This window comes from Pleurodeles waltl, chromosome 12, assembly GCF_031143425.1.
Source record: "Pleurodeles waltl isolate 20211129_DDA chromosome 12, aPleWal1.hap1.20221129, whole genome shotgun sequence".
Classification (NCBI taxonomy): Eukaryota; Metazoa; Chordata; class Amphibia; order Caudata; family Salamandridae; genus Pleurodeles; species Pleurodeles waltl.
Genome location: NC_090451.1, coordinates 329,155,591 through 329,732,306, shown reverse-complemented (window position 1 = coordinate 329,732,306; position 576,716 = coordinate 329,155,591). Strand labels below are relative to the sequence as shown.

Genomic DNA, 576,716 nt, shown 5'->3' with positions numbered 1-576,716 from the left:
GTTTTACTCTCTAACTTTTTCCTGCAATGTCAGATTTTCGAAAGCAATATACCGTTACGTCTGTTGGACTCTTCTGGTTGCGGGGATATATAGGGATTGTAGGTTCATTAAGAACTCTAGGTACCCAGAGCCAATAAATGACCTGCACCCTGCAGTGGGTTTTCATTCTATGCCGGATATACAGCAATTCATTTGCTGAAATATAAAGAGTAAAAAATAGCTATCAAGAAACCCTTTGTATTTCCAAAATGGGCACAGGATAAGGTGTTGAGAAGCAGTGGTTATTTGCACATCTCTGAATTCCGGGGTGCCCATACTAGCATGTGAATTACAGGGCATTTCTCAAATAGACGTCTTTTTTACACACTGTCTTACATTTGGAAGGGAAAAATGTAGAGAAAGACAAGGGGCAATAACACTTGTTTTGCTATTCTATGTTCCCCCCTAGTCTCCCGATAAAAATGATACCTCACTTGTGTGGGTAGGCCTAGCGCCCGCGACAGGAAACGCCCCAAAGCGCAACGTGGACACATCCATATTTTTGAAAGAAAACAGAGGTGTTTTTTGCAAAGTGCCTACCTGTAGATTTTGGCCTCTAGCTCAGCCGGCACCTAGGGAAACCTACCAAACCTGTGCATTTCTGAAAACTAGAGACCTAGGGGAATCCAAGATGGGGTGACTTGTGAGGCTCGGACCAGGTTCTGTTACCCAGAATCCTTTGCAAACCTCAAAATTTGGCTAAAAAAACACATGTTCCTCACATTTCTGTGGCAGAAAGTTCTGGAATCTGAGAGGAGCCACAAATTTCCTTCCACCCAGCGTTCCCCCAAGACTCCCAATAAAAATGATACCTCACTTGTGTGGGTAGGACTAGCGCCCGCGACAGGAAATGCCCCAAAGCGCAACGTGGACACATCCAAATTTTTTAATGAAAACAGAGGTGTTTTTTGCAAAGTGCCCACCTGTAGATTTTGGCCTCTAGCTCAGCCGGCACCTAGGGAAACCTACCAAACCTGTGCATTTCTGAAAACTAGAGACCTAGGGGAATCCAAGATGGGGTGACTTGTGTGGCTCGGACCAGGTTCTGTTACCCAGAATCCTTTGCAAACCTCAAAATTTGGCTAAAAAAACACATGTTCCTCACATTTCTGTGGCAGAAAGTTCTGGAATCTGAGAGGAGCCACAAATTTCCTTCCACCCAGCGTTCCCCCAAGTCTCCCGATAAAAATGATACCTCACTTGTGTGGGTAGGCCTAGCGCCCGCAACAGGAAACGCCCCAAAACACAACGTGGACACATCACATTTTTTCATAGAAAACAGTGCCTACCTGTGGATTTTGGCCTCTAGCTCAGCCGGCACCTGGGGAAACCTAGCAAACCAGCGCATTTTTAAAAACTAGAGACCTAAGGGAATCCAAGATGTGGTGACTTGCGGGGCTCTGACCAGGTCCTGTTACCCAGAATCATTTGCAAACATCAAAATTTGGCCAAAAAACACTTTTTCCTCTCATTTCGGTGACAGAAAGTTCTGGAATCTGAGAGGAGCCACAAATTTCCTTCCACCCAGCGTTCCCCTAAGTCTCTCGATAAAAATGGTACCTCACTTGTGTGGGTAGGCCTAGCGCCCACGAAAGGAAATGGCCCAAAACAGAACGTGGACACAACATATTTTTTCACATAAAACAGAGGTGTTTTTTGCAAAGTGCCAACCTGTGGATTTTGGCCTCTAGCTCAGCCGGCCCCAGGCCCCCCCCCCCCCAGGAGCGACCCTTGCCTACGGGGTCGCTCCCCCTGCGTGACATTGGCGCCAAAAATCAAATCCCCGGTGCCTAGTGGTTTCTGCCCCCTTGACCTAAAATCGACCAGAAATGGTCTAAATACAATTTGCCCCCCAGGGAAGCGACCCTTGCCTGATGGGTCGCTCCCCATCTCTAAAAAAACAAAAAAAAAAAAAAAAAACACAAAAAAAAAAATTGCCCTGCTGCCTAGAGGTTTCTGTCCCCCCGGTGGCAGATCGGCCTAATAATAGGCCGATCTGCCCCCATGGGGGGCAGAAATGGCCTAAAATAATTTTGCATCCCCAACTCCCCCCCTCCCCCCCCAGGAGCGACCCTTGCCTACGGGGTCGCTCCCCCTGCGTGACATTGGCGCCAAAAAACAAATCCCCGGTGCCTAGTGGTTTCTGCCCCCTTGGGGCAGATTGACCTAAAATTGACCAATCTGCCCCCAAGGGGGGCAGAAATGGTCTAAATACAGTTTGCCCCCCAGGAGAGCGACCCTTGCCTGATGGGTCGCTCCCCATCTCTAAAAAAACAAACAAACAAAAAAAAACACAAACAAAAAATTTGCCCTGGCGCCTAGAGGTTTCTGCCCCCAGGGGGGGCAGAAATGGCCTAAAATAAATTTGCCCCCCAAACCCACCCCCCACCCCCCCCGGGAGCGACCCTTGCCTACGGGGTTGCTCACCCTGCGTGACATTGGCACCAAAAAACAAATCCCCGGTGCCTAGTGGTTTCTGCCCCCTTGGGGGCAGATTGACCTAAAATCGACCAATCTGCCCCCAAGGGGGGCAGAAATGGTCTAAATACAATTTGCCCCCCAGGGGAGCGACCCTTGCCTGATGGGTCGCTCCCCATCTCTAAAAAAAAAAAAAAAAAAAAAAAAAACACAAAAAAAACATTTGCCCTTGTGCCTAGAGGTTTCTGCCCCCCCCCCCCCGGTGGCAGAAATGGCCTAAAATAAATTTGCATCCCCAACCCCCACCGCCCCCAGGAGCGACCCTTGTCTACGGGGTCAATCCCCCTGCGTGACATTGGGGCCAAAAAACAAATCCCCGGTGCCTAGTGGTTTCTGCCCCCTTGGGGCAGATTGACCTAAAATCGACCAATCTGCCCCCAAGGGGGGCAGAAATGGTCTAAATACAGTTTTCCCCCCAGGGGAGCCACCCTTGCCTGATGGGTCGCTCCCCATCTCTAAAAAAACAAACAAACAACAAAAAAAATCACAAAAAAAATTTTTTCCCTGGCACCTAGAGGTTTCTGCCCCCCCTGGGGGCAGAAATGGCCTAAAATAAATTTGCCCCCCCAACCCCCACCCCCCCCCCCAGGAGCGACCCTTGCCTATGGGGTCGCTCCCCCTGCGTGACATTGGCGCCAAAAAACAAATCCCCAGTGCCTAGTGGTTTCTGCCCCCTTGGGGGCAGATTGAACTAAAATTGACCAATCTGCCCCCAAGGGAGGCAGAAATGGTCTAAATACAGTTTGCCCCCCAGGGCAGCGACCCTTGCCTGATGGGTCGCTCCCCATCTCTAAAAAATGAAACAAAAAAAAATTGCCCTTGGCGCCTAGAGGTTTCTGCCCCCCCCCCCTGGGGGCAGATCGGCCTAATAATAGTCTCAGGGGAGGCAGAAATGGCCTAAAATAAATTTGTCCCCCCAACTCGCACCCCCCCCCCTCCGGGAGCGACCCTTGCCTACGGGGTCGCTCCCCCTGCGTGACATTGGTGCCAAAAAACAAATCCCAGGTGCCTAGTGGTTTCTGCACCCTTGGGGGCAGATTGACCTAAAATCGACCAATCTGCCCCCAAGGGGGGCAGAAATGGTCTAAATACACTTTGCCCCCCAGGGGAGCAACCCTTGCCTGATGGGTCGCTCCCCATCTCTAAAAAAACAAACAAACAAAAAAAAACCTGCAAAAAAAAAATGTGCCCTGGCGCCTAGAGGTTTCTGCCCCCCCTGGGGGCAGATCGGCCTAATACCAATAGATGGCCTAAAATAAATTTGCCCCCCCACCCCCCCCCCCCACGGGGAGCGACCCTTGCCTGCAAGGTCGCTCCCCTTGCGTGACGGCGCAAAAAAAAGATCCCTGGTGCCTAGTGGTTTCTGCCCCCCTTGGGGGCAGATTGACCTAAAATCAGCCGATCTGCCCCCAAAGCGGGCAGAAATGGCCTAAATACAATTTGCCACTCCAGGGGAGCGACCCTTGTCCAAGGGGTCGCTCCCCATCTGTAAAACAAAACATACAAAAAATCCCTGGTGCCTAGTGGTGTCTGCCCCCCTTGGGGGCAGATCAGCCTAATCAAAATAGGCTGATCTACCCCCAAGGGGGGCAGAAATGGCCTAAAATAATTCCCCCCCCCCCCCCAGGGAGCGACCCTTGCCTAAGGGGTCGCTCCCCTTGCGTGAAATTCATGCAAAAAAAAAAACTCCCTGGTCTCTAATGGTTTCTGCCCCTCTTGGGGGCAGATTGACCTCATCAAAATAGGCCAATCTGCCCCCAAGGGGGGCAGAAATGGCCTAAATATAATTTGCCCCCTAGGGGAGCGACCCTTGCCTAAGGGGTCGCTCCCCACCAAAAAAAAAAAGAAAAAATAACAAAAAGAAAAAAAAAAAAGAAATGATCCCTGGTGCCTAGAGGTTTCTGCCCCCCCTGGGGGCAGATCGGCCTAATAATAGGCCGATCTTCCCCCAGGGGGGGCAGAAAAGGCCTTCCCAAACAAATGCTCCCCCCCCCCGGAGCGACCCTTGCCCAAGGGGTCGCTCCCGTTGCGTGAAATTCGTGCGCAAAAAAAAAACTCCCTGGTGTCTAATGGTTTCTGCCCCCCTTGGGGGCAGATTGGCCTCATCAAAATAGGCCAATCTGCCCCCAAAGGGGGCAGAAATGGCCTAAATATATATTGCCCCCTAGGGGAGCGACCCTTGCCTAAGGGGTCGCTCCCCACCTAAAAAAAAAAAGAAAACATCACAAAAAAAAAAAAAAAAAAAAAGATCCCTGGTGCCTAGAGGTTTCTGCCCCCCCTGGGGGCAGAAAAGGCCTAATAATAGGCCGATCTGCCCCCAGGGGGGGCAGAAAAGTCCTTCCCAAAATAATGCCCCCCCTGGGAGCGACCCTTGCCCAAGGGGTCGCTCCCTTTTGACAGTTTCATGAAAAAAAAAAAATCCCTGGTGTCTAGTGGGGTTTCAAAAGCCGGATTGCAAGCAAAAGACTCATCTGCATTCATTTGCACACTGGTGGGCCTTCCTTGGCTGGAAGGGTGAGGGGAGCTCACACTTACACTTCAATAGGGAAGTGCCTGTCCCCACACAAAGGGCGGATTACCCCCTACTGATAGACTGGAGCCAGGGCTGGGATGAAATGGGACCTGTGCACTTCAAGGAGCTGCTTTGAAGTGCCCCACTTCAAAGGCACTTTTTGGTGTAATTACTGGAGCTCTGACCCTAGCAAATCAGATCACTACTGGACTTGGGAAGAACTCTGCTGGAGTAAAGACTGGTGTGCTGTAAGGATTGCCACTCAGCCTGGATTGGCTGTTCCAAGGAACTGCTTCTCTGCATTGTTGAGCTGCCTGCTGCCTGCTGATCTCTGCTCTGCTGAGGACAAGGACTGGACCCATCTTTCTGACCCAGAGTGAGTGTCTCCAAGGGCTTGCTTGCTTGCCCTGTTCTTCTGAAGTCTCAGGAACATCAAAGACTGCTTGCAACCCTCCTGGTGCTGCTTGACTCCGCCATCTATGGGCCCTACCCTTGCCTGAGTTGCGCCCTCCAGTCCTGGGCCTCAGAAGTGGGTTCTGTAGCTGATTTATTCAAAAACTGGCGCATTGCCTCGAGTGTGGGAGAAAGTCCGATGCATCGCTTCTTCGATGACGAAGTAGAGGCTGCTCAGTGACAGCAGATTCACAGTCTGTGCAGACTGATAATGAAGTTCTGTGGGTATGGACAACAACAATGAATCAATGAATCCCATTTACTTCAACGGAGTTCTACGCCGACGGGGACCCGGCTGCGAGGATGGGAACTGATACATCATGCCATCGACATGGACACTTAGCTCCATCAAAAATACTGTTTTGGCAGACCCTGCATGGGTTCTGTAGCCGGCCTACTCTCCACTGTGGTCGGACTGAACATTAGATCTGCACTGGATTTGTTCTAAACTAGTGTGAAGTCCTTTTTTGGGTCTTTTCACTGTGTTACTCTGTGTGTGTGTGTGTGTTGCATAAATACTTTAAACACTGCCTCTTAAGCCTGACGGCTCTGTGCAAAGCTACCAGAGGGCGAGTACAGGTTAATTTAGGGAGTGTCACTTACTTACCCTGACTAGGATTGTCGTCCCTACTTAAACGGGGTGCTTACCTCTGCCAACTGGAGACCCAATTTCCAACAATGGCCAATTACATTTCAGCTTCTTCTTGAGGAGAAATGTATATATTAGGGGAAATGTAGCATATATATTTTCTGCCCAATCAAAAAGTGGTGAAAGAAGGATAAGAAGTGTTCTGTGAAACATATTGCAAGTACCTACACACAATCCTTAAATGTTCGAACAGTTTATTGATTCTAGCCATTGCACACTGCTGATTACTAATCCTGTTCTTCCATGATTTCATTTAGCTCAAGGTTTCATCAGCACAGGGGTATAAGACCAAGCCACATTGTCAAAGAAGGGCCTTTATTTGAAGTATACACATATCAAACAGTACAAGAAAGGTAAGGGACCCCACAGAGAAACACAGCTAAATATCAGAAAAATGGCTATAGCTCAACACTCCTATCATCAAAGGACCTGAATATGTCCAACAGACAATCCTTGTGGTAGAGTGGATTCTATAATTGAAGGAGGGGTCGATGATGGCATTAACTGTGGCTGACACATCTAAGAGGCTGACCATGGTGTGGTCATTTTCAGATGCTTGGGTGTTAATGTAAACCAAGATATCAAGTAAGACTTTTCTATGTGTGCTTGAAGCAGGTTCCAATTATACAAGTTACATTATTGTTGTCACATATAGGTTAGATTTGTCAGGGCGTGCATGCATTCATTTGGGAGAAGGCATGATGCTATGTAGAATGAATTTTAAATCGTGGTGAACGACCTAAGTTTAGTTAGGTTTAGTTGGAGTAAGTGCTGTTTTGTAGTCAGATGACAAGGAATGCTCCCTTGAATGTAGGTTAGGGGAACAGGATTATTAAATCTACATATGCTGTACGAGATAAAAGAAGGAAGTTTATTAAGGCACCCAACAGGAGCAGTGACTGCCTGCCTTGCTGCTTGAGTCCTGCCCTGCTTTCTGAGAAGGAAGACTGGACCTGCTGCCTTCATCCCAGGGTAACCTGAGTAACTCCATGAGTTAGTTGGCTGACCTCTTGTCCTGGCCTACAGGGGCAAAACAGGCTTCAGAGGCCTCTCTGCAACTGCCCAGCTGACCTGCTGCAACTGGACCTGCCTGTACCTGCAACTGGACCTGCCTGAGTCCTGCTGCTGCATGCTAGAGTGAGCTCCTGAACCCCAATCGGTGCCTCCCAGGTCCTGGACCTTTGGCAGGCATCAGAGTGCTCCACTGTACAAAAAAAAGGAAAAATCTTGAAGTTCCGGACTCTTCATGCTAGACATTGAGAAGGTAACGTTTTCAGCAGGACTAATCTGGTCCCTTGTCCGGCCTGTGCGCCATGGCCATCGGTCTGAACTTGTGATATTTCCCCAGTTTAGCATGACAAGATGACTGCAAGTGGCACTGTGTGCTTTTAGGTGTTATACACAGCAAAAAAAAAAAAATGGCAAATCTCTATTTGTACTGATTCGATTTGTGTTGTTTTGGTCTCAGTTTATTTATTAAAGTTTACTCTGTTTTTCAAAATTGGTTTGGAATTTTTCTTGTTTTCTGTTTATAACCACTTATGTGCTGTATAAATACTTTACACAATGCTTCAAAGTTAAACCTGACTGCTTTTGTGCCAAGCTACCAGAGGGTTAGGCACATGTTAATTTGGTGATTTTTGTGGTTCGCCCTAACAAGGGTGTGGTTGTTGCCTAAATGGGGTTTCTATCCTCCCTCCAACTGATGACCCAACCATGTTGGACTTTTTGTTTTGTTCCTCACAGATAAGCATTACAAATACATTCTAAGGCATCCTTCCCACCTTAGTCACTCATTCTAAATACCACTACAGCCCACTGGACAGCTTCACCACATTACTTGTCAGTTCCACCACATTAATGGACTCTCCATAGCTCAACTCTCTTTCCTCAGAATGGACAGCAGTTGCACCCTAACAAAATCTTCTACTTTGAGTGTCGCCCTCTACAAACACTTGAGGCAGTGATACCTCAACTTACTTTTTTGTGCACTGGATCCCCCTTCTTCTTCACTTCAGTTACAGATTTCAAATTACCATAAAGCTCATGCTTCTTCAACCATGCTGGCCTTAAAGTATTCTCTGCATTTCTTCCCTTCAACTACATAAATGGTGATACCTCCGTTGTTAAATATTAACCCCTTTGCTGCCAGGCCTTTTCCCTCTCAGGTGCCAGGCCTTTTTTTGGCTATTTGGAGCAGGGCGGGCTTAGGCCCTCATAACTTTTAAGCTACCCACGCCAAATTTGCTTCCTTTTTTTACAACACTCTCGGGATTCGAGAGGTACCCAGACTTTGTGGGTTCCCCTGAAGGAGACCAAGAAATTAGCCAAAATACAGTGAAAAGTTTGTTTTTTTTAAATGGGAAAAAGAGGCTGCAGAAGAAGGCTTGTGTTTTTTCCCCCGAAAATGGCATCAACAAAGGGTTTGTGGTGCTAAATTCACCAGGTTCCCAGCCTTCAGTAACAGACAGACTTGAATCAGAAAACCCAACTTTTCAATACAATTTTGGCATTTTACTGGGACATACCCCATGTTTATGATTTTTTGTGCTTTCAGCCTCCTTCCAGTCAGTGACAGTAATGGGTGTGAAACCAATGCTGGATCCCAGAAACCTAAACATTTCTGAAAAAGTAGACAACATTCTGAATTCAGCAATGGGTAATTTGTGTAGATCCTACAAGGGTTTCCTACAGAAAATAACACCTGAAATAAAAGAATATTGAAATTGAGGTGAAAAAAACAGCCATTTTTCTCTACATTTTACTCTGGAAGTTTTTCCTGCCTGGTCAGATTTTTGAAAGCAATATACCGTTACGTCTGCTGGACTCTTCTAGTTGCGGGGATATATAGGGCTTGTAGGTTCATCAAGAACCCTAGATACCCAGAGCCAATAAATGAGCTGCACCTTGCAGTGGGTTTTCATTCTCTACCGGGTACACAGCAATTCATTTGCTGAAATATAAGGAGTGAAAAATAGGTATCAAGAAAACCTTTGTATTTCCAAAATGGGCACAAGATAAGGTTTTGAGGAGCAGTGTTTATTTGCACATCTCTGAATTCCGGGGTGCCCATATTAGCATGTGAATTACAGGGCATTTCTCAAATAGGCATCGTTTTTACACACTGTCTTATATTTGGAAGGAAAAACTGTAGAGAAAGACAAGGGGCAATAACACTTGTTTTGCTATTCTATGTTCCCCCAAATCTCCCAATAAAAATGGTACATCACTTGTGTGGGTAGGCCTAGCGCCCGCAACAGGAAATGCCCCAAAACACAACATGGACACATCACATTTTCCCAAAGAAAACAGAGGTGTTTTTTGCAAAGTGCCTACCTGTGGATTTTGGCCTCTAGTTCAGTCAGCATCTAGGGAAACCTACCAAACCTGTGCATTTCTGAAAACTAGAGACCTAGGGGGATATAAGATGGGGTGACTTGTGGGGCTCTCACCAAGTTCTGTTACCCAGTATCCTTTGCAAACCTCAAAATTTGGCCAAAAAACACTTTTTCCTCACATTTCGGTGACAGAAAGTTCTGGAATCTGAGAGGAGCCACAAATTTCCTTCCACACAGCGTTCCCCCAAGTCTCCCGATAAAATTGGTACCTCACTTGTGTGGGTAGGCCTAGTGCCCCCCGACAGGAAATGCCCCAAAACACTATCTGGACACATCAAAATTATCAACTACAAAACTACCTGTTTTTGCGGGAGGGGCACCTGCGTTTTTGGTCCTCGGCTCCACAGCCATCTAGGGAAACCTACCAAACCCAGACATTTTCTGAAAATGTATTTTTTCTTCATCCCTTCTGACTGATTGGATCCTAGCTAGTGCTCTCCCCAGGGGCCCATAGCAGGACAAGCTGGTCTTGTCTTCAGCACTGGGCAACCGTTGCCCAGGGCAAGACCAGCTCGTCCTGGGCACCCTAGGGGTTAAGGGGGTCATTATGACCCCGGCGGACGGCGTTAATATGGAGGAAAGTACTGTCAACAGGCTGGCGGTACTGTTTTCCATATGAAGACATTGGCGGTTAGGCTCAAGCCAAACCGCCAATGTACCACACCGCCTGCCACAGCAGTAATGACCGCAGGGCTGGAGACTTCAGTCTCCAGCCCAGCGGCCGTCACTAGCCCGCCTGCGGGATTATGACCCGCCTACCACCATGGTTTATGTGGCTTCCTTACCACCATGAAAACCATGAAAACCATGGTGGTAGGCACTATCAGTGACAGGGAATTTCCTCCCTGTCACTGAGAGGGGTCTTCCCCACCCCCTCCACATCCACAGGTTTCACCCTCACCCCCCTCCCTCTCCAGAACCCCCCTCATTCAACCACCTTCATTCACACACGCACACATGCATTCACACACTCATTCCCACATTCATCCACGCATGCAGACATCCATTCAAACACTTACATATCCATAGATGCACACACCTGCATCACACAACACACACCCGCATTCACGCATGCACAGACATACACACACACACACAACACCCCCCACCCCCCTCCCCTGTCGGAGCACCCGACTTACCTGTTGTGAGGGGATCCACCGGCAGGAGACAGGATGGGGCGCTGCTGCCAGCAGCAGTGTCCGCCAGCAGAACACCGCCAGGCCGTATCATGGGTCATGATATGATCTGGGGCAGTCTACTGGCATGGCGCTGATGCTGGCAGCAGCACCACCTTACCGCCATCCGCCGGCATGTCCACAGCCAGATTTCCACCATCCATCTGGCGGAAATCCGTCTGTGGTCATAATAGGGCAGACAGCTGGTAGCTGTGGCGTCGGTCTTTTGGCGGCCGGTGCCACAGCAGTAGGTGTTTTTTACTGCCAGGATCAAAATGACCCCCTAAGTGTGCTTATATGCCCACAACATTGATATCAAGGCATACTCTACAGCCACTGCACATGGAACACAATCTCTCATAAACCTGCTTGCCCTCTTCACTATACTAGCCCATTATGAGTGATACAAACCACATTTAATTTCATATGTTTAATGCCCAAACCATCTAGAAACTTTTTGCATTTCCCTTGTTGTAAACTGTACTCCATTATTCAAACCTAATTCTGTGGGACATCCTTCCCAATAAAACAAATCCATCAAAAATTACACTACACTCTTAGTGTTGGGATTCTTCACACAGTTCATTTGAAACTGTCCAGCAAAATCAATTCTCAGCTTCATCCAAGCATGTGCAAGCAACCCTACCTTTACCATGGGTTGATTACTAAACCTCAAATTCTTGTGTGCCTGTTTGCATACAGTGCACATGCCCACTTTCAGGAAAACCTGCATACCCTTACCAGGCCACCATTATTTCTCTTGTAAACTCTTCTTATTGGGTGTTGGTGCCAGATTCCTGCTACTTAAAACATTGTCCACCTCAAACTGAAATTCTAACAGCTTTGCACTCAGTCTCAGTACTCTTGCTGCAGCTCTTTTTGTGTTGGCAATGTCTCTACTCAAAATTTGTACTAACAATCTGTGATCTGATCATAGATTGAACCTGGTTTACCACAAAAGCATTCTAAACATCTGTATTGTCCATACACACCAGCATTTCCTTCTCACTCACTGAGCATAGCCGTTCAGTGGCCTTAAAAACCCTTGTGGAAAAAGCTATAGGAAATCTTCACCTCTCCCCTTTTGAGAGGACACAACCCCAGGACATAATCAACGGCATCCATCATAATAATGGTATTTTGATCTGGGGAAAATTAGCTCAATAACAGTGCTTTGACAAGCCTGTTTTTATCTCCTTGAAGGCCATAAGTTGCTGCAACCCTCACTAGACGTTCACACTGTCCTTTAGCTACCTTATCGAAGGATGAAATACAGCAGTAAAACCCTACATACACTTGACAAAATACTCATGAATGACATCAGCTGCTTTTTACTGAATATGGCAGGCCCTCTTAAATTGCCTTGAGTAACCCTGGGCTTGGTTCCTTAACTTGGCCTAAAGATACTCTACTTCACTACTTACCAAAACGCTCACTCATCCTTCCTGACATGCAATCCTCTGTTGTTCATTCCCACCAGAACCTCTTTCAGTCTCCTCATATGTTCTAAGTCATTGTTACTAGACACGAAAACATCATCCAGTAAGATAACACACACCTTCCATCCTCTTTAACATTTCAGTCATCAATTGCTGAAACACAGCCACTGTGGATGCCAAACCAAATGGTATTCTACAAAACTTGAGAAGCACCATTCAGGGTGAAAAATGCTGTTACGTGCCTCAATTCCATCACCACCACCACCACCACCACCACCACCTATTGGCAAGCTGTTCTTAGATCGAGTTTAGAGAAAAACAGGCAACATTCAACATACCCACCAACTCATCGATGCATGGTAATGGATGCAATCCACATAGACAGCCTTATTCACATACCTCAAGACAATGCACATTATTTATTCATTGTTGGACTTACATGCAATTACAATAGGCAATACCCTAAACAAATCTGTTGGTTCAATTACTCCATCTTTACACAAGTCAAATAGCATTTTACTCAGTATCGGCCTAACACTCAAAGAAACACTATAAATTTGTGCTTCACAGCAAACACCTCTTCTTTCACCTTTATGATTAACTCAGTACTGGGTAGTTTTACAACTCTTCTTGACAAATATCCTGATTTCTGTTCATAACTTCCTAAGGAGTTATTTACAGCTTGTCATTCAGCTGCCAAGCACATCTCATTCTGTTCAATTATTAATATCTGTTCCTCATACTCCAGTCCTAAGGTGATACCCAAACACCTCTGATGATTCCAACCAAATATAACAGGCCCAGTTTTTGAGACAGTTTAGGTTTCTTAAGTTAAAATCAACCTGCACTTCAAAATACTCCTTTAGATCAATTTTAATACCCCCCTAAGCTTTCTGGTTCCACATCTCCATGATAGAGTTCCTTGAGTAATTCTTTTTATCTACAAGTAAGGGCAATGATGAATGATTTTCCATCTTGAGTCAGATAGCAAAGGAATAACACCCCATCAATCAAAAATACTTCTACCAAGTTCTCACACAACTGCATGTCCTGCTCATTTACACTTACCATCAGCACAACATTGTTCATGCTCTCTGTTTATGTACTGTCCTCGGTAACCACAAGCACTGTAGGTTTACGTTCACAGCTTTTTACATCCTGGCAAAGTGGCCATAACACTGCACTTATTACAGTATTTTGTAACAGCAAGCCAGTACTTAAAAGTTGCAACCTGTGATCTAGGACTACAACAATAACACATTTCACTTTTTGACTTGCTGCACAATTTACTTACCCTAACCACACACACACTTTGATCCTGCGATTTATTCAGCTCTTTGATAGATTCTTTCAAACTCTCTATGCTACAGTACTAATGTGAAGAGAAGCAATACGTCTTAATTATTCTTCACTTTCAATCTCTTAGGGTGAGGCATGTGACCATATTAGTGTCATCAGCTAATCAAGAGTAGAAAGAAAGGGCTTGAATTAGAGTTAGGCAGTAGGGGTTATTCAGTGACAAACGTGTCAAACATCCCATTTGCCGTATTACAATTTCATTATAGCCTATGGAACTTGTAACATGACGGACATGATATCCATCACATTTGTGACAGAGTAACCCCTCCGCCAAACTCCAAATATGGCCCAAAGTCCTTCATCTTTAAGGTAGTTATGCCACAAGCACACAGTGTTGCAGTCATCCTTAAGCCCAGACAAACACACTTCATTGTGACTGCTCAGCTGGTCTCTTTATGACATGGCAATCAACACCAGCCACGGACTCATTATGGGTAAAGCAGTATGGAACTTCGTTTGTGATGTTGTCATGGAGCCATGCAGAAGGTAGACAAAAGCATGCATGGAGCTTCCCTGCTCAAAGTGAGAGATCGCTGATAGCGAGTATGCCACACTTATGGCTCATAATGTTGCTGATGCACTGCAATGCCTGATACATGCATCTCACAACATCCACCAGAGGGTTCAAAACAAATACTTGCTGACAGGTGACTTTACTGATCAGCGTTTCTGCCAGGAGGGTCTCTTACAACAAGATGATCCAGAGTAATTTCAAAACTGATTGATTTGGCCCAGCCCTCTCACTAATGATATTGCTGCAGTGCTTCATAATTATTTTAAAGGCTGTAGTACGCCTGGGTTGTAGTGATGGTATATCAATTCATTGCTAGCAGTAAATTGACTTTCACTGGGTGAGGTGAAAGAAGAAAATGTATAATGCCACTATACAGGAGCAGCAATTCCGATGGCATCCATAAGATTTTTCAAACAACTTCTTCACAGACTGTCCATAGCCGTCTATCCTATTGTGCGCCCTCGTTATCTTGGGGGGCTCTGCGCTATGCCCTCGTGATATCTCAACAAATCTGTTGGAGGGTTATCTTGAGCACCTTAGCACTTGGCTAAAGCCGGAACTCACCTCTCGGATCTTGCACTTGGATGCCTTGAAAACTAAATTAGCATCTCTTCTGTTGTGTCCTCTTGTCTCCCCAGTTCCCTGTGAAGGGAACCCTGGTGAGGATATTGCCCCAACTCATGTGACTGCGCGTTTGTCCCCCAATGAGGCTCATTCTCCAGCTTCAAACTCAGAGATGTCAGCAGGTTCATCAGGTTCATTTTCCCATATGGAATCCTCACAGGGGAGAAGCATTAGTATGTCCCAAGAATCCATTCGGCTTAAGAGGGCATTGCTTCTTGAATCCCAAGCAGGTGTCAAAGAGGTTACAGGAACTGGGCCTTCCTGCTTCACATTGCCCGAGAAAAGATTGATAGATGATTCTCTATCATCTCAAAGAGTGGTAGTCAACTCCCGCTTGCAGCCGGTCCCTACGTGGTTGTATTTACTGGGGTTCCACCTTGCGAAGAGATCAGAATGAAACCTACGAGGTGCTTTTTCTGCTAGAGACATCATTAAGGTGTGCAGATGTGCCTGGATAGGCCCTGATCTTGGAGACCCTACAAGTGACTGTATAATTATTAATGCAAGATTTCCTTTTTTAGCCTGCAATCTACTGATCAGGCCTTGTGCCACGAGAAGCGCCATTTCTTTGGTTACCTGGGGGTTCTTCTAAAAGGTGACAAGACACCTTTCCCGGAGTGTGGCCAGTCAATCAAGAGTACCAGTCAAGCCTGTTTTTGTAAACCGTGACTGTTGCCATCTGCCTTCTTCTTTCCAGTAAAATGGAATCTTATTCCGCTAGATTTGTGCCTGCAGACCCTCTTCAAGGACCTAGGGATGACCTACCAAGGTCCCCTTTTGCTATTCCTACAGCCAATAGATTTGAGGTTCTCGAAAACGTTGATTGACTTTCTAATATAGCCAGTGCAGACACTGAACACACCTCTGCTGGTCCGGAGATGAACTTGTTGGACTTGATGTTGCTCGTACATATACTTTAATTAGTTGGAATGTCACAGGACTCAATGGGAAATTAGACAAATCTAATTGGCAGGCTGTTATTTATAAGTACGACATAGTTGTTTTGCAAGAGACCTGGGAAACCACCCCGATTCTGTTTGATGGTTAAGCATGTTATTCCATTCAAGCAACTCCTTCTGTGCTAGGAAGCACTGTGGGCAGTCTTGTAAACTGCATACATGTAAATCTAGGTGTGAAAGTTATAACCATTGATTCTGGGTCTGCTGCCTTCCAAGTATTATTGATTCAGGACAGTCTTTCCTGATTTGTCTTTTACTTAATTAACTTATACAACAATGACTTTGTCAATTCATTATGTGTACATTTCGAGCAACTGTTTAACTTTCTTTCTGACATACAGGCTCCAAAGGGGTGCACCGAGGAACAGCCACCATTTCTTTTATGTGGGAATTTTAATGCAAAAACATGTAAGGGGGGCACTGGATAAGGGGCTGCAGGTGGAGGTAAGTGTTGCGAGAGGTATTCAGTTGGCAACATATTTGGTTATGTTTGATTTGATAGATTTAGTTGCCATTCTGAGTGTGGATGGGCACTCCTTACCTACCATTAAAGAACACAGCCGCTGTCCAACTATTGATTACATCTTTACAACTAGGAATTTGGTGCACCGATATATTAGGGGTGAGGTAGTGAGGGCAGAGTGGGGTGATCATAACGCCCTATCTGTTCTGGGGTAATTACCCAGAAGTAGGTCTAAGCCAACGACCAGTGTTATCCCTAAACAGCATACTTCTGATGGTCTAAGAGTTGTATGGTGCCTTAAAGAACCTTTATCCACGCTGGGCACACTTTTGAACAGCATCAAGGGCTATTTCTTAATTGTCAATCATCAACCCGTGGTAGTGCCATGTCCATCCATTATAGTGCTCTCAGTCAAGCTATTAAATGTTCATTTTTTAAACCCGTACTTGCTGGGCAAGCGGGCTGCATTGGTTTGACAAACACTGCTCAGCAACTAATCAGCAGTTAAGATGGGCATTGGTCATCTCTCCGAAGTATGGGGCAGTGGTTCGTTTTGCCCATCAGGCCTATAAGTCCACCCTTAAAACCAAGAAGGAGGCTCTACACAAGTTGGAGCGAGAAAAGTTGCTAGCTGCGGTGGGCACAATAGTAAATTTTTTTGGGACACTGCAAATAGAATTAGGTCAAGACATGCCCCCGTTAGTTCTCTCTTGCAATGTACCATTTTAGGTTCTGATTGGGTGGCACATTTTTTGCCCATTTACCATCTCGAAGGGAGTGTTGAGGCAGTCGCAATTTTGGGTGGAAAGTTATGTAATGCCTCTCCTGTAATAGTGTCTCTGATGAAAGTAACTTTGGCAATCTCACATTCTACAGGCGGCAAAGCTCCAAGTCCCGATGGGGTTCCTATTGATTTAATAAAATCTAATGTAGTGCTTTGTGGCCCTTTGATCACAAATGTCTTCAATAATTCTTTAAATCTGGAGATCACCCACTCTTGGAAGCTTCTGATTATCATCCCTATTTTTAAAAAGGATGACTGTATGTCTCACAAGTGCTATAGGCCAATATTGTTAATAGACAGCACTACTAAGATTATTGGCAGGGTGATTTATAACTGATTTGTGGACTGGGCATAGAACCACGCCATTCTCTCACCATATGAATTTGGGTTCCGCGAAGGACTAGGCAAGGTTGAGCAGTGCCTCAACTTGAGCCTGATCGTCAGTAAGTATACTCATGCAAGGTACTGGTCTCTGTATATGGCCCTTGTGGACCTGTCAACATCCTTTGACTCGGTCAACAGGGTCAAGTTGTTGCTGAGGTTCTCAGACAAGGACATAGATGTATCTCAGGTGAAGTTCTTGTATGACCTGCATACCGATTAGGAGGCAAAGGTACGCTTGAGCCCAAATGGGGAAATGTCCCTGGTATTTGTGTTCAAACGTAGGGTATGCCACGGTTGTATTTTGGCACCTCTGCTTTTGATTTTATACATTAATGAGCTCTGTCCTTACCTGATTGCTTCTCCAATTGATACCCCAAGAATAGCCTGCACTCAGTTGCCCGTATTGCTATATGCGGGCAACACATTCTTACTGGCCCGGGTGCCCAATGCTTTACGGGCGTTCGTGTACCACTTTGCACAATTTATGGGTAACCTTGACCTACATACAAATTATGAGAAATCTCAGGTCATGGCTTGAAGTCCAGGAAGCTTGGACATCAGTAGACTTACCATACAGGGTCAGTCATTGCGCAGCACAAACGATTTCAGCTGTTAGGTTGAGCTAGAATGCTTGTGAAAAGAGCTGGACTTCAGTAGTCCACTCAAAGGTAAGAAGGTGGGCTTCATGTGCATTAGTCATAGGCATTTCAACTTTGTTTTGTGCTGGGTAAGTTTCTCTTTAAGTGCTGTAAAAGATTGCATTGAGCATGATGAGCTCTTCTTTTTGGGGTGAGGGTATAGTTCAGGTGAGGTAAGAGGGCATTTGATGAAAGGAATTTGTGGTTGATACAGAAGTATTTTAAATGAATCCAGGAATGGTTGAGCAGGGGTGAGAAGTGGTCCCAAGATCGAAGGCTGACCACCAGTAGATGATGGACTAATTCTAGGATATGCAAGGTGTGGTTCCTGAAGCCCTGGAACAGTGAATTTCAGTGATTCACTCTGGAACGAGTGAAGGAGTGATTGCAGGTTTCAAAAGTGTTGAGTGGAAGGAACAGCTTCAATATGTTCAGCAGCTTTAACAGTTTTCATAATCTGTACAGGAAAATACAATATGTGGTCAAATAGTAGTATTAGGAATTTTGCCTACTATGGAAATTTTGGGCTGTGAGAGGAATGTGGACATTCAAAGAAAATGGCTTTCATTGTACGAAAACTGATCTGTGTGCCAATTAGTAGGATATAGTTTGGTTGTTGATTTTGTTAATACACAGCTACTTGGTGCACATCAAATGGAGTCAAGACTATTGTCTAGAGATTATATTACTTGCAAGCTCAGAATAAGGAGCAAAATATGTGGAATCTACATATAAAACAACATGTCTCTGGAAGAAAGATGTGAAAATTAAAAACACCCAGCTTTCAGGCCAGTTGTTGTTGTACCTCTGTAATGCTATCTGTATTTAACCACCAACTCCATCTTGACCACTGACTCCATTTTGTGTTTAGCTTAGCTTCAAACGCTGTCACATTGGTGGCACAGGTATTTTTAGACGCACAGCCTATTAAAATGTTTTCACTTTTTTCACCAGGGAAGGGAACATAATATGGGGGAAGAAACCTGATACGGATGTACCAGGTTGAGAATGTTTATGGTAGAGAGGGTACAGTTTGGTCTTGGAAATAAACTGTGAGATCTGGGCAGTTTTTCAACACTGACCTGATACGGCCAGCGCTTGAACTTCAAAACTTACTCAAAGGGAGGGGGGATTCTATAACCTTCCTCTTAAGTTTGCTTAAAGTATATAAGGTAGGGAAGCTTGACACTGAGAGAAAAGGAACTCATCTCTGAGGGTGGATGCATTGCTCACAGAGTAATCCTATTGGGGTTGTTCTCTTTTGTCTCAGTTGACATGGGTTCCACAGCTTGACGTTGGCAGACAAAGGATGATGTTGGATTTGAGCCCCATCGTGATGCATTTGTAATTGTTGATATCTAGCTTTACTGTGTGCATGCATAAATATACGTAGTCACTATATATATATATATATATATATATATATATATATATATATATATATATATATATATATATATATATATATATAAATTGTTGATGTATTGCATTTTCTGTGATTACTATTATTCCACTGCTGTGATTATTTTAAGAGTTGCACGTGTGTTGCTGCATTCACATTAAGTGCTCACTTTATTATCTTTGTGTAACCTGGGAAGTGCCTTAATACATTTATTACTCAGACTGAGTGCTGCATTCTTTGCATTCCTTTCACATAATTCCCTCTCAGTCTGAAAAAAAGGAGAACATACCTCACAAGTAAAGGCTGATTACCTTGAACCGGTGTGAGCCAGTGCTCACAGATTTGGTTCTGATTTAATATGAAGATATCATCCAGGTGAACAGTTTTGCTTTTCATCCTATTCAATTCTGTAGTGTTTGGAACAAGATAGGATGTCATCTACATCTGATGATTGTTGGCAGTTTGTTCAAGGTAAAAAAAGTGTTCAATTACTGCGGAGCCGGCAAATCTGGATTGGCAGCTATAGGGATCATGGAAGTAAACATATGGTGCTTGGATGATGACCATAAAGTTTTCTTCTTGTGACACTTTTTCTATTTAGAATGTGAGAGGAACAAAAGAATAAAAGGGTTGATGCAGATTCTGGGCGTGGTGGTTAATATCACCTGCCCCTAATGTTGAAGTGTGAAAGTTCAGTATTGTGGAGGAAAAGAACGTAACTTGATGGATCTTAATTCTGAGGTAGGTCAGGGTCCCTAGAGTGCAAGTTGAAGAGATATTGGATGGTATAAAATAGTCATGTGATAGGCTGGAGGAGACATCAGGTCTAAAGATGAAGAAGGCATCTCTTCCTTTGATCATCATGTGGCTGTATTCATTTGCAGGTTTCTGATGTGGGTGTTCAGCCTAATTGTTGGGGAGTGATACAGGTTCAGCTAATGCTGCTTGGTGAATGATTTGATTAAAGACCTTTGGTTGGATGAAAACTCAACCTGATCATCTGCAAGGTTTCACTCTGGAGTGATAAGGTTGAAGAGGACACTGCTGTAGGTCTTGACATAGTCTTCAACTGTACCCAGATGGAGGAAGTAGAGGGCATCAAGGATAGACATTAAAATGATGCCTCTGTGTTTATTTTGTGTTTGGTGGTAGCTTGATTTGTAAGGATATGGAAAACAAGCATTGCCAAAGCCAATAGGTCTCATCATTGGGGTCTATTGGCTTTGCCAATGGTTTTTAGCTATGCTGCACAGCACCTTAGGTGCTGTGCAGCATGGCTTATAAAAAGGTTTTTAAAAAAAGTATATGCGGCTGGCTGCATCATTTTGCAGGCACGCATACCAAGCACACATGCACCTACAAAATAATATGTTTTTTTCCTTTGTGTTTACCGCCCCGAGTTGAATAGGTAAACAAAAAAAAGGAACATGAATGGGAGGGAAAAAGAATGCTTGTGGGAGAAAGAACGCAGGCAAGGTGAAGCAACGTAGAGGGCATAAGAACGGCGGTAGAGCAACAAAGAAAGGTGGAATTGAACAAGCAAGAGAGAGCGCCACGTGAATTTATAAAGCAGAGGACAGCGTCTCAAAGGGTGAAGCTGTACAAACGTTAACGTGTAGATAAGAGCAGCTCTATTCACAAAGTTGTGGCACATGACATTTTTAGAATGTTATGAAAACAAATGTGCTGAGAGAAGTAGGCAAATACTCAGGGGCAGATTTAAGAACGCTTAGCACCTCCTCGCACCACATTAGCGTAATTGTGTTTCACGCTAATGTGGCCCAACAAGGACAAAATTGCTGCCCCAAATTTACAAACTGGTACAATGCTTGCATTGTGCCACTTTGTAATCCTTAGCACTACATTATGCCTGCACCAAGCATAATGTATGCAAAGGGGGGCATTCCCCCATTGGGGTGGGGGGGGCTGAAAAAATGGTGAAGAAATCTAAGAGTGGTGCAAAGAAATCTAAGAAATTTCTATGCATCATTTTTTTCGGCACTTTTAACGCCTGCTTAGCGCAAGAACAGTGTCTCTGCACTGTGTGCAGTGCCACGTTTGTTAAATCAGGGCCTCAGTATAGTAAAAACAGGTGCACTCTAATGCTTATGAAAAGAAATGTGCTGGGAGATGTGGGAAAACATAGAGAATGGGGGAAATGCACGCACTCTCAAGAACGGCTTTTGAAAAAAATCTTTACAGTGTTTTGCACCCTTTTTTACTAGTTATAAATTAAAAAGAGACAAAAGCAGTGTTTTCAAAGCTAATAAAAAGTTAAAAATATCATTAGCGGCTTTGTTATCTTTAATGTCTCTAAAACTGCACATAGGAACACTTCAGTATAAAATAGAAGAGGGAAGAGGTGATGTGTTATTCATCTTATTTATTCTTTGAGGTGCAGTGTTTATTATTAATTCTCTATTGTTACTGAATGCCTTAACCTGATAGGCTGGGTGTATTGCACTATTCAAGAGCTACCTAGACTGATGTTGGTGCAGGGTATCCCTTCACCCAATGTTGATCAAGACTAAGCATGCTTTTAGTTACAAGAGACGTATATTTCATGGAATGGCCTGTTAGCTGTGGATCTTCAGCCTTTAAACACCAGTCCATAGCTTTTTGGCAAGTGTGGATTTTCAGTTATAGTACAGTTGTTCTGAGCATGAATTACCAGAGAGGGAATAACTATTCGCAGACAAAGAGGATGTGGAGGAGAGACTCTGTGATGGCCATATATAGTCTACATATCCTATCTGAGTAGCCAAGGGGCCTGCCATACTAAAAGTCCCTCAACGGAACCAGTCCAAACCCTGCATGCTCTAGTTCTCTTTTCTGTTTTAGGGACAGATGGTATGGTCTGATTTTTTGAGAGAAACAAACTGTTTCAGAAAAAAACGGCTCTTGTAGAAGTATAAAAGAAGACTTTCAGACAGACTGTAAACAGACTATGCACCACAGGATGGACAAAGACTAGATGGACACACTAAAATAAATACAATTGCCAATGAAAAGCAATAGGCGGAGTAGCTTACCAGGTCAGCTTTCAACATGTAAACAAGTCTTTTGCACCCAAACATCTATGCTGTCTGGCATGCTCTGACCTACAAAGGAGCATATTGGGTATTATAAACTAAAGTAATCAGCAAACAATCCAGCTACCCTCATTGTCCTTTGTTTACTGCATAATTCACTAATAGCTATCTCAGAGAGCTTCTGAGCCTGCAAGGGCAAATCAGTCTGGAAATTAACTGTCTGCAGATGAGCAACTGCTCCCACCTTACATGAGTTATTGGCTTCAATGCATGGATGGAAAAACTATAGCATGAGACAGCAGTTTTAGATAAAGGAGATTCTGAATATTCACTCCAGAATATAGCTTGACCTTGATGTTGAGCTTAAAGTATCAGAACTACCACAACTAAAACAAGCATTTCCAATGCATTAGGTCTCGCATGTGCTTGAGTTAAAGCTATTGGCATTGTAAATTCATAACTGGACTTTTCTTGCCACATAAATTGGTCACCCTGCATCATAATTCTGTCTTTTCCTGCCATTTAATTGCATTGGCCCTGCATATAACTAAAGCACTTACATTTACCTTCTTCCTGTAACCGCAGCAAAAAATGAAAATGTTGCCCTTTAGCATCCTAACTTAAATATGCCATGCTAATTCCAATAGAATACCACTTTCAACACCCCACCATCACAGTTGCTGGCTTGCTAACATAATTCCCCTTAAAAAGACACAAGACAGCCACAGAAGAGAAATAAACTAGAAGGGTCACGCAAACATTTCAAGAGTGTTCAATCAGTCATAGTGTAATAAGGATGTTAAGATGGCCTGAGTTGTGGTCATAATTGTAATAATGAGATATTATTAAAACATATAGAATCATCATATACACCTTTATCAGAAATAAACTTTGGCATTAGACTGTAATGCTCAAAACCATAACAAAAATATCATTTTTAAGAAGTATGGTCATGTAGCCATATTGTTAGCCCCTAGAGGGCATAACCCCATGACAAAAACAGGAGAAAGTAATGCAGTGTAACTATATTCTTAGAGGAGGTGTTTAGGACTAGCAGGCCTACTGCAATGATACTAAAAACAATGCCTTTAAAACACAACGTCTCCCAGCTGTAAAACAAAAGATGTAGCCATGAGAAAGCTTAAAAGACAATGAACAGTGGGAGTGGTTATTATTTTGTGGTCCCCACTAACCTAGTTTGGGGACCCAGAGATGATGTAGACAGAAAGAGTGTTTTGATGGTGGTCCCATTGTCCTAGGACCACCACAGGCTGAGTTATGAGTAAAAAATGTTTTGTAAAGTAATTCCCTGCAAAGCATTATGGAGCAAGTTTTTGTGTCACGAATATTATATTATGTTGACTGCAATGCTCATAACAGCCCCTAGAGAACACCGCAATAAAAATAGCATTTAGAAGAAATATGATCATGTAATCATACAGTCAGCCCTTAGAGGGCATAACCACATGAAAAAAGAATGGGAGAAAGTAGTGCATTGTAACCATATATTTATCCCCTAGAGGACATAGTGCATTACATATTTCCAAAGCTAGCTGGACTATTGCAATGATATTACAAACAAGGTCTATAAAACATAACTTTGCCCAGCTGTAAAACAAAAGTTCCAGCTATGAGAGAGCTTCAATAGACACACTGGTGGGAGGGGTTATTATTTTAGGGTCCCACTAACCTAGAGTGGGGACACAAAGATGATGTAGACAGAAAGAGCACATTGTCATGAACATTTTGGTGGTGGTCCCATTGCCATACGACCACCACAGGCTGAGTTATTAGCAAAATTGTTTTGTAAAAGTAAAGCCCTGCAAAGCGTTATGAGTCGGGTTTTCCTGAATGCAGTGAATATTGTAGTATCGGCTCTCCCGCTGTGCCAGGAGAACTGCTTTCGCTTTGAGGATTTCTGTTTTACGTAAAGCATTCTCCAATTTCAAGTGTTTTAAGGGGAGAGCCACAAGACATGACTCTGATTAGGTACTGTAAACAATGTGACCAGCACTCCTATACTGCTGATTGAGTTCATGCTGTTGTGCCTGTTCGCACTGTGAGCACCATGGCTGCCATGCAGCACAAAGGAGAGACAAAAGAAATAGTTTGCCCACGCTGAAGTATATAGGCAGTCGTGCAATAATCCATGTAACGGGCAGTCTGCAAGGTGTGACAAAAACAGTCTCGAGGCTGGACAAACGGAAAGCATTTACCAATGAAATCATGTGATTTTTTAAAGGCAAGCCCACAAACAAGTGAAAATGATGGGCGTGACATGGGTGTGGTTAAAAGCCCATAATACTTACAGCAGTGCTCGACCTAAAAATAAAGGAATAATCTGGGTAGGAATATTGCTTTTTTAACAGTAATATCAAAGTTTAAAATATCGACTACTGGAATATTGTGATAGTTAATATTGTTTTTGTATCATATTTAGTTATTCTTTTTGAGAAATGTATTTTGTGAATAAAAATATAAAAAAATTATGAACATATTTTTTAAAGCTATTTGGTGGGGTTCTGGGGTTTATTAGAGCATTGATGGATACTGCTTCATGGAAAACATGTATTATGTTTGCATCTCTGATATTTCAGTTATGTTCATTGGTTATTCATTTGTTTAGGCAGTGTTTATAAATATATTATATCTTTTTTTCTGGGTGTTTGGTATTATTGGGGGAAAAAGTTGGTTAGGATTTTAAAATAAATAATGGAAATATTATGAAATTATTAAATAATTTTAATAAAACTAGGTGTTGGTATAGATTTAAAATACATTAAATCATTTTCAATATTTTTAATGTTTATTAATTTTTTTTAAAGTTGACTTAGTGGGTAAATGATTATTTTAAAATGTTTACATCCTTCAGATGATGAATATGTATTTAACTTAAAATGGAATGATACTAATGCATTTTTTTTAAAATCTTTTAAAAAATCTGTTAAAATATTAAAGTTAATAACATGTATTTATCTATGTAGTTTTAGATGTTGAATGTTCAAATTAAATTTTCAAAAATAGTTTTAAAATGTTTGTGGAAAAGTAGTTTTAATATTAAATGTGACACCACAAAATATGAATACAAATTTAATAAGAAGTGTTGCTTTTGTGAACAAAAACAATTACATATACACTTGTTTTCTATCATGTTTATATGATTTAGATTATAATAACTAATTTAACTCCAGTTATATGTATTTTCCTCAGTGCTGTAGTGCTTGAGTTACAATACTAAATATGCTCACATTTCTAATTATAAGGACTCCCTCAAATTGTGTGGAACTAAAGTTTAAACATCTCTGCTCAGGTATATAATGCTTACCCTTTCCACAATGTTAATGGGGCTAGAGTAAGTACAGTAAATTTGACACCCCCAAGTATATTAGGTCACCCCAATATTTGTAGGTCTGGAGTTAGAACAGTAAATGTACCCTTTAATTATATGCACTATTAGACTTTTCATCCTTGGCGTGGTCTCCCTTAACTTTTTGCCTCTGTTTCCCAGGTTGTTGATGTGTGCTGGACTCTGATTTTACTGTTTTTGTTACTCTGGGCACTTTACCGCTGCTAACCAGTGCTAAAGTGCAAGTGCTACTGTTTAAAATGTGTACGTAATTGGTTCTCCATGATTGGCATATTTGTTTTACTGTTGAGTCCCTAGTAAAGTGCACTAGAGGTGCCCAGGGCCTGTAATCAAATGTTACTAGTGGGCCTGCACCACTGGTTGTGCCACCCACACAAGTAACCCTGTAATCATGTCTCAGACCTGCCACTGCAGTCCCTTTTCTTACATGTAAGGCACCCCTAAGGTAGGCCCTAGGTAGCCCCAAGGGCAGGGTGCAGTGTATGGATAAGGTAGGACAAATAGTAATGTGGTTTATATGTCCTGACAGTGAAATACTGCCAACTTCGTTTTTCACTGTTGCAAGGCCTGTCTCTCTCATAGGATAACATGGGGGCTACCTTTAAATATGCTTAAAGTGTAGATTCCCCTAGAGAGTAGATGGACATGTGGAGTTTGGGGTCCCAGAACTCACAATTTAAAAATACATCTTTTAGTAAAGTTGATTTTAAGATTGTGCGTTTGAAAATGCCACTTTTAGAAAGTGAGCATTTTCTTGCTTAAACCATTCTGTGACTCTGCCTTGTTTGTGGATTCCCTGTCTGGGTAAGTTTGACAGTTGGGTTGTTTTTCACCTCGCACTAGACAGTGACACAAAGGGAGCTGGGGTGTAACCTGCATTTCCTGATTAGCCATCTCTGCTAGGAGGGAGGGGTGGAGTGGTCACTCTCATCTGAAAGGACTGTGCCTGCCTCTGACAATGCAGGCTCCAACCCCCTGGTGTGTGTCTGAGGCCTTGCCTGGGCACGGCAGGATTTCACAAGTAGGTGTGAGTCCCCTTTGAAAAAGGTGACTTCAAAGACTAAAATGGGAATAAGAAGGGCACCCAAATCTACAGACTTTAGAAACACTTCTGGAACCAAGAGGAACCTCTGCCTGGAGAAGAGCTGATAGCTGAGGAAGAAGTGCTGCCCTGCCTGTGACTGTGCTTTGTGGAGCTTTCCTGCTGTGCTGCTTCTGCCAGAGTAAGAGGGCAAAGACTGGACTTTGTGTGCCTTCCATCTTTTGAAGAAATCTCCAAGGGCTTGATTTAGAGCTTGCCTCCTGTTGTTTGAAGTCTCAGGGACAGCAAAGACTTCTCTCTGCCAGCACCTGGAGTCTCTGCAGAGACTCCTGCTCTGACAAGTGGTGCCCTATCCAGTCCCTGGGCCCTTGAAAGGAAAGCTGGTGGAAATCCAAGGAAATCGACTTCGGACGACTCCGGACCGACGCCGCCTGCACCCGACGCCGTGACCCTCGCTGGAACGCGATGCTCTTCGCAGGCCCGACGCCGCTGCAGCCCCGCTGAAGTCCGCGACTCCGTGGAAGTCGCCACACCACGTTGTGACCGACGCCGCTCGAAGTGCACGGATTCAACGTTTCGCACAGACGCCGCGATCCCCGACTTCGTGCATCGGCTTGTTTTCACTCTTCACCAAAGGTACTGTACTTGGGGGTCTACACGACTCCGTGTCCGGCGCCGCTGGTGTCGGCTTGTTGGGAACGACTCCGTCACGACGCCGTGTTAACATCTCATCGAAGCATTTTTGTTTCTAAGCGCTATTTTTGAGCTTAATCTCTAAAAATTCATAACTTGACTTGTGTATGTCGGATTTTTGTCGTTTTGGTCTTGTTTTGTTTAGATAAATATGTCCTATTTTTCTAAACCGGTGTTGTGTCATTTTGTAGTGTTTTCATTAAGTTACTGTGTGTGTTGGTACAAATACTTTACACCTGGCGCTCTGAAGTTAAGCCTACTGCTCTGCCAAGCTACCAAGGGGGTAAGCAGGGGTTAGCTGAGGGTGATTCTCTTTTACCCTGACTAGAGTGAGGGTCATTGATTGAACAGGGGGTAACCTGACTGTCAACCAAAGAACCCATTTCTAACATTGGTGATCAGCGGTTGGGATTTGGACTTGTATTTGTACTTGACATACAGTAATTAAGTGTACACTACTGTTTGAGTTCAGACCACTACGTGACCACATACTAATAGCCTTGTGATTTTTGTTTTTTTTCTATTTGGACTGCTTTTGCTCTGCATTCATTTTTTTCTCACTGATTCCTTGATTGACTTTCTTTGGAACTTCATTTGGGAACTTGTTTTTCTGCCTTTGGAACTTTACACTTGTTTTTGAATCTTCATCATGTCCCATGCTGGAGATGCATCAGTTGGAGCTGACTTTGACCTTGAGAAATTAGAGAGTTATACCAAAGCTCAGTTGAAGCAGTTCTGTAAAAGTTTTGACTGTCCCATTAAGAGCTCATCCAGGAAGGAGGAGCTGCAAAAGGCGCTGAGGGCCTGGGTGACAACCAAGAGCACTGAAGGGCACACAGAGGATGAGGGAGATGAGGAGGATGAGGAAGAGTGTTCAGTACACAATGGTATTGTGGGTGGGCCTGTTATGTCCAGGGAGAAGGTCTCCAGGGCAGGTAGCAGTGTCTCATCCAAGGGTCTGACACCTGAGGAGTTACAGGACAGACAGGCAGAAAGGGAGTACTAATTGATTGGAGCAGAGGAGGCTAGCCCTTGAGGAGAGGAAGTTAGCAATGGCTCATGAGCTTAGCTTGAGAGAGATGGATCATAGAAGCCAGTTCAGTAGAGATGGTGACAGCAATCCTACAGTGCAGCCTGAGAGAAGGGTACACATCCCAAAAGACCTTGTGAGGGATTATAAGAGGGAGGATGATATCTACTTGTGGTTCAAGAGTTATGAGTCAGCTCTCCACATGAACCTGGTCCCTGAAGCTCATTGGGGGGCAGCCCTGTGGAAGCATTTTGAAACAGAGGGGAGGGACACACTGACAGCCTTAGGGGATGCTCAGGATCTCACCTACCCTGTCATGAAGGAGGCCTTACTCACCAGGTATGGTCTCACCTCTGAGCAGTACAAGGAGAAGTTTAGATCCTACAAAAGAAAGGAATCCCAAACATGGTTGGAATGTGTTGATTCTTTTTGCAGGTCACTGGATGGTTGGGTGAAGGGCAGTAAGGTAAACATGTATGAGGGGCTTTACAATTTAACTGCTTGGGAGCACTTGTACAGTTTATGTTTTCCAGAGCTGCGCCAGCACCTCATTGACAGCAAGCTGACTGACCCCAGGAAGCTTGCGCAGGAAGCGGACCACTGGGACAGCACCAGGGTCCAAAAGAGGTATGGGGGAGACCACGCCAAGGGTGGGCAGGGTCCCTCTCAGAAGAAAGGGTAGGGGGTAAGGGCAAACAGGGGGAGTTCTCTAAAGGGCCCCAAACTGATTCCCAGGGTAAGGATTCCCAACCCCCCAGTGAAAAGAAGCCATGGTTGCCCAAAGGGAAGCCAGTGGCAGGTGGTCCCCCACGTAAGTGCTATGCATGTGACCAGGTGGGCCATGTGAGGGGGGACCCCAAATGCCCCAAAAGTCCACCGGCACCCACTGGTGCACCGTCCCAGGGTTTGGCCAGTGTAGCGCTTGGGGAGGAGTTGGTTTCAGGTGGGTGGGAACCAGCAGAAATGACCCTTGTCTCACTAGGGGACAGTGAGATGGTCCAGAGAAACCTAATGCCTGATAACACTAAGAAGTACAGGCAATGGGTGGGTGACCATCAATGGACAGAGGGTGGAGGCTCTGAGAGACACAGGAGCCAGTGTGACTACAGTGAGGAGTCACCTGGTGTCTGAAGAGCAGATTGATCCCCGGGTACTTCACCAAGTAGTTGCGGTAGACAACTCTGAGCTCCTCTGCAGAGTGGCGCAGGTTCCCTTTGAATGGGGGTGGGGGGGGTCTCAGGTTCCTGGAAAGTAGCTGTGAGTCAAACCATGCCTGTTGATTGTTTGCTAGGTAACGACCTGGAGGATTCCCCTTGGAAGGAGGTGGAACACAGGTCTCACTTGGAGATGTTGGGTCTGCCTGGGTGGGTATGCGTATCCACCCGGTCTATGGCAGCCAATCAGGGTAGTCAAGAGCCCCTGGAGCCTGAAACAATGGACCAGGGGACCGCCAAGAAGAGGAAGGGCAGGGGGCGCGGGAAACCGGCCCCCGAGGTTCCCACGGTCCTGGAGGAGGCGGAGCCTGAGGGTGACGCCCCGGAACCTTTTAGGGGAGCAGGTGGCTGAACTGGGGGAGGTCCCTGAGCTGTCACAGTGGGAGCAGGAAGGGGGACCCACCAGGGAAGCATTCTGCACAGCGCAGAAGGAGTGCCCTACTCTTGAGGGGCTGCGGTAGCAGGCTGCAGCCCAGGCGGCTGGCGAGGCGCCAGGTACTCACCTGATATATTTGGAGGATGGCCTCCTGTATAGTGAGTCTAAGGTTCCTGAGCCTGAGTCAGCTTGTATGCTGGTGGTACCCCAGTGCTTCAGGGCCTTCCTACTGGGTTTGGCTCATGATGTGCCTTTGGCAGGACATCTAGGGCAGGACAAGACCTATAAGAGGCTTGTCTCCCACTTTTACTGGCCCTTGATGCACAAGCAGTCAGCTGCTTATTGTAGGTCTTGTCAGACTTGTCAGGCAAGTGGCAAGAGTGGGGGGAAATGCAAAGCTCCCCTCCAACCTTTACCTGTAGTCAGTACTCCCTTTGAAAGGGTAGGAATTGACATTGTGGGGCCTCTGGATCCCAAGACAGCCATGGGCAACAGGTTCATCCTGGTCTTGGTGGACCATGCCACTCGGTACCCAGAAGCCATTCCTCTAAGGATGGTCACTGCCCCCGTGGTGGGATGTGCCTTGATGGGAGTTTTTTCCCGCTTGGGGTTCCCCAAGGAAGTGGTATCCGATAGAAGTACAAACTTCATATCCACTTATATGAAGTCTCTGTGGAAGGTGTGTGGGGTAACGTACAAGTTCACCACACCTTACCACCCCCAAAGTAATGGTCTGGTTGAGAGATTCAACTGCACCTTGAAAGGCATGATTCAGGGCCTGTCAGAGCCCTTGAGGCGTAAGTGGGACGTCCTCTTGCCATGCCTTCTGTTCGCTTACAGGGAGGTGCCTCAAAAGGGTCTTGGCTTTAGCCCCTTTGAGCTCATCTATGGCCACCCTGTGAGGGGACCACTCAGTCTGGTGAAGGAGGCTTTGGAGAAAGCTCCTAGTAAACCACCCCTGGATGTATTTAGCTACATGCTGGCACTAAGAAACCAGACTGCCCGCTTCAGGAGTCTCGCTCAGGAGAACCTGGAAGCAAGCCAGGAGGATATGAAACGGTGGTACGACCAGAATGCCACTCTGGTTGAGTTTCAGCCTGGACAAAAAGTGTGGGTCATGGCACCAGTGGAGCCTAGGGCTCTCCAAGATAAGTGGACTGGGCCTTTTGAGGTGGTGGAAAGAAAGAGCGAGGTCACCTATCTGGTAGTCTTGCAATCCCCCAGGAACCCTTTGAGGGTCCTACATGTCAACCGCCTCAAACCACACTTTGAGCGAACTGAGCTATCCATGCTCCTAGCAACAGATGACGGGGTGGAGGAAGAGAGTGAGCCTCTTCCTGACCTCCTGCCTTCAGGAGAGAAAGATGGGTCTGTGGAGGGAGTGATCCTCTCCCCCTCCCTGACTGAGGAACAGCAGAGGGACTGTCGCCACGTGGTGGGACAGTTCGCCTCGCTGTTTTCCCTGATCCCAGGAGTCACACACCTGTGCACACATGATGTGGACACTGGGGACAGTACACCTGTTAAACATAAGGTTTACAGGGTGACTGACAGGGTCAGGGCTTGCATTAAGGAGGAAGTCTCCAAAATGTTAACCCTAGTGGTTATTGAGCACTCCAGCAGTCCTTGGCCCAGCCCAGTGGTATTGGTCCCAAAGGCTGCTGCTCCTGGTGCCACTCCGGAACTTAGGTTCTGTGTGGACTACCGGTATCTCAATGCGGTCAGCAAGACTGACACACACCCCATCCCCCGAGCTGATGAGCTCATTGATCGGTTAGGAACTGCCAAGTACCTCAGTACGTTTGATTTAACATCTGGGTACTGGCAGATTGCCTTAACTGAGGGGGCCAAGGAGAGGTCAGCATTCTCTACCCCAGATGGGCACTTCCACTTCAACGTGTTGCCCTTTGGGATGAAGAATGCCCCTGCCACTTTTCAGAGGTTGGTCAACCAGGTGTTGGCAGGACTGCATGAGTTCAGTGCCGCCTACCTGGATGACATTGCTGTGTTTAGTTCCACATGGGAGGAACACCTGCAACACCTCTGGAGAGTGTTAGAGGCCCTGCAGAAGGCAGGTCTCACTATTAAGGTGAGCAAGTGCCAAATAGGGCAGGGTTCTGTGGTGTACCTAGGACACCAGGTGGGGAGTGGCCAGGTGGCACCCCTACAGTGTAAGATTGACACGATTCTGGCTTGGGAGCCTCCCAAGACCCAGACTGAAGTGAGAGCCTTTTTAGGTCTCACAGGATATTACAGGAGGTTTGTTAAGGGATATGGTACCATTGTTACCCCCTTAACTGAGTTGACTTCTAAGAAGCAACCCAAGAAGGTGATCTGGACAGAGGCTTGACAGAACGCTTTTGATGCCCTGAAGGCTGCCATGTGCACAGCACCTGTGCTGAAGGCACCTGACTACTCCAAGGAGTTTGTTGTGCAAACAGACGCCTCAGAGCATTGTATTGGAGCAGTACTCTCACAGCTGAATGAAGAGAGCCTAGTTCAACCCGTAGCCTTCATTAGCAGGAGGTTACTACCCAGGGAACGTAGGTGTAGTGCCATAGAACGTGAAGCGTTTGCTGTGGTCTGGGCACTGAAGAAGCTAAGACCCTACTTGTTTGGGACTCACTTCTGAGTTCAGACCGACCACAGGCCCCTCAGATGGTTAATGCAGATGAGGGGTGAGAATCCAAAACTGTTGATGTGGTCCATTTCCCTACAGGGGATGGACTTCACGGTGGAACACCGTCCTGGTACAGAGCACGCCAATGCTGATGGTCTGTCCAGGTTCTTCCGCCTTAGTGATGAGAACTCCCATGAGGTTGGGTAGTTGCTCCCCACTTTTAGCTGGGGGGGACACGTGTTAGACTTTTCATCCTTGGCGTGGTCTCCCTTAACTTTTTGCCTCTGTTCCCCAGGTTGTTGATGTGTGCTGGACTCTGATTTTACTGTTTTTGTTACTCTGGGCACTTTACCGCTGCTAACCAGTGCTAAAGTGCAAGTGCTCCTGTTTAAAATGTGTACGTAATTGGTTCTCCATGATTGGCATATTTGTTTTACTGTTAAGTCCCTAGTAAAGTGCACTAGAGGTGCCCAGGGCCTGTAAATCAAATGTTACTAGTGGGCCTGCAGCACTGGTTGTGCCACCCACACCAGTAACCCTGTAATCATGTCTCAGACCTGCCACTGCAGTGCCTGTGTGTGTATTTTTACACTGTAAATTCGACTTGGCAAGTGTACCCACTTGCCAGGCCTAAACCTTCCATTTTCTTACATTTAAGGCACCCCTAAGGTAGGCCCTAGGTAGCCCCAAGGGCAGGGTGCAGTGTATGGATAAAGTAGGACATAAAGTAATGTGGTTTATATGTCCTGACAGTGAAATACTGCCAACTTCATTTTTCACTGTTGCAAGGCCTGTCCCTCTCATAGGATAACATGGGGGCTACCTTTAAATATGCTTAAAGTGTAGATTCCCCTAGAGAGTAGATGGACATGTGGAGTTTGGGGTCCCTGAACTCACAATTTAAAAAAACATCTTTTAGTAAAGTTGATTTTAAGATTGTGCGTTTGAAAATGCCACTTTTAGAAAGTGAGCATTTTCTTGCTTAAACCATTCTGTGACTCTGCCTTGTTTGTGGATTCCCTGTCTGGGTCAGTTTGACAGTTGGGTTGTTTTTCACCTCGCACTAGACAGTGACACAAAGGGAGCTGGGGTGTAACCTGCATTTCCTGATTAGCCATCTCTGCTAGGAGGGAGGGGTGGAGTGGTCACTCTCATCTGAAAGGACTCTGCCTGCCTCTGACAATGCAGGCTCCAACCCCCTGGTGTGTGTCTGAGGCCTTGCCTGGGCAAGGCAGGATTTCAAAAGTAGGTGTGAGTCCCCTTTGAAGAAAGGTGACTTCAAAGACTAAAATGGGTATAAGAAGGGCACCCAAATCTACAGACTTTAGAAACACTTCTGGAACCAAGAGGAACCTCTGCCTGGAGAAGAGCTGATAGCTGAGGAAGAAGTGCTGCCCTGCCTGTGACTGTGCTTTGTGGAGCTTTCCTGCAGTGCTGCTTCTGCCAGAGTAAGAGGGCAAAGACTGGACTTTGTGTGCCTTCCATCTTGTGAAGAAATCTCCGAGGGCTTGATTTAGAGCTTGCCTCCTGTTGTTTGAAGTCTCAGGGACAGCAAAGACTTCTCTCTGCCAGCACCTGGAGTCTCTGGAGAGACTCCTGCTCTGATAAGTGGTGCCCTATCCAGTCCCTGGGCCCTTGAAAGGAAAGCTGGTGGAAATCCAAAGAAATCGACTTCGGACGACTCCGGACCGACGGCGCTGGCGAATCCGGTAACGCCGCCTGCACCCGACGCCGTGACCCTCGCTGGAACGCGACGCTCTTCGCAGGCCCAACGCCGCTGCAGCCCCGCTGAAGTCCGCGACTCCGTGGAAGTCGCCACACCACGTCGTGACCGATGTCGCTCGAAGTGCACGGATTCAACGTTTCGCACAGACGCCGTGATCCCCGACTTCGCGCATCGGCTTGTTTTCACTCTTCACCAAAGGTACTGTACTTGGGGGTCTACACGACTCCGTGTCCGGCGCCGCTGGTGTCGGCTTGTTGGGAACGACTCCGTCACGACGCCGTGTTAACATCTCATTGAAGCATTTTTGTTTCTAAGCGCTATTTTTGAGCTTAATCTCTAAAAATTCATAACTTGACTTGTGTATGTCGGATTTTTGTCGTTTTGGTCTTGGTTTGTTTAGATAAATATTTCCTATTTTTCTAAACCGGTTTTGTGTCATTTTGTAGTGATTTCATTAAGTTACTGTGTGTGTTGGTACAAATACTTTACACCTAGCGTCTGAAGTTAAGCCTACTACTCTGCCAAGCTAGCAAGGGGGTAAGCAGGGGTTAGCTGAGGGTGATTCTCTTTTACCCTGACTAGAGTGAGGGTCCTTGATTGAACAGGGGGTAACCTGACTGTCAACCAAAGACCCCATTTCTAACATGCACTTTCCACAATAATCTTAGGATTGGACTCAGACACCAAATGTCTATACCCCCTCCCAAATGTATGCACTTTCCCTATTCTTAGTGGGGCTGGAGCTAGAATATTATATTTGACATCCAAAATATACGCACCTTCCCCAGTGCTAGAATAGTGACCAATAACCAAGACAATGGTATGCATTTTCCCTAGTGTTTTTAGGACTGGAATTAGAATACTAAATATGTCCTGTCCCTAATGTATGCTATTTTCCCAGTGTTAGTGGGATTGGTGTTAGTAAAGTACATTTGAAAGCCCAAATATATGCATATTTCCCATTGTTTGTATGATTGGAGTAGAAATAGTAAATATGCGCCCCTCCAATATTTGTAGGACTGGAACTGGAACAGTAAATGTGATCTCCCAAATGTGTACAATTTCCACAGAGTTCGTGGGACTGGAGTTAAAAAAGTAAGGCTGACACATTCAAATGTATGCAATGTCCACAATGTTAATGGGATAGGAGTTTGAAAATTAAATCCATCCCTCCCCCAATAATATATGTACTTTGATGAATGTTTAGTAAGCTTTGAGGTAGAATAGTAAATCTTACCCCACATTCCATTTATTTGCACGTCCTCTAATGTTTGTAGGACTGGAAAGGATAGCAACTCTGACCCATCCATCCTCCCCAAACATACACACTTTCCCCGGTGTTAGTGAGATTGGAGTTACAATAGTAAATCTGAAATCCAAACATATATGTGCTTTACACAGTGGTTAATTATTTTTAGAAGGCAATTATTCATTTTTGCTTTAAAATTCTCTTCCACTTGTTTAGGTGTTTTTGTGGGTTCTTGACTTTCATTTTTTTAACTGGTTTTGTTATTTAATAATATTTTTTATAAAATCATATTTATTACATTATTTCTATAAAATTGATATTGGTTCAATAAATATTGAGCAAGTTTGGAAATATATGTACTTGTATTTTAAAAAACACATTTATGACTAATTAAATTCCCACAATTTTTTGCTGATTTTTTTTAAAAAATACAATCATGATTGCTTACCAAAAAATATAATTTACGTTTTTTTTAATTTATTAACAATTTATATTAGCTGGATTAACATTTTAAAAATGGAATTTGCTTTTTTTATGAATGTTCTAAATTTTTTAAGTTTACTTTTATATTTGAGTAGAAAATATTTATTAAAATATGTGTATATTTGCTAAATTAATATAAATTAGTAACATATTTAATGTGCATTTACTATAAACATATTTTAAATATTTTGAAGATATTTTTGTATACTATATTTTTGTAGTCGATATTTGGGTAATTCTACTGTTAATTTTAAGTATTTTTTTATTTTATTTGGCCTTTAGGACGTAGATATTTTTAAATGCTCTATATTTTTGTACAATCATATTTTGGTAGTAGATTTTTGTGTTAGTTCAATAATAAGAGTAGAAAAACGTTATGGTAGTCAATATTTTGAGCCCAATGTTTGTATAGATCGATATCTTTGTAGTCAATATTTAAGAATACAACCATTTCAGATGAAAGAGGTTAATTTAAAATGCTACACTTTTATTGAGAAACAACACACCTAGAAATGTAATCAGTTTCTGTTATAATGTACATTCTATCGAACGGGTCCATTGCACAAAGGCACAAGGTCTCAATAAAGAATCAAATGTGTTAGGAAAAGGCAGGTGGTTCAACAGTTAATACTATTAAATAAATAAATAAAATAAGGCACAGGGAATGCTTCAAAAAACTGAATAAATGTCATTGTGGGTAAGCACTCAGGCGGTTAAGGTCCTTCTGTTAACAGGTTATTTTAAGCACTAACATTAGAAAAAAATAAACTCAAGTTCTTTTGCCTTTTTAAAAACGCATAGCCCTGATGTGAAGAATTGATGTCATTCTCTGTAAAAAAGAGAAATGAGAATGTAGAAAACTGTATCTACAGGCCAACATGCACCGTTGCCTACTGACTACAACACATACATGAGAGAGCGTTTTTTTCTTCAGATCTTCACTACACATTTGAAATGTAGAACTGCGTACAACATGCTAGAACACATGTTCAATCAGGGCCTCTAAGAGAATGGAGTTTTTCGGCATCGCTCATTTTGCCAAGGTAATCGTTTGAGAGAACGTAGGAGACGTAGAGACTGGATTCACTGTGAACATCTGTACATGCCGGAGTGGGCGCCTAACGACCGCTGTTGGGAGGGGATGTGTTGTGGTTATTGGCCTAGGGAGACCTAGGGTAAAGACCAGCCGTAATGAGAAGTATCTTCACCTGACTTTGAAGGAAATCTGAACAGCATTACTATAACTGCACATATTCCAGGAATGGGGTTAATTTTCAGGATACTAATAACGTGTCCTCATACATCCATTCTGTCAGTTCTAATAAGTAATCATGTTTGTCAGTGATGCAAAGGGCGGTTATGATATGGGGTAGTACTTATACTGAAGGGCTCAGCTGGAAATATAGTGGAGTGCTTAGTATTGCAAGTATGCAACAAGCGGCATGAAGTCTAAATGTCCCCAAGTATGTACTGTATGAAACGCCTCCGCAGTGCTACGAATAAATAAATATTACAGTGCAGTTATTATTGGACGACAATTACAAACATTTTACGTTTTGTTGCAAACATTTTACCTTTCATACACCAGATGGCAGTATAGACATTTGACTGTAATTATAGTTCAAATATACATGTCAGCAGAAAACTCAGGTATACAAATCCAACCCAGTTTGATTAAAAAAATACACTGAACAACTCTTAAAAGTGCATTTTCTTTCTCCGATCAACATATTTCAAAATAAATATTTAAGATGAAAGGCATCTGCAGTTTAGGGATTCGATTCATGCAGAAGTCATGAAATTTTAACTTTCCACACAGTGTTTATCAAGCTTTTTGGACATTTTGGCCAAAACGTTGGGCAGGTTGGTCGCTAAAGTTTGTTTTTGAGAGGTTGGGGCCGGAGAGGTCATGGTCGACATTTTTTACTTTTACTTTAATAGCACAATATGGTTATTGACACACCTCGACAACCCTCGACAACCCTCTTCGTAGTTAGCTTGCATTAAAATCTGTCTCAGTTATTTCCACTCTTCTTTCTCCTCATTTCCAATGAATCTGCACCTTTTGTTTAAGGCTATCACGCTTTAGTGTTTTGTATTCCTCATGTTCTACACCTGACTTCTTTTCATTGTAGTGGGTGCAATTAATCAAACAATACATTTAGGGCCACATGTACAAAGATATGGTTTAGCGACTCGCAATTTGTGAGTTGCAAAATCAGATGTATAACAGTGTACTTTACACTGTTTGTGGTTCCCAATGGGGTCGCAAATGACCTACCTTATGAATATTCACGAGGAAGGTCGCAATTTGCGACCCCATTGGGAAAGGCTGCCCTCACAGGGATCAGACCACCATGTCTGTGACTGCTTTTAAATAAAGCAGTTTTTGTTTTAGAAATGCAGCCCGTTTTCCTTAAAGGAAAACGAGATGCATTTCAAAATCAAAAATGAAAAGTTTTCTTTTAATTTTTTCAGAGCAGGCAGTGGTCCATGAGACCACTGCCTGCTCTGAAAAAATATTTTTGCTACCATTCACAAAGGGGAAGGGGTCTCATGGGGACCCCTTTCCATTTGCGAATGGGTTAGCACCAGTTTGAAACTGGTGCTAACTGCGATTGTTTTGCGACCGCATTTGTGGTCACGAAACAATCATACATACCATTTGGATTTGGTATTAGGAAGGGATGCCCTTGATACGCCCCTTCCGAATCGCAAAACCAAAACTGCGATTTGGTAACAAGTTACCGAATCGCAGTTTGGGCTTTGCACATCGGCCCGTTTGCGACCTGAAAAATGCTTTGTACATCTGGCCCTTAATCATTTGTTCTACGCTTTTAACAGTGGAGAGCAAAGTCATCTTCTTAGCCCCTTCCCTTTGTTTGTACAATGTTAAAGTTACATTGTTTTTTTTTTTCTTTAAAGATGTACAGGTCACATACACTGTACATCTACAGAGCAGGCAATGGAATATTGTTGCCAATAGAAGGTGTTAAACACAGAGATGTATGCTGCAGTAGAATTCGTTTGGGTGTCGGCTTAGCCGTCAGAGCTTTCTTCTTGAAGGGCAAACCAATCTTCAAATTAAACTGTGCTCTTTAATTGCCTCTTTTACACCTACGTTGCAATTTGCAAAAATACATTACCCATTGTTATGATGCTTCAAAAGAATAGCCCCCTTTTAAGAATATTGAAAATAAAAAAGCTTCACTGAAAGAGAGGAGTCATTTTCCCACGCCCAAAACCACTGTTATTACCAGCTTCTGATTATTCTAGCTTACCACTTTCATATCCAGGTTTAATTATTTTTTTCTTGTGAAATCTTAAACGGTTAGTCTAACAGCTGTAGCATCCCCAGACCTCTCAATAGGATTTTCTCTTTCTCCCAATGGCCATTTCTTACTTAATGCATCACACTTGATACTGGTGTTCGGCCTGCATTGTAGGACTCTCAGGCCCAGATTTACCAAGCCATGCAAGCCCACCTTGTGTGACCCTGTGTGTGTAAATCTAGAGTAAAGCCAGGCAGCGCAAGTCACTGCCTTGAGTTTCTCTGCGCCAGGAAAGTGTTACATGGGTGGAGAGTGGGTGCTCCCACCCATTCTCCCATGTATTTTGGTGCATTCTCAGATTTACCAAGATAGCTAAACCTCAGAATGAATCAAAATGCGACACCGTACCGACAGCGGTACAAGGAAAAATATCTTTACTTCTCCTTACGTATTTCTCTTTCTAAGTATGCTGCATATGTTTTTGTGCAAGAAGGTGTTGGTAAATGTGGCACATTTCTGCTCTCTCCATTTGTTGCAGTGCAGCAAGGCAGCACTGTGCCATATAATGGTAAATCTAGCTCCCAGTTTTGATGGAAGAAGTAACTGAGTTATACACAGATCTGCACAGGATCACACAATTTGATCTAGTGCAGAAGCCATGATTGTACATTAGGGGTCACATGTACAATTCTTAAATTTTGCAAGTTCCTAATTGCGACATTTTGGTACTCTCAATTATGAACTCACAAAATGCGATGTGCAACAGTGTCTCAGGGACTGTTTGTGATTCCCAAACGGGTAAAGGGACCTGCTTCATCAATATTCATGAGGCAGGTCACAATTTGCGATCCTTTGGGAATGGCCTACACTCACAGGGATGGTGGCCTGATAGGGTCAGGAGACCACCATGTCACCAAAGAAAAATGAATGCAATAAAAAATTAAAAATTAAAAGTGTTCTTTTAATTTTTTAAGAGTGGGCAATGGTCAGTGGGATAACTGCTGGCTCTAAAAAAAAATTGCTGCCCACATTTATAAAGGGGGATGGGTCCCTTTGGGAACCCTTCCCGAATGTGAATGGGTTACCGTCTCCTTCAGCTAGTGGGTAAAAGATTAATGTTTTGCAACTGCATTTCAGCTGCAAAACATTCATACATAGCCCTGCGACTCGCTGTTAGGAAGTGACGGTCTTAACGTGCCCCTTCCTAATACTGAATCGCAAACCTTATTTTGTGATTTGGTAATTGGTACCAAATCGCAAAATAGGGTAGGTACATGGCAAAAGACCATTTATCGTTCACAAACAGCCCGATTCACCATTTTCAAATGCTAAATACTTTTGTACATGTGGCCCATGGTCTCTTTGTGTCACAGTCTGAAGAAAAGCAATTAGGGCACAAATCCCATTCCAGTTATAGTGCAGAGTACCTTATAAAGAACTGATCTGATTGTGGGCAACTTTAAGATAGAGCACAGTCGATGTTCACCTATTCACTACTTCTTTGTCTTTTGATTTCTTGAAAGAATTCTTCGTGCTTTTCTTTGTCCCTTACTTTTAAATCATAATTAATACCACTGGAGACTTCCAATGGGACTAGTAAATTTCAAGTATCCCCAGATTTGATAGCTGGGAGATGTGAGCATTATACCACTATTTTTAAAGTTCCACAATGTCTTTAGCTGAAACCCCTTTTTTCCAAAACTGTAAATTAACAAAGAAACAATACATTTTCTTGGATGACCTTATGCATGTCAGATAACAGAAAACTCCTCCATAAACATCAAGGGAGCAAGAAGCATCTTTCTCAGACGAAGATCCTAGGGCAATTACTTCCACTCTAAGGAACCTGGCAGATACCTTGGACACAAACCCTCATGAAAAACATAAAATAATGCGATCGTGAAAATGCTTAGATAAGGAGACAAAATCATTAAGAAAAGTTAATAACACTAGAATTATAGCCAAAGCCATAGAAAGCGGCTAGATGCTGAGTAAGAAACTGGACAGGAGCCACAACAGGAGTCTCAAAAGACAATACCTGCAAAGAAACACCAAACGTTGTATTACTGGGAGCTCCAGGTAAAAACATTTGGGACCTAAACTTCCCCAAGGAACCCTAATGGCAGCCACTGAACACACAGAGAGGAAGTGGAGAGTTCTATCAATTTTGAAGGACCTACAATACCTATTATCTCTACGTTCATCACATTGTCCTAGTACCAGTATTACTTTGGAGGTGAATCGAATCTCCAAAGACAGGAATATCTAGAGACCAGAAAATGCAAGCCATGCCCTTTCCTATACTCGGCATCATAAGAGAGCTAGCATTCTGAGCATCCTCCTGTTTATTTCCGGTCTATAGTGAGACAAGTATGCTGTGAGTATGAAGCCTCTGTCTAGCTAAGAGCAAAGTCTTTACCTTTGATATCCTTCCCCTGTCAAGTTTGAGGGGAACATAATTCCACAATGAAAGCAATAAGCTGCAAGAGTATGGATGAATCCCTGGCCATGAGATATGCACTCAATGTTTTCAGGTGAGTCATATTTAGAAACTTATCAGGCACACAATTCTGCAGTATTCCTTATACTTTCTGGTAGTGATGAAAGGAAGCATCCATGTTGAATAGAGGAGGGGACGCGCTAACTCCAGGAGGGGGACTACATATCCCAGACTGCTCTTTGGCCCCAGAAGGCGGCCATTTCTGCCACAGCTGCTCCCACTCACCACACCAACGATCGATATAAAGCCCTAGGGAGCTCACCGCAGCATGGGAGGCGCTAACTCCGGGAGGAGGACTACATATTCCAGACTAACAATTGTCTTATGGATAGAATTGATCATCTCCTGGGTGAAAGTGATGGTGTCTTCAATGATACAAAGTGCAAGCGCTCCGCAGTCAGGAAGGGGGCGTGTCATAGGAAAATTCCAGATATGTTTAAAAATGTGGGCCACCATGTCTCAGCTACTACAGGGCAGGGGGAGGGCAGAAATGTTATCACCCACGTTCCCCTAATATCAGTGAACGAGCCTTCACTCAATGTTAGTGATGCTCTTCAATGTACCAACCGCTTCAGCCTCTTAATCAATATTTCAGACCCATACAATGATCCCACTTAAGTACCAGGGTGGGTGGGACAGTAGACACAAACTCAGCTCAGTCCAATGCTCAGTACATCTCATGTATACAAGATCTAAAGAGTGAGGTGTCAGAGCTTAAATGTATAGTAAATTCTTTAATCTCAATAGTCAAGCAGTTATTTCCATTAGATGCCTCGAACATCATGAATCATATTTGTAGTCCCACGTCTAACTCCCTGGGGCCCCCGGTAAAGTTACCCAAATTGCATGTGACTAGTTGCAATAATAGTCATATTTGTGTCTCCTGTCCTGTGGATGCTGGCTTAGCACCTTGTGCTGGCCAACCTCCAGTAGGTGTCAGGAAGGGGGACTCTTATCAGCCTTCTACACATAATAGCTTAGGCGTAGGCAAAGAAACAAGGTTCTGTCATCAAATTTCTAAACCTATGAATTACACTGTTTTAAATCGCGCTGTATAGCCTGTTACTGACTGACCTCAATTAAATAACACTGTTCTAATGGTTAACGTCCCTAAATTACATCCACTGGCCCCAAGGGAATGGGGAGATTCTGTCAGAAACAAGGCGATCCATTGGATTCACCATGTGAGAGGTTGCTATTCTGTAATACGTGAGGATATAATTGAAGCAGTAAGAGGGCCCGATCCAGATACACGCTATGATATGATAAAGTGACATTTAGGGACAGGAGCATGGTGGATAATTTGGGGGCCCTAGACGCAAGGACAAGTGCCCCTGGGCAATCTTGTATCCAGTTCAAATACCCCTGGATTTCCTCCTACCATGGGGCCCGGCTTACCAACCATTCTTCAGGTAACCTATCTGTTCTCAATGAGAACGATAGACTTGGAGCACATCCAAAACCCTTGCTGAATTACCCTCTGATTCACATGAAACAATTGTCTCTGGTCTGGTTGCTCTTTCTAACGTTGACACCACAAGCACTCATGCTCCTCTTCTTGACAGACTCCATCAGTCTATTCAGGACCAATTGTTCAACTGTGATAACACCGCACTCTCATCCCTCCATCAACCTTATCTGTCAATTAAGGATCAGCCAGCTAAGTGTGAGAACATTACATCTATAGTCAGGTTAGCTCTCCCAGATAGATTCCACCAGTTAACCCAAGACCTACTAGTCACTTGTGATAGTACTCCACCGCCCCACCACCAATTCCACCTGCCATATCAAAATACGGTAGCCAATCCTGCGAACACCACATCTGTGGTCAGGGCAGCTCCCCAAAGCGCTGGGGTGCAATATGCTTCTTGGAACGTGGCAGGTCTGAGATCTGCCCTCCCCCTTCCAACTTTCACTTTTTTTTACCGAGGAGCATGGCCTACATCTCCTCCAGGAGACATGGTCGATTGATCCTCTTTCCGGCCTTGTTACCTAAATTTTTATATTCCTGCTCTTCTCAGTACCAGGGCTAGGCCTTCTGGTGGTTTAACTATTTGGGCCACAACATCACTAAATTGTCGTATATCTCAGCTATCCATTGATTCCCCTGATGTATTAGGTCGTCGGCTATCATTTGGTGCAAACGCAGTTGTGATAATTTTTAACTTCTACACTAGTGGGTTCAGGGGGGGTCGGGCTTCCGAAACTCTTTGTGTCCTGGAGACATTTCTGCAGAAATGTCCTCGGCACTATAAAATCATTGGGGCAGGTGATCTCAATGTCACGTTAGAACCTCTCGATTGGGAAGATCTTGGGTTTACTCATGAGGAGGATCGGGCAGCGTATGTTCCCGTCTTGGACATTCCGCCCATTAAAATGTGGTCGCAAGTTGCTGTTCAGGCAAAGTCTTTGACTATCGAATTTGGGCTAAGGGCACTCAATGGTAGGACTAAATCTGACACAAAGGGTCGCCATACTTACAACAAGGTCAACCACACTAGCAGAATTGATTATTGCCTAGTTGATATAAGATTGGGGCCCCAATTCATCGATATGACGGTTATTGAGAGATCTGAGAGCGACCATAACCCACTCTCAGTCCATATGTCGGCCCTGTGCAATCAAATGTCTATGATTAATAACCCAGTTACAGCATCCGTGGGAATTGGTGTGGCTAATGACAAACGTCACCTGCAGTGGAATAAGGTTCTGGCCCGACCAGGCATCATTAGTGCTGCTAATGATGTTCTAAATACCTCATTGATGTGCTTGGAGGCCGGTTCCGCAATCCCCAACGAGCAAAGAAGTTCAACTCATACCGCATGCTTTGAGGGCATTGCTGCCCATTTGACAGTAGATATAGGCCCTCATTTTTACATTGGTGGTAAAAGCCGCCTACCGCCACAGCAACGGCCGTTAAAAAACCTTCGCCGCGGCTACCATCCGTTCCCCAAATTATTACCACATCCAGATATCTGCCAGAAGAAGGTCAGAAATCCGACTGTGGCCACACTGCTGGATGTTGGTATGGTGGCGCTGCTACCACCAGCAGCACCACCCCAGTAGACTGCTTCCAGCTGTATCATGACACATGATACAGCCTGGCGGTGTTCTGCTGGCGGGCGCTGATTGCGGTAGCAGCACCCTGTCCCATTCCCTGCCGGAAGACCCCCTGGATGCAGGTAAGTTGGGCTTCCAACAGGGGAGGGACGGGGGTGTTGTGTGTGTGTGTGGGGGGGGGTTGTGTGCATGTATATGTGAGTGTGTGCGTGAATGTGAGTTTGTGTGTAGTGTTGTGTGCGTGGGTGTATGCATGTGTGAGAATGCGTGTACAAATGGAAATGTGAATGCGTGTCTGCATGTCAGTGTGAATGTGTGTACGGATGTGTGAGAGAATGAATGGATGCATGTATGAATGAATGTGTGTATGCCAGTGTGAGGGAGTGTGTGTATGTGTGGTGCTTGTCTGCGAGTGTGTGTCTATTGGGGGTGGGGGATCAGAAGGGGGGAGCGTGGATGGAGAGGGGCTTCTGGGGAGTGTTTGGAGGGGTGGATGAGCTTCCTTCCAGTGACAGGGAAAGAATTCCCTGTCACTGGTTGGCCCTTCTGCCATGGTTTTCGTGGTGTTGCGAATGCCACGAAAACCATGGCGGTGGGCAGGCTCAAAATGCCACCGGTGGTACAATAGCGGCCGCTGGGCTGGAGATTGTTATCTCCGGCCTGGCGGCTGCTACCGCTATGGCGGTAGGAACGGTAAATTGGCAGGCTGGCTGCAGCCAACCTGCCAATGTCATAATATTGCGGTATGTACCGCCAGCTGTTGGCGGTACTACTGCCACATTATCACCTACCGCCTGAGTCAGAATGTCCCCCATAGTCTCTGGTGGTGCGAGGATTAAGGGTAGACACCAATGGTTTAATAAAGAACGTCAGTCATCGAAAAAGCGTTTAATCCAAGCTATTAAATCTAAGGATGTAGATGCCATTCGTTCAGCTAGAAAGTTTCATAAATTAGGGCCAGATGTAGCAAAACGCCAATTTGCGACTTGCAAATTGCGAGTCCCTGCAACTCGCAATTTGAAACTCGCAAATTGGTATGCAGTACGGTGTCTCAGACACCGACTGCGACTCGCTATGGGGTCGCAATGACCCACCTCATTAATATTCATGAGGTGGGTCGCTAATTGCGGCCCCATAGCGAGTCTAGGCACTCGCAAACATGGAGGCCTGCTGTCGTCAGCAGACCTCCATGTTCGTGACTGCTTTAAATAAAGCAGTTTTTTTTTTCCTTAAAGGAAAACGAGCTGCACTTAACAAAAAAACCGAAACCTTTAGTTTCAGTATTTTTTCAGGGCAGGGAGTGGTCCCTTGGACCACTCCCTGCACTGAAAAAATATTTGTGGGTCCATTCACAAAGTGGAAGGGGTCCCATGGGGACCCCTTCCAATTTGCGAGTGGGTTACCATCCACTTCAAGTGGATGGTAACTGCAACTCCATTTGCGACCGCATATGCGGTCGCAAATGGAATTGCATTCCACTCCGAATCGCAAATAGGAAGGGAACACCCCTTCCTATTTGCAATTCGGAAATGCATATTGCGAGTCGGTCCCGACTCGCAATATGCCTTTCTGAATAGCAAAGAGGCTTTTGCGCCTCGCAAATGGCGATTTTCGCTGTTTGCGAGGCGCAAACCCTTTGCTACATCTGGCCCTAAGTTGTTTGCAAAGTGTGAGCAAGATGACAAATGGTGGGCTGCAGTGAATTTTGGTCCCTGACGGCGCATGGCCCTGATAATAGCGCACTGAATATTACAACAAATATTGCTCCAATGGACTAGATAGACCATTTTAGCAGATTGTACTCTCCTGATCATTGTAGTATGGCTCCTGACCTCAAGGTCTCTTGTTCAATTATTAACCCAATCCTTACCCCTCCATTGACGCAATAGTTTTCCCATGCGGATATAGTACATTCTTTGGGTACTCTAAAGCGCGGTATGGCTCCTGGTCCTGATGGTGTCCAGGCGGACCTATTCCTAACTGATCTTGAAGTTTGGTCAAGATACATTACTATCATATCAAATGCAATAGCGACTCGGGCACCTATACCTGAGTCTTGGAAGGGTACTATTGTAGTCCTGATTTTTAAAGAGGGTGACAGAGGTCTCCCTTGTAATTACAGGCCAATTAGTCTATTAGACTGTGAGCAGAAAGTGTTTTGTCACTGCCGTCTGGGCAAAATCCAAGATTGGATGACTGAACGTGATATACTTAATCCACTACAGGCTGGTTCTTGTAAGAAAATATCCACTATTGAACAAACCCTCAGGTTCTTGCTTTTATACTGGAAGACTGTTTTCATTGGAAAAGGGAATCCGTATGTCACCTTTGTGGACTTGAAATCCGCGTTTAATCTAGTGCCTCGTAATAAGCTGTGGGAAGGTCTTTCTGTGATGGCAAAACCCGAGCATATTCTTGCAATATTAATACGGCTTCACGAGGATAATTATGCACGTGTTAGGTGGGGTGACAAGGGGCAGCTCACTGACAGAATGCAGGTGTCAAGGGGAGTACGTCAAAGGTGTGTCCTTACCCCCACTTTGTTTTCCATAAATATTAATGATATTGTTTCCTCTATACTCAGAGTGGAGGCTGACACACCATCATTAGACACACTCAAAATTTCGGTCCTGCTATTTGCAGATGATACTCTATTGATATCTAAATCCCCAAGTGGACTACGAAAACTTCTCATGTGCTTTGAGGAATTTTGTTCCGCGTGGGGTCTGGAAATCAATACTTCCAAAACAAAATTTATGAAGCTCAATCCTCACATATCCTTCAAAGGGAAGTTTATGCTCGAAGGTACTCCACTTGAAAACGTGAACTCATTTAGTTACCTGGGCTTAATGTTAACAGAGAAAATGTCAGGAAAGTCACATATTGCAAAGCAGGTGTTAAAACTAAAACAAACTATAGGGGTTTTAATAAACAATTTTAATCTTTCATACACTAAGCAAATACGCCCTGCACTCCAGATTTACGAAGCTAAGGCTGTAAGCTCGGCTCTCTAGGGACCGAACTATGGGGCTATGCCAAAGCTCAAGAACTATCAACTTCTAAAAAACTATTTTGGGAGAAATCTTGTTTCTCTCCTGTCAAGCACACCACTGTTTCCCCTCCTCAAGGACCTAGGCATGAAGCTCATAGGCTCAAGGTTCGCCTACGTCCTCTCTTGTATTGGCGGCGTCTTTGGACTACCTCAGAGCTTGCCTCCTTTACTGTAGCCCTGCAGGTCATTTTAGAAACTGACAACTCTCTTAGCATCCCTTGGCTTAGACATATCAAAGATTTACTTTATTTGCTTGGGCTTAACGAACTCTGGGATTCTCCAACTACTGCCTCCTTTCCGTTGAAAATCAACCTAAAAAAACAGTATTGGAAGATGATAGACTCTGAGGAACTCAGTGTAGCACTTCACTCCAACCTGTCAAGTGATTTCGCTGACCTAAAAGAGTTCTGCAACTACAAGGTTTTTTGGGATATAATCCTGGTGTCTTGAGAAAGGAAATTGCACTTCCAGTTTTGCATATGCACTTTGCCACCAAGATCATTCACCAGCTGCTGGTCACCTGAGGGGACAATCACTTGTCCAGCTTGTAAAACACATGTTGAAAATCTCCCTCATGTTCTATTTGTTTGCCCTGCCTATGCTGCCTCTCATGGAAATGGTTGGCCCTGGCTGTAGATTGCTGGGAGTCCGTAGTTCCAACGCAGCCATTTGAATTCTTAGATCAGACACCTGCTCGACCCTGGTAATTGCTGTTGTCAAGTACCTTGGGGCAAGTTGGATTCTCAGAGCAAATTTTTTATCTGCATGATGGGTTTAGTAACAATGTATCAAAATTACCCTGGAAGAACACTTAGGTTATATTCTTTTAATATGTACTGTATATGTTTAATATATTCATTGTGTAATTATTTTGTCGATGCTATGTGCTTTTATGGCCCTTGTGGCCGAGATAAAGTTCTATGATGAAGATAGAGGAGACCACACATGTACAGACTTTTGTTGGGAGCTGACCAAACATGGAAGCGTTCCATAAGGTTAGATCTTCTTGGTAACATAAGTTATGATATTCAATTCAAATTCAATTCAATTCAATTAGTATTTTTAAAGTGCGCTACTCACCCGTAGGGTCTAAAGGCACTGTGAGGTATGTCCTCAAGAATCAGTCAAAGAGCCAGGTCTTAAGGTCCTTCCTGAATTGTGGTAGCAATGGTGACTGCTTGAGGTGGAGAGGCAGGGGGTTCCAGCATTTAGCCGCAAGGTAGGTGAAGGATCTCCCTCCAGCTGAGGACTTCCTTATGCAGGGTTTGGTGGGGAGCGCCTTCTGGGAGGAGCGGAGAGGTCTTGCAGGGAAGTAAAAGGGGAAGGGGTGGGCAAGATAGCTGGGTTCAAGATTGTGGGGAGCCTTGTAAGGGTGTACAAGGAGCTTGAAGTTGATCCTCTTCTCGACGGGGAGTCAACGGAGATCTCTCAGGTGTCCTGTGATGTTTTCTTGGTGAGGGATGTTCAGGATGAGTTTGGCGGAGGCGTTCTTCATTTGTAGTAGCTTGCTCAGGTTCTTCTTGGTGGGTAGGGCTTAGAGGGCGTTGACATAGTCAAGTCTGCTTGTCATCAGGGTGTGCATTACAGTGTTGCAGCAGTTGCTTGGGATCCATCTGAAGATCTACCATAGGAGTTGGAGGGTGTGAAAACAGGTGGAGGTGAGGGCGTTGACCTGTCTTGTCATGGTGAGCACTGCATCGGGGGCGACGCCGAAGCAAGGAGCATTTTGGTGAAGATTAGCTCCAAGAAACTATTTTGGAGATGCTTTGTGATTTGGATAAGAACTTCCTTGGGCCTGTTGCTTCTACTGGAGAAGTGAACCTCGAGAGGAAGGCATGCTGCAATTTCATCTTTTTTCAATTAGGCAGCAAGGGAAAACATGAGAAGAAAAGATTACATGTTTGACTAATTTCTTCCACAAGTACCTTTAGATCATCATCCTCACCTTAAAGGTAGAGATAATAATGAGGAAGAGAGGATATAGAAGATTATCCTATTTACCACGGCATTCCTGAAAAAGCAGAAAGTTTTTGCAGTGAGAAAAAAGTCACATGAGCTCTATTCAGATGTATCCAGCTCAGAGGTCAGCAAAGAGGTTGTGACCCTGTTTGATGGAAGACTAAAGTATACTTCTAACGAAATTCTCCCAGAGGTGCTGGCAGATGTAATGGAGGATATAGGCTTTTCTCCTGCTGAGAAGCCTAGAACGTCTGAAGAGACATTATTATGGGAATTTCAGAAGATTCCAATACAGGGGTTGCAATTCATCTCCACATGTTGATTGTAGTTAAGCAGGAGCCGAAAGATCTTTATAAGATCAATATACCATGTTTCATCTCCCATCTCTATTCTAATTCTAGATCTAAGTTGCCACAGACAGTGCATTTGGATTCAGTGGTCGTCTGCCTGGTGGGAAGATGCTCATTGGCCACTGATAGCAGACAGCTTTCTGAAGGAATCCAGAAGAAAAGAAGATTGATTCTGTTTTAAAGAATGTTTTTTGTGGACCCCACTTTGCATGTTGTGCAGTATGTTTGGGGCACATACCTCGCAATCTTTGACTTCAGATTTTAAGCCTTTATTCAAAGCAGTTCATGATGGAACTCATTGTCTGATCTGCTAAAGGGAATGGAGCAACGAGTGCAGTTTTTTATGTTATGAGAGGTTTCGTCTTGGCAGGTTGAGCCTAAATTGCAGCACAATTAAATTGATTCTTGAAAGAATGGAATATTGATGCTGCTCACAGGTTTACAGCTTTTAGAATGCCATTCAAGGATCGCAACATTTTAGGTATTGGAAGAAAAACTGCACCACATGTACAAGGAATGGAAGCACTCTCATTTAAGAAGCAGTCATCCAAGACCTCTGGGTCTTTTAAAAAGTCACTGTTAAGACAGCCTTTGAGAAGGCAGCAGATAACACAATAGTTCCTAAAAGGCAGAAACACAAATCCTCTATTGAAGAGCCTTGTTCCTAACTATATCAGGGCTCAAGCAGACATTGGCCAGCCATTGCAGATTAGGGTTGAACTCTCCACTTTCTGGAAAAATGGCAGATTAACTTTAGACATGTGGGTCTGGGATATTGTCCAGAACGAGAACATGATAGAGTTCCTTCTGGCAGCCTCTTGACTTTTGGATCATTCCTACGCCAGGGCCAAGATGCCCCATGAAGAGGAAAGCGAATTGGAAGGCCTTCAAACCCCTGTAGAAAATTATGCTATCATCCTAGTTCTGTAATGAGAATAAAGAATGGGCTGGAGTTTGATCAATATCTTAGTTCCAAAGGTTATGAAGGGCTGTTGGATGATGAAAGATCTGAAGAAGGTGAGCAGATGAGTACAAAATATCCCACTGAAAATGGTAACTCTTTAGATCATAATTTCTTTAATTCCCTTGATTCACTTCTTATTCACTATAAACCTAATAGGTGCTTATCTGCATATAAGTACTGTAAAAATACCACCAGAGGGTCCTGTGATTCTGCATTCTGGGGCACCTATTGCAGTTCACAGTGCTCCCATTTGGTCTTCAGTCAGCCTCCAGGGTTTGTACAAAAGTAGTGGCTCCAGCTGTGGCTCATTCCAGTTTACCTATACCCCAGGGACTGACTGATACTTGCTCATTCATAAGCAGAATCAAGTTGTTTTCTGGAAGTGACAAAGCCCACTCTGAGTCATCTTGGATTCACCCTGAATGTTTTAAAATGTCAAATCAATTTATCAAGACATTTAAAAGGACCAGATTCAGGATGGATCTTGGGAATGTTTTCCTTCCCAAAGTGAGAGTTGTTTGCCTTTGCACCATGTTGTCTACCCTGCTGTTTCTTCAGGGGGCTCTAGCAGGGAAATGAATGGAATTGCAGGACCATACGTTGGCATGTGTTCTCACAGTATAATGGGTACACTTTATTTACTTATGCTTCTTTGGCATCTACTGATGTTTTGGCCTTCCTTTTTCCAGTCTTGTATTCTAGTCACTCAAGAAATAAGAGCCAATCTCCAGATGTGGTTAGGAACATTAACCCTCTCCAAAGGGTTGTGATGCATCCAAAATGTTCAATAATTCCCAATACGGATGCAAGTTCACTACTATGAGCTTTACATTGGACTATAATTCCTGTAAAGTCTGGTAGTCAACAATGGAAAGTTAAATGGCTTCAAACTGTTGAGAACTCATTGCAGTGTTTACAGCAGTGCAGCATGTTGAGCAATAACTGCAGCATCACAGAGTCCTGGTCATATCAGACAATATGGCCACAGTAGCTTACTTCAACCACTATAGGAGCACTCACTCCAAGATACGGATCTCAGTAATTGCTTACTTGGGAATTGGGCAGAGATTCACCTTCTGCCATTAACCATTAGAGGCCTGAACAATGTGCATGCAACCAACTGAGCATGTTAGTCCAATCTTCTCCGAGCCCGTCTTTAACTCAGACAACTTTTCAAAGGGTGTGCAAGATTTGGAACCCCAATATAGGCATTTTTCTCTCAAGAAGCAATGCTCTCCCTCCCAGGTTCTACTCCTTGTTCAGAGAAGAAAGAACATGCATGATGGATGCTCTGGTGGTGAAATGGCCTAGGACGTTACTGAATGTATTTCCTCATTTCATCCTTATCCCAAGACTTATGTTCAAGTTGCATGAGGAAGGACTAGAGGTGATATTGATAGTACCCTTTTAGCCACACATATCTTGATTCCCTCTTCTAAAATTTGTGACGGTCTTTCCTTCTTGGGTGCACCTTGTATATATATCTCTGCCTAGATCCTTACTCAGCCTCTAACTCTCAAACTAGCCCTGCCACCTTGGCGGTTAAAAAGTTAACCCTACTTGGTAAAGGCCTATATCTATCATCAGGCAGAAGCCGTACAAAACTCCAGAACACCTTCTACCTGGAAATTTGTCTATTCTGGATGGAATTCAAGGATGTTCAACAAGAGGTGTCTCTGCTTCTGGGACCAAATTTCATGGAGTCTTTTTTCAGGACATATACTGACCTGGGATATGGGCCTTAGAGCATCCTTTGGTGAGTCATTATCATATGCATACAATTGTGCAAATTCAGGATAAATTTTGTTTACTTAATACTGCAGCAATTGTAACATGATCTTTTATGATTAATTGAGACTTGATTAGTTTCTTTATTTTGCAGTAAAAAAATGTGTTCTTGCATTCATGCGATTCTTATGGTTTTTTATTGTCAAAGGCCATTGGAGTTGCATTGGAGTTGGTATACCTCACAAATAATGACCGTGTTGAGGAAGAAGGGCATGTAGGTAATAGCCTGATTACTTACTGTTAACCTTCATTACTTAGGGCCTCATTACGACCTTGGCGGTCTCCAGACCGCCAGGGTTGTGGTGGCGGTCTGACTGCCACATTATGACCATGGCACAGACTGCCAGCACTGCCAGTTTCCCTTCACAGGAGGGACTGGCGGTGCTGGTGGTCTGAATCCTCCAGGGCCGCTCTGCAAGCAGCGCCGCCCTGGGGATTACGACCCTACCGTCTCCACCAGCTTTTACATGGCAGTAACACTGCCATGTAAAGGCTGGCGGAGAAGGGGTACTGGGGGCCCCAAGTGCATGGGCAGTGCAGGGGCCCCTATGGCCAACCCCATTGCGCTGTTCACTGTCTGCTTTGCAGAGAGTGAACGGCGCAACCAGTGCTGGTGCACCATACGCACCGCAGCATTGTCACTGGCTTGATTATGAGCCGGCGTCAATGTTGTGGGCTGTTTCTTGCCTGGCCAGTGGGTGGAAACAATGTTTCCGCCTGCTTACACAGCGGAAAACTCCTAATGGGGCCCACGGAAGGCAGCTGCACTGGCGGTAAACTGACCGCGGGAGTTTGGACAGCTTTTTCCGTCATCCAAACTCGTAATGACCCCCTTAGTCCTATTCCTAATCAACCCATTCATTATGATTAGTTCAGTGGCTCTCCCTCAGTTACAGGGCTTTGATTAGCATTGGTAGATAGAGGAGGATGCCGGCAATGCCAGTCCAGTAATGTCACCAGTACAACGCAAGTGCAAGTGTGGGCAGCACTTGCTTTTTCAGCACTCCTGATATTTCCTGTTTCTTAGGTGGAATTCACCTCCCAAATAATGACTGAGATGAGAGTAACAGCAATAAAGTAAGTAATGGGAAATGACTCTCCATTCTTGTAGATGTAGTTCCTAAACAGGTTTGAGCACTGGAAGCATAAATAGGGTGCTTCTTCAAATTTGTGGTATGCATGTGATAGTGTCGCCCCGATGTCCCTTTTATCAGAGCATTTACCTTTTCAGGCTAAGTCCAATACTCCTTTTATCTGGCAATTTACTAGGCAAACTGTTGTAGTGTGTTTACAAAAAAGAAGAGACGTATTAAAGATAATCCTGGCAACTAATGCAACTAGGAAGGGACCATGTGCACATATGAAAATGGGTGGATGCCAAAAACCACATTAGCAGTGTTTTTAAACAGGTTTTAAAAGGAATTAGTGCTCACTTGATCTTTATTTGACTTTCCCTATCAAGATGCTACAGCTACTTTGAACACACTGGACAAAGATATTAAAGACACTATTTAATTCTCATTTAACCAATTTTTTTACACTTCTAACAAGTTTTTACCATATGGTTTAGAATTGGCTTTCATTCTCTTTCAGAAGAGTCGTAAGGGCATCATGGTCAGAAGGGATTCACCAACATAACATATGAAGCAGGAGACCCAGAAAACCTGTTGTCCACTCTTAGATGCTCTCTCTTGCGGATTACTAGCAAGAGAGTGTCATGAAGACATTGATTTGTGGCTCAGAAGGCAGGTTCAACAGAATTAGGAATGAAGCACATACCTAATAGAAGAACATGTAGAGCACAGACATGTGAGGCATGGACATGCTATATAGTGGTGAGGCTTGCAAACGTTGGATAAAAAATGAAGCATACAGGCATTGAGCATTGAGATGCAGCACACTAAACTGGGAGACACACAAGGAGAATGGGTACGCAGCTCAGGCATCTGGGTCACAAACATATGAAGCACAAACATGTTGGCCACAGCCATATCTAACACTAAAAAGGAACCCAAGTAAAGGGCAACTAGATATAGGACACAGACAAGGGTCATAGAATTATGGAGTGGAAACAAATGAAGCAGAGAAAAGTGGGCAACACACATGTGCAGAACAGATAGACACACTTGCAGTACAGACCATAGAGAATAGGTAGTCAAAGAACAATGGTGCATTTTAGGTAATTACATTTTAGAGCACTGCTATGTGGAGCACAGATACTAGGGTACTAAGCATGTGGCACACAGATGTAGACCAGAAACACAAAGGCCACAGCCACGTGGCACACAGATACAAGGATCAGGAACACATGAAATCTAGACTTATTTCTTAGACACAAATAACTTCCTACTCCTTTGAAAATGCGTATACAAATGACAAAAAAGCAGATAAATTAATATATGTCTTTGTCAGCATTCTTATCAGCTGTCACAAAATCAAGATATTACTTTAATATGATTTTGAATCTGATTAAATATCCTCTTCAACCCTGGCCAGTATGACACTTCTCCAAGTACACTAAACTGAAATGTGTGCATAATCCCTTTTTATTTCTTTCAGGTACTTCTTTAAACAAAACATTTCTGAAAAGAAATTACTCTCTTAAGAATTAGGATTATTTTTTGATCCTTCTTAAACAAAATATATCAGACTTGATTTGCCTTTTTTAGGGACCTCATGATAAAAAATGGATTTTAACACTAGCAACAACTAGCCTTATCTGATCATCTGTAGCCCATAACCAAGAACCCCATAATCTGAAAAGAAAATAACAAGAAAATCTTAATCCCTATTTAATCACAACAAAGGTATGTGGGAATTGGGGTGAGAAAGAGCTACCCACTAAATAAAATGAGCAAGTAAGACAAACATACTAAAAATGTGCCTTTCTTGTGGTATTTAGACAGAATACCAAAAACAGAAATATGGTGGACCAAAATTTTGTGTCAAGAATATTAAGGACACAAATACCGTGAAGGTAAGTTTCTATAAGTAAGCAAAGTTTCACCATTTTCACCATGTATAGCTCCATGTATGTATTGACAATATATATATATATATATATATATATATATAAAAATATATACATTTATATATATTCACACAAAAAACAACCTATAGTTAGGTTCTGAATTTACTCGTACAAAATCATAGAAATTCAGCAGTTATAGTTAGAGTTGTTACAAGTAACTATAACTCACGCCCTGAGGTAATCCTAAACCCTAAGGATCGCGCCCCCGCCATCCACGTTTTTTTCTTCAATAATTTGACTGCAAATGTTTCATTTATATTTTTAATGATGCTATAGAAGTCTGTGAGTGGGTGTACAAGTCTCTGAGTGGGTCTGTGAGTGGTTGCATGAGTGACTGAGTGCTTCTATGAGTGAATGATTTAGTGCATGATTGTAAGGAAATGCCTCCTTGGCATGGTTGCCCCCTGACTTTTTGCTTTTGCTGATGCTATGTTTACAATTGAAAGTGTGCTGAGGCCTGCTAACCAGGCCCCAGCACCAGTGTTCTTTCCCTAACCTGTACTTTTGTATCCACAATTGGCAGACCCTGGCATCCAGATAAGTCCCTTGTAACTGGTACTTCTAGTACCAAGGGCCCTGATGCCAAGGAAGGTCTCTAAGGGCTGCAGCATGTCTTATGCCACCCTGGAGACCTCTCACTCAGCACAGACACACTGCTTGCCAGCTTGTGTGTGCTAGTGAGGACAAAACGAGTAAGTCGACATGGCACTCCCCTCAGGGTGCCATGCCAGCCTCTCACTGCCTATGCAGTATAGGTAAGACACCCCTCTAGCAGGCCTTACAGCCCTAAGGCAGGGTGCACTATACCATAGGTGAGGGTACCAGTGCATGAGCATGGTACCCCTACAGTGTCTAAACAAAACCTTAGACATTGTAAGTGCAGGGTAGCCATAAGAGTATATGGTCTGGGAGTCTGTCAAACACGAACTCCACAGCACCATAGTGGCTACACTGAAAACTGGGAAGTTTGGTATCAAACTTCTCAGCACAATAAATGCCCACTGATGCCAGTGTACATTTTATTGTAAAATACACCACAGAGGGCACCTTAGAGGTGCCCCCTGAAACTTAACCGACTGTCTGTGTAGGCTGACTAGTTTTAGCAGCCTGCCACAAACCGAGACATGTTGCTGGCCCCATGGGGAGAGTGTCTTTGTCACTCTGAGGCCAGTAACAAAGCCTGCACTGGGTGGAGATGCTAACACCTCCCCCAGGCAGGAATTGTCACACCTGGCGGTGAGCCTCAAAGGCTCACCTCCTTTGTGCCAACCCAGCAGGACACTCCAGCTAGTGGAGTTGCCCGCCCCCTCCGGCCAGGCCCCACTTTTGGCGGCAAGGCCGGAGAAGATAATGAGAAAAACAAGGAGGAGTCACTGGCCAGTCAGGACAGCCCCTAAGGTGTCCTGAGCTGAAGTGACTCTAACTTTTAGAAATCCTCCATCTTGCAGATGGAGGATTCCCCCAATAGGGTTAGGATTGTGACCCCCTCCCCTTGGGAGGAGGCACAAAGAGGGTGTACCCACCCTCAGGGCTAGTAGCCATTGGCTACTAACCCCCCAGACCTAAACACGCCCTTAAATTTAGTATTTAAGGGCTACCCTGAACCCTAGAAAATTAGATTCCTGCAACTACAAGAAGAAGGACTGCCTAGCTGAAAACCCCTGCAGAGGAAGACCAGAAGACGACAACTGCCTTGGCTCCAGAAACTCACCGGCCTGTCTCCTGCCTTCCAAAGATCCTGCTCCAGCGACGCCTTCCAAAGGGACCAGCGACCTCGACATCCTCTGAGGACTGCCCCTGCTTCGAAAAGACAAGAAACTCCCGAGGACAGCGGACCTGCTCCAAGAAAGGCTGCAACTTTGTTTCCAGCAGCCTTGAAAGAACCCTGCAAACTCCCCGCAAGAAGCGTGAGACTTGCAACCCTGCACCCGGCGACCCCGACTCGGCTGGTGGAGATCCGACACCTCAGGAGGGACCCCAGGACTACTCTGATACTGTGAGTACCAAAACCTGTCCCCCCTGAGCCCCCACAGCGCCGCCTGCAGAGGGAATCCCGAGGCTTCCCCTGACCGCGACTCTTTGAATCCAAAGTCCCGACGCGTGGGAGAGACCCTGCACCCGCAGCCCCCAGGACCTGAAGGACCGGACTTTCACTGGAGAAGTGACCCCCAGGAGTCCCTCTCCCTTGTCCAAGTGGAGGTTTCCCCGAGGAACCCCCCCCTTGCCTGCCTGCAGCGCTGAAGAGATCCCGAGATCTCTCCTAGACTAACATTGCGAACCCGACGCCTGTTTCTACACTGCACCCGGCCGCCCCCGCGCCGCTGAGGGTGAAATTTCTGTGTGGGCTTGTGTCCCCCCCGGTGCCCTACAAAACCCCTCTGGTCTGCCCTCCGAAGACGCGGGTACTTACCTGCAAGCAGACCGGAACCGGGGCACCCCCTTCTCTCCATTCTAGCCTATGTGTTTTGGGCACCACTTTGAACTCTGCACCTGACCGGCCCTGAGCTGCTGGTGTGGTGACTTTGGGGTTGCTCTGAACCCCCAACGGTGGGCTACCTTGGACCCAGAACTGAACCCTGTAAGTGTGCTACTTACCTGGTAAAACTAACAAAAACTTACCTCCCCCAGGAACTGTGAAAATTGCACTGTGTCCACTTTTAAAACAGCTATTTGTCAATAACTTGAAAAGTATACATGCAATTTTTATGATTTGAAGTTCCTAAAGTACTTACCTGCAATACCTTTCGAATGAGATATTACATGTAGAATTTGAACCTGTGGTTCTTAAAATAAACTAAGAAAAGATATTTTTCTATACAAAACCTATTGGCTGGATTTGTCTCTGAGTGTGTGTACCTCATTTATTGCCTATGTGTATGTACAACAAATGCTTAACACTACTCCTTGGATAAGCCTACTGCTCGACCACACTACCACAAAATAGAGCATTAGTATTATCTATTTTTACCACTATTTTACCTCTAAGGGGAACCCTTGGACTCTGTGCATGCTATTCCTTACTTTGAAATAGCACATACAGAGCCAACTTCCTACATTGGTGGATCAGCGGTGGGGTACAAGACTTTGCATTTGCTGGACTACTCAGCCAATACCTGATCACACGACAAATTCCAAAATTGTCATTAGAAATTGATTTTTGCAATTTGAAAAGTTTTCTAAATTCTTAAAAGACCTGCTAGGGCCTTGTGTTAGATCCTGTTTAGCATTTCTTTTAGAGTTTAAAAATTTGTAAAAGTTTGAATTAGATTCTAGAACCAGTTGTAGATTCTTAAAAAGTATTCCAACTTTTAGAAGCAAAATGTCTAGCACAGATGTGACTGTGGTGGAACTCGACACCACACCTTACCTCCATCTTAAGATGAGGGAGCTAAGGTCACTCTGTAAAATAAAGAAAATAACAATGGGCCCCAAACCTACCAAAATACAGCTCCAGGAGCTTTTGGCAGAGTTTGAAAAGGCCAACCCCTCTGAGGGTGGCAACTCAGAGGAAGAGGATAGTGACTTGGAGGAAAATTCCCCCCTCCCAGTCCTATCTAGGGAGAACAGGGTCCCTCAAACCCTGACTCCTAAAATAATAGTCAGAGATGCTGGTTCCCTCACAGGAGAGACCAACACCTCTGAAATCACTGAGGATAGCCCCAGTGAAGAGGACATCCAGTTAGCCAGGATGGCCAAAAGATTGGCTTTGGAAAGACAGATCCTAGCCATAGAGAGGGAAAGACAAGAGATGGGCCTAGGACCCATCAATGGTGGCAGCAACATAAATAGGGTCAGAGATTCTCCTGACATGTTGAAAATCCCTAAAGGGATTGTAACTAAATATGAAGATGGTGATGACATCACCAAATGGTTCACAGCTTTTGAGAGGGCTTGTGTAACCAGAAAAGTGAACAGATCTCACTGGGGTGCTCTCCTTTGGGAAATGTTCACAGGAAAGTGTAGGGATAGACTCCTCACACTCTCTGGACAAGATGCAGAATCTTATGACCTCATGAAGGGTACCCTGATTGAGGGCTTTGGATTCTCCACTGAGGAGTATAGGATTAGATTCAGGGGGGCTCAAAAATCCTCGAGCCAGACCTGGGTTGACTTTGTAGACTACTCAGTGAAAACACTAGATGGTTGGATTCAAGGCAGTGGTGTAAGTAATTATGATGGGCTGTACAATTTATTTGTGAAAGAACACCTGTTAAGTAATTGTTTCAATGATAAACTGCATCAGCATCTGGTAGACCTAGGACCAATTTCTCCCCAAGAATTGGGAAAGAAGGCGGACCATTGGGTCAAGACAAAGGTGTCCAAGACTTCAACAGGGGGTGACCAAAAGAAAGGGGTCACAAAGACTCCCCAGGGGAAGGGTGATGAGACAACCAAAACTAAAAATAGTAAAGAGTCTTCTACAGGCCCCCAAAAACCTGCACAGGAGGGTGGGCCCAGAGCCTCTTCACAAAACAATGGGTACAAGGGTAAGAACTTTGATCCCAAAAAGGCCTGGTGTCATAGCTGTAAACAGCATGGACACCAAACTGGAGACCACGCCTGTCCCAAGAAAGGTTCCACTCCAAACTCCCATCCAGGTAACACTGGTATGGCTAGTCTCCAAGTGGGATCAACAGTGTGCCCAGAGCAAATCAGGGTCCACACTGAAGCTACTCTAGTTTCTGAGGGTGGGGTGGATTTAGCCACACTAGCTGTCTGGCCGCCTAACATGCAAAAATACAGACAGCAACTCTTAATTAATGGGACTAGAATAGAGGGCCTGAGGGATACAGGTGCCAGTGTCACCATGGTGACAGAGAAACTGGTTTCCCCTGGCCAATACCTGACTGGAAAAACGTACACAGTCACCAACGCTGACAATCAGAGAAAAGTACATCCCATGGCAATGGTTACTTTAGAATGGGGAGGGGTCAATGGCCTGAAACAGGTGGTGGTCTCCTCAAATATCCCAGTGGACTGTCTGCTTGGAAATGACCTGGAGTCCTCAGCATGGGCTGAGGTAGAACTAAAAACCCATGCAGCAATGCTGGGTATCCCTGAACTGGTGTGTGTGAAAACAAGAGCACAGTGCAAGGCACAGGGTGAACAAGTAGAGCTGGAGTCTGGAAGAATGGCCCAGCCTACCAAGAGAACAGGAAAGTCAGTTGGGAAACCAACTGCAACACAGCAAAAGAAAGGGAACCTCTCTTCTCAGGAAGAAGTTCTGCCCTCTGAGGGAACTGAGCCTTTGGAGCTTGAACCTTATCAGGTTGAGCTCTTGGGCCCAGGGGGACCCTCAAGGGAGGAGCTGTGTAAGGGACAAGAAACCTGTCCCTCTCTTGAAGGCCTTAGGCAGCAAGCTGCTGAAGAGTCCAAAGGCAAGAAAAATGGAACACATAGGGTCTATTGGGAAGATGGACTCCTGTACACTGAGGCCAGAGACCCCAAACCTGGTGCCACTAGGAGAGTGGTAGTGCCTCAGCTGTTCAGGAAGTTCATCCTAACATTGGCCCATGACATTCCCCTTGCTGGACATTTGGGACAAACCAAGACGTGGGAGAGGTTAGTCAACCACTTCTACTGGCCCAATATGTCCAACATGGTTAAGGAGTTTTGCCTCTCCTGCCCCACCTGTCAAGCCAGTGGTAAGACAGGTGGGCATCCAAAGGCCCCCCTCATTCCACTTCCAGTGGTGGGGTTCCCTTTGAAAGAGTGGGTGTGGACATAGTTGGTCCACTAGAACCTCCCACAGCCTCAGGAAATATGTATATCCTGGTAGTAGTGGATCATGCTACCAGGTATCCTGAAGCTATTCCCCTTAGGTCGACTACTGCCCCTGCAGTAGCCAAGGCCCTCATTGGTATCTTTACCAGAGTGGGTTTCCCTAAGGAGGTGGTGTCTGACAGAGGTACCAACTTCATGTCAGCATACCTAAAGCACATGTGGAATGAGTGTGGGGTGACTTATAAATTCACTACACCATACCATCCACAAACTAATGGCTTAGTTGAGAGATTCAACAAGACATTAAAGGGCATGATCATGGGGCTCCCAGAAAAACTCAAAAGGAGATGGGATGTCCTCTTGCTATGTCTGCTTTTCGCTTACAGAGAGGTGCCACAGAAGGGAGTAGGATTCTCACCCTTTGAACTTCTGTTTGGTCATCCCGTAAGAGGACCACTTGCTCTTGTTAAAGAAGGCTGGGAGAGACCTCTCCATGAGCCTAAACAAGACATAGTGGACTATGTACTTGGCCTTCGCTCTAGAATGGCAGAGTACATGGAAAAGGCAACCAAAAACCTTGAGGCCAGCCAACAGCTCCAGAAGTTTTGGTATGACCAAAAGGCTGCACTGGTTGAGTTCCAACCAGGGCAGAAAGTCTGGGTTCTGGAGCCTGTGGCTCCCCGGGCACTCCAGGACAAATGGAGTGGCCCTTACCCAGTACTAGAAAGGAAGAGTCAGGTCACCTACCTGGTGGACCTGGGCACAAGCAGGAGCCCCAAGAGGGTGATCCATGTGAACCGCCTTAAGCTCTTCCATGACAGGGCTGATGTCAATCTGTTGATGGTAACAGATGAGGATCAGGAGGCAGAGAGTGAACCTCTCCCTGATCTTCTGTCATCAGACCCAAAAGATGGCACAGTAGATGGAGTGATCTACTCAGACACCCTCTCTGGCCAACAGCAAGCTGATTGTAGGAGAGTCCTACAACAGTTTCCTGAACTCTTCTCCTTAACCCCTGGTCAGACACACCTGTGTACCCATGATGTGGACACAGGAGACAGCATGCCTGTCAAGAACAAAATCTTTAGACAATCTGACCATGTTAAGGAAAGCATCAAGGTGGAAGTCCACAAGATGCTGGAATTGGGAGTAATTGAGCGCTCTGACAGCCCCTGGGCTAGCCCAGTGGTCTTAGTCCCCAAACCTCACACCAAAGATGGAAAGAAAGAGATGAGGTTTTGTGTGGACTACAGAGGGCTCAATTCTGTCACCAAGACAGATGCTCATCCAATTCCAAGAGCTGATGAGCTCATAGATAAATTAGGTGCTGCCAAATTCTTAAGTACCTTTGACTTGACAGCAGGGTACTGGCAAATAAAAATGGCACCTGGAGCAAAAGAGAAAACAGCATTCTCCACACCTGATGGGCATTATCAGTTTACTGTTATGCCCTTTGGTTTAAAGAATGCCCCTGCCACCTTCCAAAGGTTGGTGAATCAAGTCCTTGCTGGCTTGGAGTCCTTTAGCACAGCTTATCTTGATGATATTGCTGTCTTTAGCTCCACCTGGCAGGATCACCTGGTCCACCTGAAGAAGGTTTTGAAGGCTCTGCAATCTGCAGGCCTCTCTATCAAGGCATCCAAATGCCAGATAGGGCAGGGAACTGTGGTTTACTTGGGCCACCTTGTAGGTGGAGGCCAAGTTCAGCCACTCCAACCCAAGATCCAGACTATTCTGGACTGGGTAGCTCCAAAAACCCAGACTCAAGTCAGGGCATTCCTTGGCTTGACTGGGTATTACAGGAGGTTTGTGAAGGGATATGGATCCATTGTGACAGCCCTCACTGAACTCACCTCCAAGAAAATGCCCAAGAAAGTAAACTGGACTGTGGAATGCCAACAGGCCTTTGACACCCTGAAACAGGCAATGTGCTCAGCACCAGTTCTAAAAGCTCCAGATTATTCTAAGCAGTTCATTGTGCAGACTGATGCCTCTGAACATGGGATAGGGGCAGTTTTGTCCCAAACAAATGATGATGGCCTTGACCAGCCTGTTGCTTTCATTAGCAGGAGGTTACTCCCCAGGGAGCAGCGTTGGAGTGCCATTGAGAGGGAGGCCTTTGCTGTGGTTTGGTCCCTGAAGAAGCTGAGATCATACCTCTTTGGGACTCACTTCCTAGTTCAAACTGACCACAGACCTCTCAAATGGCTGATGCAAATGAAAGGTGAAAATCCTAAACTGTTGAGGTGGTCCATCTCCCTACAGGGAATGGACTTTATAGTGGAACACAGACCTGGGACTGCCCATGCCAATGCAGATGGCCTTTCCAGGTTCTTCCACTTAGAAAATGAAGACTCTCTTGGGAAAGGTTAGTCTCATCCTCTTTCGTTTGGGGGGGGGTTGTGTAAGGAAATGCCTCCTTGGCATGGTTGCCCCCTGACTTTTTGCTTTTGCTGATGCTATGTTTACAATTGAAAGTGTGCTGAGGCCTGCTAACCAGGCCCCAGCACCAGTGTTCTTTCCCTAACCTGTACTTTTGTATCCACAATTGGCAGACCCTGGCATCCAGATAAGTCCCTTGTAACTGGTACTTCTAGTACCAAGGGCCCTGATGCCAAGGAAGGTCTCTAAGGGCTGCAGCATGTCTTATGCCACCCTGGAGACCTCTCACTCAGCACAGACACACTGCTTGCCAGCTTGTGTGTGCTAGTGAGGACAAAACGAGTAAGTCGACATGGCACTCCCCTCAGGGTGCCATGCCAGCCTCTCACTGCCTATGCAGTATAGGTAAGACACCCCTCTAGCAGGCCTTACAGCCCTAAGGCAGGGTGCACTATACCATAGGTGAGGGTACCAGTGCATGAGCATGGTACCTCTACAGTGTCTAAACAAAACCTTAGACATTGTAAGTGCAGGGTAGCCATAAGAGTATATGGTCTGGGAGTCTGTCAAACACGAACCCCACAGCACCATAGTGGCTACACTGAAAACTGGGAAGTTTGGTATCAAACTTCTCAGCACAATAAATGCCCACTGATGCCAGTGTACATTTTATTGTAAAATACACCACAGAGGGCACCTTAGAGGTGCCCCCTGAAACTTAACCGACTGTCTGTGTAGGCTGACTAGTTTTAGCAGCCTGCCACAAACCGAGACATGTTGCTGGCCCCATGGGGAGAGTGCCTTTGTCACTCTGAGGCCAGTAACAAAGCCTGCACTGGGTGGAGATGCTAACACCTCCCCCAGGCAGGAATTGTCACACCTGGCGGTGAGCCTCAAAGGTTCACCTCCTTTGTGCCAACCCAGCAGGACACTCCAGCTAGTGGAGTTGCCCGCCCCCTCCGGCCAGGCCCCACTTTTGGCGGCAAGGCCGGAGAAGATAATGAGAAAAACAAGGAGGAGTCACTGGCCAGTCAGGACAGCCCCTAAGGTGTCCTGAGCTGAAGTGACTCTAACTTTTAGAAATCCTCCATCTTGCAGATGGAGGATTCCCCCAATAGGGTTAGGATTGTGACCCCCTCCCCTTGGGAGGAGGCACAAAGAGGGTGTACCCACCCTCAGGGCTAGTAGCCATTGGCTACTAACCCCCCAGACCTAAACACGCCCTTAAATTTAGTATTTAAGGGCTACCCTGAACCCTAGAAAATTAGATTCCTGCAACTACAAGAAGAAGGACTGCCTAGCTGAAAACCCCTGCAGAGGAAGACCAGAAGACGACAACTGCCTTGGCTCCAGAAACTCACCGGCCTGTCTCCTGCCTTCCAAAGATCCTGCTCCAGCGACGCCTTCCAAAGGGACCAGCGACCTCGACATCCTCTGAGGACTGCCCCTGCTTCGAAAAGACAAGAAACTCCCGAGGACAGCGGACCTGCTCCAAGAAAGGCTGCAACTTTGTTTCCAGCAGCCTTGAAAGAACCCTGCAAACTCCCCGCAAGAAGCGTGAGACTTGCAACCCTGCACCCGGCGACCCCGACTCGGCTGGTGGAGATCCGACACCTCAGGAGGGACCCCAGGACTACTCTGATACTGTGAGTACCAAAACCTGTCCCCCCTGAGCCCCCACAGCGCCGCCTGCAGAGGGAATCCCGAGGCTTCCCCTGACCGCGACTCTTTGAATCCAAAGTCCCGACGCCTGGGAGAGACCCTGCACCCGCAGCCCCCAGGACCTGAAGGACCGGACTTTCACTGGAGAAGTGACCCCCAGGAGTCCCTCTCCCTTGTCCAAGTGGAGGTTTCCCCGAGGAACCCCCCCCTTGCCTGCCTGCAGCGCTGAAGAGATCCCGAGATCTCTCCTAGACTAACATTGCGAACCCGACGCCTGTTTCTACACTGCACCCGGCCGCCCCCGCGCCGCTGAGGGTGAAATTTCTGTGTGGGCTTGTGTCCCCCCCGGTGCCCTACAAAACCCCTCTGGTCTGCCCTCCGAAGACGCGGGTACTTACCTGCAAGCAGACCGGAACCGGGGCACCCCCTTCTCTCCATTCTAGCCTATGTGTTTTGGGCACCACTTTGAACTCTGCACCTGACCGGCCCTGAGCTGCTGGTGTGGTGACTTTGGGGTTGCTCTGAACCCCCAACGGTGGGCTACCTTGGACCCAGAACTGAACCCTGTAAGTGTGCTACTTACCTGGTAAAACTAACAAAAACTTACCTCCCCCAGGAACTGTGAAAATTGCACTGTGTCCACTTTTAAAACAGCTATTTGTCAATAACTTGAAAAGTATACATGCAATTTTTATGATTTGAAGTTCCTAAAGTACTTACCTGCAATACCTTTCGAATGAGATATTACATGTAGAATTTGAACCTGTGGTTCTTAAAATAAACTAAGAAAAGATATTTTTCTATACAAAACCTATTGGCTGGATTTGTCTCTGAGTGTGTGTACCTCATTTATTGCCTATGTGTATGTACAACAAATGCTTAACACTACTCCTTGGATAAGCCTACTGCTCGACCACACTACCACAAAATAGAGCATTAGTATTATCTATTTTTACCACTATTTTACCTCTAAGGGGAACCCTTGGACTCTGTGCATGCTATTCCTTACTTTGAAATAGCACATACAGAGCCAACTTCCTACAATGATTGAACCTGTTTTCTAAATTTTTATTCGCAAATTTGTTATACGGGGGCCACAGTGAGCGTCACAACGTACTCACGGATATCGCGCGCCATGAATAAAACATTGTAAGGTCATATTTTGACCTACAAAGAATCCTATATCTCTGCCCTGTGGTCAGAGCAACCCCACCCTGACCCCTTATGCTCCTATATGTCCCACTCCCTAAAAAGGTTGGCGCAACTTTCTAGTCAGGTTGCGGCCAACCAATCACAACATTCCTGTTTGAACCCAGATTTGCAAAAATTTTGCGATCGCTACGAAAACGTTGCATGGGAACCAAGGCCCTAGATATACAAATTTGTTTTTCCCTCAATATCTCCTAAAACACTAAACAAACCAAATAAGTCAAAGTCTAAATTGCATACCAAAAGCTAGCTTTCGGCCAAATTTAGTGTAATTCCATCCAGTGGTTCGGACTGTAGTCATGCTCAAAACTCCTATGGGAATTAACTTGGGAAACTCATGTTTTTTTGTACCTCCCTCTTTTTATCAACCCCCACTTGACAGATCATCCCGAAACTTTATGTGTGCAATAAGAATCACCACGGCACTTTTTTGGGGGAAAACTTAGTGAAGATTCATCAAACGGTATCAAAGATATAGGTGACTCAACAAACACTTTTTCTATGGAACCATGGTCCTAACTATAACAATAGTTGAAACTATTTTCCATATAAGAAGTGTACTTTGTTTTGCTAATAACTTTGGGGCCGTTTTATGAATTTTCACAAAACGTTCCAAGAAAATACGACGCTCACTTCAGCATCTGTCTGAGAAGTTTCGGGGTGATCCGTCAAGTGGGAGCCCAGAAAAAGGGGGTCCCAAAACACTTTTTCCCATGCATTTTTCCATAGTGATTTTGAACAGCAGTAGTGCCCAAACCACTGGAAGGAATCACACCAAATTTGGCAGGAAGGTAGCTCTTGGTCCTGAAAGCGCCCATTTTTTTTATTTGTGTAAATCCGTTAAGTAGTTTTTGAAAAATTAAAGAAAATCCAAATTTGTATCTATAGACTCTCATGTTGAGATCTGATTGGCTACCAACAAGGAAGTGTTGTCAGCTGAGTCCCTGAAAAAAGATTAAAAATAAGAAAAGGGGCCAGGTTAGGGACACCCTGACCCTTTAGCACTGGTTTTGGGGTCCCAGAGGGGGTCAGCGAGCAAAAAAACATTTTTTTTTGTCAGCAAGAAACATGGCAGATTTGTGGATCTGCCAAAAATGAAAAAAAAACAAGCACAAGCTCCGGTGCTTGTTTAAATGCAGCCCTCGAATGAGCCAGGTCCCGGGGCATTTACATCTTGGATGGGGGGCTGCCCGTCTCCCCACCCCCGCAGCCCTGGTACTGCCACCTCTCTTTAAACAAATCAATGTGGGGGGGACAGGCAGCTCCCCTGAAGCCCTGGGGACCATACCCACCCCGGAGCACTAAACTAAATCATTGTGGGGGCTGCCCCACAGCCCTGGGGATGGCCACCTCCTCGCAGCTTTAAACTAAGTTTAGTGCAGGGAGGCACCCAGCCCTCGCAGCCTCCAGGACCACCACCTCCCCAGGGCATTAAACTAAATGTAATGCAGAGGGGCTGCCCGTCCCCCGCAGCCCAGGGGACCACCACCTCCGCGGGGCATAAAACTAAATCTTTGTGGGCACCTGGCCCTTCCACAGCCCTGGGGACAGCCACCTCTGTAGTGCATCAAACTAAATCAATGCACCAATGCAAGGGGGCTGCAAGCCCCCCCGCAGCCCCAGGGAATGCAACATCCTTCAGGCTAGTTGAAATGTTGGGAGGGAAATGCCACCCCCCTCATGGAGTTATAGATCACCCTGGGGACCACCGCCCCCCAGGGCAAGCTCCTGCTATGTCCTGGGGTGCCCACAGCCAGGACATAGCTTTTTGCACTGACTTCATGGGAGCTTTGACAGCTCCCACTAAGTCAGAGGAAGCACTCCGGCTCTAGCAAGTAAGAGCTGTCAAACTCTCGGAGGTTTCTTCTGTTTCCCTGTCTGCATGTTGCAGGCAGGGAAACAGAGGGAACAATTGCTCTCACAGACAGGAAGCTGCATATTCAGCAGCTCCCTTTCTGAAACAGTAAAGCTGGCTCCTGCAGGAGGCGGGGAGCCAGCTGGGACTGCGGGAGCCATCAGGCTCCCCCCACATTCCCCAACCATTTTGATTGGGTGCCCTCCAGGCTCCCCCACATTCCTCAACCATTTTGATTGGGTGCCAGATGACATGGCTGCGCCCCAGGGGATGGGTCCCCAGGGTTGATACTGGCCTGGGGAGGGACGCCCCTTCTCTCAAAAAATAAAATTGTTTAAGTCGGGGTCCTTGGAGCTAAGATCGGCCCGGGGGGGGGGGACATGCAGACCCCCTCCCCAGAAAAACAAAAAATCTAATAATGGGGATGGGGTCTCCGGGGCAGAAATTACCCAAGGGAGGGGGGTTGAATCCCCTCCCCCCAAAACAGTTTAGAAAGCAGGGCCCGGGGGATAGGGTCCTCAGGGCCAATATCAGCCTGCAGAGGGGGTATGCGTGCCCTCCCCCAATGAAAACTAATTTTAGAAGGCTGGGTTCTGGGGGTTGGGATCCCTGGGGCCAAAATTAGCCCAGGGAGGTGGGCCACGTGTACCTGTGGCTAACTCCCGCTGCAGCCTTCAGCCTTTGGGGTTGGGTGGTTAGGCGGGGTTAACTGCAGGGACTGGCTGCAAACCGCCATCATGAATGGCTTTTTGGTTGGATGATTAGGGGGATGGCCAAAGGGCCTGGCCGGCCAACCCGTGCCCAGGCCCCATGGCCAACCTCACTGCTCTGTGCAGCCCAAGATTAGGTGGTTATAGGGGGTTGGCTGCAGGCCCTAGCCACAGGCCAGGCACTGCGGCCAAGTGCCGCTGCCCATGGCCAAAGGCCGTGCTCGGCAGTGTTTATATTAACGTATAAAAATGAAAATTACTTTAAGTTAAAAAAAACACATTGAAATTAACTGAAAAAAACAATGGTTACAGAGACGTTATAGTTAGGAAATGAAATTTGAAAAAAACATTGAAATTCACTTAAAAAAACAAAGGTTACAGAGACGTAATAGTTAGGCACACATTTTTAACATACCAAACCATAGAAATTCACCTGTTATAGCTAGCTATTTCAAGTAACTATAACTCGTGCCTTAAGGTAACCATAACTCGCTCCCTCGCCATGCACTGCTAATTACCCCACAAATTATGGCACCCATGACATCTTTGATAACATTACTGATAATATCAATGTAATATCTGCAGTAAAAAATGTTATGAAAAAAACTGTGCATGGCGGGGGCACACATTATAGTTACCTTAGGGTATGAGTTATGGTTGCTTGGGATAATTATAACTATAACAGGTACATTTCTACGGTTTGGTACGTTTAAAATAAAAGCCTAACTATAATGACCCTGTAGCCTTTGTTCTTTTAAGTGGCATTCTATGTTTTTTTATTCTATTTCCTAACTATAACATATATATCCCCAAGGTACATAGCTGTGAAGATAAGAATAGTAAATCTACTTACCTTACATTCTCGCTATTTTGGTCCTCAACATTTTTTACATGCTATTCTGGTAGTGATCCTTTCTTGCTAAAAGGGGTAAACTAATGTGGATCTTAGTAAAGGTTCTTAGTAATAGGTTTCTCTTTTTTTAACGAAGACCAGTAACAATTACCTTTAGCTAGATGTTTTGGTTATCTTGTGAAACGTGCATACACATACATTAAATGTTCTTGTGTTTGAAATATATTTTTGTAAAGCTTCTTTTATTACTTGTTAGGAAACACACCATCAAAGGCAGACAAGGGTTTGCAAAAATTTGGTTCAAAAACTACACTGTGCTAATAGTGAACTAAGCACTGGAGATCTTACCACATATCTTGAACAAGAGTCTTCTGCAATTCTTGTTGTAGGAATTTCAAAGAGAGGTTTAATGGTTTTATTTTCTGATTTGACATTTCGCCAGTATTCCTGAAGTTCTTTTGTAGTCATCAATGAATTGGGACTTGTGTTGGTGTCAGTATCTGAAATATTGTATTTTGTATTTAGATTATTAGTCAAATTGTTAATAACCATTTAACATTTTGTAAATAGTTTTAATATTCTTTCAAAAATACAGAATGCTAGATAGTGAACTTCAAACTTTATTCTGTTTATGCAAAATAAACCATAAAAGCATCACATCAATACGGGATAAGATTTCATTCAAAACAGCAATTTTCACGATATAAAACCAAGTAATAGGACTACATGTTAAAACAAACCAGATCAAAGTGTTAAAATATGAGAATTAAAATCTGACTATTCAATCGGCTATTTCAAAGAATACGTCACTATTCATTATATCAAAACAACCACTGTGACATATCGTATTATCGCATGAGACACATCAGCTAGAACATTTCACTTTCTATGCTATTCAGTAAATCCCTAGTGCAAAGTGCCTTAGAGAGAAGCATGGCTACCCGGTAGCATACAGTTGCGTCCTTTAAATCATACAAATAATGGAAAAGCCTCATGCTGATGAATAATTCTTTCTTTTAAAAAGTGCGGTTTAAAATAAAACTTTTTAAGCGTCAGATAAAATCTACAAAAAGTGCAATGTGCTGGGCTGACTGTCCTGATATATGGTCACAGCGGCATTTTTGGGTTATAGTACCCAACCCTTCCTTTCTTGGGAATGAAGCTATAAGATGGAAAATAAGGACATGAGAGTGAGTCAAAAGGTATCCTTGATAGGTGTAGTGGGTCAGCTTAAGATACAGTTTATATCCAAACTGCTCGTTCAATACCATGAATCTACCCGCTGACACCTTATGGTGATCTAACTGAACCCTTTTCTCTGGGCAGACTTTGAGTGTGTGCTCCCTTAGGTCCCGTTCAGAATAACCAGTGATGCCCCAAACACCTTATTGTATGATTATTGTGATGTAACCTAGGGATTTTGTTGGCCTGGTCAAGTCCCATACAATCCTTGATAATTAATCCGGTAAAATGTATCTCTACTTTGAACCAGATGGAGCGCCATTATAAGAGCACTTTATTTTTTTAAATATCTGTTACAAAGCCAACATCGAGTTCCTAATGAATAATAAAATCCGGTGTTGATTGGTAAAAGTCTTCTAAGGAACATATTTTCTTGCTCTTGTATTGTTCTGTTGTCCCCCACACCCCAGATTCCAGCTCCACATATTGCAGCGGAGATCTTTTTAGCATGATATAAGATTAACAACTCTCTGATTGATTTGGAGCTTGGCAGAAAACCTAAATAGACGTTCATTGTTTCTAATCATGTTGGATATGCGTCTTTCCGTTTGATAGTTCCAGGGGATTAGCTTCAGGGGTATCTGGGGTGTTACACCCCCCTAATAAATATATTTTGTGATAAATTGTTTGGTGCAGGTGTGTTAGCGCATCAGACCATAATAAGTAAACTTACAAGGGGACGCAAATAGGTCGATGAACTTTTGACTTGCAATTAAGATGTTCTTACCATAGCTCCAGTACATAAATCAATAATCGATACACAATAATCAACAATCATTATTAATCAATAAAATCAATAATCAATTGAGTCAGTAATTATCAAGCACCATGACCTTTCAGTCATGAATAACCACACTTTTAGTAAATGTTTAGAATGTTTATTTCCCTATATTAACAACACCAAGGTCATGTAGATTAATCTCAAAATCAAATGAAACACATACAGAAACAACACTGGTTGTCATAAGCGGCGGAAGAAGAGCAATCTAATCAAAGCTTGAACTAAAATAAATTCTAAAGTTACGATGCAAATCAATAGCAGAGTTAGATGCGTTGACGAGATAAGATACATGAAGTTAAGCAGAGAAATCCATCAAGCATTAGTCTCTATTGTCATAAGTCAGGATCCTCAACTAACATCAGATTAGCATCAGCATGTTGAGCTTCATGCAAAACAATTTAGTATCACCAATTTGGAAAACATCTAACTATGATAGAGTCATAGACAAAACAGCGCAGTTGGTACCTAGAAAGGAAAAACAAATATGCATAATAATCACATTTCAGGGTATACCTATCCTCGGTATGGATCAGCAAAGCAGAATCAGACTTCGTCCTTAGGACATCAGTTGATTAGCAAGGCAGCAAGCTCTCAGTTAGGGGATATGAGCCCAATGTCGGAATGGCAGAAATATGTCTCTTCTCTCAAAATGTTGGAATTAATTGTTTCTCAGAATTTTCTTCCTCTCCGCCGTTGTTATAGGAAAGTCACCTAAACTATCCCGTAATTCCCTATTGGTCAGTTAAACATATGTTCACACTCTGTCCAATAAAACTACTATACCAAATCTATGAATTCTAATATTTCTCCATTCTCATATTGTTGAATGGTTGTCTTGCGATGTCTTCATCATCCGGCTTGTCAGGTAACAATATTGTTGCAGCTTCCACTCTAATCAGTATCTTCATTGTTCTTGTCCAGGGAAAGTCAGTCTCACACACATTATACATAAAATGTTGCATTAGAAAGAACATAATCTCCTAGCAGTTGGTTCTCACGAAAAGCTTCCGTTATTAGCACATTTAAACAATACAATAGACATTTCACAGTTTAATTCACTTGGTCAGCATTTTTAGTAAACGCTAAGAAATACAGCTTCTACATGAGGCCAAGTAAAATAGGCCAAGACACTTGCTAAGTTAAGGCCTATAATTTATAAAGCTAAAGCTAAATTCATAACCCTTAATATGACATACTACTGCAATAGTCTACTACATATTCAATATTTCATAAGTATTAATCATTGATTATTACACTTTGTTAAAATTGGTGGCCATTCCTTGAGGTCACATTTTCAAATGTGTGCATGATTTTTCTACGTTATTTAATTTTTCTACATAAACTCATTATTCAAAATACATAAAAACTCATTAATAATTTCTTATTAAAACACCTGCACTAGCAATCCCTCCTCTGATGACGAAATATGTCATCACACTATTACCCACAAAATTTCTCATCAGTAAAATTTCTCTTAATTCAGTCCCTTCATAATTTTGCTTTCCCCTTTAATTTTCTCTGTAAAATATTTCCCTTTTCTTTTCTTCCCTCCTCTGATTATTCTTTGACCCTTTCAATTTAATCCTTTTACATAATTTGCATAATCCCCATATTCACAATAAACAAACAACAACAATTAATATCCCTTGCAAGATTTTCAATAGTACCCCATTCCAAATGTTGCCGAGCCAATGTCCCACTGAAGCAAACGTTTTGCCAAACTTTTCCCAAACACCTGGTTCTTTCAATTCTTTCAAATCAGCACTTGCATTAGTTAGATTAGTAAATCTCTTATCTCTTTACTATTATCTGGAATATACGAACAACAATGCCTAGAATTAATCATTCTACAGACTCCACTATCCTTCACCAAAAGAATGTCTGAAGCAAGATGATTTTGAAGAGTCATAGCTCTATCAGCAGCTAATTCATTATCTATCAGGAGTATGGCCCCTGATAAAGATTTCAGCATGTTATCCACAATTGTAGACAACTTTTGAATCTTAATCGAATTCAGAATGACTCCCACTGAGGGAATCACTGCTCCAAATATATCTCCCACTATAGCAAAGAGGACTCCCTCTTCTGTCTCTTATGATGTAATTCAGTCACTTTTGGCAACTTTTTCAAATCCTCCATTTGATAAATCTTTGGGAAAACTATCTCCAAATAACATGTCCCATACCATCCTCTTAGAAGACGGTAATAAGCATTAAGTCCACAAATATAGTAAATCCCTGGAATTGCAAAGTCCTGTCCATTGAACATAAAAGTCAATTTACTCTGAAACAAAAACACGTGCCTACATTCACTCGTACTCACAAAATAAAGTGTCAGTGCCTGATTGAGGCCTATATATACAAAGCTTCCCTAAGCGTTGCACATCTAAAGCTAATTTCCTTTACGTTTTAATTGCACTATAAGCATAATCATTTTTGTAAGTCCTTTTCTCTAAGCCTTTTTCTAATATACCCTTTAATGCTTTTTTCTGCCATCTGTGTGACCTAAGAACCTCTTCTCTAAAGGTGTAAGCAAGCATTTCAAGTTATTTCTATGTGCATAAGCTGTGCCAAACTTTAATGTAGGTTCAAAGAAAGCTCTGACTAATACTATGTCATTATCTTTAGCTACTCTACTCAAATACCTAATTATAGCGACAAACGAAAACACAACGTCATGGTTTCAGTAGAAGCACTGAATGTACTCCTGGTTATAAAACCTTGTTAGTAATAGACTACAACTTATCCCATAGGTTAAAGACAAGCAATGATATGTGACTCCTTCCTCGACTGATGAAGGAATCTGCGTACACACAAAACAATTCTTCGCATCCATTATCTCAACATACTCACTCAAAACATTAGAAGAAAGTTCTCCCTGTGCATTAGTATACTCAATCAAATATTTCTCATCTAACTTAAACTTCTCTAATGGCTTTTCTCGTATCAACAACAGACATACCCACAATCAATACCACAAACAATAACCCACACATAATCGCCAAACCAATGCTCATATATTTACAGCACCTAGCATCTTTACCTTATTGACTAATGTTATTCATGATCTGTAAAGAATCAGAAAGCCAAAGAAATTTAAGAAAACTTGCAGCAAAAATCAAAATTAGACAACTCTTCTTTCAGCAGTTCAGTTTCACTTCCAGGAACCCCATATCAAAATCGGTTAACAGCTTTGTCAAAATCAGGTTTCTAAAGCCAAATCAGTTTATCAATGTCTCTTCCGGTTACTTCAACAGTCTCTTTCTGAAACTTTTTTCTCTCAGATTGTTTCAACAGTTCAGTTCATTAGCTTCCTTCATTTGCCAAAATACTGACCCGGAACTGCTCTATCAAAACAAAAAGACAAAAACTCTTGCTGCCATTCATTAGTAGTTGCATAAGCCCATTCAGGACCTGCGTATCTTCGACTTGCTATTCTCTTTCTCTTCAATTTTCGATCACCATTCAGTTCTCCTTCACTTAGATCTTCTTTCCTTGTGGTATCTACTTCTTCCTCGATTGTTGGTTCAACAACCACATCTTTCATTTTCTCCACTTGCGATTCCGGCCACTTATCTCCTCTCAGCGGACTCTTCGCAGTATTCTCTTCAAGATTGAACTTGAACCTTTTCCTTGTTCTGTGGTGTTTTCTCTTGATGGACCTGCAACCGTTTCAGGAGGAGTCGGACCACTTTGACTTTGATCCACCTCTTCTGAGTCTTGCAATTGCTCTGTTTGTCTCTCAAAATCATCTGCTTCTGGGAAAGCCCTCCTCTGACTAGACTCTCCTTCTGCTTCAGTTGAGATAGGCTCTCCGACACCCTCCTGGAGGTCTCCTCCCTCGTCTCTCACAGGAGTGACTGAACCGGCCTCAACGAGCTCAGATCCGGTCTCAGTTCCCCTTTGTTCTCCTTCTGGCCCTGAAACTTGTCTCACTGTTGTTGGTACTCTCAACAATGCTTCTTCATGATCCCATGGACATGCCACTTTCTTTGTGTGGCTTGCATGAATCCAGTTCAGAATTCCAACACACTTCACAGCTGTAGTAGTTGTCAAGACCACTTGTTATGGTCCCTTCCAATGAGGCTCCAAACACGTCTTTCTCACGTGCTTTTGGATGACAACCCAGTCCCCAGCTCTCAGGTTGTGCCCTGGGTCATGGATTGGTGGCAGTGTTGTGGCCTCCACCTGCTGAGAAAAAGAGCGGACTACATCAGCCAGACCCTTGCAGTAATCCAACACCATATCATCTGAAATGTTGACAAGTGCAGTTGCTGGCACCGCTGGTAACCTCATAGCTGCACACATCTTTGCAACTCTTGACTTCAATGTAACACCCATCTGTTCCACTAGTCCTGATGCTTCAGGGCAGTAACTACAATGCAACTTCTGCTCAATGTTCGATGCTGCACACAGTAATTTAATCACTTCACTGTTGAAGTGACTTCCCCTATCTGATTCTAAAGAGATCGGAAATCCGAAATGCAGTATCAGTTCCCTAAGCAGTAGTTTCGCTACTGTGAGACTATAATTTCTTTGTGTAGGGTACACTTCAATCCAGTGACTAAAGATGCATACGATCAGCAACACATATATCAAACCTCCACACACAGGCATCTCAATAAAATCCATTTGCATTCTGCTGATTGAACCTCCTGCTCTTCCAATGTGGCTCAAATTAACCACTGTCCCTTTCCCTGCGTTTGACTGTTGGCAAATAACATAACAATGGCAAACAGCTTCAGCAACTTGTCTAAACTTTGGGTTGAACAGATCATGCTTGAACACACTAACGATGGCATCCTTCCCAATATGTGCTTGTCCATGATAGTACCTTGCCATTTTATATAACAAGCTGTTCGGTAAGACCAATTGACCCTCCTCAGAAAACCATAATCTTGTCTTTGTACACATTTCAATTTTCTCATTGAACATTTTTCCTCCAGGTCTACATTATTCTGCAAAGATTTTATTTCTTCCAAAGTGTCAATTATTTTCAATGCATAGCTTGTACAAGTTTCATCTTCTGCAGGTAACAGTTCCCACTTGTCTTTGAATGATATACATGTAACAATTCTTTAATTCTCTCACCATTTCTCACTGGTGAACCAGAAGAGGTCAGGAAACCTCTCTGTGACCTCAATTGACCAAAATCATGGACTACTCCAAATCCATACTCGCTATCTGTATAGATAGTAACTTTTAGCTGAGCAGAAACATGGCATGGTCTAGTAAGGGCTACCACTCCCGCTACCTGAGCAGAATACACTCCTCAGAGCCAAGAAGCTTCCAAGGTACCTGTAATTGTGCACACAGCATATCATGCTCTCAGTGTCCCTGTATTGTCTCTTAGACAAGAACCATAAACAAAGATAATTTGGTCATTTTCTTCCAATCGGGTATCGCTAATGTCAGGTCTCGGTTTTGTGCACAAATCAGTTACTTCGAGACAGTCATGTTCAACATCTTCCTCTTTTTCAATTTCAGCATTTTCACTCGGAAGTAAGGTTGCCGGGTTCAGCACTGCACACCTTTTCAATGTTATATTTAGCGACCCCAAAATACTTGTTTCATATCCAGTCATCCTCGCACCAGTCAAGTATTGGGTTTTCGTCCTTATCAGTAGAATTTCAATAGAGTGAGGGACCATTACAGCCAGGGGATATCCCATCACCACGCCTTCACACTGTGTAAGGCTTTGACCAACTGCGGCAACTGCATGCAAACAACATGGTAAGGCTGCTGCAACTGGGTCCAAAGTAACTGAAAAATATGCTACTGGGCGGTTTACACCTCCATAGACCTGTATCAAGACAGCCAAAGAACATGCATCACGCTCACGACAAAACAATGTGAAAGGTTTCTTGTAATCAGGCATACCCAACACTGCAGCCTTGCACAAACTCTCTCTCAACTCAGTGAATGCTTTCATTTCATCCTGGTCTAACACTATGGGATCAGTAACTTGCTTATGAGTCAGCTTCTGCAATGGTGTTGAAATGACTGAAACATTTGGAATCCATTGGTGACAATAGCTCACCAGTCCCAAAAAACATCCTGACATCTCACTGTGTGGTTGGGGGACTTATCTGCAATATGGTTGTAATCCTTTCTCTGGATATTTTTCTTGAACCCTTCTGAATCTGGTGACCCAAATACTTCACTACTTTTTTAAAGTATTGTAATTTCAGAGGAGACACTTTATGGCCATTCTTTCCCAAATGGTTCAATAGGGCAATCGTATAATACTTGCACTCGTCCCTTGTTTTGGATGCAATCAGTAAGTCACCAATATACTGCACCAAGGTCACTTGGAAAGGCAATTCCAACTACTCCAAATTCTTTTTCAAAATCTGATTGGATATGGAAGGTGACTCTGAATACCCTTGAGGAATTCTGCACCAGCAATAGACTTGATCCAGGAATTTAAAACAAAAGAGAAATTGGCTATCCTCATGAAGAGGCACAGAAAGAATGCTTGTGAAAAATCGATGACACTGAACCACTCGGCATCATATGGAATCTGGAACATTATTACAGCTGGATTTGGCACCACCGGACAACATTTGACCACAATTTCCTTTATTTTTCTCAGATCCTTAACAATCCGAACCTTCCCACAGGGCTGCTTCAAACCCATTATCTGTGAATTACATGGACCGCTCAACACTTCCTTCGGAATCCCTTGCTTTACAAAGTCTGCAATTATCTTGGCTACTTTCATCAGGACGTCTTGTGGCATGTGGTACTGCGGAAGTAGGGGGAAAACTGCATTCGGTTTTATGGTAACTTTGACTGGCTCCACTCCTTTGATAAAACCTACTTACTTTCCTGTCAAATCCCACACCTTCTCTTGTACCATTTCCTGCAAATCAGGATGGAGCTCTTTCACTGTGAACATTGGGAAAAACTCAAACAAAGGGTACTCCTCATTTGTAGATTCACACTCTATTTCTGGGGCTTGGTCTTCTTCATCATCACTATTCATCTGAATCTCAATTCCGTCATTTGAGCAAGTAATCAAACATTTTGTTTTACACAACACGTCTCTTCCCAGTAGGGATAACGGACTTGAATCACAGACTACAAATATATGCAATCCCTGAAAATTGCCAATCTCGACTTGAACTGGATCTGTTATCGGGTTTGTCAAGTACTGGTTTGCTACTCCCACAATCTGCACTGTTCTACCTGAAAGGGGCAAATTCGGAATCTCTGCACTTCTCACTGTAGAGCGTGTAGCTCCTGTGTCAACCAAGAATGAAACTCTGTGACCCATAACCATTCCCTTCACTTAGAGTCCCCTCTGATCTTCTTCTAAGGAGGTTACAAGCACACATGGCTCTACAAATGAGCTGTCACTTGTCCATTCACCATTTATTCCATCCTCACTGTGTAACAGGAATTGAATGACTGTGTTACTACTTTTGTTTTGCCTCCGTCCTGTGACCTGTTGAGAAAGCATCATCTGTTGCTGCTCCATCGGGGCTTGAGGTATTTGAATTTGCTGACTAGGTACCATGGGAACCTGCTACTGCATTGGCTGCAACTGTGACACTTGTGCACGGGCATTTGATCCTGCTGCATGGGCTGGAAATTTTGCACTTGATTCACATTATTCTGAAAATTTGGATTAGGATCCCTTAGTCTCAGTCCTCTCACATCATGGAATGAATTGATGTCATTACTCTGCTGAACAACACCTTCCTGCACCATCATCGGACACTCGTGTTTCCAGTGTCCCACGGCTCCACAAAAGGTGACATGGGGCAATAGCTTCTTCATTCCCTCCACATCATTCAGAACCACCACAGTGTTCAAATCTGGACCACAATTCATATTGCCTCCACGACCTCTACCTCTCATCTGAGGCTGAAACATCATATTTCCCTGCTGCTGCTGCTGTGGTAACGGCTGTGAAACATTCCCTTGCACTCCTGTTTCAGCTGCTTTAATCTGCACCACTATTGCTTTCTCTTTCAACTTTTTCTGCTTCAACTCAGTCTCATCACTACAGTATTTTGCATAATGCAACACCTTATCAATCGGCTTTGCTTGCCAGCAAATCAAATGATTCTTAATCATCTGGCTAATTTCAGGTCTCAATCCTTCCACAAATCTGAACACGAAATGAAACATGTCTTTTGCCTCAATTGTTTCTGTACCACTGTAATGTTTGAATGCCTGCAACAATCTCTCATAATATGCATGTATCAATTCTTTTGCTTCCTGAGCTGTCCTGTCAATTCTCTGACAATCAATATTCTTAGGCGAAATCCTTGATTTCAGAAACTCGATCACCTTATACTAATATTTTATTCCTTCAGGGGACGGTGCACCTGTATTTTTGTCTCTCTCCGGTTCACTTGTTGGCCAGTCTACACTCCTCTTGCACTCGATCCACAAGTCAGCTGGATCCACTATCTTTAGTAATGTGTTCAAGTCTTCCCACAAACACTTCACCAGTTTCACAAACCTGTCTGTCTGCTGATACCACGCTAATGGCTTTTCTCTCAATTTTGAATAATCATTTCTAAATTGTAGAATGTCACTTCTGCTCCATGGGACGTGAACAAAATTCCCCCCTGGAATCTCTCTCTCATTGGTAAAATCTGGATCTTTATCCTGTTGTCTGTTTTCAGTCATCTCCAATGAATCCCTTTTTCTCTTGTCTCTTTTCTTTACCCATCTGCCTTACCATTTGTCTAATGCTTCCCTGGTCTGAGCACTCTGCAGTAATCTTTAAGGTGTGCCTTCATTCCAGCCGATCTCATGTGTTAAAAATCTTTCGCCTCAAAATCTAACCTGTAATTCCTTTTCAAATGCTTAGTTTTCTCAATCTCTAGGCTGTACTTCTCTGCTAAATCTGCTAATCTCTGTACACCTTGCTCACTTCTCTTGTAATATTGGGGCACAAATATCTAAATTCTGCCTCTGTGGAGGATTCAAACCTATTCACCCCCATCGTTCCCTCAATAAGTTCACCCACTTCCATGCTTAGCCTAGCACAATTCAAATACTCCTCTCCTCTAGGGGCATTCTGCGGAGTATTCAGCTTGTCTCACCATTCAGTTAAATGCTGAACTGTCAGTCCCTGTAACGAAATGTTACTCGCTTGGACCGGGGGCACCTGCTGAGCAATTGCATTCCGAGTCTGCGGTGTCAATAACTTCAAGTTCTGGCTAACATTTGGCCCTGTCACTGTATCTGGAAGTGCTACAAGTGGACTAAAGTCTAACAATGATCTTGATCCTTCAAAAGTCTGACCCGCAGGAAAGACTACCTGGATATGTTCATTAGGTCCTCCTCTCATTAGGCTCTGGGTCATTGCTCTCTGTTCACTTACAGTCGGTTCCTTTTATGCAAATAATGGTACAGCTGGACCAACTGTAATTGGTAGCAATATAGCATCTGGGGCTGCTCTGGCACCTACACTCTGTGGGAAAGTAACTCCCATTTTCTGATTCATCATCTGAGTCATGTCTGACTGTGTCCCTGTTACTGGAGTAAATCTTGGCATTACCTACAGCTGCACTTGAGGAAACAAAATCGGAGCCGGCTCAGTCTGAACCAGTATTGGTCTCAGAATCACCTGCTCCGTGGGCACCACTAAGTTCGAAGTTGTTTCCATAATGGGCACATAAGGTTATATTCTCTGTACCTGTAGCGGTTGCATCTGTGTCTGCACTACAGGAGTAGCTGGCACATTAAGACCACTTTGCACCGTATTTTGTGTCAGGTTAGAATCAACCTGCACCGGACTCGCTGTCCCGTTAACCTGTGTAGAGGCTGTCGGATCAACACTAGTACTCAGACCACTCTCATGTACTGTATATGGTAGTGGTTGATCACTCAATAACTGTGTAATAAACTCCTCATAGTCCGAGTCTTCCTCCATTGTGGAAGACTTTCTAGCCTCCTTACTCTCGGACAGACTTTTACTAGCTTTCCTAGTAACTTTCTTTCTTTCCTTCTCACTCTCCTGCATACTTGCCGGAAAAAACGTAATCCCTTGCACAGTCTCTGTCCTCCATACCTTCTGAACACAGTCCCATCTAGTCTCCCCTAGAGTCTTTTCTGCCCTTCTCATCCTCCTCTCAAATTTCAATTGCTGTTGCTTTATGGCTACTAGCTCCCAAATCGCAAATGCCTCAAACTGTGCTGGTCTTGGAAGAGGCTTCGATTCATATAGCACCATCAGTAAATGCTCCAAAACTCTCAAATTGAACGTCCTATTTGTAGGAAACGCTAAGCTCCCATCTTTCTCTGTCAATTTGCACCATTGCTTCAACCAAAGACATGGCGCAACACATCTGTCTTCCATTACAATGTAAGCTGGCGTATTCTCTGTTTGTGTAGCCTCACCTACACTCGCTGTATTATACGTATCTCCCCTTTGGGCACTTTTAAATGCTTTGAAAAACTTCTACTTTTCTACTTTTGTTTATTCAAAATAAAATCAGGAAATAACTCTTAATCCCAAGATTCCTTTCACCCACACTCTGAACCAATTGTCTCTCACGGACGGCTGCCAATCCGTGCGCGACCCTTCTCACAAACCGACCTATCCCTGTGCGGCTCCAATGATGTCACACTCACACGTACTGCGGCTGACAAAGTCTTGTGGCTTGTCCTCCTAAACTCCAATTCACACAAAACTAATGCAAAATATTGCAAGCACTAATCGAAAAACAAAACCCAAAACAAATCTGCTGGTTTACTATAGGAAAGGTAACACAATTGTTTCAGAAACCTTACGGATTTTTCACTGATGGCTCTTTCCACACTTACAGCTACTCCTTCTTTCTCAGTCTCCCAGATTCGCAAGCAAAATTCAACCCACAAATTTTACTCTTAACTGATCAATGGATCTGTCCTGGTAAAGATAGGACTCCCCAGATCTCAGTTGAAATGTTCTCTCACCCACTTTAACTCACAAACTGAATTGTTGACCACACCCGATCAACCTACTAAACCAGACAGATTACAACATAAACCAAGTGTTTCATACACTCTTCAATATACTCCGGAGTCTTAGACCACACAGGGTCCGTACATCAACAACCATGTGGACAATTTTTGAGCACAAAGTGCCACACACATATGAAGTTTGACGACTTCCCTACTTTCATCCTGCGGAGTATGCCCACTCCTACTACAACTTCATTTGGAGTATGCAAACTACCTAAAACCCTCACAAACCTCACAGTTCACACACAATTTGCATAAGCTGTGCAAGCGCAACCTATTTCACTCACATTATCACTAGAACGTCGGGAACATCCTCAAACACCCATTAGCAGGATCCAGGGACTGGGAAAGTCATTTCTGGACTTAAGGGAACATCATTTTCTCTCCAATTATCATCAATGAAAAACAAAATCCAAATCTCAATAATAATGAATTCTCAAAGGACCAACTCATCAAACTGCTACCATCTCTGTGCACACCTGTCACTCTGACCCGAATGTCTATGGCAAGCTCTTAAGGAGACTAACCATTAGTCTGCTACCATAACTGTTAGCGCGTCAGACCTTAATAAGTAAACTTACAAGGGGACACGAATAGGTCAATGAACCTTTTGACTTGCAACTAAGAAGTTCTTACCATAGCTCCAGTACATAAATCAATAATCGATACACAATAATCAACAATCAGTAGTCAATAAAATCAATAATCAATGGAGTCAGTAATTATCATGCACCATGACCTTTCAGTCATGAATAACCACACTTTTAGTAAAAGTTTAGAATGTTTATTTCCCTATATTAACAACACTAAGGTCATGTAGATTAATCTAAAAATCAAATGAAACACATACAGAAACAACACTGGTTGTCCAAAGTGGCGGAAGAAACGCAGTCTAATCAAAGCTTGAACTACAACACATCCTAAAGTTATGATGCAAATCATTAGCAGAGTCAGCTGCGTTGACGATATGAGATACATGAAGTTAAGCAGAGAAATCCATCAAGCATTAGTCTCTATTTTCATAAATCAGGATCCTCAACTAACATCAGATTAGCATCAACATCTTGGGCTTCATGCAAAACAATTTAGTAACACCAATTTGGAAAGAATCTAACTATGATAGAGTCATAGTCAAACAGCGCAGTTGGTACCTAGAAAGGAAAAACAAATATGCATAATAATCAAGTTTTAGAGTATACCTATCCTTGATATGGATCAGCAAAGCAGAATCAGTCTTCATCCTCAGGACAGCAGTCGATTAGCAAGGCATCAGGCTCTCAGTCAGGGGGATATGAGCCCAATGTCGGAATAGCAGAATGATCTCTCTTCTCTCAAAATATCGGAATGAATTGTCTTTCAGAATCTTCTCCCTCTGCGGCGTTGTTTTATCATAGTCACCTAAACTATCTCCTGATTCCCTATTGGTCAGTTAATCGTATGTTCACACTCTGTCCAATTAAACTACTATACTAAATCTATGAATTCTAATATTTCTCCATTCTCATATTGTTGATTGGTTCGTCTTGTGATGTCTTCATCATCCGGCTTGCCAGGTGACAATATTGTTTCAGCTTCCACTCTAGTTAGAATCTTCATTGTTCTTGTCCTGGGAAAGTCAGTCCCACACACATTACACATAAAACGTTGCATTAGAAAGAACATCATCTCCTAGCAGCCGGTTCTCACGAAAAGCTTCCATTATGAGAACATTTAAACAATACAATAGACAGTTCACAGTTTAATTCACTTGGTCAGCATTTGTATTAAACGCTAAGAAATACAGCTTCTACATGAGGCCTGGCAAAATAGGCCAAGACACTCGCTAAGTTAAGGCCTACAATTTATAAAGCTAAAGCTAAATTCATCACCCTTAATATGACAGATTACGGCATTATTGAAAAAATAAAGTACACTGTTCCAAAAGAAAGACCCAAGTCTACTAGGCACTTCTAAATATAGAAGCAAAAGCCCTCACACATCCGTTTGGTGTCATGCTTCATTATAGGGCTTGCTCCTTGCCAGACCGGTGCTGCAATGTCTGACGGAGATCTTTTGTAGTGATCTGTGCCGTAGTATGGAGTGAATAGGAATAAATTTAAACCTATAGGCAAAAAAGAAAAAAGCTGGAGAGAAAAAGGTTTAAAATTGGCTCGGCAACCCACTCGAAAAACAAAATTTATCACGCGAGAACGGGTGCCGGTCAAGATTAAAAAACAGTACTGAGTGAAAGGTAAGTGATGATCCCACACTCTACCAAAATAGTGGAGGAAGAGATATTCTTTGACCACTAAAGGAAGTCAATATGTTTCACGTCTCAAAAAGTCCTACCAGATCAACTGGCGCTTCATCAGGACTATGTGCAATAACCTTCTCCTAAGCTTAGCGTGAAAACTACACAAAGTTGAGTCCCTTTTCACATATATGCTACATTTATTTGTAATATTGTGATGGTTTTGCTGGTTTTCTTACTTATCGAGACCCGTGGAGTGGGAGCGGGGCTGAGCGGCGCTTGATCATCGGGGGACGCGACATTCGTTCCTCTCGATTTATCTTCACCCTTACGCTCATCGGGAATAATAGCCTTCCTTTCCCTATCGCGTGCCGCTTAATGCGGTTTTATTCCCGCCGCAGCGTAGTTCTTGGATTTCTGCGCCCGCGGAGCGGATTAAGGAGTGATTTACTCAGTCTCCAAGAGAGACCGAGTGAGTGCTGCTTTAGAGAGCAGTCTGCTCTCTATTTTTAGCTTTTTCGAGCCCGCACATGCGCAGACTCGGAGATTCCGTTTTTCTTCGGAGTCTCTGTCCAGTGCAGCGCGCGGATCGCACAAAAGCTTATTCTGCCCCTCAGAACGCCAGAGGCGAATAAACGAACAGGCCTCGCCTAGGAGTCTGCTGCAGGTGCTCCCTCCACGTGATTTGGGTCATCAATATAATTGTACATCTGTACATTTTACAAGTTATACTCTTTAACTAAAGAGCTTATTTACCTGCTGGGGCTGCCTCCCCCTTGAACTCCATCTGTATCCTGCCATGGCTTATTTTGCTGGGGAGGATGAATACTACCAGGAGGAAGTGGAAGGTCCCTTCCCTGAACAGATGGAGGAGAGATTGGTGCGAGCCCTTGGCCACCATGTTCAAGACTCTGTCAATCAGTCTTTGATAAAAGCACTTAAACCATTTAGTAGACTCTTGGTCAGATATGGACAGAGAGAATTGATGGGACCCCCCTCCCACTGGATCACGAAGCAATGAATCTCAACCCAGAGAACCTGGTTTTACCAACATGGGACCGGTGGGTCCTTTATCTTCAGGAGAGATCCTTTCCCAAATGGCTTTGGCTGTGCTCAATGATAATGAATATCGTTCAGATCTCCAACCCCCTTCTGAAAATGTTCCTACTCCTTCAGGGGCGCATAAAGATCGTTCTCAGTCTTCCGACTCACATTCTGATTCAGATATTTCGGAACCCAAACTTTCGGGAAAGCGCAAACGAAAATCTAAACGCTATGACTTTGAAGAGGTATCTCTTCAAGGGAATCTACTTTTTGTTCCAGAAAACATTATACACCCCAGATCAACTGAATGGGTTCCTTGCACTGAAGTAGCCCATTATGTGCAGGATAGACTTCGCGGGGGTTTTGATAAAGATGTACGTAGTACCCTTCGATCTGAATGCACCCGCCCCTCTCTTGTGGGCAAGGTGGCTGACACTCCGGAGCTTGACCCCAGTGTGGCGACATTTCTCAAGAAATTTACCAAAGATCCCAAAAAAGGACTGGATCACACAACTAAAGTTGACAAATCAGATCTAATAAAAGGGATTTCATGTAACCGACATTCACATTTACAAAATTAAAAGGTCATAAATTTAACAATGTAAAATGAAGTTAAACCACTTGTAGCTTTAATGTCAAGTCCAGAAGCCCTCAGGCATAAGGCAGTGAAAGTGACAAGATGATAGAGCCTGAAAGACCCAGTGAAAGTAACACTGTGCTCTTCATGATTCACAATCGAGAGGTTGTGCTTTCTCTTCTGCATGGATGTGCACTGTTCACTGTGTGGTGGAAGGTTGTGCTACTGCCAGCTGTACTGTATATATTTTGTGCACGATGGAAGCTTCTAATCATTCTGCTTGTGATGTTCCCATTCTGTCCTGGATACATGGGAAAAGCTTGCTCTGCTGCAATCCTTGATAGGTACCTGCTCTGTGGGCGAGGAAACCTCACCTGGTGCTGTCTGTTTGTGTGCGTGTGCGTGTGAATGAAACCTGGACCACTGATGTCCACGTTGTTGCCTACTTATTGTATGTGGGTGCATGTGTGTAAGAGAGAGGGGAGCAGAAGCTTGCACAGCTGTGCTTGTACCTAATCCGCTTGAGTAAGGGAAGCTTGCACTGCGGCTGCCCGGGCTGTACCTTTTCTGTTGTGTTGATATTTGCTCTTTGCATGAACAGACTATGCTAGCACAACTTGTGTAGGTCTTTGTGCTGTGCCTGTTCTGTGTGTGAGGAAAATTTGCCCTGCTCATGGTCATACTGTAATTATGCTGTGGGTGTTAGTGAAGCTCGCAAAACACTCTCATATATATTTAGAAATCGAAAAGTATTTTGACGCTGGTCTCCTGTCTGCCCGATAATGATCCCCCCCAGCAGCAGCTTCTTTACAGCACATGGTCACTATATGCCCCATTTCTTCTCCTGCATCCCGCTTTTGTTTCTGTGGCAGCTAGTGCGTGTATTCCTGAACTACCAGCTCTTTCAGAGTAACAGCTCTGAGCTGGACCTGTCTCGATTCGCCTTCTCGCAGCTTCTCTTGAAACGCAGCAAACTCTTTCCCGAGCTGGTACGCCAGGATAATCATGGCCTCGAGCAAAGGCACGTAGTACTTATGGCCGTGGTGACTGTGCAGAAGAAATACCGCCTTTTCCCCCGCCTCAAAGGCGTCGGCAGGGTTCTGCAGGTCCCTGTGACACACCAGTATGGCGCAGAGGGTAGGGACGGTCAGAGCAGGGCAGTGAGGGCTCAGCTTTTCCTGCAGATTCAGCATGTGCAGAAAAATGTCTAAGGCATCCGTGTACTGCCCCCCTCGCAGACAGCTGTAGGCCTCCTCCAGCTGCGGCTTTGTGAAGAAGTCGATGAAATCCGCCGACCTCCGGATGCATCTCACTGAATACAGCGCTCCCAGATAATCCTGTAAAGCTAATTTTCTTTCGTTGATCATTTCCTCTGAGAAGTTTCCCGTCACCCTCTTCCTGGGAAACAAAATCTCTTCCATTTCTTCCTTGAAATCCCGCAAAAGAGTTCTGTGCAGCTTCTCGAAGTCTGAGTATCGGCGCTCAATGATCGATTTGCTTTCATCAAAGCTTCCTGTCTTGACTATGATGACCTGATACATCTAAAAGGACAAACATTAAACATTACATTTCTGAAAAAAAATGAAACGGTATACTATAATACATAGCAATGCAGTAAACAATGTCTTACGTTAAGACATTGTGTTTCAGCTTGTTACCACCGAATAGCAATTAGAACTGATTGTTCGTCAAGCACCTTTTGTCCAGTATTTCTCTATTATTTATAATAATGCATTATTTTCTTTTTGCACATTACACCTCTTACCTTCGTAGCACTTATATATTTGCCTCAGTTTCATAGTGTGTTTATAAAACCTGATTTTATATCGTTTTTCCTCTCTTTCCTATTTTTCAGTTGTGTAATTTGCAGACACTCAGCAATCATTTTTACATTCCACTTAATATTCAACCTTATGGGCACTCATCCTATTTGAGCTTTCTAAAGCAGGGTGTCCTACAGAGATTCGGGTGAGACAGATCCATGCCAGATTTTCAGGATATCCTATGACTATTAAAAATATTTCCACTTAGTCCCACTATAAGCAAATCTATCTCATGTGGCCACCGTGAAAATCTGGTACGGATCGGGCTGTCATGAAACTAAGTTGGACGCATTTGCTTTACAGTAATTGATTGCGACAAGAAAACACAAAATACGTTTGATCAATCCCCTCACCACACTCTTTGGATATGGTGGATGTGTCCAATCTTGGTTTTCTTCCTCCAAGAGCAGCCACACATCAAAACAAACTTGAATCCTTTGTATCCAAAATTCCCAACATCGCTGTCAGGGCCCATGACTATCCTGCCTCTCTGTTGACTTTCTTCTATAGCTACATGTTCGTGGTGTCTCACATACTACAATATCATTGCAGAAGATACCACTTGTATGTCAATGACATCCAGCTCACCCTCCAATTTCAGTGTCTGCAACATCTTCACTGCCAGGGTACCCAAGAACAGCAGTACTATGTGTGGTTCTGCAGTTCCTGGGGCTCAGAAAATACCACAAGAAGCCTGTTACTGCAGGCTGAGAGATTAACAGACCTGGGGCTGCCTTTTCTCGAGCACCTGGGTTTTGGATGTTGCCCCTCCAACCCCAAACTGGCAGTCACCTGCCTGAGTGTTTTAGCTGCATTTTAAAAATGCTCCACATGTTGTCCTGTTCAGGGTTTCACTCTTTTCTTTTCCTTTGCCATAATATCTATTTCTACGTTGGATCCTACCTGAGTTTTTCAATTAATTATGTTTCCTGTCATGGATTAATGTAATTTCCTTTTATGTTCAGTTACTATATAAAGTCTTCAGTCTGGTTGAAGGGTAGTTTGCAAGAAAGCTGTGTTCCTTTGCTTGTTTTCTCCCTCCTTCCACTTGCTGATTCTGACTCTTAGCTCCAGTAAACTTGCACTGTTGGATTCCTGATTTTTGGCATCTTCAACCCTTTAAAGTTTTCATCCAGCAAGAATATGTGTTTTTAAACCTTTGGCTTTTTCCTCCTGAGAAGGTGGCAGCTTCTCATTGGAGTTTGCCTGCCACATAGTCCATTGTTTGGTTACATTGTGGCTTCCAAAATCAGTCAGCCTTACCCTCGACAGTTGAAGATATATATCTGTATTACAAGTAGGTGTCCAGCCCTGAGCACCAATCAGAAGAGGCAACTGAGGTCGGCCATCAAGTGGCACACTGACTGAAAGAAAATCACCATTGGGCATAGATCAACAGGATGTGCCTATTTGATCAGAAGACAGATATACTTCTCTTAGTCCAGTAAATGCTTCACTTCTCCTATCCATTATGTGTTCTCTTTCACATTGCACTCTCACTCTCTTAACCCCTTCGCTGCCAGGCCTTTTCCCCCTCCTGTGCCGAGCCTTTTTTTGGCTATTTGGAGCAGTTCGCGCTTAGGCCCTCATAACTTTTTGTTCACATAAGCTACCCACGCCAAATTTGCGTCCTTTTTTTCCAACATCCTAGGGATTCTAGGGGTACCAAGACTTTGTGGGTTACCCAGAAGAAGGCCAAGAAATTAGCCAAAATACAGTGAAAATTTCGTTTTTTTCAAAAAAATTGGAAAAAGAGGCTGCAGAAGAAGGCTTGTGGTTTTTGTCCCTGAAAAGGGCATCAACAAAGGGTTTGCGGTGCTAAAATCACCAGCTTCCCAGCTTTCAGGAACAGGCAGACTTGAATCAGAAAACCCAATTTTTCAACACAATTGTGGCATTTTACTGGGACATACCCCATTTTTACGATTTTTTGTGCTTTCAGCCTCCTTCCAGTCAGTGACAGAAATGGGCATGAAACCAACGCTGGATCCCAGAAACCACAACATTTCTGAAAAGTAGACAAAATTCTGAATTCAGAAAGGGGTAATTTGTGTAGATCCTACAAGGGTTTCCTACAGAAAATAACAACTGAAAAAGAAAAATATTGAAATTGAGGTGAAAAAAAAACAATTTTTCTCTACGTTTTACTCTCTAACTTTTTCCTGCAATGTCAGATTTTCGAAAGCAATATACCGTTACGTCTGTTGGACTCTTCTGGTTGCGGGGATATATAGGGATTGTAGGTTCATTAAGAACTCTAGGTACCCAGAGCCAATAAATGACCTGCACCCTGCAGTGGGTTTTCATTCTATGCCGGATATACAGCAATTCATTTGCTGAAATATAAAGAGTAAAAAATAGCTATCAAGAAACCCTTTGTATTTCCAAAATGGGCACAGGATAAGGTGTTGAGAAGCAGTGGTTATTTGCACATCTCTGAATTCCGGGGTGCCCATACTAGCATGTGAATTACAGGGCATTTCTCAAATAGACGTCTTTTTTACACACTGTCTTACATTTGGAAGGGAAAAATGTAGAGAAAGACAAGGGGCAATAACACTTGTTTTGCTATTCTATGTTCCCCCTAGTCTCCCGATAAAAATGATACCTCACTTGTGTGGGTAGGCCTAGCGCCCGCGACAGGAAACGCCCCAAAGCGCAACGTGGACACATCCATATTTTTGAAAGAAAACAGAGGTGTTTTTTGCAAAGTGCCTACCTGTAGATTTTGGCCTCTAGCTCAGCCGGCACCTAGGGAAACCTACCAAACCTGTGCATTTCTGAAAACTAGAGACCTAGGGGAATCCAAGATGGGGTGACTTGTGAGGCTCGGACCAGGTTCTGTTACCCAGAATCCTTTGCAAACCTCAAAATTTGGCTAAAAAAACACATGTTCCTCACATTTCTGTGGCAGAAAGTTCTGGAATCTGAGAGGAGCCACAAATTTCCTTCCACCCAGCGTTCCCCCAAGTCTCCCGATAAAAATGATACCTCACTTGTGTGGGTAGGCCTAGCGCCCGCAACAGGAAACGCCCCAAAACACAACGTGGACACATCACATTTTTTCATAGAAAACAGTGCCTACCTGTGGATTTTGGCCTCTAGCTCAGCCGGCACCTGGGGAAACCTAGCAAACCAGCGCATTTTTAAAAACTAGAGACCTAAGGGAATCCAAGATGTGGTGACTTGCGGGGCTCTGACCAGGTCCTGTTACCCAGAATCATTTGCAAACATCAAAATTTGGCCAAAAAACACTTTTTCCTCTCATTTCGGTGACAGAAAGTTCTGGAATCTGAGAGGAGCCACAAATTTCCTTCCACCCAGCGTTCCCCTAAGTCTCTCGATAAAAATGGTACCTCACTTGTGTGGGTAGGCCTAGCGCCCACGAAAGGAAATGGCCCAAAACAGAACGTGGACACAACATATTTTTTCACATAAAACAGAGGTGTTTTTTGCAAAGTGCCAACCTGTGGATTTTGGCCTCTAGCTCAGCCGGCCCCAGGCCCCCCCCCCCCCAGGAGCGACCCTTGCCTACGGGGTCGCTCCCCCTGCGTGACATTGGCGCCAAAAATCAAATCCCCGGTGCCTAGTGGTTTCTGCCCCCTTGACCTAAAATCGACCAGAAATGGTCTAAATACAATTTGCCCCCCAGGGAAGCGACCCTTGCCTGATGGGTCGCTCCCCATCTCTAAAAAAAAAAAAAAAAAAAAAAAAAAACACAAAAAAAAAAATTGCCCTGCTGCCTAGAGGTTTCTGTCCCCCCGGTGGCAGATCGGCCTAATAATAGGCCGATCTGCCCCCATGGGGGGCAGAAATGGCCTAAAATAATTTTGCATCCCCAACTCCCCCCCTCCCCCCCCAGGAGCGACCCTTGCCTACGGGGTCGCTCCCCCTGCGTGACATTGGCGCCAAAAAACAAATCCCCGGTGCCTAGTGGTTTCTGCCCCCTTGGGGCAGATTGACCTAAAATTGACCAATCTGCCCCCAAGGGGGGCAGAAATGGTCTAAATACAGTTTGCCCCCCAGGAGAGCGACCCTTGCCTGATGGGTCGCTCCCCATCTCTAAAAAAACAAACAAACAAAAAAAAACACAAACAAAAAATTTGCCCTGGCGCCTAGAGGTTTCTGCCCCCAGGGGGGGCAGAAATGGCCTAAAATAAATTTGCCCCCCAAACCCACCCCCCACCCCCCCCGGGAGCGACCCTTGCCTACGGGGTTGCTCACCCTGCGTGACATTGGCACCAAAAAACAAATCCCCGGTGCCTAGTGGTTTCTGCCCCCTTGGGGGCAGATTGACCTAAAATCGACCAATCTGCCCCCAAGGGGGGCAGAAATGGTCTAAATACAATTTGCCCCCCAGGGGAGCGACCCTTGCCTGATGGGTCGCTCCCCATCTCTAAAAAAAAAAAAAAAAAAAAAAAAAACACAAAAAAAACATTTGCCCTTGTGCCTAGAGGTTTCTGCCCCCCCCCCCCGGTGGCAGAAATGGCCTAAAATAAATTTGCATCCCCAACCCCCACCGCCCCCAGGAGCGACCCTTGTCTACGGGGTCAATCCCCCTGCGTGACATTGGGGCCAAAAAACAAATCCCCGGTGCCTAGTGGTTTCTGCCCCCTTGGGGCAGATTGACCTAAAATCGACCAATCTGCCCCCAAGGGGGGCAGAAATGGTCTAAATACAGTTTTCCCCCCAGGGGAGCCACCCTTGCCTGATGGGTCGCTCCCCATCTCTAAAAAAACAAACAAACAACAAAAAAAATCACAAAAAAAAAATTTGCCCTGGCACCTAGAGGTTTCTGCCCCCCCTGGGGGCAGAAATGGCCTAAAATAAATTTGCCCCCCCAACCCCCCCCCCCCCCCCCCAGGAGCGACCCTTGCCTATGGGGTCGCTCCCCCTGCGTGACATTGGCGCCAAAAAACAAATCCCCAGTGCCTAGTGGTTTCTGCCCCCTTGGGGGCAGATTGAACTAAAATTGACCAATCTGCCCCCAAGGGAGGCAGAAATGGTCTAAATACAGTTTGCCCCCCAGGGCAGCGACCCTTGCCTGATGGGTCGCTCCCCATCTCTAAAAAATCAAACAAAAAAAAATTGCCCTTGGCGCCTAGAGGTTTCTGCCCCCCCCCCCTGGGGGCAGATCGGCCTAATAATAGTCTCAGGGGAGGCAGAAATGGCCTAAAATAAATTTGTCCCCCCAACTCGCACCCCCCCCCCTCCGGGAGCGACCCTTGCCTACGGGGTCGCTCCCCCTGCGTGACATTGGTGCCAAAAAACAAATCCCAGGTGCCTAGTGGTTTCTGCACCCTTGGGGGCAGATTGACCTAAAATCGACCAATCTGCCCCCAAGGGGGGCAGAAATGGTCTAAATACACTTTGCCCCCCAGGGGAGCAACCCTTGCCTGATGGGTCGCTCCCCATCTCTAAAAAAACAAACAAACAAAAAAAAACCTGCAAAAAAAAAATGTGCCCTGGCGCCTAGAGGTTTCTGCCCCCCCTGGGGGCAGATCGGCCTAATACCAATAGATGGCCTAAAATAAATTTGCCCCCCCACCCCCCCCCCCCACGGGGAGCGACCCTTGCCTGCAAGGTCGCTCCCCTTGCGTGACGGCGCAAAAAAAAGATCCCTGGTGCCTAGTGGTTTCTGCCCCCCTTGGGGGCAGATTGACCTAAAATCAGCCGATCTGCCCCCAAAGCGGGCAGAAATGGCCTAAATACAATTTGCCACTCCAGGGGAGCGACCCTTGTCCAAGGGGTCGCTCCCCATCTGTAAAACAAAACATACAAAAAATCCCTGGTGCCTAGTGGTGTCTGCCCCCCTTGGGGGCAGATCAGCCTAATCAAAATAGGCTGATCTACCCCCAAGGGGGGCAGAAATGGCCTAAAATAATTCCCCCCCCCCCCCAGGGAGCGACCCTTGCCTAAGGGGTCGCTCCCCTTGCGTGAAATTCATGCAAAAAAAAAAACTCCCTGGTCTCTAATGGTTTCTGCCCCTCTTGGGGGCAGATTGACCTCATCAAAATAGGCCAATCTGCCCCCAAGGGGGGCAGAAATGGCCTAAATATAATTTGCCCCCTAGGGGAGCGACCCTTGCCTAAGGGGTCGCTCCCCACCAAAAAAAAAAAGAAAAAATAACAAAAAGAAAAAAAAAAAAGAAATGATCCCTGGTGCCTAGAGGTTTCTGCCCCCCCTGGGGGCAGATCGGCCTAATAATAGGCCGATCTTCCCCCAGGGGGGGCAGAAAAGGCCTTCCCAAACAAATGCTCCCCCCCCCCGGAGCGACCCTTGCCCAAGGGGTCGCTCCCGTTGCGTGAAATTCGTGCGCAAAAAAAAAACTCCCTGGTGTCTAATGGTTTCTGCCCCCCTTGGGGGCAGATTGGCCTCATCAAAATAGGCCAATCTGCCCCCAAAGGGGGCAGAAATGGCCTAAATATATATTGCCCCCTAGGGGAGCGACCCTTGCCTAAGGGGTCGCTCCCCACCTAAAAAAAAAAAGAAAACATCACAAAAAAAAAAAAAAAAAAAAAGATCCCTGGTGCCTAGAGGTTTCTGCCCCCCCTGGGGGCAGAAAAGGCCTAATAATAGGCCGATCTGCCCCCAGGGGGGGCAGAAAAGTCCTTCCCAAAATAATGCCCCCCCTGGGAGCGACCCTTGCCCAAGGGGTCGCTCCCTTTTGACAGTTTCATGAAAAAAAAAAAATCCCTGGTGTCTAGTGGGGTTTCAAAAGCCGGATTGCAAGCAAAAGACTCATCTGCATTCATTTGCACACTGGTGGGCCTTCCTTGGCTGGAAGGGTGAGGGGAGCTCACACTTACACTTCAATAGGGAAGTGCCTGTCCCCACACAAAGGGCGGATTACCCCCTACTGATAGACTGGAGCCAGGGCTGGGATGAAATGGGACCTGTGCACTTCAAGGAGCTGCTTTGAAGTGCCCCACTTCAAAGGCACTTTTTGGTGTAATTACTGGAGCTCTGACCCTAGCAAATCAGATCACTACTGGACTTGGGAAGAACTCTGCTGGAGTAAAGACTGGTGTGCTGTAAGGATTGCCACTCAGCCTGGATTGGCTGTTCCAAGGAACTGCTTCTCTGCATTGTTGAGCTGCCTGCTGCCTGCTGATCTCTGCTCTGCTGAGGACAAGGACTGGACCCATCTTTCTGACCCAGAGTGAGTGTCTCCAAGGGCTTGCTTGCTTGCCCTGTTCTTCTGAAGTCTCAGGAACATCAAAGACTGCTTGCAACCCTCCTGGTGCTGCTTGACTCCGCCATCTATGGGCCCTACCCTTGCCTGAGTTGCGCCCTCCAGTCCTGGGCCTCAGAAGTGGGTTCTGTAGCTGATTTATTCAAAAACTGGCGCATTGCCTCGAGTGTGGGAGAAAGTCCGATGCATCGCTTCTTCGATGACGAAGTAGAGGCTGCTCAGTGACAGCAGATTCACAGTCTGTGCAGACTGATAATGAAGTTCTGTGGGTATGGACAACAACAATGAATCAATGAATCCCATTTACTTCAACGGAGTTCTACGCCGACGGGGACCCGGCTGCGAGGATGGGAACTGATACATCATGCCATCGACATGGACACTTAGCTCCATCAAAAATACTGTTTTGGCAGACCCTGCATGGGTTCTGTAGCCGGCCTACTCTCCACTGTGGTCGGACTGAACATTAGATCTGCACTGGATTTGTTCTAAACTAGTGTGAAGTCCTTTTTTGGGTCTTTTCACTGTGTTACTCTGTGTGTGTGTGTGTGTTGCATAAATACTTTAAACACTGCCTCTTAAGCCTGACGGCTCTGTGCAAAGCTACCAGAGGGCGAGTACAGGTTAATTTAGGGAGTGTCACTTACTTACCCTGACTAGGATTGTCGTCCCTACTTAAACGGGGTGCTTACCTCTGCCAACTGGAGACCCAATTTCCAACAATGGCCAATTACATTTCAGCTTCTTCTTGAGGAGAAATGTATATATTAGGGGAAATGTAGCATATATATTTTCTGCCCAATCAAAAAGTGGTGAAAGAAGGATAAGAAGTGTTCTGTGAAACATATTGCAAGTACCTACACACAATCCTTAAATGTTTGAACAGTTTATTGATTCTAGCCATTGCACACTGCTGATTACTAATCCTGTTCTTCCATGATTTCATTTAGCTCAAGGTTTCATCAGCACAGGGGTATAAGACCAAGCCACATTGTCAAAGAAGGGCCTTTATTTGAAGTATACACATATCAAACAGTACAAGAAAGGTAAGGGACCCCACAGAGAAACACAGCTAAATATCAGAAAAATGGCTATAGCTCAACACTCCTATCATCAAAGGACCTGAATATGTCCAACAGACAATCCTTGTGGTAGAGTGGATTCTATAATTGAAGGAGGGGTCGATGATGGCATTAACTGTGGCTGACACATCTAAGAGGCTGACCATGGTGTGGTCATTTTCAGATGCTTGGGTGTTAATGTAAACCAAGATATCAAGTAAGACTTTTCTATGTGTGCTTGAAGCAGGTTCCAATTATACAAGTTACATTATTGTTGTCACATATAGGTTAGATTTGTCAGGGCGTGCATGCATTCATTTGGGAGAAGGCATGATGCTATGTAGAATGAATTTTAAATCGTGGTGAACGACCTAAGTTTAGTTAGGTTTAGTTGGAGTAAGTGCTGTTTTGTAGTCAGATGACAAGGAATGCTCCCTTGAATGTAGGTTAGGGGAACAGGATTATTAAATCTACATATGCTGTACGAGATAAAAGAAGGAAGTTTATTAAGGCACCCAACAGGAGCAGTGACTGCCTGCCTTGCTGCTTGAGTCCTGCCCTGCTTTCTGAGAAGGAAGACTGGACCTGCTGCCTTCATCCCAGGGTAACCTGAGTAACTCCATGAGTTAGTTGGCTGACCTCTTGTCCTGGCCTACAGGGGCAAAACAGGCTTCAGAGGCCTCTCTGCAACTGCCCAGCTGACCTGCTGCAACTGGACCTGCCTGTACCTGCAACTGGACCTGCCTGAGTCCTGCTGCTGCATGCTAGAGTGAGCTCCTGAACCCCAATCGGTGCCTCCCAGGTCCTGGACCTTTGGCAGGCATCAGAGTGCTCCACTGTACAAAAAAAAAGGAAAAATCTTGAAGTTCCGGACTCTTCATGCTAGACATTGAGAAGGTAACGTTTTCAGCAGGACTAATCTGGTCCCTTGTCCGGCCTGTGCGCCATGGCCATCGGTCTGAACTTGTGATATTTCCCCAGTTTAGCATGACAAGATGACTGCAAGTGGCACTGTGTGCTTTTAGGTGTTATACACAGCAAAAAAAAAAAAATGGCAAATCTCTATTTGTACTGATTCGATTTGTGTTGTTTTGGTCTCAGTTTATTTATTAAAGTTTACTCTGTTTTTCAAAATTGGTTTGGAATTTTTCTTGTTTTCTGTTTATAACCACTTATGTGCTGTATAAATACTTTACACAATGCTTCAAAGTTAAACCTGACTGCTTTTGTGCCAAGCTACCAGAGGGTTAGGCACATGTTAATTTGGTGATTTTTGTGGTTCGCCCTAACAAGGGTGTGGTTGTTGCCTAAATGGGGTTTCTATCCTCCCTCCAACTGATGACCCAACCATGTTGGACTTTTTGTTTTGTTCCTCACAGATAAGCATTACAAATACATTCTAAGGCATCCTTCCCACCTTAGTCACTCATTCTAAATACCACTACAGCCCACTGGACAGCTTCACCACATTACTTGTCAGTTCCACCACATTAATGGACTCTCCATAGCTCAACTCTCTTTCCTCAGAATGGACAGCAGTTGCACCCTAACAAAATCTTCTACTTTGAGTGTCGCCCTCTACAAACACTTGAGGCAGTGATACCTCAACTTACTTTTTTGTGCACTGGATCCCCCTTCTTCTTCACTTCAGTTACAGATTTCAAATTACCATAAAGCTCATGCTTCTTCAACCATGCTGGCCTTAAAGTATTCTCTGCATTTCTTCCCTTCAACTACATAAATGGTGATACCTCCGTTGTTAAATATTAACCCCTTTGCTGCCAGGCCTTTTCCCTCTCAGGTGCCAGGCCTTTTTTTGGCTATTTGGAGCAGGGCGGGCTTAGGCCCTCATAACTTTTAAGCTACCCACGCCAAATTTGCTTCCTTTTTTTACAACACTCTCGGGATTCGAGAGGTACCCAGACTTTGTGGGTTCCCCTGAAGGAGACCAAGAAATTAGCCAAAATACAGTGAAAAGTTTGTTTTTTTTAAATGGGAAAAAGAGGCTGCAGAAGAAGGCTTGTGTTTTTTCCCCCGAAAATGGCATCAACAAAGGGTTTGTGGTGCTAAATTCACCAGGTTCCCAGCCTTCAGTAACAGACAGACTTGAATCAGAAAACCCAACTTTTCAATACAATTTTGGCATTTTACTGGGACATACCCCATGTTTATGATTTTTTGTGCTTTCAGCCTCCTTCCAGTCAGTGACAGTAATGGGTGTGAAACCAATGCTGGATCCCAGAAACCTAAACATTTCTGAAAAAGTAGACAACATTCTGAATTCAGCAATGGGTAATTTGTGTAGATCCTACAAGGGTTTCCTACAGAAAATAACACCTGAAATAAAAGAATATTGAAATTGAGGTGAAAAAAACAGCCATTTTTCTCTACATTTTACTCTGGAAGTTTTTCCTGCCTGGTCAGATTTTTGAAAGCAATATACCGTTACGTCTGCTGGACTCTTCTAGTTGCGGGGATATATAGGGCTTGTAGGTTCATCAAGAACCCTAGATACCCAGAGCCAATAAATGAGCTGCACCTTGCAGTGGGTTTTCATTCTCTACCGGGTACACAGCAATTCATTTGCTGAAATATAAGGAGTGAAAAATAGGTATCAAGAAAACCTTTGTATTTCCAAAATGGGCACAAGATAAGGTTTTGAGGAGCAGTGTTTATTTGCACATCTCTGAATTCCGGGGTGCCCATATTAGCATGTGAATTACAGGGCATTTCTCAAATAGGCATCGTTTTTACACACTGTCTTATATTTGGAAGGAAAAACTGTAGAGAAAGACAAGGGGCAATAACACTTGTTTTGCTATTCTATGTTCCCCCAAATCTCCCAATAAAAATGGTACCTCACTTGTGTGGGTAGGCCTAGCGCCCGCAACAGGAAATGCCCCAAAACACAACATGGACACATCACATTTTCCCAAAGAAAACAGAGGTGTTTTTTGCAAAGTGCCTACCTGTGGATTTTGGCCTCTAGTTCAGTCAGCATCTAGGGAAACCTACCAAACCTGTGCATTTCTGAAAACTAGAGACCTAGGGGGATATAAGATGGGGTGACTTGTGGGGCTCTCACCAAGTTCTGTTACCCAGTATCCTTTGCAAACCTCAAAATTTGGCCAAAAAACACTTTTTCCTCACATTTCGGTGACAGAAAGTTCTGGAATCTGAGAGGAGCCACAAATTTCCTTCCACACAGCGTTCCCCCAAGTCTCCCGATAAAATTGGTACCTCACTTGTGTGGGTAGGCCTAGTGCCCCCCGACAGGAAATGCCCCAAAACACTATCTGGACACATCAAAATTATCAACTACAAAACTACCTGTTTTTGCGGGAGGGGCACCTGCGTTTTTGGTCCTCGGCTCCACAGCCATCTAGGGAAACCTACCAAACCCAGACATTTTCTGAAAATGTATTTTTTCTTCATCCCTTCTGACTGATTGGATCCTAGCTAGTGCTCTCCCCAGGGGCCCATAGCAGGACAAGCTGGTCTTGTCTTCAGCACTGGGCAACCGTTGCCCAGGGCAAGACCAGCTCGTCCTGGGCACCCTAGGGGTTAAGGGGGTCATTATGACCCCGGCGGACGGCGTTAATATGGAGGAAAGTACTGTCAACAGGCTGGCGGTACTGTTTTCCATATGAAGACATTGGCGGTTAGGCTCAAGCCAAACCGCCAATGTACCACACCGCCTGCCACAGCAGTAATGACCGCAGGGCTGGAGACTTCAGTCTCCAGCCCAGCGGCCGTCACTAGCCCGCCTGCGGGATTATGACCCGCCTACCACCATGGTTTATGTGGCTTCCTTACCACCATGAAAACCATGAAAACCATGGTGGTAGGCACTATCAGTGACAGGGAATTTCCTCCCTGTCACTGAGAGGGGTCTTCCCCACCCCCTCCACATCCACAGGTTTCACCCTCACCCCCCTCCCTCTCCAGAACCCCCCTCATTCAACCACCTTCATTCACACACGCACACATGCATTCACACACTCATTCCCACATTCATCCACGCATGCAGACATCCATTCAAACACTTACATATCCATAGATGCACACACCTGCATCACACAACACACACCCGCATTCACGCATGCACAGACATACACACACACACACAACACCCCCCACCCCCCTCCCCTGTCGGAGCACCCGACTTACCTGTTGTGAGGGGATCCACCGGCAGGAGACAGGATGGGGCGCTGCTGCCAGCAGCAGTGTCCGCCAGCAGAACACCGCCAGGCCGTATCATGGGTCATGATATGATCTGGGGCAGTCTACTGGCATGGCGCTGATGCTGGCAGCAGCACCACCTTACCGCCATCCGCCGGCATGTCCACAGCCAGATTTCCACCATCCATCTGGCGGAAATCCGTCTGTGGTCATAATAGGGCAGACAGCTGGTAGCTGTGGCGTCGGTCTTTTGGCGGCCGGTGCCACAGCAGTAGGTGTTTTTTACTGCCAGGATCAAAATGACCCCCTAAGTGTGCTTATATGCCCACAACATTGATATCAAGGCATACTCTACAGCCACTGCACATGGAACACAATCTCTCATAAACCTGCTTGCCCTCTTCACTATACTAGCCCATTATGAGTGATACAAACCACATTTAATTTCATATGTTTAATGCCCAAACCATCTAGAAACTTTTTGCATTTCCCTTGTTGTAAACTGTACTCCATTATTCAAACCTAATTCTGTGGGACATCCTTCCCAATAAAACAAATCCATCAAAAATTACACTACACTCTTAGTGTTGGGATTCTTCACACAGTTCATTTGAAACTGTCCAGCAAAATCAATTCTCAGCTTCATCCAAGCATGTGCAAGCAACCCTACCTTTACCATGGGTTGATTACTAAACCTCAAATTCTTGTGTGCCTGTTTGCATACAGTGCACATGCCCACTTTCAGGAAAACCTGCATACCCTTACCAGGCCACCATTATTTCTCTTGTAAACTCTTCTTATTGGGTGTTGGTGCCAGATTCCTGCTACTTAAAACATTGTCCACCTCAAACTGAAATTCTAACAGCTTTGCACTCAGTCTCAGTACTCTTGCTGCAGCTCTTTTTGTGTTGGCAATGTCTCTACTCAAAATTTGTACTAACAATCTGTGATCTGATCATAGATTGAACCTGGTTTACCACAAAAGCATTCTAAACATCTGTATTGTCCATACACACCAGCATTTCCTTCTCACTCACTGAGCATAGCCGTTCAGTGGCCTTAAAAACCCTTGTGGAAAAAGCTATAGGAAATCTTCACCTCTCCCCTTTTGAGAGGACACAACCCCAGGACATAATCAACGGCATCCATCATAATAATGGTATTTTGATCTGGGGAAAATTAGCTCAATAACAGTGCTTTGACAAGCCTGTTTTTATCTCCTTGAAGGCCATAAGTTGCTGCAACCCTCACTAGACGTTCACACTGTCCTTTAGCTACCTTATCGAAGGATGAAATACAGCAGTAAAACCCTACATACACTTGACACAATACTCATGAATGACATCAGCTGCTTTTTACTGAATATGGCAGGCCCTCTTAAATTGCCTTGAGTAACCCTGGGCTTGGTTCCTTAACTTGGCCTAAAGATACTCTACTTCACTACTTACCAAAACGCTCACTCATCCTTCCTGACATGCAATCCTCTGTTGTTCATTCCCACCAGAACCTCTTTCAGTCTCCTCATATGTTCTAAGTCATTGTTACTAGACACGAAAACATCATCCAGTAAGATAACACACACCTTCCATCCTCTTTAACATTTCAGTCATCAATTGCTGAAACACAGCCACTGTGGATGCCAAACCAAATGGTATTCTACAAAACTTGAGAAGCACCATTCAGGGTGAAAAATGCTGTTACGTGCCTCAATTCCATCACCACCACCACCACCACCACCACCATCTATTGGCAAGCTGTTCTTAGATCGAGTTTAGAGAAAAACAGGCAACATTCAACATACCCACCAACTCATCGATGCATGGTAATGGATGCAATCCACATAGACAGCCTTATTCACATACCTCAAGACAATGCACATTATTTATTCATTGTTGGACTTACATGCAATTACAATAGGCAATACCCTAAACAAATCTGTTGGTTCAATTACTCCATCTTTACACAAGTCAAATAGCATTTTACTCAGTATCGGCCTAACACTCAAAGAAACACTATAAATTTGTGCTTCACAGCAAACACCTCTTCTTTCACCTTTATGATTAACTCAGTACTGGGTAGTTTTACAACTCTTCTTGACAAATATCCTGATTTCTGTTCATAACTTCCTAAGGAGTTATTTACAGCTTGTCATTCAGCTGCCAAGCACATCTCATTCTGTTCAATTATTAATATCTGTTCCTCATACTCCAGTCCTAAGGTGATACCCAAACACCTCTGATGATTCCAACCAAATATAACAGGCCCAGTTTTTGAGACAGTTTAGGTTTCTTAAGTTAAAATCAACCTGCACTTCAAAATACTCCTTTAGATCAATTTTAATACCCCCCTAAGCTTTCTGGTTCCACATCTCCATGATAGAGTTCCTTGAGTAATTCTTTTTATCTACAAGTAAGGGCAATGATGAATGATTTTCCATCTTGAGTCAGATAGCAAAGGAATAACACCCCATCAATCAAAAATACTTCTACCAAGTTCTCACACAACTGCATGTCCTGCTCATTTACACTTACCATCAGCACAACATTGTTCATGCTCTCTGTTTATGTACTGTCCTCGGTAACCACAAGCACTGTAGGTTTACGTTCACAGCTTTACACATCCTGGCAAAGTGGCCATAACACTGCACTTATTACAGTATTTTGTAACAGCAAGCCAGTACTTAAAAGTTGCAACCTGTGATCTAGGACTACAACAATAACACATTTCACTTTTTGACTTGCTGCACAATTTACTTACCCTAACCACACACACACTTTGATCCTGCGATTTATTCAGCTCTTTGATAGATTCTTTCAAACTCTCTATGCTACAGTACTAATGTGAAGAGAAGCAATACGTCTTAATTATTCTTCACTTTCAATCTCTTAGGGTGAGGCATGTGACCATATTAGTGTCATCAGCTAATCAAGAGTAGAAAGAAAGGGCTTGAATTAGAGTTAGGCAGTAGGGGTTATTCAGTGACAAACGTGTCAAACATCCCATTTGCCGTATTACAATTTCATTATAGCCTATGGAACTTGTAACATGACGGACATGATATCCATCACATTTGTGACAGAGTAACCCCTCCGCCAAACTCCAAATATGGCCCAAAGTCCTTCATCTTTAAGGTAGTTATGCCACAAGCACACAGTGTTGCAGTCATCCTTAAGCCCAGACAAACACACTTCATTGTGACTGCTCAGCTGGTCTCTTTATGACATGGCAATCAACACCAGCCACGGACTCATTATGGGTAAAGCAGTATGGAACTTCGTTTGTGATGTTGTCATGGAGCCATGCAGAAGGTAGACAAAAGCATGCATGGAGCTTCCCTGCTCAAAGTGAGAGATCGCTGATAGCGAGTATGCCACACTTATGGCTCATAATGTTGCTGATGCACTGCAATGCCTGATACATGCATCTCACAACATCCACCAGAGGGTTCAAAACAAATACTTGCTGACAGGTGACTTTACTGATCAGCGTTTCTGCCAGGAGGGTCTCTTACAACAAGATGATCCAGAGTAATTTCAAAACTGATTGATTTGGCCCAGCCCTCTCACTAATGATATTGCTGCAGTGCTTCATAATTATTTTAAAGGCTGTAGTACGCCTGGGTTGTAGTGATGGTATATCAATTCATTGCTAGCAGTAAATTGACTTTCACTGGGTGAGGTGAAAGAAGAAAATGTATAATGCCACTATACAGGAGCAGCAATTCCGATGGCATCCATAAGATTTTTCAAACAACTTCTTCACAGACTGTCCATAGCCGTCTATCCTATTGTGCGCCCTCGTTATCTTGGGGGGCTCTGCGCTATGCCCTCGTGATATCTCAACAAATCTGTTGGAGGGTTATCTTGAGCACCTTAGCACTTGGCTAAAGCCGGAACTCACCTCTCGGATCTTGCACTTGGATGCCTTGAAAACTAAATTAGCATCTCTTCTGTTGTGTCCTCTTGTCTCCCCAGTTCCCTGTGAAGGGAACCCTGGTGAGGATATTGCCCCAACTCATGTGACTGCGCGTTTGTCCCCCAATGAGGCTCATTCTCCAGCTTCAAACTCAGAGATGTCAGCAGGTTCATCAGGTTCATTTTCCCATATGGAATCCTCACAGGGGAGAAGCATTAGTATGTCCCAAGAATCCATTCGGCTTAAGAGGGCATTGCTTCTTGAATCCCAAGCAGGTGTCAAAGAGGTTACAGGAACTGGGCCTTCCTGCTTCACATTGCCCGAGAAAAGATTGATAGATGATTCTCTATCATCTCAAAGAGTGGTAGTCAACTCCCGCTTGCAGCCGGTCCCTACGTGGTTGTATTTACTGGGGTTCCACCTTGCGAAGAGATCAGAATGAAACCTACGAGGTGCTTTTTCTGCTAGAGACATCATTAAGGTGTGCAGATGTGCCTGGATAGGCCCTGATCTTGGAGACCCTACAAGTGACTGTATAATTATTAATGCAAGATTTCCTTTTTTAGCCTGCAATCTACTGATCAGGCCTTGTGCCACGAGAAGCGCCATTTCTTTGGTTACCTGGGGGTTCTTCTAAAAGGTGACAAGACACCTTTCCCGGAGTGTGGCCAGTCAATCAAGAGTACCAGTCAAGCCTGTTTTTGTAAACCGTGACTGTTGCCATCTGCCTTCTTCTTTCCAGTAAAATGGAATCTTATTCCGCTAGATTTGTGCCTGCAGACCCTCTTCAAGGACCTAGGGATGACCTACCAAGGTCCCCTTTTGCTATTCCTACAGCCAATAGATTTGAGGTTCTCGAAAACGTTGATTGACTTTCTAATATAGCCAGTGCAGACACTGAACACACCTCTGCTGGTCCGGAGATGAACTTGTTGGACTTGATGTTGCTCGTACATATACTTTAATTAGTTGGAATGTCACAGGACTCAATGGGAAATTAGACAAATCTAATTGGCAGGCTGTTATTTATAAGTACGACATAGTTGTTTTGCAAGAGACCTGGGAAACCACCCCGATTCTGTTTGATGGTTAAGCATGTTATTCCATTCAAGCAACTCCTTCTGTGCTAGGAAGCACTGTGGGCAGTCTTGTAAACTGCATACATGTAAATCTAGGTGTGAAAGTTATAACCATTGATTCTGGGTCTGCTGCCTTCCAAGTATTATTGATTCAGGACAGTCTTTCCTGATTTGTCTTTTACTTAATTAACTTATACAACAATGACTTTGTCAATTCATTATGTGTACATTTCGAGCAACTGTTTAACTTTCTTTCTGACATACAGGCTCCAAAGGGGTGCACCGAGGAACAGCCACCATTTCTTTTATGTGGGAATTTTAATGCAAAAACATGTAAGGGGGGCACTGGATAAGGGGCTGCAGGTGGAGGTAAGTGTTGCGAGAGGTATTCAGTTGGCAACATATTTGGTTATGTTTGATTTGATAGATTTAGTTGCCATTCTGAGTGTGGATGGGCACTCCTTACCTACCATTAAAGAACACAGCCGCTGTCCAACTATTGATTACATCTTTACAACTAGGAATTTGGTGCACCGATATATTAGGGGTGAGGTAGTGAGGGCAGAGTGGGGTGATCATAACGCCCTATCTGTTCTGGGGTAATTACCCAGAAGTAGGTCTAAGCCAACGACCAGTGTTATCCCTAAACAGCATACTTCTGATGGTCTAAGAGTTGTATGGTGCCTTAAAGAACCTTTATCCACGCTGGGCACACTTTTGAACAGCATCAAGGGCTATTTCTTAATTGTCAATCATCAACCCGTGGTAGTGCCATGTCCATCCATTATAGTGCTCTCAGTCAAGCTATTAAATGTTCATTTTTTAAACCCGTACTTGCTGGGCAAGCGGGCTGCATTGGTTTGACAAACACTGCTCAGCAACTAATCAGCAGTTAAGATGGGCATTGGTCATCTCTCCGAAGTATGGGGCAGTGGTTCGTTTTGCCCATCAGGCCTATAAGTCCACCCTTAAAACCAAGAAGGAGGCTCTACACAAGTTGGAGCGAGAAAAGTTGCTAGCTGCGGTGGGCACAATAGTAAATTTTTTTGGGACACTGCAAATAGAATTAGGTCAAGACATGCCCCCGTTAGTTCTCTCTTGCAATGTACCATTTTAGGTTCTGATTGGGTGGCACATTTTTTGCCCATTTACCATCTCGAAGGGAGTGTTGAGGCAGTCGCAATTTTGGGTGGAAAGTTATGTAATGCCTCTCCTGTAATAGTGTCTCTGATGAAAGTAACTTTGGCAATCTCACATTCTACAGGCGGCAAAGCTCCAAGTCCCGATGGGGTTCCTATTGATTTAATAAAATCTAATGTAGTGCTTTGTGGCCCTTTGATCACAAATGTCTTCAATAATTCTTTAAATCTGGAGATCACCCACTCTTGGAAGCTTCTGATTATCATCCCTATTTTTAAAAAGGATGACTGTATGTCTCACAAGTGCTATAGGCCAATATTGTTAATAGACAGCACTACTAAGATTATTGGCAGGGTGATTTATAACTGATTTGTGGACTGGGCATAGAACCACGCCATTCTCTCACCATATGAATTTGGGTTCCGCGAAGGACTAGGCAAGGTTGAGCAGTGCCTCAACTTGAGCCTGATCGTCAGTAAGTATACTCATGCAAGGTACTGGTCTCTGTATATGGCCCTTGTGGACCTGTCAACATCCTTTGACTCGGTCAACAGGGTCAAGTTGTTGCTGAGGTTCTCAGACAAGGACATAGATGTATCTCAGGTGAAGTTCTTGTATGACCTGCATACCGATTAGGAGGCAAAGGTACGCTTGAGCCCAAATGGGGAAATGTCCCTGGTATTTGTGTTCAAACGTAGGGTATGCCACGGTTGTATTTTGGCACCTCTGCTTTTGATTTTATACATTAATGAGCTCTGTCCTTACCTGATTGCTTCTCCAATTGATACCCCAAGAATAGCCTGCACTCAGTTGCCCGTATTGCTATATGCGGGCAACACATTCTTACTGGCCCAGGTGCCCAATGCTTTACGGGCGTTCGTGTACCACTTTGCACAATTTATGGGTAACCTTGACCTACATACAAATTATGAGAAATCTCAGGTCATGGCTTGAAGTCCAGGAAGCTTGGACATCAGTAGACTTACCATACAGGGTCAGTCATTGCGCAGCACAAACGATTTCAGCTGTTAGGTTGAGCTAGAATGCTTGTGAAAAGAGCTGGACTTCAGTAGTCCACTCAAAGGTAAGAAGGTGGGCTTCATGTGCATTAGTCATAGGCATTTCAACTTTGTTTTGTGCTGGGTAAGTTTCTCTTTAAGTGCTGTAAAAGATTGCATTGAGCATGATGAGCTCTTCTTTTTGGGGTGAGGGTATAGTTCAGGTGAGGTAAGAGGGCATTTGATGAAAGGAATTTGTGGTTGATACAGAAGTATTTTAAATGAATCCAGGAATGGTTGAGCAGGGGTGAGAAGTGGTCCCAAGATCGAAGGCTGACCACCAGTAGATGATGGACTAATTCTAGGATATGCAAGGTGTGGTTCCTGAAGCCCTGGAACAGTGAATTTCAGTGATTCACTCTGGAACGAGTGAAGGAGTGATTGCAGGTTTCAAAAGTGTTGAGTGGAAGGAACAGCTTCAATATGTTCAGCAGCTTTAACAGTTTTCATAATCTGTACAGGAAAATACAATATGTGGTCAAATAGTAGTATTAGGAATTTTGCCTACTATGGAAATTTTGGGCTGTGAGAGGAATGTGGACATTCAAAGAAAATGGCTTTCATTGTACGAAAACTGATCTGTGTGCCAATTAGTAGGATATAGTTTGGTTGTTGATTTTGTTAATACACAGCTACTTGGTGCACATCAAATGGAGTCAAGACTATTGTCTAGAGATTATATTACTTGCAAGCTCAGAATAAGGAGCAAAATATGTGGAATCTACATATAAAACAACATGTCTCTGGAAGAAAGATGTGAAAATTAAAAACACCCAGCTTTCAGGCCAGTTGTTGTTGTACCTCTGTAATGCTATCTGTATTTAACCACCAACTCCATCTTGACCACTGACTCCATTTTGTGTTTAGCTTAGCTTCAAACGCTGTCACATTGGTGGCACAGGTATTTTTAGACGCACAGCCTATTAAAATGTTTTCACTTTTTTCACCAGGGAAGGGAACATAATATGGGGGAAGAAACCTGATACGGATGTACCAGGTTGAGAATGTTTATGGTAGAGAGGGTACAGTTTGGTCTTGGAAATAAACTGTGAGATCTGGGCAGTTTTTCAACACTGACCTGATACGGCCAGCGCTTGAACTTCAAAACTTACTCAAAGGGAGGGGGGATTCTATAACCTTCCTCTTAAGTTTGCTTAAAGTATATAAGGTAGGGAAGCTTGACACTGAGAGAAAAGGAACTCATCTCTGAGGGTGGATGCATTGCTCACAGAGTAATCCTATTGGGGTTGTTCTCTTTTGTCTCAGTTGACATGGGTTCCACAGCTTGACGTTGGCAGACAAAGGATGATGTTGGATTTGAGCCCCATCGTGATGCATTTGTAATTGTTGATATCTAGCTTTACTGTGTGCATGCATAAATATACGTAGTCACTATATATATATATATATATATATATATATATATATATATATATATATATATATATATATATATATATATATATATAAATTGTTGATGTATTGCATTTTCTGTGATTACTATTATTCCACTGCTGTGATTATTTTAAGAGTTGCACGTGTGTTGCTGCATTCACATTAAGTGCTCACTTTATTATCTTTGTGTAACCTGGGAAGTGCCTTAATACATTTATTACTCAGACTGAGTGCTGCATTCTTTGCATTCCTTTCACATAATTCCCTCTCAGTCTGAAAAAAAGGAGAACATACCTCACAAGTAAAGGCTGATTACCTTGAACCGGTGTGAGCCAGTGCTCACAGATTTGGTTCTGATTTAATATGAAGATATCATCCAGGTGAACAGTTTTGCTTTTCATCCTATTCAATTCTGTAGTGTTTGGAACAAGATAGGATGTCATCTACATCTGATGATTGTTGGCAGTTTGTTCAAGGTAAAAAAAGTGTTCAATTACTGCGGAGCCGGCAAATCTGGATTGGCAGCTATAGGGATCATGGAAGTAAACATATGGTGCTTGGATGATGACCATAAAGTTTTCTTCTTGTGACACTTTTTCTATTTAGAATGTGAGAGGAACAAAAGAATAAAAGGGTTGATGCAGATTCTGGGCGTGGTGGTTAATATCACCTGCCCCTAATGTTGAAGTGTGAAAGTTCAGTATTGTGGAGGAAAAGAACGTAACTTGATGGATCTTAATTCTGAGGTAGGTCAGGGTCCCTAGAGTGCAAGTTGAAGAGATATTGGATGGTATAAAATAGTCATGTGATAGGCTGGAGGAGACATCAGGTCTAAAGATGAAGAAGGCATCTCTTCCTTTGATCATCATGTGGCTGTATTCATTTGCAGGTTTCTGATGTGGGTGTTCAGCCTAATTGTTGGGGAGTGATACAGGTTCAGCTAATGCTGCTTGGTGAATGATTTGATTAAAGACCTTTGGTTGGATGAAAACTCAACCTGATCATCTGCAAGGTTTCACTCTGGAGTGATAAGGTTGAAGAGGACACTGCTGTAGGTCTTGACATAGTCTTCAACTGTACCCAGATGGAGGAAGTAGAGGGCATCAAGGATAGACATTAAAATGATGCCTCTGTGTTTATTTTGTGTTTGGTGGTAGCTTGATTTGTAAGGATATGGAAAACAAGCATTGCCAAAGCCAATAGGTCTCATCATTGGGGTCTATTGGCTTTGCCAATGGTTTTTAGCTATGCTGCACAGCACCTTAGGTGCTGTGCAGCATGGCTTATAAAAAGGTTTTTAAAAAAAGTATATGCGGCTGGCTGCATCATTTTGCAGGCACGCATACCAAGCACACATGCACCTACAAAATAATATGTTTTTTTCCTTTGTGTTTACCGCCCCGAGTTGAATAGGTAAACAAAAAAAAGGAACATGAATGGGAGGGAAAAAGAATGCTTGTGGGAGAAAGAACGCAGGCAAGGTGAAGCAACGTAGAGGGCATAAGAACGGCGGTAGAGCAACAAAGAAAGGTGGAATTGAACAAGCAAGAGAGAGCGCCACGTGAATTTATAAAGCAGAGGACAGCGTCTCAAAGGGTGAAGCTGTACAAACGTTAACGTGTAGATAAGAGCAGCTCTATTCACAAAGTTGTGGCACATGACATTTTTAGAATGTTATGAAAACAAATGTGCTGAGAGAAGTAGGCAAATACTCAGGGGCAGATTTAAGAACGCTTAGCACCTCCTCGCACCACATTAGCGTAATTGTGTTTCACGCTAATGTGGCCCAACAAGGACAAAATTGCTGCCCCAAATTTACAAACTGGTACAATGCTTGCATTGTGCCACTTTGTAATCCTTAGCACTACATTATGCCTGCACCAAGCATAATGTATGCAAAGGGGGCATTCCCCCATTGGGGTGGGGGGGCTGAAAAAATGGTGAAGAAATCTAAGAGTGGTGCAAAGAAATCTAAGAAATTTCTATGCATCATTTTTTTCGGCACTTTTAACGCCTGCTTAGCGCAAGAACAGTGTCTCTGCACTGTGTGCAGTGCCACGTTTGTTAAATCAGGGCCTCAGTATAGTAAAAACAGGTGCACTCTAATGCTTATGAAAAGAAATGTGCTGGGAGATGTGGGAAAACATAGAGAATGGGGGAAATGCACGCACTCTCAAGAACGGCTTTTGAAAAAAATCTTTACAGTGTTTTGCACCCTTTTTTACTAGTTATAAATTAAAAAGAGACAAAAGCAGTGTTTTCAAAGCTAATAAAAAGTTAAAAATATCATTAGCGGCTTTGTTATCTTTAATGTCTCTAAAACTGCACATAGGAACACTTCAGTATAAAATAGAAGAGGGAAGAGGTGATGTGTTATTCATCTTATTTATTCTTTGAGGTGCAGTGTTTATTATTAATTCTCTATTGTTACTGAATGCCTTAACCTGATAGGCTGGGTGTATTGCACTATTCAAGAGCTACCTAGACTGATGTTGGTGCAGGGTATCCCTTCACCCAATGTTGATCAAGACTAAGCATGCTTTTAGTTACAAGAGACGTATATTTCATGGAATGGCCTGTTAGCTGTGGATCTTCAGCCTTTAAACACCAGTCCATAGCTTTTTGGCAAGTGTGGATTTTCAGTTATAGTACAGTTGTTCTGAGCATGAATTACCAGAGAGGGAATAACTATTCGCAGACAAAGAGGATGTGGAGGAGAGACTCTGTGATGGCCATATATAGTCTACATATCCTATCTGAGTAGCCAAGGGGCCTGCCATACTAAAAGTCCCTCAACGGAACCAGTCCAAACCCTGCATGCTCTAGTTCTCTTTTCTGTTTTAGGGACAGATGGTATGGTCTGATTTTTTGAGAGAAACAAACTGTTTCAGAAAAAAACGGCTCTTGTAGAAGTATAAAAGAAGACTTTCAGACAGACTGTAAACAGACTATGCACCACAGGATGGACAAAGACTAGATGGACACACTAAAATAAATACAATTGCCAATGAAAAGCAATAGGCGGAGTAGCTTACCAGGTCAGCTTTCAACATGTAAACAAGTCTTTTGCACCCAAACATCTATGCTGTCTGGCATGCTCTGACCTACAAAGGAGCATATTGGGTATTATAAACTAAAGTAATCAGCAAACAATCCAGCTACCCTCATTGTCCTTTGTTTACTGCATAATTCACTAATAGCTATCTCAGAGAGCTTCTGAGCCTGCAAGGGCAAATCAGTCTGGAAATTAACTGTCTGCAGATGAGCAACTGCTCCCACCTTACATGAGTTATTGGCTTCAATGCATGGATGGAAAAACTATAGCATGAGACAGCAGTTTTAGATAAAGGAGATTCTGAATATTCACTCCAGAATATAGCTTGACCTTGATGTTGAGCTTAAAGTATCAGAACTACCACAACTAAAACAAGCATTTCCAATGCATTAGGTCTCGCATGTGCTTGAGTTAAAGCTATTGGCATTGTAAATTCATAACTGGACTTTTCTTGCCACATAAATTGGTCACCCTGCATCATAATTCTGTCTTTTCCTGCCATTTAATTGCATTGGCCCTGCATATAACTAAAGCACTTACATTTACCTTCTTCCTGTAACCGCAGCAAAAAATGAAAATGTTGCCCTTTAGCATCCTAACTTAAATATGCCATGCTAATTCCAATAGAATACCACTTTCAACACCCCACCATCACAGTTGCTGGCTTGCTAACATAATTCCCCTTAAAAAGACACAAGACAGCCACAGAAGAGAAATAAACTAGAAGGGTCACGCAAACATTTCAAGAGTGTTCAATCAGTCATAGTGTAATAAGGATGTTAAGATGGCCTGAGTTGTGGTCATAATTGTAATAATGAGATATTATTAAAACATATAGAATCATCATATACACCTTTATCAGAAATAAACTTTGGCATTAGACTGTAATGCTCAAAACCATAACAAAAATATCATTTTTAAGAAGTATGGTCATGTAGCCATATTGTTAGCCCCTAGAGGGCATAACCCCATGACAAAAACAGGAGAAAGTAATGCAGTGTAACTATATTCTTAGAGGAGGTGTTTAGGACTAGCAGGCCTACTGCAATGATACTAAAAACAATGCCTTTAAAACACAACGTCTCCCAGCTGTAAAACAAAAGATGTAGCCATGAGAAAGCTTAAAAGACAATGAACAGTGGGAGTGGTTATTATTTTGTGGTCCCCACTAACCTAGTTTGGGGACCCAGAGATGATGTAGACAGAAAGAGTGTTTTGAAGGTGGTCCCATTGTCCTAGGACCACCACAGGCTGAGTTATGAGTAAAAAATGTTTTGTAAAGTAATTCCCTGCAAAGCATTATGGAGCAAGTTTTTGTGTCACGAATATTATATTATGTTGACTGCAATGCTCATAACAGCCCCTAGAGAACACCGCAATAAAAATAGCATTTAGAAGAAATATGATCATGTAATCATACAGTCAGCCCTTAGAGGGCATAACCACATGAAAAAAGAATGGGAGAAAGTAGTGCATTGTAACCATATATTTATCCCCTAGAGGACATAGTGCATTACATATTTCCAAAGCTAGCTGGACTATTGCAATGATATTACAAACAAGGTCTATAAAACATAACTTTGCCCAGCTGTAAAACAAAAGTTCCAGCTATGAGAGAGCTTCAATAGACACACTGGTGGGAGGGGTTATTATTTTAGGGTCCCACTAACCTAGAGTGGGGACACAAAGATGATGTAGACAGAAAGAGCACATTGTCATGAACATTTTGGTGGTGGTCCCATTGCCATACGACCACCACAGGCTGAGTTATTAGCAAAATTGTTTTGTAAAAGTAAAGCCCTGCAAAGCGTTATGAGTCGGGTTTTCCTGAATGCAGTGAATATTGTAGTATCGGCTCTCCCGCTGTGCCAGGAGAACTGCTTTCGCTTTGAGGATTTCTGTTTTACGTAAAGCATTCACCAATTTCAAGTGTTTTAAGGGGAGAGCCACAAGACATGACTCTGATTAGGTACTGTAAACAATGTGACCAGCACTCCTATACTGCTGATTGAGTTCATGCTGTTGTGCCTGTTCGCACTGTGAGCACCATGGCTGCCATGCAGCACAAAGGAGAGACAAAAGAAATAGTTTGCCCACGCTGAAGTATATAGGCAGTCGTGCAATAATCCATGTAACGGGCAGTCTGCAAGGTGTGACAAAAACAGTCTCGAGGCTGGACAAACGGAAAGCATTTACCAATGAAATCATGTGATTTTTTAAAGGCAAGCCCACAAACAAGTGAAAATGATGGGCGTGACATGGGTGTGGTTAAAAGCCCATAATACTTACAGCAGTGCTCGACCTAAAAATAAAGGAATAATCTGGGTAGGAATATTGCTTTTTTAACAGTAATATCAAAGTTTAAAATATCGACTACTGGAATATTGTGATAGTTAATATTGTTTTTGTATCATATTTAGTTATTCTTTTTGAGAAATGTATTTTGTGAATAAAAATATAAAAAAATTATGAACATATTTTTTAAAGCTATTTGGTGGGGTTCTGGGGTTTATTAGAGCATTGATGGATACTGCTTCATGGAAAACATGTATTATGTTTGCATCTCTGATATTTCAGTTATGTTCATTGGTTATTCATTTGTTTAGGCAGTGTTTATAAATATATTATATCTTTTTTTCTGGGTGTTTGGTATTATTGGGGGAAAAAGTTGGTTAGGATTTTAAAATAAATAATGGAAATATTATGAAATTATTAAATAATTTTAATAAAACTAGGTGTTGGTATAGATTTAAAATACATTAAATCATTTTCAATATTTTTAATGTTTATTAATTTTTTTTAAAGTTGACTTAGTGGGTAAATGATTATTTTAAAATGTTTACATCCTTCAGATGATGAATATGTATTTAACTTAAAATGGAATGATACTAATGCATTTTTTTTAAAATCTTTTAAAAAATCTGTTAAAATATTAAAGTTAATAACATGTATTTATCTATGTAGTTTTAGATGTTGAATGTTCAAATTAAATTTTCAAAAATAGTTTTAAAATGTTTGTGGAAAAGTAGTTTTAATATTAAATGTGACACCACAAAATATGAATACAAATTTAATAAGAAGTGTTGCTTTTGTGAACAAAAACAATTACATATACACTTGTTTTCTATCATGTTTATATGATTTAGATTATAATAACTAATTTAACTCCAGTTATATGTATTTTCCTCAGTGCTGTAGTGCTTGAGTTACAATACTAAATATGCTCACATTTCTAATTATAAGGACTCCCTCAAATTGTGTGGAACTAAAGTTTAAACATCTCTGCTCAGGTATATAATGCTTACCCTTTCCACAATGTTAATGGGGCTAGAGTAAGTACAGTAAATTTGACACCCCCAAGTATATTAGGTCACCCCAATATTTGTAGGTCTGGAGTTAGAACAGTAAATGTACCCTTTAATTATATGCACTATTAGACTTTTCATCCTTGGCGTGGTCTCCCTTAACTTTTTGCCTCTGTTTCCCAGGTTGTTGATGTGTGCTGGACTCTGATTTTACTGTTTTTGTTACTCTGGGCACTTTACCGCTGCTAACCAGTGCTAAAGTGCAAGTGCTACTGTTTAAAATGTGTACGTAATTGGTTCTCCATGATTGGCATATTTGTTTTACTGTTGAGTCCCTAGTAAAGTGCACTAGAGGTGCCCAGGGCCTGTAATCAAATGTTACTAGTGGGCCTGCACCACTGGTTGTGCCACCCACACAAGTAACCCTGTAATCATGTCTCAGACCTGCCACTGCAGTCCCTTTTCTTACATGTAAGGCACCCCTAAGGTAGGCCCTAGGTAGCCCCAAGGGCAGGGTGCAGTGTATGGATAAGGTAGGACAAATAGTAATGTGGTTTATATGTCCTGACAGTGAAATACTGCCAACTTCGTTTTTCACTGTTGCAAGGCCTGTCTCTCTCATAGGATAACATGGGGGCTACCTTTAAATATGCTTAAAGTGTAGATTCCCCTAGAGAGTAGATGGACATGTGGAGTTTGGGGTCCCAGAACTCACAATTTAAAAATACATCTTTTAGTAAAGTTGATTTTAAGATTGTGCGTTTGAAAATGCCACTTTTAGAAAGTGAGCATTTTCTTGCTTAAACCATTCTGTGACTCTGCCTTGTTTGTGGATTCCCTGTCTGGGTAAGTTTGACAGTTGGGTTGTTTTTCACCTCGCACTAGACAGTGACACAAAGGGAGCTGGGGTGTAACCTGCATTTCCTGATTAGCCATCTCTGCTAGGAGGGAGGGGTGGAGTGGTCACTCTCATCTGAAAGGACTGTGCCTGCCTCTGACAATGCAGGCTCCAACCCCCTGGTGTGTGTCTGAGGCCTTGCCTGGGCACGGCAGGATTTCACAAGTAGGTGTGAGTCCCCTTTGAAAAAGGTGACTTCAAAGACTAAAATGGGAATAAGAAGGGCACCCAAATCTACAGACTTTAGAAACACTTCTGGAACCAAGAGGAACCTCTGCCTGGAGAAGAGCTGATAGCTGAGGAAGAAGTGCTGCCCTGCCTGTGACTGTGCTTTGTGGAGCTTTCCTGCTGTGCTGCTTCTGCCAGAGTAAGAGGGCAAAGACTGGACTTTGTGTGCCTTCCATCTTTTGAAGAAATCTCCAAGGGCTTGATTTAGAGCTTGCCTCCTGTTGTTTGAAGTCTCAGGGACAGCAAAGACTTCTCTCTGCCAGCACCTGGAGTCTCTGCAGAGACTCCTGCTCTGACAAGTGGTGCCCTATCCAGTCCCTGGGCCCTTGAAAGGAAAGCTGGTGGAAATCCAAGGAAATCGACTTCGGACGACTCCGGACCGACGCCGCCTGCACCCGACGCCGTGACCCTCGCTGGAACGCGATGCTCTTCGCAGGCCCGACGCCGCTGCAGCCCCGCTGAAGTCCGCGACTCCGTGGAAGTCGCCACACCACGTTGTGACCGACGCCGCTCGAAGTGCACGGATTCAACGTTTCGCACAGACGCCGCGATCCCCGACTTCGTGCATCGGCTTGTTTTCACTCTTCACCAAAGGTACTGTACTTGGGGGTCTACACGACTCCGTGTCCGGCGCCGCTGGTGTCGGCTTGTTGGGAACGACTCCGTCACGACGCCGTGTTAACATCTCATCGAAGCATTTTTGTTTCTAAGCGCTATTTTTGAGCTTAATCTCTAAAAATTCATAACTTGACTTGTGTATGTCGGATTTTTGTCGTTTTGGTCTTGTTTTGTTTAGATAAATATGTCCTATTTTTCTAAACCGGTGTTGTGTCATTTTGTAGTGTTTTCATTAAGTTACTGTGTGTGTTGGTACAAATACTTTACACCTGGCGCTCTGAAGTTAAGCCTACTGCTCTGCCAAGCTACCAAGGGGGTAAGCAGGGGTTAGCTGAGGGTGATTCTCTTTTACCCTGACTAGAGTGAGGGTCCTTGATTGAACAGGGGGTAACCTGACTGTCAACCAAAGAACCCATTTCTAACATTGGTGATCAGCGGTTGGGATTTGGACTTGTATTTGTACTTGACATACAGTAATTAAGTGTACACTACTGTTTGAGTTCAGACCACTACGTGACCACATACTAATAGCCTTGTGATTTTTGTTTTTTTTCTATTTGGACTGCTTTTGCTCTGCATTCATTTTTTTCTCACTGATTCCTTGATTGACTTTCTTTGGAACTTCATTTGGGAACTTGTTTTTCTGCCTTTGGAACTTTACACTTGTTTTTGAATCTTCATCATGTCCCATGCTGGAGATGCATCAGTTGGAGCTGACTTTGACCTTGAGAAATTAGAGAGTTATACCAAAGCTCAGTTGAAGCAGTTCTGTAAAAGTTTTGACTGTCCCATTAAGAGCTCATCCAGGAAGGAGGAGCTGCAAAAGGCGCTGAGGGCCTGGGTGACAACCAAGAGCACTGAAGGGCACACAGAGGATGAGGGAGATGAGGAGGATGAGGAAGAGTGTTCAGTACACAATGGTATTGTGGGTGGGCCTGTTATGTCCAGGGAGAAGGTCTCCAGGGCAGGTAGCAGTGTCTCATCCAAGGGTCTGACACCTGAGGAGTTACAGGACAGACAGGCAGAAAGGGAGTACTAATTGATTGGAGCAGAGGAGGCTAGCCCTTGAGGAGAGGAAGTTAGCAATGGCTCATGAGCTTAGCTTGAGAGAGATGGATCATAGAAGCCAGTTCAGTAGAGATGGTGACAGCAATCCTACAGTGCAGCCTGAGAGAAGGGTACACATCCCAAAAGACCTTGTGAGGGATTATAAGAGGGAGGATGATATCTACTTGTGGTTCAAGAGTTATGAGTCAGCTCTCCACATGAACCTGGTCCCTGAAGCTCATTGGGGGGCAGCCCTGTGGAAGCATTTTGAGGCAGAGGGGAGGGACACACTGACAGCCTTAGGGGATGCTCAGGATCTCACCTACCCTGTCATGAAGGAGGCCTTACTCACCAGGTATGGTCTCACCTCTGAGCAGTACAAGGAGAAGTTTAGATCCTACAAAAGAAAGGAATCCCAAACATGGTTGGAATGTGTTGATTCTTTTTGCAGGTCACTGGATGGTTGGGTGAAGGGCAGTAAGGTAAACATGTATGAGGGGCTTTACAATTTAACTGCTTGGGAGCACTTGTACAGTTTATGTTTTCCAGAGCTGCGCCAGCACCTCATTGACAGCAAGCTGACTGACCCCAGGAAGCTTGCGCAGGAAGCGGACCACTGGGACAGCACCAGGGTCCAAAAGAGGTATGGGGGAGACCACGCCAAGGGTGGGCAGGGTCCCTCTCAGAAGAAAGGGTAGGGGGTAAGGGCAAACAGGGGGAGTTCTCTAAAGGGCCCCAAACTGATTCCCAGGGTAAGGATTCCCAACCCCCCAGTGAAAAGAAGCCATGGTTGCCCAAAGGGAAGCCAGTGGCAGGTGGTCCCCCACGTAAGTGCTATGCATGTGACCAGGTGGGCCATGTGAGGGGGGACCCCAAATGCCCCAAAAGTCCACCGGCACCCACTGGTGCACCGTCCCAGGGTTTGGCCAGTGTAGCGCTTGGGGAGGAGTTGGTTTCAGGTGGGTGGGAACCAGCAGAAATGACCCTTGTCTCACTAGGGGACAGTGAGATGGTCCAGAGAAACCTAATGCCTGATAACACTAAGAAGTACAGGCAATGGGTGGGTGACCATCAATGGACAGAGGGTGGAGGCTCTGAGAGACACAGGAGCCAGTGTGACTACAGTGAGGAGTCACCTGGTGTCTGAAGAGCAGATTGATCCCCGGGTACTTCACCAAGTAGTTGCGGTAGACAACTCTGAGCTCCTCTGCAGAGTGGCGCAGGTTCCCTTTGAATGGGGGTGGGGGGGGTCTCAGGTTCCTGGAAAGTAGCTGTGAGTCAAACCATGCCTGTTGATTGTTTGCTAGGTAACGACCTGGAGGATTCCCCTTGGAAGGAGGTGGAACACAGGTCTCACTTGGAGATGTTGGGTCTGCCTGGGTGGGTATGCGTATCCACCCGGTCTATGGCAGCCAATCAGGGTAGTCAAGAGCCCCTGGAGCCTGAAACAATGGACCAGGGGACCGCCAAGAAGAGGAAGGGCAGGGGGCGCGGGAAACCGGCCCCCGAGGTTCCCACGGTCCTGGAGGAGGCGGAGCCTGAGGGTGACGCCCCGGAACCTTTTAGGGGAGCAGGTGGCTGAACTGGGGGAGGTCCCTGAGCTGTCACAGTGGGAGCAGGAAGGGGGACCCACCAGGGAAGCATTCTGCACAGCGCAGAAGGAGTGCCCTACTCTTGAGGGGCTGCGGTAGCAGGCTGCAGCCCAGGCGGCTGGCGAGGCGCCAGGTACTCACCTGATATATTTGGAGGATGGCCTCCTGTATAGTGAGTCTAAGGTTCCTGAGCCTGAGTCAGCTTGTATGCTGGTGGTACCCCAGTGCTTCAGGGCCTTCCTACTGGGTTTGGCTCATGATGTGCCTTTGGCAGGACATCTAGGGCAGGACAAGACCTATAAGAGGCTTGTCTCCCACTTTTACTGGCCCTTGATGCACAAGCAGTCAGCTGCTTATTGTAGGTCTTGTCAGACTTGTCAGGCAAGTGGCAAGAGTGGGGGGAAATGCAAAGCTCCCCTCCAACCTTTACCTGTAGTCAGTACTCCCTTTGAAAGGGTAGGAATTGACATTGTGGGGCCTCTGGATCCCAAGACAGCCATGGGCAACAGGTTCATCCTGGTCTTGGTGGACCATGCCACTCGGTACCCAGAAGCCATTCCTCTAAGGATGGTCACTGCCCCCGTGGTGGGATGTGCCTTGATGGGAGTTTTTTCCCGCTTGGGGTTCCCCAAGGAAGTGGTATCCGATAGAAGTACAAACTTCATATCCACTTATATGAAGTCTCTGTGGAAGGTGTGTGGGGTAACGTACAAGTTCACCACACCTTACCACCCCCAAAGTAATGGTCTGGTTGAGAGATTCAACTGCACCTTGAAAGGCATGATTCAGGGCCTGTCAGAGCCCTTGAGGCGTAAGTGGGACGTCCTCTTGCCATGCCTTCTGTTCGCTTACAGGGAGGTGCCTCAAAAGGGTCTTGGCTTTAGCCCCTTTGAGCTCATCTATGGCCACCCTGTGAGGGGACCACTCAGTCTGGTGAAGGAGGCTTTGGAGAAAGCTCCTAGTAAACCACCCCTGGATGTATTTAGCTACATGCTGGCACTAAGAAACCAGACTGCCCGCTTCAGGAGTCTCGCTCAGGAGAACCTGGAAGCAAGCCAGGAGGATATGAAACGGTGGTACGACCAGAATGCCACTCTGGTTGAGTTTCAGCCTGGACAAAAAGTGTGGGTCATGGCACCAGTGGAGCCTAGGGCTCTCCAAGATAAGTGGACTGGGCCTTTTGAGGTGGTGGAAAGAAAGAGCGAGGTCACCTATCTGGTAGTCTTGCAATCCCCCAGGAACCCTTTGAGGGTCCTACATGTCAACCGCCTCAAACCACACTTTGAGCGAACTGAGCTATCCATGCTCCTAGCAACAGATGACGGGGTGGAGGAAGAGAGTGAGCCTCTTCCTGACCTCCTGCCTTCAGGAGAGAAAGATGGGTCTGTGGAGGGAGTGATCCTCTCCCCCTCCCTGACTGAGGAACAGCAGAGGGACTGTCGCCACGTGGTGGGACAGTTCGCCTCGCTGTTTTCCCTGATCCCAGGAGTCACACACCTGTGCACACATGATGTGGACACTGGGGACAGTACACCTGTTAAACATAAGGTTTACAGGGTGACTGACAGGGTCAGGGCTTGCATTAAGGAGGAAGTCTCCAAAATGTTAACCCTAGTGGTTATTGAGCACTCCAGCAGTCCTTGGCCCAGCCCAGTGGTATTGGTCCCAAAGGCTGCTGCTCCTGGTGCCACTCCGGAACTTAGGTTCTGTGTGGACTACCGGTATCTCAATGCGGTCAGCAAGACTGACACACACCCCATCCCCCGAGCTGATGAGCTCATTGATCGGTTAGGAACTGCCAAGTACCTCAGTACGTTTGATTTAACATCTGGGTACTGGCAGATTGCCTTAACTGAGGGGGCCAAGGAGAGGTCAGCATTCTCTACCCCAGATGGGCACTTCCACTTCAACGTGTTGCCCTTTGGGATGAAGAATGCCCCTGCCACTTTTCAGAGGTTGGTCAACCAGGTGTTGGCAGGACTGCATGAGTTCAGTGCCGCCTACCTGGATGACATTGCTGTGTTTAGTTCCACATGGGAGGAACACCTGCAACACCTCTGGAGAGTGTTAGAGGCCCTGCAGAAGGCAGGTCTCACTATTAAGGTGAGCAAGTGCCAAATAGGGCAGGGTTCTGTGGTGTACCTAGGACACCAGGTGGGGAGTGGCCAGGTGGCACCCCTACAGTGTAAGATTGACACGATTCTGGCTTGGGAGCCTCCCAAGACCCAGACTGAAGTGAGAGCCTTTTTAGGTCTCACAGGATATTACAGGAGGTTTGTTAAGGGATATGGTACCATTGTTACCCCCTTAACTGAGTTGACTTCTAAGAAGCAACCCAAGAAGGTGATCTGGACAGAGGCTTGACAGAACGCTTTTGATGCCCTGAAGGCTGCCATGTGCACAGCACCTGTGCTGAAGGCACCTGACTACTCCAAGGAGTTTGTTGTGCAAACAGACGCCTCAGAGCATTGTATTGGAGCAGTACTCTCACAGCTGAATGAAGAGAGCCTAGTTCAACCCGTAGCCTTCATTAGCAGGAGGTTACTACCCAGGGAACGTAGGTGTAGTGCCATAGAACGTGAAGCGTTTGCTGTGGTCTGGGCACTGAAGAAGCTAAGACCCTACTTGTTTGGGACTCACTTCTGAGTTCAGACCGACCACAGGCCCCTCAGATGGTTAATGCAGATGAGGGGTGAGAATCCAAAACTGTTGATGTGGTCCATTTCCCTACAGGGGATGGACTTTACGGTGGAACACCGTCCTGGTACAGAGCACGCCAATGCTGATGGTCTGTCCAGGTTCTTCCGCCTTAGTGATGAGAACTCCCATGAGGTTGGGTAGTTGCTCCCCACTTTTAGCTGGGGGGGACACGTGTTAGACTTTTCATCCTTGGCGTGGTCTCCCTTAACTTTTTGCCTCTGTTCCCCAGGTTGTTGATGTGTGCTGGACTCTGATTTTACTGTTTTTGTTACTCTGGGCACTTTACCGCTGCTAACCAGTGCTAAAGTGCAAGTGCTCCTGTTTAAAATGTGTACGTAATTGGTTCTCCATGATTGGCATATTTGTTTTACTGTTAAGTCCCTAGTAAAGTGCACTAGAGGTGCCCAGGGCCTGTAAATCAAATGTTACTAGTGGGCCTGCAGCACTGGTTGTGCCACCCACACCAGTAACCCTGTAATCATGTCTCAGACCTGCCACTGCAGTGCCTGTGTGTGTATTTTTACACTGTAAATTCGACTTGGCAAGTGTACCCACTTGCCAGGCCTAATCCTTCCATTTTCTTACATTTAAGGCACCCCTAAGGTAGGCCCTAGGTAGCCCCAAGGGCAGGGTGCAGTGTATGGATAAAGTAGGACATAAAGTAATGTGGTTTATATGTCCTGACAGTGAAATACTGCCAACTTCATTTTTCACTGTTGCAAGGCCTGTCCCTCTCATAGGATAACATGGGGGCTACCTTTAAATATGCTTAAAGTGTAGATTCCCCTAGAGAGTAGATGGACATGTGGAGTTTGGGGTCCCTGAACTCACAATTTAAAAAAACATCTTTTAGTAAAGTTGATTTTAAGATTGTGCGTTTGAAAATGCCACTTTTAGAAAGTGAGCATTTTCTTGCTTAAACCATTCTGTGACTCTGCCTTGTTTGTGGATTCCCTGTCTGGGTCAGTTTGACAGTTGGGTTGTTTTTCACCTCGCACTAGACAGTGACACAAAGGGAGCTGGGGTGTAACCTGCATTTCCTGATTAGCCATCTCTGCTAGGAGGGAGGGGTGGAGTGGTCACTCTCATCTGAAAGGACTCTGCCTGCCTCTGACAATGCAGGCTCCAACCCCCTGGTGTGTGTCTGAGGCCTTGCCTGGGCAAGGCAGGATTTCAAAAGTAGGTGTGAGTCCCCTTTGAAGAAAGGTGACTTCAAAGACTAAAATGGGTATAAGAAGGGCACCCAAATCTACAGACTTTAGAAACACTTCTGGAACCAAGAGGAACCTCTGCCTGGAGAAGAGCTGATAGCTGAGGAAGAAGTGCTGCCCTGCCTGTGACTGTGCTTTGTGGAGCTTTCCTGCAGTGCTGCTTCTGCCAGAGTAAGAGGGCAAAGACTGGACTTTGTGTGCCTTCCATCTTGTGAAGAAATCTCCGAGGGCTTGATTTAGAGCTTGCCTCCTGTTGTTTGAAGTCTCAGGGACAGCAAAGACTTCTCTCTGCCAGCACCTGGAGTCTCTGGAGAGACTCCTGCTCTGATAAGTGGTGCCCTATCCAGTCCCTGGGCCCTTGAAAGGAAAGCTGGTGGAAATCCAAAGAAATCGACTTCGGACGACTCCGGACCGACGGCGCTGGCGAATCCGGTAACGCCGCCTGCACCCGACGCCGTGACCCTCGCTGGAACGCGACGCTCTTCGCAGGCCCAACGCCGCTGCAGCCCCGCTGAAGTCCGCGACTCCGTGGAAGTCGCCACACCACGTCGTGACCGATGTCGCTCGAAGTGCACGGATTCAACGTTTCGCACAGACGCCGTGATCCCCGACTTCGCGCATCGGCTTGTTTTCACTCTTCACCAAAGGTACTGTACTTGGGGGTCTACACGACTCCGTGTCCGGCGCCGCTGGTGTCGGCTTGTTGGGAACGACTCCGTCACGACGCCGTGTTAACATCTCATTGAAGCATTTTTGTTTCTAAGCGCTATTTTTGAGCTTAATCTCTAAAAATTCATAACTTGACTTGTGTATGTCGGATTTTTGTCGTTTTGGTCTTGGTTTGTTTAGATAAATATTTCCTATTTTTCTAAACCGGTTTTGTGTCATTTTGTAGTGATTTCATTAAGTTACTGTGTGTGTTGGTACAAATACTTTACACCTAGCGTCTGAAGTTAAGCCTACTACTCTGCCAAGCTAGCAAGGGGGTAAGCAGGGGTTAGCTGAGGGTGATTCTCTTTTACCCTGACTAGAGTGAGGGTCCTTGATTGAACAGGGGGTAACCTGACTGTCAACCAAAGACCCCATTTCTAACATGCACTTTCCACAATAATCTTAGGATTGGACTCAGACACCAAATGTCTATACCCCCTCCCAAATGTATGCACTTTCCCTATTCTTAGTGGGGCTGGAGCTAGAATATTATATTTGACATCCAAAATATACGCACCTTCCCCAGTGCTAGAATAGTGACCAATAACCAAGACAATGGTATGCATTTTCCCTAGTGTTTTTAGGACTGGAATTAGAATACTAAATATGTCCTGTCCCTAATGTATGCTATTTTCCCAGTGTTAGTGGGATTGGTGTTAGTAAAGTACATTTGAAAGCCCAAATATATGCATATTTCCCATTGTTTGTATGATTGGAGTAGAAATAGTAAATATGCGCCCCTCCAATATTTGTAGGACTGGAACTGGAACAGTAAATGTGATCTCCCAAATGTGTACAATTTCCACAGAGTTCGTGGGACTGGAGTTAAAAAAGTAAGGCTGACACATTCAAATGTATGCAATGTCCACAATGTTAATGGGATAGGAGTTTGAAAATTAAATCCATCCCTCCCCCAATAATATATGTACTTTGATGAATGTTTAGTAAGCTTTGAGGTAGAATAGTAAATCTTACCCCACATTCCATTTATTTGCACGTCCTCTAATGTTTGTAGGACTGGAAAGGATAGCAACTCTGACCCATCCATCCTCCCCAAACATACACACTTTCCCCGGTGTTAGTGAGATTGGAGTTACAATAGTAAATCTGAAATCCAAACATATATGTGCTTTACACAGTGGTTAATTATTTTTAGAAGGCAATTATTCATTTTTGCTTTAAAATTCTCTTCCACTTGTTTAGGTGTTTTTGTGGGTTCTTGACTTTCATTTTTTTAACTGGTTTTGTTATTTAATAATATTTTTTATAAAATCATATTTATTACATTATTTCTATAAAATTGATATTGGTTCAATAAATATTGAGCAAGTTTGGAAATATATGTACTTGTATTTTAAAAAACACATTTATGACTAATTAAATTCCCACAATTTTTTGCTGATTTTTTTTTAAAAATACAATCATGATTGCTTACCAAAAAATATAATTTACGTTTTTTTTAATTTATTAACAATTTATATTAGCTGGATTAACATTTTAAAAATGGAATTTGCTTTTTTTATGAATGTTCTAAATTTTTTAAGTTTACTTTTATATTTGAGTAGAAAATATTTATTAAAATATGTGTATATTTGCTAAATTAATATAAATTAGTAACATATTTAATGTGCATTTACTATAAACATATTTTAAATATTTTGAAGATATTTTTGTATACTATATTTTTGTAGTCGATATTTGGGTAATTCTACTGTTAATTTTAAGTATTTTTTTATTTTATTTGGCCTTTAGGACGTAGATATTTTTAAATGCTCTATATTTTTGTACAATCATATTTTGGTAGTAGATTTTTGTGTTAGTTCAATAATAAGAGTAGAAAAACGTTATGGTAGTCAATATTTTGAGCCCAATGTTTGTATAGATCGATATCTTTGTAGTCAATATTTAAGAATACAACCATTTCAGATGAAAGAGGTTAATTTAAAATGCTACACTTTTATTGAGAAACAACACACCTAGAAATGTAATCAGTTTCTGTTATAATGTACATTCTATCGAACGGGTCCATTGCACAAAGGCACAAGGTCTCAATAAAGAATCAAATGTGTTAGGAAAAGGCAGGTGGTTCAACAGTTAATACTATTAAATAAATAAATAAAATAAGGCACAGGGAATGCTTCAAAAAACTGAATAAATGTCATTGTGGGTAAGCACTCAGGCGGTTAAGGTCCTTCTGTTAACAGGTTATTTTAAGCACTAACATTAGAAAAAAATAAACTCAAGTTCTTTTGCCTTTTTAAAAACGCATAGCCCTGATGTGAAGAATTGATGTCATTCTCTGTAAAAAAGAGAAATGAGAATGTAGAAAACTGTATCTACAGGCCAACATGCACCGTTGCCTACTGACTACAACACATACATGAGAGAGCGTTTTTTTCTTCAGATCTTCACTACACATTTGAAATGTAGAACTGCGTACAACATGCTAGAACACATGTTCAATCAGGGCCTCTAAGAGAATGGAGTTTTTCGGCATCGCTCATTTTGCCAAGGTAATCGTTTGAGAGAACGTAGGAGACGTAGAGACTGGATTCACTGTGAACATCTGTACATGCCGGAGTGGGCGCCTAACGACCGCTGTTGGGAGGGGATGTGTTGTGGTTATTGGCCTAGGGAGACCTAGGGTAAAGACCAGCCGTAATGAGAAGTATCTTCACCTGACTTTGAAGGAAATCTGAACAGCATTACTATAACTGCACATATTCCAGGAATGGGGTTAATTTTCAGGATACTAATAACGTGTCCTCATACATCCATTCTGTCAGTTCTAATAAGTAATCATGTTTGTCAGTGATGCAAAGGGCGGTTATGATATGGGGTAGTACTTATACTGAAGGGCTCAGCTGGAAATATAGTGGAGTGCTTAGTATTGCAAGTATGCAACAAGCGGCATGAAGTCTAAATGTCCCCAAGTATGTACTGTATGAAACGCCTCCGCAGTGCTACGAATAAATAAATATTACAGTGCAGTTATTATTGGACGACAATTACAAACATTTTACGTTTTGTTGCAAACATTTTACCTTTCATACACCAGATGGCAGTATAGACATTTGACTGTAATTATAGTTCAAATATACATGTCAGCAGAAAACTCAGGTATACAAATCCAACCCAGTTTGATTAAAAAAATACACTGAACAACTCTTAAAAGTGCATTTTCTTTCTCCGATCAACATATTTCAAAATAAATATTTAAGATGAAAGGCATCTGCAGTTTAGGGATTCGATTCATGCAGAAGTCATGAAATTTTAACTTTCCACACAGTGTTTATCAAGCTTTTTGGACATTTTGGCCAAAACGTTGGGCAGGTTGGTCGCTAAAGTTTGTTTTTGAGAGGTTGGGGCCGGAGAGGTCATGGTCGACATTTTTTACTTTTACTTTAATAGCACAATATGGTTATTGACACACCTCGACAACCCTCGACAACCCTCTTCGTAGTTAGCTTGCATTAAAATCTGTCTCAGTTATTTCCACTCTTCTTTCTCCTCATTTCCAATGAATCTGCACCTTTTGTTTAAGGCTATCACGCTTTAGTGTTTTGTATTCCTCATGTTCTACACCTGACTTCTTTTCATTGTAGTGGGTGCAATTAATCAAACAATACATTTAGGGCCACATGTACAAAGATATGGTTTAGCGACTCGCAATTTGTGAGTTGCAAAATCAGATGTATAACAGTGTACTTTACACTGTTTGTGGTTCCCAATGGGGTCGCAAATGACCTACCTTATGAATATTCACGAGGAAGGTCGCAATTTGCGACCCCATTGGGAAAGGCTGCCCTCACAGGGATCAGACCACCATGTCTGTGACTGCTTTTAAATAAAGCAGTTTTTGTTTTAGAAATGCAGCCCGTTTTCCTTAAAGGAAAACGAGATGCATTTCAAAATCAAAAATGAAAAGTTTTCTTTTAATTTTTTCAGAGCAGGCAGTGGTCCATGAGACCACTGCCTGCTCTGAAAAAATATTTTTGCTACCATTCACAAAGGGGAAGGGGTCTCATGGGGACCCCTTTCCATTTGCGAATGGGTTAGCACCAGTTTGAAACTGGTGCTAACTGCGATTGTTTTGCGACCGCATTCGTGGTCACGAAACAATCATACATACCATTTGGATTTGGTATTAGGAAGGGATGCCCTTGATACGCCCCTTCCGAATCGCAAAACCAAAACTGCGATTTGGTAACAAGTTACCGAATCGCAGTTTGGGCTTTGCACATCGGCCCGTTTGCGACCTGAAAAATGCTTTGTACATCTGGCCCTTAATCATTTGTTCTACGCTTTTAACAGTGGAGAGCAAAGTCATCTTCTTAGCCCCTTCCCTTTGTTTGTACAATGTTAAAGTTACATTGTTTTTTTTTTTCTTTAAAGATGTACAGGTCACATACACTGTACATCTACAGAGCAGGCAATGGAATATTGTTGCCAATAGAAGGTGTTAAACACAGAGATGTATGCTGCAGTAGAATTCGTTTGGGTGTCGGCTTAGCCGTCAGAGCTTTCTTCTTGAAGGGCAAACCAATCTTCAAATTAAACTGTGCTCTTTAATTGCCTCTTTTACACCTACGTTGCAATTTGCAAAAATACATTACCCATTGTTATGATGCTTCAAAAGAATAGCCCCCTTTTAAGAATATTGAAAATAAAAAAGCTTCACTGAAAGAGAGGAGTCATTTTCCCACGCCCAAAACCACTGTTATTACCAGCTTCTGATTATTCTAGCTTACCACTTTCATATCCAGGTTTAATTATTTTTTTCTTGTGAAATCTTAAACGGTTAGTCTAACAGCTGTAGCATCCCCAGACCTCTCAATAGGATTTTCTCTTTCTCCCAATGGCCATTTCTTACTTAATGCATCACACTTGATACTGGTGTTCGGCCTGCATTGTAGGACTCTCAGGCCCAGATTTACCAAGCCATGCAAGCCCACCTTGTGTGACCCTGTGTGTGTAAATCTAGAGTAAAGCCAGGCAGCGCAAGTCACTGCCTTGAGTTTCTCTGCGCCAGGAAAGTGTTACATGGGTGGAGAGTGGGTGCTCCCACCCATTCTCCCATGTATTTTGGTGCATTCTCAGATTTACCAAGATAGCTAAACCTCAGAATGAATCAAAATGCGACACCGTACCGACAGCGGTACAAGGAAAAATATCTTTACTTCTCCTTACGTATTTCTCTTTCTAAGTATGCTGCATATGTTTTTGTGCAAGAAGGTGTTGGTAAATGTGGCACATTTCTGCTCTCTCCATTTGTTGCAGTGCAGCAAGGCAGCACTGTGCCATATAATGGTAAATCTAGCTCCCAGTTTTGATGGAAGAAGTAACTGAGTTATACACAGATCTGCACAGGATCACACAATTTGATCTAGTGCAGAAGCCATGATTGTACATTAGGGGTCACATGTACAATTCTTAAATTTTGCAAGTTCCTAATTGCGACATTTTGGTACTCTCAATTATGAACTCACAAAATGCGATGTGCAACAGTGTCTCAGGGACTGTTTGTGATTCCCAAACGGGTAAAGGGACCTGCTTCATCAATATTCATGAGGCAGGTCACAATTTGCGATCCTTTGGGAATGGCCTACACTCACAGGGATGGTGGCCTGATAGGGTCAGGAGACCACCATGTCACCAAAGAAAAATGAATGCAATAAAAAATTAAAAATTAAAAGTGTTCTTTTAATTTTTTAAGAGTGGGCAATGGTCAGTGGGATAACTGCTGGCTCTAAAAAAAAATTGCTGCCCACATTTATAAAGGGGGATGGGTCCCTTTGGGAACCCTTCCCGAATGTGAATGGGTTACCGTCTCCTTCAGCTAGTGGGTAAAAGATTAATGTTTTGCAACTGCATTTCAGCTGCAAAACATTCATACATAGCCCTGCGACTCGCTGTTAGGAAGTGACGGTCTTAACGTGCCCCTTCCTAATACTGAATCGCAAACCTTATTTTGTGATTTGGTAATTGGTACCAAATCGCAAAATAGGGTAGGTACATGGCAAAAGACCATTTATCGTTCACAAACAGCCCGATTCACCATTTTCAAATGCTAAATACTTTTGTACATGTGGCCCATGGTCTCTTTGTGTCACAGTCTGAAGAAAAGCAATTAGGGCACAAATCCCATTCCAGTTATAGTGCAGAGTACCTTATAAAGAACTGATCTGATTGTGGGCAACTTTAAGATAGAGCACAGTCGATGTTCACCTATTCACTACTTCTTTGTCTTTTGATTTCTTGAAAGAATTCTTCGTGCTTTTCTTTGTCCCTTACTTTTAAATCATAATTAATACCACTGGAGACTTCCAATGGGACTAGTAAATTTCAAGTATCCCCAGATTTGATAGCTGGGAGATGTGAGCATTATACCACTATTTTTAAAGTCCCACAATGTCTTTAGCTGAAACCCCTTTTTTCCAAAACTGTAAATTAACAAAGAAACAATACATTTTCTTGGATGACCTTATGCATGTCAGATAACAGAAAACTCCTCCATAAACATCAAGGGAGCAAGAAGCATCTTTCTCAGACGAAGATCCTAGGGCAATTACTTCCACTCTAAGGAACCTGGCAGATACCTTGGACACAAACCCTCATGAAAAACATAAAATAATGCGATCGTGAAAATGCTTAGATAAGGAGACAAAATCATTAAGAAAAGTTAATAACACTAGAATTATAGCCAAAGCCATAGAAAGCGGCTAGATGCTGAGTAAGAAACTGGACAGGAGCCACAACAGGAGTCTCAAAAGACAATACCTGCAAAGAAACACCAAACGTTGTATTACTGGGAGCTCCAGGTAAAAACATTTGGGACCTAAACTTCCCCAAGGAACCCTAATGGCAGCCACTGAACACACAGAGAGGAAGTGGAGAGTTCTATCAATTTTGAAGGACCTACAATACCTATTATCTCTACGTTCATCACATTGTCCTAGTACCAGTATTACTTTGGAGGTGAATCGAATCTCCAAAGACAGGAATATCTAGAGACCAGAAAATGCAAGCCATGCCCTTTCCTATACTCGGCATCATAAGAGAGCTAGCATTCTGAGCATCCTCCTGTTTATTTCCGGTCTATAGTGAGACAAGTATGCTGTGAGTATGAAGCCTCTGTCTAGCTAAGAGCAAAGTCTTTACCTTTGATATCCTTCCCCTGTCAAGTTTGAGGGGAACATAATTCCACAATGAAAGCAATAAGCTGCAAGAGTATGGATGAATCCCTGGCCATGAGATATGCACTCAATGTTTTCAGGTGAGTCATATTTAGAAACTTATCAGGCACACAATTCTGCAGTATTCCTTATACTTTCTGGTAGTGATGAAAGGAAGCATCCATGTTGAATAGAGGAGGGGACGCGCTAACTCCAGGAGGGGGACTACATATCCCAGACTGCTCTTTGGCCCCAGAAGGCGGCCATTTCTGCCACAGCTGCTCCCACTCACCACACCAACGATCGATATAAAGCCCTAGGGAGCTCACCGCAGCATGGGAGGCGCTAACTCCGGGAGGAGGACTACATATTCCAGACTAACAATTGTCTTATGGATAGAATTGATCATCTCCTGGGTGAAAGTGATGGTGTCTTCAATGATACAAAGTGCAAGCGCTCCGCAGTCAGGAAGGGGGCGTGTCATAGGAAAATTCCAGATATGTTTAAAAATGTGGGCCACCATGTCTCAGCTACTACAGGGCAGGGGGAGGGCAGAAATGTTATCACCCACGTTCCCCTAATATCAGTGAACGAGCCTTCACTCAATGTTAGTGATGCTCTTCAATGTACCAACCGCTTCAGCCTCTTAATCAATATTTCAGACCCATACAATGATCCCACTTAAGTACCAGGGTGGGTGGGACAGTAGACACAAACTCAGCTCAGTCCAATGCTCAGTACATCTCATGTATACAAGATCTAAAGAGTGAGGTGTCAGAGCTTAAATGTATAGTAAATTCTTTAATCTCAATAGTCAAGCAGTTATTTCCATTAGATGCCTCGAACATCATGAATCATATTTGTAGTCCCACGTCTAACTCCCTGGGGCCCCCGGTAAAGTTACCCAAATTGCATGTGACTAGTTGCAATAATAGTCATATTTGTGTCTCCTGTCCTGTGGATGCTGGCTTAGCACCTTGTGCTGGCCAACCTCCAGTAGGTGTCAGGAAGGGGGACTCTTATCAGCCTTCTACACATAATAGCTTAGGCGTAGGCAAAGAAACAAGGTTCTGTCATCAAATTTCTAAACCTATGAATTACACTGTTTTAAATCGCGCTGTATAGCCTGTTACTGACTGACCTCAATTAAATAACACTGTTCTAATGGTTAACGTCCCTAAATTACATCCACTGGCCCCAAGGGAATGGGGAGATTCTGTCAGAAACAAGGCGATCCATTGGATTCACCATGTGAGAGGTTGCTATTCTGTAATACGTGAGGATATAATTGAAGCAGTAAGAGGGCCCGATCCAGATACACGCTATGATATGATAAAGTGACATTTAGGGACAGGAGCATGGTGGATAATTTGGGGGCCCTAGACGCAAGGACAAGTGCCCCTGGGCAATCTTGTATCCAGTTCAAATACCCCTGGATTTCCTCCTACCATGGGGCCCGGCTTACCAACCATTCTTCAGGTAACCTATCTGTTCTCAATGAGAACGATAGACTTGGAGCACATCCAAAACCCTTGCTGAATTACCCTCTGATTCACATGAAACAATTGTCTCTGGTCTGGTTGCTCTTTCTAACGTTGACACCACAAGCACTCATGCTCCTCTTCTTGACAGACTCCATCAGTCTATTCAGGACCAATTGTTCAACTGTGATAACACCGCACTCTCATCCCTCCATCAACCTTATCTGTCAATTAAGGATCAGCCAGCTAAGTGTGAGAACATTACATCTATAGTCAGGTTAGCTCTCCCAGATAGATTCCACCAGTTAACCCAAGACCTACTAGTCACTTGTGATAGTACTCCACCGCCCCACCACCAATTCCACCTGCCATATCAAAATACGGTAGCCAATCCTGCGAACACCACATCTGTGGTCAGGGCAGCTCCCCAAAGCGCTGGGGTGCAATATGCTTCTTGGAACGTGGCAGGTCTGAGATCTGCCCTCCCCCTTCCAACTTTCACTTTTTTTTACCGAGGAGCATGGCCTACATCTCCTCCAGGAGACATGGTCGATTGATCCTCTTTCCGGCCTTGTTACCTAAATTTTTATATTCCTGCTCTTCTCAGTACCAGGGCTAGGCCTTCTGGTGGTTTAACTATTTGGGCCACAACATCACTAAATTGTCGTATATCTCAGCTATCCATTGATTCCCCTGATGTATTAGGTCGTCGGCTATCATTTGGTGCAAACGCAGTTGTGATAATTTTTAACTTCTACACTAGTGGGTTCAGGGGGGGTCGGGCTTCCGAAACTCTTTGTGTCCTGGAGACATTTCTGCAGAAATGTCCTCGGCACTATAAAATCATTGGGGCAGGTGATCTCAATGTCACGTTAGAACCTCTCGATTGGGAAGATCTTGGGTTTACTCATGAGGAGGATCGGGCAGCGTATGTTCCCGTCTTGGACATTCCGCCCATTAAAATGTGGTCGCAAGTTGCTGTTCAGGCAAAGTCTTTGACTATCGAATTTGGGCTAAGGGCACTCAATGGTAGGACTAAATCTGACACAAAGGGTCGCCATACTTACAACAAGGTCAACCACACTAGCAGAATTGATTATTGCCTAGTTGATATAAGATTGTGGCCCCAATTCATCGATATGACGGTTATTGAGAGATCTGAGAGCGACCATAACCCACTCTCAGTCCATATGTCGGCCCTGTGCAATCAAATGTCTATGATTAATAACCCAGTTACAGCATCCGTGGGAATTGGTGTGGCTAATGACAAACGTCACCTGCAGTGGAATAAGGTTCTGGCCCGACCAGGCATCATTAGTGCTGCTAATGATGTTCTAAATACCTCATTGATGTGCTTGGAGGCCGGTTCCGCAATCCCCAACGAGCAAAGAAGTTCAACTCATACCGCATGCTTTGAGGGCATTGCTGCCCATTTGACAGTAGATATAGGCCCTCATTTTTACATTGGTGGTAAAAGCCGCCTACCGCCACAGCAACGGCCGTTAAAAAACCTTCGCCGCGGCTACCATCCGTTCCCCAAATTATTACCACATCCAGATATCTGCCAGAAGAAGGTCAGAAATCCGACTGTGGCCACACTGCTGGATGTTGGTATGGTGGCGCTGCTACCACCAGCAGCACCACCCCAGTAGACTGCTTCCAGCTGTATCATGACACATGATACAGCCTGGCGGTGTTCTGCTGGCGGGCGCTGATTGCGGTAGCAGCACCCTGTCCCATTCCCTGCCGGAAGACCCCCTGGATGCAGGTAAGTTGGGCTTCCAACAGGGGAGGGACGGGGGTGTTGTGTGTGTGTGTGGGGGGGGGGGTTGTGTGCATGTATATGTGAGTGTGTGCGTGAATGTGAGTTTGTGTGTAGTGTTGTGTGCGTGGGTGTATGCATGTGTGAGAATGCGTGTACAAATGGAAATGTGAATGCGTGTCTGCATGTCAGTGTGAATGTGTGTACGGATGTGTGAGAGAATGAATGGATGCATGTATGAATGAATGTGTGTATGCCAGTGTGAGGGAGTGTGTGTATGTGTGGTGCTTGTCTGCGAGTGTGTGTCTATTGGGGGTGGGGGATCAGAAGGGGGGAGCGTGGATGGAGAGGGGCTTCTGGGGAGTGTTTGGAGGGGTGGATGAGCTTCCTTCCAGTGACAGGGAAAGAATTCCCTGTCACTGGTTGGCCCTTCTGCCATGGTTTTCGTGGTGTTGCGAATGCCACGAAAACCATGGCGGTGGGCAGGCTCAAAATGCCACCGGTGGAACAATAGCGGCCGCTGGGCTGGAGATTGTTATCTCCGGCCTGGCGGCTGCTACCGCTATGGCGGTAGGAACGGTAAATTGGCAGGCTGGCTGCAGCCAACCTGCCAATGTCATAATATTGCGGTATGTACCGCCAGCTGTTGGCGGTACTACTGCCACATTATCACCTACCGCCTGAGTCAGAATGTCCCCCATAGTCTCTGGTGGTGCGAGGATTAAGGGTAGACACCAATGGTTTAATAAAGAACGTCAGTCATCGAAAAAGCGTTTAATCCAAGCTATTAAATCTAAGGATGTAGATGCCATTCGTTCAGCTAGAAAGTTTCATAAATTAGGGCCAGATGTAGCAAAACGCCAATTTGCGACTTGCAAATTGCGAGTCCCTGCAACTCGCAATTTGAAACTCGCAAATTGGTATGCAGTACGGTGTCTCAGACACCGACTGCGACTCGCTATGGGGTCGCAATGACCCACCTCATTAATATTCATGAGGTGGGTCGCTAATTGCGGCCCCATAGCGAGTCTAGGCACTCGCAAACATGGAGGCCTGCTGTCGTCAGCAGACCTCCATGTTCGTGACTGCTTTAAATAAAGCAGTTTTTTTTTTCCTTAAAGGAAAACGAGCTGCACTTAACAAAAAAAACCGAAACCTTTAGTTTCAGTATTTTTTCAGGGCAGGGAGTGGTCCCTTGGACCACTCCCTGCACTGAAAAAATATTTGTGGGTCCATTCACAAAGTGGAAGGGGTCCCATGGGGACCCCTTCCAATTTGCGAGTGGGTTACCATCCACTTCAAGTGGATGGTAACTGCAACTCCATTTGCGACCGCATATGCGGTCGCAAATGGAATTGCATTCCACTCCGAATCGCAAATAGGAAGGGAACACCCCTTCCTATTTGCAATTCGGAAATGCATATTGCGAGTCGGTCCCGACTCGCAATATGCCTTTCTGAATAGCAAAGAGGCTTTTGCGCCTCGCAAATGGCGATTTTCGCTGTTTGCGAGGCGCAAACCCTTTGCTACATCTGGCCCTAAGTTGTTTGCAAAGTGTGAGCAAGATGACAAATGGTGGGCTGCAGTGAATTTTGGTCCCTGACGGCGCATGGCCCTGATAATAGCGCACTGAATATTACAACAAATATTGCTCCAATGGACTAGATAGACCATTTTAGCAGATTGTACTCTCCTGATCATTGTAGTATGGCTCCTGACCTCAAGGTCTCTTGTTCAATTATTAACCCAATCCTTACCCCTCCATTGACGCAATAGTTTTCCCATGCGGATATAGTACATTCTTTGGGTACTCTAAAGCGCGGTATGGCTCCTGGTCCTGATGGTGTCCAGGCGGACCTATTCCTAACTGATCTTGAAGTTTGGTCAAGATACATTACTATCATATCAAATGCAATAGCGACTCGGGCACCTATACCTGAGTCTTGGAAGGGTACTATTGTAGTCCTGATTTTTAAAGAGGGTGACAGAGGTCTCCCTTGTAATTACAGGCCAATTAGTCTATTAGACTGTGAGCAGAAAGTGTTTTGTCACTGCCGTCTGGGCAAAATCCAAGATTGGATGACTGAACGTGATATACTTAATCCACTACAGGCTGGTTCTTGTAAGAAAATATCCACTATTGAACAAACCCTCAGGTTCTTGCTTTTATACTGGGAGACTGTTTTCATTGGAAAAGGGAATCCGTATGTCACCTTTGTGGACTTGAAATCCGCGTTTAATCTAGTGCCTCGTAATAAGCTGTGGGAAGGTCTTTCTGTGATGGCAAAACCCGAGCATATTCTTGCAATATTAATACGGCTTCACGAGGATAATTATGCACGTGTTAGGTGGGGTGACAAGGGGCAGCTCACTGACAGAATGCAGGTGTCAAGGGGAGTACGTCAAAGGTGTGTCCTTACCCCCACTTTGTTTTCCATAAATATTAATGATATTGTTTCCTCTATACTCAGAGTGGAGGCTGACACACCATCATTAGACACACTCAAAATTTCGGTCCTGCTATTTGCAGATGATACTCTATTGATATCTAAATCCCCAAGTGGACTACGAAAACTTCTCATGTGCTTTGAGGAATTTTGTTCCGCGTGGGGTCTGGAAATCAATACTTCCAAAACAAAATTTATGAAGCTCAATCCTCACATATCCTTCAAAGGGAAGTTTATGCTCGAAGGTACTCCACTTGAAAACATGAACTCATTTAGTTACCTGGGCTTAATGTTAACAGAGAAAATGTCAGGAAAGTCACATATTGCAAAGCAGGTGTTAAAACTAAAACAAACTATAGGGGTTTTAATAAACAATTTTAATCTTTCATACACTAAGCAAATACGCCCTGCACTCCAGATTTACGAAGCTAAGGCTGTAAGCTCGGCTCTCTAGGGACCGAACTATGGGGCTATGCCAAAGCTCAAGAACTATCAACTTCTAAAAAACTATTTTGGGAGAAATCTTGTTTCTCTCCTGTCAAGCACACCACTGTTTCCCCTCCTCAAGGACCTAGGCATGAAGCTCATAGGCTCAAGGTTCGCCTACGTCCTCTCTTGTATTGGCGGCGTCTTTGGACTACCTCAGAGCTTGCCTCCTTTACTGTAGCCCTGCAGGTCATTTTAGAAACTGACAACTCTCTTAGCATCCCTTGGCTTAGACATATCAAAGATTTACTTTATTTGCTTGGGCTTAACGAACTCTGGGATTCTCCAACTACTGCCTCCTTTCCGTTGAAAATCAACCTAAAAAAACAGTATTGGAAGATGATAGACTCTGAGGAACTCAGTGTAGCACTTCACTCCAACCTGTCAAGTGATTTCGCTGACCTAAAAGAGTTCTGCAACTACAAGGTTTTTTGGGATATAATCCTGGTGTCTTGAGAAAGGAAATTGCACTTCCAGTTTTGCATATGCACTTTGCCACCAAGATCATTCACCAGCTGCTGGTCACCTGAGGGGACAATCACTTGTCCAGCTTGTAAAACACATGTTGAAAATCTCCCTCATGTTCTATTTGTTTGCCCTGCCTATGCTGCCTCTCATGGAAATGGTTGGCCCTGGCTGTAGATTGCTGGGAGTCCGTAGTTCCAACGCAGCCCTTTGAATTCTTAGATCAGACACCTGCTCGACCCTGGTAATTGCTGTTGTCAAGTACCTTGGGGCAAGTTGGATTCTCAGAGCAAATTTTTTATCTGCATGATGGGTTTAGTAACAATGTATCAAAATTACCCTGGAAGAACACTTAGGTTATATTCTTTTAATATGTACTGTATATGTTTAATATATTCATTGTGTAATTATTTTGTCGATGCTATGTGCTTTTATGGCCCTTGTGGCCGAGATAAAGTTCTATGATGAAGATAGAGGAGACCACACATGTACAGACTTTTGTTGGGAGCTGACCAAACATGGAAGCGTTCCATAAGGTTAGATCTTCTTGGTAACATAAGTTATGATATTCAATTCAAATTCAATTCAATTCAATTAGTATTTTTAAAGTGCGCTACTCACCCGTAGGGTCTAAAGGCACTGTGAGGTATGTCCTCAAGAATCAGTCAAAGAGCCAGGTCTTAAGGTCCTTCCTGAATTGTGGTAGCAATGGTGACTGCTTGAGGTGGAGAGGCAGGGGGTTCCAGCATTTAGCCGCAAGGTAGGTGAAGGATCTCCCTCCAGCTGAGGACTTCCTTATGCAGGGTTTGGTGGGGAGCGCCTTCTGGGAGGAGCGGAGAGGTCTTGCAGGGAAGTAAAAGGGGAAGGGGTGGGCAAGATAGCTGGGTTCAAGATTGTGGGGAGCCTTGTAAGGGTGTACAAGGAGCTTGAAGTTGATCCTCTTCTCGACGGGGAGTCAACGGAGATCTCTCAGGTGTCCTGTGATGTTTTCTTGGTGAGGGATGTTCAGGATGAGTTTGGCGGAGGCGTTCTTCATTTGTAGTAGCTTGCTCAGGTTCTTCTTGGTGGGTAGGGCTTAGAGGGCGTTGACATAGTCAAGTCTGCTTGTCATCAGGGTGTGCATTACAGTGTTGCAGCAGTTGCTTGGGATCCATCTGAAGATCTACCATAGGAGTTGGAGGGTGTGAAAACAGGTGGAGGTGAGGGCGTTGACCTGTCTTGTCATGGTGAGCACTGCATCGGGGGCGACGCCGAAGCAAGGAGCATTTTGGTGAAGATTAGCTCCAAGAAACTATTTTGGAGATGCTTTGTGATTTGGATAAGAACTTCCTTGGGCCTGTTGCTTCTACTGGAGAAGTGAACCTCGAGAGGAAGGCATGCTGCAATTTCATCTTTTTTCAATTAGGCAGCAAGGGAAAACATGAGAAGAAAAGATTACATGTTTGACTAATTTCTTCCACAAGTACCTTTAGATCATCATCCTCACCTTAAAGGTAGAGATAATAATGAGGAAGAGAGGATATAGAAGATTATCCTATTTACCACGGCATTCCTGAAAAAGCAGAAAGTTTTTGCAGTGAGAAAAAAGTCACATGAGCTCTATTCAGATGTATCCAGCTCAGAGGTCAGCAAAGAGGTTGTGACCCTGTTTGATGGAAGACTAAAGTATACTTCTAACGAAATTCTCCCAGAGGTGCTGGCAGATGTAATGGAGGATATAGGCTTTTCTCCTGCTGAGAAGCCTAGAACGTCTGAAGAGACATTATTATGGGAATTTCAGAAGATTCCAATACAGGGGTTGCAATTCATCTCCACATGTTGATTGTAGTTAAGCAGGAGCCGAAAGATCTTTATAAGATCAATATACCATGTTTCATCTCCCATCTCTATTCTAATTCTAGATCTAAGTTGCCACAGACAGTGCATTTGGATTCAGTGGTCGTCTGCCTGGTGGGAAGATGCTCATTGGCCACTGATAGCAGACAGCTTTCTGAAGGAATCCAGAAGAAAAGAAGATTGATTCTGTTTTAAAGAATGTTTTTTGTGGACCCCACTTTGCATGTTGTGCAGTATGTTTGGGGCACATACCTCGCAATCTTTGACTTCAGATTTTAAGCCTTTATTCAAAGCAGTTCATGATGGAACTCATTGTCTGATCTGCTAAAGGGAATGGAGCAACGAGTGCAGTTTTTTATGTTATGAGAGGTTTCGTCTTGGCAGGTTGAGCCTAAATTGCAGCACAATTAAATTGATTCTTGAAAGAATGGAATATTGATGCTGCTCACAGGTTTACAGCTTTTAGAATGCCATTCAAGGATCGCAACATTTTAGGTATTGGAAGAAAAACTGCACCACATGTACAAGGAATGGAAGCACTCTCATTTAAGAAGCAGTCATCCAAGACCTCTGGGTCTTTTAAAAAGTCACTGTTAAGACAGCCTTTGAGAAGGCAGCAGATAACACAATAGTTCCTAAAAGGCAGAAACACAAATCCTCTATTGAAGAGCCTTGTTCCTAACTATATCAGGGCTCAAGCAGACATTGGCCAGCCATTGCAGATTAGGGTTGAACTCTCCACTTTCTGGAAAAATAGCAGATTAACTTTAGACATGTGGGTCTGGGATATTGTCCAGAACGAGAACATGATAGAGTTCCTTCTGGCAGCCTCTTGACTTTTGGATCATTCCTACGCCAGGGCCAAGATGCCCCATGAAGAGGAAAGCGAATTGGAAGGCCTTCAAACCCCTGTAGAAAATGATGCTATCATCCTAGTTCTGTAATGAGAATAAAGAATGGGCTGGAGTTTGATCAATATCTTAGTTCCAAAGGTTATGAAGGGCTGTTGGATGATGAAAGATCTGAAGAAGGTGAGCAGATGAGTACAAAATATCCCACTGAAAATGGTAACTCTTTAGATCATAATTTCTTTAATTCCCTTGATTCACTTCTTATTCACTATAAACCTAATAGGTGCTTATCTGCATATAAGTACTGTAAAAATACCACCAGAGGGTCCTGTGATTCTGCATTCTGGGGCAACTATTGCAGTTCACAGTGCTCCCATTTGGTCTTCAGTCAGCCTCCAGGGTTTGTACAAAAGTAGTGGCTCCAGCTGTGGCTCATTCCAGTTTACCTATACCCCAGGGACTGACTGATACTTGCTCATTCATAAGCAGAATCAAGTTGTTTTCTGGAAGTGACAAAGCCCACTCTGAGTCATCTTGGATTCACCCTGAATGTTTTAAAATGTCAAATCAATTTATCAAGACATTTAAAAGGACCAGATTCAGGATGGATCTTGGGAATGTTTTCCTTCCCAAAGTGAGAGTTGTTTGCCTTTGCACCATGTTGTCTACCCTGCTGTTTCTTCAGGGGGCTCTAGCAGGGAAATGAATGGAATTGCAGGACCATACGTTGGCATGTGTTCTCACAGTATAATGGGTACACTTTATTTACTTATGCTTCTTTGGCATCTACTGATGTTTTGGCCTTCCTTTTTCCAGTCTTGTATTCTAGTCACTCAAGAAATAAGAGCCAATCTCCAGATGTGGTTAGGAACATTAACCCTCTCCAAAGGGTTGTGATGCATCCAAAATGTTCAATAATTCCCAATACGGATGCAAGTTCACTACTATGAGCTTTACATTGGACTATAATTCCTGTAAAGTCTGGTAGTCAACAATGGAAAGTTAAATGGCTTCAAACTGTTGAGAACTCATTGCAGTGTTTACAGCAGTGCAGCATGTTGAGCAATAACTGCAGCATCACAGAGTCCTGGTCATATCAGACAATATGGCCACAGTAGCTTACTTCAACCACTATAGGAGCACTCACTCCAAGATACGGATCTCAGTAATTGCTTACTTGGGAATTGGGCAGAGATTCACCTTCTGCCATTAACCATTAGAGGCCTGAACAATGTGCATGCAACCAACTGAGCATGTTAGTCCAATCTTCTCCGAGCCCGTCTTTAACTCAGACAACTTTTCAAAGGGTGTGCAAGATTTGGAACCCCAATATAGGCATTTTTCTCTCAAGAAGCAATGCTCTCCCTCCCAGGTTCTACTCCTTGTTCAGAGAAGAAAGAACATGCATGATGGATGCTCTGGTGGTGAAATGGCCTAGGACGTTACTGAATGTATTTCCTCATTTCATCCTTATCCCAAGACTTATGTTCAAGTTGCATGAGGAAGGACTAGAGGTGATATTGATAGTACCCTTTTAGCCACACATATCTTGATTCCCTCTTCTAAAATTTGTGACGGTCTTTCCTTCTTGGGTGCACCTTGTATATATATCTCTGCCTAGATCCTTACTCAGCCTCTAACTCTCAAACTAGCCCTGTCAGCTTGGCGGTTAAAAAGTTAACCCTACTTGGTAAAGGCCTATATCTATCATCAGGCAGAAGCCGTACAAAACTCCAGAACACCTTCTACCTGGAAATTTGTCTATTCTGGATGGAATTCAAGGATGTTCAACAAGAGGTGTCTCTGCTTCTGGGACCAAATTTCATGGAGTCTTTTTTCAGGACATATACTGACCTGGGATATGGGCCTTAGAGCATCCTTTGGTGAGTCATTATCATATGCATACAATTGTGCAAATTCAGGATAAATTTTGTTTACTTAATACTGCAGCAATTGTAACATGATCTTTTATGATTAATTGAGACTTGATTAGTTTCTTTATTTTGCAGTAAAAAAATGTGTTCTTGCATTCATGCGATTCTTATGGTTTTTTATTGTCAAAGGCCATTGGAGTTGCATTGGAGTTGGTATACCTCACAAATAATGACCGTGTTGAGGAAGAAGGGCATGTAGGTAATAGCCTGATTACTTACTGTTAACCTTCATTACTTAGGGCCTCATTACGACCTTGGCGGTCTCCAGACCGCCAGGGTTGTGGTGGCGGTCTGACTGCCACATTATGACCATGGCACAGACTGCCAGCACTGCCAGTTTCCCTTCACAGGAGGGACTGGCGGTGCTGGTGGTCTGAATCCTCCAGGGCCGCTCTGCAAGCAGCGCCGCCCTGGGGATTACGACCCTACCGTCTCCACCAGCTTTTACATGGCAGTAACACTGCCATGTAAAGGCTGGCGGAGAAGGGGTACTGGGGGCCCCAAGTGCATGGGCAGTGCAGGGGCCCCTATGGCCAACCCCATTGCGCTGTTCACTGTCTGCTTTGCAGAGAGTGAACGGCGCAACCAGTGCTGGTGCACCATACGCACCGCAGCATTGTCACTGGCTTGATTATGAGCAGGCGTCAATGTTGTGGGCTGTTTCTTGCCTGGCCAGTGGGTGGAAACAATGTTTCCGCCTGCTTACACAGCGGAAAACTCCTAATGGGGCCCACGGAAGGCAGCTGCACTGGCGGTAAACTGACCGCGGGAGTTTGGACAGCTTTTTCCGTCATCCAAACTCGTAATGACCCCCTTAGTCCTATTCCTAATCAACCCATTCATTATGATTAGTTCAGTGGCTCTCCCTCAGTTACAGGGCTTTGATTAGCATTGGTAGATAGAGGAGGATGCCGGCAATGCCAGTCCAGTAATGTCACCAGTACAACGCAAGTGCAAGTGTGGGCAGCACTTGCTTTTTCAGCACTCCTGATATTTCCTGTTTCTTAGGTGGAATTCACCTCCCAAATAATGACTGAGATGAGAGTAACAGCAATAAAGTAAGTAATGGGAAATGACTCTCCATTCTTGTAGATGTAGTTCCTAAACAGGTTTGAGCACTGGAAGAATAAATAGGGTGCTTCTTCAAATTTGTGGTATGCATGTGATAGTGTCGCCCCGATGTCCCTTTTATCAGAGCATTTACCTTTTCAGGCTAAGTCCAATACTCCTTTTATCTGGCAATTTACTAGGCAAACTGTTGTAGTGTGTTTACAAAAAAGAAGAGACGTATTAAAGATAATCCTGTCAACTAATGCAACTAGGAAGGGACCATGTGCACATATGAAAATGGGTGGATGCCAAAAACCACATTAGCAGTGTTTTTAAACAGGTTTTAAAAGGAATTAGTGCTCACTTGATCTTTATTTGACTTTCCCTATCAAGATGCTACAGCTACTTTGAACACACTGGACAAAGATATTAAAGACACTATTTAATTCTCATTTAACCAATTTTTTTACACTTCTAACAAGTTTTTACCATATGGTTTAGAATTGGCTTTCATTCTCTTTCAGAAGAGTCGTAAGGGCATCATGGTCAGAAGGGATTCACCAACATAACATATGAAGCAGGAGACCCAGAAAACCTGTTGTCCACTCTTAGATGCTCTCTCTTGCGGATTACTAGCAAGAGAGTGTCATGAAGACATTGATTTGTGGCTCAGAAGGCAGGTTCAACAGAATTAGGAATGAAGCACATACCTAATAGAAGAACATGTAGAGCACAGACATGTGAGGCATGGACATGCTATATAGTGGTGAGGCTTGCAAACGTTGGATAAAAAATGAAGCATACAGGCATTGAGCATTGAGATGCAGCACACTAAACTGGGAGACACACAAGGAGAATGGGTACGCAGCTCAGGCATCTGGGTCACAAACATATGAAGCACAAACATGTTGGCCACAGCCATATCTAACACTAAAAAGGAACCCAAGTAAAGGGCAACTAGATATAGGACACAGACAAGGGTCATAGAATTATGGAGTGGAAACAAATGAAGCAGAGAAAAGTGGGCAACACACATGTGCAGAACAGATAGACACACTTGCAGTACAGACCATAGAGAATAGGTAGTCAAAGAACAATGGTGCATTTTAGGTAATTACATTTTAGAGCACTGCTATGTGGAGCACAGATACTAGGGTACTAAGCATGTGGCACACAGATGTAGACCAGAAACACAAAGGCCACAGCCACGTGGCACACAGATACAAGGATCAGGAACACATGAAATCTAGACTTATTTCTTAGACACAAATAACTTCCTACTCCTTTGAAAATGCGTATACAAATGACAAAAAAGCAGATAAATTAATATATGTCTTTGTCAGCATTCTTATCAGCTGTCACAAAATCAAGATATTACTTTAATATGATTTTGAATCTGATTAAATATCCTCTTCAACCCTGGCCAGTATGACACTTCTCCAAGTACACTAAACTGAAATGTGTGCATAATCCCTTTTTATTTCTTTCAGGTACTTCTTTAAACAAAACATTTCTGAAAAGAAATTACTCTCTTAAGAATTAGGATTATTTTTTGATCCTTCTTAAACAAAATATATCAGACTTGATTTGCCTTTTTTAGGGACCTCATGATAAAAAATGGATTTTAACACTAGCAACAACTAGCCTTATCTGATCATCTGTAGCCCATAACCAAGAACCCCATAATCTGAAAAGAAAATAACAAGAAAATCTTAATCCCTATTTAATCACAACAAAGGTATGTGGGAATTGGGGTGAGAAAGAGCTACCCACTAAATAAAATGAGCAAGTAAGACAAACATACTAAAAATGTGCCTTTCTTGTGGTATTTAGACAGAATACCAAAAACAGAAATATGGTGGACCAAAATTTTGTGTCAAGAATATTAAGGACACAAATACCGTGAAGGTAAGTTTCTATAAGTAAGCAAAGTTTCACCATTTTCACCATGTATAGCTCCATGTATGTATTGACAATATATATATATATATATATATATATATATATATATATATATATATATATATATATATATATAAAAATATATACATTTATATATATTCACACAAAAAACAACCTATAGTTAGGTTCTGAATTTACTCGTACAAAATCATAGAAATTCAGCAGTTATAGTTAGAGTTGTTACAAGTAACTATAACTCACGCCCTGAGGTAATCCTAAACCCTAAGGATCGCGCCCCCGCCATCCACGTTTTTTTCTTCAATAATTTGACTGCAAATGTTTCATTTATATTTTTAATGATGCTATAGAAGTCTGTGAGTGGGTGTACAAGTCTCTGAGTGGGTCTGTGAGTGGTTGCATGAGTGACTGAGTGCTTCTATGAGTGAATGATTTAGTGCATGATTGTAAGGAAATGCCTCCTTGGCATGGTTGCCCCCTGACTTTTTGCTTTTGCTGATGCTATGTTTACAATTGAAAGTGTGCTGAGGCCTGCTAACCAGGCCCCAGCACCAGTGTTCTTTCCCTAACCTGTACTTTTGTATCCACAATTGGCAGACCCTGGCATCCAGATAAGTCCCTTGTAACTGGTACTTCTAGTACCAAGGGCCCTGATGCCAAGGAAGGTCTCTAAGGGCTGCAGCATGTCTTATGCCACCCTGGAGACCTCTCACTCAGCACAGACACACTGCTTGCCAGCTTGTGTGTGCTAGTGAGGACAAAACGAGTAAGTCGACATGGCACTCCCCTCAGGGTGCCATGCCAGCCTCTCACTGCCTATGCAGTATAGGTAAGACACCCCTCTAGCAGGCCTTACAGCCCTAAGGCAGGGTGCACTATACCATAGGTGAGGGTACCAGTGCATGAGCATGGTACCCCTACAGTGTCTAAACAAAACCTTAGACATTGTAAGTGCAGGGTAGCCATAAGAGTATATGGTCTGGGAGTCTGTCAAACACGAACTCCACAGCACCATAGTGGCTACACTGAAAACTGGGAAGTTTGGTATCAAACTTCTCAGCACAATAAATGCCCACTGATGCCAGTGTACATTTTATTGTAAAATACACCACAGAGGGCACCTTAGAGGTGCCCCCTGAAACTTAACCGACTGTCTGTGTAGGCTGACTAGTTTTAGCAGCCTGCCACAAACCGAGACATGTTGCTGGCCCCATGGGGAGAGTGTCTTTGTCACTCTGAGGCCAGTAACAAAGCCTGCACTGGGTGGAGATGCTAACACCTCCCCCAGGCAGGAATTGTCACACCTGGCGGTGAGCCTCAAAGGCTCACCTCCTTTGTGCCAACCCAGCAGGACACTCCAGCTAGTGGAGTTGCCCGCCCCCTCCGGCCAGGCCCCACTTTTGGCGGCAAGGCCGGAGAAGATAATGAGAAAAACAAGGAGGAGTCACTGGCCAGTCAGGACAGCCCCTAAGGTGTCCTGAGCTGAAGTGACTCTAACTTTTAGAAATCCTCCATCTTGCAGATGGAGGATTCCCCCAATAGGGTTAGGATTGTGACCCCCTCCCCTTGGGAGGAGGCACAAAGAGGGTGTACCCACCCTCAGGGCTAGTAGCCATTGGCTACTAACCCCCCAGACCTAAACACGCCCTTAAATTTAGTATTTAAGGGCTACCCTGAACCCTAGAAAATTAGATTCCTGCAACTACAAGAAGAAGGACTGCCTAGCTGAAAACCCCTGCAGAGGAAGACCAGAAGACGACAACTGCCTTGGCTCCAGAAACTCACCGGCCTGTCTCCTGCCTTCCAAAGATCCTGCTCCAGCGACGCCTTCCAAAGGGACCAGCGACCTCGACATCCTCTGAGGACTGCCCCTGCTTCGAAAAGACAAGAAACTCCCGAGGACAGCGGACCTGCTCCAAGAAAGGCTGCAACTTTGTTTCCAGCAGCCTTGAAAGAACCCTGCAAACTCCCCGCAAGAAGCGTGAGACTTGCAACCCTGCACCCGGCGACCCCGACTCGGCTGGTGGAGATCCGACACCTCAGGAGGGACCCCAGGACTACTCTGATACTGTGAGTACCAAAACCTGTCCCCCCTGAGCCCCCACAGCGCCGCCTGCAGAGGGAATCCCGAGGCTTCCCCTGACCGCGACTCTTTGAATCCAAAGTCCCGACGCGTGGGAGAGACCCTGCACCCGCAGCCCCCAGGACCTGAAGGACCGGACTTTCACTGGAGAAGTGACCCCCAGGAGTCCCTCTCCCTTGTCCAAGTGGAGGTTTCCCCGAGGAACCCCCCCCTTGCCTGCCTGCAGCGCTGAAGAGATCCCGAGATCTCTCCTAGACTAACATTGCGAACCCGACGCCTGTTTCTACACTGCACCCGGCCGCCCCCGCGCCGCTGAGGGTGAAATTTCTGTGTGGGCTTGTGTCCCCCCCGGTGCCCTACAAAACCCCTCTGGTCTGCCCTCCGAAGACGCGGGTACTTACCTGCAAGCAGACCGGAACCGGGGCACCCCCTTCTCTCCATTCTAGCCTATGTGTTTTGGGCACCACTTTGAACTCTGCACCTGACCGGCCCTGAGCTGCTGGTGTGGTGACTTTGGGGTTGCTCTGAACCCCCAACGGTGGGCTACCTTGGACCCAGAACTGAACCCTGTAAGTGTGCTACTTACCTGGTAAAACTAACAAAAACTTACCTCCCCCAGGAACTGTGAAAATTGCACTGTGTCCACTTTTAAAACAGGTATTTGTCAATAACTTGAAAAGTATACATGCAATTTTTATGATTTGAAGTTCCTAAAGTACTTACCTGCAATACCTTTCGAATGAGATATTACATGTAGAATTTGAACCTGTGGTTCTTAAAATAAACTAAGAAAAGATATTTTTCTATACAAAACCTATTGGCTGGATTTGTCTCTGAGTGTGTGTACCTCATTTATTGCCTATGTGTATGTACAACAAATGCTTAACACTACTCCTTGGATAAGCCTACTGCTCGACCACACTACCACAAAATAGAGCATTAGTATTATCTATTTTTACCACTATTTTACCTCTAAGGGGAACCCTTGGACTCTGTGCATGCTATTCCTTACTTTGAAATAGCACATACAGAGCCAACTTCCTACATTGGTGGATCAGCGGTGGGGTACAAGACTTTGCATTTGCTGGACTACTCAGCCAATACCTGATCACACGACAAATTCCAAAATTGTCATTAGAAATTGATTTTTGCAATTTGAAAAGTTTTCTAAATTCTTAAAAGACCTGCTAGGGCCTTGTGTTAGATCCTGTTTAGCATTTCTTTTAGAGTTTAAAAATTTGTAAAAGTTTGAATTAGATTCTAGAACCAGTTGTAGATTCTTAAAAAGTATTCCAACTTTTAGAAGCAAAATGTCTAGCACAGATGTGACTGTGGTGGAACTCGACACCACACCTTACCTCCATCTTAAGATGAGGGAGCTAAGGTCACTCTGTAAAATAAAGAAAATAACAATGGGCCCCAAACCTACCAAAATACAGCTCCAGGAGCTTTTGGCAGAGTTTGAAAAGGCCAACCCCTCTGAGGGTGGCAACTCAGAGGAAGAGGATAGTGACTTGGAGGAAAATTCCCCCCTCCCAGTCCTATCTAGGGAGAACAGGGTCCCTCAAACCCTGACTCCTAAAATAATAGTCAGAGATGCTGGTTCCCTCACAGGAGAGACCAACACCTCTGAAATCACTGAGGATAGCCCCAGTGAAGAGGACATCCAGTTAGCCAGGATGGCCAAAAGATTGGCTTTGGAAAGACAGATCCTAGCCATAGAGAGGGAAAGACAAGAGATGGGCCTAGGACCCATCAATGGTGGCAGCAACATAAATAGGGTCAGAGATTCTCCTGACATGTTGAAAATCCCTAAAGGGATTGTAACTAAATATGAAGATGGTGATGACATCACCAAATGGTTCACAGCTTTTGAGAGGGCTTGTGTAACCAGAAAAGTGAACAGATCTCACTGGGGTGCTCTCCTTTGGGAAATGTTCACAGGAAAGTGTAGGGATAGACTCCTCACACTCTCTGGACAAGATGCAGAATCTTATGACCTCATGAAGGGTACCCTGATTGAGGGCTTTGGATTCTCCACTGAGGAGTATAGGATTAGATTCAGGGGGGCTCAAAAATCCTCGAGCCAGACCTGGGTTGACTTTGTAGACTACTCAGTGAAAACACTAGATGGTTGGATTCAAGGCAGTGGTGTAAGTAATTATGATGGGCTGTACAATTTATTTGTGAAAGAACACCTGTTAAGTAATTGTTTCAATGATAAACTGCATCAGCATCTGGTAGACCTAGGACCAATTTCTCCCCAAGAATTGGGAAAGAAGGCGGACCATTGGGTCAAGACAAGGGTGTCCAAGACTTCAACAGGGGGTGACCAAAAGAAAGGGGTCACAAAGACTCCCCAGGGGAAGGGTGATGAGACAACCAAAACTAAAAATAGTAAAGAGTCTTCTACAGGCCCCCAAAAACCTGCACAGGAGGGTGGGCCCAGAGCCTCTTCACAAAACAATGGGTACAAGGGTAAGAACTTTGATCCCAAAAAGGCCTGGTGTCATAGCTGTAAACAGCATGGACACCAAACTGGAGACCACGCCTGTCCCAAGAAAGGTTCCACTCCAAACTCCCATCCAGGTAACACTGGTATGGCTAGTCTCCAAGTGGGATCAACAGTGTGCCCAGAGCAAATCAGGGTCCACACTGAAGCTACTCTAGTTTCTGAGGGTGGGGTGGATTTAGCCACACTAGCTGTCTGGCCGCCTAACATGCAAAAATACAGACAGCAACTCTTAATTAATGGGACTAGAATAGAGGGCCTGAGGGATACAGGTGCCAGTGTCACCATGGTGACAGAGAAACTGGTTTCCCCTGGCCAATACCTGACTGGAAAAACGTACACAGTCACCAACGCTGACAATCAGAGAAAAGTACATCCCATGGCAATGGTTACTTTAGAATGGGGAGGGGTCAATGGCCTGAAACAGGTGGTGGTCTCCTCAAATATCCCAGTGGACTGTCTGCTTGGAAATGACCTGGAGTCCTCAGCATGGGCTGAGGTAGAACTAAAAACCCATGCAGCAATGCTGGGTATCCCTGAACTGGTGTGTGTGAAAACAAGAGCACAGTGCAAGGCACAGGGTGAACAAGTAGAGCTGGAGTCTGGAAGAATGGCCCAGCCTACCAAGAGAACAGGAAAGTCAGTTGGGAAACCAACTGCAACACAGCAAAAGAAAGGGAACCTCTCTTCTCAGGAAGAAGTTCTGCCCTCTGAGGGAACTGAGCCTTTGGAGCTTGAACCTTATCAGGTTGAGCTCTTGGGCCCAGGGGGACCCTCAAGGGAGGAGCTGTGTAAGGGACAAGAAACCTGTCCCTCTCTTGAAGGCCTTAGGCAGCAAGCTGCTGAAGAGTCCAAAGGCAAGAAAAATGGAACACATAGGGTCTATTGGGAAGATGGACTCCTGTACACTGAGGCCAGAGACCCCAAACCTGGTGCCACTAGGAGAGTGGTAGTGCCTCAGCTGTTCAGGAAGTTCATCCTAACATTGGCCCATGACATTCCCCTTGCTGGACATTTGGGACAAACCAAGACGTGGGAGAGGTTAGTCAACCACTTCTACTGGCCCAATATGTCCAACATGGTTAAGGAGTTTTGCCTCTCCTGCCCCACCTGTCAAGCCAGTGGTAAGACAGGTGGGCATCCAAAGGCCCCCCTCATTCCACTTCCAGTGGTGGGGGTTCCCTTTGAAAGAGTGGGTGTGGACATAGTTGGTCCACTAGAACCTCCCACAGCCTCAGGAAATATGTATATCCTGGTAGTAGTGGATCATGCTACCAGGTATCCTGAAGCTATTCCCCTTAGGTCGACTACTGCCCCTGCAGTAGCCAAGGCCCTCATTGGTATCTTTACCAGAGTGGGTTTCCCTAAGGAGGTGGTGTCTGACAGAGGTACCAACTTCATGTCAGCATACCTAAAGCACATGTGGAATGAGTGTGGGGTGACTTATAAATTCACTACACCATACCATCCACAAACTAATGGCTTAGTTGAGAGATTCAACAAGACATTAAAGGGCATGATCATGGGGCTCCCAGAAAAACTCAAAAGGAGATGGGATGTCCTCTTGCTATGTCTGCTTTTCGCTTACAGAGAGGTGCCACAGAAGGGAGTAGGATTCTCACCCTTTGAACTTCTGTTTGGTCATCCCGTAAGAGGACCACTTGCTCTTGTTAAAGAAGGCTGGGAGAGACCTCTCCATGAGCCTAAACAAGACATAGTGGACTATGTACTTGGCCTTCGCTCTAGAATGGCAGAGTACATGGAAAAGGCAACCAAAAACCTTGAGGCCAGCCAACAGCTCCAGAAGTTTTGGTATGACCAAAAGGCTGCACTGGTTGAGTTCCAACCAGGGCAGAAAGTCTGGGTTCTGGAGCCTGTGGCTCCCCGGGCACTCCAGGACAAATGGAGTGGCCCTTACCCAGTACTAGAAAGGAAGAGTCAGGTCACCTACCTGGTGGACCTGGGCACAAGCAGGAGCCCCAAGAGGGTGATCCATGTGAACCGCCTTAAGCTCTTCCATGACAGGGCTGATGTCAATCTGTTGATGGTAACAGATGAGGATCAGGAGGCAGAGAGTGAACCTCTCCCTGATCTTCTGTCATCAGACCCAAAAGATGGCACAGTAGATGGAGTGATCTACTCAGACACCCTCTCTGGCCAACAGCAAGCTGATTGTAGGAGAGTCCTACAACAGTTTCCTGAACTCTTCTCCTTAACCCCTGGTCAGACACACCTGTGTACCCATGATGTGGACACAGGAGACAGCATGCCTGTCAAGAACAAAATCTTTAGACAATCTGACCATGTTAAGGAAAGCATCAAGGTGGAAGTCCACAAGATGCTGGAATTGGGAGTAATTGAGCGCTCTGACAGCCCCTGGGCTAGCCCAGTGGTCTTAGTCCCCAAACCTCACACCAAAGATGGAAAGAAAGAGATGAGGTTTTGTGTGGACTACAGAGGGCTCAATTCTGTCACCAAGACAGATGCTCATCCAATTCCAAGAGCTGATGAGCTCATAGATAAATTAGGTGCTGCCAAATTCTTAAGTACCTTTGACTTGACAGCAGGGTACTGGCAAATAAAAATGGCACCTGGAGCAAAAGAGAAAACAGCATTCTCCACACCTGATGGGCATTATCAGTTTACTGTTATGCCCTTTGGTTTAAAGAATGCCCCTGCCACCTTCCAAAGGTTGGTGAATCAAGTCCTTGCTGGCTTGGAGTCCTTTAGCACAGCTTATCTTGATGATATTGCTGTCTTTAGCTCCACCTGGCAGGATCACCTGGTCCACCTGAAGAAGGTTTTGAAGGCTCTGCAATCTGCAGGCCTCTCTATCAAGGCATCCAAATGCCAGATAGGGCAGGGAACTGTGGTTTACTTGGGCCACCTTGTAGGTGGAGGCCAAGTTCAGCCACTCCAACCCAAGATCCAGACTATTCTGGACTGGGTAGCTCCAAAAACCCAGACTCAAGTCAGGGCATTCCTTGGCTTGACTGGGTATTACAGGAGGTTTGTGAAGGGATATGGATCCATTGTGACAGCCCTTACTGAACTCACCTCCAAGAAAATGCCCAAGAAAGTAAACTGGACTGTGGAATGCCAACAGGCCTTTGACACCCTGAAACAGGCAATGTGCTCAGCACCAGTTCTAAAAGCTCCAGATTATTCTAAGCAGTTCATTGTGCAGACTGATGCCTCTGAACATGGGATAGGGGCAGTTTTGTCCCAAACAAATAATGATGGCCTTGACCAGCCTGTTGCTTTCATTAGCAGGAGGTTACTCCCCAGGGAGCAGCGTTGGAGTGCCATTGAGAGGGAGGCCTTTGCTGTGGTTTGGTCCCTGAAGAAGCTGAGACCATACCTCTTTGGGACTCACTTCCTAGTTCAAACTGACCACAGACCTCTCAAATGGCTGATGCAAATGAAAGGTGAAAATCCTAAACTGTTGAGGTGGTCCATCTCCCTACAGGGAATGGACTTTATAGTGGAACACAGACCTGGGACTGCCCATGCCAATGCAGATGGCCTTTCCAGGTTCTTCCACTTAGAAAATGAAGACTCTCTTGGGAAAGGTTAGTCTCATCCTCTTTCGTTTGGGGGGGGGTTGTGTAAGGAAATGCCTCCTTGGCATGGTTGCCCCCTGACTTTTTGCTTTTGCTGATGCTATGTTTACAATTGAAAGTGTGCTGAGGCCTGCTAACCAGGCCCCAGCACCAGTGTTCTTTCCCTAACCTGTACTTTTGTATCCACAATTGGCAGACCCTGGCATCCAGATAAGTCCCTTGTAACTGGTACTTCTAGTACCAAGGGCCCTGATGCCAAGGAAGGTCTCTAAGGGCTGCAGCATGTCTTATGCCACCCTGGAGACCTCTCACTCAGCACAGACACACTGCTTGCCAGCTTGTGTGTGCTAGTGAGGACAAAACGAGTAAGTCGACATGGCACTCCCCTCAGGGTGCCATGCCAGCCTCTCACTGCCTATGCAGTATAGGTAAGACACCCCTCTAGCAGGCCTTACAGCCCTAAGGCAGGGTGCACTATACCATAGGTGAGGGTACCAGTGCATGAGCATGGTACCCCTACAGTGTCTAAACAAAACCTTAGACATTGTAAGTGCAGGGTAGCCATAAGAGTATATGGTCTGGGAGTCTGTCAAACACGAACCCCACAGCACCATAGTGGCTACACTGAAAACTGGGAAGTTTGGTATCAAACTTCTCAGCACAATAAATGCCCACTGATGCCAGTGTACATTTTATTGTAAAATACACCACAGAGGGCACCTTAGAGGTGCCCCCTGAAACTTAACCGACTGTCTGTGTAGGCTGACTAGTTTTAGCAGCCTGCCACAAACCGAGACATGTTGCTGGCCCCATGGGGAGAGTGCCTTTGTCACTCTGAGGCCAGTAACAAAGCCTGCACTGGGTGGAGATGCTAACACCTCCCCCAGGCAGGAATTGTCACACCTGGCGGTGAGCCTCAAAGGTTCACCTCCTTTGTGCCAACCCAGCAGGACACTCCAGCTAGTGGAGTTGCCCGCCCCCTCCGGCCAGGCCCCACTTTTGGCGGCAAGGCCGGAGAAGATAATGAGAAAAACAAGGAGGAGTCACTGGCCAGTCAGGACAGCCCCTAAGGTGTCCTGAGCTGAAGTGACTCTAACTTTTAGAAATCCTCCATCTTGCAGATGGAGGATTCCCCCAATAGGGTTAGGATTGTGACCCCCTCCCCTTGGGAGGAGGCACAAAGAGGGTGTACCCACCCTCAGGGCTAGTAGCCATTGGCTACTAACCCCCCAGACCTAAACACGCCCTTAAATTTAGTATTTAAGGGCTACCCTGAACCCTAGAAAATTAGATTCCTGCAACTACAAGAAGAAGGACTGCCTAGCTGAAAACCCCTGCAGAGGAAGACCAGAAGACGACAACTGCCTTGGCTCCAGAAACTCACCGGCCTGTCTCCTGCCTTCCAAAGATCCTGCTCCAGCGACGCCTTCCAAAGGGACCAGCGACCTCGACATCCTCTGAGGACTGCCCCTGCTTCGAAAAGACAAGAAACTCCCGAGGACAGCGGACCTGCTCCAAGAAAGGCTGCAACTTTGTTTCCAGCAGCCTTGAAAGAACCCTGCAAACTCCCCGCAAGAAGCGTGAGACTTGCAACCCTGCACCCGGCGACCCCGACTCGGCTGGTGGAGATCCGACACCTCAGGAGGGACCCCAGGACTACTCTGATACTGTGAGTACCAAAACCTGTCCCCCCTGAGCCCCCACAGCGCCGCCTGCAGAGGGAATCCCGAGGCTTCCCCTGACCGCGACTCTTTGAATCCAAAGTCCCGACGCCTGGGAGAGACCCTGCACCCGCAGCCCCCAGGACCTGAAGGACCGGACTTTCACTGGAGAAGTGACCCCCAGGAGTCCCTCTCCCTTGTCCAAGTGGAGGTTTCCCCGAGGAACCCCCCCCTTGCCTGCCTGCAGCGCTGAAGAGATCCCGAGATCTCTCCTAGACTAACATTGCGAACCCGACGCCTGTTTCTACACTGCACCCGGCCGCCCCCGCGCCGCTGAGGGTGAAATTTCTGTGTGGGCTTGTGTCCCCCCCGGTGCCCTACAAAACCCCTCTGGTCTGCCCTCCGAAGACGCGGGTACTTACCTGCAAGCAGACCGGAACCGGGGCACCCCCTTCTCTCCATTCTAGCCTATGTGTTTTGGGCACCACTTTGAACTCTGCACCTGACCGGCCCTGAGCTGCTGGTGTGGTGACTTTGGGGTTGCTCTGAACCCCCAACGGTGGGCTACCTTGGACCCAGAACTGAACCCTGTAAGTGTGCTACTTACCTGGTAAAACTAACAAAAACTTACCTCCCCCAGGAACTGTGAAAATTGCACTGTGTCCACTTTTAAAACAGCTATTTGTCAATAACTTGAAAAGTATACATGCAATTTTTATGATTTGAAGTTCCTAAAGTACTTACCTGCAATACCTTTCGAATGAGATATTACATGTAGAATTTGAACCTGTGGTTCTTAAAATAAACTAAGAAAAGATATTTTTCTATACAAAACCTATTGGCTGGATTTGTCTCTGAGTGTGTGTACCTCATTTATTGCCTATGTGTATGTACAACAAATGCTTAACACTACTCCTTGGATAAGCCTACTGCTCGACCACACTACCACAAAATAGAGCATTAGTATTATCTATTTTTACCACTATTTTACCTCTAAGGGGAACCCTTGGACTCTGTGCATGCTATTCCTTACTTTGAAATAGCACATACAGAGCCAACTTCCTACAATGATTGAACCTGTTTTCTAAATTTTTATTCGCAAATTTGTTATACGGGGGCCACAGTGAGCGTCACAACGTACTCACGGATATCGCGCGCCATGAATAAAACATTGTAAGGTCATATTTTGACCTACAAAGAATCCTATATCTCTGCCCTGTGGTCAGAGCAACCCCACCCTGACCCCTTATGCTCCTATATGTCCCACTCCCTAAAAAGGTTGGCGCAACTTTCTAGTCAGGTTGCGGCCAACCAATCACAACATTCCTGTTTGAACCCAGATTTGCAAAAATTTTGCGATCGCTACGAAAACGTTGCATGGGAACCAAGGCCCTAGATATACAAATTTGTTTTTCCCTCAATATCTCCTAAAACACTAAACAAACCAAATAAGTCAAAGTCTAAATTGCATACCAAAAGCTAGCTTTCGGCCAAATTTAGTGTAATTCCATCCAGTGGTTCGGACTGTAGTCATGCTCAAAACTCCTATGGGAATTAACTTGGGAAACTCATGTTTTTTTGTACCTCCCTCTTTTTATCAACCCCCACTTGACAGATCATCCCGAAACTTTATGTGTGCAATAAGAATCACCACGGCACTTTTTTGGGGGAAAACTTAGTGAAGATTCATCAAACGGTATCAAAGATATAGGTGACTCAACAAACACTTTTTCTATGGAACCATGGTCCTAACTATAACAATAGTTGAAACTATTTTCCATATAAGAAGTGTACTTTGTTTTGCTAATAACTTTGGGGCCGTTTTATGAATTTTCACAAAACGTTCCAAGAAAATACGACGCTCACTTCAGCATCTGTCTGAGAAGTTTCGGGGTGATCCGTCAAGTGGGAGCCCAGAAAAAGGGGGTCCCAAAACACTTTTTCCCATGCATTTTTCCATAGTGATTTTGAACAGCAGTAGTGCCCAAACCACTGGAAGGAATCACACCAAATTTGGCAGGAAGGTAGCTCTTGGTCCTGAAAGCGCCCATTTTTTTTATTTGTGTAAATCCGTTAAGTAGTTTTTGAAAAATTAAAGAAAATCCAAATTGGTATCTATAGACTCTCATGTTGAGATCTGATTGGCTACCAACAAGGAAGTGTTGTCAGCTGAGTCCCTGAAAAAAGATTAAAAATAAGAAAAGGGGCCAGGTTAGGGACACCCTGACCCTTTAGCACTGGTTTTGGGGTCCCAGAGGGGGTCAGCGAGCAAAAAAACATTTTTTTTTGTCAGCAAGAAACATGGCAGATTTGTGGATCTGCCAAAAATGAAAAAAAAACAAGCACAAGCTCCGGTGCTTGTTTAAATGCAGCCCTCGAATGAGCCAGGTCCCGGGGCATTTACATCTTGGATGGGGGGCTGCCCGTCTCCCCACCCCCGCAGCCCTGGTACTGCCACCTCTCTTTAAACAAATCAATGTGGGGGGGACAGGCAGCTCCCCTGAAGCCCTGGGGACCATACCCACCCTGGAGCACTAAACTAAATCATTGTGGGGGCTGCCCCACAGCCCTGGGGATGGCCACCTCCTCGCAGCTTTAAACTAAGTTTAGTGCAGGGAGGCACCCAGCCCTCGCAGCCTCCAGGACCACCACCTCCCCAGGGCATTAAACTAAATGTAATGCAGAGGGGCTGCCCGTCCCCCGCAGCCCAGGGGACCACCACCTCCGCGGGGCATAAAACTAAATCTTTGTGGGCACCTGGCCCTTCCACAGCCCTGGGGACAGCCACCTCTGTAGTGCATCAAACTAAATCAATGCACCAATGCAAGGGGGCTGCAAGCCCCCCCGCAGCCCCAGGGAATGCAACATCCTTCAGGCTAGTTGAAATGTTGGGAGGGAAATGCCACCCCCCTCATGGAGTTATAGATCACCCTGGGGACCACCGCCCCCCAGGGCAAGCTCCTGCTATGTCCTGGGGTGCCCACAGCCAGGACATAGCTTTTTGCACTGACTTCATGGGAGCTTTGACAGCTCCCACTAAGTCAGAGGAAGCACTCCGGCTCTAGCAAGTAAGAGCTGTCAAACTCTCGGAGGTTTCTTCTGTTTCCCTGTCTGCATGTTGCAGGCAGGGAAACAGAGGGAACAATTGCTCTCACAGACAGGAAGCTGCATATTCAGCAGCTCCCTTTCTGAAACAGTAAAGCTGGCTCCTGCAGGAGGCGGGGAGCCAGCTGGGACTGCGGGAGCCATCAGGCTCCCCCCACATTCCCCAACCATTTTGATTGGGTGCCCTCCAGGCTCCCCCACATTCCTCAACCATTTTGATTGGGTGCCAGATGACATGGCTGCGCCCCAGGGGATGGGTCCCCAGGGTTGATACTGGCCTGGGGAGAGACGCCCCTTCTCTCAAAAAATAAAATTGTTTAAGTCGGGGTCCTTGGAGCTAAGATCGGCCCGGGGGGGGGGGACATGCAGACCCCCTCCCCAGAAAAACAAAAAATCTAATAATGGGGATGGGGTCTCCGGGGCAGAAATTACCCAAGGGAGGGGGGTTGAATCCCCTCCCCCCAAAACAGTTTAGAAAGCAGGGCCCGGGGGATAGGGTCCTCAGGGCCAATATCAGCCTGCAGAGGGGGTATGCGTGCCCTCCCCCAATGAAAACTAATTTTAGAAGGCTGGGTTCTGGGGGTTGGGATCCCTGGGGCCAAAATTAGCCCAGGGAGGTGGGCCACGTGTACCTGTGGCTAACTCCCGCTGCAGCCTTCAGCCTTTGGGGTTGGGTGGTTAGGCGGGGTTAACTGCAGGGACTGGCTGCAAACCGCCATCATGAATGGCTTTTTGGTTGGATGATTAGGGGGATGGCCAAAGGGCCTGGCCGGCCAACCCGTGCCCAGGCCCCATGGCCAACCTCACTGCTCTGTGCAGCCCAAGATTAGGTGGTTATAGGGGGTTGGCTGCAGGCCCTAGCCACAGGCCAGGCACTGCGGCCAAGTGCCGCTGCCCATGGCCAAAGGCCGTGCTCGGCAGTGTTTATATTAACGTATAAAAATGAAAATTACTTTAAGTTAAAAAAAACACATTGAAATTAACTGAAAAAAACAATGGTTACAGAGACGTTATAGTTAGGAAATGAAATTTGAAAAAAACATTGAAATTCACTTAAAAAAACAAAGGTTACAGAGACGTAATAGTTAGGCACACATTTTTAACATACCAAACCATAGAAATTCACCTGTTATAGCTAGCTATTTCAAGTAACTATAACTCGTGCCTTAAGGTAACCATAACTCGCTCCCTCGCCATGCACTGCTAATTACCCCACAAATTATGGCACCCATGACATCTTTGATAACATTACTGATAATATCAATGTAATATCTGCAGTAAAAAATGTTATGAAAAAAACTGTGCATGGCGGGGGCACACATTATAGTTACCTTAGGGTATGAGTTATGGTTGCTTGGGATAATTATAACTATAACAGGTACATTTCTACGGTTTGGTACGTTTAAAATAAAAGCCTAACTATAATGACCCTGTAGCCTTTGTTCTTTTAAGTGGCATTCTATGTTTTTTTATTCTATTTCCTAACTATAACATATATATCCCCAAGGTACATAGCTGTGAAGATAAGAATAGTAAATCTACTTACCTTACATTCTCGCTATTTTGGTCCTCAACATTTTTTACATGCTATTCTGGTAGTGATCCTTTCTTGCTAAAAGGGGTAAACTAATGTGGATCTTAGTAAAGGTTCTTAGTAATAGGTTTCTCTTTTTTTAACGAAGACCAGTAACAATTACCTTTAGCTAGATGTTTTGGTTATCTTGTGAAACGTGCATACACATACATTAAATGTTCTTGTGTTTGAAATATATTTTTGTAAAGCTTCTTTTATTACTTGTTAGGAAACACACCATCAAAGGCAGACAAGGGTTTGCAAAAATTTGGTTCAAAAACTACACTGTGCTAATAGTGAACTAAGCACTGGAGATCTTACCACATATCTTGAACAAGAGTCTTCTGCAATTCTTGTTGTAGGAATTTCAAAGAGAGGTTTAATGGTTTTATTTTCTGATTTGACATTTCGCCAGTATTCCTGAAGTTCTTTTGTAGTCATCAATGAATTGGGACTTGTGTTGGTGTCAGTATCTGAAATATTGTATTTTGTATTTAGATTATTAGTCAAATTGTTAATAACCATTTAACATTTTGTAAATAGTTTTAATATTCTTTCAAAAATACAGAATGCTAGATAGTGAACTTCAAACTTTATTCTGTTTATGCAAAATAAACCATAAAAGCATCACATCAATACGGGATAAGATTTCATTCAAAACAGCAATTTTCACGATATAAAACCAAGTAATAGGACTACATGTTAAAACAAACCAGATCAAAGTGTTAAAATATGAGAATTAAAATCTGACTATTCAATCGGCTATTTCAAAGAATACGTCACTATTCATTATATCAAAACAACCACTGTGACATATCGTATTATCGCATGAGACACATCAGCTAGAACATTTCACTTTCTATGCTATTCAGTAAATCCCTAGTGCAAAGTGCCTTAGAGAGAAGCATGGCTACCCGGTAGCATACAGTTGCGTCCTTTAAATCATACAAATAATGGAAAAGCCTCATGCTGATGAATAATTCTTTCTTTTAAAAAGTGCGGTTTAAAATAAAACTTTTTAAGCGTCAGATAAAATCTACAAAAAGTGCAATGTGCTGGGCTGACTGTCCTGATATATGGTCACAGCGGCATTTTTGGGTTATAGTACCCAACCCTTCCTTTCTTGGGAATGAAGCTATAAGATGGAAAATAAGGACATGAGAGTGAGTCAAAAGGTATCCTTGATAGGTGTAGTGGGTCAGCTTAAGATACAGTTTATATCCAAACTGCTCGTTCAATACCATGAATCTACCCGCTGACACCTTATGGTGATCTAACTGAACCCTTTTCTCTGGGCAGACTTTGAGTGTGTGCTCCCTTAGGTCCCGTTCAGAATAACCAGTGATGCCCCAAACACCTTATTGTATGATTATTGTGATGTAACCTAGGGATTTTGTTGGCCTGGTCAAGTCCCATACAATCCTTGATAATTAATCCGGTAAAATGTATCTCTACTTTGAACCAGATGGAGCGCCATTATAAGAGCACTTTATTTTTTTAAATATCTGTTACAAAGCCAACATCGAGTTCCTAATGAATAATAAAATCCGGTGTTGATTGGTAAAAGTCTTCTAAGGAACATATTTTCTTGCTCTTGTATTGTTCTGTTGTCCCCCACACCCCAGATTCCAGCTCCACATATTGCAGCGGAGATCTTTTTAGCATGATATAAGATTAACAACTCTCTGATTGATTTGGAGCTTGGCAGAAAACCTAAATAGACGTTCATTGTTTCTAATCATGTTGGATATGCGTCTTTCCGTTTGATAGTTCCAGGGGATTAGCTTCAGGGGTATCTGGGGTGTTACACCCCCCTAATAAATATATTTTGTGATAAATTGTTTGGTGCAGGTGTGTTAGCGCATCAGACCATAATAAGTAAACTTACAAGGGGACGCAAATAGGTCGATGAACTTTTGACTTGCAATTAAGATGTTCTTACCATAGCTCCAGTACATAAATCAATAATCGATACACAATAATCAACAATCATTATTAATCAATAAAATCAATAATCAATTGAGTCAGTAATTATCAAGCACCATGACCTTTCAGTCATGAATAACCACACTTTTAGTAAATGTTTAGAATGTTTATTTCCCTATATTAACAACACCAAGGTCATGTAGATTAATCTCAAAATCAAATGAAACACATACAGAAACAACACTGGTTGTCATAAGCGGCGGAAGAAGAGCAATCTAATCAAAGCTTGAACTAAAATAAATTCTAAAGTTACGATGCAAATCAATAGCAGAGTTAGATGCGTTGACGAGATAAGATACATGAAGTTAAGCAGAGAAATCCATCAAGCATTAGTCTCTATTGTCATAAGTCAGGATCCTCAACTAACATCAGATTAGCATCAGCATGTTGAGCTTCATGCAAAACAATTTAGTATCACCAATTTGGAAAACATCTAACTATGATAGAGTCATAGACAAAACAGCGCAGTTGGTACCTAGAAAGGAAAAACAAATATGCATAATAATCACATTTCAGGGTATACCTATCCTCGGTATGGATCAGCAAAGCAGAATCAGACTTCGTCCTTAGGACATCAGTTGATTAGCAAGGCAGCAAGCTCTCAGTTAGGGGATATGAGCCCAATGTCGGAATGGCAGAAATATGTCTCTTCTCTCAAAATGTTGGAATTAATTGTTTCTCAGAATTTTCTTCCTCTCCGCCGTTGTTATAGGAAAGTCACCTAAACTATCCCGTAATTCCCTATTGGTCAGTTAAACATATGTTCACACTCTGTCCAATAAAACTACTATACCAAATCTATGAATTCTAATATTTCTCCATTCTCATATTGTTGAATGGTTGTCTTGCGATGTCTTCATCATCCGGCTTGTCAGGTAACAATATTGTTGCAGCTTCCACTCTAATCAGTATCTTCATTGTTCTTGTCCAGGGAAAGTCAGTCTCACACACATTATACATAAAATGTTGCATTAGAAAGAACATAATCTCCTAGCAGTTGGTTCTCACGAAAAGCTTCCGTTATTAGCACATTTAAACAATACAATAGACATTTCACAGTTTAATTCACTTGGTCAGCATTTTTAGAAAACGCTAAGAAATACAGCTTCTACATGAGGCCAAGTAAAATAGGCCAAGACACTTGCTAAGTTAAGGCCTATAATTTATAAAGCTAAAGCTAAATTCATAACCCTTAATATGACATACTACTGCAATAGTCTACTACATATTCAATATTTCATAAGTATTAATCATTGATTATTACACTTTGTTAAAATTGGTGGCCATTCCTTGAGGTCACATTTTCAAATGTGTGCATGATTTTTCTACGTTATTTAATTTTTCTACATAAACTCATTATTCAAAATACATAAAAACTCATTAATAATTTCTTATTAAAACACCTGCACTAGCAATCCCTCCTCTGATGACGAAATATGTCATCACACTATTACCCACAAAATTTCTCATCAGTAAAATTTCTCTTAATTCAGTCCCTTCATAATTTTGCTTTCCCCTTTAATTTTCTCTGTAAAATATTTCCCTTTTCTTTTCTTCCCTCCTCTGATTATTCTTTGACCCTTTCAATTTAATCCTTTTACATAATTTGCATAATCCCCATATTCACAATAAACAAACAACAACAATTAATATCCCTTGCAAGATTTTCAATAGTACCCCATTCCAAATGTTGCCGAGCCAATGTCCCACTGAAGCAAACGTTTTGCCAAACTTTTCCCAAACACCTGGTTCTTTCAATTCTTTCAAATCAGCACTTGCATTAGTTAGATTAGTAAATCTCTTATCTCTTTACTATTATCTGGAATATACGAACAACAATGCCTAGAATTAATCATTCTACAGACTCCACTATCCTTCACCAAAAGAATGTCTGAAGCAAGATGATTTTGAAGAGTCATAGCTCTATCAGCAGCTAATTCATTATCTATCAGGAGTATGGCCCCTGATAAAGATTTCAGCATGTTATCCACAATTGTAGACAACTTTTGAATCTTAATCGAATTCAGAATGACTCCCACTGAGGGAATCACTGCTCCAAATATATCTCCCACTATAGCAAAGAGGACTCCCTCTTCTGTCTCTTATGATGTAATTCAGTCACTTTTGGCAACTTTTTCAAATCCTCCATTTGATAAATCTTTGGGAAAACTATCTCCAAATAACATGTCCCATACCATCCTCTTAGAAGACGGTAATAAGCATTAAGTCCACAAATATAGTAAATCCCTGGAATTGCAAAGTCCTGTCCATTGAACATAAAAGTCAATTTACTCTGAAACAAAAACACGTGCCTACATTCACTCGTACTCACAAAATAAAGTGTCAGTGCCTGATTGAGGCCTATATATACAAAGCTTCCCTAAGCGTTGCACATCTAAAGCTAATTTCCTTTATGTTTTAATTGCACTATAAGCATAATCATTTTTGTAAGTCCTTTTCTCTAAGCCTTTTTCTAATATACCCTTTAATGCTTTTTTCTGCCATCTGTGTGACCTAAGAACCTCTTCTCTAAAGGTGTAAGCAAGCATTTCAAGTTATTTCTATGTGCATAAGCTGTGCCAAACTTTAATGTAGGTTCAAAGAAAGCTCTGACTAATACTATGTCATTATCTTTAGCTACTCTACTCAAATACCTAATTATAGCGACAAACGAAAACACAACGTCATGGTTTCAGTAGAAGCACTGAATGTACTCCTGGTTATAAAACCTTGTTAGTAATAGACTACAACTTATCCCATAGGTTAAAGACAAGCAATGATATGTGACTCCTTCCTCGACTGATGAAGGAATCTGCGTACACACAAAACAATTCTTCGCATCCATTATCTCAACATACTCACTCAAAACATTAGAAGAAAGTTCTCCCTGTGCATTAGTATACTCAATCAAATATTTCTCATCTAACTTAAACTTCTCTAATGGCTTTTCTCGTATCAACAACAGACATACCCACAATCAATACCACAAACAATAACCCACACATAATCGCCAAACCAATGCTCATATATTTACAGCACCTAGCATCTTTACCTTATTGACTAATGTTATTCATGATCTGTAAAGAATCAGAAAGCCAAAGAAATTTAAGAAAACTTGCAGCAAAAATCAAAATTAGACAACTCTTCTTTCAGCAGTTCAGTTTCACTTCCAGGAACCCCATATCAAAATCGGTTAACAGCTTTGTCAAAATCAGGTTTCTAAAGCCAAATCAGTTTATCAATGTCTCTTCCGGTTACTTCAACAGTCTCTTTCTGAAACTTTTTTCTCTCAGATTGTTTCAACAGTTCAGTTCATTAGCTTCCTTCATTTGCCAAAATACTGACCCGGAACTGCTCTATCAAAACAAAAAGACAAAAACTCTTGCTGCCATTCATTAGTAGTTGCATAAGCCCATTCAGGACCTGCGTATCTTCGACTTGCTATTCTCTTTCTCTTCAATTTTCGATCACCATTCAGTTCTCCTTCACTTAGATCTTCTTTCCTTGTGGTATCTACTTCTTCCTCGATTGTTGGTTCAACAACCACATCTTTCATTTTCTCCACTTGCGATTCCGGCCACTTATCTCCTCTCAGCGGACTCTTCGCAGTATTCTCTTCAAGATTGAACTTGAACCTTTTCCTTGTTCTGTGGTGTTTTCTCTTGATGGACCTGCAACCGTTTCAGGAGGAGTCGGACCACTTTGACTTTGATCCACCTCTTCTGAGTCTTGCAATTGCTCTGTTTGTCTCTCAAAATCATCTGCTTCTGGGAAAGCCCTCCTCTGACTAGACTCTCCTTCTGCTTCAGTTGAGATAGGCTCTCCGACACCCTCCTGGAGGTCTCCTCCCTCGTCTCTCACAGGAGTGACTGAACCGGCCTCAACGAGCTCAGATCCGGTCTCAGTTCCCCTTTGTTCTCCTTCTGGCCCTGAAACTTGTCTCACTGTTGTTGGTACTCTCAACAATGCTTCTTCATGATCCCATGGACATGCCACTTTCTTTGTGTGGCTTGCATGAATCCAGTTCAGAATTCCAACACACTTCACAGCTGTAGTAGTTGTCAAGACCACTTGTTATGGTCCCTTCCAATGAGGCTCCAAACACGTCTTTCTCACGTGCTTTTGGATGACAACCCAGTCCCCAGCTCTCAGGTTGTGCCCTGGGTCATGGATTGGTGGCAGTGTTGTGGCCTCCACCTGCTGAGAAAAAGAGCGGACTACATCAGCCAGACCCTTGCAGTAATCCAACACCATATCATCTGAAATGTTGACAAGTGCAGTTGCTGGCACCGCTGGTAACCTCATAGCTGCACACATCTTTGCAACTCTTGACTTCAATGTAACACCCATCTGTTCCACTAGTCCTGATGCTTCAGGGCAGTAACTACAATGCAACTTCTGCTCAATGTTCGATGCTGCACACAGTAATTTAATCACTTCACTGTTGAAGTGACTTCCCCTATCTGATTCTAAAGAGATCGGAAATCCGAAATGCAGTATCAGTTCCCTAAGCAGTAGTTTCGCTACTGTGAGACTATAATTTCTTTGTGTAGGGTACACTTCAATCCAGTGACTAAAGATGCATACGATCAGCAACACATATATCAAACCTCCACACACAGGCATCTCAATAAAATCCATTTGCATTCTGCTGATTGAACCTCCTGCTCTTCCAATGTGGCTCAAATTAACCACTGTCCCTTTCCCTGCGTTTGACTGTTGGCAAATAACATAACAATGGCAAACAGCTTCAGCAACTTGTCTAAACTTTGGGTTGAACAGATCATGCTTGAACACACTAACGATGGCATCCTTCCCAATATGTGCTTGTCCATGATAGTACCTTGCCATTTTATATAACAAGCTGTTCGGTAAGACCAATTGACCCTCCTCAGAAAACCATAATCTTGTCTTTGTACACATTTCAATTTTCTCATTGAACATTTTTCCTCCAGGTCTACATTATTCTGCAAAGATTTTATTTCTTCCAAAGTGTCAATTATTTTCAATGCATAGCTTGTACAAGTTTCATCTTCTGCAGGTAACAGTTCCCACTTGTCTTTGAATGATATACATGTAACAATTCTTTAATTCTCTCACCATTTCTCACTGGTGAACCAGAAGAGGTCAGGAAACCTCTCTGTGACCTCAATTGACCAAAATCATGGACTACTCCAAATCCATACTCGCTATCTGTATAGATAGTAACTTTTAGCTGAGCAGAAACATGGCATGGTCTAGTAAGGGCTACCACTCCCGCTACCTGAGCAGAATACACTCCTCAGAGCCAAGAAGCTTCCAAGGTACCTGTAATTGTGCACACAGCATATCATGCTCTCAGTGTCCCTGTATTGTCTCTTAGACAAGAACCATAAACAAAGATAATTTGGTCATTTTCTTCCAATCGGGTATCGCTAATGTCAGGTCTCGGTTTTGTGCACAAATCAGTTACTTCGAGACAGTCATGTTCAACATCTTCCTCTTTTTCAATTTCAGCATTTTCACTCGGAAGTAAGGTTGCCGGGTTCAGCACTGCACACCTTTTCAATGTTATATTTGGCGACCCCAAAATACTTGTTTCATATCCAGTCATCCTCGCACCAGTCAAGTATTGGGTTTTCGTCCTTATCAGTAGAATTTCAATAGAGTGAGGGACCATTACAGCCAGGGGATATCCCATCACCACGCCTTCACACTGTGTAAGGCTTTGACCAACTGCGGCAACTGCATGCAAACAACATGGTAAGGCTGCTGCAACTGGGTCCAAAGTAACTGAAAAATATGCTACTGGGCGGTTTACACCTCCATAGACCTGTATCAAGACAGCCAAAGAACATGCATCACGCTCACGACAAAACAATGTGAAAGGTTTCTTGTAATCAGGCATACCCAACACTGCAGCCTTGCACAAACTCTCTCTCAACTCAGTGAATGCTTTCATTTCATCCTGGTCTAACACTATGGGATCAGTAACTTGCTTATGAGTCAGCTTCTGCAATGGTGTTGAAATGACTGAAACATTTGGAATCCATTGGTGACAATAGCTCACCAGTCCCAAAAAACATCCTGACATCTCACTGTGTGGTTGGGGGACTTATCTGCAATATGGTTGTAATCCTTTCTCTGGATATTTTTCTTGAACCCTTCTGAATCTGGTGACCCAAATACTTCACTACTTTTTTAAAGTATTGTAATTTCAGAGGAGACACTTTATGGCCATTCTTTCCCAAATGGTTCAATAGGGCAATCGTATAATACTTGCACTCGTCCCTTGTTTTGGATGCAATCAGTAAGTCACCAATATACTGCACCAAGGTCACTTGGAAAGGCAATTCCAACTACTCCAAATTCTTTTTCAAAATCTGATTGGATATGGAAGGTGACTCTGAATACCCTTGAGGAATTCTGCACCAGCAATAGACTTGATCCAGGAATTTAAAACAAAAGAGAAATTGGCTATCCTCATGAAGAGGCACAGAAAGAATGCTTGTGAAAAATCGATGACACTGAACCACTCGGCATCATATGGAATCTGGAACATTATTACAGCTGGATTTGGCACCACCGGACAACATTTGACCACAATTTCCTTTATTTTTCTCAGATCCTTAACAATCCGAACCTTCCCACAGGGCTGCTTCAAACCCATTATCTGTGAATTACATGGACCGCTCAACACTTCCTTCGGAATCCCTTGCTTTACAAAGTCTGCAATTATCTTGGCTACTTTCATCAGGACGTCTTGTGGCATGTGGTACTGCGGAAGTAGGGGGAAAACTGCATTCGGTTTTATGGTAACTTTGACTGGCTCCACTCCTTTGATAAAACCTACTTACTTTCCTGTCAAATCCCACACCTTCTCTTGTACCATTTCCTGCAAATCAGGATGGAGCTCTTTCACTGTGAACATTGGGAAAAACTCAAACAAAGGGTACTCCTCATTTGTAGATTCACACTCTATTTCTGGGGCTTGGTCTTCTTCATCATCACTATTCATCTGAATCTCAATTCCGTCATTTGAGCAAGTAATCAAACATTTTGTTTTACACAACACGTCTCTTCCCAGTAGGGATAACGGACTTGAATCACAGACTACAAATATATGCAATCCCTGAAAATTGCCAATCTCGACTTGAACTGGATCTGTTATCGGGTTTGTCAAGTACTGGTTTGCTACTCCCACAATCTGCACTGTTCTACCTGAAAGGGGCAAATTCGGAATCTCTGCACTTCTCACTGTAGAGCGTGAAGCTCCTGTGTCAACCAAGAATGAAACTCTGTGACCCATAACCATTCCCTTCACTTAGAGTCCCCTCTGATCTTCTTCTAAGGAGGTTACAAGCACACATGGCTCTACAAATGAGCTGTCACTTGTCCATTCACCATTTATTCCATCCTCACTGTGTAACAGGAATTGAATGACTGTGTTACTACTTTTGTTTTGCCTCCGTCCTGTGACCTGTTGAGAAAGCATCATCTGTTGCTGCTCCATCGGGGCTTGAGGTATTTGAATTTGCTGACTAGGTACCATGGGAACCTGCTACTGCATTGGCTGCAACTGTGACACTTGTGCACGGGCATTTGATCCTGCTGCATGGGCTGGAAATTTTGCACTTGATTCACATTATTCTGAAAATTTGGATTAGGATCCCTTAGTCTCAGTCCTCTCACATCATGGAATGAATTGATGTCATTACTCTGCTGAACAACACCTTCCTGCACCATCATCGGACACTCGTGTTTCCAGTGTCCCACGGCTCCACAAAAGGTGACATGGGGCAATAGCTTCTTCATTCCCTCCACATCATTCAGAACCACCACAGTGTTCAAATCTGGACCACAATTCATATTGCCTCCACGACCTCTACCTCTCATCTGAGGCTGAAACATCATATTTCCCTGCTGCTGCTGCTGTGGTAACGGCTGTGAAACATTCCCTTGCACTCCTGTTTCAGCTGCTTTAATCTGCACCACTATTGCTTTCTCTTTCAACTTTTTCTGCTTCAACTCAGTCTCATCACTACAGTATTTTGCATAATGCAACACCTTATCAATCGGCTTTGCTTGCCAGCAAATCAAATGATTCTTAATCATCTGGCTAATTTCAGGTCTCAATCCTTCCACAAATCTGAACACGAAATGAAACATGTCTTTTGCCTCAATTGTTTCTGTACCACTGTAATGTTTGAATGCCTGCAACAATCTCTCATAATATGCATGTATCAATTCTTTTGCTTCCTGAGCTGTCCTGTCAATTCTCTGACAATCAATATTCTTAGGCGAAATCCTTGATTTCAGAAACTCGATCACCTTATACTAATATTTTATTCCTTCAGGGGACGGTGCACCTGTATTTTTGTCTCTCTCCGGTTCACTTGTTGGCCAGTCTACACTCCTCTTGCACTCGATCCACAAGTCAGCTGGATCCACTATCTTTAGTAATGTGTTCAAGTCTTCCCACAAACACTTCACCAGTTTCACAAACCTGTCTGTCTGCTGATACCACGCTAATGGCTTTTCTCTCAATTTTGAATAATCATTTCTAAATTGTAGAATGTCACTTCTGCTCCATGGGACGTGAACAAAATTCCCCCCTGGAATCTCTCTCTCATTGGTAAAATCTGGATCTTTATCCTGTTGTCTGTTTTCAGTCATCTCCAATGAATCCCTTTTTCTCTTGTCTCTTTTCTTTACCCATCTGCCTTACCATTTGTCTAATGCTTCCCTGGTCTGAGCACTCTGCAGTAATCTTTAAGGTGTGCCTTCATTCCAGCCGATCTCATGTGTTAAAAATCTTTCGCCTCAAAATCTAACCTGTAATTCCTTTTCAAATGCTTAGTTTTCTCAATCTCTAGGCTGTACTTCTCTGCTAAATCTGCTAATCTCTGTACACCTTGCTCACTTCTCTTGTAATATTGGGGCACAAATATCTAAATTCTGCCTCTGTGGAGGATTCAAACCTATTCACCCCCATCGTTCCCTCAATAAGTTCACCCACTTCCATGCTTAGCCTAGCACAATTCAAATACTCCTCTCCTCTAGGGGCATTCTGCGGAGTATTCAGCTTGTCTCACCATTCAGTTAAATGCTGAACTGTCAGTCCCTGTAACGAAATGTTACTCGCTTGGACCGGGGGCACCTGCTGAGCAATTGCATTCCGAGTCTGCGGTGTCAATAACTTCAAGTTCTGGCTAACATTTGGCCCTGTCACTGTATCTGGAAGTGCTACAAGTGGACTAAAGTCTAACAATGATCTTGATCCTTCAAAAGTCTGACCCGCAGGAAAGACTACCTGGATATGTTCATTAGGTCCTCCTCTCATTAGGCTCTGGGTCATTGCTCTCTGTTCACTTACAGTCGGTTCCTTTTATGCAAATAATGGTACAGCTGGACCAACTGTAATTGGTAGCAATATAGCATCTGGGGCTGCTCTGGCACCTACACTCTGTGGGAAAGTAACTCCCATTTTCTGATTCATCATCTGAGTCATGTCTGACTGTGTCCCTGTTACTGGAGTAAATCTTGGCATTACCTACAGCTGCACTTGAGGAAACAAAATCGGAGCCGGCTCAGTCTGAACCAGTATTGGTCTCAGAATCACCTGCTCCGTGGGCACCACTAAGTTCGAAGTTGTTTCCATAATGGGCACATAAGGTTATATTCTCTGTACCTGTAGCGGTTGCATCTGTGTCTGCACTACAGGAGTAGCTGGCACATTAAGACCACTTTGCACCGTATTTTGTGTCAGGTTAGAATCAACCTGCACCGGACTCGCTGTCCCGTTAACCTGTGTAGAGGCTGTCGGATCAACACTAGTACTCAGACCACTCTCATGTACTGTATATGGTAGTGGTTGATCACTCAATAACTGTGTAATAAACTCCTCATAGTCCGAGTCTTCCTCCATTGTGGAAGACTTTCTAGCCTCCTTACTCTCGGACAGACTTTTACTAGCTTTCCTAGTAACTTTCTTTCTTTCCTTCTCACTCTCCTGCATACTTGCCGGAAAAAACGTAATCCCTTGCACAGTCTCTGTCCTCCATACCTTCTGAACACAGTCCCATCTAGTCTCCCCTAGAGTCTTTTCTGCCCTTCTCATCCTCCTCTCAAATTTCAATTGCTGTTGCTTTATGGCTACTAGCTCCCAAATCGCAAATGCCTCAAACTGTGCTGGTCTTGGAAGAGGCTTCGATTCATATAGCACCATCAGTAAATGCTCCAAAACTCTCAAATTGAACGTCCTATTTGTAGGAAACGCTAAGCTCCCATCTTTCTCTGTCAATTTGCACCATTGCTTCAACCAAAGACATGGCGCAACACATCTGTCTTCCATTACAATGTAAGCTGGCGTATTCTCTGTTTGTGTAGCCTCACCTACACTCGCTGTATTATACGTATCTCCCCTTTGGGCACTTTTAAATGCTTTGAAAAACTTCTACTTTTCTACTTTTGTTTATTCAAAATAAAATCAGGAAATAACTCTTAATCCCAAGATTCCTTTCACCCACACTCTGAACCAATTGTCTCTCACGGACGGCTGCCAATCCGTGCGCGACCCTTCTCACAAACCGACCTATCCCTGTGCGGCTCCAATGATGTCACACTCACACGTACTGCGGCTGACAAAGTCTTGTGGCTTGTCCTCCTAAACTCCAATTCACACAAAACTAATGCAAAATATTGCAAGCACTAATCGAAAAACAAAACCCAAAACAAATCTGCTGGTTTACTATAGGAAAGGTAACACAATTGTTTCAGAAACCTTACGGATTTTTCACTGATGGCTCTTTCCACACTTACAGCTACTCCTTCTTTCTCAGTCTCCCAGATTCGCAAGCAAAATTCAACCCACAAATTTTACTCTTAACTGATCAATGGATCTGTCCTGGTAAAGATAGGACTCCCCAGATCTCAGTTGAAATGTTCTCTCACCCACTTTAACTCACAAACTGAATTGTTGACCACACCCGATCAACCTACTAAACCAGACAGATTACAACATAAACCAAGTGTTTCATACACTCTTCAATATACTCCGGAGTCTTAGACCACACAGGGTCCGTACATCAACAACCATGTGGACAATTTTTGAGCACAAAGTGCCACACACATATGAAGTTTGACGACTTCCCTACTTTCATCCTGCGGAGTATGCCCACTCCTACTACAACTTCATTTGGAGTATGCAAACTACCTAAAACCCTCACAAACCTCACAGTTCACACACAATTTGCATAAGCTGTGCAAGCGCAACCTATTTCACTCACATTATCACTAGAACGTCGGGAACATCCTCAAACACCCATTAGCAGGATCCAGGGACTGGGAAAGTCATTTCTGGACTTAAGGGAACATCATTTTCTCTCCAATTATCATCAATGAAAAACAAAATCCAAATCTCAATAATAATGAATTCTCAAAGGACCAACTCATCAAACTGCTACCATCTCTGTGCACACCTGTCACTCTGACCCGAATGTCTATGGCAAGCTCTTAAGGAGACTAACCATTAGTCTGCTACCATAACTGTTAGCGCGTCAGACCTTAATAAGTAAACTTACAAGGGGACACGAATAGGTCAATGAACCTTTTGACTTGCAACTAAGAAGTTCTTACCATAGCTCCAGTACATAAATCAATAATCGATACACAATAATCAACAATCAGTAGTCAATAAAATCAATAATCAATGGAGTCAGTAATTATCATGCACCATGACCTTTCAGTCATGAATAACCACACTTTTAGTAAAAGTTTAGAATGTTTATTTCCCTATATTAACAACACTAAGGTCATGTAGATTAATCTAAAAATCAAATGAAACACATACAGAAACAACACTGGTTGTCCAAAGTGGCGGAAGAAACGCAGTCTAATCAAAGCTTGAACTACAACACATCCTAAAGTTATGATGCAAATCATTAGCAGAGTCAGCTGCGTTGACGATATGAGATACATGAAGTTAAGCAGAGAAATCCATCAAGCATTAGTCTCTATTTTCATAAATCAGGATCCTCAACTAACATCAGATTAGCATCAACATCTTGGGCTTCATGCAAAACAATTTAGTAACACCAATTTGGAAAGAATCTAACTATGATAGAGTCATAGTCAAACAGCGCAGTTGGTACCTAGAAAGGAAAAACAAATATGCATAATAATCAAGTTTTAGAGTATACCTATCCTTGATATGGATCAGCAAAGCAGAATCAGTCTTCATCCTCAGGACAGCAGTCGATTAGCAAGGCATCAGGCTCTCAGTCAGGGGGATATGAGCCCAATGTCGGAATAGCAGAATGATCTCTCTTCTCTCAAAATATCGGAATGAATTGTCTTTCAGAATCTTCTCCCTCTGCGGCGTTGTTTTATCATAGTCACCTAAACTATCTCCTGATTCCCTATTGGTCAGTTAATCGTATGTTCACACTCTGTCCAATTAAACTACTATACTAAATCTATGAATTCTAATATTTCTCCATTCTCATATTGTTGATTGGTTCGTCTTGTGATGTCTTCATCATCCGGCTTGCCAGGTGACAATATTGTTTCAGCTTCCACTCTAGTTAGAATCTTCATTGTTCTTGTCCTGGGAAAGTCAGTCCCACACACATTACACATAAAACGTTGCATTAGAAAGAACATCATCTCCTAGCAGCCGGTTCTCACGAAAAGCTTCCATTATGAGAACATTTAAACAATACAATAGACAGTTCACAGTTTAATTCACTTGGTCAGCATTTGTATTAAACGCTAAGAAATACAGCTTCTACATGAGGCCTGGCAAAATAGGCCAAGACACTCGCTAAGTTAAGGCCTACAATTTATAAAGCTAAAGCTAAATTCATCACCCTTAATATGACAGATTACGGCATTATTGAAAAAATAAAGTACACTGTTCCAAAAGAAAGACCCAAGTCTACTAGGCACTTCTAAATATAGAAGCAAAAGCCCTCACACATCCGTTTGGTGTCATGCTTCATTATAGGGCTTGCTCCTTGCCAGACCGGTGCTGCAATGTCTGACGGAGATCTTTTGTAGTGATCTGTGCCGTAGTATGGAGTGAATAGGAATAAATTTAAACCTATAGGCAAAAAAGAAAAAAGCTGGAGAGAAAAAGGTTTAAAATTGGCTCGGCAACCCACTCGAAAAACAAAATTTATCACGCGAGAACGGGTGCCGGTCAAGATTAAAAAACAGTACTGAGTGAAAGGTAAGTGATGATCCCACACTCTACCAAAATAGTGGAGGAAGAGATATTCTTTGACCACTAAAGGAAGTCAATATGTTTCACGTCTCAAAAAGTCCTACCAGATCAACTGGCGCTTCATCAGGACTATGTGCAATAACCTTCTCCTAAGCTTAGTGTGAAAACTACACAAAGTTGAGTCCCTTTTCACATATATGCTACATTTATTTGTAATATTGTGATGGTTTTGCTGGTTTTCTTACTTATCGAGACCCGTGGAGTGGGAGCGGGGCTGAGCGGCGCTTGATCATCGGGGGACGCGACATTCGTTCCTCCCGATTTATCTTCACCCTTACGCTCATCGGGAATAATAGCCTTCCTTTCCCTATCGCGTGCCGCTTAATGCGGTTTTATTCCCGCCGCAGCGTAGTTCTTGGATTTCTGCGCCCGCGGAGCGGATTAAGGAGTGATTTACTCAGTCTCCAAGAGAGACCGAGTGAGTGCTGCTTTAGAGAGCAGTCTGCTCTCTATTTTTAGCTTTTTCGAGCCCGCACATGCGCAGACTCGGAGATTCCGTTTTTCTTCGGAGTCTCTGTCCAGTGCAGCGCGCGGATCGCACAAAAGCTTATTCTGCCCCTCAGAACGCCAGAGGCGAATAAACGAACAGGCCTCGCCTAGGAGTCTGCTGCAGGTGCTCCCTCCACGTGATTTGGGTCATCAATATAATTGTACATCTGTACATTTTACAAGTTATACTCTTTAACTAAAGAGCTTATTTACCTGCTGGGGCTGCCTCCCCCTTGAACTCCATCTGTATCCTGCCATGGCTTATTTTGCTGGGGAGGATGAATACTACCAGGAGGAAGTGGAAGGTCCCTTCCCTGAACAGATGGAGGAGAGATTGGTGCGAGCCCTTGGCCACCATGTTCAAGACTCTGTCAATCAGTCTTTGATAAAAGCACTTAAACCATTTAGTAGACTCTTGGTCAGATATGGACAGAGAGAATTGATGGGACCCCCCTCCCACTGGATCACGAAGCAATGAATCTCAACCCAGAGAACCTGGTTTTACCAACATGGGACCGGTGGGTCCTTTATCTTCAGGAGAGATCCTTTCCCAAATGGCTTTGGCTGTGCTCAATGATCATGAATATCGTTCAGATCTCCAACCCCCTTCTGAAAATGTTCCTACTCCTTCAGGGGCGCATAAAGATCGTTCTCAGTCTTCCGACTCACATTCTGATTCAGATATTTCGGAACCCAAACTTTCGGGAAAGCGCAAACGAAAATCTAAACGCTATGACTTTGAAGAGGTATCTCTTCAAGGGAATCTACTTTTTGTTCCAGAAAACATTATACACCCCAGATCAACTGAATGGGTTCCTTGCACTGAAGTAGCCCATTATGTGCAGGATAGACTTCGCGGGGGTTTTGATAAAGATGTACGTAGTACCCTTCGATCTGAATGCACCCGCCCCTCTCTTGTGGGCAAGGTGGCTGACACTCCGGAGCTTGACCCCAGTGTGGCGACATTTCTCAAGAAATTTACCAAAGATCCCAAAAAAGGACTGGATCGTGCCTGGAAGGGATGCCAGGACAAATTACTGGACCTGTCCGGTCCCATTACAAAGACTCTTGATTTAGCTGTTCAGGCTAAAGAGACCAATAGGATTTTAGACCCTCAGGCTGTACTAGAATGGGCCCAAAGAGCCATTTGTCTACTCGGAAACACGAACTGCGCCATGTCTTCCGAGCGCAGAAAGTCTTTTCTTATGCGGATAGATCCTAAATTGGCAGAGCCCGCACCCTCTGAACTGGGTCCCCTGGCTAATGGTCTCCTCTTCGGAGATAAATTTGTGAAGGATTTGGGCAAGTACGTCTCCACCTTAACTGCCCTCGACAAGGCCCAATCCTCCATGAAGCGAATGTTCACCAATGGCAGGGGTCGAGTGTCGGGATGTGGTTTCCAACAAACCTCTCCCAACTACGCCCCTAGAGGTCAAGGATACTACCAATCTTCAGGCTTCTACCCCTCCTGAGGCCGTTGAGGCCGTGGACGTGGCTTCAGAGGCCGGGGCTCAGACCGTGCCCAAGACTCCTCCAATTCAGGTGATAATTATTCATTTTTCGGAGGTGATTCTTGGGGGGAGATTGGAGATCACATTTCTCAAGACCCTTGGGTCCTACAGACTATCCGGGGTTACAAACTAGAATTTTACGACACTCGCGACAGAGCTTTCCTCCGTTTCCTCTCCTTTTTTCCCTAACAGGAAGCAATTTTATAGACGCAGAAATCGAAAGCCTTCTGCGCAAACAAGCGATTGTGCCTACAAATCCCCATCCAAACGGTTTTGACAGTACTATTTTCCTTGTTCAAAAGAAAGGAGGAGGCTTTCGCCTGGTTTTGAACCTGAAAAATTTCAATCATTGGATAGTCTACCATCATTTCAAGATGGATGGTATCCATATTTTGAGAGATCTTCTTCAAGAGAAAGATTGGCTAATGCATCTAGATCTCAAAGACGCCTATCTTTCAGTTCCCATATTTTCCCCTCACCGTCGTTTTCTGCAGTTTCAATGGAGACACCTATGGTACGAATTCAAGGTTCTTCCCTTTGGTCTTTCCTCCGCCCCGTGGTGCTTCACGAAACTTCTCCATCCTGTGGGCCAATTCCTTCGAGAAAGAGGAGTTCGTCTCATCATTTATCGTGATGATCTTTTGATCATGGCTCAATCCAGGGAGTTAGTCTCTCTTCATCTCTCCTGGGCAATTCAAATTCTTCAGGACCTGGGATTTTTGATCAACAGCGAGAAATCAGTAACAATTCCCTCGCAAAATATAGAATTCTTAGGTTTCCAAGTGGATTCGATTCACACTCAGCTCAAGCTACCTTTAGCGAAACGGACCTCAATCAAGAGAGAATTACGGAAAGCCCTTGTCTCTCCGACTATATTGTTACAGATTTTGGCCCGACTGGTGGGGCTTCTGGCTTCCTCCATTCAAGCGATTTTCCCGGGCCCCTTGCATTACGGGGCTCTCCAACGCCTAAAGATATTGCACCTGCGCAGGGGCCTATCTTACAAGGATCGGATTCTGTTATCAGAGGAAGCCAAGACAGAGATTATCTGGTGGTTGCATCACATGGAGGCTTAGAATGGCAGAGCCATATTTGCATCCTCTACAGAGATTGTCATAGAGTCGGACGCCAGCCGTTGGGGCTGGGGAGCTTGTTGTGGCTCAGTGGAGATGGGGGGTCGGTGGTCCTCGGAGGAACTCAACCTCCACATCAATTGTTTAGAGCTGCTAGCGGGAGCATTTGCGATTTGCTCGCTTTCTCCCGACAAAGCCAGTTGTTGCATTCTTTTGAGGATGGACAATGTATCAGCGGTGAGATATATCCACCGGCTGGGGGGAACCAGATCTCACATGCTAGCGGAGATTGCCAGGGAGCTTTGGCATTATTTCCTTCAGAACCAGATACATGTGATAGCGGAGTACATTCCGGATCGATCCAATGTGGTGGCGGACTGGAACTCACACTTTTTGAAGGACAGCAGCGATTGGATGCTGCATCATTCAATGTTTCAGAAACTCTCGGAGAAATGGGGTCCCTGTGTAACAGACCTGTTTGCGTCCCGGCTCAATGCCCAGCTTCCGAAGTTTTTCAGCTGGAGGCCAGATCCAGTAGCAATGGGAACGGACACCTTTCTCCAAAATTGGTCACACAGCATTCAATATGCCTTCCCTCCATTTTAAATGATTCAGATGGTCCTGGCTCAAGTACAGAGACAAATGGCAGACATAGTTTTAGTGACACCGCTCTGGAAAGCCCAGGCATGGTTTCCGGTGGCGATGGCACTATCATGTGCCCCCCCAGTTCGTCTTCCATTGTTCCTTCTTCTAGATCCCTCGGATCTCCCCATCCTCTGGTCATCCAGAAACAGTTACACCTCATGGCATGGAAACTTTCAGGAGACGATGGCAAGTGCCGGGAGTTTCAGGAGACACTCTGTTCTTTTTGTCTCAATCCTGGGCCCCTTCCACCCATAAACGATATGAGGCATCCTGGAAGAGATGGGTAGGTTGGTGCAGTGAACGGGATATTGATCCCTTGGGGCCTCAGATTTCCATGATAGCTAATTTTCTCTCAGAATTAGCTACACAGGGTCTCGCCTACAGAACGGTTAATAATTTCAGGTCTGCAATTTCTCCAAGACATCCCCATGTGGAGGGTAAACCTGTTGGTGAGCACCCGTTGATTTCCAAAATTCTTCGAGGCATTCGAATGGTTAAACCTCCTCAAGCACTTTATTCAGTCTTGTGGGACGTTGATGTTGTCCTTCGTTTTATTAGGTCTTGGCCTTGCAATGATGATTTGTCACGCAAACAACTATTGGCCAAACTGACTGTTCTTTTGTGCCTTATTTCATGCAGATGCGTCTCAGATGTAAAGGCTTTGGATTTGACAGGTAGAGTATTTACCCCTACAGGAGTTTCATTCACAATTTCTAAAAGAACAAAGACTGCATCTAGATGTATTTCTTATCCAGCTTTTCCTCATAATCAGAAATTATGTGTGGTTCAATGCTTGAAAGCTTATGAGAGTTTTACCTGTGAATCTCGTAGAGATGTAGGGGGTCAGTTGTTAATATCCCTTCAGAAGCCATTTAGACCTGTCTCGGCAGCCACTTTGTCTAGATGGATCAAATGGCTTTTGGGAGAGGCTGGTATTGATACTTCAGTGTTTGGGGCTCACTCCATTCGAGGAGCTATGGCTTCTAAATCCTTTGGAGCGGGTTCCAGATTGGAAGATATCATGGCAGCGGCTGATTGGTCTTCAGATAGTACATTCAAAGTATTTTATCATAAGCCTATTGTTGATATAGCATCTAATGTGGTGGATCAGCTTTGAACTAGCATAATCCGAAGCCTCCGGTCCTGACATAGATTAAAACATTTCTAGCTATCGCGTCAAGAATTTTCAATTCTATTAAGGGCACGGAGGCGAGGATTATCCCACCCATATACTGTTGACATTCTGTAATGTCAGAAGATAGATTTATTTTACGTACATATTTGTGATGATGAAATGTATTTTAGACTCATGTTTCCCCCCGTTAGGATTGAGTCATTTTCCAAAGATATTATGGGTACATTTTCTTTACATTTAGGTACCGTTTCCAAAGGCGATTGAGGTTTCGATCTTGTATTTCGGTCTTTCTGTTGTATCTTTGAGTTCGCCAGCATGTTCTGCGGCAAGTTATGAAGGATTAGAGTATGATTCGTCTATCGCAAAGAAAGAAGAGGATCGGTTGCTATGGGGACTCTTATAGTAGGGGCTAGCCTGCGATTGGGCAGCCTGGACTACAAATGTTAATGGGAGTTGTAGTTTTACTGTTGTTAACTCTTTGGCTGATGTATTTTGACAGTAAAGGTAGAGAAGCATAATCCTCGCCTCCGTGTCCTTAATAGAATTGAACATTCTTGACGCGATAGCTAGAATTTTTTTTATTCTAATGGGAAGGGTTTCACTTTCACTTAATTTCAAGACTGAGAACTGCTACAATGATGTCCTGGATTCCTTAGTGAGGTGTTCCCTCGATGTGACGTCAGTGTTCCTGAGATTTCAAATTTCAAGTAACTTAGGGTAGGTGGTAGCTACAGAAATCCTATTATCACAGATTGCACCCGAGCCATCAATAATAAACATACGTACATAGGGCTGGCCTTCTAAAACAAGCTGAAGTGAAGGTAATACCATCATTGGGCAATTTCAGCCTCTCAAACAAGTTTTAATTAATATTGCCTTATTTGATCAATTTGGTCAATAATTGTTAATTTAACATATATTAGGGTTAAACTTCAAAAGATCCCCACAGTTATTGGGCCTTTGGATTATCTGAGATTGAAATATTTGCATTTGTATCTGGTTTTGCATTTTAAAATAATGTTACCTTCTTTTGGCAGTTCTTTTTTGAACCCTGAAATCTGGGATAAGCTCTTAAAGCTGACGTTTGTATTGATCATTTCTTACTATTGTCCCAGGTCAATGTAATTAGATTACCAACATATTTTGTGAACTTTGAAAAATCCTTGAATTCCATATTAATTTCACAATTTCTTAGCTTAAGGTTTCATAAACAAGTCAAACATGACAGGCGAAACAGAACACCCTTACTGTGTTCTCATTACTATAGCAGATGCATCAGATCTATAATTATTGAGACCTTATGCCAAGTTTTGAGTTCCACCAGCCAAGAACAGCCATCAGAGGAAGACTGAATAATCAGCTGTTTCTCAAGCCAAAAGAGGAGTAAAGTCAGAACTCTGATAATCCCAAGGCTGCAAGAGAAACATTTTGTTTACTAGCAAGAATATATGCAATGAAAGATACTGGATTACAAGCAATCTTTACAAAAGAATGGTAGTTAGAATGGTACTTAGTCAGGGGTGTATTCCAAAGGACCAGATCACATGTTACTCAGTGACAACACTTGCAGAGTCCCAACTTTCGTTCAATTCAAAGAGCAGCCTTTACGCATAAAAGCACAAAAGTAAGTGTTACAGATGAAGAAGCACCAAATTAAATGTCATGTCCTTCACAGTCACCTTCAGCTTGACTTCTTTTTTATATATTACAGGCAATTACATAGTGCGACCAAGTCACATAGGCAGGGAAGTGTGTCTTATGCAACTGAATGTAGTTGGGAAGCCGTGTTGCGAGCCAAGGCACAGGAGAGAGGAAAGCCGTGTGCATGGGCAAGGAGCGAGTCAGATGCGGTCTGCCTGCTGACATGTGGTTGTGTATTGGTGGTGTGCAAGCAGATGGTTTAGAGCAGAGATCTTCAAACTAGGGGGCGGGCCCCCCTAAGGGGGCCCCAAGTGATCCCAGGGGGGCGCCAGGCTCTGGCCAAAAGAAGCATTATACAGATAACAGGGCTTTGTTTTAAGCAAAAGCATGCTATTGCATTTTTAAAAAGGTAACAGTACTTATCTGTAATGTTTAAATAGGTCTAGACATATTAAAACATTGCAATATTTATAAAATAATTGTGAAGAATTCTGAGGGGGGCCCAAGGATTTTTATTTTTCAACTGCGGGGGCGCGGCATTAAAAAGTTTGGCTTCCACTGGTTTAGAGGGTGGTGATGCTTGTGCCCCAATCGCTCCCCAGCTGTGGTTTACTTTCAAGCAACTCCAGTAGGTCAAATGCAAATCGCCGGAAAAACTTATAGCAGCCAGAGCATCCGCGTTTGTTTGAAGTTTGCTACAGACACACCCAATCCTTAATTGTTTGCTCACTTGCCATCATCAGAATGTATTTATTTTTGCTTACAATTTGGCACAACAACTCAACCCTGATAACAGCTACAGGCTTGGTACGCAGCGAGGAGGTACCTAGGCCCAAAGTACCCTCTCTTTGCCAACGTATCTGAAATAAACCAGCATCTCTTAGGGTCATTTGACACCTGGTAGAGTGTGCCTGGCACTCCAAAGGCTGCTTGGAAATGCACACCCGCAGCTCTAGGTTACTAAGTTACACTAATGGCCTCACTTTTATCAAATTTATCGGAGCCTCATCCCACACCTCTGATGCGCTCCAGCTACAGACTAGTGAGGCAGTAACATTAATGGAAATTTGTGGGAAAGATGCGGGCATCAAGAAATATTTTAAGCACAAATATAACCAGGAAGGTGAGTTTGGGGGGACTCACACCCATACAACTGTGATCGACTTTGACTTCAGCTCCATTGCCTCCCAAGTTAGTGAAAACCTCAAGGTCGGATGACACCCCGCTTCTCGAGGTTCGAAAAGCTTCATCATAGTGAAAAGAGGAAACGGAGGCACCCCTATCAAAGGAAAACTCTTCTTTTATGATTTAATTTGATGATGAAAGTCTGATCTTACTGGATTAGTTTACAGCAAACCTCAGACCTTCCGTAGATGCTTTAGGATTAGAAATGACTAGTAAGGCCTTGCCTTCCCTAGGACCAATTATACCAATTACACGTCATCCGCTTAGGGAAACTGACGCTCACTCCCTGGAGCCAGCATCGAGGTGAAAGGTGCCTGGTACTATTGCAATTCAACTTTCTTTGGAAGCTCTATCAGTGAACCAAATTCTATTGTCTCCTATAGTAAAAATCAATAACCCTCAAGATTCCTTCTCTGAGCTGGTCAATATATCTTCATCCTCTGTGGGCCATGTTGCCCCCGTAACAAGATCCTGGCATGTCCTAGAGGACAAGCACAGGCATCCAATGCTTCTCATACACCAACGTTTCATCCTATAACTTTAACAGACTCTAGCTTCTGTTCACAACCTTGGTCTCCGAGCTTTTGTGCTAGTGATTGCTTGGAGGCTATTAATAGAAAAACATCTCTGCAATAGGTAGAGTGACATGCCGACAAACTTGATGTTCAAATCACAATTTTGCAAAACTTTGTGGACTACACCAAAAATCATTGACCAATAATGAAATAATTTTAATTCTTTAATATCATTCATTTCTTGACAACAATGTTGTATGCCTCTGCTCCCAACCTTTGAAAAAATTGGCAGATCTTCCTGCAGTGATGACAGCTCTAAATACTGATCTGAAAAAGAAGGTATAGCACATACTACTGGGTCCATCAGCAACCAGCCTCACACCCCTAAGACGTTGCAGCAGTGGTGGACATAGCAGCGATGATGTACGGCAATCACTCAAGGGGGCACACAAATCTGCACAAATATACCATCACATTCAGGAGGGGATGCGGGCAGCAGATAGCAGTATTACTGCCAGTATTTTGTCACAACTCCCCAGACCAACAAATGCGTAATCATGTCTGGTTTTGCTAGGGCCTGATCCCTATAACTACAGTCCCAATATGCAGTCCCAAAATTTGCTGAAGATCTAAAAAAAAAATAGTTGAGGAAACCAAATAAAGAGGTAAAAAAGGAAGCCCTCACAGCAAATCCTGTTTTCTATGTTATTTTAAATCTGGGCAGCAGCAAGATGCTTCTAATCATGTTGCGGGAACAGGTGGCACCAATAGTGAGCTGATCCCTCCTCACAACGCATTGTGTGCAGCCACCAGACCAGGAGCAGGGGGACAGCTATCCAATTTGATTATTCCCACATTTTCCTCCACTTGCCGAGATAATATCGCAACAGTGGATCCACTCTCACTAGTAACACAAGGGGTAATGAAGATGCCTGTCAGTAACAAGTGCCTTACATCTCGGGGTACTCCAACTGATCAATGGCCTAAGTCCAGCCCCATGCCGAAGGTGGGTGTGTCCATTCAAACTGTGGAGCAAGTAATGAGAGTAGTTGGGGACCACCAATGTAGCCATCGCCCCCATCTCTCCAACTATAGACTTGTGTGACTTCGAACCATTTATCTTGTACTCCAATGTTCATCACGTAGATAATGATCAATCTCAACATGAAAGACAGCCACAGAAAACTCACTCTAAGCCACCTGCACCCCTTAACATCCATCAGTGCCAGGGAGGTGCATCATATCCACAGACTAATTGCCAAAGGGGAATTGTGGAGCCCTTGGACTCCAGCCCTAGGTCCATTCCAGCGGTTTCTGAAGAGAGTGATGCAAAAAGTGTCTTATTATACAGTGAGTGTGCATCACTGAGGAGGGATGATATATCAGAGAGGGGCAACTTATTAAAGTTATTTACTTCCATCCCAAGTCTGAGCAACATCACTACCATGGACATTGACTATGTTGCCTTCAGGGAAGTGAGGAATGATGAATGCAATGCAAGAAATGAAATTCGATTCTTTGGTAAAAATAAGGCTCTTCAAATACAGGCTGAAAAGGAAAAGTTGGATCACTGGGGTATTAGAGTTGTTGAACATGCAGCATTTAAATATACCCAATTTCTGTACTCTATAGACACCCTACCAGGAGCAACAATGCTTCAAATTCTGTCCACTTTAAGAACTCAGTCCTGCGTGGCACCTCTAGTCAAATGCTTAGCACCTCTCGAAAATGATTTAGGGCCTGATTTGGAGTTTGGCTGATGGGTTACTCCACCACATATGAGACGGAGATCCTGTCTGCCGTATTACAAGTTCCACAGGATAAAATTATATTGGAATACGGCAGACAGAATATCTGTCACATTTGTGACTGAGTAATCCCATCCGCCAAACACTAAATTAGGCCCTTAGTCATGCATAAAGATCTTGGGTCTGGGAGCAGAGTTTTCAGCCTAATGAACACTCTGAAGCCTAGGGAGGTCAAACTTACAAGCGTGATCCCTGACCTGCCCTAGTACTCTCCTGGGTAAAGCGCAATCGCTGATAACGATTTTCTCATGGAACATCAGGGGCTACAATAATTTACTATCCTCCTTCGAACATCTAGATCATTTACGTACCTTCAACATAATTTGTTTGCAAGAGACTTGGCAACTAAGCTCAAATTTCTAGCTAGATGACACAGAGTATTACTCCCCTGCATTAAGCTCAATAAAGGGTGGCCGACCCTCTTGGACGTTTCAATATTTGTACACAATCAACTGGGCTGCACTATTTGCATCTTGGCTGAATTAAAAGGAGCAGTCATTATACTCAAACTTGAAACCTTGGCTGCTCAGCTTAGCCTTCCAAATGTACTGGTGCTCACAAATATATATATATATAAACCCTAGCTTGGAGAAAAAATTGAATACAATACAATATCTGATTGACACCTTGAATCACCTATGACAGATCACTTAAACTCCATATGGATAGTAGCTGGCGACTTCAATGCCAATTTGTTGATGATTACAAACAAGCATGAGTGGTTGGATGTCAAAGATAAAATATGGAACATTCCCACACTAAAAGCCTCCTCTTCTTTCAGAGGTTCAAAGCTTCACACAGAGCTCTCCTCCACCCTCCATATATTTTAGCTGTGCTCCCTGAATGGTCGAAGTATCACTGATCGCAGTGCGGCCTACACGCATACTTCATGAGAAAGACTTACAACATTAGATTACCTATGAGTGACGATTAAAGACTTTCATTGGACCTCGGAATTCAAAATTGACCATAACTAAACAAGAGACCACTCAATACCATCATGCTTCTTCCACTTAGAGATCGCCCATTTACACAAGAAAACCCTGATAGAAGATCAAGCAGATTTGGAACCAGTCAAGTGGATAAGGTGGGATGTCAACTTAAAGTCTAGCATCGCAAAGCTATTACAAACACATCAGCTGGTTGAATCACAAGTGCCTCCAAACTCAATTTAAACATTGTCAGACTTTACTAATGGCTTTGTAAAATCCTTAGAAGATCTTCATCCTTCACATGCCTTTCTGCAATTCCCGCCTACTCTTGTTTTAACAGCTGCAAACTTACAAAGCTTAAAAGGCGGTTTAAAAGAAGCATAAGTGCAACATGTAAGGATCCAATGAATAGTGCCTGGAAAGAAGAGATTAAATTAGTTTGTAAGAATTAAAGATTATGCCTCTATGAGAAAAGAAAGCAAGAACTGGACATCCAATGGAAGGCAGTTTTCTAAACAATAAAAGCCAGAGACTCAAACAAAATTCTGGCTCATGGTTCATCATTTGTCTGAGAACCAAAAACAAAGAGGATTGTCCAACATCTCTGTGGCTGGTTGGATGGCATAGATTTCCTCTCTGTATGTCGATCAAACTTCTGCACTTGTGGAGTTGCTGCCACTAACCTTCGGTGACATGCCCAGTATTTCGGGCAGTTCACTGAATCAAATTACCAATGAGATGGTCCTGAACACCTGGGTGACTGTTCACTCTGCAGGTGGCCCTGGCCCCTACGGACTTCTGGCAGGCATTTTAAAGGCAGCAATTGAGGAATGGTCCATCTGTTTGACACCTCTCTTCAACACCTGTTTTTAAAACGTCCTAGTGCTAGACAGTTGGTGAGGTTCCCCCCCGTCCCAATTCACAAGAAGAGCTCTCTGGATAAGCCAGAAATATTTCAGACTAATTGTCCTTCTGGATGTGAAGGGGAACTTCTATGCAGAAAATATGCACAAAGAACTGGAGGCCTGGGCACAAGATAATAAAATCATCCCAGCTACACAGACTGGATATCTAAAGAGTCAAGGCACAGAGGTTAATCTGCTATGTATGTCGGTCCTGATCAATAAAAAGACAAAAAAGGAGGCTGGCCAAGTTTATAGTGCATTCATTGACTTTGCTATAGTCTTTGACAAAGCTGATAGAAGCTTGCTGTGGGCAAAACTGTCAGCATTGTGTATTCCTTCATGCCTTTTGCTAGCCATAAGGAGCCTTTATACCAATCCATGGATCAAAGTACAAATGTCCAGCAAGCGATCCTCATAAGCAAAGGTTTATTCTAACAGGGACCTTACACAAGGTGGTATTTTGCCCCCCCCTTACTCTTCAACTTATATCTTGTGGATTAGAATGACCATATCAGCATTGCAAACTGTTTCCCACCCAAAATCTTAGAGTGGAAGGTTTCTGTATTACAATACGCTGATGATACAATACTTCCAGACCAAAATGCAATTGGTCTCCAAAGAGCATTAACCTACATGGCCAATTACTACAAGATCAGCATCAACATAATGAAAACCAAGATCTTAACCTTTGACAAAAGAAGCATCAAAAAAAGAGCCTGGTTTGTTAATAGTCAGAAGGTAGAATGAGTGCCCAACATTAAATATTTGAGGGCTTGTTAAATGACAAGGCCTCTCAACTGCTCACATAAAGACCCTGCCTATTTCAGCTAATGCTCTTACTTTTGCCTTCCAGCATCTTTTTATGAACTTTCAGGTCCTGATCTGTCGGCAATTTGTAAAATCATCAAATGTAAACTGATGCCCACACATGCATACTCTTCATTTGTTTATCTAAATCATATATCAAGCTGGCTTGACCGGGCCCAATGCTAATGCAATAGGTGTCTCTTCAAGCCACCAGCTTCCACAGTACAGGCTCAGATACACCTAGATTTCAACCTGGCATGTCAAGAGTATGTCCTCAATGCCAGCTTTCTTTCTTTATGTGCCAAGCTTTCCTTTGCCAAGCGGTGATCTCTAAAACATCTCTCTTGGGGCATAGTTCAAGAACCGGAATCACATCTCCACTGGCTCTATCTACCGGCCACGGATCTACTCATCCCCAAAAACTTTATGCAGGCCGCGTTACCCACGAAAAGTCTTTTGAAGCTATTGTTAAAGCAAGCCTGGTTGTTGTCAGCCCAAGAGGATTTACAAATCATCTGCACAAAAAAGATCGCTGATCTAACATCTACTCTGTAACAATCAAAATCACTTCTGGAGTATTTATCACTTCCAATCAATCTGTGCATCAAGTTACAACTTCTGCGCTTGTGGCTTAGTTTAATCCTGTTTAAAGCATACATGTATGGTTGTCTGACTGGCATTCAGGATGGATCATGCAGGGGCTGCAGTTTCATGCAAGAATCAATTCCACATATTCTATTCGTGTGCCCCTTTCTGTCCTCGCGTAGACGTTATTGGCTACTACCAATTTTCTGCCAACTAAACATCAGGGCCTGCAATACCACAGTGGTAGAATGGTTGAAAGGGGACTCGAACCAATTAACTGCAAGATTAGTAACATTTTTGACGATTGCTTCATCGATGCTCAACAATGTAACACCATGAATTCAAAGCTAAAGCCCAGTACCTCCACTCCTGAGTATCAGGGTATCGGGCCTGATTGGTATGTCCTTCTTTTGACTCCAAGAGTGGCCCGGACGCTTATTGACTACAGCACCTATTGCACCTTAGTTCCAGACAATGAAGGATGGAGACCTGCACTTTTGATTATTCTTGCAGAAGGTACTGAATTGCGCTAGCACTTTCTTCCTTTTGAGGGCTCCTTCCTTTAGTATTTGCAGTCTGCATTTTAGTGACTTCTTCCATACCACAGCTTGCACTTAGCTGCGCACAGTTGAGACCGCATGAGACCTAATTTCTGTCCCCAGGCCCTAGACCACTTTTTCATCGAGAGGGGGCACTGGGGGGTTATTACTTTTCATGGTCAATGTACTGAGACTGAACTGGTTGTCCTTTAATCCCTGTGGCTGTTTTCTGCTACTACGGTTTGGTGCTACAAGGGGGTTTGTATTTGTGATATTTAAGCCAGCACAGGGTTTTTTTATAGCTGAAAGCACAAACGCTATTGGCCGCTATCTTAACTTTTAGTCTGTGCATAGCTGTGTCGTTTCTTACTTTGAAGATACTTTTATGGCTTGTTCTTGGACATTATAGTGGTTGGGACACATTTTATTTGAATTGTATTTCCAGTATATATTGTGTGATTTTGCTTTTTAATGCATAAATATAGAGTTGTTTGCAAATAAACTTTAACTTTGAAATGTGTACAGAGTACAGCACATTCGACTAACTACAGAACAGAGGGTGGGCACAGAAGGGCAGAAAAAGGTGGGCATAATTAGATTAGTTCCGAGGTCAGGTGTACTGTGTAACAACTGAGAAGCTTTTCTTCTAGTTTCTCTTTGAGACTTTGCTTCTTCTGATGAACAGGAACCTGTCTATACTATACATAGCTACGGTAATTGAATGCCCTGCCATAAGTGTCATCTCATAACGGCTCCAGATCATCCACCTATTGTCCATCCAAATAGGTCGGAGTCCTGCAGTACTAATTTTCTAGTAGCATTCAAGCCAGGAAAAGACAATCTAGCATCATACGACAGAACCTGGCACCAACATTAAATTAGATTTTTATAAAATGTTTTTGCATTCAGTGTAAATTTTCCGCAAAATGTCATCTGCCACGTGATATCCAGAGGAAAACCAACATGGGAAATGCTTTGTCCTGGGAAGTCATTTCTATCAGTGAACAAATCAAGCATATCTACACTGAAAAGCACAAATCGATGTTCCTCTGTCCTGTCTTTTTATGTGACAGGTTCTTAACTTCGACTGCAGAGTCTCCACAGTCAGAAACTTACTATTAACTTGTAGTTTGCGAATCCCAAAGAAATTGTAGAATGACACAACAGTGAAAGTTTACCTTTGTGAATCAGGCCCTGCAAGAGCATCCAAAGGCCTACATCAGAGCCTTTTATTGGCAATCTGCACTAGAGTACGAAGACGCTAAAGAAGAACCGTCTTGCTTTCTTAAGTCCCATGGTCACTGCATCAGAGGAACTAGGCTAAAATTCACAGATGTCCAACCAGTACACATCTTTCACAAGGCACCACTTAAGCTGCTAAGGATGGTTTCTTACATCACCAAAGGATTGAGCTTGGCCATTGAGGAGGTGATTTCATTCACATCCTCTCGAAATGTATATACCTTTATTGTTTTTGGACCAGCATACAGAACACTATATCCTCCTGCCTTGGCTCTTTCTTTCCCTCCTCTGTACAACTGGCATTATTGCACAACACCCCAGATATTCTCAGGATCATGTCTTCCCAGAGAAGGTGGATTGTCACTTGTCTAGCAATTACCAAAATAAGCATACTGAAGCATTGGAAGTCAGTAGTAACATTGACTCAAGGAGACTGGCTGACAAAACGTTTCTGCATACCCTAATTTGAGGAAACTTTTTAGATGATCATGGGCAGGAATTTACCCTTCCATGTTAGATGCCATTCTGGGATCTATGCCTTTGTTCAAGTCACAAGGAATAGGATTGCAGAATTACACAGCATGTTGCTCTGACGGTTACACAGCTCCAGGGAAAAGATTTCACCCCATCTTATCTATATGTCTGAGACTTCAGACTTGTACGGAATAATTGTTTTGATTTGAAATCCTCTGTTTATTGGATGAAACTGTTTTGTTAAACATAGTCACAATACTAATTGTGTAGCATTATTGTACCATTACTTAGTTGTATATTTGTAGACTCATAGTTTCTGACTCACCACCATAATTATACACTTATTACCTCACCTATCATCAGCCCCCTCCCCCATTGTATCTGCTCCAAAAACTAACCCAACACTGGTAATGTGGACAGTGGCTTTTTTGCTGTTGGATGGACATGAGATCAAGTGGAAGTCAGCACTCCATAATATGTAAGAACTATTTTATCTTATGGGTTACTCTGTGGTGGTCAAATGACCATTTCTATTATCAGTATACATCTATGAACCATTTAATTTAATAGGTATGGGAATAACAATGATCAATACATAATCATTAAACAAAATAATAAACGAGTAGGGACCCGGAGAGCGAGAAAAACAATATTGAAGGGATGTGTTATGATATCCACAGACAGTAGAATTTTTCCGGATGGCACCACTTTCTGCTCTGTTGCAGGGCAAGTACCACTTGGGCAATAACCTAAATACATAAAATACATAAATAATGAGCAATACTTCTGCCTGAGCACCAGTAATGACCAAAAGACGTGTGGGTATTGTGGTGTTTTTTCATACAAATAACAGACCGTGTTTTTGTAGGAGGGTCACTTAGCATTACAACATGATGAGATTATCTACAATTGGAAAAGAAAGAGACAGAAGTCCAACCTGAATGAGAAGCAGTATGTTGATCATCAGGTTCGGAAGCTGCTTCCATTCTGGAATGTCTCGACCTGGGGTGGGTCCTTAAGCTATTCGGGTCATTCACAGCTAGGGGTATCCCTCCTGGAAAATGATGTCATCACTGAATAACGGATCTGCCAGAACACATAAAGGTACATCTTAGTGAAGTCAACGTATAGATTCAGGTGCAAACGGAACTGTATTATTGTTACTACACTATTGGAAAAAACTTTTTTCCATTCACTTAACCCTAACTGCTTTCCTACAGTTACAGTGTAGAGCCCACTTACACCAGCATTCTCCCGCTGACCCAGCAGCCCAAAGATTCCAACAAAACCCCAGACGCTACCGGTAGTATCTCACTAGCAATGTTAGGTAGGTGGATGGGTAATCTGCAGACAAACAACAGGATGTGCAAAGACGTTCTTGGTTTGGGGTTGGACAGTTGGGGTTTCTATCCAAAAAGGTATTACAGAGCTCCTGGTAGTGATTGAGCCAATCGAGTGGCTGGTGGCACAGGGAAAATGTAGGGCATGTTTAGAGAAGTCCCATAGTTTTACGCTATGGAAGGGTATCATGGCTGTTGAGGAAAGGTTTCAGAAATTACAAAAAATGTTGTTCGTTTTACTGTCAGCATGAGTTCTACTTACTAAGGCAAATACAAATACCGCTTAACACCACTCTTTTTGGCTCCCGGTTTAGGAAAATAGGAATTTTCCCCATTTCCTACCCCTCAACTACTGTTGAATAATAAGGGCCCCACTGGGCAAACTGTCACCATAACCCATATGTAAGGGGGAAGAAGCTGTTGCAGTGGTTTAGGAACTGGTCACTGTTCAGGTCCACTAAATATAAATGCTCCCACATGGCTGCATTCTGTGCAACCAACGTGAAAGGAACCTTTGGGTTATTACAGCAATTTTTACAGAGGAGTTCCTCAAAGTAGCGACATGTTTTCTGAATCACAAAATTCCTTAAAAATGAATATAGCACTGGTTCATGTCAATTAGGTCTATAATCAGATCTGATAGATCTAATGTGGTCAGGATAAGAAATCGAGATGCTTTTCTTTCTCATTGGAAAATAATTTTTTTAAGTTGAATAAATGAATGGTGTCCTGATCATGGGCTTAAATGTAATGGGGCAACATTTGTCAGCTCTGACAACAGCCTCAGTTCAGATCAGAGGACTGAGAAGGCCACATTCAGTCCTATTTCTATTTGGCCACCAATTGAGATAATCCTAATTGTATTCATCTTGGCAAACAAAATGAAGTTTGCATATGTGCAAGGCTTTAGGTTTACAGCAGGTTGATATGGCCTATGCTTAGCTTCTTGTTACTGCCTTTGGGTTTATTATGTCCTCTAGTAATGGCAATGCTTCTATTCCACTCCATGCTTGTCAGCTATGCCAAGTACCCTTCAACTCTGTCTAAGTTAACAAGTATAGCTAGAGTGAGCCTACGTCTGTGTCAACTCACCTCCCTGCCTTGTGTGGTTAAGTCAGATTGTGAAAAAACAGTTTGACAACCATGTATTCAATCCTCAAGAACACGAAAGGTTTGCAACACTCCTAATGTAATTGTAACACGCTTAAAATGTGTATTTGTAACACTGCTGACCTAGCAGGCAGTAAAGACTGGAACAACCTTTTGGAAGACAAAGGGGGTCATTTTGACCTCAGCGGTCTTTTTCCAAGACCGCCGAGGGACCGCCGTGCGGAACACCGCCAGTGGTGGCGGTTTGCCGCTCTGCCTATTATGACCGTTGGCAGCTCTCTGTCATTTTACAGATGGAGAGCCGCCAACAGACATACTGGCGGGCGGCGGGGAAGTGGAGGTTGCTCCACCTCCACCGCCACGCCAACAGAACACCGCCCAGCGAATCACGTCCTGTGAGTCGGTGTGGCGTTGTTCTGTTGACGGTGTGGTGTCGGCGGAGCAGCCCCCATGGCTCCCATCCCCTCCCGGAGGATCGTCGGACCAGGTAAGTCGATCGTCTGTGAGGGGATGGGGGTGGGGGAGTGTTGTGTGTTGTGTGCGTGCATGGGGGTGTGCGTGTGTGTATGTAGAGGGGGTGTGTGAGTGCGTGAATGCTTGCGGGGGTGTTGTGTGTTTGGGAATGAGTGCGTGTATGTCTGTAGGAATATCTGTATGGATGTGTGCGTGTATGTTTGAATGTGGGTGTGCGTGTCTGACTGTGTGTGTGGATGTTGGCATGTATGTCGGTGTGTGTGCGTGTATGTGTGTTGGTGGTGCCTGCGTGCGTGTCGTGTGTGTATGAATGATGTTATGTTGGAGGTCGGGGTGGTGGGGGGGTAGGGGAGGGAGTCAGGGTGGGGGAGACCCCTATCAGTGCCAGGGAAGGAATTCCCTGGCATTGATAGTGCTTACCGCCATTAATTTCATGGCGGTTTCAAACCGCATGAAATCCATGGCGGTCAGCCAGGTCCAAAATCCGCCGGCGGTATAGTGATGGCCGCCGGGCTGGAGACCCTGGTTTCCAGCCCGGCGGGCGGAACGGAGAAGTGGCGGATGACCATGGCGGTAACCGCCATGGTCATAATACAAAAAAAAAGACTGCCAGCCTGTTGGTGGTCTTTCCGTCGCTTCTCCGCCTTCCGCCAGGGTCATAATGACCCTCAAAGTCTTTGTCAGGTTTCAAACAATCTGGGACACTGAGCCTGTGTATAAACAGGACTACTCAATTGTATTCACATTGGCATTAAAAGGGAATAAAGGTGAAAAAGGAAGACCTTGAGGTGATAATCACACATCATTTAATAAAAGTGATCATTTGTAGCTTTGGAAAGTAAGAGCTCAGATTTCCAAATTATTCTCTTGACCAAACAAGTCCTGAAATTTGATCTATCGTAATTATAGCACAGCTGTGTGGACTGATAAACACAAGTCATTCTTGAGATGATTGAAAAGATTTTCAGTCAAGTTAATTTACCACACCTTACAATCAACAGAATAGCTTGTTATTCTGGAAAATATTAATGCTGCTAGTGAGTATATAAGTCCATTCCCACACAGATTTGAGAATTAGACCTGCTCCTGGGCAATTCTAAAACAACATTCGATGCCAAATAGAGATTTTGGAAGATTTCTAACATATAGGGCACCTTCATATTCCACATGGCCAAAGACCTATGAATGACCACTCAAGTAATTTACAGGTAAAAAGTGCATTTAGCAGAAACATTTTTGCCATTGCCAATGTCCCCATAACTTTGAAGTCTTAGATGTGGCCATGCGTGACCACAATACAAGTTCAATTGTTTAGAACAGTCTAAACACTCTCTGGGTTGGTCTAGTATTCTCTTGTGTCGTAAAATGTCAACACTATGGACTTAAAAGACAACAATACAACGTTGGGTAAACTGAGATTGTGGGGGCCAATAATGTATCCAGAAATCTGAGAACTATTATCTGAACATTTGAACATCTATTTATTTGGAAAAATTGTTACTGTGTAGATGAGATTTCTTGTTTCTCTAACAGGCTGATAGAAGTTGGCTACATTTTTCTAGACCTGGTGCCTGCAGAAGATCTCTGAACCAGAAAAGGGGGAATGATGGTGAGTGATGTAAAATGAAGAAATAAGTATTAGAACTGTTTAGTTCAAGTTGTGAATGAATGAGAAAGGGCATACCCAGCTTGCCTTAAAACTGAACAGAAAGTCGTTATTTCTAGGAATAATCTCTTAGAATGAAGGTAGATGAGAGCCCCTTAAAATCCTCTTAGTTGAGAAAAACATGGCTGGTTTGTGGCTCTTGATAACTATGGGCATTAGAAAACCCCATGGGGCCCCTGATGTGTCACATCCTTCCATTTTTCTAGTCTGCGTACTATGCAATGCTAACTGCAAGGCAAGGACTGCCTTGTGATTATTAAAAATAAAAAAAAATCTACAATGGCTGCAGCATGCAGAGTCCCTGTCAAGTCTTTAGCAATATGGAAGTCTGTAAATATGTCAGGCTAACTTCCAATGGATGTCTGCTACAACACCAGTCACTGCGTTCAACCCTCAGCCTATCATCCATATCTCAGTCATGTCATGAGTTAGGAGAGGTATTATGCCAACATGTAGAAAACGGATAGCATGAGTCCACAGAACTGTCAACCAATTCCCCTTATTGATAGTAATAAAACATTATATGGGAAAGTCATTTGTAGCCAACTTGTGCTGGAGGACAGTGAGGCCATAGTGCAGTAGGTTATCCCTTTGAATCACCAAATACATCCACAAAAAGGAGGGTACCAATATTTGTCATTTTCCAACTGAGAGGGTGTCTTCCACAATGTAGAAAGATTATTGCTGAAGGAAACTGTATGTGCACCCGACATAACAATAGACCTTATTAACACAATAGTCTGCCTGCACTCTGATAACGCTTCTACTGTAGTAAGTTAGACATGCAGGTACATCGGCCCCTCCCATATTAAACATTTTAATGATTTACATACTGCATTATCTGTGGTAAATATGGATATTTTAAGGCTGCCGTAAGAATTAGTTTAGTTCATTATATGCCAATGGCATGGTTCTGATTGCCAACACAGAAAATACTCTCAGGATGTCAGTGGTGGCTTTTGAGCTACAGTCTCTAAGTAAAAGAATGAAAATGAATGGTGTCAAATGTAAAGTGTTACCAATTAGGAAACAACGTATCACCAGGAGAGGTTTCTATCCGAATGACAGAAAGCTGGAGGTAGCAACTAAATTTGACAACCTCAGGCTTTGATTCATAAGGTGGGGATACTAAACTGCTTATATCCTCAAGAGTCAATTAAACTTTTTCAATTTTATCTTTTTATAATTTTAAAGAGGGATAGCCGAATATAACCCCCCTTAACAACATCCCGGTTTAAGACAGAGACAAGTGTCCTTTCGGGTGCTGCACTGCGAAGCAAGACTCATTTGAATAAACTAAATGGTACTCAAAATACATTTCTTAAAGGAAATTTACAATCTTTGTGACTAAATCAGAGTTAACATAGGGAAGTGGTCTTGGTTTAAACTGTATTAGTCCCATCGAGGCTCTACAGCCAGTATTCCTCTGGATTCACACTTACTCTAATTCTGAAGCAAAGGTGTTCTTCTAGCTAGGTTGGAGAGATCTTTTGTCTTACAGTAAGATATACAGTAGCCTACGTGACTCCCCTGTGGTCCACCCTGATAGATCTCAGAAGAACTGATTTGTGGTCTGAGCCTATTAATGTTGATAAATCTTTTTTGAAGATTACTAAAAACCTGTTAGAAAAATAAGAAACTGAAGAATACGAAGCGCGTTAGCTCTCTGCCCTTGATATTTATGGGGCAAATCCCATGAAGGGCGGGAAATGGATTGAGACTTGGCCAAGCCTCTGAAACTCAGAACTCCTTGTTGAAAGGTTTTGCTGGGGAAAGTCTTCATGAAGGCCTTTACATGCAAATGGCAAGCGGTTTTGTCATCTTGCTACAAATACCCTTTATATTGTTTGAAAGATGAAATACATTTTTGTTCTCCAGTCCCCATTATCTGACGCTAAGGACTGATTGACGTATTAATTCTAGTTCAGTCCAGAGTAAGGCACAGATCACAAGTTCTCATTTTGTGGATCGATTCTTCCTCATTTTGGGGTCAATTTAGCAGGGCGAATTTCCTTTAGAAGACTGTGGCGAGTGAGGGCCAGATCAGCTTGTAGAAGGTAAAAATAATTTGGAAGGTCCTGAATTTGTAAGAAGAGTCACAGATGTCCTTCTAAGTTCCTACTGTAGCAGTACTTGTACTGATTCCTGTGCTGGTTCTTTACATAAATGTTATGTAGGTAACGAGAGTGCATGCCATTACTGGTATAGGTGATTCAATAGAAGTTTTATTTCAGTTTTTAGTTTGTATATATTAAAGTAATAACGGCTTTATGTTTCCCAATGTAATGATGGCATATTTTCTCTTTGCCCGAAATTAATCGAACTGGAATTTCAAGTAAGATCATAATATGAGCACAAAATCAGAGAAGGGGGCTCAGAAATATCGCACGTTAGACAGTGAAAATTATAGATTGAGATTCATTGCATATAGACAATCAATCCCAGTGTAAGGTGAGACAGTCAGAGGGAGGGGCCAGTTGAGAGTTAAAAGGATGGGAAGGTTGCAGAGGTGGCAATACATTGAAGGGGCTTGAGGTACATATTTGAAATTGAACGCGATCGTTAATTAACGTTTGATTAAACTTTGTAGCAAATAGAAACATGTATACACATATTCGCACATACCCAGACATATAACATAGGAGGCCACTTCAGCTTTGCCTGTCTGGCTAAATGTACCGGTTGAGGCACTCTACTGCTGATACAAAGGCGTCCTGAACAGAAACGTGCTGGCCCGACTGACAGACAAACCACTTCTCACCGTCGTTCGCCGCAGAGCATGACCTCAGGCTGAGGGGAACAATGAAATCACACTCAGGTGATGCTGTTCGCTCCTAAACAACGGAGCAGTTGGACTATATGACTTTATATATGCATGCGGATGCCTGGGGGCTTCCACCGGTTTCTAAACAACCGAAAATGTTTATCACTAAAAGTACTGGAAATAAACAAGGTGGCCAAAATATGCTGGTTAAAGGGCAACATTTCTAACACTTCGCTCTTTCTAGATGCTACAGTACAGTAAGTAATTGGAAATATCATAGAATACAATGCTAATACTGACCTCAGGCTGTTAAAAGTGATCTTCAAGAGGACACGAGAGGCTGCCTCCTCTGTATTCTTCTAATTCAGTAAAAAGTGCTTGTGAAGGCTGTACCGAAAACAAGCACAATCGCGTTTTTTTAATAAAAACGGGAAGTATGAGATGGTAGAGGAGCTACCTCGTGCTTGACGAGTGGGCGTGGCCTCTAAAGTGAAACTGGCACAGCCCTGTTGCAACTGTTTGCCAGGCACACGCTGCTGGGTACGAGAAAGCTATGTCTGTACGCTGTAATGCTCTGAAAAACACATCTCTAAAAACAATGCCTCACGCATGACAAATTATACCCTCACCAACAGCTCGTGTTCAGTGGCTTTGTATAAGGGTGCCATAGGCTCCTGTGCAACTGCACCAGCTGCACAAGTGGCACTTAAGCCCCAGTCGCTCATGGACGTCAATTCAATGTCAGGACTGGAGGCTTCGGATTACACTTCTCTCTCTCTTTACTGCGAAATCAACAGCAGCTAATCAAAACACTTTAAAACAAAACGACTTTTCCTATGAAGCCCAGTAGTTCATACTGTCTACCAGGGGCGGCTCCTCCATACGGGCGGAGGAGCGACGCCCTCCCACCTGCAGCTGCAGCTGCAGCTGCAAACCTTTTCCCAAAAATTTATCATGAACTGTGTTAATGATCGTTTTTTGGAAAAAAGGGGTGGGGCCACGAGGGTGACCTGCATTGTGGGGAGTGCTCATCACTCCCCCTCAGAGTGCATGTGTGTTTGGCCGGCTGCCTCGGTCCGGCCAAACACACATGCGCACAGGACTCAACAGAGTTGCTGGGCTGGAGAGAGCCTGCACAGGCTCCCAGTCTGCCTGGGAGCGACCAGCCAGGGTGCTCCCAGCCAATCCTGATGCTGCTCTAAGCAGCGTCAGGATTGGCGCAAGGCAGGCTGGGAGCCTGTTCCTGCAGCACCAGCGAGACGAGAGGTGGCAGAGGAGCAGCGCAGCGTGGGAGTGAAGGGTAAGTGGATTAAAAAAAAAATGTGTATTTAATTTGATTCCCCCAAGGCCCTCTGCTCGTGCATGCGCCACCCCACCCCTTTCAGTTAGCGCAAGCTGCGACTGCTGTCTACCAATCACGTCTGCCTCCTGTATATCTGTCTCTGCAAACACAGTCCTTCCTCTTTCTTTGCTGCTTGCAGCCAGCAGGTAAGTGACATTTCAGACCTTGATAAAATTTGTGTAAAAAGTGTTGTTTTACGGTTGGGCTAGCAGCGTGGAGTGTGAATGGGGATGTACAGTGTGTCGCGATTCTCCTTCACAAGGGCGCTTTTGCACATTCCGATCAACTGACTCGCGATCGGCTCACATGTTTATGCACGGGACCTAGGGTCCATGTTTAGCCCATTTCGGGCTTGTTGGAGCATCCGATGGGACGAATATTAAGTTAAGGGCTCTGCCCTGTCCAATTTGGAGCTTGGGGTCCATGCAGATCCTAGACCTCAACCTCTCTGCAGGAGAGGACAGTAATCCTCTTTCTACTTCACGGAGCACGCATGCGCTTGTCACTGATCTTCTCTGTTTGGCCAGAGAAATCGGAGAGGGCACTGCGCACACAAGGAGTTTAGTCATTTGTCCCCTGAACACCCGATGGGGTGAATGAGAGTATCAAGGCTCTGCCTTAGGAGTTTGGCAGGAACTCCCTCCACATCTACGCCAAAGAGGATTAATATTTTCAGGAATTCCCTGAATTAGCGGATGAACATCATATGGAGGAGAGATTCATTGAAGCCCTGGGACACCATGTCCAGGACTCTGTGAATCAGGCTCTTATTAATGCTTTGAAGTCCTTTACTCATCCACTTGTAAGGTTTGGCCAATGTGAATTAAGGGGGCATGCCCTCCCTGAGACTGGATCCAAACATGACCAGACTTCTGATTTGGGCTATGCCCAGAGAGCCTCAAGAGGATCAGCTTCGTCAGCAGAAATCCTAGCGCAAATGGCTGCGTCAGTTATCAAAGACCACGAATATGGGTCTTTCCCTTCATTGGAGATTCCAGATGCCTTTATGGAGTCTTCTATGCAAGCAGTGACTGCTCCTTCCTCCGCCTCCCACTCATCAGATTCTGTCCAGGGACATGACAAGCCTAAGACTTTGTGCAAACGCAAACATAAGACTCACAATCTACAGGAAAATGACCAAGTAACTTGCACCTTATCCTTTGACCCCGAGAATATTGTCCACCCGGGTTCCACAGAGTGGATCCCCTGTGTGGAGGTGGCACATTACGTGCAGGAAAGACTCAAGAAAGGTTTTGACCGTGATGTGCACAGTACTCTGTGCTCGGAATGTCCTTGTCCCTCCCTGTTGGGCAAAGTAGCAGATACAACAGATCTGGACCCGAACATGGTGACCTCTATTAAAAGATTCTCTAAAGACCCTGAAATGGGATTCGACCAGGCTTGGAGAGGTTGCCAGGATAAACTTTTGGATATATCTGGTCCAATCACAAACATTTTGGAACTGGCACTTCTCTGGACCCGTAGACCGTTATTTGAATGGGCTCAATGCAAATTGCACAATGTCCACCGAGTGCAGACGGACCTTTTAGATACACATTGATCTTACGCTGGCGGACTTAGCCCCTAACGCGGCAGGCTCCAGGGCGAATGGTTTGCTTTTCAAAGACAAATTTGTCAAAGATTTGGAGAACTATGTGGCTACTTTCTCCGCTTTAGACATGGGCTCAGCGGGTCCTCTTCACTTAGAATTTAAACCAGCCGGCAAGCATCTGCTAACATGTAAATTACTGTGAGGTATCAGGATGGTTAAGCCTCCTCAACCTAGATACTTTTCATTATGGGATGTAGATGTTGTCTTATGTTTTCTGAAGGCCTGGCCTGTAACAAAGACCTTTCGCATAAGCAGCTGTCAGCGAAACTCACCATTCAGCTTTGTCATCTGTCCTGCCGACTGGTCTCAGATGTGCATGCGCTGAATGTAGCAGGTAGAGTACTTACTCCTTCGGGAGTGTCTTTTACTATTTCTAGACGTATAAAGACTGCTTCCAGATGTGATGCTTACCAGGCTTTTCCTCATCATCAGACGTTATTTGTTGTCAAATGCTGCAAAGCTAATGAGGAGTGTACTCGTGAGATTCACAGAGATCTACAGGGACAATTGCTTATTTCATTGCAGAAACACATTAGTCCAGTTTCTACTGACACTCTGGCAAGATGGATCAGATGGTTATCGAGGGAAGCTAGGATAGATATTTCTATGTTTGGTGCACACTCAGTTCGGGAAGCTATGGCCTCTGATGCTTTTTCTACTGGTTCTCGTTTGGAGGACATCATGAGGACAGCAGATTGGTCTTCAGACTACACATTTAAAGTTTTTTATCACAGACCTATTGATAATGTGGTATCTACAGTGGAGGATCAGCTTTGAACTAGTATAATGCGAAGGCTCTGGTCCTGACAAAGAATAAAATATTTCTAGCTTACGTGTCAAGAATTTTAAATTCCATTAAGGACACAGAGGCAAGGATTATCCCGCCCAGGTAACAAGTTGGCATTTCTATTATTTCTTGTAAAATTGTTAATGATGTTATGCACAATATGTTGAATTTATTTAGATGCCCAGCATTGTTTCATGAATATGGATTGGGTATTAATATGGATGTCTTTTGTTTTTCCTTAGGTGCGGAGAACAAGGGTACCTGAACGCTCGATTTGGTCAGAAGAGGAAGACTTTTGTTAAAGTCTTCAGCCCGGTTGGCAGTCAACGGTCTAGATGTCTGAAATTCAGTTCTATGGTTGGATTCCAGTTCCAAGGAGTCAAGTATTTGATTTATGCTGATTGCAAAGAAAGAGAAAGGACTGTGTTTGCAGAGACAGATATACAGGAGGCAGACATGTGATTGGTAGACAGTATGGACTACTGGGGATCATGGGAAAAGTAGTTTCGTTTTAAAGTGTTTTGATTGGCTGGTGTTGATTTTGCAGTACAGAGAGAGAGAAGCATAATCCTCGCCTCCGTGTCCTTAATAGAACTGAAAATTCTTGACGCGTTAGCTAAAAAGTTTTTTATTGACTGAAATGTGAGGGGTAGTGGAAGTGACATGCCTTTGACCTCCACTTTAATTCACACCCACACATTTACACATCCACACAAATTCACACAGACATACACTCCCTCTCACATAAACACACTCTCACCCGCAAGCACGCGCACAACATACATTTAAAAGCATTTTCACTTACGTCAGCTGCCATGGATAGTCATATTCCAGCTAATTGTACTCCATTTTTATTACACTAAGAGTGAATAGTAGGTTATTATTCACTCTTACTGTAATAAAAAATTTACGGAAAACAAAGAGAGTAGGGCCCCAGCTGATTTCCATAAGGACGAGCTGCTACTGTGTTCCTGGCACTGAATTTAACACCTCTCAGGCCAGGGATCACAAAGGCTGTGCCAGGAGTAGCAAAGGGCAAGCCAGGAGTCGCAGCAGCAACCCCTGGTGACCCCTAAATGACATTCATGCAACCTGTGCTGATAACTGGCAAACCTTAACCTAACACTATGTTATCACTGTACACAGCAGACAAAAGATTCCTCATTGGGAGCTCACAAGAGAGTAGTGGGTCGCAGTGTTTAACCTTCCAAACACTGCCCATATGCGTTAATTTAGATTGCCATGAATGTACATGGGCCACATCACTGCATGGTTTGCCCTGAAGCAGCCCTGACTGAATTAATCCCTGGCCACATTCAAGCCACACTTCTTGTAAGTGTCCACAAGCAACAAAAAAAGGCCCATTTGCTGCCCTCTCTCATCGCAGCACTCAATGGATGTTGGAGAGTGGCATAACGCAAATGATGGGGGTCCCCTTGCAGAATGTGGCGGGTGCCCCTAAGTCCACTATATTTCAAAGATATCCATTGACCTAGGGCTGAATGGGGCCTCCTTGAAGGGTTCTGGGACCCCGTTACACCCGTCACATTAGGGGCAAATTTACTAACGAGTCACATAATGCAGGACAGCCACCAATGTGAAGGGAGAGAGCAGGACAGTGCCATATCTACTAAGATATGGTGCTTTTGCTCTCTCTCTCATGACTCTGGTGCACTCTAGACTGCCTTGTGTCATACATGCACACATCTTGTAGAATTGTTCAAGTGTATGTGTGTGTGTGTGTGATGTCTAACATAGATTTTGCAACAGAAAATTACCCTTCTAGAATAAAATACTATTTTAGACATAGGGCCAGATGTATAAAAGCTTTTTGCATTCGCAAACGGTGCGAATGCCTGTTTGCGAATGCAAAAAGCCATTTCAGAATGTATGAAAGGCATTCTGAACGCAATTTTAAGGAATCGCTAAAATAGCGATTCCTTACAATTGTGACCCTGTTTAGAAAGTCACAAATTGCGACTCTCTAAATAAGAAATCGCAAATAAGGATTCCTTATTTGAGATTTCTTAGCACATGTAAGAAGCAATTCCTAAATGCGATTTGGGCATTTAGGAATCGCTATTTACCACCAGGTTGAACCTGGTGGTAACCATGTGCAAATTTTTAAAATGCATTTAAAATGCATTTTTAAAGTTTACATGTAAAGCACACATGCCCTTTTGGCATGTGTGCACCTTACATGTTGCAAAAAAATATTTTGGGGTGCAGCAGAGGGGGCCTTAGGCCCCGAGCACCCTGGGGTTTTGCATTTCCGAAATTGCGATTTCCAGTTAAGAAATCACAATTTTGGAAATGCAAAAAATTCGCAGATATGGGCATACAGGCCCATAGGTGCGAATGGGGCCGGTATCGCAATTTGCGATTCGGTAATAGCATTTGCGATTTTTAAGAAATCGCTGTTACCGATTCGCAAATGTGATACATTGCATTTTGCGAATCAGAAATAGCGATTTCTTAAAAATCGCTATTTCGGACTCGCAAAAGGCCTTCTTGATACATCAGGCCCATAGTTTCTAACCTTTTAAAATTGAATGTGTCATGTACATTGAAGAACGCATGCAAAGTTAGAAAGGTTTGCCAAAATAAACTTTTCACAAATATTACAAATGTGTAGAGGAGACATACATTTTTGGTGCAAAGTCCAGCCTAGATTTTTTAGCAGATCGAGCTCTTTGTTAAAATTCATGGGTGGTTACTTGGGAATCCCTATGTATCACCAGTAGAATGCACCTTTGGAACAAAGTAGCAAAAAGTGCTACTATGCGTTACTTTAGAGCTACTTTCCAGCACAAGTTAGAAGTTGGAAAGTAATGTTAATTCAATACTTTGTGCTGGTTTGGGTAACGTTTTGTGACATTGAACCAACTCAAAGCCATCAGAAATCTGGTGCATAGTGTGTTTTCTCTGGGCCTGAACAACAAGCAATGTATAAAAAAGTGCTACAGCACATGTGCAGAGAAAGATCCATGCTTGGGTGGGCCAATCAGGAGCCTGGTATAGGAGGCCACTTTGACTCCCTGCAAGAGCCAAAACAGGAGTACCACAATCGAACAAGGTAAATGTCTGTCTTCTCAGCGATGAAATGGGTAAATACATATTAGGGCAGTTTGCGTTTAGGCTTGATAGTGGGTGGGGTTGTGGTTAGATGCAGATGTTCTAAAAACAAGAGAAGTGTGAATAAATATATTTCACTGTTGTTTACATACAAGATAAAGGTGGATTCTGGCAAGCCTCTGATATTCTACATACTGGCAGCGGTGGTGCTGGAACAATTTTCAGAATACAGGTGCTGCCATTAATGTTACACCTGTTGAAACAGATATGCTAATTAAGAAAATTATTAATGGTCTATATGCTATTGCTAATGAGAAATTGCGTAGAGAAATTAATTATAGAAAAATAATGTGCACGTTTGAAAATGTGCCCTCGGGGTATGGTCACCATGTGTACTAAAGTGACTGTGATTGTATGAAATAATGAAAATATATGAGAAAAAGATGTAATAATATGTCATAATAATGAGATGTATAACCTATGTTTTGTATTAATTTGTAGTATTAAGTTAGCTGGACTAAGGGCCTAGTTTCCCTGTGCCTCGCATACTCGAGAAACTGAAATACTGAATACTTTGCAGAGGACTCGAAGTCGCAATAGCCTTGACCTGCTCGAATTTCAACTTACATAGCTAATAATTTTCTGCAATGTATCAGCGGACAGGAGATGATGAAGACAATTTGATACAATTATGTGTAGAGCAGATTAAATGTACTTTCCCAGGACTTGAACAATAGAAGTACTGACTGAAGTAGAATATGCAACAATTTCGATACCTGATGAGCCGGATGATGAGGGTATCGCATGAAGAACCAATCCACATCTTGTGAACGAATAAATATGAAAATGAGTAGATTTGGTAACAAAAACTATAGGATAAAGTTATATCTGCCGACTGACTGACCAATTATCAATTACGGGGATGGACTGGGAGATCCTAATAAAAAGTCATGACAAGGGGCAAGAAATCAGAGTTGCAGGAGAAGAGTTGATGACGTCAGGAGACGCTGTCTGAGGTGCTGATATTGGGCTCATGGTCTGTGAAAGTGACTAATAGATGACCTGAAGAAGAAGACTGACTTGTTGCTGACCATTCTGGATAGGTAGCTATGAAATGTGACTGACTATTTTATGCCTTTTCTTCTAGGTACCAACTGCGCTGTTTTTAGAGATTCTCACTTAGGTATATTTTTCCAAATTGATGTTTTCTCTAAATTGTTTTCGCATGAAGACCCCCATGCTAATGCTAATCTTGGTTAGGTAGGCTTGTAGTGTAGCCGTTTTTAATATAGCTTCATGCACGTTAGGTTAACATATTAGGCCTTTGTGCACTTTGCCCTAGATATATTTTCTTCAGCCTCACACTGTTATTTTACAATAACCAGTTTTACGGTCTTGTTTTATTTATTTCTATCACACTGTTTAGCTTAGTTCAGCACTGTGTTCTCAAACAATGCATTCTTGCTCACCCTGTGCTTCAGTCAAGGCTAGAATCTGGTACATTGCCGGTAAATGTGGTAGAAGTTTAGTCTCTAGTGTTCATAGAAAATACGCATCCTTACGTAGGGACATTTTCTTAGAACTTCTGCGTGTTAGTTATAAAATCACTTTCAAGTCCTAGTACAGATTAGAGGGAGATTCCGACCAGGAACCTACAACTAGATGCTGACTGCCCCGTTGCAGATGCTGATGCAGATTACAGGCCTTTGCTCAGGTATGAGGGTTGATGTCCTCCCGGGGGAACCTAAAAGGCAGGCTTAGAGCTTTACATGCTGTGCTCAGAATATAACTTAGAGAGAACCTAATCTAGTTGCACTATGATAGCCTTATTCTTGTGCTTCACTCTCATCGTTACTATTTTAATCCTACTGTGTTGTGTAGTTCTGGTTATTACAGCTCACGCTTTACTACCTGAAATGCAGACGTTTTATTAAACCAATCTTTAAAACTCGAACTGCCTTTGTCATTTATATATGAGACTGCACTGTATGAGAGAACCAGTTGTGACCTGAGTGACCACAACTTCCCTGGGAAGTACTACGATGTCATGTGCTCGGCTGCCCAATTGTCTCTTCCCTTTGGGAGAGACGAGGCACTGCTAGTTAGCCGGGGCAAAACCCGGATTTAGAGTGACAAGGGTCCTTCACCGTGGGTCAGACTTAGTCCCCCACACTGTGAACGATCTTGCCGCCCAAAATCCAGTAGTCTCATTAGGATAATGAGAGCCTACGCGACAGGCTGTTAGGGGTGAGGTTGACAGAGACAAATGACTGACAAACTTAATTGCTGAATTTCACTATTAATGCTGGTATTCTTAGTTTGTGGTATTGCACGGTCGTATATACTTTGTTTAAGAATTGATGTCTTTATAATGAATTAATAAAAGATTGATTTGATTAAAGATTGAACTAACGGATGATCTAGAATTGTAATCAATAGGGAATAAAACTGTTAACTCCTTCCTGAGTAGTGGTTATTTTTGAGTATTATGGTTTAAATCTGTTTTCCATAGAATGTTTCTTGATTATTGAGGTTAGTTATTGATTCAGTAGTCACAGAATGACTAGGATACTCCATGTGATTCAAAAGGTTAATCGACCTATACGCGTCCCCTTGTAAGTTTACTTACTAAGGACAAGGCGCGTTAGCAGTTTTTGGTAGAAGTTTGATGGTTAGTGAAAGTGGTAGGTTGCGCTTGCGCAGGCTTAAGCAAACTGCAGGTGAATTGCGATGTATGTGAGGTAAAAGTAGGGAATATGCGTACTCCAGTTAAGGCTTAGTGGGAGTGTGTGTACTCCGCAGTATAAGAGTAGGGAAGTCATCGAACTTCACATGTGTGTGGCGCTTTGTGCTAAAAAAAGTTCAGCGTGGCTGTTGGTGATGTACGGACCCTGCGTGGTCTAAGACTCCAGAGTATATTGACAAGTGTAGGAGACACGTGGTTATATGTTGTAATCTGTCTGGTTTAGTAGGTTGATCAGGCGTGGTCAATAAGATGGTGTGTGAGATAGATGAGTAAAATACATTTTTCGACTGAAATTTGGCGAGTTCTATGTGCACCAGGACAGACCCACTGATCAGTTGAGAGTAAAATTTGGGGGTCGAATTTTGCTTGCGAATGTGGGAAAATGAGAAAGAGGAATAGCTAATGAGCAAAAGAGCCATTAGCGAAAATCCGTAAGGTCTCTGAAGCGATTGTGTCCCTTCCTGTAGTAAACCAGCAGGTTTGTTTTAGTTATTGGTATTTGGTTAAAGTGCTTGCAATAATTTGCATTAGTTGTGTGAGTTGAAGTAGGAGGATGAGCCGCAAGACTTTGGCAGACTCTGTGTGTGGGTGTGATGTCAGATTGTGCCGCGCTGAGATAGGTTGGCTAGTGAGAAGAGTCGCGAGCGGATTGGCAGCCGTCTGTAAGAGGCAATTGGTTGAGTAAGTAAGTGAAGGGAATCTTGGGAGTAAAAGTCATTTCATTATTGAATCGAAGTAAACAAACAGACAAAATTAAGTTTTTCAAGCCGTTCAGAAGTGCGATGAAAGGTGATACTTATATTAAGGCATCACTGGGGGAGCCAACCCCACCGGAAAATTCTCTGGCTTATATTGTGATGGAGGAGCGAGGTGTAGCACCATGTCTTTGGTCTAAGCAGTGGTGTAAGCTAACAAAGAAGCTAGGATCCTTATCGTTTCCAGAGCATGGAACGTTTAATTTGAGAATCTTGGATGAATTGCGAATGGCATTATATGAGATGAAGCCGTTACCAAGACCAGCACAGTTTGAGGCTTTAGCGGTTTGGGAACTAGTGGCCAGAGAGCAACAAGAAATGACGTACAAGAAAAGGATGAAACGAGTAGAGAAATCCTTAGCTGAAGCTAGGTGGGATTGGGAACAGAAAAGGTGGAGAGCAGAGACTCTACAGGGTGTCAAATTGTTTCCTACAATTACAGAAGAAAGCGAGACAGAGAAGGAAGATAGTGCTAAGGAGGATGGGTGTGCAGATAAAAAGAAAAGAGAAAGTCCTATGTTGACGATGAGGATTCTGATGTTGAGGACCTCATTACGCAGCTCTTGAGGGATCGACCTCCACCCTTTGCAACATATTCAGGGGGTCCAAGTACTAGTGCTGCTCCAACACAAGTACCGGGAACTGAGGGAGCAGCTCAGACAGATAGTGGACAGATACCTGGGGTAGTACAGAGTACACCTAATGCAGGGACTAATACTGTGGTCCAAGCGCAGATGCATCCACCTTCGGTACAGAGAATTTATCCAGATGTACCAGTTCTTGAGACAGTCTCAAACATAAGGATGCCAAGTGCTTCCGAAGCCAATGCTAGTTCAGACAGAGCTGACTCCAATGTTATTGCCACCGGCATGGACACAGGGTTTGCCGAAGTTTAACCCAATGACAGGAACACAGTCAGATAATACACCAGTCATGAACCAATGGGGATAACATTCCTGCAGGGCTTGAGTGTAAGGGCAGTTCCAGATGCAATATCGCTATCAATTACTGTTGGACCAGTGGTACCCTTGTTTGCACAGAAGAAAGCAAGTGTGGGAGAACAGAACGAGATGTCACAAAGCCTTGTAAGAAGGGGAGCAAGTGATCCGGTGCAAGTGATCATCAATAGGTCAGACTTTCAATGGATCTAGACCATTGATGGATCTTAGTCCACTTGTAGCACTTCCAGATGCACTAAATGGCCGGAATGTGAGTCAAAGTTTGAAACCTTTGACACCACAAACTCCAGGTGCAGTGGTGCAACAGCTACCAGTGCCAAATGCAAGTAACATTTCATTACAGGGATTGTCAAGCAGCAATTGAGTGAATGGTTAGAGAGTCTAAACACTCCTCAAAATACATCCAAAGGCGAACAGCAGATAAATCGTGTGAAGTTGAATATAGAAGCAACCAAATTAGTCGAGGGAACAATGAGTGTGAACAGGTTGGAGTCCTACACTGAAGAAGAGCTTAGGTATTTATGTCCAAAGATTACAAGAAAAGTGAGCACAATACATCAGAAATTGGCAGCATTAGCAGGGAAACATGACATTGAGATTGAGAATACAAAGCATTTAAAATGCAGTAGCAAATTAGATTTTGAGGCAAAGGATTTTGAACACATGAGATCAGCAAGAATGAAGGCTCATTTGAGGGAGTTGCTGCAGAGTGGTCAGATTTGGGGAGCACTAGAGAAGTGGGAAGGAAGATGGACAAAAAAAAGACAAGCAAAAATGGGATTCACAAGAGGGATCTGAAGATGTTCAAAAGGAAAAGGAATCAGTAAAAATACTTCCGATGAGAGAGATTCCAGGAGGGCAGTTTGTTTATGTTCCATGGCACAGGACTGATATATAGTCTTTTACAAATGATTACCCAAAATTAAGAGAGAAGCCGTCGAGTGGTATCAGCAGACAGACAGATTTGTAAAACTTTCCAAATGTTTATGGGAGGCTTAAACACGCTATTGGAGATAGTGGTGGCAGCCGACTTATCGGTGGAGTGTAAGAGAGCAGTGGATTGGCCAACAATTGAACCAGAAAAAGATAGAGTAACAGGTGCACCTTCACCTGAGGTGATGAAAAATTATTATAAGGTGATCGAGTTCCTGAAGACAAGAATTTCTCCCAAAAACATTGATTGGAAGCATTCAAGGAGTAGAGTGGCAAGGAAGCAATTGAGCCGAAAGACATGTTACATTTTGTGTTCAGGTTTGTTGACGCTTTAAGACCAGAAGTAGGGCAGATGATTAAGAGTCATTTGATTTGCTGGCAGGCAAAGCTGATTGATGAAGTGTTGCAGTATGCAAAATACTGTGGTGATGAGATTGAATTGAAACAGAAAAAGTTGAAGGAGAAAGCAACGGTGATGCAAATAAAGGCAGCTCAAACAGGAGTGCAAGGAGCTGTAGTACCACCTATGCTGCGGCAGCAGAGAGCTGTTATGTTGCAGCCTCAAATGAGAAGTAGATGTCGTGGAATTTACATGATGCATAGTCGAAAGTTAGGGACTGTAGTGGTTCAGAATGACATGCAGGAGATGAAAAAGATGTTGCTGTGTCATTTGTGCGGAAACGTGGGACACTGGAAGCTAGAGTGTCTGTTGATGGCGCAGGATGGTGTTGTTCAGCAAGGTGGTGATGTCAGTACATTTCAAACTGTGAAAGTCCAAAGAATGAAAGGATTTATTCCTAATGTTCGGCATCCAGGACAGAATTTCCTATTAGTGCAGCAAATGCAGGTGCCACGCACACAATTTACACAGGTGCAACCAAAACAGCAGCAGGTCCCCATGGTACCTAGACAGCAAATGCAGATACCTTAAGCCCTGATGGAGCAGCAACAGGTGATGCTTACTCAGCAAGTCACAGGTCAGAGACAAGACAGTAGTAATAACACAGTGCATCAATTTCCATTTTACAGTGAGGATCCCTAGAAGTAGATCAGAGAGGACCTTTCGTGAAGGGAAAATTGATGGGATACAAGGTCTCGTTCTTAGTGGATACATGAGATACACACTCTACAGTGAGAAGTGTGGAAGTCCTGAATTTACCTCTTTCAGGCAGAACAGTTCAAGTTGTGGGAGTGGAGCATAGACAGTTGACAAACCCAATCACAGAACCAGTGCAGGTTGAAATTGCCAATTACCAGGGACTACATAGATTTGTGGTGTGTGACTCGAGTCCCGTATCTCTTCTGGGGAGAGATTTACTGTGTAAGACAAAATGCTCCATTAATTGTTCAGACACTGGAATAGACGTTCAAACAAATAGTGATGATGAGGAAGAACAGGTGACTGAAATGATGGTTAACAATGCTAATTGAGAATACCCATTGATTGAATTTTTCCCAGTGTTTACTGTGAAGGAATTGCATGCAGACTTACAGGGAGCAGTTAAGGAAGAAGTCTATGACCAGACAGGGAACGAAGTAGATCTGATTAAGGGGGTAGAGTCGATTAAGATCTCTTTAAAGCCCGATGCAGTATTTCTGCATCTTCCACAGTAAAACATGCCCCAAGATGTTTTGATGAAGGTGGCGCAAATAATTGGAGACTTTCTAAAACAAGGAGTTTTGAAGGAAGTGTTAAGCAGCCCCTGCAATTTGCCAATAATGGGCTTGAAAAAGCCATGTGGAAAAGTACATGTTCTGATACTGTTTCAGATTCCTTGCAATGCAGAGTGGTTCACAGTGGTTGATTTGTCACAAGCTTTCTTTTCTGTGCCTCTTCATGAGGATAGTCAGTTTTTTTTTAGTTTCAAATTCCTAGACAAAGTCTACAGCTGGTGGAGGCTTCCACAAGGGTATACAGAGTCACCATCACTGTTTAATTAGATCTTGAAAAAGAACTTGGAGTCATTGGTATTGCCATACCAATCAACTCTAGTGCAATATATTAATGATTTGCTGATCGCATCCAGAACAAGGGACGAGTGTAAGTATGACTCGATTGCACTGTTGAATCATTTGGGAGAATTTGGACATAAAGTTTCACCTGTGAAATTGCAGTATTGACACAAATCAGTAAAATAGCTGGGACACCAGATTGAGAAGAGATTAAGGAGAATCTCCAGGGTGAGAATTACCATGATTCTGCAGAGGAGTCCCCCGAATTCACAGAGAGATGTCAGGATATTTCTGGGAATGGTGGGGTACTGTAGACAGTGGATTCCGATTTTGCTGAAATTGCTAAACCCTTGCAGCAGTTAACACATAAGGAAGTTACAGATCCTATTGCCCTAGATGAAGATCAGTTGAAAGCATTCACTGAATTGAGAGAGAGTTTGTGCAGAGCTCCAGCATTGGGAATGACTGATTACACAAAGCCTTTCACATTGTTTTGCCATGAGCGTGATGCTTGTTCTTTGTCTGTTTTGGCATTGGTCCATGGAGGTGCTTATCGCCCAGTAGCTTATTTTTCCACTACCTTGGACCCGGTCGCAGCAGCTTTACCAGGTTGCCTGTGTGCAGTAGCCGCAGTTGGTCAAAGCCTTTCCCAGTGTGAGGGGGTAGTCATGGGATACCCTTTGACGGTAATGGTACCACAATCTGTTGAAATGTAACTGACAAGGACGAAAACGAAATATTTGATGGGTGCAAGACTGAAAAGGTATGAGACAAGCATATTGGGTGCTCCAAATGTATCGTTAAAGAGATGTACAGTGCTGAATCCAGCAACACCGCTTCCAAGTGATACTGTTGAAATTGAAAAAGAAGAAGACATCGAGCATGATTGTCTTGAGGTAACTGAGTTGTGTACAAAACCAAGACCTGATATTAGAGACACACGTTTGGAAGAAAATAACCAAATTGTCTTTGTTAATGGTTCATGTCTCAGAGATGGAACAGGGATTTTGAGAGCAGGATATGTAGTATGCAAAATTACAGGCACATTAGAAGCGTCATGGCTTCCAGGTGTATATTCTGCACAGGTGGCATAATTAGTAGCTCTTACCAGAGCATGCTATGTTTCTGCAAGATTAAGAGTGACAATCTATACTGACAGTCAATATGAATTTGGAATTGTTCATGATTTTTGCCAGTTGTGGTCGCAGTGAGGTTTCATGACCTCTACTGGAACGCCAGTGAGAAATGGCGACCGAATAAAAGAGTTGTTGTATGCAAAAGAGTTACCTGAAGAAATCGCTGTGGTGAAATGCAATGCACATCAAAAGACACAGGATTACATTTCATTGGGAAATGGATATGCAGATCAAGTCACAAGGTTTTGTGCATTGAACTATATTTAAAGACAAGTGGGAGCTGATGCCTGAAGAAGAGAATAATTGCACAAGTTTTTCTTTAAAAGTAATTGATACACTAGAAGAATTGAAAACATTACAAGAGAATGCGGATAAGGAAGAGAAACGACTCTGGATCAGATTAAAATGCATTCAAAGATCTGATGAAGTCTGTGTTTCTGAGGAGGGTCAGATGGTGTTGCCAAATAGTTTGTTAACTAAGTTGGCCTGTTATTATCACAGCCAGGCACATATTGGAAGGGATGCCATGGTCAGGTTGTTCAAAGTTGATTGGTTCAATCCAAAATTCAGACAGGCAGCAGAGGCAGTGTATCATCGATGTGTAATTTGTCTGCAACTAAATGTGGGAAAAGGGAGGGTGGTGAATTTAAGCCACATTGGAAGAGCAGGAGGACCATTCAGCAGAATGCAGTTGGATTTCATTGAGATGCCTGCATGTTGTGGATTAAAGTACCTGTTGGTGATTGTGTGTCTTTACTCATTGGACTGAAGCATACCCCACACGAATAAATTACAGTCTCACAGTAGCAAAGTTGTTGCTTAGAGAGTTAATACCTCAGTTCGGATTGCCAATCTCTTTAGAATCAGAGAGGGGAACTCACTTCAATAACGAAGTGATCAAACTCTTATATGCAGCACTAAACATTGAGCAGAAGTTGCATTGCATCTATTGCCCTGAAGCATCAGGACTAGTGGAACAAATGAATGGTACATTGAAATCAAGAATTGCCAAGATGTGTGCCGCAACTATTCTGAAATGACCAGATGCCTTACCCTTGGTAATGATGTCAATGCGAAATATACCTGACAGAAAGACAGGACTGTCACCCCATGAGATCCTCATGGGAAGAGCAGCGAGGTTGCCAGCAATTCCAGCCAATGAACTTGTCAATATTACAGATGATATGGTGTTGGACTACTGCAAAGGTCTGGCTGATGTGGTTTTCTCTTTTTCTCAGCAGGTGCAGGCTGTTACCCTGCCACCCATCCATGACCCAGGTCACAATCTGAGAGCTGGAGATTGGGTCATCATCAAAAAGCACGTTCGAAAGACCTGTTTAGAACCATGTTGGAAAGGTCCCTACCAGGTGGTGCTAACAACTACGACAGCTATAAAGTGTGCAGGACTGCCGAATTGGATACATGCAAGCCATGCAAAGAGAGTGGTGAGTCCGCAAGAACATGAAGAAGTGTTGTTGAGAGCACCAACAGCAGCAAAGCAAGTGGCTACAACTGAACCAGAACAAGAGCAAGCTGAACCTGAAGTTGATCCTGAGCTTGTGGAAGATGGGTCAATCATCCCTGTAAGAGATGAAAGTGAAGATTTGCAGGAGGGTGAGCAAAAGTCTAACTCAACGGATACAGCAGGAGAACCGAGCACAGCAGGGGTTCTCCCAGAAGCAGACAGTGCTGAAAAGCAAGCAGAGCAAGTGCCAGATCAAGGGGGGGGGAGAGTTGAGACAGATCAAAGTCAAAGTGGTCCGACTCCTCCTGAACCCGTTGAAGGTCCATCAAGAGAAAACACCATAGAGAGAGAAAAGGAAAGGAGTCAATTCCTGAGGAGAATATTGACAGAAGGAACGAGTAAAGGAGATAATTGGCCTGAGTCGGGAATCGGGAAGAAGAAGGAATTGGTCATAAATGAACCAATTGAGAAGTGGATACTACAAGAAAGGAGGAATTAAGTGAAGGAGAATTAGGTGGAGAACGAATGTTGAAAAGAAAGAGAGTAGCAAGTCGAAAATACGCAGGTCCTGAGTCGGCATATGCACCAACAAGTGAATGGCAAAACGAGTTTATGTTTTTTTGTTTTGATACAGAAGTTCTGAATCAGTACTTTGATGCAACCTGAGGCAATCAATAGACTGAGTTGTTGAGCTGATCTAGATAAATCTGAAAAGAGACTGCGAGATAAAACTGGAAAAAGACATTGATAACCTGATGTGACAATTGAAAGCCCGGATGTGACCAGCTGCTAACCGATTTTTGACAAAGGAGAAAAGGACTCCTACGTGTGAAACTGAACTGTGAGAAAGAAATATTTCTCTTAATTTGTGATTTTTCTGTTGCACTTTATCTAAGAGTTATTTCTACTTTCCGATTCTTTACAGATCATGGCTGAATTAAATAACTGCATCAGAAATATTAGATATTGTAGGTATTGGAGTGGTAATTATGTATTGAATAATGTTTATAATAATGTTTGTGGGAATGTCTGTTCATGAAATGATGGAGGCTACTATTGCCTCTGTTCCTGAGACTACTACACTAACAGCTTTAGAGAAGTTTAAGTTAGATGAAAAATACTTGCATGACTATACTAATGCTCAGGGAGAGCTTTCTTTTAATGTGTTCTATCGGTTGTTGAATGAGTATGTTGAGACGATGGATGCAAGGAATTGTCTTGTGTGTACGCAAATTCCTTTGTCTGTGATAGAAGGGGTTATGTACCATAGTCTGCCTTTAACCTATGGCATAAGTTGTAGTTTGCTGTTAACCAGATTCTATAACCAAGAGTATATTCAGTATTTGTATTCTAACTATGACGTTGTGTTTTCTTTTGTTCCTATTATTAGATGTTTGAGTAAAGTAGCTAAAGAGCATGATATAGTATTAGTTAGAGGGTTCTTTGAGCCAACACTAACGTTTGGCACTGCTTATGCTCATAAAAATAATTTAACCTGCTTACTTACCCCATTAGAAAAGAGCTTTATAGGACATACTGATGACAGGAGGAAAGCATTGAAGGAAAAGTTAGAGAAAGGATTGGAGAAAAGGACTTATAAGAATGATTATGCTTACACTGCTATTAAAACACAAGGGAAATTAGCTGTAGATGTATTACATTTAGGGAAGCTTTGTATATATAGGCCAAAATCACGCACTGACACTGTATTTGTAGGAACGGGTGAATGTAGGCATGTGTTTTTGTTTCAGAATAAAATAACTTTTATGCTGAATGGTCAGGACCCTGCAATTCCTGGACTCTACTATATTTGTGGACTTAATGCTTATTACCGTCTTCCTAGAGGATAGTATGGACATGCTATTTGGGGATAGTTTTCCCTAAAATTTATCAGATTGATGATTTAAAGACGTTTCTGAAAGTGACTAAATTACACCATGAGCGACAGAGGAGGGAAACCTCTTCTGCAATTGTGGGAGATAGTTTTGGTGCAGTAATTCCTTCTGTAAGAGATATTTTGAATGCAATCAAGATACAAAAGTTGTCTACTATTGTGGATAACATGTTGACAAATTTCACAGGGGCAATACTCCTGTTAGATGCTGATTTGGCTGCGGATAGAGCTATGACGCTTCAAAATAGGCTTGCGTTAGACATACTTTTAGCGAAAGAAGGCAGAGTCTGTAGGATGATTAGCGCTAGGCATTGTTGCTCATATATACCCAATAGTGATATAGAGATAAGAGAATTACTTACTAACTTAACTAATTTGAGCAAGGATTTGAAAGAATTGAAGGAATCAAGGGTTTGGGAAAAAGTTGGAAATGGATTTGCTTCCGTGGGAATTGGTTTAGTCAAATTTGGAATGGGGTGTTACGGAAAATTGTACAGGGAATATTAATTGTGATTGTTTCTATACTAGGATTATGGGGTACATGTAAATTATGGCAGAAACTACAATTAAAAAGATCTAAGAATAATCAGAGGAGGGAAGAGCAGCCTAGGAGGAGCATCTATAGAGAAATTTAAGGAGAAGTCAAAGTACATCAGAAACAGAACTGTAAAAATTATGATAAAGGAAGGTGTGATGACATATTTAGTCACCAGACGAGGGACTGTTGAAGCAGATATGCTAATTAAGAAAATTATTAATGGTTTATATGCTGCTGCTAATGAGAAATTGCATAGAGAAATTAATTATAGAAAAATAATGTGCATGTTTGAAAATGTGCCCTCGGGGTATGATCACTATTGTACTAAAATGACTGAAATTGTATGAATTAATGAAAATATATGAGAAAAAGATGTAATAATATGTCATAATGAGATGTATAACATATGTTTTGTATTAATTGGTAGTATTAAGTTAGTTGGACTAAGGGCCTAGTTTCCCTGGGCCTTGCATACTCAAGAAACTGAAATACTGAATGCTTTGCAGAGGACTCGAAGTCGCAATAGCCTTGACCCGCTCGAAATTCAACTTACTTAGCTAATAATGTTCTGCAATGTACCGGCGGACAAGAGATGATGAAGACAATTTGTTACAATTATGTGTAGAGCAGGCTAAATGTACTTTCCCAGGGCTTGAACAATAGAAGCACTGACTGAAGAAGAATATGCAACAATTTCGATACCTGATGAGCCGGATGATGAGGGAATCGCATGAAGAACCAATCAACATCTTGTGAAGGAATAAATATGAAAATTAGTAGATTCGGTGAAAAACAATATAAGTTACAGTTATATCTGCCGACTGATTGACCAATTAGCAAATATGGGGATGGACCTGGAGACCCTAATAAAAAGTCATGACAAGGGAGTTGCAGGAGAAGAGTTGATGACATCAGGAGACGCTGTCTGAGGTGCTGCTATTGGGCTCATGGTCTGTGAGCCTGATACATAGCTGACTAGTAGATGAACTGAAGACGAAGACTGACTTGTTGCCGATCCATCCTGGATAGGTAGCTATGAAATGTGACTGACTATTTTATGCCTTTTCTTCTAGGTACCAGCTGTGCTGTTTTTAGAGATTCTCACTTAGGTAGAGTTTTCCAAGTTGATGTTTTTTCTAAATTGTTTGCGCATGAAGACCCCCATGCTAATGCTAATGTTGGTTAGGTAGGCTGTTAGGGGTGCCGTTGACAGAGACAAATGACTAATGAACTTAATTGCTGAATTTCCCTATTAATGCTGGTATTCTTAGTTTGTGGTATTGCATGGTCATATTTGCTTTCTTTAAGAATTAATGTCTTTGTAATGAATTAATAAAAGATTGATTTGAATAAAAATTGAACTAACGGATGATCTAGAATTGTAATCAATAGGGAATACAATTGTTAACTCCTTATTGAGTAGTGGTTATTCTTGAGTATTATGGTTTAAAGCTGTTTTCCATAGAATGTTTCTTGATTATTGATGTTAGCTATCGTTTCAGTAGTCAATGTGTGACTAGGATACTCTGTGCGATTCAAAAGGTTCATCGACGTATACGCGTCCCCTTGTAAGTTTACTTACTAAGGACAAGGCACGCTAGCACACCATTGAAATCATAGGGATTGTAAAAAATCCAAGCATCACACAAAAAACAAATGTGCCAAATGTGCTAGGCCCATTCAACAGGAGAGTGGTAAGGGTGTGGTATGTAGCCAGTGAAGCATTTTGGATCGTGAGGTAGTACACTGTAATTTACAGATAGCACATTTCTGTTGAAATGGCTAGCATGCAGTTTTACTGCTAAAACTATATAGTGCACAAACTCTAATGTATGGAAATCGAGTTTCAGCAAATATTTAATATTTGCGCTTCACCAAGTAAACTGTCTTCTTTTGTTTTGATCATATTAAAATCTTTGTTTCCATCACACTTCAGATATACAAAAATTGTGTTTCATTTTTCCTTTCCTATTCTTGATGTATTTCGAAATGTGTGTTTGGTTAATTTACAGGCATTTAAATGTTGCTGTGAGTTAGAAAAAAAACTGACATCCTACACAGCCATACCTTTCAGTTCCTGTACTTCAGCAAGATTGTCACTTTTACAACATCCTCCTACTTTGCAGTTAGAGAAATAAAAGTAAATACCATTTTCCAAATAATAGGCAATTTGGCAGAAGACAGAGACTGACAGTTGACCTTTGTATTGATCTGGCAGCAAGTGTGACAAGAGAAAAACAAAATCTAAAGGCATCTTTACTGCTCGTTCGCCTTCAGAACTCCAGCATGGTCACTTCTGGGTGTGCTGAAGTGCCCCCCTTCGCCCCACTTCCAGTGCCTATGCGTACTGTGCCAGTATGGTGACTGGCAAAACAATTAGGCTTTACAAAAAAATACAGAACTGCAGCATGAGAATGATGCTTAATTTGTAGGCAGGGCCAGACTGGCAGTCTACTCCCACTCACAGTTCCCTGATGGGCTGGAGCTATTAGTTTTTAATTTTGAAAGCCCAGGTCTTCTGCTGAAGCTTCCCTCAGTTTCCCAGCTCCCCAAAATTAACTGTAGCAGCCACGTGATACAAATGATGGGGAGAGGGAGAAGAAAGAGAGAGCTATCAGGCAAGGAGGAGAGAGGGAAGGAGAAAGAATGAATGGATGGAAAGAGAGAGGGTGTGAGGAGAAGAAGGAAGCGGGGTTGGTTTAGGATTTCTGCCATGGCTGTTTTTGGTCCTCCAGTGCAGCCATGTATGTAGGGCAATATGTATTCTGGTATGGTAGTGTACCTCACGTATTTCGAAAATTAAGCTTCTGACATTCCAATGTTGTATTACATACATTTTCAGTGTAAAAATGTCCATGGCAGTGCTTACTTTCCAGGCTAGGCAGGTTTGACACTGGCATTGTGCTTCTACCAGAAATAGCTGATGAGTCCAGACTGAACCTGTATTATAAGCAACCTGCACCACTCCTGGCACCTTGAGTGCCTGTCTTCTACGACATACATCTGCAATGGCTTTGTCAGCATTATTCATCACACATGCCATGAAGGCAAGTAGAATAGAGCACTGCCAAATAAGAGGTGTCATCCCTAGTCGGCTGGCTTACAGGCTTCACATTATTATCAGACCAACATTTTTTATGGATTTTTAATTGACACATGAACAGTGATCGGATTTATATCCTTCAACAAAATGTAAAGTTCATGATACCCCTCTTCCATAGAATGGGCATTAACATTCGTTAACGGGGTTTCCACGGTGTACATCTGTTACCTGGCAACAGGGGAGAATACATTCTACTTTGTCTGGCCCTGCTCTCTGTAATGAAGGATTGTGGTGTCCGTGATGAGTAAATCCTCCATAAATAGGCTCAGTTGCTAGACTTCCGATTGTTCGTCCTCCTTGTGTTTTTGAGTGAGTCTGGTTTGAGTTATTACATTTGCTTTGTATAATTTGAAGCTGCAACTGGACATGCAGGTTGGAGTTGCCACTTGTAGGTAACAGGAGCCCTCTCCACCCCATGTTTGAAATATTTTGCAGGGCTCTGGACCACTTTCCAGGTTCCGGCAAAATCTAACCACTTAATTTCGCATCCTTTGAAGTTGGAGGAGATTTGTTTTGTGTTCTCCCAAATAGACTATCTTGCAGAAGTAGATCCTTCATAGGACCAGGGCCATGGTGTGTTCAGACCTATGACTACCTGGAGCAGTGTAGTGATCCTTTTAAGTATCACAAGTAGCTGATTGCACTTTTGGTGACTGTCGTAATCTGTTATGCAAAGGATAGTTCTTTGTTGGATCAAACCCTGATGTAATTGTGGATGTGACATGGCCTAACTCCATCGGCCATTCAAACTACTTATTATGGAATTGCCTAGCACCATTTACTAGACTTTCAGTGTTTGTCCTGTTCAGTAAAGACACATCTCCTAGACTGCTTAAATACATTCTATTGAGTTTTAACAGCTTTGTAATGTGTGTTCTAGAACTGCCTTTAAGCAGAGCAAAAAGCACTCTAACCTGCGGACTGTGGGTGCTTCTAATAGCCTTCATACAATTGTTCTTATTTACACTGTTGTATCTTCAACACACACCATGAAAAAATGTAAATTCGAGAGAGCCTTGGAAGAGAAGCTAAGGTAGAATTAGAGAAGGAAGATTTGAGAAACCACTAAGTTTGCAAACATGCTAAGGGGGAAACTCATGTTTAAGATTGTAATAGTCTGAAAAGTGCTGCACAACTGTGGTGAGACAGCAACGATAGCACACATGCTCTGGTCGTGTCCAAATGTATGTGGTTTCTGGGAGACAGTAGTAGATTAAATAAAGCAAGCCTAAATCCTGAGAGAGCGTAGCTTATATAATCAATATTAGCATGTCCATAGGCCAGAATGATGCCCCTTCCCTGAATACACAAAAAATCCCCATCCTGCTCTTTGCTGATGATTCACTCCTCATTTCTAAGACACCAATGGGGTTGCAAACCCTTGTTGACCGGTTTAACCAATTTTGTAGCGATCATGGGTTGGAGGTTAATATTAACAAAACCAAACTGATGGTGTTATCCAAGGGACCTAGGAAAAAATGTTCCATTCATATTGAGGGAGTACCGTTGAAGGAAGTAAGCTCTATAGATTACCTGGGAGTTAGGCTAACCAGCAAACTTTTATGGGAAGAGCAGATTACAAAAAGTGCAGGGCTCCTACAACACAGAGCCTCATCTATATTGCGTTTCTATCAAAGCACCTCTACCAAAGTTGTTTCCCCAGCAATAAAAATGTATACAGCTAAGGCTCAAAGTGCAGCCCTGTACGGAGCGGAGGTATGGGGTTGCGCTAACTGTAACAAGATCAGTGTGGGGGAAAACAACTTTGCAAGGGCCTTAACTGCATGTCCACGCACTACACCATTGCTTCCATTATTTCTAGATCTGGGGTTAAGCCGAGTAGCAGATCTAGCTACTCTAAGACCCCTCCTTTATTGGATCAGGTTATGGATAACCCCGAACTAGATATATATAAAACCGCATTACTCGATCTATTGAAATGCCAGAACGCTAATACTCTACCCTGGATTCGCCACGTGGCCCATTGGCTCCGGCTAGTGGGTCTGGGTGATTATTGGGAAAATCCCCATAAACTAGAGAGACGGCATAAAAACGTTTTAAAGTTAACCTATTGGTCTTATGTTAAGGACAACTATATAACCCACAAATCCCACGGCCGCTTAACTAATTCCTTCATTGATATTAAATGGTCCCCAAAGTTTGAATCCTATTTGGATGTTATACCGGATTTGCAGGGCAAGAGCTTATATGCAAGGTTTCGTTTTGGCTCTCTGCCCCTGATGTCATTGATTCATAGGTGGGGGTCGATTAATCTTCCCGATATATGCCCTGCCTGTGGCAGTACTTTCGAAACCATTGAGCATTTCATGTTCTTTTGCCCAGCCTATGCGATTCCGCGACTAAAATGGATCCGCAATATTTGCAGGGACATGGGATTCAAGAACTGCTCTTTGGCTCTACGGGTTCTAAAAAGCCACAATTCAACCGACGTAATTCTTTCAGTAAGCAAGTATTTAGCAACAGCTTGGCGCATACGATGCCATCTCCAAAAAGTAATTTAAGGTCTCATCTCTTCTATAGATAAGTTTTAGAGTCATATGTGCAATTTAAGTTATTGTTCTAATGTTTCTACACCAATTTATAGATGTGTATTTATTTATTTGCTTAAGAATTATTTATTATCTTGTTTTATGTGTTTTATGGTCATTGATCGAACAAAGTTGATGATGATGATGATGATAAATTATGACCATGTGGTCTGGACAGGGCTTGGAATAGATTTTTCTCAGACAAATATGTGGGTAATCATCCTGTGTTTCTGCTATTTTTTCTTACTAGTGTTAGCCGCAAAGAGTGATTTTTATGCACCTGTCTGGTATTCGTGCCATCTTAACATGAATTCGATATCCATTTTAAGCTATTATATAAGATTTTTATTTCATTGTGCTTGTGTTTCTAAAAACTTGGCAGTGCCTAAATTTGCCTATATGATGATTGTGCCGGGAGCAGGCTCTTCATGTCAAAGTATGCTATCTAAACTATCAAGGAACTGTATCACTATGTAATATCAACCTAGCACTTTAAATTTTTAAATCTTGGTCAGATTTTGAAGGTTTTAGAGAAGCTATTTTTATCCTAAAATTTATTTTAAGCCAGTGTGAAAGCATAATGGAACAAACGCACCCTTTTTGTACGATTTAATGTGTAACTTTTATGGCCTATGGTCGAATAAAGTATATGATGATGATTAGCATGAAATGTTTATGAACTAATGTACAATAATGCCGCATAGAAAATGTATTAATATGCTTTGCTAAAACGTGCGCTTGAAATATGCCCACGGGGAGTGGCCGCCAATATACACGGGGACTAATGAAACTGACTAATAATTATGAAATGTTTTATTGAAATATAATTTTACAATAATATTGAACACCTATATGCTACAGTTTTGCTAATAAATCATTAGGCTTTAGTTAGCATGATTTGAGGCCTAGCTGCCTGACTCTCATATTAAATGTGTTTTTCTAACGTGCAGTGTGCTGACTTGCTGGAGGGCATGAACTCTTGTTTTTCTTCAAACTAGAAGCTGAATGTAACTGCAGTAGATCCGTTCTCATGAAATTCGACTTGCTTGTTGAAACATTTTTAGCTGAATGCAACACTGTAGACCAGTAGCAGGTACAAGGTCGCCTGAACCGGTACAGACAATGGAGCCACTGACCAAAGATGCGCAAAGAATCACAAGAAGATGAAATCATACCGGACATTCTACCCGCTAAAGACGTCAATCATAAGGACCAATAAAATACGTGAGAACTGTTATGGGGTGACAAATTCGATGAGCTAATGTGAAGACAATTGGAGGGAGATAGTGGGGTGTAACCCATTAACCAATGAACTTTTAGGGGAATGTACGACGAAAAAGGGATAAAAACCTTTGACACAGGGAGCAACGTTAGATAGAGCGAGGGGAGGTGCTGATGCGATTTGCTATGATCCAGACACTTAGTCACTTTGTTCAGTGACTTGCTAATTTTATTTAGAACCATCCTTGCCCTTTACTCCTCGTTTACACTTTACCTCCTTATGAGGGAAGTGCCTCCTTTTACCTGAACTGAGTTCCTGGCTGATGGCGAACCAACTGATGTCCTGAGGATGAAGACCGAACCTGAGTGCTGACCCAATACAGAGGGTAACTATATGACAATGAAATTGTAATTGTCTGTTTGCTTTTCCTTTCTAGGTACCAACTGCTTCTTTTGACAGAGACCATAGCTAGATGTTTTCCAAATTGGTGTTACTAAATTGTTTTGCATGAAGCCCAACATGCCAATGCTAATTCGAGGTTAGGACAGAGATTCACTAAACTGACGCAAATAGACAAACGACTGAATCTATGCTTTGTTGAATAATGCGCTAATGTTACTCTGCTAAGGATAACCTATGTTGACGCCTTGCTATGTTCTAATATTCATGATTCTGCTTTGATGAAATCTTATCAGAGTTACCATATTGTGACCATGCTAATGTGTTTCTTGGTTTTGAGACTAATAAACTTACTAGTAGAATTGTAATCAATAGGGAATAACTATCACAAAATCATACTAAACTTGTGTGGTTATTCATGACTGAAAGGTCATGGTGGTGTCCTGAGTTTCATTAAATGTCTTTGACTAAGGTGAATTGCATTGTTATAATAAATACTGATGACATTATTGACATATTGATTGACATGTTGATTAGCTATCTCGACCTAAGGTGTCTTCAATCAGGGTCAAAAGATTAATTGGCCTAAAACGAGTCCCCGAGTGTGTAAATTAGTCATAAAGGGACGCGTTAGCAGTTCTGGTAGCAGAGTGACGGTTCTGGCCCTTCGGGACCCTAGGACGGAGAGTCATTGTTTAGATTTGTTTTTCGAAATAATGCAAATTGGAGGTATGATGTGTTTCTAAATTCCCCATGACGTTCCCGGAATCTCGGAGCCTGCATAAGTGAGTTGGGTATGTTCTCGGTGTTTTAGCATGTGTGGTATAGAAATTGTGCTTGCTCAGCTTATGCATATTGCAGGTGTTCTGTGAAGTTTGTGTGGATTTAGGTCAGGTAATGATGTTTTAATAGGAGTGGGTGTACTTCGCAGTATGAGAGTAGGGAAGTCGGCGAACTTCATGTGAGTGTGGCACTTTGTGCTAAAAAATTATCAACATGGTTGTTGTTGGTGATGTACGGACCCGTCGTTGTCTAAGACTCCGGAGTATATTGACAAGTGTAGGAGACACTTGGGTTTATGTTGTAATTTGTGCGGTTTAATAGGTCAATTGGGTGTGGTTGACAAGTCAAGTTTGAGTCAAGTGTGTGAGTGAAACCTTCGATGGAGATTTGGCAAGTTCTAAAGTGCACCAGAACAAACCATTGACAAGTCGAGAGTAGGATTTGCGGGTCGAATTCTGCTTGTGAGTGCGGGAGCTGAGAAGGAGAGAGTAGTGGCCGAGGCTTCAAGTGAAATCTCTGTAAAGTTCTGAAGCGATTGTGTTACCCTTCCTGTAGTAAACCGGCAAATTTGAGTTATTGTTGTTAAAGGTGCTCGCAATATATTCCATTAGTTTTGTGAGAGGAGGACAAGCCGCAAGACTTTGTCAGCTGCAGTGTGTGTGAGTGTGACGTCAGTGGTGCCGCGCTGGGATAGGTCAGTTGCTGAGAGGGGTCGCGCACGGATTGGCAGCCGTCCGTGAGAGGCAATTGGTGGAGAAAGGTGGGTGAAGAGAGTTCTGGGAATTAAAGTCACTTTCTGATTAGTTTTAAACAAAATAAAAGACGCGAAATGAAGTTTTTCAAGGCGCTAAAGAGTGCTTTGAAGGGAGATACATATATTATGGCGAGTGAAGGGGAGCCTACACCGCCTGAGGGTACTCCAGCTTATATTGTAATGGAGGAAAAGGGAATCGCGCCATGTCTTTGGATGAAGCAGTGGTGCAAATTAACAGAAAAGGAGGGATGTTTAGCGTTTCCGGAGCATGGGACGTTCAATACAAGAATTTTAGAGAACTTAAGGTGGATGTTAAGTGTACAAAAGCCGCCTCCGAGACCAGCTCAATATGAGGCATTAGCAGTCTGGGATTTAATGGCCATACGACAAAGACAGCAAAAATTCGAAAGGAGAATGAAAAGGCCAGAAAATACTCTAGCAGAGGCTAGATGGGACTATGAGAGCAGAATGTGGAGAAGAGGAATAGTTGACGGACTTAAATTGTTTCTGGCAATAACCCAGGAAGATGACACACAGGGAAAAAAAGCCACCTGTAAGACAGACAAGGGCTCTAGCAAGTCAAAGGAGACTCAGAGATCTTGGGTAGATGAAGATGATTCAGACGATGAAGAGTTTCTTAATCAGTTGTTACATGATCGCCCGCCACCATATGCTATAAATGACACTGCTCCGAGCACTAGTGTGGGTCCTGAGGATCCGGCACAGAGTAAGGGAATTACAAATACAGTGCAGACAAGTGATACAGTTTTGATACAAAATGGTGTCAGTGTACCCACTTCACCAGACACGCAGATACAGTTGCAACCTCCGCCGATACAGAGGCTCTATCCAGACGTCCCAGTACTAGAGACAAATACGAGTCTGATGGTGCCGCCTGATCCGATAAACACAAGATCAAAGCTAGAGCAGATTGAGCCGACTCCGCAATTGCTGCCCCAGCCGCAGCAACAGCTGGTTCCGAGTTACAATGCAGTTGCAGGACCGCAGTCAGTAGCTACAGCACCAATGATGAATCAATCTATGGGAGTTAATGCTCCACAGGGTTTGGGGGTTGGTCAGTCCCCAGCTACTATATAATTGCCAATTACTGTTGGTCCACCAGTACCGTTGTATGCGAAAGGTAAACCTGGCGTGTGTGATCAGGGAATAATGACTCAAGAGGCAATAAGAGGAGGGTTCACAGGAACTCCCCAAGTAATGACACCAAGAGAACAAGCAGCAGAAGGACTCAGGTCTTTGTTAGACCTCAGTCCAATTGGGGCTCCTTTGGAGACAATGAGGCAAGCAGGGTTAAGTGTGCTAGCCCCACAGACAATGAGTACAAATATGACACAGACACCATTGATGCAGTCAGGAAACATTTCGTTGTAAGGCTTTTCAGCGCAACAGTTGAATGAGTGGTTAGAAAAACTCAACGCTTCCCAAACTACTGCGGCGACCGCAGAGAAGTCAGAGAGGGATGAATACTTAAATTTTGTAAGACTGGGTGTGGAAGCTGCAGAATTAGTGGAAGGAACAATGGGTGTGAACAGATTAGAGTCATACACAGAAGCAGAATTGAGGTATCTGTGCCCCAAAATCACTAAAGAAGTGGGCAAGGTGCATCAGAGGTTGGCAAACCTGGCAGACAAATACAACATAGACATTGAGAATACTAAACATTTGAAAAGAAGCTACAGATTAGACTTAAATTCTAAAGATTTTGAACACATGAGGTCTAACGGAATGAAAGCGCATCTTAAAGAAATACTGCAAAGTGCACAAATTTGGGGAGCCTTAGAGAAATGGGAAGGCAGATGGGCAAAGAAAAGAGATAAAGAAAAAGGTGATGGTCTGGAACCAAAGCAGGCTAAAGCCGCACTGGACATGGGGACAATAAAAATTTTACCAATGAGAGAAACAGCCGGAGGGGTGCTAGTCCATGTACCGTGGTCTAGGGGTGATATTTTGTCATTTACCAATGACTATCCCAGGTTGAGGGAGAAGCTGATAGAGTGGTACCAACAGACGGACAGGTTTGTGAAGCTTGCGAAATGTCTCTGGGAGGACTTGAATACTCTGTTTGAGATTATAGTTCCACCTGACTTATGGCTTGAATGCAAGAGCGGTGTGGATTGGCCGACACAGGAACCGGCAAGGGATAAGGTGACTGGAGCACCATCTGAGGAGGTGATGAAATATTATCATAAAGTGATTGAGTTTTTGAAGCAGAAAGTGTCGCCGAAAGTGACTGATTGGCAGAAGATCGATCGAACCTCACAGGAGGCCAAAGAGTCAATTCATGCTTACTATGAGAGATTGTTGAAAGCATTCAAACATTACAGTGGCACTGAGACCATAGAACCGAAAGACATGAATCATCTTGTGTTCAGATTTGTTGAAGGCTGAGACCGGAGATTAGTCAGATGATTAAGAATCATTTGATCTGTTGGCAAGCCAAGCCGATTGATGAGGTGTTGCAGTATGCGAAATACTGTAGTGATGAGATTGAGTTGAAGCAGAGAAAGTTGAAGGAGAAAGTGATGGTGATGTAGATTAAGGCAACGCAGGCACGATGCAGGGAAATGTAATCCAGCAGGTGGTACAATAGCAACCGCAAGGGAATGGCATGTTTCAGGCACAACCGAGAGGACGAGGTCGAGGTTTTGTGAACCGTGGTCCAGACTTGAATACTGTTGTGGTTCAAAACGATGTGCAGGGGATGAAAAAGGTGTCACCATGTCATGCGTGCGCGGCGTGGGGCATTGGAAGCGGGAATGACAATGGTGGTGCAGGATGGTGTTGTTCAACAAAGCAATGATGTCAGTGCATTTCAAAATGTGAGGGGTCCAAAGATGAGGGGCCAAAATCAAAACTTTCAGAATAACATGGTTCAGATGCAGGGATTACAGCCCGTGCAGCAAATGCAAATGCTGGGTGTTCAACCAGCACAAATGCAGCAGGTACAACAGCAGGTTCCCATGGTACCTAGACAGCAAGTGCAAATGCCATTGGCTCCAATGGGACATCAACAGGTGATGCTTCCTCAACAGGTCGCAGGCCAAATAATGAATCAAAATAACACAGTACAACAGTTCCCATTGCGTGGTGAGGATGGAATAAACGATGAATGGTCAGATGATTGCTCAGACAGTGAGGAGTGCAGGCTTGCAGCGTCCCTAGAAGTAGACCAGAGGGGACCCTATGTAGAGGGAAAGGTGATGGGTCATAAGGTTTCGGTCCTAGTTGATACAGGAACTACACGCTCTACAGTCAGAAGTGCAGAAGTTCCAAAATTGCCACTTTCAGGGCGTACCATTAGAGTGGTAGGAGTAGCAAATCAGTTCCTGACAAATCCGATTACAGACCCGGTCCAAGTTGAAATTGGCAACTTTCAGGGATTACATAAATTTGTAGTCTGTGATTCGAGTCCCGTATCCCTACTGGGAAGAGACTTATTGTGCAAAACAAGATGTTCGATTACCTGTTCCAATGAAAGGATTGAAGTGCAGACAAACAGTGATGATGAAGGGGACGATGGCCAGTTTCTAGAGTTAGAGACGGAGACTGCAAATGAGGAATACCCTTTGATAACCTTATTCCCAATGCTTACAGTGAACGACTTGCCAGCTGAGTTGCAGGGAACAGTGACAGAGAAAGTGTGGGATCTGACAGGAAAGGAAGTGGGACTGTTAAAAGAAGTAGAACTGGTTAAAGTACAGGTTAAGCCAAATGCAGTGTTTCCCCAGGTACCGCAGTACCACATGGCACAAGACGTCCTCATTCAGGTAGCGCAGATAATTGCGGACTTTGTAAAGCAAGGGGTTCTGAAAGAGGTATTGAGTAGCCTGTGTAATTCACCAATAATGGGCCTGAAAAAGCCTTGTGGGAAGGTTTGAATTGTGCAAGATTTGAGAAAAATAAATGAGATTGTGGTAAAAATGCTGCCCCATAGTGCCAAATCCAGCAGTGATTATGTTTCAGGTTCCGTGTGATGCAGAATGGTTCACAGTTGTGGACTTGTCTCAAGCGTTCTTTTCTGTGCCTCTTCATGAGGACAGCCAATTTCTCTTCAGTTTCAAATTCCTGGATAAGGTGAACATTTGGTGCAGAATTCCTCAAGGGTTTTCTGAGTCACCTTCCATCTTCAATCAGATATTGAAGAAGGATTTGGAGTCGCTAGAACTGCCTTTCAGTTCAACTCTAGTACCGTATATTGATGATTTGTTGATTGCGTCCAGAACAAATGACGACTGCAGGTATGACACAATTGCCTTACTGAACCATTTGGGAAAGAACGGACATAAAGTGCCCCCAAAGAAGCTGCAATACTATCAGAAAGAGGTGAAGTACTTAGGTCACTTGATTGAAAAGGGCTCCAGGAGAATATCCAAAGAAAGGGTGACAGCCATATTGCAGATGAATCCCCCGACAACCAAGAGAGATGTCAGAATGTTTTTGGGAATGTTGGGTTACTGTCGTCATTGGATTCCCAACTTCTCGATTATCTCTAAACCTTTAGTGAAACTGACAGCTAAAGAGGTCCAGGATGACCCGGGTACCATAATCATGTCCGAGAAAGAGATGGAAGCATTCATGGAATTGAGAGAATGTATGTGCAGGGCACCAGCTTTAGGTATGCCTGATTACACGAAGCCTTTTCTACTGTTTTGCCATGAAAGTGATGTTTGTTCTTTGTCTGTCTTAACACAGGTCCATGGAGGTGCAAACCGCCCAGTAGCATATTTTTCAGCTACTTTGGACCCAGTCGCAGCAGCCTTCCCGGGTTGTTTACGTGCAGTTGCAGCAGTTGATCAGAGCCTCACACAGTGTGAAGACATCCCTTAACAGTAATGGTTCTACATTCAGTTGAAATTCTATTAACCCGAACCAAGACGCAGCAAAAGACAAATGCTAGGTTGACTAAGTACGAGACAATCATACTAGAGTCGCCAAATGTGTCCCTCAAGAGATGTACTGTATTGAACCTGGCAACTTTACTTCCCATTGAAAATGCAGACATTAATGATGCTGAGGAAATAGAACATGACTGTCTTGAGGTAACAGAATTATGCACCGAACCAAGACCTGACATCAAAGATACCCAATTAGAAAAAAATTATTACATTATGTTTGTTGATGGTTCATGCTTGAGAGACTCAGTAGGAGTACTGAGAGCTGGATATGCCGTGTGTACAATCACCGGTATTCTAGAAGCTTTCTGGCTCGAAAGAGTGTACTCTGCACAAGTGGCTGAGTTAATTGCCCTTACTAAGGAATGCCACGCAGCTGAAAACCTGAAAGTCCCTATCTATACTGATAGCAGATACGGATTCGGAATTGTACATGATTTTGGCCAACTATGGTCACAGAGGGGTTTCATTACCTCTTCTGGTTCACCAGTGAAAAATGGCGAAAAGATTAAGGATTTGTTGCATGCGATTCAGTTACCTCTTGAAATTGCCGTGGTGAAATTCAATGCTCATGTTAAGTCATAAGACTTTGTGTCAATGGGAAACGGTTATGAAGATCAACTCGCAAGGTTTTGCGCATTAAACTGTATATCATTCCGAGATCAATGGGAATTGTTACCTGAAACTGAATGAAACATGTTTAAATTTTGCATTAAGAGTGGTGGATACATTAGATGAGCTAAGATCACTGCAGGTACGTGCCAGCAGAGAGGAAAAAACGCTCCTGGCAGAGAATGCAATGTATACAGAGGTCTGATGACTTGTGGGTCTCAGAGGAGGGGAAAATGGTGTTGCCAAACATTCTTTTGTCACAGTTTGCAAGGTTTTACCATGTTCAAGCACATCTTGGGAGAGATGCAGTGATCAGGTTGTTCAAAATTGATTGGTTCAATCCGAAATTCAGACAAGCTGCAGAGGTTATCTGTCACAGGTGCATCATCTGTCAACAGATGAATGCAGGGAAAGGGACCGTGGTAACTTTGAGCCACATAGGGAGAACCGGAGGTCCGTTTAGCAAGATACAGATGGATTTTATTGAGATGCCTGTGTGTGGAGGTTTGAGGTATGTTTTGGTGATTGTGTGTGTTTTCAGTCATTGGATTGAAGCTTACCCTACACGTAGAAATGACAGGCTCACAGTAGCAAAGCTGTTGCTTAGGGAGTTAATACCACATTTTGGATTCCCAATCTCTTTAGAATCAGAGAGGGGCAGACACTTCGACAATGAGGTGATTAAGCTCTTGTGTGCTGCATTGAACATTGAGCAGAAGATGCATTGTAGCTATCGCCTTGAAGCATCAGGACTAGTGGAACAGAGGAATGGTACCTTGAAGTCAAGAATGGAAAAAATGTGCGCAGCTACCAATTTGAAGTGGCCAGATGCATTGCCCTTAGTGCTGATGTCAATGAGAAACACACTTGACAAGAAAACAGGACTATCTCCACACGAGATTCTAATGGGTTGAGCTATGCGATTACCTGCAGTGCCTGCAAATGCTCTTGTGAATATCACGGATGATATGGTGTTGGACTACTGCTAGGGTCTGGCTGATGTGGTCCGCTCTTTCTCTCACCAGGTGGAGGCTACCACATTGCCACCGATAAGTGATCCAGGTCACAACCTGAAAGCCGGTGATTGGGTGGTTGTCAAGAAGCACGTGAGGAAGTCGTGTTTGGAACCGCATTGGAAGGGGCCATATCAAGTAATACTGCCAACAACCACTGCTGTGAAATGTGCAGGCGTTCCAAACTGGATACATGCCAGTCACACAAAGAAGGTGACGTGTCAAACTGATGAGGAACTTGAAGTGTCCAAAACAACAACTGCAGAGAAGGAAGAGTATTCAAAGGGGAACTGAGACTGAAGGAGAGCCCACTGAGGACGGCTTAGTCCCTCAAACAATAAACGAGTTCGAGAGAGGTGACAGTGAGCCCATCTCAGCCGAGGAGGCAGGGTCACCGAGACAAGGAGAGGTTCTCCCAGAAGCAGACGGATACAGGTTTGAAGTCGAGCCCGTAACAGACCCTGAAGGCGAGGGGGAAGAAGCAGAGGGAGGTCAAAGTGCACCGACTCCTCCTGAGCCGCTTGCAGGTCCATCAAGAGAAAACACCATAGCACAAGAGGAGGGCGCTGTTCAACGTTCTGAAAGGCCAAGCAGGAAGAAAACACATAAAGGAGATAACTGGCCAAAGCCACAAGCTGCAATAGAGAAGTGGTCCCTAGTGACACAATGGAGGAAGAAGTTGATACAACCAGAAAAGAGGATCTCAGTGAAGGAGAGTTGCAGAGTGAACGCAAACTGAAAAGAAAAAGAGTCACAAACAGAAGTTACGCAGGTCCCGAATGGGCATACGCAACATCAGCTGAATGGCAACAAGAATTGTTGGCGTTCTGTTTTGATCGAGAGGTACCAGGTCAATACTACAGCACCTGAATTCAACTTTGAAAAGAGACTGTGTTAAATTGAAATTAAAATTGAAAGCTGAAAAGCTGAGAAAAGAGACTGATAAATTACCGGATGTGACACTGAAAACCTGAATTGACTTTGAAAAACCGATTATGACAAACTGCTAAAACCTGATTCGACAAAAAGGGTCCTTGAGTGAATGAAACGCTGTAAATACTTGCTGAGAAACAGAGACTTTGCATTAAAAAAAAAAGGGGGTTTTATATCGTCCTTAAGTTGATTGTTTGCTTTGTATTATTCTGCTATCTGATTCTTTACAGATCATGAGTCACACTAAAAGTAATAGTAAAAAGGGTAGGATGTGTGGTTGGTTGAGTGCCATTCTAGGTATTGTGTGTGCAATAATAATTATAGGTGTGATTGTGGGAATGCCATGGATGGATAAGAAAGTGACTAACAATACTTCAAATCCTGATTCTGCTACATTAACACCATGGGAGAAGTTTGAGCAGGATGCAAAATATTTACATGAGGGAACTAATTCAAAAGGGGAACTATCTACTAATGTCTTCTATTGCTTGCTGAATGAGTATGTTGACACAATGGATGCAAAGAATTGTTATGTATGCACAAAGATTCCTTTGTCAGTACAAGAAGGGGTTACTTACCATAGTCTGCCACTAACATACGGGATAAGCTGCAGCTTGCTATTAACAAGATTCTAAGATCAAGAACATGTGCAATACTTCTATTCTAACTTAGATGTAGTGTTTTCCTTTGTGCCTGTGATTGAATTCCTAAACAAATTAGCTAAAGAACACAGCATAAAATTAGTTAGGGGTTTCTTTGAACCGACACTGACATTTGGGACAACTTATGCGCACCGCAATAATCTGACCTGCTTACTAACGCCTGTAGAGAAGAGCTTCTTAGACCACACTGATGATAGTTGAAAGGCATTAAAGGAAAGGCTAGAAAAAGGGTTAGAAAAACGCACGCTTGCAAATGATTATGCTTACACCGCAATAAAGAAACAAGGCAAAATAGCTATAGATGCATTACATGTAGGTAGGCTTTGTATATATAGGCCGAAATCTGAGCATGACACTTTGTTTGTGGGAACGAGTGAGTGCAGGCCTGTGTTTTTGTTTCAGAGTAAATGGACATTCATGTTAAATGGACAGGATCCAGCGATCCCTGGGATCTATTATATATGTGGGCTTAATGCTTATTACCGTCTTCCTAAAGAATGGTATGGGACATGTTATTTGGGAATAGTTTTCCCAAAGAGTTTCCAGATTGATGATTTAAAGCAAATTCCTAAAATGTCTGAATTACAACATACTAGACAAATGAGAGAGACAGCGGCTGCTGTCGCTGGTGACATATTTGGAGCCATAATTCCTTCAGTAAGGGTTATCTTAAACTCCATAAAGATTCGAAAGTTGTCTACTATTGTGGATAACGTGCTGACAAACTTCACAGGGGCTATACTCCTGATGGATACTGAAGTTGCTACCGAGAGGGCAATGACTCTTCAAAACCGGCTTGCTTTAGACATTCTTTTAGCGAAGAGTGGCGGAGTCTGTAAGATGCTCAACGAGCGCCATTGTTGTGAGTTCATACCAGATAACAGCAAAAAGATTAGAGGTATGCTTGCTAACCTAACAAGAGATAGTGCAGATTTGAAGGAACTGAAGGAACCTGGAGTTTGGGAGAAAGTTGGGAGAGGAATTACCAGAGTAGGGAATTGGTTTAGTAATATTTGGAATGGGGTTCTTGCAAAAATATTAGGGGGTTTATTGATTGTTCTGATTTGTTTATTGGGATTATGGTTATCATGCAAAGTTAATGAAAGAATAAAAAGAAATCTGACAAAACGAAACAAAAGAAATTAAGAAAATGAAAGGGAGAAAATGTTTAATGAAATTTGGGAAAGCTCACACAAAGGGGAAGATGTTGAAATGTGCATAATGCAGAAAGTTAAAGGATGAGTAAATCCTCCATAAATAGGCTCATTTGCTAGACGTCCGATTGTTCGTCCTCCTTGTGTTTTTGAGTGAGTCTGGTTTGAGTTATTATATTTGCTTTGAATAATTTGAGGCTGCAAATGGACATGCAGGTTGGAGTTGCCACTTGTAGGTGTAGGTAACATGACCTTACTCCACCCCATGTTTGAAATATTTTGCAGGTCTCTGGACCACTTTCCAGGTTCCGGCATAATCTAACCACTTAATTTTGCATCCTCGGAAGCTTGGGGAGATTCGTTTTGTATACTCCCAAATAGACTATCTAGCAGTAGTGCATCCTTCATAGGACCAGGCCCATGGTGTGTTCAGTCCTATGACTACCTGGAGCAGTGTAGTGATCCTTTTAAGTATCACAAGTAGCTGATTGCACTTTTGGTGACTGTCGTAATCTGTTATGCAAAGGATAGTTCTTTGTTGGATCAAACCCTGATGTAATTGTGGATGTGACATGGCCTAACTCCATCGGCCATTCAAACTACTTATTATGGAATTGCCTAGCACCATTTACTAGACTTTCAGTGTTTGTCCTGTTCAGTAAAGACACATCTCTTCGACTGCTTAAATACATTCTATAGAGTTTTAACAGCTTTGTAATGTGTGTGCTAGAACTGCCTTTAAGCAGAGCATTAAGCACTCTAACCTACGGACTGTGGGTGCTTCTAATAGCCTTCATACAATTGTTCTTATTTACACTGTTGTATCTTCAACACACACCATGAAAAAATGTAAATTCGAGAGAGCCTTAGAAGAGAAGCTAAGGTAGAATTAGAGAAGGAAGATTTGAGAAACCACTAAGTTTTTTGTAAAAATGCCAAGGGGGAAAATCATGTTTAAGATTGTAATAGTCTGAAAAGTGCTGCACAACTGTGGTGAGACAGCAACAATAGCACACCTGCTCTGGTTGTGTCCAAATGTATGTGGTTTCTGGGAGACAGAAGTAGATGAAATAAAGCAAGCCTAAATCCTGAGAGAGCGTAGCTTATATAATCAATAATCAGCCATATGCAAATCCTTTTACAAACACTCACCCCCAATCACAGATCTTGGATCATCATGCCACCCCAGTTTGGACCCAGCCATATGCAACTCAATACTGATTTGCATATGTCTGGGTCCAAACTGGGGTGGCATAGTGAGCAAAGGAACGATGATTTAAACCCAGATCTGTGACTGGGGGTGAGTGTTTGGAAAGTTTCAGCACTCCGTCCATCATCCTTTTGTGTTGCTCTTTTCCTGCCTTAGCCATTTAGTGCCTGCAGCTTTCTCTGGGTCACATGGGTAGGTGTAGCTCACAGCTGAGCTTTGTGTATTCCTTGTAGACAGCCACACACAAAAGAGAGCTTAGAATGGGCCATCATTGACAGGATGGCAATGCAGAGCTGGGCAGAGGCTTTCTTAAACTGGAATATTCTGTGTCCATCTGCCAAACAAAGGGCTGCATACTCCCTGAAGTTAGTCTGGAGCCAGGACAGGGAAGGCAGGATACCTGGGACTTCAACGGGTAACCTCTAGAAGTTTCTCCCACTTCAAAGAATGCTCAGGTATAACTATTGGACAGTAGACACCAACTCTCCAGTATACTTCTGGACCTGTGGATACTCTGCCAGGGAGAAGTACTGCTGTGTTGCTCAAAGGACTACCACCCTGCTGGACTTCTGCCCTGCTGTGCTGACCTGGTGCCTGCTGCCCTCTGTCCTCTTGCCCAATGAAAAGACTAGACTTGAATCTGTTGAACCCTAGAGTGACTCCAAGAGCGAATTGACTGGCCTCCGGACTACAGCTTCAGGGAAAGAATGCTCCAATAACTTTGAGTCTGGCATCTGTGAATCCTACCCTGCCAAGTGATGCCACCTCAGTCCTGGACCACCTGAAGTGGGCCTGAATGTGCTCTGCAAGCCTATCTGTGGATCCAGCAGAACCAACGCATCTCCTTTGCTGAGCGGCGCAACCCAGTGCGGAACCGATAGTTCGCCTCTTCTGCGGGTTTTCTCCCACAGCAAGGACTCAGCATTGGCCTCACAGCCAACCTCAGAACCGCCGCTGTGCGAAGCTTCACCGACAAAGACCCTCGTGTCGTAAATCTGTCATCGACAGCAGCCTCAACGATAATGCATGCTTTTGCATCGCAGCCTCACAACTCTTCGGAACTGACTCTTCGGCTGTGCAATGAATCCTCAATGCTGGACTTCGCATTGCAAGCCCTCGTCGATGTGCTCCTCGCCGATGATGCAGGACCTCGTATCAAAGCTCTGCAGCTTCTCAGAATTGATGCATCACCTCGGCTGCATATCACAACCTCGATGCGGGACCTCACAGTGCTCTTCAATCAGAATTTAAAGTACTCTTGTTCAGCAGGCCTAACTGAATCCCTGTAGCCAGCCCACACTGCGTCGCAATTTGCCTGAACTCTGAACTTTTCCTTGTCCGCTGCGACCAGATATCCACAGTTGCCAATTTGTTCTTTTTGGTGCTATTTTCACTGAAATATTCAAACTTTCATATCACCGGTTCTACTGATTAGATTTTTGTCATTTTGGTCCTGATTTATTTATTAAAATTAATTTTATTTTTCTAAATTTGTGTCTGATTTTTCTTGTGTTATATTTTCACTTTATTGCTGTTTGAAGTGCTGCAAAAATACTTTCCACATTGCCTCTAGGTTAAGCCTGATTGCTCTCTGCCAAGCTACCAGAGGGTTGAGCATTGGTCAATTTGGAGTTTGCTTGTGCCTCACCCTGCCAAGGATTGTGGTTGCTGATTGAGTACGGTCTCACCCCCATCAACCAGTTACCCAGTTTCTCACACCTCCCACAGACCATAGCCTCTCTATCCTTTTGAATGGCTGATTTGTAACCTTCCATTGCTTACTTTTAGGAAACTGCTTTTGTCTTTTTCTTAAACACTACATGAAAGTACATATATAATCTAGCTCTCTTCCTGACTCTCTTGTGTGCTTTGCCCCCACCAAGTACTTGCCTCTAAACTCTGTGGTGTTTTCTTCCTCATGTGCGGCTTCTCCCACCACTCCACGCTCTGTGTTGCTCTTCCCCTAATGTGCTGCCCTTCCCATCCACCCCCCACTTGCCCTTTTTTTTATTTCACCTCCCTCACTCCCAGTTGCTTACCTCCACCCACTCCTCAGTTGTTCCTCCAACCATTGTGGGCCTTTACACTTTTTGTTGCACACTATATTTAGGGCCCAGAAGCAGCTATTTGCTGCCAGGTGCACCGCTAGAAGAAAAGCACTTTTGCACACTTATCATTTATTTTTTTCTTTACCAATAGAAGTGGCACCTGCAATCTTAGATTGGGCAATAATAAACTATAAAGTGGCATGGTGATCATTCTATAGGCTTCATGGTACAATCATGCATGGAGAAACATGCATGTGCATATGCCAAATCAGACCAGGGCCACTAGAACTATGTGGCAGGGGAGCACTACATCATGCAGCAGGGTTGACTACATTAAAGGCAAATTATGTGGCACAATACAGAAACATTTTGTATAGCATTATGCCATTATTTTGACATTTTTACACATGGTAATACTGTCTGGACAATGATTTCACCTCACTAGTACCAGTTTAACAACCAAATACAGAAATAAGCAACTGAGAAATGACCAGCTAACCTTTGCAAAGGGCTTGCCATTGAAAGCAAACACATGTTGCTACGTTTTTAGTAACTTTTGATCTGTTTCTGCTAGAAACAAAATGCCCTTTTTGTTAAAATATGGAGACTATGCAGCAGATGAATGATTATGTGGGAAGTGTGATGAATCCATAATTATAAGAAAAAAGCTGCAGCAGCGGAATCACATAATTCCTGTGGCCCTGGTGACAATGCATGTGTGTGCCTACAGAATGACGTGACCGGCAACAGCGACTGCATATTTTGCCTTTTTCAGGTGGGTTTTGCCAATACTGCACAGTATTAGCAAGGAGGAAAATGCTGTTTGCCTGTGCTACATTGGCATGTCAATAGGTCTACAAGGTGAGATCTGTTGGCTTTGCCAATGCTTTTTTTTTACAGGAATCAACTTGCCTCTACATCAGAGATTTTCTGACAAAGTCCTCCATAAAACGAAATGTACAGGAAATACTATTGTCAAATTTATGGGTAGTTTATTTCAGCATTAGGACAACAGGGTATACATTCTGCATTTGATTATTTACAAATTAAACCATAAGTACTCTTTAAAAAAGGTGTAAGCAAAATATTTGGGTTACAAAGAGAACTTTCATCATGGCATAGATGATTTAGATCTCTGACAAAAAGACTAAAGGCGATTCTGGATCTTTGTTAACAACATACCCAGAGTGAGTGCCATAATAGGGCTAGTATTCTCAGCATCCTCATGAATTCCCAAACACTGCCAAAGGTCAAGAAGAAAGGGAGGATGAACGGGGTATACTGGTTGGGACAAGTATGAGCTGGACTAAGATTAACAAAGATTACCAGTAAGTAATTGGGCTAATGCCTTTATGTCCCCTGGTATCAATCCAGTCATTACTTTTGAGGTGTACCAAAGTTAAAAGGATTTGACAATAACGAAAAGCACATTAGAATCACTTTCATGCACAACATGAAAATGTTAATGCATAACGGTGAATTTAAACTTGGCACAGTATAGGCATCAAAGAATTAAACATACTATTATGGATGAATCTACAATGTTGCAAAATTCCTGTCTTGCATATGCCAAGGCAACAGTCATTTTAATCCATCTAATGAATGTCATCTTGGGTGCCTTCTACACCAATACACTTAGGTCTCAAATAAATGGTCTGGTTACCTGAATGTGCTATACCCATCAAGATAAATTGGCAAAGATTTTATAACATCAAGGCAATCAAGGAAATGCAATGTGTTCCTCATCAGAAGAGAGAGAAGGAACGAAAGTAGAAAGAATATATTGCTTGAGAACAATGACAGGAACAACTGACATTCAGAATAAAAGAAGAATCAGGTCTCAAAATCACACCATCTCCAACAATCTTAAAAAAGGAAAACAACATAACAGTGTTGAAAGTCCCCCATTCTGCAGGCTGTATGTATTGCCACCGGGAAAGCTACATAGTAAGAAAGGAATCTCTAGCCAGCAGAAACCGGAGGGTTAAAGGGATGGACTTGAAGCTTTTCAAGTAATAGCGTCCCAAGGTGGAGTGGCAGGATGAGAAAGGGGCTTAGTGAAAGAAAGACTCTTAAACATTTTAGAAAACAGGATATCAGCACATTGAAAGGAATTGTCAAACTATAGAACGCCTTAACCCCAAGAGCACTGAGATTTCAATGCAGAAAGGGAGAGATTGAGTTGGAACCCATGCCACAGAAATTGCAGAGTAGTTTGTAAAAGACATGTAACTAGAGGCATCAAATACACTGAATATCATTTTTTAGAAGAAGCCCATTCCTTGGAATATGACTTCAAAGACCAAGGCTACAAAACCTTCTTAACCCTTGAATAATGTTTGCTAAAAGAAGTGAAAGACCCTTTGTTTGTAAACTTAGCATTTTAACTTCCAGCCTGACATTGATAGTCAGAAAGAAAGAGTGTGAGGCTTGAAAGGAGACATGGAAAGAGGAAGAATCCACAGAGGAAGGATAGCTAGAGCCTGAAGCAGAGAAATCCTAGGTCTGCATCTAGGTCCAGTTATCATCTCAGCTCCCCTTTTATAAGGAGCCTTGGAATTACAGGACACAGAGAGAAAGCATACAGTAGTCTTAGGCCACTCAACCAAAAGTGTATCTACTCTCATTGTACTGGATAACATTAGCAGAATCTAGGCAGAAGCGATTATTTTTTGTGGACAAAAAGGTCCAGATTAGGGGTGCCAAATCTCCTGCACTCCTTCAGAAATGTTGCCTGGGATAATGACATGTTCTAAGATGGTAGCTCTCGTCTGCTCAGAAGATACCCATTGGGCTGCTACATCTTTCAAAGTCATGGAAATGGGTACTACCATGATGACTGGTATATGCCACTGTCACTTTGTTGTGTGATATGATCAACACATTGTGATGATGTAACTGCACATGGAAATGATGTAACACTCACAGAACTGCGAGTTTTCGCTAATTTGAGAATTTGTAACTCTCTGTCAGAGACTACTTTGCTTAAATGGGTGGGGAGTCCAGTGTTGTTCCTCTCCCAAGAGAACTGGCATACAGTGTGAGCACCTTTCAATGTCCTGGATGCATCATCATTCCTTATTAGTACCAATGTCTACTGAAGCTACTATCTGATTTCTCATGTTCCCATTTTGTGAGTCCATATTGGCTGAGAGGCTAGAGACTAATACTTTCAGAGATGCCATGGAAGAAGTTGAAGATGAAGTCTCACCTACTGAACCATGAAAAATCATTGTTTCCTGGTTATAATCAGTCTCATAAGAAGATTTCAGAGACACCAGTGGAACCCCAAATCCTTTTTGTTAATGAATCACACACACGGATCGTTGGAAAATTACTATACATTTTTTAATGCTTATTTACAAATGATTAATCTAGTGCACACAGTGTGAGGGTAACATCACAGATTATAGATATTAAAGCAGTGAAGGAATTCAAGAAAAGTGAAAATAATAGGAAAAGAATTATAACATAGGCATTGAATTGTATAACCCTAACACACTTACTGTGCTTTCTCTAGATGCTATTTCAGAAGCGGTGCACATACCTGGTTCAGGACACCAAGATCTGTTGATCTGCCTGAAATAACACGCCTGCTATTCCGAGTACAAGGGTAAAGACAATTGTATCTGTTCAAGAACAAACGAAGCCCTGGCACCAGCCAGTGAAGGTTAACTGCTTCTCAGGAGCCTCGCAGGAGTCTCGCTTGGGCCTTCTTTTCTTCAGGTGGACGCTGGTACTGTCCCTATCCTCATCTTCACCCATATGAATTTTCTCTCCAAACTATAGTCCTACACCTAGGTTTTTGTAGCTCCAATTATTTATCCTATGTCATTAAAACAATACTGGTAGTAGGAAGATGGTGACAAGCATATGGTGCACACATTTCTAGCATTTCTATGCATGTTTAAAACGTCACACTTTCACTGAAAGAAATAGATAAATTTATAGTGTAGAAATAGCATGGTTTAAACTATAGAAACAAAAACTTTAAACTTTAGAAATACGAGAATTTAAACTATGGAAATAGAAGAGATTAAACACATAATATGATTTAGATCGAAGAGTCTGTACTTATACTGTGAAGGAAATAGAGAACTTTGAAATGAAGTGTTTACCACAGCCCTGGAATAACTCTAAACAGTAACCATAGAGAAGCCTAGTTTTATTGCAGCTACTTTTGAAGAACTCTAAAGTAAACAAACGCACAGATATTTTAAATATATCGAATGTGTTTTGCATACGCTTGATTATTACAACTTCTAGATAGAATGGCAAAGCAGAAGAACATGCTAGAAATGTGCATTTGATGGAATCACTGTTATTCACTTGTTGCATGTTGAACAACCCATACCTTTTACACCGTAATAAAAGTCTCTGCAATGAAACACAGTATTAATAACAGCCCAGAACCCACAAATCTGAGGTCGATGTTTTCAATTCTAGAAAGTGGTGAATTTGACCACCCACCTGAAATTCTTGTCCACAGTATCCTGAAATTCAGCATAATCAGGAAAGAGGGTCTCTGGAAACTGGTTCCTGTTTTTTTTCTTTTAAAAAATAAATCCTGGAAAAGGATTTTCCATGCAACCTGGAAGATTGCTCCAAAGATTGATGTGTTTTTGAAGGGTGTTTAAAAGAATTCTTTGTCGAAGAAGAACCTATTCATTTACTCCGTTGACGCTTCTTGAAAGAATAAGGCTTGCTTTCCTTGAAGTTGAAATGTAGGGCTGGCGATCTCTAAGAAGCATCCGTTTTCCAATGCGTCAAGAACAAATTTTGACGAGCTGTAATAGCTGCACTACAAGCTACATTTGAGACTTGTATTGTATCATATGAAAATGAAACGTCTGAAAGGAATTTCACTTGGGGTTCCTTCCACCTGTAGAACAAATGTGCTTTAAAAACACAATTTACCACGTTGTTCCACAAATATTCCTTTGTCACCATCTTTACTGCATATTCATGGGTACCAGCCTGCCAATGACTGATCATGTCACTGATGGGATATCATGATTGCCAGAAGTGCCACACCCCCAGGGTCACTGCTACCTAGAGGGGTGCAGCAAAGGAGGGGCACTGAAGCAGCACACAGCAGCTACCATTTCTTTTCCTTTCTCTGTCTTCTCCTCTCTCTTTCTTCATTTTTCTTTGTCTAATTTCCTACTCTATACATCTACGTCTGTCTTGTTTTTCGTTTCTGTTATGTCTTACTTTATCTCCTCCTCTCTTTTTCTTTATTTCTATCCTTTTCCCTACTTCCCCAATCCCATTCTCTCTTTCTCACTCTCTCTCTTTGTTTCTTTCTGTTTTGTGCTTTCCTTGTTTCATTATCTATTTCTAACTCTTTTTTCATTTCTTCCTCCCCTTTCGTTCACACCTGTAGTGTCCTGGACTCACTAGGGCCTGTCTTATGTAGGATGCATAAAGATCCAGAGAGAGATGAATCAAGAGCGCCAGTCCTGTTACTTGTTAAAGGTACACTTTTCAAATACAGTCCTTTGCTGCAGTAATGTCTTTAGCAGGAAAGTTAACAGGTTCCCCGAGAGTTGTGGCTCTTCTGTAGAAAGGGTTCTCATCTTCTTCTGCAGGCTCGGTGATTTGGCCAAGCAATTAATAATCTTGAGTGCCTGTGCACATTCTATGTCAGGACCGAAGGTTTTGGATTATGCTTTCTCTTATCTTTACTGGCAAACAGCAGCCAATCAAAACACAGTAAAACTTTAAACTGCATATCCCATTACCATATGCTATCCAATCATGGTCCTTCTCCTGACCCTATACAGTATATGGCTCCAGCAATAACGTCCGTCCTCTTTCTTTGCTGCTGAAACAGCCAGATAAATATGTTGTTCTTTCAATTGTATACTCTAGTGTGCATTTTGAAGCGCACACGTTCAAACCTGCTTGTGCAGCATCGCGTCAAGAGCAGTAGAGGGATCGGACGATCCCTATTGCTGGGCCAGCGGGGAGGGAGAGCAAGGCCAGCGGAGTTCCTCCACATTTCAGTTTCACGTTGTGAGGACGCCGTCCTCTATCATTTGTGTTGCTCGATGAGCCGATTAGGAAATTCTTTCAGCTCCGATTGGCTCTTCAAGCGCCTGCCTTGCAGCACAGCTTAAGTGGCCTCACAGAGCGCCCGACAGGGTTGTAATAAATGCTTTAGGGCTGCACACTAGGGGAATTTGATATTCAATAATTTTCTGTGTGCAGATGCTCCTTTCTCAATCTAATTATCTGCGCTGGCCAGGCAGTTGTATTGCTCCCTTATTGAAAATATTTTGCATACCTGCCACAGGGTGTCCTGACCATTTTGAACTCTTCCACACCTCCTAACTGTGATAATGGCGCCAATTACGCCAATGAGGAGGAGCAATTTCAGGAATTGCAAGAGGTGCCCATGGAACACCAGATGGAGAAGATATTAGTGGAGGCACTTGGTCACCATGTGCAAGATTCCATGAATTGGGCCTTAAGAAAAGCCTTGAAGTCTTTCACACAATCGTTGACTAATTTTGGCAGGAGAGAATTTTTAAGCGAAGGCAATCAGCAGACTCGCTCACAATCTTTTGATGCCATGGAAATATCAGGACTGCCAATGCAACGCTCAGGGGGAGCGCCTTCATCCAATATTTTGGAGCAAATGGCAGCTTCAGTGCTGCGGGACCATAAGTATGGAGGGTTTAACCCTTGTGAATCCACAGCCCCCTTTCCATTGCTTTCTCAGCCTCAGGAGGAGGCACAAGAACGTTTGTCTTCTAATTCAGAGGACTCACAAAAAGATTCCCATCCACATAAGAAAAAGCATAAATCCCACCATGTTTCATCAGAAAATCCAGTTCCAGGTGGGCGTAACCTCCTTTTTACCCCAGAGGAGATTATACATCCCCGCTTCACGGAGTGGAACCCCTAGTGCTGAAGTGGCTCACTATGTTCAAGACAGATTACGAAAAAGTTTTGAAAAGGACATCTGCAACACTCTTCGCTCAGAATGTCCCAGGCCATGCTTGACTGGTAAAGTGGCAGATACCCCTGAATTGGACCCCAGCATGGTGACGTTTCTTAAAAAATTGGCCAAAGACCCGAAGAAAGGGCTAGAGGGAGCTTGTCGCAGCTGTCAGGATAAACTCCTTGAGGTATCTGGACCATGAACAAAAATATTAGATTTATTAATCCAGGCTAAAGAATCCAACACTCTCTTAGACCCGGAAGTAGTACTAGAATGGGCTCAGTGTGCTATTTCCCTTCTGGGCAACGCTAACTGCACCATGTCCACTGAGCGTCGTCGCTCATTCCTTATGTGCTTGGACCCTAAGTTAGCTGATTTGGCAATTAATGAAGCAGGATCCTTGGCTTATGGTATGCTATTTGGTGACAAATTCATCAAAGACCTGGGCAAATACATGGCGATTTTCACTGCACTTGGCAAAGCCCAATCGTCTATTAAAAAGATCTTCAATAATGCTCTTTTTGCACAGGCCGGGTGCTTCAGGGGTCGAGCGCAAGGCAGAGGTTATCAGGCCTCACGAATTGCACAACAGAGAGGCAGAGGGGGTAACTATGGTTCCTTAAATTTCTATCCCACTCAATGCAGAGGTCATGGCAGGGCCTCCAGAGGATTCCATGGGGGCGGTTCCGGACAAGAGTCCAATGCAACAGGTAAGGATTATTCACTTGTCGGAAGTGATTTTGGGGGAAGAATTCAACATTTTCTTTTAACGTGGCAGGGGATCACACAAGACCCGTCGGTGTTACAGACTGTCCAAGGTTTTCACCTAGAGTTCTATGCACCACTAGTTCAAAAGGTCTTACCCCCTCCTCTCCATTTTACCCTCGGAGATCAGTCTTTCATAGATGAGGAGATTGCTGCACTCCTTCAGGAAGGAGCGGTGGTAGAGTCCTCTCCTCATCCTCAAGGGTTCATGAGCACAACTTTTCTGGTACGAAACAAAGGGGTGGTTCCCGACTAGTACTAAACCTCAAACAGTTAAATTCTTGGATTGTATACTGCCATTTCAAGATGGAGGGCATACATTTCCTCAGGGATTTATTAAGAAACAACAATTGGCTGGTCAGATTAGATTTAAAAGACGCGTACCTTTCAGTGCCAATTTTCAGACCCCACAAACGCTTCCTTCAATTTTAATGGGGCTCCCATTTGTTCAAGTTCACCGCACTACCCTTCTGCTTGTCCTCAGTGCCTTGGTGCTTCACCAAGATTCTGCGTCCGGTGGTTCAGTATCAGAGGGAAAGAGGTGTAAGACTTATTGTTTACCTCAACGACATCCTGATTAGGGCACAAGAGAGGGACATGGTCATTTGTCATCTCAATTGGACAATCCAATTATTACAAGATCTCGGGTTCATCATCAACGCTGAGAAATCATGCATTGTGCCATAACAGAATATCAAATTCTTAGGTTTTCAAATAGAGTCGATCAAGGCCCTGCTTTTGCTTTCTTTAGCCAAATGAATAACGATCAAGAAAGAGTTGAGGAGAGCCCTTGTTTCTCTGAATATATCATTGAAGAAGTTAGTACATTTAGTGGGGCTCCTGGCATCTTCGATTCAGGCCATTTTTCCAGGGCCTCTACATAACAGAGCTCTTCAGAGGCTGAAGATTTGGCACCTTCAGAAAGGCCTACAGGGTAGAGGGATGATTTTGATTTCAGAAGAAGTCAAGACCGAGATTTTGCGGTGGCTCTCCCACATGGATGCATGGAACGGGAGGGTGATTTGTACCTCAGTTCCGAACATAGCGATAGAGTCGGATGCCAGCTGTCGGGGCTGGGAAGCATGTTGTGGCTCAGTGGAGACAGGCAGTCTTTGGTCCCCAGGAGAATTGAGTTATCACATCAACTGTCTAAAACTCTTGGCAGGGGCGTTCGCAATCAGATTGCTCTCTCCCCACAGAACACATTGCTGTATTCTACTGAGGATGTACAATGTGTCAGTGGTCCAATATATCGATCGCCTCGGAGGGACCAGATCTCGCCTTTTGGCAGAGATTGCAAAGGATATTTGGCATGATTGTCTTCATCACCAAATTTCAGTGATAGCGGAGTATATTCCGGGTCGGTCTAATACGACAGCAGATTGTAATTCTCACTTCCTGCAAGATTTCAGCAATTGGAAGTTCAATCCGAAGATTTCCAAGCACTTCAGAGGCAATGGGGGCCTTGTCAAATAGACTTGTTTGCCTTCTGGTTGAAAAATCAAGTTCCGATTGTTTACAGTTGGAGACCGGACCTTCTTGCAGCAGGTCAGAATGGGTTTCTTCAACCTTGTCTACAAGGCTTTTTGTTTGCCTTTTTACGGTTAGCCATGATTCCGTGGATCATGGTCCACATACTCTGTCAGTCGGCAGAGGTAAATTTGGTGACTCCGTTTTGGAGAGCGAAGGCTTGGTTTCCCTTGGCAATGACACTATTGTGCGATTTTTCAGTGATGTTGCCGGGGAGCGAGGATCTTCTGTTGGATCCATTGGGCAGAAAGCACTTGGTGTGTGAAACTTGGTAGCCCACAGGAAAAACAGTTTGGCAATTACTTCCCCTCTCTGCCCCCATTGTCAACCTGTCTACTAGAACAAAAAACAGCAGCCCCTCTTGTGTGTGTGTGGCGGGGGGGGCATTTACTGTTAGGACAATTTTATGTCCTACTTTTTAATATACAGCACCCAGCCTTTGGACTCAATAGGCCTGCTGTTGGAGGCTTATATACATTAAAAAGGGAGGTCTAGACTTTAGCATTAGGTTAAATGGCAAAATCGAGTTAGCAGTTTAAAACTGCTCTACCAGTATGCAATGGCAGGCTGGGAGACCTGTTTCACTTTGTCACACTCAGGGTGGCACAATACGTGTTGCACCCATGAAGGACTGCTTAGCTTGTAGGCCCTGGGTACCCCTGAAACCATATACTAGGGACTTATAGGTAAGTTATGTTATGCAAATTGGATATAAGCCAGTCAAACATTAAACTAAGGGTCAGAGCATCAGCACTGAGGTCTGGTTAGCAGGCCTCAGTGCACTTGCAGGTTTGAAAAACCAGCAGCATCAGTCCAAAACTTTGAAAGGGATCATGCAAAAAGAGGCACTTACTTACAGAATCCTTATAATGGACAGCAGCCCAGAATGATTTTCACTGATCAGACTTAGGTCTCACTATAGTAAATTCGGGGGGGTCCCTGAGAGTCTGCATATAAAAATACCCTTAAAACACAATTGGCTGAGTACAACAAAGCCACCAACAGTTGTAGAAAGCAGTCACCTTCATCAAATCCATGGACGTTCCAGTTGGACCAATCTGGGATGGTTACCTCACTCTGTGTCATAAGACACTGTTTTTTCTACACATCAGGGTTATCAGATGTTTTAGTTATTTAAATTCAACATATCTATCAACATTTCAAGACCAAAATGAGGGTGATGACTGAGAAGTGCTGCAAGCATCTCATTGATAACCACTTCCTGGTTTCCCTTGGAGTGTGGATTGGGCTGAAAGAGCCCCATTAACTGTGTTCACAGGGATTTGTGCTAAGGAGGAGGTATAATTGGAAAGCTGAGAAACACCAGGAATTTCAGCAAGGTGAGTAGCTCCTTGGACAAGCACCTGCATTCCCATCCACAACTCCCAACATCATTAGTCTTTCTGCCCCCCCCTAGGGGGCAAAAAGGGGCGATTACCCCCAGTCTGCCCTCTGGGCTAGAGGCAGAAAGTCCAGTACACACCAGGGCTCATTAAAAAAAGACATTTGGTGGTGCCGGCCCACCAAGCAAGGGCCATTCTCCCACCTCAAAAAAGGTACAACAGTCTTTCTGCCCCCCAGAGAACAGATTACAGGGGTATGTTCACAATGAGGCCCCATGTTTGGAGCAGAAACTCACTAGACACAGGTAAAATAAAAATAAAATAAAAAGGTGGGGGCTGCCCGCTATACTCAGTGTCATAGTCAAACCCCAAAAAGAAGCTTTACAGTTCTTCAGCCCCGCCTAAAGTGCAGATTGGGAGGCAGAGTATCCACTAGACACCACGGATCAATGGAAAAAACAAAGGGGTGGGATTGGCCACCATGTTCAAGGCAATGCCCAACACCCCAAATAAGGGCACAAGAGTCTTTCGCCACACCCCTCACTCCCAGGAGAAAGAAAGCCTTCTAGACACCAGGGATAAGTACAAAGAGATAAATATGTTGGCGTGACCATGCACAGGGCAATGTCCCCAGTTGGCCCACCATGCACAGGGCAATGCTCCCACCCTATAAAGGGAACAACTACCTTTCTGTCCCCGCCCCTGGAGCAGACTGCAGTTTTGTCCTCAATCTGCCACCTGGGGTTGGGAGCCAAAAGCCCTCTAGACACTAAGGAGCATAAACAACAAATAAGACAAAAGAGATGAGGGTGGCACACCATGAGTTAAGGCCATGCTCCTAATCTAAAAAGTCTTTCTGTTTCCCCTGGGGAACAATGAGGGTAATAACCTCCAATCTTCCCCATGGGGGGTCGAGATGCCCACTAGTCACCAGGGATCTTAGATTTGGGCTAAGGAACGTAGTGCAGGCATCCCAGCCTGGCTTTGGGCCATACCATAACCCCAAAAGGGGCAACCCAGCCTTTCTGGCACACACTGGGGGCAGAAAAAGGGTTTGTCTCCAATTTGCCCCCAGGGTATAGAAAGACCACCAGTCACCAGGGATTTCAACATGGTGGCAAAATAAACAAAAGTCTGGGGTGGCCTAACCTGGCATTGAGCTATACTTCCAACCCAGAAGGGGCAGATAGGAGATTTGTCCTGACTGGGGAGATTACCCCAATCTGTCCCCGGGGGTAGAAAGCCCACTGGACACCAGGTATTTTAAAGTTGGACAAAGCAAAGGGGTAAGGGCATCACATCCAGTTCATACATCAACCAAGAGGGACATATCTGTCTTTCTGCCCCACCCTGGGGATTTGTCCCCGAATTGCCCCCTGGGGTGGTAGAAAGCCCAGTAGATTTCAGGTTTATCAACACTGCATCAAAACAACTAAAAGGATAGGGGTGCCATCACTGGTGATTCGAGCCATACCCTCACCACAGTAGGGGCAAATAAGTCTTTCTGTCCCCCTGGGGCAGATAGGAGGCTTGGACACTTTGGGGAAGTTGCCCCTAATCTGTTCTCCAGGGGATAGAAATACCACTAGACACCAAGGACTTTGCATTTGGGCAAAGCAAAGAGGTGCAAGTGTCCCACCCTGGCATCGGGCCATACCCCAACACAAGGAGAACCAAACCACTCCTTCTGTCTTAGCCCAGGTGTCAGAGAGACGCTTTCCCCATTTATCTCATAGACTAGAGTTTTCAACATGAAGCCAAAAGGAGCATGTGTGATTTTAGTCACATTTTAAGGTTTGTAGGGCAGTATGGATAAAAAAAAGTGTTGTAGGATCCATGCAAAGCACACCACCCTGGACTACAAATGGTGTCTAGTTTTCAGATATGTCTGGGTTTGGTAGGTTTTCCTAGGTTGCAGCAGAGCCAGGGCCCAGTTACTGCAACTATCCCTACTGCTGTGATCTTCACATTGTGTTTTGGGGCCTTTTATGTAGCAGGTGCTAGGCCCACCCGCACAAGTACGGTACCGTTTTAAACGGGAGATGTGTGGAAACACTGGGTGCTGGGAAGTTTATGGATCTCTGCAAATTCCAGAACTTTCATTCACAGAAGTATGAGATAAGTATGTGCTTTTAGCCAACGTTTTAGATTTGCAGGAGATTCAGGGTAAAAAAATCTTCTGAGATACCCATGTCACACCACCATGGACTTCTCAGGGTGTCTAGTTTTCAGAAATGTCCAGGTTTGGTAGGTTTCCCTAGGCTTCGGCTCAGCTAAAGCCCCCATTCTGCAGACACTTACATTGCACAAAAGGGGTTGGTTTTGATTGAAAGTTTTGATCTGCCCATTTTACAAGTTGAGCCATTTCCTGCTGCGGGTCCAAGACTCACCAACGCAAGTGAAATGCCATTTTTATTATGAGACACATGGTAATACAGGGTTGTAGGAAATGTTTGGCTCCCTGCTGCAACTTTCCCTCACAAAAATGTAAGGAAAATGCATGTTTTTAGCAATGTCTGGGATTGCAATTTCATCCTGGCAACAAAATTTCATGAGTACCACTCAAGTTTTACAACTATAGATTCTCCCAGCCATCTAGTTATCAGAAATGTCTGGGTATGGTAGCTTTCTCTAGGTGGTGGCTGTACTAGGGCCCAAAATCTGCAGGTACCCACATTGTAAAAAAGTATTGATTTTGCTGGTTGAAATGTGATGTCTCCAGGTCGTGCTTTGTGGTTTTGTTTGGTGCCTGCTCTAGCCCAGCTACAGAAGAGGGGTACTGTTTTTATCAGGAGTTATGTAAGAGCACTGAATAGTAAAACATTTGTTATTGCCAAAGGGCTTTCTCCAAATTTGTGGCTTCCAAATGTAAACCAGTGTGGAAGAAAAAATAAATTTTACAAAATGCCCTCTGAACCACATGATACTATGGCTAACCATAAATTCCCAGATGTACAAAGTCTCTACTGTTCCTAAACTCAGTATCTGGTGTGCATTTCAGTAATACATAGGTTTCCTTCATACTCGCTTTTCATTCTTTATATTTTACCATGTAAATTGCTGTATAGTTTGCAACACAATGAAAAGTAATTGTGAAGTGTAGTTCAGTTATTGGCTCTGGGTATTGCATACATTTGGACAACCGACAAACTCTATTTATCAATGAGACCAGAAGGGAATGTCAGACGTTACAGTATACTGCCTTTGTAAATCAGCCATCGCGTCAGATAAAGACGTGGCAAATGGCTGTTTTTCCTACTTATTTTCATTATTTATATAATTCAATAGCTAGTTTCTTTGGGAAATTCCTAAGGATATACACAAATGACACATTGCTAAATTCAGAATTGTGTCTCCTTTTCAAAAATGTATAGATTTCCGGGATCACAATACTGTATTTGAAACCACAAAAATAAGGGAAAACAGACTGCCTCCTACAAAAATATAAAAATGTTGGGGAAAAATGTTTTCTTCATACAACTTTACTTGTTCCTGAAAGCTGGGAAGATGGTGACCCTAACTCAGTAAACAAACATTTTGTTGATGCCATTTTAAATTAAAAACATATGCTTTCTTGCAGAGCACATTTTTCACTTTCCCACAAAAACAAAATGTAGCTTTATTTTGGCAATTTTCTTGGTTCCCTTATTCAGAATCTACAAACCGATAGTCTTTAGACTAGAATGCCCTAGGATTTTGAGTAAAAATGGATGGAAATGTGGCATTAATATTGAGACAGCTTCCGATCCATTTTCTGATTTGTCTTCTTTCAAAAGATCTTTTTAGAAGATCTGATGGGTAAAGGGAGTCAAAGTCAATACTTCTAATCCATTAACAACGTAATTTAATTGGTCATACATTAAATCTTGGAGTCAGAGATTAAAGTTCAAAGGTTTATTACAGGTTAAAGGCCAAACCTATGTAAATGAGTCTCAAGAACATGCTACATAAGTACAGAATCACTAAAGGTGAAGTAAAGTGTTGAAACAGATTAAATCATACAAGCATAAGGCATACAATAATCTCAGTTGCTGTAGTACAAAAGAAGAGAAAAGGAATCTGATTGTCAGCATAAAAGTCACGTTCCTTTTGCCTAATCATTTGAAAACTATTTTCATCTCAATATTCTAACTAGGCTATGGGGGAAACCTAATTATCTCTCAGGAAATATAGGAAAATAGAAATAATTGTAAAGTGTCAGCAAAACAGAAACCTCTGTAGAAGTTCTGATAGAGAGGTGTGCATAGCATAAAGCCACTCAACCAAATTAAGAATAGAGAGGTTTATAACTCTCTAAATCTCAGGGGAATCCACTCTGGTCAAAGAGTAAAAGGGCCTGCTGCTGTCTATCTACATGAATACCAATGTTTACCTCTTAGAACCTTTGAGAATCCATGTCACCAACACCATAGTTTTCTATCTTCTGTGCCCAGTTGGAATTTGCAACTCCCATCAGACTTTCATCCCACAAAACGAATATCAGGACGACCTTGGGTGTCTCCTCAATACTGGTGCACACAGGGGAGGTTTTTTTTTCATCAGTTCATTAGCGCTCCTTGTCAACATATCCTCCCGCACCCCCATTATCTTAAATACACAACATGCCTTTCAATAACTGTAAACTACTGCAGAAGCACCTGCGAGCAAAACTCCAGGTTGAAGATTAAGAATAGACATTTCAGGTCTTCAGTTGAGCCAACTTAGCAGACGATTCAGTACACATTCGTGATACATAGTTATGTGCATTTTTCTTCATATTTGTTACATAATTATGAATAACTGTTATTTTTACATCTTTCAATTATAATACCAAAATCCATATAAATGCATACCTGTGTTATATTTTAACAGATAAGAATCATTTTTAAAACACACATATAAAATTATTACCTTTCTGCTTGTGAATTCACCTTGAATAATATGATTTTGATGCACCACTTGACACTTATAACATTAAAGCACACAATGTATGTTTTGTTGATTACACTTTTGTGTCACTCCTGCAGTGCATAATGGCACAGCCATAATATGTGTTCTCAACCCCCCCCCCTCTCTGATGATGGATTAAGCCATCACAATCATCCTAAATCCCTAAAATGAGACCAGCTAAAACCTTGTTGTTTTCATCAATTTCCATCTAGATTCTTCAAGACGCTTCGTATCATCATAATATTGACACTGAACAAAAATGTTTGAGTAAAAGATCTAATGCAAGTCTGTTCTGCAAAACCAATGATCTTATCGGTGCCATTTCTGTATTCATAAGCAACAAAGAATTTGCTGTCCTAGTTGCCAATTTATCCACTATTGTAGACAGGTTCCTAATCTTCAAGCCATTCAAGATCACTCCCACAGGTGGGATCAATGCATCAAAAATGACTCCTACTACATCTCCTGCACTAATAACTCTTTTAGTTCTAGAGTTCATAACCCACAAAGGATCATTGAAATGTTACACATGGTAAATCTTTGGAAAAACTACACCAAAAGAACATGTACCATGCCATTCGTTTGGTAATTTAAAATAATAATACTGCCCTCAAACATAATACACTCCAGGAATCACAGGATCCTTACCATCTAAAAATAATTAATTATTTCCTCTGACATCAAAGGTATGTTCACATTCACTCTTCCCTATGAATAAGGGGTCCAAATAACTTTGATCAATGTGACTATACAGTTTTCCCTCCTGCTGCTAATCCAGAGATAATGCTTCCTTTCACATTGCTGTTCAATTTCCTCTCTATTTCACCTCTGGTGTTTCATAAAATCTTTATCAGTTTCAGATTTGGACTTTAAATCTCTTCTTCTGTCCATCACTGAATTTGTAGGTTTCTTCTCCGCATTGGCCATTGAACAAGTCATGTTGTGTCTGTGTGCATATGCAGTGTCTAGTGACTTGAGAGATACAAAATACTTTCCTGCTATATCTGCACTTTTAAAATAAGGATTTTTATTCAAGTGTTTGAAGATAGGTACTTCTGAAAGAACTAAATCATAATTTGAAAAAATAATATTGGAAACTACCCTGCCTATAAAATATATTCTACAGGAGACTACCAGAGACTCCATATGTCACAGGAATGTGACGGCAAGTGATGCCTTCTGAAATGGAATGAGGTAATTGCGTACAATCATAGCAAACCCTTGAATCCATAGCATCAATATATTCATAAAGCAATTTAAAAGATATATTTGCAGAATAATTTATTCTAGGATCATCTATTTGCAAAGCTTTATCATCTAATCTATATAAGCCACTATCTCTAGGACTCAGGCACTTATTGTGAGTTTGCTGGGTGGCAGAGGCTGCCCGCCAAACTCATTCGTCAGGAGGAACGACACGCCGGACTTCCGCCCGCTGACCCTATTAAGAGTTCCCTGCTGGGCCAGCGGGCGGAAAGAACGTTTTCACCCACCGGCCCAGCTGGGAACAGGGCCTTAACTTTGACACCGGCTCACAATTGAGCCAGCGGCACTGTGGTGGTGCGTTGGGTGCGACAGTACCCGTTGCGCTTTTCACTGCCTGTAATTCAGGCAGTGAAAAGCGCTATGGGGTTTTCCATGGACTTGCATGGGCCCCAGCACCACCTTTCCGCCAGCCTTTGAATGGCCGGGCTACTGCCATTCAAAGGCTGGCAGAAAGGGGACACGCAATCCCCAGGGCAGCACTGCAAGGAGCGTTGCCCTGGTGGACTGAGACCGCCGGCACCACCAGGCTGACGGCTGGTGGCCCCCTGTCGGTGTCAGCGACCCGACCATGGCGGCTTCACCACAGTCGTAATGTGGAGGCCGAACCGCTGCTTTGGCAGCAGTCTGACCTCCACCATGGCCATAGCGGTCTCATAACCGCCAGGGTTGTAATGAGGCCCTCAGTGTTTGCAGTGGGACATTAAACAATATCTCATTTGTTGAAAAAGGGGCAGGAGGAAATGCTCCAATAAAATAACTAAAACTATAAGGAAACAAGGAGTAATGCACCTAATATGTATATACATCTAGAGGTGTGGTTAGCTTCCAGGATTTCTCTAAAATCAGATTGGTAAGGTAAACACAGCAGCAACAGAGTCTTTTCTGTTAGTTCAACCTGTGCAAAGGGGCAAAACAAAGTCCAAGTGATGAACACCAGCAGGTCTTTTTGAGTCTTACTTAGTCCTACGCCATGTGCTTCTAAAGGACAACCTTACACTCCTTCACCTATGCCTCAGGCCTCAGTACTCTTCTTAATTCCCCAACAAAGTCAATGCAAGTCTCTAAAATATGCACAGTTCAAATTCACTGATACTCACATTCAGAATTAAATTTCTCAATCTATCCAGCAGCACAGGAACCTCAAAAGAGAATTCAAACACAACGTTCAGTTCAAGGAGGTTCAGTTGGATCTGCAGTGTTATTCCAAAACCCCAAAACTTTCTCTCTCCGTCATCTGCAGCAAAGTATGTCCATTGAGGTTAAGGGTACTACTGACAGGGCACCCTTACTCTTGTTGGCCTCTTCAGTGATAATACTTTGTTCTCATGTTTACCTTGATGAGAGTTCTCAGTATCCTCAAAAATCGTCTGAGGTGCACACTCTTTCGACAGATTTAATTTTCCTCTTTCTTGTCTTCTGGGCACTAGGTTCTTCAGCAGAGTCTAAATCTGAAGTTGACTCATTTTCCATTACAGGATGAGAGTCTCCTGTCTCAGATTCAATTGCTGAACTTTCCAGACCCACCTCAGACCAAGCATGTGCTGCTTAAGGGTCTATTTGCTCCCAGATAGCTTGACTAACCTGCTCCTGTTCTCTCTCTGTTATCACAAGTATTTGTAGAACAGATTCTGTCACATCGAGAAGACATTGAACCCAGTGAGTATGGGAAGCATGAATCCAATTAGGGAGACCTTGACATTTAACCGCTGTTGTGGTTAACAAGGTGACTTAATATGGCCCACGCCAGCGAAGCTCCAAAAACGTCTTCCTTACGTGTTTCTTCACCAAGACCCAGTCGCCAGACATGATGTCATGGCACTGTTCCTGATGTGGCTGCTCAAATCTGATGAGACACAGAATGCTCCATGTAAGCTAGCCCTTCACAGTAGTCAAGGACTAGATTATCTATAATATTCACAAGTGTATTTGCAGGAACAGCCAGCATTCTCATCACCCTACCCATGGTGATCTCATGGGGAGACAGTCCTGTCTTCAAATAAGGTACAGTGTGAAGACTCATCAACAGAAGAGGCAAAGCATGAGGCCATGTCAAAGATGTTGGAGCACACACTTTTGCCAGTCTGGATTTCCACGTCCCATTCACCTGTTCAACAAGACCCGAAGCCTCAGGTCCATAGCTGCAATCTAGTCTCTGTTCCACTTGCAATGCTGTGCACAACAACCTCAGGACCTCATTATTAAAATGTGCCCCGCAGTCTGATTCCAGAGAAGTCAGGAAGCCAAACCTGGGTATAAGCTCTTTCAACAACAGTTGTGCTACAGTACGACTGTCATTTCTTCTGGTCAGGTAAGCTTCAACTCCATGGGAGAAGATGCATACAATCACCAGGACATATCTCAGCTTGTTACACACAGGCAATCCGATAAAATCCAACTGCATCCTGTTAAAAGGTCCTCCTTATCTCCCTATGTGACTTGGTGTTACTGCAGTTCTCTTTCTAACATTGTTCTGCTGGAAAACAACAAATCTGCGACACAACAAATCAGACATCAACCTGAATTTAGGATTAAACAATGTCTGCCTAAGCAACCTCACCATCCCATCTCTACCAACACGAGCTGGGCCATGGAAATGTCTAGCCATTGGAGGTAACAAACTCTTTGACAATACCGTTCTCCATCCATTGAAACCCAAATGTCATCACCTCTTTTAGCAAAGCCTTCTCTGACCCAACTCTGCTATTCTTCCTCCGAAACGTCTTCCTGAAGCCTCTTCACCTCTTCCTATGTGTCTAGGGTTGTCAGTACTTGGTCTCATCCATTCCCTCATTTGCATATTCTTTATTAAAGGTACAGACATTGAGGGCACAGTACTTTGCGACCTCATCAGCATAGTTACTACCTAATATTACATAATCATTTCCACTACAATGTGCAGGGCACTTGACCACTGCAACCTATTCAGGCAATAGTAATTCTTCAAGAAGGTTCCTTGCTTGTTTGCCATTCTGGATTGGGGATCCGGAAGATGTCATAAACCCCCTTTGAGACCATTAATGTCCGAAGTCTTGAACAAACACAGCAAGCCCTAGTAAGAACAATTAATTCAGACACTTATGCAGAAAATATTTCTTGGAGCCAGGAAGCTTGAACAACTCCTGAAATTGTGCAGACTGCATAGGCATCTTCATACTTCTTCCATTGTGTCGTAAACATGAACCAACATCATACAGCATTAACTCAGATTCAGATTGTGGCTCCCCCTATATCCAGTCTCAGTTTGGTTCATAGTTCAGTGATGTGGAGACAATCATGATCCACTTCACAGCCATTGTTTTCATGATCAAGTACAAGTAGCAAAGTGGCAGGATTTAGAACACCACAGGGCTTGACAGACACATTTTCCACCACAAGAATGACTTGTTCATACCTGGTAGGGGGGCTACTTGTCAAATGCTGGGCTCTAGTCCTTGTCAACAATAACTTCACAGAATCGGGTACATACACATCTAATGGGTGACCCATGGCTATGTTTTCACAACCTCTTGATGCTGACACTAACTGCTGCCACCACTTTAAGGCAACCTGGTAGAGCAGAAGCTACTTAAGGCAAGAGTAGCAGATAAATAGGCCACAGACCTTCTGGCATTTCCATGTAACTGTGTAAGCACTGAGAGAATGCAGCCCTCCCTTTCACTGCAGAAAAGTGTAAACGACTTATTGAAATCAGGTATTCCCATTGCTGGGGCAGGACAGAGACTTTCTCTCTACTCTAGGACAGCGATCTGCTCTAGGACAGCGATCCTGTACCCTCATCCCAGGGTACAGGATCAGACACATCCTTGTGTGTCAGCCTCTGCAAAGGCTTGGCCACTAGGGAAAAGTTGGGTATCCACTGACAACAGTAGCCCACAATTCTCAAAAACATTCTGACTTCTCTCTGGGTAGTTGGGGGTTCATTTTCACAAATGCCAAAATTCTGTTTTGTGACACTTTCCTGCTTCTTTCTCTATGTGATATCCAAGATACTGAACCTCGTACTTACAGTATTGCAGCTTTCCTGGGGATACTTTTTGTCCATTCTCAATCAGGTGGATCTTGCTTGCAGGTTTCTTGAGTGTTCGATGCCACCAATAGATTGTCAATGTTCTGGATTAGGACTGAATTACAAGGCATGACCAGGGACTCCAAATTCTTCTTAAGAATCTGGTTGAAAATGGAGGGGCTCGCAGTGTACCCCTGTGAGACTTGGTGCCAGGCCAAGACACAATTCCTGAACCAAAATACAAAGAGAAACTCACTGTCCCTATGCAACGGTATCCAAAAGAAAGCCTGGCACAAATCAATGACTGTGAACCACTAGGCCTCAAATAGAATCTGGAACAATCTCAAAGCTGGATTTGGTACCACGGGTCATGAAGGAACAACAATTTTGTTCACCTTTTGCAGATCCTGGAGAATGCAGTACTTCCCATTAGGCTTCTGTAAACCCACAATGGGTTAGCTGCAAGGACTTACTATAATCTCCTTCAAAATTCCCTGTTTAATCATGGACTCTATTACTGGATTTATCCCAGCAATTCAGGTGTCAAATTGCATTGGAGTGTTCTCGGTTACTCAGCATTTGGTTTCACTGTGATTCGAACATGTTCAAAACCTTTGATCAACCTCATATCCTTTCCTGAAAAATCTCTTTAAGGTCTGGTGACAAATCATCAATTGTTAACGCGATAAACAATGTGGTGTAAGATCCATTGTTTGCCAGTTTAAAGGGGACAGCCTCATCATGAGTTTGCATCACTATGCCTGTCGGCATACAATAGATGACACAGTTCAACTTACTAAGGAGATCCCTCCCTAGAAGACTCACTGGGCTAGAATCACACACCAAAAATAGAAGATTCTCTTCAAAGGATCCTATTTTCACAGGCACTTCTCTTGTTTCTTGGGTAGTCATTCATTTATTTGCTATTCCAATAATTTGAATAATTCCCCCGAGAGGGGTATGTTTGGAACTTTTACTGTTCTCAAAGTAGAAAGGTAGCACTAGTGTGAACCAAAAATGACATGGGGTGGTCATTCACTTCACCATCTATGAATGGGCCACTCTGGTGTACCTCCAAGGGTTTACGAAGTATGCAATCTAACCCGCCCCCACCCCAGGCACTGTCAGGCTTACTGATTGGAGCCATAATTCTCAACTGTCTCAAACACAGGAAACTGTTGGAAGGGATTATTGTCTTGAAACACATTTGCATTCATGTTTGGGACCAGATTACCAGATTAGAATTTAGTCTGGGGCCATTCACATTTTGCTGTGGCATCGGGGGTTGTGGAACCTACATCGCTGGAGCATGTTGTACATTGAAATTCTGACTTCTCTGTCTCTGCACATTATGCATCTGTGTGGGACTGTTATTCTCATGTTGTGCAAATCCTGAATCCTGAAGCTGATTGGCTGGGTTAAGATGACATTCCCTCTTCCAGTGTCCCACCTTGTTACAAAAATGACAATGAGTTGTCTTCTTTACGCTATCTACCTCCATCTATGTACTAGGGCCAATGGGAATAATAGGAATACCTCGCCCTCTACCGTACAATGGATTTGCTCCCTGTTGATGCACTCCTTGCATAGCACCAACATTCCCTATGAATGGCTGGACTTGACAACTTCTCTCAGCAGCCTTCATTTGGGCAACCATTCATTAACTTCTTCTTCAACTTCTTTTGTTTCATCTTAATTTCATCACTGCAATATTTTGCATTCCTCAAGAACTTGTCAACTGATTTATTCTGCCACAGATCAGATGCTGTTGAATCATCATGCTAATCTCAGGTCTCAAACCTGTCACAAACCTTGAGACAAAATGACCCATATCTTTGGGATCAAGTGCCTCCATTCCACTATACTGCTTGAATGCCTGCAACAATCTCTCATGTTAAGCATGAATCAACTCTTTGGGTTTCTGAGATGTTCTGTCAATTTAGATCCACTCTATATCTATATCTTGGGATGGCACCTATGACTTTATGAATGTCATTCCCTGCTGACATTTTTCATCACTAATTGTGAAGGGTTTTTCGTCACTAGACTTCTTGGATGTTGTGACTCAGGCCCTTGAACAGCTATTTTACATTCTGCCCACAAGTCACTTGGAACCACAATGTCAAACAGAGTATTCAAATCGACCCACAACACCTGTGAAATCTTCGCAAACCTCTCAACTTGAGTGTGCCAATCCACCAGCTTTTCCTTCAGCATTGGAAAGTCATTAGTGAATGATGCAAGATCACTTCTACTCCAGAGCACACGTATATAACCTCCACCAGGTAATTCCCTCAATGGGAATTTTTTTGTGCCCATTTCTCCATCTACTGGCGGTGGTTATCCTGTTGGTTTCTTTGGTTCGTTCTTTCTTGCCCATTGAGCTTCCCGTTTATCCAACTGATTCCATTTCCGAATGTTCTGAATCAATTCTTCAATTTGTATTTTCATCCCTGACGTTCTCATACAAGTTATGTCTTCCTCATTGAAGCATACACAATAGTTTTTCTGCAAAGCTTTGGTGTTATTCAAGTCTACCTCATATCTCTTAGCTAACTCCGATAATTTGTCATAAACTTGTCACGCACGTCAAGTAGCATCCTTACACATGGACACATGTTCATTTACATGATAAGTATCTAAACAAATCAGTGCAAGGTTCCCACTAATCACCTCATCCAATTCTAATTTTAATTTTAATTTTGTCACATCCACCCGGTGCTCTCTCTAGAGTGAGTGAATTGTTCCCTGACTCACCTCAGTACTCACACTTTCTCTTGCAGGAGTATCAGAAATAAAAGCCTTCACCTACTCATCTATTTCCTTAGCTCTAGGACACTGTGTCACTACAATGACTTTAGACATTTTCCCATCTCCATGAGAACCGCTACTAGAATTTAAAGGTGACTCCCATAAGAGTGTTCTAGAAGTTGGCATTCTCTGATATGTACCTATGGAACCGCACTCTGAAAATTTTTAAGTGGAATCAGCACTAGCCACACACAAAGAACTGGTGTGTGTTAGAACTAACGGAACAAATCATTTCACATCAGGACTCACTGCAGCACTATCTGCATTAACTCCACCTGGGACAACCAAATTATGAGTTGTTTCTGCTGGGCCATCAGGCTTGTACATAGGGACCACAAGACCAATAGTGACTGGGACAGAAGGAGCATCAACAGTATTAGGGGTGACAGAATCAGCTGAATTTCTGAACCCTCTCCCCTTGGTGCATAATGTACATTTGATGAAGTAACCCCCACGGGTCACATTCACCAGAGCAGTAACTAATTCAACCTTTCCATCGCTACTTGTGCCATTGCCACCCTCCTCTCGAGTCTAATTGTACAGGGGTGGATGTTCTGACAATATTACATCCAAAAGGCTGTCTACACAATCACTGTCAGTAACCTCACTCATATCATGTGGTTAGTTTCGCTTTGATTTCCTTTGTTTCTTGTCTCTTTTGCCTCTCTCCCTCAAATGCTTTGCTCGTCAAAGTTGGATACAGTCTAATTTCTTCTATCATATCAGTTCTACATCTTTTCTGTTCAGCATCGCATCTAGCATCTGCACAGTTACACACTGCTCTTCGAGCTCTATCCTGGTACTTCTCTTTCTTTCTGGCATGAGCAGCATGTTCCCAACTATAAGCACCTCACATTGTGCAGGTCTAGTATGTGGTTTAATCTCTTACAGCACTATCCTCAAGTTTTCAATAATTCTCAAATTGAATGTGCCATATTGTGGGAATATCAATACACCTTTTTTTTCAGTCATCTTGTTCCATTGACCAAGCCAAGTACATGTATGGAGCCCTACATTTATTGCCATGTAATGACCTGGGGTATCTTCAGGAAGCGGCTTTTCTCCCTTCCCAATAGGTATATGCACATCTCCTCTAAACAAACCTCTCAGGGCCTTGAAACAAATAGTTTTTTCAACCAAATATTAATAATCACAAACTGAAAATTTGTTACGGACCAGGAAATAACTCTTTATCCACAATTTCTTGTTGAATAGTGACAAGCGTGTAGTTGTGACGTCCACAACCAATTCCTGCGTAGCACTACACTAACCAACCAATAACAGCATTGCACTCTATGACGTCAATCTCGCTCTTTGCAGCGGCTCCCCCTCCTTTACAATCTGCAAACATGCACTTGCCTCAACATCACACACATATAACAAAATACAATACAAAAACCTTTGTCTACTCCACTAAAGAATTGACAGTACCCAGTCACACAAGAGTATCAAACATTTCAAATGAGACCCCAACCTGCGGGTGTCATCCAGATTAGTATAAGTTCACCCTGTGCATTAAGATCCACAATTCCAATCACCTCACATTCACACAAAGATAAAGTCCCTATATCAATTGTGCCATTGACGATTTCTCCCGACAAACACCACCAAACTTAACAGACAATCACAATATGATGTCTTCTACACCTTTTAATACTATCCCGGGATCTTAGGTCACGTCGGACTCCATAACAACTTTAGTTTCTTTTACTAAATATCACTCCCTCACAACATTCAAAACATCTCCGCAAAACATCACCCAAACTTCACAAAACAAGTGAAAGAAAGTCTTGATTTTATTAAAGACACGGAGGCGAGTATTATGCTTTCTTTTCTTGCCTTTAAACAAATAGCAGCCAAGAAAAAACTACAACTCCCAGTCTTTAAAGCTCGAGAACTACAAACATCGTCATAAAGGGGAACAGCCAGTCATAATAAAGAACCACTATAAATGACTTCACTGCAAGCAGCAGGACCTCTATTCTTGCATGAGCAGCTAATAAGTTCTGAACAAAGGAAAAATAAGAAGAACAATAGAAAGAGCCAAAAGAATATGGAAAAACTTTTAAAATAGTCAAAAACTTTTAAAGTCTTGAAACTAGAACACGGGGAGTGAAACTGTTCTTGTGCATCTTCGTACACCCGACAAGGTCAGTAGGAGAAGCAGGACCAGAATGTTGAAGAAGGTGATGTTGAATGTCCCTCCTTAGTCGACTGGTTAGAAGTAACGGCTGTGTCTTCAAACAAAATAAAGGGAGGGTTAACAGATGTGGAGGGATAATACTCGTCTCTGTGTCTTTAATAAAATCAAGATTTTCTTTTACTGAAAGCTAAGAAAATCTCCATTTTATTACAAGGCACAGAGGCTCTTATTATGCTAGTTTAAATCATATTAACTAATGAATTAGCTACATGAGACACAGATTTACAATAAAAAGTTTTAAACGTTGAAACATTTGACCATTCGGCTGATTTGAGAATGTCAAGTAAGCTCAATCCCGCCCAAAAGGCTTTGGATGCTGTAGCCCCTCTAGTAGAATGGTAATATCAATGCCTGCCAAATTCATAACCCATTTAACCCAACGGGCCAAAGTAGTGGAAGAAACAGGATTATGCAGGTTTTTGAACGAGAAGAGGAGTTGAGGCTCCAATGACTTTCTCAGATCTTTATTCCTTGAATTATATTCTTTCAAACAAGTCCCAACACATAATTTTGGGTGATCGGGGAAGTAAGGGTAGAATACCGACAAAAGATTTGTTTTTGTTCTTTTGCGAACCTGAAAGAAAACACCTGAGGCAGTATATTGTACCGATGAAACATCTAACGCCTTAACATCTGAAATACGTTTTAAAGATACCAGACATAGAAGTACAGTTAACTTTGCAGAAAGAAATTGTAACGCTAAAATAGAATTAACAGCTTGGTTAAGAAAAAAATGTAAAATTACATTGACATGCCACATAGAATTGTATTTAGGTAAAGAATGTTTAGTAAGTCTTACTCCCTTCAAAAGGCGACATATGAGAGGATGCTTTCCAACAGGCTTGACATTGACTCGAACATGTTTAGCTGAAATCGCCAATCTGTACGTATTAACTGTTCTGTAAGCTTTACCTTGTGAAGCCAAAGAAGCTAGAAAATTGACAGTCAAAATTACATATGCCGAAAAGGGATTGGCACCCCTGCATAAAACACCAATTATCCCACACTCTCCATTCTGATTTGTATGCCTTAGATGTTCCAGGAGCCCAGGCTTGCTGTATGAGATTTGCAGCCTCTTGTGAAATTCCTGGGATTCTGTGGGAAGACCCGAAACCATCCAAGCCACCAGCCAAAGTGATTGGTTGATTACTAAATTGTGAGGGGCACTTTGGGGATCGCGAAGTAGGGAAGGAAATTGGGGAAGCAGTATTGGATAGTCTATTGATAACTTCATTGCTGACAGGAACCAAGGTTGACCCTGACAAAATGGGGTGATCAATAACACTTTTGCAAATTGACGCCTGATCTGAGCCAGATCACGAGCTATCATGACGAAAGGGAGGAAAGGCATAATTTATCTGGCTGGACCAATCCTAAAGAAAGGCATCGGTAGCTAAGGCTTGAGGATCTGGTCTCCAACTATAAAAAATTGGGATTTGGGTATTCAAACGTGAAGCGAAAAAGTCCACTGAAAAGGGGCCAAATCTGGAAGAATTTTTTTGAAAACGGACGGATGAAGACGCCAATCGCTGGAATCACGAAGATACCTTGAGCACCAATCTGCTATTGTATTCATATTTCCCGGAAGATATTCCACTTGAAGAGATATTTGATTTTGAAGGTAAAATTCCCAAAGACTATTGGCTAGTTCTGCCAATGGTTTGAACTTTGTGCCTCCTAAATGATTTATGTACCGAAACGCTGATGGATTGTTCATTCAAAGGAGTATGGAACAACTTACCTTGTCTTTGGCAAAGGTTTGGATTGCAAAGGAACCTGCAAGAATCTCTAAACAGTTTATATGCAACAATAACTCCTCTTTTGACCATACGCCTCCAGTCGAGAACTGACCACATCTTGCGCCCCAACCAGTCCGACTTGCATCGGATTCTAAGACAAGATCTGGTGCTGCAGAGAAAATTGGTCTCCCGTTCCATGCTTCTAAATGATCCAGCCACCACTGAAGTACGGCTCAAGATTCCTGATCTAAACTGATAAGATCTCCATAACTGCGCCCTTTCCGAAGATGTTGGATTTTTAAACGTTGAAGAGCTCAATAATGAAGAGGACCGGGAAAAATAGCCTGGATGGAAGAAGCCAGTAGACCGATCATATGCTCTAACATTCTGAGAGTTAGATTTGAATGATTCAAAATGTGGAGAATCTCTTCCTTTATGTGAGAAATTTTGTCTTCCGAAAGTTGGAGAATCGAATTGTCTGAATCGATTAAGAACCCTAGGAACTCTATCTGGAGAGAGGGATTGAGATCCGATTTTTCAGTGTTCATAAATCCCAAACTCTGAAGGCGGAACACCAAGCGAGATAGCTGCTCGATGAGGATCAGTTTGTTTTGATGTAAAAGCAGGAAGTCATCTAGATAAGCCAGCAATCTGACCCCTTGAGCTCTCATGTGAGTTATGACCGGTTTCAGAACCTTTGTAAAACACCAAGGAGCTGAAGGGAGTCCAAAATGAAGGTTTTTGAATTGATAAAACGTGTCTTTCCATTGAAACTGAAGAAACTTCCTGAAAGAATGATGGATCAGGATTGAGAGATATGCATCTTGAAGGTCTAAACGGCCATCCAATCATTTTGTAACAACAAATCTCTGAGATGTAGAATAGTTTCCATCTTGAAATGATGGTATACTACAAAATTGTTGAAGGACTTTAGGTTTATCACCTGATGAAACTTTTTGTTTTTCTTTCGAATTAAAAATAAAGTACTTACAAAACCAAGAGGAAGAGGAGAACATTTTTCTATTGCTTGTTTGTGAAGGAGGGATTGGATTTATTGAGAGAGAAGGATTTCTTGTTCTTTGGAGAAAAATAGGGGTTTGGGAAGGAACTCTTGCACTGGGGTGGCATAAAGATCTATAAAATAACAGTTTGCAAAACCCATGGGTCTGATGTGATCCTCTGCCACTTTGTTAGAAATAAGCCTGTTTGATCTCCTACTAATAACTGACCAGAACATTGATCTCTTACCTGAATTCTGGAATCCTTGGGTTCTGTAACCATGGTACCTGAACAGTCTATTTCTTTGTGGATAAAACTGTGGTTTGGAGTCTTGTTGGGATCCATAGGAGCCTCTGGTCTGATTGACAGCTGGGGGTGAAATGACCAGCAAAGCAGCTCTTGCCTTTATCGGCCCTGCCAAAAATCCAATTGTTGAAAAATGTTTGTAACAAAATCTTGGCTTTACCGATGGACGCAAAAGTGGCCTCGTACTTACTAAGTTCTTTGATAAAGGAGTCACCAAAAAGTAACCCTTTAGCTTCTTGACCCATTTCTTTAGAAGCTAAGGGCCAGATGTACCAAAGGATTTTACCCATTCTGTGGCTATGGGAAAATGCTTTAGTACATATGGCCCTAAGTTACTTAACTTGGGATCAATCTTCAGAAGAAGACTTTTGCATCTTTCCTGCACCATAGCCACATTGGCATTTCCTAAAATACAGATTGCTCTCAAACCTCAATTTGATAGAATTATAGGGTCGACTTTGGTGCCCTTAATCCTAGCCTCTTCAGCTAAGTCTAAAATTCTCGTAAGAGGACCAGAAATATCCAATAATCTGTCTTGGCAATTGGTCCAGGCCCTATCGACCCCTTTTTTGGGATATTTGCCAAATTTATTAAAAAACATGAGCATATTGGGGTCAATTGACGGAATGGCAGAAATATTGTTAGGCAAAGACGGTCGAATACACTGAGACCTTAACCTATTACGAGCTAATTTGCCAAAAGTTGTCTTAATTTACTTGAAACATACAAAGCAACATGTTCACATGGGGACCACTCAGTGGAGTTCGGGTGATGGATAAGCGCAGGATCAAACATCGGTTGACCCAAAAAGACTAAAGTTGTTTCAGCCGCACAATTGTAAACTGTGAAGTCTTTGAAGACACTCGCAATTCAATAAGAGAAGTTTTTTGCCTCTTCTCCACAGGCTTTGACCAGATCATTATGTCTGGATAATCCTTATCCGTATCCGAGTCACCCATATCATCATTCGTATCACCCAACTGAGTTATATGAAGGGGGAACTTAGGGTTAGAGGAAGTGCCAGATTCAGAAATAGAAAATAGTGAAGAAGAGTCATTGTTTGCAGTTGAATTACCTGCCACTCGTTTTTTGGCCTTTTTGGAAGTAGAACCAGAATCGTCAATAGCAAATCATTTTTTTACAGAAGCCTCAAAAGATTTCTTAAAATCAGTCATTGAATCTGAAACAGCTTTTTGTACAGAATCTTTCATAAAATAATCCAAATATTCTTTAAATAATCAATTTCTTCTTCTTCAGTAAAAATTTCAATTTTAAAATACCTACAAATAACCAAATATAATATTAGTTAACAATAGATAAGAATGAGGGGACCAAAGGGTTAAGAACTGGGAGAAAAACTGAAAAAAACCTGAGAGCAAAGGGTTTACAAATTGAAGAGAGCAAAGGAGGAGGCAGTCCTTGGGCGTTCCAAAGAGCCAGAACAGTCGGAGAATGAAAATGCTTGAGTTCCGACTGAAATCCGGTTCGAATTGCCAGAGAAAACAAAAGAAGAATGCGAAGGAGAGAGGAGACACTGTTCTCCTCAAGGGTAAAGCTGGCACCGTAACCACCAAGACGTCGACACCGTTATTCCAGAATAACGGTAACAGAGTGTGTGCTGTGCAGCAACAGCGTTGGTCAGTGAAACCACGCGTCTTGAAAATTACAAATGAAACATAAGCCCAAGAAGGAACATTTCAATAATTAAAACAAAATACATACAAAACACTGTATAGTTTATTACGGTAATGAGAAGAGGTGATACTTATCTTGTCTGCGAGCAGCAAGAAAAGAGGTCTTGTTGCTCGCAGTCAAGTCATTTATAGTGGTTCTTTATTATGATTGGTTGTTCCCCTTCATGACGATGTTTGTAGTTCTCCAGCTTTAAAGGCTGGGAGTTGTAGTTCTTTCTTGGCTGCTATTTGATTAAAGGCAAGAAAATAAATCATAATAAGAGCCTCCGTGCCTTGTAATACAATCCAGACACATGAACATAAATGCTTGCATGTGTTATATTTCAACTGATTAGAGTCATTATTAAACACAGTCAACCGCAATGGAGTTGCTGCACTACTTCTCCTGGACATCTCAGCTGCCTCTGATATGGTTGACCATGACACCCTAATTCAAAGACTCCACGAAGCCGGCATACAAGGGGTTGCTCTCGACTGGATTACTTCCTATCTTCAAAAAAGATCTAATATCATCCACTCGCCCCCCTTCTCGTCCAAACCCTACCTCACAAAAGCAGAGGTCCCCCAAGGATCAATCATCTCACCTTTGCTTTTCAACATCTACATTATATCTTTACCAGAACTGATCAATGATTTCCATCTCACATGCTACAACTATGCAGATGACTCACAAATACTACTTAAATTAGAATGCCCAAAAAACATGGAAAACTCAAAAATCTTCAGTTGCCTCAAAGCCGTTGATCAGTGGATGACCTGGAGCCATCTCAAACTAAATACCTCCAAAACAGAAATACTCATATGTGGTGACTGGAAAAATTATGACCCTGTGTGCGTCTGGCCTGACGATCTCGGACCACCTCCTCGATTATCCAAGGAAGTTAAAAACCTAGGAATCACCATGGATTCCAAGTTAACTATGAATGCCCAAGTGGACAAATTACCACCAACAAGCTTTATCACCTTGAAGACTTTACGACGCATCTTCCCCTACCTCGGATTTCCACACAAGGTGCAAGCTACTATCTTGCTTGTACTATTCAAACTGGATTATGCCATTAGCCTCTACCATGGATCATCTCTATCTATTATGAAAAAATTACAACGTATCCAGAATTCCAAAGCCAGGCTACTATTACATCTAAAGCTGCAAGCCCACATCTCCCCTGCCTTGAGAGCACTACACTGGTTTGTTACCCGTTACCAGAAGATGCACTTTCAAGCTGCTTTGTATCACCCACAAAGCTATACATGGAACAGGGCTGCTTTTTATCAGAAACAAAATAACCAAATACATCCAACAAAAAAACTTCCGCTCAAGATTGGCACCCCGCCTTAGAACACCACCATACAAGAAAAAGACTATAGGTGGTACATCCTTCTCCGTTCAAGCAGCCAAACTATGGAATTCATTACCCCCAACTATAAGAGCCACAGATAACTTTCTTGTCTTCAGAAAACTACTCAAGAGTTGGCTCTTTCCTACATAACCACCACATTCAAACAACTATGGACTGCATATGCCTATGTTGATAAATATTTTTTCTGATTTTGTGTTTATTTTTAGCTATGTATAGTTCTTTAGAAAATATGTATCTCTACTATGTCATAACAATAAAATACACACACACTCTTTAAACCTGTTTGACTAAGTATATTTACCCATGGTTTTAATTATGTAGTGTATGTGCATATGTGTGTGTATTCATGTGTGTTTGTATGTGTGTGTGTATGTGTGTGTATATATATATATATATATATATATGTATGTATGTATGTATGTATGTGTATATGTTGTTTCTGTGCTTGGCATCTTCGTGAGTTATTGCATGGCTCCTGAGTGGGTTGTTATACTAGAAATCTATTAATTCCTGCTCTCATCTTATCACACTTATCTACCCATCATCATATGTCATGTCTCTATCAAACTATCCTCCATTCCCAATCTGACTCATCCCAAATCCTTTCTACTACTTTCATCTCCTAAATAACTCTGCCTAAGCTCTTCCCTCCACTTCCACATCTAACTCACCAAACCTCACTCTACTACCATGACCTCCCACACAACCCTACTAAATTCTCCCTCATTTATCTCACCCTGCTACTATGCTCTCCCTAACCTTTGCACAGACTCTTCCCTCCTCATCCCCTTTTACTCATCCCAAGCCTTTGGGTTAAGTAAATGAAGGATATATCCCAATTAACACTTCTGGATTTCTTTCCTCGTCCACCCCTCCATTACTCCAGTCAATCTAACTAACAAACTCTCATATCAGCGGCTCAAATTAATTCATAATAATACTAAAACTGTACTCATTATTTCCCGATACTAATCCATCACTAATTCTTGTTGGGTTCCAGAGTAGCGTGCTACCCCCGAAAATCGCTTTGACGCCTCGTCAGGGGTAGTAAGCGCTATATGAATACTATTACAATACTATTACAATACAATTATTAAAACACACATAAAAAATGATTACCTTTCTACTTACGAGTGCACCTTGAATAATATTATTTTCATGCACTACTTGACAATAGTAACATTAAAGCACTTTGTGTCACTCCTGCAGCGCGTGCCGGCTAAGCCATATTACGCTTTCTAAATACCTTTTGTAAGAAAAAAAGCTATGAAGGTTTAAACGCAAGCTACTCCTAACATCTAAAGGGCTTAGCACGTAGAAGGTCGGGGGCAAGTGTATGTTCTCATATCAGCAGTTATCTACTCAAAGCCATCCTGTAAGTTAAGGATAGCTTGTAATGCACCTAGTGGAAACACAAGTTGCTTTGATTTCTATAGCAATGCAAATAACTTTGGAACTTTCGTGCTTGGACGAGCAAGAAGACAACTATTTAACTCTTCCTTAAAACGTTGAACCCTGCAAGTTTCCTGGGTCCATGCGTGATGTGCTACCTCAAGGCTTTTTTTAATTTGAATTCTGGGACATGTAGTTTTGTATATTCCATGATAAAAACAAGACTACAAGTCCTAGATTTCAAATAAAAACCTGGATTAGGAAATTGAGAGATTTCCGAGCTTTCTAAATGAAACTGTTTATAGTCTTTAAGGAATAAACCAGATGTAATTGAAGAACTAGACAAAGCACAGTTATTAAGATATTGCAGTGTCTTAAGTTCTTAAGTATAATGATATTCGTGGATTTGAAATCCACTTATTTGTCAAATAGCAAATCTCGAGCATTGATTAATTGGTAAATGTATACAAACAGTTTTAGACTTGAGCTACGTGTGAATAAGCCCTTTGCTAAAACACAAACACGGACACGTTTAGCTTTCTGGCTTACAGAGAGCCTACAGTACGATGCATAGTCCGTCTTTTATGTAGATGATCGTGTGCCCTCCCTTTGCTACTCTGTTATCTTATGATCTCCAAACTTGTCTAACTTGCTGTCAAGAACCCAACTGCGGTACATTTCAGACTTGCAGAACTCCGACGGTCTTGGCTGCTATATTGAGGGAGGATTGTCCCTTTTTCATGTCTACCCCGGGAGAATGAGTTGCCAGGCGCGGACTATTTAGACGGGAGGAAGGCAGACTTCTGGTGAGCGCCCTTTGTAATGTTGTAAACTATTTTATTTTATTATGAAGTCTCGTTATTTACAGTACTTTTAAGATGTCGCAGGGTACTTTCCATACATACAGCACGCAGGATGGAATCCAGGATTTTGTAATTGGTGTTGATTGCCTAATTGGGAGGAAGAGAACGGCGATGCTGTCTGGCGGTTGCTCGAGGAAGCCTTTACTATTTCTGAGTGATTATCCATGCCAGCAGTTGTGCTGCTGTGTGAAGGTAAAGACATTGTTTTTGAGGGAGCGTTGGTAACAAATTACATACCTCGTTCGCTGATCAGGTATCGAAAATATTTGCATTTTGTTTTTAACTTTATTTGCCGGTTTTCAGAACATAACTTCCATCATTTATGAAACAGCAGAGGCGCGTTATCATGTTCTCAGCCAATTTTCGTGCAAGGAGCGTCAAGGTTTAAGGACTCTCCTAGACTGTGTTTTTCTGTCCTCTACCCGCGCGTAGTGCTTGAAATGAAAACATAGAAGTGCAGTTACTCTGTATCAGAGTACCTGAGAGTTTCTGAGAAGTGCCGGTACTCTCCAATGAAAAGTATTACGTTTTCCTTAAAAAGTGTAGGTACTCTCCCTCTCAAAATAAAAAAAGGTACTAGTCCTCAGTACCGGCACATTTAAAGCGCTGGATGTTGCTAAAACAGAAGGTACTTGATCAGTGAGAAAGTGAAAGGCGAGATGTGAAGGAAGAATAGTGGGGAGGGATAGTGGGAGGTTGAAAAGAGAGATTGGGGAAGGGGAGTTGTGGATGAAAAAACAAGATGGTGAGTGAAAGAATGGGTGGTTAAGGAGAGAGACTTTAAGAAAGCGAGAAGGGTAAACCAGAGTAGATTAAGAGGCGGCCATTAAGGAAGAGCAGCGTGGAAGGTGGCAATGAGTGTTGTTTGCCAAGGTATTGTGTAAACTAAAATATGTGCCTTAAAATACATTTTAATATTGATTTTCCAATAAATGAGTTAGGGAAGAACTCGAGTTAAGTTTTCTTTATTTTCTGAAAAATATAAGTGGTCAAGTGTACAAACAACTGTTTTTTTTTTTTTTTACATCTTCGTAGCACTACTGCTATTGGAGGGGGCGGTGAAGATTTAGTCCTTTCAGTTCAGCATTTTTTTCCCGCAGTTTTAAATAGCGCGAACTTGACCTGAAGATTTTTGAGCGCTTTCCGCGAACACCAGTTGCATTGCACAAGGTGACACTCGTTTTTTTAGACATGGGAGATTTAGTCATGTGGCCAGAATCGGAAGATGTTGAGTGACGCCTCTCCTCATTGATTGGGATTTGTTAATATTATAAAAACGCGTTATCATTTGAGAAACTGTTGAAAGATAAAAGAATAGTTTCTTAGGCGTTAAAAGACTTGGGGCCGCATGTACAAAGCTTTTCGTTTGCGACTGGAAAAAAGGTTTTGGGGATATACAAAACCCATATTGCGATTCACTAACTTGTCACCCAATTGCAATTTGTGTTTTGCGATTCGGTATTAGGAAGGGTTGGGTTCAGGGCGTCCCATCCTAATAGAGTCTTGCAGTGGCATATAAGAATGTTTTGCGACCGACATGTGATTGCAAAACATTTGCCGGTCAGTACCAGTTTCAAATTGGTGGTAACCCATTCTCAAATGGGAAGGGGTCCCCAAGGGATCTTTTCCCCTTTGTGAATGTGGGTGCAAATATTTTTTACGAGCAGGCAGTGGTCCCACAGGCCACTGCCTACTCTTAAAAAATGAAAAAAAAACTTTTCCTATTTGTTCTTGAAATTTATTCCATTTTCCTTTTAGGAAAACGGGCTTCATTTAAAAATAAATAAATAAAAGGGTAGCTTAATTTAAAAGCAATCGCAGACAGGGTGGTCTGCTATCTCTAGCAGTCTACCATCCCTGTGATTGTGGCCGTTCCCAGTGGGTTGCAAATTGCGACATGCCTCATGAATGTTAATGAGACAGGTCCCCTGCATCCCATTTGGGAATCGCAAACAGTGTCTGAGAAACTGTAGTACACCAGTTTGTGATTTTCTAATAGCAAATTGCAAAAATGTGCTATTGGGGAAATCTCAAACCACTTTTTCGAACATCTGGCTCCTTAGTATCTCTTTGTAGATTTTGTGTGGGGAAAGCTGGATTGTGGGACTGAAGAAGAATGCATTCATTCTTTGTAAAATCCTTTCACTACGAGGTAACTATAAGTGAATTGTATATTCTCCTTAGCTTTTCAGTATTGCCTTGTGTTGTCTTTTCCAGCTTAAACATGCCACCCATTTTAAGAATTCCCTTTTCATAAGGAGCTTAGTAAAGTGAGAAAGGAAATATTTGGACCTAGTCAACCATATTTTTCCGTAACATTTGTGAGAGGTTAATTCGCTGCTACTATTTGGTTTTAGAAATCTGTGAGACCTGTAATTGCGCATTATGTATTTATCAAACTGTCCTTAGCTAAGTCAGTAGTGACATCGCTTTGCTGGTGCTGATGACACGCCCCGAGTAAGCGGCCCTTAGTCAGACAGACAAGAGAAGCTTTTGTCCATCTTCCTTGTCTCACACCTTACAGTTTGAGAAAATATCAGCGTCGAGTACAGATATGACACAAGTCTGAACATCAGAGCCATTTACCCGTAGACAACCTTTCGTGCTCCACTATATTTATTCAAAATTGCGAGACCGTCAGAAAAGCATGAATAGAGGCCCATTTTGCTGATAAGCCTATGCCCAGTAGGAGAAACTCGAACCTCTGTCGAAGGGGCCGACACTTCTTGGTGCATTGTGCCTGCTCTACAGGTCAGTGTTGCATTCCGATCCACAAAGGAGTGGCGGACCGATGGCTCGGGAGCTCATACCTCCCTTGCAAAGTTGAAGTGTGACATCGGATCCTCCTATCAGCACAGGTGTGGGTACTAAGTGCAAGTATTCTGTAGCGGTCAAACACTGTGACCTTTTGTGAAACTTAATAGTGTGCTGTGGACTCCACCCTCACCTTTGGCCCTCCTCATTAATGTATTGCTTTTACTAATTCATTAGCAAGTAATTAAATATACACTTTAGCAGTCATAGGTGGTTCTTAAACGAATACATACTGTAAACATTTTACACAACACCAATACAATCCAGGCTGGTGTTCTTCCTGTAACAGGTACACTGTTCACAATAAACACTTCCTTCTAATGGGTAAGTGAATAATGACACAATACACTTTATCTGTCCCTTACTTCAACTAAGAAGAGGTAACGCTGATGTTATTTTCAGATACGACTTGGTTATTAGTTCCAGACACACTTGTTAAAACAGGTATAACCGGAAGTACCTAGTGTGACCAGATGACTCCTTGTCACTGGGATAAAACTTTTTCAGTTCTGTGTTTTGATATAACATATAATTGCATTCTGGGGATTGTGTTCTTAGGTCCTTTCAGTTGAGCAAAATTGGGAAAAGCACACAATATAACCATGTGTAAAAGCAAAGACCAGCAACAGAAAAGTGGTGTCTCGGTAACAGTCTAGTCACCCTACAGTGCCTCTTTATTGATTTGTGGGATTCTGTGTGTGTGTGTGTGTGTATAATATTGTAGATTACCGAATAGGAGTGTGCAAGAAAGAGTAAATGGACAGATCAACTGAGGCCTCGAAGTAAAGAACAGAAGCAGAGTGAACACAAGATGAGTAACTGAGCGCCTACCCTCGCCAATTAATAAAGAGGCACTTTAAGTTATGGACCAGACCTACTGCGAATGATGTGATTACGTACCGGTAATGGCATTACTCTGAGTACTTGTCTCACATTGATCAATCACTTATTGAGGCCCCTGTGTCTCCCTTCACAACTTCCACCAAAGTACTAAACCCCCTCCACCTTCTTACTTTCTGGTCCTTACCAAGCCCATGACATCGCACAGTTAGTCTGGGCGGGAGGGAGGGGCTGATTCATCATGACGTTAGAAGAACTTGGAGTAATGCTGTTACCAGTAAGTAATTGCAGCATTATGTCCTCGTCCCTCTCGCCATGATGAATCTCCGATTGAGATGTACCCAAAGTACAAAACCGAGCCAGGATAATTGTACATTATATGCAGAAACCCATTTTAATCAACAAGAATACCACTATTATAACACAGATGCCAGCACCTTGGAACCCAACAGATCCGGACCCTGTACAACCCGATAATGATTAACAAAAGTAGAAGGAGCAAGTGGCAGTCCAACAAACTTCCTGAAAAAAGGCCCTGTGAACCTCCGCCACTGAAGCGGACATGCCCCTTATAGATCTCCCCTGGATCCCTAGAGTACACAAATCAAACTGCTTGTATGCCAGCAGAATCATAGATCTGATCCACTTGTTCAAGGTCTGAGTAGAAGTCTTACCCTCCACCCCCTCCCCCTTTTTACACGAGAAACCAGCATTTACAAACAAAGCGTCGGAAACCTGAAACTTCTTCGTCTGGTCCAGATAGATAAACTGCTCTTCGAACCTCAAAAGAATGAAGCACCACCTCCTCAGGAGACTGAGGATCTAAGAAGAATCACTTCCTGCTGTAGAAGGAACATAGACTTTGCCTTTGGAACAATCCTAGGACCCAGGAGAAGAACAATCTTGTCATCAAGCACCTGAAGAAAAGGCGGTAGAAAAGAGAGAGAACCCAGCTTCGCAAGGCGGCGAGCCAATGTAACGGCCACCAAAAAGAACACTTTCAGAGTCAGAAGTCTGATCTCCACAGATGACAAAGGCTTAAATTGGGGATATTGGAAAGCCTGCGACACCAACTGCAAATCCAAGGAAGGACACACCCACCTGCGGGACAGGACGGAGATTTAAAAATCCTGGAGATTAGCCCCTGATCGTCCACCAGGTCGCCCCGTGGGGCCCAAAAAGCCTTAACGGCCGCCAACTAAACTTTGAGAATTGCAGGACTAAGATTTAATTGAAACCCATCTTGAAGAAATTCAAGGACCTGAGGAAGAGACACAGAAAGAGAAAGCATGCGTTTCTGATCACACCAATGTAGAAAAGTCTTCCGATGGCATGCAAACGAAGACCTGGTTTACCGCCTTCTGGAAGCCTACACAGAGGAGGAGATGGACGCAGAAAGACTCTGAGACGTCAACCCCCCCCTCATTAAATTTCCAAGCCGTCAGCTTGATTTGAGGCTTGACCTGGAGGCCCGTAAGACTTGGGAGAAGGGACCAAGTGATGCCACCACTCATGATTCTCTTTCATTGCCATCAGAAGAGCAAACCAGATTGAGCGAGGCCATGCCAGAGACACCAGAACAACCTGAACCTTCTCACTCCAAGCCTGAATCAGAAATTTTTGTATTAAAGGAAACAGAGGGACAGCCAGCACCAGGCCAGACTGCCAAGGACATGTCAGGGCATCCACTCCTGACGACGACTTCTAACAATTGCAAAGACTTGCAAATAGATCCACCCTGGAGTCATTCCCACCACTGACATATCCTGGCAAACACCTGAGGAGAAAGACAAAATTGCTGAGATGACAGAATCTCTCTGCTCAAGGGATTGACTTGACAATTCAGAAGACCCTGGATGAATAAGGGTCGAAGAGATCCCACATGAGACTAAGCTGACAGAAACGGCTGAACCGCAATCCTTGACAATGATGGGGCTTTTGTCCCTAATCCCCCCCCCCCCCGTCACCCCTATCGAATGACCTAGGAGACTTGGCTGTGGTATTGTCCTTCAGGATGATTTCATTCTTGCCTGCAAGCAGGTAAGAAAGGTGAAGGAGTGCTAAATGAATCACCTCTAGTTCTCTCCAGTTGGAAGACCGAGAACTCTGGCTGACATCCCACAAGCCCCTGAACTGAAGGGCTCCTGACCATCACCCCGGCCACTCACTGGCATCCACCCTGATGACCACCTGAGGAGGAGCAGACAAGGGAGCCACCTTCAAGATGTTGTAAGGAACAAGCCACCATTCCAGTTCCCTCCGATTCTTCAAAGTCATAGGAAGCAGACAACACATATCCTGCACATTGGGAACCCATTGGCTCAGAATGAATCTCATGAGGATATTGAGTTGCCACCTGGCTCAGAGAACCAAAAACACAGTGACCGCCAGATCGCTCTGCACCTTCACCCACAGCGAGACTGCATGGAAAGGAGCCGACAACAGGTCCTGCAAATAATGGATCTTGACCACCCTCGAGTCAGGCATAGTGATAAAGCCCTGATATATCCAGAACCGAGCCTCTATGGAAAATGGGATCCAGAGTCAGCTGGGATTTCTTCACATATACCAAAAAGCCATGAAACAGAAAATTCAGCATTGTTCATGCATGTGAAAAGGTCAGGAAACGAGAAGAACCCTTGACCAGGCAGTCATCGAGGTAAGGAAAGATGAAAATCCCCTGTTGGTGGAGAACAGCAATTAGAGGGGTCAACACATTCGTAAACACATGGAGTGCCGACTTGAGCCCGAAGGAAGACTTAGAACTGAAAATGCGCAGACCCCACAGCAAACCTCTGATGACCCGGGTGGACTGGGAAAAGCAGTTAAGCATCCTGAAGGTTGATGGTCACCATGAAGTCTCCTAGTCATATCAGAGGAATGTGCTGCTGCAACGACAGCCACTTCAACGGAAAGTTAGCTATACAGCAGCTGAGATGCTTCAGGCCCAACACAGTTTGAAACTCCCCCTAGACCTTCCGACCAGTAAGAGTATAGAGTATACTCCTTGACTGATCTGATCTAGTCGCACGGGGATGATTGCTCTCTTTTCCAGAAGTGCAGCAGCCCCAGCCAAAAGGAATTCCTTCTTTACCAGATTCCTTGGAACAAGAGTATGTATGCATCCTCTATCAGGAGGAAGAGAGACGAAGTTGATAAGATAACCAAATGATACTCAGAACCCACCATCTGCTATGGAGACTGCCTGTGCTGAAAAAAAGGCTGCTATTCAAACACCCAAAGACCATGGATCATAGGAACTGGCATAGTCAGAACCACTGACTTCAAGTCCCAACCATAGCAGAAACGTCCTGCTGCTTGCCTCTCCTAGGCTGAAAGCTTCTCCTACGGGATGAATAGAAGCAAGTGTCCTAACATGAAAAATCCCTGGACTCCATTTGATTCCAAGGCTTAGCAGATTGACCAAATAATGCCCTATATGACCATGTGTGTTTCTTGTCTTAAAGGACTTTCTGATAAGACCATCCAGTTGTTCTCCAAACAATCTGCCGCCCTCAAATGGCACCTTCAGAAAAGACTTCCCCGCCAGATCAGTCTTCCAGTCCCATAACCAGAGGTCCCGTCTCACCATGATACTAGAAGAAGTTTTTACGAAAGCCACCTTGATTACATTCGCAGACATGTCTGCCAAAAATTCTGCCACTTGTTCCATATCCATCAGGACATCAGCTACATCAGAACCTTCCAGTATGGCCTCCTCCAGACTCTCAAAATCCTTCATCAAGGACAGTGCAGTCAAAGGCCCATTGTACGCTGCCCTGAGGATCAGATTAGAGGCAGTGAAAGACTTCTTAAGGCCACCATCCACCTTGTGATCTACACGATCTGAGGAAAAACAGTCAACCGGGTTTAACGAGGATCTGCCAGTGAGTGGAGCCAGGATGAAGTCACAATATCCCCCATACTCCAAGCCATAAGACTTCTGTAGAAAACATGGAATCTAACTAAGTACAGGCTCTTCCCTTGATCACAAAATGACCTCCTTAATTTTGGGGTGGAAGGGCAAAGCCAGCACCGCAGGCGTAGCAACTTGTAGAAAGAGATCCTCAGCAGCTGCCTCCAGTGGAGGCGGTGCCAAACTCAGGTTGTCTTTGATATGTGGCAAAATATCAGGCAGTCCCTCTCTGGATATAAATTTTCCTCCAGACACCTCATGCCTCTCACTTCCTGTTTCAGTAGAAGAAGCCAAATTTGGAACATCTTCCAACTCAGCAGAGATTTGCTTAGTCTTATGTTTCGAAATTAAAGTGTTAGCGACAGTCGCATCAATCATAGCTCGCACCCCCAGTGCCAACAGGGAAACGGTAGCTGCAGCATAGGTAACCCCAGAACCCCTCACTGGCACATCCTGCTGATAATCACCCTCCTCCTTAGAAGAAGGAGACTGGGACTGAAGTCACTTAGCTGCTTGTTTCTCCATAGTAGCACACAAGTGACACTACCCTTAAAAAAAGACCTGTATAAAAAGCCTAAAAAGAGATTCCATTGGAGAGAAATTGCCTCCAGGAAACCTGAACCTGTAAATTTAACCCCAAAATTTCATAAGTAACCAAACAAACCCTGAAAAACAGGTACCAGTAGGGAAGAACCCTGCAATCTCAAAAAGCCATTCACGCACAACATGCTTTAAGAACTTAACAGAAAGCACCGCTGCCAGTTGCCGAAGAGTTACTCATTACCCAGTAAACTAAGACGCTTTCCTCCCGCAAGCTGGAGGGAGGCATCACACTCCTGTGTGGGGCTGAGAATGGGAGATGTGCACGCTCAAGCCTGCTGCACCGCAGACAGGGGAGCTGCACAAGTCTGCTCCCATTATGAGGAACCAATTGCCCCGCTGGCCTGTACTCACCCGCTTGCCAGCTATCCTGCTCCACCTGATGGGCCTTAGAACACAGAGGCTCTTGAACACCATGAGGCCGCATGACATCGGAGCAAGCTCACCGCACCAGCCCAAGGGTCATTGCACAAAACAGGAAGTAAGGAAGGGGATTTTATACTTTGGGGGAAGTTTTGAAGGGAGACTTAGGGGCCTCAATCAGTGGTTTATCATGGCAAGATGGACAAGGAAGTATTTGTTTTTCAATGAGCTAATTCGATTCAGCTTTGTGGGAAAATACGTCAGAACCGACCTATGTAGGTCGTTTTTGTTGTTGTTTTTTTTTAACTATCAAATGAGTCATGATTTACTTTTCTTGGGAATGCCCTGGACTGGTGCATCGTGAAAGCCTCACTAGCTGCACCACTTAATCGAAGTCTGCATTGGTGAGTCATGTGTACCACCCTGACTGGATGAGTCCATTAAACATGGAGGACAAGGGGCGAGGCGAGTAATCTGAATGAAACTGCCACTATTCTTCCTGACTCAGGAGAGAGGGGGAGGCTGCAATACAGAGCATTTTATGTTCTTATATATTTCAGAACTCAATGAGGGGAAAGCGGGAAGTGCTGCAGCAATGCAGGGAGGAGCTTCCCACACCTGTAATGGCTAAAAATGATGACTGACTGTGGAACTATGTCAGCACAAACCAGTTTTGTGAATGAAATATTACATCTTCAAAAATTTAGTTTGAGGGCAAATGAGCTGTAATTACCGAGTAAACATTAGTAGCCAAATTGAGACATGTTGTATGTTTAGCTACTGAAAGTCGCAGGTATGTCAAAAGCCAAGCACACCCCCATCTACAGTTGCTCTTTGCCTGAAGTATTGGGTAACACCCCCATCCTCCCATTGCACCGCTTAGAGGCAACCATCCTGGTATTGTTGTATTTCATTTATGCAAGGACTAGAGAGAAAGAACAGGCGCTAGAAACCAGGAACAAAAATACATTATTAAAAGCAAACTCAGTGTGCCCCTCTGAAACTAGGCACTCTTGGCCTGGACCCAGCTCGCCCATGCCTAAAGCCTGCCATGCTCTGGCCAGGAGGGTGGAACACATTGCACTGGTGACCAGGAACTTGCAGACCTATTCAGAAGAGAGAAGCAGGGACTGCTGGGATATTGAATATTAAAAGAGCAGAACAGATGCCAGTCAAGCTCATTACGTTTTCTGAATCTTAGTAGCCCCTGCACGAATATTTCCACTCAGATGGACATGAAGAAAGTAGAAATCGGTGGGACACGCACTTTAATACAGAGAACACCAAGTGGCTGTTAGAAATTGTGTTTCTAGTTTGCAGAGGTTTGCACCCTGTCCAAGTAGGGACCACAATCCTAGTCAGGACTAGTTACACACCTAAAGTTTACCTGTGCTAACCCTCACTCAGACCAAATGAAAGAAGCACTGTGTAAAGTATTTGTGCACATGCACACAGTAACACAGTGAAAACACCACAAAAGTACTCCACCGCAGTTTAGAAATATATAGCCAATATTTATCGGAGTCCAACAAGACCAAAATGACAAAAAGCTAAAATACACAAGTCAAATTTGGAATTTTCAAAGATTAATTAAAAATTCATTGTCTAGATATCAGTAACTCCCAACCAGGGGTATATAGCTGAGCTGGACATGGGCAAATCCAAAAGGTCAGTTTGACCGAAATGGAGTGCGGCCCAGGTACAGGAGTCCTGCAGACTCATTGACAGCACCTTGGTTGCAACAGTGATGATGCATTGATCCAAGGAGGGGATGTGTCGCACTTGCAGGCAATGCGTTGTTTCCTGATCGAGCAACGTCGTTGATGCAGCGATGTCCAGAAGTGATTAGCCAAGTCGGGCTGCATTGTAAGTTGGGGTTGTTTCGTCGTGCCATTAGTGAGCAGTGTCTACAGCTTCGGTGCAGGCAGCAGCACAGTGGCATTTTTCCTGCAGGATGCAGCTGTTCCAAGTGATACACCTGTGTTGTTGCGTCAGTTCTTGTGTTGCAGCGCCACACTCGCCTCCAAAGGCCCAGGACTGAATTTGGCACCTTTTGGCAGAGCGGAACTCACAGCATACGAGCCCAAGTGCTGGTAGCAAGATGGAGGTGAAATCTTTGATATCCCAGAGACTTCAGAAACAGGAGGCGGGCTCAGGCAGGCCTTTGGAGAAACTTTAGATTGCATAATGTAGAGAGCTAGATTCAGTCCTCTCACTCCCAGACAAGAAGTAGCAGGCCAGCACAGCACAGCAAAGTGGAAGTTCTTCCTGACAGCACAGCAGGCTTTCCTCCTAGTCCAGAAGTGTTCTGAGTATATGATATCAGAGCCCCAGTACTTATTCCCAAAAAGGCCTTTGATGTAGGGGTAACTTCAGAATAATCCTTTGAAGGGCACAAGGTTCCCTTTCAACCCAGCCCTGGCCCCAGACTACCAGTAGGGGGTAATCAGCCCTTTGTGTGGGGGCAGGACACAGCCTATTCAGATGTAAGTGTGAACTGCCTCTCCCTCGCCCTCTCCCTACCCAGGACGACTATCAGTATGCATATGTATCTCCTGTCACACCCAGCCCTTCTTGTTTGTGGCTGTCTCAAAAGAATGCACAAATGCAGCTGTCACTTAAACCCACATGTGTATTCAGAGACGGACTAAGACACAGAATGGTTAAAGTATGAAAATGCCAACTCTCTAAAAGTGGCATTTTCAGACCTACAATTTAAAAACCCACATTCACCAAAAGATGTATTTCTAAATAGTGAATCCAGAGAGACCAAACTCCATAGTTCTATCTTTTCTCAATTAGTAATTACACTTCCAAGATGTTTTGAGGGAACCCCACTGCTAGCCCATAGGAGAGATAGCCTTTGCAATAGTGAAAAACAAATGTAAGGGTTTTACACTACCTGGACATGTTAAACTAAAACGTACATGTCCAACTTCTTAAATACACTGCACCCTGCTCTTGGGGCTAACAAGGGCCAACCTTAGGGGTGACTTACATGTAATAAAAAGGAAGGTTTGGGCCTGGCAAGTGTGTACTCTTGCCAGGTCCAAATGGCAGTTTTCACTGCGCGCACACAAGCTCTGCAGTGGTAGGCTTGCGACATGTCTGAAAGACTACAGTAGCGGTTGGCACAATTAGTGCCGCAGGCCCACTAGTAGCATTTGAATCACATGCCCTGGGCACAGATATTGCACTTTACGAGGGACTTACCAGTAAATCAAGTATGCCAGTTATGGAGAAGCCAATGTTGCCATGTTTTAGAAACAGAGCATATGCACTTTAGCACTGGTCAGCAGTGCAAAAGTGCACAAAGTCCTAAAGCCATAAAAAACAAGGACAGAAAATGAGGTGGAAGAAGGCAAAAGGTGATGACCCTACAGAAAGGGCCATTTCTAACAGGCTGCCTTCTGTTGCTACAAGCAACATGTCATGAAGAGTTAGACTGCCTTGTCCCTAGACCAATACATGAGTACAGAGAAGGATCTCTAGGAAGAGTGCAACATACAATGTCTTTCAATAAGTCTGTCTCGTACCACCAATACTACATAACCTTTTTATTTCAGATCATTATGACTCTGTTAACATCTGCCATTAAACCTCCCCTCCCCTACAAGATTGGACAAGTTTTAACTGCCAGTCCAATGATACACAGTTGACACAGTTTTCTTAAGTAAAGCCCCAAAAGGCTTGCAGAGACTACCAAATGGGGCAGTTTCTCCATTAGGTCTCTGGGGCTACGTCCCTCAGAAACTCCTACATGTTACTGCAAAAAATATTAAGTAGATCGGTTTATTTAAGGATCCGATCGTTTCACTAATCAAATCGACATATTTAAGTCTGGGTTGCCTCCCTGAGACTGCCTGCCCCACCTCACTCTGAACAATGAGCCGGAAGCCAGGCAGTAAATCAACATTCTGCAAGTTGACGCACGACTTAACATTTCTAAAGCCTTCTGTGCCATGGTAGTCTATGGTGATATCCACATTAGACCGTGATGCTGTCAGCGGAACAGTTTTGGGCATTGGAGGCTGCATCCCTGCATGAGGCCATATGCCTGCCATTCACAGATATAGATTCTACACTTTCTCATTTGTCACAGGGTTGAACTGGATGCGAGTGCTGTACATGAGATTTGGCGCCTTGTTTTCGGTAATGGTATTGTGTAAGTGTTATAATGCAAAACCTGTATTATTCACATTGTGCTAAGACCACTGGTCACTCTAACCTCTTCTACTGTAACCTCCCCAGGCCACGGCTGTAGGTTGCTGGACTCTCTTAAGTGGAGCTGCTGTACATGTTCCCCAGCTAAGTTGATCAAAGAGACGAGCAGGGCTTCTGTTCCCTTGAAACATTTTACCAAATATTCAAGTCAAGCGCAAAGGGAGAAATATGTGCTTATAGTATCATGATTTGTGAGATACCAGAAACATGTTAAAAGCCATTAAATGGTATGAGTATGCATGCTTAGTATATGGCGCTCATAATTGGTGCTTATTAAGGTCCTCATTTATTTAGATTGATTGCGCAATGGTTCTAGAATGTTTTATCCCGACTCGGGATGCATTTGGATTTTAAAGACCATTGCTCTCTGTAGCATGCTTGATGTTCGTAGTTGTGTTATTTTAGGGTTCTGGCTCTGTCATATTGTGTTAAAGCGAGCCCTATCTTCATGCCCTTAAAATTAATGCCAAAAAACACGGTTTGATTTCCAAGCAATTAATGTTTAAAACATTAAGGTAATGCATGTCAGCCATTCAGTTTCTCTTTTATTTCCAGTATTTTCCTTAATCTTGAATTCCCAAAGAGTGTTAGCTTTTTCCATCATGTTGTGTTTCTGTGTTCTTTTCCATTTTATCGCTTTTGTATAATTATACCTTGAGTCGTGCCAGGTGTTTATAAGGGGCTGTAATTGAGAGCTCTGGTGCTGGGGCTGAAGGCAGTGCAAGCTTCTCCCAGTGCCTGTCAGAAGGCTGGGCTCTCTGCACAGCACTGGTTTCATATTCTTGTTTCAATTGAAATTCTGTGTAAATGTGTGTGAAGTGAATGTACAGTTACAAAAAGAAATAGGGGGACTGGGAGAAAAAAGTAGTCCAATGTACAATCTCTCCAACTATGACAAGTGAAAACAACAGAGTACACTGTTCCAAAATTTTAAATGACTAAAACCTGATAAGGGGAGAGCTACGAGGTCACCTAGGCATATAATTGTTTTGAAGCAAGAGCCCTTCCCCACCAATTGGTGGCATGCTTCATTATCTGGCCTGCTCCTCGTCTGGCCAGTGCTGCAGTGCCCGACGGGCCCCATGAGGGGGCTGTTTGCCAGAGATCTTTTGTGAAAGGTTCCGATGAAACCTAGAAGAATATTCTGACACCTATAGTTAGGTGTGGTGAAGGACTGGAGCAAGTGAGGTTAAAATTGAGGCAAGTATATCGTAGTATTTATATATACACAGATCCACATAGGGAGGGTAGGAACATTACTTTACATAATCCTCTACCCTCATTTTTATGGGCGAGCACAAAGTGCTCCATCCATTCTGTAATCTCTCTTTGGGCTTGAAATCACGCCCATGCCACATCAGTCACTTACATTGGTTTGTGGGTTTGCCTTTTAAAATCCGCTTGCTTTCATTTGTGAAAGGCATGCATACGTCATGCCTTTTTCGGTGTTTAGCCCACCTACACAGCACCAGTAAAGTACCAAAAACATACGAGGCTCGATGTTTTCAGCCTGGAGTCTGAACTACTTTATCTGTTTATTTTCCATGCAGCGCGATCGCGCTGCATTTTACATAGCGAGATCGTGCTGTTTTTTTTTGTTTTTTGTTGCTTTACAACGCTTATAGCTCTAACTCGAACAAATGCGAGACCCGTTGCATTGAAAATGCTTGTTAACCTTGCCATAAACATCTTAAGTCACTATTGCCTATAGTCAATTTTAACCTCACTTGTTCCAGTCTTTCACCACAACTAACTATAAGTCTCCGAGTACTCCTGTAGGTTTAGTGCAAAAAAAAATCTGCTGGAACCTCCTGCAGTTCTCTATTTAAAAAATAAATAAATGCTTGACTTAGAAGAAGCCTGCTTGACTACAGCAAGCTATTCCCTTTTTGAGAAAATAGCCAATAAATCAGTCCAAAACATTGCGAGGTTTGGGGACAAAGACCTATTTCGGAAACATTCACACCCCTGGTCGAAAATAAATTCATACAGAAATACATCCAAACAACAGTACATAGGCCAGACCTTTCCATCAAAGTTGAAGTTAAAGTTTATTCACATTCAGAGGGGTGTAATTTATGAAAATATCTACTTGTCCATGGGAAAGGTTGCTTCATAAATCTACTTGTCCTGTAAGAAAATCCATCTGTCCCATGTAGTGTGGCGACAAATTATGGCAGCAATGTAATTATATAAAGGCTCTGATAATAGCCTCTCTGATTATGCTAGGGCTCATACCATAGTAGGTTTAAAATAATAGCAAATCCCTTATTTTGCCACCTTTCCACAAATGTACATACTGGGGCTGTAGGTACCAATAAGGAATAGCTTTAGGGTTGGAATACCCATTTGAGTCTGTGCAAACCTACAAACTTGCATGTTTTAGGGGTGTTTGCCAGCTCTTCTCTAATCTTTTCCCATACTGAGAAAGTTTGAAAAGTTATTCCTAACAGTTGGGGGGGGGGGGGGGGGGGGGGGTGGAAGTAATTGGTGGGAAAATGAACTTGTACATGCCCAATAGATTTTCGCCTAAGAACATCTACACATAAATATTTGCTTGAGCTAAGATGCAGTTCACAATTTTTTATTTATTTTTTAATTATTTTTTTTAGAAATTTCTATTTCCTACCCTACTTCCATAAATCTGCACTAATACAAGAATGTATACAATGGGTTCACTTTTGAGATTTCCTTTAAGAATTGGGCCCCTAATTAGGCCTGGCATTAACCAAGATCTTTGTTTTTAATAAAATTCTCTCTCTGTCCATCTGTTGGCTGGCTTCACTATGAGCGACAGCATTGTGCTATTTCACAAGGAGCATATTGACACACAAAGTAGCTGTGGTCTATGCCAGGAACTGCTGTGGCAATGTGTCCTGTTTGAGACCATAAATATTTTTGCTTTTTATTTGTTAAAATAGTGAGGCCCCATCAGCTCCCACAACAATAAGGTTTTACAAAAACCATGTCAAAATAAAACACGCATTGACAAAACCAAAAGGCTGATGGCCAAGGTTGAACCTACTGGCTTTGCCAATGGTTGTTTATTTTCACGTTTCCCATAATATTGTTAAAACTGGTTACACTGATGTTGTATATATTGTTTGGAAATACTAGCATGCATCAACACATTTTACTAAATGACACTGCCAAGAAATGGTACCTAAAATTTCAAAGCTTAGCTTAGCAAAACTTTTCTTTCCTAGTTGCATTTTCTTAATGAACATTTTGATTTTGAAAGCAAAGAATCATCAATATTGCTTTCAAGCTTCTGAAAATAATTGCATCTAATTAAATCAATCAATCAGTCAAAGAAATTTGTAGAGCGTGCTACTCAGCCGTGAGGGTCTCAAGGCGCTGGGCGCTGTGGTGGTGTGCAGGATGCGGGGGACTGTGGCTAGGGCGAGGTCGGCTGATCGGAGGTTGCGTGTGGGAGTGTGGAAGTTTCCTCTTTTATTGAGGTAGGTTGGGCCGGTGTTGTGGAGGGATTTGTGTGCGTGGATGAGGATTTTGAATGTGATTCTCTTGTCTATGGGGAGCCAGTGTAGGGATTTGAGGTGTGGTGAGATTTGTTCGTGTCGAGGGAGGCCAAGGACGAGGCGTGCGGCTGTGTTCTGGATTCTTTGGAGTTTGCCTTTGAGTTTGAGTGTGGTGCCGGCGTAGAGGGCGTTGCCGTAGTCCAGTCTGCTGCTGATGAGTGCGTGGGTGACTGTCTTTCTGGTCTCTGGGGGGATAAATTTGAAGGATTTTTTTAGGGTGCGGAGTGTGTGGAAGCAGGAGGAAGTTAGAGCATTGATTTGCTGTGTCATGGAGAGGGCGGGGTCGAGGATGATGCTGAGGTTGCGTGCGTGGGTTGCGGGGGTGGGTGCGGGGCCTAGGGCGGTGGGCCACCAGGAGGCGTCCAATGTGGTTTTGTTGGGGCCGAAGATGATGACTTCGGTTTTGTTCGAGTTGAGCTTGAGATGGTTAGTGGTCATCCAGTTGGCGGTGTCTGTCTAGGAGAGCGGCGTGTAGGTTGGTTTTGGTGGTGGTGGGGTTGTGGGTGAGGGAGAGGATGAGTTGGGTGTCATCTGCATATGAGAGGATGGTGATTCCATGTGCTCGGAGAATGTTGGCTATGAGGATCATGTAGATGTTGAAAAGTGTGGGGCTGAGAGAGGACCCTTGGGGGACTCCGCAGGTGATCTTGGTAGTGTTGGAGTGGAAGGGCGGGAGGCGGACTCTCTGGGTTCGGTCGGTGAGGAAGGAGGAGAGCCAGTCTAAGGCTTTGTGGCAGATTCCTATGTTGTTGAGGCATGTGCAGAGTGTGTGGTGGCAGACGGTGTCAAAAGCTGCAGAAAGGTCTAGGAGGATGAGTGCGACGGTCTCGCCTTTGTCGACTTTGGTCCTGATGTCGTTAGTGCATGCGATGAGGGCGGTTTCTGTGCTGTGGTTCTTGCGGAACCCAGATTGTGAGGGCTCAAGGGTGTTGGTTTCTTCGAGGAAGTGAGATAGGCGAGTGTTGACTAATTTCTCCGCAACCTTGGTGGGGAACGGGAGGAGGGAGATGGGGCGGTAGTTGGAGAGGATCTCCGTGTCTGCTTGTTTTAAAAAAAAATTTTTTTAGGAGAGCAGTAATTTCTGCATGCTTCCAGGTGTCTGGGTAGGTGGCGGAGTCAAAAGTGGAGTTGATTATGTTGTAGAGTATGGGGGCGATGGTAGGGCTAGCTTTGTTGTAGATGCAGTGTGGACAGGTGTCGGAGGGGGAACCGGAGTGGATGGAGTTCATGTTTTTTTCCGTTTCTTCGTGTGTGGTAAGTGTCCATGTGGATAGTGTGGTGGGTTCTTGAGGGGGGTTGAGTTGGGTGGGAGAGGAGTATGTGTGGTGGGTGTGTGTGATGTGAAGCTGTTGTGGATGTCTAGGATTTTGTGGAGGAAGTGGCTGGAAAGGACGTCACATAGGGGCTGTGTGTGTGTGGGGTCTATGATGCTGGCTTTGGGTTTGGCAAGTTCGTTGATGATGGTGAAGAGTTCTTTGCTGTATTGGGAGTTGTTGTCAAGGCGTGTCTTGTAGTGAACTCTTTTAGCGGTGTGTATGAGTTGGTGATGGGTGCGAATGTTGGTTTTGAGTGTGGAGAAGTTGTTTGAGGAGGGTTCTATTCTCCATATTTTCTCAGCTTGGCGGCATTTGCGCTTGGAGTCTTGGAGTTCAGGGGTGAACCATGGGGCGTTCTTGATGTTGCGGGTGGTGATGTGTCTTCTGAGGGGTGCTAGTGTTTCTGCGCAGGTAGTGATCCATTTGGAGAGATTCTGTGCTCCTGCGTTTGGGTCGTTGGTGTGGGGGGGGTTATGGGCCAGTTGGGAGTATAAACGTTCTGTGGGGATCTTGTCCCACATGTGGTAGGGTGTGGTGTGTTGATGGTAGTGTGTGGGGGGGGTTTGGTGAAGGAGAAGTAGACGCAGCGGTGGTCTGTCCAGGGGAGTTCGGTGGTGTGGGTGTAGGCTATGTGTTGGCTTGAGGTGAAGATTGCGTCCAGCGTGTGTCCTGCTGAGTGAGGTGGGGTGACCAGTTGTTTGAGTCCGAGGTTGTTGAAGTTGTCTATGAGGGAGGTAGTGTTGGGGTCTTGTGGGTTTTCTAAGTGAAAGATGAAATCACCGAGGATGATGTAGTCTGTGGAGGCGAGGGCGTACGGGCTGATGCTGTCTGTGATGGTGTCGCAGAAGGCGGGGCGTGGTCGGGGTGGTCTGTAGACTAGTGTACCTCTGAGGGTGGAGTTGTTGTTGATGTGGACGAGGAAGTGCATGTGTTCAGTGTTGCCGATAGTGTCTTGGGAGCTGGTGGTGACTTTGATGGTGTCTCTGTAGGATGGCGATGCCTCCGCCTGGCTTGTTTAGGCGGTCTTTGCGTTGGAGTTTGTATCCCTTGGGGGTGGCTATGGCTATGGCGGGTTCTGAGGAGAGGTTGGTCCAGGTTTCCGTGAGGAAGACTGTCAGGTGAGTGTGTGGTGATGAGGTCCCAGAGTTCTATGGCATGTTTGTGAAGGGAGCGGATGTTGAGTAGCAGGCAGTTCAGGTGGTTGTGGTGGGTGGCGTTGGTGTGGTGCGAGAGGGTGTTGTTGCGGGGTGTGTTCTGGTTGTGGGCTGGTGTGCTGCGGGGTTGCTTGGTGGGGGCAGGGTGGGTGAGTTTTGTGTTGGGGGTGTTGTGTTTGTTGAGGGTGGGGTCGCTATGGTTGGTGTGTGGTGTGAGGGATGACGAGCAAGAGACGTGGCAGGTGTAGCAGGTGAAAGGGCCATGAGTGTGTGTGTGGGGCTAGATGTGGTGCATGTGGGGTGGGGTCCTGGGTTGAGGGAGTGGAGGGTGAGGGGGGAGTAGGTGTGTCTGGGAGGGCCAGGGGTTCTGGCACTGGGCGCGGTCCAGGTGCGGATGGGCGCAGACGGCTGCCATAAGAGGAGGGGAGGGTGGGAGTGGCAGCTGGGAGGTGGGAGGGCCTGTCCTATGAGAGGGCTGGGGGGTGGGGCCGCAGTGGGCGCAGCGGCGGGGTTTTGGAGAGAGAAGAAAGGTGAGAGAAGAACGGAGAGAGAGGAACGGTGAGAGAAAGGAGGGGGGAGGTGGGAGGGGCCGCAGGGGGCGCAGCGGCGGGGTTTTGGAGCGAGAGAGGACGGGAGAAGCAGGTGGCGTGGAGGGCAAGGCGGGGAGCGACCTACCTGCAAGCAGGGTCGAAGGTTGCTCCTAGCTAGCGCGCCGCGGCTGCATTAAGAGGAGGGGAGGGTGGGAGTGGCAGCTGGGAGGCGGGAGGGCCTGTCCTATGAGAGGGCTGGGGGGTGGGGCCACTGGGGGCACACGGCGGGGTTTTGGTGAGAGAAGAAAGGTGAGAGAAGAAAGGTGAGAGAAGAAAGGTGAGAGAAGAAAGGTGAGAGAAGAAAGGTGAGAGAAAGGAGGGGGGAGGTGGGAGGGTCTGCATGGGGCGCAGCGGCGGGGTTTTGGAGAGAGAGAGAGGACAGGAGAAGGAGGTGGCGCGGAGGGCAAGGTGGGGAGCGACCTACCTGCAAGCAAGGTCGAAGGTCAGGGTCAAAGAGCATTCTGTGAGCATTATACGTAGACTCATATTGTTAAACTATGCAAATGTGTGTACACACCTTGAAACTGGAACTATCAGTAGTGCAGTCCGAACTTACAGCATTTCCTTAGTCCAGTCACACTAATAATAAAGGCTTTGCATTAATGAACCATAAATACAAGTTCCGACGGCGTTAACATACGGACACAAAGTTTACCTTTACTGTAGACAATGCCCTTCCCTGATCCATAATGTGGTACTCTAAATTCGCAAGGGGTTTGTGCTTCATGGTGTTGGGCCTACTTGTCCCAAGGACAAAATCAATGTGAAAACTTGTTACCCTTGATCCCAAACAAAATGTCCTGGGCGTTGGGCTATAGGAATTCAACATCCCTGATCATTGTTTCTGGATTATTCTGTGTAAGGCACAGGCTCCTTCATGGCTTCCCAGAGACAAGGGCGAAAGTTACAGGCTTTGTGGCTGTCCCGAAGAATCAGTCCTCTATAACTTCTGGTCTTGGCCATTTTTAGGTCTCACCTACACAGCGTATGGCTGTCCTGTGAGGCGTACTGTTTACAATTCAGTGGGCTTACAACCCACCAACAGCAAAGCATTCATTGTTTTCATTGTCACTCTTGTTTACACTCTTTTGATTAGCTCCAGTAGGCTTCCCTTCCTTTCTTGTTAGCTCTTCCCTGAAGCTTGGACCAAAGACATGTGTTCTTCCTCCCCTTTGTTTGTCCTTGCCTTTTTGCAATGTCATATATGCCAACATTCTAAAAGAGGAAAGTGGGAAACTTAAAAAAAAAAAAATAATAATAATTGGGAGAATGTATTTCTTCCAGTGACGTCAATTGAAGGAGAGGCAATTTCAGGTGGGAGGCAGCCAAAATAAAGCATTTTGGCTTAAAAAAAATCATGTGCCTCCCACCTGAATCTGGTCTATTGGAATGTGTGCAACACACACAAAATGTTTTTTTTTTTTTTTTTTTTTTTTTTTTACAAGTGTTTGGGCATTATTCTTGGACATGCAGTGCAGTTTCCTACTTTAAACACAGGCATTCTTATTTGTGTTGTTTTCACACTATCTGCCATCTTTCTTCAAGCTTTAGTTAATTACACCCATGGCTGTCCTACACTACACCAGTGGTTTCCAACCTGTGGTCTTGGGACTCCTGGGGGTCCGCGAAGCCTTCTCAGGGGGTCCGCAACTGCTTAGAACTTTTAAAAATATTAACAGATTAGGTCCCTAGCTTTCAGTAATGATGCAGTGGGTCCCCGGATTCCAATTATGATTCAGTGGGGGTTCCAGTAATGATAAAGTGGGGGGGTCCACAGAAGTCAAAAGGTTGGGAACTACTGCTCTACACCATTCTACTCTATAGTACTCCACTTTATGCCACTCCAAGCCATTCTACTGTACACCACACTATTTCACTTCATGCTACTCTTATCCACCCTACTCCACTCTTTTCTGGTCTTTGCCATTCCACTCTTCTCTATGCTGCTCTGTTCTACGACACTGTACTCTATGCAACTCTACACCACAGTCACTCTTCTCAACACCTCTCCACTGTGTTCCATGCAACTCTACTCCACCCCACACTGTGCCACTCTGCTCTTTGACACTCTACACCACTCCGCTGCACTCCACGCCACTATACACCACTCTGTTCCATGCCACTCTATTCCACCCCATTTCACTTTACATGTGTGTTCTTGTGTTGCTTGCAGTGCAAAGTAACCAGTGTTCCACAATGAGACATAAGGTCACTGCATGCATAACTTGTCAAGAGTGCCAATCTTTTTCTGTAAATATCTCTACTTTTGTCTTTCATTCTTTCATGTAATAACTAATAATAAACAAGGTAGGACGCACCTTGGTATATTTGGTTTCACACTGGGATTTTCAAATAGTGAATAGGCTAGATATGTAGCGATCCTGGGCCCTGAAGAATGCCCGTTGGCTGATACCTGTTGGCGTAATGGGGATGGTGTGAGCTATTCTGCTTACATTCCATTTTAGTATCTGTTTTGTACATACCGGAGGTGCCCAATACTAAAGGTGATGACCTGGGTACTTCTAAGTATTTTTAGTTGTCCCCTCCCTTCTTTTTGGAGGTTGAGTACACCCTGGTGGTACTACCCACCAGGGTTGGGAGAAGTTGCCTTTGATGAAACATGCCATATGATGTGAGTGAGCTTCTTTTTCCAAAAGGAATGGTTGTTTGCTAGGGATTGCCAAACCCAACTAGGGTACTGATGATTTACAATGGTTGATGGGTAAAAAAAAAAAAAAACTTCTGCTGTTACCTCACAAATGTGTTTCTCTTTGCCTGTGCATTTAGACCTACTGTGGCATCCCCAGATCAGTTCAGATGGTGACATCCTCATCACCAAGCAGGCATAAGAGATCTTTATGTGCCAAGTCTATTAGTCTATCACCAAAAATTGCAGAAGATGCACTCCTCGCTCCTGCTTTCACACAGGCTTAATTGAACACTGCATCACACCTCAAAATTGAAGTGAAGGGGAATCACTAACTTTCTGAGGACCCTTCGTGACTTGTGCCTGCTACAGGTGACACTCTTTGTTCATGGCAGTATTGTGTAGAGTTTTACAGGTCAGCACATTTGTGATCCTGGGCTTTCATGGTGGTGGACATGTGCACACCTGTGTTCGGAGTGTAAATGGACTAGAAATGAATGGGACTGAACCATTAATAGTCACAATATAATCTTACGATAGTTAATGAGAATCCCCTCTCTCTTGCAGGCCTAAAAAATCATAAAAATATTACTAGACCTGCGGGTCGAGTAGCTTGAATAATCTACTCGACTTGACTGTAATGTACTTGACCTGGAAACGGGTCTCAAATTGTGTGATCCCAGGCAAATATTGTATTTTACAGTCACCTTTTTCTTCATTCTCGTATGAGTGCACTTTCAAATATGTGAGCATTTCTGCTGTAAAAAAAATCCTCTTTTGTTTGATTAAATACACTAAACATTTGCTCCATGTATAATAAATGTAGCCCACATATAGGGTACAGTTGATCCATGCATGACTATCCTCTTAGTTTACGAATGGCTTTGCCGTCAGGGCAGGAGTATTTCTCGTTTTATGTTTAAACATTCACTTTTAATAAATATATTACTAAAGCGTGATATGGTAGTGCACTGTCTTTTACAGACACTAAATTTCCAAGAAATGTCCAAAAACCTTCAGAATAACTTGCAACTCTACAGATAAAACAATATAATTGATTAACAATAATCTGTGAAAATTGGGTTTCAGAAAACATACATCATTTGCACATCGCCAAGTGAACTGTATTTTTTTTCATCATCCAGAAATGGTCTTTTACAGCTACTGAAATATATTTTGAGATGTTTGTAAAGTTGAGTTAGTTATATAAATGTTGTGTGTTAGGAAAAACGTGATACCAAAAGCCTTTCATTTCACATAGGTCAGACAGTTCACCTTACAAAATCCTGGAGCTCTGCAGTGGCAAGGAAAAGTATTTGCATTGCAAGAAGACAAACTGACTTTTTACTTTTGTTTCTGAACACTGAGCAGATGTGACAAGAATAAGATTTAAAGGCATCTTAACTGCTAATTCAATTTTTTACTGAACAGAACACCTGTGCTTTGTCCACTCACCAGAAGGGTGGAGTGGAATCTAAAAATAGCTTGATCTCATAAAAAAAAACCCAATGCAAGTGGTCAGTAGATTTTTCCAGCCCTGTCTTGTATTGGTTGTCCTCTTATCACTCTTACATTTGTGGCTTCCTGGACAGTATCCTGGATCTATAAGTCTTATGTTCTCCTTTGCCTTTGCTATTTTTCCTCACAGTTTTCCCTATATTTTCAAAGGCAATATTGAGAGGAATGCGTTTTAAGCTGTATTTATTTTGTCACGAGTCATGTTCATTTTAAACAACATTAGATTTCAAGATATTATTGATAATTTGCAATGGTTTATATAATGCACTAGTAATTTAACTTTCTAACCTGAATGGGCACTAGCATTATAGTTGCATTTATTATGCTGACCTACCTGTAAATAAAACAGTTATTTAGACTAAGTTTTTTAAGGAAATGATTTTTTTAACCATTGGTTATGATCTTTTTTTACGACTATTAAACTATTTTGATGATTTCCCCATTCTTCCTTATTCAATCCCCAATCTACTGCCATCTGCTGTGCTGTGATAGTGCAATGTAGTGTACATGTAACAGCACACCCCATTACAACTCATTTTTTTTATCTTACTATGTAAGTTAGTTCTGGTTATCAAAACCATGCTGGATTTTGTATTTTGGAAGAAAACCTTTACTTCTATGTTATACACCTTAAATATATTGCAAATAAAGTTAAAAAACAAACGCAAACAGTCTCTTTGCTTAACTCAATATGTCTCAAAATAGCCACATGACGTGATTCACACTTTGCTGCCTTAATTACTGCCTTGCCCATTCTGGCCTGTCCTTGTCACAGTTGATTGTAGCCTTCCGATGGGGAGAACAGTACCACTGGACGGGTACTGTTTTTGCTTGTTTCTCGCGCAGGGTATACCCTACACTCACTGTTCAATGTTAACAGATACCCAAGAACCATAGATGGTCTAAATGGGTTTATTAGTTACAAGAGTATGTAAAGTCAAAACCACGCAGAATTATGACTTTCATAGAATTTTAATCAATAACTGCACAACCTACATAAAACATCCTGCTTCTCCCATCGCGTTGCAGTAACTGTCACTAGACAACACGCTCATTCCAAGTTGGAATGTGGAGTGAAGTACAGCGCAAGACCTTAGACACAACACATCTTTCTCCTTTATAAAAAAAAAAAAAAAAGAAAATACACAATTATGTCGAACACGATAGAAGCAAATATTAAAACAAAATATAACATGTAAGTAAATGCAATAAATAACCCAAAAGAAGGTAACCAATGTAGACATGGAAAAGGAATAGCATAGCAGAATTACCCAAACAAAGAAGCAAAATTAAACAGTACAATCAGACATCCATGCAGGTTTCTTTCTGATCCCTTTTTCTTTAGTCAATGACTCTTCACAATTTTCCAACCCAGTGTTCTCACCCACCTTAGTGGAATCTTGCAACAGTTCCTTTCGTTCAGTGAAAACTTCTAAATCTTGCTTTCCCACCCTTGTCTCCACAGCGTGAATCTGTGTCATATATAAAATCATCCACAGCATTGGAATAAGTTTTGGAATATATTTATTTTTCTCCCTTTAGAACAGCAATACGTTTCAGTTCCAAACCTTTCCGTCACTTAACCTCATAGCATTCTTTAACATATCCACAACTTCAAATGGTCCAGAAAATTGACACTCTCCCCTTTTTTTTTTTTTTTTTTTTTTAACTCTCCATTGCTTCTTAACTTAACTGACATTCCTATCTTGATATTGGCTCCCGCAGCGAAACCACTTCTACGGTCATAATTGGATTTATGTATGTCACAATTGTTTTTTATTCTCTGTCTCACAGTATCTAAATCCATGATGACAGCAGGATTTTCCACCAACCATGAGGGATTTATTTTAGACCTAGCTACCCTTCCTCGCATAATTTCATTAATAGTGTTACGGTACATCCATACAGTCGTGTGTATTTCTAACTCCCACTCGTCATTTTCAACAACTGCACACTGAATGGAACCTTTGAGCACTCTGTTGAAATGTTCACTCATGCCATTCCCACTTGGGATATACAGGGACGTAGTGGTGCAATGTTTTATACCTACTCTCCTTAAATAGTTTTTTGCTTTTACTGATAGAAATTGTACACCATTATCTGTGATTACTTTAGTAGGGATACCTTCTTCTGTAAAAATTCTGTCTAAAAAATGTAGAACTGCATCTGTGTCTACTTTGTCAACTATCTTAATGACAGGCTATTACAAAAAATAGCCATTGCAGCAATGACATATTTACATTTGAGGCCTACCAGCCATGTGATGTCTACTTCAATTGTCTCCCAAGGATTCCTAGGTATACAAGGTTTCCCCACGTTGGGCCTTAGTTTTCAAAAATGTATCAGCATTAGCACACGGAACACAGTTTCTGACCATACTTTAAAAAAAAAATATCTAAGCCTGACCACCAAAAAACATTCTTGACAGGCTGTTTGGTTTTCACAATCCCTCCATGTCCTTCATGGCAATGCATGGCAATAGAGTTTCCTAACTTGACGGGAGGAACCACCTCATCACTTATCCATAAAATACCATTAACCTGGGTTGATTCATTTCTGCCTTCCCAGAAACATCTCAACTCTGACCCTAAAGAGCCTTTGGCTGGCCATCCATCTATGACGTATCTCAAAACATTCTGTATCACATCATCCTTAATATATTCTTCTTTCCGAGGTTTTCTTCTCAATGATGGGAATTCCTTCATTATGCACCAAAGCAATGTGACAGTCTTCCCACTCACTACACGTGTTTTCATTAATTTGCAAATATATTCTTGATAAAAAATCAGCCAACATGTTGTCCTTACCAGGCACATAGGATATCCTGTATGAGAAATCTTGAAGTCTCATGCACATTCCTGCAACATGTGCAGATGCTTTAATCATGCCATTAGTAGTGAGTAACCTAACTAATGGTTTATGATCGCTTCTTAACTCACACAGCTTGCCCCGTACAAAAGCTATAAAATGCTTTATGGCCCACACACAAGCTAAAGTCTCTTTCAATAACTGAATACTTTTCCTCACTTTCTGTGAGAGCCCTGGATACATAAGCAGTGATAGATTCAACTCCTTCTTCCAATTTCTGGGACAAAACTGCACCCAATCCTTTAGAGGTGGCATCAGTTGTGATGACGCTGGTGAGATTAGGATCAAAACCAGACAAGTGGTCGCTTCCGCAATGGCGGACTTGACATCTTCAGATTCTCTTTCACACTCTTTGCACCCGTTAAATTTACTCTTGTTCTCGAGTAGCTGCCTTATTTGAAATGTTCAACAAGAAAAGTTTCTGATATACCGGACATAAAATTCTGTGAGGTCTAGAAAGGTCCTCACATAATCCTTACAAGTAGGTGCTGGCGCCAACTGTATACCTTCCACCAGTTCTGGTTTGGGTTTCACACCATTTACACTCAAGACATGCCCTAAATACGTCACAGATTGTATTGCAAATTTGCATTTGGAAAATTTCCTAGTTAAACCCCTTGTGTCCAAAATTATTTTGAAGCATTATAACAATTGATCATGTTCAGCTTTCTTTCCCAATAATCAAAATGTCCTCCTGAAAACACTGTACGTTGTGTAGCTTACTAAATGATGAATGCATTAGTCTCTTGAAAACGGCAGCAGCCAACTCCAATCTGAAAGGCATTCTCTCTCTTTCACCATCCTTAATATTTAGAACGAATGTGTCATTTTCCTGTGTGTCAAAAGTACATGTTTCATCATTACTTGTATCACTGTCACCCACACACTTAACTTTTTTGTTTCTTTCTCCTCTTGCTTACTCTAGAGAAATGGCCAACCATGCCTCAAATGGAACACTTTTGTTTTAGCGCTGGGCATGACTTCCTATTGGATAAATGTAATTTACTGTTGCACCGAAAACACTTCAAAACTTCGTTTGACAATTCTTTAAGCTTCTCCCTAAGGCTTTTTTTTTCATGTTGTTTGTTCTCCATTTTCTTTAACCCTCCTTGTTTTAGCTTAGAATCTGTTATGCACCTTTCCAACACATTCCTGATGTTTGTAATAGAATCAGTTTGTACAACTGTAGCGCTTCTACGGGACATTTCCGCTTTCTTGGCAATATCCACAATGTGCTTGCTGTAAATTAGTGTCTCCATTCACCCACAATCTCTCTTGTATGAGCACATCTTTCACATGCATTACAACTAGACCCCTAATTAGATCCTCTTGTAGGGACCCACACTTGCAGTCCAGAGATGATGCTCTAAGTGCTGCTACGTAATTATCAAAACGAATCATTTTCCTTCTTCCTGTGGAAAAATTTGTAACTCGCAATTGAAACCTTCGAAGATAAATATCGGTCAAATTCAGCAATGGCACAGTGAAAAACATTTATATCTCCCTCCCACCATTCTCCTTAGTCATTTGGTCATATGCTTTTAATCCTTCTGAACCCACACAATATAAAGAACAAAAAATGTGTTTTTCTGATCAGTTGACATTTTACCCTGCTCATCTACCATATCTCTGTAGTTTAGGGGAAAAAAGCTTTCAATTCTGGCCGTTTCATGTGTGGAAGATCTCCTGAAGCTCAGAAAGATTGTAGACGAGACAATGAAAAATTTAGTGCACACATGGTAGTGAGAGGGAAGGCCCCCTGAAATGACTACCAGAGTGAGGGTTTCACCTTAAAAGCAATAATCAAGAAATGCAAAGGACACTTAAGAACAACTAGTATCCACACTTCAACCTCTGGGTTTTATGAACAAAAAACAAAAGTAAAAGTAGACACAAAGGTGCCAAGGGTCTAGTTCACTATACATTAGTGTCTATTCTTCACCCTCAATGAATAATAGATGAGTGATGAAAACCTTCGGTTTTGTGTCAATAAAATGTGAATGTAGATACCTGTATGGATGCTCAAGAGACTAGTTCCCTATATAACTTAGCGTCCACACTGCACCCTCCGGGCATTCCATGAATGTTAGAACCAGGGATGCGCCATAAACGTCAAGAAAAACATAAAATAGGGAGGATAATTATGTTGCATAAGAACATAAATAAATTACCTTCCAATGTAGTTGTGGTATGAAGGGAGAACATGTAGATGCTGAGAAAAAAATGCAGAAAACTTAGTCCAGTGTTCCTTGACACTGCCATGTAGGCCATAGTAGCAAAATGCAGCCTTCTATGAAAACAATCCAAGATGGGGGCACGTTGCAGGTGAGTGTTGCATGGAACAGCTAGAGCAGCAACCCGCAAAATATAGTGTCTGGAACATAGGCTGCATAATGGTATATATGCTGTGAAACAGGTGAGGTCACAGAAGAATACATCATATAGCTGTTGAGAAAGCAGGTCACGCAGGACTCCCATCGTTCAAATGTAATGTCAAACGACCCAAGTTAAACTTCAGTCCAAAGAGGAAAATGAGAATAAAACATCAGGAACTGATGGTCTGTGATGCAAGTATAGACGATACTGTAGCCTCTGAATGTTTTACAAAGAAAGCAGTCTTGTAGTAGGCTGGAACTGTGAGAGAAGTTCAGTAACAAGAATTCAGGATACTTTTTCACGTGAAAATTCGTTGGGTGGTGCTGACCCTCGTCGCCACTTTGTAAAGTCAAAATCACGCAGAATTATGACTTTTACAGAGTTTTTTTTATTCAATAGCAGCAACACCTACATACAACGTCCTCCCATCGCATTGCAGTAACTGTCACTAGACAACACTCTCATTCAAGTTGGAATGTGGAGTGTAGCGCAGCGCCTGAGCTTAGACACAAAAGAGTCTCACCAAAACATCCATCAGCTACCAGTATCGGGGACTAACTGATCCAGATGTCTTGTTAAGAGCCATGACCATCCATGCACATGCTAGAGTGGAAAGAGAAAGCACCTCATACCACGGCCAGCAAGTTAATTGTGTCTTAAAATGGAACCTAGCAGGCTCCTTCGTATTGGATTTCTCTATCGTCCCCAACTGGAAAAAATAGGCAAGTAGTTTTTCTTTCCCTATTTTAAAAGATCGTACACCGTAAGCAACTAGTACAAAAACACATTCCAAAACCTAGTCCATTCCCTTTCTCTATAGTCAGTTAGCAAACAGTACAGTATAACTAAACACAACTCCTCCCCCCCCCCCCCCCCCAGGTCCCTACAAATCATAGCACTGCAGAGCGGTTGGAGCTAGGCTCCTTCTTCATCGCTTTCCTATTTGTAAGACTCAACACAGTGTGTTAATTCTCTTAATGCTGTTTCATAAGATGCTACTCAGTGCTTTATTTCTGGAAGACCTAGCCAGACCCTACTTCTCTTTCCACTTGCATTGTGCTAACGAGTGGCCTGTTGCTCATAAACAGCTAGAAATTGCCATCTCTAACTTTTTTTTTCATGGTTATTACTCACAGCCACAATCTTTCTTCCTTTGGGAGGTATCATACACAGACCAATAACAAGGGGGGCGTGGCTAGCCAACCAAGATGGCGGGCGCCTGTTAATAGCGCTTCGCAGTGGAACCCTGTTTATCCTTAATTTTATTAGGATTGGGGAGCGGGCCAGAGACTGCAGCAGCGCCTGCCCGACCGCTAATCCCTCTGGCGCTGTGGGGAACGATTGGGGGTGTGCTGGGCCCGCCTGTTCGGCGCTGTGAACTCTCTGTGCGAGACTCGGAGGGAGCGGCCTAGACTGCAGAAGCCGCTTTTGCCGGTCTGGAGACTGCTGGCCCCTTGTAGAGGATCCCTCCAGCGGAGGGGTGACGGTACCCTTGGCAGAGCCGTGGGAGGCGCCTGATCCGATGCCGCCTGACAAACTGAGCTGCGTGAGGAAATGCTGTATCTTACCGGTACATAAGATAGGCGGTGGCTCGCCAGGCGGCAAGGGTAAGGTATGACATCACTGGGCTGGTGGTGACTGGGCCTGCGGAGCCTGTCAGCCCTGGACACCCTTGGCGACAAGGCAGTCTGGGAGACTGCAGCAACTCGAAGGGCGGACAGTGAGGAAGCCCTTGGACCTATTGGCAGGAACAGGCCTGCGGAGGGGGTGGAGCGGTTGGTTCAGTGCCTACTTTGGGACCTAGCATTTTCAGCTGAGGTGAATGGACGCTGCACTGAAAGCCTGGTTTCTACAACCGATGTGTTTTTAACCTACCGGCTGGTATTGCAGGTCAAATGAGCTGTGGTGTCGGTGGATTGGTGGTGATCCTGTGTACCTGAACAGGACGAGGAGGGAGGCTGCTCGTGCTGCTGTGCCTGGCCTGTGGCATCACGCACGCAAGCGGGCCTCCTACATGGACAGTAATATGCGAGCACCCACATTTGAATTTGGTTCTGTGGCGCATTGCCGCCTTCTAAGCGACAACATGGCGGGTACGGGTCGACTCCGGAACCTATGTCCCTAGATGACACTAAATTGTACGCAGTGTTGGCAGCGGTGGAGCGCACAGGCACCTCTCTGGAATCAGCTCTGACCTCGTTAGAGGGCAAAATCGACAAGGTGGCTGGCGATCTCACCCTACTGCACGCGGACCACCACAAGTTAGCAGATAGAACCCGCACACTAGAGGACCAGCTTCAGGACCTAGCGCCTAAGTCGGATCAACTGGAGGCCTCATTACAAAACGCTCTGGAACGGAAAGAGACCCTGGAGCACCGTGTCGAGGATGCAAAGGGTCGCACCAGGCGGAATAACCTCAGAATAGTGGGCCGTCCGGAAGGCGCGGAGGCCCCGGATGCGGTTGCTTTTTCTGAGTCCTGTTTGCGAGAGCTGCTCCCGGAGGGCTCGCTGACGCCCTTTTTCTCGGTTGAGCGGGCCCACAGGGTTCCTACTAGGGCCCGTCAGCCTGGCACTGTCCCACGTCCATTCCTCCTCCGGCTCTTAGATTATGTGGATAGGGATATCATACTGCGGGCGGTATGAACATTACCTCCAATTCGATGCCCCGGTTATGATATTCCAGGATTACTCCATGGCCGTACAAAAAGAACGGGCATCTTTCCTGGTAGTTAAATGCAAACTCCGCTCCCTGAACTTGTCATACTCTCTGCTATTCCCGGCCAGATTGCGGGTGGTGGCAGACACTAAAACGCACTTCTTCAACTTGACAGAGGCGACATGGGACTGGCTGGAATCTTCGGAACTGGTCAATCGACGTGATTCCGTCATGGCTGAATTGGGGACTTAGGACCTGCAGCCCCGTAAACGTCGGAATCGCAAAAGGCGAGTGGCTACCTCAGGGGAGGTGCGACATGCCCCTGACCTGGAACAAGTTATGCAGGAACGCCGTTGTGCATTGCAAGCTTGAGCAGCCATTAGTGTCTTCTCAGTAACTTCGGATGGCGAAGCAGACCCCACTGACTCTATTGAAGGTATGGGCTCCTCCCCTGAGACATCCTCTGAACTTGGATTGTCCCGCAACCCCGAGGTGACGCCTCAGACAGCTAATGAACTACTTTGAACTCACTACTTTGAACTCACTTACTGATTACGCATCTCACTGTACAGCAATTTGTGTCTGGGTCAAAGGTTGATTATCCTGGCTTGGAGTTGGGCCTCTCTGTGTCCTCTATGCTGCACACTGCGCTCTGCTGTAGCTGCTTCCCTTCTTTCATGCTAGGTTAGGGGTCTTCACCTGAGCGCTTCCACTTCTCCAGCGCCTGGTCTACCTCATATTCCTGCTAGAGAGGGTTTTCCCTTTTCTTTACTCCAGAATTGTTTGCGCTCTGTAGGCGTATCACCTGATTTGGGCAGACACCTGTTGTTCCTCTACTCTAATGGTATTCACTCTTGTTGCTATTGGCCCCCAGTTGTTTTTGACTTTGTATGAAGCCTATGTCCGCCTTGTCTGCTCCCTCCTTGGGACCCTGCTGTCATGCAGTTGACTCTCTCTATCCTGTGGGTGGGGCCATCGTCCTTCTGTTTATTCACTGATCCACCATGAACCCATTTAAATTTCTTACATGGAATGTGCGTGGCATACATTCGCCAGCACGCAGATATTCCATCTATTCATACATCAAAAGACATTCAATACACATAGCGTTCCTGCAGGAGACTCATCTGGCGCAATCTGAAGTGGCTAGATTACAGCGCCGCTGATGTGGGCAGCATTTATGCGTCCGGTTTCTCCTCTTACGCCAGGGGGGCTCTTATCTGGGTTAGACCGGGCACCCCATTTATAGTTGACGATTATATTGTAGATGACCAGGGGCGTTAAGTACTGTTGTGTGGATGCCTCGCTGGCCGCGCTGTCCTGTTAGCATCTATATATGCCCCGAACACTGACCAAGCCTCTTTTTCATGCACTCTCTCCTCTCCTGGCACGTTGGAGCAACCTCCCCTGGTTGTTGGGGGGCGACTAACTGTGTTCTGGACCCCTCAATGGATCGCTCCTTCCTGCCACTACCCACTGCTCCCACAGTTACGGCTGCACTGGCATTGCGCGACTTGCTTCACCACTGGCGGATGGTGGGTGTGTGGCGTCAATGTAATCCCACTACTAGGACATACTCGTTTTATTTTGCACCACATTGATTGCATGTCCGCCTTGACAGGTTGGTGTGCACTGCTAACTTACATTCTGTGGTACAATGGTCTGACTATTTGTGGTTTATGGTCCGAATGGGTACGACCCAACTACTGCATCTAGGATGGGACTCGCTCTGCCCCAACATCCCCACTTGGAGATTCCGTCCAGAACTCCTGGAGGATGTGCCATTTAGGACCTAGCTAGACAGGGCAACCCCCTAATACTTTAATTACAATATGGGCCCAGCATCCTCTGAATAAATTGAATGGGAGGCATTTAAGGTGTTTATCAGGGGCCGCTTGCAGAAGTCTATTGAGAGTGACTTGACTAGAGTGGAGAGATCCCTGATGGGATATGAATGTAGGTAATCTCATTCTGCACCCGACTCGCAGCAATTAACTGAAGCCAGAGCAGAACGCATCTCCTTATTAGAGAGACTGCGGTGCCTAAATTACGCAGCTCACTCGGCTCGCACACATGCTCTGGCGGATCGTTCGGGCAAATTGCTGGCCTGGCTTATCCGCCAAGACCACAATCTAAGCCCCATTATGGCAATCCGTTCGATAACTGGGGACATGCTTCATACCCCTCAGGAGATTCACTCTGAATTCACTGAGTACTGTCACTTTATCGGTCAGCGGTGGTAGAAGACCTGTTAATGAGAGTTTGTTTATTTATTTTTTCAGCGCTCACCCTACACTGGATGTCAGATGATCAGTGGGCAGAACTTGAGGCACACCGGATATTGGAAGAGGTGTGCGAGGGAAACGCCTGGCCCGGACAGACTCCCGTCTGAGTTCTACAAGTCTTTCTTTGCGACGCTTTCGCCCCGTCTTCTTTCTCTTTATGAGCGGGCACTGCAGGGGGCGTTATTGCTGGCTTCGCAGCACGAGGCACTGTTGATGTCGCTCCTTAAGCCGGGCAGGGATCCATCTGAGCTTGGCTCCTATAGGCCATTGGCGATGCTTAATACGGACTATAAACTTCTGCCCAAGATTCTAGCAACGCGTATGGCGCACTTGGTCCCACAGTTGGTGCACTCAGACCAAAACGATTTTGCACCTTCATGGGACACCTCAAGCAATATCCGGCGCCTTGCAAGTCATGCAATATTCAACGCAAGATTGTCCTCGTGCAGGATGCTTGGTCCTCGATCTGGAGAAGGCCTTTGACTTCTTGGAATGGTCTTGCCTATTTGATTTGTTGCGTCGCTTCGGGTTGGGCCCATACTTCCTATGCTTGACCCAATTGTTATATACGTAGCCACGCGCTAGGATTAAAGTTGGCACATATATATCTGAGCCTATTGAGGTGGGTAGGGGTACTAGACAGGGCTGCCCCCTCTCCCCATTGCTGTTTTCTCTGGCGATGGAGCCTTTGGCTGTGGAGTTCCGTAGGGCTGGGTGAACATGGGACATTCCGTTGGGTGATGGTTTGCATGATATTTCTTTATATGCAGATGACCTCCTTTTGTACGTCTGTGATATTGACAATGTCCCTCCCGACATTGCAGACATCCTGCGCCGCCTTGCTGCTTTTTCCGGCCTCCAGGTTAACTGGGCGAAATCATGCCTATTCCCTTTTTGACCCGGGGTGGTCGGACCCGAAACTAAGAATCTCTAGCATAGATGCCCCTGGCAGCCAAGTTTGTTCTGCTATCTGGGCATACGGATATTCCACACGGAGAGGGACCTGCATGATGGCAATCTCTGCAGGGCAGCGTCATCCATCCGATCACAGGTGACCTTCTGGCAGACTCTGCCGCTGTCGGTGGGCAGTAGGTTCACTCTCCTGAAAATGGTAGTCCTCCCTCGCCTTCTATACTACTTCTCCAATTAGCCTCATTATGTTCCAGCTGGTTTCTTTCGTGATTTGGAGCCTAGATTACGGGAGTTTGTTTGGAATTGGGCCACTGTAGGGTGGCGTTGAAGAAGCTCTATTTGCCCCTTTCCCGAGGTGGCCTCTCAGTTCCAAATATGGAACATTATTACCTGGCCTCCCAGCTCCAGTGGGTGGCGCGCTGGCTAGCGAATCTTCAACTGGCTGACATTGCAACCAATTGTCCACCCTGGACGCTAACCCGGATTTCACATCCTCACTAAACCGCAGCACCCTGCGGAGCTTCTGCTGAATGTAGCTCACCGCTGCTATCGCAGATCCCTGCGCCTCACAAGCGACACTGCTTCCTACGCTCTAGCACTCGCGTTGCTGGGTACACAACGCAGCGCGCGACTCACAACAACTACGGAATTGGGTCCTTGGCATGCAGCTGACATACATACTTTGGGTGATCTATACAGTGAGGGTGGTCTGATTCGGTTTACGGAGCTTTCGCTGGAGACGGGACTGCCACTGGGACAATTTCTTTTGTACAATTTGTTGCTGCAGGCACTATCACACGGATGGGGAGATATGTCCTCTGAACCCCCTACGCACCTGTTGGTGCAATACTTACAAGTTATGGGACAAGGCAGACACTTGATTTGATGGTTCACTGATGCCCTCAGAGCACTTACAGCAGGGACCCTCACTGCCTTGCAAACCACTTGGGAGGGTGATCTAGAGGGATCCTTCACTGAGGCCACTTGGTCGGGGGCACTGTCCAACCACACTAATGTCCCCTGTAACACCAGATTCCGTCTCATTAAATTTTACATACTCCACAGAGCTTACCTCACACCAACCCGTATTAACAGGTATTTTAATCAAATGGACTCCACTTGCCCTCGCTGCAGCGAAATGGGGGCGGACTTCCTCCACATGTTCTTGGCTTGTCCCTCCTTAAACGCTTATTGGCATGGAGTTATATCAACCGTTTCCAAGTTTACATTGCGCCCACTGCTGTTAGATTGCGGCTCCTGCCTCTTAGGTCTTTTCCCGAGAGCCAAAAAACATAAAGCGTCTACAAGATTCCTAGACTTGGGTCATTTGACAGCTAAGCGCCTCATTGCTAAAAGATGGCAGGACACCGAACCCCCATCAGTACTAGCTTGGAGACGCTCCTTTATGGTATGGGCAGAGGCGGAGGGGGCTGCACTGCGGCGTGAGGATGCTATGGGCCTGCGCGCGTATCCCATTTCGACTGGTTGGGATGAGATGTTGACTCAATTGCGGGGGAGGATCACGTCGTAATTGATACTGATCCAGTGGAGCCTGACAATAAGCTAGCGCCCGCTTAGCCGCATTGTGACTCGCGTCTACAGTATTGCCTGGTCATCTACTTGTATGTTCTCTCCTAAGTTTCTGCTTGCTCCCCCATGTTCCTTCTTTAACTGATGTTCATGTATTGTCCTACCCGCGAGGGTGGCTGTGGGATTGCTACTATCCATTGGGTCCTCTGGCCTCTGGGGGCCTGGGGGGGTTGTGGGTGGGCTCCAACGTTTTGTTACCAGTTCTGTTTGTATTATGCAATCTTTTTTCTTTCACCATTGTTGCTCCTGTACACGTATTAATATCTGCTTGCATGTAGGGCCTCATTTATATTAGAGCTGAGCTGAGCTGACTCTAGACTTGCTGGAGATAGATTCTGATGCGTAGGATGCCATCTCTTGCCTATCAGGACTATCCGGTGCATTCTTGGTTTCTGGTCCCCTCATGGCACCTATGCATATCATTCTTGTTATTATCACTCTGTGAAGCTGACAGCATTTTATTGGTCCATCCACATGGAACTTGTACATGCAAATTGTAAGACCATGATATGTATCTGGTGGCAATGCCACTGCAAAACTATACGGTGAAAACTAGAGATCTGTTAAATGGATAAAAATAAATAAAAAGATTTGCCAAAAATAAAATCATACACAGACCAATAACACTAATAAGTCTGCCTGATTCCTTCTTTAGTCCACTGGTAGATATCCTATTGAATGCATGTTGCTGGAGTAAGCCAGACAGCTCAGTTGTCGCATCTTATGCATACACATATGCACCCACCCACACACGCTCTAATGTTACCTGTGAAGGATACCACTTGTAATCATCTCCAACTTTTTTTTATAATAATGTTTTAGAATTTTTTTATATTTCTCAAATGGAGTGTTGATGAGCTAATTGGTTTTGAGTGATACCTTATAAAAAAATTGTCAATATTCTTGAGGGATTAGCGTAAAAATGAAATATTTTAAGGTACCATGAGCATTTATGGCATATCTTTTTGTTCTCGTGCGTGGAGCCAAACAAGAGACATCTACTGAATTATCAGTCTTGTACAAGGTGAATGGTTAATTCTCCTCGTATTTTGACATTTGGATTCTGGAACCCTGACCCTCATGGAGAGGTTACACAAGGAGGTGGTGTTCTCAATTTTCCCGTGTTCTTTTTTTACTGTTTGCAAATTTCAGGGTAGGATAAGCTTTAATTTACAAACATCCGTCTGCGTGACTTGAAACAAAAACATCAGAGCGAACCACACTGGATCCTATTGTCATGAAGACCTTGCATCTATCTCTGATCAATAACAGAGCAGATGGTCTGTGGTAATCTGCACAAAACGAGATTGCTGAATTTAAATAAATCGTTTTGACATGTTATGGTAGTGATGACTCGGCGAGTTAATGCTATTAACAAATATGTCACTCAGATACAAATGTATTTTGCTTCTGTAAACATTGGTCTAACTAAACTGCTGGGCTATTCCGCTCTTCATCATGCGAACCCAACACTGATCTATTTAAACAAGTGTAGTAAATAGTTGGATTTCGCACGTTGCAATTGTGCACTGATATCTGGGCAAACCAGCCGGTTAAAACTGTAATGTTGCACTTGCAAACCAAATGTGAATGCTATTATTAGGTCTGGGATTTGACTTTGCATTGGTCAAATAGACCTGCTGCTAAGAATATACTTATGTGCGCTTTGAATCCGCCCCTTTCAGCTATTGGTTTTCTTCAACCAGCCTGGTGTAGTCATTAGGTGGATATTTTGTAAATTACATCTTGGATTAACCCAGTGAAGTATTCATTTTTCACCTGAAACTATGCTGTTTGGGTTTACTGTTCCTCGTCCATGTGAATTCTCGCGCTGAACCGCACGCGGGACTGCTTTACAGCTCTCCTGGCACGCTCCCGTCTGTCTCGCCCTAATGGGCTGCTCCTGCGTGTTGCTCCTGCATATGTCAACATATGAAACCTTTGCCAGTGTTTATTTTGCAGTTGTCAGGAGGCAAAAACGTCTGCAAAAGTGCATCAAGATGGTTGCAAGGCCTCTAATCCTGACTAGATATATGTTATTGAGTTTTATACAACATAGTATTGGGATAATGTAGAATGATAACGAGCACACAGAATTGAAAATTACATTTAGAGCGAGGTTCAGCAGCTTCTCAGGGCTACATCTGCTGAAGACGTGTGGATCCAATTAAACGCACTGTCTACATATTAGCTAGCAACCAAGAGGTGGTTAAAAGTGCATTTCAAACCATTGATAGTTTAAACATACTTAAAAAGGTGGATGGTTGCATTTTACGAGGAGTATATTGATTTGTTAACATTGTTTACTTGCTTTAACAAGGCATGTATTATAGGCCTGTGTTTGTATTGCATCAGGTACATTGGGTGTTCATGCGGACACCCCACTGTTAAGTACAACTGTGTTTGATCGTGACAGCAGATATATAATCATTTGAGTCCATTTCATGAAGAATCCTAAAACAGCTTCCACATTGTCCTCCCTCTTTACCTCTAACATATTGACGTGTTTCCAAATTCATTTTAGAGCTACAATGTTCATGTTCTGTACTTCTCCTTCTCATGCTCCTTTGATACAGCTCATGGATGCTGGTTATGTGGTCTTTCGGCACTTTCTGCTTGCGCACATAGCAGTCAGTTGACTGATAGGTGCTCTCCTCTGCTGAGGGTTCTGTAGGAGAAGGGGTCATGTGACCTTCTCCAGCTCTACTTGATTTGGTGGTATGTAGTTTGAGTGTCATGGCCTACAGCTCCCTGTTGTGGGTTTTTCTGGGGTATTATAAAGACCAGAAGGTTGGTGGGAGTGGGTTTTATGGTTTACGAAAACCCCAGTTGTCTGCTTGCATTGTAACATGTGCTACCAGGATCACTGGCTTTTGTCTGCAGTACGTTTCTTCCACCATTCCACCAAAATCAGTTACCAATGGTTTGGGTCTTCGACTTTTTGTTTGGTGTTGCCATGTTCAGGGCTGGCTTTTGGGCGGTGCGAGCAGTGCGACCGCACCAGGCGCTGACTTCAGGGGGCGTTGTGTTTAGCAATAACTTTCTAAACCTGCGATTTAAAAGCATCTGCAGAAAAGTTCCTTGTGCGTTTATTCTTCAAGAAACAATTAAAATGTCAAGATACCTCTTGTGATTAATGTTCCTGCTAGAGAGAGATGGAAGTTTTGCCTAGTGCCAGCTTTGACTCAACATAAAGTAGCATAGAGGGTTAATATGCCTGCTGCAAAAAACAGAAATATGGGGCATATTTAAAAAAAAAAAAAAGTGGTGCTTGCCCCCTTGCCCGCCACCATGTGTCCATCATATTTAAAATATGGTGCACCATGGCAGTAATTAGGGGACTAGCGCCAGAATTTTTTTACGCTAGTCCAGTGCTTTGCAGGATTAGCATAAAAAATGTTGATGCTAATCTTGCAAAGCCCCTAGAGGCCCATTGTAACCAATTGAAGCCTCCTTTTAATGCCTGCTTTGAGCAGGTGGAAAAGTGCCGGGAAAAAAAATGACGCTAAGAAATCTGACAGATTTCTTTGTGTCATTTGTTTGGCCCCCCGAACAGGGGGAATGCCCCCTTTGCATACACTGTGTCTGGCGCAGGCATAATGTAGTGCAAAAGGGTTACAAAGTGGCGCAGCGTTTTTGGCCTTCTAATGCCACATTAGTGTAAAGAAATGACACTAATGTGGCGTTAGGGGCATATTTAAGAGCCCCTAGTGCCATTCTATTTTTTAAGTGGCTAGCTGAGTGGATTAGCAAAGCCACCTTTATAAGTGCTTTAAAACACATGAATGTATGTTAAAGGAGAGCGATGGAGAGATGAGGGGCACATTTGTCAGACGGTAGTGAGTGAAACCGAGGAGGAGGTCATGGGATGGGGGGTGCCACAATAAACTGTTGCACAGGGCGCCAGCCAGTCCTAAAGCCGGCCCTGGCCATGTTACCTATGTAATAGCATTTTTCTAGCCTTATATTTTTGTGCAAATTATTAATGATGAATAACCATTTTTATGACGGATCCAATATGCAAATGCTGACACGATTGCAACAAGTTTAATATGATATATGGAAGTGTGTTAATTAACATTATTATTATTTGTTTATTCGGTCTAAAGTTAAACCATTAAAAAGCATAACAATGAACCATACATACAAAAAAATACAGAGATCATAACCATCCCGGAAATAGAAAAGCAATAACAATCAATACACTGCTTGTCCAACGGACCAATGTTAAATTGTACTCCTCAGTTGGTGCCTCCTAGCTTTTTGAATACCATTTACCAGGACAACTTAAAAAAGAAACAGATAGTATACCGAATTTTTTCTGATGTTAGCTATAAATACTATTCTAGAACAAATTATAGTTAAAAAGTGGTTCATGATACATCATAAAATACTTCGGACTTATGAAATTTAAAAACCAAGCATTTGAAAGGGTACCATAAAATTAGCCTCATGTCCTAAGTAAATTGTTCAGGGGAATTTAATCTTACCATTTGCAAAGTGCTATGTGCTAAGATACTATGAATCAGTTTAAAACAGATAGTATACCAAATCATTTCTAATGGTACCTATATAGACTGTTCTAGAGCAAGTTATACATAAAAAATGATTCATAATAATTCGTAAAATACTTTATACTTGTGAAAATTAGGAACCGGGCATTTATAAAGGTACCATAGGGTTAGCCTCATGTCTTAAGTAAATTGATCAGAGGAATTAAATCTTACCATTTGCAAAGTGCTATGAGCTAAAATGCTGTGAATCAGTTTAGTTGAGAAAATCCGCTAAAAACACAGACCAGAATAAAATCTGGTCTCATAGATAAATCAACACAGATAATTATATTTGAATTCCCTAACTGCCTAAAAGTCCGCGTCCACTAGCTGTTGAACCTCTCTTCAGCCAGTAAACTAGGGTCTAAAATAGTCCTGCTTCGAATTGTCCATGCTGCTGACAGATATTTAGAAACGGAGATTACTGTCAGCGTGGAAGTGTCATATTTGCATAGTCTGTATGCACTAGTTCGATTTTGTAATAGCAATACCTTACACAAGGGAATAATCCACCTTCCTCTAGGACATTTATACAAGGGGCAGAAGAATAGAACATGCTAAGAAGTTTCCTTGCATGAGTGGCAGTTTATGCATATGTCAGACATGGGACTATTAGTTGGCCATTGGGCCGTAAAGCTGTTCACTGCTAATGTTCCGTACCTGAGCTGAAGGAATAAGGCTCGTGCACGTGCTGGTATGGGGAGGTCCAGGAAATTTTTGGGCCAAGGTTCGTGTTTGGCCAGCAGAAACTCTGCTGTCAGCCGACCTGGCCCATTACAATGAAAAGACTCCTCGTGGATTTTTCCCCAGTATCGTTCTTTGATCAGCAATCTGGCGTTAGCAGGAATCCTCTCCGGGTTTTCCCAATAATGGGGGAAGCCCAGCTTAACCCAGGCAGATTTCATCTCCCTCAACCAACAAACTTTTTCCCATCCATGGAATGGTGGTATAAGATCTTTGATTGCTGTCCTGAAGGGCTCAAGTTCTTCCGTTTTCCAAATTCGAACCCAGCATAGAAGCGGCCTTAAGCATGCTGTATCTTTGATGCTATTTATAACCAGGTCTAATCTTAGGTGAATCATTGGCGTGCCCTTCCCTAGCCTAGATATGTGTCTGAAAAAGTTGTTTTCTTTGGTTTGGAGGGTATCCAATTGTCTGTGTGAACCCCAGAGTTCCGCTCCGTACAGGGCAGCAGCACGGATGTGGACTTTATAAATTTCGGAGATAGGGATCAGAGGGGGACTTGCTACAGTATTAGCCTTTCGTTCTAGCACTCCGCTTCTTTGGCTGATAATGAGTGCCCCTTTTCTTATGGCTGCATCCCAGCTGCCCTTATCTGATAGTCTGATGCCCAGATAATCGTACTCTGTTACCCTCTCCAAAGGGACTGAATCCATCATTATATTTGCTTTTAACTTCTTATTCGGGGTACTATATCTCATAAGTTTGGTTTTCTTGGCATTGATGTCCACCCCATAATTTCTGCAAAATGCACAGAACTGGTTAACCAGATTTTGGATTCCCATGGGTGTTTTGGCCAGCAAGATAGTGTCATCCGCATAGAGCAGGCATGGCACTTTATTCCTGGCCAGCTTAGAGGAGTCATTGGTACAGTTTGCTAGATAGTTAATGCAATTGTTTATATATAGGAGGAAAAGGATAGGGGCTAGGACACAGCCCTGTCTGACTCCTCTTTCGATGGCAACTGGATCTGTTAAATCGCCATCCTTGCCACTCCTGATTTGTGCATAGGTGTTCTCGTGTAGTCGAGCCATAAGTTTCAAAAGACCATTTGGGATGCCCATGTTGGCTAATGTCAGCCATAACTGGTTCCTGGGGACCTGATCAAATGCGGCTCTAAGGTCAATGAAGACCACAAACAGGTTACCCCCTCCTATTTCCACAGTCTTCCATTTGATTGTTAAAAATCTTAAGACTTGATCTATAGTACTAACTGCTGGCCTAAACCCTGCTTGCAAGTTGGAGATGGCATTGGTTTCTTGAATCCATTCTTCGAGATGAAACAGGACTTGCTTTGCAAAAAAGTTTTGGGAAATTATCAAGTAAGATTGGACGGTAGTTGGCAGGGTCAGAGGGGCTGCCTTTCTTGAAGATAGGAACTATCTCCGCTCCCTTCCAGGAGCTCGGGACAGGCGCTCCTGCGGCTACTGCATTGGAGACCAAGTTCTGGTATGGGGCCCATATATCCGGACTTGTCTTGTACAGGTCACCTGGGATTTTGTCCAGGCCTGGGGCCCTTCCCCATTTCACTGAAACAATCGCAGCCTTGGTTTCTGCCAGGGTGAATTTGATTGGGAAGGTCTCAAGGGTCATAATATGGTTCAATTCCCTGGTAGTAACATCTGTAGGCCCTGAATATAATCGGCCAAAATGATCTGTCCACTCTACAGGGAGTATTGAGGCACCGGGCAAACGGTTTGGTTCTTCACTAGCGTTGGCCACCAGTTTCCAGAATTTCGAGGTATCATTAGCTTTTGCAGACTCCAGAAGAGAAGCCCATCTAAGCTCTTCTCGTCTCCTGCGGGCTCTACTAAGTTCCTGTTTGTAATTTTTCCTTGCTTGCCTTATATGCTCTGTCTGGCCCCCTCTTAGAGCTCTCAATAGTTTGTGCTGTGCTTCCCTACATGCGGCACTAAACCACCCTGCATTACACTTCTTTTTTGCTTTACTAGCAGTCTCTTTGGTGAAAAGATATTTTAAAGAGTTAAATAATGTGTGGGCTGCTATAAACCCTTCGCCATCTTCTAAAAGCAGGGGCATACGCTCCATATGGTCAGCCAACTGGCTATACAAGGATATCATGGTACCTGGATCAGTGCTCACAAATTCCCATTTGACATTTTGTCTATTGTTTGTCAGTGCAAGCTGCTGTTCGTAAATCTTGGGACAAGGAGCTTCAAGTAGAGGTAATAGGCTCCTAACCGATAAAATCAGTGGCTCGTGATCACTTTCCTCATGTTCTAAAATCTTCATGTCAGCCATGTGACCCCACAACCGAATGTCAAGCAAAATATAATCTATCTGGCTCTTCTGGGCTCCACGCCTAAATGTAGGATGAAGGTCAACGTCCGAGCGGGAACGACCGTTACATGCTCGAAGACCATGTGCCAGTGGAATGTCCACGACTTGGTGTGTTAATCTGTTCATTCTCGGTCTTTTGCTTGACACCAATTGGGGGATACCCCAATAAGCGTCCTCTTCTTTATATAGTTCCTGGGCCAACGAGTAGGGCTCAAAGGTAATATTGAGAACCCCTGCGACAAGAATAAAGTGCGAGGAGGTTTTGCAGGAATGAAAACTGTCCAAAATAGTCAAAGCGTCTGACTCATATTTACTGCCCAGGCTCCTGTTGTAGATGTTAATTATTAGGAGCGGTTTCTCCTTAAGAGATGGTATTGATAAACCCATCAGATCGGTACAGCCCATATCTACTATTTCAACCCGACATTTAAGGGAGCAGCTAAGCCATATGAGCTGCCCGCCTGAGGGTCTCCCGGAAATCGCCTTGCTTGCTGGGACCCAATAGCTTTTTAAACCAATTCTATATTTGGGCTCCAATGCCCACGTTTCTTGAAAGAGGCATATTTTGTGTTCATCTATAAATTTGCCCCATTCAGGGATACCCATTTTATTCTCCAGCCCTGCAATGTTCCAACTAAGAACTGTGTCTAAACCATCTATTTTATCTTTGGGGGCATTGGCCGTAGAGTACCCTCTTGCAAATGAAGTGCCATGGGGAGGTTTAATACCCCTTTCAATCATAGCTAGATTGGCCTCCGTTAGGTTTTCTACTACATTGTCACCCATGGTGTTACACACCCCATTTAGATCGGGGCCTGGCATAGTCGGTTCAAATGCCCGGACAGGCGGAGTAGACCCGCGGTTGCTAGTACCTGTTAAATCCGGGGTTGGGTTGATCTCATAAGCCATGCCCTCCTTACTAGCTCCCCAAGTGCAGGTCTCCATGCTCCGATCACAGAGGAAAAGAGAGGGGCTGTTTTCCATCCTAGAGGGTTCTGTCTTGGCTGGTGAAAGGATTAGTGTGGAACCTCTGATGACTGCAGTAAGAGACTGGTCAGCCTCAGGACTGCCTATTCCTGTTCCTTGTATTTCAATAGTTCCGGTTATAAGATGATTCTTATCCCAAATTCTAGTTCCTTGAGGCTTAGGTGGGCCATGCGCGGGGCTGATTTTAAGTCAATAAATTTCAGAAAGAGATGGTGAAAGGGAGCTACGTCCTGACTGAGGGGCAGGCTGCATCTGAGAGCTAGTGGAACCTCTAAGTGGCATTGGCACCCCCTTAATAGCTGATAAAATACATGAGGGTAGAAAGCTTGGAGTCTACACAAAGATACTTCTCCCCCTAGAGGGTTGGGTTTGCACACAGTCAGAGAGAGCTGCTGGACAAGGGTGGGTGAATCAAAGTTGATAACAATACAATCCCCTGTACCGGGGTTCTTAAGTGGGCCCACCCAACCCACCCTCCTCACCATTAATATTGAGGGTACCATATGAAATACAAATCTGGCATTGCTATGTAGCCAATGTATGACCTTATTTTTCAGTTCTGTGAATGATTCGGAAATGTCAGTTTTAAGTTTAGGGATGCTCGTGATAACAATAACGTATGGGCAGGATTCCGGCGGCAGGTGTAAAGTTCTCAGGTTGGTTCCTTCATCCCTATGCATCCGATCTGTTGGTGGGTAGTTCTGATCAAGGATATCTTTGTAGGATTTTGATCCCATGTTATTGGAAGAAGCAGCTCCTCCATTCCCCTCAGAAAGGGGGTGGCAGTCTTAGTACAGTTGTCCTTTGGGTGGTAGCCAGCCTAGCAGTTGGAGCCCTCACTGGTTGGTACAGAGGATCAGGGCAGTTCATTAAAGGGTTGAGGTCCGTACCCAATGATAGGGGGAGGTTACTGGTGCTGTTGCCTGGAAGGCTCGAGGGGAGAATTTGGCGGGAAAACTGCAAATCCGGTGGAAGAGGGTTGATCCTCTGCTTGGACTTGATAAGACTTTCCAGTTTCTCTTCAATGGCTTGTAGGCGAGTTGCTATAGGGTGTAGCCTTTTGGAAAACTAGTCTTTTATGCATTCAAATATATAATCAATTGCTGAACGGTCATCAATAGATGTTTGAGTTAATATAGAGTCCTTGTTCCGAGTTGGTGCGCTGTGATTAGGGGAGCTCAAAATGCGGGCCTGTTTGTTCCTTAGATTTACCTCACCTCGTTTTCTTTTACCTTTTGTGTTATGCTCTGAATTGGGTAGAGACCTATCTAAGAGTGACTGTGTAAGTACTGGTGGCTGTGTGGCATTATCCTGGGTCTCCACAATAGACTCTTGGGTAGTTAAAGGAGAGATAGCCGGGGGAGACTGTGAATCGGGTGGATGGAGGGGATGTATTGGAATTTGCAGTGGGGATAGGGATGGGCAATTGACTCCCATCAGTGGGGGGGCAGTTAGACGGCTTTCCACCATTTCAATTTCCTTTTCTAGTGCTCCAACCGCTTTTTGGAGAAATCCGTCTAGGGTCTTGTTATTGCCAGCCTTTTCCAAGAGTGCCCCCCACTTCCGTCTACCCATCTTGACTCTTTGGACTCCTTTTATCTAGCAGGTATTATTTGGTCAACCTTTTGCTGTAGGCACTTTGCCTCCCCTGTTCCCACCCTGTTTCCACCCCACTGGGGCCTTGTTGAAAAGCTAAAACGTCTGAAAGGTACAAATACTGCTCACCTATAGGAGTGTGTTATCCTTACGGCTGCGGTGAATTCAATCGCTGGTCACCAACCCCAATGCCAGTAACAGGAAGAAAATAGTATGGCCCAGCCTCCTCCGGTCGCCGACTGGCGCAGGACGGGCCCGTCCTTCGCCCGGGCACCACCCGCGTCCCGCGAGGCAGGAGCGCGAAGAAGGATTTAAAGGGCTCCTGCCCTGAGTAATGCTGCTGCCCGCCGCCCCTCACTGCTGATCGCGCTTCCCGCGAGCGGGAGCGCAAGGAAGGATTTAAAGGGCTCCTGCCCTGAGTAATGCTGCTGGCGCTGCCCCTCTCTGCTGATCGAGCTTCCTGCGAGGCGGGAGCCCGAGGAAGGATAACAGGGCTTCTGCCCTGAGTAATGCTGCTGCCGCCGCCCCTCTCTGCTGATAGCTAACATAATTTAGTTGTGCCACATTTTTATAAACATCCCTATTGGATAAACTTGTTCTTCCTCCTCCCATTTCTTCCCACCCTGCACACATTCTCTTCCCAGGAGCTCCACAGAGCGAAGACAAGCTGATGTCATAGTATTTTTCAGTGGGCATTTATTGTGAAATAACTTTCTAGTGTTCCCAACCATACTTGCTGTAATTCTGTTGCTCTGCCTTGTCTTATTTGTTTTTGTAGCGATTCATTGTTGAATGTTTAATATTGTTTTGGACACCTCCAGATAGCAATAACATGTAATATGTTTGATGCTTTCTTAGAATGGGTTAGTACTTACGAACTTTGAGTAGTGTATAAAACTGATTTGGCAAATAATGTGTTACTTGTGATCATGCCACAATGAGTCTGCATTTTCTCTCATTTGTAATGCAAAAATTGTGTATAAGAACCCCCTGGATTTGGAGGTGAGTCAGAGATTTTTCCCAAACATCTTTCAGCTAGGGATACTGTCCAATTTAATTATTATTTTGCTAGTCATTTGAGACTTAGAATAATTTTGATTCATGACTGCTTTGTAGGACTCTGCATTTAAGCTTTCATGGCATTTATCCTGAAATGCATGATTTTGAGATTTTTTTTGGTAATAAAACCCCTTAACGTTGGTCTTTTCTCGAACTTAGTTATTGAGTGTTACTAATTACTTATTTTTCTACTCCTCTAAACTGATCTGGGTGGAGCGTTTAAGAAGGTGCCGTTTAGCGCAAGAACAAACCGATCCAGAACCTCCTGATGTAATATTTGTTGTGATCTAACTTTGGGGTGTCAAGTATATTTGAGTTTCAGTTTCTGCTTCCCTACCTACCCAGTAACTGAATTACTGCATTTTATTTGTGTTCTGTATAGTGATAGAGCTCCTGCTCCTCCTGTCAGGTTCCGAGTTCCTCTTCCCTACCCGCTAATTGAATTACTGCATTTTATTTGTGTTCTGTAAATGTGGTAGAGCTCCTGCACCTACTGTCACATTTGCTTGTGTTTGCAGCTTGCAAACTGCACCTCATAGAGCCTGGCCATGATTTCTCAGGTTTGGTTATCATGATCAGAATGCCTGCTTATCTTGCAGACAAGTTCACCATCTTTGGTGGCTCTCAACAGTCAGGACACCATTGACTGACTGGATGCTAAGAAGTGTATAAAATTAAAATAACAAGGCAGCAAGCCTTTTCCATCGATGCACTCAGGACCTGGAACAACATCCCGGCATCCGGACAGCTGCAATGCTGCTCCAATATAGGAAAGTGTTGAAAGCTCACCTCTTTAAAGAACACTACATCTTAATCTCCCCAAATGAGGGCACACATAAAAAGCAATTGTATTAGTGTGGACGTATTATACTCTAACCTAGTACAGAAAAAGTGGATTAGAATTCTTATGATTATAACGCAAACACTAGCAAAGGCAAGCAAAATGTGAGTAAATAGCATACAAACATCAGATATTATAATTTGTTATTGAAAATCCTAGCCTACATCTGTAGTGGAATCTGTGGAGCTCTGTAAAATTTCCCACAGTTCATCTGGTATCTTCCATGTGATAGGGCCGCTGAATTATCAACGGGAATGTCCTTGAGATTGGCACAGTTCCCAGGGCCTTTCCCTTCTCATAGAAGAGACAGGTTATTTAGTATTTGGAGGTAGATAGAGTGGGGGGCTTGGTGCAGATGGTATGGCTAAATTTGCTTGATATGGGTACCTAGAAACTATCTGGGTGACAGCACTTAGTATCTCTTTAATGGGCTCAATCACTTGGTGACTTGGTGACTCATTGCTGGGCAAGTTAGTATACAAGCATATGTCTTGAAGAGTTTTCCCTTGGCCACAATGTATAGATGTTAGTGAACTACATGCATCATTATTATAGTGAAATGCATTTTACGTGCATAGTAGCCTGAGGATATCTTTTGACAATAAGCACAAAACGAAGCATCATTACCGCCTATTTGCTTAAACCTTAGGAGGTACTTTGTACAGGTAATGAAAGGCACAGTACCGTATAAGTTGATTTATCAGATGCCTTATAAGGAGGATGTAACTAGATAACAGCAATGCACACTGGCATCAACCCTATCTGGAAAGACTAAGCTTATGGTACCAACCCTCCAGTAGTTGTTTCACCTGGTACCATAGGTTCTGTGGATGATACTTAGCATTAACTGTAAGGCACAATTTCACAGTGTTCTTGTAATTGTTTTTTTTTTTTTTTTTTTTGGAGATCTCTTTATTGAAGTTCCATCCGCAAGAATATACATTCAGAGGGTACTTCCAAGTCAATATTATAGCTTAGTTTCTAGCACTATTCATTGGTGTCCATTTATTAAACCATATATTAGAATCAAAACTTCACAACTCCCTCTCCCACCCTCCCCCTAAGAAGTTTCCATATAAGGACAGTTCACATGCTGTATGTTAGACTTTTCATCCTTGGCGTGGTCTCCCTTAACTTTTTGCCTCTGTTCCCCAGGTTGTTGATGTGTACTGGACTCTGATTTTGCTGTTTTTGTTACTCCGGGCACTTTACCACTGCTAACCAGTGCTAAAGTGCAAGTGCTCCTTTACAAAATGTATATGTAATTGGCTTATCCATGAGTGCCATATTTGGTTTACTAGCAAGTCCCTAGTAAAGTGCACTAGAGGTGCCAGGGCCTGTAAATCAAATGCTAGTAGTGGGCCTGCAGCACTGGTTGTGCCACCCACATGGGTAGCTCTGTATCAAGTCTCAGACCTGCCACTGCAGTGTCTGTGTGTGCAGTTTTAACTGTAAATCTGACTTGGCAAGTGTACCCATTTGCCAGGTCTAAACCTTCCCTTTTCTTACATGTAAGGCACCCCTAAGGTAGGCCCTAGGTAGCCCCAATGGCAGGGTGCAGTGTATGGTTAAGGTAGGACATATAGTAATGTGTTTTATATGTCCTGACAGTGAAATATTGCTAAATTTGTTTTTTCACTGTTTCAAGGCCTGCCCCTCTCATAGGTTAACATGGGGGCTACCTTTAAATCTGATTAAAGTGTAGATTCCCTTTGGGAGCGGATGGACATGTGGTGTTTGGGGTCTCTGAGCTCACAATTTAAAAATACATCTTTTAGTAAAGTTGATTTTAAGATTTTGTGTTTGAAAATACCACTTTCAGAAAGTGAACATTGTCTTGCTTATACCATTTCTGTGACTTTGCCTGTTTGTGGATTCCCTGTATGGGTCAGTTTGACAGTTGGTCTGGTTGCACCTCACACTAGACAGTGACACAGGTCTGCATAAGGTGGGGTGTAGTCTGCATTTCTTGATGCGCCATGTGTGCTAGGAGGGAGGGGAGGAGTGCTCACTTACACCTGAAAGGGCTGTGCCTGTCCTCACTCAATGCAGTCTCCGACCCCCTGGTGAGTGTGGGGCCTGGCCTAGGCAAGGCAGGATTTAGCATTCAAAAGAGACTTTACTTTGAAGAATGCCTACTTCAAAGGAGAAATTGGGTATAAGAAGGGCACCCAAAACCACAGACTTTAGATCACTTCGGGACATCAAGAGGAACCTCTGACTGGAGAAGAGCTGAAGAGCTGAGAAGTGCTGCCCTGCCTGTGACTGTGCTTTGTGGAGCTATCCTACAGCTGCTGCTTCTGCCAGAGTAAGAGGGCAAAGACTGGTCTTTGTGTGCCTTCCATCTTGTAAAGAAATCTCCAAGGGCTTGATTTAGAGCTTGCCTCCTGTTGTTTGAAGTCTCAGGGACAGCAAAGACTTCTCTCTGCCAGCACCTGGAGTCTCTGGAGAGACTCCTGCTCTGAAAAGTGGGGCCCTATCCAGTTCCTGGGCCCTTGAAAGGAAAGCTGGTGGAAATCCAAGGAAATCGACTTCGGACGATTTCGGACCAACACCGCTGCTGAATCCGGTGACGCCGCCTGCAACCGACTTCTTGATCTTTGCTGGAACGCGACGACCAACGCCGCTGAAGTCCGCGACTCCTTGGAAGGCGCTGCACCACGTCGTGACCGACGCAGCTTGAAGTGCGCGGATTCAACGTTTCGCACCGACCCCGCAATCCCTTACTTCGCGCATTGACTTGTTTTCACTCCTCACCAAAGGTACTGTACTTGGGGGTCTACGTGACTGTGTCTGGTGCCGCTGGTGTCCGCTTGTTGGGAACGACTACGTCACGACGCTGTGTTAACACCTCATCAAAGCATTTTGCGTTTCTAAGCGCTATTTTTTTGTTTCATCTTTAAAAATCCATAACTTGACTTGTGTATGTCGGATTCTTGTCGTTTTGGTCTTGTTTTGTTTAGATAAATATTTCCTATTTATCTAAACTGGTGTTGTCATTTTGTAGTGTTTTCATTAAATTACTGTGTGTGTTGGTACAAATACTTTACACCTAGCACTCTGAAGTTAAGCTTACTGCTCTGCCAAGCTACCAAGGGGGTAAGCAGGGGTTAGCTGAGGGTGATTCTCTTTTACCCTGACTAGCGTGTGGGTCCTTTCTTGAACAGGGGGTAACCTGTCAACCAAAGACCCCATTTCTAACACTATATACATCTCAGTTACGTTGCACCTTATATCAGTGAGGCTAAAGATTTGTCAGCCCTGTTAGTATCTGGTTGGGTTGAATCATAAGTGGTCTGTTTCTTCCCGCCCGTCTGCCTTTTCAGGGGCCTCTGGTCTCCCTGTCGCAGGTTGCATACTTTTGGTGTGAGCCCATAAGATCCTGCAACATTACCCTCCAAGCAGCACCTCAGGTAGTTTGTCATCTTTCCTTGTCCTTCTCATATGTTCCTCTTCCACATTAGCCTATTCTCTAAGATCTGTCTCCCATTTATCTCTAGTTGGGGCTCGATTACTCATCTAGTGGATAGCTATGTGTAGTTTTGCTACCGTAAGTCCCAGTACTGTGAATCGTCTTTGAGCTTCAGTTTCTAGTCCCTGGGCAACAGACCTAGTAAAGATTTATTAATCATCAGTGGGATACCCCAGCCGGTGGCACGCCTAAGCTGCTCTACTACCTCACCCCAATAAGTCACTACCACTGGACATTGCCAGATCAGATGCAAAAAATGGCCTTTGAAGGTCGCACACTTTGGACACCTAGAGTCGCAGGCTGGGTGAATTGTGTGTAGTCGCCTGGGGGAAAAATAAGTCCTATGAATGAAGTTGTATTGTATCAGTTTGATCCTTGGGCAAACATACACTCAGTGGACTTTTGCATGTATTTGGGTCCAATCGCTAGGGGAGAGGGGCTCATCGATGAGGGTTTGGGATTTCTCTTCTACTTGCAGTGGCATAACCTGCCTATCTGTATGTAGCGCTCTGTATAAATGAGTCATAAATTTACACCCCTGCCATAGATAACATATGGACTAGTGTGTGGGTGGCATCAGGGGCCTCCGGAAATGCAGGCCACAGTTGTCGTGCTGAGGCTGCAATCTTAGCATACTGAAGGAATTGTCCAGTGCCCAATGCAAATGTTTCCATTACATCTTGTAGCGTTCTAAATCTACCCCCCTGGGTAGAGATCAGATCGTGTCAAACAATCATCCTCCTGCCACCTCTCCACAGACATTAACTGCGCTATTTTTGCAAAGAGACGCACAATCCAAACATCTAATTAAGGGAGCTCTCTTTATCACCGTCTGTACCATTCTCTCCCATAGCCTGACCCTTAGTCGGACCAAATGTGGAAATGTGTATCCTGCCACGCATCATAAATAGCCCAAGTTGTTGTCCCTCACATGTGCTTGCCAATAGGTACCTTTCCCAGCTAGGGTCAGTATCTAACCAGTATATCGCATGTTGGAGGTGTGACGCCAAGTAGTATAGTTCTATGTCTGGGATCTCTAATCCATCCCACTCCCATTCTCTCTGCATTGTGGCAAGTCCAACCCTGCATCGCCTACCATTCCACAAAAGCTCCACGAAGAGTGAGTCCAATTCTCTAAAGACTCTCCATGGTAAGTCATAAAAAAAGTTCCCTGCATGACGTATAGGCATCTAGACAACAGCACCATGTTAATTAGGGCAATTCTGCCCATCAAAGACCGTTTCAATGTATTCCAAAATTAGATCGAATGATGCAACCCCTCAATCAACCGTTCCATATTCGTATCGCAGAATTTAGTTTCCTCCTGGGTAATGTATATCCCCAAATATCGAACTTTGTCTATTGTCCAGGGCAATTCAACCTGCGGGATCTGCTCCAATGGGGGCACTTCTGAGTCTACCCAGCGGAAACTGGAGAGATTTTATTTTGTTAACCCGGATACCAATGAGAACTTCATCAGCTCTTTCAGCAAAAGCGGTGTAGAATTGGCTGGGCTTCGCAGATATACCAATGCATCGTCTGCATAAAAGGACATTATATGCTTGGTCACTCCTACTTCTATTTTCCATCCTATGAGAACTTGTTTCATAAAACATTCAAGTGGCTCCATTGCCAAGGCAAAAAACAAGGGTGATGGGACAGCCCTTCCGGGTGCCACGCTGAAGCTCTATAGTGGCCGAGACCGAACGCCCCAAACATACTCCAGCCTGTGGGCCTGTGTATTGCAGTTTAATGCAACTTATACAGTGTGAGCCCAGACTCATCTTACAGAGTGCCAGCCAGACATAATCCCACCGTACTGAATTGAATGCCTGCTCTATAGTGAGGAAGGCAATGCGTGTTCATCTGCTACCAGTGTCGATGACTACATAATGTGGGCTTAGTCGGTAGATGTTACTGAGGGTGTTTCTACGCAGTATAGATCCCGACCTGTCCTTTTGTATTAATTGAGGAAAAAAAGGCAGTAGTCTAGCCACCAATATGTGACTAAGGAGCTTAAGGTCCACATTAAACATGGATAGCGGTCATATGATCCTGTCTCAGAGTCTTTACCTGGCATAGGAACCACAAATATTAGAGCCTCTCTCATAGACTGTGGCAGTTCCCTTGTATTTAGGACCTCTGCAAAAACCTCTAATAATCCATCTGCCAAGATGTCTGGGAATTGCTGATAAAATTCAGCCGGAAGACCATCTGCCCTCGGAGATTTGGCCGGCTTCAATGACCTTCATTGTGCTGAGCAGTTCAAGCTTACTTAACAGGTTAGCCAGGATTTAATGGTCCCCGGGGGTAAGAAATAGGAGTGATGCACCCTCCAAATATGACGATATTCCCTTGGCATCCACTGCACTCTGTAGTACAGTGTATACCGCCCCCAAATGATTTGCAAATGCGTCATTAATTGCCAGCTGCTTATGTACTAGAGTTTGTCTTCCGCAATCACACCACCAATACAGGCAGAGGCTGGCTTTCCGTTCTATTGAGGCGAGCCAGTAGGCATCCGGATTTATCACCTTCCAAGTACCAACACCTCTGGCTAGTATTTTTAACATATTTGTCTAGTCTATCCCACAACTCTCCGACTTTGTCATTGGGCAATCAAATAAATTATATTTGGCTGCCCTGTGGGGAGAGCCCCTTCATGCAACAGTAATTTTCTTTCCTGCTTGGATAGATCTTCTTCCAGTTTGCGACATATCCCAGTCACAGTAGTCATGCATGCTCCCCTGATAACCACCTTCATGCTGTCCCACACAGTGGCCCTACTATCAGTGGACTCCCAGTAATGTGGCAGGTCCTGATATATAGTTTCTCTGAACATTTGGTCGGTAAGTGCTTCTGCATTTAGGCGGCATAGTGATACTGTGGGTAGTGGTCTATGCAGTGTGTATGTAACTAATAATGGAGAGTGATCAGATGGATAGCGGGCCAGGCACTGGGCGTCAGTGATTCTGTGGGTGCTTGACAGTTGTACAAAGTAGTCCAAGTGGCTCTATGTGCCTGTCACCAGAGAATGGCATGAATATGTATGTGCTGTCAGATTTTGCTGCCTCTAAATGTCTATCAGGCCTAGACTACTCTCCGTCTATTGTAATGCTGCTAAAGTCTTAGTTTTAGTACCCATGCGGGGTGAGGATCTATCCATTTTGCCATCTATAATGCTGTTGAAGTCTCCTCCCAATATAGTCTTTGCCTTGGGAGAGAGTTTCACTTTCTCCAACTTCGCACCCTAGAAGACTCCATCGTCAGCATTTTTCAATCCCAGGATCGTCCCTTATTCTTCAGGGTCCCGCATTCAAGACCCCATGTATTCAGGTCCGTGAGTTCCATCACTTCAAGGCAGACCTTCTGCGGCAGACCCCACTGACCTCGCCTTCCAGCGCCACAAGTCTCCTCTAAGGGGGGGGGGTCCCCCCAATAATTCAGACCTGGAATACTTTCAGCTTGTCACACTCCATGGGTTCTTCGCCACTGGTGCAGATAATGCAAGACTAGCACCTCCTCCAACTGAAGTAAGCCCCAGTGTTGGGCCTATAAATCTTTTTGTTGGTTGCGTGGGTGCAGGGGGGACACAAATGTTCTGCATTGAAGGAACACTTCCCCAGGATCGCCACTCAATGGGCCGCTGCATCAGCACCCTGCTCTAGGGTCACTCAACTGCTCTCCCAGCCCTTGCGGCCCCCAGGCCGTTTTATAGGGCCTCTAAGTCTGTCCCCATCAGATGCTCTCATATAGAGTACAGCTCTAGTCCTCTAGTCTGCTACCCGCCTGTGCGGCGGTCCCAGGCTGACCAGATGCCAGCACCCAGCCAAAGGCTGCAGCGCTTCTTCTTCATAGGGTATATGAAGGCCCATGCCCCTGCAGAGGCTTATCCTGCAGGTCTTCTCCCCTGCTTCTCACTGGCGATTTCCCCCTTGCAGTCACCTGAGTTCTCACTTTCTGTTTTTTTTTTTTTTGGTAGGGGGCATGGCCCTAGCTTCGACTTAGGGCCAACCCCCAACACTGAGGGCTGCAAAGTCTGATGTACTTCTCGTGTGTGGAATGGTCGCCCTCAATAACAATTCAGGGCCACCAAGGCCTTCCCCATCTGGGCACGCACCCTCTCCACTTCACAGGCCAGCCCCAAGCCATCTCCACCTTCCGTAATCCTCTGCTGTACCTCCGTCTCACAGCAAGCCTGTCCACGTCATGCCATGCCATGCCATGCCATGTCACGGTCAGGTCGGGCCACACCATGTCACGGTCAGGCCGGGCCCTCTCTGCTACAGCAGTTCTTCCTTCAATAGTGGCTGTTCACGGGGTGTCGCCTGCAGCGTCAGAAAGTGACCACCCAGGCCACAGGCATCGCTCCAGCAGCACCTATTTTATTTAGACCCGCCAATCTTGTCGGGATACTTCAGGATTGTGTTAGGGTAGGACCTCAGCCCGAGCATGTCAACCTGGCCATCTTGTTAGGCCACGCCTCCCCCCCCTTGAAAATTAAAAATAATGGCAAAAAGTGATAGTAATATTTGGCCTCATCTCTGAAAATAAAATATAAAGTATTCCAGCTTGTAATACATTTTCAAGTGATAAGAAATCATGGCACATCTGTTTGTAGTACATTATGGGGGTTATTCTAACTTTGGAGGAGTGTTAATCCGTCCCAAAAGTGACGGTAAAGTGACGGATATACCACCAGCCGTATTACGAGTTCCATAGGATATAATGGACTCGTAATACGGCTGGTGGTAAATCCGTCACTTTTCCGTCACTTTTGGGACAGATTAACACCTCCTCCAAAGTTAGAATAACCCCCTATATGCAGTATAGTGCTTCTGAAGGGTGTGTTCTGTTTGCACAACAAAAAAAGAATAGTTACCTTGCCTGCTATGCCAGATTCAGGGTGGAGTGCATTGAAATTATGGCCATTAAATCTGAAAAACTTGTTTTTTCCCCACACTCTTTTTCAGTGTAAACCAAAGTAGGATGAATGCTTTATAATAGAGTTAAAATTGGAGCAGCTGTCTTCTTCCTTGTTTGCTAAACCAGAGAAAGCCAAATGAACCAGAACCAAAACGTCTTTTCGGAGCCCAACCCAGTATCTTGTTCTATAATGAGGCAATGCTGTAACTGTGGGAAACATGTTCTTTCTTCCAAGTACGCACAACATTTGAGGAGAAATACCTCAGTTCCCTTGCCTGGCTGCAAGTCTTTATGAAGTTGATTTTTGTACCTCCGCTGGTAGTTTCTTAGGATCTCATTTATGTTGACATTCTAATTGTTCATAGCAAGGCTACCTTATCATTTTAAAAACTGTGTTATGACCTAATGTAAAAGGTACTTTCAGCTGTCTTGATAGGTGTATGTAAACTATACTTTATAATATTAACAATACATAAATATGTAGAAGGGGTTTTAAGTCACCCCATCTAGCTGTCATTTGCTTGAAGTGTCATGCACACTTAAGGTTAGTCCAAAGGACAGCATATTTATATATATATCTAGTGGGCATTGGATCACCCACCTCAAGTAAATATTTCTTTGGAAATAATAGTTCACTTTTGTATAAGGACTCAAGTACAACCATTTGGTGATTCAGGCAACAGTCGTCGTAAGTGACAGCATTTTGCCTCGTCACATTTGAGTTTACACAGGGATATGGGAGCACTGAAAGATTAAGTAGTCTAGCTCTTTTATGATGTTTATAGGTGTGCAAGATGGGTTAAACCAGTGAAGTGGTGATCTAGGACATCACCTGCTCAAATTCTTAAATATGGGAAAGAAGGCCAGCACTGCTAAAAACACTAGCCACCTGAGAAACACATGCTGGCCTGGTCAACGAGTATAGTAACAAGATTTTGCCTGGGGATGCTACACCAACTGCTTGCATTTCCTAAAGGGAGGCCATTGGTGGAGAATATCACTCCTTGTCACCGTTACAACTCTGCATGACAAAATACCCCTCATTATCTTTTTTTTCCCCTTTAATTTTTATTGTGATCTTTGTCACAAATCTATTATTTCCCATAAAGGTATGCATTTTATGCAGGCTTGGTGTTGTAAAGAAAAGATTGTGTCTTGATGATTAATTGTTTTGTTTGCTTTTATATGAAGCAGTGATTGCTATCTTTATTTGGGTTTTACAGTTTTTAAACTTGTGATGTTTTAGTGTTGCATGTATTTATTGTTGGCTGCATGTTTTATCGCAATTATTTTCCAGAATAAACACTTATGACTGACTGAATGGCTACAGTAAGCACAACCACAGTGCAAGTTTCCCTCACACATAATAGGTACTACACTGTCAGCTTCAGTGTAAGCGTTTGTCACCCAGAGTACAGGCACATGCTGGGTTTCTGCACACAATCTTCCTTCACACACACAACAGGCACAGTAGAGATCCCTATCATGCTAGCTTTTGTCTCCCACACAAAGCAAATAAATACTAACTGATAGAATAACCATCATCAATCGGTATTCAACTATAATGATAAAAATTAATTTGAGTCTTTGGGGAGAAATACAGATGAATGACACATTAAACAAGATTTTCAAAGAAAACATGTTGTTGTTTGCTCACCTGAGTGCATGCAATTTAATAGAGGAAAAGCAGAAATGAATATTTAACAGAGTACAAAGCAAATTGTATCAAATAAGAAGGGAACACTTGTGTTCAAACTGCTCAAATTGTAACAATATTACAGTTGGCAAATTAGTTGATCACCCAAATACATTTCATACATATCAAAATGTATGTAACAGTACATATATCATGTATCCCCTGTGCTTGTTTAGACTGTGCGACTAAAACTACCAATAATGTGAAAACAAGATGGCACAGGCACAAATCGACAGTCTTCAAGACAGATAGCAAATCTCCACTAATCCTTCATTTTAATGATGAGAAACACACATTAACTCAGATGTGCCTTATGTCATGGACTATGCAAATATCACTTTTAGAAGGAGTTATTATCAACTAATCTTGTCTCGGAAAAAGTAAGATAGTTGCTGGACACAAGAACAACAAGCTTTAATAATTGGGAAGAGATTTTCAGTTTTTTAAATGGTCTATTTAACATGTTTTTGAAGACTTGAGTTACACTAGGAAATGTAGGTGCTCTAGTAACTGCCATGCTAGAAAATGGGGTTATTAAAGTTATTGGTATAGAATTCTGACACACCACCATGGAAAAATTCACCCAGAGCACCCAAGTAGTGTAATATGCACCAGAACATAAATGGGAGGCAAGCTTTTGTGTGAAGCATGGATGTGAATTCAGAACAGCCACAGATGAGATCACTGTTGGTATATAAAGGGAGAGATAAAGGCATAGTTTCTAATTAATTTTAAAAGCTGTAAATATACTTTAAGATTCTGTTCTATAGCTTGTGGGTGTAAATAAAGACATATGCAGGATGTGAATAACAAAAAGGTGCAAAAGAAAAAAATGTTGTGCGACTATTTAAAAATATTAATTAATGATATAAGCAATGTTTTTCTGTTCTTTGTTTTTTTTTTTAACCCCTAGAAATGTGGTTATCTTAAAACTTGTTGTTTAGACCAGGTTTCCGTTAAAAGAACCTAGCACCTAGTTGCATTGCAGTACTACATTTTCTTATTTTGTCACATAAAGATGACAATGGAGAGGAGTAAATGACATAAAAATGAATAACCTAATATTTAGAGTGTGTGTGTATATATATATATATATATATATATATCAAAGAAAAAATAAAGATTAAAGCTTAGTTATAATTAGGAAAAACTATTTTCCTGAGACAAACCCAGTTTAACCTGCAAAAACTTAAAAAATTCTAAAGCTATAGACATAACCCTCATTTACAATGTAGCCACCACCTTCAAACTATTATACGAAGCAGACCTTGTGCACACTTTTCAGGTTGCTAACCACACAACACTAACTGTAACTCGCCACTCTACCATACACTGTGTTGTGACAAATAATGTCATTTGAGAAGTTATACGTGTCATTAGGAATGCTCCGGTTTCATACTATAAGTGATGTAGTATGCAGGGGTATAAATAGTGCATGGAAAAGACATGAGTTATAGTTAAAGTAGTATGGCGAGTGAGGTGACAAAACGGAGTTTGGAGCTGCATATGACCTATAGTAATTTGAATGTCTTGCATAAATTATAAAACAGTTATAATTAAAACTTTACAGTTTTTAATGTTTGTGTATTTTAAGTTGGGTTTGTATAGAAAGACTATATAAGGTATTTCTCACAAATTATCTTTGTTTTTGTCATTGTATTTTAACTGTTTTTATTTTTAAATAAAAATGTGTTTTAAATCACATTGACTGAAGTATCGTAAAGTGGAGTGTAGTACAGTGATGGAAAGTGTCTTAGAGTCTAGTGTCGCAGAATGGAGTATTGTAGAGTGGAGTAATATAGTGTACAGTGGAGTGGTGGTGTGTTTTATTATGGAGTATCTTAGAATGGAGCGGCGTGTTGTACAATGTAGTGGGGTGAAATGGAGTGTGGTGGAGAGGAGGAGTGGCATACAGCGCAGTAGTGTTGTAGAGTGGAGTTCAGTAGAGTGTCATGTAGTTCAGTGTGATTAAGTGTAGCGATGTGCATTAGAGAGGCGGAGAGTCTCGTACAGTGTAGTGTGGTAGAGTGGCATGTCATAGTCAGTGTTGTGTGGTTAGTGACCTGAAAAGAGTGTATAACACAGTCCGCTACCTATAATAATTTGAATGTGGTGGATAAATTGTAAATATTTTAAAGTTTAGGTAGATGAACTTGGTTTGTAAAGGGAAATGTTTTCTTAACTATTAACTAAGCTTTAACCTTTGTGTGCTTTCCTTGTATTCCAATTTTCTTTTTTTTCTTTTTTTTAAATTAATTTTTAGTAGAAATGTTTCAAATCGTAGAGGCCAGTGATGCAAGTGGAGTTATGTGGAATGTTGCATAGTACAGTGGAGGAGAGTGTTGTAAAGTCTATTGTCATAGTCTGGAGTATTTATATATTGGAGTAGAGTGTAGCAGCATATCGTACAGTGTTGTATAGTGTCATGTAGTGTAGGGGCATGGTGTCTCATACAGTGGAGTCAAGTATCGTAGACTGAATCAGAAAGTTGTACAGTAGAATGATGTTGAACAATAGAGTAGGGTGTGGTAGACTGTCAAAGTGAGGTAGAGTGCTTTAGAGTTGAGTAGGGTGAGGTAGAGTGTCAAAGTGTAGTGCTAAGTGGAGTGTCTTAGAGTACAGTGTAGAAAAGTGACATAAAATGGAGTGGCGTATCGTAGAGGAGTGCAGTTTTGAGTGTAGTTCAGTGCATAGTGTGGATGGGCATAGAGTGGAGTAGAGTGGCATAGAGTGTAGAATTGTTCTGAAGAGTGGAGTTGAATACAGTGGAGTAGTGTGTCGGACAGTGGAGTGGCATAGAACGGAGTACAGCACAGTGGCATAGAGTGGGATAAAGTGTTGTAGAGTGGCGTATAGGGGAGTAGAGTACACTGGAGCGGGGTAATGTAGAGTGGAGTAGAACGTCAGAGTGGAGTGGTGTGTCATACTATAATGGCATGGAGTGCAGTAGAGAAGAGTGGCGTAGAATATAGTCAAGTATGATGTCATAAATTGGAGCACCATGTTGTACAGTTGAATGTAGTGGAGTGTTTTACAGTATTGGAAAGTGATGTAGACTACAGTAGAATGGCATACAGTCTAGTTGAGTTTTGTGGAGTGGTGTACAGTGTTGTAGAGTGGCAGTGGATTGGCACACAGTGTTATAGAGTATAGTGGCATTGAGTGACGTACAGAGGAGCGGCTTATACTGGAGTATGGTGTCAGTAGAGTGAAGTGGGTTTCAGTAGCATAGAAAGAGTTGTGTACAGTGTTATATAATGGACTAGAGTATCGTAGAGTGATGTACAGTGGCATACCGTATAGTACAATGTTGTACAGTGGCGTGAAGGGGTCCAGACAGGATGAATGTGTTGGAGAGTGGCATACAGTGTAATAGACTGTTGTGGAGTTGCATAGAGTACAGTGTTGTGTGGAGCTCCATAGAGTGGATTCTTGTATAGTAGTGTAAGGTAAAGTTATGTACAGTGGAGTAGAGTCGGGTGGAGTAACATAGTGTGGAGTAAAGTACAATAGAGTGTATTGGTGTGACGTAGAATGGTGTGGAGTGTACTGGCATAATGTAGGTAGTAAACTGTTACGAATTGGCGTGGGGTCTCGGAGTGCTGTTGTATAGAAAAGTGTTGTATGGTGGAATAGAGTGTTGTACAGTGGAGGGTACAGACATAGAGTGGAGTATAAAGTTGGACAGAGGAGTGTGCGAGGCTAGAGTGGAGAAGAATGTCGTACAGTGCCATGAAGTGTGGTAGACTTTTATAGAGTGGTGTTATACAGAATGGAGGAGAGTGTCCTACAGTGGAGCAGCGTGGAGTGGACTACTGTGGAGTAATTTACAGTGGAATACTGTAAAGTGTGGTGTATAAGAGTGGAGTGGCATACAGTGGAGTAGAGTGCAATGGATTAGCGTAGAGTGGGGTGGCACACATTGAAGTGGTGTAGTGTAGAGTTGAGGAAACTGTTATAAACTGGAGTCATTTCTTGCACAGTAGTGCAGAGTGGTGTGGATGTGCTATCAAAAGAGCAGTAGACTTTTCTTTGCCTGCTACCTGCCGCCTATCTAGGAAGTTCCTGCTGGGGTAGGACTTTGTGCTCCAGCATTCATCGCGACGAGAGGAGGAGCCTGACATTGTTGATGTGTGATAAGCCCTTCAGCGGTACCGCAGCGTGGGATGCGCTGCCAAAAAAAGTGACTTGGGCCTGAAAAAGTAACCCATGTGCTTTCTACTGCCTCATGTAGTACCCCACCTATTACCAACTATTTATCAACAGTGATGGGCGCTTTAGAGTCCAAAATCAAAAGGGTGGAAAAAAGGATTGATGCTGTTAGAAGATGCTGATTGCCTTCAACGCATGTAAAGGAGCTTCGATGTTTCCATCTAATGCCCCCTTGAACCCGAGTAAGGTTATGGGCACAGATTGCGTAGCCTGGAGTACATCGAGCCACATGTGGTGGGCAATTCATCAGGTGGTCCCAGGGATGTGGTGATGCCCATTGATACTTTATCTATAGCACCCACAGGATCAGCAAAATCTGGTCCTGTTTCTGTACACTTGTTCTACAACCTAGGCTGGCCCCGCTGATAAAGTAGCCCATTTACTCGAAAGCAGACAAGCAAGTGCTATGTTCAACAGCATTTACATCTCCCTCCAGAGTCAACCCATTATGTTATTGTTTTAGATCAAGTCCCTGCTCTTTCCGATGAAGTGTATGAATCACTGGCTTAACTCTAAAGTGGGGTAAATCAGGGCCTTACCATATGAGATTCTTACTGTGAAGCTATTGGCGAGTTTAGGTGAATGCTAAGCTGTTCTGGGCAGTGATTGTGTGGTCATCCATTTTAGGTCACCAAGTTTGGTGAGGAAACATCTGACTTCTTTAAGTTTCCTGGCAGATACTCAGGGCCGTGTGAGAGCATTACAAATGGGGCATTTATATGCTCCGGGTAGTGGATTAAATGGAGGTTTATGTATTATTTCAACTGTTCCTTGCCGTCCTATGACGGCAGCACCCCCTTCTGATCTTTGTCTTAAAAAATGCTATACTCCTTTATACAACCTGGATGAGAATGATTGACGATCATTATTGAGGGTGTTTTCTGATTTGCCCGACTTGTGTACTCCTCTGGTTTCAGATCCTGCTAGGAGAGGGGACTGGTTCTCTTCTGACATCTGTTTTATCCCCTACTTCAGCCCATGTCCCTGGAATAGGAACTGTCTGGAGCCCCATATTAATTACAGACAGCCTATAGATAAGGAATATTGAAATCAGGGCTGAAATTAAGTCTGCCCATAAGCACCAATCATATTTGTAAAATCTTACTGTGGAATATTGTGGGGATTCGTACCAAGTTACAAAATGAGGACTGTTTGGACTTTGTGACTGGCCATGATTTGATATGTTTTCAGGAAACAGTCTTTATCAGATTTTCACATTTATGGGTGAAGTACCTATTGTAATCCTGCCATAGTGGCTCCATCAGAGCCAGGGGAGGTTTGGCCGTCTTAATCTCTTATAAATGTAGTAAGGTAATTATTAACTCATTGCCCTGGTTTCAATTGTTGTTACTCTTGGCTGGGTACTGTAGATTTTCCGTTAGTCAACTTCTATCATTATGTATTTGACCCACATTTCTTCTGAGTGGCTGTCAGCCTTTAGGAAGGAAGGCTGAGAGGAAATGATCTAGTAAACCATCATGTATTATGTGGGATGGGGATTTTAATTGTGCTTTATGTAATTTTAGCAATACCAGGGTCTGTGGATTGTAAAATGTAGACTATCATCCCACAACACATTTCCGGCATACACAATATAGTGCGGCCTTTTATGATATTATATGGATCTGTTTATTTGTCTGATTGTGTTAATGGGAATCCCACTCAGCCCTGACTTTTTCTGGAGGGATTATATCAAGTGTTAGAGACTTAATGATGATTTCTAGCTTATATGGTCAGTGGGTCACTGAATTCAAGGTTACCCCTAACTGTGACAATGACCATAATCCTCTAGTTACTCACTTGCAGATGGATTTTAGCTGGGATTCAGTGCAATCTAAGACTGCACTCATAAGGTAAAACTCCAAGCAAGGTATCAGAATAAGGTGGGAAGCTGTCGATTCTTCTGCCTTGGAGACCAAAATAGTTAAAGGGAATCTTGATTTAATATATAGGAGTTTATCAGAGGAGCCTACTTTTAATGACTTAAAAACTTTGAGATCCTCTGTCAAGCAGTATTAACCGAGCTTACAATTAATCACTCTTTATCTCCTTCCCAATCTCATTGCTGGTTTGATAGGAATTACAGTAAAGCCCACAAACAATTGAAAGATGCTCTTCATGTTGTTCCAAGAGATAGAGGCTTGTAAAGGCAGCACTGAGATATTATAAGGCCACGTTAAAAACTAGGAAGCAAGAGCTTAAAACTAAAGTGTGGTCCGACCTTTTGGAAGCAGGCTCTTGGAGGGATTCACAGAAATTTTGGGAAGTAGTAAATCGTCTGCTTTTTACTGAAGGCCCGGACTCGAAAATTGATGGTCTGATTGCTAATTCAGAATGGGCAGTGCATTTTATTTTAAATTTTTAACCCCTCAAATGCAGTTTTTAGGTGCCAGGAACTGGACGCTTGTAAATCAGCTGATCTTGCACAAGCTTTATGATTTAAGGATTCTATATCGGTTAAGGAGGTGGAACCAGCAGTAGCCCAGGGCATTCGTAAGAAAGCCTCAGGACCGGATGAGGTTCTGTCTGATTTTATTTATTTTTTTTCTTTTTTTTTAACTTAACCCTCCGCTCTCGGCTCAGATTTTTACAAATATCTTTAAGACTGTGGTTCTTGGCCCTCTTCCTGCTACATGGAAACAGGCCATTCTTGTCCTTATTTTTAAAAAACGGGATAGAAGTGACCCTCCCTGATAGACTCCACTGTTAAGGTGTTAGGTAGAGTCCTCTTACCTCATTATATGCTGGTGAAAATGACTTCTTATCAAGGACGCAAAATGGCTTTAGAAAAGGCAGTGGAACAGTGCCTGAACCTAGCTTAATCATCAGCAAGTACCCCAAGTTCATGAAATGTTCAGTGCAACTGGCCTTCATGGACTTGTCGTCTGCTTTTGAAACTGTAAGTGGGCAAGCTTTTGGAACCTTACGGAGGGCATGGGGGTAGAGGAGCCCCTAATGAATTTACTCTGAGATTACACCAGAATACTATGTTGAAGATTTGATATGGTTCTAACGGCGATTCTACTGATAACATAATTTCAAGTCAGGTGGTCCGTCCGGGTTGTATCCTCGCCCCTTTTTTTTTATTTCTCGTTTCTTTAAATGGACTAAAAGCCTGCGTACAGCAAAATAATTTAGATTACCCCAGGGTGGGCAATTTTCCCATTTCCTCGCTTTTTTACAGTGAGGACAGCAAATAGTCTGCAAAAGGTTCTTGATGCTTTTGTTGATTTCATGGCCACGCTGGACTTGAAAATTAATCTTAAAAATGTCTTACGTAATGGTTTGGATTTGCAGCAAAACTTGGTCAGAAACCGGTCAGGGAGAGTGACACTATTCAGAACCAAATGTGTCTTGGCTGCAACATATGGGGCAGGTGTTTGGGGATACGCTGACTGTTCGGAGTTACAAATTATCAAGAATGCTTTCCTTAGGAGACTTTTGATGGCTCCTAGGAGTTTGTTATACTGTTTTTGTCATTTAAATGTAGGATTGTGTTGCCTTGAGGAACAGATAGCCCGAGCCCCATTGTTTTTATGGGTTAAAATGTGGTGCACTGCTGAACTTGTCAAAAGAAGCCCTTTCCTACACTACCCCGCCGCCCCAAATTAAAGAGGATGAGACTACCATTTCCCTAGTGAGACTTGCTCATCTAAGTGGAAGAACCTGGAAAGGCCATCTGCATTGTCATTCCTAGGTCTGTGTTCCACTTGAAAGTCCATTCCCTGTAGGAATATAGACCTCCTAAGCAGTTTGGGATTTTCCCCTTTCATTTGCTGCAACCATCTAAGAGGCCTTTGCTCTTTCTGAAGTATGAAGTGAGAAGGAAACCGGTATGGCCTCAGCTTCTTCAAGGCCCGGACCATAGCTAAGGCTTCCCTCTATATGACACTCCATTTTTGTTCCCTAAGGGAGTAGTCTACTGCTTATAAAAGCAATAGGCTGGTCAGGGCCTTCATCATTATTTCTGGGCTAGGACCGCTCCCACCCCTAGTTCTAAGGCATCTGTATGGACAATAAACTGCCTGGAGTAGTCTGGAGCTTTTAGGACTGGAGCAGAGCACAAAGCATTCTTAAAAGTATCAAAGATCCTTTGACAACTCGCTGTCCAGTTAACTTTTCTGGGCATTTTCTGTGAGGGCAATTCTGCGAGGGGGGCCACTATGGTTCTATAATCCTTCACAAATCTCCTATAATACCCAGTCAAGCCAAGGAATCCCCTGACCTGAGTCTGGGTTGTGGGAGGTTCCCAAGCCAGAATGGTCTGGATCATGCCTTGGAAAGGTTGACCTTGGCCTCCACCTACCAGGTGGCCAAAGTAAACAACTTTACCCTGCATTATCTGGCACTTACTGGCCTTAATAGTGAGGCCTGCCTTTTGTAGGACCTTTCCTAGGTGGATCAGGCGATTCTGCTTGGTGGAGCTGTAGACAGCTATGCTATCCTAATAAGCTGTACTTAAGGATTCTAGCCCAGCAAGGACTTAGTTCACCAACCTTTGGAAGATGGCAGGGGCATTCTTTAATCCAAAAGGGCATAACAGTAAACTGATAATCCACACTTGGAGTGGAGAATGCAGTCCTCTCTTTTGCTTCTGGGGTCAGCCCAATCTGCCTGTACCCCTTTGTCAAATCAAAAGTACTCAGATATGTGGCTACCCTTAATCTTTCTGAGCTCATCGGCTCTTGGAATCAGGTGTGCATCTATCTTGGTTACTGAGTTGAGGCCCCTGTAATCCACACAACACTTCATTTCCTCTTTCCCTCCTTTGGAGTGAGGTATGGGAACTAAAACTACGGGGCTAGCCCAGGGGCTCTCTGAGGGTTCAGTGACATTCAATCCAACATTTTCTTGATTTCTGTCTGGATGCTTTCCCTGATATGGTCTGACTGTCTGTAAACTTTGTTTTTGACAGGCAAACTGTCACCAGTATTCACATCATGGGTTCACTGATCAGCCCTACCAGGGGTCAGTGAGAATAACTCCGCATACTGGTTAAGTACTTGCCTGCAATCAGCCTGCTGTTGATCTGTGAGGGTGTCTCATAATACCATTCCATCCACAGAACCATCTTGTAAGTTGCCTGCTTAGGTCAACTAGAAAAGTGACCTCTCCTTTCTTTTGAAGTATGGGATAGGGCCCAGACACTTGTCTTGAACAGCTGTAGGAGCCACAGGCTCCAGCTCCCAAACTTTCTGACCTGGTTGGAATGCCACCATAGCAGCTTTTTGGTCATACCAGTGCATTTGCAGCACCTGTCTGGCTGAAGGTTTTGGTTTGCTTTTTCCTTGTACTCTGCCGACCTTGAAAATAGGCCAAGTACATAGTACATAATGATTGGCTTGGGCTCTTTGAGAGGCTTCTCCCAGCTTTCCCTTACGAGACTTGGTGGTCCCCTAACAGGATGCCCGAACAAAAGATAAAACGGAGAGACTCCTATGCCCTTTTGTGGCACTTCCCTGTAGGCAAAAAGCTAACATGGAAGTAAGACATCCCATCTCCTGAGTTTTTCAGAGAGTCCTCTAATCATGCTTTTTAGGGTCTGGTTAAATCTTTTAATGAACTCATTTTGTCTGCTGATGGTATGGGGTAGTGAACATGTAAGTTACACCACATTCCTTCCACATGTGTCTTAGATATGCATACATGATGTTAGAACCTCTGTCTGATTCTACTTCCTTAGGAAACCCACTGTGGTAAAAATACCCTGGAGGGCTTTTTCTGCTGCAGGAGCAGTGATGGTCCTAAGGGATAAAGCCTCAGGGTGTCTAGTGACATGATCCACTACCACCAGGGTATATCTATTTCCTGATGCTTCCCTGGGGGTCAAGGGGGCCAACAGTATCAACCCTCCAACCCTCTCAAAGGGTATCTCAACCACAGGTAGTTGAATTAAGGAAGCCTTTAGGTGGCCACCTGTTTTGCCACTGGCTTGGCAGGTGGCACGGACTGGCAAAAGTCCTTCACTTTCTGGGACATTCCAGGCCAGGAAAAGGGATTCACTAGCCTGTTCCAGGTTTTATTTTGGCCCAAATGCCCAGCTAGGGGAATGTCCTGGGCTAGAGTGAGTAGAAACGCTGTACTAGCACCCTCCTGTTTGCACCAGGCTTGAGGTCTCTGTCCTCTGTAAACAGGAGTCCATCCTCCCACTAAACTCTGTGGGTACCACTGACACTACCCTTTCCATCCTAAGCAGCTTGCTTCCTCTGGCCCTCAAGAGTGGGACAGGTTCTTTGTCCCTGGCACAGATCCTCCCTCGAGGGTCCACCTGGGCCCAAGAGCTCTGGGCAGTGAGGCCCAAGCTCTGCATGCTCTGTTGCCCTGTGGGAATAACTGCTTCTCTTTCTGAGAAGAGGGGTTCTGACTAAAGATCTGTATAGAATCTGGCTTCCCAGTTTATGGGAAGGTTGGTCCAGTTTTTCAGGATCCAACATTTCCTTTTGTCTCTGAAGTTTGCTCTGTACCCTAGTCTTAACACAGGCCCATTCTGGTACCACAAGCATGGCTGCATGGGTTTTCAGTTCTACTTCTTCCCAGGGGGAATGCTCCTAGTCATTTTCAAGTAGACAATCTACTGGGATTGATGGGAACACAACCCCTTCTTTCTGACCAACTACTCCCCCAATCAAATGATACCATAGCCATTGGGTGGAACGTTTTATCGTTGTCATTATTGGTGACAGAATAAGACCTCCCTACCAGGAACTGTGTCCTTCAGGGTTTCAACTTTTTCCACATTTATCAAAGGGTACTGCCTGTGACTAGTGTGGCCTCTGTGGATTCACTGACATGGTCAGGCCACAACATTGTCCCATCTGGTGATTAGCAACTGCATTTACTGCAGGGTGGCTAAAGGCATTTTTCTTGTTTTTACAGCTACGGTCTTGAGTTTGGTGCCCTCTATTCTTGCCATCATTGCACCAAGCCTTGTTGGGGTCAGAGTTTCTACCTTTGTACCCACCTGTGGACTGTGAGGAGTCTCTGGGCCCATCGTCCTTTCCAGGTTTTTGGGGGCCTTGAGAAGACTCTTATTTTTGTTTAGGCTCCCATCCTTCCCTTGTTGGGGGGAGGGGAGGGGAGGGGAGAGGAGCTTTTTGGCCTCTTTTTTTTTTTTTGGTCTTCCCCACCAGTGGTAGTTTTGGGCACACTTGTCTTAGCCTGATGGTCTGCCTTCTTCCCCAACTCTAGAGGAGAAAGTGAATGTAGGTCTACCAGGTATTGATGTTTCTTCTCATTATAACACTTAGCAGATGCTCTCTCATGAACTGATTATGCAGCTCATCATAAACATAAGCTTTTTTTACTGAATAGTCCACAAACTCTACCCAATTTTGGCTCAGAGTTTTTCAATCCTCGTTAACTTTATGAGGTACTTTTCAGTTGGGACTCCAAAGCCCTCTGTCAAGGTACCCTTCATAAAGTCACAGGATTTAGAATCTGCCTCATTCAGTGTTGGGAGCCTATCCTTGCACTTTTCAGAGACTAACTCCCACAACAGTGTGCCCCAATGTTTGTTTTTCATTTCCTACCCAAAGGCAGGAAATAATTTTTCTATATCATCCCCTTCTGAGAAGGGAGGGACAACTCCTTTTGGGAGTTTGTGATTGAAAGGTTTCTCTCTCCGTACTTGTATGCTGCCATCAGAGATGGGTCCTGTGCCCAACTCTTTTTTCTTTGATTCAGTTTCCAAGAGCTAAGCCTCCAGGGCCAGTCTTTTGGTCTACCTGGCTAAATCCAGGTCTTCTTCTGTGGGTGCATTAGTGCTAGGGAAGAGGAGCTACCCTCATCCCCATTGTCCACAGCATCATCCTCCCCACCAGAGACTACACCATCTATTTCCTCTGTGGAGTGGGCTTTATCATGCTGTGCCACCAGAAACCTAAGCTGGTCCACTTTGGCATGTTCCCCAGTAGGGATTTAGTACAGCTAGCAGAGTTTACTTAAAAGGGCATAGGTATAAGCAGTGTAAGGGACCAGGTCGAACTCCTGGCTCTGATTCTCTGAATCTGACATGTTTTATGCTACTATTGTTGAAACCTTTTTAGAAATTTGGAATCCCTTTTGAATAAGAATAACTAAAGTAAGGAATTTTAACTCTAACTTTTGTTGTAGGGACCTAACCAGGGCCCTAGCAGTTAGTTTAAAATTTTACAAACATTTTAGCCGTTTGAAAAAAATGCAATTAGGTTGAAGGCAATCATTCAGGTGCTCTCAAATTGACAAAGTGGTATCAGCAAATGCAAGTCCCACCGCTGAGACCCCAAATGTAGGAGACCGGCTCTAATGCTCTCATTTTTGTAGTAGCTTGCTTGAGAAGTTAGGCCAATCTTGGAGAAGTGCAAAGCATTTGTTGTACTCTCAGTATCTGACACTCACTCAAAGGAATAACTCTACACCAATTAAAAAAGTAACTTGAGATTTTTATAAAAATTTGAAGACCAAGATCATTAAAAGTAGGGGCATACCTTTTTAAGTTATAATTTTCCAAATTTTAGAAAATGTCTTGCTTTTGTGCTCAATTCCACACCATAGAAATCAATGGGAGTAAACTTTAAAAATGTTTATAAAAATTAGGCAATGTGTTTACAAGCATCTCTTTTTGTTTTTAGTTAGAGGTCTTTGAGGTCCTGTGGACCAGTCAGGGAAATTTGGGTGGTTCCCAGTTTTGGCGGGAGCAGTGGCTGAAGAGTCCTTTGAGCTGGTGCAGGACCACTGTGGGTGACCACTTGAAAAAGTAATGCACATGTCACGCAGTCCGCATGAAAACATCCTCAGTCCATATGAAAGCACATATTGCCAATATTTCTGTATTTAATGTGGAAATGCATGCAAACAGCATTTGTTCATGTCTGTATTTTCATGCTTCTGCATGTTATAGCCAAATCTATTGGCTTTGCCTATAATTTCCCCTCGGACATTAGGCACTGCTGGATCTTTGAGAGTAGTCACTACACCTGCGAGCATCGGATGTCTGCAAGATGGTTGGTACTGAGCAAGTCTTGTGCATGTGTGCATGTCTGACACACAGTAAAGAAAGCCCTGAAGCCTTATTGGAAGGTGTCTTCTCTTACCAAAACCATCTAAATACACTTAATAAACGAATACTTCCACGGAACAAGATGATGTGAATGGGGGATTTCCCAATAAAAGCAAGAAAATGCTCTCACAGACCTCAAGAAGTAAACTTACATGAACCCTAATAAAAGTGTTACACGTACTGGGATAAAGAAAATTATATGGGACTTATATCTGAATGTCACAAAATCTGAGGGGGTTCGTAAAGTGCTCTATTGGGAGAAACATTCACAGAGCAGAGTAAGCAGGATTACTTCACAATGTAAAAACATATGTGTTAATATTTTTATAGCACATTCTTAGGTGGGGAACAACAGAGTGTTGTATATTATGAGAAGTAATGGAAAACGAAGTAACATTGCATATGTTAAGTGATAGCTTAAATCTTTGAATTACACAGTTACACAGAATTAAGGCATCATTGGAGCTGTTGGGCCGCATTACAACTTTGTCGGTCTTTTTGTAAGACTACCGAAGGCGCTGCAGCCAACAAGCCACCAGTGCTGGTGGTCTGCTGTTCACCATATTAGGAGTCATTGGAGGACTTCCACCCATTCATGGGCGGAAGTCTGACTCAGAAGAGGTGGTTTTGCATTGCCAGCACAGCCACGCCAGCAAGACTCCGTCTGCCGTATTACGAGCCATAATACGGCTTGGCGGAGTCTTGCTGGCGTGGTGGTGCTGGTGATGCGAAACTGCCAGGACCCATCCCCTCCTAGACAACCAGCTCACCAGAAAAGGTAAGTTCGTCTGCCGGAGAGGCGGAAGGGTGTCTGTGTGTGCGCATGAGTGCGATTATGCGGAGGAGGGGGCGGGAGGTGGTGGATGCACACGTGTATGCGATTGAATGTGAATGTTTCTGTGCATGTGAATGGGGGTGTGTGTCTGCATGTTTGCAAGTGGGGGGGTGTCTGCATGTATGCGAGTGAGTGGGAGTGTCTATGTGAATGTATGCGTATGGCGAGGGGTATGTATGTAAATGCATGTGTGCGTGAAGGGATGAGGGGGTGTTTGTAAATGTGTGGACGGATGGGGTGTCTGCATGTGTGTGCACGTGGGGGATATGTGTGCCGGCGACTGGAATGGGGATTCCTGTCGCCGGGTGCGTGACCGCCGGAGTTTTGGTGGCAGGGTGACCGCCATAGAGCATTTGGCAATCTGCTGCCTTGTAATCCGGCAGGCAGAGGCCTGCTGCCGGGCTGGAGGAGCTCACTTGGGCCAGGTAGGTGCGAGCCCACTGGCGGGCCAGGTGGCGCTGTAGCGGTTTGGCTCCTGCCAAACCCCACAACTCGGAATTTGGCGGTCTTCACCAATGGCCCGTCGGTGGTGAGACTGCCACCGTAGCCCTGGCAGTCTTCTGACCGCCCTAGTTGTAATGAGGACCTAAGTGATTTGACGTAAAATTTTGCAGTGCTGTGCAACTGCCAAGCTGGATTCACAACCAGGTTCCCATGTTGACTTTTATACTTCCTTAGTAAATGTAATAAAACATTCAAAAAAGATTAAGAATTGAAAATGCTCCCAAAGTTCACCTTCACCTATCCTTGTGAACACTTATATTCTTCTGATATTTTCCAATAGGCACTGTGCTGTGTTTCTTGTGATGACTTGTGAGTAGACCGAATGCAAATTATTGTGGTATGCAGGAATTTAATAGGGGTCACAACTTGATTACGGTATCTCTCATTTAAGGTTCAGGTCTGTCCATGTGTATATTCACTATCAGTTAAAGTATAATGTGATATACAACATCAACATTTAAATAGCTCTAAAGCATGTAATGATTTTTTAATAGTGATGCATATACATTGTATTCATCATGGTGGAACAGAGATCATGGTCCAGAAGATGAGTACCCTTTTTACTGTGGTATTTTCTATCATTTAAAATAGTATACAAAGGATTGATGAATCTTTTTTCAGTCTTTGGCACTACAATCCTTTCTTGAAATAGCTCAGTGTGGATCTGATTCGAAAGGGCCAATATTGCTAATTATAAAGCCAGTTTCTGTTTCAGAGTTTCAGGTTAAATATCTCACAAAAATACAGGTACCTGACCAGGCCACATTTGCACTCAATCACCTTTTCTTTTTCTCTGAATGAAAGAAGCCAACATGTAAATGTGCATATGCTGTACTGGAAATGCAGTATGGTAAATAATGTCAGATGTGCTTATGAGGGACCGGAACCTGTGTTAATTTTTTTTTTTTTCTTTTTTTTTTTTTAAATGCTTGAATCTTGTTAATGGTGAGCATCCATATCACTGGATACTCTGCTGCATGATTAGATTGAGAGATTTGAGGGCAACCAGCTGGAGACCTGGGCAAAGACCTATGTATTTGGGAGGGTGTGAGCATGTCCATGAACCTGCAGCCCCCTCACACTAGGATGCTGTAGCTCCAGATGGTTGGCACCACCTGCACCACCAACCAGTAAGGAGCTCATGTTGCTTCATCTGAACAGATACTTATGAGTCTTGGTGCTGGCTCAACATAGCCTGATTCTGGGCAAATCCCTTAATCTGCCTGTGCTGAAAAAATAAATGTGCCCTTGTGTATCGTCACTGGTGCTCCTGTAAAGCGCCCCATTACCTTCAGGTCTAGTTTGTGCTATATAAATATCTGAGAAAAGGTCACCATCTGTGACAGAGCTCTACTCTTCCATAAGGGGGGGGAGAGGGAAGGGGTCTGTTTATGACAGAGTCCTACTGTCATGTGAAGGAACTAATTTTATCTGTTCAGGAACTCACTTCTGTCTTCCAGGTATTCCAGTGCATCTCTAAAAGTACATCCAACTTCAGGTTTAGGTTCCTGGGAACAGGAAAAAGAAGGAGCAGGATATGGAGAACCTGACTTGCAAGGATAGAAAATAGTATGAAAGAATGAACAGTGCTGTAGCCCATCTGACTGTCTATGATTTATGTAGTAGAAGTCAAAATGCACTGCAGCACTTGAGAAAGAAAAAGTGGATCTGGGCAGAAAAGCAAATTACAAAAAACTAATATGAACAAAGGGTGTTCCATGTTGGAGCGGACAGCATTTAGGCAAGGGCCAGTGGGAGAAAGGAGTTGGTGGCCAATGGCAGTTCTTGCCCTTGTCTGTGAAAATTCAAACTTTCAGTACAATCCAGAGAGTGGGCAACGGCCAGTGTGAAAAACGAACCCCTATAAGGTCAGGTGACTTCCAGATTTGGGTCTAATTATTACCTGATGGCGGAGTAGTGAAGTCATGGTCTCCACGCAGCTGCAGTTTCGGTGATACAGTAACTGTATTTTGGCTGCCAATAGGTGCTTCTTTAACAATGCCCAGCAGTGATTTACGAGATGGTCTAACACCACGGGGCCAAGATATGGCCAGGTTACCCAGATCCATCCTCTAAAGGGTGCCAGGGGTATCCAATTTTGTGTAGCTCTGGAATGGTTTAGGTCTGCCTACTGGTTGACCCATGGGGGCTCCCATGGTATGAGGGAGTGGCTGAGTTCACCTTGTCGATTTACTAAGTAGGGGATACCAAATCATATTTTCTTGGGGAAGGTGCTTAAAGGGTCAGCCTGGTGGGTAAACCTGATTTTTAGAATTTCAGGAAGATAATTTTATTTCTATCCTTGTCTTGAAATGGATGATCAATATACATGATATCAATACTTTGGTGTGTCAGTATCAATAAATGCTATCTGTGTGTCTTTATGAAAGCAAATATGGCCATAAAATGTTTAATACTCAAAAACAAAATTTGTGGCCCCCAGGCTACTCAATTGCTTTAATGGGGAATAGGGCTGATTTAGTGAATTTGGCCAGATATCATTCCCACTCAACCTTGGAGAGTACCTCGCTTGTGTTAATGTGAACTGTTATCTCTGGTAACAAGCGTGAGCCTCAAAATCCCCTCTTTAGGCAAACATTAAAAAAATGTGAGGTATCTGTACCGTGTCGCAACAGAAGGTGCTTTAATGCATAGGATTACAGCTGTCAGATTGAAGTTGGCATATGGTAGTAGAATACAGGGTCAGTGGGCACCAGCTGCTGCTGCAGGTGGGAGCAGGCTAAGTGCTGTCTATGCACAGTACCATGCAGATGCACTTGTCAGTCATGAGTCAAGAGGCACACCCAGCATTCATTCTGTGAGATGGACTATGAGAGGTCAGTACCCAGCAGCCCTTGATAGCTCGCAGTGGAATATTGCAAACCATGTGTCCCTACTTTGGCGCACATGTTCCTCATTACCCAAACTGAGCAAGATAGTGATAGGAGCACAGTGACTGGCTGCTCTCCTCTATTGTCTTTGTATGGAGTGTTAGAGTAACTGCCTGACTGTTAAAGTGCTACCCCTTGTCATGGTAGTAAGCGCTACATAAATTTGATTACATACATTCAGGGCCACTGGAAATATGCGACAAGGAGGGCCAAGTTGTGCAGTAGGGTTGAGTAAATTATGTGTGAAGAAAAGGCAAATTATGAGGGGTAATGTGGCACATTTTGTGACAATATAACTTCATTATTGTACCATTTTTATACTTATTAACACTATCTGGACATTATTTGGACCCCATTGGTACAAGCATAACACCCAAATAAAGCAATAAGCAACAGATAGGTGACCAGTCAAGCTTTGCAAAGGGACCTCCACTTCACAGTAACATGTGTTGCGTATTTAGGAACCTTTTGAATAGTTTGAGGCAGAAGCATTTTTTTGCTGTGGTTTAAATATGCAGATTATGCCGCAGACAAAGGATTATGTGGCAAATGTGGTAAATCTATGGTTATTGGAGAAATGCTGCAACTGCACAATCGCATAAGTCCAGTAGCCCTACATACAATATAATTTGTCACTTGTACCTTCTTTGCCTGGAAAGGCTCAGGTTAGCCGTCCGGTTAAGAACGGGGCAGAGGTCAAATGTGCTAACGCAGATGTCTTAATTAAAATCCTTTTAATAAATGTTTATGTATTTTGAATAATGCCTTATGTAGAAAATGAATAACATAGAGAACAATAGTGTGCACGTTTGAAATTGTGACCTTGGAGAATGGCCACCAGTGTTCACGAAAATATACTAAATGAATGATTAACACATATGAAATATTGAAAATGTATTCGATTAATGTAGTTGTATGTCCTATTGAGAGTTATGAAGTATGCTCTTACTTATTAATGTAGGCCCGAATTTAGCAAGAGTCTTGGCCTAGTCTTGCCAGGCCTCATGCAGAAGCTGTATTTCTTAACGTCTAATGAAAAATGCTGACAGTGAATTAACTGTGAAAAGCTCATTGTTTTAACAAAATGCTTAACCGAAGCTTTTTATGAGAACCGACGGACAGGAGATGAGGTCTCTTGTAATGTATCGAAAAGTGTGTAAAATGTGCTAGATGTACTTTTCCAGGACGCAAACAATGAAGACACTGACCGGAGGGGAAGATGCAACAAATTCGATATCCAACTAGCTGGATGTTGAGAACATCTTAAAGTGAGTCAATCAACGAAATGAGAAAGGAGAAATATTAGAATTCGTAGATTTGGGACAGTTAATTAATTGGATAGAGTAATAACGTACGATTTACTGACCAATTGGAAATTGGGGGATAGTTTGGGTAACTCTGATGTAACAACTTGACGGAGGGAAAAGACCTCAGACCTTACTCCAATTTTGTGATGCGATATTGAGAAGAAGAGGAGATTCGAGATTCTGTCATTGGGCTCATACTCTCTGACTGAGAGCCTGATGTGATGCTGATCGATTAATGACCTGAGGATGAAGACTGATTCTGTTTGCTAACCCATACCGTGGATAGGTAGATATGACAATATGACTGAATTGTATTTTTGTGCCTTTTCTTTCTAGGTATCAACTGCACTGTTGTAGTTAGTTTTCTTTAGTTAGATGTTTCTAAATTCATGTTCTAAATCATTTTGCATGAAGCCCCACATACTAATGCTAATCTGGAATAGATGAGGTTTTCTACTTGATGGTTGAAAGATTACAGAGATAAATGTTTGACAGACTGTTTTGATGAACTTCATGGACAGTGTTGAAATATTGAAGCTGACTTTATTGATTTGCACTAATGCTCTAGAATGTACTGTGATACAAGTTTTAATTAGATTGTGTGTTTGGCGTCTTTTGGTTAATTAATGTGGTTCTACATGCGTTTTAATCAAGTTTGAGTATTAGTCCATATGACTTAGTATTGTAAACATAAGGGAAATAAAACTACTAAACTTATTCTAAATGTGTGGTCATTCATGGCGGAAAGGTCATGGTGTGTGGCAATTACTGTCTATTGACTTATTGAATACTTGATTTGACTAATGATTATTGATTATGGTGTATTGATTATTGTGTCCTATGCTAGAACTATTACAAGATAATTTTAAGCGAGTCAAAAGGTCAATCGACCTATAAGCATCACCTTGTAATGTTTACTTAAGGATTGGCGCGTTAACAAGTGCAAATGCTGCCTCCGTCATCACAGTGTTAATGGGCAAGCATTGTTTCAGAGAGGAATGCTAAAGCACATTACCATGCACAGTAAAAGCCCCCACCATGGGGTCTGTGAAGTAAAATTACTTTGCAATTGTAATTCTATATGTTTGACGCTTACGAGCCCTGATGAAGCATTACTGGTGACCTCCACCCCTCCTTTGAAGGCACTTTCCAGCAGGAGGGAAAGCTGAACAAGTCTCTCTTGAAAAAAGAAAATATTTTCGCTGACGCTGGCTTCCCAAGCCGTGCTCTGGCTGAGACGAGCACCCACGAAGCTGCAGCCCTGGCTAAAGCACACGACTTGGTAAGGGAAGAGGTGGGGGGGTGCAGCCCTTCTAGCCCAATGGATGTTGCTTGCCTAACAATATAAAACTGCTTTAGACGTTCACTGAAGTGTCCCGGCACAGTAGGCCCCTCTAACTTTAGAAGAAAGATGTTCAGTAGCCTCCTGTTCTTTACAAAGAGTGGTACTGCACAACTTGTACACCAGGGCTTTGTCCACTCTTTGTTTCATTGGCTGTGCTCTACCTGTTCTGTTTAAGCACTGTCTGCAGTGCTGCTCTGTGCTTTTCTATTTCCGTGTGTTCTGCTTTCCTGCCCTTATCTCATATCCGAGCTTACAGAACCTCTCTGAAATGCACTTCTGAGTTTAAAGAAGACATTTATTGTTATTATTTATTCACAGCAAGGTTCCTGAGAGACGAAATTAGTAGATTGGAAGCACACGTTCAAATGTAGTCGCAGCAATGAAAGCAAAATATATCAAAGTACTTCTCAGTTGCAATGTACACAGCAAAATACATGTGATTATATTATAGCATACCTTCAAAGCAAAGCATAAAAGTCCAAATTCATAACCGTATGGGCAAGGCTGTAGGGTCTATATTCAGCTTCATCTTTCTGGGGTCTGCAAGTTCATGACTCCGGTCGACTGCGAGAAAGAGATTTTCTACCCAAACGGGAGACCGGCAACTGACGTCTCTGTTCCTGTCTGAAGTCAAGCAGATTCAATCTACCCCTGCTGTAGCCCAGAGTCATCCTTAAAAGCAAACTCCGTGTGAAAACCGAAGAACATTGGAGAGTGGCCAATTCTCCCGAGCTCCTCGTTCTCAGACTGGATTGCGAGGTAAACACAAAATATACGTGCTCTTATCGGCTAAGGTCTGGTGTGAAGAACACTGCTTGGTCTATCATGTGGAAAAACACAGCTTGGAAAAACACAGCTCATCTGCAATGTCTCAACTGCAATGTCTAACCCCACGTTAAAGCTAATAGGCAGCTAACCTAAATATCAAATGCAAAGCCTATAGGCAGCTAAACTGAATACAGAATGTAATGGCTAATGCCATGTCAAAGCCAATAGGCTGCTAAACTGAATGTTTAATGCCATGTCAAAGCCAAGAGGCAACTAAACTAAATACAGAATGTAATGGCTAATGCCATGTCAAAGCCAATAGGCAGATAAACTGAATGTCTAATGCCATGTCAAAGCCAATAGGCAGCTAAACTGAATACAGAATGTAATGGCTAATGCCATGTCAAAGCCAATAGGTGGCTAAACTGAATACAGAATGTAATGGCTAACTCCATGTTAAAGCCAATAGGCAGCTAAACTGAACAAAACAAATAATGTGCTACTGGTGAACATTGAGCATCTAATATTCGCATTGGTGAAATACAAAGTCATTGGTCAAACACAATTAATAGCATCACACCGTGCAAGACATGTTGCCATTTCAGCCTCTCTTGTTGAACTCTCATGTAAATAAGGGACGAGGTCACTGCTGCTGCCGAGCTATTAGGGGCGTAACTTCCAGTGGGGCAGCAGTTACAGAAGGACCAGGGCTCAGAGGCTCCCACAGAACCCTCATTATTGTGGTATGTCACAGTTCGAACAGCAGATTGGGGGGGGGGGGGGGGGAGGTCAGTTTCTTTCCTTGCAGTATGATCCATAACACACTGGCTACACCCCTGTGAACTGTACTTTTTTCTGTACTTAAATCTTATTGAGCTGCTGCCTGTGTGTGTCTATTTGCATGTTATCAGTGTGTTTATTTGTGTGTTTGTTAAGCTGTGTGTTTCTACCATTATGAGAAATGTGCCAGCCCTTATTATGATGACATAGCTCGACTGAGCAAGATGTTTCTGGGTAAAAGCCAGACGTTTGCCACTGCTAATGTTGTATCTGTTGGATTTGGAGAGGTGGGACCTGGCACTATCGCTGCTGTACCTGTGGGTGGGGATAGCAAGCCTTTTAAGGGTCAATGCTGTGAGAGCATGTACTAACAAGACACTGATGTTAAGTAAAAGGGCTTGGAGTTCATCTGTTGCTCTCTAATTGTTGGCTTGCATGACACTCTTCTTTACAGCCTTGTAATTTGTCGCTGGAGGCCTAGCATCATTTCCTTTCCGCTCTGTGGAGCAGGGACCAAACACTGATTGATTCAACGTAATCAATGCCGGTCTGCTGTTCCCTCTGCGGTAGAGGTACTATTTTGTTCTTTTAGCTTTTAGTGCCATACAAACAGGAGGTATATAATTTTATTTTATTTTGCCAAGTCCTGTCTTCCCACTTTGCACTCATGTTTTTTTGTTTTGTTTTTGCTCAGCACAGTGTTCTCAAAAGATGATTATTTTGTTCTAAATATTGCAAAGCAACATTGTTTCTTTCTTATGTGCAACTTCTGAAATGATGCTTTCAGGGAAGTGGAATTCCTATTGCACAACACCTGGGACATATTGTTTGGGGTCAAGGGCAACAAGTTTTGATGATTACTAGGCCCAAATGGGTTTTGTAACACTTTATCGTTGTGGGAGCTGCCAGGCCCTCACCATTGTACAAACGCTGGCAAAAAGTAAAATAAAAAGATTTTGGTCTCAAAACGCACACATTGCCACCTGTGTCGTGACAAAGGCCCTGCGCAGCACCTTCACTGAGTGAGTCTGGATGGCAGCCCCTCCATGTTCTTTGTAGGGGGGCGGCTCCAGTTTCATTACACCACTGATTGCCACAGTAGTTCCTGGCATTCAACAAAACTACTTTGTGTGCCAATATGCTCCATGTGGAAGAGCAGAATGCAATCACTCATAGTAAAGCCAGTCAATAGATATGGAAATAAAAGTTTAATAAGAACAAAATGTCTTTGTTAACGCCAGAACTAATTAGGAACCACATTTTTTAAAGAAGGGCACAAAAGTCCACTCATGGTATGTCTGTGACTTAGAAGATTTAAGAAGCACCCTGTCCCATAGACAAGTAGATATTTGATTAAATTGCACACCCCTGTGCTTTTACACATACTCCCCAATCCTTCATTTATTCAATACACCCCCAATGCTTCTCACTCCAATGCACCCCCTCCAGTCCACGCCAGTCCACCCCACTCAATCCAATACACCCCAGACCAGTCCACCCCATTTCCATCCATTCCACTCACCCCAGTCCAATCCTCTGACCCACCCATTCTAATCTGCCCCACTAAAATTCAAACCAATTTGCACCACTCCAGTCTTCTGCAGCCAATCTGCCCGCTCCAATCCATAACAACCTGCCCCGCTCCAATCCATAACAACCTGCCCCGCTCCAATCCATAACAACCTGCCCCACTCCAATCCATAACAACCTGCCCCGCTCCAATCCATAACAACCTGCCCGCTCCAATCCATAACAACCTGCCCGCTCCAATCCATAACAACCTGCCCGCTCCAATCCATAACAACCTGCCCCGCTCCAATCCATAACAACCTGCCCCGCTCCAATCCATAACAACCTGCCCCGCTCCAATCCATAACAACCTGCCCCGCTCCAATCCATAACAACCTGCCCGCTCCAATCCATAACAACCTGCCCGCTCCAATCCATAACAACCTGCCCCGCTCCAATCCATAACAACCTGCCCCGCTCCAATCCATAACAACCTGCCCCGCTCCAATCCATAACAACCTGCCCCGCTCCAATCCATAACAACCTGCCCCGCTCCAATCCATAACAACCTGCCCCTCTCCAATCCATAACAACCTGCCCCGCTCCAATCCATAACAACCTGCCCCGCTCCAATCCATAACAACCTGCCCCGCTCCAATCCATAACAACCTGCCCCGCTCCAATCCATAACAACCTGCCCCGCTCCAATCCATAACAACCTGCCCCGCTCCAATCCATAACAACCTGCCCCGCTCCAATCCATAACAACCTGCCCCGCTCCAATCCATAACAACCTGCCCCGCTCCAATCCATAACAACCTGCCCCGCTCCAATCCATAACAACCTGCCCCGCTCCAATCCATAACAACCTGCCCCGCTCCAATCCATAACAACCTGCCCCGCTCCAATCCATAACAACCTGCCCCGCTCCAATCCTTAACAACCTGCCCCACTCAAATCCAAAGCAATTTGCCACACTTCAATCTGCCCTTCTCCAATCCTCTCCACTACAGTCCAAAACAATTGGCCTATCCCAATCTGCCCTACTTAATCCGCTCTACCGCAATCTGCTCCACTTCAATTAAAAACAATCTGCCCACTTTAATCCACCCCACTCCAGTCTGCCCCACTTCAATACAAGCTGCCCCACTCCTATCCAAAACAATTTGCCCCTCTCCAATCCAGAACCATCTACCCACCCCAATCCACTCCACTCTGCCTCACTCCAATCCAGAACCATCTACCCACCCCAATCCACTCCACTCTGCCTCACTCCCATCCACAACAATCTGCCCCACTCCAATCCACCCCACTCTAATACAAAACAATCTGCCCCATTCGAACCCAAAACAATCTGCCCCATTCGAACCCAAAACAATCTGCCCCATTCGAACCCAAAACAATCTGCCCCATTCGAACCCAAAACAATCTGCCCCATTCGAACCCAAAACAATCTGCCCCTCTCAAACGCAAAACAATCTGCCCCTCTCAAACACAAAACAATCTGCCCCTCTCAAACGCAAAACAATCTACCCCGCTCGAAGCCAAAATAATCTGCCCCGCTGGAAGCCAAAACAATCTGCCCCGTTTGAAGTCAGAACAGCAGCCACACCGATGTACAATATGGCAAAAACACATTGTCAAAACCAATAGCTCTTGTATGGGCAAGAACTAGTGAATTTACCAATGCTTGGTGTGATTTGTACACAATACAAGCTATTTTGATAGCTGTACTTTCTGTTTTGTGACCTATCGACAGGGTGTTTTTACCAGACATACATTCACAGCTCAAATATGCTATAAAAATATCTGAAAACGTTTTTTTCGTAAAGGGAGGATGTAGACGTTGTAAATCCAGTTTATCAGGAAAGCTTAAGTCACCGCAGCACAGAGCTGGCACCAGTCCTCTCCTATTGTAGGCCGAGCAAGGCGAGCTACATGTGTTTTGGCGAGCTCCATGCATCTCGGGACCATTGTTTCTTGCAGCTTTTTTTTTTTTCTTGTTTTATTTCAGAACATCCATCCACTATACCATACTGCATGGAGCTATAGGTCAGACCACGTTACCTTACTACTAGTGCATCTGCCTAAGTAAGTGCACTTTGGTGCCAGAGCACTGGTGGCCAAATAATTTCCTTTGCTTTTTTTTCCTTTTCCTTTTCCTTGTTCCTTGTCCTTTTAATTTTTGTTAGCCATCCTTGTTTGTTTAAATTATGTCTTCACGTTCAGTAATTCAAAGATAACAGTAATTTTTTCTTTGAGCCAGTATGAATTATATTTTCGTATGAAGTGCAGTAAAACTAACAAGCATTGGCAAAGCCAGACAGTCTCGTCTATGCAAGACCTATTGAAGTTGTGTGTTTTTTTTTGGTTTTTTTTGGCAACGTTGTACAGGAGCATGGCCATTGTAGCATAACTGAATGTGAAAATAAAAAAAATACAAATACTTTCAACCATGCTGCTGTACAACATGGCAAGAAATTGACGAAAACAAATAGCTCTAGTGTTTGGCTTTTGCAATAATTTGAAGCCATCTGTTGTGTAGCAATCATTGTATTGTTAGAAAGTAAAAAAAAAAAAAAAAAAACACACACACTGATAGCCCCGACAGTTTCATTGTTCTTTTTTTTGTTTAGTTTTTTATTTTTTACATTTACTCATGCAAAGACAAAAGGTCTTGCATAGTCTTGTTTAGTTGATCTTGCAAATTTGATTTTGCAACATTTGTCAGCAAATAACGTCCACTGGTGACAGCAGTTAGGCAGACACTGTGCAGAGATTGGAAGGCTGTTTAAGAAGATATTGTTTTAGTGGCAGGCCTGCTGCTTGAAGGTGAGTTTCTTCTCTCCACTTTAGAGCTTGGAACTTGTAATTACAGCCACAGATGACTTTATGAGCCAGAGGCGGGGCTATAAAGGCATCTAAGCCATCATTGCTAGAATAATGAAGTGCTATGATACGGCCAGCACTGGGACCATCATAGCTCTATTTTTGTTTATTATAGAGGGAGGTTGGCAACTCGGACAGCGGTGGATGGGAGGGGGAGGCTGGGGGAATCACAAAGAAGCTAAAGAAAGGCTGGGAGTAAGCACATGGACTAACTGAGGGCATGATGGAGGGGCTGGATTAAGCAACAGAAAGACATCAACAGAAGGTGAATGGAAAAAGGTACCACAGTGGAGGGAATACATAAAAAGGAAAGAGGTACATGAGGAGTTTGCTGAAAACTCTGCTCTTGGGTTTAGTGCTTAAGCCCATAGAAACAAGCATGTGTCTTGTGTTTGCTTGTAAATTCCTAACTGAACTTACCTTGCCACATAAATTGAAAATGAAAAATAAAACAGTTAACATACGCAAACAGATTCAAAGTGCCAGGGCTTCCATGAGCATGATGAGAGAGACTAAAGGAAAAAGGTTCGCTAGCAGTGATGTATTGGCAAAAGTGCAATTATCCCTGTAACAAGATGATGGCCAGGGCAGTAACAAAACCGCCCCAAGCAGGGACAAATGTAAAGCATTTACTGTTGATATAAAGGAATTTTGAAAGGCAAGCCCATGAACGAGTGATGGTGATGGGCATGCAGTGGGTGTGGTTAAAAGCTCACAGATAGATTACAACAGGCCAGAGCACTTGCATGCTTGACCTATAAAGAAGTGCCTACAAAAATGGGCATTGGAAGGACACAAGTAATGGAGCCATGCTCCAGGGAAGGAATAATCACACACAGAGGAAGGGAGACAATACCAGATGACCTATCGGAAGCAAGCAAAGGAGAGACCATGAAGCCAACCTGTGGTAAGTAGTGAACAGTTTCCAAACCCACTGATAGGACACAAAATGTCTCAAAGAGGGAGCGCATGCACTGTCTGGGTGAGGCTTAAAAATTATATCTAAACCTGTGATATGTATGTCTGCCCGATGAGAAGAACCATTGCAGTTAAAGTAAAATTATATGGATGGTTAGTGTGTTTTTTTTTTTTTTGTTTGTTTTTTTTAAACTCCAATTTATTTTTTATTGCAAACATATGACTGCTACATTTAGGCGGCCTGTGTTTTTTTTTTTTTTTTTTTTTTTTTTTTTTTTTTAATGTTCTGACACATGCCGGCAATACAATTTAAATAAATTAAATTTACCAGGTTTCCGATGACCAGATCTGTCTTCTTTGCTAATGCTTGATCAACTTCCTAATTATGTATTATTACTTTGTTGCCATACTCTCCCATCAATTAGTGCAACAACGTAAAACTCAGCCTCAGGAGAGAGTGGCAGGTTTCTCCTTTATCTTCCAATCCATACCTGTGCACCTTTATCTTTATTGCTGAAGTGGAAAAGGTGGTTGGGGAAGTTGGGGACCCTCTCCTACCCTCACTCTCTCTTTCTCTCCAAACCCAGAATTAAAGGGCATCTAATTTCCTAAAATATGTATGGCTGATGGCACCCTTATTGTCAGCTACATGTGAAAGCGTAGGGCCTCAACTAAGCAATCGCATCTTTCCCTACAATCCCAGAATGGGATCAAGGCATCTGATTTCCTGAAAATATACAGCTGATGGCACCCTTATTGTCAGCTACATGTGAAAGAGTAGTGCCGCAACTACTATCGTGTCTGGCACTGAAGGTGAAGACATGGATGGTTGGGGACCTTGACAATTTAACCCAAAAGACTACGATGGTGAATGATGTGCTAGATAGCAATTGGTAATTATTAGTGTGCTGTCTAAGAAGTGGTAAATATTTTTAATAGCCCGGATCTGGCAATGATATGCAATTCCTCTGAACTTACAAGTTATATGTAGGTGAGTGGCAAGCCACATGACTCCTGGTTTTCTTTACATAATCTATGAATATGTGGAATGTTTTCTGTGAATTTACATGAAATGTCTTCAGATGCCATATTTCACAATGGCTCTTGGTTGTCCAATAAGGATCTACATTGCTTGCTACCAGCTACTAATTGTTAGGATGGGGTGTTCAGTTATGTCCAGGGTCTTACAGGTATCATGTTGTTTTCTATTAGGTATTACCCCCTTTATGAATTGTATATGTTGGATATTAAGATATGAATGTAAACATTTTAGTGCACATGAATTCATGTCATTATTCATTATACCATGATTACTATGTCTGCCTGAATATATTTGTTATTTTGTATGAATTGAGTTCTCTGTTCTCATCAATTTTTAAATAATGAGCTGTCAGTAGTGTAGATTTCTGGTGATACCAGTCCTTCATGAGTGCTTATCTTTCCTGAAAGGTTTTCCTTCACCTGAATTATGTATTGCATCATCAGCTTCCTAAGACCAATCAGATAGTCCAGACCAGCCTTCTGTGGAGACTGATGTTCTTTCTCATCCTTCTCTCACTTACATGAGTGGACCCTGCACCGGGTGAAGCTCAAAGGGACTAAACCCTACTACCTTCTGCAGAATCTCTCTGTAGGGGAACAAGACATATAACCGGAGATCTCACTTCCTTCTTAGGTTCTCTGGCTGAGTTCCCATCATACTCTTGAATGACTTGTTGAACCGCTCCACCTAACCATTGGTTTGTGGGTGGTACGTCATAAAGAATTGATTGGTCATACCACCTTGCTCGCACTTCTCATGTATGAGATGATAAAGGTTGTTCCCTGGTCAGACATCACTGTGTTTGGAAATCTGACTCTAGGAAATATTCCCAGGGAAGCCCTCATTACCACCTTTGCAATTGTGCTCCTCAGAGGTTTCGCCACCGGTACCTGGTGGTATGATCCACCACAACCAAAATATACTGGTTGCTTGACTCTGAGGGGTGAATGGACCAATATTGTCTATTCCCAGCCACTCACATATAGCACCCACAACTGGTGGCGGTACCAATGTACCTTTAATCGTCCCTCCTGACTTAACATTTACTTGGCAAGTGGAGCAGGATCTACAAAACCTTTTTGTCTCTTACCATCCCTGGCAAGTAGGACAAACAGTCCAAACTAATGCAACCTAATGCTCAAGTGCCGTGACAAGGGCACTTCAGGGGTTACAAAATATATTGCTGTTAGTATACAAAGCTCAAATTGAAGTTTAGTAGTTGAAATGTATTCTTCAGCTAAAGATGTTTTTTTTTTTTTTGTTTGTTTTTTAATATGCTTGAGTTAATGAAAATAAAAACTTCTTGAATTTGGGTATTTTTATTTTTTTTTTATTTTTTATTTTTTGATTTTTTTTTTATACTATTGCAATTCAAAGTCAACTATTTTTCTAGGACTTTTGTTCATTGTTTTTGTAACTGATAAAAATGCAATGAATGTTGAGGAATATTTGTTGCGCAGCAGATTATACACCATTGGTACTACTGTGTTATTCACATTAGACTGAATAGTATAAATCTGAGAAAATGCATGGGGTTTTGCTTTAAACTTCATATCTATCTTCCAGAGTTTGCTATTTTAAAGGCAACTGTAGAGTAGAAAAGATTAGTAGTCTTTTTTGATGGTCTTTTATCATACAGAAACAAAGGTTTATGGTTAAAGACTCAGTTAGTCCTGGGGTAACTGTTTTGTCACTATATGTTATAGGTTGTGTTAGTTCTACATTACTGACCTGTTTTTGTCTTTGTACCATTCTTCTCCAATTGGGGAATGTTGGCATATTGCTAGCAGTGTGCATGGGCATGTTTTGTGCTGCCTTTCTTACTACTGAGCCACAGGGTTTATTGGAGGTGGCACTAAGCCTCTTAATGTGTTAGACATTCTCTCTAATTTCCTTCTTTGTTGCAGAGCCAAAGTGGTTGTGGTCTGTTGTCTTCTCACCAAACCTAGTGTAACAAGTTGAGTAGTAGTCCACACACCTCCATTGATTCTTGGGCTCAAAAAGTCTCACCTTATATACCCACCATGTTTTATTTAATAGCCTGTTTGCTAAAAACCTGTTCTGCTTTGGCAAGTATTCCATGATTTAGATTTCTGAAATTTAAAAATGTTTAAAATTAATTATGATGATCTGTATTTATACAATTTATTCTTTGGCACCCTTTCGCCTCCTTTTGGGAAAAAATATTGTTATTTTCCTGTTTAGAAACTAAGAGGATATAATTGTTCGAAATGTCTGTATTGCAATTTTGGTTATTCTCCTGTTTAGAGATTTTTATGGTTATTGCTTGTTTATTGGTGAAAGATTTTATATTTTTCTTTCGTTTCAAGTGGGTGTTTAATTCAGCTTTTAGTTGTTTTTTCTTATTTGTCTCAAGAGGACACAGGTAAAAAGATATGTTCACACTACTGATCAGAACTAAACACATAACGAGCCACCATCCCGGCCACGTTACTTAATGCCAAGTAATGGCAGTAGCCCTCTACCACCATGAGGGTAGTGCTTGGTGCAACCCTCCTGGTATAACAAGACAGCATTAACCTGAAACGGGCCTGGATCATGGTGCATTCACATACTCTGTGTTACCTATTACCAGAAAACAGTACCAAGCTTCCGGATATCCATGTAGCTGGTTTGTCTCGGAAGGATGTCTCTGGTAGAGAAAAGAAAACAAATAAATATTAAGTTTCTTGATGTTGAATGTCACTATTGGTTCCTGAAAAAATATTTCCACTTTATTTTTTTCTGTGGTTTTAAAAATAAATTGTTAGCTGGTGTTTTGCAAATCTGTGATAAAAAATATTTAGTTATTTGTTAAAAATGTTTACCAATTTGTTTTTCAATAACTTACCTTTTAATCGGGGTTTTTTTTTATAGACAATATTGTGTTACAGAATTATAATCTGCTGGATTTTATTTTTGAATTTCTGTCAATTATCTAAAAGTTAAATTATGCAAATGTATAAAAGTTGTTTACATGCTTGAAAAGGATGCATATTATGTTTGGGATTTCAGAAACCTGCCTTTTTTTTGTAAAAACATTTTAGTAGATTTTCAAATGTTAAAATGTTTGTAGTTTTAAAAAGCAATTCTTCTTTTCTTTTTTTTATTTCTTTTTTTTTTCTTTTTTTTTTTTTTAGCTATTGGCATTACATGTATGTAAGACCTGACAGCCTTTGGTGCAGTCTTTCCCCAAACATTTTGCCTTTTGCCCTCCTGTTTGCTGAAATTCACTTTTGTTGGCAATAGCACTCCATCTGCTAATCAGTGCTAAAGTGCCTGTCCTCACTCCTTGAATAAGGCTTACACCCAATTGGCACATTTAGGTTACTTATAAGACCTTGATAATGTGGTACAACATGTACCCAGAGCCTGTAACTTAAATGCTACTAGTGGGCCTGCAGCCCTCATTGTTTCACCCATGAAAGTAGCCTTTTAAAACATGTCCAGGCCAGCCACTACAGCCTGTAAGTGCAGTTTTAAGCCACCTGTAACAACCTGCAAAACCAAACCTTCTGCCAGGCCCAAACTTTCCTTTTTAAAACATATATGTCACCCTTAGGGTAGGATCTAAACCGCCCATAGGACAAGGTGCAAAAGCAAGACATGTGTTTTTAAGTTTTTTTTGTGTCCTGGTAGTGAAAAACTCTTTAAATTTGTTTTTAACTACTGTAAGTTCTACCTCTCCCATAGAATAATATTGTGTTACCTTATTACAGTTAATTAGTGCTAGCTTTTGATTGAGAACAGATAGAAATGTCAAGTTTGTTCTCAAACGAATTTTAATTTACAACCCGTTTTAATGATAATGTCGGATTTTAAATCACAATTCTGAAAATGCCACTTTTAGAAAGTTGTAATTTTCTTGTCCTAACCATTTACTGCATGTAATCTGTGTCACACAACTAGGTGTATTTGGACGTCGGCCTCTGTTTATTCCTCTTGGACAATGAGACAAAGGGGACTAGGTGTTGGAAGCATGGGTCAGCTTTCCAGGTAGGAGGGGGCAGAGCTGTTCCCTGTCCCAGTTCTATTTCAAAGGACTGCTTCCAGCACTCTTACAGAGAATGTTACTCTAGTATTTTATCACCCCAGACCTCTTGGTGCCTCGGACAGGGGAACAGTTCCAGATGGAGAAAGGCCTATAATGTTCTCCCACTTCAAAGACTGGCACCAAGTTTAAATATTGGACCCTCAGATCAACGCTTCATTACACTCCTGGATCAGGGTAATACTTCAAAAGGGCTGCCTTGTACTTCAGATGAATGCCATGCTGCTTTAGGCCTGCTTAGTTCTTCAGAGGACTGCACTGCTGCTTGAGGCCTCGCTTGAAGGAGAGAGGGCCATCTCCTTCAACTAAGGACTACCAAAGTTACTCCAAGGGTCAGGTAGCTGGCCTGATCTGACGTACAAGGACACAACAAGCTCCAGAATCCTCACTGCAACTCCCCAGTTGACCTGATGTACTGGACCTGCTTGGACCTCCAACTGGATCTCCTGAAGCTCTTCTGCACTCTGCTAGAATGTGTTCCTGATCCCCAAGAGGGTACCTCCCAAGATCCTTAACTCTTGGCTGCTATCAGAGAGAACACCACTTGGCCTAACTGAAGGGTCCATCAGATCCGATGCAAAGCCCAACAAAGCCTCAATGCACACTGCAAGCTTCATTGGAACTGGTCCTGAGAGATGCAAAGCACTGTGAAGCCTCATCAGATAGGACACAGAGCAAGGCGAAGCCTCGTTGCACAGCCTCATCGGAACCAATGTCTGACAACACGTAGCTTCGCAAAGCAACTCCATGCAGACCTCGCACCAAAGACATAAGGTACAATAGTCAGCAGGACAAACTTCATCCTGTGCCCAGCCTGCACTCCATCTCTGTCGGCCTGAACTTGTGACTTTGTCCCTGTACAGCGGGACACATTTGGCACTTTGCATCCTTTGGCGCAACTTTCAGCTAAACCTTTATAATTGCATTTGTCTGGTTCTACTGGTTCAATTTTTATACTTTTAATCTCATTTTATTTATTAAAGTTTACTGTTGTTCTAAATTGGTGTGTGATATGTTGTTGTATTTTTACTTTATTACTGTTTGTGTGCTGCATAAATATTTTACTCTTATTTGCACCAAAGTAAAGCTGGACTGCTTTTGTGCTAAGCTAACATGTTAGGCACAGGTTAATTGAGATACGTTTGTGGTTCACACTGATAAGGATTGTGATTGTAGCCTGTTTCATCCCCTCAAACAATAACCCTGTTTCAACAATCTGAGAGATGCCCGAGACTTGGACATCTGTTCCTGGGTAGCCTCTGGAGAGGACTTGGAATCTATGTCTGGCTCCAAAACTAGGTTAAAGTCCATGCACATAACTGTTGGATCAGCCCATGTACAAAGTTCCCCTAGTAAAAATGAAACAAGGCTGGATCATCTGTGTTGGAGGCATAGACCACAAACAGTTAATGATATACCATAATTACCTATATGTGCAATTAACCATCTTCCAGACCTACAAAGTGCAACCCTGTTGGCCACCCATCGTTTCCCCTTTGATAATATTATCTCACTTTGGTGTTCAAGCACATACCATTAATATTTCAGCAAAGAATTTGCAAACCTAGGTTGCGACCATACATAGTATCATCTATTGATTGATGGAGTCTTGTTCTTATGCATGAAATGATGGTTCCAGCTCATTGCTGTCTGTGTTATTACTCCTCTATTTAACTGAATTAGCCTGTGTGCATCTCCCCAGACCTCAACAACCTCACCCGAAACCACCCCAACTCATCAAACACTTCTCCCCCACTCCTTTTCCCATTTCCAGACCCTCCCAACCTGCCCCCAATCCCTGATTGCACCCCCCCAAACCCATGTCTGTCTGCTTAGTGAGTGAAGCTCTGTGTTAGCCCTAAGTATGTGACCACACCCCAAAAAACATAATTGGTGTCTTGGCTGAGTTCAAGCCCCTCCCAACTCCCCAGGGGTACTCCAAGGAGGATCTGGGGAATGACTGAACCAGAGAGAGAGAAAAAAAAGACAAAAACAAAACACCCCTGCCAACCTAAAAAGAAAACAGAGAAACAAGGTTGTTATAAAAATAGTCATAACTCATAAATATAGTGGAAATAAAGAAAGAAAAAAGATAAACTGCAGTGACAAATTAAGCTGATTCTCGCTAAGAACTTAACATGTCCAAAAGTGTTTAGAAGAGTTTGCAGGGGCTCTAATACTCACTAATCAGATATAAGAGGTATGAGAAAGTCAGAGTTGAGATCCCAATCTTGAGATTGTTAAGCTTTAGATTCCCCTTTGGCTTCAGCAGATTCTGCATTTTCTCATGATTGTGACAATACGTTGTTTGGCCTTGAAGTATAATCCTCTATTTTGCAGGCTCCAACAATGAGACCATAACCCAAGTTTGAGGAAGGAGGGAGCGGTCTCCCCCTGTCGCTACCGATGCTCCACCGTCTTGCAGCCAAAATCAGACCATACAAAAAAGTAATCTGGTTTATTATGGGCAGGCCAACTGATGGATATGCTGCTGAAACATAAAATTTCCAATATGAATTAGAATAACCCTGGGATAACTGGCAGCACAACCTTGTTTAGGTTTGTTGAAGGGGAGCCTATGCACCCGTAATACTTGGCAGTCTAAGCCCCAGTCTCTGAGTTGGGGAAAGGCCTGTTGGAACAGATAAATTAAATATATATCTTCTGGGGTCAGCCCCCTCATTCCCCTCTGGTATTCCCAGCACCTGAAGATTATTATGCATCATTCGATTTTCAACATCCTCGAGTTTCTGCGACATAGACTGTGGTTTACCATTGTGGTGCTGCATTTGTTCTTTGATACCCTGTGTAGATGCCATCTGACTGGCTCTCTATCTCATTGTGTTCATGAAGGATATCCATATTTTTAGATCATTTTCTTAATACAACCTGCTTCTTCAGATGGGATGTCTTCATGGCCAACGAGTCATTTTTGTAGTCCTTCCTGTGTATTAGCAATAACTTACATATAGATGTGAGGGAGCATCACCGTTAACCAATGTCAGCTGCTACGATTGCCTTAATTCCCCACCCCATTGAGAATTCAGTGACTGATCCCCTGGGGGAAGTTTTTTGTCCTTTGCATTGCCTGTATGTATAGCCCACTGGGGTGCCTTGGAGGGTACCTCTTGCACAGTTGTATTGGTGGGGGTTAATTCTGTGCTGTCTAGATAGCACAGCATCTCATCCTCACTGAAATCCCCAGCACCACGCAGGGATCAAAGTGTGCTCCGAGATGACACTTGATGAGATAGAAGACTGTGCTGCATTGTGTTTTCTGGCTCCTCCATTGACAAAAGCTGACTGACCTCTAGATGGTACCTGGCACTCCCAACCATCATCATCATTTGAACCATCATTGGATGTAGTCAGACATCCCGTCTCAGAAAAGTCAGATAGTGAGAAGGCCTCTAAAGCCTCGTGGGTTTCATGTGCTTAGTTTACTTCACTAGAGATATGGTCACTCACAGCCATTCCACTACCATAGATAGTTCCAGGGGCAGACGTTGAGTGAGGTATCTGTAACCTCCAGCGAAATAGAGTGTATCTGATTAGAATCACTCACTTGGTTCACAGCCTCCCCACCCTGAGTCTGATCATATGTACTAACAGCTGTATGCGCCTCTGGCATCGGAGATAGAAAGATAGTGACAGTGGAGGGTGACACCGGAGGTTCTGAAGGTTCAGGAGTCACCACCTCCCTTAATACCAAAGACGTCAATCATAGTTATTTTTGCAGAGAAAACAGCTTGGTCCTCTGTAGATACGTTAGGCAGTGTGCATACCTTATGGGTCTGTGTCACAGATGGCAGAGCAGGCCTCCTGTCTGTGAGCTGGCCCCTGGTTCCCCCCCCCCAACCTCCTCCCCCTTGTAGCTCACTGTCCTTCTTCAGGGCCTCAGCTTGCGCTGACTTTCTTGCATTTGTGCCACTGCTCTACTGGCTCTGCTCACTCTCCTTCTGATGCTACCTGGGCCCCAAGATCACTACGGGACGCTGTAAACCAGTCCCAGGGCCTAATTTGTCAGGCACCATGGGCTACTTGGGCTCTTTGGGCTCCTCTGGCTCCTTGGGTGCCCTGGGCTGCTGCTTTTGCTGCAGGGAGGATACCCAAGTCGTAGCCAGATATCCTCTTTCTCCTGGTTTGCCCTTCCTTCGTAGTCCACCCCCCACCCGTTGTCTGCCCAGGCTGAGTGTGTCACAGGCAAGAAATTCTACTCTCGATGCCCCTGCGCTGGCTCCCTGCCATCCATCCAAGTCTCAGGCAGCTGTCAAACACATTATTGCAATGTATGCACTGTCTGATAGTTGGCTTGCCTGCTGGGGTATTGAGTCGAGATTTACTTTCTACTGTACTCCTCATGGTACATCAACCCAATTGGATATGTTTTTGTTACTCATAGTCTGTTGTGAGCAGAAACCATCAAATTAAACCCACAGATTGTTTCAGATCATAATCCTCTGTCACTCTTCATCAATTTTAGCTATATGTCTAACCCTTCATCTTAATGCAGATGGACATCTGATTGTACTTTGCTGCTGGGCCCTCAGTATATTAACTTTATGGCTTCAGGTCTGAGAGAATTTCTCTCTTTAAATACGGGGAGAGCTCATTTAATTATAGTCTGGGATGCCTTAAAGGCCTTTATACAGGGTCAGACAACCAGCTTTATTATTTGTGCTGCCAGCAAAGAACAGCCCACAAAGGCTCGATTACGGAAAAGGCTTGTTCTACTGGAGATGGAATATTAATTTTGTCAAAGGTCTCCATATCACACAGAGACAGCTCTACAGCTCTTTCCCCAGTTGACCCTCCTGCAGTTGCAGCTTAAAAAGCGGATCTGGTATAGGGCGTGCACTAAATATCGAGCGAGTCAACTCCTGTGTTTTGAGAATTCTGAGGAGATCGGGCAGGTACTGCCGTTCCAACTGAAGTATAAGGTTATTAACAATCTGATTTGGGGTATTAGAGACGCTGGGATATGGTGGACAAGTACCCCTGAGATACTATTAGTTTTTCATCACTTCTACTCTTGAGTTCTACAAAGAAGAATGCCTAGCCGCTAAGGATAGGGTTGATTTATACTTGCAGGCTACAGAGCTGAATCAGGTTGCAGGGGGTCAAAAAGCTGCACGAGATGTTATGGCATTTAGGGAAGAGGTTGAAATGGCTATTATACAACTTGTGAGCAGCAGAGCAGCTGGACCTGATTCTATCCCAGGGATGTGGAATTATTTTTAAAAATCTGCTTGCTCAAAGAGCAAAATGATTCAGAAATCTACTTGTCCTTTAGAGAAATCCAATTATCCTACTTACTATCTATATCTCACCTAAACCACCAAAGACCAGTTCATAGCCTTCTGTAATAGCAAAAACATGCCTTGAGTTTGAAGGTTGAGATGTTCTTGGGTGTGAAATAATGCAATTTAGTACATTTTATTTATTTTTTAAGTGTGCTCATTTTAACCCCTTCACACTGATACAAAGCTCCTACTGGGAGCGGAGTGCTGGAATAGTGCTACTTTAGTAGAAAAGGTACTTGTGATATAAAGGTAACAAAGATCCATGCAGTATGTGCATTAACCCACTTTTATAAAGGGGGATGATTGCAACCTGGGACCAGTAAATTGCAGATAATCTCTGCATGTGGTGCATTAACCCATCTTGACTATCTCACTAGAGTTAAGATTCTCTTAACGCTCAAAGTCCATTCCTTTAAACTCCTGAATGATCTGTATTACACACCATGTAAGTTTAAGAAGTGGGTATTTTGGGATTGATTTATCGGCTTGTTTTCAGTGCGAGGAACTGGAGGCAGATACTGTACACATCTTCGCAACTTGTAGGTTCCTTAAACCATTTTGGCATTAAGCCTTTGTATTAATAAGCCAAATACAAGACCCACATTACCCCTGATGCCAAAACAGTCCAATACGGACATGCCCCTGATGTACTGGCTGAGGTTATGTGTGATGGTTCTTTCTATAATTAGTCTTCTTTTTTTCATTTGATATGTTGCTCCATAATAAGTGTAATTTTGTTATGTGACATAATGAATTCTCACCTCTCCAAAAAAATGAAACCAACAGTAACTCCGTTTCAAACAATGTAATATACTTCTGCACGTAGGTGAGTGTTGTCTCTGTTCTGGTGGCATTGTGGAAAAGCTTTTGGTCAGCTCAGAGGCTTGCATACCATTGGGCACAAAATGGTAGACATTGCGTTTTATATTGAATTTTGAGTGCAGATGATCTTTTTTTTCCTGATAGTCCGATTAAAAAAATATTTATCATTAACATCTCTTTTTTTAGAATTTTTTTGATCTTCTACTCTTTTCTTATTGTCCGCCAACTTGGATGGTGAAATCTTGTTTTACCTCATGATTGTGATACATTTTATTTTGTATTTCATAGTTATATTTAACAGCTATTTATAAAAAAAAATGTTTAATGTAAAAATAAAATTGTGCGGTAAAAAACAAATGTGTGGTAAAGACGTGTGTAGTTAAAGTCTTTTTAATGTTAGTCTGTATATTTGTTTGGTAAAATATGTGTTGTAAAGGTCCGCATTGAAAAGGCATGCATTGTAATGTCATTCAACTGACTTTTAGGGGTGAAAGCACTTTTAGATGCAAAATCACCCTTGGTGCAAAGCAAGCAGGATTGTAATGTAACATTTAGTTGCAAATAACCTTTGGTGTAGCGTCAACAGAAGTGTGGAAAATATTGGTGAGTGCTGATAATATTTAGGAGAAAAATATATTTAAGTGCAAAGTACATTTAAAGTGCAAAAACTTTGTAGGAACACATTTAGGCAAAAAAAAAAAAATCTGTGAGCATAATTGGGGAACAAAGTATAGGTGCGAAGATACATTAAGATGTAACATCACCCGAAGAGCAACATCATTTGGAATGTGGAAACAATATATATAAGGAGTTTTCAGCAATCAAAGTGGCTGGGTAAAATGCTCCATAATGGCAATCTTCCTGTGGATCTCTAGTGGGGCCGGAAACTATTTATATTACCCGCATCAGAATTACAGGGGAACTCCTGATGTCTTTTGTGATCCATGTATTCGAAATACTGCGGTAACACATTTCTCCACCGTTTTCCGTCCACGTGCCTCTGGTCTGCATAAGATTGAAAGTATACGATTCATGTGCGTTCTTGTAATTATGACAACTTAGACTTCCCCAAATAGTTTTCCTGTAAACTAGAACCGTAGACCGCAAAATTAAGTAAACAGACGTTCTAATTTTAATTCTTTGTAATCTCTGCTAAAATTTATTCATAATCCTAAAGTTTGTCTTCTCTTTTCGTAAACTATATGTGACCATCAAAAACAATATTTGTTCTTAAGACTTTGCTGTTACAGAGAGTTTGAGATTCGTTCACCTTCAGACTGGAATTCATATACATCTACTTCCTTTTTTGTGGTCTTGCCAACCCTCCTTATGAAATTATCTGGCTTCTTTTGACTCCCTTTGTGATGATGATGTATTTTTTGCACATACAAATCAGGAAACGGCTGTCACATGGTAGGAGCTGCTCCTTAAATTGACATCCACGTTAGACATATGATGAATTTGTCAACGTTTAATGTTTTGTCTCCTTTGTACCTAGGGTTGGACGCTTGATCTTTGGTCTCCCTGTCTTCTTCTGATGCTCACAATGATGTGGGATGTGTGCCCAGGAGCTTCTCAGGACTCGCCGGAGCCAGCTAGTGTCGGCTCTAGCCGGGGGATCAGTAGAGAACTTTGAAAGTGTTCTCGATTATTTGCTGTCATGGGAGGTGTTGACCTGGGAAGATTACGAGGATGTGAGTATTCGAGGACATGGGGTTTCGCGTCTTTCACGTGCACTTTTGGACATTCTTTGGACCAAGGGGGACCAAGGGTATGAACTCCTAATAGCTGCCCTCGAAGAGGTCGGAAAGAGGCATCAATCGACGGGACTGGAGCTAGTGAATGTAGAGTTCCAAGAGCCGTCCATATGTCTGCGCAAGCATCGACCACTGATAGTCCGAAAAATACACGGGCAGGTAGAAGGCATGTTGAAGCATTTGCTCGATGCAAACTTCATTTCAAAATATGAATGCGATGAAGTCCAGCTGCCTATATACACACGTTCACAGCAGGTGAGACCCAAGTGGCGTTACTCTGTTCTTTACAACCCTTGTTTGTGTGTAATAATAAAGCTCAAGGACCAGATGCCCGATTTACTAAGCTTTTCTGTGTTCACCTGTGAGTTGCCCCCTAATTGCGCACTATGCATGTGTAAAGTTCCTGCTATGCGCAAAGCTAGATTGTGCATAAGGAAGTGTTGGAAGCATGTGGGGTAATGTACACTTACATTCCACACTCGTAAGCTAGGCTGGGATGAGTAAAAGCTCGCCTTTCCAGGTGGTCCACAGAACGTCTGCCATGCAAATAATAACCACAATCCTCAGAGCAGATGCTTTACCCACAAAGGAGCCAGGTGTTCATGCTATGCTAACAGTGTAGTAAAACCTACCAATCTGTGTATGTTTCGTGTAACATGTAAAAAGGAATGACGTGGGCAAATAACATTTTTTGTGGTTGAGGAGTGAAAGTTTTCTTTAAAAAGAACGTGAACTTGTTTGTTTCCTAGTACTTGGAAGTGTGTAATTGATGCAGATGTGTAGACTGCACACTTAGGACTAAGGAAACAGATGTAAACCACCTGTCTTTATAAATAATATGAACATTTCTCACATCACGATAAAGTTAATACGGTGTGCCATTAATTGTTCAATGTCAAGTGAAAAGACACCCCCACACACACACCCACAGCAATAGGATGTTTGTAAATTGCTGTAAACTCTTTTTTACCATTTTGTTGTCCCTATCAAAGCTGCATTTATGATTTAGAACGTGAAGATGGATTACTGCTCACGAGTTGCAAAATTCAAAAGTGCATTACACAAACTAACTTGATAGGTGTGTTCTTAGCACATGGTGAATGAAATATATATCAGTTAAAGAAAAGGAGCTAAGAAGCCTTTCTTTCTTAGAATTATTTATGTGCAGTCGATGGTCTACTCCGAAATCCGTTCTTCACATTGACCTCTAGCTCTGGCAGCATTCATGGTAGCGATGTAATTTTCTTGTTACAGGTAATTAGTGAAGTTACAACTAAACTACCATGGACATTTAAAAATAGTTTTTATTAATGACGCAGTTCCCAGCTGTCAAGAACTTGCATATTTGAGGTTCGAAATCGTAGAGTTTCTGCTTCGCTCATATATTCTAGTACCGTTTAGGTTACTTTGTATAAAACAAATAATGTAGGGACCATTTTATTTAATTCTATCTTATTTCATTCTCTTCTAGATCCACTAAATTGCCATCACCAAATAGAGTGCTGTTGAAATAACTTTGATTGCATAGGCTTCTTAACTTAGTGTGTTTCACTTTTAAGCATAGCAACTTTTATCATTTGCTAAATTTCTATGCGTCCTCATTGAGTGCTCTCTGTCTTCTAAGGACCTTATAACAGAAAAGTACAAACCACACGTACATTACTGCAAAAAATCTAGCCCTCCGCCCTTCTACGAAATGTCCTCTCCATGGCCCATACACTCGTCTCATGACAAATTGTCAGAGGTAGTCCATGCCTCACTAGTCTCTCAAGGTTCTCATTGACGTCTATCAAATGTGTTCATGATGTGGCCGCATTGCTAATCACCAAGCCAAGGAAGATTCTCCCTCCATTTAAAGAACTAAATTGGCTTTCTTTCTCTCTCTAAGAGAATCCCCTTCAAAGTAGTTGTGTGATCCCATTATACACATCACATCATATCAAGAGCACTCTGTAGCCTCTAAACGTATACTCAAGGTGCATGGTTTACAGTGTCCCCTTCACTGGTAGGAGGACATCCAGGCCATGCAGCCAGGCCAAAAGACTCAAAAACAACTCATATGAAAGCAGGCTTTCTCTGCATCGCCACCAAAACTTGCATCTCACTTGCTCCTCCTTTGGTGCATTTAAAATCCCACCTTTCCAAACTCATCTCAAATTATCTCTTTGCGATGCTGTAGTTTTCAGTCACCATATTGAATTTTTCATATTAACATGTGTTAACGCTTCACTTTATGATAATTTTATACACATCAGGACTCGTTTTAGGCCAATGAATCTTTTGACCCAGTTGAGAGACACCTTAGGACGAGATAGCTAATCAGTATGTCAATGAATACGTCTATGATGTCATCAATATTTATCACAACAATACATTTCACTTTAGTCAAAGTCATTAATCAATTCAAACACTACCATGACCTTTCAGTCATGAATAACCACACCAGTTTTAGTAGAATTTTATGAGTGTTATTCCCTATTAATTACAATCTAAAAGCAGATGCGCTAATCTCAAAACCAAGAAACATAATAGCATAGTCACGATATGGCAACTTTGATAAGATTTCATTAAAGTGAGAATCACAAACATCAGAACATAACACGGCGTGAACATAGATCAATTTAGCAGAATGTCAATAACGCGTCAATTCAACAAAGCATAGTTTTGGTTGTTTGTTTATTTGCGTCAGTTTGGTGAACACCTGTTCTAACCACTGATTAGCATTCGCATGTTGGGCTTCATGCAAAACAATTTAGAACACCAATTTGGAAAACATCTAACTAAGGTCTCTGTCAAAAGTAAGCAGTTGGTACCTAGAAAGGAAAAGCAAACAGACAAATTACAATTGCATTGTCATAATTACCCTCCAAAGTTTAGGTCAGCGCACAGGTTCAGGCTTCGTCTTCAGGACATCAGTTAGTCGCCATCTGTCAGGACTCAGTTCCGAGGCAAAAGGGCACTTCCCTCATAAGGAGGTAAAGTGTAAAATTGACAATTCTAAGGGAGAGAATGGTTTTAAGTAAACAAACAAGTCACCAACCAGAGTGACAGAGTTTCTGGATAAAATCAATGGCATTCCCTAACCCACCCTCATGACTCCCTGTGACATGGGTTTTTATCCCTTTTTCGTGGTACATTCCCCCAAAATTCTATTGGACATTGGTTATACCCCACTATCTTTAACCTATCAGAAAACACATTAGGTCACCTAACTCTTCACCCCATATTTTTTTACAGACATTTTATTGGTCTCCATAATTGACGTCTTCAGAGGTGGCACGTCCGGTATGATTTTATCCTTTTGTAACATCTTTTGGTCAGTAACTCCATTGTCTTCACCGGTTTGAATGACCTTGTACATTACATTAATCTACACTGTTTCATTTTGTTTTAACATTATTCTGCAAGCAAGGAAAAGTTATGGGAACGGATCTAGCATGGTTACATTCGTCTTCTAGTTTGAAGAAAAAAAAACATACGGGGTCATGTCCTTTTGTGAGTCAGCACACTGCAAGATAGAAAAATACATTTAATACGAGAGCCAAGCAGCTAAACTTCGGCTCATGCTAACTTAAGGCCTATGAGGATTTCAGTACAGATTCAACAACGTAATCATTAGTATAAACTTAATTAAACATAGTATAAACATTTTAGTCATCATTATTAGTCTACGTATACATTGACGGACACTCCCCGTGGTCACATTTCAGGTGCACATTTAAGCAAAATTGCTATTACAGTTTCTATGCGGCATTATCACACATTAATTCATAAACATTTCATGTTAATAGAGATTATATAGGCTACGCTCTCTCACATGTGCTTACATCAACTCCACAGTTTCAGCTACCACTATATTGTGAAGGTACCTGGAGGTGGAGTTAGAACAGTACGTCTATACTTCCCTTTATGTACTTATCTTGATGATATAGACGTAGTCAGTATTGTGATCAGTCAATGGACAGGTTGCTATTATGGACCTGGAAATTGGGACAAATAATGATATAGTGCTTCTGATATCTTCTGAACTTGTACACACTAAAGCCCTCATTACAAGTGTCCGTGTGTTAGGTGCAATATTCAGTGCACCCAATAAAAATACTCTGATGTATGTTATTTAACAGATGCAATAAATCTCTGCTATTATATGTTTTCCCATAAATTGGGAAATAACATGCAGAGTACATTGTTTAGCACATAGAAATCATCATGTCCTGGTAAATACCATTCTCTCCTAAAATCTTGGAAGGTTTCATCTGCCGAAACCTGCCCCATTGGTGCCATTTTATTACAACATCTGTACTTGGGGTGTGCAGATAAATCCACAAATATAATATAATTCTCTATATGTATTAACAAGCGTTATCACATATATCGTAGTGTAAATTTAATTGGACACTTATAATGAGAGCCTTTTCGTCGTCAACTGTCTTTGCAAAAATACCTGTTTGTCCCTCTACTAACTTGTTATCCATGTAACCTGTTATGTTTTTAAGTAGTTATAGCTACAGATTTGCTGTTTTGTAGCACTAAATAATGTTTTCTCTTTCATCTAACTCAACAATACTGAATTTCTCAACCCCAAATGTCTGAAAGGTAGCTGCAAGAGCTTTACTCACTGAGCTATCTTATTTGCCACTACTGGCAGCCTCTGTGCACTTTACAGGCAATAAGTAAACAAAATGAATCACACACTACATTTAAGTCGTGTGTGTGTGTGTGTATATATCAGTGCTTAATTTGTGCTTGTTGTTTCCGGTGCTAAGCACCGGCACTTATTTCTGAGGGCCGGTGCTTAGTTTTCTGTCTCAAGCATTTACTGCGAGCAAAAGACACGTGGGAAAGACAGAGGAAGAGAAAAACGAAAAAGTGTGACAAAGGGGAAAAGCAGGAAGCTACAAGAGTGAGCTGAAGGGGCAGGGAGTGGCTATAAATAGACTGAAGAGGCCAGAGGTGGCTTCAGGATTACGCTGCCTCAGTATTATGTGCTTGCACTTTTAATTGCAGCAGCAGCATGTTTAAGAGGAGAGCTTGGAACACCGGCACCTTTTTATTTACAAATTAAGCACTGGTATGTGTGTGTGTATACATACATACATATATATATATATATATATATATATATATATATATATATATATATATATATATATATATATATATATATATATTCAAAACAAACAGTTGATAACTGTGGCGCTGCACTACAGGAGAAAATTTTGCTTTTTTATTTATTTGCAGTCAAAAAAAAATCACCAACCATCACCACCGACGCGTTTCGACCTACTGGTCTTGTTCACAATATCTCAGTATTTTTTCAATGTCTATTATTTATAGTCTCTTCCCTACTCACCTCTCTAATGCATTGTGGGACATGTTGTGTATTTAAAAAACTAATACTTAAAATCAAAGGATTCCACCACTCACATTATTTTACAAAAATGAATTATAAACCACCATCTGTGCAAAAAACTACGGAAATTATATTAATACTATTTATGTCCATCTCTGAGTAAAACCCAAACAGGGGAGCTTATACTATGACATGATGATAATTACCTTTAACAGAAGCCCTACTTTAGGGGATTCATTCATCTCACCATAATTGCTAATCATCAAAATTAACCTTCTTTAAACGTAAATCTCATTTCCAATATACTCAATTACCACTAATGTATATTCCTTAACCCCTTAGCTGCTAGGCCTTTTCCCCCCCAGTGCTGAGCCCTTTTTTGGCTATTTGTGGTAGTTCGCGCTTAGGCCTTCATAACTTTCTGTCCACATAAGTTAACCACGCCAAATTTGCATCCTTCTTTGCCAACATCCTAGGGATTCTAATGGTACCCAGAGTTTGTGGTTTCCCCTGGAGGAGACCAAGAAAATAGCCAAAATACAGTGAAAATTTCGTTTTTTCCAAAAAAATGGGAAAAAAGGGCTGCTGAAGAAGGCTTGTGGTTTTTTCCCTGAAAATGCCATCAAATAAGGGTTTCTGGTGCTGAAATCACTATCTTCCCACCTTTCAGGAACGGGCAGACTTGAATCAGAAAACCACATTTTTCAACACAAATTTGGCATTTTACTGGGACATACCCCATTTTTACTATTTTTTGTGCTTTCAGCCTCCTTCCAGTTAGTGACAGGAATGGGTGTGAAACCAATGCTGGATCCCGGAATGCTAAACATTTCTGAAAACTAGACAAGATTCTGAATTCAGCAAGGGGTCATTTGTGTAGATCCTACAAGGTTTTCCTACAGAAAATAACAGCTGAAATAAACAAATTATTGAAATTGAGCTGAAAACAACAGCCATTTTTCTTTATGTTTTACTCTAACTTTTTCCTGCGATGTCAGATTTCCAAAAGCAATATACCGTTTTGTCTGCTGGACTCTTTTGGTTGCGGGGATATAAAGGGCTTGTAGGTTCATCAAGAACCCTAGGTACCCAGAGCCAATAAATGAGCTGCACCCTGCAGTTGGTTTTCATTCTATACTGGGTATACAGCAATTCATTTGCTGAAATATGAAGAGTAAAAAATAGGTATCAAGAAAACCTTTGCATTTCCAAAATGGGCTCAAGATAAGGTTTTGAGGAGCAGTGGTTATTTGCACATCTCTGAATTCCGGGGTGCCCATACTAGCATGTGAATTGCAGGGCATTTCTCAAATAGACGTCTTTTTTACACACACTCTTATATTTGGAAGGAAAAAATGTAGAGAAAGATAAGGGGCAATAACACTTGTTTTGCTATTCTATGTTCCCCCAGGTCTCCCGATAAAAATGATACCTCACTTGTGTGGGTAGGCCTAGCGCCCGCAACAGGAAATGGCCCAAAACACAAAGTGGACACATCCCATTTTTTTGACAGAAAACAGAGCTGTTTTTTGCAAAGTGCCTAGCTGTGGATTTTGGCCTCTAGCTCAGCCGGCACCTAGGGAAAGCTACCAACCCTATGCATTTTTGAAAACTAGAGACCTAGGGGAATCCAAGATGGGGTGACTTGTGGGGCTCTGACCAGGTTCTGTTACCCAGAATCCTTTGGAAACCTCAAAAAGTGACTAAAAAACGTTTCCCTCACATTTCGGTGACAGAAAGTTCTGGAATCTGAGAGGAGCCACAAATTTCCTTCCACCCAGCGTTCCCCCAAGTCTCCTGATAAAAATGATACCTCACTTGTGTGGGTAGGCCTAGCGCCCGCGAGAGGAAATGCCCCAAAACACAACGTGGACACATCACATTTTTTGACAGAATACAGAGCTGTTTTTTGCAAAGTGCCTACCTGTAGTTTTTGGCCTCTAGCTCAGCCGGCACATAGGGAAACCTACCAAACCCGTGCATTTTTGAAAACTAGAGACCTAGGGGAATCCAAGATGGGGTGACTTGTGGGGCTCTGACCAGATTCTGTTACCCAAAATCCTTTGCAAACCTCAAAAAGTGGCTAAAAAAACAAGTTTTCCTCACATTATGGTGACAGAAAGTTCTGGAATCTGAGAGGAGCCACAAATTTCCAAGTCTCCCGATAAATATGATACCTCACTTGTGTGGGTAGGCCTGGTGCCCGCGACAGGAATAGATCACACAACGGTCAATGTTGGTCCTTACGTGAGGCAGCTGTTGACCCTGGGGTGATCCATTCCTGACGCAGGCACTAGGTGTAGGCACTCAAGTGGGGTAGTGTTTTTATCAGGACAGGTGAGGAGTCACTGGGTGGTAGGAATTTTGTGGATCCCAGCATATTCCTGTAGTTTGTGTGACAGAAATGCGAGAAAAATAGTTTTTATTCAACATTTCAGCTTTGCAGGGTATTCTGGGTAAGAAAACTTAGGGGAATCCACACAAGTCACACCTCTGTGGACTCCCCCAAATGTCTAGTTTCCAGAAATGTTTGGGTTTAGTGTGTTTCTCTATATGGCCGCCGAATCCAGGACCAAAAACACAGGTGCCTGCCTTACAAAACCAGTTTGTTTTGCCATAGATAATTTTGATGTCTCCACAATACGATTTGGGTGGTGGAATTTGGGGCTGAACTAAATTGGGGAGCTCCCAAGAGAGCACTCTCTCTCTGCTTCCCGCCGCATTCACCTGCTCTCTGGGCTGGGCTAACCCACTATTACCCAGTTGCACAAACAGCTTGCGAAGGGACAGCAGGACTGTCCTCATCACCTCCCTCATAACGTACTGGAAGAGGAGTTATCGAATGGGACTCCTCCGACTGAAAAATCACTCCCAGAGTCTGCACCATTGTCCTATCCCTCAGATGCTGTCTCAGTATCTGATGTCTCGGTCTCTGATCCTATGTCAGAGCGGTCCTCTATAACCCGAGTGCAGGCAGCAGTCATCCATCAAGATGCCATCTCTGCTATTGGCTAAACCGTTGCTCTAAAACACTAGCCTACGTAGACAGTCACAAAATTGATGGTGTGTGTGAGATACGTGCAACAGTAGAGGCCACCTTACCTGCGCTTCTTCCCTCAATCAGCATGTTCTTTCAAGACACTCAAAAAAACACCTTGTCACATACCATTAGTCAGTCGTTAGCACCTCCTGCGCCCAGTCCAACAATCATTATTGGTGCTACCACTCCCTCCTCCTAGGATTCCCTCATTACCACCCAGCAAAAGTGCCCTTCATCTCTCCATAGCCGTCCTCCACCCCGCACATACATTTCATTGGTATTATAGCACAGGTAATGGCTGACTTTACTAATGTACTCAGCTATTTACATAAAATACAGATTTGCTCTTTGCAGTAGGCATATAAACCTTCTGCGCTTCTTTATGGCACTAAAACTGCCACTAGACAAGTCTGACCCTTTTCCCCCCAGGGAAACCACACACATATTGACAAAAGTGATATATATATATATGACAGCCAACCACCTGAAACTCAACTCAAGCAAAACCAAAATAATCCTCTTTGGCCCACACAAAAACACCTGGGACCCCTCATGGTGGTCCACCACGCTAGGCCCTGCACCCACCCCGCCAACCACGCACGCAACCTCGGCATCATCCTAGACTCCTCCCTCTCCAACAAATCAACGCTCTCACCTCCTCATGCTTCAACACACTCCGTATACTGAAAAAAACATTCAAATGGAGCCCCACAGAGACCAGAAAAACTGTCACTCCCGCACTCACCAGCAGCAGACTTGATTACGGAAACGCACTCTACGCCGGCACCACTCTAAAACTCAAGCGCAAACTACACGCATCCAGAACTCAGCCGCACGACTCATCCTCGACCTCCCCGGACACGAACACATCTCTCCACACCTCAAATCCCTCCACTGGCTCCCCATTGACAAAAGGATCACCTTCAAGATCCTCATCCTCGCACACATCACTCCACAACACAGGCCCTGCCTACCTCAACGAGAGTCACCTTCCACACCCCTATACTAAACCTCCGCTCAGCTGACCTCTCTCTCGCCTCTGTCCCCCGCATCAAACACACCACCGGGGGCAGATCCTTCTCCTACCTTGCACCCAAAACCTGGAACGCCCTCCCAACCCACCTTCGCAAGACCCGAAACCTACTTCTTTTCAGGAAGTGCCTCAAAACCTGGCTTTTCGAACAGTGAACCTCCCAGCCCCTTTCCCTCCTCCCACCCCCCCCCCCCCCCAGCGCCCTTGAGACCCTCACAGGTGAGTAGCACGCTTTATAAATCTTTGATTGATTGATATATATAGATCTATATATATATATATATATATATCTACAGATATATCTATAGATCTATCCATGTACATAGATATATCTACATAGATATATCTATATATAGTTCTATTTTTTTTTTAGTTGTTGTATGGTTCCTTGGGGGCCAAAATGGCCCCCAGGGAAACCCTACAACATCTAAAAAAAAAATATTGCTCCCACGGGGGGGTCACCCTGCCCACGGGAGACCCCCTGTCTTTTTATTTCATTTTATTCATTGAAAAAAAAAAAAAAAACCCTGGGGGGGCACCTGCCTTTTTTTTTTTAAATATGCCCCGGGGGTGGGGGGGGAGGGGTGGCATCCCGTTTTCTGAGGGGGCCGACCCCCCCCCAAGTGAAATCCCTGGCGTCTAGCCAGGAAACACTTTCAGGAAGGCCTCGTAAGAAAGGGGAGAGTCTCCCCTTTCTTACGAGGCCTTCCCGAACGTGGGGAAGGCCGTTTTCCCCATCGAAGCAGGAAGCGGCTGCAAGGCTGCTTCCTGCTTTGATGGGGAAAACAACTTTGTAATGTCAGCGCGCCTCGCGGCGCGCTGATGTCACAAAGGGGCGGGTGGGGGGTGGGGGGGGACACGGAAGCTTCCGTGTCTCCCGGGGAAAGTAAAAAATAAATCCTCGGGTGCGACGCACCCGAGGATTTATTAATACCCTTCCTGGTGTCGGCCACTGGACATGACCCGCACCAGGGAGGGAGTGGCCGACGCCCGCACTAAAAAGGTTAATGTTCTAAAATGAGCAGATTATCAACTGTTTTTTTGGAATTATTTGGAAGAAAGGGCCATTCCTCACGACTGCACCAGCATTAAACCGCGCACCATAAGGAGGACTGTTTTTACTATATATATATATATATATATATATATATATATATATATATATATATACACACACACACCAAGAGAAAATATGAATAATATTCGCACACTCAGGGCTCAAGGAAAAACAAAAATCCTGGATGGAGATTCCAGCGTAGAAGGTGCTGCCATAGTCAAGGCGCCTGGCGATGAGGGTTTGAGTGGCGATCTTTCTGGTGTTGGTTGGGATCGATCTAAAGATTCTGCAGAGCATGCAAAGGATGAGGAAGCAGGTGCTGGAGAATGTGTTGACTTGTTTCATGGTCAGCTCTCTGTCTGGGATGAAGCCCAGGTTTCATGCATGGTCTGCCGGTGTGGGTGTTTGTCCAAGCTCTGTTGGCCACCAGCTGTAGTCCCATATGGAGGGATTCTTTCTGAAGATCAGGACTTTTGTCTTGTCAGAGTTGAGTTTGAGGCAGTTGTCTGTCATCCATTTAGCTACATTGGTCATGGCATTGCAGAAGTTGGTGTCGGCATGGTCCTCGATGAGCAAGAGGATTAGTTGATTGCCATCTGCATAGGAGATTATATTGAGTCCATGGGATCTGAGGATGTCTGTGAGGGGGGGGGTCATGTATGCAGTGCTGAGGGAAGATCCCTTGTGTGCGGAGGTGAAGGATGGTAGTCAGATGCTTTTAGTGTGTCCTGTGAGGGAGGAGATGATCCATTTGAGGGCTTTTCCCTGTATACCTATGTTTTGAAGTCTTTTTGATGAGACTGTGGTGAGGACTGTGTCAAACGCATCAGAGAAGTCAAGGAGGATCAGGGCTGCTGTTTTTCCTAGGTCGAGGAGAGTTTTGATGTCGTCAGTTCCAACAGTCAGTGCAGACTCCATGCTGTGGTTGGCTTGAAATCCAGATTGTGAGGTGGTTCTGTTCCAGGTATCTGGTGAGCTGTTGGTTGATGGTTTTGTCGAGGACTTTGGCTGGGTAGGCATGGAGATCGGGTGGTAGTTCTTGAGGTCATGGGTCGGAGGAGGGATTCTTTAGTAGGGGTTTGACCTCTGCAGGTTTCCAACATACAAAGGAGGTTGCTGTGCAGATGGAGCTGTGGAGGATGCTGGTAAGTTCAGTGCTGATTGGGTTGGATCCGAAGTTGAAGAGGTGGTGGGGGCAGGGGTAGGTGGGTTCCCCGGAGTGGATGGATGACATGATGGCTGTGGTGTTCTGTGTGGTGAGCGGAGACCAAGCGGTGATGGGCAGGTAGGTTTAGGTTGAAAGCTTTCAGTTGGGTGGGGCGAATTTGTTGTAGATGTTGGCAATCTTGCTATAGAAGTAGTCTGAGAGAGTATCACAAAATTCTTGGGAGGGGTGGAGAGTGTTTTCTGTGGTTGTTAGTTGGAAAACTTCTTGACTCTTGAAGAGTTCTTTCGTGCGGTTGGCCGATGTGTCAATGCAGGTTGTGATGGCTGCTCTTTTGGCTTCCTTGATGAGGTGGTGGTAGTTGCTGAGGGCAGCTTTGTATGTGGATGCGTTGGAGGGATCTTTTGTGACACGCCATCACTTGTCGAGTCGATAGCAGTTGCGCTTGGTGGTTTTGAGCTCTGGGGTGTACCAGCTGGCTTGTTTGGCGGTGTGGTTGGCTTTTACTGATTTCAGCAGTGCAACATTGTCGGCGCATTTAGTGACCCAGGCAGAGAAGTTTTGAGTGGCCTGGTCCGGGTCTGTTGAAACTTTGGGTTGCATGCTGTTTAGGGCCTGTGACCACTGGTTCTTGGTGACCCTGCCCCAGCTGTGATGGGTGGCTCTGTGTTGCTTGATGGTAGTAGTATGCTGGGTGTTGGAGATGGTGAACTGTACTCAGGTGAGTTCTGTGACTTTGGTGAATTTGATTCTGTCGCTGGTGGTACTAATGGTGTTGAAGGTGTGTCCGGGGTTGTGTGTGGGTTCAGTGACAAGCTGGTTGAGGCAGCCTCTCTAAGAGAATGGTGAAGTTGGTGGTGTTTGGGTCGTCAACGTGGAAGTTGAGTTTGCCGAGTAAGACACAGTGGTGGGAGTCGATGGCCAGGAGTTCAATGAGGCTGGAGATTGCATCACAGAAGGCTGAGAAGGTTCCAGGGCGGTCTGTAGGTGGGGGTGCCCCTGATTGTTGTTTTGGCCTCGGTCTTGAGTCGGAAGTTGATGTGTTCCATGTGGGGCGATAGGTCGTCGTTGGGGATGGTGCACCTGATGGTTTCTTTGAAGATGATGGTGATACACCCTCCGTGTTAGGTTGGTGCAGTCCCAGTGTATCATCTTTTATCTGTCAGGGGTGGCAGAGGCGATGTCCTGGTTCGAGGCGGGGTTTACCCATGTTTCGGTAATAAAGGCCATGTCTGGGAAATGGGTGGAGATGGTGTCCCAAATTTAGGTGGTGTGTTTGCAGAGGGACCGGGTGTTGAGCAGTATGCATTGGAGTGGTTTCTGATCATTTGTGGTTTCCTTGTTGGGAGCGGCACAGCGTTTGATGTGGGTCGGTGGTCCAGTGTAGAACGAAAAGTGGCAATGGTGGCATATAAAGGGTCCTTTGGTTGAGGGTGGAGAGGACTCAAAGCATCTGATGTGGTTTCCAGGGCCAGAGGTTCCTCGGAGGTGTAGCATCGGTTGGTGTGCGGCGAGGGGTTCTGGCACTGGGCATGGTCCATGTGAGGACGGGTGCATATAGGCTTTCCTTTGGCATGCCGGCTGTGCACCCGCTCAGTGCAGCTGCTTTGTGGCCGTGCAGTGGCCTCCATTAAATCGTCCTGGGGGGTGGACGGGGCCGACCGGGAGGTGGGAGGACAGGGCGGGAGTAGTGTCGGAGAGACACCGGATGCAAGTGTTTGCTAAGGCAACCTTGACAATAGTGGCTATGCAGGGAAGCATGGGGTTGCTAGGGCAAACCAGAACCAAGTGGCAGCAAGTGGGAATGTGAGGAGCTCTGGACTACTGAGCCACGGTGGAGAGCGACATCAGGAGAGAAATGTAGCAGGGGGAGTGGTGACCAAGTCTGAGGGTCAAGTACTGCTCATAGGAGCCACCCAGCGACCTCCATATATTAGTCCTGGGAGGTGGGTGGAGCAACCAAGAACAGAGTGGAAACAAGTGGGAGCGTGTGCAGCGCTGGATTCCTGAGCCATGGTGGAGAGGGGCAGCGGGAAATAGATGCTACAGGGGGAGTGGTGACCTGGCCCAAGGATCAAGGACTGCTCATAGGGGCCACGGAGTGGCCTTCATGAAATAGTCCTGGGAGGTGGACAGATGAGGCGGAAGCGGCGTCCGAGCGACACGGGCATGAGCGGTTGCTAAGGTAACCCCGACAGTGATGGCTATGGAGAGAAGTGCAGGGTTGCTAGGTTATCCAAGAACCAAGTGGCCGAAAGTGGGAGGACGAGCAGTGCTGGACTCCTGAGCCGTGTAGGAGATTGGCAGTGGGAGAGAGGTGCAGCACGGGGAGGGGTGACCTGCCCCGAGAGTCAAGGACTGTTCATAGGGGCTGTCTATGGCCTCCATGATGTTATCCTGGTAGGTGGACGTGGCCAGACGGGAGGGCGGGGTGGGTGCAGCATCAGAGAAACATGTGGAGTGAGTTGTTGCTGAGGCAGCCCTGACAATGGTGGCTATGCAGTGAAGGGTGGAGTTGCTCAGGCAACAAAGATACAAGGGGAAGCAAATGGGAGCTCGAGCAGCGCTTGACTACTGAGCCACGGTGGAGAGAGGCAGCAGGAGAGAGATGTGGCGGGGGGATTAATGACCTGGCCCAACACAGAGGGAATGTTGGACCTAGATCTATCTTCATTGAAACAGTGAATGGCACTGTCTTGTTGGGCACCTGAAAGTTTCTGCCAAACTGTGCTGTAAAGCAGTGTTACAAATTAAGAATTTACACGACAGACCCTCACAACATTTAGGATTGGCCAAATGAAGACCAATCCGGATGAGTTTAGGAAGTAAACCAGTCAGTCATTTGTTCGCCATGTTAGAGGCCTTAAATATTTATAGAGGGAAAGGCAGTACTGCAAACTAGGATCAATGTGTTTAGGTTAAAAAATGTTTTATCCTGCAGTCAAGTATTGACTTATACAAATAATTTTGTTATTGTTTTTCGAAGGCAAGAAGACTCCTTGATGTTGTCAAAGCAAAGGGAAACGAAGCAGCTCGGTGCCTCTTACAATGCATTCAAGGCGTAGAAGAGAAAACAACTATATTGCCTGATGGTAAGAAATACACATCTGTAAAAAGACTAACGCAGTTTGGTTTACTGACGGGGAGAGATCTTTTATTGCTTGTTTCTCCATGTTAGAGAAACTGTGGCAGGTTGATAATCAGCTTTAGAGCTTAGTGTGTGTCTAGTTATTACAGAGGTAGTCTCATCGGTGCTCATTTCTTTGAGTAAAGGGGACATACAATTATTTCCACAAGGGATGTGAAATATTCTCAGTATTAAAGTATGAGCCATTACTTAACGGTATCTCATCATGGCCTATTTTGAGTTAAACTCCTTGGCATGGGGAATAGCTGCGTGGCCACAGAGTAGTGACCATGTGGAATCAGCATGGTATACCTTATGACAGGCTTAATGCACTCCGTTATCTCCTGCTTTGAGCAGATGGTAAATGTATGTGGGGGTTTCTTTGTACCACAGGATAGAGGAAAAAGGGTTGGGATAGTAGAGGAAGAAATGAGAAAGATAGCTCTGGCAGTGACTAGAGGACGAGGGTGGAATTACTGGCCAGTAAAATCATGTCCAGTGTTCCTTGACATAGTTCTGGAACAATTGTCCATCTGACTGGTAAGCAGGCTCACCATGTTTGTTTCCGCCAAACCTGTGCATCACAGCCAAACAAGTTCACTTTAGTCTTATCTATCCAGAGTACATTGTTTCCAGATGTCTTGTGTTTTATTATTATGCTACTGTGCAACCCTAAACTGTGAGATTTTGTATTTTTGTGTGGTTACCAACATTTATTTGCTGAATGGTGTTAATGGTTTTTCAACTCTCCCCACTGAGGCACTGATGTCCAGGCCCCAGCGTAGGTTCTCTGATCACAGAACATGGGAAAAGTGGTTAATCATAATTCTTTACAGGAAGGCTATAGTATGTGGCGATACAAGTACAGTAGCATGGAATGTTAGATGTCTGCAGCACTTGTTGTGCCATCCACTAGAGCAACTAAGAAAACAGCTTCCGCCCTGCCTATGTACCCTAACTCCTGCATATTTTAAACCTGCAAGTGTGCCTGTCAAAATAACCCTTTTTGACATTGAAAGAAACTAACTTTTTTAAAGTCACTTCCCCTATGTAGATCTTGTAATCCATAATGTAGGGTGTCTAGTGTTTAAATGTAGTGCACTGCATGCAAGAATTTAATGTTGGGATGTACTTGCATTGCTTATCCCCACTGTTAAGGATGTGGCTGTCCGTTTAGAAACACTAAAGTTCAGTTAAGATGTGTTTTCTGTCTTTGGATTGTGCTAAGCTAGAGGTGATTAAACCACTACTTTAATACTCATTAAAATCCAATTCAATGGTAAAGTCTTAGTTAAGTTAAGTTTTAATAAATATTTAGAAAAACAACTTTTAAAAAAGGTACACTTAACTTGCCAACACCTCCAGTAGATTACTTAGCATTAGCCTTCTGACAGATGGGCCTGCCAGTGCTTTCTTTCATGAGGTGTCCACACTGCTATTAGAGCAGGGACATTGGGTTAGGCCTTTTCACAGGAAGACCTGGGTGTGAGGTATGTGACATATCCGCTCAGAAAGTGCAGCTGGGGAAGGTTCAAGAACGTCATTACCTTGAAAGGGACCTGGGTGAGCCCTGCCCATTTATGGTTAAGTGTGAAGGGAGACCTGGGGCGGTGCATCATTTTGTTCCATAGGCCTTCTGAAGCTAGTTTGGCACAAGCCAGGTGGAAGGGGGGAGTTGGTCCCTAAACCACGTTGGTGTTGCTGCAGAGGATGGGACTATTAATTTCCCTTAACATACCCCTCACTGGTACAGAAACTCCTTCCTGGAGAGAAGGATTCTGCTATGTAGGATTTGCCCCAGACTAGTGCACAGTGGTATACATAGCAGTAAGGTAAACAGTATGTGCTGCAAACCTCGGAATGGAGGCCTGTGGGGATGTTTTTCTCATTGGTTATGGAGTGCCCAGTAGTCTGAAGAGTACTGGACCTGCAGTTTGAGATCTGTGTGGAGAGCTGAAGATCTGTACCTGCTCTTATTTGTACCCGGCACCAACACGTGGACGCCAGTGGTGTGGCTACTGGGACACAAGATGCAACATGTCTTTTTCCTGAAGTCATGAGCTAACCAGTAGCACCCTGATAAACACTGGACCCTTCTGATGGCCTCTGCTGGAGTGAGTCCTGGCTCCAAATTACTGTCCCTGAGGTTCTGGGGGGTGTAGAAGTGACCAAGAGGAACTGCTCCAGAAATTCTGAAAAATTGGGACTTCCAAGACCTCCAGAATGTCTGTGGGCCCCCGTGGCAAAGATGTTCGGTTTCAAAGTGACGCAGGTTTGCCCCGCTAGAAGATATTAAGTTACATAAAAAACGACTAAGGAGCCTATACAATGAGATAAATTTACAAATGTGTAAATCTACACATGCAAATTTGCTACCCTACTTTGTACTAAATGTACTGCCTTTGACTGTTAACCATTCCTGAGTGTAAATACGCTACAAGGTGTAGAAGTATATCTATCCTCCCACTGAAACAGTGCTGGGGCCAGATTTATGAATGGAACTTTACTACAGACAAAAAGGGCCCAAAACAGTACTAGCTCAGACCTGGAGTAAACACAGCACTACACATTGCCAACCAATGGTACTGCAACACCATCCAATAAAAAAATATTAGTGGCAGGAGTTTAAAATAGAACCCCATAGCATATAAAAGAAGCAGATGAATTTATTTAGACATTTAAAAAATATATGTAAATTTAATGTAATGTTCAAAAATTAGATATACAAAATAAATTATTTTATGATAATTTTAATCTTAATTTAATGGATGTAACGCTAATTTGAAAAATACAGTAATTTAAATTAATTCTATACTTAACGTTTTGTAATTTTTAATACATAAATAAATACAAACATTTTATTTTTGGTGGGATTAAAGAAATCTTTAAAAAATAATGTTCATTTGCTATATTGGAATTAATTAAATATTCAATTCAAAATTAAGTTAGTAACTTTGACAATTAGGCAGAGATTTCTGCCACTGGGCAGAAACGCCCTGTATAGAGTGAAGTTATAGAGGAAAGTTAAAAGCTTTTATTAGCTTTAAAAATAGTTACATGTGTATGTTTAATATTAATGTAAATTAATATTATATATAATTGTCTAATGTATTTTAAATATAGAATAAAAAATGTGACAGCACTATAAATGTAATTTTAAGTGAAATATTAATTTATTTAAATACATTACATTTAAATTATTTTTAAAAACATATTTTTGAAAAAATTGGGCCAAACGTTAAATTATATTTACCTATTAAAAAATTACAAAATATATTCATATAATTTATTGAAATTAATTATTGAAATTCAGATAATTGAATTTAAAGATAATGTTAGCATAAAATAATTACTTCATATTTATATATAATTGTTTAACCTGAAATGTATATCCATTTTCGAAAAGTCAAAATAAATGTACTTTTACATTATTTCTTGGGGTTTTGATTTGAAGTCCCGATCTCCATTTTTTCTATTGGAAGGTGTTGCAGTGCCAATAGTTTGCCATGTATGGCACTGGACTTACTCCATGCCTACTCTGAAATATATTTACTTCTGTTTTTGGTCTTTTTTGCCTGTAGTACTTTTAAAATTGGAGTTTATGAATAGCAAAGGGTTTAATTTTTTAGAGAGTCTCTGCCTCTCCCTAAACACTTTATTAGCCTTCCCTAAATTCTTACTACCTCCTCCCTAAAGTCCTACAATTTAGTATTAAGTAGTCCCCTTTTTCAGTCACTCCCCAAATCCCTCCCACATTTAATATAAAGTAGTAAGCTTGCATATGTCAAGATTCCCCCATAGAAAAAATAGGGTAGGCGGAGATTTATACTTGTAGGTCTGCGAATACCATTTTGTAGTTAGTGGTACTACTATAGTACTACCAAACATACTTGGAAATGCCGTTTGAGAATACACCCCTATGCCCGAATGTAGAAGCCTCAACCAGATGAAGATCCGAAAGGTATCCGTCTGATGTGAGGACCTCATTGGCCACAAAAATTGAATTTCTCCCACTCTGAGTTTTTTTAGACAAAAGCAAAGCCTTCAGCAGGACCTCGCCCAGCAGCTGTGCAGCTTTGAGGGGACTTCAGTGGATACAGCCTGCAGCCTTCTCTCTCTGGAGTGCTTTGACTTTCATTTTAGAGACTGTCAGAAGAAAAATCTTTGACGGGGAAGGACCGCTTGGTGTATCCAACATGTGCTTCGTCACAGTCTGTCTGAAATCACTCCTCCGTCCCAGTCAACTACAAACAATGACCGGTGATGGTGCTTTACTTTTTATTGGTGCCTTTTGCCTTAAATCTTTAAAAATTCAAAGCTCCCGTACCCCTTATTGCAGTTTTGTCCTTTTGGTATCATTTTGCTTATTACATTTTTCTCTATTGTTTTGACTTTTTAACTGTTTTATTATTGCTAAATACTTTGCACATTTTCCGAAGCTAAGCCTGTCAGCTCAGTGCTGTAGCTACCAGGGGGCAAACTCCTGGTTTAAAGGATTGAAAATGTTTTATCCTGACAAGTTTGAGATTATATTCCTTCTGGTGGACTTACATTGACCCCCAATTAATAAACCACAATCTTACATCAGAAATTTAGCAGTTTACTTTTTGGAGAAGAGCTGTTTACTCCTGGCTATCTTTCCACACACTATATATTTATTTACTCTTTACCTAATGGCAGAATATCAAACCATTTTGACAGAGGTGTGGATTCAGCTTTGGGTTTTTCTGCACTCTCTTGGAGTAGTATAATGTCTGATCTTGAAATTAATTTGTTTCAATGCCACTCTTGGATAGAATGGAAGCCACTGTGAACTTTCTTAGTTTTAAATTATTTTTCCAACTGTGAAGCTCTTCACACTGTTTGTAAATGGCTTTATAGCTTCCCAGACTGATAAGCAGCAACAATTATTTTTCTTAGATCGTGCCAGATATATTTTAATCTAGACATGTTGTTGCACCACAAGTCTGAATGCTCCAGACCAAACTAGCAAAGTTTGTAATCTTATTAATGAGTAGGATCATTTGCTGATGATCAAGTAATCCTGTGCACCTTTTTGGCAGCACCTGAATCTAATTATATCCTTAACTGATATTGTAGTAGTAAAAGTTCACTTACTTTTTCATACAAGGTTTCTCAATGTTGGTTATTGTTTTGCTGAATAAGTGATGAGAAAGTGAAATGTGTGTTTTTGTAAAATCTCATGCATTTTTAATTGCTAAATGTGTGTTTCACTGTTAGTATTGTTGTAAGGTTGTTTATTATTAAATCCTGTATTTTGAACCCTGACAGCATCAGCAGCGGTTGAAGTTACAGGGCGTTTGTGTGTGGCAGTTGCCTACAGACGCCGGACTTGGATGGTTGCTGGTGCGGTTGTGGTTACACAACATTAAAGGATACTGGATCTACGTTACAAACGTCTCCTTGTCTCTTCCATTAGTGAGCGCCTTAATGCAACTTTCCTTAGCCCCCTATTCCTACAGTGTTTTTATCTGTCACTTGAGGTTAGTTTGACCTAGTACTGGACTTGGTGAGGAGTACAACAAATTCTAGAAATATATTAATATGTAAAACATTGAAATGCGTAAATGATATACTTTGTTTTAGCATCATTTTATGAATGGGAATTTATTTTGTGAAACTCTAGTTACGAAGCTTTGAAGTAATGTACAAATATGGAATGGATCTAAAAAATCACAGAGGAGTTGCATTTAACGTGGTTCAGTGTCCATGTCAATTTCCCCTTCAGCTATCAAGTGTGATTAAAATTGTTATGAACTCTCCTTGCTGTGTATAGACTAGTGTTAAAATTGAAGATTTCTACAACAGGACTCAGTTAAAATAAAAAAAAGTGTTAGTTTCCAAGATATAATAAAACAACAATCCAAAATATGGAATAGATGGATTGTGTGACTCCCACACCGATATGACATAAAGGTTACAGTGCCCGATCTAGAATTTTGTAAACATTTGAAATCTGATATGACATTGAATCAGAAGCTGCTCCCTACAGCCTGGAGCTGGAGAAGAGTGCCCTCCTTGTCTGGAATCAGTCTCTGCCTAGAGCTTAATCAGTGCACACATTTCTGAAGCTTAGCCTGCGACAGCCAACTTTAAACCCTAATTATTTGAGAATCTGTGTTGCAGTATCCTGGAGGGGGGTGTCTGACTAAACAAGCAAATGATCCTACAATTGTGGCAACTATAAATTGACATAAAAAGAGATCTCAGACCACGTTTGACACTCCTTTTAGAAATGCAAACATAAATAGTGACTCAACTCATAATCTGGTGATGAAGTCCTATTAGTCATCCTTTAATCTTTCATTTACATTTAAAAGTATTCGTAACATGTGGCAAGCGCAGATACTGAATTCTACTGCTACGTCGGTCTATATTGACAGGAGTTTAGACTTTCCAAGGGCTCATGTGAGGGTAATGGTTCTTTAATGACAAATTTTTATAATGTATAAAATGTTTCCATCTCTGCAACTCCATAATTAATACTAACTTGATTTAAATGAAAAATGTTCCCCCCTCACACGGAACAGTGTGTCTATCTCCACCTTGTGCTTGCTATTGAGAAATTAGCAGAAGGTCCAATAACAGTGGCTTATAGATTTTCTCCCCAAACCAGCTCTGACATTCAGTTTAAACCAATTCCCTCTTACAGGATACATTATATTCCTCCAGTAAGACATCGAAAAGATAGGTCTAACTTTGGTTCATTTTCTATACTCTAATACCTGAGAGGTCTGTCTTAGATGGGATTGATTGACCACTTGTTATCCTCCACACCCCGAATGAAAAGAGTCCCTGGTGCTAAAGATGAAACTGCTGAAAACAACTTACTATTACACTATACTATCTTAAAATGTTGCAGCCATTCATACTAAGCTTACTGACCCAGAATGGGGCCTGTTTGTGGAAACTTATATATTTTTTCCAGAAGACATGAGCTATCTCACCTGCTTTAGAACAGATTATGCAAATTATAGAGCAAGTACGATGGCAATCTTGGGAGGGGATTGTTTAAATTTCACTAGATTGCATAATTGTTTTGGGTTCAAAATTTGTATTACCATTACTTTGAAATTTCCCAATGGATTATCCATGACACTAGTTAACATTTATAACAGGGGAAACCCAAAAAACAAGGAATCCTTCACCTTGTATCTGCTGTATATTTTTTGCCATCCCTCAAAGATCAATATAATTCTTATGTAATACCACCTTTGAACCCTTGGGCAGTATAGGTGATCTTACAGAAGAAAAGGGCGAGCGGTGGGACATTCTTAGTTCAGTAGGCCTGCCACTTAAAAAGGTGGTCAGCGGTGGCCCTACAGTTTGCCTTCATAACACTTTCCTACAGAATTTGATCCTGTACTGGCCCCTCACCATCAGATCAGAATACCTGCCCCACTTTTAAAAAAGGAAGTTGCTTTAGCAATATTGATTGATGTACATCTCTGGAATATTATGATAGAGCTGAAGATACTTGAAATATCTGGATGCGACCATGATCACTGATTCTAGCCTTTAAATGTGATTTATATAACTGGTGGTCTAGACCCCAAAATCATACTGCTGAGTTTATAGCACTAGCTAATATCTACAGAAGTGTTAAATGGAAAGACAGATCATTAAAACCTCACATACTCAAAGCAGTTTACAGAACTGCAGTTTCAGCTTTTGAGACTACTTAATCTACTTCACCCATTGTCTCCTCAATAATCTAAGTACACAGCAGTCTATTTGCGAACTTGAAAATGTCTTTACCAAAGTAATATAACAGCTCCTGAGGTATTACCAGCAGCATAATTTCTCATTTGATAGCCAAAGCCCAATCTCTTAAGAGCAATCAAGGGTAAAAACAAATGTGACTGTAATCAAGAGTAAATAAGTTATGTCTATAACCAATAAAGGTTCTGCAAATACAAATATCATGAAATAAAGCAAGGTGGTTTGGGAAGGGTGTCAATGGCTGGACCTTATAAATTCTGTAAGAAGTAAAGACATTAGAGCAGTGGTTCCCAAACCTTTAAGAATCACTACTCACTTTTTAGAATGACAAACTTTTGTGGCTCACCTACCTTTAGTGGACAGGAGAAGGGGTGTTTTTTAAATGTAACTTAAGCATCATGTGGTAGCACATTGTCATTTACAGACAGCGCATTTTCCATTGAAATGGCCACTAACTTTGCACAGAAATACAGGTTTACTGATAAAACTAAACTGCATACAAATGATAATGTGTGGAAATCGGGTTTCTCAGAATATTTATCATTTGTGCATCACCAAGTAAACTGTCTTGATTTGTTTTGTTTTGACCATATTAAAATCTCTGTTTCCAGCACACTTCAAAATTAGCAAAAATGCGCTTCATTTTTGCTTTCCAAACTGCTGAATGCATCTCTTCATTTACAGATATTTACATGTTGTTGGATGTTGCAAAAAACGACATCCAACACCCTTTCCTTTCACACTCACTGCAGCAGGATTGTCACATACTTGCCTTTAAAATCTCTTCTCCCTTTGCAAACTGTGAAAGAAAAGTAAACACAATTTCCATGTTAAAACAATAAGCAGCAATTGTTTTGTAGCAGACATAGCCTCACATTTGATCTGTCTTTGAAGGAGGCAGGAGACCAGATAAACACACAGAATTTAAAGGCAGCTGTATTTATTGTTCAGACTTCCCCGTCCCACCAAAAATTGGCTCGTGACCCACTTTCGGAAACACTGCACTAGATAAAGCGTTTTAGCAAATAATAGCTCATGGCAATCTTATACAACAGGCACACCTGAGATTGGCATACAGCCAGCTGGCTGGCTACAACATGTTTCTTAATTATACTGTAATTATCATTTTATTATTGTGTACACTAATAGTCCTTTTCGCATTCAGGATTCCCTGTTGCAGCCACAGGTCAACCGGAATGCTTCCCTTCTGGATATTAAAGAAGCTGTTGAGGAACCAGGAAGGCCCAGGTCTTCATAAAACTCTGCTAACCTCCTCTGCTCAGAACATCGTATTTGGGGGCCTTACAACCATTTACTATCTAATGGCATGGCCAGAGATGGTACTTTTCTTGATTCCCGATAGGGTGTTGAAATATTTATGTAAAAAACGCTGCTGCAATATCTCTGGGAATTATCATCCTATTAGTTTGATTGACAACATGGATTTAGTAAACCGGTCCTAGGAAAAACTACAGATTTGGATGGGTGGTTGAAATGAATGTCCTGTCTCACCTACAAAGTAGTTTTAGGTTCAAAGTAGGTACTATAGATCAGGACTGCCAATTTTGTTCTTTTTTGTAATTATTTTTTAAAGGTAGTGAAGCTCAAAAGGGCAACATCTGTATGTAGCTTTTGCTGATTTAAGCAGTGCTTTTGATATTGTTCAGGGACACACTTATGGAGGCCCTAGATGACCTGGCCAAACCAGGGAATTTACCTGCTACATTAATACATCTGTTTTCTAAATATTATGCAAAATATGTTTTTTTTTTTTTTTGTTTTGTTTTGGGGGAGGGGGGGGACCAGAGAAACAACATAACCTATTAAAGTTAATAGAGAAGCGTGCTAAGGTTGTGATTTAGTGCCCACTTGAATTATGTTGTTGACTAATGATGCAATATATTAAATGATTGTGAAAATGATTCTCCTACACTAGCACAGCAGAAGGTGTCAGCTTTGTTATTTGCTGATGATGCTTTGCTGATATAAAAAAATCTGATGGATTTCCAGACACTGATGGATCTTCCGGCACTCATTAACAAGATTTTCCTTTTTTGTACAGCTCACAGTTTATTTCATTACTTTCAATCCACATAAATCCTTTCTTTCAGCGTGCTGTTTTGATGGAAGAAGATATCTGAATTTGATTATTTAGAGAGTAAGATTCCTGTGAGAAGTATGATCCTTTGGTGTCAAATGTGTTTTAAAACAAGATAGTAGTTAAAATGCACAATCTGTACCTAGAAAATATGAGGTTCAATCTCCAATTTCAGCCTTGACTAAATAGTGTGATCTTAGTCAAAATACTGACCAGCTCCAATAGTGTTACTACGCATAGTGGTCAATCAGGTAGTCCAGCTTCTAATGCATCCATCTGGGCCCCACACTTGCATTATGTCCCTCTGCCTGCCTCCCTTGCTTGAGCCATCAGAAAGTGCATGTGCCATCCATCCATCCATCACATTACCAGCACTTCTCTGACCATCAAAATCACCTGCACATCGAGACAAGTATCCGCTCCTGAATTTTTATTTTTTATTTTTTTTGAAGAAAGGCATATGATATGCATATGATTAATTTACCTTGTGATCTGCGTATTTATTTGACACAGTGCACTATTTCACTTTTGGTAGATTTAAACCAAATCACTGTCCCTTGATGTGAAAGGCAACCTGGAAGAAGATATCAATTCTACAACTAAATAGCACATTGTTTAACCAGGAAATCTGGGTTCTAAATCCCTGCTTCTCGCATTTACCAAGTTGTGGTATCATAGGGAAATCACTTGACTCCACTGTGTGACTTACACACAATTCCCTCTGTATGTTTTAAACACTACAATGTTGCTCATCTATCATAGCAATATAGGCCATATAAAGGAGGTGCATATCATCTGAGTTGTCTCTTAACTTGCTTGTGTCATCATTTTACAGTGGTAGTGGATGGTGGGCAGAAGAAGCGGTTCATAAATGTTTTTAACTACATACTTAGATGTCTTCATTTGTAATAATTCACTAAATGAAGTGATGTAATCTTATTGCTGCACTGAAACCCTCTAAGACTTAATCATGTTTGTTGTATAACTTACATAACAAATTACTCAGCGAAAGTGGAAAAGCCAGACCTCTGCTCATGGCTTGGGTCAACTGTCCCTGGTAATTTTCAGTCTTTCCTATCTCTAGTCAAGACTCGATCCAGGCTTACATTAATACTGTATGCAAGATTCAATACAGTATTACTTTTATTAGCATAACTTTAAGATATACAGCATTACTGAAGGTTAGAAGTTTATAAAGTTTCTTGGAAATTGAGGGATTTTATTGGCAACTTATATAGTGCTTTCAACACCCATTGTAAGACCTAAAGTACAGATGGTCTAGTTGCATTATTTATATAGCGCTTCATACCCCGGGTGAGATCATCAAGTGCTTCGGTTTGCATTGGGTTCCTGAGCAACCTTTGGAGTGCATGGTTGAAAGGGGGTTGTTTGCATTTTGACCCTATATTGATGCGATGTGTATGGTTGGATAAAATGGAGTGTTACTGCGCAAAAGCATGGGTACGGCAGATATGTGGATCAGTGAGGGTTCATTGTGGTATATGGGACTCACTCAGTAGTGCCAGAGGAACCTAACTATTGATAGCATAGTTATTTTACAAAGAGGTATTAAATGGAGCAACAGATTGGAGACACTCTTTATATGCCAGGTCTGCCAGACAACATCACAGAAATCAAACAGCCTGAGACACAGTTAATTCGTCAGGGGTATTATAAGGGTCACCAGAGAAGCAACAGAAAAACAACCTATTGGAGGCATTTTAGAACATCAGGTACTTTTATATGGAGACCGTCCAAACGCTACAGAGGTGTGACCCATTACAGACACTGTTAAACTCCTATAGACTATTAAATGGAGTTTGCCTCTGAACAAATGAGGATCAACAAATTGAGGGCATTGTTAAACCAACAAAGCAATTATGTGTGGTGTCTACACAAGATTACATGGAGACTGGTTGAAGGAAGGCCAAGAGAGACAGAGAAGAAGAGAAAGGGGTTATTCCCCCCACCCTTCCAGACCCTAACAGATCCAAATGGGGAAGGCACCACTGGAAGATGCCCTCAACATTCCACCCCCACTCGTAAGCCTTGACTGGAGCACCATATAGAAAAGGATCAAATAGCTGGAGGAAAGCAAAGGGTGCAAGGGGTGAAGCAAGAAGAGAGGGTAAGTCACAGACAACACCAGAGGACGGACTCCTGTAGTTCGAAAAAGGAAAAGAAATAGAGAGATGGAGGGAGAGACTAAGACAGAAAAGAAGGCAAAAGGAGTGTGGAGAGACAGGGAAATGGACAACAATGGGAGGGAAAGAAACGGAAAGGGAGAAAAGGGAATGAGAAGTGGAAAATAGAAAGAGCCGCATAAAAAGAGAGAAGATGGAACAAAGAAATAAAAAAGTAAAGAAACAGCACAGATATGAATCTTGTTTAAGGTTGTATATTATTGACTTTCAAGGGAGCCAAAGTCTACTATTTTCTATAGGCACTTGAACTTCAGGCTCTTACGTCTCTTTTAGGATAAGGTGTAGCTTGTCTCTGGAAAATGAGGGGGTCTGTCCAAAGCCCTTTCTGGCCCTAACAGGGCCAAACGGGAGTCACCCCAAGGCAACCAAAAAATACTCAGGCAGTCGAATGACTGGAGGAATATGAAGAGCAATGCATTACTAATACAGCACAGGGGATAGAAAAAGGAATAAAGAGAGAGTGCACTGGTTCCATACTCTTTATTCTATTCTGCAAAAGCTTTGTTTTGCAGGGTCACAGCTTCCTCAACTATAGTCCTCTTTATGTTTTCATGCACGGTCAAGTATTTAGCAGCGTGATCTGACATGCTATTTCACTTACAAGTTTCTCCTCATCAGTTTCTAAGTCTGTCTGTATGTGTCTTTCTCTGTTTATGTACCATTACTGTGTGTTTGATTGTGGTCTGATTTTACTATTTTCTGCTTTTTTATTATTCCAAGTTTTAAGAGTATGATGGTCCTTATGAGCTAGTTGTGTTCACCATAACTTGTCTTGAAGGTTGTGAGACATAGAAATAGAACCTCATTCACTTGAGCAGTGATGTGAGGGTGGGGTGTTGAAGTGGGATTGATTGTGAATAGGCATCATGACTCACAATATTCAGTGAAATGCAGATCCATCTGCTTTACACTCAGTTCTCTTTGGTAATTTGGAGAGTGCACTGTTGTGGTGCAAAAATTCAAATTCATCATTAAGAGCCTGTAAAACTGAAGACACTCTGTACCTGGAGATTTTAGTCGTTCATGTTACATTTCAGCAAACCACGCAAGGCATCCAGTCTCCTGGCTTCATTTTCCTCAGTTGAATCCCTCACAGGGCACACTCAGCCATTCATCCCTTCAAGGATAATAATTTGAGTATAATTAAATTGGGAAACGGTAACATCAGATATTTACATTTTGGATATAAAACTGCACAACTGCAGTATAGGGTGTGTTGGAAATTGGATTATTAGGTGGGGTGGATGGTAGTCCACCACAAGTAATAATGTCATTAATTTTGTTAGGCCCAGTCAGTGATTTAAATTTGAGCTCAACCTTTTGTAGCTATGGCAGAGAGCAGCCAGGTTTAACTTAAGAAAAATGTGTAACGCTTGAAGAAGTACCAAAACGGTTAAAAACTTGAAAACACAACATAATAAAAATCCCCACTCCAATTAATAGACATAAAGAATAATTTAATGAACAAAATGACACTAAAATTCCAAACATACAATAAAGGAAACCATAGTTATGAATTTGGAAGTTTTAAGTATAAATAGTATTTAAAAAGTGCAAAGCACCAGCCATGAGCAACTGGTAGACAGAGATGGGTATATTTTCCGACTAGCTATGGTACAGTGCAGGTCGAATACAATGGCCTGGTTTGTCCCTGTGAAACGGTTACCTCCCAGCATCAACAGTCTTTAGTAAAAGCAGGAAGTGGACTGGCACTGAGAGAAGGGGCTCAACCTCAACAGATTCTGGCATTGAGATGGAGCTTCTGTGGAACTGTTGGTTTATGCAGAAAAACCTCTGGCAGGAGAGGTTCAACTTTTCGCTCCCCAGTGGTCTTTGGTTCCAATCAGGTCTCCTTCAACAGCAGCACAGATAAAGCTGGGGTTGGGAACCGAGGAGGGCTTGGCATCAATAGATTCCGGCATCAACTGGAGAGAGTAATGGAGCTGGGGTGTATCCGACCCACGGGCGATGCACCCTTAGTGGAGTAGATGACAGGTTGGGCCTGGTCCCTCAAAGGTTCTCCAGGAGAAACATTATCAAGCAATTTTCTAAGTCTCCCTGTTTGTGTTAAGCAGGAGCAGTACGGTCTGACACCAGCCAAGGGTTACAGGACCCCAGAAACAGCACTTGGGCATCAGGACCTACTTCCTAGAAGCCACCAGCTGGGCCCTGGCCAGGTCTATTTGAAAGTGGTCAGTTGGCCTCTTCCACAAAAAAGGGCTTCTTACAGCTTTTGAGTCCTTGTAGCTTAACAGCCAGGCAGGCAACTGGCCCTTGGAGTCTACTTCTTTGTCCTGGGTAGAAGTGTGAGCAAGCCCAACCCTTAGAGTTCTCCTCACAGGTCTCAACAGCAGGTGCAGCCTTCCTTCTGTCCTCCACAGGTCCAGTAATGTTTTGAAGAGGGTGTTCAGGGGTGCCGCATTTTTATCTGGCACCAGCCCTTGAGTGCGTGTGACTCCTAGATCCTCCCTAACAAGTAGGGAAAACATTTCTAGGGGTAACCGTGCCTACTTTTACAGCAGTTCACATCTGAAAACAAGCCCACTGTGTCTCTCACTACTTAAATCCAACATGGCAGAGCCTTCCTCTTCCTTCCCCTGTGCAGATCTTCTATGCCCACACTTGAGATGTGGGAAATGAACAAACCCTCCTCTGTGGTCACTCGAAACCATTTCTGGGACAGCTCTTATTGCACTGAGATCGGTGCATGGCTGAATAGAGTAGCAAAAGAAGGGGTAGGTCAAGGTGTTAGCTATAGCTGCCTGTGACAGGGTAGACCTCTTTGAGGTTAATTTCTTAAACATTGCCCAATTGGTCATCATGTCAGAGGACCAGAACACCTGCCACAGCCAAGATCTTTGTCTCAGGTCTGAGAGCAAGTTCATAACTCATCAAGGGGGCTACTCAGCTTTTGGGTGATATTTGGAAGTTCATGCAAATGGGCTTCCAGAGATGCTGGGCAAGTAAAAAGTGAGGTTTTAAAAGTACATTTTGTATAATATTTAGTACAATTCTAACTTTACCAATGGATTGGTTTTGTAATAAATATTTAAAAAGTCCAATAATTATCTTTGCTGCTGGTTCCTAGGCAGAGATAGCTTTATTGACTTGAATGATGTAGCTCTGTGATTTCCCATTGAACAGTTAACCATGCTACAGTTAAAATATATTTTGGGGCTTTGTCACTGTGTGGTCATGTTTAACATTAACTCTTTACTTGTCCTGCTTGTATATGCTATGCTCCCTGCCTAATGGGCTTTTAAGGCGTACTTGGGGTGACAATATTTAAAAGTAGGGTGTAAGCCTGTTAAATAGGGTTATTTTGGCAAGTCAAATTTGCAGTTTTAGAACTACACAGTCAAGCTACAGTGATAGACCTTCAGTCATATTTTGCGCTGGCACTGTAGTGGTGGCACAATGTGTGCCGCTATACACTAGTGACATGTAATGTACGGACCCAGTGTACGCTTTCTACCAGATACTAGTGACTTATAGGTAAGCTAAATATGGCAATTAGGAGTATAGAAATTTTTCACATGTTTTAGGGGTCAGACCACATAGTTGGGGGCTTTGTAAGCAGATTCGGAGTGCATCAGTCCCCAAAAATTGGGTGATCATGCAAAAAGAGGCATTTAACTGCAGGGTGTAAGCAGTGCAAAAACTAACAGGTTTAGCTTTTATGTGGTGCATGCACACAAACAATCCGCACATTTAATAATCTAGATGGCACATGCATGCAAATATACAGACATGATAGAACACTGAGACATCCCTGCACATAATCAGCAGATAATCATGCACTCATGCATATAGGCAACTATACACATAAACCACCTGACATGTATTTCTCCATACAAACAGACCACACAACGTGTTATGATGGTTTCTTGTAAAGCACCTTGTGAGGCGATAAGGCGAGGGATTGAGGAAGGTGCCTATTGAATGAGATGATATTCTTTAAAAGGGAAATGAGCAGTGGTTGACAAGCAACGGTATGTGTCTCTTTGTCATAGAGGGAGGAAGAAGGATGCAAACAATATGCTTCAGGAGATAGAAGGAGGGAGTAAGATAGGGTTGGAGGTATAAATCAATGCAGAGAGGGCTAAATGTGTGCGGATCAGGGGTCAACATATGTTTAGAAAGGGTAGAATGTTACAAAGATGCAAAGGCATGTCAGGTAACCATGTCCACTGAGCAAGACACCAAAGCTAAGACTGAGTCCACAAACATCCAAATACTCAATCACTGTCCCACACAAAATAGGTAAAAGTGAGTCAATACACAAGTAGGCATTCAAAAGGGGTGGTCAACCAAGGGAATGATCAGACGAAAAAAGGATGGACAGATATATGGATATACATTTAGGTCCATTTAATCCTTGGATCCTTTGCTGATGAAATCAAATTTGAGATAGAGCCAAGATTTATGTCAATGCCTAATCAGTCTTTGGCCTTTCGTTAGATAAAACCTTTCTATTGGGTGATGGAATATATCAGTTTCTATGTCCATTCTATCATTTCTGTTTTTGAAATTATCACCTGTTGTAACAGTATGTGCTTATGAGAGCAACTCTACATACGAGCTGCTGGAAAACAATGTAATACTGAACAGAAGAGAAAGAGCCAAGGTATGTCGTTGAAAATACTTAAAGGGAGGCAGAGAAAAGGTGGTTTACCTACAGTGAGGAGATAGTTTTCTATCAAGACATGAGTTTTCAAGGGAGATTTCCGAGAAGAGATTCTTCAGTTCCTCCTTGAATCGCAGGAGGGTGATAGTAGTTATTCTGAGACAGTTATTCTGTTCTAAATAGGTGCCTCAGTTCAGAAAGCTTGCGTTCTTGTCCTTTCTGATCTTTTTCTTCCATTTCCTTGTTTCAGAATTGGAAACATCCTTGCCCTTGGTGTGGCATTGTCCTATAAGAGGGCTATCTTCTCTGCTAAGTTCACTAGGTTTTTTGATTTTGGTGGACTTTTAGATGGTGAACCATGTCTTAAAGATGGCATACTACAACATTAAGGCCCTTATAATACAAACTACTCCAGCTGTCAAACAAGAGTTCCCAGCCGTAAGAGAGCTTAAAAAGGAACTTCATGGTGGGAGGGCTTATTATTTTTGAGTTCCCACTAACCTAGTGTGGGTCCTATAGATTACCTAAACAGAAAGAGCGCATGATGCTGAATGTTTTGATTGTGGTCCCATTGTCCTAGGGCCACCACAGGCTGAGTTATGGGCAAAATATTTTGAAAAAGAATGCTTGCAAAGCATTATGGGTTGATTTTTCCCCGAGTGCATTGAATATTGTATCCGCTCTCCCACTGTGCCAGGAAAGCTGCGTTTGGATTTCTGTGTGTTTTTATTTTTTTTTATTTTTTACATAAAGCATTTATCAGTTGTAAGTGTTTTTGGGAAAGCTGTGGAGCGTGAAGGGGAGAGCCAAAAGAAATGACTCTGATTGGGCAACAGTGTGAACAATGTGACCAGCGCTCCAATACAACCAATGGAGTTGGAGCTGTTTGCACTGTGAAAGCCATAGCTGCTATGAAACATGAGGGGGAGAGACAAAAGAAAACAATAGTTCACCCATGCTGAAGTATATTGGCAATTGTACAATTATTCATGTAACAGGATCAGTCTGCAAGGCGGTAACTAAATCTCCCCAAATGTAAAGCAATTACCAATGATATCAAGGGATTTTTGAAAGGCATTCCACGAACGAGTGAAAGTGATGCGTGTGAGGTATGTGCGGTTAAAAGCCCACAATGCTTACAACAGGTCAAAGCGCTTGCATGCTCAACTTCAAAATGGGGCCAAATCAAAAACCATGCATTTTACAGTACAATGTTTAAATTAATTGTCTCGAAAGACACTGGTATTACATTCAGTTCTGATGATAAATTAATGAAGTATTTTTGTACCTTCATTTTGTGATTTGCAAACCGAAATTTCCTTATGGTGTTTAGGAGATTTTCTCTCAAAACTTTAACATAATGAGGTAAACAGTGAAGTTTTCAGCACAGTACCTTAATATTTGCTTACAAATGAGTTAACTTTCTAAATGCTGATCAGTTAATCTGGATTTGCAAGTTGACATTGCCTTCCATTAATGTTTCAAAGTGCATGTTAAATCAGGTCTACACTTAACTTTTATTTTTCCATTTCATCAAATCGCAAAAAGCATAAGGTTTGATTTGAATGCTCCACTAGCCAAGTCAAAAAGTGAGTGACAGTCTTAACCCAGTGACTCGGAGGTAGTTGAAGAAAGCCAGTGGTTCAAAGGGGCAGACCCAAAGCTGACTCTGTATTATAAGCAATAGATCTGTTTGACAGCTTTGCTGTCAAAACCTAAAAAGTCAAGCAACAACAGATTATACCATCTTTTACCTGATTTAAGAGTTAACAGCCAAAGTTACCTATGGTACCACGAAAGTTGCACTAAGAGTGTGCTGCTCGTCACAAATAATAATTTATACCACTTTCAAGTATATTATGGAACTGCACTAAATTTATCCCCAATTATCAGTTTGCTATAATCCTAAAACATGCATATTTTAGTCTTACACACTATTGCTTTTTCCTCAACCCTATTACTTCATATTCTGAAAAAGACATACTCTGCTTGAAAAATGAATGATTTTCTCAAGTTTAAGCCTGTCTGTAAATAGACATTTTTGTCACCAAATGTCACCTTAAATGTTTTGTTGAATACCCATGTTTGGTCCCCAAACATCCAGGTAAGCTTTTCTTTTAGTGTTTACAGATTCTGCCTCACCTGGCCATTTATTACTATTACAACATGAAGTCCCACAGTAAGTCATCTGATGGGTATACCCAGAATAATGTGGTGGTGATACCCATTAGATACCAAGGGGATCATCCGAAGCCAAGCTTGACCCCCATGTACCAGGGCAAATCATGCTGAGTATTACCACCATTATGTAAAGGAAAGTAAAGAAGCCAGGGCCACCACCATAACAGGGACTGGATCCGATATGCCTGTGCTTCCATTATGCCAGGGATGGTCACAATATGTTGGGTTATTGTTCAGCATTGAACCATCGTACTATCATGGAGGATCACAATATACAAGAGATGCCATAACACCATGGGTGAGCGCCCATAATGAAAAAGAGGGCCATTATATACTAGAGCCACTATTTTGTTGAGGTTGGGCGTACACGTGAAGGTGAGCAGGAGTATGTCATGGCCACCAGGGTGGGGCTGCGGGGGCATGCACCTGGAGGTAGAAAGGAAGAGAAGGCTGGTTACAGAGAGGACAAGGACTTTTATGATCAGTAATGACCGCTGCATGCTTGGCACTGCCTCATACAGGTACCACCTCCTCCTATACTTGACTTACCTTAGTTAAGGTTCAGTCATTTGGTAGGAAGAAATGATCTGCAGCACTAGGGTTAATATCAGTCAAAGCTTAGGATGGGACGGGCGTTAAAGCGCGATTAAAGACAAATTTAAGCCACCAATGGGGGTGGGTGGGGGGTGTTTATGTTCATTCTGTTGCACCTCTGCTGCCAAACTCGTGAGTAGGATTGTAGGCGACCAGAGTGATTAACCCTTCTTCGCTGTTCCTTTTGGACTGGCTTGGCCATGCTTCAGATGCCACCTTAGGCCTAGCCTCGCTTCAGATGCCACCTTGGGCCTAGCCTCCCATGTAGTTGATAAGTATGTGCGAAATATGGGGTTGATGTAGTTTAAAAGGCAGTTTCATACACCTACAATTACTGCTGGATAAAAGACATTGGTGGAGAAAGTTATGGAAAGCCATTAGTTATGGGCCTGCCTATAGATAGCTTTAGGTCATCTAGCTAGGAGTCAGAGTTCTGGACTACGCTGCCTTTTAAAAAAAGGGCTAGAAGGATGCCACGAGTGTGTTTCATAGTCTTAGTTCCTGGTTTCTCAAGGACCTGCCAGGGCCAGGCACACTAGATAATATTTCAGCATGATAGAAGTTGGAATTGAAGAATAATGCTTTGTCTGCGAAACTGAAAAGACTAATTTTATGCCACGGACCTAAACTGGCATTAATGAGGAACAAAGAAGGTCGTGTTTCGCGTTAGCCCTGAACCTTTAAAAATAGGTCTGGTATGCGGGCACAGCTTCTTGTTTTTCCTCCTCAGCACTGGACCGGACACAATGCTTTGGTCACAGCAAGGAAGCTGAGCTGGCATTGGTTTTCTTGAACTCCGAAGAGAAATGAAATGTACCGAGCCCTGCTAGCTGCTGATCTGCCGCTGCCTCGGATTCTGCAGGGCTGTGCTCCCACAGGCGGGTAACAGTCGTCCCGGAAGGAAACCCTGCTTGTTACTCTTCAAGCTATTCTAAACCGTGCCTGTACCGGCTTACGAATCCAAAGCCACGGTAGGAGTAGGACAGCCTGGCCCAGTGAACTGAACAAACAGCACCAAGCAGATGTGTAATCTCCGTACGAATTCACACCACAATAAAAAGGTAGATAAATAACATTAGCCATCCAAGGAAAATAAATCAAATGGCAGTATGGAAATCTGCTAGCAAGGCAGGAAGACTCTGTAAGCTCCTTGGACATTAATTAAGGAGAATGTTTCAGTCACCCTTTCTTTAGGGTAGAGGTTTCACCATGAAGGACAAACCATCACAAACACGCATTGCCAAAGGTAATAGGTTTGGGTTTGATGTGCTTATGCAGGCAGCAGTAGCACCTGGAGCGAGCCTCACTGGAGGGAGCTAGAAGGAGCGGACGGAGATTTCTTAAGCCGTCAGTTGTACTGTTCAGATTCAATGCAAGCACTTCAGGTGGGAGGATACCCCATAACAGCCAATAGTAATGGGTGAGAGATCAATACCTCACTATGCTGAGCAAGGACAGGATTGAAAAAAATCTCAAGTCAATGTCTGGAAAATGCTTCTTTAAGAAAGCCAGTGGTTTAACGGTGTGGACCCAAAGACCACACTATATGTATATTGTTGGTAAAAAGTCAATTTGACAGCTCCGCTGTCAAAACCCAGACCTAAAAATAGCTCTCCAGGTATGCATAGACTGACGGGTTTCTCAAATGCACATGTGGATTACCCTTACTTAACATACAGCTGTAGACTCTTTACATGAGGTGTGTTTGTGTCACCATTAGCAGGGGAAGCATTATGGGTGCTTTGTACCCCAATATACCTGTCCCTAATTCACCCATGCATAATCATGTGCACACACTAAAACACACATCCAGACACTCATGCCAAACCTTGCCGATCACAGGTGGTTTCAGGAATTGCTCGACGTTAACAGAGTTCAGTCCTTCTGAAAAGGTGGAGGCTGAATGATGAAGTAAAATGTGTCTACTTTTCAGGGCTCAAACTTGGGAGAACCTTTTTTCACACCCACTCCCCCAACCCTACTGTCTTCACTGCTGTCTGTACAAGTAACCTGCCTGGGAACAGATTCTAAATATGTTTCCAGAGCACCAGTGACTCAAAGCATTATGTTGTATGTTTCTTAGGGCACCATAAACCAAGCCATCACAATACATGCATAGTTACTTAATAGGCTAGATTGAATCAAATGCTTTGATTTGACTCTGCTAGAATTGTATGAGTGATATGTTTTACGCATACCCCAGGTCCTTGTGTAGGAAAGGTTTTCTCCAAACTATATTAGTAGACTATGGTCATTGGCATTAAGTGAAGACCCAGCAGACTGAAAATTAAAATATACTTTGGTATTTGTTTTCTAGGTGAGACTTGTATGAAGTATCAGAGAAAACTGAAATCCATTGTCTCTGCTCAGTCCCGTTTTCTTAATACATATGATGGAGCTGAGAACATGTGCCTGGAGGATGTCTACACCGAGAGTGTACTGGAGCTGGTAAAGAATATTGGTGTACTTGGGCGCACGCATTCCTCCAATAACTTTATTGGAATTGTCAACCTCTTTGATGCCAATGGATGTATAAATAAAGATGCAGACACAATACTTATAGTAGGAGAAGCCGGGTGTGGGAAGACTACACTACTTCAGCAAATGCATCATACGTGGGCCACTGGCAAAGCCTTTCACAAGTTTTCGTTCATTTTCCCGTTCAGTTGCAGACAATTGTGTTGTATTCAAAAGCCAGTTTCCTTGAGGACATTGCTCTTTGAACATTGCTGCTGGCCAGACTTTGACCAAGAAGAGATATTCCAATACATACTTAACAACCCCCAGGAGATATTACTCACATTTGATGGTTTTGATGAGTTCAAGTTTAGATTTACTGATGAGGAAAAACATTGCTCCTCCACAGAGCCTGCCAGCATTCACAGCATTCTCTGCAATCTTGTTCAAGGAAACCTGATGAAGGGCGCCCTGAAAGTTGTGACCAGTCGACCTGCCGCAATAAGTGCTAGTTTTCGGAAGTATATCCAGAAGGAAGTTTGTGTCAAAGGATTCTCTGAAGGGGAAATTGAACTGTTCATAAAACGGAATCATGGTGACCTCAAAGTTTCACAATCAATTATTGATTTGCTAAACACCAATCCATCTCTTCATGGTTTGTGTCATGTTCCTGTATTCTGCTGGATTGTCTCCAGATGTCACAAGGAGCTGATTCGCAGTGGCGGCTTTTCTCCCCAGACCATGACTGACGTGTATCTGTTAACTCTGAGGCATTTTTTGATGCACAACGTACCAGCAAAGGATCGGACACAAAATGTTCTTTGTGCAAAAGCAAACACAATACACCACTTAGGTAGACTTGCTCTCTCTGGTCTAGGGAACTGCTGCTATGTTTTTAATACGCACCAGCTTAAGGAAGCGGAGGTGAGTGAAGAGGACATTTCCTCTGGGTTTTTTGTGCTTTCCAGAAATTTGTCCAAAGACCCTTTGTCATTGAATCAGCACTATGAGTTTGTTCATATTACGTTCCAGTGTTTTTTTGTAGCATTGTATTTGGCAATAAACGATCAGCTGTCATCAATGGTTATGCACTGTTTCTTTGCCCACACAAGAAAGAAAGTCCACGCTTCTTCATTTAGGACTTGTTCACTAATGTGCTTTAAGCCAGCAGATGTTGAGGAACGGACTACGGTGGCCATGCTGCATCAGGCTGAGCACTCCAACCTACAGATGACGGCCAACTTTCTGGCAGGCCTGCTCTCTAATAGGCTGTGTGATTTACTGGTAGAATCTTGGAAACCTGAAAAACTACCAAAAAAAAAGAAATTCTTCAAGCGTCTCTTGGCAGAAAGCATACAGAACCACTTCAAGTCTATTCCACCAGCTGTGCATGGCGAAAAGAAAAGCATGCATGCCATGCCAGAGTTTGTCTGGCTAATAAATTGCATTCATGAAATGCAAGACAGCCATCTTGCCGCAGATGCTGTGAATGACTTTGATGTGGAACACCTAAAGTTAACGTACTGTGGGATCGGGCCACCTGAGTGCACTGCTCTTGCCTTTGTCCTGAAATTTCTCAAGAACCCAATTAGTCTACAGCTGGATCACAATTCGATTGGAGATATAGGAATTGAACAGCTTTGTCCCTGCCTTAATCTATGCCAGGCTCTTTAGTAAGTTATTTTTTTGTTTTTATAACTTTTTTGGTAACCTGAAAGGCCTTGGGCAAAAGAACCATTGATGGTGCAGATGTACAAATTAAATGTATATTGGATTTTGTCACTTCGAAGACACATCTATAATAATAACACAACACTGAATTTAGAAAACATTCTATTACTGCTCCATTAGTAATACTGCATTTTTAATGAATTATGGTGTTATTCTTCTTTTTATTCGAAAAAATTGTCCCTACGTAAAATGATTAAATTCAAAATAGTAAAAACTCTGAAAAAATGAGCTATTTAAAAACGTGTGCACATAGAAAAACTAAATGGGTAAATATAAAAACATAAGTATCACATTCATATCAGATAACCCTTGGTAGTTTGTTCGAGATTATCTAACTAGTTTCTGCCTTAGCTATCCTCATTTCTCTCAGGCCACGAGATTGATACAATTGCTACAGTTATGTTCACAACCACCCAGTCGGTATTTAGATCATGTAGTCCTGGTTGCCCTGATACTGATGCCACAATGGTTAGAAAATTAGAACCCTCTTTGCAGACTACTTTCAGCAGTCATGCCATTTATGCTGTAAAATAAGGTGCTTCTGACCTTGATTAAATGGGTTTTACCAGAAGTAAATTATATAAGGTAATGCACCCCCTGCTGCCCATTGTAATGCTATTCTCAATCACCAGAGTTTTCTTCACCATATATAGCACAAGGCTGTATGATAATACTGTATAGAGGCAGAGAGCACAAAGGTTGCTAATAATATCTTTATAATAGAAGGAAGCCTGCAATAACTCTAAAAACTCTGTTTTATTACATTCAGCCTATATTCAAGAAAATGTCAAAGGAAATGCAGCCCACAGGGCACCTCTGCCCTTCTAATCCAAATCTCGTATGTATTTCAAGGATGCATAAAGTCAAAGCAGGTGGAAAATCGTTCTCCTTTTAGGCATCCATCATGCGGAATTCTTTACCCGAACATCTTACCGCAATTCTTATGGCTTCCACTTTCAAGGCCTGCCTGAGGAGTCATTTGTTCATGGAGTTGTAACAGACTCTGCTTTCTATCTCAGCTTAGCACAGGGTTGCTTCTTTGGAATCAACTGCTGTGCTCTACAAATAGTTGTTTTAATTGTATTTGTGTCATCACTAGTTACCTAAAACAAACAAGTGATACAGCTACTCAACACCGTAATAGGCTGTTACATTATCTATCTCTCTATCTATCTCTCTATCTATCTGTCTGTCTTTTTGTGCTAGAAAATGCTAAACGCAACAAGACCCATGAGTGAACCATAGACCAAGCTATGAATTACTGTGAAAAAGCCAGGTGTTGAGCATGTTCCTGTGCCTGGGAACGTTTGTTCGTCTTTGGTTACCTGAGGAAGTTGATCCAGAGTGGCAGCTAAGTTTCCAAAGGTCTTACCGCCGCATGGTTGCACTAGCGCTGGTATGCTGTCCGATTCAGTGACATTTTTTGCTTGCAAATTCAGTTTGTCTACACTAAAGCATCAACTATCGGGTACTGCACGTATAGTCTCTTATTTGCAATTTCTACCTGGCTCGACATTAGATGCCCAGAATTATTTCTGCCATCCAGTCTGTGTCCCAGGTGGCGCAGTCTTGATGAAACTTCATAAATATTCTCAAGGTCGAAGCACCATTGACACTTCAGAGGCAGGGTGGTCTCTGTTCATTTTTTAAGGAATGAGCTCTGTAATATTTTGTTTTCAAAAACGTACACTTGGCTGTGCAGCCTTCACTTACTTTACATAGCCCACTTAGACTCAAATGTTTGTCTTTTTTATGTGGACACTGAGCGCAGGTTGCTATGCTGGTTGAGTTTATGATAAAGCATGTGTTTGCAGGCCAGCCTGCTTCCCTTTCTTATAAGTCACTTTAAGTGTGTTGCATAGTCTATTTGTCCTTGTTTCATTTAACAGTTATTAAAATGAGTCTATGGTAAACCGCTGCCTTTCATAAATATTTCTTACTAAGAAAGTATGCTTAAAGGTAGGCATCATCAGGACTTTTTGGGAAGCTCAGTGAAGCTTTTTAGTGGGCCTATCTTTATTAAAATTCATGTACGAGTAATTAGATAAAGTCATAGATAAGAATTCTGTGAGTAAAACAGAGTGTTTTAAAGCAATTCTCGCCTTCATGGAAAGCCAGTGTAAAGAAAGCATATTTGCTGAGAAATGAACACATTTGTGTTAGCAGGAAATTGTCCTGGCTGCTGCATTTTGAGTGTATTGGAGTTGGAAAGATATTTGGAATTGATTTTTAAGAAGATGGCATTGCAGGAATCAATGCCCCAGTGGGTGAACACAATGATAGTAGTAATTTATTATTGGTCCTAGACAAAAAAGGAAAAATACACCGGTGATATCGGAGGTAGATGAAGGGATTTTTTTTTGTTTAAATAACTGACACTTGTCCATCCACGCAGTTTTGAGTGTAAGAGAATACCAAGGGTTCCCACTTTCAAACTGGGTTTAGGGTAGATGCCTGTTAAAGCTGTCCATAACACATTGCCTCAGTCCTTTGTTGAGTTAAAGATGAGCATAATTTAATATTTTGACTGACTTAATTTGAAAGGATTTGGTGGAATTCATTTTCCGTCTTGAAAAAGCAATTGGATGAAACGATTCTGTAAACCTTTGCCTCGTTTAAAAAAACATAAGATGAGGAAATAGCACATGGTAATTATGCTGGCATCTGGTAACTGCTTTTATGCATGGATTTCGTTGTAGAGCTGCGACTGATGTATCACACAGAAAACTCTGCCAGTGAGACTTCCTTTTTGTTGGCAGCGGTAAGAGTATACCCTCCCAGTTTTCACGGGCTCATTTAGTTAAAGAGACTCTAGACCTGCTGTTGGAAGGAAGTCTAAGGCTGGTATGTTCACATTCTCCACGTACTTCTGTTTCAGTTGTGAAACAACTGTATTTGCGGTATGAATATTTGTCTTTGGCTTGTCAAGTGACAAGGCCTATGTGAAAACAATGGAAATGCTTTCCCTGCCAATCTGTTCTCGGCAGATTTATACGTGCCTAATCTTTTAAAGTGCACAATGAATGAGTGACCTAACAACTTGCCAATTATAATGTAATACAAGAGTTGGGACTCAGGGGTGACGAAATTGTAATCGTTTTTATATATCTTTTTCTTTATGCACTAATAAAAGTGTGCGCTTACCTGAGGACGGATCCTTCAGGGGTGTAATTAATATTATTATTATTATTATTTTGTTATAGAAAAACGGACTCATCTAGACTGAAGATTTTTTTTTTTTTTTTTTACTTGGCTAAAGTCACTTAGTATATAAGAAAGAGGAGGGACCGGGAGATTACTGGTCCGGTGTACAGCCTCCCAATGCAAGTATTTAACGACAAAAAGGTACACTGTTCCAAGACAAAAGAATAAGAGCGAACCTAATTCTACAGGAGCGAGAACCATCATGCATCACACTGGATGACTGGCTTCATCATTAGGAAGGCTCCTCTTCAGGCCGGTGCTGCAATGCCTGACGGGCTCCCCAAAGGGGGGCTCTTAACCATATTGCTCAAATAGTAGCAGCTGAGAATCAAATCAAATCGACAAGGTACCCAAATGCAAGTACCCGAGCAAAAGATGGAGAGAATAGAATGCTAAAATTGGTTATCCATCAAACCAAAATAATCATAAATTTAATCAGTGTAAGTACGATGGAGACCAAGATTAAAAACAAAAATGGGAGTAAAGGGTGATTAATAATGTTCACCTACTCTCAAATAAAGGCACTAGAGGATAAACCTGTTATGGTACCTCTAGACATCAGGTCTACATGTTTCGCGTCTGGTGGTCCAGCCGGATCCAATGACGCTTCATCAGGACCAAAGGAAAACACTTCTCCAAACTCTAAGCTAAAGTGAACCCTAATATGGGAAGGAAAAACAGTCACTTACTTTTAATCTATTTGCTAAGTCCCAAAGGTCGCCCTAGGTAGATAAAATAAAATTAACAATGATCAATAGACGTAAAAATGCAATCCCAAATATAGTGCACACGTGAAAATATAGTGATTAAGGTGCAACACTCATGTGGAAATGTAAAAAACATAGGCTTACCACCCTCGAATCTATCAATCAAACCGGTGAGATAAATGGTATCATTACCTTAGATGTGGAAGCACTCTATACGAATATCCCTCAAGAAGCTACCTTAATGGTTGTGGAAGCGGCACTACGGAATGATTCCTCATCTCTGTCCACACCTATAGCCTTTATCATGCAATGTGCTACTTTGGATCTGACAGAGAACTATTTTGAGTTTGAAGAGCAATTTTTTCACCAGATCAGAGGGACATCGATGGGTAGTACTTTTGCTCCTAGCCTAGCCTGCTTATACATGTACGATTTCGAAAGAAAATACATTTTAGCATCGACTAACCCTTTTGAAAATGGCATTCATCTATGGAAACATTACATAGATGATATTCTGGTCGTATGGCAGGGACCTTTATCACTAGCAGAGGAATTCACTACCTGGATAAACTCCCTCGATCCCTATCTGAAATTTACGGCTTCAATATCATCTACTCAATTGCCATTCCTGGATTTGATGATCACCATTGACAAGGGTGTACTGACAACCAGCACATACCATAAACCAACAGATCGGAATAGCCTGCTACTATATGAGAGCCATCATCCTAAGGCCTTAAGAGATAATTCACCTGTGGGTCAGTTCCTACGGCTGAGAAGGAACTGTAGCTCTGTGCAGGAGTTTGATAGACAAGCAGATACCCTCCAATCAAAACTTTATGGACGACACTATCCAATCAAAACTGTAAATTTGGCTCCCAAAAGAGCTAAAAACAATCATAGGGAATGCTTATTGGCGACTAAGGAGAGAGCCCCTCAGACACGTATAACTTGTGCCACCACATTCACCCCATTGTCCAACAACATAAAAAAAATTGGTTAATAAACGTTGGTCGACTTTGGAGAGTGGTGGTATTGAAATTCCAAAACCATTATATGCCTTTAAGCGTACTTCTAACATTAAAGACATAGTGGTCCACACACGGCCACTCACTTCTCGTGATATTCAAAAATAACAGACACTGTGGGATCTCCCCCCGGTTGAAGGTCATCACCCTTGTGGTAATTGCAATGTCTGTCCCTTAACGAGTCGAACCACGTCATTAGACCTTGACCCTATTGGGAGGTGGTATTTAAGGAGACACACGAATTGCAATTCTAAGAACTGCATCTATATGATTACATGTCCTTGTGGTTTACGTTATGTTGGGATGACAACACGTCCCGTTAAGATACGCATAAACGAACACAGGAGCAACATTAGATGCCATTGAGTGACTACCAAACTTAGTGTTCATTATTTGGACGCTTCCCATACCCCAGAGGATTTTTGGTGGGTGGTCCTGGAGGCCCACCGAGCCCTTCCCAATGGCCCTAACTCCCTTTTCAGAATTGAACAACGTTGGATTTTTAAATTAGGGACTTCTTTAAGGGGTTTGAATGATGATATTCCTTGGACCTCACTTTCACCTTAGTCGCTAATTTCTATAGCTGATTTAAGAATATAACTTCCAGGCTGTTGCCAGTCTTTATTTTTGTCTCTGACTGCAGTGTCATCCATAATTAATGAAACATTCAATTTATATAACTCCACCTTAATTTAAATTTATATTGGTTAAAAATTGTTTCCAAAACTGCAGACTTGACCAATTTTAGTCTGCCTCCACGTCGGAACATGCCCCCGGATCACTCAACAGACAGCGACCTTATAACCAAGATCGAGTCGGTCTTCTCTTTTTAGTAGCGTCCGACGACACGCGAGCCGGCATCTTCTTTTGGGTCTTGCTAATCACATTTAAGACCCGGTCGAACTCCGTGCGGCTGTTTAATGGGGACGCACGTTGGAAGGGTAGGTTCAGAAACCTACGATTAGGACACTGAAGTAAGTCTTCCCTTCACCTCTGATATGGACTGAACTAGACGCTCTTTTGACTCCGTCAGCTTTGTTATTTCCTCCTTTATTTTGGCATTTTATGTTTGTACACATGTTTAAATAACCAACGGTATTTCCCGTATACACTTATCTTTGTCCTTATCTATACTCCGTTTTACAGCGATAAATTCTGAAATCTTACTTTTTATCCTTATTTACTATGAGGGGTGGTTTCAGTGCCCTGGAATGGACGTTGCTGTTATTACTGGGATGATGTGAACCATTGTTACTATGTTTCTGTTTTTTTTTGCTTCACCATGTCATATTAATAATTGTAACTACCATGGTTTTCAGCTCTAAGAGTTGTAATTGATGATGGACTGTGAGTAAGCAGGAAGGGCTACTACCTAGCATCATCTTAACTTATTGCTATTAACCTTAATATTTTTCTTCCTAGAATGTCAGTTCCATTTCCTGACATGCGATCCCTTTGAGCTCTATCCTGATATCGGGGATGGTAAGCCTATGTTTTTTACATTTCCACGTGAGTGTTGCACCTTAATCACTATATTTTCACGTGTGCACTATATTTGGGGTTGCATTTTTACGTCTACTGATCATTGTTAATTTTATTTTATCTACCTAGAGCGACCTTTTTGACTTAGCCAATAGATTAAAAGTAAGTGACTGTTTTTCCTTCCCATATTAGGGTTCACTTTAGCTTAGAGTTTGGAGAAGTGTTTTCCTTTGGTCCTGATGAAGCGTCATTGGATCCGGCTGGACCACCAGACGCGAACCATGTAGACCTGATGTCTAGAGGTACCATAACGGGTTTATCCTCTAGTGCCTTTATTTGAGAGTAGGTGAACATTATTAATCACCCTTTACTCCCATTTTTGTTTTTAATCTTGGTCCCCATCGTACTTACACTGATTAAATTTATGATTATTTTGGTTTGATGGATAACCAATTTTAGCATTCTATTCTCTCCATCTTTTGCTCGGGTACTTGCATTTGGGTACCTTGTCGATTTGATTTGATTCTCAGCTGCTACTATTTGAACAATACAGTTAAGAGCCCCCCTTTGGGGAGCCCGTCAGGCATTGAAGCACCTGCCTGAAGAGGAGCCTTCCCAATGATGAAGCCAGTCATCCAGTGTGATGCATGAGGGTTCTCGCTCCTGTAGAATTAGGTTCGCTCTTATTCTTTTGTCTTGGAACAGTGTACCTTTTTGTCGTTAAAGTCACTTAGGGGCTGATTACGAGGTTGGTGGTTCTAGGACTGCCAGCCCCATGATGGCGGTCGCACTTCCACATTACAAGTTTGGCAGGCAGGCCCGCCTAAAGGCTGCCGTCCCCACCAAAATCATCGATTACAAGCAGTCTGGCTTGTAACCAGCCACTGCGGCGCAGAACCCAGTGTTGCCTTGTTGATTACAACCCCTCTTTCCTCCAGTCTTTTCATGGCGGTGACCCTGCTATAAAAAGGCTGGTAGAAGGCCAGTGCCGGGGGCCAGAGGTGCCCCCCTGCACAGCACCGTTGGAATGCTCAATGTCTGCACTGCAGATCGTGCTCATTCCGAGGGGGCTGGTGTGTTAGGATGTTGGCCTCCGCTCCCTTAAAAGAGCAGAGGCCAGTATCCTAACACTGTTACTGCCAGACAGCTCGGCAGGAGTGCGTATAACAATGATCCCGTTGGTCATCCCGGAGGGAAAATTGTAATACGCTCGGGGGGGAAATCACTGCCATAGCGGTGGTGTCCTCCCCGTTAGTTTGGCGACCCCGTGGTGGGACCGCCAAACTCATAATAAGGCCCTTAATGTTTTTCTAATTTATACTGAAAGATGTCTGAGGTAAAAGTATTGCAAACATACTGACAGTGCCTCACATTATTCATTCTTCTGAGGAAAAGTTGTGTATCAGTAGATTTTGAAGTACTTCAAATTCACAGTTCATGGCTCTACTAACAACTATTTTTATAGCATAACGATATTTATGGAAACTTGCTTGTAAATTTCATCCACGTTTTGAAGTTTATGATCAAACCACCAAAACCTCTTGTGCTTTGAAGTGCAGGTAATCAACTGGTGAACTGTTAAACCAGCCTTTTTTAGGGTCAAGCTTGCGTCGCATGCTTTTCACTTGCGAGACGCTTCAGGAGTTAGAAAAGGGCTCGGAGCCTCGTTCACGTCAGTTGTCTTTCATTGGTTCGTGGGCTTGCCTGTTAAAATCTGCTTGCTTTCATTAGTGGAAGGCATGCATACGTCATGCCTTTTCCGGTGGTTAGCCCTCCTCGAGCGCAGCACCAAGTACTGAAAACATGAACCACATCTCTGTAAGTACTAGAAACATCTAAATCCTGCCTATTTATTAAGTAACTTTACTTTGGACTCACTCCTTACTTCCTCTGTTCAATCTAGGAGATTTCTAAAACCAACACCAGAAGACCCCCTGGGCTACCATACTCTTCAAAACTATAGAATGATATTGTTGGAAAATGGGTTATTGGTAGGGCAGGTAGGTACCTACACCTAGCAACAAGCCACAAACCTCCACATAAGTACAGTTAGGTCTCAGTAAATTAATCCCAGCTCTACCCTTGGTAGCTTGCCATCGAGCGTCAAGGCTTAACTTAGGAGACAAAGTGTAAAGCATTCAAATATCACAAAACAGTAATTAAATAAAACAAAGGAAACAGTTTAAAAATCCAAAACCAATTTATAAAAATAGCTTATATTTTTATCTTTAAAATGACACAAAAACGATTAAAATCGGTTCAGGGGAACCGGAGATATGAATTTTTAAAGTATTATTATTTTCTAGCGCTTAGAAACAAAAAGCGCCAATCGGGTCATCTGGTTGCACCAGGACCGGGGCAAAGTCAAACTTTCAGGCCGACCGCGATGGAGCCCTGCTCGGCTACAAGTCGCGGGAGGCCTCGGTTAAAAAGTTACCTTCTGACTTAGTCTCTTTTTTGATGTTTTTCTTCCCCGGGACGAACCTGCCAGTTGAATCCGACCTCCTGGAACCCTTGTCCGGATACGTGAAGTCGGTTTCCTCGGTGGTGATTTTTACCTTCGGACTTAGTCGTTTTTTTTAGATGAAAATCCTTCGACCGGGGTAAACCTGGATCTTGATCCGACGTCCGTGGAGCCCTTCTCGGATACGATTGCTGGAAGGTCCCGGTCAACTTTTTACGTTCGGACTTAGTCTCTTTTTTGGATGTTTTTCTTTACCGGGACGAACCACGAAGTCAGGCCGGGTCGCGGTTGAGGCAAGCCGGCTAGAATTTCCGCGTCGGGCCGGTCACTTTATGGAGCTTTTTTTCAAAAATTCTCCAATCTTTTCCAAACTTCTGGGGCTTCACCCAGATGTTCTTTTAAGGTTCTTTTGGGGTCCACAGCTCACCCCAAGTGTCCAGAAGTTCTGTGATGGTCCTTTGGGGGTGCAGACTTCAACTCCCAGAATGCACCTGGCGCAAACTCCTTTTTGGCCACTGGACAGTGGTCAGCTGGTCGCTTTCTTCAGGAGTTGGTGCAGGGGACTCTGGTTTAGCAATTTTTCACCTGTAGCAAACAGGGAGTCCCTCCTTGAACCAGTTGAAGCCAGGCAAAGTCCTTCTTGTGGTGAAGCCCAAGTGTGCAGCTGGTGCAGTCCTTCTGAGTGCAGGTTCCAGGTGCAGGCCAGGGGTCCAGCAGGGCAGTCCTTCTTCTTCTTCTGTTCCTTTCTTGTTGAATTCTGGAGGGGATCTGAGGCGTGGGTGCAGGTCTGCCAGTTTTATCCTTGCTCCTGGGTGAAAAGCAGGGGGGCCCTGGTTCTCCAATCAGGGACAGGGTCGTCCCCCTGTGATGACCACTTCCTGGGAAGTGTGGCAAAAATCCATCCCAGAAGGCAACAGTCTCCAAAAATCCAACATGGATGAATCTGATTTTTGGAGGTTACATCTGGCTGAGCCCACCCACTGGTGTGGCTAAAAATCATAAACACACCCCTCTCCTGCCCTCTCCTAATCTAATCAAGGGGGCACCTAATTGTCTGGGGTTGCAGGATGTGGGGGTGTTGCTGGGTGCTGCAAATGTCCTTCTTTGCCTTTGAAGACCAGTTTGGCAGCCCTCCCCCTTCCTGCCTCACCATCTGCTGAGGGGAGATTCTCTCCCCCAAGCACATTCCTTTGTGTGAAGCCTGGCCACTTCACACCTCATCAAGGCAGCCTGGCAGAAGCTGCTGCAGGCTGGCCAATCAGAGCACAGCAGCAAAAACAATGCAGAGCTGAAATTGGCAACTTTTTAGGTAAAGTCTAAACTTTTTACCTGGACAAGTTATATTAAATCCAACAACTGGAAGTTGTGGGATTTATTACAACAATCAATTTGATACCAAATTCTTGGTATGTAACATTTAAGGAGACTTTAAAATTTAAAATAAAGTCTGCCCATTCTAGCCTATGAAGGCCATTTACTTCAATGAGGGAAAAACGAATTTGGCTGTTTTTACCTCACCAGGGCTTATAAATCTATTTTTATAAAGTCCCTGCTTATAGTTACATGGCACCCAGCCCTAGGGGCACATAGGGCACACCTTAGGGGTGACTTATATGTAAAAATAAGGTAGTTTAAGACTTTGGAAGTACCTTTAATTCCAAAGTCGAATTTGCATATAACTTTAATTTAAAAGCAGCCAGCAAGGCAGGCTTGCTTTTAAAATGACACTGGGCACCTCAGCAATGCACCTAGGTGTGCACCACCTATGCTGTGGTCCCTAAACCTACATGCCCTACCATATACTAGGGACTTATAGGTAGGTTAACTTAGCCACTTATAATTAGCCTAATTTGCATATCCATTTTACACAGAGCACAGGCCCTGGAACTGGTTAGCAGTACCCAGGGCACCTTTAAAGTCAGGAAAACACCAGCAAAAAGTGGAAAATGGGGGCAAAAAGTTATGGGGCCTCTGCAATCAGCCCTGTTTTCTCACAGATATAACATATCTTAAAGTGGAAATATGCAGCATGCCGCTGCTTGATCTCCAAGACCATCTTAGCTTTTCTTACTTGAGTGTTCTAAAACATCCACTAGCCCTCTACCTTCCTGTCGGGAAATAGGTTATGAACGTATAAGTCCACTGCATGATTCCTTTTTTTTTTTTCTCTCTGCCTTTGTTCGCTCTGTTTATATATCTGGGTAGCTACATTCCTTCCTAAGCTTCCATGAGGCTTTCAGATCATTCACCTCTGCATTTCATTCCCAGAGCTATGGTAACGTTGATATTGGCTTAATTGCAGGGAAGCCACTTGCTGCTAATGAACATTTGGATGAGAAAAGACCCAAGATGGATTGGCTTCTGACACTGCAAAGGTATCCTGCAGAGAACCTTAAATCGTTGGTGGTACTACCAGCCACCTTTTCCTCCACACTGAATGTAGTCTGGAGTACATTATGGCTATTTCAGTGCCTTTAATCTGACTACTTTGTAGGGTGATATAAGTGAAAGAACTGGTAGATCTGTAACATTAGTAAATTGGTGTCTTCCTTCTTGTGCTTAAGGTTGCACCATTCATCCCTTGGAGAAATATTATCAGCGGATTTCAGCATTAACAAAGGTGAATGCGTTAACCCATTCATAACAAGAATATGTTTTTTAGGTGGTCCATCCAAACAAGCTTTACTTGACATAATTTGGAAATGGGTTTTGGAGGGGGTAGGGTAGAGGGGCTCCATATAATCTCTCTGGCAAACACTTTGCACACTTTGATACACAAGAAGAATATTTGCATTCTACTCAGCTGAGAACATTGGCTTCTTGTGGTCACCAAGCATTTCCTTTCTTCTTTCTGAGTGCAAGGATTCTCTTCAGAAGTGGTAAATGTCCATGAAAATGATAGAACAATTTCCCCGCAATTGTACATAACTGATGGAATAATAAAAAATACAAAAAAGATACATTTATTAAGACAAATACAAGGCAAAATGAAAATGAAGTGCTTCGCTGTTTGGGGTCCTGTCGTGGTGAAGAAAATAGGAAATGTAGCAAATTCACAACTACAGTATTAAGATATTTTGAAATGGTTCAAACATCTTGTATAAAGCACAACCCTGCCAAGCCTGGTTTACTTGGCAAAGTGCTGCAAATGTTTTTCCTTTAGCCCTGGATATGAATAAATGGACTGCAATAGAGCGTTTGTTGGCGAAGTTTGCAAGGTGGTGGATTTCCCTTTTAGGCAAATTTGCAGCTCCACATGACTGTAATTTCCAAACTCTTGAATTATAACATTATGGAGCTAGTGGACTTTCTGATCCTTCTTTTAGTCCTTACCATGCCTGTGTAGAACTAACTTCCATACTGGTTGGTCAGAGTCTTTCCCCTATTCACAATTTGCAAAACAAAACATAGGATCTTGTGGATGGCACAATATGCAACTGCATCTTCTCATAGTGTCCACTGCTTTGTCTTGTGAGAAATTCACTGGTGACCATTGAGTAGTTCTTCCAGTGGTTGTTTAAAGTCATGGAAGGAATCTTCATGCTGGAACCAGGTTTAGCACCCAGCCATGATCCAGAAGGGGCAGTGGTTCTGTTCTGCTTTCACAGTTCCTTCCTTACCTCTGGATCCTACAAATTGTGGCCATGAATTTGTACATGTTTGACAGTATATCTTGATCTGAGAGTTGCTGCAACTCAGCTTGAGTGCAGATTTAGAATGCAGGACTTTGCTGGTGCACTTTTCTACACGTGAAAGTGACCAGCTTCCCCCATTGATTTTGAGTTGATAGGAGTCTAATTTTAAAGAAACAATCACATATCACTGGTTCCTTGGTCTTTCCAAAAATGACTACATAAAAATTGCATTAATTCAAAAGCAATAGCAATGTTTCGATGCCTCATGGAAAATATTATGGTGAGAGATGATTCTCAAGGGAACAGACAAACTTAAGAACCGCACAGGTGAAATAGAGAAACATGAAATGGTTGTGTAGACTAATCTGTTAGATTACGTGGATTATGGGACACGTACAGTGTAATAAAATGAATCCAATGGAACCAGAAGAGCCTGAAGTGGTCTCAGCTTCTGCCAACAGATAACTCTGTCAACAAAATTCTGTGGGAACTGCAGATGACAGTCAAAATGAGCTGGAAAATCAAGATCTAAAGAGATGCAAACTTTGTCAGGGACAAGATGAAAAGGAAAAATATTTCTCAAGACTTGCCAGAAGAACAAATGGGCAGAAGGATCAACCATGGTCTAATTACTGAGAGCACAGATCAGAGAAGTGATTGACCATCCTCATTCTGTGGGCCTGATGGGCACTGCTTGATACGAAGAGTCTCCATGTTGGCTAAATGATTACTGTTTCTGGAGGTGTCTCCAGGTCAACCTGCAAAATTCCACAGGAGACCCTTCGCTGCAGGAGTTCAGATGGCCTTCATCCAGTCTTTAAGAGGATGCAGAGAATCTTTCTTTTGTGGAAAATTACGAACACATATCCACAAGCTCCGTACAAAAACAGGCATATAAAGGGATTACGGAATACAAAACCACTATTTCATAGGAACTGGAAGCTGTGGTACTGTATTTACAGGCCCCATAGCCAGCAGCTGTCATCCCTAAATCCTGAACAAGTGGGTGCTGTGTTATCTGGAAAAGGCGATAGACCTTGAGAAATGTCGCACTGCAGCATTGAGGGAGGTTGGCGAGACGGGGCTGAGGGGTATTACTGATGGAGTGAAGGGGGGTAGAAGAGGCTGTAATTATAATCCTCTCCCCTCAGGTTACTGTCCTTCCTAAAATAATCATTTTTGAGAACCACATTTTACAACCCTTATTTACAATAAACCTATGTTTGCATTTAAGACGGGTGGCTTTACTTTCGCTTGGTCCGCATGTCTGAGTCACTTGAACTCTTCATCCTTCCCAAGTCGATAAACTGGGCAGAAAAAAATTCGATACCATAAAAAACATTATATAAAGCGCTTAGAAAAAAACGAATTATGGTGCAAAGCAGTGTATAAAACATGTTTTTAATATCCCCGTTTCTTGCTACCTTTCTTCAGGTAACTGGCTTATGTGTAGCATCTTACAAACTGGCACATGGTAGTGACATAGAGGTGAAGTTCAATGTGCCGCAGTTCATCTTAGTTGATCAACTAAGGTGTCTCGAAGTCAGGTGACATCCATCAAACCACGTTTCTTACCCAGCAGCATGCTGTGACTATTATGGCATAAATTTAACCAAAGAAAACTACAAGTCCCAGAATGCTATTGACTAAAAGCCAATAATGGCTGACAGTGTCACGTGAAACTGCTTAGTTCCTCATGTTTTACTAGCTATGGTTAAAAACATCACCCATATGTAGTAACATACAGGGAGCCCCATGCCCCACCCTTGTTCTTCAAAACATTATTTTGAGAGCACATAACATACCCTCTCTCAAATAACATGCCAGACTGACTGCAAGCCCGTGTTGAGGTCAAAAGGGCTGACCTTCCACCTGTTGAGTTCAAGCAGACATTAATGTCTTCCATGTGGTACGGATCTAGTCTGTCCTTTAGAGCCCGGGCCAGGAAGTCCTCCAGTTGGGTGAGAGCCTCCCTAACCAGGTTGGTTTATTTGTTCTTGATCAGCTGACTGCATCGCCTGGCTTTAAAAATGTGACTACTGGAAGCACGCAACTCTTTGCTGCTGGCATATCTTCCAACAGAGCTATCTTTCTAGTTTATCAGCATTAGCACTTTTACTGCACCTCAAGCGATGCGCAGTCTTTCCCCTGCAAGGTTTGCATTGCCCGGGCCTCTTGCTTTGGAAATATAGAGAAGGAATCCACGTCTATGGGAAAATACAGTGTTTAGTTACCAAATGTAGCACCTCGTCAACGGGTACTAAACTCTAAATAAATACATAATAAAAAGAAGAGAGAAACTTCGGAATAAAACCCGGCCGACCTGTTACAGTTGGTGGAAAATCTGTGTACTCCAGCTACCAGTCATAAGCATAGCTTCGGGAGAAGGGAATTAAGGGAAACTACTTAAAACCGTTCCAACCTTGCTATGTACAAAATCTACTTAAACAACAGTAAGGTATATCCGATTAGAGAGCGGTATTACTAAAGATGTGTCTAGAATTATAGGTGTGCACCCTTTCAATCAGGAACGAGTTTGACTTGCCGAGTAGCTGAAAAGCTGTGTAGGACACCTTGAGGCAGACGTTTCACATTTTAGCGGACTACAATTGTTAAAAGCGAAAGTACACGTCCCAGAGTACAACTTGCTGCTGGCATCCTGCATTACTAGTCAGCCATACAGTCAGAATTCTGTAACTGTTCCAGTTGTAGATGTGAGGTGTTCCAATTTGTCTGTCCAGCATATGTGGCCCTTGAAAAGCTGCCCATTCAGTGAACTCGCCAGAAATGCCGCCAAGGACACACAATCACTTCCCTGCTATATGGTTGTATAACCTCGGCCCCTGCAATCAGCAGATTTCAAGGGGAGAACAGAGGCCTATTTATGTGTGCATGCCTTGACGAAAATCCCTAAAAACATAATTCTGGGACGGGGTCCTAAATTAAATAATAATGATATGAAAAATACTGTGTCTCTGTGCAAATCACTCAATCTCCTGGTGCCTCAACAAAAAAGATGACTGCAAATTTATGGGAGATAACTGGTGCTCCTGTAACGCACCACAATACATTTGGGTGAAGTACACACTATATAGAAGTAGGAATAAACTAGCCTATGCTGCTTCTGGAATATAGAACAGGAAAGAAGACTCGTAAGGAGTGCATATTTGGAAAAAAGCACAAAATATTACCTTCACTGTGAAGTAGCCAGTGGAAGGGCACTGGTCAGTAGCCAATGACCACTGACCGGAAGGAGTACTTGGTCCAGAATCCACCCGATGGGAGATGGCGAAGCAGCATCGAGCAGAAAGCGAAATCAAAATGAGCTAGCCAATGAGAAGCATGTTAATTAAGAAGACGTTGGACTAAGCTAATGGAAGGTTCAGGTATGCAAGGGGTGTGTTCTAAACCTTTTACTTTTTTTTTTTTTTCATTCACAAAAGATTTTGCAAGCACAGAGCGCCAGCAGGCAAAACCTAAAAAGGGATTGGATCTGCAGGTTCTGGAAAAGTAGCAAAGAAGAAGGGTGCGGGTACTAAGTTTAAAAATCCCTAGATGGACATGAAGATTTCCAAAACCTCAAAGCTATCATACGCACAGAAAATCTGCTTCCTGTGACTTAATTTACTCTTTAAAATATTTGTATTATTTACTTTATCACAGTTGTTGCTTGAGTGTGTGTGGAAAATGTCTTGATCCTTTAGGTGGGATAAAGGGATAAAATAGAGTTGAGAACACTGACTGAAAGCTCCTTTTACGACTATTTTAGAAGTTTACCAATGGAAATTCTGCCATCAGAGTATGATGCAGCACTTCAGTACTCTCTTACAGTGATAACTCACAAAAAGTGATAGCTTGTCTATTTAATTCGGTAGCGTTCATGGGTATATTATCCTTTTTTTAGGGTTGGCACCTATAAAGGAATCAGCTGATCCCTATCTCTCAACTCTAGTAAGAGATTCGTCCACACATCCCTTTGCCATTGTAATCAGACTTTAACGTAACACACGCCTGCCTCCATCTGTTTTGAAGCCATCATTTTTATATCTTGTGTTCGCAAAAGACCTATTGTATCCTTTATAGAACTTGAGATGGCTTTGTGTCCACCAGCTGCTTATGCTTCAGTACTTTACTTGTCTATCTCAGTACCCTGCTCCTGGTACAGTTGTCTTCCTCCCCTTTTTTGCATTTGTTCTGCACAATGAGCATTTCAGCATCACCATGTTTTGATTGGATGTCTTTCATTCTTCCCCTCTTGATAGACCTTGCTTTGCAGTGCACAGTACACTATTTTCCCTTCCGCTCTCTTTTCCTGGTCTCCCGCTTTTTTTCTCCACACCCATATTCTGTTACCACGAGATGGCATCCATTCTGCAATGTTTTTTTCATTACGCATTAAAAAAGTATTCAAGATGCCCTTAACTACTGTGCGGCCTGGAATAGTTTTTCTTTTTCAGTAAAAAAATGTTTTCAAAGGTAACAGCCACGCATGTGCCTGCATGTACGTGAGGCAGGAGTTTTCAAAGGATTTTTGTTTCCACGTCAGAAAAAATGATTCAAAGATGGTAACTGTGAAGCACAGCAGTTAACTGGTGGGAAAAAAAAAATTTGGTTAAGCCAACTGGGCTACTTCCCAGTGTCATGGTAAATATCGGTTTGCCAGTGCTTGTTTACCGTGTTATTGAGGTTGAGTTTTCTAACCCAAGGGATTTAGGTATCTATCGCCCTGTTGCTGTCCTTTCATGCTTATCTAAAATGTTATCGTGCAACAGCAAGTTTGTTTTAGGAATCCTCTTCAGGCAGAAATTTGTCCATGACATGCAAACTAATCAGTGCTAGTTTCGTATGATCTAATGGCTATTCCTTTTCAGGCTTTGGCCTCCTTTCAATGCTGGTCTTTTTACGCTTGTCTGCTGCATTTGGCATGGTGAGGACCATTCTTGCTCTTGTCTGGTTCTACAGAGTTCCCCCCCATTAAGTCGTTCAATTTTGATAGACATATGAAGCCCCTTATGTGTCTGCTGTTGGAGCTCCACCATGATTTTCATTTCTAACTTAATGAGAAACCGTTCTACTTCAATGCCTTAGACCATGCTCCTCAGTTTTCTCCATGTCAAAAAATAACTGCTTATCAAATGTTAATAAAGGATATCAGTGTAAATCTGAAACCTAATAAAAATAAAATAGTGATAATTGGACCCTAGCAACCACTCCTAATTGTGAATTCCCTTGTTTTTATACAAAATATATCAAGTCACAAGGAATTGCCGGATACTTTGTCGCAGTCTACCCGCTCAAGTAGGAGCAGTGGATGAATTTGTCTTTCCTCAATTAAATTGCTAGGCTGCAACCTGCCTTTCATTCCCAGGAATCTGCTAAGAGCTGGTTCTCCACTACAGTATGTCAGTAGATTGTATGAATCACTGACAGGCGATAAGGTGAGGCACCTACAGAGGCTAGAGTTTAGCTAACGTTGAAAATGAACAATGTGGTTGTTTCTTTCTGCTTGTGCAGTTATAATAATCACTTGTCTGTTTTCATATGTGGACTTTCCTCCCCCTAACTCATTCGGTAAGATGTCTGATGCAGAAAAAAGGTCCAAGGGAAACTAAGTGAAACAACACAATACACTGTACAATTAATGCACTTTTGGTTGCGAACAGTACTGTTGGCTGGAGAACTGAACCCATATTGCCCTAAATGTTGTTGTGGCAAATTTAGGAAGTGTAACTCAGTCATTGGAGTAGGTGACACACCCAACCCACAAAGAAAATTGCCATAGATTGCACTGCAGAGATATTTCATCCCACATTGCATTAGTCAGTTCTTGTTTCTATCAAGGTGTGTGTACAGTACAAGGCTGAGTTGCAGAAACCATATATCCATAGTAGTGCCAGATAGTAATATCGTGTCTGCGGTTTCATGAGGTACTTAGGGCCACCTTACCCTTCTAACAGTAACACAACAGACAATCACGGTATTTTGACCCTCTTATACTTACATGAGGGCAAGATCACAGGAAACCAAACCCTGAGGCACATGCAGAAATGAAAAAAACCCTGATGAGAGTAAAGAAGCAGGATACAGACCAGGTGGTATGCAATAGAGGTCTGCCAATAAGAGACTTCCTGTTGAGGATTGTTGTAGTGCATTTTTATCATGACAAGCTTCCTTTTGCTTCAGCGGACAGTGAATTATCTCTGAAGTTTAACGCCTCTGTGTAATGAGTCAAGTATTTTCTCACAAAATCCTACAGAGCTAGGTAGATAGAGCATGCTTAAGGAGAGGTTAGCCTGTTAGGAATTGGACCCATGCAAACCTATCTGCGTTAAAGATTCTGAAGGCGTACAGGAGACTAATCATTATTTCGGATTTCTGTGTGTTTTTTGGGGAGGCTGATTCAAGGTACATTGCACTGTCTATAGGATATAGACCTATGCTATGACCTGAGAGACCCATCTCTAGCGTTTGTGCCAGACAGCGGAGACCAGCAAATAGTGCACAGAGAGGACAGTAACCTTCTGCTCGGTCCTCGGACCTCCTACTCCACTCACAATGATGCTCTTATTCAAAAAGACTCCATATATATCATTGTTTTTCTCAGAGTTCTGTGCGCAGGGCAGCAGCTTGTAATAATACCCAAAGATCTATACTAAAATCCATGGTTGAAATATAGTTTGTCCTCCCAAGAAGATATTTTTACTAGTTTCCAGCTAAGGAAAATTTGAAAAGTTGTTTAAAATGCACTTTAAACAAGGGTACAAGGCAGAAACACTGGATTGGATCCTCTCCAAGACCGCCAGTGAGTATAAAGTGTATAATTCTAGAATGAAACAATTGAATGTGTTCTCAGACAACAGGACTCTAGCTGCTGCATTGAGGATATGTTGTTGTCTTTCTATTGCAAAGAATGGGTATAACCAAGATACATGTCTGGCCGTCTTTATGTGGACCACACAAACACATTCATCACAGCAACTCTGGAAGAAAGCTAAATTGTCAAAATGTGTTTGTTGTGCAGGTAAAATAAATCTCTTTGATACTTTTGAGGAGCTGAAGAGAATTCTCCATCTTCTGAGATACTCCTGACAACTGGTGAAGGTAACAGCCCCTATCCTAATGAAGAAAGCGGTAATGCTAGTGGATGGATTGGGACATTAGGTTGTTTTGACTTGCTTTCTGTTTATTGGGATTTAAACTTCAGAAAGTTTTCTAACATCCAGTAGAATATGGCTAAATAGGCCATACTGGTATTCAAAGGATTAAGAGTTTTAAGATCATTGGAGCCTGGATGTCCACTACATATGAAAAGAATTTGAAGTTCGACCAGAAGTCTAAAATAGTGCCTAAAAGCAGGAAGGTCAAACTCGGGAGCACTACCATTCCACATGTTTGAAGGAAGTTTCACAAGGAGGCATGAAACTGCTCGTCACTGGAGGGACAAAAAAGTAAGCGCTCCATCTCTTTACTTTGAGTAAATAGTAGTAAATTCTAGAAAATGCCTATAATAAACGTAATTTAAGATTTCATTAAGAGATTTTCTAATCTACGCTCAGCTGTTTGACAGCATCAACATTTCCGAGGAAAAAGCCAAAAACTAATCCTAAAAGGCAACTAGTCTTACCTTTTGGGGTCCAGATCTTCTGATCTGTAAGAGACAACTTTAAGTAGGTAAACATTGGTTCAGCTTATGATAAATAATACATTGGCTAATCCATAACGAGTTGGGGGGGGGGGGGGGGAGACTACTGCTTCACTGAATTTGTCTACTGTTATGTTTCTGTCATTTGTATAACAAGCAGTCTACCAATAGTAAGGCCTCCTAGCATTGTTGTTTGTCACTAGGCATCATTCTGTGATTTTCATTGCAGATCCCAGTCTACCTCGTCGGTCTTTGATGTTATGGTTTGGGGAACTTTTGTGGTGTGAGGTTGGATGCTGAATTCATAAGTCACCAGTGGTCCTATTGAATAGTTGGTAGGCATTTGGCAATTGCTTCTTTACTAAACTGAGCACATATGATTTTGGTATTAGAGGTGTATGACTGAAGTGCTTCACTCTAATCATTCATTCATCATGTAACAGCACAGGGGGCTTTTTGCTCGTTGTTCAGCAGCAACATGGAGAGGGCATATGTTTCAAAATCACACAGTTGGTAGATCATTTTTATTACAGATCTATTAACTGCAGTTCCTGTATTACTGGCCTTACTCTCAAGTTTAATATAATATCCAACCCAACATTGAACAGTGTAAAAGTGTGTCATGGCATGAAATTGTAACTAGATGTTCATTTGGGGCTCTCGCTCTTTTGCACTCTCTCTCTCACAATATCATGAAAGACGCCAACACCACAGTAACATTTTAAATAATCTTTTATCCCTCACTGGAAGTGACAATAGTGCAAAGAATTGTGTCATGCCAGCAAATCTACAGGTTTACAACGTCTGCATCTCTGTGCTAAAAATTACTTCGGCACAGATTTCAATTGCTATGTAAGAACATGCTTCTGACATCAGAAAATCTTATAAACTTTGTTCAAGAAAAAGCACATTCTATTAAATGAAAGTATGCAGATGTTTTGTTTTTTAATTACATTTTCGTCTGGCGTTGACCAAGTTGAACCATGTTAGCAAGACTGTTAAGTTACTCAGCTGACATTTCGTTTTGTTAACATACGTCCCTCTGTCATACCCTGATTTGGTGGCAATGGGGCAGGCAGAAACGTCTGGGGCTGAAAAGTCTAGGTTAAGGTTGATTGCCACTGGTGTCCTGGGGCCCGTCCAACTATGGCTCTGTAAACTGGGCTAAGAGCAATCCCTTCCACACTTTACTTTCATATGTAGCACCAGGACCAGTCACAGCCTTCTCAGGAAGATAGTTTGAGGTGGCTTGAGCTGAGTGCTCTACAAAAAAATTAATGTCCAGCCCAGGGCTTATTTTTGGAAGAAACAAAGTACTTCAATCACACAGTTGTACTAAATACAACACACTTCTATGAACATACATGTATGTGAATCTGTGCATTATCTCATCTAGTTGCTACACCCACCCCCTCTCTGTTCCCTCCCAGGTGATAGATATATGATAGAAATATAGGTGGTTGATATGGTGGTAAGTTCTGAAAAGATTTAGTAGACAAAGAACCAGCTACAAGACTTGGAGCAAGACACACAGGCTTCAGGAAATACCTCCATCGTTAGCTTTCATCCGAACTCTCCTTCGATAGGAGAAAAGCATCAAAGTCCTCCACTCTAAACACAAACCCATTTCCCAGAAAGAAGACTTTGATGCTTGTCTCCATATCAACCACCTATATTTCTATCATGAACAAATTGAAATGAGTATTCCAATACCTTGAGAAAGCCCTAGGTGAACACACCACAAGGGGTGAAACACGTGTCGGTTGTTTTCTTCGTGCAACTTTCAAGACTTTTCCAATGTTGGATATCAAAGAATGTATATGAATTACAGACTATTTTTTCCTTGCAACTCTCAAGACTACTCCCATGGTGGGAATTAATTATTGCACGTGAACTATTCTAAGGCTGTTCTTTTCTGCACTTTCCATGATGTAAACCAATAAATGTACCTGAATCACAAAACGTGGACCTGATGAATTTTTGACTGCTTGCAACTTGCAATAGGCAAATCTATTTTCTCAAAATGAATTGTGGGTTCTCACCTCTAGTATTCACTTACTTTTGTGTGATAGTCTTTCAAGACAAGATCTTGGTCAAGGATTGTGCAGTGCAAGATACATAACATGATACTGGGCTTGATGTTTTATGCTGCAAATAGATATTTGTATTTCTTTAAATACACATGGGTATTTGCTGCTGCAAAATGTAAACTGCAGCATTACAACACAATCTTTAGGCAATGCCAAACCACTATGACTTCACAAGTGGTATTTGTGCTCATTGTGAATGGCGTGAGAAGGTGTGTGTTAACTGGATACTAGAACGTAAATCTAAAGACAGGTAAAAATACAATCCCTAGGAATAAGTGCTTTGCATTGCCACAATTGCAGCCCATCTTATTTCCTCTTCCACTTCCCTGAATGTCTGAAGTTTGGTTTCACTGTGGCTCCCAGACAAATTTCCAGCCCCTCCCTTGTAGCCGCTCCTTTCCTATTGTTCCACAACAACACGCTGCCTACTGAAGCACCTCACGTTCAAAGGCTGAAAGTACCATACTTTTAATAGGAACCCAAATAAGATTTGAGTAAATATGAATTACTAGGATTCGTTTGTAATGGATTGTGCTATTAAATACACTAGGGAAAGTAGCTAAGAATTGCGTTCTTCTCCCATTACGTTGTTTTGAGTTTCACTGATAGAAAATCGGCCGATCCTTTTTTCACATAACAAAAAGCAAAGCCTATATCTAACTTTAATGGGCTAAAGCTTGCAAGCATGTGCCTGTGCATTTCCACAGGTCTATGTTTGTATGCATTACAACATTTTTGCCACACCTACTACCCTTACCAAAACTTGTTCCAGTTTTGAACCTTAAATACACCTCCAAACGTTATTCTTGACTAGCAGAATTTAAATAGTGCATCAACCTATGAAGGCTGTTAGTTAAAATACAAACGTCTTTCAACACCGATAAAAAGCTGGGCCTGTTGAGAAAAACTAACATGGACATTTAGTTATATTCATTTCAGTAATCCTGGTACAATTAATTATAACGTTTTTTGTTTATAATAATGTCTCTTCTGATTACCATTTCACAGGTATTCTATCAGTATATTGTACAAAAATATCTTAGATGGAATATTGACTATCACGAAGTAATGACTATGTATGGTTAGCATAGATTTACTATTGTTAATTTCACAAATACGTGCCCTAGCATTATATTTCTTCAAGGTACATAACTTCACAATAATGTATTGGTAAATACGTTATTTAAGGTATATTTATTGAATATTTTTCTGCACAATATTCTGAAATCCAGCCATTTCCGATGGTGGGAGCAATGTTGTGAAACAATTGCACGGTTACCTGAATTTTCTAGCCATGTGTATGTCAGCATAGCCTTGATATTCCCTAGTTTATGCCAAGTTACGAGCCAAGTTGAATTTCGCATTTTGTAGTTAAAAGAACTTTTCTTTCAAAGTAGATTTCTGCTTTCCAGTGAGACTCCCAACTCATGAAGTATATAACAGAATATTGAAATATCAAAACTAGAAATGGCATGTATGAGAATACATTTGTAAGAAACAAAGAATGGGGATTGCGTGATGGTTTCATACAAAATACATTGTAAGTTTGATAGTTTTCCTAATTTTTGGCAAACAAACGTTAAGAATATTGACATTATTCCACTTCCTAGTCCCACCAAGGAAAGAAGAGCTATTGGCCCAGCCACGACCAACAAACGAAAGTCAAGAATTTGAATTGTCCAATCGTTGCTTGTTCTCAATAGATTCACTTACTACCCCCGCTTTAAAAACAATGGAGGATATTTAGAGAATGAAGATAAAGGAGGACTAGTGGTACAACAGGTATTCATAGTGTGATTATATCTTGTCGTAGCCCTTCAGTATTTGGTGTGCTTCTAGGTTGACTGGCAGTGAGGCAGTGACTTCAGCAGTAGCCTATTTACTCTCTTCTGTATGAGAGAAGATGGGTTGGGTGCAACAGTAATATTTTCGGTGTTGTGCACAGAAGTGGAAAAAGTGGAGACCCATAGATCATTTAGTCGGCTCAGTTGTCTGATGTTAGGGCTCTGTAGTAAACTCTTACTTCCTAAACAAAACAAAAGAGGTTGTGTTACCGTGTTGTAGGGCAGGAAGTGGCTTGCTAGATTGGGTCCCCTCACTGAGATGTTGGTTTACAAATCAGTCAGACTGTTTGTACACTTAGAAATGTCTTCATGCAAAGCTGAAGCCACACAACATTGGAGCAGTGTAATGAGAAATCGTATTACTCTTCCCTGGAGGTGAATGACAGAGTCTGCTGGGAATGCTTGTTATTTTGCTCTAATTTTTGGGAATGGAGTAGAGGACCAAGAAAAGCCCAAAAACTATTTTTTCAGGTCCTGCTGGAGGGAGAGCAGAATGGAACTGTATAGTTCAGGATGACTCTTCTCTCTCCCTCTAGTTGTGACTCGGGGGTCAAGGGCACCTAGCAGGCATACCAAATGTTTCTTTTTTTTTTAACCCCTAAATGAAGAGTGGTGCTGTGGAGCTGTAGGGCTTCATATGTTGTCTGTGGCAAAAGAAGATTGAGTGAGACTGAGCAGTCTTATGTCATTGTCTCTCTGTCCCAGAAACAGAGGGCCAGGGAAGCATTGTAGAGTCAGGAATTCTCTTCACAACGGTCCTCAGTGGCAGGTGTGAAGGGAAGTGTCATTCCCAAATGGGCATGTCCTAATATAGAGGTGGGATTGTGGAAGTGGCAAACAGCCTTGGATTTTTCTCTTCTTATCATAATATAATATAGACAGGTATGTTTTGCTGAGTTGTGACATCCTCCAGTTGCCATGGTGAATGATGCTGGGCAGCATGAAATAGTCTTTTTACTAGTCCTAAGAAAGATGGGATGGTAAACTAAGCTTCCTATTGTTTACACTACAATGATAAGATGAGAGAAATGTTATGAAACCAGAGACCTTAGTGCATCACTGTGGCAAGTATGGTGCATCTTTTTCTTCCCTCCTCATCCAGTGGCATACAGCATTGAACAACTCAGCTTCCATGTATCCTTTTCTGTCTGCCTTGGAAAATGAGGCTCAAAGAAGCACCTGTGGAATGGCGATCTTATTCTACTCCCCTTTAGTGGAAGTAATTCAGAGATATTTCATATCCCTGTCTAGGACAAAAATAAGCTAATTTCAATCCTCTTCCGCCAGTCTGAGGGGCAGGGAAAACTTGTTATAGCTGGAAATTCCCACATACATTTTGATTGAGCTGTGCTTAATTTGAGCCTGTGGTTTCTGGTTCTCAGCACCAGCACTTAATTGTCAGCACAGGCACTTGTAGCAGCTGCCTGATGGTGGTGGTGTTTTTGTAATTTAGAGATGAGCAGAACCACAGTTGTTTATTATTCAGTGGATTCAATGTACATAAAAATAACCAATACATGCCTCCCAAGCCATTCTTATAGCTGGGGGGGAGCTCGAAAATTCTGAATTGTCACACTTGTAGCAGTGTGATGGTTAGTATTTGTGTCACTGCCGTCATTGGCAATTCTGGCAAAGGCAATGGGCAGTGCAACCTGCGGTGGCCTCCGGACAAGGGCTGTGGCAATTATGTTTTTTTCTTTACAAATTAAACACTAAAGCAGATGCAGACAGACATTATAGTCCAGATCCTCTTCTCTCATTTCCAGTTTCAAGGAGTGTGGAGTTGTCTAACAGGCAGGTTGATCTTCTCTGTTGTGGTTGCTTTGATACACTACTTTCTACTGCAGTTTTTTTTCTACCTCTAGGTCCTGTAAGTGCTACTATTACCCAATTTAATGGTACTCCATGTATGGACATTTTGTAGGAGGGCAGCTGAACTAGCCTTCTTGAGCTACAAACGTATGTGTATGAAAAACTCAGCAACCTGTAAATAATGGCACATCTGTGGTTCATTAAGTTGATTCGAGGGCAACCACAAAATACTACCAGACAACAAAACTGCTTAATAAATTTGTTTCAGAATTACAACTCCTGCTATTAGGAAGGGAAAAAAGCAGCTTGTGAAGTTTAATACGGAAAAAAGTCTTATTAAAGCTCTTATTATAGTATATTATTCCTTGGTTAACCAATGTAACACAGTGCTCAGGTGATATTTATTTCTAAAACATAATATATTCTTGAATATTCTCCTTTTGAGCAATCAACCTCGTTGTGCAGGAAAATCCCTGTGTCATCATCCGAATTGAAAACATAATTCAAAAGCATCTGTGGAAAAAAAACATATTTGGAATTGTATGTGGAATGCCATATCGCAGAAAGAATAATTTCCTGGAAATGGAGTGGATCTTAAAAGGTCTTACACTTGCCCGAGGAGCAATTTACTACCACTAAAAGTGCATCAGAGCAGATCGAATGGTATCAAAATATCTCCTTTAATAAAGCATGCTTCAATATAAATTAGAGTTTGCTTCCATTTTGAAAAGAATGCTTAGGCCCTCATTACGAGTGTGGCGGTCTTAAGACCGCCACACTCGTGCTGGAGGTGTGACTGCCGCCAAAGTGGCGGTCCAACCTCCACATTACGAACATGGGGAAAGCCCCATGATCAGACCACCGGCACTGCCACTTTTAGGCCGGCCGATGGCCTGGCGGTGCCTGCGTCTTAATCCGCCTAGCAGCGCTACCCTGGGGATTATGACCCCTGTGTCCGCCAGCTTTTGCATGGCGTTACCACCGCCATGCAAAGGTTTGTAGAGACGGAGTGCCGGGGGCCCCTGCACTGCCCATGTACTTGGCATGAGCAGTGCAGGGGCCCTGTAATGTGTAGTTAAGGTGTGGTGTTATTATATTTGTACATGTGTTGACCTTCATACTTGTGTGAGGTTGTTGTTCTTTGTATGTCTCCTTTGTTCCAATTCCTTCGCTTGTGATTCCAAGTTTGTTACTAGAATACGTAGCAGAGTTAGAGGACAGAGACACAGAGCAGACACTCAGCAAGTCTCTGCTGTTGTTACAACTAAATAAAGATATTCTTATGAAATACGAAGACTCCGACTCTACAGATTTTGGTGACGAGCTGGTAGTGGTTGTAACAACAATGAAGAACCCGTGCTGTTCAGGAAAAATGGTACACTTTGCTCGTAAAGGCTTGCTGAGATTCTTGAAGAATTAATTTCAGCTTTATTTTGATCATAGTGTGTGACTTATTCGCTTAGAACACAAAAGAGAGTGTAGGGAGTGGTACAACCCCACACGTACTCCTGAGAGGAATGAGCACATCCATGTATCACTGAAGGTGTGGGGTGATATTTAAGGGTGAACTGGATTAGTGAACCCTAAACTAGAGGCGCTGGCTCAGCGCGTAATTGCTGGGTAAAAGGGCTGAGTATATAATTTCTTAGGTAGTGGCTGTGTCTACAAGAGGGAGTTCCTTTTACGGACTAGGTGGTCTCACACACATAATAGTGTCATGCTTCATCATTTGACCACCTAGCCCCACCCAGTTAAGATGGTACTACCTGGGCGCACTCAACCTTGTTAAAGGAACTACAGAGGAAGTGCTGAAATAAATCTAACTGGATATTTTACAGGGATCCAGATGGGCTGTGAATAAAATTACCTTACACGTCACCTGTCACGGTTAGTAGGACACTTTAATAGAGGTGTATGTAGGTAAGGTTAAAACTTATGTTCGGGACTCAGTTGAGATTAATGACTCACGGAGTCTAAGAAACAAGGACCAACATGTTTCTGCCCTCTCTACGTGCTGGAAGGTCAGGGACATTCGTCAGGGTCATGGATCCCCTAGGGATGAATGCTTTGTAGCATGCTTGGTGGGAGGTAAAAATAGAATAATAGGCCTACCTGAGCTGTTTGTTCATATTGTGGTAGGTCCCGAAGGATAAGGCGATTTGCCTCTGGTCTGGGAGTTGCCGGAGGGAGGGTATCCCTTGTAGCCGATGGGTGTATCTACTGACCGTATCCCAACCGTTCGTGACTTATTCGCTACTAAGACTTTCTTTTTAATCATCGTTACGAAGAACGTTTTTATGTGACGTTAGAAGGTGAAGTCTTACCATTTGACTTTGGCGATATTTGAAGACGGCGTTGGCTGTTACACGGCTCTAGCTCAGCTCACAAGGATCTCAGAATGACGTTGCATGCGCATTGACGCACGCCTGTTGGAAACATCAGCATTTTGCTGATTAAAGGAAGAAACGTTAGCAACCCAGAGGATTCCAGTAAGTAGATCGGAATGCTTTTGTCATCGGACAAAGCGCGTTCACTCGATTGAGGCACCAATTAAGAAATTAAGATTTTGGAACACATTTCCACGATGGACAAGACATGTTGGATGTAAAGGATAGGAATGCTATAGACATTTTTGGCTACAGTGCTACTATTTTGAACTAAAAGTTTCAAGGTGTTTTGCATTATCTATTTGTTCTTTTGTTGTTCCCATTTGGTTGTTGCATAAGCAGCCACAGATGTTTGTGGATTATTGTGTTTAGGAAAAACACATAATACAGTGAACTAGTTCTTCAGGTGCAGAGTGGACACTTTTGAACATCCAAAATTCTAAGCATGACCACACAGCAATTTTCTCTTCAGCCTCCGCAGACATTTTCACCGGCAGGTGCGGGCCCATGTATGAAGTGGGTGGAATGGAAATCATATTTCTCAAACTTTTTGGAAACCATAGACGAGGAAGGGAAAATTAGTTCAGAAAGGAAGAAAAAGATCTTTTTACATTCTGTTGGCCCTAAATGACTAAAGTTTACGAATTGATGACAAAAATGAGTGGGAGTGGGGACACTAATGTATTTGAAAATGTTTTAAGAGTTTGATAACTACTTTGCCCCTAAAGTATGTATAGATATTTCTAGATATAAATGTTTCCATAGGAAGCAAGAATGCGGAGAGACAGTGGATGAGTATGTTGCTGCACTCAAAATATTGGCTAATGATTGCAAATTCGACCATTTGCAAGAACAATTGATTAGGGACCAAGTAGTGATGCATAACCGTGATTCGGCAATTCAGGAAAGGTTGTGGATAAATAGAGATGCAGACTTGGATGACATTCTAGCAATTGTTAGGAAAGCTGCGTTATTAAGTTGCAGTGCGAAAGCCATTAAAACAGAGTCTAAAGAGTTTGGGGAGGATACAGTTAACAAAATAAAACATAAGGAGATGGGCATATCTAAAAAAGAAAGTGTGAAAAGCCAACAGACATCAAGGAGTGATAGTCAAAGGTGTTATCGCTGTGATAGCAGTTCACATTTAGCTTCTTACAAATACTGTGCGGCGTTAAAGCAGAAGTGTGCAGCTTGTGGGGTCCTTGGACATTTTGCTAGGGTGTGTGAAGAAAAGGGGTAGTAATGTGAAGTATGTGGAAGGTGCAAGTGACAGTTCAAGTGGAGATGAGGGTAAGGTCAATAAGATTACGCATTGCAGCAAGCAGAAGGGAAAAGAACAAGTGTTTGTATTCCATGTGCATGAGGGCTCATTTTGCAATAAGAAGAAACCTGTATGCTTTATGCGTATTGGAGGGATTGATATTCAAGTGTATGTTGATTCTGGATCTCCTTTTACCATTATTAATGAGGATGTATAGAGGTCAGTTTGTGGAAAAATTGGGTAGCAGCTTGCAAGAACCTGATATTAGTCTGGAAGGATTTTCAGGAGAGAAAATAGATTTGTTGGGATTTAGGGAACTTACTTTTGCTTTTAAGAACCGGAAATCTATTGGGAAGTTATACATTGCGAGGAAGGGACCTTCAGGACTGGGTTGGAAGGATCAAGGAGAATTATATATTACCCTTGATCCAAACAGCCCTGAACCAGTTATGATTGTGGATGAGGAGGAAAATATTGCAAAGGAAATGTTTAAAAAAAATTCCTAAAGTTTTTAGTGGACAAATAGTGATTTTTTGAAGGTTTTTAACATAGTATTGTTCTAAAGTCAGATGCTAGTCTGAAAATTCACAAGATAAGAAACATTCCCATACTAATCAGAGTTGAAGTTGAAAAAGAATTAGACAAGTTGGTTAAAGTTGACATTATTGAACCGATTGAATCTTCTGAATGGATTTCTCCGGTGGTGGTAGCGAAACGTGCAAATGGAAAGATTCCTTTATGCATAGATTTGCACCACCTGACTAATAATATAGTGGTGGACAAGTTTTCCCTACCAAGAATTTCGGAAATGTTGACACTTATAAAGGGGGCAAAGTGGTTTTCCACCATAGATTTATCAGCTGTTTATCATCCGATTAAATTAAGTGAAGCAAGTAAGAAGTACACAGCGTTTATTACTCCAATAGGATGTTTTCAATATAAGAGATTACCTTTTGGTCTAGCTTCGGCAGCTGCCATTTTTCAGAGGTTAATGTATCAATTATTTGGGAAAAATATCAATGTGAGGTGTTTCCAAGATGACATATTACTTTTTGGCAAAGATAGGATTGAACACGATAACGTTTTGGGAGTGGTTCTGGGTATATTAGAAGGCAAAGGTTTGACTGTGGAACACTCTAAGTGGAAGTTCGGAGTACAGTCAGTAACCTACCTTGGACATGTTTTGTGTGGTGATGGGGTGACTATGAAACCAAAGTTAGTAGAAGCCATTCTGAATTCTCCACATCCCACGTGTAAGGATGATGTCAAATCGTTTCTAGGAATGATAGTTTTATGCAAAATTTGTGAAGGGTTTTTCCAGCAGAGTATATAACATTAGGCAACTTCTGAAAAACCACACTAACTTCAATTGGTCACAAGAATGTGAAACAGAATTTAAGAACGTAAAGAATGCAATGGTACAAGCTCTTGTTTTAAGTAGCTTTGATCCAGAGTGTACAAATGTTGTGACTGTGGATGCCAGCAATTAAGGATTGGGAGGTGTGTTGACACAAATTGATGCTTCAGGGAAGGAAGCTATAATTGCTTTTGCTTCTCGTGCTTTATCACCGAATGAAGAAAGGTTTTCGGTGATAGAGAAAGAAACACTTGCATGTGTCTGGGCACTGAAGCACTACAGATCTTTTGTGTGGAGAAAAAAATGTATTTTATGAACAGACCACAGGCCGTTAGTGAAACTACTGACCACTGAAGGAATGTTTAACGCATCTGCTAGGATCGCTAGAATGTCAATGCGTTTGCAAGATTTTGTGTATGAAATTGAATATGTTCCAGGAAGGAGTAATGTTCTGGCAGAGTTTCTGTCTTGTATGCCTAATGAGATATTGGAATGGGATGCGGATGAAGGGGAGGAGTTACAAGTTGCATTAATTCATGATGAGGGTGCCCTGAGTGTAAAGGAGGAGGTGTGGAAGGAAGGGTATTCTAAGGATACTGATTTAAAGATGTTGATGGGATGTGTGATAAATGGTTGGCCTAACATGTCTAAAATTTCAAATAATCTAAGACAGTTTTGGGAAGTGAGGAGTGAGATATCAATTGTTCCAGGAACTGTTTTTAGAGGTGATAGAGCTATTCCACCAAAGACACTTAGGAATAATATTTTAAAGTTATGTCATGAAACTCACTGAGGAATAATGAAAACTAAAGAGAGAGTTAAAAAATGGTATTGGTGGCCAGGGATAGACGTTCAAGCTGAAAGGGTTGTTATGGAGTGTGTCGTTTGTGCGAATTCAGATAAAACATTGAGGACATTGAGACCTAACGTGTGAACCATTCATACCAAATAAACCATGGCATACGGTTGCACTTGATATCATGGGTCCCATTGGCAGTCCTGGGAAGTATATAATTGCCATGATTGATTTTATCTACAGGTGGCATGTGGTGATAATTGTGGATAAGGTGGATTCCTTAGGAGTTTTGACATTCATGGACAGTACTTTTGTAGAGGAAGGCCTACCAGTACAGATTATTAGTGACAATGCAGTTTATGTCTACTTTAACAAAGAAGTATTTTGAAAGGATTGGAGTTCAACATAGGACCCCGTCTTTGTACAATCCCAGTGGTAAAGGTATGATTTAGAGGTTTAATAGAGTTATAAAGGATGCAATTCAAATTGCGTGAAAAAATGGGGATGATTGGGAGGTTCAAGTTTTCAAAACGTTGTGGTCATACAGAACTTGCCATCATGGAGCTCTTGGGTGGTCTCCTTTTGAATTAATGAGAGGCAGAGTACCTAGGACAAAATTCAACCCGGAATGGTTATTGGAAGCATCTGACAGTAACGTGTCTTTTGGAGAGGTTAGAGATCAGATTATGAAGAAGCATCTGAATTATAAACAATATTTTGACAGTAAGAGGAGTTCAACGAGAAATATGGAAATTTGTGAATGTAGTTGGGTTAAAGTAAAGAAACCATGGAAGGTAAGGAAGGGTGAGAGTCAATTTACAGAACCTATTCAAGTAAGCAAGGTTTTGCGCAACACAGTTCTTTTGAGTGATGGAAAGGTGTGGAACCTTAAAAGGATAGCGTTGTTTAGAGGACAGTGTGATACTAATAACATTTGAGTGATTCCTTAGAAGATTATGGTCTGGAGAAGAATAAAGCAAATGATAGTTTGGAAAAGGACTATAATATCGGAGACAGTGTTGAGGTTGGAGAGGACGTGTGTAGGAACAATCGGGAACAAGATGTTGAAGAAGATGCTTCGGCGATTGCTGTAAGGAGGGATGGAGGAAGTGTGGAAGTTGGATCTATGGAAAAATAGTTAGCCCTTGGGCACGTAGCTAATATTCCGGCGGGCAAAGTGAGTGGTAACAAGGAATGTACGGGTCATAAAGGCAATAGGATTTCTTCAAAACCCAAGTGGTTGGATGATTATATATGTAATTTTATTTCACAGTGCTCTGTGTATATATATATTTTCTTTTTTTTATTTAAAGGGGAAGATGTGTAATGTTTAGTTAAGTAGTTGTGTTATTATATTTGTACATGTGTTGACCTTAATACTTGTGTGAGGTTGTTGTTCGTGGTATGTCTCCTTCATTCCAATTCCTGCGCTCGTGATTCCAAGTTCGTTGTTGGAATACGGAGCACAGTTGGAGGACAGATACACGGAGCAGACACTCGGCAATCCTCTGCTGTTGTTACGACTAAATAAAGATATTCTTATGAAATACGAAGACTCTGACTCTACAGGCCCCCATGGACAGCCCCATCACGGTTTTCACTGCCTGATTACAGGCAGTGAAAAGCGCGACGGATGCTGGTGCACCCAACGCACCGCAACATTGCCGCCGGCTCGATTACGAGCCGAAGTCAATGTTGTGGTGAGTTTCCCACTGGGCCAGTGGCTGGAAATGCTGTTTCCGCCTGCTGGCCCAGCGGGAAACTCATAATAGGGCCAGCGGCCGGAAAACCGGAGTGGCGCTTTTCTGGCCCAAAGAGTTTAGCGGGTGGCCTCCACCTCCCGCCAAACTCCTAATGAGGCCCTTAGTGTTGTTTGGATCTATGTTAGCGTTGAACTGTACGAATCACCAATCTATGAACCACTGAAAAGGAAATCGAATTAGCCTTAATGACAGCAAAAACATATTTTTTTTTAGGCCAATTAATACAAAAAAATCCCAGAAAGATTTATTAAGGCATGAATGCTAAACAGCTTAGGACAAATTGGTAAGAGACAATTCAATATAGATAAACACACATTGGTTAGTTGCATCAATAATGAAGTAAAAACTTACTCTCTGTGATAAATGTAAGCATCAGAGTAGTTGGGTATAAATCACCAATCTCTTGACTGAAAATAAAACGAAACAAGTGGCAATTTGTGAAGCCATTCATGTATGTTTGAAGGTTACAAAGTTCACAAAGAATGAAGTAAGCTTTACCAAACAAGCAGCTGCTTATGGAGTGGGTCTGTGACTGGGAAACAACTGAGAATCGGATACACTACAAATAGATGTGAAAAGGCGCTGATCAATCAATACAAAGAGTTTTAACAGCATTAACCTGGCAGCCTCTAACAATTAGAGCAATTTGCCCTAGTAAGGGGTAAACACAGAATTAATGGAGCACTAAAAATTAGTTGTGAATTATAGTTGATTAATCAGTTTTCCATATAAAAGGAAGAAAGACTTGACCATAGAATATTTATTGATTCTGGACACCGTTCTATATAAATACACATGCAGTTAAAATATTTAATATTAGAGCAAGGTTTGAATGGCGCTGCATCCTATCTACCACTACAAAAAAAATATATATATATTTCAGGAAAATCATTTTGTATAGCAATCGGACCCTTACTCAGTCCTGGCTCGCCGATTTGTCTCTGGTTCTGTAAACATCCATGATATACATATTACAATAAATTACACTTTTACCTATGTCTCGAATATTGAAAATACACACTCCGCTCTGAAATGGAGAGTATGCAGAGCACAGAACAACGCACAATGCATTATTCAGGCAAAAATGGGCTAACAGTTTATTAATTAGAAATTCTAGCATTACATTCATCCTGGCTGTTCACTCCTTGGTTAGTGGAATCAATATGGTCAGACTTCAGAAATGCACCTATATTACCCCTGCTCGCTGGACATTTAACTATTTCCACAATTTTGCAGTAGATTTAATTTTCTGAATGGTTACGTTCAAGGTATTTGACCACTAATAGAGCATTTTTTGTTTTGCATTCAGTCTTAGTTGTGTTGCAAAACGCATCTTATGCCCTCATTGCGAGTGGCCTGGTAAATTGGAATTCCGGCTTGACACCGGCATGCACAGGGATCACATTTACAAGTGCTGCTATGTTTGTCACACCTGGAAATTACCTTCAAAATTTAAAGAGGGGAAAATGCTTGGTACATACTGAGTAATGCAGATTTTGATGCAGTAAGCCACAAAATCTGCATGCTATGACCTTTTTAGGTCTCGGCTAGACAGCACATGCTCTGTCTTTTCAAGACATGTTTTATATATGTTTTATATACTTAGGCTTCCAATTTGCTAGCTCCGTTGTGGCTCTCATATTTTGTTTCCTCATTTGTCCATGGCATGTATTTGTCATGCTTCTTCCTGGGTTTAGCTGTCCCTGAGAGCAGGGACAAAGTACTAAATCAATATACTTGTCACCATTTTAGCAACTGTGTTAGGAACTACTTTTTTATTTCTCTAACAGCAGCTGGCATGAGCTCTTCTGTTTTGCTCTGAGCAATGATGCATGCATGCCATTGCTTTGTCATTGACCATCATTGTTGATCATCAACTGCTTGGAAAAGAATTGCACGCCGGATGCAACACAACATCCAAACATAAACAAGCATGCATTCAAAACAGCATTGCAACTCATCTCGGTTTTTAATCAATAACGTATTCCCATGCTTTTCTGTAGCCTCTTATCTGCTTTCTCCGGTGCGGTAAAATATAAACACATCATCAAGCTTGTTTAGAAATTATGTTTTTTCTCCTACCTCACACACCCCATCTTGGCTCGCACAGTTGAGGGCGCGTAACAGATCACCATCTCCATGAAGCTTGTGCAAGATTACTGTTGAGACACTAAGAAGGGACAACAGCTGGGCGGGAGCAGCAGCTTTGCTTGTCCATACATCATGATAAAGGTGCTCCTTCAGTTACCAGCTGTGTCACTCGGAGGTACGCTAACATTTTTGTACAACATGGCATCCTCCTATCATGTTGAAATATAGTAATTCTTGTTCTTTGCGGCCTTTTAGATAGCTGCTTCCTAATCTCCTGTATCTCTGAGCACAGTTGCACGCTCACACTAGCTTCATTGCTTTGCCAATTCAAAACAAAGTGGGCGGCAATTATACTCAAGATCCCAATCGAGAGCAGGGAATAGAGTGGTTAAAAGGGGTGTTGGAACAAACGTAGCTTGTGCCTCACCTTCAGTGCTCTCTTTGCGATTTTGTGGTAGCCCATCTCGAGAAGTCCCCCTGGTACAGTGCTGTGGGAATCAACCTTCAAGTGACTCGAGCTACCACCTGAGCCCCTCTCACCGCCCTATGACTCACCCAGACGGCGGTGCAGCTGGCATACTAGATTGACGGTACAAAGCAAGGACCCCACTTCATCTATGTGCGTGTGTTGCTACTGCCATGTTAGTGCAGGCTCTTAGGGTAACAGCCCATGCCCAGTATCGCCATCATCACACACGGTGCAGATCCATCTTCAAGCTCCCCTGGTGCTCAGATTGTGTAGCTCCGCAGGGCCAACTTTTGGCGTGGGAAACTTTGGCCGAAGCCCAGGGTCGCAATTTTCAGAGGAGCGGAAGGAGCTGTATGTATTAATGTTTTGCACACTGTAGTGCTCCTTTTTCCTTTCTCCAGCCTTGGTGCCCCTGTGCGATCAGTTTAAAGTGATTTTATTCAAACCATAGAGGATATTTTTAACAACCCATCGACCGCCCCCCCTCCCTTGCCCTCTCTCCTGCTGACAAACAACAACGCTCTCAGCATGATGCAGGTAAACTATGCTTATTTAAGTATGCATATTAAAGTATGACTTAAGTATGACTTGTATTCTTTTCTCATTCTAAACATATAAAATCAGCAAATTAATGAAGTTGTCTGTGGTGTATTCTCCCAACGCGCTTGTTTGTTGAGGAACAAATGTCAGTAATTTGGTCCATTTTCACTGTAGTCCATTGTTTTATAGAGTCAGCCAATTATTGCACCATGCGTTCCTGTAATGTACGGGAAAGGTGTGGCACTTCTGGTAGGAGGAAAACCCAACTTGTATATTCTTACTGTCTCTCTTATACACTGAGCACCGCAATGCTTACAATTTTGAGAATGATAATTTCTTTATTCACGGGTCAGTAACTGAGGTGCCAGAAGCAACTCATTTTTGCATTCCTTCCCTTTGTATTTTGTTCTTTTTTTGAGCCACTTTGAGAAAACTCTGTTATTTATTGCTGGGCGGGTCTGCTAAATCCCAGTGAGGTTCTTTTAAGCAAAAGGCGGTCCTAATCACATGTAAATAGAACTAAAAGAAAAAATGAGAAACGGCGGGTAGTAAGGGCCAGTTAAGAACATGATGGGATGGGGGTTGGATGGTATAGGGCAAACAGCACTTTGACTGTGTTGGAGCTGACCTTGGCAGTTGGGGTCAGACAATAGGTGTTAAAACTCACCCTATTCTTTCATCCACAGCTAGGCAGTGTGATTTTCATAGGCATTATCACCATGGAAATTAACTTTAGGATGCCTGTCATTAGCACTGAGTATTCAAATTTAGGCCTGGTGCACCCATGTGTCCAGACATAAATTTCATCGTGAGGTACGTGTCCATGTCCGCCATTATTTAGACACTCTTGTAGCAGTCCAGTTATTTGAGACCTAGCTAGAACGGTGTCTCTGCTTGGCTCACGAGCTGTTCTCACTATTCTGGCAAATCTGCTGCACACCATGTCTTTGTTGGGTCCCCAGGGGTTTCAATTTGGTTCACACATGATGTCGATTTCCTTCGGAATCAGTACAGCAGCCCAAAATCACTACACCAGCAGTACATTGGTTATTGATTCTCCCCCTCCCACTAACCCTGCCTGCAACTTTGTCCATACTGCTCACATGTCACTTCACATTATCACTCCACATAATTACACTCCATTTACATACAATCCCACTTCAGGTATTTCCACTATACTCAATACCACATATTGACTACCCATATATTTCCAATGCACACCATGCTACATAATTCAACTACACATAACTCTACTCACCATCACACACTTCCACAACAAAGAATTCTACTACAACCCACATAATTCCTTTCCACACCACATACTTCCACTCCACACCATAACACATGGCTAAAAGACATTGACATTGATAATGCCGATAGCGCTCGGATTGCTGCATAGACGAGACCTGCTGTCTTTGCCAATGCTTGTTTGTTCACTGTGGGTGCATCTTCCTTCAGTATGTTTGTGAAGAGTCTCTCCATCTAACATCAACAAAATCTGTGGGTCAGAATTCACGTCCTTTTTTCTGTATCAGATCACTACAGTATCTTACCTATGAGTGTGAAGTTGTAAAAAAGTTGCTAATGAAAAGGTCCACATATTTTTCTGGAAGGTTCCAAAATGCACCTGCACCTTGATACATTGATTCATCCTTGTGGATAGGTGACATTCTTATGGATTTATGGCACTGAAAAAATTGATAGGTTACTAATTAAACCTTCATTCAGGGCCTTACCAGTGTGTAGTTAATGAGTGCATTGATCTTAAGTTCAAGCTGTATTGCCAGTGTTGTGTAATGCTCTGTGTACGTCCCAGCTCTGGGGTCCAGGGCATAAAAGGACTGCTAGGGCACAACCTGTGGAGGTTATGGATGTTTACTACTACAAACCTGGGGCCTTGCAAATTGAACACCAAGCACACCCCTACAGCACTCGACTCTGAGTGGTAGATGTGGGTGAGTAGGCAATCCAAGGCATATTCATGCAGGTGCCATGGGTTAGAGATTCAGAAATAAACAATGCACATTATAACCCACCAATAATTAGCATTTGAACATTACTTGATCCTAATAAAAGATAAATATTTAATTCTTCTGTACCTCAGTACTATGCAGGATTTAAATGAATTCGAGACACACCACAATATAAAAGGCTACTGTTAGAAATTGGGTTTCTGGTTGACAGGGGAATGCATCCTGATCAAGCAGGAACCACAATCCTATTAAGGGTAAGTCACAAACCCACCATAAATTAACTTGTGCGCACGCTCTGATAGCTTGAAACAGAGCAGCCAAGCTTAACTTAAGAGGCTGTGTGTAAAGTATTTGTGCAACACCTCAAATGGTGAAAACACCACACAAAAAGATACCTGGTTAGAAAAATAGATCGCAATTTGATAAAACAACATCAAAACAACAAATCCAAAAAGTAGAACCTGAATTATGAATTTTTAAAGAATAAATAGTAGAAAAGTGCTTATAAACAGGTAGTGCTGGACTGGGTCAAAGTCAAAAGTTCAGGCCAACTGCGATGGAGCATGGGCTGGCTACAGGGATCCCATTGGTTCAACGGAACCCAAATACCTTAAATCTTAGTGTTGTGAGCATTGTGGAGGTCCATCAATTTTCCCCATGCAGCAGTGGTGATGCGTTGGAGTGAAGATGTGATAGAGGTCGGTGTGGGTGGCAACTGCATTGACATCAAAGCAGTGCTCTGATTCGGATGAGCTCAGTGGCTGCGATGCGGAGTTCGTTGTCGAGGCTGTCGTCAACCGAGATGCAGGGACATTGTGCCAAGGGAAACACTGCAGTGCTGGTTCTGAATGTGGTGCACCACTTTTATCCATACAATGGCAGAGATGCACTGGTTCTGTTCCCATTACGTATGTGGTGACTCTGCTGGAGCAACACCTGAAGGACCCAGGACTAGAGTTACATCACTTGGCAGGTCAGGCTCACAGATGGCAGGATCCAGCTGCAGTGCTGGGTTGGTTGGAAGTCTTTTATGGTCCTGAGATTTCAGATACCAGTCAGCTGGCCCTTGAAGTCACTCTGGGTTGGAGAGTTGCACGTCACCCAGGCAAGGAGGGCAGCAGGTCAGCACAGCCAGGCAGCAGTTCTACCAGCGCACCAGTCCAGCAGAGTAGCAGTATTTTTAGCAGCACAGCAGTCCTTCTTCCTGGAAGGGTATTCACAGGCCCAGAAGTGTGCTAAAATGGTAGTGTATGAGCTCCAGTCCTTATACCCAGTGGTGCCTTTGAAGTGGGGGAGCCTTCAAAGGAGCATTTGAAGTGCACTGAGGTCCTTCTTGCCCTCAATCCAGACCCGCCACACTGGTATGCAGGCCTTTGTATGGGGACAGGACCCAGCCTAATGAGGTGAAAGTATGGGGCTATGGCCAGCTCCTCCCTCCCATCCTGTCAGGATGGACCGTCAGGCCCCATCAGGTCACACCTAAGTTCCCAAAGGCTGCCAGCACACAGGGCTAAGAGCAGGAAAATGCTAAATTTCTAAAAGTGGCATTTTCAAAATCGTAACAATAAATCCGACTACCATTTAAGAGGATTTATCAATAGAATTCCATAGGTACTAAACTTGTCAGATCTACCTCCTCTCAGTCAGGCATTACAGCTCATTAAATGTAATTCCCAATGTTTTGCTATGCGAGAGGTAGGCCTCACAGTAGTGAAAAACGAATCTGTGAGTTCTTCACTACCAGGACATATGAAACTAAAAATCACATGTCCTACCTTTTAATTACATAGCACCCTGCCCAATGGTCTACCTAGGGCCTACCGTAGAGGTGACATATGTAATAAAAGTGGTGTTTAAGGCTTGGCAAGGTTTTTTAAGTGCCAAATAGACATAGCAGTGTGACCGCGCATTCAGTCTCCTATGGCAGGCCTAGAACACGTTTAAAGGCCTACTTACGGGAGAAGCACAATCAGTGCTGCAGGCACACTTGTAGCGTTTAATTTGCAGGCCTTGGGCACATATAGTGCATTTTACTAGGGTATTATAAATAAATATGCCAATTAGATATATACCAATCAAACCATGTTTAGAGGAGTGAGTCCAAGCACTTTAGCGCTGGTTAGCAGTGTTAAAGCACACAGAGTCCTAAGCCCAACAAAAACAAATTCAGAAACATTTGAGGCAAGCAAGCAAAAAGTTTGGGGGAAGACCACACTAAGGCTGACAGATTTAACAGCTAATAGAGCAGTATCACTATGCTAAAGCAATGTACTCCCTCCGGCATCTGTAACACATGAGTGTGGTTTAACAGGTTCAAGCTTCACGTAAAAATGCAAAAGCTTAGACTACCTCCCCCAATCTGTTGACCATCAGGTCAGTCTCTAGTATCCATATTCAGAAAGTTTTGTTCCTCCCCCTTCAGTTGAGAAGCTGGCTCCACTGGCTTCGCCTGGGTGGCAGATGCAGTTCATCTCCATCGGTCCTTCTGCTGGTTTTCGCAGACCTCATATCTGGCCCTGCTATGCTTTTCGTGTGCATTCTTGAGAGCCAGTAGTGGAGCGGTCAGCCCAAGTTGGTGTTGGAGGTCACAGGTTAGATTGGCATGCACAGGATCCTGATGATGGAGGCAAACCGGTTCCTCTCGGCATGGGCTGTCCATGATGTTTCACATTGATGTCGGGGTCAGCCCACAGGCACTTACATGAAGTGAGTGCTGGGCTGGATTTCAACAATATCAGCAGCACAGGCAGTCGCACAATGAAGGGGCAATCCTGCAAAAGCACAAATAAACCTTTATTTTAAAAAGTACAGCCTACTGTATTTCAAGACAATATTAGTCGTTGTGGTCTTTGTCACCTTTGTCTTTGACAATAAATTAATGATATTGTTTTGGACTAGGTTTCTTGCTTTTTATATGTGTATCACATAAAGTGATGTTTGGTCATCCCTTCTTGTTCATTTATCTGTTCAGGTGTCTCCACATTTTGCTTCTGCACACCACCAAATACAGCATTGGCCAGTTAATCTGCCCTTTTCAGCTATTGGCTTCCTTCATTATGATTGTAGGTAGATGTGCACAAACTAAACGCTCTCAAAGTAGTCCACTTTAGTGTCCAGTCTCTAAGCCAGTCTGCACTATTGTTTCTGCATTAATTTTGAGATTTGTTTGTTAGCTTTTTTGCGGTGGGTAATTGTTTAGTTAATTTGATTTGTAAACCTATGCATTTATTACTTTTACACTTATAATGGCTGTATATATTTGAAAAACAAATACGAAAACAATCACAGGCTTGCTAAAGCCAGATCAATTTGCTTTGGCAACTCTTGTTCATAGAGTTTCTCATATGATTCTTAGTGCATTTGTATGTGTTTCTTACAGGAACCATGGGGAATATGTATGGCGACAGAAGGAAAAGCTAATGCAAGGCGTGCTTTAGTAAAGTCATTCTGTTTTTTTTGGGAGTTCTTCTAGAATTGCTGTGTGACCATCTAAGAAGTATATACAAAACGTGGACATGGTAGCAGCTACTAGGAAATCACTGGGTGGTTTGTGCTTTAGAAAGTTGTCCTGTAGGCAATTAGCAAAACCGCTATTTAGACTGGTACTTTCTTATGAAAAGACATAACATTAAAAGATTAAGGATGACTGCTGTTGCTATTAATTGACAAAGTTTTAAAATTATAAATACAGGAAGACTTGTTGAGGCAAGTGGAAACTAAGTCTTGCAAAGATAGCTGGAATCTGGGTTAACTATGTGCAATGATGCGATAATGTGCAGTGCATGGTGTAAATTCTTTTTTTTCTCCTGTGTTTAGCTTGCGGGACAATAAAATCTCTGACAAAGGAATTGCCAGACTCCTTGATCAAGCTCTTCACTGGCAGAACTTTCAGAAACTAGCGTAAGTAACCCCAGCAGAAAAGTGTGATTGGTGCTTATATATGTGTTTCAAATTCAGTTCTTAATTTGAGGTGGGACCAATAGGCACTAATTTTTCTGTAACATACTTTGATCCAGGTCAAGATAGATAAAAACACAAGAGGGGGGAAAGAAGGCGGAAGAGACAGAGAAACAGTGACAAAGGGAGAAGCAGGGAATAAAAATAACCTGCAAGAGTGAGAAGAGGGCACAGAGTGTCTGGTAGTGGATTAAAGAGGCATGAGGTGGATTCAAGACTACAGAGTTTGTATTCAGTGCCCTAACATTCAATGGTGCTGGCTGCAGGCTTCTGAACAACATTTTTGGCACAACACATATTCTTTTACAATTTAAGCACTGTTTATATTAAAATAAATATATGTTCGATGGCATCTGTTGCTGCAGATACACATGTTGTGCACAGTCCGCCATCTGGTGTTGGGTCGGAGTGTTAAAGTTGTTTTTCTTCGAAGAAGTCTTTCGAGTCACGAGACCGAGGGACTCCTCCTCTTTGCTTCCATTGCGCATGGGCGTCGGCTCCATCTTAGATTGTTTTTTTTCCGCCCTCGGGTTCGGACGTGTTCCTTTTCGCTCCGGGTTTCGGGACGGAAAGATAGTCAAAACTTCGAAAAACAACGTCGGTATTGTTTCGCTCGGGATCGGGATAGTTAGAATCGACACCGAATCGTGAAGAGCTCCGGTAGCCCTTCGGGGTAATTTCGATCCCCCGTCGGGGCCTGGTCGGCCCGACCGCGTGTAACATCGACACCGATGGAACGGACCCCGTTCCGATTCTGTCCTAAATGCCACAATAAATTTCCATATACGGACCAACATTTGGTCTGTAACTTGTGCCTCTCACCCGAGCACAAAGAAGAAACTTGTGAGGCCTGTCGTGCGTTCCGGTCCCGAAAAACGCTCCGTGACCGTCGAGCCAGAAGATTACAGATGGCGTCCACGCCGACAGAACGCCGAGAGTTCGAGGAACAAGGAGAAGAGGAGGAAGCCTTCTCCATCCATGAATCGGACTCGGATGAATTAGACGTCGACGAAACTGTGAGTAAGACGTTGAAAAGCACACAGCACAAGAAAACAGACAAGGCCCAGGGGACGCCACTGCTAACTGGCCATGGCTCAACCCATAAAGGTGACCGTCCATCGGCACCGAAAAAGGCCGGACTGGTGCCCAGAACGTCCGACTCGGGTCGAGACACAGGCACGCAACATTCTCGGGACCGAGAAAGTGTTGCCGAAAAGGATCGACGCCGAGAAGGCGGAGCCGACGCTGCTCGACGCAGAGACAGCGGCACCGAGGATGATCGACGCCGAGAAGGCTCGACTCCGAAAAAGAAGAGATTCGCCTCGAAGCCGAAAACAAAAAAAGACAGTTTCGGTGCCAAAACAACCAGCAACCGAACCCACTACCGGCTCATATTCAGAGGAACAATCATTGCCCTCTCAAATGCGTAAACACAGGTTTGAAGAGGAGTTACAGACTACTGATGTAGACCATACACAAAAGAGGATCTTCATCCAGAGTGGAACAGGGAAGATTAGCACTCTTCCACCAATCAGGAGAAAAAGGAGACTAGAGTTCCAAACTGAACAACTAACACCACAAGCAAAGGTGGCAAAGAAAGCAACTCCGCCACCCTCTCCTCCACCTGTAACTCAGATATCACCGGCACAAACTCCGTCGCATTCACCGGCTCACACCACCATGAGCCAAGATGACCAAGATGCTTGGGACCTATACGACGCCCCAGTGTCAGACAATAGTCCAGAGTCATACCCTACCAAGCCCTCACCACCAAAGGACAGCACAGCGTATGCGCAGGTGGTAGCTAGGGCAGCAGAATTCCACAACGTGTCGTTACACACAGAACCTGTCGAGGATGACTTCCTTTTTAACACCCTCTCCTCCACCCATAGCAACTACCAAAGCCTGCCTATGCTTCCAGGAATGCTAAGGCATGCAAAGCAAATCTTCAAAGACCCTGTCAAGAGTAGAGCGATCACTCCGAGGGTAGAGAAAAAATATAAAGCACCTCCCACAGACCCTGCTTTTATCACCTCTCAACTGCCACCAGACTCAGTCGTGGTAGGAGCAGCTCGCAAAAGAGCCAATTCCCACACATCGGGCGATGCACCACCCCCGGATAAGGAAAGCCGAAAATTCGACGCAGCTGGGAAAAGAGTCGCTGTACAAGCTGCAAGCCAGTGGCGCATCGCAAACTCTCAGGCGCTCCTAGCGCGTTATGACAGAGCCCATTGGGACGAGATGCAGCATCTCATCGAGCATCTACCCAAAGAATTTCAAAAGCGGGCAAAACAGGTGGTTGAGGAGGGACAAAACATCTCCAATAACCAAATACGCTCCTCTATGGATGCAGCGGACACAGCTGCAAGGACAATAAACACTGCAGTAACCATCAGAAGGCACGCATGGTTACGCACGTCTGGCTTTAAACCAGAAATACAGCAAGCAGTACTCAATATGCCGTTCAACGAACAACAATTGTTCGGACCAGAGGTTGACACGGCGATTGAGAAGCTGAAAAAGGACACTGACACAGCCAAGGCCATGGGCGCGCTCTACTCCCCGCAAAGCAGAGGCACTTTCGGCACCTTCCGTAAAACAACCTTCAGAGGGGGGTTTCGGGGTCAGGCCACACAAGCCAGCACCTCACAATCAACACCGTCTACCTACCAGGGACAGTACCAAAGGGGAGGTTTTCGAGGCCAGTACAGAGGGGGACAATTCCCGAGAAACCGGGGAAAATTTCAAAGCCCCAAAACCCCAACAACCAAACAGTGACTTACAAGTCACTCAACCCCTCCACATAACACCAGTGGGGGAAAGACTAAGTCAGTTTTATCAATCGTGGGTGGATATAACAACAGACACTTGGGTCTTAGCAATTATCCAACATGGTTATTGCATAGAATTTCTACAGATACCTCCAAATATCCCACCAAAAACACAAAAAATGTCAAAACAGCATTTAGACCTCCTAGAAATAGAAGTTCAAGCACTACTGCAAAAAGAAGCAATAGAACTGGTACCATGTACAGAAATAAACACAGGAGTCTATTCACTGTACTTTCTAATACCCAAAAAGGACAAAACACTGAGGCCAATCTTAGATCTCAGAATACTAAACACCTACATCAAATCAGACCACTTTCACATGGTCACGCTACAGGAGGTGTTACCACTGCTAAAGCAACAAGATTACATGACAATCTTAGATCTCAAAGACGCGTATTTCCACATACCGATACACCCTTTGCACAGGAAATACCTAAGGTTTGTATTCAAGGGAATACACTATCAATTCAAAGTCTTACCGTTCGGTATAACGACCGCATCAAGAGTATTTACCAAATGCCTAGCAGTAGTAGCCGCACACATCAGAAGGCAGCAAATACACGTATTCCCGTATCTAGACGATTGGCTAATCAAGACCAACTCGCTAGCAAAGTGTTCACAACACACAGAGTATGTCATACAAACCCTCTACAAACTCGGGTTCTCCCTCAACTACAAAAAATCACACATTGTGCCGTGCAAAATACAGCACTACTTAGGAGCGGTAATCAACACAACAAAAGGATTAGCCACTCCGAGTCCACAAAGGGTTCAAAATTTTCACAAGGTCGTACAGGCCATGTATCCAACACTAAAAATACAGGCAAAAGTGGTTTTAAAACTCCTAGGCATGATGTCCTCATGCATAGCCATTGTCCCAAACGCAAGACTGCACATGAGGCCCTTACAACAGTGCCTAGCATCACAATGGTCACATGCACAGGGTCACCTTCTAGATCTGGTGTTGATAGACCGCCAAACATACATCTCGCTTCTATGGTGGAACAGTACAAATTTAAACAAAGGGCGGCCGTTCCAAGACCCAGTGCCACAATACGTAATAACAACAGATGCTTCCATGACAGGGTGGGGAGCACACCTCGATCACCACAGCATCCAAGGACAATGGGACGTACATCAAACAAAACTGCATATAAATCACCTCGAATTACTAGCAGTATTCCTGGCGCTAAAAGCATTTCAACCCATCATAACCCACAAATACGTTCTTGTCAAAACAGACAACATGACAACAATGTATTACCTAAACAAGCAAGGGGGAACACACTCGACACAGCTATGTCTCCTAGCACAAAAGATATGGCAATGGGCAATTCACAACCACATTCGCCTAATAGCACAGTTTATTCCAGGGATACAAAATCAACTAGCAGACAGTCTCTCTCGAGATCACCAACAGGTCCACGAATGGGAGATTCACCCCCAAATCCTAAACACTTACTTCAAACTTTGGGGTACACCGCAAATAGACCTATTTGCAACAAAAGAGAACGCAAAATGCCAAAACTTCGCATCCAGGTACCCACACAGACAGTCTCAAGGCAATGCCCTATGGATGAACTGGTCAGGGAAATTTGCATACGCTTTTCCCCCTCTCCCTCTCCTTCCATATCTAGTAAACAAATTGAGTCAAAACAAACTCAAACTCATATTAATAGCACCAACATGCGCAAGACAACCTTGGTACACAACACTACTAGACCTGTCAGTAGTACCACACGTCAAGTTACCCAACAGGCCAGATCTGTTAACACAACACAAACAGCAGATCAGGCATCCAAACCCAGCATCGCTCAATCTAGCAATCTGGCTCCTGAAATCCTAGAATTCGGACATTTAAACCTCACTCAAGAATGTATGGAAGTCATAAAACAAGCTAGAAGACCATCCACTAGACACTGCTATGCAAGCAAATGGAAAAGGTTTGTTTGCTACTGCCATAATAATCAAGTTCATCCATTACACGCATCCCCAAAAGATGTAGTGGGATACTTACTACACTTACAAAAGTCAAATCTAGCCTTCTCTTCCATTAAAATACACCTTGCAGCAATATCTGCATACCTGCAGATTACCCATTCAACTTCATTGTTTAGGATACCGGTCATTAAAGCATTTATGGAGGGCCTAAGAAGAATAATACCACCAAGAACACCACCTGTTCCTTCATGGAACCTTAACATCGTCTTGACAAGACTCATGGGACCACCTTTTGAACCCATGCATTCTTGCGAAATACAATTCTTAACCTGGAAAGTTGCATTTCTCATTGCCATCACATCTCTAAGAAGAGTAAGTGAAATTCAGGCGTTTACAATACAAGAACCTTTTATCCAAATACACAAAAATAAGGTTGTACTAAGAACCAATCCTAAATTCCTACCAAAGGTTATTTCACCGTTCCACTTAAATCAAACGGTAGAGTTACCAGTGTTCTTCCCACAGCCAGACTCAGTAGCTGAAAGGGCACTACATACATTAGATGTCAAAAGAGCACTAATGTACTACATCGACAGAACAAAGGAGGTTAGGAAAACAAAACAACTGTTTATTGCATTTCAAAAACCTCATACAGGAAACCCAATATCAAAACAAGGTATAGCTAGATGGATAGTTAAGTGCATCCAAACCAGCTATCTTAAAGCAAAGAGACAACTGCCCATTACACCAAGGGCACACTCAACCAGAAAAAAAAGGCGCTACCATGGCATTCCTAGGAAATATTCCAATGCACGAAATATGTAAGGCAGCCACATGGTCCACGCCTCACACATTTACTAAACACTACTGTGTAGACGTGCTATCCGCACAACAAGCCACAGTAGGTCAAGCCGTACTAAGAACTTTGTTTCAGACTACTTCCACTCCTACAGGCTGAGCCACCGCTTTTGGGGAGATAACTGCTTACTAGTCTATGCACAACATGTGTATCTGCAGCAACAGATGCCATCGAACTGAAAATGTCACTTACCCAGTGTACATCTGTTCGTGGCATTGGTCGCTGCAGATTCACATGTGCCCACCCGCCTCCCCGGGAGCCTGTAGCCGTTGGAAGTTATCTTCAACATTTGTACATTTGTATATATATATATTACTTAACCTTAACTTGTACATACTTATTCATTCCATTGCATGGGCACTATTACTAACACACACAACTCCTACCTCACCCTCTGCGGGGAAAACAATCTAAGATGGAGCCGACGCCCATGCGCAATGGAAGCAAAGAGGAGGAGTCCCTCGGTCTCGTGACTCGAAAGACTTCTTCGAAGAAAAACAACTTGTAACACTCCGACCCAACACCAGATGGCGGACTGTGCACAACATGTGAATCTGCAGCGACTAATGCCACGAACAGATGTACACTGGGTAAGTGACATTTTCAATGCTGTCCAAGGCTATTAATTACTGTATCACAAAGAGTGGTTCTATTGGGTTCACTTGATATGAGAAGAAATGTTTTTCACACACAATGAAAATTCTTCAATACCACCTAGAGGGAAATGGAAGAGCAAATAACAATTTAGAAAAACATTGCACCAATCGTATTTACAATGATTAACACAGAGGTGCTCCGTGAAAAAGTGCAACAATGCTTGTGCAATGTAAAGGTGATCTGAAAAAACTATAGATCAGGACAATTCACAATCATTGTATATGAAAGCCTGATTAAAACAACATTTTCCATGAGGACAATACACTTGGGTCAAGCTCTTTTAGATTTTCAAAGACTGTCTGAGCTCAAATCAGTCCCATTGATCCAGGCAAAATTGGTACATTTGTTGACGTTTCGGTCGCCAGGAAAATTCTGTCTGCTGTTTCAATAGAGGGTCTCCTTCAGGACAATAAGAATGAACACTCTACATGTCAAATTATTCAGTAATGTTCTGTGTGTGCGTGTGGGGGAAAAAACAAAACAGTAATGACATTAAAAAAACAGGAAGGAAGGGCTCAACAAAATTATCCAGAGGTTAGACAAAATGCCATAATGAAGTAAAGGAAAATAAATCCTTAAAATAAATCAAAGGCATGTAGATTCTAAACCTACAAAGGTTCGGAAGGCAAATATTAGACTAAGAAGGCTCAAGTTCGGTAATGTGGAAAACCATGTCTGAATTTCATCAATGCGTGTATGTCAGGGCAGACCTACGGGTAAAAAAAAAATGATGCTTTCAAAAAGTCAAATCACCCAAAGAATGAACGGGGAAGGCTGATGCACACAAATAAGGACTGACCAAGAGAAGCACTAAATGGTCACAGTCGATGTCCAGTTAGTCACATTCAACTAGAAAAATGGGTTAATCATAAGGGAATAATTACTAAAACTAGCTATAACAGACGATGATGAACACAATAAAGAACTGACTTGGTAATGCTTATTTCTTTACTTCATTAGTAACCAAGAGAGCTTCTTATGAGCACAGCAATGGGTCACGCAGAGATAAAGGATCGGACAGATCTATTCGTATGTGTGCATGAGGGCCTACAAACAGATGGCGGTCTGTAGGTTAGAGTACTAAAGCAGCTTTGGGTTTTATTACCAGATAGGCCTTTCTAATATTTAGTGCTTCAAGCTAGCATTGGCCATGGATTAGTTCCACACAAACATTGAGCTACAGAAGTCTGGGGATTTTGGCTAAATGCCCCAATTAGCAATGATCATGGCCTTGAAACACAATCCTCCTCATAAAAATTCAGTGAAGAGACCTTATGAAGTGTGGAAATGGTCCACACCTTGCTTTCATATGGTAATCTCCAAGCTTTCTTTTATCAAGGGCTATTTTTCGCAAGTTATTTTGCTTCTATTTTATCTGTGACTATGAAGAAAAATTTTAAATCAAATATAAATTCCTCAAGAAACAGATACTTTTTAAAATTTTCACTAAGGTCAGAGACAGGGCCCTACTTCATAACACCTACATTTTATGCACAAAATAGTTGAGCTGCGGTAGAACTATTATGAACTTAGTTTGAGTTAATTTTTTAAGTAATGCTCCTTCACAATATAACATCATGCATCCCAATAAAGCCACCTCACCTGTGATTGTCTCATTTGCTGTTTTTAACAGTTTTGTTTTATTTATTGGAACATTACACATTTGCAAGCACAGAGACCAAATCTGTGGGCATAACCCATTAGTGTACTTAGTCTACCCAATCTTTAGTTAAAATTGGGTTGTGTGTTCTGTGTTGAGATATTTGGAAGGGGGCTTTCAGACAGGAGAAGAGAGAAATGACACCTATATCTGTGTATGAAGCACCATGGTGATGGTTCATAAAAATATATTATCTCAGTGCCCTTCCTTTTTTTTTCATTTTCAGACTGTTGTTTTGGGTGTTAAGCCTATAGCTAGATTACTACAAAGACATGCAGCTTGGACAATTGATTGCCCTGGGATTTTAGTTATTCCTTAATGTTCATAATTTATTTAACTCGTTTGTTTAAAAAAAAATAGGAGATGGGTACGAAGAACTCACAAATAGTTTGGACATTGGCGCATCACCAAGATACTACTGCCATCTTCACCTTCCTTTAAATTAATTCAATGTTTGCAGGTTTGAAGTATTACACCCCTGTGCCCACCAAACCCTGACCGGTAAGCCACACATCCTAATAGTGACGTCTTGAAGTAGCTCCCAAACAAAGTGGGGCCACTACTTATTTTGGGCAGCAATTAGTGTATTATAATTTTGGATTACCGCACACTGTAGTGGACCACTGACATGGTGTTAATTACTTATTTTATCAGTGTTGGAAAATGGGTTATTGGTAGGGCAGGTAGGTACCTACACCTAGCAACAAGCCACAAACCTCCACAAAAGTACAGTTAGGTCTCAGTAAATTAATCCCAGCTCTGCCCTTGGTAGCTTGGCATCGAGCGTCAAGGCTTAATTTAGGAGACAAAGTGTAAAGCATTCAGATATCACAAAACAGTAATTAAATAAAACACAGGAAACAGTTTAAAAATCCAAAACCAATTTATAAAAATAGCTTATATTTTTATCTTTAAAATGACACAAAAACGATTAAAATCGGTTCAGGGGAACCGGAGATATGAATTTTTAAAGTATTATTATTTTCTAGCGCTTAGAAACAAAAAGCGCCAATCGGGTCATCTGGTTGCACCAGGACCGGGGCAAAGTCAAACTTTCAGGCCGACCGCGATGGAGCCCTGCTCGGCTACAGGTCGCGGGAGGCCTCGGTTAAAAAGTTACCTTCTGACTTAGTCTTTATTTTGAAGTTTTTCTTCACCGGGACGAACCTGCCAGTTGGATCCGACCTCCTGGAGCCCTTGTCCGGATACGCGAAGTCGGTTTCCTCGGTGGTGATTTTTACCTTCGGACTTAGTCGTTTTTTCGAGATGAAAATCCTTCGACCGGGGTAAACCTGGATCTTGATCCGACGTCCGTGGAGCCCTTCTCGGATACGATGGCTGGAAGGTCCCGGTCAACTTTTTACGTTCGGACTTAGTCTCTTTTTTGGATGTTTTTCTTTACCGGGACGAACCACGAAGTCAGGCCGGGTCGCGGTTGAGGCAAGCCGGCTAGAATTTCCGCGTCGGGTCGGTCACTTTATGGAGCTTTTTTTCAAAAATTCTCCAATCTTTTCCAAACTTCTGGGGCTTCACCCAGATGTTCTTTTAAGGTTCTTTTGGGGTCCACAGCTCACCCCAAGGGTCCAGAAGTTCTGTGATGGTCCTTGGGGGGTGCGGACTTCAACTCCCAGAATGCACCTAGCGCAAACTCATTTTTGGCCACTGAACAGTGGTCAGCTGGTCGCTTTCTTCAGGAGTTGGTGCAGGGGACTCTGGTTTAGCAATTTTTCACCTGTAGCAAACAGGGAGTCCCTCCTTGAACCAGTTGAAGCCAGGCAAAGTCCTTCTTGTGGTGAAGCCCAAGTGTGCAGCTGGTGCAGTCCTTCTGAGTGCAAGGTCCAGGTGCAGGCCAGGGGTCCAGCAGGGCAGTCCTTCTTCTTTAGTTCCTTTCTTGTTGAATTCTGGAGGGGATCTGAGGCGTGGGTGCAGGTCTGCCAGTTTTATCCTTGCTCCTGGGTGAAAAGCAGGGGGGCCCAAGTTCTCCAATCAGGGACAGGGTCGTCCCCCTGTGATGACCACTTCCTGGGAAGTGTGGCAAAAATCCATCCCAGAAGGCAACAGTCTCTAAAAATCCAAAATGGATGAATCTGATTTTTGGAGGAGAGATCTGGCTGAGCCCACCCACTGGTGTGGCTAAAAATCATAAACACACCCCTCTCCTGCCCTCTCCTAATCTAATCAAGGGGGCACCTAGCTGTCTGGGGTTGCAGGATGTGGGGGTGTTGCTGGGTGCTCCAGATGTCCTTCTCTGCCTTTGAAGACCAGTTTGGCAGCCCTCCCCCTTCCTGCCTCACCATCTGCTGAGGGGAGATTCTCTCCCCCAAGCACATTCCTTTGTGTGAAGTCAGGCCACTTCACACCTCATTAAAGTAGCCTGGCAGAAGCTGCTGCAGGCTGGCCAATCAGAGCACAGCAGCAAAAACAATGCAGAGCTGAAATTGGCAACTTTTTAGGTAAAGTCTAAACTTTTTACCTGCACTAGTTATATTAAATCCAACAACTGGAAGTTGGGGGATTTATTATAACAATCAATTTGATACCAAATTCTTGGTATGTAACATTTAAGGGGACTTTAAAATTTAAAATAAAGTCTGCCCATTCTAGCCTATGAAGGCCATTTACTTCAATGAGGGAAAAACGAATTTGGCTGTTTTTACCTCACCAGGGCTTATAAATCTATTTTTATAAAGTCCCTGCTTATAGTTACATGGCACCCAGCCCTAGGGGCACATAGGGCACACCTTAGGGGTGACTTATATGTAAAAATAAGATAGTTGAAGGCTTTGGAAGTACCTTTAATTACAAAGTCGAATTTGCATTTAACTTTAATTTAAAAGCAGCCAGCAAGGCAGGCTTGCTTTTAAAATGACACTGGGCACCTCAGCAATGCACCTAGGTGTGCACCACCTATGCTGTGGTCCCTAAACCTACATGCCCTACTATATACTAGGGACTTATAGGTAGGTTAACTTAGCCAATTATAATTAGCCTAATTTGCATATCCATTTTACACAGAGCACAGGCCCTGGGACTGGTTAGCAGTACCCAGGGCACCATCAGAGTCAGGAAAACACCAGCATAAAGTGGAAAATGGGGACAAAAAGTTAGGGGGCCTCTGCAATCAGCCCCAGTTTCTCACAATCAGGAAGCTGATATATGTGATAGTAAATAAATTATTTGTGGAACAGGCATGAAGCAGACATTCAGGGTGAAGTATCAAGACTAATAGCATTGTAGTGTCGCGCCCGTAGAATAACGGGACTGCGGGCACTACCAACAGTAGAAATGTTGTAGGGGTGTTGCCACGGCAACCCCTACTGGTATTGTTACATTGGTTGAGCCCTAGCTCACGTGAGCTAGTAAAAATAAAGGGCTGGCAGTGACGTCAGGGAGCAGGGGAAGAAGGCTGCAACGGAGACTGCTCCCACCGTAGCTGCGCAGCAGTGAAAATCACACCGGTGTACCGTGTGGTTTATTTAGCGCGCGGCGCCGGTGATTAGAACACGACACTGGCGACGAGGACGGGCGCTGCCCGCCTGTGAAAGGAGGCCAAGCACGGTGCTCGTGCCTCGACCACACCCACGTGGCGAGGCGGCCGTGCATGAAAAATAAGGCACCAGTCGTGACCCCCAACAAAGGAAGACCTCCACACGCGAGGCACACCTGCCGGTAAGATCGCCGGCCCTCTAATTTAGGCCACGACCCCCCCCAAAAAAGAGCAAACAAAACACATACAACGAAGGGCAAAGCTGTGTATGCCTCGCCCAAAAGCAGTATTTAAAGGCACAGAGAAAAATTAAGAGACAGTAAAGCATTTAAAGGAGAAAAAAAATTAAGAGACAGTAAACAGAGTTTCAGCTGTACACACCACAACCTAAGGAGAGAGACAGTCAAAATAAAATAAAACAAGTAATACAAAATGAATATGGTACCCCCCATTGAGCCATTCATAGTGGAAGGTGCCCCATCCACACAGGCAGCGCGATGGAATGAATGGGTGGAGCGTCTCATGTTTTATTTCAAAGCCACAAAAACGGACAATGCGCAAAAACGAGTAATGGTGGTACACCTAGGAGGGAAAGACATATACCGCATAGCGAAAACAATAAACGAAGCAGAGCCAAAGACGCATCTCACACTCATTGCAGTGCTCCGAACGCACTTTACACCCATGTTCAATGTGGACTATGAAAGATTCATTTTTCGACAAGCTCGACAGTCTGCTGATGAATCCATTGATATGTTCTACCTGAGACTGAAGGAGCTTGCGGCCACATGTGCATTCCACAGTGAGAATGATGAAATTAGAGGTCAAATCATACAGGGCTGTGCGTCCTCCAAATTAAGAGAACGGATCCTTGAAGAGTCAGGGCGACCCTTACAAGACATTCTCACAATGGGGAGAACCAAAGAGCCATCAAAGGCAAGAGTGTCCCATATGGAATCAGCTCTTCAGAACCCAATCAAGATGGAGCAGGTAGTAGCAGTAATAGGAGCGTCCTCCAAGCCAAAGACACAAAAGACACTATCATCGACTAAAACATGTGGAAGGTGCGGAGGGACAAACCACCCCCTTATCAACTGCCCTGCCAAAGGAAAGAAATGTGTAGGGTGTGGAAAATTTAATCATTTCATCAAAGTATGTAGAACGACGAGGGGCACAAATACTCAAACCACAGTAAACACGGCTATAGAGACACAACCCAGAGGCAGTGACATGGATGATGATGAGGAAGGAGTACAAATAGTCCACTCAATCTTCACCATCAGTACGGCCATAAGTCGGCAGAGAAAACTTCCCCAGGGTCAAATACAGGTAGCTGGATGCCCAGTGCACGTCATAATAGACACTGGAGCGTCCATTAACATCATTGCACAAGTGACGTACCAGAAGCTAAACTCAATTCCACCCCTCATACCGACACAGGTCAGAGTGTTTGCACATGGTCAAGTGCGACCGCTGACGATGAAAGTAAAGTTTTGTGCTATGGTATCTCACGGATCTCAAGAAATCGAAGCCTACATCTATGTAGCGGAGGAAGGACAGCGAACGTCACTAGGTGCCACACCGCAGAAGCCCTAGGCATCGTCACCTTAACTTTTGTGGTATACATGGAGTCCCTGAGTGACATATTAGAGTCCTACGCTCATTTTTTTGAAGGCATAGGGTGTCTAAGAAACAAAGAAATCACGCTACACATCGACAAGTCAGTTCAACCTATAGCTTTAAGACACAGAAGGATAGCGTTTCACTTACGCCCCCTAGTGGAGAAGGAACTATGCAAGTTAGAATCGGCAGGAGTCATAGAGAAAGTGGAGGGCCCAACACCATGGGTATCTCCGATTGTAGTAGCCAAAAAACCCAAACAACCTGGAGAAGTCAGGATCTGTGTTGATATGAGACTGCCAAATGTAGCCATAAAAAGAGAACAACACATTACACCAACCATCGATGACCTAATAGGAGAACTCAGTTAAGCCAGATGGTTTTCGAAACTGGACCTCAGATCAGGGTACCACCAACTAGTCCTAGCAGAGGAGTCCAGGTATATCACAACATTCTCTACCCATATTGGACTCCGCCGCTACAAGAGGCTGAACTTCGGGATTTCAAGTGCAGCTTAAGTCTTCCAAAACACAATAAGAGAGTTGCTAATAGACTTGAAAGGTGTTATAAATGTCAGTGATGACATCCTCGTGTTCGCCAAAACCATCCAGGAACACCACGACATTCTCAAAAGAGTTCTCCAGCGGATCTATGAGTCGGGACTTACCCTCCATAGAGAAAAATGTGAGTTTCTCAAAGAAACAATACAATTCTTCGGATACACCTTATCGTCACGAGGCGTTGCCACTGACCCGGAAAAGGTGATAGACATCAAAAATGCCAAACCCCCGACGACCGTAACTGGAGTCCGAAGTTTTCTAGGCATGGTAAACTACTGTGGCTGTTTTATAAAGAACCTCACGTCACTGACTCAACCGTTGAGAGACCTCACGAAAACGACATCAACATGGTCTTGGGGTCCTGAACAGGAACGTGCTTTCCAAGCAACAAAGGAAGCGTTGTCGGACGACACCATCCTACGATATTTTGATCCCCGGCGAGAAACATCCATCGCAGTAGATGCCAGCCCAACAGGGCTAGGAGCCGTGCTCCTCCAGAAAGTCAATGAGGAAGATTGGGCCCCGGTTGCATATGCGAGCCGCTCACTAACTGAGACAGAGAGAAGATATTCTCAGATTGAGCGAGAAGCAATTGCAATCCATTGGGGATGTAAACACTTCCACCTATATGTTTATGGATACCCATTTACTGTCACCACAGATCACAAACCCTTAATACCACTCGTCCAAGGCACAGCATCCAAGCCACCACCACGCATTGAAAAGTGGATGCTTCAATTGCAGGAATACAATTGAGTGGAGTATCGCCCAGGATCAAACAACCCAGCAGGCTACCTCTCAAGGCACTCCAGACCTGCCACTCGGAGAGAAGAACGCGAAGCTCTTGAGAACGAAGAATACATCAAATGCGAAGCCAAGCGATCACGACCACTACCCATCACGATGGACACAATAAGACAAGCCACAGAATCAGATGACAACCTCCAAAGAGCCATTCAGCTGATACAGAACAATAACTGGCGCACTGGACCGAAACAGTGGCAGTCCCTAACCCCGGAGTCGAGGATGGTTATGGAAGGACTACACCGGGTGAGGCAAGAACTAACTGTCGGTGAAGACAGATGTCTCCTCGGAGATCAGACTCGTGATCCCATCCAGCCTCACGAGTAGTCGTTCAGCTATCACATGCTGGTCACCAAGGGATGGTGAAGACGAAGAACAGATTGAGGACCAAGGTGTGGTTCCCACAGATGGACAAAAGGGTAGAGGAGTTAATACGGTCGTGCCACTGGTGCCAAGCGACTTGAACTCCCAACACCCCAGTCCCTATTGAGACTGAGGAACGACTCCATAAACCGTGGGTGTCAACGAGCCTTGACTTTGGGAGCCTGCCCAGTGGAGATCATCTGATGGTCATGATTGATGATTACTCCCTGTACCCCGAGGTAGAAATAGTTAGAACCTTGACAGCATCCGAAATCATATCAAAGATGGAAAAAATATTTGCATCCCATGGGCTAGTGTAAGAGGTCAAGACTGACAATGGGCCACCGTTTCATGGGAGTGAATTCGGAGAATACCTACGGTCCCTGGGCATTAAGCACAGAAAGATAACTCCTCGCTGGCCTCAAGCCAACGGGGAAGTAGAAAGATTTATGAGGACACTAAATAAAGTGGTTCGGATTGAAGAATGAAGCAATAGAGAGAGCTATTTACTCTTTCCTCCGTGATTACCGTTTGACGCCACACTCTACCACTGGAGTAGCTCCTGGCCATATATCGATGGGGCGAATTGTGACTGATGTCATACCCCATCATGAGTCCTGGAAGCCCAGCCCCATAAATGAAAGAAAAAAATATGCCAAGAGGAAAAACTCAAATGATGGAACAAACAGGTGTAGGAGAGCGCGTCATTCGGACATACAAGAAGGAGACGCCGTGCTCATAAAAGACCGATTCCCGGGAAGCAAGTTTTGTCTTCCGTTTGAACACAAGCCGTGGATAGTCACCAGCCATCAAGGATCGATGATTGTGGCAAAGCGAGGCCCTGAGCATGTGGCGCGGAATGTATCATGGTTTAAGAGATTCCACGCTCCCTCCGAAGTCCCCAGTGCCAGTCCAGGACATAGCCCCTTAACAACCGAAAGGGATGAGGCTGAAGAGGATGAAGAACTAGAGCACCGTTTGAGTGATCCTGCTCCTGAGAATATGGAACGTGTCTGTGACAGACAAGACAATGACTCTGACACTAACCCAAGAGACCCCGTTTCACGAGGAGGTAGAGATCTCCGGTCGAGATACCACCTGAGAAGCAATCCTGCGCCCTCTACGATGCTGCGTGACTTCCTAGTATAAGTCAATGGAGCTAAGTCGTTAATTAATATTGTTCTACCATCGTGGTGTTATGTTTCATTTATTTGTTGTTATCTGTTATTTGTTGTTAAATTTTGGGAGGGATGTAGTGTCGCGCCCGTAGAATAACGGGACTGCGGGCACTACCAACAGTAGAAATGTTGTAGGGGTGTTGCCACGGCAACCCCTACTGGTATTGTTACATTGGCTGAGCTCTAGCTCACGCGAGCTAGTAAAATAAAGGGCTGGCAGTGACGTCAGGGAGCCGGAGAAGAAGGTTGCGACGGAGACGGCTCCCTCCGTAGCTGCGCAGCAGTGAAAATCACACTGGTGTACTGCGTGGTTTATTTAGCGCGTGGCGCCGGTGATTAGACCATGACAAGCATAAAGCCCCTTGGTCTCGATTCCCAAAGGCAATGTCAGGCACGTTATATGTAGATCTCCTTTAGTTGTGCAGATTCCTTGTTTTTCTGACAAAACACAGGGGTCTGGGTAAAAATCTAAGCAATTATTTTAAAAGAAAAATTTGCAAAAGGGCAAATCGCAAATAGGTTAAAAGATAGTAATGTCCCAACAACAGAGGATTAAGTCATCTCTTCAAGAAAATCATATGAACATCAATATAAAAACGGCACAGAAAATGTAGGAACATACCGGGGTAAAAAGTGCCATGATGTCCTAGGCTAGTACACACCTATAAATATAGACATCGGAATTAAAAAGCGACATGTAAATATACGCAGAACGAGCCACACAGCAAGCTCCAGAAAGCTTGCCAAACTATTTCCCTGCTAGCTTTCTTAATTTCAAAGCTGCGGAAATAAATGTATAATTCATCATTTGTAGGAGTTGGAGCAAGGCTGGTCTACAGCTTCTGATATTCAAGCTTATCAGCAAGGATATTAAGAATTTCCTTCCGGTTCTGCATATAAGTTACAATAGAACATAAAATGTAACATAGACTGTGCAGTACTTGAGTCACAGGGACAAGGTTCAAGAACAGATTTTGAATAAGCATTACTAGAGTAAGATACTAAAAAGTGAGCAATATTGAACCTAAATCTCACCAGATAAAACCTTTGGTGAGGCTGAAGTGGAAACTGCAGATAAAGTTTGATGTACTATGTGGTCACTAGTGGCAGATACCCCTCCTCCCTTATACCCTTCACAGAGGCCTTTCTATGTTTTTCAGCAAGCCAAGGAGATCAGACGTCTAGGGACAGATAACATATTATGAGGACTAGCAAAAGAGTAGGGTCTCCCTAGTTCAACAAATAGTTCCCTCACAAAACCAAGCCATGTAATACTGGACGCATAATCGAGACAGATAATCATTAATTATCTCCCAGCTAAGTAAGGTCTCTTGTTTACTTCATATTGGATGCCATAGCATAATGGGGGCAAGTCTGATACAGTCTTCCACCGGACGGAGGCCTAATCCCGTCTGACATAAATAGCTAGAAAGGCTGTTGGGTACAGTCAGAAGCTGTCTCAAAAACACATTTTCTTTGGATTGCAGATTCAGAATATCACTGTAGCCCCATAATCTAGCCCTATTCAAAACAGTGGAGTGACAACGTGCCTCGTAGATGGTAAGCATGGCATCTAGAGGTTTGGAGCTCAACTTCCTTGCAAATCGAAAACGGGCCTCAATGGTTTGGTCAGACAGTAACCTTCTAGCCTTAATTAGATGCGACAATTTGACCTTATGGTCAAATGGGACACATAAATAGATGAAGGACAGAACTTCAGTGAACTTTTCTCCATATATTTAATATGGCCGCAAACCGTAACGTACATTCCCCACAACCATCACATGGGACTTGGCCGAGTTAGTCCTTAAACCCACATCATCTATGAAGGAAACAAATTATTTCAACAATTTTGTAAGGCCTATGTCTGTCCTTGACATCAAACACAGTCATCTGAATATAGCAGAGCTGGCTGTCTTCTAGTGCCCAACCTGGGTGTGTCAGCCTCTCCATTTTTCAACCAAACATCTAGTTCATTAATATAAAGGCAGAAAAGAAATGGAGCCAACACACATCCCTGCCTCACACCATGTTTCACTCTAACTGGGCCAGTACACTCCCCTCTCTTACCATATCTTATACAGTCATTTACGTCTTCAGATCACTTGGCTAAAAAAGAGACCAAAACCTCGCCTCTCCCTAAGGCAAGCATTTTAAGCCACAGCTTCCCCCAATCATCCTGACAAAAATTGAAGTGAGGTCCGTGAAGGCAAGATGGACACGGCCCTTGGTCACCGTGTATTTGTTGATGGCAAGTTGGAAGTTAAGGCACTGATAAATAGTGCTGAGACCTTTCCTAAACAGCTATAGCACTTCAGAAAGACAACCCTTCTCGGCCACCCACGTTTCCAATCCACACAATAAAATCTTACCCAGGATTTTGCTAGTTGAATCAATTAGTGAAATCTGTCATTAACAACAAGGGTCTGCCCTGTCACCTTTTATGGAGCTGGACCATGATTTTGGAGGACCTGCAACCACCGCACAGCCCAAAACATTTGTCAGTAATGGTTCCCGTAATTCAACTTGTCAATGAAGAGGTCAACAGGGACTGAATCGGGGCTGGGTGCCTTGTTTTTTGCACTCTGCACCAGTTCACAAATGACCTCCTTCAGTGTGAGATGTAGTAATGCAGCACTACCCTGACAGTGATCAATTAAGGAGACATTAGGCAGATAGTCATCACTAGTGTCACTAACAGAGACGTCGGCGACGTGCTCCGTCCATTTGGCTGGAGGAACAGTAACATCAATGGGCGTATTATGGGTTATCATTGAAATGGGGGTCATTAATAGTTTCCCAAAAAGCCATGAGTCGTTTCTTACTGTGGCTTCATGTAATTTTCCCCAGGCTCCTCTTCTGATAAAATCCGTCCTTTGAGCAATCTCATACTTATAATTCGTTCTGCACTTTTATACCACCCCCTATCCCTTGGCCCTTGTTTCAGAGCAAAAATAAGATCTTTGTGCGTGTCTGAGCACTGGACATCAGCCCACCTCTGTGGTTTAGGCTCCGGAGCCTTACCCTTAGGGATCAAAAGGTCAAACACTATGGCAAATTTCTGCAAATGCCTGAAGCATGAGCTTAGGGTCGGGTTCAGGCTCTAGACATACTATAATCTCATCCCTACTTCTTTCTACTAAATCTCTTAGGGTAGCATCAGCATTCACAGAAGCCCATTTACGCAGAATCTCCTTGTTCTGATGATATACTATTGGAGTGACAGTGAGTGTAGCAGCCTGTTTTTCCATACCAAAGTCAATAGAGATGGATAAAGGGTAAGATCATTCAAGCAATTTTTCACTATTATGAAGTCAATGGTGTTTCTGATAATGCAGGGGTGTTACAATGAATTCAGTAAGGCTACCCCTGCCTCTACCAACATAAGTAACCTTGCCAACAGTATTGGTCGGTACTAGCTCAGTTGCAATAAAGAGTGAATATTTATTTAAAGTGGAGTTAAAAATGTCATCACGTGGGCTGTCCTTGAAATGTGAAAGATCCTCTGTTTCAGAACCTGTTACCCCACATACTACATTCTTGGAGATCAGGCATAATCTATAATTAACTCCCCCTCCCTCCACGTTTATAGTAAAATCCATGTCAAGTATGCTAAGAATCCTACTGAGTGACTGCTCAAGAGAAGTTACTATATCTGTCCTATTGGAGATGACATTATGATGATAAAAATGAAGTACAACAAGGGTATCCATAGAGTTTGGCAAACAGGTAAATCTGATAATAAGGTGAGCTGAGGTACGTTTTGAAAATTATTAGCCCCAAGGAGGTTGAAATCAGCATTAAAAGTCCCCATTTATCATGGCCCCCCCCTTCAAGGTCATAGCTGGAGTGTGAATAGATGTAAACCCATTTACAAACATAACCTCACAGGTCCAAATCTCTGTGAGACACACATTGCTATAATTCTTAAGCACATCATACAAATCTACATTGTCCATTTTACTGGAAAGACCTGCTATGTTCCAAAACATGCAATTTAATTTAGAGCTAAGTGTTAAGAGTTTTGAGGTGACCCCTGGTGTAAAGTCTACAGAGTCAATCAAAGCAGGATCAGCAGCATTAATAGTGAACTTTGGCTGGCTAGGCACTCGTAGTGGCAATCTTCGCCTATCATTAACCAACAAGGGCTCTGTCAAACCATCATCGGTGAAACTGAAGCTGAATGGATGAGGAAATGAAGTTATATCCTCCCCTGAGTTATGTCCCGCAGTGGTGGGTTTGTCACTTTCAGCCCTTAAGTACCCACTTTACAAGGGGGTTGCTGGTGGCAGACCTGCATAAGTGAGTCAGTCAACATATTTCTGGACGGAAAACTGATTGTGCGTTGGGATTTCAAAGATACTGTAAACACGGGAATCCCTAGCACAAGATTTAAAAGGGTTTGGGCCAGGTGGTTTCTAAAAGTAACCCAGTGGGACAGCCATAATACAGTCGTGAGAGGGATGCTTTTAAGACAACCTTTTCAGCAAGGAACATGGGATACGTTCATGCCTGGAGTTGATAACTATGAAATACCCTTGTTCTTTTTTTTTTTTTTTGGCCTGACAAGACCATGTGTGTAGAAATTATGCTGCGGGCTATGGTCTCGCACCTATAAATATCTGATGACTGTCAGCCAATACACAACTTTATTCTTCAGCTGGTCGTTAACTTAATGTTTGGAGTTTAGGGTTGGTACATTCTTTAGGACTATCACCAGGGGCATAGCCTCTGGTGGCAGCTGGAGTTAAGATGTGGTCTGAAATCCGAGATAAGTTTTGTTGGTGCTACTCTTTGTTGTTTCTGCATTTTGGCATTGATCTTTTAGCCAAGAGGTACTTGAGGTTGAGCTCTACTTCTGCACACTGTGAGAGCTTGAATTGGAGTTTACAGGGCCAACACAGATCCAGTTAGATCAGGCCACAGGGGACGCCCCCCAAGACAGCATTTATTCCAACACACAGGGCGACAGGATGAGATGTTGTCTGAGCTTGTGTAGTGTTAGCGGTTTACGCATTTGCAATGTGACTCCCGTTATTCCCTTGCTTGATCAAAGTTTTTAGAGAAGAGTCTGTGCCCCTAAGAGAGGCTAGCCGGGGTGCTTGGGATGTAGTCAGAGCAACCTCAAAAGCAGCTATGACGGAAGCAAAGCTCGGAGCTTCCCCATGGTATCCCTGTCCCCAACTTCCAAAGCAGATCCTAACAGGTTCATCCTGATCTTCAGCCTTCTTGGCACTGTCGACATTGTTTGAGTGTATAACAGTTTTGCTTTCAAGATTTTTGTTTTTTTTTGGGCAGGGGTGGATTCACGTGGCTGTTTTAGTCAGTCAAGTTACTGCTAGTGTCAGTTGTCAATTCACCATTAGGAACACAAGGATTTGATACTAAGAGTATCATTATGTGTAGTCAGTCATGGTGATAGTGGGGCCCTAACATCAATAGCTGTGGAAGCCTAGAAGAACTTTTTAGTGGCCCTCCAGTCTCTCCACCACACTTTCAATTTCACTATTAATTGCCCCCATAACCTTTGTTAAAGTATTAATAATTGAAGTAGTTAAGAGGTGTTCTTTGGAGGGTGACATGATAGATTCCATTTTCCCCATCAGTTCTTTTCTCAGTTAATGCACCTCAGTTGTAGAAAATCATGCAGATGATGGGGCCAAGAGGGGTGGACCAGCCTCGCCCAGCCGCGGACGGCGACAGGCGGGCCCGGTCTTTGCCCAGGCACATACCCGCAAGCATCCTGTGCAGTGGGTGTAGAATCCAGCTTTTAGCGCTGCAAGGAAGTACCCTGCGGCCCCCACAGGTACAATAGCAGGCTGGGGGCGTTTAGTCCCACCCCAGCAGGCGAGTGCCCGACTTCCTGCTCAGCAGGTGTAAAATCACACTTTTAACGTTTAACGCTGCAGGAAAGCGCAGGTGGCCCCCCACAGACATCACAGGGGCAATGAAAGGCTGGGCAAGGAAGTCCCACCCCAGCAGGCGAGTGTCCAGCGTCCCGTGCAGCAGGTGCAATATTGCGCTTTTGACCCTGCAGGGAAGTGCAGAAGGCCCCAGGCGTCTCGGGTGCAATGGCAGGCTGCAGGATGAATTCCCACCCCAGCAGATGAGTCTCACGTCCCTTGCCATGGGTATAGTATCACGCTTTTAGAGCTGCAGGGAAGTGCAGGAGGCACAGGTGCAATGGCAGAGTGAGGGATGAAGTCCCTCGTCAGCATGCGAGTGTCCGGTGTTCCCAAGGTTTTTGTTTTTTATCGAGTACGATAATTAGCCCCTAATCTGACTTTTTGCTAAATAACATGCAGATATTGGTCCTTACCTCACCCAAATTTGTCTAGCTGGTTTGACTTGCCCATATTTAATGGAGGGTGTGCACTTTATTGCATCCAGTAATTATCAGGTGTGACAAACTTCACACCACTTGTAATTGCTATCCCCAGCACAAAAAGACATTTATGCAGGCATCCACAATATTACAACCACTTGTAATCAGCCCAAAACAACCACTTCACTCTGGGCACCGTCATATCAAAGGGAGGATTAGCAGAATTCACAATACAAGACCATGGTTGAAAGCAAACTGTATATCTTTAACCCCTTCGCTGCCAGGCCTTTTCCCCCTCCTGTGCCGAGCCTTTTTTTGGCTATTTGGAGCAGTTCGTGCTTAGGCCCTCATAACTTTTTGTTCACATAAGCTACCCACGCCAAATTTGCGTCCTTTTTTTCCAACATCCTAGGGATTCTAGAGGTACCCAGACTTTGTGGGTTCCACAGAAGGAGGCCAAGAAATTAGCCAAAAAACAGTGACAATTACGTTTTTAAAAACAAAATTGGAAAAATGGGCTGCAGAAGAAGGCTTGTGGTTTTTTCCCTGAAAAGGGCATCAACAAAGGGTTTGCGGTGCTAAAATCATCAGCTTCCCAGCTTTCAGGAACAGGCAGACTTGAATCAGAAAACCCAATTTTTCAACACAATTTTGGCATTTTACTGGGACATACCCCATTTTTATGATTTGTTGTGCTTTCAGCCTCCTTCCAGTCAGTGACAGAAATGGGCATGAAACCAACGCTGGATCCCAGAAACCGCAACATTTCTGAAAAGTAGACAAAATTCTGAATTCAGCAAGGGGTAATTTGTGTAGATCCTACAAGGCTTTCCTACAGAAAATAACAACTGAAAAAGAAAAATATTGAAATTGAGGTGAAAAAAACATCAATTTTTCTCTACGTTTTACTCTGTAACTTTTGCCTGCAATGTCAGATTTTCAAAAGCAATATACCGTTACGTCTGCTGGACTCTTCTGGTTGCGGGATATATAGGGCTTGTAGGTTCATCAAGAACTCTAGGTACCTAGAGCCAATAAATGACCTGCACCCTGCAGTGGGTTTTCATTCTATGCCGGGTATACAGCAATTCATTTGCTGAAATATAAAGAGTAAAAAATAGCTATCAAGAAAACCTTTGTATTTCCAAAATGGGCACAAGATAAGGTGTTGAGAAGCAGTGGTTATTTGCACATCTCTGAATTCCGGGGTGCCCATACTAGAATGTGAATTACAGGGCATTTCTCAAATAAACGTCTTTTTTACACACTCACAATATCTTACATTTGGAAGGGAAAAATGTAGAGAAAGACAAGGGACAATAACACTTGTTTTGCTATTCTATGTTCCCCCAAGACTCCCGATAAAAATGATACCTCACTTGTGTGGGAAAGCCTAGCGCCCACTACAGGATATGCCCAAAACACAACATGGACACATCACAGAAAACAGAGCTGTTTTTAGCAAAGTGCCTACCTGTAGATTTTGGCCTCTAGCTCAGCCGACACCTAGGGAAACCTACCAAACCTGTGCATTTCTGTGCAAAACTAGAGACCTAGGGGAATCCAAGATGGGGTGACTTGTGTGGCTCGGACCAGGTTCTGTTACCCAGAATCCTTTGCAAATCTCAAAATTTGGCTAAAAAAAACACGTTCCTCACATTTCTATGGCAGAAAGTTCTGGAATCTAAGAGGAGCCACAAATGTCCTTCCACCCAGCGTTCCCCCACATCTCCCGATAAGAATGATACCTCACTTGTGTGGGTAGGCCTAGCGCCCGCGACAGGAAACGCCCCAAAGAGCAACGTGGACACATCCAAATTTTTTAAAGAAAACAGAGGTGTTTTTTGCAAAGTGCCTACCTGTAGATTTTGGCCTCTAGCTCAGCCGCCACCTAGGGACACCTACCAAACCTGTGCATTTCTGAAAACTAGAGACCTAGGGGAATCCAAGATGGGGTGACTTGTGTGGCTCGGACCAGGTTCTGTTACCCAGAATCCTTTGCAAACCTCAAAATTTGGCTAAAAAAACAGATGTTCCTCACATTTCTGCGGCAGAAAGTTCTGGAATCTGAGAGGAGCCACAAATTTCCTTCCACCCAGGGTTCCCCCACGTCTCCCGATAAAAATGATACCTCACTTGTGTGGGTAGGCCTAGCGCCCGCGACAGGAAACGCCCCAAAGCGCAACGTGGACACATCCAAATTTTTGAAAGAAAACAGAGGTGTTTTTTGCAAAGTGCCTACCTATAGATTTTGGCCTGTAGCTCAGCCGCCACCTAGGGAAACCTACCAAACCTGTGCATTTCTGAAAACTAGGGACCTAGGGGAATCCAAGATGGGGTGACTTGTGTAGCTCGGACCAGGTTCTGTTACCCAGAATCCTTTGCAAACCTCAAAATTTTGCTAAAAAAACACATGTTCCTCACATTTCTGTGGCAGAACGTTCTGGAATCTGAGAGGAGCCACAAATTTCCTTCCACCCAGCGTTCCCCCAAGTCTACCGATAAAAATGATACCTCACTTGTGTGGGTAGGCCTAGCGCTTGCGACAGGAAATGGCCCAAAACACAACGTGGACACATCACATTTTTTCATAGAAAACAGTGCCTACCTGTGGATTTTGGCCTCTAGCTCAGCCGGCACCTGGGGAAACCAAGCAAACCAGCGCATGTTTGAAAACTAGAGACCTAGGGGAATCCAAGATGGGGTGACTTGCGGGGCTCTGACCAGGTTCTGTTACCCAGAATCCTTTGCAAACATCAAAATGTGGCCAAAAAAACACTTTTTCCTCTCATTTCGGTGTCAGAAAGTTCTGGAATCTGAGAGGAGCCACAAATTTCCTTCCACCCAGTGTTCCCCTAAGTCTCTTGATAAAAATGGTACCTCGCTTGTGTGGGTAGGCCTAGCGCCCACGAAAGGAAATGGCCCAAAACACAATGTGGACACAACATATTTTTTCACAGAAAACAGAGGTGTTTTTTGCAAAGTGCCTACCTGTGGATTTTGGCCTCTAGCTCAGCCGGCCCCGGGGGGGCAGAAATGCCCTAAAATAAATTTGACCCCCCCCCCCCCCCAAAACCCCCCCTGCCCAGGAGCGACCCTTGCCTACGTGGTCGGTCCCCCTACGTGACATTGGCGCCTAAAAACAAATCCCCGGTGCCGTGTGGTTTCTGCCCCCTTGGGGGCAGATTGACCTAAAATCGGCCAATCGGCCCCCAAGGGGGGCAGAAATGGTCTAAATACAATTTCCCCCCCAGGGGAGCGACCCTTGCCTGATGGGTCACTCCCCATCTCTAAAAAAACAAACAAACAAACAAAAAACACAAACACATTTTTTGCCCTGGCGCCTAGAGGTTTCTGCCCCCCCCTGGTGGCAGATCGGCCTAATAATAGGCCGATCTGCCCCCAGGGGGGGCAGAAATGGCCTAAAATAAATTTGCATCCCCAACCCCCACCCCCACCCCCCCACCAGGAGCGACCCTTGCCTACGGGGTCGCTCCCCCTGCGTGACATTGGCGCCAAAAAACAAATCCCCGGTGCCTAGTGGTTTCTGCCCCCTTGGGGGCAGATTGACCTAAAATCGACCAATCTGCCCCCAAGGGGGGCAGAAATGGTCTAAATACAATTTGCCCCCCAGGGGAGCGACCCTTGCCTGATGGGTCGCTCCCCATCTAAAAAAAAAACTAAAAAAAAAATGTTGCCCTGGCGCCTAGAGGTTTCTGCCCCCGGGGGGGCAGAAATGGCCTAAAATAAATTTGCTCCCGAACCCCCCCCCCTCCCCCCACTGGAAACGACCCTTGCCTACGGGGTCGCTCACCCTGCGTAACATTGGCGCCAAAAGACAAATCTCCGGTGCCTAGTGGTTTCGACCAATCTGCCCCCAAGGGGGGCAGAAATGGCCTAAATACAATTTGCCCCCCAGGGGAGCGACCCTTGCCTGATGGGTTGCTCCCCATCTCTAAAAGAACAAACAAACAAAAAAAAAAAACACCCCAAAAAAATTGCCCTGCCGCCTAGAGGTTTCTGCCCCCCCCCGGGGGCAGATCGGCCTAATACCAATAGGCCGATCTGCCACCGGGGGGGCAGAGATGGCCTAAAATAATTTCCCCCCCCCCCCCCCGGGGAGTGACCCTTGCCTACAAGGTCGCTCCCCTTGCGTGACGGTGCAAAAAAAAGATCCCTGGTAATTAGTGGTTTCTGACCCCCTTGGGGGCAGATTTACCTAAAATTGGCCGATCTGCCCCCAAAGCGGGCAAAAATGGCCTAAATACAATTTTCCCCTCCAGGGGAGCGACCCTTGTCCAAGGGGTCGCTCCCCATCTGTAAAACAAAAACAAAAAAAATCCCTGGTGCCTAGTGGTTTCTGCCTCCCTTGGGGGCAGATCAGCCTAATCAAAATAGGCTGATCTACCCCCCAGGGGGGCAGAAATGGCCTAAAATAATTCCCCCCCCCCCCAGGAAGCGACCCTTGCCTAAGGGGTTGCTCCCCTTGCATGAAATTCACGCAAAAAAAAAAAACTCCCTGGTGTCTAATGGTTTTGGCCTCATCAAAATAGGCCAATCTGCCCCCAAGGGGGGCAGAAATGGCCTAAATATAATTTGCCCCCTAGGGGAGGGACCCTTGCCTAAGGGGTCGCTCCCCACCTAAAAAAAAAAAAAAACATAACAAAAAGAAAAAAAAAAAAAGAAATGATCCCTGGTGCCTAGAGGTTTCTGCCCCCCCCTGGGAAAGGCCTTCCCAAAAAAATGCCCCCCTGGGAGCGACCCTTGCCCAAGGGGTCGCTCCCATTGCGTGAAATTCGCGCAAAAAAAAAACTCCCTGGTGTCTAATGGTTTCTGCCCCCCTTGGGGGCAGATTGGCCTCATCAAAATAGGCCAATCAGCCCCCAAGGGGGGCAGAAATGGCATAAATATATATTGCCCCGTAGGGGAGCGACCCTTGCCTAAGGGGTCGCTCCCCACCTAAAAAAAAAAAAGAAAACATCACAAAAAAAAAAAAACTCCCTGGTGCCTAGAGGTTTCTGCCCCCCCGGGGGCAGATCGGCCTATGCCCCCCCTGGGAGCGACCCTTGCCCAAGGGGTCGCTCCCTTTTGACAGTTTCAGAAAAACAAAAAAAATTCCTGGTGTCTAGTGGGGTTTCAAAAGCCGGATTGCAAGCAATCCGGCTTTTGAAACCCTGTGAGAGACTTCAAAGGGAAGGAAATACATTTCCTTCCCTTTGAAGCCTCTCGGGGCCTCCCCCATGGGGGAGACCCTGTGACTAATCAGTGTGCGCTGCTTCCCCCTTCCATCCCTGACTTGGGGGAGTGGAGGGAAACCCCACAGAGGGAGCGCTAGCGCTCCCTCTGGGCTCTGTGCACAGGACGTAATGGTTACGTCCTGGGCACAGCAGCACTGTGCCTCAGGACGTAACCATTACGTCCTGGGCACAGAAGGGGTTAAAGGAATACATAACAGGAACATTAGTTGCGACCTGTACTTTGCTCTACGTTGCCACGGCTGGAGATGGAGCACTTGCACTAATACTAGTACCTGAACTTGCTTCTTGTGCTGCCTATCATGGGGGACGATTTCACAATAATTATTTAATGAATTCATCATCTGAGTCACTATCTTAAGTCAGCAACTTCTTAGCTTCATCTGACTTCGACTCAATATCTTCAAGATCCTTATTCTTTTTCTTTGTCTTTGGTCTAACTCTTTCCTCTTTCTCATGTGCAATTGCAGGATGCATTCCAATACCCTGTAACATTTCTGTTATACAAAATTTCTGATCATTGTCCCATCTTGCTTCTAACTAGGTTTTCTCAGCTGTTCTCATTCGTGTGTCAATTTTTAAATTCTCTTGTTGTCTGGCCACTAACTCCCAAATAGATAAAGCTTCAAATTGTGGTGGTCTCGAAGGGGGGCATTAATTCATAAAGTACTCTTTTCAAATTCTCTCAAATTCTCATAATAAAACTTCCATGAGCAGGAAACGTTAAGCTCCCTTCCTTCGCTGTAATTTTGCACCATTGTTTTAACCCAATACATGCTGAAGGACCGTTCTCCTCAATTACAATGTATGTGGATGTACCTTGTGATGGGACAATTTCTCCTAGTCTGACTGGAATGCAAGCATCATTCTTAATGCACTCCTTAACCCTTTGAAAATTGTCATTTTCCCTTTTAATTTGGCTCAAAACTACAAATGAAATTTAAAACGAGAAGTAGTTCAATACCAAAATCCTTCTTGTTTGCTACTCTTGACCAATAGTGAAACGCTATTGTCCACCAATCCGTTTGCAGCTCCTTTTTTACCAACCGACCAAACTCAGCGCGGACCCAATGATGTCACATCCACACACGGGCTGACAAAGCCTCGCGGACGAGCTGCAACTGAAGGCTGATTCATACTAAAATTAAATGCAAAATATTGCGAGCAAGAAAGAAAAATCAGCAAACCAACTGGTCTGCTTACTACAGGTAGAGGCACAATCATTCGGAAGCTTGACGGAATTTTAAACTGTGGCTTTTAGCTCCGACAGCTACTTCTTCGACTTTAGCTTTCTCTCGTCCACAAGTAAAATTTGACCTGCAAATTTCACTCTTGACTAATAGAAAATCCTGCTTGAGGTCTCAGGAATCACCAATATATGTCAAACTAGCATTCATTTAATACGCATACTAGAAATACTATTTGTCACCCATGCCCGATTGACCTAACACAGCAAACAAGTTACAACAACAACCAAGTTTCTAATACACTTGTACATTTCTTTGGGGTCTTAGACCACGTGGGGTCTGCACATCAACATTGAAGTGGATAATTGTTTTTAGCACAAAGCACCACAAATACTTGAAGTACGACGATTCCCTACTCTCACCCTTTGGAGTACGCACACTCCCTAATCAACTACATTGGAGTACACAGACTCCCTATTTCTCTCACACATCACAATTCATCTGCAATTCGCCAAAGCATTGCAAACACAAACCCTACTCAAAACTCAAAACAATCACTGGGAACGTACCATGTTTTATCTAGACAAGCATTGCCAAACCAAATTTCACCTAAACAAACATTGGCAAAACCAAATGTTAAAAAAACAAACAAAATTTCAACAAACTTTGGCAAAACCTAAGCTCTAAATTCTCTCCTATTAAATAGAGCCATCAAAACTAGAATGTTTCCTTCCTATTGAAAGTCCCAAAAGTTACTAACGAAGCTTCTATTGGACAGACTATACGGTGGTTTAGTTTGCAGCCAATGAACATCATCTGCGCATCAGACGTATCTCTTCACGTTTTCTGCAGCCATGATTGGATTATGCTGTCACTCCATTCTCTTCCTCTCACATTAGCTTCTGTACAACAATTACATTTAAAACTGTATAGAAACATTACATGAGCTTCCTGCCAAAAATAAAACTCGAACAAAACAAAATAAGTTACATGATAAACACAACATTCAGCACTCAGGCTCTTTGTTTAACTAACAATTTTTATCTCAATGAATTATGCAACAGGGACAGTCAGAACAAAACAGAAATTTCCACTATTCAAGTCACACAGGATGTTTGAAAAAACATTATTTTGCAAAGTTAGCATTCTTTTAAACATTGTGCCTCTGGAAAATTACTAAAATGTGAGGCCTTTAAACTAGTGCTAAGCATGAAGAATAAAACATTTCATTTACATTTAAACCATTAATCTTTTAGTACATGCTGATAATCATCAGCATGATAATTGTCAGTATATTTATGATTAAGCATAATATATTTTAATTTCATGACGAACTTCATTGTGACTGACACCAGAGTGATCACATTTCCCAAAACACACATTTTTCAGTTAGGCTTTTAAATACATGTTATTTCACATTATGTTTAAGTGACACAATTTGTTAATAATATTTGCACTCCAAACAATGCTTAATTTGTGCTTGTTTCCAGTGCTGAGCACCAGCACTTATTTTTCAGCCTCAAGCATTTACTGCGAGCAATAGACACAAATGGGAAAGATGGAGGAAGCGGAAAAAAAAGGGTCACAATGGGAGAAAGCAGAAAGCTGCAAGAGTGAGCTGAAGGGGCAGGGAGTGGCTGTAAATACATTGAAAAGGCCCTATATGGCTTCAGGATTATGCTGCCTCAGTATTCAGTGCTCCCACATTGAATTGCAGGAGCAGCATGTTTAAGAGGAGGGCTTTGGGCACCGGCACATGTTTATTTAAAAATTAAGCACCGAGTCCAACACATGTAAAATGTAAGTGTTGTGTAAACCAATTGCATAACTAAACAAAATACTAACAGTTTGCCTTCTATATAGCTCACTGTTTCACGGTGTCTTTTCAGATTGTTCAACAACCAGCTAACTGATGCATGTGCGCACTCATTTGCGAACCTTCTGAAGCAAAAGCATAACTTCACAGCTCTGAGGTAAATAATTGTTAATCTTTTCCTTTATAGGGTGATGGGGTGCCAGGAGGTTACCCAATTGGATTGTTACCTAATAACTTTTTTTACTTTCAGATTGCATTGTGAGCATGCAAATAGGGCACGATGTCGATTATTTTGCAAAACGACATCATAAAACTGTAGTTAAGGAAGCACGCTCACGCCATTATAGTGGCCAAGGGCTCTAAAGCTTCCACGCGAAGTATTCACGGAAGGGCAGTAATTGCAAGGACATTGGACCCGATTCACACAACCGAGCTTGTAAAGGTGGGATCAGTGGCTTAACGCAAATTGAGTATGAAGAGGGACTTCAGAGTCTTCCATATCACATATATATTCTTTGGTGCTGGGCTGAAAGGCGCCCCCCCTTGCGTGTGGGTTCCCTATAGGGGGAGGGCCCCGCTCCGCTGCAGGGGCCTGCTTTAAACTCTTGGTTAGAATCTACACCCTTAAGTTTGCTCCTCCATATGTGTTCTGTTTTTTTCATTTTACAGTGTTTAAAAGTGAATTCCAAAAGATATTCATGCAGCTTTTCAGTGGCCTGAAGATATGTATGGGTAAATCATGTGGACGTTTACATTCAAATTTTAAACTTTTTGTCTCCTTCCCTTTTATAATCCTTTTCCTACACACCCTCATTAACAAGCAATGGCAAAGCTAATAGTTCTCACCTTTTACCTTCTAAAGCAGGTCTGTTGGTCTTGCCAATGAGTTTCAGCTTTTGTTCTGCTGGTAAAGGGAAAAAAAACGCGATAAAACTTGTACATACACATGCGTCATCACACATGACGGCATGACTGACAGGACAGCGTGATTATGTATAAGGGCTCATACATCACCATGCACCTGTGTACATATGGAATGACACAGTCACTAGTTTTTTGTTTTATTTACAGTTCCAAGATTAAGGCTAATCATGAAGCAGTACACTCAAAAAATAAATTAAATACGTGAAAGCAAATAATCAGCCCAACATTAAAATGCATCTGGGAATGCCATCGATTTTTTTCTTAGAGCTTTTAATTTTGCGAAAGTGTTCACTGCAAACAGAGGGATGGGGAGCATCAGAAGTGCGGTTGTGGGAAGAAGTCTACTAGGGGGAGATCAGGGGAATCAATCTAGAAGCAGAGGGAGAAAAATAAAAAAAATGAAAAATAATATGGAATGTGATGAATAAAAGTTGCATGCACTTTATTGAAAAGATCTACCTGCTTTACGTGGTGTATGCTATACATAATAATTTTTACAAAAAAAGGTTTACATAATTATTAAATTTGTGGTGTCTCTGTCCATCCTTATGGCTGTCACCTCAAGTTTCTTCTGTAAGTCTAATACCTCTGCACAGGTGAACACCATGGGGCGTAGCGAAGTATTCAGTGGAGAAAATGTGTGGAACATCGTTTTGTTTTTAACCTTCAGAGAAATGTAGAGCAAAATAAGTGATCACTTTCGGTAATGGGGCAGCTAAGTTATTTCACTTTTCTGTGAGCAGCGCCAATTCAAGTGTACTGCTCAATAGCGTCGGGGGCGTCAGTTTGCCCTATTTATTTTGAGTTCCTTCCCTGCAGCCTCTGGCATCTATCTTAACTGTGGCCTTTTCCTACCCCTTTCGCGCCACATCGAGAAATTTGACTACTCTGTAAATCAGCTGTACGTCTTGGCCCATAACACAGGCAGTAGTTTCCCCTTAATTAGCCTTACCATCAGTCTGAGAAAGCAAGGCCTTGGTAAATGAGCCATGGGCCAGATAAATGAAAGCACGCACATTGTATGTGGTTTAGTGATTCACACTTGCAAATGTTGCAGAGGATGCAGCTACAAGACATCGCACAATGTATCACCCAGAGATAGAAGTTGACATCTCAGTTGCATGATTTAATTCTTATTTCTGTTTTTTGGTTTGTTGTCACATAGCTCTGGGCATCCATTGCGTTACAGGTAGGTAACAGCACCTCCCTTCTTTTCAGCCTTGATGGCTTCTCCAAGTTCTCGATGAATGAGACTGACTGAGTGGACTCTTGAGCAGTTTTCTTTAAAAAGCTGTAGCTTCGGTACCATTCCAGGGCTCTTTGAGGCTCAGCTCATCTGTAATTCTTGGAAAATTCTTAATGCCATTTGTGCTGTGGATTTTCTGGTTTGTGCAAAGTTCTTTCCATAGCACATCCTTCAGTGTGTCTACTCCTGCATTTTTTAGCCTAAAACAATATTTAATGAAGAGTAACTCGGCCGCCCTCATGCAGTTAGTCACCCAAATTCAAGACTTAGTTGGCAGACCGCGGTGCCTTTTGGGAGTAAATAGAATTATCTCTAATCGTCCAATTTACCACTATATGTATAGATGACATATAAAATTGCCAGAAAGAACTTTGACCTGAAAAGTTCTAATATAGAATCTCCGCAATGGCCACAGCGTTTTATGTACATTTGGCAGAGTTGACATTAGAGATCACTGGCTTTGTTTAGAATGGCTTTATGCGGCATCCTATAGCATATGTTTCCATCTTGCCAACCCCCCCAGTTACTGGTACACCATAACCTATTCAATGCTGTCTCCACCTATCGACAAAATGTGCCAAACGTAAGTTGTTCCAAAGGGGATAATTATAGTTTTGTTACTTTTACCTGTAGATCATTGTCACTGATATATCTTTGAAGACAGGCAGGGAAACGTGAAAGACAATGGGTGTGTGGTCCAGAAGAAAAGTGTCATCCGCATACCGCAAGGCAGGAACATGCTCAGAATCCAGTTTTGTTTAGAAGGCCCTTGTTTGTTTGTTATTGCATTAAGTCTGCTGCATACAAATTAAAAAAGAATCAAGGACAGTACACAGCCCTGTTTTAACCTTGGTTGGTGATAATCGGGTTTCTTGTTAAGCTGCGATAAGAGCTAGGGCCCTGGTTAGTGACTGCATTTACAAGTGTAATTTGATTGTGCACTGTTCATTTTTCAGCCTCACGCTGTTTTTGAGGTTGATCATGGCAGCAGCAGGAGATGTGACACCCCTAGAGACTGTTGTTTTTAGGTCTTGCCTACAAGACATCACTGGAGCTGTCTATTGCAAAACTTATTGTTAGCTTACGGTAGGCTTAGAGCTCACCCACTGTTTACCATTGGTTGCTTTTACTGTACTCTCATTTGCTTGCGTCTTATTCGTTATGTGGGCTTTAACTTCCTCTTCATGCATTTTTCTGTCCAGGGGAGCATGGTGCATTGTGTGTGCCATCCATTGCTTGCTTTTCAGGGGCCGATATTTTTTTTGTTTAAGCACTTGACACAAATGCATGTGCTTCCCAGCTGTCTTCTTCATATATCCCCCCCTCGCCGTGTTTCTTGATTTTTCTCTGGGCATGTGCTTCTCCCTACCCCCTGTAAAGCACTCACTTTCCTGAGCTTCTCCCCTGTGTTTCTTTCTTTCTCAACTCTTTGCATCTCTCCCCAGCTCTACGTTGCACTTTCTCATCCAGCTGCTTCACCTGCTCCTCATTCCCGTCTGTTGGCTTCCCTCCCACGCCCTCTTTGTTGCTTCCTTCATGACCCACGTGTTGCTTCCGCTGCCACCCAGTTGATTTCTCAAGCTTACCATTTCAAATTTCAACCCCACCCCCCTGTCTTGCTTCCCATTACCTGTGTTCTTTACTTCCATACACTGCACTACTTTTTTTTCCTTTGGATTTTTTTGTGACATTGGAAGATGTGGGATAAACTGTCCTGGCTAAATATTATATTGTGGTGCAAGAGCTGTTGTAGATGTTCTTGCTGGAGACACTACGTAATGCCTCAAGACGCCATAACCTTCAAATGAATCCCAATATAAAGCAACACTTTAAGTGAAGAAAAAAAAGCCTAGAAAACAAGTTCCTCCTGTGTGTTGTTTCGCAATACGTGTCCGGTTTGACGCACTTTAGGGTAAGTTCAAACTGAACCTACTTCAGGATCTTCGCTACACTTTTGGAATGGTAAGGTGTTGCATATGTGGACATGATTGCAGGATAAAGTTGGTGACTATGCCATATTTAATGAGATAAAACCAATGATTTACAGTTCTGTCCAACACTTGCAGTGACCCTAGATTAGTGTTTTCTTATCAGCACCAGGCGGGCAGCACTTCTGCAACGTGTATTGAATACACCCCTATTGATTTAATGCAGTAAGTCTGTTAGGTAAAACCAAGAGGGCTTAGAAAACTCTGGTCCAGCAGAGCTGCCCACTAAAACACAGTACACTAAATGAATACAACTGCAGGCTTCCGAGACAGGAAAATAAGTTTTTAATGCTGCTTCTATTGTTGTTTAATTTACTGTCCCAAGACAGCGGATGTCACTTGGGGAGGTAAACCAAAAAAAGAACATACGTTTAAATACACACAAAAGTGTGTTCCACAAAAGGAGTGGCGAGGCAGCGAATGGTTGCTGCTGGGTATGCCAAAAAAGTGTGAATGTTTATGACTAAAAAATATAAGAAAGGTGACGGGGATGGTGGGTGGGGGAACACAGAGGAGTGAGTGAAGGGAGAAAAGCCCACAAGAGACAGAGCAAGTAGCACGTGAGGATGAGCAACACAAAGCACAAGGGAGAAGTACGTGGGGAAAAAGCTGGAAAATGTGTGCGCTCTCATGGAGTGCTTAGCCAAGCAAAAAGTAGTTCCTAATAGTGATTGGAAGAACACAAGTAAAGAGGTCATGCTCAAGGGGAGGGACAAACACATGAAGAAAACACACATCATTGAATGAGAAGCAAACAAATGAGTGACTAAGCCAACTAATGATGCTATAAGCACAAGCAAGTTCACAAAAAGTATTTAACTACCAGACCTCTTGCGCTGTCTGGTAGGCAGGACCTAACAATGGGTGTCTTCCCCTCCGCTTTGCTGTCTGGACAGGCCTTAAACCATAATCGTTTTTTATTCATTTCCAGCACAGGAAACTCCCTACAAAGCATATGTGAATCTCTACCAAGATATGACTTTGTAGGAATTTTGGATGCCCTTCCAATCACATTTATACTCCCTTTCTCGGCACAGCTCTTAAAATAGGAAAATGAAAATCTAACTTAAGCGCAGATATTTGACATCTTTAAGTGCCCTTTGCGAGACTGAAATTCTACAAACATTCATTGACTCGGGATGTAGAGTTCTGAATCATAGATGGTTTTTCTTTGCACACGAGACACATTTAGGTAATGCATAAACGGTTGTGAATTTGCCCAATGTTTTATATGCTTTCCACTTTGGAATAACTAAGCTGCCATTGTTTGTTCCGTCCTGCTATAAATAGCCTTTTAGTGGGAAACCTTGTCCATAGCTTTCACAGTTCACCAAACGTGTTTATTTATTTTTCCCAGATCAACATCTCTCCTACCAAATCTGACAAAGCCATAGCATGCAGGCCGTAAAAAGGAATCCACTAGCCTATTAAGCAATTCACATAAGCTGCGAGAGACTGATCAGTCAGTGTGATGATCAACCCTTGTCATGATCCTACAATCCCTTTCTCCGTTGTAATTCAAACTTGATGAGCAAAACCCATTTTTATACGGCCTACGGAAACCTTTAGTTGTCTGGCCAGCCTAATGTACTAAAAAATAATAATAATAAAAATACAAGCATTATACATACTTACCGGGCTTTCAGTCTATCTTTTTCATCCATTAGTCTCTTCATGTCTCGTTCTTATTTTGTTTCTGCCAACCACAGAATGCCTCCTGAGGGAATGGGTTAGGCTAATTCATCCAGTTGCTGTATTGCCTAATCATATGTGTAAAGTCACTGGGAAAGGAGTGCTCTTCACTGCCAGCGCTGGTGGGCCTAGGGCTGCTGGGCCGCACCTTTTTATTTATTTATTTAGTTTTTTCCATATTGCATATGTTTCCAAAAAGTATAATAAAAAAATATGCCCACTTGCCATAGAACCAATCTGTTGCCTTTACCACACTTACTCTGAGTTTGTTTTTATGAGGAATGAAAGAGCAGTGCCGCATTCTGATAAACACTCCTACGTGTTCAAACCACTGTGGAAAAGGAAGGCCTGACTTATATTTTTGTCTGTCAGTCTTCTCTTTTTCTTAGGCTGTCTTCTGTGGCAATGAAAAATCACCACTGCAGCTAAGTTTGTTTAGAGCAGGGAGATAGGGAGTCACAGAATTCTGTGGTTGAAAACGAAAAATGGGTGTGATGTAAACAGCAATTGCAGGAGATTTTCATACCCACAGTTCTTTTCAATTACACTTTTGAACATTGTAGTTTTCTGACTTACACATATAACATACTGAAATATTTTCTTTTTTCTACAGTCCCCTTCCTAAATAAAATCTAAAATCATCCTAATTTAGTTTCATATTCAATGTTATATGCCTGAGCAGTAGTGTATTGCAGTTGACTTCTGACAGCCACAGACCTAGATTTTTTTGCAAACTGTTGCAACTTTGTTTAATCCTAATAACTGTGCTAGAAAACGCAGGTGTTGTTCTGATGATATGCGGGTTTGTAGACTTTCATGTCAAGTCTTGCGTTAAGAAATGTGGTTGCAAAGTAATACAAATGTAGTTCTAGAACTTTAAAAGTGACTTTTGCACCACTCCTTTAACTAAGGCAGATTTAAATGTGAGGCAGGTCATAGTAACACTGCCCAACTACAGTTATACAAACTTCATAGTTCTCCAGGCTGGCGATTTCTTGGGTTGACTAAAAATAAATTGACACCCACATCCCACCCCGCCCATCTCATTTGTTGGGCAAAGGGGAGGACTGTCACAGACAATACAGCAACACAAGCTACAGAAAATAGAGGCAAAATGGAGGTATATTAACCACTTAGTTTTACAGTGGACATGATAGTCATTTGGTAGGTTTGTACTTTACAAGTCCCATACATATATTATTTATGATAATTTATGCTGCATAGCCACTTTTATTTAGGATGCCTCTGCTGCACTCTGAAGGGTGTTCAGATTTTAAAGTGCCAGAAAAATGTAGAATGCTGCTACAAGACATCTCCTCAATGCCGAAGATTGATGAATTTCCTCTGGATTCCTTTCTGTAAGTGTTTTTAGGTTATGCGCTATCCCAAAAATAAGAGAGCATTGAATACCAATGACCAGCATAATATGTACATGCACAGACTTTAAATGTTTTTTTAATGGCAAAATATTATTGCATTAGTCAAAAACGTTAATTTGGATTTGAATTGTTTAGACTGGGGAACAACTATATCACATCAGAGGGGGCAGAGGTGTTGGCCGATGGAGTGAAACAAAGCAAGTCCCTCCAGTTTCTGGGGTGAGTTAAAATTTCATTGAGTTATCATAATGTATGCATAATTAATTCAGCATGATGTTATAGGCTAAGGGTCTATAGGAAAAAGTCTTATTTATGTTAATGGGCTTTGGAATGTTTATGCGTAATGTGTTGTCATAGTTTTGTGATGCTCGGGGTTCCAGACCGTCATTTACACTGGGTCTGTAGTGATGGACACGGAATGCTGGTTTCTTTCATTAAATAAATATTCATCTGTGTTCATCTACTTGGAGTCTCTCCATTCATTCAGCAACATAATGTGATTTGGCGACGAGTGGAACAAGAAACCAGCACATTGCCGGGAACCCGTTGCATGTGTTAATTATTACAAACATTTCTTCTGGTCCTTCTCTGCTTGCTCAGACACCAGAGATCTACTCTGGGTGAGTGAAGGTTCTCTATTAAGGCTTTTTTGCTGCCATTAATTTGTGTGAGAACTTAAATGATAGTTTTAATACAACGCTTGCTTCAACATCTGATTTCAAAGCTGGCTCACTCTGGGTCACTTTGTTGCGCGCACTGGATATTCTTTCTTAAAGTGTATTATTCTACAGTTGACTCACACTGGGACAATCTGTTGAGTGCTTCGAATATTCAATCATAACACATGCTGTTACAGAAACTCAGTGTGTGAAACCCAAAGTGTGTGCTTGGTGTAGACCCACGCACATCAGAAAACAATATCACACACAAGATGGTCTTTATACTCCGCTTGTTTCAAGTACACACGCTGGTCTTTATCGCGCTGCACTCGCATTGTGCACACCGACTTAATGGCTTGTGGCAAATTTTCAGTATTTGAAGCGAGTGCCTTGAAAATATAGAAACTAAACCTTATGGTTCATAGTTTTCTGCTCTGTCAATCAGTGCATTATTGGAGCAACTTTCACATATAACTACAATTGTCTCTTGGGAAAATGTTGCAGCAAATTTCTAGTTGGATTACCCACCATCATATAGCGAGTGCTTGGAGGCTTACACATTCTTACTTGTGATTAAAGTTTGTTTTCCAACCAGAGGAAGTAGCAGCTGTGATGTCATTATCAGCATAAGTGGCAGAGAATATATTTTGTATTTTCTCACTGTCCATGATTTAAACAAATTCTAGAGTGAAACAATCGGTAATGGACAATGTAAATACAGTTTTACCTAAAGCCAAAACCTCTGAAAAATATAAGATCAAGAAAATTTAAAAAAATCAACCTATCCCAACAGGAACCTGTTTCAGGTGTGGGTCCAAGAGTCACTTGGCCAATACGAATACATGCCCTGCTATAGGGAAAGTATGTATGAAGTGCAGGAAAAGTGGTAATTTTGACCACGTATGCAAACACATACAAAAGGTGGTTTATGTGAGTAATCCAGATGAGACAGCAACAGTAAACAAAGTGGAAGAAGTTACAAGTGGGAAAAGAGTGGTATTGTCACTATGTGAGAGTTTGCCCATCAATATATTATCTGAGAATGGAAAATCAGGAAAAAATGAGACCCTATGTGTGAGATCAAAATTGGTGGTCAATATGATGGTCACAGAAGACTCCGGTTCATCTATTAACATAGTTTCTGATAAGTTATTCGAACAAGAATGGAAACAAATGGAGTTATGTCCCCTAGACATCCTCACAGGTAACATTTGGTGGACAAGAAATAGACATGATGGGGTTTTTCCATGAGAACATCCAGTACAAGGAAAAGTCGATCAACACTAAAGAGTATATAGCAAAGAAAGGGTATAACATTCTAGGTTGGTGTGGTGAAGGTTAAATTTGAAATGGTTTTAAGGCTGGGAACCTCTCACCCCATTTCATTGGTGGAGAAAGTAAAGGTGAAAGTGTCTTTGGTGAAGGTGGTGTTCGACAAAAAGTAAAACTATTTTTGAGGACAGACTTGGGGTGGTGAAAGGGTTTGAGCACAAAATTATATTAAAACCTAATGCCATGCCAGTAGTACATAAGGTTTGCAATGTCACATTTAGCGTCAGGAATAAATTAAAAGCACAATGGAAAAGCTTTGCAAAGGAGATGTCATAGAACTAGTAGATTTGTCGGACTGGATCTCACTAATAGTTGTGGCCCTAAAGAAAAATGGAGATCTCAGACTCTGTGTTGACCTTAGATCACTTAACAAACACATTCAGGTTGACTGTTTCCCTTTGCCAAAAATCCAGGAGATGTTTACTCAGTTGGGAGGTTGCTGATTTTTTCCACGTTGGATCTCAGGGCAGCATAACATCAATTTGAAAGCGAAAATTCTTGTTCCTTAATGGCCTTTATTAATTCATTTGCTGTTTTTTGCTTCCAATGTATACCATTTGTATTAGCTTCCACGGCCTCAGTGTTTGAAAACCTCCTGTTTCAGTTGTTGGGCGAAGAAAGCGGACCATTGGCCTATCAAGATGATATTCTGATTTGCTCAGTCACATGCTTCGCATTTGCAGAAACATGAAAGGGTCTTAAGTATATTGGAAGAGAGTGGAATTACAGTTAAGCAGGAGAAATGCAAGTTCATGTTGGAGGAAGGGGAGTATTTGGGACACAAGATTGCAGCTAATAGCCAAAGGAGGATCTCATAAAAGCCTCAGCAAGTGTCTGTATCCTATGGACAAGAATCAGCTGAGATCCTTCTTAGGTGTATGTGAATATTATTCTAGATTTGCATAGAACTTTACATTACAAACTGAGCCGTTGAGGACGTTACTGAGAAGTGGAGGTGAGATTCAAGTGGGAGCAGGAGCAAAGTGAAGCTTGTGATATACTACAGTCCCTTATTATCAAAGCACCTGCTCTGCAACCCTAGTGTGATGACTTACCATCAATTGTAACAGTGGATGCTTCTAACTTGGGAATTGGAGCAGTGTTGTCAGTTGGTGGATGGAAAAGAGTGCATGGTGCCATTTGCATCCAAGAGATTGTCAGCAGCTGAGAAGAACTACAACATGATTGAATGAGAAGCATTTGTGTGTGATTGGGGGTACACCATTTCATAAAATATTTGTAGGGAAGAGAGTTCACATTAGTCACAGATCATAAGTCTTTGGTCTCTCTCTTCAATGATAAAGGGTTAGGGTGTGCTAGCCCCAGGTTGGTACGGCTAATTTCCAAAATGTATGAATTTAAAGTCAAAGTGAAGCACATTGCTGAAGGAAAAAATTGTCATGCAGATTTTCTTTCTAGGTGTCCGAAACTGTCATGCCGCGGTAGACGCCCGGGTTGCGGTAGACGCCGCGGCGGACACCCAGGTCGCGGGGGTTGCCGCGGCTCCCGCAAGAGCCATGGAGGCTCCAGGGAGCCGGTCTGAGGGCCGCGGCGCTCGCCGCTTCCCTTTTTTCAAGTTCTGCCATAAAGGCAGACGCGGCAGAGCCTGAAACCCCGAGGGGGTTTCAGGCATGGCCGCACACAGCGCATCATGCGCTTTACATTCATTTTTCATGCATGTTATTTCCTGCCCACCACTTACCGATGTTCCTAGGGCAAACCGAACCCTTACACTTGGGGCTCTTTATACTTGCCTTTTTCTCTTCCCAGCATGCTTACCACTTCCTCTCTGCCCAGCATGCATTGTTAAACACACATACCTAATTCATTATTGTTTTCTTTTTCCCAATCCAAGATGGTGGTGTTCTACTTCCTGTTTTCTATTTCCTGTCCAGGGGTATATAAGGGAATTCCAACTGCTTGTCCATTGCGTTGCAAACACTCCTTGGTGGTAGTCACGCTTCTATTTTGATATCCTTCTGCGAAACCTGTCTGTTCCAGATCTGCCTTGTTTTCCTGCCTTCCTGATCTACGGTCCTAATACCCTGGTGTCCTCCTTTTCGTTTCAGGGAGTTCCTGTGGAGGTTTTTTACCCTACTGGGGTTTTTCCTCTGGGACTCCTTCTGGAGGGCACGGACTGTGGTGGTTCGCTCATACCAAACAGCACCGTGGCTACCGGAAGGGGTCGCCCCTACCTCGGCCAGAGCAGAACCCGTCGGAACAAGGACCGTTCTCCTACACCTCTCAGCTACGAGGGTAAGACCATTGAAAACCGCGACAGATTGCAACGCCCAAAATTCCTGTTGCAGTCCGGAACTATGGATAACCCAGTGGCAAACACGGAACCTACTAACCAGGACCTACTGGCGACGATACAACAACAGGCTCAAGAACTCCAGCAATTACGTACTGAGAATACGGTTTATCGACAAGCCTTTGCCTCCAGGACCACAGATGTCCCTGCAGTAGCCGCCTCTACACCTCGATTTTCCGGGGATCCCACCACATTAAAAGAATTCCTGGATGCCTTAACGGTGTACTTTGCCTTTCGCCCCTCGCAATTTGTACAAGATAAGACCAAGGTGGGGTATTTGATTAGTGCCTTATCAGGACCAGCCTTGGCCTAGGCCACACCTCTAGTAACCAGAAACGATCCCTGTCTATCTAATTATTCCACCTTTATCACTACTTTTAAACAGATGTTTGAACGCCCTGGACTCGAGGCGTCAGCAGAAGAGGCTCTTTGCGAAGTCCAACAAGGGAGTCAAGATGTATTACAATACATCACCTGTTTCAGACAATTAGCTGCAGAAACAACCTGGGTGGAACGTACCTTGGTGACACTCTTCCGTAGAGGTCTAAGAGAGGACATCAAAGATGAACTAGTACATTCTGCCAGGATAGAAAACCTCAAAGGGTTGATGGACCAAGCACTAACGATAGAGTATCGGTTGAATGAACGACGAATGGAGAAAAAGAAGAGTCGTTTGCCTTCTCACTCAGTACCATCTCGTCCCTTCGCCCATCGTTCCGAGGAAGTCCGTCCTGAATCCAAAGGGAATACCAAGGAAGAGCCCATGCAGATTGACACAGCTCGCGGACCTCTATCCACCAGTGAAAGGGGACATAGACGAAGGAAGGGGCTTTGCCTATATTGTGGTGCAGCTGGTCACCTAATTCGCGCCTGCCCCATTCGTCCAACCAAGCCCTTGGGAAACGCCAACTCCCGTCCCCAGTAAGAAGGGTGAGGACGGGATATCGTGATATACGTTCTATTTGCTCTTCCAGGGAGGAAGGAACTGCTCTTTTTCTCTTACCAGTTACCCTCCATTTAACTGATGGCCGCGAAGCAAGAACTTTGGCTTTATTGGACTGCGGAGCCAGTGGCCTCTATTTAGATGAAACCTGGGCCAAAGAACGACAGATAACACAAATACCCAAAGAAATACCAGAACAGGTACATACCGTTGATGGGTCGCTCTTGGCCTCTGGACCTGTACAATACACCACCCCTACCTTCTGTTTACAGTTTGGTAAACATCAGGAAATTCTCTCGTTTGACTTAATCTCATCACCACACCATGTCATGATCCTGGGAATTCCATGGCTTACACAGCACAATCCTTACATCAACTGGGAAACAAAAACCATTTCGTTATCTTCCCATTTTTGTCAACACCACTGCTTTCCGGCCGGGGATTATTGGTCCCCAAAAAGTCTCTCAACAGCACCTTCTCGGGTGGGAGGATCCATTAATGTCCTACAGGGAGTTCCCAGACAGTATCAGGACTATATCGATGTATTCCAGAAGCCAGAAAGACCTGAATTGCCACCCCACAGAGAATACGACTGTGCCATTCCTTTAGAGCCAGACACTGTAGTTCCTTTTGGGCGGATGTACTCCCTCACTGAATCAGAGAAACAAATTTTGAAGGAGTACCTAGATGAGAATCTACAAAGTGGGTTAATAACTCCCTCCTCTTCACCCGCCGGGGCTCCTCTTTTCTTTGTACCAAAGAAAACCAAAGATCTGCGTCCCTGTATCGATTTCAGAGGGTTAAACAGGATCACTATCAAAGACCGGTATCCGTTACCCCTCATCAAAGACATCTTAGAAGCAGTCAGAGGAGCCAAGAGATTCACCAAGCTGGATCTCCGAGGAGCCTATCATCTGCTAAGAATCAGAGAAGGTGATGAGTGGAAGACCGCCTTTAGAACACCTTTTGGTCACTACGAATATAGAGTAATGCCCTTCGGACTCACTAATGCCCCGTCCATCTTTCAAAGATTCATGGATTCTTTCTTTTCTGATCTTTTGCAACAAACAGTGGTAGTGTATCTTGACGATATCCTAATTTATTCAGTTCATCCAGGGGAACATTCCAAGCACGTCCGCCAAGTCTTAGAAAGACTCCGGCAACACCATTTGTTCTGTAAGCCTGAAAAATGCGAATTTGATCTGATAGAAGTAAAATATTTGGGATACTGTATAGACCAAACCGGAATTGCCATGGACTCAGACAAAGTACAGGCTATATTGAATTGGCCATCTCCTTCTTCCATCAAGGAGACTCAATGTTTTCTGGGACTAGCCAACTTCTACCGGCAGTTCATAGCAGACTTTGCCCAGAGAACCAGCTTCATTACTCAAACCCTCAAAAAGGAACACCTAAAGAAAGGTTTTTGTTGGACACCAGGCGCTGAGTCAGCTTTTCAGGACTTAAAGAAAGCCTTTATTCAAGCCCCTATTCTTCGACACCCAGACACTAGCAAACAATTAATTGTTGTCACAGACGCCTCAGAAAGAGCCATCGGGGCTGCCTTGTTACAAAAACAAGACGATGATGACCTGGAACACCCTGTATTTTATCTATCACACATTCTATCTGATTCTGAGCGAAACTATTCCGTGCTAGAACGCGAATTACTCACCTTAAAGGTCGCGTGCACTGAATGGAGACACTTTTTGATGGGATCAAAGGAGCCCTTCGAAGCCCGGACCGATCACAGAAATCTACAGTGCTTAAGAAATTTCCAGTGCCAAAATAGCCGGCAGGCTCGATGGGCCTTCTTCTTCAGCCAATATGATTTCTATATCACCTACATCCCTGGTTCTCAGAACATCCTGGCGGATGCCCTGTCCCGACGTTATCCTGGGTGCGGTGATTCCGCGGTTCAAAACTTATTCGACAACAATAAAATCATAGGGGTAGCACAGACCTTTTTAGATCAAGTCAAGTCTGAATATGCCCGTCTACACGAAACAGAACTAAAAAGGTTACGTCCACAGCTGCACATAGATCATGACTACTATTATCATGATAAGGCCCTGTTTTTACCCACTAAAACAGTGCAAATCGAAGCTTTACGCATGTGCCATGACTCCCCTATTGCAGGTCATCGAGGAGTGAAAGCGACTCAAGATCTTTTGCTTCGCTCTTTCTGGTGGCCAACTCTCAAGGCTGACATTGAGGCATATGTGTTATCCTGTCCTACATGTGCTCAAGCCAAGACACCCCGAACCAGACCTGTGGGGTTACTCCGCCCATTACCTGTTCCCCCAGGCCCATGGCATACCATATCCACTGATTTTATGTGCGCATTACCTTCCTCAATGGGAAACCAGGTCATAATGGTAACTGTGGACTCCTTCACCAAGATGGCCCACTTCACGGCCTTGAGAAAGTTACCTATGGCAAAGGAGTTAAGTCAGGTCTTTACTCAAGAAAGTTTCAGGCTACATGGGCTACCCCATGTTATTATATCGGACAGGGGTCCTCAATATATCTCCCGTTTCTGGAATCAATTCTGCAAGATCTTGGGGATCCAGGTGGCCTTATCATCCGGGTTCCACCCTCAAACCAATGGACAAACAGAACGACTCAATCAGGGTCTTGAGCAGTACTTACGTAGCTTCTGTAACGCTACACAAAGTAATTGGGCTCCCTACTTACCGCTTGCAGAATTCTCCTATAATAACTCTCTACACAGTGCCTCTAAAGTCTCTCCTTTCTATGGCTCTTATGGTTTCCATCCCAGGGCCTTCCCAACTCCCCTGAGAGACAACTCCAACCTTCCCGCCATCTCCTCCTTCGTTCGACAGCTACGGGGTATACAGCGAATTATCCATTCCAACCTTGTGTCCACCAAGTCCCGCGTGAAGAAGATAGCAGATAGGAGACGCTGTGCGGCTCCTCTATATCAGGTCCATGATAAGGTCTGGCTCTCCTCTAGATTCCTACCTCTCCGACTCACCCAAAACAAATTCAAACCCCGCTTTTATGGTCTCATTCTCAAGAAAATCAACCCAGTATCTATGCGTCTTCGCCTACCTCGGACATGGAAGATCCACCCTGTATTCCATGTCTCGCAACTGAAACCTTACCGTCCTGATCTTTTTCATAGGCAGTTGCCCTGTCCCCCTCCTCTGTTGGTTGACAATGTGCCTGAGTACGAAGTGCAGGAAGTCTGTGACTCTCGGTTTTTCCATGGTCACCTCCAATACCTTATTCATTGGAAGGGTTACCCTTTGAGTGAGTGTTCCTGGGAGGATGCCTCTTCTGTCCATGCTCCTCTTTTGATCCGCCGCTTTTTTCGGCTCTTCCCTCACAAACCCGGGGCCTCGGGGGGGCATACTGTCATGCCGCGGCGCTCGCCGCGGCCGCGAGCTCAGGTTGCCGCGGCCGGCGCCCGGGTCGCGGTAGACGCCGCGGCGGACGCCCAGGTCGCGGGGGTTGCCGCGGCTCCCGCAAGAGCCATGGAGGCTCCAGGGAGCCGGTCTGAGGGCCGCGGCGCTCGCCGCTTCCCTTTTTTCAAGTTCTGCCATAAAGGCAGACGCGGCGAGGGGGTTTCAGGCATGGCCGCACACAGCGCATCATGCGCTTTACATTCATTTTTCATGCATGTTATTTCCTGCCCACCACTTACCGATGTTCCTAGGGCAAACCGAACCCTTACACTTGGGGCTCTTTATACTTGCCTTTTTCTCTTCCCAGCATGCTTACCACTTCCTCTCTGCCCAGCATGCATTGTTAAACACACATACCTAATTCATTATTGTTTTCTTTTTCCCAATCCAAGATGGTGGTGTTCTACTTCCTGTTTTCTATTTCCTGTCCAGGGGTATATAAGGGAATTCCAACTGCTTGTCCATTGCGTTGCAAACACTCCTTGGTGGTAGTCACGCTTCTATTTGATATCCTTCTGCGAAACCTGTCTGTTCCTGATCTGCCTTGTTTTCCTGCCTTCCTGATCTACGGTCCTAATACCCTGGTGTCCTCCTTTTCGTTTCAGGGAGTTCCTGTGGAGGTTTTTTACCCTACTGGGGTTTTTCCTCTGGGACTCCTTCTGGAGGGCACGGACTGTGGTGGTTCGCTCATACCAAACAGCACCGTGGCTACCGGAAGGGGTCGCCCCTACCTCGGCCAGAGCAGAACCCGTCGGAACAAGGACCGTTCCCCTACACCTCTCAGCTACGAGGGTAAGACCATTGAAAACCGCAACAGAAACAGTCTGCTTTGCAGAATGAAGGGTTTGACAATGAGGAACATCTGATCAGAATGGTGGATAAAGTGACAATGTCAGAGAAAGGGATCAAACTATAGGAGTGGATGAGTTATGAGGACAAGGATAGTTGTCAATCATCTAAAGAGGATAAAATGTCAGGCCTGACCCAGGGAGTCAACAGTCACGGATGAATTGAAGCCTTATTATAAAGTTAAATATACGTTGAGTCTGGAAGGAGTTTTGGTTATGAGAGGTAATTTGTTGATTCCTCCAGGACAATTGAGGAGTAAATTGATAAAATTAGCTCATCTAGGTCATGTGGGGATCACAGGATGTAAGAAAAGATTGAGACTGTGTTACTGGTGGCCAGCAATGGGTGTTGATGTTGAGATGTTAGTGACTTGGGGCCATATGTACGAACACATTTTCCCATTGACATAGAATGGGAAAAACCCTTTGCTACATCTGGCCCTTGATGTAGAGAGTGCCAGGTCATGGACAAGGCTTTGCGCACATATAATTTGCCTTTGAGCTCAGTAGAATTTCCTGAGGATCTGTGGGGAAAAAAAACTTGTCATGGATTTTATTGGGCCGATTACTTGAGTGAGGCACAGGAAAGATTGGTGTTGGTTGATTACTATTCTAAGTGGATATCCTATAAGTTCATGAGAGATCCCAACATGCAAAATGTTTATTGCTTTTCTCAAGGAGTTTTTTCAACATGAAGGGGTGCCAGGATTTTTGTGGGCTGACAACGGGGTAACATTTGTCTCATTTTATGGACAATATTTGGAGTAACTTTGATATTAAGCACCTTACCACACCCCACTATAGTTCACAGGGTAATGGAATGATTGATAGAGTGAACTGTTTAAAAAAACGAGACTGCGCAGTTGGCATGCAGGGCAGGGAAAGTTGTCCAAGAGGCAATGTCAGAGAGTGTTTGGTGTTATCATACTACCCCAAACTCCACAACTAGGTTGATCCCATTTGTGATGTTGAGAGGCAGACATCCTACAAATGAATTGTCCCTGGACTGGGTTTTAGATCTAACTAATGTGGACAGAATCATTTCTGGGGTTGAGTTGATTAAGTGGAGAAGAGAGGAGTAAAAAATGTATGATGATATAAAGAGAGTCAAGAATGTTAATTAATCTGTGAGAGAGCAGGTCAGGATAAGGAGGCTACTAGGGACAGGTAAGGCTGGATCTAAATTTTACCCCAAAACAACTATCATTCAAGTAGCCAAACATTTTGTGCATATGGTAAATGGTGGAGCAAAGCAAGTTTGGCCTAGTTGCAAAGTGAGGAGGATGGGAACATAAGTGAGTATGGTGTCTGTTTATCCAATGATGAGCATGAGGATCTGGGAAGTGGGATTGGGAGTGAAAGAAGTGGCTGGGTGCCCATGATTTCTGAAGTGATGTCGGGAATGGAAGGGGATATTAATTTGGCTTCAAGAGAAAGAAGTCCAGGGTTACCGGTGTCTAATGATGCTTCACATTCAGAAGTAAGTATGCTGTAGAAAGAAATTGAAGGAGTTCAAAATAATAGTTGGGAGTTGTAGAAAATCAGATCTGCCTAAATATTTGAATGATTATATGCTTTTGTAATGTTATTTATCTTTGCTCTTTGTAAGATGTTTGTGTGGTTGTTAGCGTGTGTCATTCAAGTAGTATAGGGTTCTTTGGTTCCCAGTGTGTGACTTATATATTTGCATTTTATTGTGAGTCATGTAGTTTGCTGTCAAAGAAAGGAAGATGTGTTATAGCATAAGTGTCTTTAGGCTAAGTGTCTTTTACTGATGTTCATACACTTTGGAATATTTATGCGTAATGTGTTGTCAGTTTTCCAGACTGTCAGGTACACTGGGTCTGGAACAACAGATGCTAACAAGGAGTGCTGGTTTCATTTATGAAATAAATATTCATGTATTTTGATCTACTTGGAGTCTCTCAGATCATTCAGCAACATAACACATGTTGAACATCAAAGATTGGTATTCTACTGGTGTGTCCTGTCAATGTATTTTCAACTTCTTTATATGTTTAGCTTTATATTTTAGTCAGATTGGTAACCAAGTTTATTTTCTTAAAATAGGTTCTTTCAAATTGTATTAGACATATACTTGTCCTTTTACAGGTGAGATCATCGGGGCGTGGCTAAGCCAGCGACCAAGATGACCACACGGCATTGAAGCTCCCAGGCTTTGCCTGCAATCCATGCACCATTGGACAACATATCTCCTCTGATTTCACCCCATGAGCATTCCTGTAATGCCCAGACACTGCCACTGCCGAGAAACCTCGAATATGGGTTGCATGGTGACAGCGGCACATATAGTGTCAGCTCAGTGAACTTTTGTGGCCTGTTGCAGTCCTCGGAGACCCTGCGGGGACAGGGCCTGCGGGTGAGCCTGAGGACAGGGTCGCAGCATATCCCGGAGTGATAGTGACTAGCACACTCAATAACACTGCTGATACATCCTTGATTCCTGGACTTTCAATGAGTGGCGGTTATGCCCGTACTGCGTATTCTGGGTTGATGCCACCCGGGGGGGTTCCCATCGCTGCTGCAGGGCTCCACCCTGGGGCCTAGTGGTGAGCTGCTCTCTTCCCCCCTCTCTTCCCAGCTGGGTCTCCCTCATCTTTGGGCCTTTCCTGTTCCTGAGCGGCAGCCTGCTGCTACTGGGTCCCGGGCATGAGGATGCTGCGCTGTTCTGCTTCAGACTGAGAGGGAACGCAGTGAAAGGAATGCAAAGAATGCAGCACTCTTAGTAAAAGTAATGAATTTATTAAGGTACTTCCCAAGTTTCATACACAGAAAGAATAACATGAACTTTTTATTTCAAATGCAGCAACACGTGCAATTCTAAAAATGAGAATAATAACGATCACAGAAAGAGAGAATATGTAATACTTCAATAATGGATAGTATATGCTACGTATTTATGCATGCACAATGCAAAGTTAAAAATAAGAATTAAAAATGCATCACCATGGGACTTGACACCGACATCATCCCTTTGTCTGCCAACTTCGTGGAACCCGGACAGCTGAAAAGAGGGAGAATGCCTGCAGTGGGATTATTTTCGGAGCAAGGCGTCCCTTCTTAGATGAGTTCCTTCTTCCCAGATGTCAAGCTTCCACTATCTTATATAATTTTTTTTTTTTAAATAAGAGGAAGGTTCTAGAAAGACCCCTCCCAACAGGTAAGTTGTTGTTCAAACGGTGGCCATACCAGGTCAGTGTTGAAAGAACACATTAGAGACTGTCCAAATCCCAAAGTGCACTTCCAAGACCGAACTGTACCCTGTTAACCATAAACATTCTCAGCCTGGTACATCCTTATCTCCCGTACTCCCCCGTTTTATGTTCCCATCGTTGGTGAGAAAGAGCAAAAACACATTCACAAGCTGTGCGCAGAAAAATACCTGCACCACTGATGGCGTTTGCAACTAAGCACAAAATGGAGTCAGTGGTCAAGATGGAGCTGGTGGTTAAATACAGATAACATTAAAAGCGCGAAGCCGGGGTACGTGTCGCTCCTCTCTCTCACCCACTCTGTTGGCTCCTCAGCCGATCGGGCCACTGCTGGATGGGGGGTTGCTGCCTACTGGAATGGGGCTGGTGGCCCTCCCACACCAAGGGGCCTTTCTTGGTTTTGCTCACTTGTACCGCGCGGCTCTCCTGTGATTGGGAGCTTGGATTCTGGCCTCTGCTGGTGGCTGCCCCTTGGCCCAGCTGCTCCACCTCCCCATCTCACTATGGACCCAGGGACCTGCTCATCTTACGGGCCTGCTTGGATGCCAGAACCATTCAACTTACCCCCACGTGGGACCTCCGTGCACAAAATACACAATTGCCACTCTACAGTGCCATCACGCATTTGCTAACCAGCTGACTCCTGCTGCCTGTCTGTCACTCTCCGAGTGCTGCTCTAGATGACCCTACTGAACTGACCACTTTGCCCTATCCGACTCTGTGCATCACTAGTGCCTCATCAATAACTACTTCCAGTGAGGGCAGCGTTCCCAGTGGGCCAGTCGCCTCAATCCATTGTAGACTACTTCCTTCAAGCTTTACTGTTGGGACCACACTTCACTCAATATAGGGCGGGTTGATCCAAGCAAAAACAGCTTAGCTTTGATGTGGCTCGCATTCCACACTGCAGCGCCTCTCCACTGGGGGCCGATGCTCCAGTTGATCGGTCTGACCTCAACACGACATTCGAGGGTGTAGCTGCCATTATGTCAGAACTCCGTGTGGGTTTTAAGGTGCTAGACACCAGATTTAATGCACTATCTAGCCATGTTGACGGTATGGCTGAGTGCCTTGACCGGCACAACACCAGAATGGAAGCAGCAGAGTGTAGAATTTTGGACCTGGAGGATGGAAACACCAGTGTGCTTCAGCGTCTTGATGGTGATGAGCTCATTCTCAAGACAGTTGCCGCTATGAATGAAGATCTAGAGGCGTGCTCTCAGCACAAGAACATCTGCATAGCTGGCATAGCTGAATCTGCCAATACTGGACGGATGAATACATTCGTGGAGAAGCTTCTGAGGGACCTATTCGACCGGAAAATCTTCACCAACACTTTTGTAGTTGAGAGGGCACACTCCTCCGGGTACACCTCAACTGTAGGGACTGCTGTGACTGCCATGAGCCATGGCTTAAGGGAGCCATCAGTAGTCTTTCACCTCTGTAGGGAGCCTCTACGGGGGTGAAAGAATATTACTTTCTGAACGGACTACGAATTCTACTGCATTTACCATGATGCATTGGGGTTGGACTTTGTTGCTGGATTGTAGGCAGTGTGCTACCTTTCTTTGTAATTTTGTCTTTAATACGGCTCCCTTGAGCCACGGCTGACAAGCCTTGGGAGGCACCGGTGCGCCATGAGTGGTACATAAACCAGAGAAGACATTTGACGGCATTTCAAGCAAGCCCCTACACCATGCTGCTCCCTGCTGATGACGGGATAAACCCAGAAACACATGTAGAGGGATATACAGCACTTGCTGCACCTATGGGGGTGAAAGACAATTATTACCACTTGAATGGACTATGAATTAGACTGCATTTACCATGATGCCTTGGGATCGTACCCTATGGCTGCATTGTAGGCAGTGTGTTCCCTCTCTTTGAAACTGTCTTATTGACGGCTCCCTTTGAGCCACGGCTGACAAACCGTGGGAGGCACCTGTGTGCCATTAGTGTTTCATAAACCCAAGAAGACATTTGGCGGCATTTCAGGCTAGCCCCTATACCATGCTGCACCCTGCTGATGACGGGCTAAAGCCAGTAACACGTGTACAGGGATATACAGCACTTGCTGTGCCTACGAAGGTGAAAGACTTTATCATTTTCTGAACGGACTACAAATTCGACTGCATGTACCATGATGCATTGGGGTTGGACTTGGTTGCTGGAGTGTAGGCAGTGTGCTCCCTTTCTTTGTTATTTTATCTTTTAGACCTTCTTAGGTCAGTTGGTGTTCAACTGCACAGTCATGTCACAATTTCTTAAGAACACTGAGGTCTATACATTTATGCCTGTACTTGATATATTACCACGTTAGGGTTCCTATTACCTGACTATTGCTCCGATGGTATATTATAGTTTCAGATTACACTGTTCTCTTCCTGTGGACTAGCCCTACAGATCATTGCCACCACCCCAAGGTGTACACCATTAGCTTCATGTTTTTTATTGTTTGGTGGGTAGCATGGGTTCTCTGACATTTGTTATTGCTGGGGTGGATGGAGTATTGGGTTGGGTATTGAGTCTGTTTTATGTTTTGTTGAAGCCATCATGTTTTCTCCATTGCAACATACCAGGTAGCTATTTCCATGCCATGCATGCGACACACAGAAATGGGACTATGACATCACCTTCCAGTGCGGCGCCAATCTTTAAATTCACCTGCATGTCCTAGAATATCTGTGGCCTGAATAATCCCAAAAAAGTTAAACACATACAGACCTATCTTGCTAGGCATGGAGTAAATGTGACCTTTCTTCGGAAGACCCACCTGTCTCTCACTCCGTCCTGCACCTACGCCTCTTGATAGGGCACACATCGCTACTTTTCTTCCTATAGTTCATACTCCCAGGGAGTCTGTATACTTCTCCATAAACAGGTCTCCCTTCTGTATGCAGAGAGCACCTTAGACCCCAAAGGTCTCTATATACTTGTCCATGACATTTTAGCTGGAAAGCCAGTCTTTTAGTAAATACATATGCTCCAAATATTGATTCCCCTGGATTTTTTACTGATGTCCTTGTGCAAATAGAACACTATCAGGTGGACTGCATTATTATGGGAGGGGATTTTAATATTACTTGCCTCCATTTCACCCCTCGTAGCCAAGCCTTGTTCTCCACAAACACTGACTTGTCTACTGAAGACACAATTAGTTGATGTATGGCGTCACAGATACCCTTACAGTCGCGACTACACCTTTTATTCCGCTGCACACAATATGTGGACCCGTACTGACCACTAGTATGGCTCGGTTCCATTGAGTATCATCCTCGTATGCTGTTGGATCATGCCCCGTGAACATGTACTCAACCTGCCCTGTCATACTACCATGGTTAGCCAGTGACACTTCCCAGAAAACGCGCTTCTTGACAGTATCTTTCGCAGGTAGGTCAGAGATCCAATAATAGAATATTTTACCACTAATGCTGGCTCTGTGATGCAATATCCTACTCTATGGGAGGGCTTTAAGGTCTATATTAGAGGTATCTGCATCGCAAAGCATGCTGGGGTCCTTTGGAGTATACGGAATGATCTTGCCAAAGTAGAGGGTAAATTGTGTGACTTTGAGCTGACGACCAGAGACCCCGTGCAGTTAAATGCTGCTTGGGATAGGATGACCCTCCTCCACGAATTTTGGGACCTTGCCCAACGGGCAAATATACTACTGCTCGTCGGTATGGTGAGGAAGAATGCCCGGGCCGCACTCTGTCACCCTTGTTGCGACCCCCAAGTGTAACCCGATTGACAGGATCAGATGAGACTGACATTATAGATGATGACAGCGTACTTAATGAGTTTACGTCTTACTATAAGCCCTATACTCATCCCGACCTGGTGTCAATTTGTCTGCACTCACTGACTACCTTTCAGAGATAGCCATGGTCTGGCTGGAGCTGGGGCAGCAACATTTCCTAGCTGCTTCAATCACATGTGAGGAAATATCCCAGGCAATAGACGCTCTTAGCAGCTCTAAAGCCACTGGACTTAACGGATTCACTGAGGACTTTTATAAAGCTTATAAGCCATTATTAGTCCCAAACTTGCTAGAGGTATATGCCAAATACCACACGTTACTCGAGGCAGTGATTACAATACTCCTCAAGCCTATTAAGTCCCCCACCAGTGCGCGTCCTGTCGACCTCTGTCGCTTATGAATCACAATAACAAAATACTGGCCAAGGTATTGGCAACCCTTCTTTCCTTGCTACTAGATCGTATATCATTGCCCATGCAATCTGGCTTTATTCCACACTGCTCCACCTCTATGAATTTGCAGACATTTTTGCAGTGCTTAATCAAATTTCACGGGATATCCCAGCAGCAGCTTTTTTATTAGACACAGAATAAGCATTTAATTCCCTTGAATGGGCTTTCTTACATGCCACACTTAAGAATTGGGCATACCAAATGGCTTTCACTATCTTGTCCACTTGCTATACACTGACCAGCTGGCCACTGTTAGATTGCACATTGACAGGCTTTTCCACAGATGTGTGGTACCTGACAGGGATGCCCCCTTTCTCCTCTATTGTTTATTATTGCTATGGAACGCTAATCCGTCGTCTACAGGAGCGTCACCTTCAGAAGGGCCTTAGCTTCCCACGTCGGATGCTACTTGTGTCACTATACACAGATGACCTGCTACAAATTGTAAATGACCTCCCCACCAATTTACCCCTATTGTCCAGGAGGTAAAATGATTTGGGACCTTCTCTGGGCTACAAATAAATTGTTATAAATCTGAAATATTTCCACTTAAGGAAGCTACCGTAGTGTGCGACCTTTAATTTCCCTTACAGTGGTGCGCATATTCTGCTGAGTATCTGGGTATTACTCTCCACAGAGACAGTGCTGAGGTAATCCGCCACAATTACAGACTGGCCATGGATATGTTTGAAATGCAAGTGAAGCGCTGGATTAAACTTCTGTTACCAATGGCTGGCCGCATAGCTATTAATAAAGTGGTTGTCCTAACCAGATTCCTGTACTTGTTCTTAAAGATTACTATAGTGCTCACTGGCAGATTATTCACCACATTAAGAGGGTTACTCATACAGCTTATATGGGTGGGAAGACGTGCGTTAGATATGGGAGCGGTGGAGTCTGAGTCCCCGATCTCCAACTTTACTATTATGTAGCGCAGGCCCATTATGCCCATAACTGGTACCATCCCAATGCTAGACTTCCCTTTCTCAAACCTGAGACATCAGGCGCAACATCCTGATACTCCCTTGTCTGCCATCCTGCCACACGGGTTCTCACATAACACAAACTTGTCTCAAACTCCTACGACACCTAGGGAGTCACACTCTTTACTCCCCTCATCCCCCTCGTCCATAACTCATGGCCTCCCCTCACTTAGGAGCACCTGGTTCAGCGTATATTGAGAGTGGGTGGCCTCCAGGTCATCAGGGACCTGTTTGTAAAGGGGATGCTCCGACCCCCGACTGCTGGGAATGAGAATGGAGAGCCCACCCCTATAGACGGGTTCTTAGTGCGTTGACTGTATAGCACACTATATGAAATCGTACCCGAGAACCCGCATGAGCCCAAGGACTTTATCCAACTCACACTAGTAATCATGTCCCGAGACAATTGTCATATTATTTCAAGATTATTCCATGCTTCATTGCGGCTAAGACCAACTGATCCCATAGAAGGCTAGGATAGCTTGGGAGCAAGATTTGGGAGTTACACTCCCTGATAAAATCTGGTACTACTGTTGTACACAAACTAAGCTGGGTTCTGGTTATCATCAACATAAATTACTCCACTGTAAGTATCTCACCAGGGCATACACAACCCCATGGGCACTTACCAGGCTTGATCCCACTAGGCCACATTGCTGCCCTAAATGCCATGCCGTCAAGCTGACTTATATCACCTCTCCTGGGGATGTAGGGTGATAGCTGCTTATTGGGGGACATTTATACAGTGCTGTCTCAAATGCTCGATCATCACCTAACACCGGATCCCTTGACGGCAATGTTAGGATATGTTAAACCTCTTCCTCTGGGCCTAGGGCGATACACTGCCATTGCTCTCCTTATTGCAAAACAAAAAAACTGATTTTGTAACATTGGGGTACTGTGCCTGTTCCTATGGCATCGGCCTGGCTCAAGGATTTGTCCTATTGTGATACTACTGCTGTACTTTTTGCCTTCCTACAGTCCCCTACCTCCCAGCACAAAGCTATATGGCAGCCCTTACATGATTATTTGTTAACGTTTACCACAAATTGAGGCTGATACTGGTAACTGAAGTCCACTACTAGATGCCAGTTACTGGTTTGATGATATCCAGGTGCCTATCTTTGACTTATGTAATTGTTTTTTTTCTCATGCATAGTCTTGTTTTATCTTTGTTTTGCTCCTCACTGTATTCTCCTTGTGTGCTCCTATTACTTTGTTTTTTTTCTTTGCTGTACGCTGGGCTGAATATGTTGCAGCAGGATATTGCATCAATGTCTTTGCTTCAGTGATTGAAATGGCTTTGATGTTTCTGATGTGCCGTTACATAAAATGTTAAATAAAGTTTAATTAAAAAAATGAGATCTGAGTTTCATTTTTTTAATTAAAAATCTATTAATTGGCTCATTCTACCAACAAGGCTATTTATACACACCTATGCAGTTAGTGATCGGAACATCTTTACAGCCTCTATTACAAAATATACTGTTATGGCATCTGTAATGAAAAAGGCAACTGGGCAGGAGTTACTAAACAGGTCGGCTTCACGAAATTCAGATTTGAGAGTCTGAGTGCACTAAAGACTTTGGGCCAGATGTAGGAAGCACTTTGCGAGTCGCAAACGGCAAAATTTGCCGTTTGCGACTCGCAAATGCGTGTTTCCTATGCAGAAATGCATTTTGCGAGTCGTTACCGACTCGCAAAATGCATTTCCGAATCGCAAATAGGAAGGGGTGTTCCCTTCCTATTTGCGATTCGCAATGGTATGCAATTCCATTTGTGACCGCTTATGCGGTCGCAAATGGAGTCGCAGTTACCATCCACTTGAAGTGGATGGTAACCCATTCGCAAACGGGAAGGGGTCCCCATGGGACCCCTTCCCCTTTGTGAATGGACCCCAAAATATTTTTTCAGGGCAGGGAGTGGTCCAAGGGACCACTCCCTGCCCTGAAAAAACCGAAACAAAAGGTTTCGGATTTTTTGAAACGCATCTCGTTTTCCCTTAGGGAAAACGGGCTACATTTAAAAAAAAAAAAAAAACTGCTTTATTGAAAAGCAGGTCGCTAACATGGAGGCCTGCTGACTACAGCAGGCCTCCATGTTAGCGAGTGCCTATACTCGCTATGGGGCCGCAATTTGCGACCCACCTCATTAATATTAATGAGGTGGGTCATTGCGACCCCATAGCGAGTTGCAGTCGGTGTCTGAGACACCGTACTGCATAGCAATTTGCGAGTTGCAAATTGCGAGTCGGAAGGACTCGCAATTTGCAACTCGCAAATTGCCACCTACCTACATCTGGCCCTTAGTCACTTCTTCAGCATAATGGAAAAGCAGTACAGTGGACATTTAAATAATGGTCCATTTTAACAGATTTGTACTACTCTATTCTCAACTGCATAAGGATCTTATGTTTCAAAATGGGGTCACTAAAGGAAGCAAGCTTTCTGGTTTCAAAGTATAATGGACTAAATTGCCAGAGTGAACACACAATCTTGGTTTTCCTCCAAACCTATTGCTAATGAGCACTGTCCATACTAAATGGCAGGAGAGTCTGCAAAAATACTCACTAGTAAAACACCTTCCTCAAGTATCCCAAATTGCTCTTCTCCTATCCAGACATAGAACAAGTGCAGGACAACCTCGACACTGCTAACCTACTCTGAATCACTAGGTAACAGAGAGAGATATTTGGGTCCTTACTGGAAAGAGAGGAAGTCTTAACAGCTCTAGGACATGTAAAAAGAGTACCTTGGACATGTAGGTATGAACTAAAGGTTTCATCAAATACTCTGAGGCACCTAGAGTTCTGTACTTAGACTAAGGGAAAGAGTACGAAACATGATAAGGACCTCGGAGATTAGAAACCATATAGGCCACTCTCAAACATCAATGTTGTTGAAATCTTTAGTAAAGTTGAGGCGGCCAGGCTCCTGGGAATTACTATCAGATACTTAGAACTTGACCAACCAAGGTTAGCTCCAAACAGACACACTACTTTAAATCTAGCTCATGTTACACACTACAGCTATGAGGAGAACTTTTGATCTTCGAATTGGAAAGACTGCTTATTGAAGATGTTGCTGTTACATAGACTGTGCTGTAAGTGTCATTTATTATTTGTAGATTTCAAAGTGACATTTGTTTGTTTATTTGGGATTGGTGTTTTCCCTGGGTTTTCACTATTTATCTGTTGTGTTTGCTATTGTGCAGAATGCCCCACTTTCAGCCAGCGCTGAAGCATCCTGTGATGTTATCATTTAAATGTTGGAGCTGGTGAGAGGGGAAACAGAATGTTAGTGAGTTCCTAGAGTATAGGGGCTCATGAGAGAAGAGGAGGAGGTTAAAAGCTACAGTCTTACTTCTAGTAAACCCAAATATGACTTCGTACAGGTGGGCCCAGGATAACTCATAATGTAGAAAGTATCCTATGGTCTCTCTTCGGTTTAGCTTGAGAGAGCTTCCAGCTTCCAGAGACCACACACAGTGTTTTAGAGAGCCAAGATCTCTTTTTGTTATCCACAATGGAAGCAGTCACATAATTCAATACAGAGCTTCACCAATTTAGCACCTTTACATCTGGTGTAAAGTTCACTTCCATGCCACCTGCCTTATGTGCCAAGGCAAGGAAACTGAGAAACTGCTCCAAATACAGGGTTTCAATAGAACAGATATCATCTTCGATCCACCAGGAAATCAATTTCTTCTTGTTTGGACACAATCATTTTTATGTATGTAAAATAAAATTCCTTTGGGAGGGATGTCAAACTAGATTTCAGATTATATTCTTCAAGTACCTTGGCCTGACAAGGATTCAGTGTGGTCTCAGGGTTTTCCAAAACACACTGTGTCTAACTGCTTTGTTATGCTGCAGGTCATTGGCGTACTTTGCACAATTTGAGGACTCAGGAAGGCAGCTCACCAAAGAAGTCAATGCACTTCTCTGCTTATCAGTTTTCATTCACCCAGCTGATGGAAGTTCATAGAGGCAGAACGCCAGAACCCCGAAACCTGACCCTATCAGGAGAGCCATCAAGGTGAATAGGCATATTGAGCAAGTCTAGAAGCTCCTGAACCTTTGTCTCCAGAGATCAAAATTCTAGTTTCAGGTTGGTCTCTGTATTAGAGATTGGAACATGCTTTTTATCCATAAGGCTTACAAAGTCATATCGTATGAACACATACTGTAAATATTTTTTTGTAAATATTTTTCAGCGTCATTTTCTAAAATATCACTCTTCAGAACGTACATGAAATATATTTCCCACATTGTCTTGTTCCCATAGATTACAGAGTGCTCATAATACCGCATTACACACGCCAGTTGTAGCTAAAGATACATCACAGGATATCTATTTATATTTATCCAAGCACTAATTTTTATTCCTATATAAGCATATATAAATATTACCATGCCACCCTTGACCTGAAATTACTAACGTAGAAGTAGATGTCAGACTTCCCTGCCCCCTGCATGTAGCTGTTGATCAAGCATTTACATTTTGCTGAATGGCTAACCATGTTAAACCCAAATACAAATACTCTGTTATATGCAATACCACATGTAAGTAAACGAGGAACTTTGTCATGTGTCTTTTATAGCTAGCTGCCAAACCTTAATTTAACTTCTAAGAAAAGCATTTGGCTATTGTATTTGTTTGTACATTAAGGATGTGAAAGTAGAATCAATCATTAGAAAGTCCCCCAAAAATGTTACAACAGCTTCCTATGATGTGTAATTATAACAATAAGTGGGAATTCTAGAATGTTTAATTGTTACTAAAGGGAATTTGTGGTTTGAGTTTTAGAAGCCAGTAATATTTACATATTACATTTGTCAACATATTATATGGTTTAATTAAATCTGTAATAAACTATTACTACTATAAATATATTTGATTAAATGAGGATTTTCAGTGCTCAGTCATTCTGAAAGACCAAGAGATAAGATGCATTTTCATTTGAGCAGTAATAAGGAGGCTATGCTTCAGTTAGTAAGTCGGTATAGTCCAAAACAACAGAGTAAGCTTGACTGAATGAAACCAAGCGAAGGCCTGTCAGGCATGTTTTCCTAGATGCTCTAGGTTTAAAGTAACAGTGTAGATTGCTGATAAATCTTAGCTGTTTTCGCCATGATCTCCTTGATACTACCCACTGGAAGCCTAATTGATTAATGTGAGTGTGTAGCCCTGTGTACTTCTCAAGGTTTCAAGTTTTTCAGAGGTCCTGCTTCAGTCTGTAATCTTTACAGCCAACAAAGGCTAACAACACATATGTTTTTGATATACCTTATTTTAATATTGGAATAAACTATTTTGTACACATTTTGATAACACTATGTGGAAGGGTCATCCAGCTAGATGGAGCTGTGGAGTGGAAACATTGGATTGGGTGAATTTTATTTCATTGATAATCAACTGTTGCAAATTGGATTATAGGTCAGCACATGATTGACAAAATCCTCAAGTGTATCCCCGGTGATTGAGAGAAATGGATAAAGTATGTTTAAGCAATGTGAAATACATATACATTTGAAATCATCAAAATTTTAGAAAAACAAATGTTTATCTCCTTCAGAAATAAATGCATTTTTGTCATGACTTCTCTCATGATCTTTTACACGTTATGTGAAATGACTTTCTTTAATGTTTACAGACTGTGGGGGAACAGTGTTGGCAACAACGGTGCTCGAGCACTTGCAGAAGCTCTCCATGACAACAAGTCCTTAATATGGCTAAGGTAAGATTGTCTGTTTGCTGTGTCAGTACGTCTTCCTAATCAATATTGAAGATGACTTATTCAGAAATGTGTTTGCTGTCTTTAGTCTAGTTGGAAACAGCATTGGGAGTATTGGTGCTCAAGCTTTGGCTTTTATGGTTGGAACAAACCCAGCTCTAGAAGAACTTTGGTATGTATTTACTTGACATTTTTCACCTTATGAGTGAAGTGTTTAATTTAAAACTGTATTCCTCCATAGGCTGTTCCTGTGTAGAATGTTTTTACAGGAAAGTTGTCAGGCATATTACGATAAAAGAGCAGACTCCTAAGAGTTCAATTACTAAATGATGTCTTTCTGTAGTACAGTTCCTCTTCGACTTACTGGATGAAGATATACTACCTTCAAAGATCAACTGTCATCTAAACTAGCTAGACCATGCTAAATAATTCTGGTGCATATCTATATACCAAGGTCCCCTCTGTGGCCTCAATTTTAGGGCTACTCTTGGTATGTTCTTGGGAACCTAGCTCCTCATCCTTAATGTGAATTGGAAAATCAGGGAAACACATTCACATTGAATATAAGAACCAAAAATGTAGTCTGGAACTGAAAGTGGATAACCGCTAGTTTATTTTTTATGGATGCATAAAAATGTTTTGTATACACAGTCATATAGAGTCTATCAGAAACGTGCATGACATTACTCTGTAAATATCAGTTTATCTTATTGTCTTACTGTGTCCCAAACTTCACCTTCCCAGACACACAGTACGGTTGTCAGTTTGTGACAAATGTCCACTTTCCGCACTGATCTGAATGAAGCCCAGAACACCTTGTGAATTTTTACCAGTCATGTTGCGTTTTGTCAGAAAATTTTGAATTGGTTCAGAAATATTTTGCACATTGAAGTCCAAGCTGACCATCATATACATCTAAAATGCTACAGTAATGTGTAATTTGTGGACTGACACTATGTTGGATTCTGACGCTCCAAATGAAGATGTCATATCAGTAATTAAAATTAATCTATTAAATAAAGGAATGTCAATTTATATTCAAATGATTGAATTTAAGGGCTACACTGGAAGCTATATTTTAGCTGCTCTTGAATTGAAGTGGAAGTCTTGAAAATTAGGAAAACCAATACCCACAAGAGTAACTTCCACTCTTAAAAGCATAGTGTACATTAACAGTCTGTTTTAATTCCTGCCATCTTCATTGAAATACAAATTTGAAGATCAGCATTGTAAACAATGGATTGTAGCCAAAGGCCTCAGTCCTGTAAATGGGCAGGAAATGTGTACAGTCCTGACAGAATGAGGTCTGTTAGGGGATAAGGAGGACACATTATCCATGTAAGCTGGCTGGGCTCTTGCTTCCTGTCTCTGAAATTAAAAATATAACCATGGTTATTTAGACTGCGCAAACCGGACAAAATGAATATAACTTTGGAAAACAGTATGACCATGATATGTGCTTTAAGGGAAGTGTTGAAATTATAATGCTTAGAAAACATAGAGCATGCTCATCTGATGTATGTTTCTAACTAGTTCATGTCCCACATTTTATTATATTTAGTTCTTTATTTGTTGCAAAGCCTTCACTGTTTAAGAGTGTGTGACTTAGAGGTAAAGAAGAAAGAAGAATATATAGAAAGAGGTAGATGGCTGTTCAGCTTTTCCTTCGAGGGTTTGTACAAGGATTGTGTTGAAAGGTAAATACCTGCAAACTTTTTGGATATTTGATCTGTATAATTGTGTGAGGATGCTCCTAAAGGACTCAGTGTTAATATTTCCTTTTAAGGGTAGTGCAATGCCTAGTCCACATGATACTGTCTTTGTATGAGGATTACTAATTGTAGTGTCTTGCATGCTTTAGAACAAAACCTTTTGGCTCCCGGCAGACTCCATATCGGTGTGATGTAATCGCTGGAATGGAATTTAATGAAAGCTTGGTTTAGAATGTGAGAATTCACAGGTACATGCAGAGGAATAAAGATGTGCGATTTACAGCTCAGTGTCTGGCCAAGTCATTGACAGGTACCTGACTGGGAAAGGTGCTACAACTGGGGATGAGATAGTGGATAGGTAACACGAAGAAGAACATGCTCTCCTGGAGAGTGTGCCATGGCCCAAGCAAACTGCTTGTGTGGACCATGTGTGCCTTCATCAAAGTGGCAAATTGGTGGTTGGCATATGCGGAGTCAAAGCGCAACTCGAGCCTGTGTGAAGCGTGTGAATGGAAAAAAAACTTTACTAAGAAATCTGTGCATCATTGGGCAAGAAGCTACGATCAAGATCATACAAAAAGGTACAGCACTGCCATGCAGAATAAAGTCATACATTGTACGGAGCGTTAACACTGAAGGCAGAGATCAACCAGGTATAAGAAAATACAAATTGAAGTAGATGACTTACCGAGCCCACTAAACAGTCATCGTGCAACATTTGACAGTGGCCCAAGAGAAGTGCCTTGGATTGTGCTAACAGAGCGATCCATATTTACTGCGGCCAGAAACTTGGCAAGGAAGTCCCTGATGCCAGTCCATCGCAGCGTCAGGGCATGAATTTAACTTATCCTGTTTTCCAGTCAAGGGGTCCAGAAAGTGCTCCTGTCCCAATGTCGGTAAGTAACACACTGGTCGATAATGCTGCCGCCTTCTTGAAACCACCCACACCTTTCGATACCGCCAGAAGCAAAATATTGGCAATAGGTGGAGTACCTGGATAGAGAAGTTTGAAGAGTTCATTGATGCACTTGAAGAGACTGATAACAGAAAGATTATCAAATATCTCAGACATTTTGCTGGTGATGGTGTGAAAGAAATCATAAAGAAAATGCAAAGAACTAACGAAGAAGTCGCATACTGTCAGATTAAGAATGCATTGAATCTCAAATTCAATCCAGTACCAAACGTTGATTATGAACAATACGTTTTCAGTCAACGTCAGAGTTGGTGAAACAATCGATTGATTAGTGGAAAGGCTTGGCACACACTGTAGATTAAATTACTTTAGTGTTGAAGAAGCCATGCGGCTTAGAGTTATTGATGGATGCTTGTCCGATTAATTTAGACGACTAATGGGAAGAGAAAATCCTAGTCTTAAGCGAGTGTTGATGGCTGCCAGAGCTGAGGAACGTGCTGAGAAACAAGCTGCTGACATGGAGGCCGGAGGTACCCAGAACGAGTTAGTCATTAGTGTGAAAATTAATTTGAAACAAAAGACTAAAGGTAATGTCTACATGTAAAGAAAAGTTGTGTTTTAGATGTGGTTTTTCGTTTTCACACAAAGGAAAGTGTCCCGCCATCGGACAGACATGCAAAGGCTATGATATAGAGAGCTATTTTGTGATGATGCGTAAAGTGAAAGAAAAAGTCAGTACGTCACCCCATGAAAACAAAATGGCTTCCAGAAGCAATGTTTGACGCATTCTCAGAAGGCCAAGAGGCGACATCAGTTAAGGCAAATAGATACCAAACAATGCTGAACGTTATTATATTCACGTCAAACAGCTCTTCCACCTCAATAATAAGTGAAAGTGAAGAAAGTGATTGTGCCATGTTAATAAGTACTTCAGAAAAATTTGCATATGTTGGACTGGTTGTATGTGAAGGAAAAAGTTAGTCAAAGAAAAATAGACATGTCAAATCAGCAAAATCATACAAACACTCGCCAAAGATTATGTTGAAAATAAATAGATGTTCAATTCCTTTCATTATTGATAGCGGTGCATGGATAAATCTAATGCCTGAACAGAAGTACAATGATCTGTCTCCATCACTGCTGCTTATGCCGTCAAAAACCAAAGTGTATACTTAGGCTGCATCAACAACCACGAAGAGTAAAGGTTCATTTATAGCGACAGTTAACATAAGAAATCAAAGGTACAAGCACCGATCCATGTTATTCAGTGTACAGCGGCAAGTGCCTGCTTAGTCATTTTCAACACAGCTGCTGACATGGGACTGATTACTGTGAATTACAACATGAATGATCTTCACGAAATTGTAAGTCAATTAGTTTCATTGTTTCATGCTTTAGGGAACTTAGACTAAAAGTAAAGGTGTATCTTAATGAGGATGTCAATTTTATTGCTCAGAGAACGAGACAAGTTGCTTTTCATTTACAGGAAGCTGTTGAAAAAAAACTTCAATAGTTACTTAAGCATGATATTATTGAACTTTCCAATGATGCAACACCGTCGGTTTCTCCCATAGTAGCAGTGCCCAAAAAGTACTGTGAAGTAGCAGTGCGCAAATGAGTTGACATGTGTCAGGCAAACAAAGCAATTGAACATGAATGACATCCAGGTCCACACATTGCTGACTTAACACAATTAAATGGTGCCAAGGTCTTCTCTCGACTTGGTTTGAATAAAGGTTATCAGTTGAACCTGAAGACAGTTACAGGTATATTGAAAACTTTTCTACACGTACTGGTTGTTTAAATGTAAGAGACTTAGTTTTGTTGTGTCATCAACTTCAGAACTTTTCCAAGACGTCATTAAACACATCATAAAACATGTTGTGAATGCATTCAATTATAGCAATGACATATTAGTTTTTGGAGCTACACAGAAGGAGCACTGTAAAAGTCCCACAAAATTATGTCACTCACTCAGTGATGCTGGCTTGACTTTGCTGACAAGTGTGAGTTCAATGAGACAAAATTTAAATTGTTTGGCCATATCTTTTCCGATGAGGGCATGACACCTGATCCTGCAAAAGTACAAGATTTGTCAAATGCTGAACGTCCAAAAGACGTTTCAATAGTACATTCTTTTCTTGAAATGGCCAGTTGCTGTTCAAGATACATGCAAGACTTTGACACTGTGAGAGCTCCATTACAAGAGTTGCCGAAGAAAAATGTTTTGTTTCAATGATCAAAAGAATATGAGAAAAGTTTTAAGACGATCAAAAATGCCATTGAAAATGCTTTGGAAATGGCGTACTTTAATCCAAAACTTCAGACAGAGATTTTGGTCAACGCGAGCCAGGTCGGATTAGGCCTTATACTTGCACAGCAGAGTGGATGCCTAAATGCTAGATGACATATTGTGGCCTATGTTAGTAGAAGTATGTCTGAAACAGAACTTGCTTACTCACAGCCTGGCAAAGAAAGTTTGGCTGTGGTACAGGCTTGTGAACATTTCCATGTGTTCCTGTATGGAAAGCTGTTTATGCTGGTGACTGATCGTCAAGCTTTGTTGACCATCTTTGGCAATCTAAAAGTAAAGATGCCTCCTTGAATAAAACAATTTGGATTAAGATTGTAAGAATATGAGTATACAGTTGTGCATTGGTCACGAAAGGATCAGAATCCGAGGGTGCCTATACAAGGTCATGGTATATGCACCTTCCAAAACTAGTTAGCATCTTTCTGCAATGGCTGCCATGCCCCATGTTGCAGTCTGACAATGATCCTCCTCTCAACTGTAAACAATTTAAGGAATTTCTGGAGCATCTGAACATAAAGCATCAAATCGTCACACCTTTATGGTGTTTTATGAGCACATCTAAGAAAGCAGTGCAGTGTGCAACTTTTAAGAACCTCAATTTGAAAACAGTATTGAATTCTACCCTGCAAGTTTGTCACCGTACTCGTCCACAGGTGAAAGTCTTGCAACTTTGCTATTTAGAAGAGCAATGACTGCCAAGGTACCTTAAAGGACTACCATCAGAGATAAAAATGAAAACATGATTTGTTCAAAAGACTTGGTTAACAATCAGAAAATGAAGGTTCATGAAGACAAGAGGTGACATGCAAAAGACCTCTCGTTCAGAAAAGGAGATGTGGTAATGGCCCCACAGATATGCAAAAGAAAATCTAATAATCCTTATGATGCCGAACCTTTTTCAAGTGGTGTCTACCAAAGGACACTTGGCAACTGCCCAGCACCCTGGGAAGTCTATTATCAGAGAGTCCTCTCACTTCAGGCCTGTATTTCATCGGTCTTCAGCTCTAGATGGTGAAAGAAAGACTGATTCTGAAAACTCAGTGACTGTTGCTGATTCCCTACCATCTCTAATAATCTCTGACTCTGAAGATGACAGTCTACCACTTCCAATAACCAGATCGGATTTGATGATCAAAGCGCCAAAAAGATTGAATGAAGAGATATTATATATGTTTCTTTATATATGTGTGTATGACTAAAGATTTTCTAAAAATGTGTAATTTTTCATTTAACAGAAGGGGAGATGAAGTGTCTTGCATGATTTAGAAAGTATCTGTATCAGCATCACATAATCGCTAGAATGTAATGTAATGAAAGCTTGGTTTAGAATGTGAGAGTTCACAGCTCCATGTGGCCTAGTCATTGGTGAGTACCAGGCTGGGAAAGACGCTATACTAATCAAGTAGACAAAATTCATTAACATGTTTAAGAAGCATGACATTAACCACAGTGAGCTGAAGATAGAATTGAATGTGCCCAAGATTAATACGAGACTAGCTTTAGTCCTTTGTCAGATTCATGACTCCCCTACCTATGGTGATAGGAGGTTACAATGGGCTTTAGTCGGCCCTGAAAGAGATGCCAATTAAGTTTTTAGGTCCAAACTTAGATCTTTTAAAAAATAAAAAAAAATAAGAATTCTTGAGCAGATACACTAGGGAAGAAAGAGCATTGAAAAAGACTTGACGCAGGCATAAATCTATAGAAGGATGAAATCTTACAGTGCAGGGAGCCCAAAAAGAAAAAAATAGCGAATAAATTAAGATGGATTAACAGGACCGACATCTTATCTTAGCGGTATAAATTTCGTGTTCCATGATTACTTTGGAGATGGAGTCGGACAAGGAAGGAAAAAAACACCAGAAAGTAACCACTCTGAAGTCCAATGGTACAATATTAATATGTGAGTGAGTCAGGAGTTTATCTCCATATACCCTTAAACTTTCGTACTGCACCTGTACGTTGAGCATATAGTTTTTCCTTGAAACAAACAGCTTTCTTTTTTGCCTCCAAAGCCACATAAGAAGGTGGAAGAGGTGACTTCCAAGCTTGCAAAATTAGTGATTTGGCAATCAGCAAGGCTATAAATAAAACCTGTTTTGCCCGAATTGTTAGATCTGGGTGGCTGGAGATGCCAAACAAAGCTCCCATAGAGTGTGGGATAAGTACAACCATCCTTCAAACTAATCCACTGGAATATTCTCTCCCAGTAGTCTGCAAGCTTAAAACAACTAAAACATATATGAAGCCAGTCACCTTAAATGTTGGTACATGGCGGACAAAGGCCTGAGGTGGCCGTAAAAGCTTTCTTAATTCACACAGGGGTGTAATAGAGCATCCATTTTAAATAAAATGTTATGCTCCTGAAATTAGCCACCCTTATTGTTTTATGTGATTGACTATTATAATTCCTCCACAATTGTGGGTCTATCTAGCAGCCTGCAGTATTTTCGATCTTTGTCAAAAAATGAGGGACTATTCGAGATACTTCCTGAGAGCTCAAAATCCGATCCCAATTGCCTATTCCCTTCTGATTTCCATAAAAACTCTGAGAGTTTAAGGGAGAAGATGGGTCAACGATTGGAATGACTGGGAGCAGAAAATGTAGAATCTAAAGATATAAAAATCTAAGGATATCTGGAATGAGTACTCTGTTCCCATGAAATTGTGCCCAGGTCTTGATTTGGTTGCCTACAATAAAATCAGAGGACCTAGAAAAATCCAGCCTTTCCCATTGTCTAACATGAGATAGGATCAGCCTTAAACCCATCATCCCTGTGTCAGAAAGCAATACTGCTGGGTAGAAAGTGGGGACCTGATATTTATCTAGAAATTATGAGATCCTAGCACAGATTATAGTGGGCACTTTATATCTAGTGAGTTTAGGCTGCTGTGGAAACTTGAGGAAAGGTGCAAGCTGCATATTGTAGTCTGCTAGCATAGTCTTGAGATAATAATTGAGGTAGGGAGATAAAGCTGCTCTGGTACTCTAGTCCATAAGCGCAGCCTTGTAGTACTTTCCAAAATGCGGTAGGGATAACCTTCCATCCTCGACCGATAAAGATAGAATTTCGAGCTGAGCCCGAGGTTTTCTATTAGCCCTATAAACTGACAAAGCATTGTATCAAGATCTTTAAAAAAAAAATGATGATTAGGGATTTTGATGATCACACGACAAAAAAACAAACAAAAAAAGAGAAAGAATCATAATTTTTACCAATGCCAGACGTCCAATAATTGACAATGAAGAAGCTTGCCATTTCTGCAAAAGTCCTTGCACTTTCTTAAAGGTAGATAGGTAATTCAACAAAAAAAGATCAGAGAAGTTGTGAAATACCTATATACCTAAATACCTAATGGGGTGAGAAAAATGGAACTGGGCCCGCATGTCAAGAGAAAGAGTATCATTGTGGCATTGAATAACAAAGCTTCAGACTTAGTGATTGATCCTATATCCCCTAAATCTGAAAATACTTTTATTTTCGCAAAGGCCCTATCAATGTTTGAGGGCTCAGCTGAAAGATAGAGAACCATATCGTCAGCAAACAGTTTCGATTTGGGTGCATGCGGAATGGGAGGAAAAATAGAATTGTCTTGGCGCAGAGCCGCAGCTAAAGGTTCAATAAAAAGTGCAAAAAGCACTGGCGAGAGGGGGATCCCTGACGCATACCTCAGATAACTTCTAAAGTCCCTGCTATCAGAGCGTTGACCAGGATTTTTGCTTGGGCCTTGGAATAAAAATTTCAAACTACCTGGATAAATTGCCTGGGAAAGTTCAACCTATCTAGGATCCTAAACAGTATCTCCCAATGAACCAAATCAAACGCTTTCTCAGCATCCAGCTTTATAATGGCATCTGCCTTATTATTGTGGGAGTAATAATCAATGGCCTGGATTACAAAGTTAGTATTGGTCGCTAAAAGCCTACCCAGCAGAATGCCACACTGATCTTCATGAATTAATCCTTGTGCCACTGAGGCCGTTCTGTGTGCCAGGATCCTTGCTAGAAGTTTATAATCAAAATTAAGTAGACTAATCGGACAATAAGAATCCGGTTTCTCAGACAGCCTATCTTTTTTTAAAAAGCTGGCAACTGTGGCCCTTGTAAAAGAGGCTGGAAGCTCTGCCCCCTGGAGTATATCGTTGAAAAGACTTGCCAGAAACTCAACTAGCTGTCCTACAAGAGCTTTATAGACTTCGGCCTGGAAGCCATCTTCCCCACAGGCCTTCCCTCTCGATTAGGCCATAATCGCCTCTTAAACTTCAAGAATGGAGATAGGTGTTAAAAGTTTTGCCCGAGATGCCTCGTCTAGTGCATCAAGATATTGATTTATCAACTGGACATTAGTTGTAAGAGAGGTGGCATATATTTTTGAATAATGGGATTAAAAACCCTTTCAACATCTTCAGAATGATTGACGTGTATACCCTGTTCTTCTTCAAATATGGTCTTGATAGTGTCCTTATTAGACTTTTTTTTCACAGACCAGGCAAACAAATTACCCACATGTTCGTTCTGTTCGTAAAATTGCTGGGAGCTTGTGTGTTGATATATAATAGTCTCTTAGTTTAGCCTGTGCCTCTTTCAATCTAAAACCTACCTCTGGGTCATGGGAAATCGGATAGGTTCTTTGTGCTTGAATAAGTTCTTGTTGAAGCTCTATTACCTTTTCTCTGGCTAATTTGACCGTATAAGATTTGTAAGATAGTGTTTCCCTTCTAATGTGAGCCTTAAGAGCTTTCCAGATAAAAAATAAGGAAGCAGAGCCTTTATTGATCTTTAAAAAGTCAGTAACCGATGCTTTGAAAGTCTCAGCCCACCCTTTGTCAGCCAGAAGAGATCTGTCAAAACTCCAGAGTGGACAAACACTCATCTCACCAGGCAAGGTTACATTAACCTGGGGAACAGAATGATCAGAGAAGGGATTGGCAAGAATAGAAGTGCTGCACTGCACCAAAAAAAAGAGGTTCATATAAAATCAATTCTAGAGTCTGTATATTATTTTTTAGAGACAGTTGAATTCATAGTCCTGGGGGTGATTGGCCCTCCGTGCATCAACTAAAGCTAAATCAGAGGATGATTTTGCCCAGCCACCGGGAAACTCTAAGTTTATTCTCAGTTCTATGGCATTGAAATTCCCACCAATAAAAAAAAGGCCGGAAAGTGTAATCAGAACATTATAAAGATCCTAAAGAGTGCTAGAATAGTCTTCGATCGGACCGTAAAAGCTCACTAAATGATTATGGTGGTTCGAGAAAAGTGTACTAACTCCTAACTATCATGCCTGAGGGTCTCTATGTATCTGATAAACCACCCCAGGAAATTAATGCGTCACTAGTATGGCCACACCTCAAACCGCGGCCATAGCTGATGCATAAAACGCATTTGCAATACATTTGGGAAGTTTGGGCTGGTTGTCTTGACACTTTAAATGTGCCTCCTGCAAAAGAAAAATCTGGGATTGCGATCTCCTTAGCCAATTAAGTATAGTAGAGAATTTTACCGGATTGTTGGCGCCATTTATATTACATGAGTTAACCTTTAGCTTACTCCCTGATCCCCTTCTGCTGGGCTGCATCATCTTGAGACAAAATGAATACTCTAAGTCAACCAAATTCTCCATGCTTCATTTTTCCACCTGCTTTTTTCCCCCACCCTAGTGAAAGAACACCCCCACCAGAAGGGGGATACTAGCACACCTGGTCCTTAATAAGTAAACTTATAAGGGGACGTGTATAGGTCGATTAACCTTTTGATTCGCATGGAGTATCCTAGCTACGTTGTAACCAATGTTCATCCATAATCAATACACAAATCAAGAACCCTTAAGCAAATCATTAATCAGCAGTTAAAAGCATCCCACCATGACTTTTCAGTCATGAATAACCACAACTCAATATACGTTTTTGCTATTTTATTTCCCTATTAGTTACAAAACTAAGTCATGGGATTAATTCAAAGTTTATTCAAATCAAATCAAGATTAATTCATTAGTGACCACCAATAACAGAATCTAATCAAAACTTGAGACAAAACACATTCTAATGCTTCGGCATAAGCCACCATATGAATCAAAGGTGAATACGTCAACATGAGTAGCAGAGTTTAGCAAATCAGTCTGTCAATCAATTGTCATTGTATAGGTCAACGTCTTTTAAATAGGAACCATTACCTAACCCAGATTAGCATTAACATGTGGGACTTCATGCGAAAACTGTTTAGGACATGAATTCGGAAAAACATCTAGCTAAGAGAAAAACTATTTAGACAGCGTAGTTGGTACCTAGAACGAAAAGGCACAAAAGTAATTCAGTCACATTGTCATAGCTACCTATCCACGGTATGGATCAACAACAAAGTCAGTCTTCATCTTCATGTCATCAATCGATCAACATCGCATCAGGCTCTCAAGAGCATGAGCCCAATGACAGAATCTCAAATCTCTTCAATCTCGTAGTCTCTCTCTGGACATCTGCACCTTACATCTCCCTCATCCATCTGAAGGTTTCTCCCTTTGTCACAACATTATATCAAAGTCACCCAGACTGTCCCCTAATTGGTCAATTAATCCCACGATTTTGCTTTAACCAATAGTCCTTGTTTTCCAAATCTATGAATTCTAACATTACATAGTTCCCTTGTAGTTGATTGGTTCCCTTTACGATGTTCTCATCATCTGGCTCGTCAGGTATCGAAAATGTTGCATCTTCTTCTCCAGTCAGTGACTCCATTGTTCAAGTCCTGGGTAAATACACTTTGAATGCTTTACACAGTCCTTGATACAAAATTTGATTCCCTCCTCTCCTGTCCGTCGGTTCACGCATAGGATTTTAGCTGAGCAGATTTTATTAAACAACGAGCGGTTCATGGTCAGTGCAGCAAATCAGCATTTGTACATTGAACGTTAATATTCGGCTTCCGCATGAGGCCTGGCAAAACTAGTCCACAACTTCGGCTAAGTTAAGCTCTACAATATAATGCAAAACATACGTTATATATCTCAATATGACATACTACTACATTATTTTAATACATTTTCAATAATTCACATGTTTTAGTCACTTTTTAATCTAATTCTTAAATTTTGGTAGCCAATCTTCGAGGGCACATTTTCAAACATGCACATTATTTTTCTATGTTCATTTTTTTTTTACATTTTTCATTATTCAAAATACATAAACATTCATTAATAATTTTTTATTAATATATTTGCTCTAGCAGGGATGACTTCCCCCCCCCCCTCACCAAAAGGGCCCGACCTGTCATGACCCCTACCCCACTGCCCTGTGATGCCCTCCCCTCCCCTATGACTCTCCCCCCCCAAACCCAGAAAGCCTTTGGAAGGCAGCAGATGCATATTTAAAAAAAAAAAATCTCCTCACACAATGCCACTACCATTACTTTCTTAATGATTCCAAAAAATCCTTTGCCTGCTGCACTCCCTGAAAAACATGAGCCTGTCCCTTATGAAACACTTTAAGTTTGGCCAATTGCACAATGCCTGCAGGGGCTCCAAGTTTCTTAAAATCATCAATGAGTCCGACACATTCTCAACGCTGTCGTGCGGCCGCAATAGATATGTTGGAAAAGACACAAAAACTGAAATTATCACCAAAGTTAAAAAAAATTGTTCTTTTAGTCTGGGACAGAATTTGCTATTTGATCCTGTAGTCCCCAAAGTTAACCAGTATGGTACGCTTCTTAGAATTTGCGGTGTGCATTGGGGGGGACCCTATGTGCCCGCATGATGGAGAGATCGTCTGGAACCCCTATAAACCTCAAATTCGACAGTGGAGATTTATTTTCCACTTCATCAAGTTTGAACTGTAGTTCCTTGAGTTCTGACTGAATCTGTGATGTTGCTGTCACCTGTCAATTTTTTGCGTCCTCCAAGTCTGAAACCCTCTGTTCTGCTTGAGAGACCCATATGGAAAGATGGATTAAATTGGCATTTAACTGACTCAACTGTTTGTTGGTTTCCTTACGCGCCTCTTCCTGAGATATTTTTATTACACATAGCTCCTCCAGAATCTGCCCGAGCATAACCTCCATTGATGACACAACAGTTACGTTCTCCAAGGCTTTTATTGGATCGGGAATGGGTACAAGGAGATGAAGAGCCTGAATGGAGGTAGTTTCGCCCATAGATATCGGGTCAGACAGAGTACGGGATGGGCCTCCTGATATTGAGTCAATTAGCATGGTGGGGGGCAATTGCCTGTCATGTGAGCTCTCCTTAGTCATATTTGACACTCTCTCCTTCTCTTTCTCTGTCCCTTTGACATTTGTGCTACCAGCAGAAAACAAGTGAAAGGAGGGCTTATCCTTGTGCTAGTCCATATTAGAAGGTAGAGCAAGAAGTGAAGTACTGACCGCCTTCAGGCTTGCCTGAATATTATTTATCGAGCAACCCATAGCAGAGATGGAAGGTAAAGAAAGAGACTTGGCGATCAGGGATGGCTGCAGCTTCACTATTTCTTGACCATTTGATGGGCTGGACCTGGAAACAGCCGGAGGAGTAGTTCACAGACCTTGGAGGCCCTCAGAGTCTCTTGAGGATCCATCTATGTGGTCATGCTTGTTGGAGCCACGCCTTTGACTTCTCATGGCTGAAGTCAAAGGCAGATTTTTTTTTAGGGGTTATTCCGACTGTGCGAGGCTTGGAGGCTACCGTCCCATGTCATGCGCTTCATTGCGGGGTTCAAGAAAATGTATGACGGGTAAAAATATTGAGGGAGACACCAAAAAGGGGCTAGAGAGTAGCAAGTCACATCTGCGCTACCGCAGACCGCTTCCGCCACACCTCTAAACTCCTTGTTCATTCAGCTGAGCAGCCTAATGCTGCTTCAACAGTTTACCTCAACCCCAGCAGGCCCCAGTCTATGGTCCATTTAGAAGAATGATTCAACAGTTGATATCTCTCTCCCCCCACCCGCCACCATGCTAGATCATAAAGGGACACTTGGTCCGCACAGCCACAAGAGCCTTCCAGCCACACATCCCAGCGTCTTTTTTTTTTTTTTTTGTATTTTTAACTTGAGCCTCCGTGATTTGCGGGTGTATTGGAGAGAGAAAACCCCTCACGCAATGTCCGTTAAGTCCAGAAACAAGAAGAAAAAAAAACAGCAGCAAGAGGCTCGCACCGTTCAACCGAAAGTGTCCTGCCGTTGGCTCAACCATCTGTCGTGGCACAGCCCAGCGGGCCCAGTCGGGCCAAAATCCAAAAGGCATGAATCCTTGTAGCATTTCCTAGAGAATTCAGGCAGGATCTAGCATCAAGCAGATTTCGGAATACGTGTGTCCTCTAACGCGGACAGCACCGCCATCTTGCTGCCTCCCGGAAGGCACAATCTCAGTCACAGAGCACAACAAGAGCTCTTCGTGACCCCTTGCACCAACTAACTCTGTTTTGAGTTGGTTGGATAGTGATCTAGCAGAAAGTGAGATCATAAAGGGATTTTGAAATGTAAATAATGGAATTGCAGATTGAGGTGCAGGCAGCTGTGTAGAACGAGAAATAAACATGCAGTATAAATCAATGTGCAATGTAGGAAAGCAAGAATGAACTTATAATCATCTATCAAGGCTATCCCAAGAAATTCTGAGCTAACTGCAAATAGGAGATACTTAAGAAGGGCAAAAAAACATGCAAAGGAAATGATGGCAAGCACTAGCTATAGTGTGTGAAGCACAGGATTATAGACATTTGTGGAAGATTGTAGGAGAACGACAAGAAGGCCCTTGACATTGCAATAACAGCAAATGGCTGTCTCATTCATTTTAGAATTCTTTAACTAAATCATGCACAAGGAAAACCTATACTGCACTACAGAGTCCGTTATGCAGATTAAGCTACACAGTAATCAGTTTTAATTATGTTGCAAGACCGTTTACAATGTGGATTTCTTTCTACACAGTGCTAGATCTGTTTGGTCCGGTGTCAATGGCATTTACATTTAGTAGGTTGCATGTAGGATAGAAGACACCTTTCATCTTGACCATGATATGAAAGTTCTAATTGAAGGGGCTAAAGTTCCTGCCAGCATAGATCATGAAAGTTTCAAGTGTGTACTTTGATTGTATGCTTCCTCAAGAAGCGCTTTACTGCAGCAACTCCTTTGTTTTGGGATCTTGAAGATGGTGGCATGCTTCATATGCGTGGGTGAAAAATAGCACTTGGGTCACTTGACACTTGGGTAGGCTTGCTGCTTGTGTTTTCATCTATGAAGTGGGTTTTAAAACTGTTTTCAATTAAAGAATAAAGAAGCAGGGAGCAATATTACGAATATGTATGTGTGGTGTGAGACAATCAGCTGGAAAGTCTTTGGTGGCTGTTGTGGAGCGGTTGGTGGATAAGACACTATGGGGGTCATTCTGACCCCGGCGGGCGGCGGGAGCCGCCGAATGACCGCGCGGCCATTCTGGCTTTCCCGCTGGGCCGGCGGGCGACTGCCAGAAGGCCGCCCGCCGGCCCAGCGGGAAACCCCCTGCAACAATGAAGCCGGCTCCGAATGGAGCCGGCGGAGTTGTAGGGGTGCGACGGGTGCAGTGGCACCCGTCGCGATTTTCAGTGTCTGCAAAGCAGACACTGAAAATCTTTATGGGGCCCTGTTAGGGGGCCCCTGCACTGCCCATGCCAGCGGCATGGGCAGTGCAGGGGCCCCCAGGGGCCCCACGACACCCGTTCCCGCCATCCTGTTCCTGGCGGTAAAAACCGCCAGGAACAGGATGGCGGGAAGGGGGTCGGAATCCCCATGGCTGGGCCAGGGGTTGCCCTTAAAGCCGCGGTCAGAATGGCCCAGGAAGCACCGCCAGCCTGTTGGCGGTGCTTCTGCGGTCCCCGGCCCTGGCGGTCATGGACCGCCAGGGTCGGAATGACCCCCTATGTGGTTTGGTAGGAGGCTAGTGAATTCCATTTCTACTGGACCTGACAAAGATGTCTGGTGGCCCAGTGATCATCTGATACATCAACTGGAACTGGTGAATGTTGCTGTGACATTATTAGGAGGTGGGACAGAGAATTTTCTTAGTCTACCTCTGGCAATTAGATACCAGTGCCTTGAAAAGTCCAAAATCCGACCAGTCCAGCTAATAAAATTTACTGCTGAGCAGTCAGAAGTGTTGGTCCTGTTGTGCCAGCTACATATCAGAAATCGGTTGATATTGTTCAGAACGTTGGGACTAGAGTTTAAAATGTCTGTAAAGTAGCTATCAACCTTGCCTTGTTTGATCAATAATGCAAAGATTATAAATGGTACATTCAGCTGTTTGCAATTTCACTTGAATGCAAGTGAGAAGACATAAAAACACATCATTGTCACAAGCCAGGCAATTAGACGAAAGTGCCGGGCATAGGAAAAGAGTGACTTCATACCACAAAATTCCAAGTAGAAAATCTCCTCAACAAGATATATTCTTGAAGAACAACCCATTCCAAAATTAAAACAATTTCTGATAGTGATGACCTGGAGATGAGGGTAAGTATAATGACATCCACTGTGACGTTCCCCAAACACATCTTAGCACAAGGTATCTATCCCAAACCATGTTAGTTGTCTACATGTGCATATATTAATCTAATACTGGAATGAAAACAACAGTGTTATTATTATATGAGAAAAATGGTTGTATGAAGCATGAACAAGAGAGCTGCTTTTTAACAGCCTGGTGTGAGAAACTCCTTGACTCTGGAGAGAAGCCTTAAACTAAGAAAAGTGCAAAAATGGTCATCAACTCTGATCGAGCAAGGTTTCCTTTATGGCACAATATTAGAGTTGGCAGTACGTTGGAACAATTGTTTGGTAGCTCCTAGATACCAGAGGAGGTGACCTGAAATCTAACTGCTGGCTAGCAAGGGACTCTGGCTGGATATACTGGCAGCAGTAACGCATTGCCATTTTTCAGGCCACAGTTCAGCCACCGCCTTGCACTCTATTCAGTTTCATGTCTGTGGCGATAGAGCATAATGTGGATATGTAGTTGGGATAAACAGGATACGTGCATATGGAGAAAAACATAAACCTGTTGTGGGAATTACACCTTATTATGTATGCCTTACATATGCTGACTTACGACATACATTCCATTATGTATTTTGTGTAGGTCATAGCACAATCAATGTGTTACGATAAGAATTGCAGATATGAATACTTAATTTTAGATGTAAGGAATCCCAAATCACAAAGGTCAAATGACAACAGGACATAAAAAGTTTAATTTCAGTCTTTAGAATGTAACTTGGTAATCTCCAAGAGTTGCTAGCCTGTCAGGAATACTGAGACCTCAGTTAATGAGGAGCAAATGCTACACTCAGGTCCCACTTTAGCACTGGTAGTGCCTGGTGTGACAATCTTGCTTGCCCCCCCCCTCCCCAATGACCTCCTCCTCAGATTCCCTCGCTACCACCCAGCAAAAGTGCCCCTCATCTCTCCAAAGCCCATCTATTTTGCACATTCCATTTGTTTTAAAGCACTGATAAAGGCTGGCTTTACTCATCCTGTCAGCTATCTGCATAAAATACAGATCTGTTCTTGGCAGCAGGCATATTATCCAGCTGCACTACTTTATGGCGAGTCAAAACTGCCAATAGAAAAAACTCTGCTCTCTCTCTAGCAGGAACATCGGTCACAAGAGTTATCTTGACATTTTTATTGATGCCTGAAAGCTCAAGGCACAAGGAACTCCCCCCCCCTATAATCCCCTCCTCTTCCCCCCCCCCCCGAGAGCAGTGACCTCCTCCAGGTTAGTGCCCAGTGCGGCTGAACTGGTTGCAACCGCCTAAGGCCAGCCTTATCTACAATGTTTGTAACTAGTGTGTTACCAGTGGAAAGAAGTGAATCTCTCGGTACAAAATGTCATTTATATAAAGAAAACGTCTTAATGCATTCATCATTCAGGATGAATACTTATGTTTTTTGTATTTTGTTGCAGAAGTTACTACCACTTCTGTTTTTTCTCTACCAGGTTTTAAAACAAAGAGCATTTAATGAAAATCAGATATCCACACTTAAATATGTGCACACTATTTCATTTTCCAACTATCGCTCCAAATCATGTCTCTTCCTCTTTGTTTATTTCCAGTGCCTCCCGTCCAAAGTTTTATCTCCCCATACATACACCCCACTTAGGCTTCCTTATCCACATTCTAGACACGTTACAACCCTGAATCCTTTCCCTATAGGTTCTATCCATATTACGTCTGTCACTATAATGTCTTGTATATCGATATTTCAAACGCATGCTTTGGAGTGACTTTTAAGCAGAGGTGGTGCTTGTGCAGTGCCTAGTGTTTAGTGTCATTTAAACTGAGTACTATTCAAAGTAACACTTTTTAAAATCTTTTTTCTTAGTAACTAAAAAGAATAAGACTCCATACATAGGATGCACTATATGCCATAAAAGATCCACCATACATACATGTATCGAACATCATCACATTATTCGACATAGTACAGGGTATCATGTTGAATATAAGAGGATGATAATCAGACAGCGGGGTCTGTGGTGTTAAAAGTCCCAGTTCTATGTGACGGTGGGGGGAAGAGAAAGAGAGGAGAGGTGGGACGAAGAACAACAAGTGTGTCCTCCAGTCATCAATGCATGGTGATGAATATGGCGATCTAAAGGTGAGAGAGCAAATGTGGAGCATCTGTGTCTCTCCTGTGTGTGAGCGATGTGAGATAGTAATGCATCTATACCTTACTATGTCAGGGCAGGTAGTTACAATACTGCGCTGTTTCGTTTAGGTTGGACGTGTATCTTTGTGGCCTCAAGTTTTGCAATGCATACATCCCATATTCCACCTCCCACTGTGGTCCCTCCTGTGGCATGTCGAAAACATAGAACACTGGTTTCTGCCCCATATGAGTTGTGATAATAGCCCATTCAGTAACCGGAAGAAGCTTTTGGGAATGATTATCAGTAGGGCTGCAAAAATAATACATTGAGCGGGGAAGGATTGACATTTCGGTAATCGCCACTCTACCCATTGGGGATAATGAGCACTAGAAGAGGAAGGAGCTCCTTATCAATATCATTGCCTTCCTTAACTTTCCCTCCTCTAGTGCTCGATCAGCATGGTATAGCTGAAATCCCAGGTATTTGAACATATTGAAGCACCACTGCAAGCGGTATTCTGGAGAGGGGTCCCCGAAAGGTTCTGGGATAGGTGTCAGAGAGAAGAGGCAGGATTTGGGCCAATTTACCCTGAGACCCGATACAGTTCCAAAGTCATCTAATAAACATATCAATGCCAGTAGTGAGCTCCCAATATCTCATATGTAAAATATCACATCATCTGCGTATAACGAGATTATGTAATACTTGTCAAATTCCAGGATTCCCCACTCCTGTGCCCGTAGTCATAAGTGGCAGGCCATTGGTTCCATCACTATCGCGAAGAGCAGTGGAGACAATGGGCAACCCTGTCTCGAACTGTGCAAGATCAGAAAACTACCTGAGATTAGGTGCTCCGTTCGTACCCTGGCTATAGGTCCCGAGTATAGAGTGCATATCTATCCAATGAACTTCTCACCAAAGCCCAAGCGATGTTGCATGGCTATTAGAAAGTCCCAGGATATGGTGTAAGAGGCTTTTTCAATATCAAGAGATTCCACAACCTTATTATATGTATCATGAATAATTCGCAATAAGCGCTGGATGTTGACAAAATTACTTCGAACCAGTATAAATCCCGATTGGTCTTCTGGGACCAAGATCCCCACCACTGGGATCAGCCTATTGGCTAGTATCTTGCCCAGGATGTTGCAGTCTAAGTTCAGTAGGGAAAATGGATGATAAGACCGTATGTCCAAAGGGTCATGTCCTGGTTTGTGTAGAACTACTGTGAGTACTTTGGTGTCCTGTAGACAGCCACAAGAATGGGCTTTTTCAGTACCTCCCTAAAGTGGTTGAGCTAAGTGTTTTGAAAAGGCAGCTTAATATTCAATGGGCAACTCATACACCTGTGGTGGCCACCTTTCTTTCTAAGGGTCGCAGTTATGCTTACACTTTAAGTAATGTGTTGTGTAGCAAGCGTCTGACTGCCCATGTGTCAGTCAGACAATATCCTTGCACCACCACTTTGAGTGTCCCACTCCATGGCCCTGAGGGGGTAGAACCTTTATTTCTTTCAAAGAATTGAAGTATTTTGGTGGACAATTCTTCCACAAAGGGAGTGTCAGACAATGCTCAATGCTTCCATTTGTAAGTGCCATATTGGACTACGTGATCATGGTCTGCCCCAGCACAAGTTCACTTGTAATGGACAATGGTCTGAGAGCGTTAGGGCCAGATATTCTGAACTCGTAATCCTAGGCCATAGAGAGTCTACATAGAATAAGGTTGTGCCTGGTGTGAAGGTCATGTACCGTAGAATGATAAGAATATACCCGGTCCAGTGGGTAACCTAGTCTCCACACATTGTGGAGCATACACTGAATTGGCCACTGATTGAAGCAACGTATCAGTAGCACCAGCAAGGGCAGCATCTGAGCCAGACCACTTGAGTCACAGGTGGTTGAGGCTCCAGTGGTCACAGGTAACTGGACCAAAGTGGAGGACTTTGTGTCAGGCGCTAAGTTGGAGACCACAAGGTGAAGGTGACCACACAATCTCCCCTACAAACTGCAAGTCAGATGGTGTGCCGGTCTGTGTGATACACAGGTCAGAATTGAATCGCTGGTGGTCTCAGTGTCCTGTAGTATATGCCGCCACCTGGTTGCTCAGTTGGTGCAGGGTGATCCACAGGGTGTAGTGAGAGCAAAATTTGGCAGTATATATAAGAATGGCTTCACGGTTGTACTCTGGAAGTGGACCCAGATTACCTTGTGGTGCGCTGTGTCTTGTGGTGAAGAAGAAAAATCATCTGACCAGTTTAGTTTGTAGTAGTGGTTCACCCTGTCAGAACAGGTGAGCAAACCCATTGCTACCTCTTGCTGAAGCAATATCAGGACAGGTCCTTCAGTTTGCAAAGGAACTTAGCCACACTCAAAGTGCAGTGATGCAACAATAAGGCAGTGAGAAGCCTGAGGTTACATGCGTGCAGCAGAATGGTGTAGGAAATGCTGGAAGGCAAATGTAATGTAGGCGAGCCTCTGGTTTAATTGAGGGGGTGTCACATATATATTCCCACTTCTGCATGTTTCAACCCAGAGGGCCTAACAACATGCGGTGTAGGCAAGGTGAAGTCCCGCCCTATATGGCATGTTATGCAGGTGTTAGCCCTCGACCATCCGGGTATTTTTTTAGGGCAATGTAATTGAAAAGAGAGCCACTGCGGCTGGACAGACCATGCTGTTCTTACCAAATGTGTGGTAGGATAACAGATCCCTTCCTCGTGCACACCTGTCCGGCTCAGGTGGTAGCAGCTGCATACGGCTCATCAATGTTCAAGTCAGCTGCACCTGGAGGAACATTATCTGTCACTGTTTCACCTCCATCTTGCCTGTCGTGCACACTACCTTTTGCTCTATTCCACTGGTCTGCGGGGGAGGGGTGTCGTCTGCCAGGTCAGGCGCCCTCTCCTCATCAAGGGCGAGGGGCCTCTCGCTAGGGTAGCCCAGAAGGGAGACACGGAATCCTGGCCGGCTGGCTCCAGACCTCTGTCTCAGGCCACACACCCTATTTTTTGTTTACTCACTAGGTAGACAGCTCATGATGACTTTTGGTGTTTATCTCTACAAATGTGTATGCATCTATCATGTTTGACGCAATGCCCCAGTGCCAACCACATCTGAGTCCTCATGTGATTCAATTGTTTGAATGTTGATGTAGTACTTCGCCGAAGGTGTATACTTGCCAGTTAGTAATAAAGAGTTAGGGGGTCACAGAGGGATGCATGTTGGCCAGGAGCTGCATGTTCGTTGTCAATGACCCTGAAAACCACTCCATAAAGGTAGTTCTTTGCGTAGCTCTTATATATAACAGGCTGTCCTTGGTCTCACTCAGTCTTATTTTATAGAGCGGTCCAATTTTTCTTAAATCATAAACAATGTTTCAATGAGCGACACACGATCATCAGTAAGAGAGTGATTGATTGAGGGGTGGGCCCTTTTAAATTGAGCAAACCCGAATCAATTGGAATCCACCGTTTTGGCAGAAAATTGGAGAGGGTTTTTGTTGTGATGTAGTTAGTATAGTATTATTTTATCACAATAGTATAGTATTATTTTATTACATATTTATCATCATATTAATGTAGATATGTGTTAGAGTAACCAATGTATAGGAATGGTATTTCCCTTGTGCCTTTCCCCCCTGTGTTCTATTTTGGGTTGATCAGAATGTTGGGGATGAGGCAAAGAGTAGGCTGTGAGAGGACGTGAACGGTTGGAGAGAAGACCTGTGAAGAGAAGAGGCAGTTGAAGCATTGGAGATGGAATAAAGTCTCACCTGAAATTTCTTCAGACTCCGTCTTTATATCACTGGCGACGAGTTGGTGTGTGAGGGGACATCGCCATCTCCACCCCTCTTTTCATTATTCTTCAATTGCTGTCTGGAGGCTTCGTGAGTTAGAATTTTGTCGTTACACATTTGAGGTAAATTATTTATTCTTCTCTCAGTCCGGCTGACAGCTGTTACAAAAGCGTGCTCTCTATGATGTTTACGAGTAGATATTTTTAATGTCTGTGGTGGAGCTTTTCAGCCAAATTATCTGTATGAACAGCAAGCGGTAAGAACTCCGTCTGACACTTCAGCAAGTCTGCCATAGGGAGCGCGATTGTTCTCCTGCTTTTAGTTTATTGGAAGTGACCTGAGGTAACATTTCCGCGAGTGCGCGCGTCGCTGAAAGAGCATTCCGCTCTAATTACAACTGCAATTGAAGTTGACTAGAGGTACACGGTAGCCTAATTGCAACAGCAGGTGGCAGGCTTGCACAGGTTTTTTTAATCGGAGAACGAACGTTTGTTTGAACTGGCTCTGAGGAAAAAATTCTTTCAAATCTGTCAGTGTGGCACGCGCCGGTGAAAGGCGTTCCACACAATCGTACACATTCTGAAACTGGTTTCACTGAGCTCATAGACAACGGCATTTTTCTGTTCAAAGAAATTCCACAGTGGTTTCAAAAAGGCACGCAGATTTGATTGACTCAAGTGTTCTGATTAGCTCTCAGAAAAGCAGGAACTCCCCGGTAATAAGCACAAACGAAGCCTGTTAAGCACGCTGACAGGCACAGCTTGACCCAGAAATAAACGAGACGAAGCCTGTTAAGCACGCTGACAGGCACAGCTTTTCCTGGTATATTTAACAATCCAATGCTAGTCTTCGCAATTACACATATTCAAACAAATATTTGTAACAAATTACGGAATCTATTAATTTATTACTGTTAACCAAACTCAATTTAGGATTTTCCTTTGTACTTCCTTTTCTTTACAACGTGAATATTCACTTACATTTACAGTTAATTGTGTATTGATTTGTACAGTTAATCTCAACCTAAAACTTGATTTACCAATAGTAATTCCTGTAAAATGGCAGCTGGGGCATGTCTCAACCAGTACCTTTTTTGAACGAAATGGGGGAACCGAATGTGCCATGGAAAGAATGGATAAAAATATTTGAATCATATTTAATTGCTATTGGGGGGGATAAATTCAATCCAATCAGGAAACAGCATATCCTTTTACATAATTTGGGTACCCATGGAAGGAAAATATATGAATCCCTACCGGAACCGCATATCCCTGAAGGGCAAGCACAAGATGAGTACGTCACCACATATGTAAAGCTTGAAAAACAGTTTGGAGATAGAATTAATGTAGTTCTTGAACGCCACAAGTTTTTTTCTCGCGTCCAAGGAATGTAGTCAGTTACATTGCTGCATTAAGAGGACTAAGTTCATTATGTAATTTTGGAGAATTAAATGACTCCCTCATACGAGATCAATTAGTTCGTTGCACGAATAACATTAAGATACAGGAGAAATTACTCCAAAGACAACCTGATCTACAAGAAGCAATTGAGATAGCAAAATCTATTGAGCACACGGCCATTTGCCTACAGGAAATCAGGTCCTCTTCTGCTATCGAGCAGGTGAATGAGATTACAGATAACACACCTAGTGAGAATGTCCTTAAGGTGAAAACTAGTGATAAGCTTACACACAAACAAACTAATGTCAGAAGTGGACTATTGTGTTTCCGTTGTGGGAGTAATAATCATTTAGCCAATTCTTCCTTTTGCCAAGCAAAATCGGCAGTTTGTAGAAAATGTAACAAAAGAGGCCCCTTTGCTAGGGCATGTAAGAACCCAACCAAAGTAGAGTCTGATAATAAGAAGTGGGAAGATAACTCCCAAACAATTAAGAAGATTGTGCTTCAAGTCAAAGGTAAAGATTCTGCTCTTTCACAATATCCTGAATGCACTATATCGGTCAATAACAAAAACATAAGGGTCTTTGCTGATTCGTGTTCACCGTTCACCATAGTAAATGCTGATGATTTCAAGTATGTGACGAATTACAGTGAGATTGAGTTAACTACACCTGATGTCAACCCTAAGGGTTACAATAAGGATCCTATTCTCCTCAGGGGCATGTTCAAAGCAGTCATTTCTTTTAAGGGTCGCTCTACAGTCGGGAAAATTTACGTGGTAGAGGAAGGGTCTAGTTTACTAGGATGGCAACATCAAAGGGAACTTGGAATAAGGTTAGATCCTAATGATCCCGAACAAGTCTTAGTTGTAGACACCTCTATTGCTGATGATCAAATGTTTCAGAAATTTCCTGAATTTGTTTGTGAAGAATTAGGCCTTCTTAAAAATTTTCAGCACAAAATTAAACTGAAACCTAATTCTAAACCTATAATACACAAAACCAGACCCATTCCTCATCTATTGAAAGATGCAGTCAAAAAAGAACTTGAAAGACTGCAGTCTTTAGAAATTATACAACCTATTGAATGCTCAGAGTGGTTAGCCCCCATAGTCGTAGCTAAAAAAAACAATTGCAATGACATTAGGATATGTGTGGACCTTAGAGATTTAAACAGGAACATCTGGGTAGAAAGGCATCCCCTTCCTAGAATTAATGAATTGTTAAGCACAATGGGTGAAGCTGGTTACTTTTCGGTACTCGATCTGTCGAGTGCATATCACCAGGTACAATTGCATCCTGAATCTAAATTGCTTACTGCTTTTACCACTCCTTTCGGCTCATTTATGTTTAATAGGATGCCCTTTGGGCTGGCTTCAGCAGCAGCAGTATTTCAAAAAATCATGCAACACATTATAGGTGATGCTAAGTGCACACTCTGTTTCCAAGACGACATCCTAGTTTATGGAGCTAATGAGGAAGAGCACAAGAATAATCTGATGAATGTGTTGGATAAGTTGAAAGAAAGATAAGTGTTGCATAGGAGTTAATTCTGTAGAGTATTTAGACCACATTATTTCCAGGGATGGATTCAAACCCAAATCTTCATTGGTGGATGCAGTGATAAAGGCAGAAGCTCCCAAGCATAAAGATGAATTAAGATCTTTTGTGGGCCTAGCTGAGTTTATGGCAAAGTACGTGAAGAATTTTTCCTCTATCATTTAGTCTCAGGGAGTTACTCAAAAGTCATGTTCCATACGACTGGTCTGAACACGATGAAAATGCATTCAAGGAAATCAAATTAGCCATATCTAATGCTCCTTGCCTGTGCACTTTTGACCATAAAAGGAAAACAATCCTCACCACGGATGCTAGCAAACGGGGTTTAGGTGCTACATTATCTCAGATTGTGGATGGCAATGAAAGGATCGTAGCTTTTGCGTCCAGGGCTTTGAGTAAAGCAGAAGCTAACTACTCTGTCATAGAGAGGGAGGCTTTAGCGTGTAATTGGGCCATCAAACATTTAAAATTTTTCTTATGGGGCATTCAATTTGACTCGAGAACTGATCACAAACCATTGATTTATATTTTCTCGTCCAAAGGATTTCCCAACAGTACACCTAGAATTGCTAGATGGATTTTAGGTTTAGAAATTTTTGTTTTTAAATTGAATACCTCCCTGGCAACAAAAATACAGCTGCTGATTTCTTATCCAGAGTCCCATTAGACGTTAAAGAGGACTTTGAAGTTGAAGAATTCCCTATTATGATGATCAACATTCCTTCAATCAGTAGGGAGGAATGGATGTCGGCGTCAGAACTTGACGAGTCATTAACTTTACTTAGGACCAAGGCAAGGGATGGGTGGCCAACGTCAAAGAAGGACGTTGAGGAAATCATCAGCAATTACTGGGAGGTGAGGTACGAAATCAATGAGCATAATAATCTAATATTCAGGAATGATAAAATTATTCCACCACAAAATTTGAGACTCAAGATCATTAAGTTAGCCCATGAAGGCCATTTAGGTAGAAGCCTTACCAAAGCTAGATTGAGGGAAAGGTTTTGGTTTCCCAACATGGATGCCATGGTTGAACGTGAAGTTAAAACTTGCTCAGTTTGCGCACTTACTGACAAAAGTAAAATAATTCACAAGATCCCGATTTCTCCTGTCGAAGTACCAGATAAACCATGGGCTAGAGTAGCCTTTGATATCATCGGCCCTCCAATCCTCCAGGTGTTAGTAAAAGATTTGGCTTAGTTCTGATCGATTACCGATCACATTGGATAACTACCAAATTAGTCAATCAAATAAATACTGATGCGGTCATTAATTTTCTCAAGGACTCCTTTGCGGTGGAGGGTATTCAGGAAATTCTCATTACGGATAATGGAGTTCAATTGACATCCTTGGCAATGAAGAACTTCCTTGAATCCATTGGAGTAAAACACCTTACTACAGCTCTTTATTGTCCAAGAGCTAATAGTCTAGCAGAAAGGATGAATCGTATGATCAAAGATTGCATTCAACTAGCGAGTATCAATCACTTGAATGTAGAGAATGCTATCAGGGATATGTTGTGGGCATATCACACCACTCCCAATTCCATCACAAAGGTTTCCCCATTTACAGCATTGAAAGGCAGGAAGCCTTGTACCAAATTCTTTCCTGTCTGGTTAGGGGGTGGGTATGAGTGTAATTACTGTACCCGTCTTAGTAATATCAGAATCTCCAAACATCAAGACAAATATAAAAGTAGGTATGAGACCACACAAGGGACGAAAAAACAGGATTGGAATATCAATGATCAAGTGTATGTTAAGAAACCTAGTGGTGGTGTACGGGCAGGCATGAAAGACACCAAATTCATGGGCCCTTTCCGCATTGATAAAGTTAAGAAAAATGTTGTAATACTAGATAATGGTCAATGCTGGAGCATGGACAGACTCGTTAAGTTGTCGGCATCTAGTGAAGAAGAAAAGGGGAACATGGTGGAAGAATCTGTGTTGGAGGGATTGGCAAAAAACTATCCTGGAAGCGAGTTCCAAAGGAAGTTGGGACTTCGACAAATCAACCCTCCAATATGGCACAAAGACTATGAAATGACCTCCAATATGACATAAATTAACATGGTCTGATGAAATCTGGGAAATGATCATTTTATGAGTTAATATATGAATATAAATATGGTTGTAATTTGATCATATAGTTGTAATCTGTTGTTAGTTTTTTGACACTGTCATTTTATTATCATATAGCCTTATTAGTAAAAGGGCAATGTGTTGTATCAATATTCGTTAAAGGGGAAGATGTGTTTTGATGTAGTTAGTATAGTATTATTTTATCACAATAGTATAGTATTATTTTATTACATATTTATCATCATATTAATGTAGATATGTGTTAGAGTAACCAATGTATAGGAATGGTATTTCCCTTGTGCCTTTCCCCCCTGTGTTCTATTTTGGGTTGATCGGAACGTTGGGGATGAGGCAAAGAGTAGGCTGTGAGAGGACGTGAACGGTTAGAGAGAAGACCTGTGAAGAGAAGAGGCAGTTGAAGCATTGGAGATGGAATAAAGTCTCACCTGAAATTTCTTCAGACTCCGTCTTTATATCAGTTTTATTCCCTTGTTTACCCCGATATGGAATACAGCACTGTGTGGGAAAGTGTCCGGTGTACTCTCACCAAGTACTTCAACATTTCATAGTGATGGGACAGAGAAGATACTGAGTATCCAGAAGAAAACTGAAAGGGATGACTACAGCGAGGCTGACAGTTTACTTAACTGAAAAGAATCACAACCATGTGGAAGGGAAGAAGGTTAAGCAGATGTATAAAGGGATTCTCACCATGAGACTAAATGATGTAGTTGTATTGTTTGGCAGTAGAGCAATTAGATATGCACTAGACAGGGTGTTGATGCCAAAGAGGCGTAGGGACTATTGTAACTGTTTCAGGTTGACATATTATGTTTTCTTAAAAATGGGATATACGGCCTACAAAAGACACTATTTCAATCACTTCAAAGGATGTGAAAGGAATCGCGTCAATTAGACCGTTTGACCCTCATGTTTCAAATGTTTAGTAAATAGTAGAACGCTTTGTACACAATTCTGGAGTGGTCAGAGTTTTATTAAATTGGGGGTATGATCCAGTATAATTTTGTTTGCAATAGTGTCTTTGCCCATCCTGCAGCAGTCAGTGAAAGTGTTCGCTTTAGACAAAGTGGAGGCACTATAAGTGAAAACAGGTCACCCCTGGGACGCTATGACCATAGGCTTGCGTGCTGAATCTTTTAAAAATAATTAAGTGTAAATTTAGTCAGTGTGGTTTAACTTACTTGCTGGGTTTGCCGTCCTATGGGGGCCAATAAGTTGTCAGTCTGTGTTATTGGAATTGTCTGTGCATAAATACCTAAAGGAAATAATCCACCGAGGTCGTTCAAAGACCAAAAACATGAAATGTTCTGAAAGCGAGGGCTGTTTTTAAACCTGTTTTAAACGTGAGTCCACAGATAATTCCCACACTGGAATGCACAGCTGTTTTCCCATGCACGCCAAAATGGCAGAATTAGATTTACAAAAACAGGGGCAGCAGATGACTGGGTTGCAAATAACACCTGTTTGTGTTATTGTCAGAATGGTATTAAAAGAAAATGTATCTGCCAAATGTTTGAATAAATGTATGTGTGTATATAAAACACGCGTCCGCCTTTTTTCTTCTCCCTGTGTGCAAATGTTATTTATGCAAGGGCTGAAATACATTAGGAAATTCAGCACATTTTATTTCAAGTATTGACGTCCATTTTTCTTTTCATTTAGAACACGTTTCCTAATGCCTTTCCTTCTTAGAGGCGTCAGTTGATTGTCAAAGTTTGAGCAGCTCTTAAACCTAGAGATTACAGGCACATTGTATCAACTGAAAAGTGTAGACGATGCTTCTGAAGTTGCACCTTCACCTCAATAGGCGTTCACCACATTTGCAATTAATTTTCTTCATAACTCCTGTGACATCTTTGAAAACACACATGTGTAAAGTAGGTGAAAAAGATGTAAGTGTGTACGTTGAGTGCACACTAGTAAATTACACACATACATTTTACACATTTGTACGTTTGCTCACACCATAGCAACTAAAAAATGATTGCTTATTTTCCTAGGGGTAGGCCAAATTTACAGCTGAATAATTCTTTGTAACCATAAATCTTTCTACAAACAGAGCTCAATTTGCAGTGGCATTTTACTTTCGGTAATACATATATGTTTTTATATTATTTTATACTACAGCCTTGAAGAAAACCACCTGGAAGATGAAGATGCACATGCCTTTGCAGAAGCTTTGAAGATTAACTCCAACTTGAAAGTTCTAAAGTAGGAAGCGCTTCGAGTCGCACTTACAAAATTAAATTTTTACAAGTAAATTATCTAAAAGAATGCCCATCAGTCTCTCCTGATCCATCTTTTAGAATGGTTGAGTTCTTACACATTCAGCTGTTTCACAAAATGCTTTTCTGTGCCTAATACAAATTTTGTGGTGCAAAAAGTGCCAACATTCCCTCTAAATGTCAGAGCATGATGCACTGAATCACGGCTTGCAGATATACATGGGCACAGATGGAATTTGCAACTGGTGTAAACTTGCCAGTTGGCTACGTCTTCTGCACCCATTAGTTTAGGGACAGGTTGTGGAAATGAGAGTTCGAAGGAGAAGGGAGGCTGGGACCATCCACAAGAGTTGTAATTTCTTGGATACCCACATGGGTACCCTTGAAGTGCATAGGTACTCACCAACATTCTCAATGGCTTTCCACACTCTAATAATACCCAAATATGATTATGAAAAGGTCTCTGCAAGTGTAGGGTGGGAAAGGGCCACCAACACCCCCTTGTTTTCAGAGAACGTATGTGATGAAATGACTCCACGTGGAAAAAGTTGAGGCACAAAATGGGGGAAATATATGGATCACTGTAGGAAAGTACCATCTTGCCTGGCATGTTACCCCCATTTTTCACTGTATATATGTTGTTTTAGTTGTATGTGTCACTGGGACCCTGCCAGCCAGGGCCCCAGTGCTCATGAGTGTGCCCTGAATGTGTTATCTGTGTTATGACTAACTGTCTCACTGAGGCTCTGCTATCCAGAACCTCAGTGGTTATGCTCTCTCATTTCTTTCCAAATTGTCACTAACAGGCTAGTGACCAATTTCACCAATTCACATTGGCTTACTGGAACACCCTTATAATTCCCTAGTATATGGTACTGAGGTACCCAGGGTATTGGGGTTCCAGGAGATCCCTATGGACTGCAGCATTTCTTTTGCCACCCATAGGGAGCTCTGACAATTCTTACACAGGCCTGCCACTGCAGCCTGAGTGAAATAACGTCCACGTTATTTCACAGCCATTTACCACTGCACTTAAGTAACTTATAAGTCACCTATATGTCTAACCTTTAGCTGGTAAAGGTTAGGTGCAAAGTAACTTAGTGTGTGGGCACCCTGGCACTAGCCAAGGTGCCCCCACATTGTTCAGGGCAAATTCCCCGGACTTTGTGAGTGCGGGGACACCATTACACGCGTGCACTACACATAGGTCACTACCTATGTGTAGCTTCACAATGGTAACTCCGAATATGGCCATGTAACATGTCTATGATCATGGAATTGACCCCTCTATGCCATCCTGGCATAGTTGGCACAATCCCATGATCCCACGGGTCTGTAGCTCAGACCCTGGTACTGCCAAACTGCCTTTCCCGGGGTTTCAGTGCAGCTGCTGCTGCTGCCAACCCCTCAGACAGGTTTCTTCCCTCCTGGGGTCCAGCCAGGCCTGGCCCAGGATGGCAGAACAAAGGACTTCCTCAGAGAGAGGGTGTTACACCCTCTCCCTTTGGAAAAATGTGTCAGGGCTGGGGAGGAGTAGCCTCCCCCAGCCTCTGGAAATGCTTTCATGGGCACAGATGGTGCCCATTTCTGCATAAGCCAGTCTACACCGGTTCTGGGACCCCTCAGCCCTGCTCTGGCCCGAAACTGGACAAAGGAAAGGGGAGTGACAACTCACCTGACCTGCACCTCCCCTGGGAGGTGCCCAGAGCTCCTCCAGTGTGCTCCAGACCTCTGCCATCTTGGAAACAGAGGTGCTGCTGGCACACTGGACTGCTCTGAGTGGCCAGGGCCAGCAGGTGACGTCAGAGACTCCTTCTGATAGGCTCCTTCAGGTGTTGCTAGCCTATCTTCTCTCCTAAGTAGCCAAACCCTCTTTTCTGGCTATTTAGGGTCTCTGCTTTGGGGATTTCCTTAGATAACGAATGCAAGAGCTCATCAGAGTTCCTCTTCATCTCTCTCTTCACCTTCTGCCAAGGAATCGACTGCTGACCGCGCTGGAAGCCTGCAAAACTGCAACAAAGTAGCGAAGACGACTACTGCAACTCTGTAACGCTGATCCTGCCGCCTTCTCGACTGTTTTCCTGGTGGTGCATGCTGTGGGGGTAGTCTGCCTCCTCACTGCACTAGAAGCTCCGAAGAAATCTCCCGTGGGTCGACAGAATCTTCCCCCTGCTACCGCAGGCACCAAAGAACTGCATCACCCGTACTCTGGGTCTCCTCTCAGCACGACGAGCGAGGTCCCTTGAATCCAGCAACTCTGTCCAAGTGACTCCCACAGTCCAGTGACTCTTCAGTCCAAGTTTGGTGGAGGTGTAAGTCCTTGCCTCCCCACGCCAGACTGCATTGCTGGGAACCGTGACTTTTGCAGCTACTCCAGCCTCTGTGCACTTCCGGCGGAAATCCTTTGTGCACAGCCAAGCCTGGGTCCACAGCACTCTAACCTGCATTGCACGACTTCCTAAGTTGTCCTCCGGTGACGTGGGACTCCTTTGTGCGACTTCGGGGAGCACCATTTCACTCCTCTTCGTAGTGCCTGTTCCAGCACTTCTGCGGGTGCTGCCTGCTTCTGAGAGGGCTCCTTGTCTTGCTGGGCGCCCCCTCTGTCCCCTGACGCAATTGGCGACATCCTGGTCCCTCCTGGGCCACAGCAGCATCCAAAAACGCTAACCACACGACTTGCAGCTAGCAAGGCTTATTGGCGGTCTTTCTTCAGGAAAACACTTCTGCACGACTCTCCACGGCGTGGGGGATCCATCCTCCAAAGGGGAAGTCTCTAACCCTTGTCGTTCCTGCAGAATCCTCAGCTTCTACTGTCCAGTAGCAGCTTCTTTGCACCCACAGCTGGCATTTCCTGGGCATCTGCCCATCTCCGACTTGCTTGTGACTTTTGGACTTGGTCCCCTTGTTCCACAGGTACCCTGGACTGGAAATCCATCGTTGTTGCATTGCTGGTTTGTGTCTTTCCTGCAGAATTCCCCTATCACGACTTCTATGTCCTTTGGGGAACTTTAGTGCACTTTGCACTCACTTTTCAGGGTCTTGGGGTGGGCTATTTTTCTAACCCTCACTGTTTTCTTACAGTCCCAGCAACCCTCTACAAGGTCACATAGGTTTAGGGTCCATTTGTGGTTCGCATTCGACTTTTGAAGTATATGGTTTGTGTTGCCCCTATCCCTATGTGTCCCCATTGCATCCTATTGTAACTATACATTGTTTGCACTGTTTTCTAATTCTATACTGCATATTTTTGGTATTGTGTACATATATCTTGTGTATATTTGCTATCCTCATACTGAGGGTACTCACTGAGATACTTTTGGCATATTGTCCTAAAAATAAAGTACCTTTATTTTTAGTATATCTGTGTATTGTGTTTTCTTATGATATTGTGCATATGACACTAGTGGTACTGTAGGAGCTTCACTTGTCTCCTAGTTTAGCCTAAGCTGCTCTGCTAAGCTACCATTATCTATCAGCCTAAGCTGCTAGACACCCTATACACTAATAAGGGATACCTGGGCCTGGTGCAAGGTGTAAGTACCCCTTGGTACTCACTACAAGTCAGTCCAGCCTCCTACAATCACCTTAACCTGCTATTTGTCCACTGGAGCAGGCTTATAGTAAAGACGCGTTTGCCTGGAAATCTTTGCTGTTGTTGATTTACGTCTCTTCTGATGTTTGTGGTCCATAAAAAATTTAATTAATGTACAGCAATTTAAGGTGTGAGACTACGACTCAGATGTAATTGTCTATTTTTAAATAATTTACATTCACTACTCATTCTAAGTGGATATAATAGGAATAGAAACATTCACTGCAGTTCATTACGTTTGTAAAATTAAATGCTTAACGAAATCAAAGCAACTAGATCTACACATTTACTTGAATTTCGCCCGACTTTTTATTATTTTATGTCCCTTTTGTTAGCCAAGTGATACAAAGCTGAATATGTTTGGAGTTGTGTGTGTTCCAAATTGATGGGTTGTCAGTCTTAGGAAATTCCAAATGTCATATTCTGGTATTACAGTGCACTTTTACAGCCATGTGTTAATTCACTGGCATTTTGTTTTTTTCTTAGACTTTCTAACAATTTTATTACAAAACATGGTGTTTCAGCTCTTCATAATGCGCTTGACCACAACAACTCCATTACTTCTATCTGGTAAGTATTTATCATGACTCAAAACCGTTTTTAGGTCGAGCACACAAGTGATCTGATGAGTTGTAATCTATCTGTGGGCTTTAAACCACGCCCATCGCACACACATCACTATCACTCATTCATGGGCTTGCCTTTCAAAAATCCTTTATCATCATTGGTAAATGCTTTACATTTGTCCCTCTTTGGGGCAGCTTTGTTACTGCCTAGGCCATTGACATTGTTACATGGATAATTGCACGTTTGCAGATATGTTTGACTGCGAGCAAACTTCTTTTTCCTTTTGTGTCTCTCCTTCACGCTCACGCTCATGGCAGCCGTGGTGCTTTGAATTTGCTTGCTTATTTCAACTGTTTTAGTTTCATTTTCAATTAATGTGGCAAGAAAAGCCTGGTTATTAATTTACAACGTAAATAGCTCTAACTCAAGCACATGCAAGACCAATTGCTTTGCAGATACTTGTTCAGTTAGGTACTACACCCTTGGACAAAAGAAAACTGTTTTAATTGGACACATAAATGTAGGCTGTACTACAAATGCTTTTCATTATTAACTACGCAATATTTTATTTAAAAAAAACGTCTTTACATGTAACCTACAAGTAGGCACACCGTTGTAAATATTAGTACATGCTCGCATATTTGAAGGTCTCTGATAAATATCCCTGTATAACTTATTGAAGCTATACAGGGTGGTAGACTGAAGACGTCCACTGATTTCTGGGCTCTTTCTTGATTCAGTTTGCAAATGTAAAATGAAATCTAATAAAGTAGATTCTAGTGGATCTTTACACATTGTATCGCATATTTGTGTGTATATTTATAGAAACACACACCATGTTATGCAGATTTGTAGAGTGCACTATCACCCAGGGGGCAATCGTGGTATTGAGAAGCGAGGGTTTAAGCACACTTAGGGCCTGGTGGGACTACTTGAAAATCCAGGTCTTTAGCTTCTTGTGGAATTCAAGAAGTGAGGAGGAGGCTCTTACGTGTAGCAGCAGGTCTTTCCATGTTTTAGCAGCGATGTTAGGAATAGGCTTGACTTCTAGATCTGTTTTTCTGAATGCATGGAATATGTGCAAGTAGGTGTCCGAACAAGCATCAGTGTCTGGAATGTCTTTGAAAGTAGATGCGATTGTTGAGGTATGCAGAGCCTGTGTTATGTAGTGCCTTGAAAGTGTGGGTGAGGAGTTTGAATTGTGCTCCTTTGTGAATGGGGAGTCAGTGGGAGCACCTTCAGGTGTGGTGCGATGTGTGTGTGGTGTAGGAGGGTGACAGTTATTCTGGCTGCCTACTCCTGAATGGACTGCAGCCTTCTGGTGAGGTTTTAGTTGGTGGTAGATTATTGTTGATAGATTTAAGTCCATGTTTTGCAGTTTCATTACAGATTTATGCATTTGAAAAATCTGGTGCACCTTTACATGTTTAACAATACACTTGCAGATCTGAATGCACCTTTGCACAGTGAAGTGCCCCTTTGCAGATTTCAATTTATGTTTTTTAGTTTCAGGTATAATGCTATGGGTCTGAAGTCACATTTGTTTTTTTATTAATATACTGGTCCTCCTTTATCAATCTTACTTCATTTCCAGTGTGGAATTTGAACAACATTTGCAGATTGTTGTGTTGAGTGCCTCTTCAAATACGTAATTTCACGTTTACAGGATGTACCTACCATAAGTGCAACCTTTCATGATCTAATCTGCTTTTAGAGATTTTGATTCATATCTTCAATTTATAGGCACTCTGCTATTTTTTTCTTTTTTTATTCATCAAATTCTATTGGTGTTTAAAGCCCGGGGCAATAAAAGCAATCATGTTCATGAATATAAAGTTGCAGATTTCCACGGCCGTGCTGGCTCGAATATTCTTTGTAGTTGTTCTAAGAGAACTCAAAGTAGGTAAATGCCAATTTGCATTTCCCTCTTGTGTTGGTAGTAGCAGTAAGAGGAGATGTAAAATGTTTACGATGGAAAAATAACACAAAGAGCCAACAAAACAAAACAAAAGAAAAAAAACGGAATTCAATAGAGACTACTTTACATGCAATGAAATACACAATGAGTTTAAAATTCATGATGTCCCCATTAACTGGTAGCAGCACACACAATGGTTCTGTCAGTACTAGAAGGTTTGGGTTGCTACATCCAGAAACCCCTCCTGCTGGGGAATAGGTTCCCAACCCTAGAACATCACTTCAGGCAGCATGTCTTCATATCACTTTTAATATTGTGTTATTTGCTTGCATCATGCCTCTATCCCAGAACCGTCACCTCATTGGCATTATACCTTTATTACTGCTTATTTTCCCACATAAAGTAAGGTTTCTCTTTCTCCAAGCTCAAAATAGGAAGTTCCCAAAGCAAAACAGTGTTATCAATCCTAGTGTGTTTGTACAACAGTGTCTTATGTTAATTATAGAACATACTCCAGCCAATACCTCCTGCATAATTGAGGGAACGGGTAAAGAGAATGCTACTTATCTTCTGCTGCCCTAAGAACACAAGCATGGGTTGAAATGTTGCCATTGCCCCATTTTACGTAAACTCTATAGTGTCAATACTTGTAAATCAAATCAACTAGACATTTCACAAATAAGTGGCAGCTCAATCCACGTATCCTCTCCGAAGGCTGCTCTATATCTGTAAACCTCAAGGTTGATGGGGAGTGCACTAATAAATTCAATTTGGCAAAGTTTGTAAGCGTTGAAACCAATCATGTTGATCCCAGATGGTTCACTTAATTACAGTAGCCATCCTATCAGGTGTGTTGGTGGGCCCACATTTTGTTGTAATAGGTTGCACTGAAGGGGAGTCTTGGTGGGCTCAATTCAACACATCTCTCTAAGAGAAGCACAATCTTCTCGGCTACCGAACACAGGCTAGTAATCGTAATGGCTTGTTCCTACCATTTCTTCTGTTTAGCGATCCACTCCATTGTGTTGGCCTGACGAACTATCTAATTATTTGAAGGACAATATCATGTACTTCTAAGAATGTGCTGAAAGTGCAGTTTAGCTGTGTTCCGCATATTGAGTACAGACACAGAGGGTGCAAAGGACAATAAGGCCAACAATGCACCTTAGGACACACAGCAGGTTGTTCTAATCAACACAGGTTGGGTAGCTTGGCCCCATGTTTTGCAGGCCTTTACTCAGCAGAAAAAAATATATTTCATATTCATATGCTCTAAGAAGAAGAATAAGCTGATACATTATCCAGGTACTATTTCCCATGAAAAGGGGGTGATATGTGAAGATGTGTTAGAAACCGCAATTGTTACCCAGACCACAACAAGGCTAAGATACCTATAAGGACTGGACTTCAACACTCTAATGATGTTATGATTTTGGTGCCCAATTTAGCAGCTTTCTTTCACAGAAAACAAACCAATGGATGTATAGAATCTACCTGTGTCTGATGCAGTATGTGGGCTAAACTACATGATAAACAAAACTACTGATGGCTTAATTTCGAGTTTGCAGACAGGGTACTCTGTCAGAACATTACATATGTTCTGTTCACATTACTTACAGTGCCGTTGATTGTAATGTACATGGAATGTGACACAGGACACCACGTTTTTGTAACATTTTCTGTTGTTTGCCAAACTGTAAATAAGGCCCAAGGTTTATAGTGACTTAGCACACAGTAGAACATGGGCAAAAAGCTGACGAATGGAATGCAGAACTTAGTCATTAATTGTGGTTACGATTTATTTAAGCTTTCCACCCATCACAATTTGGTTTTCCTCAGTGACAGAGCAGTCTTTAGCATCACCCTCCTCACCATCGCAATGCACTGCAAACTAGTCAGCCAACCATATCAAAAGTGTGTTAGATTGCCAGGCAGCGTATGATAGGAGATATACTGTAATATGCCAACTTAATGCGCAGTCCGCCAGGATGATTGCCGAAGACATATTTCACCTTGCTTTGTGGACTACAAAGGCTTCAGATGACTGATTGCTTTATTGGCTGCACAATGGAAGATACCAAGTGTTGGACTTTTGCTTTTGCAGGGTCATCCCCAGACTTTTTTGCCTCCTGCCTCCTATATTTTTCTGACATGTTGCTGTTGGCTTTTCAACTCTGAGCACTTTACCACTGCTAACCAGTGCTAAAGTGCATATGCTCTCCTGTTTAAATTGTATGTAAGTGGTTTATCCATGATTGGCATATTTGATTTACTAGTAAGTCCCTAGTAAGGTGCACTAGAGGTGCCAGGGCCTGTAAATCAAATGCTACTAGTGGGCCTGCAGCACTGGTTGTGCCACCCACATAAGTGGCTCTGTAATCATGTCTCAGACCTGCCACTGCAGTGTCTGTATGTGTATTCTTACACTGTAAAGTCGACTTGGCAAGTGTACCCACTTGCCAGGCCTAAACCTTCCCTTTCCTTACATGTAAGGCACCCCTAAGGTATGCCCTAGGTAGCCCCAAGGGCAGGGTGCAGTGTATGGATAAGGTAGGACATATAGTAATGTGGTTTATATGTCCTGACAGTGAAATACTGCCAATTTCGTTTTCACTGTTGCAAGGTCTGTCTCTCTCTCATAGGATAATATGGGGGCTACCTTTAAATATGATTAAAGTGTAGATTCCCCTAGAGAAGAGATGGACAGGTGGAGTTTGGGATCCCTGAACTCACAATTTAAAAATGCATCTTTTAGTAAAGTTGATTTTGAGATTGTGAGTTTGGAAATGCCACTTTTAGAAAGTGAGCATTTTCTTGCTTAAACCATTCTGTGACTCTGCCTTGTTTGTGGATTCCCTGTCTGGGTCAGTTGACAGTTGGGTTGTTTTTCACCTCACACCAGACAGTGACACAAAGGGAGCTGGGGTGTGATCTGCATTCCTGATTAGCCATCTCTGCTAGGAGGGAGGGGTGGAGTGGTCACTCTCATCTGAAAGGACTGTGCCTGCCTCTGACAATGCTGTCTCCAGCCCCCTGGTGTGTGTCTGAGGCCTTGCCTGGGCAAGGCAGGATTTCGCAAGAAGGTGTGAGTCCCCTTTGAAGGAAGGTGACTTCAAAGACTAAAATGGGTATAAGAAGGGCACCCAAACTTACAAACTTTAGAAACACTTCTGGAATCAAGGGGAACCTCTGCCTGGAGAAGAGCTGATCGCTGAGGAACAAGTGCTGCCCTGCCTGTGACTGTGCTTTGTGGAGCTTTCCTGCAGTGCTGCTTCTGCCAGAGTAAGAGGGCAAAGACTGGACTTTGTGTGCCTTCCATCTTGAAGAAGAAATCTCCAAGGGCTTGATGTAGAGCTTGCCTCCTGTTATTGAAGTCTCAGGGATAGCAAAGACTTCTTCCTGCCAGCACCTGGAGTCTCTGGAGAGACCCCTACTCTGCTCTGTGGTGCCCTTCCAGTTCCTGGGACCCTGAAAGGAGAGGCTGGCAGCCTAAGGACAAAAATACACGCACCGAGCACCGTGCGGAGAAAAGATCGACGCGAATCCGATCGCGGCTGAGAAAACGACGCGACGCCGGCTCCGCAGCTGAGAAACGACGCCGCTGGAAACGCGACCGGAGAATCGACGCCCGGAGCAGGAGAAACGACGCGCAGCATCGCTGACGAAGGCTGAGAGATCGCAACCAGCGCCGCGGGACTTCGGACCGTCGCGTGGCTGGCTTTTTCGACGCGCCTCGCCGAGCCGAGCTGTTTTCGACGCATATACCCGTGCCGGGTTATTTTCGACGCACACCGCCCGTGCGGGGTTATTTTTGCCGCAAACCAGGTACATTTACACGCTAGCAGCGCTAGTGTGTTGTTACAACTACCTAAAGACTCTTTTTATTTTAAACCTTTTAAAAATCATAATTTGACTTGTGTATGTTGGATTTTTGTCGTTTTGGTCTTGTTTTGTCTAGATAAATATTTCCTATTTTTCTAAACTGGTGTTGTGTCATTTTGTAGTGTTTTCCTTAAGTTACTGTGTGTGTTGGTACAAATACTTTACGCCCAGCACTCTGAGGTTAAGCCTACTGCTCTGCCAAGCTACCAAGGGGGTAAGCAGGGGTTAGCTGAGGGTGATTCTCTTTTATCCTAACTAGAGTGAGGGTCCTTGCTTGAACAGGGGGTAACCTGACTGTCAACCAAAGACCCCATTTCTAACATTGGTGACCAGCGGTCGGGATTTGGACTTGTATTTGTACTTGACATACAGTAATTAAGTGTACACTACTGTTTTGATCTCAGACCACTACGTGACCACATACTACTTGTTTGGTGATCTTTTGATTTTTCTCTTAAGGACTCTTTTTGTTCTACTTCCATGATTTTGCTGATCCCTTGACTGATTCTTTTTACTTCATTGGGAAATTATTTTTTTTCTGCCTTTGGAACTTTGCACTTGTGACCATCATGTCTCAATCTGGAGATGCAACAGCTGGAGCTGTGTTTGAAATGGAGAAACTGAAGGAGTACTCAGTTGCTCAATTGAAACAGTTCCTTAAAGATCTTGACTGTCCCACTGAGAGCTCCACCAGGGAGGGGGAGCTGCAACAGGCACAGAGGGCCGGGGTGACAATCAAGAAGGCTGGAGGGCACACAGAGGAGGAGAATGTGGGTGGGGAAGTGCAGAGGATACACAGTGGTGTAGTGGAGGTACCTGTTACGCCTGGGGGGAGGGTCCCCAGGAGGGATAGCAGGGTGTCACCCAAGGGTCTGACTCCTGAAGAGTTACAGGACAGACGGGCAGACAGGGCTCGCCGATTCAAGGAGTTGGAAGAAAGGAGGAGGGACTTAGAGATTAAAAAAATGATTTATGCTTACGAGCTTAAATTGAAAGAGCTGGAAGTCATGAGGGCTGAGTCCAGCTGGAATGGTGGCAGCAACAATTGTATATCCAGTGATGCTGCAGAAGTACACATGCCCAGACAGGTGGTGCCCTACTTGAAGGAGGGAGTTAACACACGCCAGGAGGTTCAGGGGTATGAGGTAGCTCCAGTGATGCACAGGGTCTCTGAGGTAGATTGGGGAACTGGCATGGGGAGTCATATTCCTACTGGTGGGAGGGACACTCTACTGACTCTAGTTGAGAGTGACAGGGAGAGGGGTTCCCCCCAGGTAGAAGTCCTGGTTATGGAGTGTGAAAACATCCCAGAAGAGTGTGGGTTGAGTGTCAGGGACAGTCAGGTACTGTCTCACCAGTCTCAGGAGGGTGATGTGGGGTGCTTTGTCAAAGCAGAGTCACTGGATGGTTGGGTGAAGGGTACTTTGGTTAATTCATGTGAGGGGCTGAGTGATGTAATTGCTGGAGAGCATATGTCTAGTCCTTATTTTCCAGAGCTATGCCAACACCAGGTGGAGTGTGAGTTCTCTGACCCCAGGGAGCTTACAATGGAGGCAGACTTCTGGGTGAGTACCAGAGAGTCTGAAGAGGCATTTGGGGGTGCTCCTGAGAGGAGTGGTCTAGGTAGTTCCCAACCAGGTGAGGTAGGGAAGGATTGTAGTGTCCCAGGTAGGTCCCAGTGTAGTGGGATGGGTGAGGGACCCCATGTCCAGTCTCAGAGGAGAGGGAATGGGGATGGGTTGAGGCCCAAGGTGCCCGAGATCCGGTCCCAGGTCCTGGAGGGTTCCCTGCGGGAACCCCAGGAGGGGAGCCTAGCCTGTACCATAGGGCCATCTGTTGAGGGAGACCCCACAGTGTCAGGAGAACTTGGGGGGGCGGCTGTAGCCAGCGTCCCACCAGTTCTGGTGTCTGGCAGTACCACTCCTAGTGAGGGGTTGCAGAAGTCCAGACAGAGGGTTGAGAGGGGGTTGCGGACCCCAGTGGAGAACCTGGAGGGTCAGGGGTCAGCTCTGAGTGCAGAGCCCCCCAGGAATGACCTTGGTGAGACCATTTCTGGGCTGGGGGGAATCCAGACTCTGTCAGATGGGCAGAGGTCAGGAGACCTGCGCCAGCCAGACTCTTGTATGGCCCTTGGGGAAAGTGTTTCCCTTGTGGGGGGTAGGTGTGCCCCCCAGGAAGTCCTGGTGCGCCAGGCAATGATTCAACCGCAGGATGGTGACTCTGGGTTGGATGATCAGGTTCAGGGGGTAAACTCTGACCTGATGGGGAGTACGTGTGCTCCCAAGGAAGTCCTGGTGCGCCAGGCAGTGGTTCAACCGCAGGGTAGTGACTCTGGGTTGAATGATCAGGTTCAGGGGGTAAACTCTGACCTGATGGGGGGTAAATGTGCTCCCAAGGAAGTCCTGGTGTGCCAGGCAGTGGTTCAACCGCAGGGTGGTGACCCTGGGTTGGATGACCAGGTTCAGAGGGTAAACTCTGACCTGGTAGGGGGTAGGTATGCCCCCCAGGAAGTCCTGGGTTGCCAGGCAGTGATCCAGTCTGTGGGTACAGACCCTGGATTGGGAGGCCAGGTTAAGGGTGTCCCCCCTGACCTGGAGGAAGGGGCTACTGCTAACAGTACCCCTACCATGTTGTCTTCTGGGGGGGCCGCTCCTAGTTGGGTGGTTCAGGACCCCAGAAGAGAGGGCAGGGGGAGGGAAGCCTCACCCCTGGCCCTGGTCCAACCTGAAGGTACAGACCCCAGGTTGGAGGATCAGTTGCAGGTTAACATCCCTGCACTGATGGAAGAATTGTGCAGGACTGCTTCTACAAGCACCCTGACAGTTTTGGACTCTGGGGGTGCCGCTTCTGCAGGGAGGGTACAGAGCCCCAGAGGGGAGGACCAGGGTCAGGTTGTCATCCCTGACCTGGTGGAAGAGAGAGTGGTCAAAGGGTGCCAGGCACCTGGGGCTACCACCCCCCACTCTCCACAGTCACAGTGGTTAGAGAGGCCTGAGGTCGGGCTCTCATCCCTGACAGTTGTCTGGGGCCACTGTGGCTTGCTGTCCTGGTGGACAGAGTTGCCCCTGGGGGGGGGAGGACGAGAGTCACACCCCGGGGGTGGAGTGGGCAACACCACTGTGTTGGCCCTGGTGGTACTATCTGCCCATTGCAATACATCTGTGAGCAAAGTAAAGTTAGGTGTTGCACAGATGGTGTCTGTAGATGTGGAGAAGGGTTCCCCATGGGTTAGCTTAGTGGGCCCTGAGAGTATGGACAGAGGGATCCAACTGGAGTCAGGAAGGCGTAGAACTGGAACATGCCCCTGCTGTTGTGGGCCTGGGTCCCTGTTCTATCGCCCCAATCAGGGAAGTACATCAAGGTATTGATTGTTCTCCCCTGGCTTTAGGCTGGTAGGGGGTCGTGTTGGACTTTTGCTTTTGCAGGGTCATCCCCAGACTTTTTTGCCTCCTGCCTCCTATATTTTTCTGACATGTTGCTGTTGGCTTTTCAACTCTGAGCACTTTACCACTGCTAACCAGTGCTAAAGTGCATATGCTCTCCTGTTTAAATTGTATGTAAGTGGTTTATCCATGATTGGCATATTTGATTTACTAGTAAGTCCCTAGTAAGGTGCACTAGAGGTGCCAGGGCCTGTAAATCAAATGCTACTAGTGGGCCTGCAGCACTGGTTGTGCCACCCACATAAGTGGCTCTGTAATCATGTCTCAGACCTGCCACTGCAGTGTCTGTATGTGTATTCTTACACTGTAAAGTCGACTTGGCAAGTGTACCCACTTGCCAGGCCTAAACCTTCCCTTTCCTTACATGTAAGGCACCCCTAAGGTATGCCCTAGGTAGCCCCAAGGGCAGGGTGCAGTGTATGGATAAGGTAGGACATATAGTAATGTGGTTTATATGTCCTGACAGTGAAATACTGCCAATTTCGTTTTCACTGTTGCAAGGTCTGTCTCTCTCTCATAGGATAATATGGGGGCTACCTTTAAATATGATTAAAGTGTAGATTCCCCTAGAGAAGAGATGGACAGGTGGAGTTTGGGATCCCTGAACTCACAATTTAAAAATGCATCTTTTAGTAAAGTTGATTTTGAGATTGTGAGTTTGGAAATGCCACTTTTAGAAAGTGAGCATTTTCTTGCTTAAACCATTCTGTGACTCTGCCTTGTTTGTGGATTCCCTGTCTGGGTCAGTTGACAGTTGGGTTGTTTTTCACCTCACACCAGACAGTGACACAAAGGGAGCTGGGGTGTGATCTGCATTCCTGATTAGCCATCTCTGCTAGGAGGGAGGGGTGGAGTGGTCACTCTCATCTGAAAGGACTGTGCCTGCCTCTGACAATGCTGTCTCCAGCCCCCTGGTGTGTGTCTGAGGCCTTGCCTGGGGAAGGCAGGATTTCGCAAGAAGGTGTGAGTCCCCTTTGAAGGAAGGTGACTTCAAAGACTAAAATGGGTATAAGAAGGGCACCCAAACTTACAAACTTTAGAAACACTTCTGGAATCAAGGGGAACCTCTGCCTGGAGAAGAGCTGATCGCTGAGGAACAAGTGCTGCCCTGCCTGTGACTGTGCTTTGTGGAGCTTTCCTGCAGTGCTGCTTCTGCCAGAGTAAGAGGGCAAAGACTGGACTTTGTGTGCCTTCCATCTTGAAGAAGAAATCTCCAAGGGCTTGATGTAGAGCTTGCCTCCTGTTATTGAAGTCTCAGGGATAGCAAAGACTTCTTCCTGCCAGCACCTGGAGTCTCTGGAGAGACCCCTACTCTGCTCTGTGGTGCCCTTCCAGTTCCTGGGACCCTGAAAGGAGAGGCTGGCAGCCTAAGGACAAAAATACACGCACCGAGCACCGTGCGGAGAAAAGATCGACGCGAATCCGATCGCGGCTGAGAAAACGACGCGACGCCGGCTCCGCAGCTGAGAAACGACGCCGCTGGAAACGCGACCGGAGAATCGACGCCCGGAGCAGGAGAAACGACGCGCAGCATCGCTGACGAAGGCTGAGAGATCGCAACCAGCGCCGCGGGACTTCGGACCGTCGCGTGGCTGGCTTTTTCGACGCGCCTCGCCGAGCTGTTTTCGACGCATATACCCGTGCCGGGTTATTTTCGACGCACACCGCCCGTGCGGGGTTATTTTTGCCGCAAACCAGGTACATTTACACGCTAGCAGCGCTAGTGTGTTGTTACAACTACCTAAAGACTCTTTTTATTTTAAACCTTTTAAAAATCATAATTTGACTTGTGTATGTTGGATTTTTGTCGTTTTGGTCTTGTTTTGTCTAGATAAATATTTCCTATTTTTCTAAACTGGTGTTGTGTCATTTTGTAGTGTTTTCCTTAAGTTACTGTGTGTGTTGGTACAAATACTTTACGCCCAGCACTCTGAGGTTAAGCCTACTGCTCTGCCAAGCTACCAAGGGGGTAAGCAGGGGTTAGCTGAGGGTGATTCTCTTTTATCCTAACTAGAGTGAGGGTCCTTGCTTGAACAGGGGGTAACCTGACTGTCAACCAAAGACCCCATTTCTAACACCAAGTCATTGCTATTTCTTCATAACAGCATTATCGGAAGCTAACCAGCTGCTGTTGAATGAACTGTGGGGCGCACTGAGCAACGTAGAGCAGGATTCACATTGACAAGTGCACAAATCACATGCTACGTGACCGTCATTGTGCACTGGGTGTGTTATGATAGTGCATTCTCCCACTTTAGCAGCTCACACCATCAGTCAAAACTCAGCTTGCAGAAATTCGATAAGCTCACACATAAGGCTCCAGACATGTGACTTAAGTTGGATGCTGTGATCAGAGTGGCTGCAGCCATATTCCTTTAAGTTTGGGTTTGGGAGAGGCCAACCACAGAGCAATGTGTGTACTGTAGATCTGGGGCATAGAGTTGATTGAATTTGATTGACAGATTGACCGGCATCAATAGTGATGGACAGATTATGAAACACGGATATGGTAGAAGGATGAATGATATTTCTATACACTTTCACAGGTGTTATTTGAACATTCACACAACATTTATGTATTCATTCGTATTCAGATTTTTTTGGTAAAGTTAATTTAAAAAAACTCATTAGGACTCCTCCTTTTTAGAGTGCACAACATAGCTTAAAATTCAATTTCACAATATATATAATAATATTATAATTGACCAATAAACAGGTTATTATCATTAAGAGCATTATTGCAACTTAGATAAACTGAAACACATGGGTGCACGTCAAGATAAAAAATAATATTATAGTAAAATGCAAAATGCAGATGCTGAAAAGTGTGGAGATAATAGACAAAAGGGAAAGGGTTAAGTCAAGCTCTTCAGGATGTTGGAGGAGGTCAACTTTTTCCCGGCAAGTCTTAGGAATTTCGTATATCGACCGTTCAAAATTGGGCCCGTAGCTTTTAGACCTGCAATTCCCGCCATCCTGCAAGTCCAGATACCACATTGATTAAAAGGCATTTTCAACAGTTGTCGCCTTTCTTGGAGAAAGACTGGGCAGAAACATGTAATTCTTCCCCTAAATTACACAATCTACACGCGTCCTTTGTAGCTAACTTTTTCCATGGCTTTCCATGTGATTCACTGCAGAAAAGGCCAAAACCGTAGCACATAAAGTCATTTTTTAAATTACGTGACCACCCAGTCTCTAGGTATGGTTCAGGCTTAAGGGATGCTCATTTAAAATGGTCCAGGCATGTTACCTAGCAGTGTTACTTTATCTGTTAACAGACATTTTTCACATTTTTCTGTCCTTAACCAGCTTTTTTAAAAGTGGCTGACGATGGAGCAGTTTCCTATATAGATTGAATGCCTCAATCCTTAATGGCCGGATCGAGGTAACGGCAAGCAGGAGGGGTTTCATTTATTTGCTTTTCCTTCCAAATAGCCGTAGTGTGCCTGATTCTTTTCCAAGTTTTTACACAGTACCCTTTCCTTGCGATTGATTGGTTTGAGAAGCCAAGCTCTAGCCCTATCTGGGCAGGCGGATGGAGGTTGATTGAAAGTGATCTAAATGTTTTAGCTACAGTTAAGTTTAAGACTGCTTCATCTCTGCCGCGGAGAGCTTCGCTTCCATAAGAAATACACAGAATAAGTTTTGCTCCTATTACTTTGAACAGGGGCAAAAGCACGGGCCAGCGAAAGCTCGTTGAAGAATGCCAAAGGCAAGGATCAGGGTGTTTCCTTTCCGAGTCAGGTCTTTCCTGTGCTGCTGAAAGGAACCTCTTTCATCAAAAAGTACCCCTAAATATCTGTAGGTTCTTACCCAGTCCATTTGTTCACCATATAGGAACCATTTATGACTTTTTTCTTGATTCTACTGCTAACTTCCATGATATTTGTCTCTTCAGATTTATTGTCATCCTGTTAGTTGTAGAATATAAAGACAGTTTATCAGTAAGTCGTAGCCCTATTTTCGTCTGACTGAGCGGGATCACATCATCCGCATATAGCAGGTTTGAGATGTACATGGAACCTAACTTTGGGGAATTCAGGTTTACTGTGTCCAGTGCTGGAGATAAGTCGGTTAAAAAAAGATTAAAGAAATGTGGGGCAAAAACACAGCCCTGCTTTAGATTGTTAGGTGTCTGTATTTTCCTGGACAGGATGGAGCTGTCTCAGATTCTCACCCTTTCCCAGGTGCCCGTGTACAGTAGTTGTATGGCTTTTAGTAGGTGATCCGGGATGCCCAATGATGATAGCTTTTGCCAAAGAAGGTTACAGTTCACACAGTTAAAAGCAGCCTAATAATCTACGTAACATAAGTAGAGGGTTTGGTTTTTGTGCTTAGGCTTATCCATTATTAAAGATAGTCAGTATATTTGATGATGTACCAGCTCATTGAGTGAATCTAGTGTGATTCGGGGGAACAATGTGATTACCGCCAGCCCACTGCAGCAAATCTGTAAGTAACAGGCTAGCAAAATATTTTGCCTCTTTGTCTAAAGGGGTTATCAGGCAATTATTAGCTGGTTGATGTCAGTCCCCATTCTGAAATATTGGATTGATTATAGAACCCTTCCATCAATCTGGAATATTTTGTTGCTGTAGAGCATTGTTAAATACTACTGTTAGAATAGCCACCCAGTGTGAAGGATTTGTTCTAAATAGTACTTGGGGCAAACCGTTTGGTCCTGGTGGCACCATTCTGCCTGGTCCTTTGAATAATCTTGGATACTTGTTCTTTCAGGAAGGTGTACAGAAAACCCCCGGTCTAAAGAGTGGGTTTATAGTGGACTGGCCCTGCCTGACTGGGTAAACTGGAGCCACTATATGAGGAAGATTAAAACGGTCCTTCGGGAAGGCCAAAAATTAGATTGATTCTATTTCTGCTGCTGTTATCTTTTCAAGGGAGGGTACAGCTTGTAACAGTTTCAGGATATTACCCTGATTCAAAATATCATGTCTCCCTCTCAACAGATATATTGGAGTAAAATTATTTTAATGAGGGAACCAGATGCTGACGGGTAGTGGTCAGACAGTTGCCTAAGTATCATGGTGTCTTCCGTTTCACTTCGACTTACTGACCAGCAGCTGGATGGATTGAATGCATCCAAAGTTGCCCTAGGGTTTATTCACTCTGGACCGGACTGCAGGCTATGTTTGTCCTCCCCATTGCTGAGGTTTGAGGGTTCAGAGCTAACTGTATCATCAGACTGGTTTGCGAGATGTAATTGAGCTGTCCCCTTTTGCCCTGTATCTCAGTGAGCTTGTTTCGTTGGGGTGCTTGGGCCTTTTTTTTGGTGTTTGGCTGGCAGGCATTTCTTCAGGAGTGAAGGGTTCTACAGAGTTTGGTACATCTACTGCGTTGTAAAATAACAGGAAGAGTTCAAATTTCTTTGGGGGTGGGGGGGAATTGTTATTTTTTGATAACTCTCCTTCATGTACTATCATGGGTTCATTGTTTCCCAACTTGGCTATACTTAGACCAGTAAGCAATATTTGACTTACTGTTTTTTTGTTTCTTGCTTTGCATAGTTTCTTTCTATATTTTTTGGAACATCTAGGTTCTAGAGACATTGGGTGATCGGTTTGAAATTCACAGACATCCCCCACGCAATGTGTCAGTTATTAAGTCTGAGGGGCTTTGTCCTCCAATGAAGATGCTGTCTGGGGGGAAGTGAGTCGTCTACCAAGTGCACTTCATTCTTTTCTGGTCTCTCCCCACCAGTCATTGTGGGGTAGCTATGCATATGTAGTTGCAAATCTTTGCTGTGCCCATGGGATTTGAGAGTTATTCTTAGATCTTTTGTAAGTGAAGGGAGTGCCTCAGGAATTGTTACCAGTTTATTGAACACTGGGGCACTGGAACAATCTATAATAGTGCAGCCCCATGCTCTTGGACATGAGTGATCAAATGATTTAGTTCAGCCAACTTCCGATCGATTCCAGAGACTGAAGTGGCCATTAGATTCAGTAAATCTACTTGAACATCCATTTTGTTAGATTGATACATTAGGGCATCAACGGTAAGTTGAAATGTTCTAAGTCGAATGACCCAGATCATCCCTGGTTCTGTTGGTGTGGTAAAACCATGCATCAAAGAGGTGCCAGCAGGTTGCTCCTCCTGGGCTTTTTTAATTTTATGAGGAGTTAAGAATGGGTTTCCTCCGGACCTGGGCTCCCTGGTTAGAGTTTCAAGGATCAGAATGTTGATGGCCTATAAAACTGGTGTCCAGATTGCTTTGTCATTACTAGACTTCCAATATTACTTTAATTGGGAGTGGGGTACCATTCGTTATTAGCAGTCTAGAGGATTTCTGGGGAGACTTTTGATCTGGGAAGGGTCGCAGAGACAGAGGTCCGAATGTAAGAAACCCCAAGTCACTGACCGGGCCCTGAGCAGATTCTTTACTTTCTTCAGACTCATTCTTAGGCACTGAGTCCAGGGAGTCCTCCTGGGAGTCTGGTTTTTGGATTGAAGATTTGTGAAAGACTGCTAGTGCTTTTTGTTGGAGAAATTGGATCCTAGAGAGAGTTCGAATCACTTGGGATGGTAAAGAAGACTCCAATAGTATTTTTTAGGAAGTCAATTTTTACTGGAATGTTGGTAGACCTCTCAAACAACCGTGCTATGGGTGGAATTAGTGGCTGGTTCTCCCTTGCTGAATTAGCCTTCACACCGTTGGCAGTTAGGCGAGGTTGATGTTTTTTCTTCCTTTTGGATAGCATGTGCGGTACCCTCTCATTGTTCGACTGCATGATGGAGCCTACATGCTTCTGGACCTTCTAGGAGCTTAATTAGAGACCTTCTCCTGTTCTGCACAGACAATGATCTTATTTATAGGAGATTTGTGGGGTTTTATTGTCTTGTAAATTTGTCATAGAATACCCGCTCGTTTGACTGGAGCGGAAGTCCCTTCATTGCCAGCTCAGGCCCGAAAACAAAAGCAGCTGGTGAGCAGAAACAAAAAGCAGAAAAGTCTCTTGAAGGCTTCTATAATTCTATGAGAGTTTCTGTGAGACGCTGATTTGCTGGTCCAAGCGGAGTGCGGAGGCAGACTACTATCCAAGCAGGGAAGGTGGACTTGATTAGTTAGTAAAGCTAGACTTTTGCAGCTTGAGGCTGAGAACTGAAGTATGCAGCTGATTGTAAGTGCAGGGCTGGAACTGCAGGGGAACACACCCAAGTGCAAGCCGCATCCAGCTTAGAGAGTGTTTTTAATCATCAGGCCTTGAGGAGGTGAGACTGGAGCTAGAGTGAGGAGTGAGCGGGGCTCAGCGGTCGCCTGCAAGCTGCACCCAGCCTTAGCTGGGCAGTTTCTGTGAGGTCCTGGGGCACACTCTGAGCAGTGGCTAGCTACAGCCACACCACTCACCCTCCAATGGCAGTCCAGTGGCCCCCTTAGCATTCTTGAAGAGTCACAAGTGGATAATAGAAAAAGTTCCAGGTGCTCTAGACTTCAGGTAAGGGGAGTGGAAAAGAGGCACAGCAACCCCGCCTCCCACTTCTCCCACTGCTTCTACCTCCTCGATTGACTTTGGGAGCTTCAGTGGCAGTCTTAGGGGGGTCAGTCTTGTAATCGCCCCCGGGTCTGCTAGTTCTGCATAAACATTGCACAATTCAATATAGTAACAATTTGACGTACACATGTGACAACTCCAAACCCAAGCTTCTAGGTTCCAAGTCCACCAACTTAGCTACAAGGCCACCTTTTTTCACATACAAATCTATTAATGCTCCCAGACATAATCGGTCCACTTCTTTGTCAACACCATGTCTACCTAGAAAACTAATCTGGTTGCTTAAGTTATTATAGTGCAAATCAGTTTATCTTCTTTTAAGCCTTCACTAGAGAGAGAAGTCTGTTCAGCCCCTCGATAGCCTTCACTCACACTCTGTCCAACAGTGCCAGGAGTAAGATTTCGTGATGTATAGCTCCTTCCGCAGTATGGAGCCTAGATAGGCAGAGGTGTAGTTTACGCCGACTACAGTGGGTGTTGCTTACCAGCATGGGGTGCTGCTCCATGGGATGCCACTTCCAATGCTATTCAAATTATTTATTGTGTTTCAAAATAATCACTCAGCTAATATGACTGCCTAGGAATTACAGATTGTGTTAAGAAAATGGATTGGCCAAAGTGGATAGTGGGTGTTACATCGGGGATTGAACGCAAAAACTGGGAGAACAACTGTCCTTGCTTCCTCCAGTGGTGCTGGGACAATTTTCAGAGTGGGGGTGCTGCCATCAACGTTTCGTCACTGAAGTCAGTGGGTTAGGGAAAAATCCAATCATCACACAGGGTAACAAGTGTATCAAATGAGCCACACCCACTCAGCCGGAGATTGATAGGGGAAATGTATGGGTTCACTTAGCATTTTGGAGCATACAGTTTAGAATATATGACAAAATTATAGTGTGATATGTACTACCACTTGCTAGGAGCACATTTTCCACTGCAGTGGCCCTTATATTTCATCGGACATTCAGTTTTACTGCTAAACAAATATGAGGTGCAATCGATAATGTAGAAATTGGGTTTCAGAACATATTTATAACTTGTGCATCACACAAGTATTCAGATTTGTTTGATTCTATTTCAATGTTTGTTTTCACTGCTATTAAGAATTACAAAAAAAAGTAACCTGTGGCATTCACACTTTCCTTGCTGCTGAAGTATATTGTGAAATATTTGTATAGTTTATTGAACGTGTTTAAATGGTGTGTGTTCCTCGCCTTATAGTTAATGATAGAAAAATTAAAAGGCAAACTCAATGTTAAAACAATAAGAAGCAGTTTCTAAGGAGACTTGGCCTGAGATGTTACCTCTGTCTTTGAACAGACAACAAATGCAGTGTGATAAACTCTAAAGGTCTTGTTTTGTCTCTTTTTCGTGAATTGCTACACCATTATCTTTGGGGGTGCTGCAGCACCTCAGTCACCTCTACTTTCATTGCCCCTGCTTGCCTCGGTCCGAGATGTCAGCTATTATAGCTTGTCAAGTAGAATAGACTGGACTTCAGGTATTAAGGGTGATGGGAGGTGCAAGAGAACAAGTATCATGGAAAAATGTCTAGATTACTTACCAGTAATCTTAATTTCTCTGATTCTTCCTTCCTCGTCCCAGTACTTACTCACTGAGGATTTGGCCTCCACTCCCTTAAACACTCACCATGTCCCAAGCTCTTTTTAATTTCCATTTAAAACGTCTGTCATCATCCTATAAACGCCACTGCCTTCAAAGGCATATTCAGGTTTACAAAGCCCTCTATCAAACTGTTGATGATTGCTCTCAGGGAATGTCATAAATTCTGGGAAAAGTAAGCAAGAATCGGGGTAATGAAGATTACTGGTAAGGAATCTAGATATTACCTCTTCATCGTCTTTCTTTTCCCATCCCTTACTGATTGAGGACATACCAAAACAGCATGCATTCATCATGGTCTGAAAAATCATCTCTGCAGACATACTACCAAGACAACCACAAATCTGGGTGCAAAAAATTCGCAATTCTATAATTACTACACCCTGGTGAAATAAGGCCAGCCTGTGATAAGCTCAATAATGACTTCCAAAATAGCTATAGTAAAAGGCAACCCTAATTCCAAAACATACATTCATTTCATGATAACCCTTCTGTCTGAAAAACCAAAGAGGAGGGGCATATGTGGTACCCTACAGGTGTCTGAAAAACAGGCACTCTCCTATGAGGCAAAAGTATCCCTTGTAGTAAATACTTGTAGTGGGCTTAAAGGATCTTTGTCCAAATGCTAAGTATGCATATTAACGGTGGGATCTTACAAAACACTCACTCAAAATAGACAAAAAGGGGTGCAGAATATCGTAGCTGGCCTCAGAGACTCTAAAGGGTGAATCATAAACTTAGACTCTGATGAGACAATTAAGAATGATAAGGCAATTCCTTAATCTTTAACAACTATTGGAATAACTCATTGAAAAGAATTATTATCAACAACAAAAACATATGTACAATAATACAAGCTTAAATATTGATGGCAATACCGAAGGACCCCTTCCTTAGCTCCTGTGATGTTTAGAATGCTGCCAACAAGAAACTATTATAGACAGGAATCTCTGTGTGTGTCTCCTTAAAGTAGGCAACCAGGAGAAGAGAAAACCCAATAGCAGAATGTAGGAAGGCTATGAAACTAAAGACGTGTCTTTAAGTTTAAGTAACTTCAAATTTTAAAGGCAAAGGAACTGCTTTATAAACCAAATGAAGGATTAAAATGGCCACTTAACATGATATTGTCTTAAGAGTCTGCGGCAGGAATACATATACAAAAAATGTTCTTCTTTTATCAACACCTAAATGCTCTGTGATAACCATTCTATAGTATTATCAATCCAAGTGGGATATCTTGTATTCAAACCTTTCAAATGACCGAGTGTAAACACAAACCCTCAGTCCAGATGTCAATGGATGAATTGTTAGGGTAATCATTCATGAATACTCTGTGACTGAAAAGGTGTGACTCATCTAATGAGGAGTATCTTTAGCTAGATGAAATCTTGTCCAAGAATTAAAATCTGAGTGGTGTCTTTGCTTTTTTTCTTGATGCCAAGGAGAGGGAAAATAAAACAAACCCCTTTCTAGGCACAATACCATGGCATGACCTATATGCAACAAAGTTCTGTATTGGGAATGCAAATAAACCATCTTTCTGTATTAAAAAGTAAACTCCAGTTGTCCTGGAATAACACAATTGTATTCCTCCAAACAAGTCTGATAACATGAAGGGCACTGAATGTCGAGGTTGACAAAGAGGTGGGAAGTTAATCCTATATTAAAATTACAAGATTTCGGTAGAATTGGTATAGAATAATCACACATCCCCTTAGAAAGACATAGCAAGGGTTCTGTGTATTCACACCATTATAAAAGACATATAAGAATGTTTCCTGAGTGAAGAATATTGCCATAATCTCAAAAACAAAACAGAAGACATAAGCTGGCAGAGAATCTCTGCCTAAAGACTTCTTAAGAGTTATTCAAATGGAACTTGCAGAGAAAATATCATAGTGATTTGTTGTCAGCAAGAAATCCATCTACAATTATACAGTCCCCTGATTGAGAGGAGGATTGTCTTGAATTTGACAGACAACCTGCACTAATTAGCATGACACTTTCTATTACTATACAAACCTTTGCATTTCAATTCACTGCCTCTCTTGAAGAGGGGCTCAAAGGATTAGTTTACTCACAATTAAGGAAAATCACCATTCCACAGTGTTTCCCCCTGATAACTTTTCAATTGTGTGAGGCATCACATAATACATGTACCTGCAAAGTGCACTTCAACCTGATGGGCACATCCTGGTGTCGAACAGTAGACGTCCATTACTACCCACCCCAACTGCACAGATGTGATTGACCCCAGAAAGAAGAAAGGCCAGGGTGACCAGCCACTTCTCAAACTTACGGCCACCAGGTTAAACACAAGTCCCTAGAGAGATGAATTCATCCACTGAACCACTAGACCCAGCCATCAAGAATCAGAAGAAAGCCAAGTCTGAACATTAGAAACAGAACTGAGACACAGATCTGCCACAGCCTTTAACATAACTCCAAATTAGTATAATCAGGGGTACTCATCCAAATTTCTTACCCCTGGAAATATTGCAAGAGACTCTTGTTCTGAACAACCATATGCAGATGCAAGGTATGTGTTTTTTGTTGTTGTTTTTTTTAAGAGAAAGTCACATCTTCATTAGTTGATTTCCCTTCTTTTTATTATCTCAAAACCTACATCTTCATAACTGAAAAGCTGAGCATACAGGACATCCGTCTGTTCTTCACTAAGAAACTCAACAAAAATATCAAGCCCAATGACCAGTCTTTCTTGGAGCTCTTTCTGGCCATCCATTAAAATCAACTAATGTATGCCCACTAATGCAGCAATTTCTAAAAATGTGTGCTAAAATCCTGCGCAAAGTCCACTTTTTTTGTATATCTCAAGAAAAGGGGTTAACACACATATTTGACGTTTTGTTCCAACCCTAAGGTAGCCTCTGCTTCGACACCAGAAGCATAAAAACCCAAATGGACCAACCAAGATCCAAACTTTTGTCAAGAGAACAAGCACCAATCTCTCAAGTAAATGCATTAATAGAGCCATAACCTCTAGCAGAAAAAAAGGTTGACACACAAGTTCAACAAAATAAAATGTATTGAATACCTTAGGAGATAAGAGTAACAACATTCAAGTTTCCATCTTGCCATGTGAAATGTCTGTATATTCACCGTAGCATCGTTATTTAATCCCTGGAGATAATACTGCTGAGAAAAGGGGAAACTAGGATGGATTTTCTAACTAAAATTAGTGCCCACCTTCCATCAAGCAGGGGAGCACAAATACGAATTTCTCTATAAGCTGGATATTCAGTTCATCAACCCACTTGCCAGTAATCCTGAATATGTTCCTTTTCTCCTTCATATAACTGCAGCATCTGAAGAAAATAGCCTCAAAAATATGAATAAATATGATGATGTTTTAACATAATACCTGCGGCTGTAAAGTGTACAGTGATCCTGAAGGCATCCTGCCCCTAAGAAAAAAAGTTTATCCTTGCCCCTGAGAAAATATTTATCATAAACGAGCTGAAAGAATCCTTATGCCCCTTATGCTTTCCCAAAAATGTATTAATCTTTTACATCTTCTCGTGAATACTGGAATTATTTATAAGAAAGTAGACTATTGAGGAAACATCTGACAATAGAGATTAAAGGATCTGAACCCTTAACCTTTAGAGTAAGAGTTCATACTTTATCTATATAAGACAGCAAGAAATAGATGACAAAACGTACACACTTACAATGCTATTTCCTGATGAGGTCTTCTAACCTCCAGGTAATGGCTGTTGGCAAAGAAGGTTCCTCAAGCTCAAGGAGTCTTTCCTCTTTTGGGCTTTGTAGAAGCCTGCAGAATGAGTCTTCCTGGTCTATTTACGAAGAAGCCAAGGTGCCATTACTCTTCAGCCTGGCTATTTAAAAGAAAACAAACCGCGTTCCTTCAAAAGAATGCAACCACTGACCCATTGCTGCTCTACTTAATATGTCATTAATTACTCAGCTGGGTTGGAGAAGGCCATTTCCTCATCAAGCAGGGGACCACTAGATTGGACTGAAGCCCACTTACCTTGCCACTGCCCCTGGTGTTTGAGGGTAATTATAAATGTGGGACTAGCACCGCTTGCATCCTCAGGCACACAGCTCACCTACTGTGCCACACCAGGGCTCAGGCAGTCATGGTATCCAGGGGGAGCAGGCACCCTTCCTAGTAGAGCTAGGATGACCATTTAGACAGCAGAGCCAGCCCATACTACAGTATAACTGTACTCCATCTCCCCGGTAGCATCCAACTCAATGGGAGAAGGACCTGTTAAGTAAGCCATTAACAAGTAAAAACCTAAAAGAAAACAATGGAGGCCCCTGCAATGTATTAGTTTTTCAACTTAGATGGATTCATCCTCCCCCTGAAAGAGAACAATGCGGATTATTTCACCCCATTCTTCACCAGTTCTTCATTTTGCGGCTCTCAACGTAGTAAAACAAAATAATTGTTCTGGCTCTTGCACTAATACTATGCTTCTCTCCACCTGAAATGAGAACACAGGAGTGCTCCACAAAAAACACTAATCTAGTATTCTGTGAAAGCATGCTGTGACAAACAGGGCCTTGCACTGCCATATGCACATACATAAAATTACACTCACTGCCTCCTCCTTGAAAACAACCAGGACTCGGCACTGGATTGCGCTCCCAAAGCAATGACATGGCCTTTCTGAGGCAGACCTCCCAAAAAAAGGATCTTCAAAAGCTTCCCAGGTGGTGTGGAAATGCCAGTGAATCCCATCAACCAACATGCTGGAAACACTGAGTTTAATTTGCTCCTAACATACTAAACATTTCTCCCAACACTGGAAAAGATTTTTCCGAGACTGCAAGCAACTGCATCGCTTCAGCGAAAGGTTATGAGAGGCCACTTGACTCCCTCAAAATAAATGAACATGAAGCATATAATAAGAATATAGAAAGTGCCAATGCAGCTTTCGAAAGCCTGGATATGGAAATTGAAAAAAAGGCAAAAGAAAAAAACAGGATATGCCTTCGGAGGCAGTGGAGTTAATAGAAGAATGACTGATGTCATCTATGTAAATGGAAAAGAGTTTGGGAAATGGTTATTGTTTGGGGGTGCAGGATAAATCCTCAATGAGTAATGAATGGAACAAAGAAGGAGATAATTATATTTCAATATGGTTCAGCGAACAACACAGATGGTTGCTAGAGCCCCTTTGGGCCTTTTTCCTAGGAGGAATAGGCAACATAATTTTTCAAGACAATGTAGGTTTCAAATTGGGCGGTGGGTGTTTCTTGGAGAGGAATCAAATATTTAATCATTGGGCAGATAGTTGTGCAATACGTCAAATGAGACATTGAGAGACAAGTGTTCAGAAATGTTTTTTTTTTTTTTTTTTTTTTTTAGACTTTTGGAGTTTATTTCTTCATTGTAGAAATAGTTTGGATGTAAGCAGTGACTGGCGTCTTTATTGTGTTATAACTGAATTTGAAAATCAACTTCGAATGCAGAGGATGCTTGCGGGCTCATGGGAGGTGCTACGAAGTGCTCATTGTTGAGACTGATGTTCTATTGTTATTGTGTGACTATATCTGAGCAACTCCCTTTCTAGAGTTTCTTTGGATTGTAGGCATAAGGCATATTTTAGGCACAGTTTGGTAATTTTTTACAAAATGGGCATTTCTTACAGGCATTGAAGTCAGGTTTCTGATGTTGCTAGTGTATGAATTTAAGATCAGTATCACGGGAATGAATATGTGGTGAATGTTAATGAGAATTGACTAATTGCAGAGATCTATATGTAGCTTTAGTTGCTTGTGGTTTGTGGGCATTGAAAGGGTATTTTGGTGGCTGTTAGGTGTGGTTTATGGATGTCTGATCTGCTTATCTGAATAGTGATGAGGGGATTTCCTGAGGATGTTGTGGGTTGACAGGTGGCATATGGTGCTATGTGGGAGGGGATGTGAATGGGTAAAGGAATAGGAGCCTGAAAGATGAGTAGTGCCTGCATTTGCCGGCATCTGCAGTGCACACATACTTTTTTCTATAATTTATTTTTTTAAGTTATAGATCGCACAAACATGACCCTTGAGGGTATCAGAGTGCTTTACAAATGGTAAGGAAAGAGAGGTTCATTCTGAGTTCAGGATGCAGGAAGTTCCAAATTCTTGGGGAAATTACAGAGAATGCTCAGTTGTAAGTTTTTGTTTTGTAGGATTTTGGTAATGTCAACAGTAGGGTGTTGGCGCTTCTGGAGGGTCTGCAGCCACCAGATACCTCCAGTTTTTGTGCAAGTGACAATGTGTTGAAGTGAAGGGCTTTATGGGTCATGCAGGCAATTTTTAACTGTACTGCCTCATATGGGAGCAAGTTAAGAGATTTAAGAACAGATGTAATGTAGTGGTTTCCTTTAGATCATGTGATGAGCCTTGCAGGAGAGTTAAGAGAGGCCCTAAGTGGAGCCAACTTAGATCTAGGTAGGTTGCAGAGGGTTGCACTTACATAGTCCAATTTGGGAATCACTGGGGCTTGATCAGCCTGCTTGAAGTCATCAAAAGAGAGTAAGTGTTTTATTGTTCTTAAGATGTTCATCTGGAAATTAGCTCCTTTTGTGGCGGCACTGATGTTCTCCTGTATGTTCAAGTTATTGTCTAGTGTTATCCCTAGTGATCTTGTGGAATCAATAATATGTGGTAGGCAGTTAAGAGCTTTTTTTGCTTTATCCATTCTTCGATATCGGATGATTGTTCAGGTGGGACAATTAGGAGGAATTCCATTTTGAGAGCATCTGAGGTGATTGCAGGTCAGCCAGTTTTTAGTTTTTGAGTTTTTTTCTATTTTTTATGGATCTGATGTTTTCAGGGGAAGAGATTTTCAAGTACAGTTGTGTGTCGCCAGCATACATGTGATAGTGGATGTTGGACAGTTTCAAATGGTCAGTTAAAGGCTCCATGAACAGGTTAAAGAGAGTGGGTGAGAGCTTGGACCCCTGTGGTTCCCTAATGTGACCAGTGTAGGATTGGACTGGGACTGATTAACCTTGATCCTTTGAGTTCTGTTGTGGATACAAGAGGCAAACCAGCTAAGGACAGACCCTGGTAGCCTTATCCTGTGTCCAAGTAGCTCTAGGAGGCTGTTTTGTTTAACCGCATCAAAATCTGACTTTAAGTCAAGGAAGATTAGATGGCAAGAATCATTTTTAACCAGCATTTTTAGTGCATCGTCTTCTATGTGCGTAAGAGCTGATTGGTGCTGTGGGCCTGTCAGGAGCCAGATTGGAATTGGTCTGAGTCGGAATTGTTCATTGTGGTTGCATAGTTGGACGTGGACACATTTTTCAAGGAGCTTTGCCAGAGTCTGAACGTTTGAGATAAGGTGGAAGTTATTTTGGCCTGCATGATCTGCCATGGGTTTTTTCATAGTAGGGGTTACCTGCCCCGACTTTAGGCATTCAGAAATAGTGCCTTGAAGTAGTGAGGCATTTACTATTATGGTCCAAAGTGGGAGTATAGACGATTTGACCTCACTGTAGAAATTCAATGGCAGAGGAACACTGAAGTGGTTTCAAGATTTCAGTGCTGTTAGAATTTTGAGACTGGGGCTTTCATCAAAAGTTTTGAATATGTTCCACGCAGCGTTGCTATGGGGGTGTAGTGTGGGAGACATGGAGGCTCAGCGATCTGAGGAGTGGGGGAGCAGATATGTAGTATGACCAGCAGGTGGTCCATTGCTGTTGTTCATTGGGTCCAGCGGTGAGGTACGATATGGACCATTCACTGCAAATTGAGGCAGGAGATAATGGTTATGCTCTTTGCCTCTAGCCCTGAAGTGCAGAGGCTGAGAGTTTTTTTTTTTTGCATATTTATATAGGACAAACTCAGCCCAAGTGCATTGTTGCGCTTTATATGAACACCATTTGCATTAAACAAGGTCAGATACATTTTTCAGGCACGGGGAGATTGAGGGACTCATTACGAGTTTGCCGGTCTAACCGTCGTACCGCCAAACTTGTCGGAGTGAGGCTGCCGTCATACCGACAACCTCAGCCCAGTCGTATTACAATGTTTCCACCGGGCTGACCGGCGGAAACATTGTAATACGACGTTTCCTCTGGTCAGCCCGGCAGAAACCGTGCCACTGCATTGGCCTCACACCCCATTCTGAGGGTGATGGCAGGGGCATCCATGTGGTCCCCAGCACTGGCTTTCTGCCAGCCTTTCCATGGCGGTTAAACCCGCCTTGGAAAGACTGGCAGAAAGTGAACTTGTGATCCGCATGGCGGTGCCGTGGCTGATCACAACTCTGACTGCCCCCACCCCATTTGATCCGTGATCCTGGAGGTGACGGAGGTCTCCTGGCAGTCCAACTAGGTGTTGAGCCGACGTTGGGATTTGAACCTGGTTCCCCAGTTCCAAAGTCCTGAGCTGTGGCCGTAACGCTACATTCTCCACATCTGTGGAGATATTATTCTGTAAAAGCAGAAGGACATCTAGCTCTAATCATTAATGCTGAATTTGCGCAGACATGATGTAAACACTCTATGAAGAGAAAAGAAAGTAAATATTTCAAGCGAGGGGAGAAGGTGCGGGAAAGATGTCGTGATAAAGGCAATCGCCTATTTATTCACTGGGCATCACCATCTTTTCCTTTTAACCTGATTGTGATGACGAGTCATCCTCTTATTTTGACATGTTTTCTGATTTCTTGTTGTTGAAACAGGCTAAGAGGAAATTCTCTCTCGTCAGAAGAAACCGAAACATTTTCCAGCCTGAATACTCGGCTGTTATTCTAATGAAGCTGCAGAACTCAGCTCCCTGCTCCACAAAACACCAACGGTTATGACTTCAAACCACATGAGCAGTAACCACATACAGAGATATGTCCTATTAGTTTTTTGTTTTTTCCCCATGAAGACAATTCAGCAAAAGCTAATTTTACTTGCTATACATATGTGCCCCGGTAAAACAAAGATCATGCTGTACCCTTGAAGGCAAATCCGTCGTTAATAATAAAATTGCTTTTATGTGACCTCTTTTAAGGGTGTTCTTTTGTCTGCAATTGTACTAAATGTAATTTATGTCTTTATTCTATGTTAGTCTGTTCAGTACTAGAACGAAGTTTATTTCCGTGCAGAGGGAGGGCAGCCATGTTGTCCCACGTTGCCATTAGAGTGTGAACTCCTAAAGCTGTCTATTGGTTGTACTGAAATCCTGTTGTCCTTATCCCACGTTGGCGTTGGATTGCTCCTGGATAGGCACATTTAGCTCTCTGATTGGGTGTTAAAAGGGACTGCAGCATGAAGGGCAAGGGCAATGTCATGAAACGTTCATTGTTAATTAACACTCGAATAGTGACCCCCATTTACACGTGGACCACCTGCGTCCTTTGTGGCTGTCCTGAAAATCTTACAAATATAATGCTATGCTGTACCATCATTGGATACCCCTTCTCAAGAACCATGCCTCTAACAATGCTCTCTTGCCCATTGCATATGCTGTATAATGCATTTGTCTATACAGCAAGGTTAAGTGAAAGCTTCAAGTTTTTAAAAACAGGCACGCATAATTAAATTCAAACGTATTGAATTCAGTGTGCCTCCTACCCAATCGAGTACATTCTGTT

General features: G+C 43.2%; 3 protein-coding genes across 6 annotated transcripts in view; 1 reads left to right on the top strand and 2 right to left on the bottom strand.

The window, feature by feature from the left end:
* Positions 1–161,864, bottom strand: part of LOC138267476 (sorting nexin-20-like) — a 167,172-nt gene extending 5,308 nt beyond the window's left edge. The window contains exons 1-2 of the mRNA XM_069216444.1: positions 161,756–161,864; positions 70,822–70,973 (exon numbers count right to left, since the gene is read on the bottom strand). Coding sequence (XP_069072545.1) covers positions 70,822–70,941 — 120 coding nt within the window. The 5' untranslated portion in view covers positions 70,942–70,973; positions 161,756–161,864. The remainder of the gene's footprint in view (positions 1–70,821; positions 70,974–161,755) is intronic.
* Positions 84,257–199,910, bottom strand: LOC138267475 (sorting nexin-20-like). The gene is made up of 4 exons (XM_069216443.1): positions 199,825–199,910; positions 193,108–193,256; positions 161,756–161,907; positions 84,257–88,858 (listed from the first exon to the last, which is right to left on the bottom strand). Exons 2-4 carry the CDS (start codon positions 193,154–193,156, stop codon positions 88,190–88,192), a joined length of 870 nt encoding a protein of 289 aa, XP_069072544.1. The 5' UTR covers positions 193,157–193,256; positions 199,825–199,910; the 3' UTR covers positions 84,257–88,189.
* A 74,086-nt stretch (positions 199,911–273,996) lies between these two features.
* On the top strand, positions 273,997–576,113 carry NOD2 (nucleotide binding oligomerization domain containing 2). 4 transcript variants are annotated; one of them, XM_069216437.1, is made up of 12 exons: positions 273,997–274,173; positions 372,322–372,835; positions 387,215–387,320; positions 409,120–410,932; positions 453,352–453,435; positions 484,110–484,193; positions 491,401–491,484; positions 514,876–514,959; positions 515,045–515,128; positions 544,503–544,586; positions 548,679–548,762; positions 575,814–576,113. In XM_069216437.1, exons 2-12 carry the CDS (start codon positions 372,380–372,382, stop codon positions 575,884–575,886), a joined length of 3,036 nt encoding a protein of 1,011 aa, XP_069072538.1. In that variant the 5' UTR covers positions 273,997–274,173; positions 372,322–372,379; the 3' UTR covers positions 575,887–576,113. The 4 variants fall into 4 exon arrangements, with proteins under 4 accessions (XP_069072538.1, XP_069072542.1, XP_069072540.1 ...); XM_069216439.1 differs by lacking the exon at positions 273,997–274,173 and adding an exon at positions 274,208–274,422; XM_069216440.1 differs by lacking the exon at positions 273,997–274,173 and adding an exon at positions 352,514–352,678.
* The last annotated feature ends 603 nt before the right edge of the window (positions 576,114–576,716 follow it).

Bases quoted from the DNA above. Each gene is read 5' to 3' on its own strand.
- NOD2 (XM_069216437.1), top strand. From the start codon at position 372,380: ATGTGTGCCCAGGAGCTTCTCAGGACTCGCCGGAGCCAGCTAGTGTCG. The intron at 372,836-387,214 runs GTGAGACCCAAG...TGTTTTTCGAAG, and splicing joins TATACACACGTTCACAGCAG to GCAAGAAGACTCCTTGATGT. The intron at 410,933-453,351 runs GTAAGTTATTTT...TCCTGTGTTTAG, and splicing joins AATCTATGCCAGGCTCTTTA to CTTGCGGGACAATAAAATCT.
- LOC138267475 (XM_069216443.1), bottom strand. From the start codon at position 193,156: ATGGAAGCAGCTTCCGAACCTGATGATCAACATACTGCTTCTCATTCA. The intron at 161,908-193,107 runs GTTGGACTTCTG...ACAATATTTCAG, and splicing joins ACATACTGCTTCTCATTCAG to ATACTGACACCAACACAAGT. The intron at 88,859-161,755 runs GTAAGATCTCCA...TTGTCCTTTTAG, and splicing joins ACTCTTGTTCAAGATATGTG to ATGTATCAGGTCATCATAGT.